The sequence below is a fragment of the Cynocephalus volans genome, chromosome 1 (assembly GCF_027409185.1).
Source record: "Cynocephalus volans isolate mCynVol1 chromosome 1, mCynVol1.pri, whole genome shotgun sequence".
NCBI classification, from domain to species: Eukaryota; Metazoa; Chordata; class Mammalia; order Dermoptera; family Cynocephalidae; genus Cynocephalus; species Cynocephalus volans.
This window is the reverse complement of record NC_084460.1, coordinates 123,880,008-124,456,723: the sequence shown is the minus strand read 5'-3', so window position 1 is coordinate 124,456,723 and position 576,716 is coordinate 123,880,008. Positions and strand designations below refer to the sequence as shown.

At 36.1% G+C, this 576,716-nt stretch overlaps 2 protein-coding genes and 3 pseudogenes across 3 annotated transcripts; 3 read left to right on the top strand and 2 right to left on the bottom strand.

Moving 5' to 3' along the window:
• Nucleotides 1–30,574: 30,574 nt before the first annotated feature.
• Nucleotides 30,575–31,461, bottom strand: LOC134387458 (heterogeneous nuclear ribonucleoprotein C-like; annotated as a pseudogene).
• Nucleotides 31,462–96,356: 64,895 nt separating this feature from the next.
• LOC134387361 (arginine-fifty homeobox-like) lies at nucleotides 96,357–97,367 on the top strand (annotated as a pseudogene).
• An 8,861-nt stretch (nucleotides 97,368–106,228) lies between these two features.
• STXBP5L (syntaxin binding protein 5L) lies at nucleotides 106,229–460,873 on the top strand. Of its 2 annotated transcripts, XM_063092508.1 has the most exons (27): nucleotides 106,229–106,417; nucleotides 165,848–165,945; nucleotides 196,760–196,841; nucleotides 200,475–200,575; nucleotides 207,269–207,403; nucleotides 213,873–213,936; nucleotides 240,998–241,081; nucleotides 246,086–246,209; nucleotides 267,402–267,480; nucleotides 281,860–282,014; nucleotides 288,878–288,950; nucleotides 291,109–291,256; nucleotides 292,166–292,233; nucleotides 308,604–308,644; nucleotides 312,119–312,336; nucleotides 314,319–314,488; nucleotides 317,312–317,437; nucleotides 348,847–348,998; nucleotides 351,004–351,075; nucleotides 377,521–377,586; nucleotides 427,258–427,428; nucleotides 431,045–431,284; nucleotides 447,586–447,946; nucleotides 452,802–452,967; nucleotides 456,217–456,328; nucleotides 458,007–458,227; nucleotides 458,832–460,873. In XM_063092508.1, exons 1-27 carry the CDS (start codon nucleotides 106,229–106,231, stop codon nucleotides 458,871–458,873), a joined length of 3,558 nt encoding a protein of 1,185 aa, XP_062948578.1. In that variant the 3' UTR covers nucleotides 458,874–460,873. The 2 variants fall into 2 exon arrangements, with proteins under 2 accessions (XP_062948578.1, XP_062948585.1); XM_063092515.1 differs by lacking the exon at nucleotides 351,004–351,075.
• On the top strand, nucleotides 395,949–397,112 carry LOC134386848 (actin-related protein 2/3 complex subunit 1A-like; annotated as a pseudogene).
• Nucleotides 460,874–478,716: 17,843 nt separating the features above from the next.
• On the bottom strand, nucleotides 478,717–575,334 carry POLQ (DNA polymerase theta). Its single transcript, XM_063095068.1, has 30 exons — nucleotides 575,080–575,334; nucleotides 574,060–574,239; nucleotides 571,788–571,918; nucleotides 569,302–569,458; nucleotides 567,199–567,307; nucleotides 564,240–564,459; nucleotides 561,040–561,187; nucleotides 559,871–560,017; nucleotides 557,721–557,933; nucleotides 547,203–547,345; nucleotides 544,762–544,966; nucleotides 544,286–544,428; nucleotides 539,179–539,372; nucleotides 537,419–537,543; nucleotides 535,788–536,031; nucleotides 524,830–527,930; nucleotides 522,745–522,888; nucleotides 521,411–521,607; nucleotides 519,324–519,564; nucleotides 513,297–513,490; nucleotides 509,872–510,009; nucleotides 508,569–508,743; nucleotides 505,596–505,722; nucleotides 504,879–505,000; nucleotides 501,306–501,490; nucleotides 499,526–499,637; nucleotides 493,469–493,593; nucleotides 483,669–483,822; nucleotides 480,379–480,494; nucleotides 478,717–479,916 (listed from the first exon to the last, which is right to left on the bottom strand). The coding sequence occupies exons 1-30, from the start codon at nucleotides 575,258–575,260 to the stop codon at nucleotides 479,803–479,805; spliced, it is 7,785 nt and encodes a 2,594-aa protein (XP_062951138.1). The 5' UTR covers nucleotides 575,261–575,334; the 3' UTR covers nucleotides 478,717–479,802.
• Between the last annotated feature and the right edge of the window lie 1,382 nt (nucleotides 575,335–576,716).

Here is a 576,716-nt window from a genome sequence, read left to right as displayed (position 1 = left end):
TCCCCTCTCCCACCTCCCCTTAAACACCCTGGTTGTGGGTTGCACTCTCTGATGCAGCTATTAAGGAATAAAAAATATTTCAGGAGCACTGTTCGCTATACCAAAACACATGTTTGAAAATGCTCTTTTCTGGGCTGAGCCCGTGGCGCACTCGGGAGAGTGCGGCGCTGGGGGGCGCAGGACACTCCCGCCGCGGGTTCGGATCCTATATAGGACTGGCCGGTGCACTCCCTGGCTGAGTGCCAGTCACGAAAAAGACAAAAAAAAAAAAAAAATTTTGGTAGCACTTAGCACACGAGGCCTTGCATATAATAGGTGCTCAATAAATAATCTGCTCAATTAAATTTAATCAGTCCTTAGTTCTCTCGGCTAAGAAAAAAATTGAGTGTGCTTTCTTATTACTGCCACTGGTCTGACTTCTTTTCTCCTCTGCTGTCAACTTGCCCTTCCATATATGTATCCTTAACCCAGCCCCCTGACAAACACATGCAAATGCAGTCCCACTCTGCCCATTCTGGTGTTTCTATTACTCCTTTACGATTCTGTTTAGGGTATTTTCTTTATTATACGAAAGGGGGTAAGAGAGAAGAATGTATGAGTCAAAAGACCTGGATTCTGGTCCCAGCTGTGCCATTTATTTTGGATCTTAGGTAAGTAACTGTGTGACCAGATTTCCTCATCTCTGAAATAAGAAAAATTATAAAATATGCCCCACCTACTTCCAAGGATTGTTGCAAGTGTCCTGTGAGCTATTATATATGAAAGCTCTTTGAGAACAGAAAAATCTTTTTAAAGGACTGTTCTTATTTTAACAACCTCACCCCTCCTCCCTAGTTCATGCACTCAATAAAATACATGTACTACAAAGAAGGTCTTCCATAGTGTCTTTCCCTGGGAAATGGGCTCCTTCTCACCTACGTTTTCTAGGAGGGGCTAACTGGCTGGCTTCCTGGGGTTTGAATGGGACACATTTATTCTGATGAATTCACTGTGGTCCAGGGGTCAGGCCCTTAGCTTTGCAGCATCAGAAACTTGATCTTGGCAGAGCCTCTGAGTTGATCAAATTCAGAGATGCTGACTCATACTAACCCACAAGAGACTGATATATAGCCAGAATGCCAGTTTATTAATTCAGAGTGGGAAACATTTGGCCTGATCTGCCCCTTTTCACCCTACAAGCCATTTCACCCTACAAGAGGATCATCAGAAGGTTGCTCCGTGAGCAAGGAACTTTGACAAGAGGGGTTAGATGATTCAAATGTTTAATAACATCAGGTTCTGTCTGCTCAATGGGGACCTCTATCTCCTCAACAGGAATTCACTCTCTAGATGTTTCAGGTACCCTGGCCAAGGACCCCATTCCTGAACCATGCTGGTATGAGTCAAAGTGTGCCAATCCCACATTCCCTTTGCTGACCAGTCCTCTTCTGACCAACACATTGCCCTTTATATATGTTAATCCTTTTCAGACCTCTTGCAGTGGGAACTCTGGTTCCCAAAGCCAGCCTGCTGACCAAGGTGAGGCTGGTTGCCACAGGGCACTTATAAAGAAATACAGGGTTTTTTTTGTTTGTTCGTTTGTTTTTAGCTCGACTGGAAATTCTAATTCGGTCTGTGGAGGGGTCTAGGAGTCTGAATGTTTATGGGGATCCCACATGACTCTGATCATCAGCCAGGATGGGGAACCACTGATATAAAAGTCCAGTTGGGATAAGAATCTATACTGTCACTTTAAGATGACTTGGCATATTCTGATCTGATCCATTACGGATTGATTGTATAGATTAACTCTCAGAACAAAACGTTATCTCCTAGTTCTCAAGGGCCAATCACTGTTGCATCCTTGAGCCTCCTTCTGTCTTTCCTTCATTCCTTCCTTCCTTCTTCCCTCCCTTCCTCCCTCTCTTCCCTTCGTGAATATTTATGTATATAAATACCTAATGCATAAGGAAGCCTGCCACCATGTTGTGGTGGTTGACACTCTAGGTGCCAAAAGCAAAAGCTGTTTTTAGGTGATAATCGACTTTGAGGATTAGGATATATAAGTCTGGTGCTAAAGGTCATACAAGCAGTCGGGGATGGAATTGGGATTTGAATCCAAGCTTACTCAGTTCCAGCTTCTGAGTGTTCTCCATAATCCCATGCTGCTTAGTAAACAGGGTGTTTGGAAGTGGGAGTTTTGAGCATAAGCTTCGTTGTGCTACGCATATATATTAGCAGATATTTCTTGTAATTTATACAGAATGACATATATATATAAATACATATCTATTTCATGTATTCCACAATGACAACTATTACCTTCTCTGTATAAAATATACTAAAATCTAAGTCTGCATTTTGTTATGCAGCTAATTCTGATTCCCTTCTGTGGGAAAAGGGGCTATAAATGGGGACAGGATTGGGAGTCAGGATACCTTATTTATAGTCCTGGCTTAGCCATTTGCTCACTGTCTGCCTTCGGAAACTCCTTTTCCTTCCTGGACCTCATTTTTATCAGCTGTAAAAGCAAGGGTTGGATTAGATCTCTAACATGCTAGGATTCTAAGAACCTGGTGACAACTGTTATGCTGCTTCTTAATTGTTTTAGATCAAAGCATAAAAAGTGAATACTAGAAAAAGAAAGCTGAACACATATATTAGAAGGCTATTTAATAATACCTAATAGTTATTGAGCACTGTATATATGCCAAAGACTGTACTAATTTACATAATTTATTTTAATTAATTCACATCACATTAACTCTATTTTTCTTTATCTATCTCTTAGAAACAGAGAGGTAAGTAATCTGCCCAAAATTACATGGCTGGTAAGTGAAGAAGTCCCAATTCGAGGGCCAGCTCCCACTCTGATGACAGTGTAGGACATTTACTAAAGTTCCATTTGGGATTATCTGATCTTGGGATATGAGGAAAAAGGAGAGAACATATCAGCCCATGTAAGGGAATTTCCGAGAAACTATTTTTATGATTATCTCCTTTGGGAAATGGAGATATAAAAGTCATACGGAATGTATTCAAATTCAGAAAGTATGTTTTCCTTGAAAATGTGTTGGAGAAAACATACCAATCAGCAGGCCCTGGCCATAGAATTGTTTCTATTCTTTACTGCTATTAGTAAGCTTAGTTTTCCAAACAATAAGGTCATAAAAGTTAGGCCCCAGTTCCACTGACTGGGTCTAAACAGGAGGAAATAAATTAATGAGAACAAGAACCTCTTTTCTGGCTGGAGCTGGTCCTGTGAACAGAAAGGGAAGAGGGAGAAGGTATATTTGGTAGCCGGCAGATTGAGAACTACTACCAAATGGCTGAGTCTTGTACAGATGGGGGCTGCTACATTTGACAGCCATTCTGTTCAAGTGATGCCTTCCTTGATACCAACCTATTGCCCCCCTCAGCTGCCTTGACAGGGAAGTTGGGTAGCTAGCCTGAGCCATGGTGTAGGAGGAGCTATAAAAACTACATCAGCCCCATTCATCCCCAAGGGGTAATACCTGGACCAAATCACAAAACTGTCCAATTCTGGCACCAGAGATAGAATAGGAAGGGGAGTGAAGGCACTGTCACTACTTCTTCCTGTTTTCTTCCTTGCTCACTACCCACATTAAACAGGCCTCTTTTTCCTCTTTGTGTGCTTTGTATTACATGTCATGCAGGTGGGTTGGAGAGAATTGAAAAGGGCTGTCTATAAATTGCTCTAGCCAATTTAGAAGTCATTCTGCATTGTGTACCAAAGCCTCCACTTTCAATAATGTCGGAAAAGTTTGCTTTACTTTTGCAATGCATCAATAGGTTAAATGGCATTTTTTATGAAACCTACAGGTGATGCAAAGCTAGAAAGTATAGCTACAGAGCTAAATCAGAATTCAAATTGTCTAGACAGTCTAGAGTGTCTTGTCTAACTCAGTAAGGTGAAATATATCAGAAATAATTGCAGAATTCTCTATACAGAGTAAGAAGAAAACCAGCCATAAAAGTTCAGGATGGAGGCAATTACCCGGACAGCATTTTATTCATATGAGAGAACTGGGGACTTTAACCACAAGTTGAAAATTTTCCAACATTATGATTTGTCTGCTGAATGAAACCAATCCGATCTTTGACTACATAAAGGGAAGTGAGGTGGAGATTACAGGCAGCCCTGGTCCTACTGCAGTGGGCTGTGGTCAGACCACACTGAAGTACTGGGTTCTGAAGTGGGCACCACAATTCTTGCGGGATAATGACCAACTAGAGAAAGGGTAATAGGATTGTGAAGATCAGGAAATCAGGAATAGCTGATAGAAATAGTCACATTTAGCCTGGAGAAGAAAAAAAAGTCAACCAAAGGAATACCGTATCACTGTCTGCAAATATTTAAAAGGCTCTTGTGTGATTGGCAGAATAAATTTGTTCTGCCCTGTCAAGATGTAGAGCTAGCCCAAAGAGTAGAAGTTAAAGAAGGCAGATTTTAGTTTAGCGTAAGTAAGAGCATTTCAACAGTTGAGCCATTGTCCTAGTGTTGGAGTGAGCAGGACTGAAGCCATGTTGGGACCTAAAACCACCTTGGCTGTGGAGCAGGTGGATTTTAGAAAGGACAGTTTTTCCTCTCCGCTCTTTCTTCCCATCCCCTGACTTTCTTATCTTGCTTGCTAAGTTGGAAAACAAGGCTGAGGAGCTAATAAAACTTTGCAAAGCTAACAGTTCTTTCTTTGAGACTTGTAGAGTTTTGAGGAGTAATCAAGGCCAAATGACTGGAAGCTAACCTTGGGCACCAGCCAAGTACACTGGCACAAATCAAAATCTTGCAGGGTCCTGAGATAACAGCGAAGATGAGAACAGAAACCAGAGGAAGCCTTGGCGAGACCTTGTACCTGACTCACAGACACGGACCCCTTATAACTCACGTCTCCTTCTCTCCTGCTTTTCACCTCCCACATTCCATTCCCTCAACCCTTCCTTTTAAAAAAAACCCTCAGTAAATGTAAATCTTCGAGATGGGATAGCCTACCATCTCTTTCAGCTGAATACATATGCTTTTCCAACACCAACCATTTGACTTCTGAGGGTTTTTTTTCCTTCTCAAGGGAGCGGGCATCCGGACCTGAATTCTGTAACATTAGAGCGAGTTCCCAGCATCTAGAAGTACTATGGCTATGCCTACCTTGGAGGAGAACTTTACACTGGGCAGAGGTGAAGTGAGAAGGAAAGAAGGATGATTTGATTTATAATATCTGGACTGAATTAGATACCGTTGTCTCTGTTTTGCCCCAGCTGGATTCATCATTCTTATTTCACCTGATATTTCAGGTATATTCTTGCACCCCACATTGGCAGCCACCACTATTGGCTGAAGGACCAGGCCTGAGGATTCAGGCCATGACTTTCTGAGCAGGGATCACCACTTCAGAATACCTGAGTCTATAACCTAGCCCATTCTTTAGAAATCTCATCCATTTGCCTAATTACAGAAGGACTCACTTTACTTTTTGAACATATAGTAGACAATTATTGTTTCTGCTACAGAAATATTTTTATTATTCCATACATTGCACTTGTCTTTGAGTTCCATTTGATAATTCCTAAATACTTTTATTCTCTGCTTTTAAAAATGATAAACAGACCTTTAATATAATTTTAATAAAAATTTAATAATTATTAAAATTATTACATAAAAAAAAATGGAAGTTTCTGCTCTGAGGCTTGGCTGTACTGCTAACAATGATACCAGGAGACTTCTTTTAAAGTGTACCTATCCAACCCTGAAAGAGATTAACCATCATGCCCCTGATTATCCCTTACCTTAGATCTATCCCAATAGGAAAAGCAGGCAGTCTCATTCTTAAAATCCTTCAACGAGGAGCTTAAAAGAATTACAATCCAAAATTCTTTTCAGGAGGTGTAAGAGATTGGAAACAGCAAAGTGTTTTCTCTACTCTCACACATCACTCAACACAACACTTCTGACACCAACTGTCTCCACACACCAAGCAATTCTGCAGCAGACACCAGCTAGGTATCCTATAATTCTGACACTATCTCCCTAGTGTTAGAGTCAGTTCCCACAAATGGAGGGCTCAGTCCCTGAAGACTGCCTCTCACTTCAGATACCAACCACAAGTCCCAGGTTGTGACCTGTACTTCTGCTGAACAGCTATAAATCGGGGTACCCTGGTCCCACTTCTTGGGTTCAACTGATTTGCTAAAGCAGCTCATAGAACTCAGCAAAACACTTTCCCTACATTTACCCATTTTGTGTACAAGATATTACAAAGAATACAGATGAACAGCAGATGAAGAGGTGCACAGGGCAAGTCCATGTGGGAAGGGGTGCGGAGCTTCCATGCTCTTTCTGGGTGTGGCGCCCTCTGGGGACCTCCACATGTTCTGCTATCCAGAGGCTTGGGAAAATAGAATAGTTTGGTCAGGGCCCTGGCCTCGGGTCCTGTTGGGTGTGGCTTAACACATCCATTGTAAGCAAATTGTGTGTGTGCACGCGCACTCGAGTCGGGAGTAAGTGCGCATGCGCGCCAATGTATCTTTTTAGTTTTGTTAGTATTCTTGTGTGTGTGTGTGTGTGTGTGAGAGAGAGGAGTTTTAATGAGGAGAAGCGTTTAGAGAGAGAGGAGTTTAGCCCTGCACAACCATGGTTTCCAACCTGCGGCTTCCAAGGACCTTTTGGCTGGTTACCTAGCTCATAGACCTGAGTGAAGGGGTCTGGTGACCCAGCCTGGCATGTGAAGGGTTTTGTGACCCAGTCTATGAATGGGCTTGAGGGGTCTGTGGGCTCCAGACCCAGCCTTTGCTCGACAATCGGCCCAGTCAGTGCAGGATTACCAGCAGGTAAAAGAGCTCCACAACTGGCGTAGTCGTGGTCGAATAGCTTTACAGGAGGCTTCATTGTATAGGTATGATTGATTTCATCATTGACCATTGGTGATCAACTCAACTTTCAGCTCCTCTCCTCCCCACAGGTCAGGGAGTGGGACTGAAAGTTTCAACTCTAATCTCCTGGTTGGTACCCCTGGCAACCAGCCCTCACCCTGAGGCTATCCAGGAGCCCCCCGCCCCCCAGCCAACAGTCATCTCCTTTGCATACAAAAAGTCACTTAAGAGAATCCAAGGTTTTTAGGAAAAAGGTGGAAGACCAAACATGTATTTCATAATATCACAGGAAAATACAAGCCTGGCTTCAAAATCTCTCGGAATAAAATAATAATAATAATAACAACAAATACTTTCACAGCACTTACTAGGTTCCAGGCTATATTTAAGTATTTTAGATATTTTATAATTCATTTAATCTTCTCAATGACCCAATGGTAGGTGCTATTATTATCTCCATTTTATAGATGGAGAAAATATGGCATGGAGAAGTTTTGTAACTTGCTCAGAGTCACAAAGCTAGCAAGATGGGAGGCTGAGTTTGAGCCATGAGTGGAGCCATGAGTTCCAGAATCCAGGCTCTTAACCACCATTCTATATATACCACCATACCATGCATTCATTTTTGCAACAGTTTAATGCTCTAAGATTAATCCATGACTAAAGTTGTCAGTTTCAACATCTTATAACCTTTTTTAAAAAACATGTACTTTTTCCATTATAAAAATTAGTGTAGTAGCTGAGAGTCCTGACTTTAATGTCAAATAAACCTGGACTCACATGCAGGCTACTCACTGATCAATTACTTAATTTCTTTAGTTTTGCTATATGTAAATTCATAGGTTTGTAAACAAGATTAAGTGAAATGAAATAGGTAATGTGCTTAGCTGAGTGCCTGGCCCAAAGTCAGTGCTCAGGAAGTGTTAGTCTTCATTAGTATGTACCAAATCAAATAAAATGTGGGAAGATGGAAAATAGAAAGAAAGAAAAAATCACCCAAAGTTTCATCACCTGAACTGATTTTGAGCTATTTTCATTTTGTCTTTTATCTGTAAGAGAAAGTAATGTTTTGTTTTTTATAATTCTGAGAAGGGGTGCTGGTAGCTAGAATGCCCCATGTTTGCCAAGTCATCATGGGTGGTGAGATAAAACCTGGAGGTAGAAACTGGGATATATAAATACAGAATCACTCTGCATAATAAAGGGAAAAGGTAAATGGGATTCCCTAGGGAAGAAATGATTTAACCCCTGGGTTAGAGCTTCTGAGCAGTCCCTAAAGACAAGAGAAGGAAGCAATTGAAGGCCAGAGTCTTAAAACTGCCACTGTTAGAATAGACTAACCTCTACGATATCTTTTATACCAGTTCCAAATTTGTTGAACCTGAGACACTTGTGCTGAGAGCCCTTTATCTAGCCTTCTACATTCTCCAAGTCATTCTTCTCTGACTACCCAGGGACAGCCATGGTGGTCTCCCAGATTTCCCTATCTCAGGTCAGGCTCTTATGAAAGTGGGAGCACCCATGAGCCACTTAAATTGCATTAGTCAGTAGGCCTGTGAATGCCTTATTAGTTGGGAATCTAGATCAGGAAGATTGCTTCCCTATGGACTTGGGTGAAGGATAGCCACTAGAATCCAAGGAGAAAATACTTGGTCAAATTAATTTATAATCACAAGCTAATGTTGCTGAGTGATAGCCTAGGAAGGAATGTAACTTATCAGATGCCAATATTGTTATTTAATAATTTATGTTTCTTTGCTTATTTCTATTCACAAGTTAGATATTTTAGATTGGTTTAAAACATATCACTTATCCATTAAGTAAATCTGGATCCTGAAGACTGAAGATCCTATGTGTTGTCAGAATCATAACTCGATTAGAAAGATTAAGAGGTAAAAAGTATAAATTGGAATAGAACTTTTCTACTACTACAGCTAAACTTTGGGGGGAAAAATTGTAGAACCAGAAGGTTCTTCATTAGCCACCTATGAATGGATTTTAGGCTGGATTATCCCTTGCTGGAACTATGAGGAACTAGTCACTCAGTTTGATAGAGACTGTTAAAAAGGGGGAAAATAAATCTGGAAGTTTTAGATAAAAATCATTTTGAGAACATCTTAGTGAATGTCCTACAAAGAAATACTATGTGTAAATCTATTAAGCATTTGGTAGAAAGTTGTCTAGATGCACAAATTACATAAGCACGTAGCAGGTGCACAAACTAAATTGGGGTGAGTACGGGAGTGAGAGAAGTGAGATTTAGAAGGAGCAATAGCTTCCTAGGCAAAGCCCAGACCTTTCATGGAATGCAACTGGAAATAGAGGCAAGGCAATAGAAAAATAACTCAGCACTTGAAATCCAGAGAGTTAAGCCCAAAGAGTCCAAAGGTTGAACTTCTGGCTTTGCCAAGATATCAGTGCAAGAGGTAGGGATGCATAGAGAGGACTGGGAAATCCCAAGTACCCGAGAGATGCAGACTCAGAAAAACCATCATAGCATCCAAAGAGGATGTTTAGGGGAAGCTTTCCCTGAAAGCATTTCAGGGTTTTTTGGCTCCTGTATCAACTAGTAATTTTTAGCTTCAAGTGAAAAAAAAATCTGATATAAAGTGTGGCTGAAATAAGATGGAAATATACTTTTCTCTCAAATAATGTAAAGCTGGAAAGCTGGTAGTCCAGAGCTGGTGTAGCAGCACCACAATGTCATTGATGTGCCACCCTTATTCTTTCAGATGCCAACTTCCTTAGCATGTAGATTCCATTTTCAAAATTGCCTCATGGTCACAGTTAGTTGATCCAACTATCACATCCATTATACAGGTAGGAAAAAGGGAGAAGCAAACACATACTTTCCAACTGAGTCAGCCAATCCTTTTTCCCTACAGTACTCTACCCTGTGATTTCTGCCTGCATCTTTTCACCAGATCTGTTTGATATGACCAATCCTATCTGAAAAAGAGGCCATGGAAATATAGTTTTTAAGCTTGGCACTTGTCGTGCTTGTTTACCTGCTGGTAATCCTGCCGACTGGGCCAATTGTTGAGCTAGGGCTGGGTCTGGAGCTCACAGACCCCTCAAGCCTGTTCACAGACTGGGTCACAAACCCTTCACATGCCAGGCTGGGTCACCAGACCCCTCACACGCAGGTCTATGAACTAGGTAACTAGCAAACAGGTCTTTGGAAGCTGTAGGTTGGAGAGCATGGCCGTGTGGGCAGACGCCAGAGAAAGATGCCAGCCAGGCCGTGGTGCCATGCATGCACACTAACTCCATCCACACACACAACTTATTTGCTTACAAAGAATGCACTGCACCACCCCTAACCAGGCCTAAGGCGAGGGAACCTGACTAAATTATTCTATTTTCCCAACAGCACTGCATTGCCTTAAATAAAATTAGAGTTCTCTTAGTAAAGTAAAAGGAATCATGAATATTAAATAGGCAATTAACAGTCTCTGCTACAACCCCCTAACCACAGAATGGTGAAAAAATTATTTCCAATTCCCAGTTATGTTTTGGGTGAGGCTCTAGATGTCTTGGTGTTCTTGGCATGTCCTTTCATTGATTCCAAGGAAGGACAAGACAGTTTATAGACAGCTTATTCCTACACTGTGTTTGAGCCAAGTTGGGTTAAGGAAAGGTAATAATCATATTAAAAAGGGATGCCTAGGAGAACAGCCTGGAGGAAGTACATCATAATGATCACAGTGGTGGGTAAGATGATGCAATCATGACTTTTCTAGTTTTCTGTTATGCATTTTCATTATTTTAAATTTTCTTTAAAAAATAGACAATTTCCTATTGAGTTCCTTTTTATCTACTGTAAGATTCCTTATAGAGGGAAGGCATTTGGGACATCCTGTCTTACTTAAAGTCAGACATTTGCCCAATGTGCAAAGTAAACTACAAGGCCACAAATGTGTTTAGGAAACAAACCAGGGCATGTGAGATTGCACTTGTTCAAACATATTATGTATGTATAATATTGATCTCCATGTCACAGGAGAGCCATAATGAGCTGGCAAAGGCTCCCAGGAGGGAAAATTAGAAGATGAAAAAGCTACTTCATAAAGCTTATTAAAGAGCAGACAACACAGTAGTAGACCTTCGGCAGAAGGACCTGTGTTCTAGGCCTTTACCACTCCTGCCTTTAACCAGCTGCATGATCCAGGGGAAATTAATCTAGTTTGTCTTGATTTTCTTTCCTATTAAATGATAAAATAGGACAAGATGATAATTAAAATCCTTTGCAATCCAAATAGTTTTATATTATATAATTGTTGAACCAAGAGAAAAAACTATGAGCTATTTTGGGAGGTAAGGGTAAGAGTTTTCACCAAGAGTAAAAAGTTTGGAAGAGGAACATGAAGGCAAAGAAACCATTTGGGGGTGATTTTAGGTCCACAGTAGCTGTATGGAAGCCCTTTGGATTGGGAGATTTACACAATTGATGAATTGAATCCTGTTGTTGAATTAAACATGCTGACTACAGCTCCAGCACCCGGAGGGGATCCCCATGTGAATCTGGTTGTAGTTACTCAATTAAAATTCCTGAAAAAAGGAATTACTTTTATAATCACCTAAGTCAAAGAAATGAACTAATTCCCATCAGAAAGATTTTTCATGCAATTATTTTTAAATAGCGTTAATTCCACAATTCTCTTAACCTTGCCATATAGCTTTCCCTAGTGTCTGTTCCTTCAACCCCAACTCTTTTCTTTCTAAATCTCCACAAGTCTTTCCCTCTTTTAGTTTAGAAAATCTGTTGGACAATTTACCTTACCTTCTGAATGCTTTTTAACTGAAAAATTGTGTATGTGCTTTTGGTTGGAAAATTAAGAGTGTATGCCTATGTCTGTGCCTCTGCACACGTGCACAGGCAAGAGATTGCTATGGTTCTTCTGAAATATTTTTCTGGAAAATGTCATATAATCTAATATACTGCTCTAATGAGATTGTTTTTCAAATGCAAATAAGGCCCTGAGTTCTACAGAAGAAATGGAGCTTTTCTCTCTGCACTATCACACTAATTACAATTATTTTGTTTTAATAGCTCTTCCTTGAGCAAAGCCTTGCTCATTTTTTCTGCCACCAGCAACTTGAAGATAAGGAGATGTCTGGCTTGGCAGGAAGTCAATGAGCAGAATGTTAAGGAAGAGGAAGAAGAACAGTGGAGATTTAGCTCAAATTTGGTAGAAATTCGGGCTCTTGTCCTTCCATGTGGCCTTAATGAAGCCTCTACTCTTTGGTCTCTTTAAGCCTCAGCCTTCAGATTTCTTTGACAAACTTCAGTATTCTAAAGTTTCTGGTCCAAGTCTCTGCTTTCCTTTTCAGCAAATGTTACTGGCATCGTTCCATATGAGTCTGCTCTTTCAAAATCTCCCTTCAGTATAATATGGAGAAAACCCTTCCCATCCTTCTTTCTTCAACTTACCCTCTAGATCTAGTGAAATAGATGCCTCTTTGTCTGAAGTTAATTCCTGTCATTTATACCCCTCCAAAATCCTGGGAGACCTTATCTTATCTCTGTAAAACTGAATGAGCTGAGCTATCTAGCTCTTATTTCAAGGCCAATTAGGCACATTACTGGAGACTGAAGAAAATCTGAAACAGAAAATTCTAGAGAGCAATGTAGGTCTTTACTAAAGTTTCTTAAGAAGATAGAGAAGGAATATGCAAAACTTTCTTAAAATATCTTGTAAACTCTTCTTTCTAAATCCCAGTTCCTTGGCAAAAGTTTGCTACACTATGAACTACAAATCACTGTTGAAAGAAATTAAAGAGAACTTGAAAAGATGGAAAGATATTCCATGCTCTTGGATTGAAATAGTTCACATTTTGAAAATGTCCATGCTATCCAAAGCAATCTGTGGATTCAATGCAATCTCCCTCAAAATATCAATGACATTCTTCACAGAAATAGAAAAAACAATCCTGACATTCATATGGAAAATGAAGGACCTCAAATAGCCAAAGCAATCCTGAGTAAAAAAAATATAGCCAGAGGCATTACACTACCTGGCTTCAAATTATACTACAAAGCCATGGTAACCAAAGCAGCATGGTACTGGCATAAAAACAGACACTAGGACCAGTGAAACAGAATAGAGAACCCAGAAATCAATCCACATACTTACAGCCAACTGATCTTCAACAAAGGCCCCAAGAACATACATTGGGGAAAAGACTGCCTCTTCAATAAATGCTGCTGGGAAAACTGGACATCCATATGTAGAAGAATGATTCAGACCCATATCTCTCACCGTATACCAAAATCAACTCAACATGGATTAAAGACTTAAATATAAGACCTGAAACAATGAAACTCATAAAAGAAAAGATAGGGGAAAGTAGGACTGGGTAAAGACTTCATAAATAAGACCCCAAAACATAAGCAACAAAAAGAAAAAAAAAAAAAACCAAAAAACACATGGGATTATATCAAACTAAAAAGCTTCTGCACAGCAAAGGAAACAATTAAGAGAGTGAAAAGACAACCTACAGAGTGGGAGAAAATATTTGCAAACTATGCCTCCAACATAAAGGATTAATATCAAGAATATACAAGGAACTCAAACAACTTAACAGTAAAAATCAAATAACCTGATTAAAAAATGGGCAAAGGAGCTGAATAGGCATTTCTCATAGGAAGATATACAAATGGCCAACAGACACATGAAAAATGCTCAACATCACTAAGCATTAGGGAAATGCAAATCAGAACCACAGTGAGATGTCATCTCACCCAGTTAGACTAGCCGTTATCAAAAAGACAGAGAATAACAAATGCTGACAAGGATGTGGTGAAAGGGGAACCTTCTTACACTGTTGGTGGGACTGTAAATTAGTGCAGCTGTTATGGAAAACAGTATGGAGGTCCCTCAAACAATTACAGATGGAACTGCCATGCAATCTAGCAATTCCACTACTGGTTATATACCCAAAGGAATGGAAATCATTGTATCAAAGGGACACCTGCACTCCCATGTTTATAGCAGCTCTGTTTACAATAGCCAAGAGTTGGAACCAACTTAAATGTCCATCATAGGATGACTGAATGAGGAAAATGTGGTATATTTACACAATGGATTACTACTCTGCCATAAAAAAGATGAAATTCTGCCATTCACAGCAACATGGATGAACGTAGAGAAAATTATGTTAACTGAAATAAGCCAGGCACAGAAACAGAAATGCTGCATGTCCTCACTCATAAGTGGGAGCTAAACAAAGAAAGAAAGAGAGAGAGAGAAAGAAAGAAAGAAAGAAAGAAAAAGGAAGAAAGAAAAGAAAGGAAGAAAGAAAAGATACAACAATCACAATAATACATTGAACTTTCAAAAGGAGAGAACAGAACTGAGGTTACAAGAGAAGGGAAAGAGGCAGGGGAGGGAGGTAAGAGAGGAATTGGTAAAGGGCCACGAAAAATGATTACATTGTATAATGTTGAATATACTAGTTATCCTGATTTGAACAACACATATTGTACGTAGGTATTGATATTCAACTCTGCACCCCACAGATACGTACAATCAACTATGTTTCAATATCAATCAATCCCACTTCCTGACCTGCATCTCTTCTCTCTACTCCCCACTACCCAATCTTTACCTTTTGAAGGCAACTTTATGTTCTGAAGCCATTGGTTTCTATCAGCTTCTCAGTGACCCTCACCACATGGCACAACTAAGGCTCAATAATTCATTATCCAAGAAAAATTTCTTTCTCTGTAGAGCTCAGGGGACCGGGTAATACTCATCATTCAACATTATAAAATCAAGATAAGAATCATATTCATAGAATTTTAAGAATTAAGTGAGATAATATATGTAAAGTTTTTAAAATAGTGACCAGTACAAGGTAAGAACTCAATACATTTTAGTTCCCCTTTTTTATTAGTAATTCTTTTTACCCTGGCACATCACACTTATTTTTGTTTTTCTAACAGGTTTTATTTCCCCTTTGTTCCAGTTCTCCATACAAAACAATCTATATTATTTGACTGTTTCTTCTTATTATTTTGTTTTTAAAAAAATTCTAAGCTTTCTAAAAAGATAAGCTATCCTTTACCTTTTCATTTCCTAAGTGCCTCCGAAGTCCCTAATTTCTAAGAGTTCAAAAGAAGTGAAAACAACGTGAAAAGAACATAAAGACATATTCCAATATGAACTGAAGCTTTACAGAGCTCTGTTAATACCAGAAGGATGACAGAATAAAGGGGATATCAGACTAGGTGGAGTGGGCCAGGAAGTGAGAAGAGAGGAAGACAATTTTTGACAGAAAGTGGGAGAAGGCATGAAGTGTGGTTTGGAGGAGAAATGTATAAGTTGTGCTCAGGGAACAGTAAGATTTCTTTAAATGAAGTATACTGTCTGAAACAGAGCAATGAAATGTGAGATTATTGAACAGTACAGTTTATGATAAATAAAGACTAGGGTAGAGGTAATTAGTAGAGAGCTTAAATAAAGCAAATGCAAAAATGTTTAAATTTAATGAAGGGAGCAAGCATATGATTATGTGATTCAGGCTTATAATTAATAATGATGGTGATTGGTCTTAGTTTTGGAGGGCTTACTATGTGCAAGGTATTGTGCAAGAACCTCCTATATGGTCTCCCTACATTTCCTCTTGTTCTGCTAACTCTTTTCTCAGTATAGCAGCCACAGTAATTTTTAAGAAATGCAAATCTCATCATGTTACTGACTCCACATCCATCTTAAAATCCTTCATTGGCTTCCTTTTGTTCTTGAGATAAAGACCAAAATCCTTAACATGGCCTACTAGGCCCTACAGCTCGAGCCTCTTCAGCTTTGTCTTGTTCTCTTTTGGTCCCTTAATACAAGCCCTGCCCTCTCCTTGCTCCATGCTTCATGGCTGTTCTTTCTCATCCTGGAAAGTTCCTGACTGAATCTCTTGGTCTGGTTAACACTGCCTTGTCCTCCACATCTCCTTTCAAATGACACTTTGTCAGCAAAGCTTAGATTATGTTCTTTATTAACCTCTCTTATGGTTTTCCTTCCTATCATGGACAGCCAAGTGGATCTCCCTTCAAGACCTTGCCATTCAGTGGCAAGGAGTGCAGGTGACAAACTGCCTCCAGTTGTTGGTGCCTTTGGAACCGGCCTCAGCTTTCTAGCCACAGCCATACTCTTTGGGGGCAGCCCCAATGTAATGACTGGACATGGTGGGGGGTACTAGCACCTGCTCATTTCTGTCCAGTGTGGAATTCCTCTTTTGGGCAATCTTTGTTCCAGTTCCCTCTTGAATTGGTCAAGCCTTTGACAAGAATATTGCAGTCTGAGGCTCTTCCTGCCCAATCCTGCTTCCTCAGACATTAACCCTTAACTTTTCTCAGACATTAACTTCCAATAAATCTCATGTTTCTGACTGTCTCTGCATCTGCTCCTTGGAGGACCCAAATGACACATTTCAGTATTTAAACATAAATTTATTTGTGTAATCTCTAATTAATGTCGACACCATGGTTGGGAGGCCACATCTACTCTCAGAATTGTACCTGTAGTTGTCTTCCAACTACATTGGTACATAGAAGCCCTGAAAAAATATTTGTGGAAAGAAAGTGAAGAACTTTTGCATGCATTACCTCACTAATCCTTTGAGAGAGACAATTATTGTGTCATTTTAAAGATGGGGAAACTGAGTGAGAGAGAGTAACTTGCCCAAATTTGAATCCAAGTGTGTCTGATTTCAAAGATATTCTGAACCTCAAAATTTTCTTACTGAGCAGGTGAACGAGAGGATCAGAATAACTCTTCAGCCAGGACTCTTGGGTTTTTTTCTTGCTCCTACCAAATATTGTGAGCTTGACTTGGAAAAGGATCTTATCTAATTGATTTTTGTATTTCTAACAGTACCTGGCACATTAAAATGCTCGCTCCATCTGTAGTGAACTGGATGGGCAGTGGAGGGCAGAAATGATGCTTAAAGATGATTCTTGCGATGGACTTTTCTGAATTATCAAAATTGTGTACAGCTCTCACCTCGCCGGGGAACGGAGCCCAGGCCCCCGCCACCTCCTCCTGCAAGCCGTGGCCTGAGAAGCACCAAAAGAAGTGGATTGAGATAGAGACAAATGATCATCTCTATGCTGACCATTTTGATATACCTCGAAAACAATATTAATTAACAGTCACAGGGCGGATCCTAAGATGGCGGTGGCTGCGGTGGTTGGCGCTGAGTAGCTGAGATGGAAAAGGCGGCCACTGGGCCTTAGGCAGCCGGGAAACTTGTGGACCTTCCTCCTGCCATCTCTTAAGGGAGGACCGCTGCTGGTGGCCAGTCATGGGGGCTGACCGCCACTTTGCCCTTGGCAGGAGAGGCTGCCTTGTTTACAGGCAACAGCTTTGAAGTATGGAGCAGGAAAAGAACTGTTTCTTAGCTGCAGCAGCCAGCTGCCCTATTCAGGATTCGAGGTTTCAGGCCAGCATAAAAGAAGATTCCTGGGAGTGCCCGAGCCATGCTGCGGGACCAAGTGAGCAGCCTGAGGTGGCGGTGGCCGAGGACGGGGACGGCGATGATGCAGAGGCAGAGAGGGAACCACCCGGCCCGGCCCAACCCCGTGAGTGACCCCCAGCCCGGCCCTGCTCAGGGGGCGGACTCCCGCCCGGCTTCCACCTGCCCCACCGGGCCACTCACTGGCCTCGGGGCTGCCTCCATTTTCTAAGGTGGTGGTGGCTCCAGCCTGCCTCGGCCAGGCTTGTCCTCCTCGCCCGGCTCGGCTCCTCACTGAGCCTTCCCACTTGCTTGCCCTGACGTGGGGCTTCCCAAGGCCTGCGAGCTGGCCTCCCCTCCCACTCCCTCCTCGGTTTTCTGGCAGGGCTGGTGGCATGGGGTGTCCCCAGCCAGTGTCGGGAGGGCAAGGCAGTATGGGCTGGGCCGACTGTCACTACACTGCACCCTGGGCTCCAGCCCCCAGTAAACTTCCTGTTACTGGGAGGCAGATACCATCTCTGTGGCCCCCAGTTCGGAAAAATGCCTAACCAATTTCTGGTTAGGAATAGTGTGGTTGGAGCATTCCCAAGTTCGCTAGAACCTACCAGAGAGCTGACTGTGGGCGGGCACCAAAGTAGGTCCGTGCCGGGGGAATTCAAAGGTGAACTGTGTGCTGCAGGCTCCTCCCCGGAGGAGCTCACGCTCTGGTGTGGGAGATAAGACAGGTACACAAATAACTGGGTTACCAGGAGGAAGGTGATAAGTCCCAAGAAAGATCTACACAGTGCTACAAAGGCACCCAGAGTGACCGGTCGTCTGCGCCTAGCAGAAACCTGGTAGACTTCTGGGGTGAGGCAGTGCTGAGCAGGGTCTTGAAGGCCTGGCTGATAGACGAGGGTTGCAGAAGACATGTCCCAGCCCAGCCCAGTGCGCACAGAGCAGGGAGACATCTGGCTAGGGAGGTGGACACTCGGCAGAAAACACACACCCTGCGGGGCCGCCACTGCGAGATCCAGCAGCCCAGCCTAGTGCACACAGAGTGGGGAGATGTCTGGCTAGGGAGGCGGAGACTCGAAAGAAACCACACACCCTGTGGGGCCACCACTGCATGATCCAGCAGCCCGGGCCAGAGCGCACGGAACAGGGAGAAGTCCTGCATGGGAAGTGGAAGCTCAGCAGAGACCACAGACCCTGCGGTACCGCCCCGTGATCCAGCAGCCCAGCAGAGTCCAAGCTGACCAGAGAGGTGGCTCCCCAGAGAGACCCAAGACCTGAGGCAACCACACACACAAGGTACTAGAGGCCAACTGAGCAGTCACGGAGGTAGCCATACCAAATTGGCAACCATAGCAACATCTCAGTTAGTCAATAGTCTCAAACCGGTGGACTGTGAAACCCCCTGCCACAATGAATAAAAATTAAAAAAAAGATACCAGAAATACAAAAAAATCAAGAAAGTACACCACCAAAAGTTAATAAATCTCAGACTCTAGATCCTATAGAACAAGAAGCCCTTGAAATGACGGACAAGGAATTTCGAGTGATAATTCTAAGGAAACTGAATGAGATACAAGAAAACTCAGCTACACATCATGATGAAATGAAGAAAAGTATACAGGACCTGAAAGAGGAAATGTACAAGGAATCAATGTCCTGAAAAAAAAATGTAGCAGAACTTGCCAAACTGAAAAAGTTATTCAGCAGAATTTTACCAAACATTCAAAGAGGAATTGACACCAATTCTTTACAAACTATTCCAAAAGACTGAAACGGTCGCAAATCTCCCAAACTCATTCTATGAAGCAAACATCATCCTGATACCAAAACCAGGTAAAGATATAACCCAAAAAGAAAACTACAGGCCGATATCCTTAATGAATATAGATACAAAAATCCTCACTAAAATACTAGCAAACAGAATACAGCAACACATACGTAAAATTATTCACCACGATCAAGTGGGATTCATCCCAGGGATGCAAGGTTGGTTCAACATACGTAAATCAATAAATGCGATACACCATATTAATAAACTCAAACACAAGGACCATATGATCATCTCTATAGATGCTGAAAAAGCATTTGATAAAATTCAGCACTCATTCATGACAAAGACCCTCTATAAGTTAGGTATAGAGGGAAAGTATCTCAACATAATTAAAGCCGTATATGACAAACCCACTGCCAATATCATCCTGAATGGGGAAAAGCTGAAAGCTTTTCCTTTAAGAACACGAACTAGACAAGGATGCCTACTCTCACCGCTCCTATTCAACATAGTGTTGGAAGTACTAGCCAGAGCAATCAGAGAAGAGAAGGAAATAAAGGGCATCCAGATTGGAAAAGATGAAGTCAAACTGTCCCTGTTTGCAGATGACATGGTCCTATATATCGAACAGCCTAAAACCTCTACAAAAAAACTCTTGGAATATAAATGATTTCAGTACAGTAGCAGGATACAAAATCAACACACAAAAATCAGTAGCATTTCTTTTCTCCAATAGTGAACATGCAGAATGAGAAATCAAGAAAGCCTGCCCATTTACAATAGCCACCAAAAAAATAAAATACTTAGGAATTGAGTTAACCAAGGAGGTGAAAAATCTCTATAATGAGAACTACAAACCACTGCTGAGAGAAATTAGAGAGGATACAAGAAGATGGAAAGATATCCCATGCTCTTGGATTGGAAGAATCAACATAGTGAAAATGTCCATACTACCAAAAGTGATATACAAATTCAATGCAATCCCCATCAAAATTCCAAAGACATTTTTCTCAGAAATGGAAAGAACTATCCAGACATTTATATGGAATAATAAAAGACCACACGCAGCCAAAGCAATGCTGAGCAAAAAAAATAAAGCTGGAGGCATAACACTACCTGACTTTAAGCTATACTACAAAGCTATAATAACCAAAACAGTATGGTACTGGCATAAAAACAGACACACTGACCAATGGAATAGAATAGAGAACCCAGAAATCAACCCACACACTTACTGCCATCTGATCTTTGACAAAAGCACCAAACCTATTCACTGGGGAAGGGACTGCCTCTTCAGCAAATGGTGCTGGGATAACTGGATATCCATATGCAGGAGAATGAAACTAGACCCATACCACTCACCATATACTAAAATCAACTCAAAATGGATTAAGGATTTAAATATACACCGTGAAACAATAAAACTTCTTAAAGAAAACATAGGAGAAACACTTCAGGAAATAGGACTGGACACAGACTTCATGAATACGACCCCAAAAGCATGAGCAACCAAAGGAAAAATAAACAAATGGGATTATATCAAACTAAAAAGCTTCTGCACAGCAAAAGAAACAATTAACAGAGTTAAAAGACAACCAACAGAGTGGGAGAAAATATTTGCAAAATATACATCTGACAAAGGATTAATATCCAGAATATATAAGGAACTCAAACAACTTTACAAGAAGAAAACAAGCAACCCAATTAAAAAATGGGCAAAAGAGCTAAGTAGGCATTTCTCTAAGGAAGATATACAAATGGACAACAGACATGAAAAAATGCTCAACATCACTCAGCATCCGGGAAATGCAAATCAAAACCACACTGAGATACCATCTCTCCCCAGTTAGGATGGCTAAAATCCAAAAGACTCTGAACGATAAGTGCTGGCAAGGTTGCGGAGAAAAAGGAACTCTCATACATTGTTGGTGGGACTGCAAAATGGTGCAGCCTCTATGGAAAATGGTATGGAGGTTCCTCAAACAATTGCAGATAGATCTACCATATGACCCAGCTATCCCACTGTTGGGAATATACCCAGAGGAATGGAAATCATCAAGTCGAAGGTATACCTGTTCCTCCATGTTCATCGCCGCACTCTTTACAATAGCCAAGAGTTGGAACCAGCTCAAGTGTCCATCATCGGATGAGTGGATACGGAAAATGTGGTACATCTACACAATGGAATACTACTCAGCTATAAAAACGAATGAAATACTGCCATTTGCAACAACATGGATGGACCTTGAGAGAATTATATTAAGTGAAACAAGTCAGGCACAGAAAGAGAAATACCACATGTTCTCACTTATTGTTGGGAGCTAAAAATTAATATATAAATTCACACACACACAGAGAAAGAAAACCGGGGGAGGGGGGGAAGAAGATATAACAACTACAATTACTTGAATTTGATACGACAAGCAAACAGAAAGGACATTGTTGGGGGGGAGGGAGGAGAGGGAGGAGGGAGGGAGGTTTTGGTAAGAGGCAACAATAATCAACCACAATGTATATCAACAAAATAAAATTTAAAAAATAAAATAAATAAAAATTTAAAAAAAACATAATGTAAACCACATGTATTCTATTTAAAACTATAAAACATAACTCCATATCACCAGAATGGAGTGGTATTCACACCAAATAACACTAAAATAAATAATGATTAAGATGGTGGGAAAAAAAATGTGTACAACAATTTTGTGTTGGCTTGGTAATAAAAACGGGTTAAAAAAAAAAAAGAAAAAAGATGATTCTTGCTGGGCTGTATAGACATTACTGCTTCTCAAGAGGAATCAACACCCAGAACGCTACAGCACAGCCTTCTTTGATAACGATTCCCCTCCGCCCATGTCTAAGACTATATGATAGGGTCATCTCTAAAGACTTTCCATTTGTACTGCAAAAAGAAAGCAGTGGACCTGGGAGCCAATCATTTTGCTCTTGCCTTCAGAGTTGTAATGTACTCGATGCAGCTAGAAATGAACTATTGCAGCGGAACATGGACGGAACCTTAAAGAAAGATTTATCCTGTTTACTTTGTAGGGGGAAGAAATTGAGGTCCAGAGAGATAAAGCAAACTAAGGTAGAACTGGATCCACATCTCATGTCTCCCCTTTCCTGACTTCCAGCCTGTAGAAGAAATTAAGGGTCTTCATTTTGCTTCTTAGCAGCAAGGCTAAACTTTGCCTCAGAGAGAGGCACACAACCTCCCTTTGATGGGATCTGGCCCAGGGGAAGATAAATGGGCTGTGGCATGAATAGGAGGTTCTAGAATAGCAGTACTGTGCAAGAATCAGTATTTCCTAGATAAGCCCCACTTCCAACAATGAGATATATTCACTGAAAAGAGAAGTGTAATTGCTTGACTACAGAGTTACCTAATCTAGTTTGGATCTTATTGCTGGAAAGCCTGATCAGATTTGAGTTCTTCTGCACTGCTTTCTCAAATATTTAATGGTACTAGCCTGAAGGAATCACTGCTCTCTTCCAAGCTCTTACCACTGCTCTGTCACTGAAAGTGTCTCTCTCTCTCTCTGGGAATATTTGTGCCTTTCTGGTATTATTTTCATTTTATAAATAAAAAAGGAGGCAAAAATAGGCCCATGTCCTGCCAAACGTTCCACCACCTCAATATAGGACCAGTCTCTCTCCATTTACAAGGGTCAAAGCGATTCTCAGGCTAGGAGAGATAGACCAGGCAGCCCCAGTTGTCTCCTGGCCTCTGGTCCTCCCTGGTGCCTGTCAGCCTGCCAAGAGCCAGTGCCGCAACTCTCTCTTAGTGCCCATCATTATCCTGGTTGGCTAGAAAGCCCTGCTGGGTTTGGAGAGGGTCAGGGCACAAGGCCAGGAAAGATGAGAGGCCACAGAGAAGAAATGAAGAAAAACAAATCCTGGGGAAATGCATCAAAACAGTGAGCAGACTCTGGCTATGGACTGAGGATTGGCAAGAAAGTGAAATAGCCCTCTTCAAGGTCAGAGTGGCGTGGACAGTCTCAAGTTGGAAACTGAAATCAATTCTCCTTCACTTTCAGCCTGGCAGCAGCATCTGGTAGGTGCCTAGGAAGCTAGAACACTAAGAGTCAGCTCTGGCAGCAGCAGAGCTAGTAAAAGGCAAAAGGGCCCACAGACACAGGGTTAGGGCCAGTAAGGGGCATATTCTTTGACCATTGTCATGGCCCCTCGCTAACAAATTCAGAGTTGGGCCATGGCCTGTGAAGGGCATCATGGGGTTATCTATCCTCCTGGGTTCCCATTTTCATTACAGTTAATTTTTCATGAGTTTTTAAAAAAGTATAAGAATCACATGTTCTAATAGCTAAGGCCATGTTTCCTAAGAAGAGACTTCCTCTGTTCCGAGGCTTAAAATTCAGAGCAGGGAAGCTCCTGTACTTCTGACCTGTCATTTCTTGCCTAGAGAGAGAGCCACATGTTTTGGACTGATGGAGCACAGAGGAAGGGAGGTAGGGAATAAAGCTCCTTTTCTTTCTTCTGCTTCAGTGCTTGGTGAAGTGCATAAAGGTAAATGTAATTTAGGGATGGAGATGAGAGCGAGGCAAAACTGTGTCCAGTGCAGTTAAGCATCACAGAATGAGAATTTTCAGAGATAGGAGAAAACTCATATTTTGAAAATTTTAATGTGAGAGATGCATTTTCACACATGCAGAGTTTATGTAGATTCTTAAATGAGAAAAAAAAGAGAGAGAAGAGGTAGTGGGGGAGAGCACGATGACTAGAAGAAGGTGGGCTGGAGACAGATCTGACACCTCTATAATGGAGAAGAAAGAGAAGATGTGGTGAAGGCTAATAGTCTGCCCTTGGCACATTTCAATTCCACCTGTTAGGTGCAAGGTATTGTGCTGAACACAGAGCATTCAGAAGCTAACAAGATCAAAGTTATACCATTAAGGAGCTCACAATTTAGAGAAAGAGATCTGTTTACAGACAACTGCAAAACAAAGCATAATGCGACAGATTCAACAGAGGTACAATCTGCATGCTGCAGGAAATCAGAGGAGGCAGAAATTAATTCCATCTAGCAGATCATAGAAGCTCTCATGGAGGAGGTAACATTTAAGCTGAAATGTGAAAGATATTTTTATTTTATTTTCCTTTGCTCTGTATATTGATACTTTATTCAAAGAGGTAAATTCATTAGCTTTAGAAGATTAAATCTTTCCGCTTTGCATTAAAACAACAGCAGAAACAATATATATAATGACTCCTTGGAAATATTATCATTATCTATCAGAGCTAAGGTCCACATTCAATTGCTCTGATAGCCATACAAAGAGTCTTATGGAAACAAGAGAAAGCAGAGTCCAGAGAGAACCTAACAAGATACAATAAGAAACAGAACTGGCCAGTTAGCTTAGTTGGTTAGAGTGTGGCCTTATAACTGATAGTAAACTGCCTGGTTCCCTCAGCGACAATTGTTGAAGCAACAGGGCCAAGTTTATGCTATATAACTAGGTTAATTGTGTACCATCAGGGTGCTGAACAGAGCAGAACCTCTCAGAAGAACTGAAGGTAGGCAGGCAAGATAAATACATCTTTTGCAATTTTCCCATTTTCTTCCTGCACTCGAGGCTTGCAATCACCTGCAGCAATGCCCCTACCCACCCCGTAACCTCTAGCCAAGCTTTTACTCTATAGCCAGCTTCTTGTGAATAGTCAGCTATATGATAGGACCAGCGGATCCATAGATATCAGCTTATCCTCTTGATTCTTTGGAGAGAAGCTTGTTCTTTGGTCACCAATCACACCACCTGAGTTCTCACACTGCTTTAGGAGTTCCCTATGAGGGGATACCCTGAAGAACATTTCTCTTCTGCCTGTTACTCCAATACTAGGCAGCATAATTAGTCTTCCATGCCTTGTTGATTTGTAAGACACAGGACAGAGGCAAACAAGGTTCTACAATGGCCCTGTGTTTCTCTATATGCCACTAGCTGTACAACCTGGCAACAAAAATTGCCCTTTACCTGCTGTACTTTACTTTAGAAGTTGAAAAGTAATAAATCATTATTCTTTATTTTCATTCCTCAGAAATGCTGTGAGGCAGCGGCCACAAGGTTCCTGAAAGACTTGTCTTTCAAGGGCCACAGGTATCCCAGCCCATGGCTTATTATTCCAGCCTTACCTCTTCATACCCTACACTTCTGCCTTCTTGTACTAGAATGAGGAGATGTTACTGTCCTTTACTGTACTAACAGGCCACAGTCAGAGCCACACTTTCTTTGGATCTATTATTTAACACCCCATTCCTGGTATCAATTTCAAGTTTAGTTAATTTCCTTTGGTTGCAAGGAAGAGAGACAGATGGGAAATTGGGGAAGGAGTAGCTATTCTAAGGATATACTTGAACTGTAACCGAGCCTGGAAATCTGGCAGGAGTCAAAGCAGTTCCAGATAGTGGCTAGTTTCTCCAGTTCTCTTGAGACATGGCTTCCCTAAATAATGTTGTCTCCACTACTCTCTTTTTCTTCTCCTAATTGGCTTTTCTTTTTTATTCATTCACTAAGTATTTATTGATCACTTACCATATGCCAGGTAGCACTTAAGACATTAAGAATAAAGCAGTGAACAAAATAGACAAAATCATGGAGCTCGAACATTAATGGGAAGAGACAGGCCATAAATGGATGATAAATATGTAATGTCAAGTAGCAATACATTGTGTGAAGAAAAATTAAGCAGGGAAAGAAGATAGAGACTAGCAGGATGCTACAAGATAGTCAGAGAAAGCCTCTCTGAAGGTAAAATTGGAGCAAAGACCTGAATGAATTGAGAGAGAGAGCTATGGGGTAAGGGTTTTCCTGGTGGAGGAAACAGTAAGTACAAAGATCCTAAGGCAAGAGGGTGCTTGTCATGTTAGGATAACACAGAAATCAGTTGTGGCTGGACTGCTGAGAGCAGAGGGGAAATTCACAGATAATAGGGTCAGAAAGGTGTCAGAGGACCAGAATAAGTAGGGCCCTATAGGGCATGGAAAGAACAGTCATGATCTAATTTACAATTTAAAAGTCATTCTGGCTGTTGTGTGGCAGCTAGGCTGCAGGAGCGAAAGCAGAGAAGCCAGTTAGGAGGCTAGTGTGGTGATCCAGAACAGATAATGATAGCCTGGACTAGCATGTTACTGGTGGGGAGGAAGGAAGTGGTTGGATTGGGATAAATTTTGAAGAATTTGCTTGTGTATTAGATTATGAATATAAGGGGGAGAATGAAATTAAAAACGACAAGATTTTTTGGCTTGGGAAACAGGATGGTATCATTTTCTGAGAAAAAGAACATTGGGGAAGAGCAGATTTGAGTTGGGGAGAGCAAGAAGTTGATTTTGAATATGTTAAACTTGTCTTCTCATGTTGATGAGCTTATTTTAATATCTGGAAGCATCTGTTAATTCTCAATGACATTTCTATAGCATTTAAAGATAGTAAACTGAGCATATCAATTGAGATACTTCTGGAGTTAGTTTTTATGATCCCTATCAAGTTTAGTAATAAAAAAATAATAAAATAGAGGGCCAGCCTGTGGCTCACTTGGAAGAGTGTGGTGCTGATAACACCAAGGCCAAGGGTTCGGATCCCTATATAGGGATGGCCGGTTAGCTCACTTGGGAGGGCGTGGTGCTGACAACACCAAGTCAAGGGTTAAGATCCCCTTACCAGTCATCTTTAAAAAAAAATGATAAAATAGTAAGAACAGAGAACATTTAACTAGCACTTAGTTTGTACCAGGCACTACCTGACCCTTTACATTATATTAACTTATTCCTTGAAACAAGCTAGGGGGAAACAGACATGGAAAAGTTTCTGATTTGCCCTAGATCACACAGCTAGTGATAGAGTCAGTATAGAAACCTACTGTCTTAGTCTGTTTCTGTTGCTTACAACAAATCCCCAAACTGGGTAATCTACAAAGGAACGAAATTTAGTTTTTACAGTTTCAGAGGCTGAGAAGTCTGAAGTTCAGGGAACATATCTGGTGAGGGCATTCTTGGTGGTGACTCTCCATGGCAATCCAGGCTGTCACATGGTGACAGAAATGGGCTGAACAAGAATGGGTTAACCTTCTCACTCACTGTCCTTGTAAAGCCATCAGAACCACACCCATGATCACATATTAAACCATCAACCCATTACTCTGGGAATGGATTCAGCCATTCATGAGGGCACAGTCCTCACAATATAATCACCTCTTAAAGGCCCCATCTTTCAAATGCCATAATTGGATTTCCCACCCTTTTAGCACTGTTACAATGGAGGTTGAGATTCAATGAGTTCTGGGGTGACATTCATTCTACAGCACCTATGTAGTTGATTACTGGTCCCATGCTCTTAGCCATTATGCTGTACTGCTTTATGTGTTTTTGTCCTTTATTCCATTAATGTGGTATATTACCATGACTGATTTTCATATGTTAAACCACCCATGTGTTCCTAGGATGAATCCCACTTGATTGTGATGCCTTATTCAGCTTTCTGGCATTTTGTTGAGGAGTTTTGCATCTGTACTCCTAAGGGATATTAGTCTGTGGTTTCCTTTTCAAAGGATTTTGTCTCATTTTATAGCAGGCTACTACTGGCAAGTCAGTTGGGAAGTGTTTCTCCCCCTTCTATTTTTTGGAAGAATTTGTGAAAAATTGGTGCTGGGTTTTTCTTTTTGGAAATCTTTTGAATTACTAATGCAATCTCTTGTTATAGGTCTATTCAGATTTTCTATTTCTTCTTGAATCAGTTTGTGTCTTTCTAGGAATTTATTTTCCTCTGCGTAATGTAATTTATTGACATACACTCTTTCATAGTAAGATCAATAGTAATGTTCCCTTTTTCTTTCCCCTGTTTTTAGCAATTTGAATATCCTCTCTCTCTCTTTTTTTCTTGGTCATTCTAACAAAATATTTTTCGATTTGTTGATCTTTTATTAAAAGAATAAACTTTTGATTTGTTGATTTTTCTCTATTTTTCTATTCTCCATTTCATTTATTTCTGCTCTAGTATTTATTATTTTCTTCCTTGTGCTTGCTTTAGGTTGAATTTGTTCTTCTTTTTCTAGTTTCTTAAGGTAGAAAGTTAGGTTATTAATTTGTGATTTTTTAATCATTTTTAAGAGACACATTTATAGCCATAAATTTCCTACTTAATAAATAGGAATAAATAATCACTACTATAGCTATATTTCATAAGTTTCTGTATGCTTTGACATGTGTTTTCCTTTTCATCCATCTCAAAGTACTTTCTAATATTAATCATGATTTCTTTTTAAATTCACTATTTATTAGTGGATTATTTAATTTTGACATACTTATTTTTCCTAAATTTTTTTCTGTTATTCATTTTTAATTTAATTCTATTGTGAATGGAGAACATACTTTGCATGGTATTAATTTTTTAAAATGTATTAAAGATTTTTAAAAAATAGCCTTACATGTGTTCCATTCTAAAGAATGTTCTAAGTGTATTTGCAAAAAAAAATATGTATTCTGCTATTGTTGGTAGAGTGTAACATAAACATCTATTAGGTCTAGTTGGTTTATAGTGTTGTTCAGTTGTTTATTTCCTTGTTGGTCTTCTACACAGATGGTCTATCCAGTATTGAAAGTGGGGTATTGTAGCCTTCAACTATTATTGTTGAATTGTCTATTTTTTCCCTTCGATTCTGTCAGTTTTTGCTTTATGTATTTTGTGATATTATTAGTCACACGTATGTTCGTAAGTGTTATGTCTTTCTACAGATTGACATTTTCTTCATCAAAAAGTATCTTTCTTGGGCCAGCCCCATGGCTCACTTGGGTGAGTGCAGTGCTGTTAGCACCAAGGCCATCGGTTCGGATCCTATATAGGGATGGCTGGTGCGCTCACTGGCTGAGTGTGGTGCAGACCACACAGTGCTGAGGGTTGCAATCCCCTTACTGGTCAAAAAAAAAAAAAAGTATCTTTCTCCATCAAAAAGTATCTTTCATTGTCTCTAGTGACAAGTTTTGTCTTAAAGTCTATTTTGTCTGATAATTTTATAACCACTTCAGTTCTCTTTTTGTTACTGTTTGCAGGAAACATCTTCGCATATCCCTGTATTTTATTTATTTATTTATTTTGGTGGCTGGGTGGTTTGGGGATCCAAATCCTTGATCTTGGTGTTATAACACCTCACTCTAATCAACTGAGCTAACTGGCTAGCCCTACATCCATGTATTTTAAATGAATTTTTGTCTTTGAACTTCAAATGTGTTTCGTATGGGCAAAGTATAGTTGGATCATGTCTTTATTTTAATCCATTCAGTCAATTTCTGCCTTTTGATTGAAGTGTTTATTCCATTAACATTTAATATAATTATTGATATGATAAAATTCATGTCTGCCATATTGCTATTTGTTTTCTATATGTCTTATATCTTTCTGTTGTTGTTGTTCCTCTATTCTTCTGTTACTGCTTTCTTTTGTGTTAAATGGATACTTTCTTGTGCACCATCTTAATTCTTTTGTCATTTCTTTAAGTTATTTTTTTTTTCTATTTTCTTAATGGTTGCCTTGGGGATTACAATTACCATCTTAATTTATAACAATCTAGTTCAGATTAATACAAACTTAATTTCCATAGTATAGTAGCTCCATTCCCTTCTGGGTTTTTTTCTATTTTTGTCTCATATAAATTACATCTTTATTTGTTATGGCCTATCAACACAGTTTTATAATTATCGACTTATGCAATTATCTTTTAAATCAGTTAGAAAAAAAGTTATAATAAAAGTGCATTTGTATTGTCTTTTATAATTATCTGAGTAATTAACTTTGCTGGTATTATTTTATCTTATTTTATTTTATTTTACTTTTCTCAAAATTCGTGGTTTAAGAAGGATTCATTTATTTTAGGAAAAAAGGTTCCAAACATCAGGCTGTTCACAAAAGTAACCCACAGTTTCAATGTTAGGAAACAAATCTTATGACTGTTAACACTACTTACTTTTCTAGAGGATGCATTTGACATACCAACTCTCATTCACAAAAATACATGGTTACATTTGTTTTGAACAGCCCCACACAGCACTCTTACGTGGAGGATAACACACATACTTGTAACTCAAAGTGGCTCTCAAGTTCTACTCAACTAAGTAAGATTGTCTTTACTGTTAGGGAAGCAACTACTGAACTCTTGTATGAATGGAAAGAACTGTACTCCCTGTATAATAAGAGATTATTTCAGAGACAGTTGATAAAAACCATACATCTTTTTTATTGTTAAGTAATAAAGGGTATCAAAATTAAGAGCAAAAATTGTAGGCTAAGACATAACAAAACTACTAGGAGTGGCAAAGGAAATGAAAATGGGATTGTGCATAGGGTAATATGAATTAATGAACATGGGGCGGATGAGAAGGGGAGCATGTGCTGAAGATTCTAAGGGAGAGAATCTGGTAAAAAAAAAAAAATTAGACAATCACCTCAGTAATGAAATAATGGGATAAGAGTTCTAAACCCCACTATGTACTTAACACTTATCCTTGCCATTGGCATCGTCTCTGTCCTCCTCTCTTTCCTCAGCCTGTTTTTCATCATTCTTGATCAACTCCAGCTGGCCACCCCCCATCTTCATTATCATCACCATTCAGTAGGTCTCCTCCTCAGCTGAGTCATCTGCACCCCCTTCAGACTTCACCCTCACATTAGTCTCATCTTTCTTCAGGAAGCCGCTGCTCTGTCCTCTTCTTACTTAACATTCTTCACCTCTCCTTGTGTACTCTGTTCCTTTACTTTTCCCCCCCAAGCTTTCCAGTAGAGAATCCACTTTGTGTTTTATCTGGGCAAATTCCTTCTTAATGGTCTGAAGGTCATCTCCTTTTAACTTTCCAGACTTGAAAGAAGAACTCCATTGTCCACTCTTAGAATTGAAGACACTTTTAGTCCTTCAGGAGGTGTTTCCTGATACATGCTGGCATTTCAAGGGCACTAAAGCCTGAAAAATAAGATGAGGAGGAGGAACACATGCTGCGTAACTGTACATTTTGTCATAATATTCCCATTGAAAGTCATAGTCCAAGGCAAAAAAGAGAATTACATCTTTGCTGCAGATTGTTTCACAGCTGCTTTTCCTCAGTCCATTTCTGGCTCTGCAACCAGATTAATATATAAAACCTGGCCAACAATCACTCTGTCATCCTCTCCTGCTACAGCCCAGGCATTTCTCTCGTCAACATACTCAACTAAGGCAAAGCTCTTGCAAGCAGAGCAACCCACAATTTTGCCATACTTTGAGAAGATTGTCTCTACATCAGACTTCGTAACCACAAGATTGTAGAGATTCCTAATGAATACATGGGAGTTAATGGAGTGATGTTCTGTCTTGTTTGTAACATTGTTAACCATTGTGTTTGATGATAAAGTTCCTCTTAAAGTTGAAAAATGTAGCTGAAGATAAAAAAAAAACTCACAGAAGAAGGAGGGAAAAGAGACTTGATTCTTAATCTCCTTCTCCCAGGTTCTATGTGGAAAAATATATTGCTGCTGAGTTGTGCTGCAATGTGGGCACAACTGCTCAGTCTTTGTCTCTTCACATGGTGCACTTTTTTTTTTAAAATGTGGATTTGAAAAACTGTCTAGTGTTCTTTTACTGAAGCTTGAAGGTCTTCCTTTAGTATATCTTGTAGGGCAGGTATGTTCGTGATAAATTCAGTTTTTGCTTATCTAGGAATATCTTAATTTCTCCTATGTTTTTGGAAGATAATTTTGTTGGATATAGAATTCTTGGCTGACTGTTGTTTTCTTTCAGCACTTTGAATATATCATCCCACTATCTTCTGACCTCCATGATTTCTGATGAAAAATCAGCTGTTAATCTTATTGAGGTTCCCCTGTACATGACAAGTTGCTTGTCTTACTCATTTCAACATTTTCTGTCTTTGGCTTTATTTATTTATTTTTCATGTTCAAATCAGGATAATTAGTATATTCATCATTATACAATATAATCAACTTTTGTGGCCCTTTCCCAATTTCTCTCTTTCCCCCTGCCTTTGGCTTCTAACAGTTTGATTATGACATGTCTCATTGTGGATATTTTTGAGTATATTCTACTTTGAGTTTGTTGAGTTTCTTGGATGTGTTGAATGTTTTAAAATCAAACTTCAGAAGTTTCCAAGTATTATTTCTTCAAATATTCTTTATGCTTTTTTCTCTATCTCATCTCTTTCTGCAATTTCTTTTATGCATATGTTGATATGCTTGATGGTGTGCCCCAGATCTCTGACAATCTGCTTATTTTCTTAATTTTATTTTCTTTCTGTTCCTCAAACTGGATAATCTTAATTGACTTATCTTCAAGTTTGTTGATTTTTTTTCAGCTCTAGAATTTATATTAGGTTCTTTTTTTTAAACTATGATTTCTATCTCTTTATTTATGTTTCCTATTTGGTAAGACATTGTTCTCATACTTTCCTTTAGTTCATTAGTTATGGTTTTCTTTAGTTCTTTGAACATATTTGTAATAGCTAATATAAAGTCTGTTTAGAAAGGCCAATGTTGGTGCTTCCTCAGGAACAATTTCTTTCAACTGCCTTTTTCTTGTTTCTTTGAATGTGTGTTTATTTTTGTTGTTGTTGCTGCTAATTAGTCATATAATATGGCAATTCTGGACATGACATTGCCCCTTTTCCCAGTTTGTTGTTTTTGTTTTTGTTGTTGTTGTTGTTTCTTTGTTTAGTAACTTTTCTGAATCAATTTTATAAATTCTTCATTCTCTGCCATGTTCAGTCACTTAAGTCTCTGCTTGGTTACCTTAGTCATCTAATTATTACATAGTGATTTCCTTAAATGCTTTGAACCAGTAAGTCTCTCAGCCACTGCTTATGAGCTTTGTGTGTTTATTGGGGCACACTTCAACTCTCTGGCAGTTTTCAACTTTGCCTTAGCCTTCAGTTACTGACTTATGTCATCCAGAGTCCAGAGATTAGGGAATTCTCAGGTCTTACATAGGCATTCACATAGCCTTGACCACACTCATGACCTTTTAGATATCCAGAAATATGTTGAAACTTTTCAAACTCTCTTATGAATATCTTGTTCCATAGCTTCCCTTTTAAGTTTTTTTGGTCAGCCTTCTGTATACCCCAACAATTATCTCCCCTTCAGGCAGCTGGGATATTAAACAACTTCCACCAATAATTTTTGACAAATACATGGGGGGTAAAGGGAACTATTTACACTGAGTGAGCTCAGGGTCAGATCAAATAAGACCCAATGAGTTGGGGTTTCCATGGACCCACCAGATAGGCCAAATAATGACAATTATCTGGATTGGGAGTGCTTTAAACCAACTCTGCCTCCTTCCAGTGGCTGCTAGACTGCTGGTTTTCACAGCTATTGTATTTGTAAAGCTGTTAATTTTCAAGACCACTGAGGAGTTGGAAAGAGGGAGTTGAAAATAGGCAAGTTAAAACACAATAAAACTCTACTGTTTTTACTGAGATTTGACCTTTTTTTTTTTTTTTCCAATAAACACCTTTAAGATTGTTGTAAGTCTTTGGTTAATTTTCAGAGTTCTGAAATAGTTGATTTTGACTATTATTTTTCTTTGCCAGTTTTCTAATTGCTTTTATGGAGGAACAGATTTTTGGAGGTCCTTACTTCACCATTCTGGAAGTGTTTTTCTTGAATATGTTAAATTTGAATTATTTATTAGAATGGGGCAGGATTGAAAAATTAGCAACATGTACTTTGGAACCAGATTTGCTTAGGTTCATATCTTAGTTCTGCCCATTTCTAGCTGTGAGAAATTTTGCCTCGGATTTTTCCTCTGTGATGTGAGTATATTAATAGTTTCTGTCTCATGGGGTTGTTGAAAGTATTAAATAAATTATTTACAAATAAGGCATGTAGAACGGTGCCTGGCAAACTGTGGCTTGTGGGCCTGTCCTGCTTTCTATTTGTTTTTTATGGCCTGTGAACTAAGAATGGTTTTGTGTTTTTTTTACATTTGTAAATGGTTTAAAAATCAAAAGACTATTTCTTGAAACATGAAAATTATATGAAATTCAAATGTCAGTGTCCAGGGTTTTATTGATACAAAACTATACTGATTCCTTTTCATATTGTCTATTGGTTGTTTTTGTACTATATAAGCCGAGTTATGTAGTTGTGACCAAGGCTGTCTAGCCTACAATGCTTCAAATATTTACTACCTAGCCTTTTTAGAAACAGTTTGTTCACCTCTGATATAGAATACTGACAGGCATGAAAGCACTCAAAATTTGTTAGCTGTAAGTTTTACAAGATAGCTCACAGTTACTGCTCAGTCTCTACTCTTTTTAAAGGTATATTTCACATAGTCCACACTGGCCTCTATTCTGTCTCATTAGGTTGCATTGTACTGACCATGGCTTCCCATCTCCCCTTCTGATCTCATCTTTCCCTCTTTCTCACTCTATTCTAGTTGCCCTGGCTGTCATTTCTGGGAATGTGCTGAGCAATTTCCTTCTTCAGGGTCTTTGCATTTTCTCTTCTCTATGTTTGGAACACTCTTTCCCAGACTACATAAATCTGGATCTATATGATTCTTCAGGTCTCAGTTTAAATATCACACTTCAGATATTTATTTATTTATTTATTTATTTTAGTAGAAAATGATTTATTTAGTAAATTATATTGATATACTTGCCTTTCAATATGGAAGAAAATAGATTAGTCTCATACGATATAAAATATAAATTTTAAAAGAATTGAAAATATAAAATACCAACCCATTAAAAAGTGAAAAAGTGGGGAACAATATTTGAATGCTCTCAGGATAAGGGGAGGTCGTTAACAAGCCAAGAAACTCAGAAGCAATTTTTAAAAAGCAGCTTTGGTTGGGGGATGATGACACTTGTTTGCTTGTTTTATTTATCGAATCATAATTGATTATATTTGTAGGGTACAGTGTTGAGTATCAATACCTGTGTACAATGTGTGATGATATAGTCAGGACAATTTTCATATGTATCATTACAAAATGTAATCATTTATTTGTGTTGAGGACATTCTATCTCCTCTCTTCTAGTCATTTGATAACATGCAGTAAATTATTGTTAATTATAGGTGCCTAGATTGACTGTACACCAATAGAGCTAATTTTTCATAACTAGCTGTTTTATGTCCATTAACCCATTTCTTGGTATCTCACACCTCAGATATTTAATATATCTGATGGAAAATAGCCCTTCCCAGACCATCTTATATAGAATAGGCTCTTCCCCCTCACTATTTCTTATCCAAATATTTTATTTATTTCCTTCATGGCAATAATAATAATCTGTCATTATTTCTTTCAGTTGTTTGTTTAACTGATTTTTGTCTTTTTCCCCACTAGACTAGCTCCTTGAAGACAGCGACTTTATGTTTGTTATTCTTTATTATAACATAGTAGTGCCCTCAATAAATATTTGTTAGAAGAATGATAATAGTTTAGCTTGGCTAAGGATACTAATTTTCTTCTTTGATTATTTGTTTTTTTCATATTTCCATGCCAAGGAAACTGATATTTTGCTCAAGGGTATATCACAGGTGTCTAGCCGGGCTATTGTTTGGCTGACTTTGGTCGGATACCTTTCCCTGGTCCAATCAACTATGGTCAGAAATTGGGAATGAGGTGGAATTACAAGAGACAAACATGGCTCCTCTCAGCAGGGGTTGTAGGCAGTTCAGAAAAAGCAGGGTGCCATCAGAAAACAACTTTGTACTGGCCCTTTACTGCCTTTACTCTGTTCATCTTCCTGTACATCTTCCTCTGCTATCAGATAAAATGTTTCACAGATCTCACCACTTATATGCTCACAATTAGATAATAAATGTTTTCTCTTGTCACTTTATTTCCTATAACAGTCTTAGTTCAGTTATTAATATATCTAGTCCAGTGAAATAGTAAAAATTCTGAACTTCATTCAAAGTTTCATTTTCTCTTTTTCCCCAACTTGGACCTGCTTCATCTGGAAGTTTGCTGTGCAGGTGAGTGTGGGTGGGAGCATGTGGGTTCCCTCTTCTCTTGCCACACTCACTAGGCTCTCTCTGTTTAATATTAAAGTGTAGGGAGGCCAGAGAGGTGTGTGAGAGCAAAAGTCTGACTAGCACCACTGCTGTGGTCTTAATTTCTTCCAGCACTGTCAGAGATGCATGTAAACCCTCTAGTGGTGCTTTTTGGCCTCCACAAATATTCCCTTGGTGGGTCACTCAACTGTAGCCCCTTTACCTGGCAGCAACTTTTATACCCATTGATACTTCTGAGCCTCTTTCTGCTGAAGCTTGTCTTGTCCCTTACAGAAAACACTTCTGGGCACTTAACCAGTTTCAGACCAGCAGCCTTTATCCTGTGTTGTCCGTGACTGATCCATGGCCAACGAGCACCTTGGCCCTATTGTCAGCAGGGATGTAGTTACCTACCAGCTGCAGTGCTCGGTTTTGCTGCCTCAGGTTACTTCAGGCAGCCTCTAACCTTCTCAATTTCTCGCAGCTGACCTGGAGACACATACTGAACTCTCTGGTGGTCTCCTTGATACCCTCTCACTGTGCTTGAAGTGCAATGGGGGGCTCCATGTTGGTGCAAGGTGGGAATGAAAGGGAAGGAAAATGACACCACAGTTCCACAACTCACTCTAGAAGTCTTTTGTTTTCAATCTCCAGAAACTCCCTCAGTGTCTCCAACTTATTATTTTTTAAAATTTATTTGTTTACTATTATTATAATATATATTTTTACATTCGAAGACATTGCAGAACTGTTGGGGGAGGGGGAGAGGCAAATGGGGAGGAGGAAAGGGTGGGAGGAAGAGGAAGGGGGGCATGGTTGAGGCCTGTGGCACCCCCGCCCTCCAGTCTGGCAGGGGAGCCCAGGGTGACTCAGTTGTGGCTGGGCTGGATGCAGACCTCAGGGCAGCGTGCCTGAGGCCTTCGGCCCTCCCCGTACCCTGGCTTGGGAGCCCAGGGGGCTTCTGGTCCTTCTAGGTTTTATGAGTGTTCTTTGTTGGTGTTAGACTTTTACTGGTTAATATCAGAACTCTGTCTCTGATCTGTGAGTTTTTTGTTTTTACTTTCACTTCTGTGTTGGATTACTCACTATTCCCACCACTTAAACTTTGCGCTGGAACTAATTTGTTCTCCTTTGGTTACTTCTAAAATGGGGGAACTTCCTGTGGGAATCAGCACTTGAGCCCTATGGTTGAGCTAAATTGCTGCTTTGCTGCTGGTTCCCTGGGGAAGGCTTTCTTTGTGCAGCTCAGGTTTTCCAGGTCTGGGCCTGAGTCTTTTCAGTAAACGGCACCCCCTCCAGTTCTATATTCCTGACCAGTCTCCTCTGAGTGGTCCTGTGCTGATTGGGGGGCAGATCAGCTGTCCCTGCTGTGCCCCAGTGTTCCCCTGGTGGGCCCGTCTCCCCCACTGCCCACACTCCAAACACTTCCCATGGGGTGGGCAATGGTCCAGTCCCTTGCAATGACTCACTGGCCTCTTAGTGGCTCCTTTTTTCAGTTGTCTCTAGCTCCTCACTCCTATGTGGGTCCACAGGAAACCTGTTAGTGGTCTTGCTGGCCTGGGGCCCACCAAGGCCCTCTTCTCCCTGCTGATTCCAAGTAATTTCATACAAAGGGCACAGCTGTGACTTTTGACAGCTCTTGCTCTGTGCACTCACCAGGGCCAGCCTTGAAGTGGCCAGGGCTCAAAACAGTTGGAGCAATCCTTTCTTTCTCTCATTGTAGCTTCTTCATGAACTCTGTAGGTCTCTCCTCCTCTTCCCCTGAGCTCTAGCAGACCCAGCTTGGCTGTCATTGCTTTTTAATAGTTGTAAATTGGTTGATTGTTGGAGATGGTGATGCTGGGGACCGTCTATTCTGCCATCTTGATTAGAAATCTCCGACTTATTTTTATAGGCAGTGGATTGGTGATCAACTAATGGTCAGAAAACTTCAAGTCCTATTTTGGGGATCTAGCACCTCACTTTGGAATGTAGGAGTGGTTGGCATTCATTATCTTAGGGGCCTTAGCCAAACAGAGACAGAATCCCATTTTAAAATCCCATTACACGTCTGATACATTGAAATATTACATGTCTCATGCATGAAACTCTCACTTTAACTTGTGTGCGTGTAACAGTTTTTATTAATTCAAGAGATTGCATCATACACTTTTCAATTTGTTCTGGAGGCTTTGCAAAGGCCAGTGGCCAAAAAGTTTTAGCTTCATTTATGAACTAAGACTATTGAGTCTGTATCAAAGATATCATGAGCAAAAAACTGAATTTTTTGTCATAGTTTCAGGTGTTTTGGGTGGGGTGTATAGTTACATTGCATGGCAGATTCTACTGCTACCCCTTGAGGCATCATTTTTGTGACACAGCTTATAAAGGCAGCAGAAGGTAGTTCTGTGTTTATTACTTATGTGTTGGTGGAGTGAGAAAGAACAATTTCTAATTTCTGCCAGTAAAATTCTTTTCTGTTCCTGTCTGTTGAGTTTGTTCTGGCAGTAATCATATTCTCCCTCCCCCTTTCTCCCCCAAGCCTTAACAGGGATACATTTGTGCTCATGCTGGATTGATGTAGGAAAAGTGGAAAAACTCTTCTTTTTCTGGAGCTATTAATTCCTCCTTGAATTCACAAATTAGAATTGAGTAGCCTACACATCTAACTGTCTTCTCTGCTATAAAGTGGAGAAAGCTTATGAAGACAGATTAAGAGTTAAATGCTTTGTGGCATTTTATCAACAGCCTGTATCTCTTTAGCCTTTAGTAATTGTTTTCTCTCTACTCCTCTATCTATTTGTTGAGTCACTCTTTTTTTATACCTGTCTACTTCTCTATTCATTGATTCACTCTTTTTAATACTTGTGAGTGATATTGGACTTGGATCAGAGTAGGTGTTCAATATATGTTAATAAATGGATGATTGATTTTCTAGTAGTATCTACCTATATGGGGTTCTATGAGGACTATAACATTCAAGCGGCCTCATGTGAAGGCTGTTTGATCAAAGATCTGTCCAGGTATATGGATCTCAGGTCAAGCGGCCATGAAGCTGGAGGAATAACAACAAATTAGAGGTCCTTGTTTTAGTTGATGCTAACTGCCCATAGACTCAACCAAAGCAAGAGTAGTTTGACCCACACTTTGTGCTCTGCTGATCTTAACTGGCTAGGAGAAGAATAACTCTTACACACTCTGGCTTTAAAAAAAAAGAAAATCCATGAGTTATATTTTACACCACTTCCACTAATGCCTGAATGATCAATTAATACAGCTCTCAGGAATTCAACTTACCAACAAAGCTGTTAATATTCAGTTTTCTTCTATAGTTGGTAAAGAGTTTTATGGAAGATAATCCTTGGGAGCCCTGGGGCACCCTCATACTGAGGCCTGGCCCCCTTACTATTGAGGCCGCACTCTCCAATGAGAAAGGGGAGCTGCTGTAGTTCACCATGCATGCCTCTCTCTCCTTTGAAAGCGCCTTCTCTGCCTTACCTTTCAAGCTGTATGTTCTTAATTATAGTAAAAACTGCCATGTATTGATCTTCTAGTATATGCAAGCCACTGTGCTAAGTACTTTACATATACTATTGCATTTGATTTTCCAATGTTCCATCTTAAATCTTGAGTTATAACTCTCTTTTCTATTTACTGAGAGGAGCTCATTTGTTCCAATGGCTTCAATTAGCATCATCATACTTAATCTCCAAATTTGGATATGTCCACATCAGCAGGTCCACATCACCAAAAGCTCAATCAATGTTTCCCCATGGGTGACTTGCCATCACCACCCTCTAATTCAACATCTCAGAGACCCCTCCCACTATCCCCTCCCACCTTATTTCTCTGTGTATTACATTATCACATTTGTCATCACCCAGACTTAAAACTTGCAGTCATTTTTGACTCACATCTATCTATAGATAGATTTATACACACATACATGTATATATATGTATACACACATTTTATATGAGAGAGAGATGGCCTACTGATTTTTATCCCTTCTGTTGCCTCTGCCACAATGCTACTTCAGGCATTTTCATAGGCCTTCTTACAGTAATTCACACATGAATTACTGCAACTGACTTCTGGGAGCCTTCCTGATTCTAGGCACTTAGCTCTTTGATGCATTCCACCCTTGGCCAATCTTTTACACAGCTTTTTCTCATGTCACCCTTGTTGCCAATGATCCACTGAGTTGAATCCACATCCTTATTCTGGCCCTACTTATCTAACTCTATCCATGCCAACTCTCTCTCTTTTTAAAATATGTAGTCTCTGCCCTAATCAAATCCAAGGTCTTCTGTCACTTATACCTCCAGGTCTCTGTTCATAAGGTTCTTTTCACCTACAATTTTCTCTCTCCCATTTTTGTGAATGAAAAATCCAAGATTCAGAGAAGTTAAATGATTTTCTTGAGGTCATACTGCAAACGACTGAGCTGGACTTAAACCTATTCTTCTGATCCCTAAGACTGTGCTTGATTTCCTTAGCTACAACTGATTGTTTCAGAATCAGATTGACATAGAATGGAATTCATAAGTGGAAATACAAATTGCATTTGTGTAGCACCTGCCTAACAATAAAATACTACCAACTCAGCCCAGCATTAGCCCCTGAAGACTGTCTCCCTTGTACTGGATGCCAGCCATGGCAAATGGAGACATTTTAACACCACCAGCCAAATTAATCTGCAAAATATGGCTCAATTTTTAATAGCTTTCCATCTGTGGTCCCTTAAAGAAAACTTAAAATTCAATGAAAATGATAGTGGGATGCTTACAATTTATTTCAAAGTCACTGAAATTCTCCATTAAACTTCAAATTCAATCATTGGAGCACTGCTCCTAGTTGTCCTAGGTTTGTACTTTAAGCTGCACCCAAAGTTCCAGCACTGTTTTTTTTTTTTTTTTTTTTTAATGATTCTAAAAAAGGATCAGATAGCATATGTTCAAGCTGGGCAAGTTACTGGGATGCCAATAGTATGTTTCTGTAAAGTTTTGATTATGGATTTCCTATGCAAATAGGACTTCTCTGAGTCTCAGCTAGTATTGCTTTTAAATGAGGATATGACCTTTAGTTCAAACAGATATCAAAGATTGTTAGACTCTTATCCAAAATCTTTCTTTGTGATCCTTAGAATGAAGAGATACAGATTTGCGATCTGGCTGGTAACTTGCTGCATAACCAGCATATGTCTTTTCCAACTCTGTTTCCTTCTCTAATAAAGGAAGATAACAATTGCCTCTTTCCCATTCTCACCGAGGTCTCAAAGAATTAAGAATGTTGGTGAACATCATGAGGAGAGAGGTTGTATTTTATTACATAAAAATCTCACAAGTATAATCACACCATGGCAGTAGCTGAGTTTTATTACAGATAGATAAAATGGGCAGCTTTTGTTGCTCATTTAGTCACCCTCATTATTTGTCATCACCACATTCATTTCAGTCTGAAAAGCCAGACTCTCAGAAACATTAACAATAAATTTGGTTCAAGCTAGTAACACTTATGGCCCTGACAGATCTTTAAGGAGAATTAGAAACTAGACAGTTGTCAAAGCCTGACTCTGGAACTTTCTACTCTTTTCTGAGATTTTAGTGTTTTGGCTCCAGAGGCTGGTTGCTAATCATAGCAGAAGATACTTGTATGTCAACCTCTATCTGAACTCTCCAGGCCATGATGAAAAGCTAGTAATCTGTGGTAAAAACAATTTCTTTCCACTGTCTTCCCAGTGAAAGAAAAGCACATCTTGTATCACAAAGAGACACCATCAACCACCATTCTTTTATTAGTTCAGCACCTACTGTGTGTAAAATACTCTTTGTAATTGTGGTGGGTGGAAGAAGGTTCAAAGAAGTATAAGAGAGTCTCTGCCCTGAAGAAATTTACAATCCAGCACAAATCTGTTGTACTACCAAAACCGTAATTTATATTTCATATCTAGTAACAGAGTTACTTTTTAACTTTTTTTTCTTTCTATACATGGAGTTATGTAAACAGCTTTAGAAGAGCAGTTCAAAGACTTGGGTCTTAGGACTGGCTCTGCCATTGACCAATTTACTTGACCTCAACAAATCACTTTACCTCTCTTGGCTCCTGTGTCCTTACCTGTAAAATTCTGAGCTTCAAAGTCTTACTCATTCCCCCAACATTCATCAGCTATTGTTAGAGCACCTACTATAAGCAAGGCACTGGTTCAGATACTTGGGATTCCTTAGTGACCTAAACAGACACTTATTCCTGCTGTTCTCTTCCCTTACATTCTGTAGGGGAGGAAGACAGACAATGATCAATAAACATAATAATTAATAAGTAATACGCTGTATTAGAAGGTTATGGTATTGTGGAACAAGGAGCACGATGTGAGATGAAATCAGGAACACAGAATGGGGAAGAGTTGCAATTTTATACAGAGTGGTTATATGGGACTGAGAAGGTATCATTTAAACAAAGACTTGATAGTGCCCTGTCCAATGACCTCTTGAAATATTTTTTTCCAAGTGGCAAGAGGGAAAAGTATAGAGAATTGCTGGAGCAAACTCCACAGAGATCCCCTAAACTTTCTTGCTTTGCTCTTTCCTTTCTTTGCAGTTAAAGTCAGATATATGATCTAGGATTTCTTTGTCTGGTAGAGTAGCCACTAGCCATATGTAGCTATTGAGCTCCTGAGATGTAGCTAATCCAAATTGAGATATTCTGTAAGGTAAAATACAAACTGGATTTCAAAGAATGTAAAATATTTCATTAATGTTTTTTTTATATTGATCGCATGTTGAAAGGATAATACAAGGGTACTTCAAAAAGTTCATGGAAAGATGAAATTAAAAGATAATATAAATCTTTCCATGATTCCCATTTCTAGAATTCAGGATACTTTAAGGCTATCATTAGCATATGATTTGGGAGAGACAGGGAGGAAAAGGAATGTAGGTTCTGGTATAGAACACAATTCACAAGGGCATGTTTTAGAAACTATAGGACAGCCATTTTGATTAGGTTGTTATGCTAATTAGAGCACATTATTTTTATCTTTAGTCTTCATTCTGAACTTAATGCCAAAAAATGTTAGCCGTCATAATGGTGAATGAGAGTAATGCTGGTATAAAATAGGAACAATTTTCTCACACCAGAGCTAGTCATGTAGGTCAACAAACTTTGGAGAGTCAAACTTAAAATTAGGAGAAAAGTCTATATAAAATGAAGACATCTTTTGTTTTATAGAAAGTCAGCATGTAGCATGGGACCAATTCAACACATAGCTACACAAGTCACTTTATAGATTCCTGAGTTTCCCTAAACTATGTTTTTGAAAGTAGTCAAGAGCCAGGGAGGATGCTGAAAGATTATTCAGCTTTTGTTAAACTAGGCAAAGAACTAAATTCTCCAGCTCAGGGAGTTTTTGGTCTCTTCATGATGATTCTCCAAGGATAGCTATAAATCTTATTGACTGACTAGAGATCCCACAATGCCCCTTAGGAGTCCCATTTCATTATTTCATCCCTCTGATTGATAGATAGTAAAGAAAGCCTTGCTGGTATACAACCAAAAATAATATACTTCATTCTAAGCCAACTTTACTTTTTTTTTTTAATCCATGGAGAACAACTGATGAGCACTAGTCTTCTTAAAATGTTCAAGTGTATAAGCAGTTTGAATGCAATTCATCCCTCTCTTCTTTTTCCCTTTCTCAAATCATTGTATTAGCTGTAAAGCTCTACACAGTTGCACAGTATTGCTCCCTACCTTGTATTCATATTTTTGTGCCTCTCTCTGTAAATCAACTACCTCAAATTTTCTTTATTGAAATTTATCCTGTTGTCCTTTTTTCTCATTTATCAAGATCACTATCAATGTTTTTCCTTTCACCTAACTTTACCAGATAGATGTGTTCCTGAACCTGCAGTATACAGTGCCATTGAAGAACGTAGAAGCAAAACAACAAAGAATGTTCGATTATGAGGAAATCAATAACCAAAAACCAGATAGGAGCTACTTACCACAAAACATCAAGGAAGAGGAAAAGATAGCATTTGGAGAAAATAAAATGATTTCTAGGTATTCAGGTTTAAATTATACTATCTAGATCATCCCAGACAGTAGGATATTTAGAAGTCCCATGGCCATCCAGCTTGGAACAATTCAGTTTGGGCTCTTTTATTCAGAGAACTTTTCTTTGAGAACAATAGAGAGAAGGTTTTGTTCAGGTCCCAAAGACTAATCTTTCTTTTCAGACCAATGTCTCCATTGGTGACTTAATTAATCTAACTGCTGTTGTCTTGCTGGGCACCAAATAGAATTTGAAGTTCAGGGAATATAACCTTGTTTCACTGGTCAGAATAATGATTTCTTCAATGAAAGTGTAGAATACTCATGAGTCAGTTGCTTACTGATGGACCAATCTTCTTGGGTAAGAGAGCATAGGGTTATACTGCATTTTGTGACTGTGTGGGTGCAGAAAAGCAATTACTAGAAAAGTAAATGACAATTCCAGGTGTCTGATACAATTGCAACTATCTAGTTTCTTCTCTGCCTCCTTCTCAGGACTATGAGTTTCTCAAGAGCAGTGAAGTCATCTTACTTATTTTGGGATCTCAAGGTCGAGGTCTTACTTCAGGGCTCAGAATAAAATAGGTACTCAATAAGTAGATGATGGGTGAGTGAATGAATCTATGGAAGAGTGACTCAAGTAATCTATTCATGATGAAAAATAAGTGGCACTGCCAATATTTCAAAGCAAAATTATTCATATATATTATCTAGTTTATGCATAATCTCACTGTACAGTGATGAAACATTAAAGTAGTAAAGTTTCTTCAATTTATGTAAATTAGTTTGGAAAATAAAATAATATTAATAAATGAATATAATTTTATGTATAGGCATATACACATATGTATATGTATATGTGTTTATATATGTCTATCTATCTATATGATAGTACATGGAAATGGAAATCAAGGTGATCAACGGTGTGACCTGGGTTTAATCAAAGAAAGTAGTAAATGAATCTTGAATTTGATTTTAATTGAGTGATGGTCTTGAATTGATTGGGAGACACTGAAAGCCATCCAGGCAAAGGAAAAAATCATAACCAAATGAGCAAAGGTGGGAATAAACAGGAGTTGGGAGAAAAATGGAAAGGCTATCAATCTGATTTACACAATGCAGAGAATAACAAGAAATGTAGAGATATTAATACGCACATGTGTATCTAACTGTTTATATTTGAGCCAAGAGGTAGCAGGAAGGAATTGGTGGTTCTTAAGAGGATGACGTGATGAAAATGTTGCTTTGAAAGCTGTGCCAGGAAGAACTGGAGACCAGAGGAAGAAAGTCCAGCCTGGAGGACATCATGAGATGACTAGGGCCCGTACAAGAATGATGACTATGGGATTGCATAGGAAAGGGGAGATATGAAAGACATTCATTAAAACAAACCATAGAACTCGTATCAGGATGTATACATGGAACAAAAAATTAAAAACTAAATTTGAGATTGTGAGCAAGGAAAAAGTGAAGACATATATGCCATTAGAGATAATTGAGTGTTTAGGAAAGTGTAATATTTTGAAGGGGCACAGTTTTTAACATGTTAAGTTTTTGTGTAACTAAAATATCTACCTCTGGAAGTAACTGGAAATTTGGGACTAAAGAAGGGTCAGGGAAAACTTCTGAATCTTCCTTCCTCTCAGTCTGATTGCTCTCTACTCTAGGAATGATTTTCTGTTCGTTTCTTTGGTTGTTTGTTTTACTTGAAAGCCTTGGACCAAATTTGAGAGTGACCCCTGCCTTTGTAGGAAGCCTATAAGAGCCTCTAAGCTGATGTAACCTTTTCATTTATTCATTTACCCAGGTGATATGAACTGAGTACCTTCTCTGTGTCAGGAACAGTTCTGAGTTCTGTAGAGACAAGGATGAAAAGATGACCACTTAGTAGTTATGCAAGCAAATAATTATAATAAATATAATAATTACCAGTGTAACCCATGTTACTTAATCATCCTTGCGTAAGGGTACAAAACTCATCATGACACTCTGTTTCCAGGTCTATCCTCACCTGTTCAGCAGAAAATACAGCCCCTTTCAAAATCCTTCAAAATAGCTCAGGATTCCTTAGAAAGTGTCACAAGTTTTCTCTCGGCTACCACACAGTGTCTGTTTTACACACTAAAGTGCATGACAAGTTCTGGATTTAAACCTACTTCACTATTGCCAGACTACAAAGCATGGAGTGAAGTCTAACAGGATATGAGGTTGGGCAGGCAAGGAGAAGTCAGATACCCACACTGTTTCTGACTTCTGCAAAATTTCTTCATAATTTGCTTTTATGAAATGGCACCTAAGTCTTCATAGGAATATTCCACAGGGCTTCTGTTTTGTTCAGAGGAGCAAAGAAAGGCAAATGAGATCCCTTTGTTCTACGTAGTTGAAAATTTTTTGATGTGAGTTGGATTGCCTTCCTCTAGTGGAGTGCTGCCATTTGCCTCCTGTGGACTCTCCATCTCTCTGTTTCCCTTCTTTTTCTGTCTTGAAACAGAGCCTCTCATCAATTTACTCTCTGGCTCGTTATGCCTAGGATATCTTCTCCCTGGCACGTAGACCTAGGCCTGAGCAGTCTTTGGGACTTTCTCCTGAGAGGTATTTTAGAGCTGCCTTTTCTTTCTTTTCCTTTCCTCTCCTTTCCTGTACTTTTCTTTCTTTTCCTTTTTCTCTTCTTTTCATTTTCCCTACCTCTTTCTTTTCTTCCTTCCTTTCTGTTACCTGCTTTGCAGGCCAAGAAAAGGAATCTATTCTCTCACGGAGAGGTGAAGTCCTGCCAACTGCACTAGTGCTGTCTCTCTACCCTCAGATTTGCCTCAGTCTAAGCACTGGCTCAAATTGCAATCATCATCTGCCTCCAGTTTCAGATTAGCTCCCTCCTCTTGTCCTTTCTTCATATAGTCTGTAACACTAGAAAGCCATAGCTATGACTTTCTTCATATAGACATGTCCTAGACCAGTGCTTCTCAAATTTAAATTTCATAGAAATCACCTGGGGGTTATGTTAAAATGTAGATTCTAATTTAGTAGGTCTGGGCTGGGACCTAGGATTCTGAATTTCTAATATATCCCAGGTGAAGCCAATGCTGCTGGTACATGGATCACACTTTAAGTAGCAAAGTCCTAGAAGACCTGGAGACTCGCCTCTTGTGGGCTGACCCCAGCTTACATCTAAGTAAGCCACCTCATTCAAATATGGTGGTCACCACTGCATCTGCCTGGCCCAATTATGCTTCCTTTTACACTCATTTCTGAGCTTCCAATTGGGCCTCTCAGGGGACTTAACATGAGGCTAAGTGGAATCAACCTCATGTCTGGTCATCAAACATCAGAGAACCCACACGGTCCCTTCTGCTCAACACCAAGGTTTCTAGAACAATCCTCTGTGTTCTCCTGCTTTTCTTTCTGTAGCTGTTGCCATCCTTGGAGATCTGTTTCTGCTTCAACTTGGATACAGGGTGGTATACAGACTCCTTAGCTCCCCTGTGTCATGGCCTCCTAAAGATAAGCCCACAGGCTCTATTGGTCTTAAGGGTTTTCCCTCAAACTGTTTTGCCAAAACAGTGTTTACTATGCTTATAGTAAAAATGATAAACATAAGGAAGTCACAAAGATTAAGGTTCCTAGACTCCTTGTACTTGTTTTGCAACTGCAGCTATCTTCCTCTGAGATGGTAAAATGGATGCCTAAATTCCTTCCTTCTGTTATCAAAGTCCTTCTGATCATTCATGTCTCAGCTTACACTTCACCTTCCAGAGACCTTGACCCTCTAAGAAGTTTTCACGTTCTTGTTTTATTATACTCAGATACTTTATTTTGTTTGTTTTTTCCCTAGTCTAATCACAAGTTGTGCTTATATTCTTATCCCTCTCATTTATTTTTCTATCTACTTCACTAGCCTATAAATTCTAAAAGGGCAAAGAATTGTTTGGTTAGTTTAATATTATCTTTTTTTTTTTTTTTGGCAGCTGGCTGGTATAGGAATTTAACCCTGGATCTTGGATGGTTAGATTGATATTAAATCAACAGCATGCTTATTTAAATAAGTATTTAAATTTGTATGCTCTGTTGTAGGTGTTCAATAAATATTTGGTAAATAGATGCTGGAATTGTATCTAACCTTGGTAGGAGACAAATATGCCAGAATTAGATAATGAAACTATGCGATGAAGAGTGTTTTAAGGCTTTTCATTAATGGTGAAGGCATAAAACTAAGTTAAAATATGCTTAATAAGAAGCCTGTAAAAAAATATTAAAAAAAAATTTTTTTTAATTGTAATTGGGAGTAAAAGTGCAAGTTGGCTGGAGTTATGGAGTTATAATTCCAGAAATACCATAATATAGGTTTCAAAGCTAATCAGTAATCAAGCATGGTTAGTCCCTTGCCTAGTTTTTGCTAAAATCCCTTTTGAGACCATCAAACCTGATCAATTATTGGATTAACGACTAGAGATTAATGGTGCCTCCTGATTCAGATGGTTTGAAACACTGATGTAAGTATTCATATCCTCTTAGTCTGTTTCTTGAAAAATTATTCTTTTTTTTCCTCTGCCCTTAAATTATTTTCTGTAGCTCCTGTACATAACTTAAAGGATTACCACCTGTTAATTTTTGTCATTCAGTACAATGAAAAAAGCAGATATGAGGTCCAAAAGGTGAATGGGTAAAAAGTACAGCCTATTATGATCAGGGAATGGAACTCTGCATGATATTATAAAAGTTAAATATATGGTAAAGCTCCTTGAAAACAGCACTAAAGAAAATGAAGATAATTTTCTGTCATGGTTGTGAGAAGGGAAAACAGGAGCATAGTGAAGTCTTTTTGTGTGTTTTGTTTTGGCAGCCAGCTGGTATGGGGATCCAAATACTTGCCCTTGCATAGAGAAGACTTTTATTTAACATTGTCAGTCTCTCCTCCGAGAAGAAGACTCCATCATGCTTAGACTATTTAACTTTATTAACCCTGTGTAAAACAAATAAGTCTCACGTAAAAGAATAACACATACATGAATGTGGGTAAGTATATATATAAAAAGGGAGGAATAGGAAAGTCATTGTTTGTGCACACAGCAAAAAACAAGCTTCTTTCCCCAGAGTGTGAAGTTATTAGAACTCCAAAAGTTCTTGGCAGAACTAAAGCCAAATGTGTGCATGCCATATGACTCAGCAGTTCCACTCCTCGGAACATATCCAGTAGAAAGTCACATAAACATTCACCAAAAAACATGTTCTTGAATATATATAGAAGCACAACTTATAATAGCTTCAAACTGGAAACTACTCAAATGTCCAATAACAAAAGAAGGGAAAAATAAATTATGATATATTCACAATGATGAAATATCATCTTGCTGTGGAGAATTAAGATCTGAAACTATGTACAACCATACAAAACAAACTTACAAGCATAATATTGAGCAAAAAAGAAGATGGACACAAAGAATAGATATAATATGATTCAAATTATATAAAATATGAATATAGGCAAATCTATGCTAGTAGAAATGAGTGGTAGTTACGCTTGAGGAGGGAAGCAGTGACTAGAAGTGGGCAATGGGTTTGTGACTTCTAGAATTCTAGTAATATCCTGCTTCTTGATCTGGGTATTGGTTAAATGGCTGTATTCAATTTGTAAAAATTCAAGATGTATGCTTATGATGTATTCACTTTTCTATAAGTATGTATTATATATTAATTTTTTGAAAGACAGTTCTACTTTGGGATTCCCTATCTCCCCAACTATCAAATGGTTACTCTCTTTTCTCACTGCTTTCATCCTTTTTGGTTAGTATCTTGAAAATTTAAAAGAGGAACTGGAAGCAGTGATTTAAATGGTTAAACTCAAAAAGACTGAGAATCAAAGAAAGTTGAAAGGAAAAATAAGAAGAAGGGGGAGGAAGGAAGAAAAGCAATAAGGATTAGAAAAAAAAACAGAAAGAAAAGAAATCCTATTATCCAGTGTCCCTCCCTTCTGGTGACAGACCTTCTCCTGCAGACAGCCACCATCGTCCTCAGCCTACCCATCACAAAATAGTCAAGTTCTGTACAGTCTGGGGCTTTGTCAGGAAGCTATGTCTGAATGGAAAAAGGAGAAAGAGAAAAAGGGGAGGAAAGGGTAAAAAGGAGGAAAGGGGGCCTTCGTCTTCAGTGAGGCTCTTTATAAATCACCACCTGCAAACTCTTTTGAAAATATTTCTTATTTTCTTGTCGTCCAATTATGCAATGACCATGACTACTTTGGGAAATACACTCAATAAAAAAATCTGACTGTAGTTTTCAAATCAAACACATCAAAGTAGATACAAGTTCTCCACTTGTTCCTCAATATAAGCAAAAACACTAAACTTACTTATTCTTTCAATACCATGACCAAATTTTAATCTTTTATCCGTTTCTAATGGTATTTATATAAGTAAATTGCTTTTGTTTTCAGAAAATTTTGATGGCCTACAGGAGATAAAACTAAAAATTACTTTCTGACAAGACTCTTCTGAGTGACTGAAACCTGACCTGGCTCAGGTCAGTGAATTAACCCACAGAATAAAAAGACAAAAGTCAAACATTTTAATCCCAGATATCACTGATGTATAGCATGATTTGTGATGGTTCTTATCTGTCTCTGGGGTGTCAACATAATAACTTCTAAGTGAAAAGGGCCAATTGGCTCTTTTGTCGACATAATACCAAACCTTCAGAAACATCTAGATAATCCATTTTCCATCCAGAAATGAGGGATTAATTTAAGTAAGGCTTATAAGTAATATAAGTACTTACTTAAGTAACATAAGTAGTAAATAAATATTTTGTTATGTAAGTAACTTTTTCATGTCTTCAAAATAAAAAAGGATTTATTTTTCTTCTTTGAAAAAACTAACATTTAAAAAGAGTTGTTCTAGACACTAGAGTATCATGAAATGAGGATACAATATTTAACAGTTTACAAAGTATTTTGATACAAACTTGCTTGATCCTTATAAAAATATGAGAAGTAGGCAGGAGAAACATTATTATTTCCATTTAACAGATGAGAAACTGAGACTAAGAGAGGCGAAGAGATGTTTGCACAGTCACGTAGCAATTTAGTGGCAAGAAGTGACTTGAAACTAGATTTCTGTTCTCTGTGTTCTGTGTTTTTTTAATACTGTACGTGGCTGCTACCCTTCTCCCTCACTCCCCCATCAACTGCCATCCCTCACTCCACCTATGCTTCTTGGGTGGACTATTCAGAGAATATACTCAGGAAGACATATTGAATTAAGAATTCTGGCTGTGTAAGCCTTCACCCTCCTACCCAAGTAAAAAAATTCTGTTAAGGCCATCTGTTTAGTCAAGCATTTGCCTGATGGCTGTGGGAGGATCGACAACTGTACCTTCATGGATTCAGGCCCTAGAGAGTAAATATTGAAACATGTGTTTGTTTCTGTACATGTGCCTCAGGGCTCGGTGATGGGCACATTTTAAAGACCTAAATAATAATAGTCATGGTGATGCTGCCAGCCCTAGTTCTATTGCAGTACCTGAACTTCACCTGAAGGAGAGCTGTGCCATTTTGCAGATCACACACCCTCCCTCCCATTCATGCAGTGTCTCCAACCAAGTTCCTGCTAGCCCCATAAACCTGCCTTGGTTTTCTCCTTCCTACTCTCCTAGCCATATTTCTTTGGAAGGGCATACTGTGTATTCCCACAGGTTCTTTACAATTTCTTCCAAGGAGATGACTAAATTCCAATTCTTTTCTCCTCTATGTGGTGGGCACCTTCACTGCACGGGAAGTCCAGTTTTGAGTCCTTGAATGCCTAAAAAGTCTTTGGTCTACTCTCATTATTGATTGCTAATTTGACTAGGTATAGAATTTAACATTAAATTTTCTCTTAGACTTTTGAAGGTATTTCTTCACTATCTTGCAGCTTCCAGTGTTGTTATTGAAAAGTCCAATGACTTCCAATCCTTCATGATTTTTTTTTAAAAGAAGTTTTCTATCTCCTGTGCTATAATTTTCTGTGAGTCTTAGTGTCTGGTCTTTTTCTTATCCTTTCTTTTCTATTATTCATCTCTTTATTATTTATTCTACATTTGAAAGCTTTCCACATCTTTGTCTTCCAAGGCTACTAGTGCATTTTTATGATCATAATTTTATTTACCAAAAGTTCTCTCTTAGTCTCTAATTATTCTTCCCTCCCCACTTCTGCTTCATGAATGCAATAGCTTCTCTTTTTTTACCCACAGATATTAAGTTATGAGTGTTTGTTTTTGGAAAATTTATTCTTCTCCCTGTGTTTTCACTATTTCTTCTATGCCCTTTTTTTTTCTGTTTGTTTTGGCCCATTTTTATGTTGAGGGTTTTCATCAGATGTCTGGTTGTCTTTTCCTGCCCATTTATATTTAGAATGAGGGACCATGAAACTGGAAGTGCTGGGGTGGGTGAGCAGGGCAGTGTACAGTGACAGAGCAGCCAGATAGCTTTTTCACTGAAGACCCTCAAATGCCAGTACTGGGTAATTATGTTTTCTCTGGAGTTACTCAATTTCTCCAGAGAAAAATCTCCCATCTGTTGTCTGGGGACAAGACCCTGACCTTTGTGACAGAGAGAACTTGTAGTGCAAGCAGACTAGAGGGGAACAGTCTTCTCTTTAACATGCAGTCTTTCACTGCTTCCCACTATTTTCAGCTCCAAGCCTTGCCCCTCCTCTAATGATCCTAGTATCCCCAAATTCAGTCTCCCTGGTCAATTTTTCCAGGAAATAAATCTCTAGTCTTATTTAAGGATAAAGGAAGAGACCTGGGACTATAACCATTTATATATTGATTTCAATCAAGTCTCCTGTTGTCAGCTTTGCTCTTGCATCTGTCTCCAGGGTCTTCTTTCCTTCCAAGTCCTGAGCCTTTCAGAGGTTCTATGGAAGAAATCACTCAACTCCTCGGTGATATCCCACTGTACAGGCATTTTTGTTCCTTCCTACTTTCTGCTAAGACAACTATTTATTATTCATTCATATATTGAGTTTCTTGTTCTCTTTGCCTTTATGAGTTAAAAAAAATGCTTTACCTTCAGTTTAGTGAGATTTCTGAGATATTGAAGATATGTGTATGCCCAATCTGCCATATTTAACATTGTCATAGGTTGTTTTCCCTGGAAGCAGATGCTGAGATAGTTTTGGGGGTTCAAGATTAGAGATCAATAGATGTGAAAGGAAGGGGGAGGAAGCAGGATTGAGCAGAGAAAGAAGCCAAACCATGATGTAGTTCTGACAAAGTCTCAGCCAACCCAGCAAAGAGCTCTAGAGAGCAGAGGTAGTCAGAATTTCCTTCCCCTAGCAGAAATGGCCAGGCCTTTATACTCCTGCCTCACTGGGATGTGGGCTACCCTGGGAGGAGTGTGACCTTGGGCAAGGCGGATCCTGGAGCTGAGGCTGATTCTGAAGTTGCTGAGAGCTATGGGCTGTCTGCTAACTGCACTCCTGACAGCTGGGCGGCAAGTTCTTTCTTGAAGGGGAATCTGGGTGGACATATCTACCACAAACAGGAAGTCCAACATAGATCGTTTTTTAAAAGACAGCTTTATTAAGTTATAATTCACATGCCGTTCAATTCATCCATTTGAAGTGTACAATTCAAGGACTTTTAGTATATTCACACTATTCATTTTAGAACATCTTCATTACTTCCAAATTAAACCCCACTCCCTTCAGCTGTCTCCTCTCCACTCCCTCATCACCTGCAGTCCTAGGCGACCACTAATCTACTTTCTGTTTCTGTAGATTTGTCTATTCTGGACATCTTACATAAACGAAATCGTACAATATTGTGGACCTTTGCAACTGGTTTCTTTCACTTAGCATAATATTTTCAAGGTTTAATCAATGTAGCATATATCAGTTTTTAATTTCTTTTTATTGCTGTATAATATTCCATTGTACAGATATTATTTATCTAGTCATTACTTGATAGGAATTTGGGTTATTCCTACTTTTGACTATTTGTGAATAATGCTGCTATAAATATTAATGTATGAGTTTTAGTGTGGATGTGTTTTTATTTCTCTTGGATATATACCTGGGAGTGGAATTGCTGGATCATGTGATAGCTCTGTTCAGCTGTTTAAGAACCTGCCAGACGTTTTCCAAAGCTGCTACTCTGTTTTACATTCCTACCAATAGTTTATGAGGGTTCTAGTTTCTTTATGTCCTTGTTAAAACTTGCTATTATCTGTCTTTTTGATTATAGCGATTCTAGTGATGTGAAGTGGTATCTCCTTGTGGATTTGATTTGTATTTCCTTGATGGCTAATAATGTTGAGAATCTTTTCATGTGATTATTAGCCATTTGAAAAAATGTCTATTCAAATACTTTGCCATTTAAAAATTGAGTTACTTATCTTTTTATTATTGAGTTGTAATTGTTCTTTATAGACTGTAGATACGAGTCCCCTATCAGATATGTAACTTGCAAATATTTTCTCCCATTCTGTGTGTTGTCTTTTCATTTTATTAATGATATCCATTGAAGCACAGAAATTTTAAATTTTTGATGATGTTTAGTTTATCTATATTTTCTTTTGTTGCTCATGCTTTTGGTGTCATATCTAAGAAGGCATTCTGTAATCCAAGGTCATGAAGATTAACACCTATGTTTTCCTCTAAGAGTTTTATAGTTGTACCTCTTACATTTAGGTCTTTATCCATTTTGAGTTAATTTTTTTTTGTATATGTTAAGCGGTAGGGATCCAAATGAGGATATCTGGTTGTCCCAACAATCATAAGAAAATAGTTATTGAACATTTATTGTGTATGCAGCATTATATTAGGCATTATGACATATAGGGCTACTCTCTTTTTTCTGGTTATTATTTTGCCATTATTATTCACTGGAAAACTTACTTTTAAAGTTGTTTTGTTTTGTTTTGTTTTTTTGCTAGCATTAAAGTGTTGAACAGGATAATGGCCATGCACAGAGTATTTAAAATGTGCCACTTAGGAATTCTTTCATGGTTGACCTATTGTCTGCTAAGCAGTTCATTTTGAACAGGCTTGTTTAAGTGCCTATCAACTTAGGAAAAATGGATTGGGTAGCCAGTAATTGCTAGGCTTGAACTAGATGACAGAGATACAAAGAAATAGAAAACATGCTCTTTTCTGTCATTGATCTCACAGTCTAATGGGAGAAAGTAATACATTATAAAGAAATTTCAACGCACTATCATTCTAGCTCACACCAAATCATCCTGTCCATGATATTTTAAAGGATTTACTAAAATCATAATTTCTTTAGAATTTCTTCTATTTAGCAGGCCTCTAATCTTAATAAGAAAAAATTATTTTCTTTTTTGGGATCCCATGCTGTCACCTGATGGTCACCACTTCTTTTTGTAGGTTCTTACAAACCATTATAAATAAATCTCTTTTAAACCTTTGGCAAGAAGCAATTTTATATTTATTTGTCCATAGTTGTTAGTCATAGAACTCTTTCTTTTACCCTGCTACTTTTGTTAATTGGGCAAAAGTCCATTTCCAACTTTCAGGCTCTTTTATTATCTCCTGTGATCACCAAATGTTACCCATAACAATTCTGTGAAATTGACTTTCCTTGCTAATTTAAAGTTACTTAGGAAAAATTTTCAACCTTACATATAAAACTTTTTGCATAATAGCATTCTTTTCCGTCTTAGTAAATACAATTACTTAATAGTAGACCAAGTAGAGCACGGAGATATAGTTCAAAATCAGGAGCTATAGTTAAGAACTTACACTATACAAGGTGAAAAAACAATTTTTAAAAAAAGATGATGAAGGTGACTTTATAATTTAATGAAACGGGGAAATAAATAAGAAAGAGTACAAAGACCTTTACAATTATATAATATTTAAAGTATAGCGTATATTTTGGTTCTAAGAATCCTAGTAAAGATAGAAAAACGTATATGAATCTCAAATCTCCTTGTCTTAAAATAAATATACTTTGGTCTGAAAGTATGGCACAAATTCACAGATGTCTTTCCTAACCTCCCGCTCAAATTCCAGCTTCTTCTTGGGTACATGGACTCTGGTGGTCTCATTATATCCTGTTTCCTAAAACTGGCTTCACTGGTCTTCTTGACTCCTTTCAGAGCAAATTTCTCTTTTTCTAGTTCAAAATCTCTGGAATCCTTTGAGTTCTCACATTTAACCAGAATTTCTCATTTGAGGGACATGTCTTATCCATAGGCACATCAGAAGTAATGGACATGTTCCCCTTTTGTGATCAGGTTACAGGTCTCACAACTCTGGGTAATTTGAAGACATAGAATTACTAGAGAACGTAATGTTTCTTCAAAGTTTGAGGATTTTGTAGAATGAGTGAACCTCTGTGACTATTTATCACCTATTAATACAGATGATGTACACAGCAGAAGTTTATAAGATTGCACCAATTCATTATAGACTTCAGGATATCCTTTAAAGTTACTGTTTTTAGAAGTTAAATCCATGATGTCTAATTTTTTTTATGGTCATTTGTCTCCTTCTTAAAATATAGAGCCATAGAAAACATTCTCAAGCAAGCCGAGCCTCAGTAGTTGGGCTTCTATTAGCATAGATTTTAATATAACGAGAAAATTCAAGAAATAGAAAATGCTTTTATAAAAAACAAAAACAAGTGATTATGATCTAAAATCCACCAGTGTTCTCAACTCATGATTAGAAGGAAAATATTTTAAGTCTTTCCCCCGATTTTCATATGCAATCAAAGAATTGTGTAAGAGGTATTTTCTGTTTATCCTTTTTATTATAATTTCACTGTTTATACTGCACCATGATGAGAGGAGCATTATATGTGAAATCATTATGAATTATTGTTGGCAGGAGAAAGAACAGCCAGAATAAGTGATTAAAGAAGAGAATGAGGCAAGGGTCTGGTGGGGCAGGGTGCGGAGCTACAGCTGCTACCTCAGCATGAGAACAGAGGCCTGTTATGCACGCAGGGGGAACACATGGTCTGCTTCCATCCTTGCAGAGCCCCTATTTCCGCTGAGTTCACTGCTGATTCTAGTTCTCAGTCCAGAAGGAACTGGCACAATGTTTACTACCTGGAGGGATCAGATATAAAGACCAAAACCCCCATGGTGCCTTTGAACAAGTAAGCTTAGAAAGTCACAGAAGGGTGGACAGATTGCTAATAGCGAAGGGAGGAGATATGGCTTCTATAGTGTGGTCCTGAGGCAGTACTATTTATGGGCAACCAGGAATAAGGATGAGGAACATCTCTGCCAGACAAAAATCTCATTGCCTGGGTAGGAACTGATTAGAGACACTGGCCTTGTGTTTATATACTATTTAGAGGATTGCTTAGGAAAAAATGCGCACACAGAAGCAGCCGTTCCTCCGTTGGCAATTGCCTCCTGGTAATTTCCTTCCCATGGCATGGCAAACCTGCCATTTTTCACATAAAATGCACTGGCACCTGGACACAAACACCTTGGAAAATCCCTCTAGTGCACTTTCTGGGACATGCCATGTTCATGGCAGTCATTTGAGATCTCAGAATCTGAGAATTAAAAAGCCAAAGGGGCCTTAGAGGTCATCCAGTTGGCTGTGTATGCTCAACAGACTCCAAGTGAATCATGAGTTTTCATCAAGTTTGGCATCTGTCTGTGAAGCTGGAGCCAACACTTGTGTGGGATGCTTCATCCACAGGCGTTAGCTGGTTAATTTGATGAGAAATCAGTTTTTTATGACTCAATGGACTGCAGCATCAGCACTTTTGCCTGGTCTAGTCCTTATTTTACTGTCACTGTCACTGTGATTGCTGGGTCTCTGAGTTCCTCCCTTCTCCACTCTGCTGCTGACTTTCTGGTGGGCTGGCTAATTGGCTCGCTCTTCTGTCCTCTGTCCAGCCTCTCTGGCATGCTGCCTTCTCAGAATTTCTCTCCTCAAATCAGGAAATAATAGGGGTATAGATCAAGCCTCATGTCTCAGGTTGAGGGATTGTTTTCCATCTTCTCTCAACCTGAAGTTCCTCGCTTCTCTTCTGGGGTCAGAATCTCTCCATCGCCATCATCCCATTCCTCAGCAGCACACTGGGAGGACTAGGCAATAGAAAGGGATGCATCGATCGTGATTCCAGCCTATGGGTCAGGGCCTGGGACCAGGCCAGACGCAAAGAAGGAACTGCAGAAATTCAGCTCCAAAGAGGGAACTGCAGAAATTCAGCTCCAAAGAGGGAACTGCAGAAATTCAGCTCCGAAGAATACTCTTGAGTTGACTGAAGATGCAGGATTCTGAATCCTTAAGCTACGGTGGTTTCCTACTGTATTTGTTCATTTCTGTTGCTTATAACAGAAACACCTGAAACTGGGTAACTTGTAAAGAAATAATGTTTACTGCTTATAGTTTTGGAGGCTGGGATGTCCAAAGTCCGGGGTACACATCTGGTGAGGTAATTCTACAGCAATGTAGTGTGTCACATGGCGAGAATGGCAGAGTAGAGAGAGACACTCTCATGTGCTCTCCTTTTAAAGCCAATGGAGCCACGCCCATGGCTACCATTAAACCATCAATGTATTAATCCATTCACCAGGGCACGGTCTTCACAATCTAATCACCTCTTCAAGGCCCCACATTTCAATTATCATAATAGGATTTCCCACCCTTAATGGTTACAGTAGGGGTCAAGTTTTCAACACACAGATTTTGGGGGTCACAATTCAATACACAGCACTTAGCTAAGGAAACAATGAACCAGAGGTGGGACAGGCTGCAAGCCTTTCTCTTAAAACCACCTGGCCAAAACCTGTCTTCTAACCTGAGGCCATAAGACTGAGAGAAAGATATGAGGGGTCTTCAAAAAGCTCACGGAAAGATTCATATTATCTTTTAATTCTACTTTTCCATGAAATTTTGAAGTACCCTCATACATGCACATCAGAGAGAAACCAGAGGAAACCAGAGAAACTGAGATAAACCAAAACAGCAAGAGACAAATTTGTGTTGCTGATGAATATAGTGTCTGTCCATTCCATTTCTGAACCAACAAATAATCCCAATCTTGTCAGAGAAGCTTAAAATTATGATGGCTAAATATCTATATTAAGGGAGAAAACTCCATAAATTCTAAATCAGTGATTTTTAACCTTGGCTTCACACTGGAACCATTTGGGAAACTTTAAAAAAATACTAATGCCCAGGTCCGACTCTCCGAAATTCTTATTTTATTGGCCTGGGTTGCTCACTGGGTTTTGGAATCTTTAAAGTCAGTCTAGGTAAATCTAACCTAACAGTCAAGGCTGAGAAACATGTTCTGAAAGGAAATGACCATATGTAACAGGATAACTTTCTGGAGATTGTTTCTTTTTCCTTTCTCTAGTGAGAGAGGTATGGTAAAAGCACCTTGGAATCACGTTAGGGCTCTCCTTCAGAAAGGAAATTACTTTGGAGTCCGAAGATGTTTTCTTTCAGAAAGGAAGGTATATAGGAGTCCCTGGAGTCTGAACTCAACAGTCAATGCCTAGAAAAGAGGGAATATAATTAGGTGTTTTGACTTTTGAAAGTTCATAAGAAAAGGACCCTTAGTTACAGATCCTTAGAGAAAAGGGATAGTGGTTCAGGGTCCCATTATATCATGGCAGGTGTCTGCATATTTCTTACCTTTGGTTTTGCTGCTCTGTGCCTGAAATTTCCTTCTTCCTCTCATCAAGTTTCCATCTTAAATATCAACTCTCCTCTCCAAAGATTTCCCTGACCAACTCAAGTAAAATAAGTCTGTCTTGTATTCCTAGAGTACTGCATGCGTATTTCTATTTTTGCACTTGTCACATTGTATTACAGTTATTTATTTACATGTCTGTCTTCTTTCACAGATAGATTGTGAACTTCCTAAAATCAGAGACTCCACTTTTTATCTCTATGAAATAAATGTTGAGAGTACCTGACATATGATAGGTACTTAACAAATATTTATGGAACCAATCAGGAGCAATAGGTTAGGATCCTAGATCATCCAAAATCCTACTTAACTTACAATGTAATTGAAATATACAGGTAATGAATAGTAGAAAGCAATAAGGTGGAATCATCTCTATCTTTAAAGTACTATGAAATTTGTTTAAACACACATAAAAAGTAAGAACATATAATTTGTAATGCAGGAATTTTCCAGCATGCACCAGTGACTGGTCCAGGAGCTTGAAGCATCATGTGTGCGGGGTAGAAGAGTGGCTGGAGGTGAGGCTGCGAAGACTGGCTGGAGCCTATTGGGAGGCATTTGAATTTTAAAGTGATGTGGAGCTAGAGGATCTAAGTAGATTTAAGTAAAATCAGATTTGTCATTTAGAAAAGGATCAATTAGTTTATTTTTACTATTATTATTTTAATTTTTTGGTGGCTGGCTGGTATGTAGATCCCAGCCCTTGATCTTGGTGTTATCAGCACCATGCTCTAACCAACTGAGCTAAGCTGCCAGCCCCTTCATTAGTTCAGAAAAGGATCAGTCTGGTGGCTTTTTTGGTGGATTTATCATAGTGAGGTAAAGTGCAGAGATCAGGGAGGAAAAGGAAGAGACTACTATCCAGGTAAGAGATGGAAAACTGTGTCTTCTATTCTTGGTTCCAAATAATAAACTTATCAGTTGTTACGAGCTGAGTTGTGTCTCCCCCAGAATTCATTATGTTGAAGTCTTAACCCCTGATATCTCAGAATGTGACCATGTTTGGAGATAGGATATTTAATTAAAATGAGAAAAATTACAGTAGGCACAAATGTAATATGCCTGGTTTCATTACAAAAGAGGAGATCAGAGTACAGACACACACACACACACATACACACACACACAAAGGGAAGATCATGTGAAGATACAGAAAGAACACAGCCATCTCAAACAAGGAGGAAGGTCGTGAGACCCAATCCTGCTGGTTCCTTGATCTTGGACTTCCAGTCTTCAGAATTAAATGGATTAAAGACTTAGATATAAGACCTGAAACTGTAAAACACCTAAAAGAAAACATGGGGGAAATACTTCGGGAAGTAGGACTGCGCAAAGACTTTATGAATATTACCCCAAAAACATAGGCAACAAAGCAAAAAATAAACAAATGGGATTATATCAAACTAAAAAGCTTCTGCATAGCAAAAGAAACAACAGAGCGAAAAGACAACCTACAGAGTGGGAGAAAATATTTGCAAACTACACATCTGACAAGGGATTAATATACAGAATATACAAAGAAATCAAACAACTCAACAGTGGGAAAACAAGTAACCCAATTAAAAAATGGGCAAAGGAGCAGAGTAGACTTTTCTTATATGAATATATAAAAATGGCCAATAGACACATAAAAAATGCTTAACATCACTAATCATCAGGGAAATGCAAATCAAAACCACATTGCGATATCATCTCATCCCAGTTAGACTGGCAATTATCAAAAAGACAGAGAATAACAAATGCTACCAAAGATGCAGAGAAAGGGGAATCCTCCTACACTGTTGTTGGGGCTGTAAACTAGTGCAGCCATGATGGAAAACAGTGTGGAGTTTCCTCAGACAACTACAGATAGAACTGCTATATGACCCGGCAATCCCACTGCTGGGTATATACACAAAGAAATGGAAATCATCATGTGGAAGGAATACCTGCACTCCTATGTGTATTGCAGCTCTATTTACAATAGCCAAGAGTAGGAATAAACCTAAATGTCCATTGACAGATGACTGGATAAGGAAAATGTGGTGTATATACACAATGGAATACTATTCTGGCATAAAAAAGAATGAAATTCTGCCATTCACAGCAACATGGATGAACTTAGAGAAAACTATGTTAAGTGTAATAAGCCAGGCACAGAAAGAGAAATACTGCATGTTCTCACTCATAGTAGGAGCTAAAAGAAAGAAAAAAAAAAGAAAGGAAGAAAGAAGCATAATAATACATTAAACTTTAAAAAAAAGAGAACAGAACTGTGATTATTAGAGGTGGAAAAGGGGGAGAGAAGGGGGATTGGTGAGAAACTAGTTAAGGGTTACAAAGATTATGTTTTTAAACATGAGTATCTTAGGGCCGGCCCGTGGCTCACTCGGGAGAGTGTGGTGCTGATAACACCAAGGCCATGGGTTCGGATCCCTATATAGGGATGGCCGGTTAGTTCACTCGGGAGAGCGTGGTGCTGACAACACCAAGTCAAGGGTTAAGATCCCCTTGCCAGTCATCTTTTTAAAAACAAAACAGAACAAAACAAAACATGAGTATCCTAATTATCCTGATATGATTACCACATATTGTATGCATGTATTGATATTCGACTCTATACCCCACGAGTATGTCTAATCAATTATCTTTCAATAAAAAAACTGTCAAAAAAAAAAAAAAGAATTGTGAGAAAATAAATTTCCGTTGTTTAAGGCAGCCAGGCTGTGGCACTTTGTTATGGCAGTCCCAGCAAACTGATACACCAGTAAACTCTTAGGACATAGTCTATTGTTAAGTTGTATGCTGCTCTTATGTGTTATTTTTCATAACCTGAAACCCTAGAGCTTGGTGCAGTTTATGGGCCAGGGAACAGACATTTTAACACAGTCTTTGACTAAACTTTAAAAGAAGGCTATCCTAGAAATGTCCCATAGAAATCTAGGGTTTGGACAAACAATATGAAGCTTTCAAAAACCTTGAGTAAAGATAATTTTTTTATCCATTTTAGATTTCCCTGAATGAATATTTAAAAACTGATGTTGATTACTTACTTTCTCTCCATTCAATCCCAGACATACACTCAGGCACACTTAAACACATAATCTATAGAGAGAATCTGCAATATAGCCCTAGTGGCTCTATTGGTAGCAGGTAACCATGTTCCATCTTGCTTGGTTACAGAGAACACAGGGCTGCTCATCTGTCTCAAAGAGAACCAATGTACAGGCTGGGCTGACCAGTCAGACTCTCTTCTCTCTGTCTCTTTCTCTGTCTTTTTTTCTCTCATTTGAACCAGGAAACCTAGAAATTGAGGGCATCAGTAACTGAATAATGTTTATAGTGGAAACTGAGAAGGACTATTACTGGGGTATCTTTGATTTGGTTGGTTCTTCTGAGGGTTCTTGATTTGTAGATCTCTATCCTTATAATTAAACTCATAGCCCTTTTTAAAAAAATTTTATTTATTTATTATGAATATTCGTGAGATACAAAACTAATTGTCACCTCTCGTGCCCGTGATGTGAGGGCCAGATTTATACTGGAGGGAGGTTGGCGGATAATTGGGTGGGGGATACAGGATAAAAAAGTAATTTCTCGTAGTGGGTATGCCCTCGTAGCCCTTTTTATTTGAGCCATTTTAAGTATTTTTCTCTTCCCTGCAACAAAATGTGCCCTAATACAAAGGATAAAATGAATTACAAGGCTGAGATTAAGCTTTAGAGACTAAAATCATAAATAACCACTGATATACTCAAAAATATACGCAATTTCAAATATCCTTTTATTCTTTAGAGCAGAGGACAAAGTGGGTACCACAAAGAGGGGGCAGAGTAGAAAAAAGAAAATAAAAGTGGTGAGGTAGCTACTTCCATGATTCATGTAAACTTTATTTTGAATCTTCTTACAATAATATTTTCATCTAAATATGAATAAGTACAAATGTATAAATATATGCATATGCCAAATATACCAGAAAAATAAATAGAGTCTTACTAAGGAAAAGAAAGAAGGCAAAAGATATGGAATTGAAGCATGAAGTTCCATGATATACATAGCAACAATTTAAAATCTACCCCTATAATAATAAAACATAAACATAAAACATGAACATTTGTCTAATTTTTTAAGAAACTCTAAATAGATGCCTAAATTTTCCATTGTGTTTTGAATAACCTGTTGAAAGGCTTTGTCTACACCCATGTATTATTTTAAATAAGGAAAATGTTAGTAGCTTTCTGAATTGCAATTGAATTCCTATATATGAGAATTTAAATCATTCTTAATACTCTGAAAATACTTGGTGAGGTGATTTTGAAGTATGATTCATCTTCCTCTTTTCTCTGACTCAGTTTTGCCACATAAATGTTGCTTTTTCTGGGCATTGCCATAGATTCAGGCTAATGGCCCAGCTTCCTCTTCCTTATTAGAGGATATGCAAAATTTGGGGAGGCTTTCTAAATTCAGTGGAACTACATTTCTAGGCAGGGATCTGTATTCAATATTAGATCTGAACATGAGATTCTAAGTTGAGGAGGTATGGACCTCTGAGGGAGACACCTGGGTGCTGTCCCCTCACTGTCCAGAAGCCACTGTGCTGCAGGATGGCCCTCTGACTGGCTTCTATTAGGAGAAAAGAGACCCAGGCAGAGGGGATCTGGCCTTCTCTTTTCAACATCTGTGACAGAGAAAATAACTGAAAATCCAAGATTAAGTGGATTAAGTCCAGGGTCAGAAACGCTGAGGCCAGGCTGACTCAGAGGACAGTGGAAGCAAAGCAACAAGGTGAGGTGCTAACCATGTATGGATAAGACAATGGTCTGCTACTTAAGTGCAAGGTACTGAAGTCAGGCTACTTGGACTCAAACTCCAGCCCACTGATTGTTTACTGAATTTCTTGACCTCTCCAGATCCTAATTTCTCCATCTGAATAGACACATGGTAATAATAGTGCCTACCCCCTAATGTTACTTTGAGAATAAATGTGATAAAGTGTAAAATGATTTGCATCCTATCTCATGTGCAACAAAGGTTTTATGTTATTAATATAAAGCTTGCCAACCTATAGCAGAGGCATGTGGTGAGGGGGGCAGGGCCAAGCCTACTAACATGGAGGGGAAATAGGGTAGGTATAGGCTGCATCTCATGCCACCTCATTCTCTTCCTGCGTCTGGCACAGAGGTAACTCATGCTCCTCTGGCCGGGCAGCTGCACCGACATGTAATAAAATAAGAGATTTGGAGAACTCGTCAGAAAGCAAAGAACAGCTGTGCCTTTCTCCTCCGTTCAGCTTATTTTTGTTCCCTGTGAAGGCCACTGTAGCTACTGAGATTAAAAACAACATCCCCCTCCTCCACCCCCCCAAAACCCTATCTCCAGTGAACCAGGAGATTTAAGTAGCAGCTCCAGTGACAGAATATCTGGCTGTCTGGCTCCTGTGTGCTGGCGCCTCTCCATCCCCGCCCATCATCCCCATCCTAGTTTTGGCCTCCCTAGTCAGACTTCTCTGCATAGCAGCAGAGGGTGTGCTCAGCAGCTCTGCCCAATGACTGACGGACATGCAGCAGCCCCTGCGGAGGCCAGGCTGTGATTCAGACTTCAGAGCACATTTGGAGGGTATTGCTTCTCAGCTGCCAGTAACAGCATCAGACTTTGCACTTTGTTAGTGATGGGCAATCTGTGGTCACTTTTCTGATTAGTAAGTTCTCTTGCCTACCTAACACTCTTCCCTGCTACCCTGTATCTTTATCCTCCTTTCCCTTCCCATCCATATCCTTATTTGTTCTTGTGAATAACTACATATTTCAATGTCTTTGGATATAAATTCCTCTCTTTAATCTGATGGACACATTAATCTTAATTGGAATCTCCTTGGAAAGGTTCCACTTAATAACAGACGAGGCTACTCAAAGGAAGCCCCCTAACCTGCAAGCCCAAAGCCTGTCGGGGGTGGGGGGAGAGGCCTATACATCTCATAACATTTCATTTAGCCCTCAGCTTCCCACACGAGGGGCCCCTCAGTGTGATCTCGTGTTCAATCAGATGATTCTCCGAAGAGCTTGGAACCCTGAACCTTCAGGGACAGGTCTGGTACATCTCATGTTGTCCTGTAAGTCCAGGTTATTTTCAGTACACGCATATTGTATTTTTGCAAAATGGTGGCTTTTAAAGCACACAGACCTGTCGTTGATCGTGACTGAGATATTTTTAACATGAGCACTAGACCAGAGCATTAGAGTTCAACAAAGGTGCCCTAGAGATCGCTGTGGTGAAGGTGAGTGTAGAAAGAGGCAAGCTGGCAGGCTCTGAGCTCCCTACCCCAATTTAACAAGAGAAATTCTGCTTTATGAGTTTTCATATTTAGTTTTCTGCTGGATATTCTCTGTTTGCCTGTTTAAATCCATTCTCCACCCTCCTGCATCTTGTTCTTTGTCTCCAGGAGTCTGACTTCTACGGACTACGTCAATTGGACTGCCTTGCCCTCTAGATGTCCACTGGGTTCAGCCTGTGGGAGAAGTGGCAGGGATTGAAGGGCAGAAGGAGAAAGAAGCAGGAGTATTTATTGTCCTGAATCCTTCCCTCCTTGGCTGTGATTTAGCAATGGCTATATCTCTACCAAAGTCCGTATCTCCTACTTGGTGGCCCTCTCCTGTAGCTACAGTTCTTGCCATGTCTGGTAAACACTCTGCCCCCTCTCTTGACCCTTCAGGCCTATGGGTGGCAATGCATTTCTAGCCCTGAGATACTTTATCTTCTCTCACTGGTTTCCCTTTACTCCATGCAGACCTTTCTGAATAGTTCCTTCGTTAAAACCTTTCACTCACCCTTTTTGAGTTTTCCATCTGTGTTTGAATCTGCTTGTTAGGACTGTGACTGATTCCGTCTTTTATTGTAAATATTTGTTTAGTAAAGGATTTTACTGCTAAATAAAATCTGGAAAATGATGGGACTGGACCACTCAGAAGCATTGTGAGGACAAATGTCACATTCTTTATGCATGTGAATTACCCAAGATAGCTAAAGTTGTGTCTTAGAAAAATCACTGAATTACATAATTTTTACTATACATTTTAAAGTTTCTATTAAGGAATACATTTAATCCAACACTAAATTTAGTAACTAAAAGGACTCTGGAATTATACAGGCTTGTGTCCTGACTCTGGCATTTACCAGCTTGAGTAAGTTATTTAATCTCCCTAAGCCTCAGTTTTCTCATCTGTAAGATGGCAGTAATAATGTTCCCTACTTCATAGAATTGTTGTGAGAATTAAACAAGATAATGTATACAGAGTGCTTAATGTTGAGCTTGATAGTACTCACTTAGCTTCATGCCCAATAGACTTTAATTTTTGCTGTTATTGTTTTAATAATAATATGCAGAAGTATATGCCAAACTAGCTAAAGTCGACAGTTTGAAGAAACAGTGGTATGAAAATCTAAAGGTCTGGGTGGGGATGCAGTAAGTGCTTCACTTAGACAAAGACCAGACCTGGTTCTACCTGGAGCTTGCAAGTGTTTAAATTAGCCTTCCTGTCGAAAGATCCATGGTGACCCAATATGCATTCTGGGGCAGCAGAGATTACTGGTGACAACAGTAAATTCAGCCGGCCATATAAAAGGGAGAGAAGGTAGAAGTTACTCAAGGAAGTTACCAGTGCTGAAGATCCTCCTTCAAATCTTGGCTCAAGTGTCACACTCTCAATGAGACCAGTCCTTGACCTACTTGAAACTGCAACTCACTCCCAATCCCCAGAGCTCCTGGACTCCCATTCCCTGCTTTGTTTGTTTTCTTTGCTCCATTGCACCCATTACCTTCTAACATATCACTTTATTATTATTTTTTAATTCAATTTTATTTATATTTATTTTTGTGGGGTACAGTGTATTGTTTCAATACATGCATATCCTGCACAATGATTCACTTAAGGTAGATAGTATAGTTTTGTCCCCATTAGTTCACCCTTATTCTTCCCCCCTACCCTTACCCCTCCCAGCCTCTGCTAATCATTATTTTACTCTCTACATTTTTTTAAACACACAAAGATTAATAACCTTATTGCAAAAAGAACTCTTAAAAATGAATTAGAAAAATCTAAGAAGAAATTCAGTGAACGACATGACCAGATAAGTCACACTCCCCAAAGAAATACACATGTTTAATAAGCACATTCTAAGATCTGGTTGCTGGCTCATGGCCCCCATTTCAGGATCCCGGGTGTCGGACTGGCTCCATTGCTGGCTTGGATGTGCTCAATTTGTTTATTTATTACAGTTCTTGCTTATTGTCTGTTTCCTTCAGCTAGAATATAAGCTCCATAAGGGTAGGATTTTCTTGTCTCGTACACAGGTGTTTCCCAATTCAGTACTCAATATTTGTTGAATGTTGTTTACTCATCTCTGCATTATGTTGTATGTAAGATTTCGCTCCCCAAGAATGCGAAATGATAAGCACTGGGTGATTATTTAATTGTATTCAATAGATGCTTGCATCAGTGTAATAAGTGAGTTGTCATTTATCTCTGGCTGGCCTCCACACTGAAATTGTGTCTGCTTAATAGTCTGGCACAAAGTGGGCACTCAGTAGGTATTAGTTCCCTTGTGTGTGTAACAGTGTGCTGGTTATTGCTTTTCTTTTTTAAAAAATCAGTCTTTGTGTATATGTGTCTCTGTGGGTGGATATACCTCAAGGCACATCATTGCTTGAGAGCAGTGTTAAAAGCCCTCCACTAACTATTTGCAGCTTACTGGAGACAAGACATTAGATGCTTCTTTAGTATTCTCTCTTCACTTTGAGTGTTCCTCCTCATTTCCTTCCTCCTCTCAGGAGTGACACATTTGGTTTTCTAAGTTTTAACTATTTAGTTTGTTTTCCCACATTGAAGGCATGATAGCACAGAAGCAAGCAAAGTCCAGCAAAACTTTTCTTAGTCAATCTGAGTCCGGTTAAACCATTTTCTCCCCCCTTTCAGGAAGCCTCATAATTCCTGTCCAAATTATCTTCTAAGGTATCTAGGAACCCTTCACTTCTTTCCTCTGGTCAAAGGTGGGATTGGAAATTAACTTGATAGTGCATAGCACTAAATGCAAAGGCATAGTCCAAAAGCTGGAATTAAGTTCAACACAAAGGTTTTGTGATAGAGTGGAAGTATTTTGGAAGGAGAAACCAGAAGTTTTTGTGACAGTGGGAGGGGGGCTTTTATAGGACACCCAAAGTACAACGTGTTGAGAATTCTCATATGCGCTGGATGGATATTGCCTGTTTTCTTAAGACCCATGGAGATATACGTTCTTACATGGGATAACAAATAGATTCCACATTATGAGCCAACTGTGTTCAGTTATCATAGCAGTTGACTGGAACAATGCTTCTCAGAGTGCAGACCACCAACCAAAAAACATCAGCATCACTTGGGAACTTGTTAGAAATGCAAATTCTTGCTCCTTATTCTAGACCTAGTACATCCTCCAGGTGATTCCGATGCACAGCAAACTTTGAGGACAACTAGTCTACAGTACCATGTTGAGGATTCCAATCTGGGCTCAGGAGAGGAAAAAATCCAGTAATCCATTAGTAGTGTCTACCATGAACATGGGAGGGAGGGGTGGCAGCAAGTGTGCCATGCATTTGTGATCTCACTTCTAGACAGAGTTGACAAATATAATGCAAACAAATGAGCTAAACAAGGTAGTAGTTACCCAAAAGCTCTGAAGAACTAAAGGAACAATTGGTCAAAGTAACAAAGGTGGATGGAATGAATGGTTCCAGTGGGCTGACGTAGAGCCCTAATACTCCTCACCCATAAACACTGCTGTGGTGGAAACTCCAAAAATAAGTTTCACCCTCGATTTGACAAGACATTATAGCAATAAGCATACTTACTGTAACATCAAAAAATAGCTCACAAGTATCCAGAACTTCTTTTCTCTTGATTCATAAGGAGAATTATGTGTCTGCTAGCTGAGTTTAGGGGTCTTTTTTGTACAGAATCAGTATGAGAGGTGAAGGAGGGAATTGAAAGGGACCCTGATAGGAGGGCTTGCTGTAAAGGGGTAAGAAAAGAGGGTTATTGGAAGGATAAAATAATAGGCCCAAAAGGTGGAACGAGTGGGCTGGTTTGGGGAAGAGATTTATCTGAGTTTTGAGGGTGGATTAGAGATAGAACTTAGGGAGGTGAAAGGTATAGAGAGAGATGGAGAAAGAAAATTTTAAGAACTTTTGCTTTGTGTTTGTCAGGCTAAAATTCCCATTTGTTATTTTTGAGAGGCTTCTGTGAAGATTTAAATGGCTTTTTATTATTGCTATCATTATTATTTTGGTTGTTGAACTGTTGTTTCTTTCAGAGTGATGCCATGCTAAAACTGGACTTTATTTAGGTTAAATGTTTATGTATTTATTTGTTTAACTTTTGTCTTTCTGTAAAAGTGCTTTATTTAAGGTGGCTCACAGACAGCAGTAATGCTAATAGCTTATACTAGTTTAAAATTTTGCAATTGCAATAGGTTGGCTGGTTAGTTTGGTTGGTAACAGCGCAGCCTTATAACATCAAGGTCACAGGTTTGGATCCCTGTACCGGCCAGCCACTTAAAAAAAAAATCATAATTATAAAACTGTTTTGATACATTATTTTTCTGTAGAATATTGTGGTGAGGCAAGTAGGGATGATGTTATTGTCCCTATTTTCCAGATGAGAACACTGAAGCTCAGTGAAGTTATATACCTTGCTTCGAGTGAAACAACTAGTAAATGAAGGATTTGGGATTCAAACCTGGGTCTCCTAACTCCAAATTTGGCATTCTTTTTATTACCTCAGGTGGTAACAAAGAGTAGTATAAAGGAACAAGTCTGTTGTTGAAGGTAATTTGTTTTAAATTTTAGATTTACAGTGTCTCATAAACTATGGTTATACATTTAGCTATACCTTGGTATATAAGGAATTAAGTAAGGTCTCATTTCAAATGTGAGATTATTACAGAAATCAATTACCTGGGAAGAGGAAAGTTTTTCAGACTAGAAATTGGAATAACGACAGGTTGAAAGCAGAAGTTGTCTAGTCTTGCTTAGTCTAGCTATAGATAATTTAAAGGAACACATGCTGGGGATTTTTAAGAAAGGGCTCTGAGGTTAAGTACAAGTCTTCAGTCAGCAGGTGCAGATAGAACAGGACAGAGAGCAAGCTTGCCACAGGAGTGTCAGAAACTCGTGTTTTGTAGAGTATATTGTTCTTATGCTTGTGCATTCTGTTTATTTCCCTTTTCCCTCTTCCCTACCTAGTTAGCAGAGTTGTGTTGAAAGTTCCATCCTGCCTAAGCCAAACCAGAGGGAACCAGAGAAAGATATTTTGTTTCTGTGTGGGTTGGAGCTTTATCTATAGATCCCGGAATATTCAGAATGATGGTAATGGAAAGGTAAACCTCAAGGAGACAGAGCTGGGGCGGTGTGGTCAGATGGCTCCTCCTACCTCGAGATCTTCTCCCTTCCCTGTATGAAATGTTGGAAAACTGTAATTTTTTATTTTTGTTTTTATTTCCCCTTTGAGAGAAAGACAGTTATGTCTGAGAAGAAGATTGACAAGAAAGGTCACATGATTTGTAGGAGAAATGAGTCAGGATAAAGCAGTAATGGGAAGGAAAAATTAAGAAATTATTTTCTAAACACAGAATTAAAAATATATATATTGAAAATAAAACTGTTTAAAATATTATTTAAATGTTTCGAATGAAGTTTTTTTCTATTGCTGTCTGGTCTTTGTACTTCCCAAATTCAAAGGCATATTTTTTACGGAAAACTACATAGTGTGAGTTGACAAGCAACACAGTATAATTTCAAAATATACTTCAGGATGCCCTTCCACTTTTCCAAGCTGAGGAAAAAAAAGAATTAAGGGACTTATTCGCTTACAAACTTCTAATTTGAGAGTTGGGAAGTTTTCTTATACTGCTGATTAGGCCTTGAAGCCTGGGGGTAAATAGTGGTTGCAACAAACATTTGCCTCCTTAAGAGCAGAATCAAGAAGCATATTGCCCTAATTCTTCAAACACCATAAACAGAGAGAAAAATAAATGAATTAAAGATAATGGCATGGTAACTAGAATATGGCTTTTTCTGATTCGCAAAGGAATTGAAAGATATCACTGACAGGCAAGAATTCAAATATATATGAATGAGAATATTAGACTATATTTCAACAACATTAGCATCTTTTCCTAGCCTATATAAGTTGTCACTGAAGTTTTACTTATCTGGTGTTATTACATCATCATCTGCTTGACCTTGGCAGTGAAGTGAAGCTTGCAGGACTAAAAATTTGTTTACATTTAACCCTGTGGGGACCCATCTGTACATTGCTATGTGCTGCAGGTTGGCATTTATATGCAAACTAGCCAATTATCCATATTTTTCTTTGTTTCCCCTACAGCAGAATGGTGAAATCAATTTCTTGCATGTATAATTCTAAGAAGGTAAGGTAATGCTAATGAGGAATAAAGTATTCACATACGCTATCCAACAAAGCGTCCAATTCCAGTGCTACCAGGATGACCAAGCTTATATTTATATGTAAGAAGTGTATTAGAATTTGTTTTTTACAGAAATACTTCATGGATATAAGAAAAGAAAAACCATGCAAAATAAAGACAAATTGCTTTCCCCACTCTTCTCTCACCAGATGTTCTCCTGTTGCTGCTTCTGCAAAGTGAACAGAGAGAGGTAGCCAATTAACTTCCTTGAATAACCAAATATTAAAAATTCAAATACACAAAAACCTTTCAACAGCCTTCATTTGTAGGCAAGGTAACCACAGAGAATAAATAAATAAATTGACCAGGCACTTGTAAGAAGAATGTATTTGTCACAGGGCTGTGTGACTCACCAACAGTGTACGTGACTGGCTTTCTGTCCATGGGTTCCCCTGACCCAAGTAGTTCCTCCTTCTCAAATTCAGAACCTGCTTCTTGCCAGGGTCTTAGAATAAGTCATACTCAATTTGTTGGTCTGAGATCAAGTCAGATTTGTTGCTGGCCTCTCTCTAACCCTGGTGCCCAATTATATCATTGAGTCAGCTTCCTGCCAATTTCACCAGATCTCACATTCTTCTCTGAAGCTTATGTATTAGTTTGCCAGAGCTGCTATAACAAAGTACCACAAATTGGATAGGTTGAACAACGGAAATTTATTTTCTCACAGTTCTAGAGGCTAGAAGTCTGAGATCAACGTGTCACGAAGGTTGGCTTCTTCAGAGGGCTGTGAGAGAGAATCTGTTCCTCCTCTTCTGGTGGTTTGCCGGCAATCTTTGGCATTCTTTGATTTGTAGAGGCATCACCCTCATATCCACCATCATGCTCACAAGGTTTTCTCCCTGTGTCCCTGTCTTTACACATGGCATTCTTTTTATAAGGATACCAATCATATTGGATTAGGGGTCCACCCTACTCCATTATGACCTTATCTTAACTACTTACATCTGCAGGGACACTATTTCTAAATAAAGTCACATCTGTGATACTAGAGGTTAGAATTTCAACATGTCAATTTTGAGGGGACACAACTCAACCCATAGCAACTTACTAACTCTTGTTTTAATTTCCAAATGCTGTCCTGCCTGATTCTGCCAGTGGCATGTACATGGCTTACCTTTGATTGCTTACCAATTCTTTGATAGACGTCTTGGGTTTGATTTGAGCCTCACTTGACTGAACTCATGATCTTCCTGCCTCTTTTTAGAACACTATCTCCTAGGTCTATACCTCCCCTGATATTCATATCTAGTTGTGCCTAGCTCTATATTATACGATATAATAAATTTAAATTGTTTCAAGCCTCTAAGTTTATGGTATTTTGTTATGGCAGCAATAGAAAACTAATACACCTTAGAATCAAAAATTTCTGGACATGCAGTCATGTTTAGACCGCCGCCTTTGGCCTACCCTAAAGATTCTTCCTGTTCCCCTAGTCCTAGGATTTATTCAATTATTTCATTCTGCCACTACTTCAAACCTTAGAATGAACATGCATTAGATGCAGCACAGTGTAATAGAGTTTGCAAATTCTGGTTCTGCCACTTTCTAGTTGTGTGACCTTAGATAAATCACTTTTCTAAGCTTTAGTTACCTTTCTGTTATCTACAAAATGGAGATAGTAAAACACATAAGGGTACCTTGAAAAATTCATGGAAAAATGGAATTAAAAGATAATATAAATCTTTCCATGAATTTTTTGAAGACCCTCATACTTACTGTGAGGATTAATGATAATATCTGTAAATGCACCTAGCTCAATGCCTTGTCCATGTTAGGTATGCAGTAAGTGGTAGCTATTAAGGCATTTTGAATTCTTAAGCCCACCATTTCATTTTTCCATCACACATTATTTTTAAGCAAGGCTCATTTTAGATTCAGAATATAAACATGTAGTAGGATCTTGAAAGAAAGAATTAGTGAGGCATTGTGTCTTATAGTACTTATTAATAAAGAAACATAAAACTGTCAATAATTTTTTTTGAGGTGGGGGAGACACCCTGAAACAGAGAGGACAGAACTCAGTAGACTGAGTTAATTGTGAAATATGTGCTGTCTTTCAGTAGACAGAGAATGGAAAGATATTTGCTGTGTTGAATAATAATGCAAGTAACTTGAAAGCAGTTTGGGAGATCATATGCATATATCATTTTGCCTTCAAAGGACTTTATATCCTATGGCCTAAATCTGCTTCATCATATCATCATGAAGTTGAAAGCCAAAAAAAGACTTTTAGATAAATGGAAGTTACAAAAATCTGAAAATTACTCATAACAAAGAGTAGCTTATTAAAACATTATTTAAAAAAGTTTTTCCTATTTAAAAAAAGAGCCAAGGGTAAAAAAACAATGCAAAGAATGAAAAAGTAACACTAAAAAAAAAAATTATAGTAAAACTTGGTAGAGTGAAACGGAAATTTCTTTTGAGAATTAAAGAAAATTCTTCAAGGAATAGCAATAGTTGTGAAGAATCCTACTGGACTCAGAAAAACCAGGACAACCACCTAAGATAGTATCTTCTGAGTTTAACTGCGGAGCTGCAAACTTCATAATACTTTAAAAGCATGGTATTTAGCAATCATTGCATCTAGATCAAATACTGCAGTTTTGTCAGATATTTGTCAACTAAATGACTAGGATAAAATCACCTTGAAATATATTTTAAGACTTAAAATGTATTTCTAATTCTAAGAACCAAAGAACATAAGTAAAAGACTCTTATTAAGAAACAGGATAGCTGTCATTAGTAAATTCCTGCTGCTGCAAATTTCAAGTTTAAAAATTTGAAATCACAGCTGGAGGCACAGATGGGGTCCAATGGGTAATTCTAGTTGCAGAGAGCAAAAGCGGTGGTTGGAAGGGAAGTCACAACAGCAGTTGTAAGGTAGAGACTCTCCAGAGGGTGGAGGGAGCTCCAGGATGGGATGGAAGTGCAGCACCTGGAAGAAAAATATACGTTCCTCCTGGGGGGTGCCAGATACCAGGTTCAGACAGGTTGAAGGTCAGAGTGTGGCACCAGAATACATGTGGTGCACAAGGGAGCAAATGGGATTTATGAGAAAGTAAGACAGTTCTGGCTATGTCTAAGAGAGAGAGGAAATGAAGAAATAGAGCAAGGAACAACATGATGTCACTCAGGATCACTGATCAGAAGCAGAGTAGGGGACACTCCATGGAGTTTCAGAATCCAGCAGGCAGTTACTTCCAACGATGAGCTTGTGGGCATGGCCTAATTTCCACAGTGTTTTTTGTCCACTATTCTCAATTCCTAAAGTGGTCAGGCCTGTCCAGGTGGACAACAGCGTGAGTCTTGGCAAGCAGTATCCTTATGATTTGATATTACAAAACCAGAATGTCTTCAGGTAGTAGGTCCAAGGACATAGTCTGGGATTCTGCCAAACAAATATGTCCAGAAATATGATGGCAAGGTCTTTGCACAGCAAGGCTATTGGCACCTCTTGCTTCTTGTCTGACAAAGATGTTCCTGACTTCTTCAGCCAGTGACAAAATTAAACACTCTAAATCAATATAAAACTGGATTCTGGATGGGGCAGAGAAACTTGTTTTAATTTGGACAATTCTGTATATTTTAGGAGTCTGTAAAGTGGGAAAAATGAAATATCAGATGCCCAGAGTCAATTGCGAACTTGTCCTAATTCATCTCAGTTATTGACTTATGTAATGATTTCTGGCAAATGGCCTTGGACAATAAGTTCAAGTCCTAAACTGCATTTACAATTCCAAATGGAATATATTGGTGTGGTATCTTGCTCTTTGGGTTGGGAACACCCTAACCTCATTCCAGAGATTGAAAAATGGGTAGTTATATGAACTAAGAGTGTTTGCTCTAGCTTACTTAGAAGAACAAGTAAGTATACCTAGCTAAAATAGAGAAAAACCTCTAAAACGTTGCAGATTGATGCTACATGCAATTGATATCTAATCAAACACCATATTATTTCAATTCTGCCTCCTAAATATCTCCCTAATCGATACTTTTTTCCCAGGCCTTGCTGTTATATTACCCTAGTTCAAGGCGCATTACCTGGATTATTGAAACAACTTCTTAATTGGCTTCCAGTCTTGCTCTCTCTAATTTCTTCCAATTTCTTTTACATACTACAGTGATTATTGTTTTTCTAAATATCTTACCTGATCATTTCATTTCCTGGTTAAAACCTTTAATGGCACCCCACTTTTCTTGGTATATAGCCAACATTCCTTAAAATGGTCTACAGAGATGTTCACGATCTGCTTGTCATCTGCCTCACCAATTTAAATTCCATAATCCAGCCCTATTGAACAACTTCCAGCTCCCAAATGCCATGCTCTCTCACCTCCGCTTAGTGTTCTCTCTGACTATAACTTTCTTCATCACCTCTTTCTTACTTTTCTTCTCCTTCAAATTTTATGGTTAATTTCTACTCACCCTTCAGGTTTGGGCAGGCACTACTTGTGCTCACCAGTATCCATCTGTCTCTCTTCATCCTCGGCTCATGGCTAGACTACATTTCCTAGCCTGCCTTGCAGTTAGATGTGACCATGTGATTAAATAAAATGTGAGGAGAAGTGATGTGCCACTTTCAAGTCTGGTCCACAAAAAACCTAGCACAAGCAAATCAACCCTTACTTTGTCCATCCATCTATCATCTAACTGGAAAGGATGCAGAGGACTTTAAGGAGGACAGAGACTTGAATACATGAGCATGAAATAAATCATTAGTGTGTTGAGCTGTGCAGAAAATGGGGCTGGTTTTTTTCAGCAGCTGGTACTACTTTCCTTAAGCAATACAAAGCCTTAGCTTATTTTAAATTCATCTGGGAAACCTTCTTTGGCTGAAAATATCTGTCTTCTCTACCGTACTGTAAGCTCAGTAAGGGCAGGGATCATTATCTCAGTCACTATTTTATCTTCAGTTCCTATTACAGTGTCCATATACAATGCATGAACACCCAGAAATATCTGTTGAATGTTAAATTAATGGGATTTATACTGAAGATTAGAAAATTCAAATTTGAATTTTCAGAGGTTAAATATATAGAATTAAATTTGGAAAAGTACATTTAATTCCTTTATTGGACAGAGTGTAAAGTGAAAAACTGGGAAATTCTTACAACCAAGCAAGCAAGCGAACAACTTAAAAGACCAAATCAGCATTTGGGGACAGGAAAGGTAATACAAAGTGAGGTCTACCCCACACTTTGCCACTCTAACTTGTCTGCTTTTTGATTTTACTTAGAAGAGAAAGCCACGATATGGACATCTGTCATCTGAAGTGTCAAAAAGCTTTTGAAAAGCTGAAATAGGCTCTAATTTTTCTTATCAATTTTTGGAATTCCAGGCATCTCAAACCTGCTCAAAGTGTCAGTTGACATGTCCAATTATAGTTGGAGCACTTTGTTACAAGACCACAACAGAGTAATATTCATTTACTTATGAGAAAAATGTTTCCAAGAGAAAGGAATTTGTTATCTCTATAGCATTAATATAAAGTAATTAGTAGTTATTGAATAAACTGAATCTCTACCTTTGGCCAAGACTTTTTGTGTGTGAACTGGTCACCAGTTTCTCTCATAATGAGGGTGTGCTAGACTAAAGTGGCCTATAAAAATCATCCAAGAAATCGCAGAAGGAATGAATTTTCAGAAATGGGGGAAGAGGAGAGTGAAAGACTGAAAGATTGAAAAAGAGGGAGGGAGGGGGGGAGAGAGAGAGAGAGAGAGAGAGAGAGAGAGGGAGGAAGTGTAAGGGAGAAAGCAAAAGAGAACACATATTGGAATACTCTGTATGTGAATAGAGAACCTAAGGTTTTTATACTTCATGGATTTCCTTCAACTAGAAAAAGTTTTACTGCTGATTTTCACTAAAATTATGCTATGAATAGGAGAGGACAGGGAGAAATTGGCATTCATTATTTATATGCTTCTATATTTCTTTTATTTATAAAAAATTATTAGATTTCTACCTCATCTGTTTGCTGCAGGAATACAGAAAACATGGGTTCAGATTGGATATCTAAGGCAAACACCAATAGTTGTCTGCTCTAAACCCATTCCTTGCTTCCTCCTTGCTGCAGAAGCCTGACTTTGTTTATGTACAGCCCCACATGATGAAGCATGATTAATAAGCCAATTATGATATGTTTCCTTTCCTACTCTCTTTGCTGCTTAGGGTATCCCTGTGATTCAGTTCTATCCAACGATGCTTAAGATGAAATTGGCTGATGAAATTTCTGGGGATTTTGTTTTTCCTAATAAAAAGGAACATTTGCTGCTGGCACTGTTCTCCTTCCTTCCTGCCCCCCTCTCAATCTTCCTACTTTGGATGCAGATATGGAACCTAGAGCTTCAGAAGCCATTTTGCCACCATGATGCAATACACATGAGGATAAAGTCCAACACTGTTTGGGCATAGAGCAGAAAAATAGAAAGAACTCAGGTCCTGTCATTGTTGATCAGATGAACTAATACCAAAGAGATAAACATTTATCTTTAGGCAACCTATAATATGATACAAATAAACTCCTATTTCTCTAAGCCTTCACTAGTCAGATTTTCAGAAACATTCAAAAACTGGACTAATATGTAAAGAAGAGTAGAAAACATATTGATACATTTAAAACTTACACCAGATTCCAATGTGTACCTTCTCTCACTGATTGGCCAAAATAGTGTGGTATATAAGAGATTTTTATGCATTTGAGTATCCAATATAATGGGAGAACTATAAAGATAGGAACAGTAAGTACAAACCATTTAGCTAAGAAATGCTGTTGCCAGTTACTTCAAAAAAAAAAAAAAAGCTTGTGGGAGTTCTAAAAAATGTCTTACAGGCAAAAGCACAGTTAAACATAGATACTATATCAGATGGGACTAGCAGTCAGGCTGAGATATTATTCTCTCATGTGAGTTTTTTTTTTTTTTTTTTTCCTTCAATTACCCATGATTAAGAACAGGATTGGTCCTCAAGTCTGGGGCATGGTCAAAGCCATGGTCCACACTCCAGGTAGGTGAACTTGGCTGTGGTATTACAGAAAGTAAGTCACTGATAGGTAATTGTCTAGAAAGTTTTGATAAAGTCATGGCTATATATGGCTATATATATTATGGGGATTAGAGATGTTTGATTAGTTCATAATATTTGGAGGGTTGGAATCTTGGAACCCCTCATTAAATATCTCTCAGTATTAGAAGTGAGGCTAGCTGAAGAGCTGACCCAGAACAGGTGAAGGAAGAGCAAATGTTTGGAATCAGAAAACCCGGGTTTTGAGGTCAGTCCTCTGACACTTAATAGCTCATTGACCTTGGGAAAAATCACTCTGATCCTCAATTTTCTCAGCTGCACGATGTACATAATAATACCGTCTGTTCCTTCCAGGGTTGTTGTGAGGCTGAGAAAAAATAATGCCTGTGAGTTGTTTTTATATATTGTTAAATGTTATGTAAATGTTCATTGTTATGATGATGGTATTATTCAGGAATTACTAATCCCTCTTAATTACTTACTTCCTTCTAGAGATCATGGCAGACTCCTGAGCATCTTCATTCTATAAACATCCCTGGCTGGGTTTAGGGAGCAAACAGAAATCTAGGGGCCGATTGCAGGAGTCACTGTTGTGCCATCGGCTAGCACATTTGTGGTAACCCCTCAATGTTCCTGCCAACGTGTGGTGTGCTTTTCAGCTCACAGACTTCTGTCATTTGCTCTTAGAGGCTGAGAGATTTTTAGTGCAGGGAGAAAAGTCGAAGAGCCTTTGCCGGCCTAGGCTTCAAAAGAAAATAGAATTGTTTGGCAGAAAAATTAACCATTCCCAGGTCTGACCAAGGCCTAGCATTTATTTTTATAAAATGTACTCATTAAGAAATAGTTTGGATATATAAAAATTTATAACAGTTTATAATTAACACTCACGTATTCACCCACCTTAAGAAATGATATATCAACAATATAATTCAAGCCTTTTGGCACCCCTCCCAGAATGCATCTCAGATAACCAGTATCTTAAATTTTGTTTTTTTATCATACAGTACAATTTCTCTGTATTTCTACTATTAACCAACATCAATTCCTTATAAAAGCAGATCTTATTAGACTTATCACAGTTCTATATTTCACTATTTCTTCTTCATGTCCTGTTTTAAAGGTTATAGTACTTCTTTTAAAAATTGTAGTTTCTCACTACCATATGTGTTTTTGACATCTCAAGAACTCAGTTTGGTGGAGTATATATATTTTGGTGAAAAATAAAGCACCAATACTCATTATCTTTGTACGTTGCAGAATGTTTCCCCCGCTCCTCCCCTCTTCCTGAACCTCTTCCCCCTTCTTTATTTGCATTAGCATGTGGACTTCTTGTTCCCACCAAATGAGTCAGTCAAGATAGAACGGATGTCAATGTCTCCTGAAAAAAAGATGCCATACTGTCTTGTAAAGTCACAAAAAGCATTAGTCCGAGCCAACACTAAAAAAAATTGGGAGCACTCACATAAAAGTCTGGATTTCTGACTTCTTTAGAAAAATGGAAAACATTGATAACACACTGCCCACATTCCTAATGACAATAATCCACTTGAACCAAGTAGCGGCTGACTCTTCTAGATGGAGCACTCTCCATTTTATCATATACTATTGCTCGTTTTTCTCTCCCTAAGATTAAGACCAATGTCAGTTGTCATTTATTATCATATTTGGACTACTGATGTTCCTTATGGTAGAGAAAAAGTTTTGTCTTTACCCATATCAATACTATCAAAAGTGGTGAAACAAAAAACTCAGTCAAAAGGGCCAAACTAATCTGAAGCCACCCTCAAGTAAACACAGCCTGGAAAAAAACCAATGTGCTCACTTCACAATAACAACTTTAAGAGAAGTCCCCTTGTTCCCAATCAATGGGATTGTTATCAATCAGATTGCTGCCTCTAAGGCCCTCTTCTATAGAAATTTACTCTAGTTATCTCCACCCCAAACTCCTCCACCAACCTCTAGCCTCTTCTCTTATCTGGATTCATATGTTATTTTAACCTAGACTTAAGACAATCAAGGTGGAAAATGAGACAAGAGAAATGTAGGAAGAGGCTAAATGTCAAAAGACTCCCAACATAAGCTACGGTTGTGAATTATGAATTTAGGGGTGAGATACAAAAATCAACACATAGTAGATAGGATTATTTCCAAAACAATTTCACAGAAGAGATCCATTTGAAATACAATTTATAAAGTTTTGCTGGTGGCATTAAGGTGTCTGCTTTCCTAACATCACATCAGGTTTAAGTCAATCTAAACACGTGATGACGAAGGATAAACTCTAACCTTGGAAATTATATTGAAAGATAAGGATGTAATGCCCAAAGCACTTGGCAGACTAATAGGAAATATTAAAAAGGAAGAGAGAGAAAGCAAAGAAATTGCTAGTCTTTAGCTAACAGCACTCAAGGAAAAAAAGCACTGTATGTCTGGTCTGGCAGATAGACACAAGAGTTGCAGTCACTAGCAAGGGATTCTCTGGACAGAGTAGGTATGTATTATCTGGTTTTTACCTAATAGACATGAGGACAAGTACTCCCTGATATATGAACCTCCAATTTATACACAACTGGCAACTTTGGAGTTTTTTCTTCATATTACTCACAACCCTGCCCAACACATCACTCTTTCTACATGTGATACCTCTGCTATTTGTGCTTCTATTGTAGGTCACAAGAGAAATGAGGCATAAAGGTAGGGAATAAAATGTTATGGGTATGTAGAAGTATCAGCTCTAGCCTTGGTGACTGCTCCTGTAGCAGTCCCCCTCTTCCCAGCTCTTCTTTCCTGATCCCTCAGCCATCTCTGTGATGGGTGGAGGAGTGTCAAGGGAAAGCTGCTGACACACGGTAAATGAATTCTTCATATCTTTATGTACAGTCCTAAATGTCTTTTTCTATAAAGATAATATTATAAGCTGTGGCTAAACTAAGTTGAAATAGTACTGAGAGCACCATATTCAAACATGTTTTTTGATAAATCAATCATTTTGAATTAGCCTAGGACTCTAAGTATGATTGAAAAACATATTCCACACTTTAAAAAAAAATCTACGTACAAATGAAATTTTGGAAACAACCTGTTTCTGAATTTGAGAAATGTCTCTGCTCTATCACAATTATAAATTATTACCCATTATTAATTTATAACCATCCTGGCTTCGTTATATTTTGATTTGGGATAGGAAGAATTTACACTGAGTTAAAATTGAGAGTCCTAAATTGCAATACTAAGATTCATTCATTTACTAATATTTGTTTAGTGTCTACCATATATCAGGCACCTTTCTAGGTTCTGGAATACAGAATGATTAAGACAGATAAGGTCTCTGCCATCATAAAAATTGTAGTCTAGTGGGAAAAACAGATACTAAGCAGTTGATTTGACCACAGCGATAATTAATTACAACTCCTCTGCTGGGTCCTGTAAAGGGACAGTACTATTAAGGAAAAAAACATTGTAATAAGGAGACTGTACCTCCTCTGGGAGTTAGGGAAGACTAAGGAAGGCTAATTTTGGACCTGAAAGATGTGGGAGTCACCCACTTAAACAAGTGGATAACGAGTTTCCCAGTTAAAGGGCTACTATATGCAAAAAACCTAACATAAGAAGGAGCTTGGAGTATTGGAGGAAAGGAAAGGAGGCCAGTGTGGCGAGTGCATATTAGCACGAGCTAAAGCTGGAGTAGCCGGCAAGGGCCAGATCAAGCAGAATGTTGTAGGCCATGCCACAGATCTTAGATTTCACTCTGATATTAAAGGGAAGCCATTGGAGTATTTTTAATAGGAGAATGTCATGATTAGATTTAGGTTTAGATCCAGTCTCTAGTCTCTAGTGACCCCAGGTAGATGCAGCTGTCCTCCCAAATTAGCTTGTAGCAAGTAGCTGCCTTAATCCACTACATTGCAACCAACAGCATCCTATATAATGCATTTCTAAGTCCATTCTTGGAGTGAGCCCTCAAAATATAGGATAATTTTGTCCCACATTGCTTCCTAGAAAAATTGACTAACTCCTCTGCCTAAGGAATGAACACGGTTACTAATGTTTTATTTCTTCTTCAATCTTTTAAAATCTAAATAATTTATGAATTCTTCTACTAGCCTCTAAGCTCCAGTCTAGAAGTTTGACAGAAGTTCGGAATCTATGTTAACTCTCAGGCCACTAAGAATTCATTTAGGGAACTGAAGTGGCAATTTATTAGCAATTTGGCACGGAAGGCCATTTTCTTATCTCTCTGTTTGTTTCACCATTGGGGCCATTCTGCAAAGTGGCGGTTACTCATGGCCTGAGAGAGTAAATGCAGCATCCAGATTGCTTAATCTGTGCCCAGTGATAGATTGTACTGGGAGAATTTGGTTTATTTTGAAATGTTTTATATTATAAGCATATCCAGCAACTCTTTGGCATCAGTCTCCTTTTAAAAATTAGTTAAATAAAAATAACTAAACATAATTCAAACCCACCCCAGACTTATGCCATTGTCTTTTTCTCTCATGTGCAGGTCTCTTTCTGATTATCCAGACAGCTCAGCCTGCAGAAGCAGGGTGTGTGGGGGCGGGGTGGATGGAACGAGATTTTGGCCCTCCATTGCAAACTGCTGCCTTTTCAAATGATGCACACATGCTTGGTCCATCTGTCTTCAAGGACTCCGCAGAGTAGACAGTAAAACTTTTTATTCAGTGCTCAAAGCTGCATTGCCAAATATTAATAACTCATTTTATTTATAACTGATTCTCTGAAGTAGGAAAAACAGGTGGTACTCATAAAGAACTCAATAGTAGCCAAATTTCAAAGGTCAGATGCTGCAAGTGTGGAATGAGAGAAAGCATTTTCTGTTCATATTCTTACTGTAAAAATGTTTGCCTGTGGCTCCCTTCCCCAACCATAATACTAGTACTTAAGACTGCCCAGGTCCTCTCTTTAGAGCCATGCCCCCAACTCTCAGCCAAATCATTATTCTCCAGGAAGTTCCCCAAGATGCAGACTTTTAAAAATGTCCTTATGGTCCTTCATTTCCTTCCCACATGGTCTTGCTCTGATAAGTTATGGACATCTAATTTCATAAATTGATCTATGAATTTTTTTAGTGAGGAATGTTTGGTGTTAAACCCATCCTGGAAATGATGATTACAGAAAACAATGGCTATATTGTTGAAAGATTGAACTATGTGGCATGTTAGTAGGCAAGATAATTGTGGGCAGACAGGATCTTTCTCTTGTCAGTCTCTCATGCTGTGATTATGAGATCAGCAACAAACTTCTGAGGAATCAAGAATGGAAGAGGCCAGGAGACAGCTTAATAAACTTCAAATTTTCAAAAGAGAAAAAAGGTTACATTTTGGCTGTCCAGTGTTCCGCTTTCCTTCTTTTTATAACAGCACTGATTTTTCTTTTGGGAAATTACCTCTTTCCCCATTGGAGTGGGATATTAATTAGGATCCATAGCTGGGGTAGGCATATGACTCAATATAGACAATTGATTTCTACCCCCTGTACGAGCATCAGAATGGCTGAATTTTGGTGGACTTCATTCACACTGATAGGACATCTTTAAGAGGCCATTGATTTATTCTTGCTACTGGGACACCTAGAACTGCCCTGGTTCTTGATCTTTCCGAACCTGGCTATTTAATGTTTTCTTTTCAGTCCTTTCAGTGAATTCTTTTTTATAGCTTAAGTTAGCTAGAGTCAATTTCTGTATATAAACAAAGAACACTAAATGATACAAATATTAATTCTAAACTGATGAATGTGATATTTATTTTGTAAGATTCTAGGGTTATGGGTAGTTGTTAGTATTATACACCAAATCTTTCAAGTTCCCCTACCACTTATGTGGTAAGACTGCTCTTCCCAGTCTCTTTTGAAGTTAGGCATGCCCATGTGATTTTCTTTGGCCAATGAAATGTGATTTGAAGTGATATGTAGCATTTTTAGGTGGAAGCTTTAAAAACCAGTGTGCAATTTGCCTCTGTTCTGACGATCAGGGACGCTTATGTTCAGATGAAGTCCCTATTAGCATGGGTAGGTATCTGAGTGACTTGATGAACAGAGCTTCTCTGCTGACCTATATTAGACTTGTAGGATGAGGTAGGTATAAACTTTCATTATGTTAAGCTATTGAGATTTGGCCAAATTGGGGGTTTGGGGGCTGTTGTTACTGACTAATACAAGAGTAACTTTAGAGGATGTGGAAAAATGGGTAGTTATTTCTGGTTGCCAGCATGGAGTCCTAAAGGACAAGACATGCTAGATATTTCACTATCCCATTTTTTAATCAGAGTCATTAGACCAGAAATATAATGGAAATGGAAAAGATTGGTGTTTCTCTGACTTGAGAAATATATAAACCCTATTAAGAGGAAAGAAGATAGCATCTATCTAAATTGTTTTTATTTTAATGGTAGTTAAATATAAATAAAACTGTAAACCAAGATCACTCAATATGAATGCTAATAAAGCTATAAAACCAACATCATTAAAATTCATCTCATTGATTTCATGAGACAGTTGATATTATTTAGGTGAAATAATATTACTGTTTAGCAATGTCCACGTGGTACTGACTTCCATAGGTTTGCTCTTCCAGTTCTACCACATGCCATGTGATGATTCAGGTCACCCACGTATGTTCTTTATTTGAAACACTGCAAAATCATCATTTATAGAGGACACAGTGATGTCATTTGGCCTGCTTTTGGTGTGCATGCATCATTATGAGATCAGCAACAAACTTCTGAGGAATCAAGAATGGAAGAGGTGCCAGGAGACAGCTTAATAAACTTCAAATTTTCAAAAGAGAAAAAAGGTTACATTTTGGCTGTCCAGTGTTCCGCTTTGTTTTTAAGGTGTCCTCTGTTGTTTTTTTTCCTTAACTAACAACAAATAAAGTAAAGTACTTCCTGGTACCAATGTGAGGATAAATGCAGACTCAGGAACAGAAGTAGTGTGTCAGTTATAAAGGGGTCATCCAAATTATATTGAACATGTTTGTATTGACTTTCAAACAATTATTGATAAAATGATATGTCAGCATTAGAATAATGCTCATCTGGAACTTGAGGACCTCTGAGAATTTGCCTGTGGACTACCAGGGGCTGTATACACTAGTCTGAAAAACATTGCAATTGATATAAAATATCAAAATTTCAGCAAGACATGACATGTCTCACAACACTGGACATCCTTATAGATGGACCAGGTAATAAAATTATATTAAACCATAACAATAATTAGTGGGATGTTTATTAACAGGTCAATATCAACCTAGAGGGAGGTTTCTAGTGGCATGGCTCAGAGTCCTATCCTTAACTTGTTTTGTTCTATAACTCCACTCAAGTCACAAATTAAAGTGTACAATATGTGTTACACAAATATATCAGTGATAACCTGGAGATGAAAACAAATATGTTGCATAAAGAAGAAATATGCAAAACAACCTCTAAACCAACTCCCTCCCAAGACTTGATTCTTATGTCATCAGATGTCTATTCCACCCACTATCTCTTCTTTTTGAAGTCATGTACTGACCCCCAGAAAATCACTCCTCCTCATATCTGTCACTCTTTCCAGTGATACAGCTGTCTTGATTCTTGGTGATTTCTTTATGCACATAGATGATTCTTCCAATTGCCTGACTTTTCAGTTTCTTGATCTCCTTCTTCTCTTCCAAAGACCTTGTCTTCCACCTTCCCTCAGCTGTTCTGTAAGTCATATCTTAAACTCTGTGATTGTCAGTAACTGAAATCCCTGCATAATCTCAGTTTCAAGCTTTCCACTCTGACTACCACCTCCTCTAAACTTTCCAGTTCATTTCTTCCAGTGCTTCAGTTCTTTGAACACGCCTTTGAACAATCCTTTGAACCCACCAGGACCAATCTGTCCTACTACTGTCTAATCACTCATGTCTTCACTTCCTTTGTTATTCAGCTTCGGTTCTGTGATCAACCGTTACACTAACTCTTGTGCCTATACCCTCAGCTTCTTTCAACCCACTTTCCACTTTCTCACTGTGTTGTTCTCACTTGTCTTTAATTATGGTAAAACCCAATTTTATGTTTCTTGCACTCCTGTACTTGTTTAGTTGATACTAGTAGAGAAAAATACAGAACCATGCTGACTGGTCTCTCTTTATATTTATGATCATTAACCTTAAGTGGACGCTTAATGCTGCCTAGAAATTATACACATTACCACCCTGTTAAACTTAGATAATTATTTCATTCCTCTTCTTTTTCCTTAAATCTCTAACACTTTCGCCCTGATCATCACTTTTAGCTTTGACCTTGCCTCCTCTTTTCCTGAGAAAATAGAAGCAGACTTTACTTCTAAAAGCAACACCACAGTTTCTACCCTCCTTAATACACTGTGACCACATCCTCTGCTTTCTCCCCTATTATTATGGATAGACTCACGTACTTCTAGGTAAGGCCAGGGCATCAACTTGTGTTCCAGATCTTTTCCCTTCTTTCTCACTCAAGGATGTCCTCTAACTATTCTCCCTACTTCTCATGTATTGATTTACTCCTCTCTAATGGATTTTTCCCAGTAGTAAACATTCTGCTTTTATTCTCTTATCTCAAGAAAAAAATCACCCTTCTCTTGATCTCACTTTCCTGCCAGCTCACATGCCATTTCTTTTTCCCTTTACAGCAAACCCCTAAGAAAAAGGGTACATTTGATCTCCAATTCCTTTCTTCCTATTCTTTCTTGAATGCACTCTTTATTAAAAGCACTCTTATTTTCAAGCTTTTACCCTTGGCACTCCACTGCAACCACTCCTGTCAGTATCGTTCATAACCTCAAGTCCTTATCTTATTAGACTTTCAGCAACATTTGACACGTGAGTACTCCGTCCCTTCACGTGGCATGCACAACACACTCCATTGGTTTTTCAGCTACCTCATTAACTGCTTCTTTTCATTCTCTCTTCCAGGTTATCACTCACTTCTTTTGTGATGGAATGCCTTAGGGCTCAGTCTTTGTACCTCTTCTCTTTTCTATGGATATTCATTCCTTTGGTGGTCTGATCTAATATTATGCGTTTAAATACCACCTAAATACTGTTGTCTAACATATTTATATATTTGTAATATTGATAGCTCAGACCTCTCCCCTGAATGCCTGACTTAAATATCCAACTGCCAACTAACAAGCACCAATTCTTTTCTTTTTTTAAAAGGTGACCGGTAAGGGGATCTTAACCCTTGACTGATGTTGTCAGCACCGCGCTCTCAGAAGTGATCTAACCGGCCATCCCTATATAGGGATCTGAACCCGTGGCCTTGGTGTTATCAGCACCACACTCTCGCAAATGAGCCACGGGCCAGCCCTAAGCACCAAATATTAACAGGTCCCAAACTAAGTCCTAATCTTCCCTTCCTCTAAAACTTTCTCCTTCCTAAGTTTTCCCCTGATCAATTAATGGCAAGCCCGTTCTTTTAACTGCTTGGGCCTGAGACTATAAATTTCTGGTGTACCAACTTGCACTAACTGATTATAATTTATTCGATAATTCTTCATATCAGTACATTTTTTTCAATTATCATCAATTACTTATCCCAATCTTTCAAGTAAAAGGCCTTCTATTTTATGTCATATAGGACCAAGGGGGTAATTTTCACATTTCTGGGAACCATAATTTAAGAGGGCTGTGGGTATCTAGAAGATATTGTAGGAAAATGACCAAGATATTGTGAGAAATTAAAGCCATGTTTTATGAGGATTAGTTGAAGAAATTGAGAACATAGAAAAGAACCTAGAATAAAAAAATTGAAGGAGAAGTTATATCTGTTATTAAATATTTCTAGAGTCTTCATGTGGAAGAATGATTACCACACTTGGACTGTCTGTCCTGGTTTAGTTAAGACATTAGAAGTGTGAAATGCCTTCTTCTGGGAATGGATGGACTTGATAATCAGCCACTAGAAGAACATGATACTGCAAGTCTTGGGTCATTTAGTTCTCAAGATTTAAATATATATATATATATATATATATATATATATATATATATATATATATATATATATATATATATATATATATATATATATATAAAACAAAAGAGGAAGGAAACAATATCTTGAGATGTTTAACAGTCTTAAATATACTGCTTTATGTCCTGAGGATTTCTGCAGGATTGTTTCCACGTGATATCCCTACTAAAGTTTAGAAGAAACCCATCATTCAGTGTCCTAATCTCCAAAAAATTCATTTGGATATTATCATATCTCACATGAGAAAGAGATGGGCAGGCATTTCATGGGTAGAGAAACAGTGACTGGATCATGTCTGAAGAACCAGACTCTAGATGAAACTTTTTCTGTCTGATCCTCTTAAGACAGGGGCTTCTTTTCTGCTTAGATGTGTAAAAGTTTAAGGAAAGGGGTCTTTCCTCCAAGGGCTGAAAAACAAATGGGAGTTATATGTGATGTCTGTAACTTATAGTTCTAACCCTTTTACCTATGCTTTTAAAAATAATCTATTATTTAATTTTTGACCTGGCAAGGAGAAGGAGGTTATCCCTTGAGCTTCAGCTAAGAATTCCAAGAAAACTTCTTTTAGGACCTATAGGTCAAAGTTTCAGAGTGACAGATTTTGACTTTCTATAAAAACAACTTTATCATTTTGGGAGTGTTGCCTCTAGAGAAGTGGTTCTCAATCTTGTCTGTGTTTAGAATCACTTGGGAAGCTTAAAAAATTCTGATTTCTGGGTTCTACCCCTATAGATTCTGATTTAGTTGATCTGGGCTGTAGCCTCAACACAGATATTTTTTAAGTCTCCCAAAGGTGTTCCATTGTGCGTCCAAGGTTAAAAATCTCTCCTCTTTTTTTCTTCTTTTATTCCTTCTTTCCATTGCTGGAAATAAGTGAGGGAGGACAGGTATGGGGATAACGTTTTAGGTATGTGGTGGATGGTCACTTAGAACAAATGCTGTTGAGATAATTTAAAAATTATACAATTGTTTGGAGTAGATGGCCTTTTATATCTTTCCCAACCTTGAGATTCTATCATTTTGTGTCTACCCACCATAATGCACATATACAGAATCGAAAAAGTATATACAAGGACACAAATTTCACTGAGCTATATAAAACAGGATAATTTGCTAGTATAGCCGTATTCCTAATTGCTGCCTCTTTGGGTAGGTGAACTATTCTTTCATTCTGAGTCCTTTTTAATGCATATGACACAGTTTTATTAGATTACATTATGCACAGCATCATTGAGTCAAAGTGATGTTATTAGCCTGCTAGAAGAAGCTTCTTAACGAGCTTTGAGGGCTCTTAATATATATTATGATGTTAATAGTGCACATGAATGTGTGTGAGTAGGTGGTAGGGGACAGAAATTTAAACCAAATTAAAAGTGTGAGAGAGACTGCAGCACATGGGAAATAAATGCCCATTGCCACCAGACTCAATTATTTTTCTTTTTTTCAAGGTCAAGCTGGCAGTTTTCACAACTCCTGCCCATAAATGCTCTGCTCGATTGATTGGACTCTTACAGCTAGAAGCTCTCCTTACACCCCAGGAAGCAAGCTTACTTTTTTATCATATTAAAAAAATCTACAAGCCAAAGTGAAAAGAATACTCAGCTTCTGTTCTGTTAATTTTTATCTGAAAATCAAAACACCATGAAAACTCTAAAGCATTTAATTTTCATCTTAATCCAGGAATTTTTAAAAGCTTAAATGATTTAAAAAATAATAAACTGAGGATATTGTTAATTATTCTTACCAAACCTAAATAAAGCCTCATTATAACACTACTAGGCAGGAATCTTCTAATTCTTCCTTCCTGCTCAATAAAAAATGCTATCTGGCGTGGCAAAAATAAAGAAAATCTTTCCTTTACCAATACTTTCACTATCCCTATTGTAAGATGAAAAAATATATAATGCTAACTTATAACTGTGTAGAACTTTTTCTCAGGGATATTTTTGTTCTAAAATTCAACCACAGCTTAGAAAATCAGGGTAGATGATCATGATTTTGTATGTAGAGAAGATGAGAGTCTTCTAGGGATTCTTAATTGTCATTTTTTTTATTGAAACATAATTGATTATACATATTTGTGGGGTACAGAGTTGAATATCAACATCTGTGTACTATGTGTGATGATCAAATTAGGATAATTAGCATATTAATCATTACAAGACATAATCATTTCTTTATGTTGAGGACATTCAATCTCCTTTCTAGACATTTGATAACATACAGTAAGTTAATGTCAATTATAGATGCCTAGCTTGACTATACATCATTAGAACTTATTTTTTCTAACTAGCAATTGTGCGTCCATTAACCAATTTCTCATTGTGCCCCCTCTCCCTCCCCTTTTCCTGCCTCTAGTAACCACAGTTCTGTTCTCTCCTTCTGAAATTTCAACTTATCTTAATTGTCATATTGATAAACAAAAACATATATGAGGTTTGACAGAACTGGGAGAGTAAATGGGTAAAGGTATGAACAAGTAGGAGTTAGGGGCTATTAGTAGGATAGGAAGATAACATTTCCAAAGCCATCATTTATTTCTAAATATTATATGATGTATTAATCTCCTTTCTTAGCTCCAATCTATAAATATTCCTTTTTTTAGTGGCCTAATCATGAGATCCAGAGAGTAAATATGCTCTTTTCTCCAATGTTCAACAATATCTAAAATGCAGTATGAAATGTAGAATTGACAGAACACAGGAGTTTGATCATAGATTGGCTGTCACCAAATGAGAGAGAAGAAGGGATCAAGAATAATTGTTGTGTTTCTGATATGAGCAATCTAGCTGATTGAAATACTACTTACTGAAATGGGAAACAAGAATAGTTTAGTTTGGGACATGTTTTTTAGATTTCTGAAAGATATCCAAATGGAAATATTGAGTAGGAAAGTTGACTATGTGAATCTGTAGCTCAGAAAAGAGATCTGGGCTAGAGTTATCAATTTGTGGATAATCAGCATATAGGTGGTATTTAAAGCCATGGGGCTAGACAGATCATACAACCTAGGATTTAGAATGTGGAATGTGAAGAAAGAAGATCTAGAATGAAGCCTTGAGGCAGTCCAACTCTTTTTGTGGACAGGAGGAGATCCAGAGAGGAGTGGCTAGAGAAGCAGGACAACTAGGAGAGAGCCAAGGGAAGGGGGAATTTGAAAAAGAGGATGAGTCAATTGTGTTGAGCGCCTTTGAGAAATCAAATATGAAGGAAATTGAAAAGTGTCCATTGGGTTTAAACTTGTTGGACATTGGTAACCTTAGCAAGAGTAGTAGCATTGTAGTGGTGAGAATGGAAACTAGAGTAGTAGGGATTGGATATTGAAAGGGAAATGAGTAAGTTTAACAACTTTGGAACACTTGGCTGTAAAGGAAAGTAGAGACAGAGTGGTAGCTGAAAGGAGATATGGGAGTCAAGATAAGTTGTTTGTTTTTGTTTGTTTTGTTTTGTTAAAATAGGGGCAATATTATAGCATGTTTAAGTGCTGAGGAAAGGAGCAGAAAGGAAAAGGTTGCAGATACAAGAAAGAGAAGGAGTTAACTAAATGGGTGAGGTTCCTGAGAAACCTGGAGGGATAGATGCAGAGCTCAAGGCCTGGGACAGGAGGAGAAATCCCCCTTCAACTGTCAAAGAGTTGGGGTGCAGAGGGGTAATTAGAGAAGGAAAGGATGAGTGCCAATGCTAGTATAGTATTGTCCAGAAGATTTGAGAGGAACAAGTGGGAGTTAGGGGCTGTTGGTAGGATAGAATGAGGACGTTCTCACTGAGTGGCTTCCATTTTCTCTATTCAGGGCAAAGTCATCAGCTGGAGTTGCAGTGGGAGAGGAGAGCAATTAAAGGGTTGGGAGAAGTAGAGAAATGTTATGAAAGAATTGTTGCAAACTATGACCTTGTTTCATCGGTTATCTTATTTTATTTTTGAATCTTCACTAGTTTGTTCTCCAATTCTACCTCTCTGCCCCAAAATATTATAAAATCTCTCCCCTTTACTCCTATCCGCTTCAGTCCTTACATTTTCACTTTTTCATTTTCTCAGCTTTCCTGTTTTCTTTGACTACCAAATTTCTTGATACAGTAATTTATGATAATTACCAATTCTTTGTCATATTTCATTTGCTCCTTAAATCTTTAGGGGTTGAGAAAAGGAAGATGACCCAGTGAAGGAAGTGAAAGAGGCCTCAGACAAGTAGGAGGGAAATCAATGTAGAGCGGCCTGGAGGACGCTAAGTATAGAAAAAGGTTTAAGAGCTAAAGCCAATCAATTCACTCACCTCTTCTTCGCTGGGGCACCTGGAAGGAATAATTGGTTATTCCTTCAATACAATGACAGAGCTCTTCTTATACCATTTACATCATTATTCTCATAACAATGGTTTATAATTAGTTGCTTGCATGTCTGTCGCTCCCATACTCAATTATTATTAGCTCTTCAAGTTAATATTACTCTTTTCCTTTCCTTTCCTTTTTTTTTCTTTTCTTTTCATCTATAACATCTAGCGTTGCAACCAGTGCAAAATTGGCACTCAACACATGTTTTGCTGAATTAATGAAGCATTTTATCCAATGTGTGGCTTAATTACATCTTCAAATTCAGGCCTGAAATTCTAGCATAAACCATACATATCATGTACTACCACTCATTTGTTCAGAAAATATTGATTAAATATCTACTATTGCCTGATACTATTGTAAGTGCCGGGGGTACAACCATAAACAAAACAGACAAAAATTGATTTTTGTAAACCATCTACAAATCATGAAACTGACCCTTATGTGTATTCTTGGTATTTTTCCTCTTTTCTAATCCCATTCTATCAAAGGCTAAGGCATTCATTAAGCCTGCTATGCATAAGGGGTGTAAGGCTCCTTTCTCATTATTGCCTTTGCTTCCCACACCCTGTCGAACACAGGTTTCTGTAGCTACTACCCTTGATTCCTTCAGCTTTCTTCCTTTCCTGGACTATGGAAATCTCTGTAAGAGTTGGTGAATTACAACTTTGATAACCATATTTTTAAATTTATAAATCAGAGCACTATTCTTACAAAAGGTTTATTTTTCCTTATTTGTAAACAAATGTACATAAAAGGTCTTACAGTGGTATAAAATTTGTCATATCTAATTCATATAATGAATAACCTTAATTAAAAAGTATTCAATTACAGGAAGAGAAATAGAAAATAAAGCCAAGATGTATATTAGTTAATACAATATTTGCATTGTCATTTTCATCTGCTGTTGAAATGATGGCATATTATTCTCCTCATGCTTGTTTGAAGAACTCAGCTTGTTTAATAATTGTTTATTCTTTCCATTTTTTTCTCAGAATTTCTTGGCAAGTCTCTGAATGCTTCATATGGATTATCAGGAAAAATTTTAGACTACCAATGGTGCCAATGGTTATTCCAATCTCCAAAAGTTGTTAATGAGAAAAACAAAACAAAACAAAACAAAACAAAATAAAAAGCAAGCAAACAAGCAAACAACAACTCTCCTCAGTCCTCGAGTTTGAGCAGAGAGAGGCTAAGTTTACAATTTTCTTTCTGTTTGGAAGAAAAACATTTGCATGTTGAAAATCTTTAAAAATATTTAACCAAGTTTGAGCTATAGATACATTTTCTTTTGTCCCATTTTGCTAGCAATTTCTCATGAAGATATGACTTATGGCCACAGTATTTATTCAACAGATAATATGACTAGGCCAATTGCATATTTTCTAAGATTTACCTTTCTGGGACTCCCCAACTGAACCCAGCCAAGCATATAGTTTCAATGAAAATTTCCTTTCTAAATGATTAGGTAATTATTAACCTATAAATAGCCAGCTACCTACTACCTCAGGTCCAAATCATAATAAACAGCATTTTAGTAGTTTTCATGTTAATTTATTTTATTTTGGGTGGTAAAATTAGCTTTTTTTTCTTACAATTCTTTTACGATGACCGATATTCATATGAGAATTTTTGTGCTAAAAAGTAATAGTAGCGAACATCTATGGAGTGCTTCCTATGTGCCAGGCAGTGTGTTGAGTGCCAGCATAAATTCTCTCACTTAATCTTCACAGCAATCCTATGAGGTGGGTAATTTTTTATATCTTTTGTAGTAAAAAAATAGAAACACAGAGAAGTTTAGTAATTTGCCCAACATCACAAACGGCAGTCTCAGGTCTGTCTGAAACCAGAGTTCCTGCTCTTAGAAAATACACTATTATATATCCTCTCTTCCATAGGTTTTGCCACTCAAATTTGAAATCAACGTCATGGAAAACAATGGTATTTGTTGAGAAACTGAATGGTTTTTTGATAGTTTAAGAAAACAATGGTGCAGAATATTTTAAATGGGAACTATCCCAGAAAATTCAATATATTTGGTCTCCATAATTAAGGCACATTAGACACAGACACACTTGAAAAACTGGAAAACAAAGTAATATTTGCATTAAATAAAGAAGGTTATGGCTAAAGACAGTGGAGAACTGGGAATAATGAGGAGGAAAGAAAGAGGCGAGAAACGAAATTTGTTTTTCTAACTGAGGAGAGCTAGAGGGAGAAAAACCCATAAATCACTCCAATTGTTACTGAAAAAATACTTGTAAAGCTCTTCAGTTCAGCAAAGGTTAAGAGAACAATAATGTTTTGTCAGTCCAAGGTTGCCAAGCAGCTGATTGGAACAGAAAGCTTTTCCTGTGTGGCCAGAGAGGACCGACTTAAAGGGTTCTTGTCTTAGCTTCTCTAATTGGGCAGGCGAGAATTTACTCCCTCTTCTCTTACCCTCATGACTCTGTTTTGCTTATGGTAAAGCAAAGTCATGCTGGTATCCTGGTTTATTCTCTAAAACTCTAGTGTGGCAATTTTAGCAGAGCTAATAATTAATATAAGCATTTACAAAATTCTAACATCCTTTCCCTTTGTTAGCCATTATGAAAATTAATTAAGAAATGACATCATTAAATTAGTTATTGCCATCATGAAAACAAATACATATCCCTACTTAAAATTGGTGCAGTCCTGGAACTAAAGAAACTGCATTTCCAGAGGGAGACATGTCAAGCAAGACTGGAAATGGGCACTCTATGGGGATTCACGACAGGCCTTCCATCCCAGATTTCAGAAACCCAGATGAACAGAATGGCCCCAGAGAATCACCAGCCAGATGCTTTTACCAACATGAATGATTCCAGCATGAACTTGATACCACAGGATCCAGCTAGTCCCATACCCCTGATGAACAGAATGCCCCTCGTGACTCCTCACACTTTAATCAACATGGGTGAATCCAGCATGCACTTGATGCCACCGGATCAAGCCAATTCCTCAATATGGAAGACGCATCAAGAATGTGCCACATTCACCCACAAACAGTATGAAGAGTTGGAGGCTCTGTTTAGCCAGACCATGTTCCCAGATAAAAATCTCCAGAAGAAACTAGCTTTGAATCAACCTATTGAACTCAACAGTGAAGGTTTGGTTCAGGAACAGGAGATTCAAATTGAGGAAGCAGCAGCAGCAACAGCAGCAATCACTAAAATAACCAAAACAATTCCTTTCAGCCAGGAAGAATATGCCCATCTCACTGAGCACATCCACCAATCCTTATTCTCTTTTTCCTGTGGTTTTGGATTTTTATAGCTCCCTCCCCCCCCTCAGACCTTAGGCCCTTCCAGTCAGGCCTGGGACTCTATCTTCACTGGGAGTTCCACAAGTGATTTTCAAATGCAAGATCCTCAGTTGGAGAGGCTAGTGGCCTCAGTTCCTGCTTTGTACTCTGATGCCTATGACATAGCCCAAATCATAGAACTGTACAGTTTTCTTGATAAGGACGAGGTATGCAGCTCTTCCTTCCACTGTCTATATCAGTATCTCTCACCCATAAGGCCCCAGCTACAAGGACAGGGTTCCTCTCTCAGTGCTTCTGTTGGTCCAGCTGTAGATCTATCTCCTTGGCAAACCTGGTCCAGTAGGACAAGCCAAAACTGGTCCAGTATGGCAAGACAAAACTTTGCAGCCTATAGTCGAAGAGACAGCCTGGAATTTCAGAACACGTCCAGTATGGTAGGCTTTCGATTTCTCTGATCAAAGCCTAGTAAATACCAGACAATTTAGAAAGATCTTCTTACCTCTTGCATATGACTCTCTTCTTTCCTTTTTCTGATTTTTAATGCAAATATCATGGTATCACTTTGATTTCCATGGAAATATTGTAAAAACTAGAGTTTTTTTCCAAGTATAGCTCAGTACTACACAATCAGCCCCACAACTCTCCCTGGGGAAAGACCTTTCTCATCCCTTAGATGACCAGTGAGACTCCAAAATTCCTTCTTCCCAAAACTATCTTGGAATTTTTAAAAGGGGGACATTAGTTTTAGGGGTCATCCACTTTTAGTGAGAGAAGGTTATAAACTTACATCATATTTCCAGTCTTTAGCTTTGGGTTTTTTTAAAGGGGATTTTTTGGTCAAAATTTGGTGAGGGGAAATCACCATCATCATTAACTTTAATATAGTACAAGAGTCCAGAAGTAGTAAGAGGTATAAGAACTGGTATAGGAATAGAGAAAACAGATTTTTGAAGATGGGACAAGCTACAGTTTGAATGTTTGTCCCTTCCAAATCTCATGTTGGAATTTAATCCCCAATATGCTACTTGAAAGGTGGGGCCTTTAAGAGGGGATTGGATCATGAGGACTAGCCCTCATGAATGGATTAATTCATTCTTGGATCAATGGTTTAATGGGTTATCAGGGAGTAGACTGGGGGCTTTAAAGGGAAGCAAGTGACCACATAAAATTGCTCTTGCTCAGTCCTCACCATGGGATGTTCCTTGAGACTCCGCAGAAGCCCCATCAGGAAGAAGGCCCTTGCCAGATGTGCCCACTGGACCTTAGACTTCCCAGCCTCTAAAACTGTAAGAAATAAATTTCATTTTTCTTATAAATTATCCAGTTTCAAGTATTCTTTTATAAGCAACAGAAAATGGACTAATACAGGATGATAATCTAGGAAAACTGACAAAATCAATAGTCTAACTTAAGGAATAACACTTCAGCACATTTTCCAGCTATATGATCAACCTACAAAATTAATAGCATTTCTCAACACTCACACAACAAAATGTCCAGTTAAAAAGAAAAAAAAAAAGGAAAGCAAAATAGTATATGCTGAACACTTCCAATTTGTTTAAAAATGTCCTGGAAAAGACTAGAGATAAATGGCTAGATTTTCTATAATAATCACACCTTACTTTTATAGTCAGATATATATGTACACACATACAAATAGAAATACTAAAAAAAAAAATGTGATCTTCAGGAATCTCTAATTGGTAGAAAGACACTTTCAAGAACCCTTGTGTTTTTTGCCCACCATAGGCTACAGTTCATCTCTGTTGGCTAATACCTACCGGGGTACACTTAATTACCTTTTCAATAGGGTTTGCAGTGTTTAGGGAGAGTATGGTGAACCTTGACTAAATAAATCAGAATTTAGTCTCTGATTAAAGAGACTAAAAGACAAAATTTTGGATTGGAAAGAACCTTAAAGGTCATCTAGTCCAAACACCACTTCTCTTCTTCAGTTCCAGCTACAGTCAATCCATAGTTGAAAGAGACTTTTATACTAATATTAATGGGAAAGTAAATTCAAATCTAAAGGCAATTCCTATAAACTATTTCACTGAAGTAAAAGAATAATGAAAATAATAACAATATATTTGTTAGTAGTTTGCATTCTACAAATCACTTTTACATACATAACCTCATTTGTTTCTTATAATAGCCTACATTTGTGCCTCTATAAAAGGGGAAATTGAAGCTTAGAGGCTTAAAGCACTCTTTAGTGCCACAGCTAGTAAACTTAGGCCTGTCCCACCACTAAATCCCCTTCTCTCACCACATCAAACATGGTTTGATGGATGGATACGTGAAAATCTATTTTAGAATATGGACAAGGAGCTTATTTTAATTTCATGTTTAATAGCAAATATTTGAGTTTTGCCCTAGAAGGCATGAGTTCTGTTTGCATTTCTGTTATTGATTGTGTGCTGAGCCATACTTTGTATGTTTTGGTTCTGTCCTAATGACCCCTACCTGTTTATCTGAAACCCATGAGAGCTATGACATTATTCAATTAACCCTGTGGTTCCCCGTTTGTGGGCTTGGACTAGGCTGAATAAGGGATTTTAATGCTGGTTGCTATTCCCTGCTATATGATAGAAAGCTGACAACTATCAACCAGTACCCCTCCTGAAGTATGTATAATAGTGTCAGAAAAAAAGTCAGATGAAGATTTAGGAAGGAAAGAATTCCTAATTCTCTTGAAAAATTTACCAGAAAGGATATAGTTGAAACCTGTTTTATCAGCCCTGTTCTCTTAATAAAATTCTAACTCCTAGACTGGCAAATAATAAGGATGGTGATATAACTTGATTGAGGAGTCAGAAGCGGGTGATAAATTAGGTTGCTCCAGACCCAGTACTTCACAGAAAGCGGATTGGAAATGTTTGCGCTTGCTGATATAAACAATTGCCAGCCTGACCTTATGGTAAGTCTTACATCATCACCCTGCCTGCCACCCAAATCTCCTTCCAGCTGTTTTGATATTCACTCAGACTACAGCCTTTCTGAACAAATTAGTACTGCCTTGCTATGTCTAATTAGTTATTGAATAACTGATGTTCTTCTATTTTGGTGGGGTACTGCCCTGTAACCCTGTTAATACATTTCAAATTACAGTGAAATTTCTTGTGAGATAAGAACCTGCCTTTAGCTTGCCATCCCCAAAGTCTACTGCTCCTAGTACTCACTGCCTCACAACTTCCAAATGTCTTTTTAGTTCTAGTATATAAACTCCTGATCAGATATTTTCCATTTTTTCTGTTCCATTTGTTTTACCCTAATACTTGAATTTTGTCATAATTAAGTTTTCTAATATCAAACAACTACACAATAGAATTTCTTTGGTTTCTCGAAAGAAAACTAACAGCATGAGGAAAGAGCTTTAGGATAAGATTTTGTTTTTATTTTAAAATTTTATTTACTAACTTATTTATTTAAATAAGTTTAAATGTATTTGACATGTGATAACTGTACATATCTGTGGGGTACGGTGTGATATTTTGATATCTGTGTACAATGTATAATGATTAAATCAGGGTAATTAGAATATACATCACCTCAAACATTTATTATTTCTTTGTGTTGGGAACATTCAAAATCCTCTCTTCTAGCTATATGAAAATATAGAACAAATTACTGTTAACTATAGTCACCCTGCAGTGCTATAGAATACTAGAATTTATTCCTCCTATTTAGCTGTAATTTTGCGTTCATTAACTGAGGTTTCCCTATCCCCTTCTCCACCACTACTTTTTCCAGCCTCTAGTTACTGCTATTCTGTTCTCTACTCCTATGAGAGCAACTAATTTAGCTGCCACATATGAGTAAAAACATGCAGTATTTATCTTTCTGTGACTGGCTCATTTCATTTGACAAAATGTCTTCCAGGCTCATAGTATACAATTTATGTGAGTCCAGATTCCTGTTTCAAAACCTACTAGATGTATTGTATTGGGCTTATTACTTAAGCTTTCTTGGCTTCAGTTTTCTCACCTATAAAATGGAGTTTTCAAAAGCTACCATATATGATTTTTATGCAGATTAAATGAGAAACTAAATGTAAAATTTTTTATGCAGATCCAGCTCATAGTAGATGCTCCCCTCAAAGAATATTAGATTTGGTACTCATATTGTTATAGGCTAAATTGTGTCCCTCCAAAATTCATGTGTTGAAGCTCTAACCCTCACTACTTCAAATGTGACCATCTTTGGAGGTAAAATGAGGCTGTTAGGATGGGTCCTAATCCAACTGATTTGTATCCTTATAAGACTAGGAAATTTGGATACACGGAGAGACACAGGATTGTGGGCTCATGGAGAAAAGATCATGGGAGACCTGAGGGAAAGAAGGTGGTCATCTGCAAGCTGTTGAGAGAGGCCTCAGAAGGAACCTGCTGACACATTGATCTTTGACTTCTAACCTCCAAAACTGTAAGGTTTAAACAAAAAGTTTCTGTTGTTTAAGCTACTCAATTTGTGGTATTTTGTTATGGCAGCCCTGGCAAACTAATACACATATATATATATATTCATTATTTCAGAAGAATTGACTCCCCCCACCCCCTTTAGCTATTTCAATTCCTATTTAATCCTGTAGTAGTTAGTAATAGGGCAGTGTAAAAGAATATGATCTTAGAAATTAGACAGCCTTAGATTTGAAGATTGGATTTGCCACCTAGTGATTTTGGGTGAATTTCTTAAGTGTTTCTGAACCTCAAATTTCCTCATCTGTAAAAGGGAGACAATATTTATCTCATAGAATTAGAATAAGGATCAAATTAAAAGAGATGTTTGTAAAGTTCATAGTATAGTGTTTGGCATATAGATGCTAAATAACTGGTAGAACTTATCATTATTTTTATGTACATTGGACTATTTACATATGTTTTGTCAATTTGGCTTAGTTTTTTCCCAGCCTGGCCAGTTTAGTAAATTTTCTTCTCTTTTGTGAAGTGCTACACATGTACATACTTTCTACAATTAATTGATCATTTTTTGGATGTGAAAAACAGCTTCTATCAGCTTCATTACTGGCTTGAATCTAAGATCACAAACCCTTAAAGTAAATTGTAATATATTTTTAACACATATCCTAAAAATCCTTCCAATGTATTAGATTTGTTTAAATGATTTGATGATTTTGCTCCAAAGACCAAGCTTAAACTATTTCCTTTCTTGCAGTTCTTCATTCTTGTCATGTCATTTTAAGAAGAAATCATGGCTTATTCAGAAACTCTACCTCAGCAATTCCTCTTCATGAGGTATTCTTCCAGTCTGCAGTGGAATGATTGAAGTTCCTCATTATTATTACCTTACCCAATTCTACAGTTTCCCACATTACTTACCAGGTATATTTTATGGTCTGGTCTCCTTCCTGTTACCAGCTGGTTTACAGAATAACATCTTATTGCTTTTTAATTAATTCAGGATGAGTATGCTTCCATAGATAGTTCATGATGCTTCTCTCACCTAGTAAGACTTTAAAGCTACAATTGTTTATGCTGTTCCCTTGCATACACAATGTACTCTGCCTTTTGCTCACTTCTATTATTTGTTCACAGTCTGTGAATTGGTATTACAATATACTGTCTACAGGGCCTCTCTCTCTGAGATTGCAACTATGTTAAAATTTTTACTTTCTGTCATTTATTCAAATTAATATTTACTGGACATTTACTATATGTAAGGCATGGTGCTACTCACTGTGAAGAAACAAAGATATTTAAAATAGTACCAAAGGGTCCACAATCTAAGCATTCTCTAAGCATTTTATTTTTTTAGGCTTCTAATATTTATCTGGAAGTATTTGTATATTCTTACATAGCTTTTCTTCCACTTCCCATACCTATTTGTTGTCCCATCTGAAAGGATATCTACTGTGTCACCTCTTTTTAACTCAAGTAGGCCATTGAATTCCCTTCAGGGTCCCCAAGAACAGTCTTTGTCAGTCTGTTTTGTGTACCTTTTCTTTCTCAGCTCTTCCCCAATTTTTAGAATAAAAACCATCACCTAGTTAGTGACAGTATGGTGATGGGTGCTTTAAGGGGTTTTACTTGCAAACACATTTGCTAATTGGGGTATCTTCCTTCTTCACTCTCCTAAAAAAGACCAAACCACCACTTGATATAGGCTTGTTTTCATTTATTTGACAATTAAGGGGTTGTAGGTAAACTTGTTGAAGAGGGGAAGGAGGGCATCTAAAGCCATTATTCTAGACAACAATGCCTTGTCTGCAAAAAGTTAGAGCAAACTCCTCTCCCTGCCCCTTTAAAAATAAAAGTCAGACATAAATAGAGGAAAGCAAGTTCTTTAGCCTTAATTAGCACCAATGCTTTGAAGTGAGCAGTAGGCTAGGAAGAAGAGAGGAAAAAAGGTGGGAAAAGAGAGTAAAGACAAAGATGCATATTATTAGGAATCCGATACAGAATTTTGTATCAAGATGTAGTTTACATCAGACATGACATTTGTTTCCACCCTTATTTTTACCCCTCCCAAACATGATATAATTCAGTACCATCTGATAAATCTTTAATTAATAACCACTAAGAAACTAACTGTTCAAAACCCTTTTAGTGCCTGTTACAAGTGAAATATTGTGCCAGGTACTAAACGAGCTAGGATGCACAATTACCACACCTATCTTCAGGAAGATTACTGTCTAGCTGTGGCAATTAGAGACTACCAGGCAGTATAAGGGGTCACAGAAGGAGTAAAATGGACAGTGAGTACTGAAAAATTCAAAACAAGACGGTGAGCATTGAGCTGAGGATCTGAAAAACAGCTCTATTCCATCTCCACCATTTCCTTGCTATGTGCTTATACAAGTCGTTTCTCTTTCAAGTCTCTCCCTTCCATCCCCTTCCTTGAAAAAAAAAAAAAAAGAGGGGAAAAAAAGAAAAGAAAGAAGAAGTCATCCTAGATCTGTTAATATGTAAGACAATATTTACGATGGTGACTAATGAGCTCTGTTGTGTTGCCCAAATTGAAGTCTACAGTAAGCTATGGCCCCCTGAGCTGCCCTTCATTTTCACAAAGACAGGTAGGTAGGTACAAATTTTCCCCAATTCAATAGCAGGTCAGGGCTCAGAACCAAATTTTCCCATCCTGATGAGGTTCTTTTTTGGTACCTAATCAGTGCATCTTTCAAAACGATTATTGTGACTCCCAGAAAAAGCTTAAAATATGTTCTTGACACGGTTTACTGAAAGAAACGTTTCTTTACAAAAATTAAACAAATATCTTTGTGTACGTGAAGATGAGGGGGAAGGAACAACTCTACTTATTAGAGGGAACAAGGTGAGCAATCAATTCCTTTGCATCTGGAAGGCATATTCCAAAGCACTACTGAAATACAATTTCTTCCAGCAGAGATGACCTATTGAGCCCTTATTAGGTTACAGTTTAGGGGTTAATCACAGTTACAAGTTGAGTGCATATAGCAGGGCAGTGAGAGGAGCTCAAGAGGTGCACCTGGAGCGCGGGAGGCTCACAGAGGTGAAAAGCTGCACATTTGCCAAATTCACAATGTTATCCAGAGCCAGACCTAAGGTCACCCTCCCTGCTGCCTCGGACTCCAGGTGCCTAAGTTCTCACGCTTGCAGGTATTCTATTGATTCGCATTTGCGTCCTTCAACAGGTAGCGCCAATTACAGCGCCCAATGCACGGCCTCCCAGTATACTGGCCAATAACCGCTGTCAATCAAATACCTCACACACTTTTCTAAATTCTCCCCTCCCCCTTTCATTGGCTTTTCCTTTGGCCTATCCTCAAATTTCATCCGCGCCTCGAGACCACGGCACTTGGCCCTACCAGCCTAGGATTGGCGCCCAGGCTACTCCCGCCCTCTGACGTCCCAGAGCACTCCGCCTCCGTCGCCATCCCGTGCGGCGGGGGAGGAAGGGGCGGGGCGAGCTACGAAGCGGGGCGAGCGAGGGCCGGCTCGGGGCGGGGCTTGCCTCCCACGGCGGGAGGGCGGAGCCTGCGGTGGAGCCTGTCTGCTCCGTTAGGACCTCGGAGAGCGCCAGGCTCCGAGAGCAGAAGGACGGGAGAAGCGGCCAGAGCCGGGCCAGACCGACGCCTGCGAGCCCGCCTCCCTCCGCACCTTCAGCTTCCCGGGCTGGCAGGAGGCGAGTGGCTTCTGAGGAAGGTGCCTAAGTCCGCGGTCAGATAATCATCCCTCTGGGACGCCGACGCTGCCTTCCAGCCGTGGCTCCCTCACACCTGTGTGTGTGCGTGTGTGTGTGTGTGTGTGCGCGTGTGTGCGTGTGTGCGTGTGTGTGTGTGGAGAGCGCTCACGCGCGAATGTCTGTGTGAGGGTGTTTGTGTGTTCGCGCGCCCGCGGGCGAGAGCCCAGCGTCTCGGCACTCGGCCCGGGGGAGGGACGGCTGGAACGGCGGCTCTGTGCGCCCGGCAGGCTGAGGCGGGACTCGGGCCGCAGCCGTCGCAGCCATCGCCTTACGTCCCCCGAGAGCGGCCGCGGTGCTGCGGGGACAGCGGGCGGCGGGCAGGCAGAGGAGGAGTGAGGACGGCAGGATATCTGTGGGAGAAGGAAGGGCAGGAGACAGTGGGAAGGAAAAGGTTGGCGGAGGGACAAGCCGAGGCAGCCGGCGTCGCAGCTCGATCCTCCCGTCGGCTCTTGCTGTGGGTCACCTGCAGATATTTTGGGGTCTTGGCTCTTGGGGGCGGGGAATGGAAAAGCCCCCGCCCCCTGCAACTCCTACTGAGGAAAAGGGAGCATTGAAGATGATGGGGGGTAGAACCCAGAATGTGGTGACAGAGTAAACACCGGCTCACCCCCTCCCCCTGCCTCCAAAATTGTTTTTGTGAAAATAAAATATTCTGAGCTCAACCTTCAGAAGGAAAGCCCGCCCTTAAGAGAGACACAGAGAGTCTTGGTGTGTTGGGCCCTTAAGAGAGACACAGAGAGTCTTGGTGTGTTGGACTCTGGTTTGATTGTATAATAATGATGATATAATTCTAATGACGATGATGACACTGCCTTTTATTTTTACCCGAGTGCTGATAAAGCGTAGCTACAGCTGGGGATAAAACCCTTGAAAAGCTGACGTATGAAGAGGGAATACTGTTGCTTTTGGAGTTGTGTTTTATTTATTTATTTTTTAGGATATGCTTTTTAGAATTAAAATTGACAAAATGAAGCCTGACTCTTTTTTTCCAGTCAGTTATAGACAATGCTTATAAAATGGGGACTGGCTACTACTGTCTTGACGAATGAAAGCATAAAGGTTTTTACTCAGGCATAATTTCATGTGTTAAGTCACGCCTTTCCCCTTTCCTTTGAATTTCTCAACAGTGTTTAAAATGAAGAAGTTTAATTTCCGAAAAGTTTTGGATGGCTTAACTGCCTCCTCCCCTGGCAGTGGTAGCAGCAGTGGCAGTAACAGCGGTGGTGGGGCTGGAAGTGGTTCCCTGCATCCAGGAGGGACTGCAGGGATTCCTAGAGAAGAGATTCAGGAAACCCTGACTTCAGAGTATTTCCAGATTTGCAAGGTAAGTTTTGAATTGGCTTAAGGCCCATTATTTCTTTATTTTACTGTTATGTGGAATCGAGAAAACACACAGACACACAACCACACACACACAAGGGACTGAAAATTGTTGAAATGACAGTATCAAAGAGACTGGTGCAGAGAACCCAGTGGATATGTCAGTTTGAATTAATGACATTTCAGGCATCAACTTAAAAATCAATAGTATTTTTAATGGGGAAATTAGCACACATTAAAAATAAAATTTGCAAGATAATGTTAAGGCCTAATAATGGACATAATTTTTAATATAATATTTATCTATAAGTAGTAAATTGAAGAAGAAAATAGTCATTTGGTTTCCTGTGTTGTCTTTCAAAGAAACTAATTGTTATTTTATTTACTCTTCAGTATAAAAGAATAAAGCCATTAACATGTTGCCAGAATTAAATACATAATAGCCAGATAAATCTATCTATTTTAAAGGGTCCAATGACATTGCTTTAAAACTATGAATGAAAACACCCCCAGATTCTTAAACTCTTCATAAATACATAAACAAACAAATAAATGCCACAGGCTTACTACTTGTAAGAACTTGTAATACTTACAAGAACTCAAAAACAACCAGTGTTCTGGTTTAGTGAGAAAACATTTTAGGTAATTATACTTTGATGTTGAACTTCTAATGAATAAGCAAAAGAGTTTCTGATGGGGAGAGAAGATGAGAATTTACAAAACGAACAGTATGTTAATATACAAAGCTATTGTTATGTTCTCTGGCATAAAGTGATTTATTTTTCTTGTCTCTTTTGGGATTGTTTTGGAATGTGCTTTTGACCTGCTATAAGCAATAAAACAGGTACTAAGAAGTCATTCATATGACACAAATGAATATAGTTTTATAGATGTTTGACTACATAAGAAATTGTAATTTTTTGAAATCACTGAAAATATGTACAGATTTTTTGATACTTCAACAAAATTTTTTTTGAAAGTATTAAAACTATTTTCTTGTAGTAAACAAATAATGTACAATGAGATAAGTTTCAATCATGGGTTAGCCTCTATTTCTAGCAGGGTCATCATAAAACCATTAAAGCTATAGTTATTAGTTTATATAAAAGAAAGTTTATTTAGAATCATGTTAGAAAAACAGATTAATTCTAGCCTACACTGTGAAATTTGTATACAATAATGATTTTTTCCTCAATATGAAATAATAGATATTCTGTCAGATTATGGAAGAGTTTAACAGGGGTCATGAGACAAATGTGTACAAGAGTCCTAGAGGCCAAATTTGAACTATTAGGCAGAGGAATTATGCCCTGATTCTCTAATATTTGACATATCATTATTTCCAATCCCAGATTCTGATAAAATTTCCAAATTCTCTAAATTCATGATTGTGATAGTGATGCAGGAGAATTTTATTAGAGGTAAAATTAGTATATAAAAGATAGACTGCTTAAACAGAGTGGCATTGGACTGCTGAGGTTATAAAGCTGGTAGAGAAAATTTCAAATAAAAAATTTCAGGGAAATGGGTGAATACAAGAGAGGAAAATGGAATATATAATCATCTATTTATTCAGATAAGAGATGGCCATGGGAAGTGGCAGAAGTTAAATATGTACTGCTTCAAAAACATAAGGCATAGTAAAGAGAACATTGGCCTAGGAATCAGAAAATTTGTGTTTTATTTAAAGCACTGCCACTTGCCAGCCATGTAATCTTGGGCAAGCCATTTATCTTCCTTGAATCTTGATTTCTGCATCTGTAATATGACAATAAGTATTTCTGCTCTCCTTACCCTAATTGAGGGTTATTGAGAAGATCAAACAAGACAAGAAGGTGAAGACAATGCATGAATTGGAAAGGATGGTAAAATGTATACTTATATTACTGTTAAGGTTTTTAAAATCACATTGTTTGTAGTAGAATGAATATAACCAGTGGGCTATAATAATATTAGATAATGACTTTCAAAAAAATTATAAGGATAGATAGCTATGTAAGCTATATAAGCAATGCACTAATAGTATTGACATCTCACTAAATGGGGAAAACACTACGGCATCTTTGCATAGGAATACAGTTAATTTTAAAAAGTGGTTATATGATTGCATTATAGGTTATCTGGTCTATAATAAAATATATAAAAAAGGACTAAGGAAATTTCAGTATTAGAACTGTTATCAAAATGGGGACTTCATTCAGATGGTGTGCTAAGAACATTCTATTCTGAGTACTAACAAGTTGGCATCTTTTGGATACTTCTACTTTTTCAACATTGCCAAAATTAAAGCATAAATCTAGACTCTGTTCTTTTGAAAACCATCCTCCTCTTTACTCTTTGATTAGTCATCAAATTCTATCCTATTTCCTTAGTGTTTCTGAAATTTATGCCCTATTTTCCATCCCCAGTACTTTTTCATTCCATTGTATTTTCTTGCTTGGTCTCTTACACTTCTTGTTTTACTTTGTTACATTTCACTTAGTTATAAGAGTGGTTATTTCTGAAATAAAAACTTAACAATATAATTTCTGTGCTAAAAGTTCTATGTTGATTTCCCTAGAACAGTGATGGTCTAAAAACAAAAGTCTTATGTGAAACCCCAGTAAATTACATCTATTAAATAAATGTAGTACTTTATTGGCATAAATATATTTTATAAGTTATACTAATAAATTATGCAGTCAATCAATTAAAATTTGTTTGTTATATTTGGTTCTTGTTGTATAATATCACCCATAGACAAGTGGTAGGGCATTTGCTAGCCTTAAAAAAGTAAAAGCATAAAGCTACACCCTTCATAATCAATGATATATCTATAAGAAGTTCAAAAACACAGAAATGGCAGAAGCAGCTTTGGTTCAAGGTCAGCAAAAAACAAGTTAATGCATCGTGTTACTGCAATCTGTTTTAAGTGTAGTATGTATGCATTTGAATACCCATGTTCTGGTATTGGTGAAATACGGAAACTGACTTTGTTGAAGCTGTCGTTTATGGAACACAATTTGAAACCACTGCTCTATACAATACATTTTAAACTGCTTAATTTGATTTGTATATAGTTCTCTTCAGAAGGGATTCCTGTTTACTTTTCCATCCTCATTTCCTTGATTCCCTAGGCATACTGCATTCCCTGAAAGCCCCATATTTTCTCACATCTCAATGCCTTTTCTCATTCTATTGCTTCTGACTAGAATCTCTCTTCTAGCTTTAATATAATTGGAGAACTTACAGTTACTCTTTACTTCATAGTTCAAACACCATCTGCATGAGATCAGCTCTGACCACTGTCTCCGCAACTACCCACCAGAGATTTCTCCCCTCCTTTTCTGTTTTCCTATAGCACCTGGTGTATACCTATAGTGTGAATTTAGCTCCTTCTTGCAATTAAAAAAAATTTTAAAAATCTGTCACTGAGATTATACTGTGATCTCTTTGAGAAGCAAATATGTTTTTTGTCTTAGTTTTTTGTTTCCTTATTATTGTTAGGGTATCCAGTACCTAGCAGGCCAGTGGTTCTCAACTCCAGCTGTCCAAAAGAGAGATTTCCAGCCCCACCCCAATCTTAGAGAATCAAAATTTCTAGGGATGGGGCCTGGACCTGCTCTTATTTATTTATTTATAATGCATTTTCTTTTTAAAATTCTTTTTAAATTGGCATGTAATAATTGTACATGTTTATGGGGTACTGAGTGATATTTCCATGCATGTATTCAATGTGTGATGATTAAATCAGGGTAATTAGAATACCATTACCTTAAACATTTATCATTTCTTTGTGTTGGGAACATTCAAAATCCTTCTAGCTTTTAAAAAAATACAATAAATTATTGTTAATTATAGTCACCCCTAACAGTGCTAGAACTTATTTTTCTTATTTAGCTGTAAGTTTGTATCTGTTAACTAACCTCTCCCTGTCCCTGCCCCCTCCCTACCTTCCCAAGCCTCTAGTAACAATTCTACTCTGTACTTCTATGAGCTCAACTTTTTTTTTTTAGCTCCCTCATATGAGTGAGAACAACTATTACACAAGGCATTCAGTATACTTTTTAAATGAATGAAACAGCATATATGCTGTTGGTTGATTAACTGAAAAGAGATTAAAGAAGAAAGCTATTAATAATGATATGTATCTTAAACATTTTAATTGAAAACATATAAATATACATCAACTCACAAGTCATTTGATGAATGACCAAGAGTTTTTTTGTTCATTATTGATTCTCTGGTTGGAGTTCTGTGTGGACTTCTTTTCCACAGACCATCCCAAATTCATATGTACAATTTTAAATTTTGGTTTTTTTTAAAGGAGAATAAGAACTTATATGCTTTTGAAGCAAAGTGAATGTCCAGTCCTTCTAGATTATAATTCTAGATTATACTATTATATATATAATTCTAGATTTTATATATATATATAATTATCCCTATAGTTAACTGACCCACAGCTAATTAGGCTGAGTGCAGGAGAATGTGGGTATTTTAGCTAGAGAGTAGTTTACTAGTTTCAAGCATTCAGTCAACCATTTGTATCCATCTGTATGTTTTACAAAGAGAATGAAGAGTTTTTGTTAATCTAGCAAGTTTTAACTAAGTTAAAATTAGTTTATGGAGTTTCATTTGTAACATATCCTATTTGACCTTCATAATAGTCATGTAAGGGAGGCAAAGAAAGTGTTAATATTTTTATTTTATGGATAAGACATCTGAAGCTCGAGAATTTAAGTGGTCTCCTTTGGTCTTCAAGTTGGTAAGAGACATAGCTAAGTTTAACACTCCATTCTCCAGTTCTCAAATCCAGTACTCCTTTTGCTTCAGCTTTTTTATTTTCTAGAAAAGGCAATATGATAAATCCTCAGGAAGCATAGAGACTTTTTTTAATTGACATGTATTAATTGTACATATTTATGGGGTACAGAGTTATATTTTAATACATGTGTACAATGTGTGATGATCAAATCAGGGTAATTAGCATATTTGTCTTCGAAAAAAAATATCCCTTTGTGATGAGAGTATTTGAGCTCCTCTCTTCTAGCCATTTGAGAACATACTATACATTATTGTTAACTGTAGTTGATTAGCACTACTGTAGACCACTAGAACTTATTTTTCGTATCAAGCTATGGTTTTGTATCCGTTAACCAACTTCTCCTTATCTGCCCCTCTCTTCCTAGCTTAAGCATAGAGACTATGAGAAGGTAAAGACTGTTCTGTTGACTCTTCCTTCAAAACATATCCCAAATCTGATCACATCTCTCCTCTTCCACCACTGCTACCTGTAATCGAAGCCCCCAACATCTCATGCCAACACTAGTACTCTATAGCCTTCTAAGTGTTCTCCCTGATTTCACTCAGTTCTCACTAGTCTTACCTCATAATATGTAGAAGAATACTTTTACAATTGAAATTATATGGCATTCCTGCTCAAAACTCTCCACTGGCTTTCCATTTCTCTTAAAAATAAAATCATAAGTCCTGTTATATTTGACAAAGTTAAACAGTCTGGCCCTTAGAAGACTTTATTTTCAACTGTTCTTTTTATGATTTACTCTCCCCCAGCTACATTGACCTTCTTGCTGTTTCTCAGACAGGATTCCTGTCTCAGGCTTTTGCATTTGCTGTTTCCTTTATCTGTAACACCCTACCCTCCTTCCCCCAAATAGTTACTTTCTCCCTTCACCTTCCTTCCTTCCTTCCTTTCTTCCTTCCTTCCTTCCTTCCTTCCTTCCTTCCTTCCTTCCTTCCTTCCTTCCTTCCTTCCTTCCTTCCTTCCTTCCTTCCTTCCTTCCTTCACATAATTCAGTTCTTAGTTCAACTGTTACCTTCTCATAGAGGTCCTCATTAACTGCTGCTTATCCCCTTTACTCTCTACCCTTACCCTGATTACTTTTTCTTGATAACACTTAAAATTATCTGTTATTAAATTATATATTTATTCACTTTTTATTTGCTTCTCTCATTAGAATGTAAACTCCATGAAGGCTTTATTTTGTTCACATCTATATCATTGATGTATAGAACAGTGCCTGACACATAGAAGGCAGTCAAATATTTGTTAAATACATAAATAAATAAGAGCAAGGAAGAGAGTGGTATATTAAAAGCACACTAGATATTATTTTGAACGGCTTCTTGGAAAAGGCTTTTATGAAATAAATTTTATATCACATAAAGAGGAGAAAACCATCCTGTGAAAGTAGTAATAACACTTTAGGAACATGGCATATCATTTTCTAAAAGATATAGAAAAGAAGATTGTAAAAAAATTCAATTAAATTTATTTCCGTTTTTATTGAGGAAGATATTAGGAACATCCTTATTTCCAAATGATCTTTTTAATGGCACAGTTCAGAAGTTTTACATTGACAGTGACAAACATAGAGGATATTCTAGACCTAATTAACAAAATAGACAAAAATAAATATATCACCAGAACCACATGGCATAATCCCTAAAGTTCTGAATAAACTCTTAAATTAGCCAAGTCACTGTTCATAAACATTTATAAGCTGTTTTTATAAGTAGTCATGATGTCAGAGCTAACATGTAGATAACTACTGTAACTTTTTCAGGGAAATGGATTTGTAATCATGATTCTTATACCAGATATAATATCAGATCTTCTCAGGTAAATAGATATAAAATCAGAAACATAGGTGTAGACTGTATAGAGTTGGGCTTTTTAGGACCCTGGGAAGCCAAAAGGGGATTAAGTGCTCAGATATCTCTGAATACATCTTCTTTCATTGTCTCCCTATTCCCCTGATTTTACATCATTTTACTTGAGCAGTTCTGTAACTGAGATTGGCACAAAACCATGATCACAGTTCCACATTTCTTTAGTTTTCATCTATGAAGACCATAGAAGGTTCCCTGAGATTTGTGGACTTGTCTCATTTCTATACCTATAAACTGGTAGGATAAAAGGTAGTACAGTTGACAGTGTAGGATAACTTATAGATATAGCATCTGACAATGACTTCATACTCCTGTCACCAAAAAGGACAGTAAGGGTGGTCATCTTTAAGAATGGTAATGGAAACAAACCAGGAAGAATTAAGCTACCTTTGTTAGGACAAGAGATGTTAACAAGTTTAAGGACCAAAAATAATTAAAATAAAAGCAATTTTTTTTAAGAACCAGAAAATAAAACTAGATTATTCAGTATTCCAGGCTCTCTGCTTTGCTTATTCTGAGAGCATAAGGGAGTAGGGATTACAGACACGTAGAAAGTATGTTTATAGATTTTAAAGTTACCATAGAAAACAATCATGTTTTCTCACAAAACAGCCTTTGGTGCTAGTATATTGTCAGCAAATTGGGTTGTTGTTCTCATTTAGTATGGCAACTTTTATGTCCTTAAAAACAGTATTGTCATGCTTTGTGTATGTCTCCATGTAGAAGTAATTTAAAATCTTACATAATTTTCAAGTATGTTTATATGTAGGATTTTTAATAGTGATTAAACCAAATTCCTATTTCTTTCTTTCTTTTTTTTTTTTTTTTTCCTGACCGGCAAGGGGATCACAACCCTTCGCACGGTGTGGTCCGCACCACACTCATCCAGTGAGTGCACCGGCCATCCCTATATAGGATCCGAACCCAAGGCCTTGGCGCTACCAGTGCCGCACTCTCCCGAGTGAGCCAGGGGGCCGGCCCCAAATTCCTATTTCTGAAAGTTCAGTGCATTTCTGTAGACATCCTCTGCCTTCACTTGAAGATGTGTCTGTGAAAAATCATAGGATTAAGTTCCATAGCTTACTTTTAATAATAGGGTGATTGTATTGATTTCCTATATTATAGTTCTATAAAACCATTTACAATTATTTTAACAGCAATAACTTTGACTATATCCATTAAAGTTCTCAAGTAGAAAGCCTGCTTTAAGATTTCAAATTGAGCTTTTTTACCATAAGAAAATTGAGATTTTGTTTCTACTTAAGTGTCAAAATAATAATCTTTATAAAAGATTTTGTTTGTAGTGACAGTTTTCTTTTTCAATTGAAAAAAGAGGATAACTTTTAAAAATTCTATTTAATATTTGAAAGGCTCATCTTTTAATATGTGTAATACACTGTTTTTATTTTTAAAATATATTAAGTATACCAGGGAATCATAATTTTCTTGGTAATTCTAAAATTTATTTGTAAGGGCTTATAGAAAATGAGATTAAGTCTTAGAAAGTCAAAAATAGAAATCATATTTAAAGGGTTTAGAGAATGTAGTTGTAAAGAATAGAATATAAGACCTCCAAAAAGTACATAGTAGGCCCACTGTGATACCTGGGGAGAGGCTTAGTTAAATGAAGCATTCATAGTCACTGAAGGAATACAGCAAGAAGGGATTTTAACATGTTTATTGTTCAAAAAATATTTTATTTATTATATAACTTTAAAAAGAATTGGGATATAAAGCATTCTCAGCCAACCGACTACAATTAGAATGAAATAATGCTTTATTGGTTGATTTATCAGCAAAATCATCTTGGTATTTTCTGGACTTAAGTAAGATATTAGAGAGAATGATTTTAGTTCTATTGGAGGTCTGAAACTACCAGTTGATCCTAATGATGTAGAGAATGATTTTGAATATAATGATGTATAACGATGCTATAGAATCAATATAATGAATTTGAAATAGAAAATAAATATAGTATTTAATGTTTTAGTTTCAGTTAAGTTTTTTATAATTAGATTATATGTATCCAACAAATATCTCTTGAGTGACAATAGCATAAAATCAATATCTTATTAGGATATGTACAGGTCATTATAATAAAACTGATCACTTTGTAATGGTGGTTTTAGATGCAGATTTAATTCCTGGATTTAGAAAGTAAAGATTGGTGTTTCACTTATACCTTCCCTTAGTAATTTTACAGTTTCAGGCCTTTTACTTAGGTCTTTAATCCATTTTGAGTTGATTTTAGTATATGGTAAGAGGTGCATGTCTAGTTTCATTCTTTTGCATATGGATATCCAAGTTTCCCAGCACCATTTATTGAAGAGGTAGTCTTTTCCCCAAAGTATGTTTTTGTTCCCTTTGTCAAATATCAGATGGTTGTAAGCCTGAGGGCTGATTTCTGGGTTCTCTATTCTGCTCCACTGGTTTGAGTGTCTGGGCATAGACTTTATGAGCATGAGCCTGAAAGCACAAGCCCCAAAAGAAAAAAACAAGTGGGACTATATCAAATGAAAAAGCTTCTGCACAGCAAAGGAACAATCAACAGAGTAAAATGACAACCTACAGAGTGAGAGAAAATTTTTGCTAACTATGTATCCGACAAGGGATTAATAACCATAATATACAAGGAACTCAAACAATTATACAGTAAAAAAACAAATAACCCAATTAAAAAATGGGCAAAGGAACTGAATAGACATTTTTCAAAGGAAGACATACAAATGGCCAATAGGCACATGAAAAAATGCTCAACATTACTAGTCATCAGGGAAATGCAAATTAAAACCACACTGAGATATCATCTCATCCCAGTTAGACTGGCTATAATCAAAAAGAATGAGAATAACAAATGCTGGCAAGGATGTGGAAAGAAAGGAACACTCCAACACTGTTGGTGGGACTGTAAATTGGTACAACCACTGTGGAAAACAGTATGGAGGTTTCTCAAACAAGTACAGATAGATCTTCCATATGATCCAGCAATCCTACTTCTGGGTATATGTCCAAAGGAATGGAAATCATCATGTTGAAAGGATACCTGCAGTCCCATGTTCATTGCAGCTCTGTTCACAGTAGCCAAGATATGGAACCAACCTAACGGTCCATCAATGGATGATTGGATAAGGAAAATGTGGTATATATACACCATGGAATACTACTCTGCCATAAAAAAGAATGAAATTCTCCCATTTGCTACAACATGGATGACATTGGAGAAACTTATGTTGAGTGAAATAGGCAAAGCACTGAGGGATAAATACAAACAAAGAAGAAAGGTAAGAAAGACCACAGTGGTGCATTGGACTTGCAGAGGAAGAGAACATACCTGTGGATACAAAGTGGAGTGGGGAATGGGGGATAGGGAGGGAGGTCAGGGATAATGGAGGGAATCATTGGGTGGGGGACATGGGGTTTAATCACAATTTGTGGTAATGGACATGCTGCCAGTATGGAGCTGGCCATCACATCTTAGGCACGAGTGGTGACAATTTGCTTTGAACCCCATGAATATTCATAACCAATAAAAACAAAACAAAACATTAAGAATAAAAATAAAAAGAAAGAAAGAAAGAAAAGATTGGTAGCTAGAGAAAATAGTTATGTTTCTTCTGTGTTTCTGCTCTGTTATAGATTTCAGTGATATTTTCTGCTTCCCTTTTCCATGTTTAAGGATGATTATGATTCCATTGGGCCCACCAGGATAATCTAGGTTAGCCTTCCCATCTCAAGATCAGCTGATCAGAAACCTTCCTTCCATTTGCAAACTTAATTCCCCTTTAGTTAACCTAATATTCAGAAAGTCTTTAGGGGCTGTTATTCTGTCTACCACAAAGATGGTCATAACCATCACGTGTTTCTGTTTTATAGTTATTTTATGGAAAATTTTAAACACGAAAAAACAGAGAATAATATAATGAACCATCAGCTTCAATAATGATCAACCTTGGCAAACCTTGATCATTTATAATCTCTTATTTACTAATATTCCATTTTATTATTTTAACGCAAATCTCAGACATTATACCCTTTCATCTGTAAAAACTTCACAGATCAGAAAAGGACTCCCTCTCTTTTTACAATATAACCTCAAATAACATTATCTTATCTAAAAAATTAACAGAATTTCTTTATATAATCTAATATGTAGTTAATGTTTAAATTGTCCCAAATTATCTTTTGTCTCATATTATCTTTTCTGTAGTTGATTTGTTTACATTGGGATCCAAGTAAGGTCCACATTGCATTTTCATTTGGCTTTGAGTTATCTTTAATTTACTTTGTGAGAAATCACAGGTTTTTGATAAGGTCAGCTATCCTGTGCTTTTATGTTTGTTGATGAAGAAAAACCTCTTTGTCTGATTCCTTTCTGACTGGAAGGCTGTATGTAACGAAGTGGGTGGTTGTTGTTCAGTGTAATTCAAGACAGAAAGTAGAGGACTTTTAAAAGTTGCTTTCTAGACATGGTAATATCCTTTAAGTATTTGGAAAAATAATATTTTTAGGTCAGCCTGAGCTATTCTACTATTTTGTGATGCTACTGTGGGGTAAGCTTCACAGAGAATGCTAGAAAAGAGGAAAGTATCATAAAAGACATAGTGTATGTCAAAGTGAATAAAAATGCAGTGGATTCTTTAGGTTGCACTCAGTGGCATTAATTTTTATCTGTGAAATAAGTTATTGGAGGTATAGGATGCGATTCAGCTTTACATATCTCTTTTTTGAAGTAAGAGAAAAGAACCTTTGATAAGGACTTACTCTACAGTATTCAGAACAGAATTATATACCAAGAAGCTGAAAGTAAATTGGTCAAAGTCTTGTCTTTCTAATTTAGATTTCTTCTAAATCATAGCATGTCCAAGACTCAGATTAATAGTCTAAATACACTTGAAGAAATGAGTTGGAAGGTGGTAAGAGGAGGATCAGGATACTGGTGAGGAATATATTTGATTTATTGAGTTCCATTTATAAATAATTTGTACATTATTTTTATTGATTACTTGTATAATCTGGATTGTTTCTTATTTTGATTCTCTGCCATCTATAGCAGTTTATTATTGGAACTTTCTTTACTTTTTTCCAATTCCATCTTGTCCAAAGTTCCTTTGCTATTTGAGGTAATATTCAAGTCTTGTGCTTTGCCATGCTACCCAGCCTAGATAGTTAGTGAATTCACTCATTAGATAAACTTTTATTGAAGGCCTATTTCACACATAACTCTATATGAGACACTTTTTAATTGAGCCATAATTTTTTTAGGAATGAGTCTGCAAGGCAAACACACATTATATAAACCACTTATATTTTTATGTGATTAATATAATAATTTGCATCATGTGTGTACTTTAACTTTTTATAACTTTTACAAAATTTCCTCTTATTCATTTTTTAATGGCTCCAGTTCTTTGCTCCCTGCCCCTACCTTCCTCTCTTCCTTGAATTTTTACTATTTTAAAATCATTTTATAGTGTATTTGCTATCTTTTTCTTTGTCCTTTGCTCATATTAACTTTCATTTATATTCTCTTGGCTAAAAGTTCCTTTATGCTAAAATGAAAGAACCTGGAAAATGTTTCAAACATATTTCTTTTGCCACAACTTTATTCCCTTAACAAGTCTAATACTCTTTTTAGGACTATTAACATACCAAAATAACTCTTTAAGTCACAGTTTCTCTTTTATTCACCAATTTCTTCTTGAAAGGATTGAAAAGTGTTTAATCTTGGTCTGCTCAGTGTAATTATCAAAGAATTATCTTCAGAATTTTGATGGGGATTGCATTGAATTTGTATATCACTTTGGGTAGTATGGACATTTTCACTATGTTGATTCTTCCAATCCAAGAGCATGGAATATCTTTCCATCTTCTTGTATCCTCTCTAATTTCTCTCAGCAGTGGTTTGTAGTTCTCATTATAGAGATTTTTCACCTCCTTGGTTAACTCAATTCCTAAGTATTTTATTTTTTTGGTGGCTATTGTAAATGGGCAGGCTTTCTTGATTTCTCCTTCTGCATGTTCACTATTGGAGAAAATAAATGCTACTGATTTTTGTGTGTTGATTTTGTATCCTGCTACTGTGCTGAAATCATTTATCAATTCCAACAGTTTTTTTGTAGAGGTTTTAGGCTGTTCGATATATAGGATCATGTCATCTGCAAACAGGGACAGTTTGACTTCATCTTTTCCAATCTGGATGCCCTTTATTTCCTTCTCTTCTCTGATTGCTCTGGCTAGTACTTCCAACACTATGTTGAATAGGAGTGGTGAGAGTGGGCATCCTTGTCTAGTGCCTGTTCTTAAAGGAAAAGCTTTCAGCTTTTCCCCATTCAGGATGATATTGGCAGTGGGTTTGACATATATGGCTTTAATTATGTTGAGATACTTTCCCTCTATACCTAACTTATAGAGGGTCTTTGTCATGAATGAGTGCTGAACTTTATCAAATGCTTTTTCAGCATCTATAGAGATGATCATATGGTCCTTGTGTTTGAGTTTATTAATATGGTGTATCACACTCAGAAATGGAAAAAACTATTCAGACATTTATATGGAACAATAAAAGACCACGAATAGCCAAAGCAATGCTCAGCAAAAAAAATAAAGCTGGAGGCATAACACTACCTGACTTTAAGCTATACTACAAAGCTATAATAACCAAAACAGTATGGTACTGGCATAAAAACAGACACACTGACCAATGGAATAGAATAGAGAATCCAGAAATCAACCCACACACTTACTGCCATCTGATCTTTGACAAAGGCACCAAACCTATTCACTGGGGAAGGGACTGCCTCTTCAGCAAGTGGTGCTGGGATAACTGGATATCGATATGCAGGAGAATGAAACTAGATCCATACCTCTCACCGTATACTAAAATCAACTCAAAATGGATTAAGGATTTAAATATACACCCTGAGACAATAAAACTTCTTAAAGAAAACATAGGGGAAACACTTCAGGAAATAGGACTGGGCACAGACTTCATGAATACGACCCCAAAAGCACGGGCAACCAAAGGAAAAATAAACAAATGGGATTATATCAAACTAAAAAGCTTCTGCACAGCAAAAGAAACAATTAAAAGAGTTAAAAGACAACCAACAGAGTGGGAGAAAATATTTGCAAAATATACATCTGACAAAGGATTAATATCCAGAATATATAAGGAACTCAAACAACTTTACAAGAAGAAAACAAGCAACCCAATTAAAAAATGGGCAAAAGAGCTAAGTAGGCATTTCTCTAAGGAAGATATACAAATGGCCAACAGACATATGAAAAAATGCTCAACATCACTCAGCATCCGGGAAATGCAAATCAAAACCACATTGAGATACCATCTAACCCCAGTTAGGATGGCTAAAATCCAAAAGACTATGAACGATAAATGCTGGCGAGGCTGCGGAGAAAAAGGAACTCTCATACATTGTTGGTGGGACTGCAAAATGGTGCAGCCTCTATGGAAAATGGTATGGAGGTTCCTTAAACAATTGCAAATAGATCTACCATACGACCCAGCCATCCCACTGTTGGGAATATACCCAGAGGAATGGAAATCATCAAGTCGAAGGTATACCTGTTCCCCAATGTTCATCGCAGCACTCTTTACAATAGCCAAGAGTTGGAACCAGCCCAAATGCCCATCATCAGATGAGTGGATACGGAAAATGTGGTACATCTACACAATGGAATACTACTCAGCTATAAAAATGAATGAAATACTGCCATTTGCAACAACATGGATGGACCTTGAGAGAATTATATTAAGTGAAACAAGTCAGGCACAGAAAGAGAAATACCACATGTTCTCACTTATTGGAGGGAGCTAAAAATTAATATATAAATTCACACACACACATACACACATACACACACAAACCGGGGGGCGGGGAGGAAGAAGATATAACAACCACAATTATTTGAAGTTGATACAACAAACAAACAGAAAGGACATTGTTGGGGGGAGGGGGGGAGGGAGAAGGGAGGGAGGTTTTGGTGATGGGGAGCATTAATCAGCTACAATGTATATCGACAAAATAAAATTAAAAAAAAAAAAAAAGAATTATCTTCAAATCATGCTTCTTGGCTATTCTAAGTTCTGTTTTCATATAAAGCAGGATTATACCTTTACAATAAATAATTTTACGAAGGTACTCAAAAAGTTAATGGAAAGATTTGTATTATCTTTCAATTCTGTTTTATCACAAACTTTTTGAAGTACCTTCATATTTAATTTAAACATTTTCCACAATGCTTATATATTTTATTCTGAGGAGAGCTATAGATTTTAAAAGTTTGGAGCAAAAGATAAATATCATGAGGATGAGGTGCTAAGAGCTGAACATTTGAGAACTGACAGATAAAAGCAAAATAAGAAAGAACAGGGAGGGAAATATTTGAGGTATAATTTACACACATAAAATTCACAGATTTTAAGTACTCAGTTCAATGAATCTTGACGTTGTATACATCTGTGTAACCATCAGTCAAAACAGGAACATCTTAAATTTTCTTAAATTTTCTTCCTGCCTCTTTTCTGTCAATTTCCCACCCTTGCCCCTTTCCAGATACAACTAAATTCTGACTTCTATCACCATTGCCTATTCTTGGACTTTATAAATAGAATCACACTCTGTGTGTGTATGTGTGTGTATGTGTGTTTTTCACACAACAGTGTTTTTGAGATTTGTCTGTTGTTGAATGTATCAGCAATTTATTCCTTTTTTATTGCTAAGTAGTCATCAAATATTTTTTTTAAAAAATTACATTTCCATTTATAAGTGTAGATATGCTCATTACACAAAATATAGCAAGTTTGAGAGAAAAACACTCCCAAATTATCTATACTTCAAATACTCAGATGCAGGCAACGATAATTGATCTTTTGGATATACTTCATTTCACTATTTTTTTTTTAATGTTTAGTTTTTTTTTTAATGTGGAAATAAATGAAAACCACCTAAATGAAAATAGAGGCTATTTATTTAGAGCTTGTTATAGCAAGGGAGTCAGTCAACACCACTTGCATTTGGCAGACTCAAAGGCAGACAGGAATGCAAGAACTTTGTAGTGAAAAATGTTTAGGCTTCAGGTATGCCGTATTGGAGGTTGTTGGCATGGGAAGCTGGAGGCAGGCTAAGTACAAGTGGGACATACTTTGTGATTAGTTTGGAAAGCATATTTGGCTTTTTCTTGTCAGTATTGAGTTGGAAGTATTGTAGAGAAGGGAGCTGCAAAAATTAGGGAATCTGGCAGTCATTGACCAATTCCTGATTATTCTGGGCTAATTGCTGTAGAGGTTGTGGTTTGACTTGCTGGACTGGTTGCTGCAGGGACTGTGGTTTGGTTTCATGGGCTGGTTGCTGTAGAGGTTGTAGATCAGAGTTCTATTATCATATATGGTCCAGCTATGATACATTGTATTGTATAGTCAGTCTCAGTTATATTTTGGTATGTGTTAACAAATCTTATTTAGAATTTTACATAGTACTTTTTTTCACTTAACATTAGAATAAAAACATCTTTTCATGTTGTTTTGAGTTTTTTCTTTACATAAATTTAATGGCTCTATAATAATCCATCTTGTGGATGCACTCTTCTTTTATTATTGGAAATTCGGGTTGTTTCAGTTTTTTTATTCTTATAATAATGCTGTTACAAACATCTGTGAACATTAAGTGTTCAGCATATTTAGCATCATTTCCCCAGACAAGATTCCTAGATGTAAAATAGTTGGGTTATATGGTCTTTATATATCTTGTTGAATTACTTTCCAAAAGGAATCACCAATTTAAACTCACTCTAGTAATATATAACTGTCAGTTTAATGTATTCTCAACAGCTTTAGATACTTAGAAATATTTTTTCTAATTTTGTAGGTAAAAAATAGAATTTCATAGTTGTTTAATTTATATTTTTTGATTACTAGTGATCTTTATTATTTTCTGACACATTTATTAATCAATTGAGTTTCTTGTTTTTCTAAATTGTCTTTTCATATCCTTCAATCTCTTATTTATTGGTTCTTGGTAATTTTCTATTAGTTTGTATAAAATCTTCGTGTGTTAAATATATCAATCTTTTGACTATTATGTTTTCATAAAATATTCCCCAACTTATTATTTGCATCTTGCTTATGATTTTTCTAACATACTTAAATTTGTGTGTCTGTGTCTAGTCAAATCTACTGATCCCTTCTTGACTGATTTCTTTTATCTCCTAAACAAGGAAATGCCTCTACAATCTAGAGTTTCAATTGAATATTTATTTTTAAAAATTTAATATTTCGGTGTTTTGATCTTTTATATTTTAACTTTTTTATTTCAACCAGAATTTGTTTTGATATCTAGTGTGACTCTAAAATGATTTTTCCTCCAAATAGCAGTCAGCTGTATCATATGATTTAATAACTGGGTCTTCCCTTTTCCACCAGTTATGATATTCCTTTGTCATATATTAACTTTTGATATGTACTTTTATGTGTATCTGGGATAAGTATGTTCTTTCATCTTTCTGCCTGTTCTCGTGCCAGTACCATACTGATTTCATTTTTAGGCTAAAGAAGGGCTAAAATAATATGTAGGCTGGGTTTTAAAATATTTAAAAGGAAACGGCAGTGTCTATGCCCATCAGCCAAAGACTGCATACCTGTAATTAGACAAAGTTGGGTTTATTAGAATAGGGGAGACTATATACCAGAGGGAGAGCTTGTTACAGGATTTGGGCTTGCATTAGGTGATGTTAGGCAAAGTTCAAAGAAACATGAATTGGGAGTAGTCAGAAAGTGGGAAAAATTCTGTCATTTGGTATCCTAAGAATTTATATCTAGGGGACAGGAAGAATGGCATGGAGCTAAAAACTGTAACAGGTAGAGAAGTAGTTGCTTATGTTAGCTGGATGAGAGGAATGTTTATCATGTGGTTTGTATAATGTTCTTACAGTTATCAGTACCCAGACATGACACCACAGTGGTCTTATTTTTGTCTTAATTCATCACAGTTATAGAGTGGCCTTGTTTGATATTGTTTTTTTGTGAAATTGTTCATGTTCAACAGGAGAACACTATGGCCGAGCTGTTAGTGCCAGGCAGCTGTTAGAGGTTGCTTTTTTCTTTTTTAGCAATTTATTATTTAAAGTAGCTTTTGTAACTAAAGCTGTTACAATATGTTCCTAAGCAGGCCTGCTTTAATAACCAGATAAGAGAAATTTTTCTTATTGATCAACAGCCAGCAATCCATACTGATTGATTTGTATTTGTTATTTAATTGTTGGACAACAGCTATTGTTTAGGATAATTATATACTTGAAATGGTGCTTTCAAATACAATTCCTCTAAAGTATAAAAATTCCTGTGCTGTTTTACACTGTTTCTCCATTTATTCACATTTTCTTTTATTCTCTGTATTAGTCTGTTTCTGTTGCCTATAACAAAATACCTGAAACTGGGCTATTTATAAAGAAAAATGAAACTTATTGCTTACAGTTTCTGAGGCTGGGAAGTCCAAAGTCCATCTGGTGGTGGCAACAGGGACCCAGGGCTTTCACATTGCAAGATGGTGGAATCACAGAGAGCAGAGAAGAGAGACTCTTCTCGCTCCCCTTTTAAAGCCCTCCAAACCATGCCTATGACCACCATTTTTAATTCATTTACTACAGAGTGGTCCTATAATCTAATCACCTCTTCAAGGCCCCACCTTTCAATTACCACAATAGGATTTTCCTCCCTCTTAACAGTCACAGTGGGAGTCAAGTTTCTAATACATAAAACTTGGGAGGCACAATTCAAGCTTCAGTGAGTTTTGGGGCGACATAATTCAATCTACTACATTCCCCAATTTGAGAAAATAATGCAGATTTTATTTCCTCTGTATAATATTCTCTAGCAGGCAGCTAGTTTTAATTCTAGCAGATTAATAGAAGATTTGAAGTAACTCTTGTTTTTCTGAAAGTACTTCAACTCAGGAAACCACTTTAGTATTTTTGTATAGTCAAGTAAATACACAAAATTCTAGTTACTGTAGAAACAAAATGTATTTTCAAGACCAAGCTATTTATAGAAGCTATTATAGAAATAAAGCTAAATATCAAAAATCCTACAGGTAGCTCTGTTGTATATATATTAGTCTGAGTGAGGTAAGCTGCCTATAATATTTTGATTTTTCACATGAACTGGGTGACATCAGCTAAAGCAGTTATTTTAACTAAGGAAAAATTTTCCTGAAGAAAAATTACCTGACCTAAATCACCATAAAGATTGTATACCACTGGAGAAGTCTCATTTCTGTTTTTCTAACCCTTCCTTTTTAGTCATTCTCCCATAGTGGCAAACATAAATAATTTGATAAAAAAAAATTATGTCAGGTAAAATAATATCCTTAGCAAATACATATTTTGAGGAGAGCATTGTGTTTGGTAGTAGGATAGCCATGCTGTTGAATGAATCATACTCAAAAACTTAATTTACTGAGTCTGGTGGAGATTCTGGTGCCCTATGTGTAGGGCATAATCACAGAAGGCAATTTGTCTAAAAATTGTATTTACTTGCTTTAGTGTGATCAAGTATAGGCAGAGATTAATATTCAAGATGAAAACTCCAGATTATGGAAGAGTAGAGGAAAGAGTAATGCAGAAGGAACAAGAATCAAATACTCAGGTTGATGTTGAAGAGGTTAAAGATCATTGAGGGAACATCAGCAAAGCTAATTCAATACCAAGTCTACTGACCAAGTTTTTTCATAATCTCCTTAATCTAGTGATTGGATTACTTTTAAAGGAATGGTGTCATTTGCTGAAATCATCAATTTCTTTTTTAAATGCAATCATCAATCATTTTCTTCTTGTAACTTTACAAAAAATTTTGAGCTTTTTTCTTTCCTTCTTATTCTTTCTGCCCAGGTGAGCTCAAATGAGCTGTTCTTCTCCCCCCACCCCTTTTTTTTTCATGATTTATTTCTTTTCCTAGTTTTTTCATCTGTGTTTGTTCAGTATTTTTTTTAATGTCTCAATTGTTTGTGGTAAATCATATTCTGCCTCTGTTCCTAGATTAAGAATAATTTCTGGTGCTAAATTTTCTTGAAGCATTTTAAAAGTTCTTTTCAGTGTTTTTTCAATTTCTCTTAAGACTTCTTTGACCCATGTGTTATTTAGAAGTGTTTTTATCTCCAAGTATTTGGGGCTTTTCCAGTTATCTTTCTGTTATTGATTTCTAGTTTAATTATGTTGTGGTCTGAGGGCATACTTTGTATGATTTCCTTTCTCTTAAATTTGTTAAGATGTTTGTTAAGGTGTTTTATGGCCCAGAATGTGGTTTACCTTTGTGAATGTTCTGGGTGAACTTGAGAAGAATATGTATTCTGCTGTTGTTGGATGAGATATTCTACAGATTTCAATTAGATCCACTTGGTTGGTTGAGTTGTCAACTATGTCCTTACTCATTTTGGCCTGCAGGATATGTCAGTTACTGAGAAAGGTGTGTTAAAGCTCCAGCTATAATAGCAGATTTACCTTTTTCTTTCTTTTTTTCCCCCAAAGATGACTGGTAAAGGGATCTTAACCCTTGACTTGGTGTTGTCAGCATCATGCTCTCCCAAGTGAGCTAACCAGCCATCCCTGTATAGGGGTCCGAACCTGTGGCCTTGGTGTTATCAGCACCACACTCTCCCAAGTGAGCCATGGGCCAGCCCTACACCTATTTCTTTTTGCAGTTCTATCACTTTTTGCCTCACCTATTTTGATGTTCTATTGTTAGACACATACACATTAAGGATTGTGTGTCTTCTTGGGGAACGGACCCCTTTATCATTATATAATGTCCATCTTAATCTCTGATGATTTTCCTTGTTCTAAATTTGGCTTTGTCTGAAATTAATATAGCTACTCCTGCTTCTTTGATTAGTGTTAGCCTGGGATCTTTCTCTATCTCTTTACTTTTAATTGACCTGTGTCTTTATATTAAAGTAGACAACATACAGTTGGGGACTTGTTTTTTAATGCACTTTGACAGTCTGTCTTTTAATTGATATATTTAGTCCAATGATGTTTCAACTAGTTTTGATTAAGCATTCTATATAATTCAATTTTCTCTCTTCTCTTAGCTTATCAATTGTACTTATTATTATTCTCTATTTTACTGGTTGCCCTTGAGTTTTCAGTATACATTAAGAGCTAATTTAAGTCCTCTTTTAAATAACACCACCACTTCATGGGTAGTACAAGTTCATTATAACAAAGTATTCTCAATTCCTCCTGCCTGTCCTTCATAACATTGCTGTCATTCATTTCACTTATCCATACATTATAATAACCAAATGCATTGTTGCTATTATTATTTTGAACAAACTATTATCTGTTAGATCAATTAAAAACAAGAAAAATAAAAGATTTTATTTTACCTCTATTTATTCCTTCCCTAACATTCTTCCTTTCTTTATGTAGAACTAAATTTCAGATGAATATTATTTTCCTCTTTCTGAAGAATTTCTTTTAGTATTTCTTGCAATGAAGGTCTACTGGTGACAATTTTTGTTTGTCTGAGAAAGACTTTATTTCTCCTTCACTTTTGAAGAATAGTTTCATTGGATACAGAATTCTAGGTCGATGTGATTTTTTTTCTTTCAATGCTTTAAATATTTCACTCTACTCCCCTATCGCTTATATGGTTTCTGAAAAGAAGTCTGATGTAATTCTTATTCTTGTTCCTTGTATTAATCTATTTCTGTTGCTTATAACAGAATACCTGAAACTGTAAGGAAACAAAATTTCTTTCTTATGCTTCATAGGCTGAGAAGTGAAAAGTCCAGGGAACACATCTGGTGAAGGCCTTCTTTGGTGGTGACTCTACAGCGACTCAGGGTGTTACATGGCAAAATGACTGAGCAAGAGAGAGCTAAGCTTGTCACTCCCTCTCCTTATAAAGCCACCATAATCATGCTCATGACTAACATTAAACCATCAATGAATTAATCCACTTACGAGGGCATAGTCCTCAAAGTCTAATCAGCTCTTACAGGCCTCATCTTTCAGTTACCATAATAGGCTTTCCCACCCTCTTAACAGTGTCACAGTGGGGATTAGGTTTCAACATCAGCTTTGCAGGGACAAACATATCCATACTAAATCACTCTTCTATAAGTAAGGTTTTGATTCTCTGGCTTCTTTCAAGATTTTTCACTTTGTCCTTGATTTTCTGCATCTGGATATGATATCTTAGGCATATATTTTGTGATATTTATCCTGTTTGGTGATCTCTGAGCTTCCCCAAATTGTGGTTTGTTGTCTATCATTAATTTTGAGAGATTCTCCATCATTATTGCTTCAAATATGTCCTCCGTTCCTTTCTCTCTTTGATCTTTCTGATATTCCCATTATGTCTATGTTATACCTTTTGTAATTGTCCTACAGTTCTGGATATTCTGTTTTTTCTCCTTTATTCTTTTTACTCTTTGCCTTTCAGTTTTGGAAGTTTCTGTTGAAAGTTTTTCAGGCTTACTCATTTTTTTTCATAGCTGTGTTCAGTCTATAGATGAGCCCATCCAAGACATTCTTTACTTCTGTTATAGTGATTTTGATTTCTAGCATTCCCTTTTGATTCTTGGAGTTTCCATCTCTCTGCTTAAATTAACTACCTGTTCTTGCATGGAGTCCATTTTTCCATCAGAACCCTTAGCATATTAATCTTAGTATTTTAAAATTCTCAGGCTGACAATTCTAAAATCTCTGCCATATCTGAGGTGGGTTATGATACTTGCTGTCTCTTCAAACTGTGTTTTTTTGTTTTTTATTATGTCTTGTAAATTTTTTGTTGTTGAAAGCCAGAAGTGATATGCAGTGTAAAAGAAGTTGAGGTAAATAGGCCTTTAGTGTGAGGTTGTGTTTATCTGGTTAGGGGTTAGGCTATGTTTGTTTTTTGCTGTAGCAGTAGACATCAGAGGCTAAAATTTCCTCTGGTATCCTTGTTTTTATCTCCCCTGTTGTCTTTGAGTTTCCCTAGAGATTCTTTATTAAATAAAGTCTGAGCTAGGTAGATTTTCTTCAGTTGCTTTTCCCTGTTATACAGGAGCCTATGTGATGATAAGGTGTGGGGGAGGGGAAACATTCTACAGTCCTATGATTAGGACTCAGTCTTTTAGTGAGCCTGTTCCCTTAGGCTGTGACCTTTACAAATTCTTATCAAGTTATTTTTTTGTTCCCCCCTTAGGTGAGACAGGAAGGCTAGAGTTAGTATTTTCCTTCCCCCACCTGGAAAGCAGGAGGTGGCTGGAGGTGGGCACTTCCCTTCCCTCAGTTTGGTTAGGCTCTGGTAGAACGTCAGTTGGATAGATTCTGGTAAAATAGTTTCTCTTGAGGACAGGTCTTGTTAAGAAGAACAGAATACTTGCGTGTATTTTAAAATTGTTCCTTTTTCCCTTCCTCTGATGGAAGCAGCAGGGCATTTTTCTTCAATTTCCCTTGTAAAAACCTAGTGGGGCTCCTGCAGGTAAAAACTCACAAAAGTATAGGAGTATGCCTAAGATTTGGCCCCCCTGGAGTTTTTAACTCTCAGATTTATTCACAATGAACCTCCAGCAATTTGTCAATTACAGTTTAGGTTTTTCTAACCTGTTACTGGTTGCCCTATGAGCTCAATTCTCTAATGGGTCTAAGAAAAGTTGTTGATTTTCAGTTTATTTGGCTTTTTTCTTGTTGTCTGGATAGAACTGATGACTTCTAAACTCTCACATGCCAAAAACTGGAACTTTAGTATTTTAAACAAAACAAAACAAAACTTAAAACCTGAAAGTGTAAATTAGAATTAATTTATATAATTAGAGATTCTCCATCATTATTATAAAGGTTTCAGGTGGGGGCTGACCGCCACTTTGCCCCCGGCAGGAGAGGCTGCCTCATTTACAGGCAACAGCTTTGAAGTGTGGAACAGGAAAAGAACTGTTTCTTAGCTGCAAAAGCGAGTCTCTAAACAGGGAACACGGCGCCAGGGCTGCTGTGGATGCAGACAGGATCCCGGAGGCCGGGACCGCGCTGAAGGCAGCCAGCTGCCCTATTCAGGATTCGAGGTTTCAGGCCGGCATTAAAGAAGATTCCTGGGAGCGCCCGAGCCGCGCCGCGGGACCGACTGAACAGCCCGAGGCGGCAGCGGCCGAGAAGGGGAAGGCAACAAACCAGAGGCAGAGAGTGAGCACCCAACCTGGCCCAGCCCTGTGAGTGACCCCTGGCCCAGCCCTGCTCGGGGGGCTGACGCCCACCCAGCTTCTGCCTGCATCACCGGGTCACTCACCGCCCCGGGGCTGCCTCCATTTTCCCAGGTGCTGGCAGCTCCGGCCTGGCGCAGCTCGGCCCCTCACTGAGCCTTCCCACTTGCTTGGCCTGGCGCGGGGCTTCCCGGGACCTGTGGGCCGGCCTCCCCTCCCACTCCCTCTGCAGTTCTCTGGTGGGGCTGGTGGCATGGGGCGTCCCTGGCCAGTGTCGGGAGGGCAAGGAAGTATGGGCGAGGCTGACTGTCACTCCACCACACCCTGGACTCCGGCCCCAGTAAACTTCCTGTTACTGGGAGGCAGATACCATCTCTGCGGCCACTAGTTCGGAAAAACACCTAACCAATTTCTGACTGGGAATAGTGTGGTAGGAGAGTTCCCAAGTCCGCTTAAACCTGCCGGAGAGCTGTCTGCAGGCGGGCGCTAGACTCGATCCATGCCGGGGGGATACAAAGGTGAACAAGTCCTGAGAAAGATCTACACAGTGCTACAAAGGCACCCAGAGTGACCGGTCGTCTGTGCCTAGCAGAAACCTGGTAGACTTCCTGGGCGAGGCGGTGCCGAGCAGGGTCTTAAAGTCCCAGCTGATAGAGGAGGGTTGCAGAAGACACGTCCCAGCCCACCACAGTGCGCACAGAGTGGGGAGAAATGTGGCCAGGGAGGCGGAGACTTGACAGATACCACACACCCTGTGGGGTCGCCACTACACGATCCAACAGCCTGGGCCAGAGCACACGGAACAGGGAGAAGTCCTGCACAGGAAGTGAAAGCTCAACAGAGATCACACACCCGGTGGTACGTGATCCACCAGCCCAGCAGAGTCCAAGCTGACCAGAAAGGTGGCTCCCTGGAGAGGCCCAAGAACCGAGGCAACCATACACACAAGGCACTAGAGGCCAACTGAGCAGTCACAGAGGTAGCCATATGAAATTGGCAACCACAGCAACATCTTAGTTAGTCATTAGTCTCAAACCGGTGGACTGTGAAACCCCCTGCCACAATGAATAAACATCAAAAAAAAAGATACCAGAAATACAAAAAATCAAGAAAGTACACCACCAAAAGTTAATAAATCTCAAACTCTAGATCCTATAGAACAAGAAGCCCTTGAAATGACTGACAAGGAATTTCGAGTGATAATTCTAAGGAAACTGAATGAGATACAAGAAACTCAGGTAGACATCATGATGAAATGAGGAAAAGTATACAGGATCTGAAAGAGGAAATGTACAAGGAAATCAATGTCCTGAAAAAAAATGTAGCAGAACTTGCTGAACTGAAGAAGTTATTCAGCGAAATAAAAAACACAACGGAGAGTTTAACCAGCAGGCTTGTCGAAGTTGAAGAGAGAACCTCTGAACTTGAAGATGGGCTGTTTGAAATAACACAAGCAGACAAAAAGAAAGAAAAAAGAATCAAAGACATTGAAGAAAATCTGATAGAGATATCAGACAACCTCAAGCGCTCAAATATCCGAGTCATGGGTATTCCAGAAGGGGAGGAAAATGGAGATTCCATTGAAAACATATTCAACAAAATAGTGGCAGAAAACTTCCCAGGTATAGGAAAAATCACAGATCTTCAGATCCAGGAAGCTCAACGATCTCCAAACGTATTCAACCCAAAAAGGCCTTCTCCAAGACATGTTATAGTCAAATTGGCAAAACTCAGAGACAAAGAGAGAATCTTAAAAGCTGCAAGAGAGAAGCATCAAATCACCTATAAGGGAGCCCCAATCAGGCTAACATCAGACTTTTCATCACAAACCCTAAAAGCTAGAAAGGAATGGGATGATATATTCAAAATACTAAAAGACAAAGATTGCCAGCCAAGAATACTCTACCCTGCAAGGCTATCCTTCCGAAATGAAGGGCAAATAGTATATTTCTCAGACAAACAAAAACTGCGGGAGTTCACTACCACACGACCACCCTTACAAGAAATCCTCAAGGGAGTACTGGGTTTGGTTCCTGAAAAATAACTACCACTGCCATAAAAACCCAAGAAAAATCAATACCCACTAGTATAATAAAAATGGCATCCATGAAGAGAAAACAAGCAAACAAAAACACTATCTACAACCTAAGGAACCAACAAACACAGAAACCAAACAGTAAATCAGAAAGCAAGGAACAAAAGACACCTAAGACAACCAAACAACCAATAAAATGCTAGGAATAAATCAACACCTTTCAATAACAACTCTTAATGTAAAAGGCTTAAATTCCCCAATCAAAAGACACAGACTGGCTGACTGAATCAAAAAGGAGGACCCAACTATATGCTGCCTACAAGAGACCCACCTCACCCATAAAGATTCACGTAGACTAAGAGTGAAAGGATGGACAAAGATTTACCATGCAAACAGAAAAGAAAAACGAGCTGGAGTAGCTATTCTTATATCTGACAAAATAGACTTTAAACTAAAAACCATAAAAAGAGACAATGAGGGACACTACTTAATGATAAAAGGACTGATCCATCAAGAAGACATAACAATCATAAATATGTATGCACCCAATGTTGGAGTGTACAGATTTATAAAACAAACTCTATTAGAACTAAAGAAGGAAATAGACACTAATACCATAATAGCAGGGGACCTGAACACCCCACTGTCAATATTAGACAGATCATCTAGGCAAAGAATCAGTAGAGAAACACAAGATCTAAACAAGACTCTAGACCAATTGGAATTGGCAGATATCTACAGAACATTCCATCCAACAACCTCAGAATATTCATTCTTCTCATCAGCACATGGATCATTCTCCAGGACAGATCACATATTAGGTCACAAATCAAGTCTCAATAAATTCAAAAAAATTGGAATTATCCCATGTATTTTCTCAGACCACAATGGATTAAAACTAGAAATTAATAACAAACGAAACTCTGGAAACTATACAAAAACATGGAAATTAAACAGCATTCTACTTAATGACATATGGGTCCAAGAAGAAATCAAGCAGGAAATCAAAAAATTTCTTGAAACTAATGAAAACAATGATACATCATACCAAAACCTGTGGGATACTGCAAAAGCAGTATTGAGGGGGAAATTTATTGCATTAAATGCTCACTTCAGAAGAATGGAAAGATGACAAGTGAACAACCTAACACTTCACCTTAAAGAACTAGAAAAACAAGAACAATCCAAACCTAAAGTTAGCAGATGGAAAGAAATCATTAAGATCAGAGCAGAACTGAATGAAATTGAAAACCAAAAAACAATTCAAAAGATCAATGAATCAAAAAGTTGGTTTTTTGAAAAGATAAATAAAATTGACAAACCATTAGCATGGGTAACAAAAAAAAGAAGAGAGAAGACTCAAATAACAAAAATTAGAAATGAAAAAGGCGATATTACAACTGATTCATCTGAAATACAAGGAATCATTCGAGACTACTATAAACAACTATATGCCAACAAATTTGAAAATCTGGAGGAAACGTATAAATTTCTGGACACACACAAGCTCCCAAAACTGAACCATGAAGACGTAGAAAATTGAACAGACCAATAACAATAAAGGAGATTGAAGCTGTTATCAGAAGGCTCCCAACAAAGAAAAGCCCAGGACCAGATGGATTCACAGCAGAATTTTACCAAAATTCAAAGAGGAATTGACACCGATTCTTTACAAACTATTCCAAAAGACTGAAACGGATGCAAATCTCCAAAACTCATTCTGTGAGGCAAACATCATCCTGATACCAAAACCAAGTAAAGATATTACCCAAAAAGAAAACTACAGGCTGATATCCTTGACGAATATAGATGTAAAAATCCTCACTAAAATACTAGCAAACAGAATACAGCAATACATACGTAAAATTATTCACCATGATCAAGTGGGATTCATCCCAGGGATGCAAGGTTGGTTCAACATACGCAAATCAATAAATGTGATACACCATATTAATAAACTCAAACACAAGGACCATATGATCATCTCTATAGATGCTGAAAAAGCATTTGATAAAGTACAGCACTCATTCATGACAAAGACCCTCTATAAGTTAGGTATAGAGGGAAAGTATCTCAACATAATTAAAGCCGTATATGACAAACCCACTGCCAATATCATCCTGAATGGGGAAAAGCTGAAAGCTTTTCCTTTAAGAACACGAACTAGACAAGGATGCCCACTCTCACCACTCCTATTCAGCATAGTGTTGGAAGTACTAGCCAGAGCAATCAGAGAAGAGAAGGAAATAAAGGGCATCCAGATTGGAAAAGATGAAGTCAAACTGTCCCTGTTTGCAGATGACATGATCCTGTATATCCAACAGCCTAAAACCTCTACAAAAAAACTCTTGGAATTGATAAATGATTTCAGCACAGTAGCAGGATACAAAATCAACACACAAAAATCAGTAGCATTTCTTTTCTCCAATAGTGAACATGCAGAACGAGAAATCAAGAAAGCCTGCCCATTTACAATAGCCACCAAAAAAATAAAATACTTAGGAATTGAGTTAACCAAGGAGGTGAAAAATCTCTATAATGAGAACTACAAACCACTGCTGAGAGAAATTAGAGAGGATACAAGAAGATGGAAAGATATCCCATGCTCTTGGATTGGAAGAATCAACATAGTGAAAATGTCCATACTACCCAAAGTGATATACAAATTCAATGCAATCCCCATCAAAATTCCAATGACATTTTTCTCAGAAATAGAAAAAACTATCCAGACATTTATATGGAACAATAAAAGACCACGCATCGCCAAAGCAATGCTGAGCAAAAAAAATAAAGCTGGAGGCATAACACTACCTGACTTTAAGCTATACTACAAAGCTATAATAACCAGAACAGTATGGTACTGGCATAAAAACAGACACACTGACCAATGGAATAGAATAGAGAATCCAGAAATCCACCCACACACTTACTTCCATCTGATGTTTGACAAAGGCACCAAGCCTATTCACTGGGGAAGAGACTGCCTCTTCAGCAAATGGTGCTGAGATAACTGGATATCCATATGCAGGAGAATGAAACTAGATCCATACCTCTCACCGTATACTAAAATCAACTCAAAATGGATTAAGGATTTAAATATACACCCTGAGACAATAAAACTTCTTAAAGAAAACATAGGAGAAACACCTCAGGAAATAGGACTGGACACAGACCTCATGAATACAACCCCAAAAGCACGGGCAACCAAAGGAAAAATAAACAAATGGTATTATATCAAACTAAAAAGCTTCTGCACAGCAAAAGAAACAATTAAAAGAGTTAAAAGACAACCAACAGAGTGGGAGAAAATATTTGCAAAATATACATCTGACAAAGGATTAATATCCAGAATATATAAGGAACTCAAACAACTTTACAAGAAGAAAACAAGCAACCCAATTAAAAAATGGGCAAAAGAGCTAAGTAGGCAATTCTCTAAGGAAGATATACAAATGGCCAACAGATATGAAAAAATGCTCAACATCACTCAGCATCCGGGAAATGCAAATCAAAACCACACTGAGATACCATCTAACCCCAGTTAGGATGGCTAATGTCCCGGCCTGCGGGACAGATAAGAACGTGGGCTCGAGGAGGACTACCTGTAGCTGGTGAAAAGGGGGAGGGACAGGAGACACACAGAATGGAGGCAAGACAAAATTCTGATCAAGCCTCAAAATTTTATTGTCAGGTGATTGCTTATATACATAGTGAAGAGGGGGAGAGCTGTCACAGAGTGTGGCAGCTTATGATAGGCGGAAAAGCAGTGGGGTAATAGTGGCATTGTATGAGAAGAGGAGGTGGGAGAGGTGTTGGCTTGGCGAGCGCGGGCTTTTCTGAGGAGGAAGAGAAAGGCTTACATAAAATGGCTCTTATTTGTTAAAATGGTGGCTATTGTTAAAAATGGCTCCTGACATCTCCTCCCTTTCTGTTCAAAGACAGAAGGGAAGGCAAGCATTAACCGGGCGAGGGAGTAGGGGCCTGGCTCCCTCGTGGATTTTTTGAATCCACCATCGTTGGCTCTTGGTATCTTTTGGGGGGAGGGTCAGAGCCGAAATTAATTTTTGATAGATTAGATACCAACCCCTATGCAAGCCAGGCGTGCTCACAGGGAAACCCAGAGGAGGTCGGAGTTCTGTGACCTTCCCTTGTAATACTTTGTTTTACACTCACCCCGGTGCTCATACCCTGTCCTCCCTAAAGGGAGAGGGTAGACATGCCTCTGGTTATCATGTCGTCCCCGTAGGGAGGGAGCCATAGTAGTCTTCTCCTGCGTCCTTTGATGCCAGCCGTTGATAATGAATTTGGATAGGTTTAGAAAGGACGGCATCAACTTGTTTCTTAATTAGGTTGGTGAGATGGCGAAACGCCGAGGGACCGAAGGTTATAAGTAAAAGGAGGCAAAGAAGGGGGCCCAAGACAGGGAGGAGGTAAGGGAGGAGTCCATTAAGTCCAGTCCAGAGCGGGTTTTCGAACAATTCTTTTCTTCGCTTGATGAGGTCTTCTTGTAATTTCTTGATTTTGTCTCGGACAATGCCAGACTTGTTGGCATAGAAACAGCACCGCTCCTGTAAAGCTAAACAGATCCCTCCCTGTTCTGCAGTTAATAGGTCTAATCCTCTGCGATTTTGTAAAACTACCTCAGCTAAAGAATCAATTTGATCTTTTAAATCATTAACAGTTCCAGAGAGGGTTTGAACATCATCAATTAACTGACGAGATAACTTATTGTAGGTGTCGACAGCGACCCCTATCCCCGCCCCGCTGGAGGCCACAGCGGTTGTAATCCCCAAGCCTATAAGCAAGGGAATGACTTGGAGAGCACGCCGGTGGCGTCCTGTTATAAGGTCAAGGCTAGGAAGAGGGACGGGCTCATCTCCGGGGATGATAGAAATGTCAGGGAGAAGGCTCGCTGGAACGCAAAGGCCTGTCCAATTAATAGGGAGAAAGGTATGGGCAAGGTTGCCTCCACAAATGAATACCTGTCCTGGAGAAGAGCAGATGGGGGTGGAAATGTTAGTTATGGAATGACAATGGGAAAAGGTGACAAATCCGACATCAACGTCATAGGAATTATTTTGTGAAGGTCCCTGGAGGCAATCAGAGAGATTGAAACTCGAGGGCTGTACTCTGAAGGGGGATGATAGTGAGCAATTGGCAGTTTCACTAAAGGGGATATACGAGGCATTGAACGTAGGAATGGCAGTAGGTAGAGGCATACCAACGGTTAAACATAGCCAGCAGTCTTGTGCAAGGGAGGGGTTGGTGGAGTTTAATAGAGAGTGGGTAGCGCTGAGGTTGTCTTGTGTATGTGGATCTAAAGTAATGTCTCTGGGTTTTGGAAGGGCGAGAGGATGGTAATTTAATTGGGGATATAAGTGTTGGGCTAGTTCTTGAATTCGTTGGGCAACTAAAGCCTCTTTTAGGGTGTCGCTGGGGCCCCCTCCATCTGATACATGAATCGGGGCCATAGGCGACCAACACACATTTTTGCCGACATGTTGTGGGAGACAGGATGCCTGAGAATATTTCTCAGAACCTCCCTCTAAGGCGCTGCCAAAGGTGCCCGAGAAAGCCCTCTCTAAGGTAGCAGTAAGGTAGGTTTTTTGTGGTTTTTGTGTATGGTCGGTGCATGTTTGTGTAGAAGAGTAGCAGGTGGAATGGATGGACTGGAGAAAGGTGCAGTTTTTAGGGCAAGGTCCAGGGTGACCCTGTACTGTGGGAATGATTGTAGGTTTGTTTTTGCAGACCCATTCAGGCTTTGTCGCCCCAGACCAGGTGTAAGATGTTGCGATATAGGCTACCTTTGTGTTGCAGTCAACTTGACTGGTATAGGCACTTGGGGTGCGGAAAACCGGACCACCCTTGCAATCGCAAGGGTTTCCAAAAAGGGCCTTGTAGAGTTCTTCATGACTTAGTGGAGGTTGAAAACACGCCTGCACACAGAAGGCGTACGAAAGAAGGGCGAGGAGGCAGGGTTTCATTGTCTGTAAAGGAGAAAAGAAAGAGTTTTTTCTCAGGGATCCTTCCCTGGGTTGGGTGAGTTATTTTCTTTGGGGGGGTTTACTGGTTTGATTAGACGTTCGGGCAGCCATCGAGGCCCCCCTTCTTGAGTGTCATAGATACAGGCCGAGCCATGTCCCCATATGAGGACCGGGTCGGGGCCCTGCCATTTAAGTGTTGAGGGATTTTTCCACATGACCTGTGCGTACTGGTCATTTGTTTTTTGGTGCCAATGATGATCAGCTGCTGATTTTCCCTGTGCATCAAGTTGTAAGAAGTTTAGAGTGAATAGAGCATGGTTAAGGGTATTACGCGGTGAGCCTTTGGTGGGGTAGAGACCTGTGGTTTTAAGCTTGTTAATGGTATTTTTTAAGGTTTGATTTGTTCTTTCAACAATGTCTTGGCCCTGTGGATTATATGGGATTCCTGTGATGTGTTTGATGTGCATTTGAAGGCAAAAGGTTTTGAAGGCTTGAGAAGTATATCCAGGGCCATTGTCTGTCTTTAGGACGTTAGGTTTACCCAGAACTGTAAAGCAGTGGAGAACATGAGCAATTACATTTTTTGTGGCTTCACCACTTTGGAGGGTGGCGAGGATGAAGCCACTGAAGGTATCTACTGTGACATGGATGTATTTTAGGTTGCCAAATTCTGGAACGTGTGTAAATCCATTTGCCACACTTCATTTGGAAGCAAGCCTCTGGGGTTAACTCCAAGGTGTGGCAAAGATAAAAAGACTACACAAAGGGGGCAGTTTTTAACGATGTCTCTGGCTTGCTCTCTGGTGATTTTGAAACGGAGGCACAGTGTTTTGGCATTTACATGGTGTAGGTTGTGAAATTGTTGGGCACTTTTAAAGGGGTCCTGTAGTAAGGAGAAACAGGCCCGGGTTAGAGTATCGGCCTGTGTATTACCATGAGAGAGGGGGCCTGGAAGATCCGAATGGGCTCTTAAATGTCCAATAAAGAAAGGTTTTTGTCGTGATAAAATTAACAGTTGTAATTGTTGGAACAGAGGTACTGCATTTGTAGAAGGTTTTATGTAGGGAACAGTCTCTAATAATGGGACAGAGAAGGCAATATATGCACTATCAGTATATAGATTAAAGGCCTCATTTTTTAAGAGCTTGAATACTTGTATGATGGCAAATAATTCAACAAGTTGAGCTGATTGATATGGGGATTTTGTAATATATTGTTGGTTATTTACGATATAAGCAGCTGTACCTGAGGAGGAGCCATCAGAGAAAACTAATGTCGCTCCTTTTAGGGGCTTTTGAGAGGTAATTTTTGGGAATGTAAAAGGGTGTAGCCGAGAGAATTGGAGAAGTTTATTGGCAGGGTAGTGGTTGTCAATTTGTCCCTGAAATAGGATCAGGGGAATGGCCCAAGAGTCATCGTTTTGTATTAGCCATTGTACTTGTTCTCTGGTGTAGGGGAGAACAAGATGGTCAGGGTCCCTTCCAAAATGTAGGCGGCTCTTCTCCCTTCCTATTTTGATTAGTTTAGAAACGAGGGTGGCATATGTTGTTAAAACCTTGTTTGGAGATGAAGATAAGTGTACCCATAATAGGGGGCTATGTTGCCAAATAACCCCGGTAGGGGTGTGTGGCGTGGCACAGATTATGAAGGAGAAAGGTTGGCTGTAATCTAAGAATGTAACTTGTTGTTTTTGTATAGCAGTTTCTAAAAGTTGGAGTGATTTATGTGCCTCGAAGGTAAGAGCACGCGGTGACAGGGGATCAGGGTCGCCCTGTAATATGTCAAAGAGAGGTTTAAGTTCTCCTGTGGTTAACTTTAGATAAGGCCGTAGCCAATTAACGTCCCCTAGAAATTTTTGAAAATCATTGTGTGTAAATGATTAGTCTTTAATTGAACCTTTTGAGTAGTGATGACAGTCGAATTGAGCTCAAAGCCTAAGTAATAATAGGGGTCTTTTAACTGAATTTTATTGGGTGCAATTTGTAACCCAAGGGTGGTGAGTGCCTCCTGTAATTGGGCACAACAATTGAGTACCTCAGGGGCGGTTTTTCCTGCTTAGAGAATATCATCTATGTAATGAATAATATAAAGATGAGGCCACTTGTCCCGAAGGGGATCTATAGCTTGTGCCACATATTTTTGGCATAGTGTGGGGCTGTTGGCCATTCCTTGTGGAAGAACTTTCCACTGGAACCTTTGCATTGGCCCTTTAAAGTTGGTTACCGGGAGGCTAAATGCAAAACGTTCTCTGTCCTGGGGGTGTAAGGGAATGGTAAAAAAACAATCCTTAAGGTCAATAATGATTTTGGAATAATTGGAGGGAATAGCTACAGGGGAGGGGAGCCCAGGTTGTAAGGCTCCCATAGAGAACATGGTTTTATTGATCTCTCGTAAGTCCTGGAGTAATCTCCATGTGCCTGATTTTTTCTTAATGACAAATATAGGGGTGTTCCATGGTGACGTGGTAGGTTCAATGTGGCCAGCATTAAGTTGTTCCTGCACTAACATAGTGGCCGCAGTTAATTTAGTTTCAGTTAGTGGCCATTGGTCTACCCAAACGGGGGTGTCTGTTTTCCATTTTATTTTTTCCGCGTGGGGTGCAGGAAGATCAATGGCCATTAGAATAAATTTTGATTTCCTAACCCTTGTCGGTTGGTATTGGGTGTAACTGAAATAGGCTCTTTAATGCCCTGGCTATTTTTTCCTAGTCCCTTGCCAGGGAGAAACCCTTTATTTAGCATTTGACTGGTTACTATTTCATTTGGGCTACACATGATGACTTTTAATTGTGACAGTATGTCTCTCCCCCAAAGATTAACGGGTATTCCTGAGATAATATAGGGTTGTACTTTTCCTGAATTTCCTTCCATATCTGTCCAAGTTAAGATTTTAGAACTTTGTTTTGGGTTGGTAGACTGTCCTATACCTTGGAGGTGGGTATAAGAGGCTTTAGAAGGCCAAGAAGAAGGCCAATGTTTTTCAGAGATAACAGTAGCGTCAGCCCCGGTGTCTACTAGTCCCTCAAATTTTTTTCCTTCTAAATGTAAGGTTAGTAAGGGCCGTTCAGGAGTAATTTGTTGGATCCAGTAGGCATCCGAAGAGCCAAAGGCAGAATCTGACCAGGGATGGGATGAATTGTGGTGATTTTGTGTATTTAGGGGTAATATAAGTAATTGAGCTAGGCATTGGCCTGTTTTAATAGGGACTGGTCCCGAGATTGTTGACACTAGGATTTTGATTTGTCCTGTAAAATCATTGTCTATAACTCCGGGGACTACAGTTAGATCAGCGAGGGAAGAACTCCCTCTCCCAAGGACGAGTCCAAAGGTACCAGGGGGCATGGGGCCATAAACAGTTGTGGAGAGCATTTGCACACCGTGTTCAGGAATTAGTATTGTGTCGGTGGCGGAACAGAGGTCCAATCCTGCGCTTCCAGGGGTGGCTCGTTGGAGGGAGCTAACTCCTGGGCGGAGAGAGCCTGTTTCGGGGGGACGAACCGTACAGCCCCTAGGTTCTGTCCCGAGAATGGGGCCAGGGGTTGGCCCCTTTGGGAGTTTCCCTGTTTCTTAGGTAGGGAATTCCCGTCAATGTCAGTCTTGGAATAGCAATCAGATGCCCAATGTTTTCCCCGTCTGCAGCGAGGGCAGACAGTGGAGGGGGGGGGTCGGGGCGATTTGGCATCAGTCTGTGGAGCAGTGTGAGCCTTAGCTGGACATTCTCGCGAGAAGTGACCGGGCTGTTTGCATGTAAAACAAGTCTTGGATTGTTGTCCCTTGTTGGTCGTTGTGGCAATGTGTGCAGGAGAATGAAACTAGATCCATACCTCTCACCGTATACTAAAATCAACTCAAAATGGATTAAGGATTTAAATATACACCCTGAGACAATAAAACTTCTTAAAGAAAACATAGGAGAAACACTTCAGGAAATAGGACTGGGCACAGACTTCATGAATACGACCCCAAAAGCACGGGCAACCAAAGGAAAAATAAACAAATGGGATTATATCAAACTAAAAAGCTTCTGCACAGCAAAAGAAACAATTAAAAGAGTTAAAAGACAACCAACAGAGTGGGAGAAAATATTTGCAAAATATACATCTGACAAAGGATTAATATCCAGAATATATAAGGAACTCAAACAACTTTACAAGAAGAAAACAAGCAACCCAATTAAAAAATGGGCAAAAGAGCTAAGTAGGCATTTCTCTAAGGAAGATATCCAAATGGCCAACAGACATATGAAAAAATGCTCAACATCACTCAGCATCCGGGAAATGCAAATCAAAACCACATTGAGATACCATCTAACCCCAGTTAGGATGGCTAAAATCCAAAAGACTATGAACGATAAATGCTGGTGAGGCTGCGGAGAAAAAGGAACTCTCATACATTGTTGGTGGGACTGCAAAATGGTGCAGCCTCTATGGAAAATGGTATGGAGGTTCCTTAAACAATTGCAAATAGATCTACCATACGACCCAGCCATCCCACTGTTGGGAATATACCCAGAGGAATGGAAATCATCAAGTCGAAGGTATACCTGTTCCCCAATGTTCATCGCAGCACTCTTTACAATAGCCAAGAGTTGGAACCAGCCCAAATGCCCATCATCAGATGAGTGGATACGGAAAATGTGGTACATCTACACAATGGAATACTACTCAGCTATAAAAACGAATGAAATACTGCCATTTGCAACAACATGGATGGACCTCGAGAGAATTATATTAAGTGAAACAAGTCAGGCACAGAAAGAGAAATACCACATGTTCTCACTTATTGGAGGGAGCTAAAAATTAATATATAAATTCACACACACATACACACATACACACACAAACCGGGGGGGGGGGGAAGAAGATATAACAACCACAATTATTTGAAGTTGATACAACAAACAAACAGAAAGGACATGGTTGGGGGGGAGGGGGGGAGGGAGAAGGGAGGGAGGTTTTGGTGATGGGGAGCATTAATCAGCTACAATGTATATCGACAAAATAAAATTTAAAAAAAAATAAAATAAAAAAAAAAATTAAAAGCACAATGGATACAAATAAAGCACTTTGAATAAAAAAAAAATTAGTTAACTTTAAAAAAAAAAACAAAAAACAAAAAAAAACAAAACAAAGGGTTTTAGAGCAGCTCCAATAGCAAGGCCGAGGGTGTGGGAGGCCCCACCCCAGAGCAAAGCTTAATATAATCAGCAAGAGAACCGCCGCGGTGTGGGCGGATAGTTTCCTGACAGGTGGGGTTGGCATTTTCGTAAGCTAGATGTTTAATGAAGGCGCTTTCGTTTTCGCCTTTCCCGACCAATCGTTCTGCTGCATCAGTTAGTCTGCTAATAAAATCACAATATGGTTCGTCTGGTTTTTGATGAACTTTAGCCAAGGAAGTGGTGGCGGGCCCTTTGGGTAGGAGTCGGCGCCAGGCTTTTAGGCCAGCGACCTGAATTTGGGACAACAATCCTGGGGGGAAAGCAGCCTGAATTTCATTAGTTTGATAAGGAGGTCTCCCTAACATCTTGTCCCTAGTCCAAGTTTTAGAAGTTTTATCCTCTGTATTACGCTGTGCCGTTTCCTGGCAGTTTTCAACAAAGTCTGTGCACCAGAGAACAAAGTCGCCCCCGGAGAGGGTAGCCCTAGCTAGGGAAAACCAATCATTTGGTGTTAGCCACCGATCGCTGAGGCCCTCGAGAAGTGCTAGGGTGTAGGGTGCAGTGGGTCCGTATAAACCAACTGCGGCTTTTAAATCTTTAAGATGTTTAAGATTGAGTCTACGATATTTTTGTCCTTGGGAGAAGTTACTCAGGGTTTCAACCTCAGGTTCCTCCGTATCGGAGGCCTCCTCGGTGGAGAGGGGGTCTTGGGTGTCAGGATCATTTTGATCTTTGGTTTCGCCCTTATCTTGACTGGAATTTATGAGGGTGTGACTGCGTGTGACGGGAAAAGTTAAGACTGGTGGACTGGGTGTCTTCTTCCGTTTTTTGGGTATGGTATCTTTTAGAAGGAGCAAACTAAGTTCATGGTCAAGGGCTTTTATTTCTTTGACTAATTGGACGTGTTGTCGTTTTTGTTGAAGCGTGGATTTGAGGGAGGAAATTTGTTGGGTCAGGGAAGAATTTATTTCTTGTAGGGGGTTGTTTTGAAGGAGTTTCTCAGGCACAGGGCATAGGGGGCCCACAAAAGGAGGGAGTGGTTGAGGGAGGCGATAAGGGGGGGGGTTGGTGGGGAGCGGAGGGCGGCAGATGAAGAACTGGCGCAGTAAGCTGCCAGGAATCCTCGTTATCATGATAATGAGCTGCCTGTTCGTCTAAGGTCTCTTGGTCCTGGGGGGGGTGGAGTTGATCGTTATGAGGGGCGAAGGAAGTGAGGGAGGGGTATAATTTTGGAGCTGTTTTACGAGTCTTTTTAGAGGGGTTAGTTTCAGGGCAGATTGTCTGAAGGTCTTTTCAGGGGGATCAGCATCATGGCTGTTAAGTCCCTCCGGCATGCCTATTACGACAGAGGGGCAAGTTGAGGGTGGGCGAGAACCGTCCTTAAGGGCTGTCTCCCCCACTTGTATTATGTTTTTGATATCCGGGTCCTGAGAATGGGTTTGTAAAATGTCATTAATTAAATTCCAGTAGGAAAAGGTAGACACGGGGACCTTGCTGGGGCCAAAAGTACAATAGTAATCATTGAGACAGTCACCAACCCGTTTCCAGTATTTATGATCAATGGTGCCCTCTTGAGGAAACCAGGGGCATACATCAGTTAAGAAATTGAAAAAACTTCGGAGATCTTTCTTTTTAGCCTTAATTCTGCGCATCTTGAGGGAATCCTTAAGCCCCTTAAGGAAGAGCTCGTGAGAGCTCAATTCCTGTCCCATGATAATCACCTACTCACCGGTCCGATGTCCGCTGGGGCGGCTAGTCCAGCGACGATCAAAATCGAGTCTTGTCCCGAGGATTGATCACCCACTGGCTCGAAACGAGCTCAGGAGCTCAGGGTATGCCAGGCCAGGCGTTTTCCGAGTAGGTGCCAGCAACGTTGTTCCGTGCCTCGGGCCCCACGTTTGGGCGCCAGAATGTCCCGGCCTGCGGGACAGATAAGAACGTGGGCTCGAGGAGGACTACCTGTAGCTGGTGAAAAGGGGGAGGGACAGGAGACACACAGAATGGAGGCAAGACAAAATTCTGATCAAGCCTCAAAATTTTATTGTCAGGCGATTGCTTATATACATAGTGAAGAGGGGGAGGGCTGTCACAGAGTGTGGCAGCTTATGATAGGCAGAAAAGCAGTGGGGTAATAGTGGTGTGGTATGAGAAGAGGAGGTGGGAGAGGTGTTGGCTTGGCGAGCGCGGGCTTTTCTGAGGAAGAAGAGAAAGGCTTACATAAAATGGCTGTTATTTGTTAAAATGGTGGCTATTGTTAAAAATGGCTCCTGACAGGCTAAAATCTAAAAGACCCTGAACGATAAATGCTGGCGAGGTTGCGGAGAAAAAGGAACTCTCATACATTGTTGGTGGACTGCAAAATGGTGCAGCCTCTGTGGAAAATGGTATGGAGGTTCCTCAAACAATTGCAGATAGATCTACCATACGACCCAGCTATCCCACTGTTGGGAATATACCCAGAGGAATGGAAATCATCAAGTCGAAGGTATACCTGTTCCCCAATGTTCATCGCAGCACTCTTTACAATAGCCAAGAGTTGGAACCAGCCCCAATGTCCATCATCAGATGAGTGGATACGGAAAATGTGGTACATCTGCACAATGGAATACTACTCAGCTATAAAAATGAATGAAATACTGCCATTTGCAACAACATGGATGGACCTTGAGAGAATTATATTATGTGAAACAAGTCAGGCACAGAAAGAGAAATACCACATGTTCTCACTTATTGGTGGAAGCTAAAAATTAATATATAAATTCACACACACACACACACACACACACAAAAACCGGGGTGGGGGTGGGGGGAGAAGATATAACAACCACAATTACTTGAAGTTGATACGACAAGCAAACAGAAAGGACACTGTTGGGGGGGAGGGAGGAGGGAGGGAGGTTTTGGTGATGCGGAGCAATAATCAGCCACAATGTATATCGACAAAAGAAAATTAAAAATAAATAATTAAATAATTAAAATAAAATTTAAAAAAATAAATAAGTAAATAAAGGTTTCAGCACTATAAATAATTTTTAATGATTTATACCTTACTGAGTTATTTTGTAGATCAAATCTGATTTTTTAAATGTATTAATACGGGCATAAGTTTAACTTTTTAAATTATATTAAGATTTACTATGAGTTATTTTAAATTTCAGAAGTATTTAGTGAGTGTCTACGATGTATCCGGCATTCTTTTTCTTTTTCTTTTTTTACAAAAAATGTATATTCCTTATAGAAAAATTAGAAAATACAGATAAGCAAAGGAAAAAAAAAAACTATTATTTTACCAGGATATTGCCACTATTAATGTTTTGAACTACTTATTTACAGATGTTTTTCTATGTTTACAATTACACGTAAGAAGTTTTTATATAAAAATGGTGTCTGTACAGTCTTGTTTGTAACTTTTTCCTACTTAATATGTTAAGAACATCATACTTGCCTGCTTATTTATTTATTTTTTACATATGGTTGAGTGACTGTTTAGAATGCTATTGTATTTATGCATCTTGGCTTATTTAAGCCAATCTTCACTTATTTCTAATGTTTTACTTTCATAAAAATACTTAAAATTTTTCTAGGGTAAATTACTAAGAGAACAATTTCTTAGTTAAGAGAGTAAGCATATTTTTAAAGGCTTCTAATATAAAATCACATTGTCCCACTAAAAGTTTGTACAAGTTTATACTCCTATTAGAGGCTTAAAGGAGTACTTGTGTTTTTTCACCTTTGAAAACCCTGGAAGTTTTAAAAATCTCGGACCACGTAATTGGCAAAAGATTGTAACTCAAGGTTGTTTTAACTTAAATTTTATTGTTTAGTAGTAAATTTTGTGCATTTCTTGCTCATTTGCATTTCTTCTGTAGTGAATTAGATGTTGTTTTTGAGTATTTCATTTTGGACTGTTTGACTTTTTCTTATTATTTGAAAGAATGCTTTGTATAGTAAAGATATTAACACTTTGTCTCCTTTGCTGTTATAACACTTTGTCTACTTTGTTATGTAAAAGGCTTTAAGGTTTCCTTAATCTTATATGAATATTTGCCAAAAACAATTTGTGATATTTTATGGGGTTTTTTTGTAGTAATATGTTTTAATCCATCTTGAATTTCATTGTCATATGGTATGAGATAGGGATCTAATTTTGGCACATGATCAGCCAGTTGTTCCAGTAGCATTTATAGAACGGTCCTTCTTTTCACATTGATTTGATTGTGTCTTTTTTTTTTTTTTTTTTTTTTTTACCATATATTGTTACTTTCTTTACTTGGCCTGCTTTTCAATATTTTATTTTATTTCATTAATCTGTCTTCCTACATCAGTACCACAATTAAAATAATTATTGTTTTATGTTTCAGTATTTAATAGTTTTCTTACCCCTTATAGGTCCCCTTTTAAAAATTCTTGATTAGTTTCAAGTTTATATTTCCAGATAAACTTTAATAATCTTTTTGTCAAGTTTCATAAAAAAATCCAATTGGGATTCTGATTGTTCTGTGTAACATTTTAATGTTAATTTGGGGGAACTTAAATATTTTGAATATTGAATCTTTCATCTTATTTTATACTATACCTTTTTAGTTATTCTTTATGTAAAACATTGATCAGGAATGCTTTGTAGTTTTTATGTTTGTTTTTGGTTTTTTGCTTTTTAGAGAGATGACACATTTCTTGCTAGTCTAGATATTTTATTTATTTTATTTTTATTTGTTTTACTATCTTGAAGAGGAACTCTTCTTATAATAAATTTTCTGTTTATTACTAATTTAGAAGAAAGCTAATATTGTGGCATATTTACTTTGTAACTGTTTCAGTAACCTTACTAAATTCATGTTAGGATAGAGAGATCTCTAGCCTTATTGGAGAGATTTTCTAAGATATTGTTCTAATTTGTACTTCTGGAATAAACTCTACTTAATCATGTTGTACTTTAAAAAATATACTACTAGAATTACTATTCAAATGTTTTACTTGGGACTTCTCTTTTAAATGTCTAAGCAGGATTGATCTGTAATTTCCTTGTGTGTGTGTATGTTTGCACATGCATAGAGAGTGTGTGTGTCTGGAGTGTGTGTTTATGTTTGTGTGGGTGTGTAACTACAAGGGCACTTTAAAAATTCGTAGAAAGATTAATGTTGTTTTCTAATTCTATTTTTCCATTAACTTTTTGAAATACCCTCATACTATCTATGTCAGTTTTTGAATTTGGGTTTTATCTCTTCATCTTTTTCTATCTGAAATAAAACATCTTTGTTCCTTAAAGTTTCGAAAATACTTTTTGTTGAAATCAATATTTTTGAGGGGATATATTTTCGAAACAAAAATTTATGGTAATCTATTAATTTGTATAATTGCCTTCCTTTAACGAAATTTACTAATTTATATTTTTGTGGGAAATCACAAATTTCATTCAGTGTTTTGCATTTATTAGTATATAGTTATATATTCTTTTTATAATAACAACTCCTTTGTAACTATGGTTATAGTTCTCAATTTAACATTGTACGCTTATATTATCTTTTTCTCTTTGCTAACTTTTCTAGAGGTCTGTCTATTTTATTGCTCTTAGAACTAGTTCATAGAACTAATATTTAACTATTTTCATTTTTTATTTTTTTGCATTTCATTAATATGTCAACTTTAATTTCTACTCCTTGTAATTTGGACCTTTGTGTGTGTGTGTCTGTAGGTGATGGAACATTATAAATGTTCGAAATAACACTGGAAAGGAGCACTGGAAAGTATTTTCTGTTTGTGAAGTGCAAAGTTCCCAACACGCATTTGTGAATATTACTAATTATATATATAGTGCCTCTATATCCTTGTTTGCTTTTGGTTTATCTATTCTGTTAATTAGAGAGAGAGATATTATTCCACAAAACTGTGCCAAAGCATATGATACATCTACGTTGTGAAGTCTATCCTTTAGTTATATAAAATACTTGCTGTTCCATTTATTGCTTTTTTTGCCTTGAATTCTGACATTAAAGTGTCATCACAAATTACCTTTTGTTTGCATTGCTATTATTTTTCCGATTTATACTAGATTATTGGAGTTTATTCTAGATGTTTACCTTGAGAAAATATGGTTAGATTTTGTTATGTTGAACCTAAATTGAAAGTCTTTCTCTTCTTAATATATGCTTAGGTAAAATATCTAACAATTCCTTTCCCAGAAGGAAACCAATGTTACAAGTATTTTGTGTATTCTTCCAGAGCTAGTTTTTGCATATACATCTAAATATATTTTCATTCTGTAGTACAAATTATAGCATATTATACCTACTTCTGCATCTTACTTTCTTACCTTAACAATATATCTTAGCTATCATTCCATATAGCTCTACCTTACTCTAAGAGTTGCATACTATTCAGTTGTATGGCTGTGCCATAATTTATTCTACCAGTACCCTATAGACAGACATTTAAAATTTGAAAGGCATTTATTATTGCATGCTGTAGTAAACTCCCTGTATATAAACTTTCCCTATATGTACATTCCTAGAAGTTGAATTGCTGAGTCAAAGAAGATGTACATTTTTAAATGAGCATTTTTTTAATCAAAACATAATTGATTGTATATATTTGTGAGGTACATACAGCACTGAATATCAATATATGTATGTGTGCAATATGTGATGCTCAAATCAGGACAATTAGTATATTCTACACTACATATAAAATGCAATCATTTTTTGTTGCCCTTTACCAATTTCTCACTAACCCCCCTCTCCTTCCCTCTTTCCCACCTCTGATAGCCTCAGTTCTGTTCTCTGCTTTTGAAAGTTCGATGAATTATTGTGATTATAGTATCTTTCTTTCTTTTATTTATTTATATATTTATTTTTTTAGGTCCCACTTATGAGTGAGGACATGCAATATTTCTCTTTCTGTGCCTGGCCTATTTAACTTAACATAATTTTGTCTAAGTTCATTCACATTGCTATGAATGGCAGAATCTCATTCTTTTTTTATGACAGAGTAGTATTTCGTTGTGTATAGATATCACATTTTCCTTATCCAGTCTTCTGTTGATGGACATTTAGGTTGGTTCTAACTCTTGGCTACTGTAAATAGAGCTGTGATAAACATGGGAGTGCAGGTATTCCTTCAACATAATGCATTTTACTGTTTATATATATATATATATATATACATGTTTAAGTTTATTTATTAATTTTTTTTACATTCTAAGATGTTGTGGAGCAGTTGAGCAGGAGGTAGAGAGGGGAGGGGGAAAGGAAATAGGGTGGCAGAAGGTGGAAGGAGGGGAGGCATGGTTGAGTCCTGTGGCACCCCCTTCATTCCTGCAGGGAAGACCGGGGGGCTTCCAGTGGTGGCTTGGTGGTTATCACTGTGCTGGCTGTGGGTGTCGGGGGTGTGAGGCCGAAGCCCTTGGCCCCACAATGTCCCAGCTTGGGAGCCTGGGGCACTTACTACAGGAGCTTGGTGGTTGTCATTGGGCTGGTTGCAGATGTGGGGGCGTGTGGCTGAGGGACTTGGTCCTCTCCCTACCCTGGCTTGGGAGCCTGGGGGGCTTCCAGTCCTTCTAGGTTTTATAGGTGTTCTTTGGTGGTATTAGACTTTTACTGGTTAATATCAAACTTTGTTTCTGATCTGGAGGTATTTTGTTTTTTCTTTCAGTTCTGTGTTGTATTATTCACTATTCCCACCACTTAAACTCTGCACTGGAACTAATTTGTTGTCCTTTGGTTACTTCTAAAATAGGGGAACTTCCTGTGGGAACAAGTACTTGAGTCCTGTGGTTGAGCTAAATTGCTGCTTTGCTGCTGATTCCCTGGGGAAGGCTTTTTGCACAGCTCAGGTTTTAATTGTTGACCTTTTAAACACTTCAGGGTCTTATGAGGTCTGATACACCTGGGTTGTGTGGAAACTCTGGTCTGGGCCTGAGACTTTTCAGCAAACTGCACCCTCTGCAGTTCTACATTCTTGACCAGGCTCCACTGAGTGGGCCTGTGCTGATTGGAGGGCAGATCAGCTGTCCATGCTGTGCCCCAGTGTTCCCCTGGTGGGCCTGTCTCCCCCACTCCCCACACTCCAAATACTTCCCATGGGACAGGCCATGCACTGGTCCCTTGTGATGACTCACTGACCTCTGAGTGATTCCTTTTTTCAGTTGTTTTGGGTCCTCACTCCTATGTGGGTCCATGGGAACATGGTTAATGGTCTTGCTGGCCTGGGGGCCACCAAGGCCCTCTTCTCTCCTGCTGTATCCAACCAACTTCATATGAAAGGCACATCTGCGGCTTCTGCCAGCTCTTGCTCTGTGCGATCACCAGCTCCAGCCTTGAAGCAGCTGGGATTCGAAATGGTGGGAGCGATTCTTTCTCTCATCGTGGCTTCTCCTGCCTTCATGCACTCTGTAGGTCTCTCCTCTTCCCCTGAGCTCTAGCAGCCCCAGCTTGTCTGTTATTGCTTTTTAATAGTTGCAAATTGGTTGATTTGTGGGAGAGAGTGATGCTGGGGACAGTCTGTTCCACTGTCGTAACCGGAAGCCCCTTGTGTTAATTTAAATGAGATTAGGCAGTCAGACTTTTTGCTTCAATTCAATAGAGACACACTTTATATTTTATTTTCTCTTTTGCACAAGAGAAAAATAAGAGTGCCAATTATCTCCCAGATATATATAGAAAACTCATTCGTATTTATATTTTTCTGAAAATGTTATGTGAATTTAAATATTGTTATCAGGGAAACACATTATTAAGTAAAACAATCAGTCAGAATTACAAAGTCCTTAGAGACTAAAGATTACATTCAGAAAAGGTGGCAGTAATCTGTACAGTACAGCTGTCTTATAAGACTCCTTTTTAGAAATAACATTTGGAAAGACATTTATATGATGAATATTCACTTTTCTGTGTTTACATCTTGCCAAGATATATTTTGTAAGCAGTTAGAAGTTTTCACAATTTGAAGGCGAGGGCTTGAAAATTCAAAATTTAAATTAAGGAAAGGAAAATGGTGAAATAAGTTAGTACCAAATAGAGTTTGAGGTACATACATTTTACACGTATACATGTATTTCTGGAATAAAATTTATTTGGTCATGGTTTATCATTGGTTGAATATATTAGTAAAGTTGATTTAATAATATCTTACATAGTGTTTTGCAACTATATTCATAACTCTTTATTTACTTTATAATGCTTAAAGCAATTTGAAATCATATGTACTATGCAACGAGATGAATTTCCTGTGAAATCACTACCACATTCAAAATGGAGAACATTTTCATTCTTTGTGGCCCTTTGCAGCAACCCATCATTTTTTCTGCCCCTGCATGCAGGACACAATTGGTTTGCTTTTTTGTCACTATGAATTGTTTGCACTTTGTATAAATAGTTTCTTTGTTTCTTTATTCTTTCTCTGAATACATGTACCTAATGCTTAACATGTGGAAAGATGATTTGGGCAATTGGGAAAAGAGTTTGGGATTGAATTAGTGGCAAGCACATAAAAATTAAGTAAATGAAGAAAATTAAAAAAAAAAACAACTCAGGGAATGTATTAGTCCCTTCCTGTTGCTTATAACAGAAATATCTGAACTGGGTGATTTACAAGAAAATGAAATTTATTGCTTACAATTTTGGAGGCTGGGAAGTCCACAGTCCAGGGAACACATCTGGTAAGGGTCTTGGTGGTGGCAACTGTGACCCAGGGGTCTCACAGGGCAGAAAATGGCAGAGCAGAGAGAGAATCTTAGGTGTTCTCCTTTAGCCCTCAGAATCATTATTAATCCATTCACTATGACATGGTACTACAATCTAATCCCCTCTTCAAGGCCCCTCCTTTCAATTACCATAATAGGACTTCCCATCCTCTTTACACTGTCACAGTTGGGACTAAGTTTTGGGGGGACATTCAGTCCAAGGCAGGGAACAAAAACATTTTTGTGATGAAATAAGAGAGTAGTAATAATAGAGTGTGGGAGTACTTTACACTCTATTATTGGGAGGATGGGGATATGGCAAGTATGCTTATATGTGTAATGGGGGGGATGAAAAAGAGAGAAATCTTTTTTTTTTTGAAAAATCAGTAAGTAGCAATACAAAAATGTTATTTTGAGACATTTTAGGTAAAAATACCAAAATAAATAGGAAAAGAGATCGAAAAGTGGTTGTGTTTGGGAAGTAGGAAATGGGAGAGGGAAGGGCATAGATGACTTTTAATTTTCATAATATGTCGTATAGAATTATCTGACTTGTTAAACTATGTGCATGATTGAGTGTAATAAAAATAAAAGTAAAATGGGAAAAGAAAAAAGATGCACAATTTCAAATAATTAGGTTAATAAACAAATATTCCATTTCCATTACATCGACTTCCAAATATCTTATAAAATAGGGGTGGATTAGTTGTTTATTCTTCTTTAATTTAAACATCAACTGCCTTTTAGCTCTTTGAACATAGTAGTTTTCTCATTCTTTCAAGAGACTTACAAGTCTTATTGAGAAACTAATACCAATACCTCATTTGCCAATGAACAGTGACATTTGCATGAGCAGGTAATTTGCCATAGTTGTGCATATAATCTTACTCTTTTATCACAGTGTAGTGGGGTTTCCTAAGAACTTATTATTCCTGTCATCATTAGGCCACTCCATAATATTGTATACCTGTCATAGTCCTCTTACTCAGTCTTTTCTTTCATGTAAGCGAGCAGGAAATTGCAATACTTTCAATGACCCAAGATGGCATCTGACTTAGGGAAAAGCTATGAACATACACACATAGCCCTTAAAAACTAAAGGTTCAAGTGACCACCAAAGTGGTAAAATATGGTGTATCTATGTGAATGTCCTTTGCTACAGAAATATAACCCAAATATTTAATCTCATATTATATGTATGTATGACTTACTGCACAAATTTTGAGGCTTACAGTTCATTTTCAATTTCTAGATTCAGGATCTGGAATGATTCACTGCACTATACTCTTTAGTTAGAGTGTAACATTTGTAGATCAAATGTTTCTGTTATTAGTGGACAAATAACGGAGAAAGCATATATTATGTAATCATAACTATTTACAGGCTAATCTTTTACCTACAATAATTTTTATTTTTTTCCTAGAATTTTTAAATAAAATAAGCTTTTTGTAAAATTGGAATAGTCTGTCTCTTGTTACATACAGGTATTATTTTTTTCTGAACCTGGTAATTTCCAGTAGTTAAGTTATATTAGGTGAAACCTAGAGCAATGCTTTTAGGAGTTCTATGCTCAAGTATAGAAATTATAGCTTTGGCATATCAATTGTATTTATATGTGACAAATATCTGTATGAACCACAAATATGGTAGCAAGTTGGGGTCCTATAGAATGAAAGGCCATATTTATTTCTTTCATTTTTGAGGTTGACAATCAATACTGGGGAGCATTCCTCATAAGCTAACTTGGTGGTCTAATAAATATTTAGGAATGAGTGATTGGGGTGTGTATTAGGATGCAAGTTAGGCTATTGTAATAGCCCATAATAACTGTAGCTTAAACAATATAGAAATTTATTTCTCTTTTTTGAACCTGTCCAAGCATAAACAATCCAGAACTGATTCAATGGTTGTATAGTGTTAGGAACCCAACAAGATCTTTCTATCTTGTTGCTCTGCCCCACCCTCAACATATGGCTTCCATCTTAAGTTCTAAGATGGCTTTTCTAGCTTCTGTCATTGTAGATATTTTCCAACCAGCAAGAAAGTGAGAAAAATAAGGAGTATTTGCCTTTGCTGTTAAACTCTTAACATATATCATTTCTGCTTTTATTCCTTTGAATCTAGCCTAGCCTGCATTGGAGGCTGAGAAATATAGTCTTAACTGGATTGTTATGTGCTGAAATAAAACTTCTATTATTATAGAAGGGGAAAACAGATATTGGCGAACAATAGGCAGTCTCTGTCACAGGTGGTTTTGAGGCTGTTTTGCAGTATTGTGATAGTATTAAGCCTGGGCAACCAGGCCTAATATAAATTCTGCTTTGCCTCATTATACTGCTCTCAGTTCTACCGTAGTCATTCTGTGTTCTCATTTGTATACCGAAGAAACTAAAATTAAAACTAACCTAAAACTAAAAGTAAGACTAAATTGTTCAGCCTTCCTTGCTAGTTGGGTTCTGGTTAGATTCTGCCAGCGGGAGAGGCACTTGTGCAAGATCAAAAAATAGGAATAAAGCAAAAGTCCTTTTGTTTTTTTGTAGTGCCTCTTGCAGTATCAGCAATGAGTACAGGTTTGTGTATTTCACCTTCAGGGGTGGTAGCAACTTTCCTAACTGAGGGTAATATGACCAGCCCTTCCAAATCTTTGTAACCAATTCTATTATATATTCCTTTGCCTCCAGTATCTAGAGACATATATGTAACTGTTGATATAGTTGACCACTTCACTTCATTCCCCACTAATATTTTGAAGGGAGAGTAAAACAAAAGAAAACAAACAAGCAAAGTAGTATCACATCAAGAAAAGTGAGGTTTTTTTTGTTTTGTTTTGTTTTTTTACAATCTCAGAAAAAAAATTTATTTGTCTGAGAAATATACTATTTGCCCTTCATTTCGGAAAGATAGCCTTGCAGGGTAGAGTATTCTTGGCTGGCAATCTCTGTCTTTTAGTATTTTGAATATGTCATCCCATTCCTTTCTGGCTTTTAGGGTTTGTGATGAAAAGTCTGATGTTAGCCTGATTGGGGCTCCCTTATAGTGATTTGAAGCTTCTCTCTTGCAGCTTTTATTATTCTCTCTTTGTCTCTGAGTTTTGCCAATTTGACTATAACATGTCTTGGAGAAGGCCTTTTTGGGTTGAATACGTTTGGAGATCGTTGAGCTTCCTGGATCTGAAGATCTGTGATTTTTCCTATACCTGGGAAGTTTTCTGCCACTATTTTGTTGAATATGTTTTCAATGCAATCTCCTTTTTCCTCCCCTTCTGGAATACCCATGACTCGGATATTTGAGCGCTTAAGGTTGTCTGATATCTCTCTCAGATTTTCTTCAATGCCTTTGATTCTTTTCTCTTTTTTTTTTTTGTCTGCTTGTGTTATTTCAAACAGCCCATCTTCAAGTTCAGAGGTTCTCTCTTCAAATTTCATAAGCCTGCTGGTTAAACTCTCCATTGTGTTTTTTATTTCGCTGAATAACTTCTTCAGTTCTGCAAGTTCTGCTACATTTTTTTTTTCAGGGCATTGATTTCCTTGTACATTTCAGGTCCTGTATACTTTTCCTCCTTTCACCATGATATCTAGCTGAGTTTTCTTGTATTTCATTCAATTTCCTTAGAATTATCACTCGAAATTCCTTGTCAGTCATTTCAAGGGCTTCTTGTTCTATAGGATCTAGAGCTTGAGAGTTAGTATCCTTTGGTGGTGTACTTTCTTGATTTTTCATATTTCTTGTATCTTTTCTTTGATGTTTATTCATCATGGCAGGGGGTTACACAGTCCACAGGTTTGACACTATTGACTGACTAAGATGTTGCTGTGGTTGCCAATTTGGTATGGCTACCTCAGTGACTGCTCAGTTGGCCACTAGTGCCTTGCATGTGTGGTTGCCTCGGGTCTTGGGCCTCTCTGGGGAGCCACCTCTCTGGTCAGCTTGGACTCTGCCAGACTGCTGGATCACGGGGCAGTACCACAGGGTGTGTGGTCTCTGCTGAGCTTCCACCTCCCATGCTGGACTTCTCCCTGCTTCATGTGCACTAGGCCGGACTTGGGATGGAGCCAGGTGGCAGCGGTGAAGCCTACTTGCTGCTGGATTGCGCGGCAGCGGCCCCCCCACAGGATGTGGGGACTCTACGGAGCTTCTATCTCCCCTGCTGGACGTCTCTGTGCTCCATACGCATTGGGCCGGGCTGGGAATGGAGCCGGTGGCGATGATGAAGCCTATCTGCCGGATCTTGCCATGGCAGCCCGGCAGGGCATGTGGTCTCCATGGAGCTTCTGCTTCCCCTGCTGGACATCTCCCCATTCTGTATGCACTTGATGTTATGTTTTTATAGTTTAAATTGGTTGATTTGTGGGAGAGAGTGACGCTAGGGACTGTGTATTCTGCCATCTTGACCGGAAGTCTGAGCTCTTGTTTAAATGCAAGATGCTCAGTACTTCTCTAGAGCAAATGGCTAGAAGTACTTTAAAGTACAGCTGTTAACCACTTGTTAAAGGAATAACCACACATATTTAGCTAGATTCTTTTAGATTTTCTTTTGTTTGCATCACTAATATTTTTTTTCCTTAAAAATGTTTTCTTTCAGTGGCCCACCATCAACTTTTTGTTTTTGAAGTGGAGAAGCTGACCACTGGGAGGATCAAGGACTTTTCTGAACAAGCATAAGTGACTTTAATCTGAAATGTTTACAGCAGAGGTGTCAGACTCTGAAAGCCTTCCAGATTGCTCGTTGTCGGTGACAATTCACTCTCTTGCCATGTGATATGCTGAGTTGCTATAGAGAGTTACCATACAGAAGAAGATCCTCACCAGATGTGTCCCCTGGACTTTGGACTTCCCAGACTCCAAAAAGTTTCTGAAGCTGAGAAGTCCAAAGTCCATCTGGTGGTGGTGACAGTGACCTAGGGGTCTCACATTGCAAGATGGTGGAAGCAGACAGCAGAAAAAAATTTACTGAAGACTAAATAATCACAGAAATGAAAGTGTTCGTATTTATTGAGCATCTACTACCTGATGAGAACTTTATATTCATTGCTCACTTTAATCTCAGTGCAACCTTGGGAGGTAGGTTTGACCTACATTTTATATAGAGAAATAATCAAGCTCAGACTATTTAAGTAATTGCCAAATTTTAATGTCTGGCAAGTAGTTAAGCTGGGGTTTGACACCTCCCAGTCACAACAGTTATCCATTGCACTTTAGCCATGCTGTGACAAAACAGAAATGAAGGAATTCTCTAGTCTCCTTCTAGCCTTGCAGCTTTAGTGTAACTAACTCCTCTCCAAAACTCCCAGAGCAGCCAGTGCCTCTAAAATCGCAGGTTGACTGACCACATACTTTATAATGGGTTTCTACTTTTTAAATCCATATTTGAAATTTTGTTATTTAATGTTTTGCCTGTTTATATCTAAGAAAATTTAGATATTTAAGAACCCCATTTTCTTGTTAGTGATCAGCATTGCTGCCATTATTTTACTTCACCTACTGAGCATAAACTGTAGTATTGCAAAACCTCTTTGTGATTCTATCTAAAATTGAGAATTTTTTACCTTGACATAGTCATCTTCAGACTCTGTTCTCCTATATTTTTCTTCTTGCTTCATTTTTTTTTTATTGCATCTATATCATTCCAGTTGATGGACTTTATTCTTCTGAAATCAGCTAGGTACCTCAAGTGACCCCAACTTCTTATTTCATACTTTGTCTGATATGATTTAGTGTTCTTGAAGAAAACAATATTTTCTTTCAAATTGAAATATAATTCAACAACTATACAATTCACCTATTTAAAATGTACATTTTAATATTGTTTAGTATATTTACAGATTTGTGCAACGACCACCACCATCAATTTTAGAATATTTTCATTACCCCCCCAAAACCTTTTACCCATTAGTAGTCAATTCCCATTACTTGAACCCCCATCCCTAGGCAAGCACTAATATAAATTGTTTCTGTAGATTTTTCTATTATATACATTTCATATAGAAGTGGAATCATATATGTGACTGGCTTCCTCAGTTTGTATAACGTTTTCAAGGTTCATCCATGTTGTAGCATGTATCAGTACTTCAGTCTTTTGTGTTGATGAATAATATTCCATTGTATGGATATACCACTTTTATTTATCTATTCATCAGTTGATGGACATTTCAGTTACATTTTCACCAGCACTATGTATTAATGCTTCAATTTCTCCACATCTTCATCATCATGTGTTAATACATATGTCTTTTGATTAAAGCCATCCTAGTGGATGGGTGGTTGTATCTCATTGTGGATATGATTTATACTTCCCTAATGACTAATGATGTTGAGCATCTTATTGTGTGCTTATTCGTCATTTGTATATAAAAAGGGTTTTCAAAAAGTTCGTGGAAACATTTGTATTATCTGTTAAGTGTATTTTACTATGAACTTTTTAAAGTACCCTCATATTCTTTGGATAAATGTCTATTAAGATCCTTTGCCCATTTTTAAATTGGTTTATTTGTCTTTTTACTGTTGAGTTTTAAGAGTTCTTTATGTATTCTGGATATAAGTTCCTTTTCAGATATAGGATTTGCAAATATTTTCTGTCATTCTTTGAGTTGTCCTTCACTTTCTTGATGGTGTTCTTTTCAGCACGAGTTTTAAATTTTGACAGAGTTCAATATGTCTATGATTTCTTTTGTTACTAATTCTTTTGGTGTCATATTTAAGAAACTATTGCCTGCCAATCCAAAATGTAGACATATATCAAAACATCATGCTGTACACCATAAATACACACAATTTTTATTTGCCAATTAAAAATAATTTTAAAAAAAGAAACCATTGTCTAATCCAAAGTCACTAAGATTTAAGCATTTTTTTTTTTCTAGGAGTATTATAGTTTTGGCTCTTACATTTAGATCTGTGATCCATTTTGAGTTAATTTTTGTGTACGGTTGTAACTAAGGGATCCAGCGTCTTTTGCATGTAGATATCCAGTTGTTGAAGCATCAATTGTTGAAGGCCTGTTCTTTCCTCATTGACTTGTCTTGGCACCCTTGTCAAAAATCAGTTGACTGAAAACATGAAGATTTATTTCTAGAATCTGAATTCTGTTTCATTGATCTATATGTCTGTTCTTATGCCAGTACCTCATTTTTTTGATTATTATCATTTTCTTGAGTATAAGTTTTAGAATTGGAAAATGTGAGTTCTCCAATTTTGTTCTTCTTTATTAGGATTGTTTTGGTATTTTGGGTCTCTTGAATATCCATATGAATTTCAGAGTCAACTTTGTCAACTTCTGTAAAAAACACCAGCTGGGATTTTAATAGAAATTGCATTGATAATGCAGATCAATTTAGGGAGTATTGCTACCTTAACAATACTAAGTCTTTTAATCCATAGCTACAAGATGCCTTTCCTTTTATTTAGGTTTTTTCTCTAAATTTTTTTCAGTAATGTTTTGTTTTTTTCAGGGTACAAGTGTGATCCTTTTATTTCTAAGTATTTTATTCCTTTGAATGCTATTTATTGTAAATGGAATTGTTTTTTAATTTCATTTTCAAAAATTTAATTTTTGAAATTAAATTCATTTCATTTTCATTGCTAATATATAGAAATATAATAGACATTCTTATTTTTAAAAATCTCATTTTTATTTGAAGTTCTTATAAATGCATTTGATATGGCCTGTTAGTAAAGCACTAGATTTCTAAGCCTGATTTGCCACGTTAGATTAAGAAATTTGTTTTCATAAAAACACATTGAGTCAGTGACGTCAATTCAAGTTTTCTAGAAATCTGAAAAAAAATTGTCATTTTTCTTCTCTTGACGTCAATGGAATTCTTAATCATGAAAATATGTAAAGTATGCTTTGGCCTTATCAATGAACAATAACCTTGGTCAATGAATGATTATGTGAACAATTTCTTTCTTTTTTAAAAAATACTTTCCATATAGTTTCTAAGTGACTGTCAGGCATTGTTTTAAAAAGAACAGGATCTGACAGACATTCTCGAAACTGATTTACTTAAAGAGCTGTTAAATAAATGTGATGTGAAACAAATTGAGAAGGGGGCAAAACTATTTATTGGAAATCCGCAACAGTAGAAATATATACTGTAATTGGTAATCAGGAGCTCCAATGACCTTGACAGAGCTCATAATTGACTTTCATATACTCATTTTATAACCTTCAGCCTTGCTGAACTCCTCTATTAATTCTAATAATTTTTTAGTTTATTTCTTAGGATTGTGCATATACAAGACTGTAATCAGTAAATAGATAGTTTTAGTTCTTCATTTCCAATTTATATGTGTCTTATTTCTTTTTCTTGCCTTATTGCTCTGGATAGAACCTTCAGTACAATGTTAAATAGAAGTGGTGAAAGTGGGCATACTTATCTGTTTCTAACCTTGGAAGGAAAGCATTCATTCTTTCACTAATTGTTATGTTAGCTGTAGGTTTTTTGTACATGCCATTTATTAGATTGAGGAAGTTCTCTACAATTCCAATTGTTGACTGCTTTTTTTTGAGGGCAATTAAAATATTTATTAACATGTTTGAATTAGTGTTCTTTTCAGTCAACAAGTTTACAATGAGTGTTTTTTGTATCTAGCTTTGTGGTAGGTACTTTGAAGATGTAAGATAAATATTCTTTCAATAGATTCAGAGGATTTCTTTTTCCTTGTTCAGAATTTAATTTATTATTTTGTAAATTTTTATTGTTTTTATTTATACATATTTATGGGGTACAGAGTTTACTATCAGTATTTGTGTACAATATATGATGATCAAATCAATATTATTAGCATGTTCATCATTACAAATCGCAATTACTTTTTGTGTCTCTCGCCCAATTACTCTCTATTCCCCCTTCCTCTCTGCCTTTCCTGCCTTTAGTAACTATAGGTCTGCTCTTTCCTTCTGAAATTTTATTATGGTCTTTCTTTCCTTCTTTGTTTCTTAGCTCCCAGTTATGGGTGAGGACATGCAGTATTTCTCTTTCTGTGCCTGCCTCATTTCACTTAACAATTTTCTCTAAGCTCATCCATGTTGCTGTGAATGGCAGAATTTCATTCTTTTTTATGGCTGAGTAGTATTCCATTCTGTATATATACCACATTTTCCTTATCCAGTCATCTGTTGATGAACATTTATGTTGGTTCCATATCTTAGCAATTGTAAATAGAGCTGTGGTGAACATGAGAGTGCAGGCATCCCTTTGACAACTCAACAAGACTTAAATATAAGACCTGAAACTATAACACTCCTAGAAAAAAACAGGGATAATACTTCAGGAAGTAGGACTGGGCAAAGACTTTATGAATAAGACCCCAGAAGCACAAGCAACAAATGAAAAAGGAAACAAATTGGATTGTATCAAACTGAAAAGCTTCTGCACATCAAAGAAAACAATAAATGGAGTGAAAAGACAACCTACAGAATGGGAAAAAATATTTGCGAACTATACATCTGACAAGGGATTAATATCCAGAATATACAGGAACTTAAACAATTTCATGGTTAAAAAACAAACAAACCATATAACCTAATTAAAAATGGGCAAAGGAGCTGAACAGACATTTTTCAAAGGAAGACATACAAATGGCTAACAGGTACATGAAAAAATGTTCAACATCACTAATCAGGAAAATGCGAAGCAAAACCACATTGATATATCATCACACCCCAGCTAGACTGGCTATTATCAAAATGACTGAGAATAACAAATGCTGGTGAGGATGTGGAGAAAAGTGAACTCTTCTACACTGTTGGAGGGACTGTAAATTAGCACAGCCATTATGGGAAACAGTATAGAGGCTTCTCAAACAACTATAGATAGAACTATCATATGATCCAGCAATCCTACTTCTGGGTATACACCTAAAGGAGTGTTAACATGAGAAAGGGTGTTGGGTTTTCTGAAATGCCTTTTCTTCACCTATTGAGATGATCGAGTGGTTTTTGTCCTTTATTCTACTGATACAGTGTATTACATTAATTAATTTTTCAATGTTAAGCAAACCTTGCATTTTTGGGATAAATCCCATCAGATCGTGGTGTATATCTTTTTTGTGTGTTGCTAGAATCAGTTTGATAGTGTTTTGCTAAGGATTTTTACGTCTATATTAATGAGTTATTCGTATTTAGTTTTCTTTTCTCTTGATGTTCTTGTTATCAGGGTAAGACTAGCTTCATAGAATGAGTTGGGAAGTGTTATCACCTTTTCTGTTTTTGGGGAGAGTAACTATATTCTGATTTTTGTAATCCACATTGCTCTGCAAAAAGAGTATGAATCTCTTCCTCTTGACAATTTTACATTGCTAGATCTAAATGAGGAAGACAGTATGTCACAACCAAGAGGTAAACATCCCAGTTAAGAATCATGACCAGAAAATGAGTTTTCTGAATAAGTATATTTACCAACTAAGCAGAGTACCATGCACCATTTATCAATCTCAGAGGAGCAGAACACTGTGTACTGGTTACCAGTCCCAAGGGAGGACCTGCACTACATGCAAGACAGAAAAGATTATCACTTTGTCAACCATCAGGAATAGAAATTCAAACATTTCTGCCCATTGCATCCTGGTATCAGAGACACCAAGGAAAACACAATGTAGTCAAGCACTGGATGGAGCAACACTTTACTTATGCAGGGAAGAGACAGAGCAAGATAAGCTTTAACAGTGTATGTCACTCCCCCATAGCCAACAGGTCTCTCCCAGCAGTACAGGGCATTTGGCTATGCACACCCTTCTTGTGCCACAGTAGAAGAACCCCATCCACCTCCCTGTGGAGGACAGGTATAGCAGTCAGGGTGGCCAGGTGCCATGTGATGCACACACTTAGGTGGAACAAAGGAGCATACATTGGGCTTGCAACTGGGAAAGATATTCCCACACAAGGCAATGTGCCCAGCACAGGCAGTGTGGGCTCTTGGTAAGGAAGTGTTCCAGGCCTAAGGTCCATTCTAACATGGCCACGTGTGAGTCAAAAGATTGTGTGCATGAGACTGCCTTTTCCAACGCTAGTTCAGTTAAAAATTCTTTGGAGATTATCAAACGGGAGTTGGTTGTTTAAGACCATCATGGTACATTTATACTATAATAAGCTATGCAAACTTTAGATAGGTTGAAGTACAGCTACATGTACTTTTATGAAGTATTTCTATGGTATCTTGTTAAGTAGAAAAAACAGATTAAAGATCTGGATGTATACTAGGGTACTTCAAGAAGTTCATGGAAAGATTTGTATTATTTTTTAATTCTATTTTTCCACTAACTTTTTAAATGTCCTGGTATTATGTAATATGCATATGCATGTATGTTCATATATGCTTTAAAAGAAAATGAGGAAGTTATGGAATGAATTTTCTACAATGTTTTCTTAATGAAATGAGTTTTAGATGAACTACACGTTGTAGGTTATCTTTCTGTCTTTGGATATTTACAAATGCAATATTTTATTATTAAGATATTTCCATTAAAAAAAAAACAGTTTGGGGGCACTAAATAACTGGCTGAACTAGTTATGGAATCTCTTTTTTATGACCTGTCTGGGTCCTTTATTTCTTTGATAAGTTACCACATACTCCATACTAGAGTTAATTCCTGTCTAATACTGCATATTCCTTTTCACATGTTAGTCTTGTTTCCTCAATGAGATTATGAATTTTTCCTATTTTTCTTATTTTGTTTTTACATTTTGTTATTATGAAAGCTTTCAAATATAAGAAAAGTTGAAAGAATTATATTGTGAACATTCATGTGTATATTCTCACCACCTAGATTTGACAAGTAGCATTTTGCTATATTCATTTTATCATTTCTATCTATCCATCTTGTCCACTTATACGTATATTATTTTTTGGATGCATTTTCAAGTTGCAAATGTTGGTATACTTTACCTTTTAACACTTTAGTATTCACAACATTAACTAGAGTTCAGTATTTGTTTATGATACTCTTAACTTTTTTGTGGTACACTTTACATAAAGAAAAATCACAAATTTTATTTTAGCATTTGATAAATTTTTACTAATTTCTACACTTGTGTAATTAGAACCTCTATGAAAATATAGAATATTACCATCACTCAATAAAGTTCCTCCATACACCTTCCTAGTTAGTCATTCTCAAGGCAACCACTGTTCTTATTTTTTTCACAGTAGATCAGTTTTGCTTATTTGGAGCTTAATATAGATGTGATCATATGTATAAATGTTTTTGTCTATGGTTTCTTTCACTTAGCATAATATTTTTGAGAATTATCCATATTGTTGCATCTGTCAATAGTTTTTATCTTTTACTTGTTCAGTAATTCCATTGTAATATTATACTACAGTTTGTTTCTTGGTTCTCTTGTTGATGGACACCTGGGCTGTTTGCAGTTTTTTACTGTCATGAATAACGCTGCTAGGGGCATACTTACACAAGTCATTTTGTGGACATGTGCTTTTAATTTTCCTGGATAAAAGGAGTGGAATTGCTAGGTAATAAGACAGGAATATATTTAGTTTTATAAGTAATGCAAGACATTTTCCCAAAGTGGTTGTATCATTTTACATTCCTACTAAAAATGTATGGGAGTTTAGGTTACTCCATATCCTTGTCGACATTTAGTGGTATTTTTTTTCTTTTAAAATAACTTCAGTCATTCTGGTGGTTGTATAACAGTATGTTGTGGTTTTAATTTTTATTTCCCTGATTACTACTTGCACTATTTGCTCTCTTTCAGACAGTTCGGCATGGTTTTCCTTATCAGCCCACAACATTAGCCTTTGATCCAGTTCAGAAAATCTTGGCTATTGGAACGAGAACAGGTGCTATACGAATGTATCCTTGATTTTTGATTCATAGCTCACTACATTAATACCAATTACATTTTCTCAAACATTGAGGTAAGTGAAATATTTATGACCAAATAAAGTTTACTGTTCATTTGTGTTTTTATTTTATTTCTTTAAATTTTTATTGAATCATTATTGATTATACGTATTTGAGGGGTACAGATTTGATTACCAGTATTTGTGTACAATACGTGATGATCGAATCAGGATAGTTGTCATATTTGTCATTACAAAATGTATTGATACTTTAACCAATTTCTCCCTAATCCCTCACCATCCCCTCTCTAATAACTACAGTTCTGTACTTACCTTCTTAAAGTTCAACATATTGCTGTGTTTTGTTTCCTTTTTTCTTTCTTGTAAGTTTATTTATTTATTTAAACTCCCACTTATGAGTGAGGACATGCAGTATTTCTCTTTCTTTGCCTGGCTTATTTCATTTAACATCATTTTCTCCAAACTCATCCATGTTGCTGCAAATGACAGAATTTCATTCTCTTTTATTACTGAGTAGTATTCCATTGTGTATATATACTACATTTTCTTTATCCAGTCATCTCTTGATGGACATTTGGATTAGTGCCATATCTTGGCTATCATAAATGCGATAAGCATAGGAGTGCAGGTTTCTGTTTGACATGATGAATTCCATTCCTTTGCCTATATACCCAGTAGTAGGATTGCTGGATCATATGGTAGCTCTATCTGTAGTTGTTTGAGAAACCTCCATACTGTTTTCCATAATGGCTGTCCTAACTTACAGTCCCACTGACAGTGTGGAAGAGTTCTCCTTTCCTCTGCATCCTCACCAGCATTCGTCATCCTATCTTTTTATAATAGCCAGCCTAACTGGGGTGAGATAATATCTCGGTGTGTTTTTGATTTGCATTTCCATTATCATTAGTGATATTGAACATTTTTTCATGTCTTCTGCTGTGAAATATTTATTCAGCTCCTTTGCCCATTGTTTTTTTGTTTGTTTGTTTTTTCTACTGTTTAATTGTTTGAGTTCCTTGTATATTCTGGATATTAATCCCTTGTCAGATATAAGTTTTGAAAATATTTTCTCCCATTCTGTAGGTTGTCTTTTCACTCTGTTTCCTTTGATATGCAGAAGGTTTTTAGTTTGATATAATCCCATTTGTTTATGTTGTTCATTTGTTGCTTGTGCTTTTGAGGACTTATTCATAAAGTCTTTGCCCAATCATAATCTTGAAGTGTTTCCCCTATGTTTTCCTCTAGGAATTTTATAGTTTCAGGTTTTATATATGTCTTTAATCAATTTTGAATTGATTTTGGTGTAAACAGTGAGAGGTAGAGGTTTAACTTTATTCTTCTGCAAATGGATGTCCAGTTTTCCCAGCACCATTTCTTAAAGAGGCTGTCTTTTCCCAGTGTATGTTCTTAGTGCCTTTGTCAAAGATCATCAGTTGGATGTTAAATACATGGATTGATTTCTGGGTTCTCTATTCTTTTCCACTGAACTGAGTGTCTCTTTTTATGCCAGTACCATGATGTTTGGGTTACTATGGCTTTGTAGTATAATTTGAAGTCAGGTAGTGTAATGCCTCCAGCTTTATTCATTTATTTTTGCTCAGGATTGCTTCGGCTATTTGGGGTCCTTTGTTTTCCATTGTTTCTGTGAAGAATGTCATTGGTGTTTTGATGGGGATTGCATTGAAGGCGTAGATCACTTTGGGAAGTATGGACATTTTCTCAAAGTTAATTCTTCTATTCCATGAAAATGGAATATCTTTCCATCTTTTAGTGTCCTCTTTAATTTCTTTCAGCCATGATTTGTAGTTATTGTTGTAGAGATCTTTTACCTCCTTGGTTAAATTTATTCCTAGGTTTTTTTTTTTTTTTTTTTTTTGGTAGCTACTGTAAATGTGCTTGCTTTCTTGATTTCTTTTTCTGGTAGTTCATTGTTGAAGTATAAAAACACTAAAAAATACTACTGATTTTTGTATGTTGATTTTGTATCCTGTGACTTTGATGAATTTTTTTATCGGCTCTAGGCATTTTTTGGTAGTCATTTATTTTTTCTATATATAGGATTATGTCATCTACAAACAGGGACAGTATGACTTCATCCTTTCAATTATTTTTTAAATTTTTTAATTTAATTTTTAATTTAATTTCAACTTCTGAATATACATTGTAGTTGATTTTCATGACCCTTTACCCATTCCTCTTTTCCCCCTCTTTTTCTCCCCTCCCCCATCATATCTGTTCACTTGTCTTAACAAGTTCAAGGAATTGTTGTGATTGTTGTGTCTTCTTCCCGCCCAACCCTTTATTTGTTTGTGTGTTTATTTATTTATTTATTTTTAACTCCCACAAATAAGTGAGAACATGTGGTATTTCTCTTTCTGTGCCTGACTTGTTTCACTTAATATAATTATCTCTAAGTCCATCCATGTTGTTGCAAATGGTAGTATTTCATTTTTTTATAGCAGAGTAGAATTCCATTGTGTAGATATACCACAGTTTCCTTATACACTCATCTGATGATAGACATTTGGGCTGGTTCCAACTATTGGCTATTGTAAATAGTGCTGCAATAAACATTGGAGTACAGGCATCCCTTCGGCTCTTGACTAATTGCTCTGATGAGTACTTCCAAAACTATGTTTAATAGGAGTGGTGAGAGTGGGCATCCTTGTCTTATTTCTGCTTTTAAAGGAAAATCTTTCAGCTTTTCCCCATTCAGGATGGCACTGGCAGTGAGTTTGTCATATATGGCTTTCACTGTGTTCATATACTTTCCTTCTATAATTAATTTTCTGAGACTCTTTATCATGAAGTGATGTTGAATTTTGTCAAATGTTTTTTCTGCCTCTGTTGAAATAATCACATGGTTTCTGTCCTTGATTTTGTTGATGTGGTGTATCACATTCATTGATTTGCATATTCTGAACCATCTTTGCATCCCTGGGATGAATCTTTCTTGATCATGATGTATAACCTTTTCGATGTGTTGCTGTATTCTGTTTGCTAATATTTTGTTGAGGATTCCTGCATCAAAATTCATCAAGGATATTACCCTGTAGTTTTCTTTTTTCTGATTTTGATATCAGGACAGTGCTGGCCTCATAGAATGATTTTGGTAGAATGGCCTGTTTCAATTTTTTAAAATTGTTTGGAAAGGATTGGTATTAATTCCTCTTTAAAGTTTTGGTAGAATTTAGCCATGAAATTATTTCTTCCTGGGCTTTTTTCATCTGAAAATTTGCGATTAGTTCTTCAATCTCATTGCTCATTACTGGACTATTGAGGTTTTCCATGTCTTCTTGGTAGTTTGTATGCATTGAGACATTTATACTTTCCTCCAGGTTTTGATTTGGTTGGTATAAACTTGTTCATAATAGTGTCTAATGATTCTTTGTATTTCTGTGGTATTGGTTATAATGTCTTCTTTTTCAATTCTGATTTTGTTATTTGGGTCTTTTCTTTTTTTAATCTAGCTAATGATTTCTGTTTTTTATCTTCTTAAAAAACAACTTTTGTTTTGTTGATCTTTTGCATTTTTTTGGTCTCTTTTCTTTAGTTCTGCTCTGCTTAATTATTTCTTTCCATCTACTAATTTGGGGGTTGGATTGTTCTTGTTTTTCTAGTTCTTTGATTGTGGTTAGGTTGTTTATTTGGAGTCTTTCTCTTCTGTTGATATAAGCATTTATTCTAATAAACTTCTCTCTTAGTATTGCTTTGCACTATCCCTAGATTTTGGTATGATCTGTTTTATTTTCATTAGTTTCATGAGTTTTTGATTTCCTGTTTAATTTTTTCTTTTACCCTTAGGTCGTTCATGAGCATGTTGTTTAATTTGTATGTATTTGTATGGTTTCCTGAGTTTTGCTGTTTATTGATTTCTAATTTTGATCTTTTGTGGTCTGAAAAGGTACTTGAAATAATTTCAATGTTTTAAAATTTGTTGAGGCTTGATTTGTGGCCTAACAAGTGATCTCTCCTGGAGAATGTTCCATGTGCTAATAGGAAGAATGTTTTTTCTGTGGTTATTGGATGAAATGTGTAGATGTCTGCCAAGTCCAATTGGTCTAAAGTGTAGTTTAAATCCTGTGTTTCTCTGTTGATTTGTTGCCTAGATGATCTGCCCATTGTTGAGAGAGGGGTATTCAGGTCCTCAACTATTATTGTATTGGGGTCTCTTTCTTTATTTCTAATAATGTTTGCCTTATATATCTGAATGCTCTTATGTTAGGTGCATATGTATTTATGATTGTTATGTCCTTTTGGGAAATAGATCCCTTTATCATTATATAATTACCTTCTTTGTCTCTTTTTATAGTTTTTGGTTTAAAGTCTATTTTACATGATATGAGAATGGCTACTCATGCTCGTGTTTAGTTTACATACGCATGGTATATCTTTTTACATCCCTTTACTATTAGTTTGTTTGAGTACTGACAGGTGAGGTGACTGTGTTGTAGACAGCATATAGTTGGGTTTTGATTTTTAATCTATTTGGTTGGTCTATGTCTTTTGAGTTGGGGATTCAATCCGTTTACTTTTAGGGTTGTTATTGAAAGGTATTATCTTATTCATGGCATTTTATTAATTTTCGTGTGGTTGTTTTAAATGTCTTTTGTTCCTTTCTTTCCTTTTATGTTTGTCTTTGGTGTTCATTGTTTTTTTGAGGCAGTAAGATGTAGTTTCTTTCTCCTTCTCAATTGCATATTTGTTCTACCAGTGGGTTTTGTTCTATCTTATATATACACAGTGTTGATAATTTTTGTTTTTTGGATTCCAGATGCAGGACGCCCTTGAGGATTTCTTGTAGGGCTGGTCATGTAGTGGTGAACTTCCACAGTTTTTGTTTGTCTGAGAAGGACACTATTTCTCCTTCATTTCTGAAGGATAGCCCTGCTTGGTATAATATTCTTGGCTAGCAGTTTTTTCCTTTTAGCACTTTGAATGCATTATCCCATTCTTTTCTGGCCTATAAGGTTTCAGCTGAGAAATCTTGCTATTAGTCTAATGGGGGCTCCTGTATATGTGACTTGACACTTTTTTCTTGCTGCTTTTAGAATTCTCTCTTTTCTTTGACTTTTGACTTTTGGATTGAATCTGTTTGGGGATCTTTGAGCCTCTTGTATTAGTAAGTTCATATCTTTCCAATAATTGGGAATTTTTCTGCTGTTATTTCATTGAAAAGGTTTTCATTGCCTTTTCTTTTCCTCCCCTTCTGGAATCCCCATGATTTGGATGTTTATTTGCTTATGATTGTCTGATAGCTCTCATAGATTTTCTTAATTTTTTAAAATTCTTTCTTTTTTTTTTTTTTGGTCTGCCTGGGTAATTTCAAAAAGACTGTCTTTGGAATCCTAAATTCTTTCTTCTGCTTGCTCTAGTCTACTGCTTAAGCTCTTGGTGGTATTTTTTATTTCATTCAATGAATCCTTTAGTTCCATGAGTTCTGCTATATTCTTTTTAAAGATATTTATCTCTTTATGAAGTTTCTTCTTCATATTCTGTATTGTTTTTCTCATTTTGTTATGTTGTCTATTTGAGCCTTCTTGTACCTCACTGAATTTCCATTAGATTGTTGTTTAGAATTCCTGTTCAGTGATTCCAAATTTCCTGCTGTTTAGAGTCTGGTACTTGAGAATTCCGAATTTTCCCGCTGTTTAGGGTCTGTACTTGAGAGTTATTGTATTCCTTTCACGGTGTTATATTTCTTGTTTTTCTAGTATCCATACATTGATGTCTGGTCATCCAGTGGAGTAGTTGCTTCTTCTATTACACTGGAATTTCCTTTGAGGAGGGAGTCTCCCTTCTCTATATGGGCTTTATATTGACTGTTGGTCTTGAGCAGAGTTACTGGCACCCCTCCTAGTGTTTCATGTCCCTTATAAGTGCACTAGTTTGTGCTGAATGTGCTCAGTTTTGATGGATAGCCCTGGGTGAGGTTTCTCTTTTCTCTTTTCTGCAGGCAGAGGCTTCTCCTGGGTCCTCACTTCTCCCTCTTTCCTCTTTCTTCCTGCCTGTTAAAATGCAAGAATACCTGGATATGATGAAGGAGATCTGGTGGTGCCTGGGCTGGGCATCAGTGGGGAGTGAGACCATCTACTGTGCAAGTAAAAGGTTGGCTGTAGCAGTACTGCTCTTTGGTTGGGGGTTGGTTATGGCAGCAGCCACAAGGTCATGCTTTCCTTTGCAGTTGGGGTAATAGACTGCCATGAGTGGGGCTGCTGAACTGCTTCTCAGGATGTGAGTGGGGCCACTGGGCAAGCCCTTAGCAGAGTGTCCTCTTTTTCTGCTTGTGGGCAGTAGGTGGTGCTGCAGGATGGGCCCTCAGCAGGGTGCCCAGTCCAGCAGTCTGTGGGCACTAGGCGGGGCCACTGGGCTGGTTGGACCACTTATGGGCAGTGTGGAGGGCCACTGGGCAGTCTTGCAGTAAAGGGGCCAGTGCATTTGCTTCTGAGTTGGCAAATTTGCTAGACAGGACCATTCAGGGTGGAGCTGCCAGGTCATCCCTCTGAAAGGGGTGACACACTTTATTTCCACTGATTCTAGGGGATATTCTTTATGGTAGAGATCCATGAACTATATTTTTGACTTGGAGGCTCAGGTTTGCAAAACTCAGCTGTCAGTGCTGGGGTTTGTGGGGAATGGGGTATGTCCACCTAAGGAGGGTCTGCCTATGTGAGTGATCTCTGGCCAGGGACATGGGGGTGTGCCAATTCAGCAGGACTAGAGTTGGCTTCTCAGACTGTAGAACAGACTTACTACTGTTGTGAGCCCAGGCTTCCAGCTGCCAGGATCAGGGCATTGAAGCCTCTCCCAGTGTGCTGGGTAGAGGACAGAGCCTTAAGGCTGGGGAAGCACTGTGGCTACTGGCCCCAGGGCAGGGTGCACTTCTGTTAACAGGTCTGGTTTCAAAATGGTTCCCATCTGTATTGGCTTAGGTCCTGAGGGTGGGAGAAGGGGAGTGCATCATCTGTGCTAATGTTCTAGGGTGCTGTCCACACTTGGCTCCAGACTTGAACTGCCAAAGGATCTGTGGGCCTGTGTGTTAAGGATGGAGGTTGGTGTGGATCCTCTGCCTACACTTTTGTTGCCAGTGAAATTTTTTCTCTGCCAATCTGGTGTTGGAGATGTGGTGGCTGAGGCCATGTACCTCTCTCTTTTCTCTATGTTACGCTCCTGGATTTTCATTGTCCACAGCAATCTCACCAGTGTCCTGTTGTGCTCTCACACTCTACCATTGATGCCCCTGTCAGTATTGAGCTGTCTGATAGTTGTTCCAGTCCTTTTCTGTGGGAAGAACATGCCCTGGGCACCTCTAGTCCTCCATCTTCCAGTTTATTGTTACTTTATTTTTTTTTCTTTATTTCTTTTTTAAAGAAAATGTAATTTTATTAATATTCTTTTTAACATTCTAGTATGTTGTTGCAGAGCAGTTGGGAGGGATAGGGAAAGGGGAAGGAAATATGATGGAAGAAGGAGGAAGGAGGAGGGGTGGGATTGAAGTCTGTGGCACCCCCCTCATTCCCACAGGGAAGAGCGGGGGGGGGCTTCCAGCAGTGGATCACTTTGGGTAGTATGGGTATTTTAACAATATTAATTCTTTCAATCATGAACCCAGAAAGTCTTTACATTTTTTTGGTGTCCTGTTCAGTTTCTTTCATCAGTATTTTATAATTTTCCTTGTAGAGATATTTCACATCCTTGGTTAAATTTATTTCTAGGTTCTTTTTTTTTTTTTTTTTGTAGCTGTTATAAATGAAATTGCTTTCTTGATTCTTTTTCAGCTAGTTCATTGTTGGTGTATAGAAATGCTACTGATTTTTGCATGTTGATTTTGTGTCCTGAAACTTTACTGAATTCTTTGATCAGTTCTGAGTTTTTGGGTGGAGTCTTTAGGTTTTTCTGTATATAAGATCATGTCCTCTGCAAACAGAGATAATTTGACTGCCTTCTTGAATGAAATGTCTGGAAAAAACAAAAGCAAAGGAGAAAAATAGACTTTCTCAGACAAACAAAAAATTAGAGAATTTATTGCCAGTAGAACTGCCCAGAAAGATGTTAAAACAACTTTTTTAAGTAAAGGAAAATTATATAGGTCAAAAATATGAATCTACATAGAGAAAAGAAAGAGCATTGGAGAGGGAATAAATGTACGTATGTAAAATCTTTATATATTCTTAATTGACCTAAAAGATTATTGTTTATTTAAGCTCATAATAACAATGCATTCTTTGATTATTGGATAAGTAAATTAAAGAAGAACAATGTCATTAGAGGCAGAGGGAGGAATTGTGAATACTGTGTTAAAGGTACCTGAACTGCATATGAAATGCCATAGTGTTATTTGAATGCAGACTTAAATTAGTTATAAATTCATGTTGAAAACTCTAGGACAACTACTAAATTTTTTTGAGCAGTATAATTTTATGCTAAAAGAGGAGGAAAATAATAATAATATATTATGTTTAATTAAAACCATAGAATGAATAAAAATAGGGGAAAAGAAAACAAAGACAAATGGAATGAATAGAAAGCAGTTATAAACATGGTAAATTTTAATTCAGCTGTATCAACAGTCATTTTAAATGTGAATAATCTAATATATAAAGATAGTGGAAGACAAAAAAGAAACACAAAGTAGAAGGGCAACAAATAGAAACAGTAATAAATATAGTAGATATATTAATCTGACTATTTTAACAACCACTGTAAACATCAACAGACTAAATAAACCAGTTAAAAGATAGAGACTGTCAAAGTGGATTAAAAACAAGACCCAACTATGTGTTGTGTACAAGAAACCTTTAATTTAAAGATACAGGGTGATTACAACTAAAGGGATTAAGAAAGATAACATGCTAACACTAATAAACAAAAGCAGGAAAAATTATATTAATTTTAGATAAATTAGATTGCAGAACAATGCAAATTATGGGGGATAAAAAAGGTCATTATGTAACAATAAAGTAGTCGATTCTCCAAGAAGACCCAGCAATCCTTAATGTGTATATACTTAACAACAGATCATCAGAATATGTGAGGCAAAACTGACAAAACTGTAAGGAGAAATAGACCAATTCACTATTATAACTGGAGACTTTAACACCCCTCTCTCAGTAATTGACAGATCCAGCAGGCCAAAAATCAGTAAGGGCATAATTGAACTGAATAGCGCTATCAATCAACTAGATGTAATTGACATTTATAGAATACTTCATCCAACAATGGTAGAATATACATTGTTCTTAAGATCACACAGAATATTCACCACGATACACCACATTCTGGGCCATAAAACGCACCTTGTTATGTTTGAAAGAATAGAAATCATAGAAAGTATGCTCTCAGGTTGCAATGTAATTAAACGAAAATCAATAGCAGAAAGATACTGGACCATCCCAAAATACTTGGAAGTTAAACAACATACATCTAAATAAACACTTGGGTCAAAGAAGTCTCAGGAGAAATTTAAAAACATTTTGAACTAAATAAAAATAAAAATGTAATTTATCAAAATTTGTGAGATGTAGCAAAGCCATGCTTGGAGGGAAATTTATAGCATTGTATGTATATATTAGAAAAAAAGAAAAATTTATCATTAATAATTGAAGCTTCTGCCATAGAAAACTAGAAAAAAAGAGCAAATTACATCTAAATTAAGCAGAAGAAAAGAAAAAAAAATCAATGAAATTGGAAACAGGAATAAGTAGAGAAAATCTATGAAACCAAATCTTGTTCTTTAAAAAGATCAGTCAGATCAGTTAGTTAACCATCCAGGTTAACTAAGATAAGACAACATAAGACAGAAATTAATAGTATCAGAAATGAAAGAGAGGCCATTACTGCTCATCCCATGGACATAAAAAAGACAATACAAATATATTATGAACAGTTCTATGCCCACAAATTTGATAAACTATGGACTGATTCACTGAAAGACCCAATCTACCAAACTCACATGAGAAGAAATAGATAATCTGAACAGGCCTCTATCTATTAAAGAAATTGAATAATTAATTAATAACCTTCCCAAAGAGAAAGCACTGGGCCATGATCGGTTTACTGGTGAATTCTCCCAAACAGTAAAGAAAAAATTATACCAATTCTCTGCAATCTCTTCCAGAAAATAGAAGCAGAGAGAATACTAACTCACTAAGTCCATGAGGTCAGCCTTACCCTAGTACCAAAACTCTACAAAGATGGTATAAGAAAGGAAAATTATGGACCAATATCTCTTACAAATGTAAATGCAAACATCCTCATCAAAATATTAGCAAATTGAGCCCAACAGTATGTAAAAAGAATTATATACCATGACCAAGTGGGATTCGTTCCAGATATGCAAGGCTGGCTCAGTAGTCAAAAACTGATCATTGTAAACCATCACAGTAACAGACTAAAGAAGAAAAATTATATGATTATATCAATATGTGCAGAACAAGCATTTGACAAAATTCATCATCTACTCATGATAAAAACCCTGAGCAAACTAGGAATAGAAGGGAACTTCTTCAACTTGATAAAGAACATTTACAAAAAACCTACAGCAAAGAACCTATACTTAATTGTGGGCACCTAGATGTTTTTCACCTAAGATGTTTTCACGAACAAGGCAAGGATGTGCCTCCAATAACTCCTATTCATCATCTTAGTAGAAGTCCTAGCTAATTCAGTTAGACCAGAAAAGGAAACAAAGCTGTACAGATTGGGAAGGAAGAAATAAAACTGTTCAAGATGACATGACCATCTACATAGCACATCCCATAAAATTAATAAAAACATTCCTGAAACTAACAAGTGATTACAGCAATGTTGCAAGATACAAGGTTGATATACACATGTCAATTGCTTTCTTATATGCCAGCAGTGAACGATTAAAAACACAATACCATTAGCATTGGCACTGGAAAGAATTGAAATAGTTAGATATAAATATAACAAAATATGTACAAGATCTATATGAGGAAAATCACAATACACTGATGGAGGAAATCAAAGAAGATCTAAATAAATGGAGAGATATTCCATGTACATGGATAGCCAGAATCAATATTATCAAGATCCAGGTCTCAGCTTGATCTATAGATTCAACTGAATCCCAGTCAAAATCTCAGCAAGTTATTTTGTGGATAACAGCAAACTGATTCTAAAGTGTATATGCAAAGGTAAAAGACACAGAATAGCCAACACAATCTTGAAAGACAGCAGTTGGTAGAATCACTACTGGACTTCAAGACTTATTATAAAGGTGCAGTAATTAAGACAGTGTGGTATGGGTGAAAACAATAAACAAGTAGATCAATGGTGGAGAATAGATAACCCAGCAATAGACCTATATAAATATAGTCTACTGATCTTTGACAAAGGGGCAAAGGCAATTCAATGTTTAAAGTATAGTATTTGAAACAAGCAGTGCCAAACAGCTGGACATCCACATACCAAATAAATAAATAAATAAATAAATAAATAAATAAACTAATTAATTAATTAATTAATTAATAATTAATAATAAATAATAAATAAATGAATGAATCTAGACACAGACATTACACCTTTCACAAAAGTTAACTCAAAATTGGCTATAGACCAAAATGTAAAACACAAAATTATAAAACTCTTAGAAGATAACATAGAAGAAAATCTAGGTGACTTTGGGTCTGGCTATGGCTTTTTAGATATAACAATAGAAGCACAATCCATGAAGAAAAAACTTGATAATTTGTATTTCATTAAAATAAAAATTGCTCTGAGAAACACACTCTTAAAAGACAGTCCACACATTGGGAGAAAATATTTGCAAAACACATATCTGATAAAGGACTGCTCTCCAAAAATACAAAGAACTCTTAAAACTCAACAATAAGAAAACAAACAACCTGATTTAAAAGTTGGCAGAAGTCTGAATAAACATCACCAAAGAAGAAATACAGATGGAAAATAAGTATATGAAAAGATGATCAGCATCATATGTCATTAGGGAATTAGAGCAGGTCTAGAGTAGCTTTACTTTAGGGACTGTTTAGTCCTATTACTAAGGTAAAATCTTTTTGGTACTTCTAGTGAATGCCTCTGGTTGAGCATTGGGGTATCTCCACTTTCAGTATTTGTAATTCACATACCTCCTAGTGTTCTTTCAGCTCTGGGATCCATTCAGCTTATAGCTCCCTGGTCATTCTTTTTCTTATTTGTGAAGTTTTACCATTGCATGCATATCTTAATATTCGGGAAAGACTCAAGGGGATTTTGAGGATTTCTGAGCTCTTTTTCTGAGTAGCTTTTCCCTATCCAAAACTCTTCCTCACAACTTCCAACTGCCTCAACCTTTCTCAACTACAATTTTTGTATCATAAACTCAGTAAGATTATGATGATCTGTTTGGGACCCCCTTTTTTGCAGTGCAACCTGAAAATATAACTTTACATTATATTTGCCACTTCTTCCTGATTTTACTTTTCCTTCCCCTTTTCTGTACTCTTCTCTCTTATTCTTTTTTTTTTAATGTCAAACCTCTTCTAATGGATGGTTTCTCTACTTACTCAATTTGCATTCAGTTGTTACCCCATGTTCATCAAGTGTTGGCATATATCTTTTCTCTGAAACTGCATTAGCTAAGATCATAAATTACCCCACTGCCAAATCATTGAACACTGTTCTAGGTACTGAGAACATTATCATTGAAGAAGACATAAAGGCCTGTGCTCTCATATTGCTATATTTTACTTGGAGGGAAGCAATAATAAACAAATAAAATGAGAAAATATAAGCTAGCGATGTGTTATAATGAAAATAAAATAGGAATGTGTGATAAAGAGTGTCTATGTATTACTAGGTTGGCTGTTTGGGAAAGGATCTCTGAGTAAGTGATTTTAAAGCTGTAACATGAATATCAAAGATTTAATAGGGCAGTGATATATAAGATCTAGAACAAAGATCCTTAATTGTGAGTTGGCTTGGGTTATTAAAAGAACTGTAAAAAGTTAACTGTGCTTGGAACATAGTGATTGAGGTTGGAGAAGAAGCAAGTACTGAATCATGTAGAGCCTTTTAGGTGAGGGTAATAAATTTGGATTTTATTTTAGAGGTAATGGGAATTCACTGAAGGGTTTTAAACAAGAGAATTAAATAGTATAAATTTTAAAAAGCTATTTGTGTAAATAATGCATTGTAGGAATCCAAAAACAAAAGCAGTAAAACTGGTTTTAGTAGACTGTTTATTATTAGGTAACTTATTTCTGAATACCAGATAAGACAATTAGTGTAAGCCCACGCATCAGGTAAAGATATATCTGAATCAACAGTTGATGGTTTACAGACACTGTTGGGATTTGAGAGCCAAAAGCAGGTTTTGGAAATGCAAATGTTTATAAAAATCAGACTGGTAACTTAAATGAATAAAATGTAAGAAATATAGGGAATAGTAAAAACTTTAGCAAACTGGAAATTGTGTACAATTTAAAGGGGCAGCTATGGCCCAGCTCTAGATGCTATGTAGGAATTCAAGTTCAGATCTGATTATTCAAGAGAAAATATTTGCACTATTGTTTTTGTACTTAGGAGAAATTCGTTTATGTATAAGAAATGTTTTTAAAGAGCAAACTTATAGGGTTGAGTTATAAACAATAGTATTCTTACTTCAGTTTGTTATATGCTATCTGTAAGGCATTTGTGGTACAGGCAAGCAGAGTGATCCACTAGGTAGTTAGATATATTTTCCAAAACTTGAGAGAAAATTCTGAGCTGCAGATAAAGATTTGGGACACCAACATATAATTGTAATTGAAGCCTGAGATGGTCCAGGAATAGTGAGTAAGGTGTGAAAAAAAAGAAGTAGGTCTACAAAGGAACCTTGGAAATCATACAAGGGATCTTTAAAAAGTGTATGAAAGGATTGTATTATCTTTTAATTCAAATTGTCCTCAAACTTTTTCAAGTACCCTCATGTAAGAAGCAGAGGAAAATAATTTCCCAAAGGAAGCTGAGAAGTGATGGCCAAAAAGAAAGAAATGGGAGAGTATGGTTACTATAAGGAGCCAAGGGTAGAAGAGTATATCAAGAAGAAAGATATGATCATAAAGTCAAATACTGCAATAGTGGTCAAGTCAGAGAAAGACTGAAAAGCAGTCATTGAATTTAGCTACCAGAAAGTTATTGTTGACCTTACTATCCACTAGATAATAAATTCATGTGATTTTTATAGAATATTTTTCCATTTGGTGTTAAACCAGTATATTAACAAGTTCTCTGTAATTGTCATTCTAACTTCAGAGCTCTTATGTTTTCATGTAACTAATAACTTATTTCAATAATAGAAAGATAAATCATAGTTTTTTATGTAAAATTCTGTACTTTGAGTTCCATTAACATTTGTTATAATTATATAAACTAAATGTCACCACTAAAAAGAATAAAGCAAATTATGAAAATATGAATTAAACTGATGAATAAATTATTGCTTTAAGAAATATTTTGTCTTATTAAAACATGGTATTTTCTTATGCTATTTCTGTGTTTTTTAAAATTGAATCTATGCTGGTCTTTTGGATAGTAACTACTAAAATAGCACAAGGAAACTAAGCTTTGGATGTTATTTAAAAACATGCATCTCTAAAATACCATCTTCTTATCTTTTTTTATATGTTGTTTAGTTCTTTTTCTTTTTTTAAAAAAATTATTTATTTATTTATTTATTATGAATATTCATGAGATACAAAGCTGATTGTCCCCCCTCCTGTCCATTATGTGGGGGCCAGATTCATACTGGGGGCATATCCATTACCAGAAATTACTTTTGTAGACTTTGTCCCCTCCCAATTATTCCCCAACCTTCCTCCCCTTCCCCCTGTCCCCTCAACTCCAATTTATAGCCCTAGGAATGTTCCCTCCCTCTGTTGGATCATGGCACTACTGTGGTCTTCCTTTCCTGCCTTCCTTTCTCTCTTAGCTCCCACATATGAGTGAGCACATGCAGTATTTATCCCTCTGTGCTTTGCTTGTTTCACTCAACATAAGTTTCTCTAGGTTCATCCATGTTGCAAATGGGAGTATTTCATTCTTTTTTATGGCAGAGTAGTATTCCATAGTGTATATATACCACAGTTTCCTTATCCAGTCATCTACTGACGGATATTTAAGTTGGTTCCATATCTTCGCTATTGTAAACAGAGCTGCAATAAACATGGGAGTGCAGGTATCTCTTTGACATGATGATTTCCATTCCTCTGGATATATACCCAGAAGAGGGATTGCTAGATCATATGGAAGATATATCTGTAGTTGTTTGAGAAACCTCCAAATTGTTTACCAAAGTGGTTGTACTAATTTACAATCCCACCAAAAGTGCAGTAGTGTTCCCTTCTCTCCACACCCTCACCAGCATTTGTTATTCACCATCTTTTTGATTATAGCCAGTCTAACTGGAGTGAGGTGGTATCTCAATGTGGTTTTAATTTGCATTTCCCTGATGACTAATGATGTTGAGCATTTTTTCATGTATCTGTTGGCCATTTTTATGTCTTCCTTTGAAAAATGTCTATTCAGCTCCTTTGCCCATTTTTTAATTGGGTCATTTATATTTTTACTGTATAATTGCTTGAGTTCTATGTATATTCTGGATATTAGTCCCTTGTTGGATGCATAGATGGCAAAAATTTTTCTCCCACTCTGTAGGTTGTCTTTTTACTCTGTTGATTGTTTCTTTTGCTGTGCAGAACTTCTTTTAGTTTGATATAGTACCATTTGTTTATTTTTTCTTTTGCTGCTTGTGCTTTCGGGCTCATGTTCATAAAGCCTGTGCCCTGACCTAACTACTGAAATGTTTCACCTATATTTTCCTTTAGTAATTTTTCAGTTTCGAGTCTTATACCTAGGTCTTTAATCCATTTTGAGTTGATTTTAGTGTATGGTGAGAGATGCATATGTAGTTTCATTCTTCTGCATATGGATATCCATTTTTCCCGGCACTGCTTGTTAAAGAAGCAATCTTTTCCCCAATGTAGATTTTTGTTGTCTTTGTCTAGTATCAGATGGCTATAAGCCTGAGGAGTGATTTCTGGGTTCTCAATTCTACTCCACTGGTCTGAATGTCTATTTTTATACCAGTACCATGCTGTTTTGGTTACAACAGCTTTGTAGTATAATTTAAAGTCAGGCAGAGTTATGCCTCCAGCTTTGTTTTTTTGCTCAGGATTGCTTTGGATATTTGGGGTCTTTTGTTTTTCCATATGAAAGGTAAGATCGTTTTTCCATTTCTGTGAAGAATGCCATTGGTATTTTGATGGGGATTACATTGAATCTGTAGATCACTTTGGGTAGTATAGACATTTTCACAATGTTAATTCTTACAGTCCAAGAGCATGGAATATCTTTCCATCTTTTTGTGTCTTCTTTAATTTCTTTCAGAAGTGGTTTGTAATTCTCATTGTAGAGGTCTTTCACCTCCTTTGTTAAATTGATTCCTAGGTATCATATTTTTTTCGTGACCAATTGTAAATGGGCTTAAATTCTTTATTTCTCTTTCTGTTAATTCATTATTTGAGTATATAAATGCTACTGATTTGGGGGTATTTATTTTGTATCCTGCAATGTTACTGAAGTTATTAACCAGCTCTAGGAGTTTTTTGATAGAGTCTTTTGGTTTTTCTATATATAGTATCATGTCATCTGCAAATAGGGAAAGTTTGATTTCATCTTTTCAAATCTGGATTTCTTTTATTTCTTTCTCTTGCCTGTTTGCTCTAGCTAGTACTTCCAGTACTATGTTGAATAGAAGTGCTGAGAGTAGACATCCTTGTCTTGTTCCTGTCCTTAAGGGGAAGGCCTTCAATTTCTCCCCACTCAGAATAATACTGGCAGTAGGCTTGTCATAAATGGTTTCTATTGTGTTAAGATATTTTCCTTCTATACCTAATTTGTTGAGAGTCCTTATCATGAAGGAATGTTGAAGTTTGTCAAATGCTTTTTTAGCATCTATTGAGATTATCATATGGTCTTTGTCCTTGAGCTTGTTGATGTGATGTATCATTTACTGACTTTCATATATTGAGCCATCCTTGCATCCCTGGGATGAATCCCACTTTATCATAGTGTATAATTTTTTAAATATGTTGCTGTAGTCTAATTGCTTATATTTTGCTGAGGATTTTAGCATCTAGGTTCATCAAGGATATTGGCCTGTAATTTTCTTTTTTTGTTGTGTCTTTATCTGGTTTTGGTATCAGAGTTATGTTGGCCTCATAGACTGACTTTCGGAGAGTAGCATCTGTTTCAATTGTTTGGAACAGTTTCATGAGAATTGGTATTAACTTCTCTTTAAAAGTTTTATAGAATTCAGCTGTAAAGCCATCTGGACCCAGACTTTTTTTTTGTCGGAAGATTGCTAATTACTGCTTCAATCTCCTTGCTTGTTATTGGTCTGTTCAGGATTTCTATCTCTTCTTGGTTCAGTCTTTGTAATTTATATGTGTCTAAAAACTTATCCATATCTTCCAGATTTTCAAATTTATTGTCATACAGTTGTTTATAATAGTCTCTAATGATGTCAGTTGTAATGTCCTGCTTTTCATTTCTGATCTTTGATATTTGGGTCTTCTCTCTCCTTTTTTTTTTTTTTTTTTTTTTTTTTTTTTTTTTTTTTTTGTTAATCTAGCTAATGGTGTGTCTATTTTGTTTATCTTCTCAAAAAACCAACTTTTAGTTTTGTTGATCTTTTCTATTGTTTTTTGGGTCTCTATTTCATTTAGTTCTGCTCTGATCTTAATTATTTCTTTCTGTCTACTGTCTTTAGGTTTGGATTGTTGTTTTTCAAGTTCTTTGAGGCATAGCATTAGGTCGTTTATTTGGAGTCTTTCCATTTTTTTGATATAAGCATTTACTGCAATAAATTTGCCTCTTAGTATGGCTTTTGCAGTATCCCACAAGTTTTGGTATGAGGTCACTTTATTTTCATTAGTTTCTAGAAATTTTTTGATTTCCTTTTTAATTTCTTCTGGGACCCATAGGTCATTCAGGAGCCTATTATTTATTTTCCATGTATTTGTATAGCTTCCAGTGATTTGCTTACTGTTTATTTCCAATTTTAGTCCATTGTGGTCTGAAAAGATAGTTGGAACAATTTTGATTTTTTAAAATTTGCTGAGACTAGATTTGTGACCTAATATGTGGTCTATCCTGGAGAATGTACCATGAGCTGTTGCTTTATGTTGCTTCCTCACATGGGGCACCACTTTGTTGCTTTGTGTTGCTTCACCCCCTACGGATTTGTCACCCTTCTCCCACTGGGTGATGGAGACGCAAAGGATTACTCAAAGCCCATCTCTTCTGAGCAGTGAGAAGCCCCGAAGTGGTTAACTTCCCTGGGAATGCAAACGCTGAAGCGAGAGCCAACCCTTCCATTTGGGAAATTAACGCCTAATTGGGGTTCTCTTCCTGCATTTATTTTCCAGACCAGGAAGTTATAAGAAGAGACATAGGTGGGGTTATAGTTTAACAATATAGGCTAGTAACTTTCAGTGAAACAAGCCAGATGACATTCCAGTAGACAATTAAGTGGTCTTATCAACACAAGCTTGATCTTAGTAAACATTCCTTCTTATAGCAATTTCTCAGTATCTTTACATAACAATCAGTAACTAGTCTGTCTTTGAGCCAGCAACCTGCTGTGCCACAATTCTTATCTTGCAACAGAGACTTGTAGCCTGAGGAAAATTTCCTGTCCTTGCAAGGTCAATATTTGAAACTGCAAGGCTTTGGAAAAGCAGGCCCTGTGAAGTACATATGCTTTTTCGTATATGCCACAGTGAGCTGATGAGAAGAAAGTGTATTCTTTAGCTGTTGGGTGAAATGTTCTGTATATATCTGCCAAGTCCAGTTGGTCTAGGGTGTAGTTTAAATCCTGTGTCTCTTTGTTGACTTGTTGCCTGGAAGTCCTGTCCCATACTGAAAGAGGGGTGTTCAGATCACTCACTATTAATGTATTAGGTCCTATCTCCTTCTTTAAGTCTAAGAGTGTTTGCTTAATATATCTGGGTGCTCCGGTATTGGGTGCATACATGTTTATGATTGTTATGTCTGCTAGCTGGATAGTTCCCTTTATCGTTATATAATGGCCTTCTTTGTCATTTTTAATGTTCTTTGGTTTAAAGTCTGTTTTGTCCCATATAAGAACAGCTACTCCTGCTCGTTTTTTGTTTCCATTTGCATGGTATATCTTTTTCCATCCCTCCTCTTTTAGTCTGTGAGTGTCTTTACAGGTGACATGGGTCTCTTGAAGACAGCATATACTTGGGTCTAGCTTTTTAATCCAGTCAGTTAGTCTGTGTCTTTTGAATGGGGAGTTTAGTCCATTCACATTCAGAGTAGGTATTGAAAAGTGTTGTTTAATTCCTGTCATTTAATTGCTACTTGTTTAGGTGGTTTAAATATCTTTTGGCGAGTTGGGAATTTAAAGTGGAATGATTTAGCTTCTTTCTCTTTCTTGCTGGCATTTTTGTTTTAACTGTGGGTTTTGCTCTTGCTTGTGTATTCATGATGATGGTCACCATTATTCAGATTCCAGATGAATGACTCCCTTGAGAATTTCTTGCAGGGCTGGTCATGTGGTGGTGAACTCCCACAACTTTTGTTTATCTGGGAAATATACTATTTCTCCCTCGTTTCTGAAGGAGAGCCTTGCTGGGTAAAGAATTCTTGACTGGCAGTTTTTTTCTTTTAGTATTTTGAATATATAGTTCCACTTTCTTCTGGTCTGTAGGGTTTCAGTTGAGAAGTCTGCTGTTAGTTTGATGGGGGTTCCCCTATAAGTGACCTGATGTTTTTCTCTTGCTGCTTGTAGAGTTCTCTCTTTGTCTTTGAGCTTTGCAAATTTAACTATAATATATCTTGGGGAGGATCTTTTTGGGTTGAAACTGTTTGGGGACCTTTGAGTTTCCTGGATCTGAAGGTCTGTATCTCGCCTTACACCTGGGGAGTTTTCTGTTACTGTTTCCTTGAGTAGGTTTTCAATACCTTTTCCTTTCTCCTGCCCTTTAGGAATACCCATAATTTGGATGTTAGAGCACTTGACGTTGTCTGCTATTTATTGTAGGTTTTCCTCATTATTTTAAATTCTTTTTTCCTTTTTTTTGGTCTGCCTGTCTTATTTCAAAAAGACCATCTTCAAGCTCTGAAATTCTTTCTTCTGCTTGCTCGACCCTGCTGCTCAACCTCTCACTCGTGTTTTTTATTTCATTGAGTGAGTCTTTCATACCTAGAAGTTCTGCTACACTCTTTTTATGGTATTAATCTCTTTGTAGATTTCCTCCTTCATATTCTGGATGTTTTTTCTTGTTTCATTGTGTTCTCTAATTGAGTCTTCCTTTATTTCTTCAAGTTTTCTTAAAATCATTGCTTGAAATTCTTTTTCAGACATTTCAAGAATTCCCTGTTTCATGGAGTCTGACTTTGGGGCAATGCTGTATCCTTTCAGTGGTGTCATTTCTTCTTGATTATCTGTGCTTCTAGTGTTTTTTTGCTGATGCTTGGTCATTTGGTAGGGGGTTTGCTTCTTCTGTTACACTGAGGTTGGCTGTGGAGTGGCCTTGGTTGCTACTGTGGGGGCTGAATTGTCTGCTTGACAGTAGGTGTGGTAGTGGTTATGTTAAACCACCTTGGTTCCTGTTCTAGACTCTGTGGTCATAGAATGAGCCCCTAGTATGTGGAGTTCTGCTGAGCCAGACTCAGTGGGTTGGAACTGTAGGCTGGTGCTCCCCCCTGGGTCTGAGGCAGGATGAGGGTCTGCATGGAGCCATGTGGTTCTGCTGGCTGGTGTTGCTGCCAGCTGCCCCTGGTGGGCTCACGTGTATGGTGCTGGTTCAGGGCATGGGGGCAGGACCTGAAGCTTCCCCCCCGCCTGGGTCCAAGGTGGTGTGGTGAGGGAGCTGCGTGGAGCTGTGGTTCTGCTGGCTGGCACCGGGGGGGTTCACCAGCATGGTGCTGGTTCAGGGCTCCAAGGTGGGTCCTGGAGCTCCCCTCCTGCCTGGGTCCAAGGCAGCACAGTGAGGGAGCCACGTGGAGCCACCCGGTTCCACTGTCTGGTGCTGCTGCTGGCCACCTCCAGTGGGCTCCTCTGCGCAGAGCTGGTTCAGGGTGCAGGAGCGGGCTCTGGAGCTCCCCCCTGCCGAGGTTCAAGGCAGCAGGGTCCCACCTTCTCTACGTAACAAATGGAGGATAGTAGTATGAACAAGGTAGAAAAATACTGTTTTACTCTTAAAGTGTTACTAGGTGACACTTCCATAAAACATACCTCCCATATTTGTCCCCCTATTAATTGCCCCTCAAAAATAAGGCCCAGATTTTTTGCTATGATCCTTGAGTAGCTGGGCTCTTGCTTGTAGCTGAGCATTTATGATAGTCCTCCCTTATCCTTGATGGATATGTTTCAAGACCCCCAGTTGATGCCTGAAGCTGCAGATAGTTCTGAACCTCATTTATACTCTGTTTTTTTCTGGTACAAAATGAAGTTTAATTTATAAATTAAGCACAGTAAGAGATTTACAGCAATAACTAATAATAAAATAGAACATTTATAATAATATGCCAGCATTACTACTCTTGCACTTTGGGGCCATTACTAAGTGAAATAAGGGTTACCTGAATACAAGTACTGTGATATTTCAACAAGTCTATCTGATAACAAAGATGGCTACTAAGTGACTAATGGGCAGGTAGTGTATATAATGGCTTGAGAGAGCAAGGAAAGGAGACTGGCTCGGTTTTTATTGTGATTACAGGGTGGGGTTGAGGTGAGTGCTCCCCCATCAGGGCAGAGGCTTACAGGGTTTGAATCTCCTGCTGGTGTCAAAGGGGAAATCAACCAGGCTTTCTTACCAGCTTGTCCAAATCTAGGCATAAAAGGAAGAGGAAAGTATAGTGAGGCTTAAAAACTGTCACCAGTCAGATACCAAAAATTGGATTGAGTCATCATTAATTTCTCCATAGCTACACAGCGGCATTAATCTGTGGAGAGAAGGCAATTTTTCAGAGTATCAATTCTTTCCTTAGGGAAAGCTTAACTATCTTCATTTTATGATTTAAAAGAACAAGTGTTCAGTTGGTAATTTTGTCACAAAGAAGCCCATTAGGATTTTTTATTTTAATGAATCTTGATCAATTTAGGGAAGGTTACCATCTTAATATCAAGTATTCTAATGTATGAACATGGTTTATATCTCCATTTACTTAGATCATTTTTATTTCTCTTTGCAATATTTTGTGGCTTTCAGTGAACAGGTCTTAAAACATACTTGTAAATTTAGCCCAAAAATTTTTTGATGCTGTTGTAAATGGATTTAAAAATATATATACAGTCCTACTTTGCTTAATAATAGGAATACGTTCTGAGAAATGCATTGTTATGCACGAACATCACAGAATATGCTTATGCAAACCTAGATGGAAGGGCCTACTACACACTTAGTATATATGGTATAGCCACCATCATATATGTAATGTGTTGTTTGCTGAAACAGACACATGACTGTAATTGTTCTTTGCTAGCAGATAGAAATACAATAGATTTTTAGAAATTTGATCTTGCTTTCTGCAACCTTATTAAATTCACTTATTAGATTCAGTAGCATTTTATTGGTTTTCTACATAGATTATTATGTTCTCTGCAAAGAGAAACAGTTTTAATTCTTTCTTTCCAAACTGCATGCCCTTTATTTGTTTTCCTCACCTTATTGTACTTACTAATACATCTAGTATGATATTAAATGGAAATGATGAGAGTGGATCCTTGCTTTGTTCGTTATCTAAGGTAGAAAGTAGTGTGCCTTTTGCTGTTGAGAATGATGTATAGGCTTATCTTAGATGCACTTAATTAGATTGTGGAAGTTCAATTTTCCTAGTTTACTGGGAGATTTTATTATGAAAGTATTTTTTAATTTTGTCAAATGCTTTTTCTGTATCTATCAAAATGATAATTTTTGTTTTCAGTTAGTTGGATGAATCACTGATTGATTTTTTAGTGTTAAACCAACCTTGAATTCCTGGGATAAATTCTACTTGGTCATAATCTGTAATTCCTTTTATATATTGCTGAATTCAATTTGACAAAATTTTGATTAGTATTTTTTGAATCTATATTCATGAGAGAGATTAGTCTGAAGTTTTCTCTTTCTGTGATATCTTTGACTTGTTTTGGTGTCAGAGAAATGCTGTTTTCAAGTCAAAAAGCATTTCTTCCTCTCAGTTTTCTTCAAGAATTATGTAAAATTGTTATTATTTTTCCTTTAAGTGCTTTATGGATTTCACAAGGGAAGTTATCTGGATGTGGAGTTTTGTGGAAAGGATTTCAATTAGAATTCAGTTTCATTAATTGATATAGTGCTGGTAAGTTTCCTATTTCTCCTTTTGTAATTTGTATCTTCCCAGAAATTTGTCCATTTTAATTATTTTGTTAAGTTTGTTGGCATAGATTTTTTCATAATATTTCTTTATTGTCTTTTTAGTTCCTGAAGGTTTTATGATAATACCCCCTCCTTCATTCCTTATACAGGAAATTTACATTCTTCATTTTTCTCTTGATCATTCTGGCTGAAGGTTTATCAATTTTATTGAAAAAAAGATTCTTTTTTGAGCAGCTGGCTGGTAAGGGGATCTGAACCTGTGACCTTGGTGTTACCACCAAAGTGAGCACCAGCCAGCCCTATTGAATGTTTCAAGCCAGCTTTTGGTTCCATTGATTTTCTTTATTGTAAGTCTGTTTTCTATTTTATTGATTTCTCTCCTCATTTTTATTATTGCCCTTTTTTTGCTGGTCTTAGTTTGCTTTTCCTTTTCTAGCTTTTTAAGATGGAAGCTTAGATTGTTGGTTTAAGATTTGTTTTCTTTTTTAACGTAGATATTAGAAGCTCTAAATTTCCCTCAAAGTGCTGCTTTGGCTGCATTCCATATTTTTGATGTATTATATTTTTCTTATCCTATTAAAAATGTTTTCTAATTATTCTTATGATTTTTTTCATCAATGCTTTTTAGTAGTTTGTAATTTAATTTCCAAACATCTGGATTTTTTTCTGGTTGTTTGTTATTAAGTTCTAATTTAATTTCATTATGATCAGAGAACATGCTCTTTATTATGTCAATATTTTAAAATATTTAAAGCCTTGTTTTGTAGCTTAAAACAGTTTTTTGCTTAGTAATTGTTCCTTTTACACTTCAAACAGATATGTATTCTGTTGTTGTTAGGTGGTATGTTCTATGTCAATTAGGTCAAGTTGACTGATAGAGTTTTACTTAAGTTTTCTTCATTTTTTCCAATTTTCTGTCTGCTATCAGTTAATTGAGAGGGCAGTGTTAAAAAACTACAATGGCAATTGTGCATTTGTCTATTTCTTCTTGTGGTTCTATAATTTTTGTATTATATATTTTTAAGCTCTGTTATTAGGTGCATAAATGTTTGGGATTTTCATGTCCTTTCAATAAATTGACCAATTTATCATTGTGAAGTGACTATATTTATCTCTGGTAATATTCTGTGTTCTGAAATCTACTTTGTCTTGTATTAATATATTTTCAATATATATTTTATTTAGTGTAAACATGCATAATTTTTCATGTTTTTCCTTTAACCTGTTTGGGTATATTTAAATGAGGTTTCAGGTGGCAGCATAATTTTGTTGTTGTTATTGTTTTTTTATCTGATCTGACAATCACTGTGTTTTAATTGGGGTGTTTACGCTATTTACATTTATTGTAGTATTGATATGGTTGGGTTTATATCTACCATCTTGCAATTTGTTTTTTATTTATCTTACTAGTTCTTAGTTTTTTCCCTTCTTTGCTGCCTTATTTTGTGTTGATTTTTTTTTTTTTTTATGATTCCATTTTGGCTTGTTAGCTATAATTCTTTCTTTGTAGTGATTGCCTATGGTTTATAGCATACATCTTTAACTTATCCCAGTTCATTTTCTTACAAATCAGTCTTTCCCTATGCCCTCCACCTGACCTATTACTCCCAAACCCCCCTTCCTCCCTCCCCCATCTCTAGTATCCTTAACTTTGTTCTCCCCTCCTTAAAGTTCAATATATTATTGTAGTGTCTTCTTTCTTCCTTCCTTCCTTTTCTTCCTTCCTTCCTTCCTTCCTTCCTTCCTTCCTTCCTTCCTTCCATCCTTCTTTCCTTCCTTCCATCTTTTCTTCCTTCCTTCCTTTTTGGCATCTAGTTATGAGTGAGAACATGGTATTTCTCTTTCTGTGTCTGGTTTATTTTACTTAAGATTATTTTCTCCAGGCTCATCCATGTTGTTGCAAATGGCAGAATTTCATTCTTTTATATGGCTGAGTTGTATTCCATTGTGTATATATACCACATTTTCCTTATCTAGTCATCTCTCAATAGACATTTAGGTTGGTTCTGTATTTTGGGTATTGTAAATACAACTGTGATGAGCATCGGAGTGCACATATCCCTTTGACATGATGATTTCCATTCCTTTGGATATATACCTAATAGTGGGATTGCTGGATCATATGGTAGCTCTATCTGCAGTTATTTGAGAAAACTCCATACTGTCTTCTATAATGGCTAATTTACACTCCCACCAACAGTGCAGAAGAGTTTCTCTTTCCCCACATCCTCACCAACATTTGTTATTCTCAGTCTTTTTAATAACAGCCAGATATCTCAATGTGGTTTTGATTTGCATTTCCCTGATGACTAGTGATGCTGAGCACTTTTTCATGTACCTGTTGGCTATCTATACATCTTCCTTTGAAAAGTGTCTGTTCAGCTCCTTTGCCCAGTTTTTCATTGGATTATTTGTTTTCTTACTGTATAGTTGTTTGAGTTCATTGTGTAACAAAGTTCATTGTGTAATCCCTTGTTGGATGTATAGTTAGCAAATATTTTCTCCCATTCTGTAGATTGTCTTTCTACTCTGTTGATTGTTTCCTTTGCTGTGAAGAAGCTTTTTAGTTTGATATAATCCAATTTATTTATTTGTTCTTTTGTTGCTTGTGCTTTTGGGGTCTTATTCATAAAGTCTTTTCCCAGTCCTATTACCTGGAGTGTTTCCCTATATTTTCCGTTAGTAATTTTATGGTTTGATGTCTTATACTTAAGTCTTTAATCCATTTTGAGTTGATTTGGGTAAATGGTGAGAGGTACAGGTACAGTTTCATTCTTTTGCATATGGATAGCCAATTTTCCAGCACCATTTATCGAAGAAGCAGTCTTTTCCCCATTGTACATTCTTGTTGCCTTTGTCAAATACCAGTCGGCTGTGAGTATGTGGGTTAGTTCCTGGGTTCTATATTCTGTTCCATTGATCTGAGTGTCTGTTCTTATGCCAGTACTGTGCTGTTTTGGTCACAATAGCTTTGTAATATAATTTGGAGTTGAGAAGTGTTATGCCTTCAGCTTTATTTATTTTTTGGTCAAGATTGCTTTGGCTATTCAGGGTCCTTTGTTGTTCCATATGCATGTTTGGATTGCTTTTTCTATTTCTGTGAAGAATGTCATTGGTATTTTGATGGTTATTGCATTGCATCTATAGATTGCTTTGGGTAGAATGGACATTTTCACAATGTTAATTCTTCCAATCCAAGAGCATAGTATGTCTTTCCACCTTTTTGTGTCCCCTTTAATTTCTTTCAGTAGTGTTTTATAGTTTTCATTGTAGAGATCTTTCACCTCCTTGGTTAAATTGATTCCTAGGTATTTTATTTTTTTTTTTTTTGGTGACTGTTGTAAATGTTCTTGCTTTCTTGATTTCTTTTTATGTAAATTTGTTATTGAGAGATAAAAATCCTACTGACTTTTGGGTGTTGATTTCGTAACCTGCAGCATTACTGAAATTGTTATTCAGCTCTAAGAGTTTTTTGGTAGAGTCTTCAGGTTTTTCTATATATAAGATCATGTTGTCTGCAAACAGGGACTGTTTGACTTTGTCCTTTCCCATCTGGATGCCCTTTGTTTCTTTCTCTTGCCCAATTGTTCTGGCTGTACTTCCAGAATTATGTTAAATAGGAATGGTGAGAGGGGGCATCCTTGTCTTCTTTCCATTCTTAAGGGAAAAGCTGAAAGCTTTTTAGGATGATATTGGCAGTTGGTTTGTTGTACATAACTGACACCACAGAAATACAAAGAATCATTAGAGATTATTATAAACCACTGTACACCAACAAATACAAAAACCTGGAGGAAATGGATAAATTTCTGGACACATGCAAACTACCAAGACTGAACCAAGAAGAAATAGAAAACCTGGACAGACTAACAACAAGCAATGAGATTGAAGCAGTAATCAGCAATCTTCCAACAAAGAAAAGCCCAGGACCAGATGGCTTTACAGCTGAATTCTATCAAACCTTTAAAGAGGAATTAATACTAATTCTCTTTAAGTTATTTCAAAAAACTGAAACAGAAACCATTCTCCTAAACTCATTCTATGAGGCCCTCATCACCCTGATACCAAAACCAGACAAAGGCACAACAAAAAAAGAAAATTACAGGCCAATATCCTTGGTGAACATAAATGCAAATGTCCTCAACAAAATTTTAGTAATCAGAATACAGCAGCACATCAAAAAATTATATAGCATGATTAAGTGGGATTCATCCCAGGGATGCAAGGATGGTTCAATGTCGGGCCTTAAAAACTAACGCCATCTTAAGTGACATTACAAGTGGCTCCATTATGGGCCCACAAGGGCATATTAATGTGGCAGCCTAAGACGGCGCCAGGAGGAAGTAGGGTGGGGGTGTCTGCGGGAACCTTGCCTTAGCCCTTATTGGCCAAATACGTGCTTCCAAGCTCGTGAACACTGCGTGGTTGCAATAGCTAGGCATTGAGACAGGACGCATGCCCTTGACCTTTAAGCTGATGGGATTATGTTAAAACCTCCCCTCCCCATCTGCCTATAAAAGCAAGTGCTTGTGTGATAATAAACGGAACTGCTCCACAGAACCCCCACTGCATCTGAGTGTCCTTTAACCGGGCTGGTTGGGGCTGGCGGTGTGCTCAGCTCTCTTCACGGCTCTCTTCCCCTGTCTCCTTCCAAAGGGGACAAGAGGGAAAGAGGAATCCGGGCCATTTGCTCGCCCACCAAAGAACGAGGCTAGGGCTGTTCGGGTCGGCCGGCGGCGGACCTGACAGTTCAACATACACAAGTTAATAAATGTGATACACCACAGCAACAAAATCAAGGACAAAAACCATGTGGTTATCTCAATAGATGCACAAAAAGTATTTGACAAAATTCAATATCCTTTCATCATAAGGACTCTCAGGAAATTAGGTATAGAAGGAATTATGTCAACACAATAAAAGCCAGTTTACTTCCAATTAATTTTATATCATTTTATGAATAGTAAAGAAAAATTTACAATAGTATGTTTCCATTTCCCCTCATATTGGCATTTGTGCTATTGTTGACATTATTTTACTTCTACATATGCTAGAAACCACAAATGCCTTGTTATTATTTTTGCTTTAAACAGTCAATTATTTTTAATGATAATTTATAGAAGTGTTTTGTATATCTGATATATTGATCATTTCAGTGTTCTTCATTTCTTTTTGTATATCAATATTTCTATGTTTGTATATCCAGATACTATTAGGTATACTATTGGGTTATTTTCATTTTTCTTGAGGTATTCCCTTAGCATTCCTTTTAGTGCAGGTCTTTTGGTGATAAATTATTTCAGCTTTATCTATCTGAAAATTGTCTTTATTTCACTATCATTTTTGAAAAAAGTTTTGATCATTTTTTTCTTCAGTGTTTTCTGTCTCTCTGTCCACCTTTCTTCTTCATGACTCCAATTACAAATATATTAGGCCACTTGACATTGATTCACAGCTCACTGATGTGCTCTTCCCTGCCCCGAATCTTTTTTTCTGTATTATGTTTCAGGTAGTTTCTGTTGATATATGTTCAAGTTCACTAATCTTCAGAGTATTTTTAATAAATCTTTAGATGTTCTATTTGAGATAGACAGACAGATATAGATCATCCATATATCTACCTAACATGCTTAATCTTTTCTCTATCTTTAATATATGCAATACAGTATAATAAATGTTTTAATATTCCTGTCTATTATTTCTATCCTCTGTTCCATTTCTGAGTCTGTTTCTATTAGCTGACTTTTCTTCTTGTCATAGGTTATACTTTTTGCTTCTCAGCATGTCTGATTGAATGCCACACCCTTTGAATTTTACCTTTTTGGGTGTTAGAAATTTTTGTATTTCGATAATTATTCTTGATCTTTGTTTTAAATGCAGTTAAGTTAAATGGAAACAGTTTGATCCTTTTTTTGTTTGCTCAGTTTTAAGCATTGGTACATACGATCAGAGAAGCCTTTATCTTCAGGATGAATTTTGCCTGGTACTGAGGCAATACTCTTTTGTGGACTTTTCATGAGTCATATGAATTCTGAGGATTTCCACTCTGGCTGGTGGGAGCATGAAAAATTCCTAGCCCCATGTAAACCTTCTTTGTTCTTTGTTTTTTCTTGATCTGTTCTTCAAGAAGGAAGTTGCTTGGTCTTTGTCTTGATTTGTTTTTCAAGAAGAGTGTTGTTTCTTTCTTGGTCTCTTCTTCTCCCAGTCCCAGGTAGTTTCCTTAAACCCATTCATTGATCAGTACTTAGCTAAAGATTCAAGGAGAACCTTCCTGCATATCTCTAGAGCTCTTTTTTGTGCGTGTTGCTTTTTCTTCTTTGCTACTCTGCCCTGTGATGTCTAGTTATTGTTGGCCTCCCCAGACTCTTAGTTAATCTCCTCAACTCAATGAGCCTGCTAGATTCCATCTGGGTTCACCCTCTCTGGGCTGCTGCCTGGAAACTCTCCCTAGGAAGTAAGCTGGGGAAATTATAAGGCTCATCTCATATTTTTTCTCTCTTTCGGTGATTTCCATTGTTCCCTACTTAATATGCAATGTCTGAAAACTGTTGCTACATAAATTTTGTCCATATTTTTAATTGTTTTAGGTGGGAGGGTAAATCTGGCCTCTGTTTCTTCATTATAGCTGCAAGTGTAATCTCATGTAATATACATCTTTATGGAAGGAAACAATCGATAAATAAATATGCAGAAATATATATCATATCATTTTATATAGAGTATGTAAATAAATTTTGTTTCATGGTGTTTTCTCATTATCCTTCCCTATCGTCATCCCTCCTCCTTTCTTTTTTCCTTCTCTTTCTTTCTTATATATTATTTCATTTTCTTATGTAACATAGATAATGTCTCTTAATATTTTAGTACTTATTTCCTAGTATTTCTTTGTCTTTTTTTCTTTATTTATGGGTGTTTTTCCTTGAAGAAATTTTATATTTTACACAGTCTAATATGTCAGTCTAATTATTTTATGATTTATGGGTTTTAAATTATGCTTAGAAGGTTTTTGTATATACCAAGATTATCAACATATTTACCTTTTTACTAATCTTATGATTTTATTCGTTACATTAAAATGTTTGACTTATTTTCATTTATTTTAGTGAAAGAAGTGTTTAATAAATTAGACAGATCTTAAATGAAATATGACATGTCTGGATTCCCAATTCTTGTTTTACTTCATGGGAAAGAAGCTGCTCCCTTTCAAATTTTTTGCTATTGTTCTTTTTTCACACTGTTGGAATGTTAAACATCTGTGCTATATAATTTAATTTGTATCAACTAAGAGTAAGAGTTTTAAATTATTTACAAAAATAAGGATAACTAAAAAGCAAAACATTAGTTGCTAAATCAGTTAGTTTCTCCTTTATTCATTAATATTGGTGCTAATTAAAATGTTAGAATCCTTGACTTTTATTACATTAGACTCGGGAGACCTGGTGTTGATTGTTATTGCCAACATGAAAGTGGTGCAGCTGTCCTGCAGCTCCAGTTCTTGGTCAATGAGGTAAGGATTTTTTTCCTTTGTTTAAAACCTACACAACACACAAACACACATGGTGTATAAGTTAATGTGATCATTTTGATATTATGATCCTAAATGCTTAAAGATATGTATGTATTCAGTATTATTCATGTCACATTTTCCGTAAAAGATTGTACCCCTCTATTTGTCAGTTTATTAAATTTCAAAGAAAAAGGATTTTATGTACCAGAAATTTTGTGATTGTGACAGTGTAGCATAATTTAGATTAATTATTTAAATGGTTTTTTGATTCCTTTGAGTACTTTGATTCCTTTACGGTCCATTAAACTTTCGTTCTATTCACTCTCACCACTTTAAATTTTGTAATCCAGCCCTAACTTCATGTTTTGCCTTTATCTTCCTGAAATTATCTTTTCACTTATTTACCTATGGGCTCTCTTTTATCTGTACACATCTCCATATGCATTTGTTGGTATATATATGCATTTGTACTTATTTATGTGTTCATAGCTATTATGACAATCTGCTCTATCCCTATTTTTTTTTTTTGTCATTTTTGTGACTGGCACTCAGCCAGTGAGTGCACCGGCCATTCCTAGATAGGATCCGAACCCGCTGCAGGAGCGTAGCTGCGCTCCCAGCACCGCACTCTCCCGAGTGCGCCACGGGCTTGGCCCTCTATCCCTATTTTTATAGAACTGTGGTGATGAGGAACTCTCAAAAACAAAATAGGTATTTATCAACCTCAGGAAGGTTACAGATCTTCCATTTGTTGGAGGGTACCTAAGGCCTTCTTGACTTCTTGATTTTTACAGTGGGTTCTGGAGTCTTCTAGAGCTGTTTTATGTTAAGTGAGCTAGTCAGTGCAAAAATACCTTAGAAGTTTGTGCCATGCCAAATTCAGTCACTTAGAAGATTGAACTCAGTGCCTTGGAAAAAAGTTCAGCTGGTTTCTCTTAACAAAACATTGTTCAGTGTCTACATATATTTACAGTGTATAGTTAATGTAATCATTTTAATATGATTCTAAACTAAAGGTATATATGAATGCAGTATTATTATTCATGTCACATTTTTCATAAAAGACTCTTCTATTTGTCAATTTATTAAACTTATATCTACCTTTACATGTCTATATATCTCTATCCATATATTGTTCTAAGAATCTACAATCCTAAATTTTAAGAGGAAAGGAAAATTTGTAATATTGGCAAATGTCCACTTTTCACTTTTCTTGGCTCAAAGTCTTTCTGAGAAGGCTGTGAGATCCTCTGTATTGTCAATCCTACAATATTTCACCCTATAAGCATACTTGCTATGGGTTATCAAAGAGAGGGAGGTAAAGAAAAAAACAGAAAATTAAAAAATATATACCTTATTGTAATAACTAGTCATTACCATCTAGAATGTCAACCTTTTTGAGGTCTCAGTTATACTCTGTCTTTTCTACTTGAGGGATCTTAGAATTTTGCCATCTATAATAGGCAAGCATGATTTGTTTTTGTGTGATTTGCTCTGGGTTTAATCCCCTGAGAATTGTCTTCAGTGCCTTAAGTTTGCCCCTGTGCTGCGTAACTAGGAATAAATAAAGACAAGCCTTCAACCTCCTTGCGTTGTTTATATTGTTTCTCCTGAAGTACTTAGCCTGATCCCTCCCACACTCAGCTTCTGTACCCTTTCCCAAACTTCCTAGTTTTTGACCCCATGCCTGGTGTTTCTATTCACAGATTTAAATCTTTCAAAGATCCTCAGAAATAGTACTTCTGGTAGTTTCACTTTGCTTCTGTAAATGAACCCCAGACACTCTGCTGATGTACTTGCTTTCATGTTTTTGGTCTTTGTTGATGCTATTATGCTCCGTGGTACTGTTCATTTTCCTCCAGAGACAAGTTACATCCCAGTTTTATCACAGAATTAAGAATACTGAGTTCCTCTCTAGATTTATTCTGGTATTACAGTAAGATATTATTGAATATATGCTGCCTTATTTGAATTCCATTGCCTTTGGTATGTTATGTCTTTTGTATAACTATCTACCATAGAGAATGTTTTATTAATTTTATATATTCTATTCTCATCCTACCCCAAGTGAACTTCTACCTTTTTGAGAAATGGGATCAATATCCTCTCTCTCAAAAAATCCCCCATCAGGTGCTTCCAAGCAATCCTAATAACTTTCTGGTTCATTTATAGGAAGTATATGTACAGTTTACAAATAAAATAAGCAAACAAACACAAAAATCCTCAAGGTTTATATAGGCTACATCTTATTGCATGATATGAAATTATTTATGAGTTCATATTAAAATGTACATATCACTTTATACCTTTTACACATGTGTATTTATTTATATATAAATATGAAAATTATACAAATTTTAAAACATTTTATGGATATACTGATTATTCTGATTATTATTATTATTTTTAAATAAAGAAGTTTCTCTCTGAGACTAAAATCACAAGTACACAGTATAAAGAGAACCATCATAAGACACATGAGTATTTTTGGCTAAAGAATTGTTATAGAAGGACATTTAGGTTCTTATCTTCTTCACTCCTCCAATTTCCAAAGAAGAAATAAATGCCAGGAATTTCAACATAGTCCTTTTTAGCATCTAAATGGGATAATCATTTTTATATCTGTGATCGATCTTGTAAACTGTGAAAGATTATTTGTAACAAAATTCTTTGGAATATATGAAAAGCATTTTAGGTATCTCAGGACTACCATGGTTTTGCAAAGTCACGTTTACAGAACACATTCAATGCTCTAGAGTAGCTTTAGGCTCTATCATAATGTTAGCATTGACATTTCCAGCTGGGAAATTATCATTTTGGTCAAAGTTCTGACATATTTCGAGATGATCTCTTTTAACTCAGTGAAATAAATAGTTTAAGCATATATATACATAAAGTCATTTATAGCAGCCAGTTATCTGTCCATATGCTTTCTGCCATATTAAGAGGCAGAAAAGTTATTTTATTTTAAATAAGATTCAAATTTGTATTTGGTGGTGCTATATGAAAAGAATCTTAGTACTATTTTTATAGTTATATTGAATTCTAATTGGAGGAATGTTTTATTTTATTATAGATGTTTTCCTTTATAACAGACAAAGCTTTATAGGACTGTAAGAAGCAAATTAAATTATACCAAATATACTTTTTAGGAAGAATATATACTTTCTAACTGTACAGAAAATTCTTGCAAAGGGGAATTTTTATATAACCTATATTCAGTTTATAAAATTGGATTGGATATTTGCTTCTCTGTAAAGCTACCTAATATATATGTGAATAGTAGAAACAAAAAATGTTAAATTTTATTTTTCCCAAAGAAAATACAAAAGACTTTTAATGGTCACAATGATGCTACAATAATTATTTCTCCACACTGGTAAATGGATTTTCCTTGGCTAGTCATCCTAACCATGCATATGCAGTAAGTCCCTTGCCTCTTCTGTTCTCAGCATTCTTAACCTTCCTGATTAAGTATATGCACCTGTCCTTCCTTAAATTACTAGGTTTTATAGACACAAATAACTCCTTCAGCAGTGAAAAATTCAGTAAATTAGCTTATTGTTTCTGCTTCACACACACACAAAAAAACAAATTAAGTAAACCGCACACTTTGTCTTCTTTTTGTTCTAGGGTGCTTTGGTCAGTGCTAGTTCAGATGATACACTTCATTTGTGGAACCTTAGACAAAAAAGGCCAGCTATTCTTCATTCTCTTAAATTTAACCGAGAACGGTAAGAACATATTATTAGTTAAACAGTTTCTTAATGTACAGCAAAATTATGTACTGAGAATGTTGCAGGTTAACTTGGCAGACTTTTTTTTTCAATATTAGATCATTTATATTATTTCATCTTTGAGTTCACTGACTATTTTTTTCTTTCCCCTCCGTTCTGCTGTTCAGCTTGTCCATAGTTTCTAATTTTCTTTAGTGTATTTTTCAGTAGTAAAATTTGCATTTGATTCTTCTTTTTATTTCCTTTATCTTTGCTGAGACTTTCTACGTTTTTGTTTCAAGTGTCTTTATAATTGCTTGTTGAAACATTTTTATGATCACTTCTTTTAAATATTTGTTAGTGATTCTAACATGCCATCTTGGTGTTGGCATCTATTGTCTTTTTTCATCAAATTGAAATTTTCATATTCATTTGTGATGAGAGATTTTTAAACTAAAAACTAAATATTTTAGGTATTATGTTATGAGGCTCTAGGTCTTATTTAGACCTTCTCTTTTGGGTGGGTTTTGACATTACTCTGGCAGGGGAAGAGCAGATATTTTGTTACTGACAAGTGGAAATGGAAGTTCAGATTCCCTACTTGTACTCAGTGACACCTGAGATAGGGAGAGGAAACTTGTTACTGTTGGGATTTCTGGCTCCCCACTCTGCCTCCACTTTTACCACCCTTACCTGGAGGCATAGGAGTGCCTCATTACTGCTCCTCACCTGGCCTCTACTGACCCAATTCTCTAATTTGGAAAGTGAAATATTCTGTAAATTTAAATGAAGGTACAAAAATTTTTTTTCTGTTGCTGTAGGAGCAATGAAAATAAACTTTTCTGCAACACCTCTGCCAGAAATCATGGTGTTTTTTCCTGTGGATCTGAAAGGCAGCTAGTTTGGTTAATTATATGTAAAATGTTTTCAAATCTTTAAAGGAGAGACATACAGATCTGAATTAGCTGAAGATGTTTGTAACTAAGAGGAATTGCTCTTCTTTTGTTGTTGTTTATTTGTACTAATAATAACTTTATTGACCATGTACATTTTAGTTTTTTTTCATTGGGATACAATTAGTGCCTCAGATGGTATGAATTATTTATAAACCATGGAATCTCTGAATCCTAGAATTGGAAAGAATCTGGGAATTATCTATTATAACCTCCATTTAAATGTAAGAACATGAATAAGAGTACTCACAAGTTAGCCTAATTTATTTTTGAAGAACTATAGTCTTTAGAAAGTTCATCCATGTTTAAGCAAAATTTGTTTCTATGTAACTTTTTTATACATTATTCCCACTTCTGTTGTCTGTATCTTTATAAAATGTCTAATCTCTCTTCCAAAATGAGATTATTCAAATTGCCAGTTAATCAAATTGTTCCTCAATAATATTATTAGTAACCCAAGCATATTTTGCATGCTGTGATTTTCAAACATTTTGTCATTCCCATCACCATTCCCTGACTGTAACTCTAGTTTGTCAGTATTTTTTAAACCTGTAGCATATCAAACTGAACAAATTGAAATGTGATCTAAAACAACAGCTTCTATAAGTGAATATATGATATTTAAGATTATGTTTGATTTTGTAATCCTTGGTTATAGAGTGGAACTATTGATTTATATTGAATTTAAGGCCAAGCAAAACTCCCATTCTTTTTCTTTTTATTTGAGTCATTGTTAAACCAGATTTCCCCTATCTGGGAAAACTTAACTTTAACTTTAGCAGTTAATGTTTTTTTAAAACCAAAATCCAGAATTTTCTATGTATCACTATCAGTATAATTTTCTCTTCAACCTATGGTACTAACATTAAGATATGTGTATATCCAATTATACTATCAAACATCTTGATACCTTTTACAGAATAGATGAGAAAGTTAATCGGTGGAGATTATTTTTCTCTGATGACTGTTCTTTCTCAGTAGAAGGTGATGAAATTAATAATTTTTAAATTTAAATAAGAAAGTATAGGGAATGTAAAGCTAGTAAGTATGGCATAAAATACTTGCCCTACAAATGACTTCTGTTGGTTAAGAGAAAAGTTAGAGAACATTAAATGATTAGGTGGTCATTTCAAAAACAGATAAAGAAAATCAAATAACAGTCTTCATGACAAAGCTCTTAGTCTTTTGCTATTTAAGTTTAAATGAGGAAATAAGTTTGGGTAGTTAGCGCTGAGGGAATGTTAGTGTGGCTATCTGTTCCTTTCCCTGGGCTGTTAATGTGGTTCTTCTTATCATCATCATCATCATCATCATCATCATCATCATCATCATCATCATCATCATCATCTCATCCTCATCATCATCTTTGGTTTTGGAGGACTACATAGCCACAAAGTTTTATCCCTACTACTAATAACCGAGTAATTTAGGTTCTTATCCTGAAACTCGAAGAGTAAGTAAGCAGCAGTTATTCAACCACAGAACAATGTTTCTTAAAATGTGGTTTATAGATTATCTTCATCAGAATCACCTAAAAAAGTGCTTTCTAAATTTTAATGTGTTTATGACTCATCTGGTGGTTTGTTCATTAAATGCAATTTCTAATTTAGGAAATCTGGGATGGGGCCTGAGATTCTGAATTTCTTTCTTTCTTTATTTTTTTAAAGCTGGTAATAGTTACAGTATATTTTTAGTCTGTTTTGTGTTGCTATAACAGAATACTTGAGACTGGGTAATTTATAAGGAAAAGAGGTTTATTTGGCTTACGATTCTGGGACAGCTGCATCTGGCACAGGCCTCAGGCTTCTTCTCCTCATGGCAGAAAGCAGCAGGCAGCCAGTGGGTACAGGCAGATCACATGGCGAGAGGAAGCAAGAGAGAGAGAGGAGGTGCCAGGGTCCTTTAAACAATCAGCTCTCTGGAGAACTAATAGAGCGAGAACTCACTCACTACCCCTCCTCCCCCAGGGAGAGCATTAATACATTCGTGAGGGATCCGTCCCCTTGACTCAATCAGTTTCCAACACTGCCACATTGGAGATCAAATTTCCACATGAGTTTTAGAGGGGACAACACATCCAAACTCCATCAAGTATGAACTTGAATATGTTATTAAACCACTCTGGGCTTAGTTTTCTCTTCTGTGAGATGGAGACAGTAATAGTCCTTATTTTTCTGAGTTGTTATGAGGATTAAACAGGTTAATTCATCTAAAATGCTTCCTCAGTATTAAGAGTACAAAGTGCTCAATATCTTTTTAAAATTCTACTTCTGCCCTTATTGTTATTATTATTAATGTAGTGAGCTATCAGTATATTTATCCCATTAACTAACTTACTGCCAATGTGAGAAATCTCAGGGTAACCAGGAAAATGAGAGACTGTCGATGGTTCTAGAGTTAAATTGACTGTTAACCACCAGAGCAAGGGCCCAGGGAACAACTCAAGGAAATAGTCCTCTTTCTCCTTTTCTAGCCACTTTCTGACTCTTCAAAAAATTTTATGCAGTTCTCAGACTAATAAAACATGAAGGGAGACAAATCTTCCTTTTGGCATTCTGATGCTGGTTTTAACTACAAAAATCAGTTGTTTTATCATTTTATGTTAGTATTGCTTAGGAATTCAAAACAAATAGGCATATATTTTTAGAAAGAAATAAAAAAACATTTTCATTTTCATTTCAATTTTTAGTTCTGATTTTTAAATTAATTTCACATTACCAAAGTTACTATATTCTTTCTTACTATTTAAATTAATGTGGATGATACATGTTAGAGAAATACTCTGACCTGAAGTTACGTACTGTCCTGTTTAAGACATAAGTCTTGCTGCCCTTTTATTTTGCCCTAAGATCACAAGGTTCTCATAAGCTTCTGTGTTGGTCTCCAAAAATAACTGAACATTCAATTCAAAACTTTCTCTTGTCTCCTAACACCTCTGATAGGTGTATCTGCTCCAGACCTCCTGGACCAATTCTTTTGAATTAGTTTATTTCCCTTGATAGCATGCCTAGGATAAATTCTACAACATGAACTTTCACTTTTTACCTTTTGAGAATAAATTTATTCTGTCCTAAACTCACACCATAAATGAGCTCATTCCATTCCATTCCTCTTCCATTTTTTCCCCCAGACATTTCTTATTCATACGTTCTCTTTCCATGTCAAATTGTCCCAATGTTGATTAATCCTTCAATTATTCTCTCTCTTGTCTGCCTATTTCTATCTCATGAAAACAGCACTCTCTAAAACCTATATTTATTTTCATTATACATACGTAAGACCCTTTTTCTGAACAAAAGAGCTATAAGGAGACTACAAATAAAGCTGGAAAGGGGAATATTTATCATATCAGAATGGCTACGTAGAAGGGAGAATTTGATTTTTTAATATTGAATTCATCTCACGATTCTTGCTAAGTGAAAATAAAAAACCAAACCATTAGAAGCATTCTTTGCTAGATTCCTATCAGATAAAATACCCTTGACCTTGGATTTGCATGCAGCCTCAGAGACAGTGTGCATTAATACTAGCCTAGATAGAACATGTCATTTCCCTCACTGTAGAATTAATATCTCCTTCCACTTTACTCCTACAGCGACATCTATTTACCACCACTGTAGAAGGTCATGGCTTTTTCTACAGGTCTATCTTTTGTGGTTAGAATTTGAGTGTCCCCAGGCCAGAATTCTCTTTCTCATCCTCATATTACATATGCCTAGTGGGGGTTTTTTGTTTGTTTGTTTGTTTTAATAAGCTTCCAGTTGATGTTTATGCTGTTTGTGTATGGACCTCACTTTGAATAGCAAGGACTGAAGATACTTGTTAAAATTTCAGGGTCTTATGCCCCATCCAGGCCCATGGAGTCACAATTTGGCTGGAATCTGGGAATATGCATTTTAATGGGATATTTCTTTATATCAAAGATTACAATTGTTGCTGTAATTTAGTGTATCTTAACAGTGGATGTGCATTAAAATCACCCAAAAAGAGTTTAGAACAGTACTTCTAATATTACCTCAGAATTATTGAATCATTATCTTTTGTGTTTGTATTTTTCACATGCAGAATCGTTATACATCCAATTCTGAGTGTAACCAAGTTGGAAAGTACAATTATAAATATCATACAAGGGGCTGGAGTCTTAGTTGGATTACCACAGTCATCATCCCTGGAACTAGAGGGTTCACCTGGAATCCAGACAAAAAATAGGTCTAAAATTGAACTATGTTAGAACTTTGGGGATGGGGGTGAGGGAGGAGTTTCAGAGTTGAAATCTCCCACTAAATTTTCTACAGCATAATATCTGTAACTTTAAACCATTTTCTTTGTTAAAATATATTTTAGGCTTACGTTATGATAGTACTTCTCAAACTAGGGTCTATGAGCATAGTCCTGGGTTGTGAATTTTCTACAATAATTTCTACTTGTAATATTTTCATTTTTATATTAGACTAATGCAAACATTCTGAATGATTTGAATAAACCATTTTATACAAAAATGCTGCCACACATGTTCAATATGTAAAGTTAAATTTGTGTTTATGATTGTGTTGGCACCAAGCAGTATTCTTTTAATTATTATGGATTAATAAAATAACAAAGGTGGATCATGCACATACATTATGTGCATGCCAAATAATTGTGAAATTATGTGATGGTATGCTATAGAACAAAGGGTTCAAAGCAGTTGGAGTAGATAAAAGTGGTGAATTAAAAGCATAGGGTAAGTATAGACACACCAAACTCAAAAGAACCTGTGCAGTTGGAACAATATCCATATTGTAAGGTTATTTTATTTCTGTAAAAATATTCAGCTGTCCATAAATTAATCTTATTCATTTAAACTCTAGCTATAGTTGTATTTAATTTGTATTTTTTGTTTTATGTGTAAAGAGCCATAAGTATGAGGAATTTACATCTTATTTTATTTTTGTACATCATAAGTTATAAATTTCTAAACATAAGTTAAAAATGAGGATCAGCAAAAATTCTTTAATTATTCAAGCTTGAGAAACTTTTATTCTTGTTTTGATCTTTAATGATTCAGTTCAAATACAGCCTTCTACATTTGCTTTCCTTGATTTTCCTTACTGTAATTATTACCTCCCATGTTTGAACTCTTTATATAAAATTTGACACATTTAACTTTTGTTTTTCTTATTTGTCTACTTGTTTTCTGTGTTGTAGTAGTATGCTTTCTGAGGGAAAAGGAGTTTTTGTCTTGCAGTGTAGGACAGTGCTTTTTATAGAGTTATTGAGTGAAGGTTGAATGAATGGACAAATGGATAGTAAGCTAAGAAGATTTCAGATGATTTATTATAGAAGAGTGATAATCGATATAGATACAGGAACAAGATTATTTTTCCAAGGCTCACATATAACAGAAAAGATCTTTCATCTATCAGGTGATGGTGGTAGAAATAAAGTTACAAATGAAGATATAACAATTATATACAATAAATGAAGTCATATAAGGATATCAGTTAATCACTTAGAGTTACTGAATACACAGGAGGAATATAATCATGCCCTCTCCCTCACCCATGTCAATCATCCTAAGTGAATCACATTACTCTTTATCATTAGGTTTGGATACAGTCTGGGAATCTTTCTTAACTAGTTGTTACAACTAATGCTACTTGAGTATATAGTAATTTGTATTGTTTATATAACTATCACTACATAGTAAGTGTAAGGAAAATATAATACTAACCAGATGCAAAATTTAGATATTTTAATTGTATTTTCTTTCTTTCAGAATTACTTACTGTCATCTACCTTTCCAGAGTAAATGGCTCTATGTTGGAACAGAAAGAGGAAATACACATATTGTAAATATTGAATCTTTCATTCTTTCTGGATATGTTATCATGTGGAACAAGGCAATTGAACTGTAAGTTTGAACTTGGATATCACTTTGACTTAAATCTTTCATGTAGTTATGTAACATACATATATAATTATAGTTATTTGATACATCTATTACTAATTTATAATTAACTTGAGTGAAAAGTTTCACTTAAATAAACTTAAAAAAACCTTAATGAGGTTTTTAGGAGTAGATATTGTAGTATTAACGTATGTTAATTTTAGATTTTCCAAGTACCATTAATAATTAAGGCTTATATATACAAAATCTGGTGATAAAATAGTACAGCTCATTCTACAAATTATATATGGATATCATCTCACTTCATTATAATCAACTAACAGTATAGCCACTTTCAGTGGGAATTGGTTGTTTCCAGTTAATCATTATGTGGGATTGTTCCCATGTAATCATGATGAATGCACATGCTTTTTAATGCTGGTAGCTTATTCTTCACTTGCTTCATTAAAATATTGTTCTGGGTTCAAAGGAGAAGCAATTTATCTATATAATTTATGTTGTGATATATACAGCTTTTTCAGTATGTGGTTGATGACAATTACCACTTTTGCTTTGGCACTGATGTTTAAGTTTCTGCACATATAGAATGTGAAATCCTCCAAATGTGAAACTGTGGAATTACAGCCATCTATTTGTAGTGCTTACTTAAACAAGTCCAGATTAAACAGAAAAACAATTTTTATTTAATAAATACATATTAGTTCCTTAATAAAATATGTTTGACTTGAGGCTGGCTCATTTTCTCTGTCACATAATTTTAAGTTACAAAATTATTCTCCAAAATTCTGGTTAAAACATCCTATTTTCATGAAGCTTGATTCTGGTCTTTAAAATAAATGTTTTCCTTAATCCCAGTATTTCAATGTACATGTATATTGCTTTATAAGGAAGGTGGTTACTAGTTATACTCTTGTTACAATATTCCTTTTGTATTATGCCTTAATGGATCTTTTATTAATGATAACTTTCTTCCTCATTAGATTAGGAATTTTGTTTATTGTTCTTTTCTTTTTCTTTATACTTGGCTTATTTGGGTGCTTTCCACAAAGTGGCTACTGAATGACTAATGGCATTACTGAAGCATTAGTATGATAAATAGTTACACACTTCTGTTGACTTACAACTTTATGTTTTAAAAAATAATTGGTATGAGCTATTTTGCTCTTATTTGCTCTAATATTCTATATGTGTATTTTAAAGAACATTTGTCCTATAGACAATTAAGTTTCCCAAAGAAATTACTTATTTTTTTTAGCTATTTGGGAAAGACCGTTTTCCCCTTATAAGCTTACTCCTATAAAAGCAATAAATAGGGCTGAATTTCATGCTGTTTGCATGATATTGTTTTAAGATGTTGATAAAAACATACAGACTTAGATAAACTTGAAAGAAGATTAAGTTAATTTAAAAACATTCAATGTTAGTGTACATGTGTAAATGTATCATTTGTGTTCAGTTGAATGCTGTTAAAGTAATTAAGAAAAATTTATCGTCTTAGATCAAATATTTCACCACTCTTGCAATTTTGTTTCCATAATCAGTTATTTAACAAATCCTTTCCATAGGTCAATTACTTCCGGAACTAGTGACTTATACTTTACTTATATATATTTATATAGTCTATAATTTCAAGACTAACGAAGAGTTTTAAAAATGTATATTATTATGGAGGGTAAAATTAGGAGAAATTAAAGAGGTAAAGTAAGGCACTTTTCTTTTTCATAGTATGATTTTACATATCATTTTAATCTTGTGCTTATAGAGTTATACATCTTCTGAAAATGTCCTAGAAATATGTTCAAGAAATTATTAGTAAAGAACAGGCCATCACTTCTTGAATGTATCTTGGTTTATTTAGATCAGATTTCCAAAAGTGTGTTCCATGGAATTGAAATTCTGTTGTGATAGATAAAATTTTAAATGCCAACTCCCAGTCTCCCGGAATTGTCTTTTAAGTGCTCTCTACCTCTTGAGATACATTAGAAAATGCATGTCACTTCCTGTTAATATGTGTCAAGTGTATGAGACAATAATAAAATATGCATTTAATTAAGAAGAGCCATTTCATAAATATACTTTAGACCGTGATTTTTTTTTTTTTTTTTTTTTTTTTTTTGTCTTTTTCGTGACCAGCACTCAGCCAGTGAGTGCACCGGCCATTCCTATATAGGATCCGAACCCGCGGCGGGAGTGTCGCCGCACTCCCAGCACCGCACTCTCCCGAGTGCGCCATGGGCTCAGCCCAATTTTTTTTTTTTTTAAAAGAGGAGCGGTAAAGGGATCTTAACCCTTGACTTGGTGTTGTCAGCACCAGGCTCAGCCAGTGAGCTAACCGGCCATTCCTATATGGGATCCGAACCCAGGGCCTTGGTGTCATCAGCACCACACTCTCCCGAGTGAGCCACAGGCCGGCCCTAGACTGTGAATTTTAACAATATATTTTTTAGGCATGACAAATGCAAGAATTGTCTGTAAAAGATATATGAGATTATTTCTATTTTTAAGTTCTTACTTGAAATACTTTTCATTCAATATTTGTTTTTCAGCATGTTTCTATTTTTAGTGAATTATCATAATTTAATTATAGGCATTTCTCCAAATTATGAATAGGTTGTGTTTCCAAAATGTATATATTGGTTATTTGGAACTGGGAACACATTTTCCGTAGAAATAGGGATATTTGTAGAATACCATATAAAATAGCAGTACAGATCTAAACTGCAGTTAAAAAATATTTCTGTGGGAAAATATAGTGCACGTTACAGCACAGAAATAGCTATTTCTGTAGGACAGCCCTAGCATTTTCAAAAACATAACTTTTTTTCCACATATGATTAAAATTTAAGTATTAAATTCAGAGTTAAATCATAAGTTTAAGGCTTATATTTAACTAACAATCATTCTAACATATTTATTGAGCACTGTTATATGATAGATACTAGAAACAATTAAACTGAGAAGACATAGTTTCTGTCCTCTTGAGGCTTTAAGTCTAACAAAGACAAGAGTGAATAAAAAGGCAATTATGATATATTGGAAATATAATGTGGCAATCTCATAAGAAGGACATCTATTACAGACATGGGTTTTCAGAGAAGCATCTGTGAAGGAAGTTGACTTATGCTGAGATCTCAAGGATGAGTTTAATTAGATGAATGAAGAATCAGGGGACAGAGGTGACATAGTGTTCCAGGAAGAAAGAATAATGTCCAAGGGATGGAATGTAAGAGAATTTTCTCTTCTATGCCCACAAATTTTAAGTAGATTTTAGTTGGTTGGAATGGCTGGGAGAGAGGATGAGAGGAGATAAAGCTGGGGAGATAATCAGCTTATATAACATAAAATGTCTTGTAAGGCAGTTTGAGAAGTCATAAGGCCAAAAGGGAACTAGATTTTGAAGAGTTTTAAGTAGAGATCTGACTTGATTAAATCTGTGTTTTAGAAAGACTAGTCTGAATGCAGGTATGGAGAAATGATTGGAGAGAGGAAAGACTATTCTTGGTAAACATTATGGTGGTGATTGTAGGTTGGAGATAAGCTGACATATTAAAGAAATGTTTAAGGTAGAAGAGGCAAGAATAATAGAGAAAGATTAAAGGTGACCCCCAAATATTTTGCTTGAGCAACTATGTATAATGGTGCCATTTAGTGAAAGAGTGCAGGAGATTGAGTAGGTTGGGAATAAAATAATGAGTTCAGTTTTAGGTAGGTTGAATTGTATGTGTTGATAAGACATTCAGTTATGGGAGACTGGTAGAAGGGGGGTATATGTATCCAAAGGTAATGAGATCAGAATTTACATTGTTGTTGAAACAATGAGAATGAATGAAATTGTGTATGAAAAGTATATAGAAAAGAGGTAGCAAACTAGTAGCCAGTAAACTAATTATGACTCACAGATTTGTTTGGTCATCAGAATACTTAAATATATTCTAAATTACTAGTTTCCAATATTTAAAAATTGGTGGAATAGAAATAAAAATTTGGATTTCCTTTCTTGAAAAGAATTCAAAATGAAACTATCCTAGTTTAGCATTTCTGCATGGCCATAATCAACTGGAACTGAGTAGTAACTTTCTTTTTGTAGGTGGGTAATGCACAGTTCTTATTCAACCTATTTAACTCGTTTGCAATACCTGCCTGGCTCCTGTGGGCTTTCAAATTCATGAGTACATATTATATTGAAATAGATGACAGTCTAGTACAGAATACCAAGGAATATCAATATTTAAGATAGGGAAGATAATGAAAAATCAACAGTGGAAACTATCAAGAAGCCATTGTGGTGAATGGGAGGAAGAGAAATAAATGGGGATATTTAGAAGAATTACTAGGCATTATTTAGGTGGCTATTACATGAATTTAAGTTCATTGATAATTCTAGCTGAAGTAATTTTTGTGGAATTTTTGGAATTCAGAGTCCACAGATGAATTTTATTTTTTAGGTCAATTTCTCATGACTGGAAGTTTTGCCAGAAATGGTTTTTGGGTTTTAGAAGTTTGATGTTAGGGAAAAAGTCAGAAGAAATATACCAAAATATTAATATTCATTATCTCTAGGCAGTAAAATAATGTGAAACCTTTTTCCCTCTTAACTTTTGAAGTCTTCTAAGTTTTTTAAAAGGTAATAAATAATATTTCTTGTATAGTCTGAAAAAGTCAGTACAGACAACTGAAGTTTAATGCTAGAATATTTTCTGAACTAGAGTGTTGTATAGGGTCTGAGAATCTAAGTGGAAGAGTCTTACATATATTCTATGTAGTGTTCCCCAAGGTATATTTCAGTGATTCCTTTAATATAATGAATAAAAAAGGATTCAGTTGACCCATAATTTTGGAAAATATTGAAGATTTGCAATACTCATTTGCATAGTACTCTAAGAAGTTCTGTAGGAAAAAGGTATTTAACTGTATTTAGTTTGAGGTTTCCCAAACTTTTTTTGACATGGAACACTTTTTATGTGAAACATTTTGAATCTTCAGTAGTTAATCATGGAGTACACTTTGGTAAATGTTGGTCCAATCAAATCTAAGAGACAGATAGGGGTTTGTGGTTTTTTGGCTATAATTAGTTCCTAAAGGATAATTTAAGGATGTTGTCCCTTATCAGAGGATTTATACCTTTATGGAACATTGTATTTATGTATAAATGATATGTTACATATTAATGTGAAAAGAATTGCAAAAAGCTCTGTAAGCTTTTTACAAAGCCCTGTTTCGTTTTTTTTCCTTCCTGCATATATTCTAGAATGCAAATAGTAGCTGTGATTTCCAATTATCACAACAATCATAATGCATATTTTTTATTTAATACATACTCTGTTTTGCTATTATATTAGGTGCTATATGTGTATTGTTTGTAATCCTCATCATTATTATTCAGTAGGGTCAGTGTTACTATTTCCATTTTTAGATGAGAAAATTTAGGATGAATTCGCCAGCAAAATTCATCAATTTCTAATATATCTGTACTTATTCCTCTGGGTCACTCTGAGGAGCCAGTATCAGGGGAACCCAGAATTATTTAAGTCATTGCTTTTCTCTGATTCCAGATAGTTTCTAAGATTTAAATGTTCTTTATTGTTTGGTGCAGAATCTTTGATGGTTCTCATGTGTGCTTAAGAAATAATCTAAAACTATGTCAATATAATCATAATAAGAGCAATCTGGCAAAATTAGATCAAGAAAGTCTGTTGGAAAACTGAGTAATAATAAATCTCTGTTCATATCAGGTCATATCATATTTAACCATGACATAATCAGATTCAACAATGACATAAGTTAAACTAGGAATTATTTTAATAAATGCTAGATATAAGAGTAGAATAAATTTAAGGTCAGATTGACAGAGTACAGGTACCTTTAACAATACGCTGTTAGATAATTAATCATAATTATCTGTTATTGATTATGCTGGATAACAGGAAAATGAGACATAACCAATGAACTAGGTTTCCCCAGTTTGCCAGTTTTCTGTAAGATGGTTATCACTAGTGTGAGTTTCTTTTTAAATCAAAGGTGCCAGTGTACTTTTCTTTAGGGGCAAAATCAGAGGAGATTTCATGTCAATGGAAATCTTAAATGAGGTATGTACTTTGAAATTTGGTTGAAAGAAGTTTATAGTAGCAGCCTTGTGAATGTAGTATTCTTTTGTCAGTATAAATAAAAATTAAATTTAAAATTTTCAGAGGCCCATATCTGGCAATGAAGATATCAAATAACAAAAAATCCCTTTGTTGGATGGATCTTTATTCTTAAACCTGATTTTTTAAAAATTGCATTTACTTTAATAGAGTTAGTAGGAGAAAGAAAAGTAGTTAGTAAAGAAAACCAAAACCTTACATGAATCTGAGCTTAACCCCAGAATATTGGGAGTTTATTCCAGTATAGTCTTAATTTCTTTGTTCTAGTCTCTAACAGAGAAGTATTTTAATGTTTAGTTTTTAATTACTGCTTTGAATTGATTTAACAGATCCACCAAGACTCATCCAGGTCCAGTTGTACATTTAAGTGATAGCCCAAGAGATGAAGGGAAAGTGAGTATTTTAATAGCATTATTCTTCCTTTTGTTTTCTTCATTCTTAAAAAAAAAGGTATTTCTTACTGTTATTTTATGCTTAACATCTAGCACAGTTCATAGCAATCAGTGTTATCAAAAATTAAAGTTTGTTGGATGAATGAATGAATGAACAAATGAATGAATGAGCGAATGAATTATTCATACTAATAATGGTCCCATACTAAGTTTTTAGTTTCCCGTGGAGGTAAAGTTGATATTTAATTTAGGAATTTTGAGGAGGTAACATATAGAACAACTTTAACTTTCAGATATTCTATACTTGAATTTAATGATTATCAATATTATTAATCATTTGCCTCTGTTATTGAATTTTGGTAGAGATAAATGACCAATATTAAATAAAATAAATAAGCCAATCTTGATTTACAAATATGAAGATAATATGGAAAATGTTATCAGATCATAGAAATAATTCTTATTTATCTTCATTATTTCATAATTTGCCTCTGATGATGAGGAAACAAAGTAGCTAATATGAAAAGATCTAAAGTGTCAATATCATAAATAAATGTCTCCTCAAGTATATAATTTTTGCTAAGTACTATAGAAAACATTAAAAAATTATTTAGTGTAGATTTGATTCTTTGTTTATTTTTAAAGGATAGAGACTGAATTTTAATTGAAACTGTTTTAATAGCTGTCCTTGGATTCTCTGGTATATTTTATGTATGAAAGCATAGCAAATGAAGACAAATTTTGTTTTTTCCTTTCCAATATTTATAGTTATATATACATCTTTTTGTTTCGTTGGCTAGGACCCCAGTACAGTATTAAATATAAATAGCTTTAGTGGGAACTTTTATTTTGTTCCCAACCAAAGGAAATGCCTTCATGATTTCAGCATGTTATTGATTTGTAGTTTTAATCTTGTTGCCTGAAAAGATACTGGAAATTATTTCAATTTTTAAAAATTTGTTGAGAGTTGATTTGTGATCTAACATGTGGTCTATCCTTGAGAATGTTCCACATGCTGATGAGAAAGAAGAAAGTATATTCTGTAGTTGTTGGATGGAATATTCTGTAGATATCTGCCAAATCCAATTGGTCTAATGTGTAGTTTAAGTCCTATGTTTCGCTGTTGATTTGTTGACTAGATGATCTGTACAATGTTGAGAAGGGAGTGTTGAGGTCCCCAACTATTATTGTATTGGGGTCTGTCTCTCTCTTTAGGTCAAATAGTGTTTGCTTTATATATCTAAGTGCTCTGATGTTGGCTGCATGTATACTTACAATTGTTATGTCTTCTTGCTGGATAGACCCCTTTATCATTATATAAGGACCTTCTTTGTCTCTTTTTATGGTTTTTGATTTAAAGTCTATTTTATCTGATGCAAGAAGAGCTACTCCTGCTCGTTTTTGGTTTTCATTTGTGTGGCATAACTTTTTCCATTTCTTCATAGTTAGTCTGTATGAGTCTTCACAGGTGAGGTGAGTTTCTTGTAGACAGCATATAGTTAGGTCTAGTTTTTTAATTCATTCAGCAAGTCTATGGCTTTGAGTGAGAGATATAGTCCATTTACATTTAGGGTTATTATTAAGAGGTATTATCTTATTCTTGGCATCTTATTTTTTCATTTGCTTGTTTTAAATATCTTTTGTTTCTTTCTTTCCCTTTTATTTTTTGTTGTTGGTGTTCATTGGTTTTTTGAGATGATAAGATGCAGTTTCTTTCTCATTTGCTCTACCAGTGAGTTTTGTTCTTTCTTGTATTTTTATTGTGCTGATTGTCATTTTGAGGATTCCAGATGCAGGTCTCCCTTGAGGATTTCTTGTACGGCTGTTGTATGGTGGTGAACTCCCGTAGTTTTTGTTTCTCCGGGAAAGACACTATTTCTCCTTCATTTCTGAAGGAGAGTCTTGCTGGGTATATAGTATTTTGGGCTGGCAGTTTTGTTTCTTTTTTTTTTCTTTTAGAGCTTTGAATATATATCATCCCATTCTCTTCTGACCTCTTGTGTTTCTGCTGAGAAATCTACTGTTAGTCTTGTTGAGACTTCCTTATAGGTGATTTGATGCTTTTCTCTTGCTGTTTTTAGTACTCTCTCCTTGTATTTGACTTTTGACAGTTTGGTTATAATGTGTCTCATAGAGGACCTTTCTGGATTGGATCTGGGGATCTTTGAGCCTCTTGGATTTGAAAGTTTTTATCTCTCCCAATACCTGGGAAGTTTTCCACTATTATTTCATTGAACAGGTTTTCAATGCCTTTTCCTTTCTCTTCCCCTTCTGGAACATCTATGATTTGGATGTTTGTGTGCTTAATGTTGTCTAATAGCTCTCTTAAATTTCCTTTAGAACAGCCTAACCTAGAAGCATAAGTCTTCCTTCAGGGAGTAATAGACTATACACAAAAGAAATAGAATACCCTCCAAAGGAAATGAGGACATGACTAATACTCTCAGCCATTAGGGGAATGTATGCGGAAATGGTTTTTAAGGGTTTGAACTTGGGGGCTGCAAAGAGGAAGAGTTCATTTACACGGGAGCAATCACCAATGATTTGAGATTTTAATGCTTTGGCAAGGATACTTAGATCTGGTCCTAGTAATTTGCTGGGATAGCTCTTTGAAGCCTGGACTGAACAAAGGCATATGATAAATAAAGATGCCAGAGCCTTTTAGTATAATGTTGAAGAAGGTGTCAGAAGACTCAGGGAGATGAAAGTGTTAAGATAAATATACTGTTTGTCCTGGCAACTTGCCTCCTGACTGTATTCCTCAGGAAGCTCCTTAAGCACATTGTCTTCACTTAACCTAATGAAGAATGCTCTGGAAAGGTAACTATGAGCATATTTGAGAAACATGATAGAGGTTGTAGGAGATGATGACAGAGAGCCAGGCTCCATAATATCTATGAGGATTAAATATCATGGATTGGTAAAAGCTAGGTGGCAATATTTAACTATTTGGCAAAAATGGACATAATTCCCATAACAAGCAGTGAGGCTGGAGTGGCAATGCAGGAATCTGTGGTAATAGCTAATATATCATGATGTTTCTAGGAGCAAAATTAGGTGGGCAGCTGACCGAGATGTTGCCTGATTTGCATAATCAGAAAAAAATCAAAAGCAGTTTAGCTGTTGACATTCACAATCCAAATGGAAAATCATAGTATCTCATGAGGTTTCTAGAGTTAAGTCATTTCAGAGATCCAGAATCCATTGATTAGAAGAGAAGTCACTTGCCCCTAAAGAAAGATCTTGAAATGCCCCCATAAGTACGTAAAGTAATTATATAGGAGCATCTGTGGTCTCTTGCAAGAGTGATTGTTTACTTTTTCAGTACTGTTAGTTATAGGGTCAGATCAGACATTGATACCAGGAGATCTGAAAAGCAATTGTGGTCCTCTAGTTAAAGGCAAGGCATACGAAACTAACCAACCAGGTGATAAATGGAATTTTGGCCCAAGTCTAATTTCACAGTAGACCCAGTGGGTATATAGACACACCCAGTTATTTTCACTAAGTATATAATTTGGATAAATATGCTACGTACCTGGAACAATCTTCATATTGATTTCCTGACATTGTAATTAGAGGCATCATAGTAGGTAAGGAAAAAGGGAAACTCCTGAAATAGTCTCTCTCTGCCAAACTTGTAATCAGAAGCAATGCTGCGTCTTTGAAGAAGTTTCAGAGATTAGCACGATAAGACATCCTTGTTGAATTCCATTGTCTAGGTTTTGCAAAAATCAAGATGGATCAAGGTTCATAATAGTAAACCACTGTAATATTAAGTTAGTGATATCACCAATCATAGCCACCTTGTTGTTGATACTTTTATGGGTGCAGATCAATACAGCCTTTGATACTTAATATATACTTCTTGATATTGTGAGATATTTTTTTCTCAATATTCATCAGCAGAGAGTATCAAAATTGATTTTACAAGAAGGAATAGTAGTATAACTTCACAGTCTTTCCCCAGGACTGTGTTATTTTTCCTGCTCTCTATCATAATATAATCCTCAGGAACCTTGATTTTCTGGACATTCTTTAGAAAACATACCAGTTCCCTTTATTGATTATATGATACTAATTGGATCTGGTGAGAAGAAGTGGCAAGTATCTACATGACTCATAAGACTCATGTGTCAGAGGGCAGGAAGAAAATTCAACAAAAGTCCAGGGGCCTGTCTCATATGTGATGATTTTGAGGGTCTTATAGTCTGGGGCATGCAGGGACAACTCTTCTAAGTTAAAGCATAAGCTATTGTACTTCTCCTTACTAAGAAATTGTCACATTATTTGGTGGGCCTTGTTGGATTTGGATAATAGTATATAATGCCCTTGAAATTTCTGCTTCAAATAATTTGTTAAGCCAACCAAAAGTCTGCCAGTTTTGAGTGGGAACTAGGGAAAAAGAGGACTGTTCACCAAGTCAAAGTTGCTTTGTAAGGTACCCTACCACTGATCTGATTGAACTTAATGTATCTAACAGATAAGAATGTTCTATTGGAAAGCCCAATAGGAGAGTCACAACAGCTAGTCTCCATTTTCAAAGCAAGCCCTGTCGTGATGCTGGGCCCTCGTAGAGACTGAACCATGGGATGTAAGAGTGGGTGGGAGAAATTGCATATTCAGGAGATTGGCTTTGAACTGTTCAAAAGGCTTGAGTAAATCAGATGTACAGGGAGCTCAGACTTCCATCTGTTTCAACAATGCCTTTCTCTCAACCCACAGATAAGATCTCATGAGATGAGAGGGGAATACCTAAAACCAACTGATAGAGGAGGAAGGAACTCAGTCCTGCTTCACAGATTAGGTGATTGGTTGGCACTAACTGGACCAAACTACTGCTCTATTACATTTCCACTTAGGGGTGACTCTGAATGACACTAGTAAAGAAAAATCCTCACAATTGGCAGAACTATAAGCAGTACACCTGATTGTGCATTTTGTATGGAGAATGACACAATCATTAAAAATCCAAATACAAAAATTCCATTCTGCTTGAAAATTTAAAAACTCTATTAAGCAACCATTAGGTCAAATAGAAAATACAAATCAAAATTGAAGAATATATAAACAATAATAATAATGAAATAGTACATATAAAAATCTATGGAATATAATTATAATAATTGTCATAAAATAATTTGTAGCCTTTAATATTTATATCAATAACAATTATAAATTAAAATACACAAATCTAATGTGAAACACAAAAATCTGGAAAGAAGAAATAGAAAATAAAGCAAAAGGAGGCGAAAGAGACATAAAAATAAAAGCAGAACTTGAGTTAATTCTCCAGATTGTAAGCTATATTATAAATGAATCAACATGCTTGTTCTCTGAGTATAACATAAACAAAATATGCAAACTACTCTCTAACCTAATCAAGAAAAATAGGGAGAAAACAAAGTTAAACTAAATAATGCGCAAAGCAAGGGGGAAGCATACTAAAACTAAAGAATTTTTTTTAAAATTCAGTTTAAATTATTTTACACAACTCTAGCAGGTAGATTTTTTTTTAATTGGTTATGAATATTCATGGGGTACAAAGCACTTGTGCCTAAGATATGATGGTCAGATCCATACTGGCAGCATGCCCATTACTACAAATTGTGATTATACCCCATGTCCCTCACCCAATTATTCCCCCCATTATCCCTGACCTCCCTCCCCATCCCCCTTTCCCCACTCCAATTTGAATCCACAGGTATGTTCTCCCCCTTTACAAGTCCAACGTGCCACTGTGGTCTTTCTTTCCTTCCTTCTTTCTCTCTTAGCTCCAACTTGTGAGTGAGTAAATACAGTATTTATTCCTCTGTGCTTTGCTTATTTCACTCAACAGAAGTTTCTCCAAGCTTATCCATGTTGTTGCAAATGGGAGAATTTCATTCTTTTTTATGGCTGAGTAGTATTCCATGGTGTATACATACCCCATTTTCCTTATCCAATTGTCCATCAATGGACATTTAGGTTGGTTCAATATCTTGGCTATTGTGAACAGAGCTATAATGAACATGGGAGTGCAGTATCCCTTTGACATGATGATTTCCATTCCTTTGTGTATGTACCCAGAAGTGAGATTGCTGGATCATATGGAAGATCTATCTGTACTTGTTTGAGAAACCTCCATACTGTTTTCCATAGTGGTTGTACTAATTTACAGTCCCACCAACAGTGTGGGAATGTTCCCTTCTCTCCACATCCTTGCCAGCATTTGTTATTCTCTGTCTTTTTTATAATAGCCAGTCTAACTGAGGTGAGATGATATCTAGCAGATAGATTTAAAAGCCTCCTCCAACCCAGGCAGCAGAGTGCGGAGACAGAATCTGTCTGCTTGGTGGGCATGGAGAGAAGGGAAGCATGTGGGAGACTTTGCCTTGTAATTCAGTACCTTCCCTGCCACAGTAAAACACAGCACTGGGGCAGAACCCCAAGGCATGTGATTCCAGGCAGGAGCTTCTAGATCTACTTGTGCCAGAAAGGAATGTGCTGTCCTAATGGGACTTAATCCCAGACAGCTTCACCACAAGCTGACTAAGGTGGCATCAGTCCCTGAAATAAATATAAGCATCAGTCTCCAGTAATGGCCACAGACCTTTGGTGAGCCCTGGTGCTGCACTGGTCTGGGAGGTCATGGGCTTTGGGTGTGACCCAGTGTGGTGCCAACTGCTGTGGATGCAAGATTGCTTTCATCATTCCTCCCTCAGCCCCAGGTAGCACAGCCTAGACAGAGACTCCTTCTGCTTGGGGGAAGGAGAAGGAAGTAAGTGACGGACTTAGCCTAGGAAGCCAGGGAAGTCTCTCCAATCTTCCCCAAGTCCATCAAGGCTAACTAAAGACCTCAGAGTCTGCAAGAGACTCACAGCAAAGCTGGTCTTAGGACGCCATCTAGTGCTGAAATGGCTGCAGTGACCACAGGCTTATAGAACTTAATAGTCAAAACACTTTACATTCCTGGAAGGCCCTCTGAAGAAGGACAGGTACAAAACAAGGCCAGACTGGAAGACTGGAATAAATATCTAATTCTTCAATGCCCAGACATTGATGTCCATTCACAAGCACTAAGAACATTCAAGGAAATATGGCCTCACCAGATGTATTAAATAAGTAGCCAATGACCAACCCTGGAGAGACAAAGATATGTGACCTCTCAGAGAATCCAAAACAGCTGTTTTGAGGAAGCTCAACGAACTTCAGGAAAACACAGAGAATCACTTCAGACATTTATCAGAAATTTTACAAAGAGCTTAAAATAATAATACAAAATCAACAGAAATCCTGGAGCTGAAAAAAAAATAGATGAACTGAAAAATGCATTAGAGGGTCTCAACAGCAGAACTGATGAAGCAGGAAAAAAATCAGTGAGACTGAAGACAAGTTATTTCAAGATACACAGTCAGAGGAGAAAAAATAATGAAAAGGAACAAAGAATGCTTACAAGATCGATGAAATAGCATCAAAAGAAAAAATGTAAGAGCCATTAGCCTTCAAGAAGGAGTAGAGAATTAGAAAGGGGTAGCAAGCTTATTCAAATAAATAATAACAAAAAACTTTTTAAACCTAGAGTAAGAGAGAAATATCCAGGTGCAGGAAAGTCAAAGGTCACCAAGCAGATTCAACCCAATTAAGACTACTCAGAGCATATAACAATCAAACTCTCAAAGGTGAAGAACAAAGAGAGGGAGAATCCTTTGCATCTCCTAAAAGCAGCAAGAGAAAAGGAGCAAATAACATATAAAGGAGCTCAGATATGCCTGGCAACAGACTTCTCAGTGGAAATGTTATAGGCCAAGAGGGAGTATGATGACATATTCTAAGTGCAGAAGGGAAAAAAAAATGCCAGTTAAGAATAATGCACCCAACAAAGCTATCCTTCACACATGAAGGAGAGAGAAAGACCTTCCCAGACAAACAAAATCTGAGGGAAATCACTATCAGGCCTGTCTTACAAGAAATGCTAAAGGGAGTTCTTTAATCTGAAAGAAAAGAACTCAGATCTGTAACAAGAAGGCATCTAAAGGTATAAAACTCACTGGTAAAAGCAAGTATGCAGTCAAATTCAAAATATTTTAATACTATAATTGCAGAGTGTAAACTACTCATATCTTTAGTGTGAAGACAGAGAGAAAACTGTTAAAAATAATAGTTATAACAATGTATTAAGAGATAAGGAATATAAAAAGATGTAAATTGAGACATCAAAAAGTCAAAGTTCTGCAGGGGGACAAAGTTAAAGTATAGAGTTCTTTAGTTTGTTTTTCTGGGTTTTCTTTTCTTTTTTTTAGACTTGGACATAGTTGATTGTACATATCTGTGGGGTATAGCATTGAACATCAATACCAGTGTGCAATGTGTGTTGTTCAAATCAGGATAATTAGTATATTTATCATTATACAATGTAATCAATTTTGGTGGCCTTTTACCAGTTAAAGTGTAGAATTCTTTACCAATTAAAATGCAGAGTTCTTTAGTTTTTTTCTTTGTGGTCAAAGTTAAGTTGTCATTAGTTTAAAATAACTTTTATAACTATGAGATGTTTTTTGTAAGCCTCATGATAAACACAAAGCAAAAACATATAACAGATACAGTAAAAATAAAAGGCAAGGAATTAAAACATAATAGCAGAGAAAATTGCTTAACCACAAAGCAAGACAGAAAGGAGTTACAAAACACCCAGAAAACAAGTAACAAAATGGCAGTAGTAAGTTCTTACCTATTAATTATAACCTGAATGTAGATGGACTGAATTCTCCAATTAAAAGACATAGAGTAGCTATCTGGATTTAAAAAAAAAAAAAAAAAAAAAAGTCACCTATATGCTGCCTATAAGAAATTAACTTCACATATAAAGACACATGTGGACTGAAAGTGAAGAGATTAAAAAAGATATTCCATGCAAATGGAAACCAAAAAGAGCAAAAGTAGCTATACTTATATCAGGTAAAATAGACTTTCAGTAAAAAAAGATTAAAAAAAAAAAGACAAAGAACACCATTGCATAATGATAAAAGGGTGAATGCAGCAGGAGGTTGCAAGAATTGGAAATATATATGCACCCAACACTGGAGCACCTAAATATATACAGCAAATATTAATGGTTGGTGAAGGGAGAGACTGACTAAAATAGAATAATAACAGGGAACTTCAACACCACTTTCAACAATGGACAGATCGTCCAGACAGAAAATCAACAAAGAAACATAGGAGTTATACTGCAGTCTAGACCAAATGGGCCTAACAGACACTTAGGAAACATTCTACCCAACAGCTGTAGAATACATATTCTTCTCTACAGCACTTGACACATTCTCCAGGACAGATCATATGTTAGACAGCAAATGAGTCTTAACAACTTTTTTTTTATTTGAAATTATATCAAGTATCTTTCTTCACCATAATGGAATAAAACTAGAAAAAGAGGAGGAACTTTGGAAACTGTCCAAATACTTGGAAATTAAACAACATGTTTCAATAAAGAAATTAAAAAGGAAATTAAAAAATTCCTTGAGATAAATGAAAATGGAAATGCTACATACCAAAACCTATGGGATACAGCAGTTCTCAGAGGAAAGTTTATAGTAATAAATGCCTACATTAAAAGAGGAGGAAGATCTCAAATAAACAACCTAATGCTACACCTCATCAAGCCAGAAAAACAATGTAAACCTGAAATAAGTATAAAGAAAGAAATGGTAAAGATCAGAGCATAATTAAATAAAATACAGACTTAAAAAACAACACCAAAGACCAACAAAACAAAGAACTGTTTTTTTGAAGAGATAAGCAAAATCAACAAACTAACTAGACCAAATGAAAAAGAGAGAAAATTCAAATAAAATCAGAGATGAAAAGGAGATATTACAACTGGCACTACAGAAATACAAAGGATACTAAGACACTAATATGAACAACCGTAAACCAACAACTTGAAAAATCTAGAAGAAATGAATTAATTACTGAACACATACAACTTACCAAGTTTGAATCATGAAGAAATAGAAAGTATGAGCAGATAAAAGATGAGTAAGGAGACTGAAGCAGTAATAAAAAGTCTCCCAACAAAGAAAAACCCAGGACTTGATGGCTTTACTACTGAATTCTACCAAACATTTAAAGAAGAGCTAATATCAATTCTACTCAAACTATCTAAAGAAGTTGAAGAGGAGGGAATACTTTCAAACTCATTTTACAATGCCAGTGTTACCCTAATACCAAAACTGCACAAAGACACAACAATAACAGAAAACTACAGGCCAATATCTCTGATAAACATAGATTCAAAAATTCTCAACAAGATACTACCAAACTGAATTCAACAACATATTAAAAAGATCACTTATCATGATCAACTGAGATTCATCCCACGAATGCAAGGATGGCTCAACATATGCAAATCAATAAGCATAGTACATCATATTAACAGAACGAAGTACAAAAATAATATGATCATTTCAATAGATGCTAAAAAAAAGCCTTCAATAAAATTCAACATCCTTTATGTTAACTCTCAACAAATTTGGTATAGAAGGAACATACTTCAATACAATAAAGGCCATATATGACAAACCCACAGCTAACTCATACTGAAAAGTTGAAAGCTTTTTCTTTAAGATCTGGGACATGATAAGGATGCCTACTTTCACCACTTTTATTCAACACAGTGCTAGAAGTTCTAGCTGTAGCAATTAGGTAAGAGAAAGAAATAAAGGGCATCCATATTGGAAAGGAGGAAGTCAAATTTTTGCTGTTTGCAGACAAAATGATCATATACAGCAAAGCCTTGAACAACTTACGTTTGAATTTTTTTCAATTAACCATGGGTTGAAAATACAGTATTCACTGGAGCAGAACCCACATATATGAAGGGCCAATCCTGAATAGACAGAGGACTGACTTTTCATATATATGAATTCTGCAGGCTGACTGTTATACGTGGATTTTTGGCTACCTGGAGGGTAGGTGCCACTAAATACCCACATTTTTCGAGGGCCAACTGTGTGTGGAAAACCCTAAAAAAAAATCCCTAAAGACTACACACACACACACAAACTGTTAAAACTAATAAATGAATTTAGTAAAGTTGCAGAGTATAAAATCAACATACAAAACTGAGTAGCATTTCTATATGCCAATAGTAAACTATCCAAAAAAGAAACCAAGAAAGCGATTGTCATTATAATAGCTACAAAAGAAAAAATACCTTGTAATAAACTTAACCAAGGAGGTGAAAGATCTCTATAATGAAAACTATTAAACATTGATGAATGAAATTGAACAGGACACAAATAAATGGAAAGATATTCCATATTCATGAATTAGAAGAATTGATATTGTTCTATTGAAAATGTTCATATGACACAAAGTGATCTACAGATTCAGTACAATTCCTGTCAAAATACCAGTGACATTCTTCAGAGAAATAGAAAAAAAAAAATCTTAAAATTCACATGTAATGCAAAAGACCCTAGATAGCCAAAGTGATCTTGAGCAAAAAGAACAAAGCTGGAGGCATTAGCTATCTGACTTCAAAATAGACTACAAAGCTAATAGTAAACAAAACAGCATGGTACTAGCATAACAACAGATCCATAGAACAAAGGGACAGAATAGAGAATCCAGAAATAAATTTATACATTTACAGCCAAGTGATTTTGACAAAGGTACCAAGAACACACATTGGTGAAAGGGTAGTTCCCCAATAAATGGTGCTTGGAAAACTGGACATCCATATTCAGAAGAATGAAACTAGACTCCTATCTTTTGCCATTCAGAAAAAACATTTTTTTTTTTTTTTTGGCAGCTGGCTAGTATAGGGTACAAAAAACAATTCTAAATGAATTAAAGACTTAAATGTAAGACCCCAAACTATGAAACTACTAGAAGAAAAAAATAGGGAAAATACTTCATGAAATTGGACTGTGCAAGGCTTTTTAAAACAAGACCTCAAAATCGTAGGCAACAATAGCAAAAATGGACAAATGGGATTACATTGAACTAAAAAGCTTCTGCACAGTAATAGAATGAAGAGATAACCTACAGAATGGAGCAAGTATTTGCAAACTATGCATCTGACAGAGGTTAATATCCAAAATACAAACAAATGACAAATGATTCAATCAAAAAATGGGCAAATGAGGTGAATAGACACTTCTCCAAAGAAGACATACAAATGGCCGACAGATATATGAAAAGATGTTCAACATCGCTAGACATCAGGGAAATCAAAACCACCATGAGATATCATCTTACCTCGGTTAGAATAGTTATTATCAAAAAGACAAAAAAATAGCAAATGTTGGAGATGATGTGGAGAAAGGGAACTCTTATGCACTGTTGGTAAGAATGTAAATTAGTACAGCCATTATGACAAACAGTATAAGGTTCATAAAAAAATTTAAAATATTATTACTGTATGATCCTGCAATCCCATTACTGGGTATATATCCAAAGGAAATGAGATCAGTATGCCAAGGAATGATCTGCACTCCCCTTTTTATTGCAGTACTGTTTGTAATAGCCGAGATATGGAATCAAATTAAGTGCCCATCTATGGATGAATGGATAAATAAAATGTGGTATAAATATAAATGAAATGTTATTCAGCCATAAAAAGAATGAAATCTGTCATTTGAGGCAACATGGATGAAACTGGAGGACATTACGTTAAGTGAAACAAGCCAGGCACAGAAGGACAAACACTGCATGATCTCACTCATATGGAATCTAAAAATGTTGATCTCATGGAAGTAGAGAGTAGTGGTTACCAGAGTCAGGGAAGGGTAGGGAAGAGAGGGCAACCAGGAGAGGTTGGTCAACAGGTACAAAGTTACAGTTAGACAGGAAGAACATGTTTTGGTGATCTGTTACACAGTAGGGTGACTAAAGCTGATAACAATGTCATGTATACTTCAAGAAAGTTAGAAAAAAGAATTTTAAATGTAGCACCCCCAAGAATGATCAATATTTAAAGCGATGGATATGCTAATTACCTATTTGAACATTATACAATGTATTCATGCATTAAAACATCACACCACACCTCGTGAATGTGTACAATTATGTCAGTTATAAACTGAAGAACTAAAAAAAAGGTTGCACAAAAAAATTCTATGGATTTACTGGATTTATTAATATCAGTGGAAAAGGATGACATCCACAATATGACAGAGTAGGAAGCCTGGGCCTTCCTTCCCTCTACAATCATACCAATTCAGTTATAATTCATGTACAAATTCCCTTTGTGAGAAATCAGAAACTAATTGAAAGGGTTCTGTAACCAAGGAGAACATGAAACCAGACTCATTAAAGCCAGTGAAGAGGTTAAGGGCACCCTCTCACAAGAGACCCTATCCCTAGTGCCATATGATTGGAAAGAGATCCCCCAGTTCCCAGCTTTACACAGGGAAGGGAAGGGCTTTGTTTATATGACCAGCACCCCAATTTTTCCATAGAGGCTCCTCAGAGCAAAGGCTTTTGTTTTGCCAATATTGGAGCTTTGACAGGTCTGACACATTATAGTTTCCTGGGGGAGAATGGAGAAAATGACTTGTACTGATAGATATTCTTGATGCTCCCCCCCTACTCAGCATAGAGAGAGCATGTGAAAAATCTTAGCTTTCTGCTTCCTCCTCAGGATGGAAAGAGTTGATCTGGGCATTCAGTGTGCCACCTCCTCAAGGGATGCCTAAAGAGTTAGCATCTGTTTTACTAGTCTTGTAGCTCTGGTGGGTTTGTTATAATCCAGCTGCCTAGGGAGAACTGACATGGTGGCTTGGATTGGTAGATGCCATACCTACCTCACCTGGCTCAGCACAGAGTGAGCAGACAAAACTATGGCTACCCACTTCTCCATGGGGAAGAAAGAGTAGGCAGAGGCCCTCAAAAATCCCTGAACAGGCTGATTGGTGGTGAACTACTGTATGAGGCCATTCCAGGAAGACTGGAAGAGGTGCCTGTTTTGTCTAATGTACAGATACCAATACAGAGAGTCAAGAAAAATGAAGAAATCGGGCAAATATTTTCCAAGCAAATGAACAATATAAATCTCCAGAAATCCCTAATAAGATGGATTTATACAACTTGTCTGGCAGCAAATTTAAAATAATTCTCATAAAAATGCTCACTGAGGTCAAGAAAATAATGCATGAACAAAATGAGAATTTTAACAAGGAGAAAATATTTTAAAATACCAAATAGAAATCACAGAGCTGAAGAACACAATAACTGAACTGAAAAAAATTTATTAGAAGGTCGAACAGCAGACTATATTAAGTAGAAGAGAAAATCAGTGAACTCAAAGAGGGGACCTAGAAATAATTCAGTCAGAAGTGCAAAAGGAAAAAAGAATGAATAACCAAATTGTTAAAGGTTAAAGAGAATTTTGACAGCAGCAAGAGAAAAGTGACTTGTCACATAAAGGGGACATCCATAAGATTATCTGCAGATTTTTCAGCAGAAACATTTCAGGCCAGAGAGGAATGGGATGATATAGATATATTTAAAGTGCTGAAAGGAAAAAGCTGTCAACCAAGAATTATATACCTAGCAAAACTTTCCATCAAAAATGAAAGAAATAAAGATTTTCACAGACAAACAACAGCTGAGGAAGTTTACCACTACTAAATCTGCCTTACAGAAGATGATAAGTGTTCTTCAAATTGAAACAAAATGGCAACACAATAGCAGAAGGATGTATGAAACTTGTTGGTAAGGGTAAACATATAGACAAATCCAGAACACTGTACTGTAATGGTTATAGGTAAATCACTTAATTTCAGTATAAAATTTAAGTATTAAAAGTAACTATAAAAAGCAAATGTTTAAAAACGCACAATATAAATAAATGAAAATTGTGACAACAATATTGTAATGAGTGTGTTGGAAAGAGAGAAGTTAAAGTGTAGAGTTTTTGTATGCTATTAAACCTAAGTTATCAGCTTAACATAGAGTGTTATATTTATGTAAGTTCCAAGATAACCACATACATGAAGAATTCCTGAGAAGTTACACAAAACAAAAAGGGAAAAGGAATCAAAGCATATCAATACAAAAAGTAAAAATAAATAAAAATACACAAAGGCAAACAGCAAGAGAGAAAAAGACAAAAGAATTATAAGACAAATAGAAAACAACAAAATGGCAATAGTGAATCCTTGCCTATAAATAATTATTTTAAATGTAAATGGATTAAACTCCCCAATCCAGAAACATGAGGTGGCCAAATAGATAAAAAAATAAAGACCCAGCTATATGCTGTCTACAAGAAAATTACTTTAAATGTGAGGACACACAAGGCTGAAAGTGAAGGAATGGAAAAAGATGTTCTATGTGTGGTGTTTAATTTTAAGTGTCAACTTGACTAGATTAAGGGTTACCTAGAGAACTGGTAGGGCATTCTTTTGGGGTGTGTCTATGAAGGTGTTTTAGGGGATATTGGTGTTTGAGTTTGAGTGGATTAAATGGGGAAGATCCACCTTCAGCATTGGTGGGCAACATCCAGTCCGCTGGGAGCCTGGATAGAACAAAACAGAGAAAAATTATTTTCTCTTTCTCTCTCTCTGGGCATTGAGACACATCTTCTCCTCCTACCTCTGGATATCAGGACACCAGGATCTTCAGTCTTGGTATTCCAAGATTTATACCAGTGTCCTTGGTTCTTAGAGCTTAACCTTGGGCTGAGAATTACACTATTGCCTTTCTTGATTCTCAGGCATACATGTAATGCAATTGGTAATCAGAAGAGGGGTAGCTGCTATAACCATTTCAGACAACATAGACTTAAAAATAGTCACAAGAGACAAAAAAAGGACACTATATAATGATAAAAGGGTCTATCCACCAGGAAGATAACAACAATTAATATGTAGCCAACATCAGAGCACCTAAATATATAAAGCAAACATTGACACAACTGAAAAGAGACAGCCATACAATAACAGTAGGAAACTTCAATACCTCTCTTTCAATACTAGACAGATTATCCAGACAAAAGATCATAAGGAAACAGAGGGCTAGAATAACACTTTACACCAAATGGACTTCACAGATATATACAGAACTTTCCACTCAATGGTATTAGAACACACATTCTTCTCAAGCACACACAGAGCATTCTCCAGGATAGATAATATATTAGGCTACAAACCAAGTCTTAAAACATTTGAGAAGACTGAAATCATACCAACTATCCTTTCTGACTACAATGGAATAAAATTGGTAATCAGTAGCAGAAAGCTACTCAAAAATTTATAAATACATGAAAATTAAAAACACACTCTTGAACAACCACTGATTCAATATGAAATCAAAAAGGAAATTATAAAATACCTTGAGAAAAACAAAAACACAGCATACCAAAACTTACAGAATTCAGCAAAAGCAATACTAAGAGAGTTCTAGCAGTAAATGCCTATATTAAAAATTAAGAAAGATCTCCAACTTGACTTCACCTTAAGGAACTAGAAAATGAAGAGCAAACTAGGCCCAAATATAGAAGAAAGAAGGACATAAAAATTAAAGAAACAAATGAAATAGACAATAGAAAAAAATCAACAAAACTTAGAGTAGGTTTTTAAAAAGATTGACAAAATTAACAAATCCTTTGTAGACTAAGCAAAAAAGAGAAAATTCATATAAAATCATAAATAAAAAAGGAGATTTGCAACTGATGCCACAGAAATAAAAAGGATCATAAGAGACCACTGTGAATAATTATATACCAACAAATGGATAACCTAGAAGAAATGTATACATTCCTGGAACTATACAGCCCACTAAAACAAATTATGAAGAAATAGAAAGTCTGAACAGACCTCTAGCTGCTAGTATGAAGACTGAATCAGTAATCAAATACCTTCTAACAAAGAAAAGCCCAGGACCAGATGGCTTCTCTAGTGAATTCTACCAAACATTTACAGAAGAATTAGCATCAATTGTTCTCAAACTCTTCCCAAAAAATTGAAGAAGAGGGAGCACTATCATATTTACTTAATGAGGTCAGCACTACCCTGACATCAAAGCCAGACAAAGATACTACAATAAAAGAAAACTACAGGTGAATATTTGTGATGAATATAGATGTAAGAATTTTCAACAAAATACAAACAAACAGAATCCAACAGCACCTTAAGAGGATCATGCATCACAACCAAGTGTGATTTATTTCTGGGTTGCAAGAATGATTCAACATTTGAAAATTACACTTTCTGATTTAAAAATATGTTACAAGTGTACAATCATAAAAACAGTATGGTGCTGGCATAAAATCAGACATATACATCAATGGAACAGAATAGAAAGCCCAGAAATAAATCTACACATAAACGGTCAACTATTCTTTGAGATGGGTGCCAAGAATACACAAGGGAGTAAAAATAGTCTGTCCAACAAATGGTCTTGGGAAAGCTGGATATCCACATGTGAAAGAATGTAAGTCAACCCTTATCTTACATCATACTCAGAAACCAACTCAAAATGGATTAAAGACTTAAACATAAAACCTTTAAACTGTAAAACATATAGGGAAAACATAGGGGGAAAGCTTCATGACATTGGTCTTGGCAGCGACTCTATGGATATGACATCAAAAGTATAGGCAACAAAGACAAAAATATACAAGGAGTACTACATCAAACTAAAAAGCTTCTGCACAACAAAAGGAAAAATCAACAGAGTGAAAATACAAGGTACAGAATAGGATAAAATTTTTGCAAACTATATATCTGATAAAAGAGTTAATCTCCAAAATCCTACACCTCAATAGTAAAAGCAAAAACAAAAACAAAACTCGAACAACCTGATTAAAAAATGGGCTTAGGACTTGAATAGATATTTCTCCAAAGAAGGTATACAAGTAGTCAATAGGAGTGTACACACACACACACACACACACACACACACACACACACACACACACACATAAGTATGCTCAATGTCACTAATCTTTTGAGAAATGCAAATCAAAACCACAATGAGATATCAACTCACATATATCATTATTTTAAAAAGGTACCTGTTGGAAAGAATGTGGAGAAATTGGAACCCTTGTACACTGTTTAATGCAAAATGGTTCAGCTGCTATAGAAAACAGTATGGAGATACCTCAAAAAATTAAAAATAGGGCTACCATATGATTCAGCAATCCCGCTTCTCAGTATTTATTTAAAAAATTGAAATCATGATCTCAAAGAGATATGCACTCTTATGTTGATTGTAACACTATTCACAATAGCAAAGATGTGGAAACAGCCTAAATGGTCACTGACAGATAAATAGATAAAGAAAACGTTGTATATACATACCATGGAATATGCCTTATACAAGAAGGAAATTCTGCAAAATGTGACAATATAAATGAACCTGAGGACATTATGCTAAGTGAAATAAGCCTATCACAGAAATATGGGTACTGCAAAATTCCACTTTATGAGTTATCTAAAATTGTCAAATTAATAGGATCACAATGTGGAATGGTGATTGACAGGGGCTGTGAGAAGAAGAAATGGAAAGATACTAATCTTAAAGTTTACAACAAACTTAAAGTTTCAGTCAAGCAAGATGAATAAACTCTAGAAATCTTCTGTATGACCTTGTACCTACAGTCAACAATAATGTATTGTACACTTATAAATTTATTAAAAAGGCAGATCTCATGTTAAGTGTTCTTACTACAATAAAATATCAATGGAAAAGTCTTAAAATATTAGGAGACAGAACCCAACAGCACATTAAAAAACAATACATTATGACAAATGCTGTTGACATGGTATGACGTTTATTCCAAGGATGAAAGGATAGATAGTATCAGAAAATTTTCAGTATGATTTACATTGCTAATAGATCTAAGGGAAAAAATTATGATAATCTTCACAGATGCTAAAAAAATCTTTGAAGAAAATTTAACACTCATGGTATTTCCAGTTTTGATAATGGCAAACTACCTCATTTCAGATCAATCCTCCCACTGGGAGAACTAGAAAAATCTAGGCAAGATATTTTTGAAAATCTTTATGAAGGCACTAGAGAGTCACCAAGCATTTGACACGACGTTCTCCTTAAGGCATTTGCCTGTTCGAAAACAGTGGCTAAGAGACTGAGGAGCTAAATGAAAAGTCATTGGCTGACAGACTCAGCAGAGTCTTTTTGCAGTTTCATGGGGCAGGAGAATAGTGGAATAAAAACAGAGTTCAGGGCCAGCCAAAAATAAGGGACAATGATAATTACTGCAAGCTTTCAGTGTGAGGCTAAAGGGATATGCTCTTTCAAGTAAGATTGAACTGAAAATATACCAGCCCTCTAAGTGATTAAGGTTGTTGTTAACCTTGTCTCATTTTTTGGGGTGGGGGGGGGAGGTTAAGTTGATATGCTTTAGTTTAACTGCCTGACCAAAAAAAAAAAAAAAAAGAGGTTAATCCTTGCTGGTATCTAAAAAATCATCCTGAGCCTTTAATCATCTCTACATTTTCCCATACATAGCCTCTATACTCAAAGTAAAAATAACATAGTGGACACAAAAATCAGAATTGACCAGATGCTAATAGAACAGACAGAAAATGGAGATAGACAAATAGGGGATTCAAATAGCATGTATAAAACACAATTATTTTAACTGCAATTGAAATATTTAATAAACTCTAAATGATGGAGGATTTGAGCAAAGAAGTGGTAAATATAAAAGAGAATAATGGATGATAAACATATGAGGAGTGAATTAGTGACTGGAATGTACATTAGCAGAAAATATTCAAACTAAAGTTTGAATATTTGGGACAAAAGATGAAAAAAAAAAGGAGAAATATGTGTGTAACTGTAGTACCAGAAGGAGAGGAGAAAGAAAATGTGACAGTAGCAGTGCTTGAAAAACTAGCAGATGATACTTTTCCAAATCTGATGACAGATATTATAAATCAAAATGTACTACAAACTCAAAGCAGGCTTAATAAAAAGTTTATCTAGACAAATCATCAAAAGCAAAGAGAAAAAAATTTTAAAAGCAGTCAGAGCATAGAAAAAGCAATAAGACTAACAGCAGACATATCAACATAAAAATGGAAAATGGCAGTAGAGTGATACTGTCCAGGTGCTGGAGGAAAAAGCAACTGCCTGCATAGAATTCTATAAAAAAATTCTTAAAAACATGTCATCAAATTAAAGTATATTCAGCAAACAAAATTTGCAACAATTCATTAACAGTAAATCTGCACCAAGGAAAAAACTAAAAGACTTCTATAAGAACAATGAAATTGATCCATTGTATAAGAACAGAGATGATGGAAGGAATAAATAACCATAAACATGGGTTAAACTAAGGGAAAATCTTATAAAGATACTGTAGTGAGAATTAAAATACAAGGAAAAAATAGGTCAAAAGTTGAAATAAGTTCCATTGAATTTAATTTCCAAGGTCCTTGTCATGGTTAATTTTATGTGTCAAATTGACTAGTTAAGGAATACCCAGATAGCTGTTAAAACATGTCTTAGTGTGTCTGTGAGAGTGTTTCTGGAAGCGATTAACACTTGAATTAGTAGACTGAGTGAAGAACATCTGCCCTTATCCATGTGGATGGACATCATCCAATGCATTTAGGACCTGGATAAAACAAAAAGGACGAAAGTGAATTTGCTCCTTCTTCTGGAGCTGGGACATCCAATCTCTTCTGCTTTTGAAAATCAGAGCTCAAGATTCTCAAGCCTTCAGACTCTGAGACTTACACCAATGCCCCCACAGGTTCTCAGACCTCCATACGTGAATGACTTACAACCTCAGCTTTCCTGATTCTGCAGCTTGCAGGTGACATATTGTGGAACTTCTCAACCACCATAATTAGGTGAGCCAATTTTCATAATAAATCCCCTCTTGTATATATCTGTATACTATCATTTTGTTTCTCTTGAGAACCATGACTAATACAGTCCTTATAATTTCCAGAAAGTAGCACAAGTACTAATTTACATTGTAGTTTAATAAGTCAGGAAAAAATTTCTACTCTGGTAGATAACACTAAAACAATAATAAATATACGTATAATGGATAAGTTAATAGATTAGGAAACTGGGAAAAGAAAAAATTACCAACTATCTCTTTCCCACACACGCCCTAAAGAAAAAAACAGAAAGGGAGAAGGACACATTAAACAGATGAGATAAATGTGAAGCAGATAGGTAGATTTATTCTAAAATATGCCAGCAGGTATATTTTAAATGTAAACAAATGAAATAGGCTAATTACAGGACAATAATTTACAGACCGTTAAAACAACAACATGCTATTACAAGAGATAAACTTAAGGATATAGAAAAGTTTAATGTGAAAGGATACAAAAGTATATAGCATGTAAACTCTAACCAAAGAAAACTAGTATAGCTAGACTAATATCAAATAATGCATGCTTTAAAGCAAGAAGGATTTTTCCAAGAGTAACATTTTGTAATAAAAATAGGGTAAATTGAGCAGGAGACATAAATTTGTATATGTCTAATGATACAGTTTTATAGTGTACAGACAGTGCTTACTTTGCATGGTAACATGTTAGCTGAATTTTGTGCATATCTGAATTGTGTTTTCATTTTTTATTGCTTCTTGGTATGTATGTGTGTAATTTGACAGCACTAGAAAACATAAGGCAAATTGGACAGAACTAAAATGAAATATACTCAAATCCACAATTATAGTTGAGGATTTTAACACACCTCTCCCAGTCACTGAGAAGAGAAGCAAAGAAATAATTAGTGAGGATAAAGAGGATTTGATCTATATGATTAACAAACCTAACCTAATTGACATATATAGTACATTACACCCAACACTTACAGACTACACATTATTTTTAAGTGCACATAGTGTATTTACTGAAGTTGTATATTTGCTGAACCATAAAACATACGTCAACAAATTTCTGAGGATTAAAATAAAACACAATGTATTTTCTAATCATAATAGAATTTAGCAAGATTGTCAATAAGAAGATAATTAGGAAATCCCACAAATATGTAGTGATTAAGCACTATACTTCTGAATAGTTTATATATCAAGGAATAAATTGGTATATAAATTGGAATATATTTTAAACTAAATTGCAATGAAAATATGACATGTCAAACTTGTAGAATGTAGCTAACGGTCAGCCTAGAGGGAAATTTATAGCTTTCATTGCATTTTTTTTAAAGTGAGGAAAAGTTGAAAATCAGTTATTAAATTAACAGAGTAGTAAACTAGGGTAAGAAAAAATTACTAATTACTTCCCTCCACCAAAAAAACAAAACGAAACAAAATAGCCCAGTAAGTTAGTGTCCATCCTGTTAGTTAGAAAACTAGTAAATTAAACCCAAAGAAAGTAGAAAAAAGATAACAATAAAGATATGGTGATTACTTATATGTGTCAACTTGACTGACTGGGCCTTGGGGTACCCAGATATTTGGTCAAATATTTTTCTGGGTGTTTCTGTGAGAATGTTTTTGAATGAGATTAATGTTTAAATCTATAGACTAAGTAAAGCAGATTGTCCTACCTAGTATGGGTGGGCCTCATCAATCTGCTGAAGGCCTGAATAAAACAAAAAGGCTGACAGTTCCCTGAGGAAGACAGAATCCACCTCCCTGACTGCTTTCAAAAGAAGACATTTGCTTTTTTCTGCATTTGGACTCCAACTGAAACATCAGCTCTTCCTGGTTCTTGAGCCTGCTGGCCTTCAGACTGGAATTAGACCATCAGTTCTCCTGATTCTCAGGCCTTCAGACTCTGTCTGGAACACCTCTGGCTCTCCTGGGTCTTGAGCTTGCCAACTCACCCTGCAAATCTTGGGACTTGCCAGCCTCCATAATCACATGAGACAACTCCTCATAGTAAATCTCTATACGCACACACACATATATACATCCTATTGGTTCTATTTCTATGGAGAGCCCTAATTCAAAATATGAGGGCAAAAATTAAAGTAATAGAAAACAAAAATTCAGTATATTAGTAAAAGCAAAAGTTGATTCTTTGAAAACACTAATAAAATTGATGCATCTTTGGCAACTCTGATCAAGAATGAAAGAGAAGGCACAAAGGATCACAAACAATCTATGTTCATCCTAGGAATGCAGTGGTTTAGCTCTTCAAAATTCATCAATGTAATTCACAAATTAATAGAAATAAGGAGAAAATATATCACAGTAAGAGTAGATATCTAAGAATCATTTAAAAAAATTCAACTTACCTTCGTGATAAAAATCTCTTGTACACTAGGAAAAGACAGAAACTTCACTAATCAGAACTTTGTCAGATGGGGAGCAATAATCAGCCACAATGTATATCAACAAAATAAAATTTAAAAAAAAAAAGAACTTTGTCAATTTTCCCAGAGCTATGAAAATATCCTCTTTAGTGGTGATTTAAGAAAAGTTTTCTCCTGCAATGAGAAATGAGACAAAGATGCCTAACTATGTATCTCTGCTGTTTAACATTGTATAGCTATTGACAATATTAGCTGTTAAAGAAGATGAGAAGGAATCGAAACTCTCATATGGCTTGTGGAAATGAAAACTGGTACAACCACTTTGAAAAACTCCTTGCAGTATCTATTAAAATTAAACCTACTCATACCCTATGGATCAGTACATACCTGACAGAAATACCTACACATATTCACCAAAAGAGATGTACAAGTTTGTTCATGGCAGCATTTTTATGTCAACTGTAAAATGAGTAAATTAATTGTGGTAGTGTCATAGCCAAACAATGGAATACTATTTCAGTAATGAAATAGAATGAACTACTGAATAAATATAATAGAAATAAAAGCAAGACAGAAAAGAATATTTACTGAATAATTCTACTTATATAAATTCAAAAACAGATAACAGTAACCTATAGTGTTAGAAGTCAAGATAGTCACCTTTGCAAAAGAGAATGAAGATACTGACTAGGTAAGGGTATGAAATAGGCTTTTGAGTGGCTTGTGTTTTTCTTCTATTTCTTGTCTTTATTATATTTCCTAAAGTGGGTAGTAGTTTCATGTGTATGTTTACTTTATCATAATTCATTGAATACACATGTATAATTTGTGTACTTTTCTCTATACTTCAATAAAAATATTTATTTAAAAATTAAACACCTATTCCTGATAAATTTATGAAGTATGAACCAATCATACTTCTTCAAATCTATATCTATCTATCAATCTATGTCTCCAGAATCCAGGATATTATTTAATGGGGAAACACTAGAGTCCTTTCTACTAATGTCAGGAATAAGGCGGGGATGCTCACCCTCTCCACTACTTTTTACCAATATAGGATGTTTTAGCAATGCAGTTAGACAAATACAAACAATTAGAGGTGTAAAAATTGGAAAAAATTTAGTAAAATAGTCTCTATGTTAGATTACATGATAATATACCTGGAATGCCTAAAAAAATCAACATTAAAATGAATACAATTGTAAAAGAATTTAGAAGGTGCATACTAAAATCCAAGTATAGAAATAATACTCTCTTAGAAAAGATAATGAAAAGAGAGCCTATATAAAATAGTAACAAAAAATCAAAATAATTAAATTGGTAAGAAAATCATTATATGGAAAAATTTCAAATTCCTGAAAGACAAAAGTATACTAGAATAAATGAAAGGTACCCTTTGCTTTTGAATAAGATGGCTCATTATTTTCTACTTTCTTGACTTTTTAACATCAAATGCTTAATCATTAAACCATTTTAAGTTTTTCTTCTTTTTTAAATTTTATAAATTTAAACTATAGGTTTCCCTCTTGATTGAGATTCGTGTGTGTCCCACAAGTTTCAATATGCGGTGTTTTTGTTTAGTTCTGTTTCATACATTTCATTATGATTTCTTCTTTGCCCATTAATTATTTAAAGATATGTTTTTAGTTTTTGAAATCTTTTTGTAAGTGACTTCTAATTTTATTTTACTGTGGTTGGAATATAGTATCTGTGATTTTGATTCTTTGGTATTTAATAATTAATTTGATATTTACCAAATACCTATTTTCTTCAGATACTGTTTCAGGTCCTGATGATATAATAATTAACAAGTCATCCTACTTCTTTGCCTTTGTGTACTTACTTTCTATTGTGAGAGATATTTTTAAAAATCATATATATATATATATATATATATATTATTTGTGGCTTGGGTGATATTCATGTTTTGGTGTGGTCAGTAATGAATGGTGAGTGGTCTTGTTTTTCTCTTGATCCCTCATGGTCACAGAGTGGCCTTGTCTGATGTCTCCTGGATGTCAGGGGCTGCTTTTCTTTTCCTAATTCTCTAAGTGATTCTAATGTCATATTTCCTGCATCATAATTTTTTGTGCTTATCTTAACAATTTATGATGCTTCAAGGTTAAATATTTTATATTGTATGATTTATTGGAGTGTTTGTTTTATAAACAAAGCAATTTTTATCTTCAGATATTTACTTTGAAAAAATATAATATAGTGTTTTAGAATATGATTTTATTAGACCTTGGGGCTCAAATTTGGAAAGGTTATGTTATTCATATTTTTGCTTAAGTGATATTTTCCAAACTTTTTAGACTAACAATTCTCCTTTCTCATGGTCTCATACACTCAATAGAAATTGGTTTTATTTTTCATTATTTTCTCTGATATATAAAAAGAATTGATTTGCAGTTAAAACATATCTTAGTGTACAGTACATATGCCTATATAAATTTTATTATTAGAAATATTTAAATATACATTTAATTTTGACATTTTTTATTCAGCAATTCATATATGCAATTTATTTTAGTGTAGTATGTAAGAAAGCTCAATTTTTTTTGTCAAATCATTTTAGAATTTATTTTGTGTGGTTCAATAACCAAACATTTAAGTATATGTTATAGCTTCAAAAACAAATATGAGAGTACATCACAAAGTTCATGGAAAATGGAATTAAAAGATAATACAAATATTTTCATGAACTTTTTGAAGTACCCTCGTATACCTTTCTTTAATGACCTGATATGTGAAATCTTTGTGTACTTGTTAAAGCTACAAGCAGGTTGACTTTTGTTATTTTTTGTGGCTTGTTATAAAATGTTGAAGTAGCTGATAAGGTTTCAGGATGGTATGTAGGAGTAGGTTATCACCACCACCATATTTCCTGTTTTTAATCACTGATTTTTTGAAGTTATTGAAACTTTTTATGCACTATATAAGAATTTTCATCAGAGGAATACTACTAATGGATTTCAAGAAAATTATCTTAAAGCAAATCCCTCAGAAATATTATTTTTAAATTGGACTCTTTATCCTTCCTCTCTTTTATTTTTTGAACCTATGATAGGTTATATTTTGTTAAATTTAACCTATCATTGGTTAAAAAAAAACAGAAAAGATATGAGTAATAACTTGGAATCACATGTCAGCGTAAGTCTTTAGCATGGCTTGGAGGATTTAGCTAAATGACTGAGTCTTGATGATCATCATCTCATAATCATCTGTTCTCAAGTTCGTCCATTTTAAAAGGAAAAATATGTATTTTGTTAATTATCTTATTTATTGACTAAAAACAAATATCAACCTTTTTAATGATGTAAATATATCTCTGAGTACTTTTGTGAACTTCTGAGGGTTCATATACCATCAGTTTAAAATACTGACTTCAGTCAAAGAGAAAAAAGGACTTGATATAGAGAAATTTGAAGCCAAATTTATAGCCATTTTTCATTTTTCAAGTGCATAGGACTGAATGACATATACATAGTTTAGTAAATTTATTACACTTCATCTTTTCTTTCATCTTTGTATTCTGTCCCATTTTTCTTTTCTTTCAATTTTTGCACTTATTTTTATATCATATATAATTACATGCTCCCTCAATTCTTCATTGCAATGAGGCAGAGTCCATTGGCAAATGTTTATACTGAAGCAAAGTTTATTAGCCATTTTTTAAAATGTAGGAAACCTATATTCAAGTTCTAGGAAAAACGGTATTCTAAATAAGGTTGTGTTATGTGGTATGGTTTTGCTTTATTGTATTAACTAACATTAAACTTTATTTGAAGCAAGTTAAAAAATAATGATCGAATTAAGAAAGTGATTGTTCTAATGTTTTCCAGCTGCTAATAGGTTATGAAAATGGTACTGTAGTATTCTGGGACTTGAAATCTAAAAGAGCAGAACTGAGACTTTATTATGATGAGGTAAGTAATTTCTACTGAAACATTTGAAAAGAGTATTGTGACTTTGTGCCTGTTTTCTACTTTTAAGCTTTATATTTTACCAGTATTTTTATCATTGGGAAATTGCCTGGTTCTGACCCAATTCATCAACCAATTCAGAGTTGGTATTTGCACAAGTTCCAACTCTGGGTTATTCTCCTGATTGGGAATTCTGTCTTGACTGCCCATTTGGGGGCCCCTTTTTTTGGCATCTTATGTACTTTGGCGCCTGTCACTAAAACTGTATCCCCAACTTTGTCTCAACTTCTTTTCTGTCCTCTGAGATCCATGATTATGTCTTGCTTCATTGATCTTAAGGTCTCTAAAGGCACTATTCATATCTCCATTAGAAAATTCACATTCTGGGGCAAAGAATTTAAATCAGTTTGAAAGGCCTTATCTTCTAATTCTTGCCCTCTTAGAATAAAGAGAAATTTTGTAAATAATAATACTTAATAAGTGACAATAAGATCTTGAATTTGTTTTGTTGTGCATAACTGAGACTTGATTAGGTTTTTATTTAGGGGAAGGAACAAACTTCAAAGAACTTATTAAAGAATAGTCTCCCAGTTGTTTAGAGACTGGTTCCAGGTCATTAATTATTTCCCCCTTCAGAAGAGGCTAATATGAAGACAGTGAAGCTGGGGGCAAAAGGTGAAAAGGGGAATTACCTCTGGTAGTTGTAGAAATATAGGCAATTGTTTATTCTATTAATTAAATTTGAAAAATGGTGGGAGTGGGAAGAGATAGAAAGAAAATATAGGTTAAAAAATCTGTCCAGTTGTATCCACTCTTATATGGAAAGAGTGCCAAAAAATTTAAGAAAGCATTAAAATAAACAGAAGAAGAAACACACACATTTCTTTTAAAACACTTCCTCTTTTTATCATTGGAAGAATAAAAAATGTCACCAAACGAACCTGTAGTCATCCTAGGATACTTTGCATGTTCTCTCCTATCCCCTCATAAAAGTTACATTTTTGAAGTTTAAGTGCTTATAGAAATAAGCCTTCACCTATTTCATAAACTCCACAATTCATTTCTTAGTGGTTCTCTCAAACTGAGATTTCATGGTACATGTAAGATAGTTGTCTAAGTGGTCAAGAGTTCAGAAGTAAATGATATAGCAGCTAGGTAGTTTTGTCATGACTCGTGAAAAACAATCTGACAAGTAATGTCGTACAATTATGTTCTTTATGATCAACTTCCAGGATATTTTGAATCATAAGGAAAGAAGCTCCTAGGGAGCTAAGCTAGGATTTTCCTTTTGTTAAGTACACAAATGATAATAATGGGGATGGATATTGCTTCCTCTCTCAAAACTGGCAGCTAGATAAGATCTGGATATTTAGCCAGCTGGAATTAGAGTGAACCAGCTCAAAAGGAAACCCAAAGGAAAATGCTGAATTAGCTAGTTTTCCTATAGCCTTAAAAAGTATAGAACGAAGGTTTCCAACCTTAAGAAATGACTAAAAGTAATTTTGCAAAGAAATTTAAAATAGGAGTTGGCAATAGCCTAAGTTAGTCAGTAGAGTACTACAGTATATCTAATCTATGCTTAGAAATTATTTTAAACATTGACTTTTAAATGTACATAAATCTACCCTCTGTTTATCTACTTTAGTACATAATTATATGTCTTTTTAATAGAGATAGTCATGTACTTCATTTTACTGCCAAACTTTTCAAACTTTTCTGAGCACTTTGCCTGTCATATCTAGAAACCATCTTTAATACTTATCAGAAATAGTTTCTCATAAGTCAACAGTGATCTCATTACTATACATAGTGACCCCTTATTAGTCTTTAAAGTCTTTAAAGTCTTTAAATTCCTCACTAAACCTGGGGCTTTACCTCAAGCCCCTACTTCTTAAAATTGTTTCTTCACTTGTTTGTATCTTTCTACCTCATTTTTCATGCCTCTTTTCTCCATCATTGATTCTTTCCTTGGCTTTCTTTTAAGTAATAGATACTCTTCAGGGTATTATATCTTCACTCTCTTTTCTTCTCTCCTCCTATTTACATTTATGTTTGTGTCCTCTCCTATCATTTCAAATATTACCTTTGTACTAATCGATTTAACATCCAAACATTTCTAGCCTTTATCTCTCTCCTGAGCTCTAAGATTTAATTATCTAACAATCAATTATGTAAGTCCAGATGAATATCCAATTTGCACTGAATTTATATTTACAGACCTGAACCTCCTTCTCTGTTCTTTTTCAGTTTTAAAATCTAATCTAAATTTTGATTAGATTTATTAATTTGGTTAATTTGGTTTAGAACCCTCAGAGTAATATTTGACTCTTTCTTCTTCATATACCATATACACTCAGCATTTGCAGCCTTCTTGATTTTGTCTTTATATTGTCTCATTTATTTCCTCTCTTTTCCCATTCCCATATTCAATATCCTAGGTTAAGGTATCTTTTGACTATAAAAGCCTTTAAAATCCTTTCCTCTGATAGCTTACCTTTTCAGTATATCTTTCACTAACAAGATTATCACTTTGAAACAGAGATCAAGTAATTCTCTACCTCAGAACCTTCGAATGGCTCCCAATTGTCAACAATACAAAGTCCATATTCCTTGGCATGATTTTTAAAGCCCTGATGCTATCTTTTCCCGTTAGTCTAATTCACTGTATCCTTCTACACACTACACACATTTCAGACATATTACTCACTATCTCCTAAACATGCCATTTATTTTTTACCTTCAAGCCTTTGCTTCTGCTAATCCCTTATCATGAACTCCCCTTTTTCCTCTTCTGTATATCAAAATCCTATTAATTCTTTAGCCACTGTAATGCTATTTGGATGTATAGCCTTTGATGTATAGCCATTGATGAACTGAGAGTTTTGTTTTGAAAATCCAAGATTATTTTCAGAAATAACTATATGAATTTTACTTCCACATTAGCTGTGAAATTTTTGCTTCATTACATTGACATTTCTTAATCTCTCACAGCGAAATCCCTCAGAGTTTGGCATGAGGAAAATCTTTTAATTCCTGAAGGAACTGCTAAATTTCCTTTTTTCAGATTATTACACAGTTTTTTCGGTTTCCTTTTTCCTTTTTGTTTTTATGAAACTCAATCATAGCCACTGAGATGACCCAAACTGGCTAGTGCTAAATTCTCCTTGAATTAGTTGTATTATATTTTGTTTTACTGTAAACCCTTTAAGTCTTCTCTTTTTTTTAAGAAAAGAGTAGAGTATAATCAAATAAATAGAAATTGAATATTTATCCATTAGGTCAGTTCAAATACTAGCTCCTCAATAATGCAGTAGTTGACATGATGATCTCCAATAACAAGTTGGTTTTACATTCCTACTCTTCTGTACAAAAGTTATACTTCTTTTACTGTACTTACTTAGTTTGGATTTGTTGTAGCTTGTATTTTTATATCTCTCTTCTCCAGCAGATAGAAATGCAGTGGGACAGGAAGAAGGTGTGGTGCTGGGGATGCTTTCTCTGCCTCCACCTTTGGTGGCAAAGCAGTCTGAGAGAACTTTAAATTGACTGAAGCTCATCAAAGTTAACATATAGGGGAGTCAAGAAGTGACATTCCCTTGAACCACCTACAGAGGGTGAAGAAATGAGCAGAGGAGAGAGCAAAGAAAAGTGTTCTCCCTCTAGCTGCCTCTGCTGGACTCTGGCAAAAAAAGAAGTCTTCTCTGCCTAGTAATGATGGCCAGAGTGGCAGAAAACACAAATAGTGATGGCCAGGGTGAGAGAAAACACAGGGTTTCGTATTGCTTTTTCTATTTAATCATTTCTTACTTATCTTTTGGGGCATAGCTCTTATCTTATTTCTTTTATGATATGTTTAATGATTACTCTAGTCATCAGTTATCTGTAATTATAATAATATTTATTGTTTGGAACTTTTAACAGTTACATATATAACTTAGTTACATATATGTATGTGTGTATATTAGAAGTTCCAAACAATAAGTATGATTAGTATTTGTTTATATCAATCTTTCCTCTCTTTCCATTATTTGTTTCTTTTAAAAAAAGATATACTTCTCTTCTGCTTTTATGTCTACTAGAGTTTCTCTCACTGTACTTAGCACATTGCCCAAGTTCTTATATATTTTATTAATTTGGAAAGAATATCAAGGATGTGGAAATGTGTGTGACATTAATTATTCATTCAACAGGTATTTATTGAGTACCTACTTTATGGCAAGATGCCATGCTAGTACTGGGAACACAACAGCTTGGAAAAATGAAATAATTACTTTTGAATTTTATCTAACTCAAAACTGTGGAGTGACCCTGAAAATACAAAATAATTTTAAACCGTGATTGCTTTAAATCAATTTAAATAGCATGTACTTGAGGCAGTGCAGTGCAATGATTGAGGATATGTATTTTGTGTTTAGACAGACATTGGCTTTGAGTTGTGTGTCTTGAATAGGTATCTCACTCACTCCAGGCCTATTTCACAATGTGTGAAATGAAAAAAATAATTCCTATGTTATAGGATTAAATAAGATAATGTATATAAAATGCTTACCATGTAGTCTGGCACATGGGAAGCCTTCAGGTGGTAGGACTTACTTAAATTATTTTTTAAATTGGCTACTTTAAGTGGAAATAGGCCTCTATCTTATCAGAAATTATCTTCTGATAACTTTGCTTTTACTTCTATGTAAATAATTTTTCAAAGAAGCCTCATGGGACACGGGAAGGACATAGGATTTATAATGAAAAGTTCTGGGATCTAATGATATTGGGAAGTTTACTTAACTCATAAAGGAAGTTTTAGTAGCCTTTTATTAGCCTGTGGAGGGTTGGTACCCAAGATAGTTTGATCTGGGACAGAAAATTTGCATTGTTTCTTAGGAGTTATTAATATAATACTTTTATGTCAGAATATTTCTCCTTTGGAATACAGAATGATAACATACCTACTTTTATATAACATATCTACTTTTCCCCCCCTTTACTTATTTTTAATTGTTATTTTATTAGGCTATTCATTCAATTGATTGGCATCATGAAGGCAAACAATTCATGTGCAGCCATTCAGATGGTAGCTTGACTTTGTGGAACCTGAAAAGCCCAAGTCGCCCTTTCCAGACCACTATTCCACATGGTAAGATGACATGGCTTCTGGTTCTAACTACCTATTTAAACCACGGATAGATCCCTACATTATGCCCCTAACTTTCTGTTCTTCCTTTCTTCCTAACAATGTGCTTTCCTATCTTGTAAGCTGTACTTACATAGAGACTGTCTCAACTGAAAACTGGATAACAAATAGTTGATATATCTGAGGCAGAAGAGATAATATAGGAAATTTGGCCAGTTTTAAGAGTTGAGGAGCAAGTGTGAGAATGTCACTATGTACATCTGACTTTCAGACCTAATTCCTATACTGCTTTGTAGTCTATCATTTTCTAAATCCTCCCACTTATTTCTATTTCTGCCATTTGATTTCACTAAATTATGAGGACTGAGGTTTTAATTGTAGGTTTTATTTATCTTATTATCTTCTACATTGAAAAGAAGATTTTAACCCTAAATGAGGATTTTAATAGTAAACAAGGATTTATATTAGATCTGTGTACCTAACTAGGCAGAATAAAAAAAAAAAATCAAGTATATGAATATGTATAATTCAGATGACCAAATTATTTCAGATAATATGGGTGATGATCTGAGTTCCATGTTTACCTCACACCATTGGTTGTTTGTAAGAACAGAGAGGTCAAAACCTAACAGTTAGTCAAACATTCTGTTTTACAGTTTCTGAGCATTTGTTATAGTGTCAGATTTAGAAAATAATAGTCCATTTTCTATACTTGGTGTGCTTGAGAAGAACCTATATTTCCTAACTTTTACATAAAGACTAAGGTCAAACTTGAACTTGTGTTTTTCATTTTGTGTGGTTTAAATCTTCACTAATTATTTCTTTGATGTTTCAATTCTAAGAGAGGTGAGTTAAAAATGTCTCTTATAATGGGTTTTCCTTTGTAATTCTGTTCATTTCTGCTTTACATACCTTAAAAATTAAATAGGTCAAAGAGGTTGATAGTGTTTATCAGATTCTCTGTGATATTACTGATTATTTGTCTGGTGCTATCAGTTGCTGAGACAGTGGTACAGGTACTAAAATTTCCTAACATGGTTGTAGAATCGCCTTCTTCTTCCTTTAGTTCTGCCAATTTTTGCTTCAGGTATTTTTAGGCTCTATTATTAGGCACCCATTATGTTTCCTGTAGAGAGCATATAGATGGGTCTCACGTTTTTGTATTTTCTGTTTCTCTGCTGAGATTTTATTTTTTCATTCATTATGAGCATTTTCCTTTCCTTTAAGTATTGAGCTTAGTTTTAATAGCTACTTTAAATCTTTATCTGATAATACTAACATTTGAAGTTTCACCTTGAAGTTGGCCTCTGTTTATTAGCACAGCTCACATTTTCCTGCTTATTCATACATCTACTAGTTTGGATTATATCCTACATAATGTGGGCATTATGTTGTGTATACTCTAGAAGATAGTTTTGTTGCCCCACTGCTCCTTAGTCATTGTTTCTCCTATAGTGGAAACCCTATCTAGAAGGACTTAAGTATTTTTCTACAAATAAAAATTTTCAATACTGAAAAGGTACTCTTTGTCTGAAACTCAAATTATTAAACAATGGTGGCCTTAAAGGAAGATAAAAACAGCTAATGAGGCTGGATCAGCACCTGTTTCACTTGAGATTAGCACTGTGATGGCATTGCTCTTGTAGCTGGTGCTGCTGGTGCTGCAGACATTGATATTTTTTCACAGTAAATCAGAATGGTTTCCAATACGTATTCTTTGATCACAGTGCCCTAAGTTAAACACACAAACTCACATGCAATACGTATCAATATACGTGATATTAAACTAAATCCTATTAAAATATTTAATAATGAAATTTTTGCTCAGAAACAGGATGGGGTGTCCACAGTTGCCATTTTTATTTAAAGTTTTCCTGGAAATACTAGCCAATGTGATTAGATTTGAAAATGCAATTTGATATTTAAAAATTTAGAAAGAGGATTAAAAATATAGTTACTTTTTGATAGTGTAATTGCACAACTAAAAAACAAACTAATTAAGAAAACTATTACATATAACATTAGAATTCTGTATATACAACGAACAAAATATAATGGATTAACAGAACCATTTTAAATAACAGCATGCAAAAGAATACCTGGGAGTAAATCTTAAAGTAAATGTGAAGTATTATTTCTACTATGGGACATAAAAAAGTAGAAATGATAAATGAAAAACATACCCTACCTGTGCATAGGTAGATTCAATATTTTAAAGATGTTGATTACCCACATATTACTTCATAAATTTAATTTGTTCCCAAGGAAAATAATAGCAGGGTTTTTAAAAAAAAAAAAATAGGTGAGCTAATATGTAGCAAAAATAAACATGAAAATAGGAAAATTATTTAAACAAGGAGTAATGGTCAATTATGAGCAGTTTAGAAGGTTAGATGCCCTAAATAATTTCTACTGAAATAAAATGCTGAATATTTGGGGGCTTTTAACAATTTTTTAAAATGTCATTGAGCTGGCAAGCATGAAAATAAGGACTCTAAAGATCCTGAAAGAGAATGTTGAATCCCGAAAGATAACTAAGTGGTAAAGATAGATTTTTTAATGGTGTTTTATCCTTTTAATATAGTTTTGAATCCAATTTGCTAAATTTTGTTTAGAATTTTGCATTTACAGTAGTCCCCCCTTATCTGAGGTTTCACTTTCCATGGTGTCAGTTACCCACAGTCAACCACAGTCTAGAAATATTATTATCATTTTGATAAACTTTTTATTAAAGTAGAACGTCAATGGAGAAAAGTGCCCAAATAGTAAGTGTTCAGCTCAATTAACATTCTCAAATGAGCACACCTGTATAACCATCAGTCAGTTCTACAAGTACAATACTAGCAACACTACAAATGCCGCTCTCTGGCCACCTCCTGGTTCCTCACCCCTCCAGTGTTAACTAGTGTCCTGGCTTCTAACCCCATGGATTATTTCTGCCTGTTGTTGATATATTAAAGCCAACAGCCAAATACCACCAAGGACAAAACATCAGTCAGTCCAACAAATTTAGGCTTCTTGGCTTGCCACAGCAAGGAGGTGCACCTCAGGAACTGTGGGCTGCATCTTGGTAAGAGGAGGAGCAAAGAAAGGGCTTGGGTTGAATAATTCTGAGAAGCTAGGGAAGAAGGGACAGCAAGCAGGACTGCAGTGGTGTTGGTGAAAAAGTGGTAGTAACTTGAAGAAGGGGATCATTATAATACTTAGCATCTGCCGCATGACCTTGGGAGAAATATTTACTGTCAGCTTTGCCCCTGGCTTTATGTCTATCACCAGATGATAGTTATCAGAGATAACAGACAGGGATGGTTTTTCCACTTTCTCTGTCTCCAGCTGATTTTTACTTTCAATCACGAGCCAATTTTACTTGTTTGGAATAAGTAAAATCACACAATAGTCATCTTTTGTGCCTGGCTTCTTTCATTCAACATTTTCTTTGTGAGATTCTTTTCTATTGTGTGTAATTATGGGCTGCTTATTATTAATGCAGTGTAATATTCCCATGTGTCAACATACTACACTTTAACCATTCTGCTGTTGACAAGCACTGGAGAATTTTCAATCCTTTGCTCTGATAAATAATGCTGTTATGAATATACATGTCTTTACATAAACATCTGTACCCATTTCTGTTGGGCATTTACTAACAATAGAATTGCTGGGTCATCTGGTACACACATATTCAGCTTTAGTAGAATCACTTTGCATCTCACCAGCAGTACATGAGAGTTGCACTTTCTCCACATCCTCACCAATGCTGGTGTTTTCTGCCTTTTCATTCCGGTCATTATGGTGGATGTGTAGTACTACATTGTGGTTTTAATTGCATTTCCTTCATGACTATTGAGGTAGAATATTTTACATGTATTCATTGGCTATATTTTTAAAATTTTTTATTGAGACATATTGATTGCACATGTTTATGGGGAACAACGATATGTACATGTACATGTGTACAGTCTGTGATGATCTATTCAGAGTAATTACCATAGTCATCACTGCAAAACTTAATCATTTCTTTGTGATGTGCACGTTTGAGCTCTCTTCTACTTGTTTGGTAACATGCAGTAAATCATTGTTAGTTATAACAATGGATCGACTGTACACCAATAGACTTATTTTTCATATCTAGCTATAATTTTGTGTCCATTGACCAGATTCTTTCTATACCTCCTCCCTCCTCCCCTTTCCTGCCTCTGGTAACCAGTTCTCTCTTGAACAGTTCAACTTATTATCATTATTATTTATTTGTTTTTTAGCTTAATTTTGTTCTCTTTTTTACCTTCCACATACGAGTAAGAACATATGATATTTCTCTTTCTGTGCCTGGCTTGTTTCACTTAACATAATTATCTCCAAGCTCATCCATGTTGCTGTGAATGGCAGAATTTCATTCTTTTTTATGGCTGAGTAGTATTCCATTGTGTATATGTACCACATTTTCTTTATCCAGTCATCTGTTGAAGGACATTTAGGCTGGTTCCGTATCTTGGCTATTGTGAACAGAGTTGTGATAAACATGGAGTGGAGGTATCTCTTTGACATGATGCTTTCCATTCCTCTGAGTATATATACCCAGTAGTAGGATTTCTTGCTGGTAGTTCTATCTGTAGTTGTTTGAGAAAGCTTCATCCTGTTTTCCATAATTTCTTTACTAATTTACAATCCCATCAACAATGCATGTGTTCCCCTTTTTCTGCATCTTCAGCAGCATTTGTTACTTTGTCTTTCTGATAATAGCCAATCTAACTGGGGTGAGATGATATCTTAATGTGGCTTCAATTTGTACTTCCCAGATGATTAGTGATGTTTAGCATTTTTTCGTGTACCTTCCAGCCCTTTCTATGTCTTCTTTCAAAATTGTCTATTCAGCTCCCTTGCCCAATTTTTAATTGGGTCATCTTTTTTTTTTTTTTTTTACTATTAAGTTGTTTGAATTCCCTGTATATTCTGGATATTAATCCTTGTATATTTGGATGCTTAGTTTACAGATATTTTCTCCCATTCTGTAGGTTGACTCTTCGTACAGAAACTTTTTAGTTTGATATAATCCCATTTGTTGATTTTTGCTCCTGTTGCCTGTACTTTTGAGGTCTTATTCATAAAGACTTTGCCAAGTCCTACATCCTGGAGCATTTCCCTTGTATTTTGTTCTAGAAGTTTTATAGTTTCAGGTCTTACCTTTACATCTTTATTCCACTTTGGGTTGGTTTTTGTATACAGTGAGAGATGGGGGTCTAGTTTCATGCTTCTACACATGGATATCCAATTTTCCCAGCACCATTTATTGAAGAGGCTGTCTTTTCTCCAATGTATGTTTTTAGTGCCTTTGTCAAAGGTCAGTTGGCTGTAAGTACATGGGTTTATTTCTGGGTTTTCTATTCTGTTCCATTGCTTCATGTGTCTGTTTTTATGCCAGTACCATGCTGTTTTGGTTACCTTAGCTTTGTAGTATAATTTGAAGTCAGGTAATATAATGCCTCCAGCATTACTCTTTTTGCTCAGGATTGCTTTGGCTATTCAAGGTCTTTTGTTGTTCCATATGAATGCTAGGATGGCTTTTTTTTTTTTTATTGCTGTGAAGAATGTTATTGGTATTTTGATAGGGATTGTTTTGAATCTGTAAATTTCTTTGGGTTGTATGAAATTTTTCACAACATTAATTCTACCAATCCATGAGCATGGATTATCTTTCCATTTTTTGTGGGTCCTGTGTAATTTCCTTCATCAGTATTTTGTCATTTTCATTGTACAGATCTTTCACCTCCTTGGTTAGATTTATTTCTATGCACTTTATTTTTTTGGCAGCTATTGTAAATGGGATTGCTGTCTTGATTTCTTTTTCTGCTAGTTTGTTGTTGGTATATAAAAATGCTACTGACTTTTTATATTGATTTTTTTATCCTGCAACTTTACTGAATTTGTTTATCAGGTCTAAGAGTATTTTGGTGGAGTCTTTAGGTTTTTCTAAATATAAGATCACATCATCTGCAAACAGGGACAATTTGACTTTGTCTTTTCCAGTTTGGATGCCCTTTATTCCTCTCTCTTGCCTAACAGCTCTAGCTAGAGCTTCTGGTACTATGTTACATCAGAGTGGTCAGAGTGGGCATCCTTGTCTTGTTAATGTTCTTAGGGGAAAAGCTTTCAACTTTACCCCATTGAGGATGATGTTATCTGTGAGTTTGTCATATATGGCTTTTAATATGTTGAGATACTTTCCTTTTACAACTAATTTGTTGAAAGTTTTTAATCATGAAGGGATGTTGAATTTTATCAAACACTTTTTCAGCATCTCTTGAGATGATCATGTGGTTGTTGTCTTTCATTTTGTTGATATGGTGTATTACATTTATTGATTTGCATACACTGAGCCATCTTCCATCCCTGGGATGAATCCCACTTAATCATGGTGTGTACTGTTTTTTTTTTTTTTTTTTTTTTTTTTTTTGTCTTTTTCGTGACCGGTACTCAGGCAGTGAGTGCACCGGCCATTCCTATATAGGATCCGAACCCACGGCGGGAGCGTCGCCGCGCTCCCAGCGCTACACTCTCCCGAGTGCGCCACGGGCTCGGCCCATGGTGTGTACTGTTTTTGATGTGCTGTTGGATTCTGTTTGCTAGTACTTTGTTGAGAATTTTTGCATCTAAGTTCATGAGTGATATTGGCCTGTAGTTTTCTTTTCTGGTTGTGTCTTTGTCTGGTTTTGGTGTCAGGATGATGTGGTCTTTATAGAATGATTTTGGGAGAATACCCTCTTTGATATTTTGGTATAGTTTGAGAAGAATTGGTATTAAATCTTCTTTAAAAGTTTGGTAGAATTCATCTGTGAAATCATCCGGTCCTTGGCTTTTCTTTGTTAGGAGACTATTGATTACCGATTCATTCTCATTGCTCATTACTGGTCTGTTCAGATTTTTTATTTCTTCTTGGTTCAGTCTTGGTAGGTTGTATGTGCCCAGAAATTTATCTATTTCCTCTAGATTTTCAAATTTTTTGGCATATAGTTGTTCATAATAGTCTCTAATGATGCTTTGTATTTTTGTAGAGTCAGTTATAATGTCTCCTTTTTCATTTTTTTCTTTTTACCTTTTTAAATTTTAACTTCTCAATATACATTGTAGCTGATTTTTGTGACCCTTTATCATTTTTCTTTCCCTCCTCCCTCTCTCCCCTCTCCCCACCCACATGATATCTGTTTGCTTGTCTTAACAAGTTCAAGGAATTGTGATTGTTGTGTCTTCTTCCCCCACACACCCTTTATTTGTTTGTGTTTATTTATTTATTTACTTTTAACTCCCACAAATAAGTGAGAACATGTGGTATTTCTCTTTCTGTGCCTGACTTGTTTCACTATTATCTCTAAGTCCATCCATGTTGTTGTGAATGGTAGTATTTCATTCTTTTTTATAGCAGAGTAGAATTCCATTGTGTAGATATACCACAGTTTCCTTATCCATTCATCTGATGATAGACATTTAGGCTGGTTCCAGCTCTTGGCTATTGTAAATAGTGCTGCAACATTGGAGTACAGGTGTCCCTTCAGCATGATGATTTCCATTCCTCTGGGTATATTCCCAGCAGTGGAATAGCTGGGTCACATAGTAGATCTATCTAATTGTTTGAGGAACCTCCATATCATTTTCCATAAAGGCTGCACCATTTTCCCACCAACAGTATATGAGAGTTCCTTTATCTCCACAGTCTCTCCAGCACTTATTATTCTGTCTTTTGGATATTAGCCATCCTGACTGGAGTGAGATGGTATCTCAAAGTAGTTTTGATTTGCATTTCCCAGATGCTGAGTGATGTTGAGCACTTTTTCATGTGTCTGTTGGCCATTTGTATATCTTCCTTTGAGAAATGCCTATTAAGCTCCTCTGCCCATTTTTTAATCGGGTTATTTGTTTTTTTGCTGTAAAGTTATTTGTGTTCCTTTTATATTCTGGATATTAATCTTTTGTCAGATGTATATTTTGCAAATATTTTCCCCCACTCTGTTGGTTGTCTTTTCACTCTGTTGATTGTTTCTTTTGCTGTTCAGAAGCTTTTTAGTTTGATATAATCCCATTTGTTTATTTTTCCTTTAGTTGTGTGTGCTTTTGGGTTCATATTCATGAAGTCTGTACCCACTCCTACTTCCTGGAGTGTTTCCCCTATGTTTTCTTTAAGGAGTTTTATTGTTTCCGGGTGTATATTTAATTCTTTAATCCACTTTAAGTTGATTTTTGTATATGGTGACTGGTATGGGTCTAGTTTCATTCTCCTATATATGAATATCTAGTTTTCCTAGCACCATTTGCTGAAGAGGCAGTCTCTTCCCCAGTGTGTAGACTTAGTGCTTTTGTCAAAGATCAGATGGCTGTAGGTATGTGGGTTGATTTCTGAGTTCTCTATTCTATTCTGTTGATCTGTGTGTCTGCTTTTATGTCAGTACCATGCTGTTTTGGTTATTATAACTTTGTAATATAGTTTAAAGTCAGATAGTGTTATGCCTCCAGCTTTATTTTTTATTTTTATTTTTAATTTTTTTTTTTTTTTTTGCTCAGGATTGCTTTGGGTATGCATGGTCTTTTGTTATCCCATATAAATGTCTGGATAGTTTTTTCCATTTCTGAGAAAAATATTGGAATTTTGATGGGGATTGCATTGAATCTGTAGATCACTTTGGGTGATATGGACATTTTTACAATGTCAATTCTTCCAATCTTCTTGTGTCCTCTTTAATTTCTCTCAACAGTAGTTTGTACTTCTCTTTGTAGAGATTTTTTACATCCTTGGTTAACTTTATTCCTAAGTATTTTAATTTTGGTGGCTATTGTAAATGGGATAGCTTTCTTGATTCTTTTTCTGCATGTTCACTATTGGAGAATAGAAATGCTACTGATTTTTGTGTGTTGATTTTGTACCCTGCAACTTTGCTGGAATCATTTATCAACTCTAAGAATTTTTTCTTTATCTCTTTTTATGGTTTTTTCTTTAAAGTCTATTTTATCTGATATAAGAATAGCTAATCCAGCTCATTTTTCATTTCTAAGAATTTTTTTTGTAGAGGCTTTAGGCTGTTCAGTATATAGGGTCATATCCACAAACGGGAACATTATGGCTTCATGTTTTCCAATCTGGATGCCCTTTATTACCTTCTCCCCTCTGATTGCTCTGGCCAGTACTTCTCACACTATGTTCAATAGGAGTGGTGAGAGTGGGCATCCTTGTCCAGTTCCTGTTCTTAAGGGAAAAGCTTTCAGCTTTTCCCCATTCAGGATGATATTGGCAGTGGGCTTATCATATATGGCTTTAATTGTGTTTAGATACTTTTGGCCTATAACTAACTTGTAGAGAGTCTTTATCATGAGCGAATGTCAATGCTTTTTGAATTTTGTCAAATGCTTTCTCAGCATCTATAGAGATGATCATATGGTTTTTGTCTTTGCTTTTACTGATGTGATGTATCACATTTATTGATTTGCATGTGTTAAACCAACCTTGTATCCCTGGGATGAATCCCACTTGATCATGGTGTATAATTTTGTGTATGTGTTGCTGTATTCTGTTAGCTAGTATTTTATTGAGGATTTTTTGCATCTATATTCATCAAGAATATTGGCCTGTGGTTTTCTCCTTTTGCTGTATCTTTGTCTGGTTTTGGTATCAGGGTGATGCTTGCCTCATAGAATGAGTTTGGGAGAATGACCTCTGTTTCAATCTTTTGGAACAGTTTGTAGAGAATTGGTATCAGTTCCTCTTTGAAGGTTTGGTAGAACTCTGCAGTGAACCCTTCTGGTCCTGGGCTTTTCTTTGCTGGGAGCCTTCTGATAACAGCTTCAGTCTTGTCTCTTGTCATTGGTCTGTTCAGATTTTCTATATCTTCTTGGGTCAGTTTTGGTAGTTTGTGTGTGTCCAGAAATTTATCCATTTATTCCAGATTTTCAAATTAGTTGGCATATAGTTGTTTATAGTAGTCTCTAATGATTCCTTGTATTTCTGAGGTATCAGTTGTAATGTCACCTTTTTCATTTCTAATTTTTGTTATTTGGGTCTTCTCTCTTCTTTTCTTAGTTAGCCTTGCTAAAGGTTTGTCAATTGTATTTATCTTTTCGAAAAACCAACTTTTTGTTTCATTGATCTTTTGTATCATTTTTGGGGTTTCTATTTCAATTAGTTCTGCTCTGACCTTAATTATTTCTTTCCATCTACTAACTTTGGGTTTGGATTGTTCTTGATTTTCTAGATCTTTAAGGTGAAGTGTTAGGTTGTTTATTTGCCATTTTTCTATTCTTCTGAAGTAAGCATTTAATGTAATAAATTTCCCCCTTAGTACTGCTTTTGCAGTATCCCATAGGTTTTGGTATGATGTGTCATTATTTTCATTAGTTTCAAGGCATTTTTTGCTTTCCTGTTTAATTTCTTCTTGGTCCCAAATGTCATTAAGTAGAATGTTGTTTAATTTCCATTTGTTTGTATAGTTTCCAAGATTTCTTTGTTATTGATTTCTAATTTTAATCCATTGTGATCTGAAAAAATACATGGAATAATTCCAATTTTTATTAAATTTGTTGAGACTTGCTTTGTGACCTAATATGTGGTCTATCCTGGAGAATGTTCCATGAGCTGAGTGAAGAGTGAATATTCTGAGGTTGTTAGATGGAATGTTCTGTAGATATCTGCCAAGTCCAATTGGTCTAAAGTGTTGTTTAGATCTTGTGTTTCTCTACTGATTTTTTGCCTAGATGATCTGTCCAATATTGAGAGTGTGGTGTTTAGGTTCCCACTGTTATGATGTTTGTGTCTCTCTCATTTAGATCTATTAGTGTTTGCTTTATAAATCTGGCTGCTCTGTGCTCGCTTCGGCAGCACATATAATAAATCTGGCTGCTCTCACATTGGGTCCATATGTATTTATGATTGTTATGTCTTCTTAATGGATAGATCCTTTTGTCATTATATAGTGGCATTCTTTATCTCTTTTTATGGTTTTTGCTTTAAAGACTATTTTATCTGATATAAGAATAGCTACTAGACTCATTTTCATTTCTATTTGCATGGTATATCTTTTTCCATCCTTTCACTCTTAGTCTGTTTGTGTCTTTACAGATGAGGTAAGTCTCTTCAAGGCAGAATATTGTTGGGTCCATCTTTATAATCCAGTCAGTCAGTCTGTGTCTTTTGAGTGGGGAATTTAATCCCTTTACATTTAGAGTTATTATTGAAAGGTGTTAATTTATTCCTAGCATTTTATTGATTTTTGTTTAGATGTCTTAAGTATCTTTTATTCCTTTCTCTCATTTTCTGTTTGTCTTTATATTTGTAGGTTTCTTGGGGTGGTAGATAAACTATTTTTTTCTTTATTGTTAGCATTTTTGTTTTACTGGTAGGTTTTGTTCTTTCTTGAGTATTCATGGCAGTGGTGGTTTTTTTTCAGGTATCACACCTAGTACTTCCTTTGGAATTTCTTGTAAGGCTGGTTGTGTGGTAGTGAACTCCTGCAGTTTTTGTTTGAGAAATATACTATTTGTCCTTCATTTCAGAAGGATAGCCTTGCTGGATAAAGTATTCTTGGCTGCAATTTTTGTCCTTTAGTATTTTGAATATATCATCCCATTCTTTTCTGGCTTTTAGAGTTTCTGATGAAACCCTAATCAGATGTTAATCTGATTGGGGCTCCCTTATAGGTGACTTGCCCTTCTCTCTTGCAGCTTTTAAGATTCTCTCCTTGTCTTTGAGTTTTGCCAGTTTGACTATAACATGTCTTGGAGAGGACCTTTTTGGGTTGAATATGTTTGGGGATCTTTGGGCCTCCTGAATCTGAAGATCTGTGACTTTCCCTATACCTGGGAAGTTTTCTGCCATTATTTTGTCAAATATCTTTTCAATGCCATTTCTTTTTTCCTCCCCTTCTGGAATACCCATGATTTGGATATTTGAGCACTTAAGGTTGTCTGTTATCTCTCTTAGATTTTCTTCAATTTTTTAAATTCTTTTTTCTGGTCTGCCTGTGTTAATTCAAACAGCCTGTCTTCAAGGTCAGAAATTCTCTCTTCTGCTTGTTCTAGCCTGCTGTTTAGACTCTGCGTGGTGTTTTTTTTATTTCATTGAATGAATCTTTCAGCTCCACAAGCTCTGCTACATTCTTTTTCAGGGCACGGATTTCTTTGTACATTTCTTCTTTCAGATCCTGTATATTTTTTCTCATTTCATTGTGTTGTCTAACTGAGTTTTCTTGTATGTCATTTAGTTTCTTTAGAATTGTTGTTCTAAATTCCTGGTCAGTCATTTTAAGGACTTCCTGTTCTATAGGATCTAGAGGTTGAGAGTTATTATTTTCCTTTGGTTGTGATGTACTTCCTTGATTTTTCATATTTCTGGTATCTTTCCTTTGATGTTTAGTCATTGTGGCATGGGATATTACAGTCTACTCGTTCCACTCTGATGTTTGGCCTGGATCCTGAAGGGACTGCCAATTCTGGGCAGTGAGAACTAGCCTGGGCTAGGGGTCCCACAGCACCTGCCTGTTCTGGAACTGCTAGCTCAGGGCATGTGGGTCTGGCAGTTCTTGGGCCTCTCTGAGCAGCAGGGACAGACCTGGGCTGGGGGTCCCAATGTGCCTGCCTGTTCTGGCGCAGGTGACTCTGGGCATGCACACCCAGTGGCTCTCAAGCCTCTTTGGATGGCAGGCACTTGCCTGGGCTGGGGGTCCCAATGTGCCTGCCTTTTCCAGCATGGCTGACTCTGGGTATATGGGCCCAGCAGCTCTTGGGCCTCTCTGAGCAGTGGGGACTAACCAGGGCAGGAGGTCCCACAGCACCTACTTTTTCTGACGTGGCTGACTTGGGGTGTGTGGTTCTGGCAGCTCTCTGGCCTCTCTGAGCAGTGGGCCCTGGCCTGGGCTGGGGGTCTTGTGGCGCCTACCTTTTCCAGTGTGGTGGACTTGGGATGTATGGGTCTGGTGACTCTCAGGCCTCACTAGGCAGCAAGCACTGGCTTGGGCTGGGTGTCCCGTGGCACCTGCCTTTTCCAGCATGGCTGACTCAGGACTTATGGGTCTGGTGGCTCTCAGGCCTCTCTAAACAGCAGGGACTGACCTGGGCTGGAGGTCCCATAGTGCCTGCATATTCCAGAATGGCTGACTCAGGGCATTTGGGCCCGGCAGTTCTCAGGTCTTTCTGGGCAGCAGGCACCAGCCTGGGCTGGGAGTCCCATGGCACGTGGCTTCTGCCTGTTCCAGTGCAGATCAGGGGCCTCCTGTTGTTGCTTTTTAATAGTTGCAAAATGGTTGATTTGTGGGAGAGAGTGATGCTAGGAACCATCTACTCCACCATCTCGACCAGAAGCCTCCTTTTTCATTTTTGACATTTGCTATTTGGGTCTTCTCTCTTCTTAGTTATTCTAGCTACTGGTTTGTCAATTTTGTTTATCTTCTTAAAAAACCAACTCTTTCTTTCATAGATCTTTTGTATCATTTTCTTGGTCTCTATTTTATTTAGTTCTGCTCCTATATTTTTTATTTCTTTCAATCTAGTAATTTTGGATTTGTACTGTTCTTGCTCTTCCTTGATGATAATGTTAGGGTTTTGGGGTGAGATCTTTAACCTTTTTAAAAATATAACTACTTATTGCAATAATCTTCCCTCTTAGTAGAGCTTTTGCATAGGTTTTGCTATGTTGTGCTTGTATTTTCATTTGTTTCAAGGGCTTTTTTGATTTCCTGCTTTATTTCTTCTTTGATCCATCAGTTTTTCAGGAGCATGTTGTTTAATTTCCATGTATTTGTATAGTTTCCAAAGTTTCACTTGTTATTGATTTCTAGTTTAGTTCCATTGTGGTCTGAAAAAATACTTGATATGATTTCAGTATTTTCAAATGTGTTGAGACTTGATTTGTAGCCTAACATGTGGACTATCCTGGATAATGATTCATGTGCTGATGAGAAGAATGTATATTCTGTCATGGTTGGGTGAAATGTTCTGTAAATGCCTGTCACTTCCATTTGGTCTACAGTGCAGTTTAAATACAATGCTTATTTGTTGAATTTTTGTCTAGATGATCTGTCCAGTGTTGAGAAAGGGGTGTTGAGGTGTCCAACTATTATTGTATTAGGATCTCTCTCTCTTTAGATCCAATAACATTTGCTATATATATATCTTGGTGTCCCAATGTTGTGTGCATATATATTGATGATTTTTATATCATCTTTACCATTATATCATGCCCTTTCTCTCTTTTTGTAGTTCTTTGTTTAAAGTCAATTTAATTCCATGTAAATATAGCAATTCCTGCTCGTTTTTGCTTTCTGTTTGCATGGGATATCTTTTTCCACCCTTTCACTATTAGTCTGTTTGTGTCTTTACTGGTGAGGTGAGTTTCCTGCAGGCAGCATAATAGTTGGGTATAGTTTTTTATCCATTTAGCCAGTCTATATCTTTTAAGTGGAAAATTTAATGCATTTATATTCAGGGTTGTTATTGAAAGGTATTGCTTACTCTTGACATTTTATTAATTTTTGTGGTTGTTTTATATGTCTTTTGCTCCTTCTGTTCCCTTTTATTATTTGTCTTTGCTTTTTGTGTATTTTTGTAGTGATAAGATAGTTTCTTTCTCTTTCTCATTTGCTTATCTGCTCTACTAATGGATTTTATTCTTTCTTCTGTATTCATGATGATAGTTATCACTCTTTTTATTCCAGAGATAGGACACCCTTGGGGATCTCTTGTAAAGCCAGTCTTGTGATGGTGAATTTCTGCAGATTTTGTTTTCTGGGAAAGACACTTTTTCTCCTACATATCTGAAGGATAGCTTTGCTGGGTATTGTATTCTTGGCTAGCAGTTGTTTGCTTTTAGCGCATTGAATATATCATCCCACTCTGTCCTGGCCTGTAAGGTTTCTGTTGAAAGAAGTCTGCTTCTATTCTGATGGTGATTTCTTTATAGGTTACTTGACACTTTTCTCTTGTTGCTTTTAAATTTTTTTCTTTTTCTTTGATTTTTGTCTATAATGTTTTTTGTGGAGGCCTTTTTTGGGTTTAATCTTTATGGGGATCTTTGAGCTTCTTAGATCTGAGAAACCTTTTCTCTCCCAATACTTGGAGTGTTTTCAGCTATTACTTCATTAAATAGGCTATCAATGTTTTTTCCTATTTCTTCTCTTTCCAGTATATCCACAATATGGATGTTTATATGTTTACTGCAGTCCAACAGATCTTACAGGCTTTCTTGATTTTTTAAAATTCTTTTTTTTTTTTTTTTTTGTTCAACTGGGTTAATTCAAAAAGCTTGCCTTCGAGTTTAGAAACTATTTCTTCTGCTTGTTCTAGTCTGTTGCTTAAGCTCTTGGTTGTGTTTTTTATTTCACTGAATGAGTTCTTTGGTTCCAGGATTTCTGCTTGGTTCTTTTTTATGATTTCTATCTCTTTGCTGAATTTCTCACTCATGTCCTGGATTGTTTTTTTTACTTAATTGTGATTTCTATTTTTTCTTGCATCATGTTGAGTTTCCTTCAGATTACCATTTGTAATTCCTCAGGCATTTCATTGGTTTCCCATTGTTTGGGGTCTGGTATTGGAGAATTATTGTCTTATTTCAGGGGTGTCACGTTTGCTTGTTTATTCATACTTCTCATATCTCTATGTTGATGTCTGGGCATCTGGTGGTGTCATCATTTCTTTTACTTTTGGAGTTTTTGAAGAGAGAAACTCTTTCCTGTAGTAGTATTCTATATGACCAGTTGGTTTGGGCATTTTAGGTTTGTTTCAGGATGAGTGTGAAATTGCCGTCTTCACGCAACTTCTTTGAGTGTATTCATTCTTGGAGTTGCCTGTGGGTGCCTTGTGGCCTAGGCAGTGAGGCTTTCAGCAGTTTATCATTGGGGTGGGTGACACCAGGCAGAGTTGTTGTGGCTGTGGGCCTGGAAGTTCTATAGAGGCCAGGGTGTGTGTGTGTGTGTGATGTTTTCTTGAGTTATTTATCCATTGACAGACATTTAAGTTATGTTGTTTATGTATCTTGACTATCGTGAATGATACTGCAGTGAAAATGAGAATGCAGATATCTCTTTGATATCTATTTGTTTTCAAATCCTTTGGATATATACCAAGAAGTGGGATTGCTGGATCACATGGAAGTTATATTTTTAATTTCTTGAGGAGACTCCATACTGTTTTTTGTAATAGCTCTACCAAATTACATTCCCACCAACAGCACACAAGGGTTCCCTTTTCTCCATATTCCAGCCAATACTTATGTTTTGGTTTTTTGATAACAGCCATTCAAACGTGAGGTGATATCTCATTGTAGTTTTGGTTTTCATTTCCCTGATGATCAGTGATGTTCACAACCTTTTCTTATACCTGTTGGCCCCTTCTACGTCATCTTTGAGAAATGTCTTTTCAGGTCTTTTGCCCATTTTTTAAGTTAGGTTGCTTGGTTTTTGGCTATTAAGTTATTTGAGATACTTATATAATTTAGATATTAATGACTTATCACACATAAGGTTTTCAAGTACTATATCTTCTCCCATTCTGTACATTGTCTTTTCACTCTATTCATTGTTTCCTTTATTGTGCAGAAGCTTTTTAATTTGATGCCATCCCACTTGTCTGTTTTTGCTTTTGTTGCCTGTGCTTTTGGTATCATATCCAAAAAATAATTGCCCAGACCAATATCAAGAAGATTTTTCTCTATTTTCTTCTAGTAGTTTTAGTTTCAGGTCTTATGTTTAAGTCTTCAATCCATTTTGAGTTGATTTTTGCATATGATATGAGATAAGGGTCTAATTTCACTCTTCTGCATATAGAGATCCAGTTTGCCCTACACCATTTAGCGAGGAAACTATCCTTTCCCCATTGTGTGTTCTTGGCACCCTTGTCAAATGTCAGTTCACTGTAGATGCATAGATTTATTTCTGTGCTCTCTATTCTGTTCCATTGGTTTATATATCTGTTTTTATGCCAGTTCCATACTGTTTTGATGACTGTAGATTTGTAATATATCTTGAAATCAGGAAATGTGATGCCTCCAGCTTTGTTTTTCTTTCTTAAGATGACGTTGGCTATTTGGTATCTTTTGTGGTTCCATATGAATTTTAGGATTTTTTTTTTCTATTTTTGTAAAGTATTTCATTGGAACATTAATAGGGATTTCACTGAATCTGTAAGTCACTTTGGATAGCATAGATATTTTAACAATATTAATTTTTCCAATCCATGAGCACAGGACATCTTTTCATTTATCTGTGTTCAGAGGACAAACTTTTAGTTTATTTTTCTCTTTTCTACTCTATTAATTTCTGCTATACTCTTTATTATTTCCTTCTTTCAGCGTTTGCTCTTCTTCTTTCTGTATCTTAACATGGATGGTTAGGTTATCAACTAAGATCTTTTTCTTTTTTGATATAGCTGCTTCTTGCTATAAATTTCCCTCTCATCACTGCTTAAGTTTCAGAAATTTTGGTATGTTGTATCTTCATTTCATTCTTCTCAAAATGTTTTTGGGTTTTTTTCGTTTAACCAATTTGTTATTTAGTTAGGTATTAGTATAGCACCTGAAGCTTTCTTCTGATTGCCATTTGCATGATACATCCATTTCTATACTTTCACTTTCAACCTAGTTTTTTTATATTTTTTGATCTCAAGCATGTCCCCTGTAGACAGCATATAGTTGGATATTGTTTGTTTGTTGTTTTAATCTAGACAGACCATCTCTTCCCTTTGATTGGATTGTTTAATCAATTTACGTTTAGTGCTGTTGTTGATGGTGTTGAATAGATGACTTCAATTTAAATTTTTGTTTTCTATATGTCTCGTTTTTTTTGTTCCTGTAGTCCTCCTTTATTGCTTTTTTTGACATTAAGTGAATATTTTCTAGTGTAACATTTTATTTCTTTTAATGAATTTTTCATTCTTTTTGAATTGTTTTCTTAGTGAATGCTTTATTGCTTACTGTACACATTCTAATTTGTCAGAATCTACCTTGATTTATACTAACTGAATTTTAGTATGATATAGAATGTTACTCCTATATAGCTCTATTCCCTCTTCCCCTTTTTATCCTGTTATTGTTTTACATGTTAAATTTATGTGTGTTATAAAACCAACAATGCATTGTTATAATTATTACTTTATATAATCGTATGTCTTTTAAAGAAGTTGACAAAAGCAAGTAGAGCACATGTAAATTTACAGAATTTGTTACATTAACCTTTTGCTTATCATTTGTAGTTCTCTCCATTTGTTCCTGTGGATTCAAATTACCAGTTAGCATCTTTTCCCTGTTTCAATACAGCTTTGCTCCCACCCACCTTCTTTGCGTTGTTATTGGCAAACATATTATAGATCCTACCATACAATATATACATAGTATTTTACACAATTGTTTTTTAAATCAGTTCATAGAAGATTAGAGAGAAGAAATATACAATTATGCTGTCTTTTATAATTACATGCAAAGTTAACTTACCGGTACTTTATTTTTTGTGTGGATTTAAATTACTGTCTAGAGTCACTTTCTTTCGATCTTTCAGCCTGAAGAAGTGCCTTTTGTTTTTTTGTTTGTTTGTTTGTTTTTTCGTTTTTGGTTTTTTTGTAAGATAGCTCTGCTAGCAAAAATTTCTCTGTTTTTGTTTATCTGGAAATATCTTATGTCACCTTCATTTTTGAAAGATAATTTTGCTCAACACAAGATTCTTGTTTTTTTTTTTTTTTTCATTTACTTAGACGATGCCATCCCCACTGCCTTTTGGCCTCTATTGTTTCTGAAAGTAAGATGTTAATCTTATTGGGGTTCCTTGTACATGATGAGTCATTTTTCTCTTCCTGTTTTTAGGATTTTCTTTTTGGCTTTCAGCATTTTTACTGATATGTACCTGGGTGTATACTTATTTGCTTTTATTCTACTAGGAGTTTACTGAACTTCTTAAATTTGGGAGTGATATTTTTTCATCATATTTAGGAACTTTTCAGTCATTATTTCTTTGAATATTTTTCTGTTCCTTTTTTCCTTCTCTTCATGGTACTTCCACTACACATATCTTTGTGTAGTTAATGGTATTCCACATTTCTTTGAAACTGTTCATTTTCCTTCTCTTTTTTCTTTTTTTTTCCTGCATTGTTGCAATAATCTCCTATTTACCAGCATTAATCTCTTATGCCTTCAAAATTGCTGTGTTCAGTGATGCCATATTAATATTTCTGAAACATTTCTTTATGCATATCACTCCCCAACTTGAAAGCTTCAGGTTACTCTCCATTGTCTATGTTGTAAGTCAGTTGCATAGTGTTCCATTTATTGGCTCTTTTGTACCTCTTCAGCATTATTTCCAGTATTCCCACACATGAATCTTTTAATCTAGGCAAATAAGCCTATTCATAAAACCATAGCTTTAATCTCAACTTCTACAACTCTTTATGTCTATCACTCATTTGCTTATGGTACCTCATATCGTCATTTTTATATGTGTTTTGCTTAAGCTAGTGTATTCTAAGCCTCTTGAAGTTTAGTTATTTTTTATACCCTATCATTTAGTATAATTGTCTAAACATAAGGAATAGCAATAAACATAATCGTTGATAATGTTTTTTTACACAATATGACATTTATGTATGTTTCAATTACAGATAGGCAATGAATACAATCAAAGTAGAAAACTCTCATCCAAAATTAAATTGTTGCAGTTGGAAATTGAAGTAAAATATTAACTAAAATAATTAATTATGTAATTATTATGTTCTACTTTATGCTGTTCTACTGTATACTTTGTATATTATATAGTGTATATTATATTGATGTGTATTGATTGAAAAATAGTATTTGGTCCCATATAAACAATGGCAAATATACTGTTTTTGTTCAATTAATAGTTTGGCAAGTGAAGCACTGTATGAAAAAGACATAAACTGAATGGATCTCTCTCCTGGCTGTGTCACTTCTTTCAGTTCTCTCTATTCCCATTCCCACTTCATTACCCAAATCAGTAATCTCCAACCATCTGTCTCTCAATCTTAAGACCTTTGTTCAAAGTGAGTCTCTGAGCAAAACTTGTCTCAAGGCATTGTTACCTACGTAAGCAGTTTTATTTTATATATGGTAAAGACACATCTTTTTTTTCCGTTGTGAGTGACTAAGGCCAATTTTATATTATTGGCTGCTTCTTTAGTCAACATAGGGTAAAAAAAAAAAAATACGAAAGGCAATTTTAGAAAGCATGCCATGGAGTGGATAATGGTTTGTTGATTCTTTGTCCTTTAAACAAGTCAAATAAAACTACCTCGACATCCTATTAGGATCTGGCTGTGCCATTCTGAAGCCATCCTGAAAATTTAAATATATATGTACGTAAACATCTCTCTATATAATAGGTATGTGTGTCTATAAACAACTGTGGTAATACAAGAATAAATAAGGGTACTAAAAAAAGAAACAAACATAGAATTTCAAAAAAAAATGCCAATTTTATCAAAATGAAACAGAATTAAACCAGAAGCATAACTAGAAAGATAAGTATGTTATGTGCAGAAGTGGTTTTACTTTCATTTACTTCTTTTTTGATCCTTTACTCAAAATCTTATGCAGTCTAAATAGCATAACTCTTCTACAAGAAACTATTATTTTTGTTCTGTGCAAATAGAATATATGTAGAATAAATTAAAATTATTTTGTAAAATCATGAAATGTATTATGTGTTCATTGTATGATAGATGTTACTCTAAATGAATTTGATGGAAATGGAAGGATTTTGATAGCCCATCATATGCTTTAAACGGCAAGTCTTTCTATATATGAAAGGAATTTGCGTATATAATAGATAAAATATTGAACCTAGTATGGATTTTCATAGTAATACATTTCGTTATGCAGATAAGTATGTATGTGTATATGTCTTCAATTCTAAATTTTTTTGTCTTCAAAAATTATTAAAATAACTGTGAAATTAGATTTATATGTGGTAAATGTAAAACAATAAAATTTGGATAATTTTACAAATAACTTTATTCATAATATAGAAGTCAATTGTGAGGAGTCTAAAAATTATTTGCAAATACAATAAAATATTAGGATCCATAGATTTGTTTTTTCTGTTATGACAAATAAATAACTACATTATTATTCCTTTTTCTTTACATATTTTTAGTCAAATTTTTTAAATTCTTGTGGATGAGTAGAATTTAAATTACACTTAATCAAATCTTTTTTTTCCCCCTTAGGAAAAAGTCAAAGAGAAGGAAGAAAATCAGAATCTTGTAAACCAATTCTTAAAGTAGAATACAAGACCTGTAGAAACAGGTATGTGTTTGTACTTTGGGGAATACAGGGATATATGTAAGAAACAGGGACAAGAAAGGTGGATAACCTTTAATGTTAACATGTTTAAATTTTTACATAATTATAACTTTATTAACTGGTTGAATCCTCTACATTAATGATAATTAATTTTTTGTTGTTTGGTAGGCATATACATGATTATCATTATTATGAATACTGCAAATGAGTCTTAATTTAAAATTTTTTTTTTTTTTTAGTATTCTATAACATTTATTCTCTCCTTAAATTATAAAAGTAGTGTGGCTTATCGCATAAAATTCAGAAAATACAAATATTAAAAAAAAATAAAAAATCATTCATAATACCTCTCTTTAGCCATAGCCATTGTTAACGTTTTGGAACATTTCCTTCAAGATTTGTTTCTTAATCTTCTCTCTTATGCTTTTCATTTTTTACATTATTTTTTATTACAATTGAGATCATATTGTATATGTATTCATCTCCTCTACTTAATACCATAAGATTAATTTTTTTAAATTTTATTTTATTTTGTCAATACACAATGTGGTTGATTATTGTGGCCCATTACCGAAACTTCCCTCTCACCTCCCTCCAGCAACCTTCTATCTGTTTGCTTGTCATATCAACTTCAAGGAATTATAATTGTTGTGTCTTCTTCCCTCCCCCCGCAGTTTATTTGTGTATTTATTTATTTATTTGTAGCTCCCACAAATAAGTGAGAACATGTGATATTTCTTTTTCTGTGCCTGACTTGTTTCACTTAATATAATTCTCTCTAGGTCCATCCATGTTGTTGCAAATGGCAGTATTTCATTCGTTTTTATAGCAGAGTAATATTCCATTGTGTAGATATACCACATTTTCCATATCCATTCATCTGATGATGGACATTTGGGCTGGTTCCAACTCTTAGCTATTGTAAAGAGTGCTGCGATGAACATTGGGGAACAGGTATACCTTCGACTTCATGATTTCCATTCTTCTGGGTATATTCCCAGCAGTGGGATAGCTGGGTCACATGGTAGATCTATCTGCAATTGTTTGAGGAACCTCCATATCATTTTCCATAGAGGCTGCACCATTTTGCAGTCCCACCAACAATGTATGAGAGTTCCTTTTTCTCTAGAGTGTTCTTTAGATCTTGTGTTTTTCTGCTGATTCTTTGCCTAGATGATCTGTCCAATATTGATAGTGGGGTGTTCAGGTCCCCTGCTATTATGGTATTAGTGTCTATTTCCTTCTTTAGGTCTAATAGGGTTTACTTTATAAATATGGCTGCTCCAACATTGGGTGCATATATATTTATGCTTATTATGTCTTCTTGATGGATGAATCCTTTTATCATTATGTAGTTGCCCTCATTATCTCTTTTTATGGTTTTTAGTTTAAAGTCTATTTTATCAAATATAAGAATAGCTACTGCAGCTCGTTTTTCATTTCTGTTTGCATGGTAAATGTTTTTCCATCCTTTCACTCTTAGTCTATGTGAGTCTTTATAGGTGAGGTGGGTCTCTTGAAGGCAGCATATAGTTGAGTCCTCCTTTTTAATCCAGTCAGCCAGTCTGTGTCTTTTGATTGGAGAATTTAATCCTTTTACATTAAGAGTTGTTATTGAGAAGTGTTGATTTACTCCTAGCATTTTATTGATTTTTGTTTGGATGTCTTAAGTGTCTTTTGTTCCTTTCTTTCTGATTTACTGTTTCTTTTCTGTATTTGTTGGTTCCTTGGGTTATAGATAAACTTTTTTTTCCTCTTCATTGTTGGCATTTTTATTTTACTAGTGGGTTTTGATTTTTCTTGAGTTTTTATGGCAGTGGTAGTTATTTTTCAGATCTCAAACCAAGTACTCCCTTGAAAATTTATCGTAAGAGTGGTCATGTGGTCATGAACTCCTGCAGTTTTTGTTTGAGAAATATACTATTTGCCCTTCATTTTGGAAGGATAGCCTTGTGGGGTAGAGTTTTCTTGGCTAGCAATCTGTCTTTTAGAATTTTGAATATATTATCCCATTCCTTTATTGCTTTAGGGTTTGTGATGAAAAGTCTGATGTTAGTCAGATTGGGGCTCTGTTATAGGTGATTTGATGCTTCTCTCTTACAGCTTGTAAGATTCTCTTTGTCTTTGAGTTTTGCCAAGTTGACTATAACATGTCTTGGAAAAGACCTTTTTGGATTGAATACATTTGGGGATCTTTGAGCTTCCTGAATCTGAAGATCTGTGTCTTTTCCTATAGCTGGGAAGTTTTCTGCCACTATTTTGTTGAATATGTTTTCAATGCTGCCTCCTTTTTCCTCCCCTTCTGGAATGCCCATGACTCAGATATTTGAGCACTTAAGGTTGTCTGATATCTCTCTTAGATTTTCTTCAGTGTTTTTAATTCTTTTTTCTTTTCTTTTTTTTCTTTTTTTTTGTCTGTCTGTGTTATTTCAAACAGCCATCTTCAAGGTCAGAAGTTCTCTCTTCTGCTTCTGCAAGCCTGCTGGTTAAACTCTCTGTTGTGTTTTTTATTTTGTTGAATGAATTCTTCAGCTCAGCAAGCTCTGCTGCATTCTTTTTGAGAGCATTGATTTCCTTGTACACTTCTTCTTTCAGGTGCTGTATACTTTTCCTCATTTCATCGTGTTGTCTAGCTGAGTTTTCTTGTATCTCATTTAGTTTCCTTAGAATTATCACTTGAAATTCCTTGTCAGATGTTGCAAGGACTTCTTGTTCTATAGGATCTAGAGCTTGAGAGTTATTATCCTTTGGTGGTGTACTTTCTTGATTTTTCATATTTCTGGTATGTTTCCTTTGATGTTTAGTCATTGTGGCAGGGGATTTCACAGTCCACTGGTTCGACACTATTGTCTGGCTAGGATGCTGCTGGGGCTGCCAATTTGGCACAGCTGCCTCAGTGTCTGCTCAGTTGCCCACATGTGCCTAAGTGCGTGGTCAACTCGGGTCTTGGGCCCCTCTGGAGAGGTGCTTCTCAGGTTGGTGCGCACTCAGCCAGGCTGGGTATGGAATCCAGTGGTGGTGAGGCCTACCTGCTGGGTCACGTGCTGGCACCGTGGGGCGTGTGGTCTCCACAGATCTCGGGACTCTCCAGCGGGGCACCTCTCTGGTCAGCACACACTCAACCAGGCTGGGGATTTATTCCAGCAGCTGTGAGGCCTACCTGCAGGGTGCGTGGTTTCCGCAAATCTTGGGCCTCTCCAGCAGGGTGCCTCTCTGGTCGGAGCACACTCGGCCAGGCTGGGGATGGAATCAGGCGGCGGTGGTGAAGCCTACCTGCTGGGTCACACACTGGCACCACAGGGCCATCATCTCCACGGTTCTTGGGCCTTTTAGGTACGCTGAAAATTCTTAAGAGTATTTAAATGAGTATTGTACACATTCATTTTAACAATAGAGAACTTTTTGGCCATGCAAATTACAAGCAGCAGTAATTTTTTTTTTCACACTAATTATTACGCAGAAGCTAGTGCTTATTGGCAATACATAAAAAATAATTAGATACATAACCATTTCTCTGTACTTTAGTATCTTACATTTTGAAGTTGGAAAGATTACAGTTAGTTGGAAAGATAAGGTTATATTTGTTGGCATAATAACAAAAGTACTCAATTTTGATATAGAAAATTAAAGTCATATTTAATAAAATTTTATTTTTGTATTTATAGCAGCCATATTCTATATATAAACAGTGTTCTTGTACTTGCATAAATTATTAGTGGCAATACTCTCATCCTGAATTATGATAAGAAACCTTGCCTAAACATTAACTTTATTTTAACTCTAAATTAGATCATTATATACTAATTATATGCTCACATTAGAATGTATCTTGGCATCATAAGTATATTTAATGTTTGTTTATACCTGCTTTTCTAATAAAACTTTAGTATAAATTTATAGTCATTTTAACCACTTTTTTTTTTGATAGCTGGTTGGAAAGGGGATCTGAACCAATTATTTGAAATATATATCAATATCTCTTTAGGCTAGCCTAATGTCACTATGCATTAACTGGTAAATATGACCACAGTTTTATACCATTATAACTAAAGTATTAGAATACTTCAAATTCATTCATTGTGGATGGAAACATAAAATATGTTACATATATTCTTTTCTTCTTGAAACAGTTTTTATAATTTAAACTTTGCTTGAGTCTTCAGGTTCAATATTATTTACATCTCTTGTTTTACACTGTTGTACTTAAAGGATTACTAAGGTGCAAGGCACTATATTAGCTATTTCTAGCAGCTTGTTATTTTGTTTTGTTTTGCTTTTCCTTTTCACTTGCGTATTTTTTAAAAGTTTTTCTCTCTCCTTTAGTTTTGTGCTATCAAAACTTTTTATATTTTCCATTCCATTATCTATCCAGTCTTTCATTTTCTATAGACTAAGAAACTTGAAAGCCAAACTTGTAAAATTAGAGTAAATAGGTCTATGTGAAGGCCTGAGAGGTTTTTCCATGTTAAAGTGTGTGATCCATGGACTCTTTTATTGCTCAGAGGCCTTTTTAAAAATGTATTTCTATGAGGTGCTCAAACAATATTCAGTTTAAGTCAATTAAAACATTTATTAAGTTATTACTTCATTCCATTCACTGTGCCCATTTTGGTTTACTAAAATGAGATTACTGCCTGCTTTGATTTTATGTTCTTGTAGCAAAGGCAAGGCCATTAACCAGTGGTTCCTACACATGCAAGTTACTTTTATAGGGATATGCTATGGAAGCACAAAAAAAGGTCACCTAACCCAGCCTTCATGGGAGTTGGGTACAGAATCATAAAGAAAGAGATCAGTGAAATTCTTACTGGGAAAAGAGATGCCTGAGATGTGACTTAAAGGATAATAGGATGGTGCTAGGCAAAGGGAAGAAGGGATGAAAGTGAAGAGAAGGTACCTTAGGAATCAAGAACTCAAGTCAAGGCAGTGTAACATAATGATTGAGATCATTGGCTTTGAAGTAAGACAGCTATGTGACCTTGAAAATTTTAATTAACTCTTTTAAACTTTAATTTCCTCAACAACAATACCTATCTCACTATGATGCTCATGAGGATTACATAAAATAATATGTAAGACATGTAATGTCCTAAGTTTGATGAAGGCATATAGTGGGTTTCTTAATAAATAAAAGTTATTATTATTACTATTGTCATCCAAGCCATGGTATTCCTCATCATTAAAATTCTTCAACCACTCTTAAAGATTTGTTCTAGTAATTGTTAATCAAACTACAGTATAGAAGCAATTCTTTAGATATGTAATCTAAAATAATCGTGTTATTAATCATATTTACTATCATCCCACTTACCTGCGTACATTAGTACATGGTGTCTAATTCTTTTGATTACTACTTTATTAGAAAAATCACCTCTGAAGCTCAGAGCGCAAGGAGGCTAAAAAATAAGGAGGAACACTGAGGTTAAGAATACTGAAAGGTTGCCACAGCAAAATGGGTCACAGTCTAGAAGTGAAAATAAAAAGCTGTATCTCCATTCCACCATTACACAGCAGAAACTTTGTGAAGTCAAAAGTTAGGATGACTGTGGCAGAAACAGGAACCTTAGGAAGAGTTATACCACATATGCTGCAGCAATAGAACCTCTTAATGGACCGTATAGGTAGCACATGTAAGGGATGTGCTTTACATTTCCAGGGATAAAAGACCATTGTGCACAGGATTATTGATCCCCAGTCACCAATTTACCAATTGACACTCTACCTTAGATGGCCTCTAGGCTTAATAATTTTATCCTCTTCAAGAAAGGAATATCGATCTCTCTACCTGCTACCATTAGCATTATTGGTAATCTTTTACTAATGAAAATTACTTTCTGCTGGTCTTTTAATCCCTTCCTATCACTTCCATCTACTGATAGGCTTCATGAGCAGTTAAGCTCTCCAAGCCTCAATATACTCTCAATATATCTATTAAGTGAGGATGATAATAGTAGCTCTCTCACTGAGATGTCATAAGGATTAAATAAAATAATGTATGTAAGGTTCTTCACACAATTCCTGGAACATCAAAAATACTCAGTAAATGATAGCATTTAATATTTACAATACTATATCATGCAACTTGTTTAATCCTGTTGCCTTCATTGCAGTAAACTTTTAATGCTGTTTTATTTATTTTGCAAATTGCACAGTAAAATGGACTTTTTTTCCCCTTTTGGTGTAGAGTACTTCAGATTTTAACACATGTATAGGTTTCTGAAACAACCACCACAGTAAGAATACAGAACATTTCCATCATCTTGAAAAACTGTTATGCTATCTCTTTTTTTAAATTTGTATTTTTTAATTTAATTTTATTTTTTAATTGAAATGTATTGCTTGTACATATTTATGGGGTATAAAGTTATATTTCAATACATGTATACAATGTTTAGTGATCAAATCAGGCTAGTTAGCAAATTCATCATCACAAAAATTTATCGTTTCTTGATGATGAGAACATTCAAGCTCCTCTCTTTTAGCTGTTTGACAACACACAATTAATTATTGTTAATTATAGATGCCTAACACTACTGTATACCATAGAACTTATTTTTCCTGTCTAGATGCAATTTTGTGTCCATTAAACAACCTCACTCCCCCTCCCCCTTTTCTGCCTCTAGTAACCACAGTTCTATTCTCTAATAGTAAAAGTTCAAATTATTGTTATTGTTATTATTTTAGGTCCTATATATGAGTGAAAACATGTGGTATTTCTCTTTCTGTGCCTGGCTCATTTCACTTAACATAATTTTCTCCAAGCTCATCCAGGCTGCTGCAAATGTCAGGATTTCATTCTTTTTTATGGCTGAGTAATATTCCAATGTTTATATATTTCACATTTTCCTTATCCAGTCATCTGTTGATGGACATTTAGGTTGGTTCCAAATCTTGGCTATTGTGAATAGAGCTGCAATAAACATGGGAGTGCAGGTATCTCTTCAACATGTTTATTTCCTTTCCTTTGGGTCATAGGAAAGTAGTGGAATTGTTGATCATATGGTAGTTCTATCTGTAGTTGTCTGAGAAACCTCCATACTGTTTTCCATAATGGCTATACTAATTTACAATGCCATTAACACTGTATAAGGGTTCCCCTTTCTCTGCATCCTTGCCAGCATTTATTATTTTCTGTCTTTTTGATAATAACCAATCTAACTGGGGTGAGATGATATCTCAGTGTGGTTTTGAATTGCATTTCTCTGATGATTAGTGGTGGTGAGCATTTTTTCACACACTTGTAAGCCATTTGTGTGTCCTCTTTTGAGATATGTGTATTCAGCTCCTTTGCCCATTTTTAAATCAGATTTGTTTTTTTACTGTTAAGTTGTTTGAATTCCTTGCATATTCTGAATATTAATCCTTGTTGGATGTATAGTTGTAAATATTTTCTCCCATTCTGTAGGTTGTCTTCTCACTCTGTTGATTGTTTCCTTTGCTATGCAGAAACTTTTTAGTTTGATATAATCACATTTGTTTATTTTTTTCTTTTGTTGCCTGTGCTTTTGAGGTCTTATTCACAAAATCTTTGGCCAGTCCTTTGTCTCAAAGTGTTTTCCCTGTTTTATCTTCTAGAAGTTTTATAGTTTTGAGTCTTACATTTAAGTCTTTAATCCATTTTGAGTTGATTTTCATAAATGGTGAGAGATATGAGTATAATTTCATGCTTCTACACATGGCTATCCAGTTTGTCCAGTACCATTTATTAACGAGGTTGTCCTTTCCCCAATGTGTATTCTCAGCACCTGTGTGAAAGATCAGTTGGCTGTAAACATGTCAATTTATTTCTACATTCTCTATTCTGTTGCATTGTCCCATATGTTTATTTTTATGCCAGTACCATGCTGTTTTGGTTACTATAGCTTTGTAATATATTTTGGAATCATGTAACGTAATCCTTCCAGCTTTCTTTTTACTCAGGATTGCTTTGGCTATTCAGGGTCTCTTGTGGTTCCATACTGAGATGACTCCATACTGTCTTCCATAGTGTCTGTACCAATTTACATTCCCACCAGCACTGTAGGAGAGTTCCTTTTTCTCTGTATCCTTGTGGTTCCATATGAATGTTAGAGTTATTATTTTTTTTAATTTCTGTGAAGAATGTCACTGGTGTTTTGATAGGGATTTCATTGAATGTGTACATTGTTTGGGTATTATGTTCATTTTGACAATATTAACTCTTCCACTCCATGAACATGGAATGTCTTTCCATTTTTTGTGTGTCCTCTTTAAAGAAATTTAATTTCTTTAAAAATTAAATTTTATGCAGTTTTCATTGTAGAGATCCTTCACCTCCTTGACTAAATTTATTCCTAGGTATTTAGAATTGTTGGTAGCTATTGTAAATGAGCTTGCTTTCTTGGTTTCTTTTTCTGATAGTTTGTTGGTGTATAGAAGCACTACTGATTTTTATATCTTTTGTATCCTGCAACTTTACTAAATTTGTTTATCAATTCTAATAGTTCGTCCGTGTAATCTTTAGGTTTTTCTGCATATAAGACCATGTCATCTGCAAACAGTGACAATTTGACTTCATCTTTTCCAATATGGATGCCTTTTATTCCTTTCACTTGCCTGAACTTGCTAGAACTTCCAGTACTATGTTAAGTAGGAGAGGAGAGAGTAGGCATTCTTGTCTTGTTCCTGTTCTTTGAGCAAAAGCTTTCAACTTTTCACCATTAAGGATGATGTTAGCTGTGGGTTTGTCATATATGGTCTTTATTGTATTGAGGTAATTTCCCTCTATATCTAATTTGATGAGAGTTTTTATCATAAAGTAATGTTGAATTTTATCAAATGCTTTTTCTCTATCTCTTGAGAATCCATTTAAATTCAGGGTTGTTATTGAAAAGTATTGCCTTACTCCTGACATGTTTTTAAAATTTTTTGTGGTTTTATATATGCTTTGTTCCTTTCTTTCCCTTTTATTATTTTTCTTTGCTATTTGGTTGTCTTTTATAGTGATAAGATACAATTTTTTTTTGTCTTTTCATTTGATATCTGCTCTACCAGTGAATTTTATTCTTTTGTGAGTTAGCATGATGATAGTTATTGATTTGCTTCCAGATGTAGGACTCCCTTAAGGATTTCTCGTAGGGCCGATCTTACGGTGGTGAATTCCCTCAGTTTTTGTCTGGGAAAGATACTATTTCTCCCTCAGTTCTGAAGGATAGCTTTGCTGGATATTTCTTGGCTGATGGTTTTTTTTCCTTTCAACACTTTGAATATATCTTCCCACTCTGTTCTGGTCTGGAAGGTCACTTTCTCTTGCTGTTTTTAGCATTATCTCATTGTCTTTGACTTTTGATAATTTGACTACACAATGTCTCAGAGAGGATCTTTTTGGATTGGATCTTTCTGGAGATCTTTGAGCCCCTTGGATCTGGAAGTCCATATCTCTCCCAGTACTTGGGAAGTTTTCAGCTATATTTTAGTAGACAGGTTTTTGATGCTTTTTCCCTTCTCTTCTCTCTATGGAACATCCATAATATGAATGTTTGTATGCTTAAAGTTGTCTCGAAGATCTCAAAGACTTTTTTCATTTTTAAAAGTATTGTGTGTGTCCCCTTGAGTTATTTCAAAAAGCCTGTTTTCAAATTCAGTAATTCTTTTTTCTGCTTGATCTAGCCTGTTGCTTAAGCTCTCAGTTATATTTTTTACTTTGTTGAACGAATCCTTCAGTTCCAAGATTTCTGCTTGGTTCTTTTTTTTTTTTTTTTTTATGGTTTCTGTGTCTCTGTTGGGTTTCTCTGTCAGATCCTGAATTGTTTTTCTGATTTTATTGTGTTGTCTATCTGTATTCTTGCATCTCATTGAGTTTCTTTAAGATTATTATTTGGAATTCCTTTTCAGGCCCTTGATAGGTTTCCTTTTTATTGGGGTCTGGTACTAGGGAATTATTGTATCCCTTTGTGGTGTCATGTTTCCTTGTTTTCTCCTGTTTCTCATATCCCTGCATTGGTGTCTGGGCATCTGCTGGAACGCCACTTCTAATTCTCAGGAGTAGCTTTCAAAGGAAAAGAATTTTACCTGTAGAGTTCTATAGTGACACTTGGTTAGGGTTTTCAGGTTTGGTTCTAAATTAGCACAGGAGTGTAGTCTCTGTGTGATTTCTTCAACTGTATTCAACATCAGAAGTGTCTGTGTGTGCCTCCCTGGCCTAGGTACTAGAGAGCTTGGCAGCTCGTTGCTGAAGTGGGCAGCAATGGGCTGAGTTGCAGGGGTTATGGATGAGATCTTCAGCTCTTGAGAGAAGTGTTGGGGTGATCTGCACCTCCTCAGCTGGAGTGAGCAATTCTGGGTGGGCTTGTTGGTGCCCCAGCCAGGATCCTCTATCCCTGCTAGATGCACTAGGGTGCTCTGTAACTCCTCAGCTTAAACAGGGGACCCTGAACAGGATTGCTGGATTCAAGATTAGGACCTTGGACTTTGTGGGAGATAATGAGGTGCTTAGCAGCTCCTCAACCAAAGTGGGCAACTCTGGGTGGGTTCAGTGGGACTTCAGGCTGAGCTCTGTACCCCCAAAGGAGGCACTGTGGAGCTCTGCATCTCCTCAGCTGAAGTGGGTGACACTGGAAAAGGTGCTAGTCCTGTGGATGGGACCCTGTGCCCCCAAGATAGACACTGAGACGCTCTTGCAGCTGCTCAGGTGGAGTGGGCCACTCTGGGTAAAGCCACTGCAGTTGTAGCTGGGCCAGTGTGCCCCTTAGACACTGGAGCATGCTACACCTTCACTGTTGTAGTGTGCTGCTCTGGGTGAGGTAGTTGGGGTCATGGTTGGGGCCCTGCACCCTCAAGAGAGCCACTGGGTTGCTCTGCAGTACCACATTTGGAGTGAGCCACTCTGGGTGAGGTCTTTGTAGTTTTGGTTGGGACCCAGTGCTCCAAAGAGGAATGCTAGGTCATTCTGCAGCTCCTTGGCTGGAGTGGACCACTCTGGGTAAGGTCTCTAGGGTTGTGGGTGAGACTTTGTGCCCCTAAAAGAGATGCTGAGGCTCTCTGCACCTCCTCAGATGGAGTGGGCCACTCTGGGTCAGGTTGCTGTGGTCATGGGCAGGACCCTTTACCCCCAAGATAGATGCTGGGGCTCTCTGCAGCTGCTTAGCTGAAGTAGGCCACTCTGGGCAAGGCCACTGTGCTCATGGGCAGGCCTCTGTGTCTTCAAGAGAAATACTGGGTCACTCTGCAGCTCCTTAGCTGTGGTGGGCTGACCAACAAAAGGTTGCTGGGTTTTTGGGTGGGCCCCTGTCCCCCTAAGAGAGATGCTGGCTCACTCTGCAGCTCCTCAGCTGGAGTGGGCTACCCTGTGCAAGGTCACTGGGCTCCTGTACCCCCAAGAGAGATGCTGAGTCCATTTGTAGCTCCCCAGCTGGGGCGGATATCCCTGGATGGGCTCACTGGAGCTGCAGATGGGGCTCTGTGCCCCTGAGAGAGGCTTGAAGGCCCTCCACAGTTTCCCAGCTGAAGCACATGGGTCTGGGCAGGTTTGCTGGAGTCATGGTGGGACTTAGTGCCCCTATGACAGGTGCATGGGCACTACACTGAAGAGAGCAGTGTCACTGGCAATGGCAGAAGTCCCCAATCAGTCAGCTCTGGAAAGCGTGGACACTGACTTTCTCTGTCCTGAGGGTAGCCCCCACAGTGTGCTGGATAGCCTATTCCCAGCATGCAGGATACCACGTGGGCTTGGGTGCTAGAGATCCAATATGATGAGGGGGTCTCAGGGCTGTGCAGATGTCAGAACTATTGGGCCCCAGGGCTAAATGCACTTGGGTATTGGCTCTGATTCCAGTATGGTGACTGCTGCAGCAGCCTGGCACCTGGGGTGTGAAGGTTGTACAGGATGAACAGCATGAACTCCCTCCCTATATTAATGCAGTCACATGGACTCCCATCAGCTCCTCTCACTGTGCTCATGGTCTGCAAGGGCCGTGCAGTATGCATGTGTGCATGCATGCAATGAAGCTCTTGCTTCCCAACTCCTGCAGGCAGAAATGCATTCTGGGTCCCTGCTGTTCCTGGCTGGTGATAGGGTAGTGGAGGCTGGATATTTTCTTCCAATCTCTATGTGTCTATCCTGAGTTTCTCTGTTCACTAGCACTTCTGTTACTTCTTTGATGTTTTCCAGTGCTCTCCATTAGTTATTTTCATCCAAGTGTTGTTATGTAGTCCTTGTTTGTCTGTCTGTGGGAGAGACGAGCCATAGAGTCTTCTAGTCAGCCATCTTCTGTGCTATCTCTTTATAGTCATACCTCTCCCCTGCTCCTTAACCTTTAGCAACCACTGATCTGTTTTCCATCATTATAGTGTTGCCTTTCTGAGAATGTCATATAAATGCAGTTATATATAATATAACCTCTTAAGCCCAACTTTTCACTCAGAGTAATGCCTTTGAGATTCATACAAGTTGTGTGTTGATAATTTGTCAATTTTTATGAATGTTTTCTTGATTTATAAAGATTTCAATTATATGCTTATTTATTTCTTTTATATGAATCCATTTAATAAGTATCCCTTAGTAGATAAATTTGTATTAAGTAGTAAATGAGACAGTTTAGTGTGGTACAGCATTTATCCAACTGCTTTTGTATGATCACTAATGGTATTCATGGAGTAAAAGGGATCTGTAATCAAATAAATTTGAGAAATTTGAGAAATTCTGGGTTCTATATAAGTAAATTGGATTTTTTACTGTATAATTTCTAAGAATCTTAAATATATAGCATGAAATGTAAAATTTCAGAAGGGAGATATAAGCTTTGCAAATGCTTGTCAAATTAATTTAATATTGTTTTTAGAACACCCATAAAGTTGTATTTCATAATTTGGGAAACATTAAATTAGAAATAAAAAACATGGGCTTTGGAGGCTAGGTTTAAAACTTTGTTCTGGCACTCACTAGCTGCTTGCCCTGAACAAGTTATTTAACAGGTTAATTAAGCAGTAATCCCAGATTTTTCATGTACAAAATGAAATTATTAGTACTTTTCTCATCAGGGTTGTTGTGAGGATTACATAAAATTTACTTTGTATATACATGTAGCACAATATATGCCACAAGGTAAGCCTTCAGTAAACTGTAGCTATTTATTACCAGAGGCATTATATAGTAGTGTTTGGGAGCATAAGTCTTGGAGTCTGCTAGATCTCAGTATTCTTTTGGGTTTTGCTGATTTGTTGATACTTAACCACATTAATAAAATGAGCACAATACTTGTGAGGATTTAATGTGATGATTAAGTATTTAATACAATTACTCATGAGTGGTTCCTTGGCCATTTTTCTGAGGAAATAACTTTTTATTCAGTTATTTGATAGTTTACAGAGAAGTGCGTATATATCAACTAACTCCAGACCCAATTGTCCACTCTTATAGAGCAATTTCTAGAGACAAATAGATTGTTCAGTTTAGCAGATAGGATGGGAGTGAATTATTTAAGGAAGCATTATATTCTCTAGGAATTTGATATAACAAAAGTCTCTAGTTCTTTTAAAAAAATTTTTGAGGGAAAAAAATTTCAATTTGGTATTTACTTCTTGAAAATACTTAATATCAACACATTTTTCCTTTTGTATAAATATACTAGAGCTATATAGGTATTGATTTGAGAAAAGAAACATGAAAATGGTGAAGCTATTTTATAATTATCATACAGCTATAATATTTAGTAGTCATCTCAACCCCACTATACTATCTAATTGTAGTTTGCAAACTAACAGATGAAAAAATTTGTTTGAAGTTAGTTGAGCAAGGTAAATACAAGTGGCTGGTCATAGGTAAAATCAAGAACGAGACCATATTTATCTTTGATGAACTATTTTTCTCTTACATATTAGCCTTTTTCATTATTTTATGATATACCCTTTCCCACAGAAACTCCAGAAGTTTTGTGTTACCCTCTACCGCTCTGTGTTTTCCACTGTCACATTTCATTTCATAATGAAATTTGTCTTTTTTCTCTCTTAGGGATTTCAGGCGACGCATGCCAACTAGTTAATATTATATTCTAGCATAGATTCATATTCTGATGGTAGTGATTTGTAATTTGACAACCAACTAATGTATGTGAAGATGTCCTTTTGAGAGTCAGTGAGGAGTCAGTCTACCTCCCTCCAGCCTCACTGCCTTTCCCCAACCCCACCCTAATATCTTTAGACTGATCCATTAGTAATTTGAACAGTGAGAAAAGATATCCTGAAAAAGTGAAATGGTAGAATAGTAGATTGTTGGGTTTGAAATTTCGGGCCAGTAAAGCCTTTTGTTGTCTGCTAAATTACATTGTATATAATCCTCACCACATCTGTTCTTTATAGGCTCAGTCTTGTGACTTTCTGTCATCTTAAAGGACTTCTCAGTCTCATTAACTTTTTTTTCCTATATAGTGAACCATTCATAATATTCTCTGGTGGGCTGTCCTATGACAAAGCTTGCAGAAGACCAAGTTTAACCATCATGCATGGAAAAGCAATTACAGTACTTGAAATGGATCATCCTATTGTTGAATTTCTAACTTTATGCGAAACCCCCTATCCAAATGGTAAGTAACTAAAATGAAACTTAATGTTGAAAAAATTATTTTTGAAATGACAAGCTCCTAACAAAATTAAGGCTAAATATTTTCAGTTTTGGCAGCTGACATCCACTGTGATACAACACTGTGAGCTACAGATGCTGGAGCAGGTTTTGCAATTGTACCTACTTGACAACTGGAAGTAAGACAGATTTAATGCAGCAGTGCTGGCGTTTCAGGTTCTAATATGAGGTAAGTGCTTTAAACTTTGATAAGGATGGTGGAAGCTGAGCTGGGAGGGTCCGATAGGGGTCTGAGGTGAAATCACTTGGGGAAACAGGTCTCCTAATAGTCTCTCCTAGACCAGCTCCACCCATCCCATCCCAAAGCCAATCAAAGTTAAAGCACTTACCTGATATCAGTGATCTGTAACTCTGGTGGTGCTGTATCTGTTTTACATCTTACTTTGCTTCAGACACAACTGTAGTATGTCTGATTACTCTAGGATTGTTGATGTGTGGTTAGTGATTTATTTCAATTTTGAGAATAATTAGCCAGACGGGCCTTCGGGAGGAGAGATGTTTTTATAATTTTATAATCCTGAATATAAATAAAGACTTTTTGTAAACATAAAAACTAGTTTAAACTTATATGCAAACTGTATAATGAAATCTAACGATGAAATATTTTAATAACAAAATCTGGAAAATGAGTGAAAACATAGAAAGGAAATATGAATTTATGATTTCAAAAATTTACTATGTGTATGTTCATGATGACATTTTCAAGATAGAACGTGTAGATATACATGAACTGGACTTGGGGACAGAATATTTGGAATTATGATTTATCTCTACTACTGCTAGCTATGTGACTTTGGGCAAGTCACTCTACATTTATGAGTTTTATTTGTCATTTGTAGAAAGGAAATAATAGTAATTGTCCACACACGATTATTGGAAGTCTAAGTGAACATACTTTGTAAAATATGAAGAAATATATGTTGAGTTTTATTATTAGATATATTAATTTCTTTTAAATTATTTTTCTATTTAAAAGATAGGACAAATTGATATAAAACAACAGTCAATGTAGTACTTTATTTCCAGAGTTACTAGGGACAGGTAAATTACCTCTGTTGTTAATTAATCAACAAATATTTATTGAATGCTTCTATCGCCTCAGTACTACAAGGACTTGTAGAGCTACAGATGAAGTATGAAACTAATCTCTGATGTCAAATTGCATAAAATTTGGTCAGATGAGTGAGATAATTATGACTTTCTGAGTTTAAATAACGTAAGATCTTAGTTAAGTGCTGAGTTATATAGTTCAGGGTATAACTAAAGTATAAATTTATAAACTAGTTAAATAGTCAGAGACTGAAATATTCATGCAGAGCTTCATGGAGAAAGTAGGATTTAGGTTGGTCTTGAAAAGGATATTGAGTAAACCTTCCTTGAAAATAAAAGGAAATTGTGAAGATTTTAAGGGTGAGATCAGTTTAGATAAAACTTAAAAGCCTTTTGGTGATATTTGGAAATAGGGAGTTACAGAGGAATTTTGAGGAAATACTAAGATGAAAGAAAGCAACAATTTTAGTAAGATTTAAAGAAGTATGTGGGTTTGAAGACAGAAACACTGAAATCTGAACTTCTAGATTCCAGTTAAGAGGCTTTTGTAATAATGTACATTTAATATGGTTAACGCCTGAAACAAGGCTCTGCCAGGAAGAACGGAATAAGGATATCCACTAAATTTGGATTCGGGACTGACTCATGATAGATGAGTCTAAGATAACTACATAATTTGAGACTAATGGTTTCATGTGCAGTAACAGAAGTTTTTGGAGATAGAGAAAAGTAGCTCTGATTATGAGTTACTAGAGTTATTTAGAGAAGAGAAAAAGAGAGAGAACAGGTCTTACAATATTTATTTATGAATTATCAGAATATAAATATTCTTTGGAGTTATGAGAATGGATGATGAAAACATATAGGAAGAAAGAACAGAAAGAACAGAGGACCAAAAGTTGAACTTAGGAAAATGCCACTGTTTAAGAGCCTTGAGGAAGAAGATGTGCCAGCAATAGAACTAAAAATGTGTGGTTGCAAAGATCAAACAGTGTATGTCTGTGATTATATAAATTTCTGTACATCAGAGATGTTAGGACAATTTCTAATAACGTTCAGTAAAGTATAAATGTACTATAACTATGCCTTTTCATTTCTAAGCCACATATATAAGTCTTTGTTTTTCAGAAAAGTGGTAATGAAGATGGAATTTTTCATTTGTCCAGGGCTAGAAGTAGTTTAACTTTACTCAGTAAAATACGTAAGGGTAATTCAAAAGTTTCATGGAAAGATTTGCATTATCTTTCAATTCTATTTTTCTACAAACTTTTTGAAGTACTCTTGTGAATGTTATATTGACTATTTAGATGTGTTTTAACTATTAAAACAGTAATACATAAAATGCCAGAAAAGAAAACCTATGATGCACAACAGTACACAGACAGTCCCTAACTTACGATGGTTCAACTTATGATTTTTCAACTTTACAATAGTGCAAAAGCAATAGGCATTCAGCAGAAACTGTGCTTTGAGTATCCATACAACCATTCTGGTTTTCACTTCCCGTATGGTGTTCAAAAAATTAGATGAGATATTCAATACCTTATTATAACATAGGTTTTGTGTTAGATGATTTTGCCCAACCGTGGGCTAATGGAAGTGCTCTGAGCACATTTAAGGTACACTAGGTTAAGCTGTGATGTTTGGTAGGTTACATGTATTATATGCATTTTCAATTAATGATTTTTTCAACTTAGATGAGACATAACTCCATCATAAGTTGAGAGCATCTGCATAATGAAAAGTTTTTCATTGCCCTTTGAAAGGCAGTCAGTATAACTAAGCTTCTTACATAGTCGCCCCAAAATAATCTATGCATATGTGTACTTATTTATTTATGTATACATTATCTCCCTTTTTTGTACAAATGACAGCATACTCTATGTGCAGTTCTTTAGCATACTTTTTTCACTTAACAGTATATTTTAATTATGATTTCATATTAGCAAATATGGAACTTTAATCTTGTTTATAGTCACATAATGATAAATGTTATGCATATGTTAGACAAAACAAATTTATTAACAATTTATTTATTTATTTTTAATTTTTATTGAATCATAATTGATTATACATATTTTGGGGGTTCGATATTGATATATGTTGATTAAGTCAATATTACTAGCATATGTATTGTTACAAATCATACTTATTCTTTATGCCCCTTGTCCAATCTCTCCCTATCTCCCTCTTCCTCCCCACTCTGATAATGCCTAGATGATCTGTCCAATGCTGAGAGGTATATTCGGGTCCCCCAATATTATCGTAGAGCAGATGCTTCTTCTGTCACTTTGGAATGGGCTTTGTGGAGAGAGACATCCTCTTCTTTTCTTTGGTCTCTGCTGTGACTCTCCTTGTGTCAATGCACTCCAGCGGCTAGCAGACCATCAGTGTGATGGTTGTGTTGTCTAGCCACTTTCGTGGCAACTGTGGTTATTGTGGTGGCTGTGGTGGACCACCCACATGGAGGTGATGTTTTTGGCATGTTCCTTGGTGCTGGCAGCGTGCCTGGTTGTGGGAGGGGGGTCTGGTCCACGGCTGCAGACCTCAGGTCCCTGGGCAGGCCCAAAGGAGCTGGTGGTGTATCTGGTTGTGGGAGAAGGTCCGGTCCATGGCTCCATACCTCAGGTCCCCAGGTGGGCCCTGAGGCACGGGCAGTGTGCCTGGGCCAGAACTAATTTTTTGTCTTTTGTTTACTTCTAAAATGGGGGAACTTCCTGTGGGGACCAGTACTTGAGCTGTGTGGTTTAGCTAAATTGCTCCTTTGCTCCTGTTTCCCTAGGGAAGGCTTTTGGTGCAGTTCAGGTTTTAATGGTTGACCTTATAGGTACTTCTGGCTCTACAGAGAGCTGGGTAGAAACTCTGATCTGGGCCTGAATCTTTTCATCAGACTGTACGACATACAATTCTATCTTCCTGACCAGTCTCCTCTGAGTGGTCCTTCACTGAGTGGGATGCCAGTCAGCTGTCCTTGCTGTGCCCTAGTGTTCCCGAGTGGGTGGTCTCCCCCACTGCCCATGCTGCAAACATTTCCCATGGGACGGGTCATGCACCAGTCCTTTGTGATGACTCGCCAGCCTCTGAGTGGCTCCTATTTTTCAGTTGTTGTGGCTTTTCCTGTGTGGATCCATTGAAATCCTATTAGTGGTTTTGCTGTCCTGGGGGCCACCAAAACCGCCTTCTCCCCTGCCGCCTCCAAGCAACTTCACCTGAAGGGCATAACTGCGGCTTTTGCTCGCTCCTGCTCTGTGTACTCAGCAGCTCCAGCCTTAAAGCAGCTGCAGCACAAAATGGTTGGAGCAGTTTTTTCCTTCTCTCATCGTGGCTTCTCCTACCTTCATGCACTCCATAGGTCTCTCCCCTTCTTCCCCTGAGCTCTAGCAGCCCCAGCTTGGCTGTTGTTGCTTTTTTATAGTTGTAAATTGGTTGATTTGTGGGAGAGAGTGAAGCTGGGAACTCTCTATTCTGCCATCTTGACCAGAACCAAATTTATTAACAACTTTAAATATTGCTGAATCATTTATGACATCTGGAAGTTCAACATTTTTATCAAGCACAAATACTTTAATGTTCTTTTCTCAGGGGTCATTGCCCAGAGTAATTAACAGACTATAATCACAATTTGTCAGTTTCACATCTAGATTTAACCATATCCAGTCCTCTCCATACTCCATAAATAATGCATTTCTCTTCAAAGAAGTAGTAATTATAATAGAGCTTTTTATCCTATTGGGGGCTAAGAGTAAAAAACTGAGCCCATTCAGAAATAAACAAATCTAATAAAAGAAGTAATGTAGTTGTCATCTAAACATCTTTACATATGTTGTTTCACCTAATCTTCATAGTCTAAGGTAATTATTGTTGTACCATTTCAATGGTTAAAGAAATTGATGGTCAAAGGAGTTAACTAATCTACCCCATATCAAACTTTTAATAAATAATAGACAGAATTGGAACTGACTCCTAAGGAAATCTTTTCATTCACTGGCCAGTACAGTATTCAAGGTACTCTACAAAGGTGAAACTTCTGCTGCCAGTTTGTGTTATTTGTAAAAGAACAACAAAAATGTAAAACATATGTTATTACCTAAAATGATAATTTATATATTTATGACTTTAGTTCATTCATGCCAATGTCTCAGCTCTTTTATTTTTGTAGCAATTTTGCTACAAAGTAGTGATTTTCCTAAGGAAAAAAGAAGACAAAGAGGAAATAACTAGTCATGTGGAACCCTACTATTCTACAAACCAAAAAACAAAACAAAATGAAAATCTCAGAAGTATTGAAACAATTTTGAAAAACTTAAAACAATTCTAAGAGATAAGGGAAAGGGGGGAAAGTCTCAGTTTGAGAACAATTTGAGTAGAAAACAGTATGCAGATTGCATACTGTCACATAGATATATACCCAAGCACCTTGTATGCCCACTCTTTCTCAGGTTTTTGTTTATGTGTTTGCTTTTTAGTTTTTCTCTCATACGTATGTGAGTTGTAAACATAAACATGATAAGGCCTGTAGCTTTTCAGGACTGGAAGGACTATGAAGGCTGTCTATTCCAATATTTCAGTTTTCCATACAAGACTTGAATCCTCTGAACAAAATTCTTGCCAAGTCATTGTTGAGTTTAAGATTAAATGCCTTTCAAACTAGCCAGTAGAAACTGTTGGTATAATAAAAATAAGACGGAATTTAGCGTCAGAAGGCCTGGGTTAAATTTTCAGCTCTAACACTTACTGGTTGGGTAACCTTGTGCTAATCTCTTAACCTCTTTGCCTTTTCTGCCGTGTATACTCCTAGGCACATAGTAGACAATCTACAAATATGTGTTAAATCACATTGATTTGAAAGTAAACTTTTTAGAATAAGCAGTGTTACTCTCATAGGGAGGTTGTATTAGTCCGTGTTTGTGTTGCTATAACAGAATACATGAAATTGTGTAATTTATAAAGAAAATAGGTTTATTTGACTCATGATTCTGGGACAGCTGCATCTGGTGTAGGCCTCAGGCTGCTTCTACTCATAGCGGAAAATGGCAGGGCAGCCAGTGGGTGCAAGATCATATGGCAAGAGGAAGCAAGAGAGAGAGAGAGAGAGAGAGAGAGGAGGTGCCAAGCTCCTTTTAACAACTGGATGGTGGGAACTAATAGAGCAAGAAGTCACAACCCCCCCCCACCCCCCAGGGAAGGCATTAATCTATTCATGAGGGATCTGCCCCTATGACCCAAACACCTCTCAACACTCCCACATTATGGATCAGATTTCAGCATGGGGCTTTGGGGGTGGGGGGGTGGGGCAACATATCCAGACTATATCAGAGGTGGATATGTTTCATATCCCAAAGAAGCAGAGCTCCTGTTTCCTCAGTACATCTCTTGTAGGCATGAAATGAAGTCTAAAATACTAAGATTATGGAAGAATAAGATAAATATTTGTGAGATGGAGGTGAGACTCTCTTCACGTAATCCACAGCTATCACCACTCCATAATTACTGAGATATATTTAACTCTATATTATATATTTAACTCTATACTATGCAATTTCTCATTTTTTCCTTGTTCTCCGTAGTGATCTTAACATTAAATTTGAGATACACAAGTTATATTTTTATAAATTGCTCTTTGTTACTTCTTTGGCTCATATTTTTGTCTTCTCAAATCATTTAAATAACATTTGTACAGGAGATAAAGAAAATGCAATTTTGGTGATTTTATAAATATATAATATGAAAACTTTAATTTTTTATTCTCACTTACAGAATTTCAAGAACCCTATGCTGTTGTAGTACTTCTGGAGAAAGATCTCATTGTAGTTGATCTGACACAAAGCAAGTAAGTTATCCATGTACAGATTAACAGAAACTATTTTTAAAACTCTATTCATTGCAATTGCAATAAAGGAACATATTTTAGAAAACTGGCATTAGTATTCTTTAGATGGTAAATATTCTTTATGTGAATATTGTTCTGCTAGAATTATAGAAATACAGTTTGGTTCAATGATGAAACTAAACCAGGAGAGTTTGGGTAACACAGAAAATTGTAAGACATCCTAAAAGAAGTACCTGATGTTTGGACAGAAGCATTTGGAGACTCATGACACATAAAACATCTCTTCTGTTTCCTTAAGCAAAAGCAATTATTATGAAAACTTGTACAATATAATAGTGGGCCATCTGCTAGACTATATACTAAAGGAAAATTGACTAAAGAAAACGACACGTGGTAAAAGTATTATTGGACTACTGCAGCAGACAAAACAGAAGACCAGGAAAATCTCAGGGATAGAGAAGATGAGGGCCTTCTTTTACTCTTTTCTTTTTCATTATGTTGCAGGCAATTGAAACAAATATAGAATATTGCTGTTTGTGGTACTCTCTACTGCTTTACAATGACAGTAAAAATAGATTTGAAAGTGATGGATACTGTCTTCTTCCTGTACATTTTCATTTTAAATAGTGATAGACATGAAACTAGTTTTCCCTTAATATATGTCCTAGATCCATTGTCTTCTTTTAGCCCCTTATATTTGCAACAGACTTTTGTACATTCTCTTTCCTCTGCCTGGAATAATCTTCCCTTCCCAATATACTAAAATAATTTTTCCCAAATATTTTCATGATATTGTTCACCTAGTCAGGAGTCTATCATTGTTACCTCTTGCTGTTGTCAAATCTTGAATCATAGGTTTGATCCTCAGGGTGATTCATTTATCTTACTTTTAACTCTTCAATCTCAGAGATGTTAATAATTTATACTTTGGAACAGGGAATCTCTGATTCATCCAGTTTAAGCTACCTGTCATTTATTAAACATGACTTTCTCCTTTCCACCTGATTTTGCATATAGTACTATTCTTATCTGGGGTGCCATTGGCGGCATTTCAGACTGGTAGAACAAGAACCTCTGCCAACACACACATACACACACACACACACACTGCCCCCATATTCTCTAGAGATCACACTAAATTCCTAATACCTAATTAAGTTCCTAATAAATATGGGGGGGAATTATTTTTAACAACTACCTCTCCCACAAAAACACATTGTGTCAGAAATAATGTGATTACTCAGACCTGGAAAAGATGAAGTATAAAAAAATATTCATTTCCTCCTAGTACAGTGCCAGGTACATAAGAAGTTCTCAATATATGATGGCTACAAGAATTTTTAATTTGATTCTGTACTCATGTCCTTTTTAAAGTTACAGTAGACTTGAGATATGAAATGTATTATATCATAAGTCTTTGCTAAAACTACGTTCTTTAATTTACATAGGAAATAGTTTTTAAGACATAGACAATCACATACACACACCTACACACCACACACATCTTTCAGTTACTCCTAAAAAAAATTGAAAACTTGCCTATATGTTATCTCCCTCTGAAAAACATGTCAAAATTTACTGATATTTTAATATTTATATTACATAAATATTTAAAGTACCTAATTGATATAATTTTTAATAAATGGACTAAGTCAACTTGTTGCATAAATTTTCAGTTTAATATAATTCATTGTATTCATATTAGCAAAATGATGTCACTGTGGAATTATGAGAAGAAAATTAATTTGTTCAAATAAAATTCTACCAGTATTAATATCACATTTTTTAGATAACAAGGTTTTTTTTTTTTTTTTTTTAAAGATGACCAGTAAGGGGATCTTAACCTTTGACTTGGTTGTCAACACCGCATTCTCCCAAGTGAGCCAACTGGCCATCCCTATATAGGGATCCAAACCCATGGCCTTGGTGTTATCAGCACCATACTCTCCCAAGTGAGCCATGGGCCAGTCCCTTATAGATAACAGTTTTAAAAAGAGCATTCTTGTTCATATAATCCTTGTTTTTATGGTGCTTAAAAAAACAGTTTAGTGAAATTTATAATTAATATTTAGAAAGATTTTAGGGCTTACTCTAAGAAAATTATTTTGTATTTTTTACCTTTGCAAAATAACACTAATGTATTGTCTTTGTCTATTAGTTTTCCAATATTTGAAAATCCATATCCCATGGACATTCATGAATCTCCAGTTACATGCACTGCATACTTTGCTGATTGCCCTCCTGATTTGATTCTAGTACTCTATTCTATAGGAGTCAAGCATAAAAAGCAAGGATACAGTAATAAGGTAAAAGTAGAAATTATAAATTAATTTTCTTGTACTCATTTTATATGATTATACTTTTTCCTGTTATGTTATTTTCTGACTTTCAATATAAGAGGACTTGAATTGAGTTCTTTTGAAGACATAAGCTGGCATCTATCAAATATATAACTTCTGAAATTCAGATTTCCTGAAGGCTATGTAGTTTTAAGCCTACAGGAGTATAAATTTCTTGTGCACTAGGAATATAATTCCATACTAAGATAAACTTATCAATCATGTATTTATCTATCATATAGTAAGTATGTCCTTAAATTGGCATATATTTGAATCATAATATCCAACCTTTAATTATTTTAGATGAAGGATCATATTTTAAGAAATTTAAAAATCAATTCCTCCTCATTTATCATTAATTAATTAATGGTTTAGAGACATAATTATTAAATTTCTTCTGTTAAATAACATTCTAGAATTCCTTTTTCTTCTATTTACTACAAGATTCAAATATTTACTATCGTAACAGACCACCTGTTATAATTTCTGTTATTTGCACAGGACTGTTGGGATAGACAGTCTAAGATGGACTGTTTAGTACTCGGGTTAAACAGTATCACAATAGTTTGGTGGTGCATGGACTATGTGACACATATAGCAATACCGCATTTGTACAATTAAAAATACTTCTTTCATTTTTTTATATGAATGGTAATATTGGTTAAAATCTATATTTTTAAAGGCTATGGAATTGTGCATTTGGAGGTGTTTGTTCAATGAAAGAATTAAAAGATAGCTGCATAATTCATCTTTGATTATTATACAGCTATTTAATTTTCAGTATTTTATCACTATTTAAAAATGTTTCCATTCTAAATTTCTAAATCATTTGAACCAAAAAATTAAACATATATTCTTTTTGGATAATCTATTTAGGAGTGGCCAATCAGTGGAGGAGCTTGGAACCTTGGAGCACAAACATATCCAGAAATTATTATTACTGGGTAAGTGGGATGTGTTTTGTGAGTTATCAGTTCATTAGCAAAAAAATATTTATTGAGTCTCAACCCTTTCCCGTAATTGTGCTCTATGCAGACTAATAATTTAAGTAAAAGTAAAAGTATAAGAGACAGCTTCTATCCAAAGATTGTAATCTTGATGGAAGATAGAATCATACCATTGGAAATATACAATTATAATGAAAAAATTAAGTATAGATTATATCAGCAAGAGAAATTCAAAGGGAGAAAATCTTGAGAGATTAGGCAGGAAAGCCTTCATATTAGAAATTATAGCCTGTTAGCTTTAGAAAGGCCCTTACCAACTTGTCTTGATCCCTGCCAATTCCAGTAATCAATGCTCTATATCTTTATTAGGTAATTATTTAAAGTATGCTTCAAAACTGAGGGCTGGCCATTTATCTCAGTTGGTTAGAGCACGTTATAGCACTGACGTCACGTGTTCGGATCCCTATACCACTTAACCAACAAAAAAAAAGTTAAAAAATTTACAGCATTTATAACAAACTTATAACAGATATTACTACTTTGTATAGCATATACAAAGTAGAATATTTCATATTCTAATATTAGGAATGAAAAGAGAGACATAGCTAAAGATTAATATGAGGTTTAAGAGATAATAACAGGGAAGATAGAGAAGATATACTTTTCCCTGTTCTTCCCACTTAGTACAATTAAAAACCCTAGATATCACATTTAAGACAAACATAAATTGACTGGGAAATGTGGAGAAACATCAGTCTGGCTAGGGCCCCACAGTCCCAAAGAATAGCATGGTGATGAGTTTCTTAGGTTTTCTTCTGCCCCATATATCTCAGAATTAAAGCTGAAGAAGCTGGTAACCTTGAACTGTGAATAGGTACTGACAAATCCCAACAAAAGTTCTCTTTTGTCAAAGAATCAGGAAAGGGGCAGCCTATCAAGACAAAAAAACTTTTAGAAAATAATCTCCCTACTTGCATTAAATATTCACCAACACTCACAGACACAACTAGAGCCCCACCCCAATCCACTCCAGCAAAGGCCAGGTGGGGAGCCAAGACTTTCACCCTTGTCAGGCTGTAATGAGGTGTTCCACCTTCCCCAGAGTGTCAGAGAAAGCAGAGTAGAAAGCTGGGACTTTCACCCCTGCTGGGTGAAACCTCTTTCCTTTGCTGTCAGTGGAGACCATGTGGGGAGCCAGAATTCCCACCACTACCCAGCAGTGAGAGGAGCCACCTCTCTTCACCCCTAGTGTCAACAGAAATCAAGTGAGGAAGAAGAAAAGAAAGAAGGCAGGGCTGGAAAAGAAGATGCACAAAAGAAAATGAGAAAAGAATCAAAGTGTTTCAACACAGAAAAATCAATGAAACACAAAAAAAGCCAGCAAGAGAAAAAAGAAGGTCAAAATAATAACAGGATATACAGAAAACAATAAAATGGCATTACTAAGTCCTTCCATATTAGGAACCCCTAAAAGTATAAATGGATTAAATTACCCAATCAAAAGACAGAGTATTTGAATTAAAAAAAAAAAATACAACTGTATGCTGCCTCTAAGAAATACACTTTAGATTTAAGATCGCATATAGACTGAAAGAGAAGGGATAGAAAAAGATATTTAAGTGGTAACCAAAAGAGAACAGGGTGGACACATGTATGTCAGACTTTGAGTCAAAAATTCACAAGGGAAAAAGAGAGACATTACATAATAATAAAAGAATCAATTCACCAAGAAGAAATAAAAATTACAACTACATATTCATATAACAACAGAACACCCAAATATGTGAAGTAAACATTGACAAGACTGAAGAAGGAAATATACAGCATAACAAGAGTAGGAAATTTCAAAACTACATTTTAAAAAATGGATAGACAAACTGGACAGATAATCAAAAAAAGAGCACTTGAAAAACAGTATAGGCCAATTGGACCTAACAGACACATACAAAACACTTCACTAAACAATAGGAGAATACACATACTGCTCAAGTGAACATGAAACATTTTCCAGGTTAGATAACATGTTGGGCCACAAAACAAGTCTTAACAAATTTAAGAAGACTGAAATCATACCAAGTATCTTTTCTGACCACAGTGAAATGAAACTAGAAATTAATAGCAAAAGGAACACAAGAAAATTCACAAATATGTGGAAATTAAGCAACATAATCGAGAACAACTAATGGATCAAAGAAGAAATCACAAGGAAATTAGAAAATATCTTGATACAAATGGAAATGAAAGCCCCACATACCAAAACAATAAAAAGCAATATACCGTTAACTTCTAAGAGGAAGTTTATAGTGGTAAATGTCTACATTAAAAAAAGGAGAAAGATCACACACACACACACAAAAAAAAAAACACCGGGGGGGGGGGGGGAGAAGATATAACAACCACAATTACTTGAAGTTGAAACGACAAGCAAACAGAAAGGACATTGTTGCGGGGGAGGGAGGAAAGGGAGGAGGGAGGGAGGTTTTGGTAAGGGGCAACAATAATCAACCACAATGTATATCGACAAAATAAAAGTTAAAAAAAAAAAAAGAAAGATCTCAAATCATAAACTTAACTTTGTACCTCAAGAGATTAGAAAAAGAATAAGCTAACCCCAAAATTAGCAGAAGGAAGGAAGTGATAAAGATTATTGAAGAAATTAACAAAATAGAAAACAGAAAAACAATAGAAAAAAATGAAGAAAACCAAGAGTAGGTGTTTTGAAAAGATTAACAAAATTCACAAACCTTTAGCTAAAGTAACCAAAAAAAAGATGACTCCAATAGCAAAAATTAGAAGTGAAAGGGGAACCATTACAACGGATGCCCCAGAAATAAAAAGGTTTGTAAGAGACTACTGTGAACAACTACATACCAACAAATTAGATGAATTAGAAGAAATGGATAAATTCTGAGAAATATTCATCCCAGAAAGATTGAATCATAAAGAAATAAAAAATATTAGCAAACCTATTACTAAGGAAATTGAATCAGTAATCAAAAACCTTCCAACAGAGAAAAGACCAGATGGCTTCACTGAATAATTCTACCAATATTTAAAGAAGAATAAACACCAAGTCTTCTCAAACTCTTCCCAAAAATTGAAGAGGAGATAAAACTTCCAAACTCATTTTATAAGGGCAGCATTACTCTGATACCAAAATCAGACAAAAATACTACAAGGAAAAAAAGTGCTGCAGACCAATATCCCTGTTGAATATTGATGCAAAATCCTTGACAAAATACTAGCAAACCAAATACATCAACACATTAAAAGGGTTGTACAACAACACTACATCATGCCCAACTGGGATTTATTTCAGAAATGCAAACATGATTCAACATATGAAAATCAATCAATGTAATACACCACATTAACAGAATGAAGGGGAAAAAATGACATGATCATATGAAATTATGTAGAAAAAATATTTGACAAAATTTAACACCTTTTTGTGATAAAAACACTCGACAGACTAAGAAATAAATTACCTCATCATAACAAAAGCCATATATGAAATACCCACAACTGACAATATACTCAGTGTTGGAAATCTGAAAGCTTTCTCTCTAAGATCAGGAACAAGGCAAAGATGCCCATTCTCACCACTTCTATTCAGCACCATAATAGAAGTCCTAGCTCGAGCAATATGCAAGAAAAACAAATAAAAGGTATCCAAATAGGAAAGGAAGAATCAAAATTATATCTCTTTGAAGATGACATGATATTGTATGTAGAAAACCCTAAGGATTACACACAAACACAACACTCACAAACTATTAGAGCTATTACACAGATTAAACAAAGTTGAAGGATACAGAATCAACACACAAAATCAATTGAATTTCTGTACACTAACAATGGACAAGGCTGACAAGGAAATTAAGAAAACAATCTGATTTACAATAGCATTAAAAAGAGTAAAATACTTAGGAATAAACTTAACCAAGGAGGGAAAAGACTTGTACACTGAAAACTACAAAATATTGATGAAATAAATTAAAGAGGATAAAAATAAATGGAATGACATGCTTGTTAGTGAATTTAGAAGACTTCATATTGTTAAAATGTCCATACTACCCAAAGTGCTCTACAGATTCAGTACAATCACTATCAAAATCTCAGAGGTACTTTTTCTTACAGATATAGAAAAAAATCCTAAAATTTATATGGAATCTCAAAGGGCCCCAAATAGCCAAAACAATCTTGAGAAAGAAAAATAAAGCTGAAGTCTTCACACTTTCTGGTTTTGAAACATACTCTAAAGCTACAGTAATCAAAACAGGAAGATACTTCTGTAAAGACAGACATATAATGCAATGAAACAGACTAGAAAGCCCAGAAAGAAACCCTCACATGTATAGTCAAGTGATTTTTGACAAAGATGCCAGGGCTTCACAATGGGGAAAGGATAGCCTTTTAAGCAAATAGTCTTCAGAAAACTGGATATCCACATGCAAATGAATGAAGTTGGACCTTTACCTTACACCATATACAAAAATTAACTCAGAATGTGTTAAAACCTTAAACACAAGACCTGAAATTATAAAACTTTTAGAAGAAAACATGGGAGAAAATCTTCATTGGATTTGGCAATGATTTCTTGGATATAACATCAAAAACACAGGCAACAAAATCAAAACTAGACAAATGAGACTATAGCAAACTTAAAAACTTCTGTGAAGCCAAAAAAATACAGTCAACAGAATGAAAAAGCAACTTCCGGGGAGAAGGTTTTTGTAAACCATGTATCTGAAAAGGAGTTAATATTCCGAATATACACACCCCCCCCCACCATGCAGGCTGCCCAGGTGAGCACACAGGGCCCGAGCTGCACCTGGGGATAGATTCAGTTGCAAGCCCTTCCCACACCCAAACACTGGCATGCAGGCCCCACCACCCCACCACACGAGCCATACAGGTGAGTGTGCAGAACCTACCCAATGACTGAACAGGAGCGAAGGCAGCCCACCCCACACTCAACTGCATTGACAAGAGTCACCACCAGAGCCTATAAACAAAGGAGGAAGTCTTCCCCCTCATAACCCACTCCAGAGTGATAGAAGAAATGTGTTCTACCAGATGACCAAACATCAGGGTAAATATACTAGAACTACAAATAAACAAGAAGATATGACATCATTGAAGGAATATGGTGATTTTCAAGTACCAAACCCCATAGAGCAAAAAATCCTCAAGATGTCTGAAGAGGAATTCTGAGCACTGATTTTAAGAAACCTCCAATAAACAAGAGAACAATCAACTAGAGAACACAATGAAACAAGAAAAAAAATCCTGGATATGAAGGAGGAAATTTACAAAGAGATTAATAACTTAAAAAAGAATGTAACCGAACTCCTAGAAGTGAAGGATTCTGTCAATGAAATAAAAAACAGAACAGAAAGCTTGAGCAGCAGGCTAGAGCAAGCATAAGGGAGAATCTCAGAACTCAAAGATGGCCTTTTTGAAATAATCCAGGCAGACAAGAAAAAGGAAAAAAGAATTTTAAAAAATGAAGAAAATCTAAGAGAGCTAGCAGACAACCTCAAATGCACAAACATCCAAATCATGGGTTTTCCATAAGGGGATGAAAAAGGAAAAGGCATTGAAAACTTGTTCAAGGAAATAATAACAGAAAACTTCCTGGTATAGGGAGGGATGCAGACCTTCAGATCCAGGAAGCTCAATGATCCCCCAAAAGATTCAATCTGAAAAGATCCTCTCCAAGACACAAGATAGTCAAACTAGTGAAACTCAAAAACAAAGAGAAAATTCTAAAAGCAGGAAGAGAAAAGCGTTTGGTCACTTACAAGGGAACCTTCATCAGACTAACAGCAGACTTCTCAACTGAAACCTTGCAGGCCAGAAGAAAATGGGATGATAAATTCAAAAACTAAAAGAAAAAATTGCCAGCCAAATATCCTATGCCCAGCATGGTTATATCCTTCAGAAATGATGGAGAAATAGTGTATTTCTCTGACAAACAAAAATTATGGGAGTTCACTACCACATGACCAGCCCTGCAAGAAATACTCAAAGGAGTCCTGCATCCAGAATCTGAAAAATGATAATGAATATCACAAATTCACAAGAAAGAGCAAAACCCACCATTAAAACCAAAATGCAAACAAGAAAGAGAAAGAAGCTAAATCATGTCACCTTGAAAATCCAACTAACATTGAAGATGAAAAATAAAAGGGGAAGAAAGGGACATATGATGTTTAAAACATGTAAACAAAAAGCAATGACAGGAGTAAAGCAATACTTATCAGTAACAACCCTAAATGTAAATGGATTAAACTCCCCATTCAAAAGACACAGGCTTACCGATTGCATTAAAAAGCTACACCCAACTAACTATATGCTGTCTTCAAGAGACCCACCTCACTTGTAAAGACAAACACAGACTAAAAGTGAAGGGATGGCAAAAGATATACCATGCAAGCAGAAACCAAAAACAGGGAAGCATATATTGGATAAAATTCTTATATTGGATAAAATAGACTTCAAACCAAAAACCATAAAAAGAGACAAAGAAGTCCATTATATAATGATAAAGGGATCTATCCAGTTATAGTACATAATAATTATAAATATGTATGCACCCAACAGTGGAGCACCTAGATATGTAAAGCAAACACTCAGACCTAAAAAAAGAGATAGACTCAAATGTGATAGTAGTGAACGACCTGAACACCCCTCTCAGTGTTAGATATTTCAGGCAACAAGTCAACAAAGAAACACAGGATTTAAACTACAACTTAGACTAACTGGACCTGGCAGACATCTACAGAACATTTCATCCAACAACTAGAGAATATACATCCTTCTCAACAGCACATGAAGCATTCTCCAGGACTGACCACATACTAGTCATAAATCAAGTGTTAACAAATTTTTAAAAATTGTAATCATCCTGGGTATCTTTTCAGACCACAGTGGATTAAAACCGGAAATCAATAACAAGCAAAATTCTGGAAACTACTCAAGTGCATGAAAACTGAACAACAGACTCCTGAACGACGTATGGGTCCAAGAAGAAATTAAACAGGAAATCAAAAATTTTCTTGAAACTAACAAAAATAAAGATACATCATCCAAAAACCTATGGAATACTGCATAAGCAGTACTAGGAGGGAAGTTCATTGCAATAAATGCTTACATCGAAAGAATGGAAAGATTTCAAATAACCGACCTAACACTATGCCTCAAAGACCTAGATAAAAAACAATCCTATCCCCAAAGAAGTAGATGGAAAGAAATAATCAAGATCAGGTCAGAACTACATGAAATAGAGACCCAAAAAACAATACAAAAGATCAATGAAACAAAAGGTTTGGTTTTTTTTGAGACAATAAATAAAATACACAAACCATTAGCTAGGTTAACAAAAAAGAGAGAAGACCCAAATAACAAAACTCAGAAATAAAAATGGAGACATTTCAACTGATACCACAGAAATACAAAGAATCATTAGAGATTATTATAAACAATTGTATGCCAACAATTTCTGGACGCATACAAACTACCAAGACTAAACCAAGAAGAAATAGAGAACCCGAACAGACTAATAACAAGCAGTGAGATTAAAGCAGTAATCAGAAATCTTCCAACAAAGAAAAGCCCAAGACCAGATGGCTTTACAGCTGAATTTTATCAAACCTTTAAAGAAGAATTAATACTAATTATCTTCAATCTTTTCCAAAAAATTGAAATAGGAGCCATTCTCCCAAATTCATTCTATGAGGCCAGCATCATCCTGATACCAAAACCAGATAAAGACACAACAACAAAAAAAGGAAACTACAGGCCAATATGCTTGATGAACATAGTTGCAAAAATCCTAAGCAAAATACTAGAAATCAGGTTATGCAACACATAAAAAAAATTATACAACATGATCAAGTGGGATTCATCCCAGGGATGCAAGGTTGGTTCACTATATGCAAGTTAATAAATGTCATATACTACATCAACAAACAGTATGGCATTTCCTCAAAAAGTTAAAATAGAATTACCTTATGATTCAGTAATCCCACTGCTGGGTATGTATCCAAAATAATTGAAAACAGAATCTTGAATAGATATTTGCACACCCATGTTTATTGCATCATTATTCACAATAACCAAGATATGGAAACAATCTAAATGTCTACTGTGTTTATATCCAAAATAATTGAAAATGGAATCTCAAATAAATATTTGCACACCCATGTTCATTGCATCATTATACTCTATAACCAAGATATGGAAACAATCTAAATGTCCATCAGCAGAGGAACTAATAAAGAAAATGCTGTATATACAAATACATATGCCTTAAAAAAGAAGAAAAACTTGCCATCTGCTACAAAACATATAAACCTTGAGGACATTATACTAAGAGAAATAAGCCAGTCACAAAAAGAAAAATACTGCATGATTCCACTTATGTGAAGTATCTAAAGTATTCAAACTCTTAGAAACAGAAAGTAGTATGGTGGTTTCCAGAGCCTGGGTAGAGACAGAAATAAAGATGAAAAGATTTACAGATCTTTTGCACACCAATGTGCATATAGTTAACACTACTGTACTGTATACTTACTTATAAATGGTTGCGATGGTAAATTTTATGTTATGTGTTTTTGGCCCTAATAAAAATCAATGGAAATCACAGAACATAATAGACACTGCTGAAGAGAACTGGAAGATGGTAAAAAAAAAAAATCCATACTGAATCCCAGAGAAAAAGAATAAAAGCAAAAGAGATATGTAATACATGTGGAAAAGTATGAACATATATATAATTTGAGACACAGAAAGAGAAGAGAGAATAAAGCAGAATAAGTTCTTGGAAGATAATGGCTAAAATGTTTTTCCATGGAGACAAAAAATCAAAAAGTGCTATAAACCAAAAACAAAGTAAATAAAGTGAAAACCACCTATACAGATTGTAGTAAAACTGATGAAAATAAAGGACAAGTAGAAAAATCCTCAAAACAGCCAGAGATGAAGACACTTTACTTTAAAAGGAGCAACAATAAGATTGAGAGTTGACTTTTTACCAGAAATGGAGAAAACAGAAGGTAATGGAAAAACATCTGAATATTATATGTATCGTACTGAAAAAAAAATCTAAAATTTCATACTTAGTAAAAATATCCCTTAAATATGAAGGCAAAATATTTTTTTTCAGATGAACAAATGTTGAGTAAATTGGTTGTTGGCAAAACTTCACTAACAAAAAAAATACTAAAGGAAATGCTTCAAATAGAAGGTAAATGGTCCCAGATAGAATCATAGAAATGCAGAAATTAAATTAGTACAATGAAAAAAAGTAAATGCACGAATAAATCTAAATAAATATTGTCTTTTAAAAACAATAATACTATGTGTTTTGATGTATAAAAATGACTACTAATAATTTTAATAATATTGTGATTTAGAATGAAAATAAATGATAATGGTAGCAAACAAAGGTGGTAGAGGGGAAAATGGAAGTAAAATACTTAATATTTTTGCTTTGCCTGGGAAAATATAAAAATACTAACTTAATTTTGACTCAATTTAAAATTTAAGGATAAATTTTGTAATGCCTGTGGTAACCACAATAAGAATAGTATAAGAATATAATAGTCAAAAACTAACAAAATAGAACAATATTTCAAAATGTGATTAAAGCTTAAAAGGATAGAAAGAAAGGAAAAAGAAGACACAATAGGCAACACAAATAGAATATAATTGTATGTTGGTAGATTTGAATTCAAATATATCAGTAATTACATTAAATATAGTTTGACTGAATTCTCCAATTATGAGGCGTAAACTATTAGTTCGAATTTTAAAAGCTAACTCTAAGCCATTTACCAAAGACATATTAAATATATCTACACAGAAAATTTGAAGGTGAGTGGGTTTAAAAATATACCATATAAGTAATTTAAAATATTGGCGTAGCTATGCTTATATCAAGTGAAATCGATGAATTAATTTTCCATTGCTACATAGCAAATCACCACAAACTTAAGCAGTTTAAAAAAACACCCATTTATTATCTCACAGTTCCACAGGTCAGACATGTGGCATATGACTGGGATTTCTGGTAGGGTATCATGAGACTGAAATCAAAAGGTCGGGCAGGCTAAGTTATCATCTGAAGGCTCTAAGGGAAAACCTGCTTCCAAACTTCTTCTCTTTTTTGGCAGAATTCAGTTTCTTGTGGTTCTAGAACTGTGGTTCCTATCCCTTGCTGGCTGTCAGTGGATTCCTTACTTAGCTTCTAGAGGCTACCTGCATTCCTTGTCACATGGCCACCCTCCACCTGTAAACCAGCTACTGCTTATCCAGTGCTCTTAATTCTTCCCATCTCAGACTTCCTCCATCTTTGACTAGACCTATATTTACAGGGTTCATGTGATTAGGTTCATGTCCACACAGATAGTCTCCCATTCTTAAGGGCAACATAACCTAACCTTATAATGAGATTGATATATTCCCAATTATATTCACACTCCCAGGGATTATACTGAATTTGTATACTAGAAGAAAGCAATCCTGGGGGACATCTTAGAATTCTGACTACCAGACTTTATAGCAGGAAGCATTACCAAAAGTGAAAGAGACTATTTCAAAATAATAAAAGGGTGAATCTGGTAGAAGTTTGAGGACAGAACCTCAAAATATGCAATACAAAAATTGACAGAAGAGAAATACAAATCTGCAATAAATAAGAGAAATTATTAACTGATATAAACTGATTTAAAATCAGAGAGAAAAATCCAAAATAGTATAAAAATTTTGAGCAACATGATTAATAAATCTAACCTGATATGTTTAAGTTATTACGCTCTAAATTCAAGACATTCTTTTTAAGTGCACATAGAACACACACCAAAATTGACCTTATGCTGGGCTATTATACAAGTGTCAATAAATGTCAAAGGATTGTAATTATATATAATGTTTTCTGACCACAAAGGAATTGAACTAGAAACTATTGACAAAAATATATCAAGAAAATTCACAGTTTTTGGAAATCAAGCAATTTCTCCCAATTTAGAGGTAAATGAAGAAATCATAATAGAAATTTTTTAAATATCTCAAACTGAAAGTGAAAATACAAAGTATCATTACATTTGGATGCATTTAAATCTATGATCAGAGGTAAACTTATACCCCTGTCTACATTAATAAAGACTAAGATTCATTTCTCTAATTATCTGTCTTAAGAAGTTAGGAAGAATGGCTAAGTAATCCCAAAAAATTTTTAAAGGGAAAAAAATAATGTTAAGAACAGAAATTAATGAACTAGAGAGCTAATGTATAATAGCAAAGATCAACAAAGCTAAAGTTGGCTTATGGAAATAATAAATTTGGTGAAGGTTTTGTAAGGTTGATCAAGAAAAATAGAGAAAAGGAACAAACTGTTAATATCAGGAATAAAAAAGAGGATATCACTAAAGTCACCAATTGAAAGTTAAGAGAACATTTATAATGAACATACTAGTAAAATTTAAGAGATAAAATTCCTAGGAAAAATCCCCACAACCTGCAAAAACTTCCACTAGAAGAAATAGAAAATGTGAGGAGTCATATACCTATTAAAGGAATTGAATCTGAATTTAAAACCTTTCACAAAGACAACTGTGGGCCGAGCTATCTTCACTGGGAAATGTGTCTAAGTATTTAGGAAAGAATAATACCAATCTTTCACAAAATATTCCAGAGAATGGAAAGAGGGAACACTTCCCACCTACTGTTATGAGGCCACCGTATTTTTGATAGCAAAACCTGAGAAATACATCCCAAGAAAGGAAATTTGTAGGCAGTCTTTTTCATGAATATAGATGCAAAATCCTAAATAAAATGTTAGGCAATAGAACTCAGTGATAAATAAAAAGAATAATATCACAGAATTAAGTTGACTTTATTGAAGGAATGCAATGCTGGTCTATTGTTCAAAAAATTAATTTTAAGTAAATTTGATACATTAAGTAAATTTGAAAAATCTTAAAATTCAGCATCTATTCATGATTTTAAAATAATCTCCTAGCAAGCCAAGAATAGAAGAGAAATTCTGTAGTCTAAAAAGGGGTTTCTATTACAAAACAAAAACAAACAAAAAACCCCAGAAAACATTGTTCTTATTTGGTGAAATATTTGAAGTTTTGCCCCCTATATAGAGAATGAGACAAGGATGCCTATTGTTACCCATGGCATTTAACATTAAACTTGTATACCTAGATAGTTCAGTAGGGTAAAAAATGGGAGTAAAAATACAAAAATTGGAAAGAAAGATATAAAACTGTTGTTATTCAGAAACAATATTGTGTATATGGAAAGGACAATAAACCATGTTCACATGGGATTTACCTAGGAATGCAAGAATATTTTGACCTATGGAAGTCAATCAATGTAATACCCACATTAATAGAATGAAGGGGGAAAAAACCACATAATCATCTCAATTTATGCAGAAAGCGTTTGACAAAACTGAATACCCTTTCATGATTCAAAACAACAACAAAAACACACAGAAAACTAGGAGTAGAATGGAACATCCTTAATCTGGTAAAGGGCACTTTTGCATAACCCACAGCTAACATCATATTCAATGGAGAAAGATTGAAAGCTTTCCCCATGAGGTCAGGAACAAAACAAGGATGCCTGATTTTTCTATTTCTATTTCATATGGTATTGGGAATTCTAGCCAGAGGAGTGAGGTGAGAAGAAAAAATAAAAGGCATCCACAATGGAAAAGAAGTAAAACTATCTCTATTTGCATATGACATAATCTTATATATAAAAATCATAAAGAATCCACAAAAAAACAATTTGGAGCTAAGAAATGAAGTCTGCAAAGTTGTGGGTTATAAGATTGACACAAAATCAGTTAGGTTTCTATACACTAATAATGAACAATCCATGAAGGAAATTAAGAAAACAATTCCATTTACAGTAGCATAAAATAAATAAAATACTTAGGAATAAATTTAGCCAAGAAAATAAGACTTGTACACAAAAGCACTGCTGAAAGAAATTAAATAAGGCATAAATAAATGGAATGTACAAACTGAAAGACTTAATATTGTTAGGATGGTAATATCCCCAAAGCAATCTACATGTTCACTACAATTCCTATCAAAATACCAATGGCTTTTTTTTTTCCAGAATGGAAAAGCTTAGCTTAATATTCACATAAAATTTCAAGGAACCCTGAATGGTCAAAATAATCTTTAAAAAGAGGAAAGTTGGAGGACCTACACTTCCAAATTGAAAAACTTTCTAAAACAGCTCTAGTAATCAAAACAATATAGTACTGACATAAGGTTAGAAATATAATGCAATGGAATAGAATTAGTAGTCCAGAAATAAAACTATACATTCAGGGCTAATTGATTTTCAACAAGAACACAAAGGCCATTCGATGGGGGGAAAGAGCAATCTCTTCAACAAATGGTGCTAGGGGAACAGGATATTCACATACCAAAAAACAAATATGGACCCCTGCGTCATACCATGTACAAAATTAACTCAAATTGGATCAAAAACCTAAATTTACAGTTAAAACTATAAAACTAAAAGAAGAAAACAAAGTGGTAAACTTTCATGACCTTGATTTTGGCAGTGGTTTCTTGGATATTACTCCAAAATCAGAAGCAACAAAAGAAAAATATAGATAAATTGGTCTTCATCATCAGGTGAAAAGATAATTCTTAATGAGAGAAAAGATTTCAAATCATATATCTGCTAGGAGTTCAGTATCCAGAATATATAAAGAACTCTTAGAGCTCAACAACAAAAAGACAGACTTCCCAATTTTTAGAAATAGGCAAAGGACTCATATAGACGTGTTTCAAAAAAAGATATGCAAATTACTGACAAGCACATGAAAAGGTGCTCAGTATCATTAGTTAATAGAGAAATGCAAATCAAAACCACAATGATATATACTACTTCATACTCATTACGGTAGCTATAATTCTTTTAAAAATAGAAAATAACAAGTGTTGGTAAGGTTGTAGAGAAGTTGGAAACCTCATACATTGTTGGTGGTAATTTAAAATGGTGCAGCTGCTGTGGAAAATAGTTTGGCAGTTTCTCAAAAAGTTAAACAGAATTATCACATGATCCAGCAATTCCACTCCTAGGTATATATCCCAAATAGTTGAAAGTAGGTGTTTAAACAAAACTAGTACATGACTGTTCATAGCAGCACTATTCCCAATAGTCAAAAGGTAGAAACAATTTAAATGCCCATCAACTGATGAATAGATTTTTAAAAATTTATATCTATGCATTGAGTATTATTTTGCTATAAAAAGGAATGAACTTCTGATACATGCTACAATATGGATGAACTTTGAAAACATTATGCCTCGTAAAAGAAACCAGATTCAAAAGGCCACATATATGATTCCACTTATATGAAATATTCAGAATTGGCAAATTATTAAAGACAGTAAATAGATTAGTGGTGGCCAAGGGTGGGAGAGGAGAGTATAGAGTGTGATGCTTCATGGATATGGAGTTTCCTCTCAGAGTGATGAAAATGTTCTGGAACTTAATAGAGGTACAGCATTGTAAATATAACTTATACATCAGTAAAGCTATTAACAAAATCAAGTAGATTACTCGATCAGTGACTATCCCCCTCTCAAAAAAAAATCAGTTGACCATGTATGTGTGAATCTATTTTTGAACTCTCTACTATGTTCCATTGAAATATGTGTCCATTGTTCACCAGTAGCACAATAATTATCCTGTAGCTTTCGAGTGAAACTTAACATTAGGTAGTTTGAGTCCTCCAACTTTGTTTCTGTTTTTCAAAATTGCTTTAGCTATTCTAGTTCCTTTACCTTTCTATATAATTTTTGAATCAGTTTATTTCTACAAATTTTTTTTGCATATTCTAATTGATTTTACATTGAATCTATGCATAATTTTGGGAGAACCATCATTTAATAAGTCTTACAATTTTCAGGAATATACTATCTCTCTCCTTTTGTTAATGTCTTCTTTTATTTTTTTGATCAGCACCTTATAATTTTCACCACACAGATCAAGCACAAAGTGTTAGTTTGCATAAAAGTATTTCATGTTTTTTGATACTATTATAAATGGTACCATTTTATAGTGTCAATTTCCAAATTTTTATTGCTCTTATATAGGAATACAATTGATTTTTTTTTTTTTTACATTGACATTGTATCTTACAATTGTGCTAAACTCATTTATGAGTTCTAGTATCCTCTTTGTAGAGTCTTTGGGATTTTCTACATAGTCATTCATGTGATCTGCAAATAGACTTTTGTTTCTTCCTCTTTCAGTCTGTATGCCTTTTATTTCTTTTTTCTTCCCTTATTGCAGTGGTTCATGCTTCCAACCAATATTGAATAAGAATGGTATGAGTGAACATTCTTTGCTTTGTTCCTGATCTTAGGGGGAAAAAGCATTGTCTTTCACCATTGTATATGTTAGGCAATATCTGTAGGTTGTTCATAGACGCCCTTTATCAGGCTGTAGAAGTTTCTTCAGTTTCTAGTTTATTGATAGTTTTTTTGATGAATGGGTGGTAAATTTTTGTCAAATGATTTTTGCACATCTATTAAGATGACCATATGGCTTTTCTTCTTTAATCTATCAGTATAGTGAATTACAGTATGGTGATTGATTTTTTTACTGTTTAACAGGCCTTGCATTCCTGAGATAAATCCACTTAACTATGATGTATTATCCTTTCTATCTATTGCTTGATTTGATTTGTTAATATTCTGTTGACAATTTGTATGCCTATGCTCATGAGGGGTGCTAGTTTGTAATTTTCTTTTCTTGCAATGTTTTTTTCTGGTTTTGATGTCAGGATAATGTTGATCTAATCAAATATGTTGGGAAGTATTGTATCCTCTTCTATTTCCTAGAGGGGTTTTTTTAGAATTGACATTAGATTATTCGTTACCAAATAATGACTTAGGTTTAGAGATTTGCTTTTATATTATGAAACTTAATTTTAATTTTACTGTGACATTCATTTCATATTTATCTTAATATCAAAATTATCTCAGTTATCTTTTTTGAGCGTAAACAATTTTACATAAAAATACATTGTTCATTTTCACAGGCCATTTTTCATTGTGCTCTATTACACTTAAAATCTTATTACAGTAAAATCTAAAGAGTTGTTCTTTTCTAATCTTTTTATATTAGCATATTGTTTAAAAAATAAACCATCGTTTTGAGCTTAGAAATGGTTTATTATACGTTAATTTTCATTAGAATGATATTTCTGAATCAAAATTTTAACAACAGCAACTCAAGTTTTTGTACATTTGGGGTAATTATGATTTTTTATTTAGTATACTTTAATTAATGCTGATTTATTTCTCATCTAGTCATGCAGATGGATCAGTAAAATTTTGGGATGCTTCTGCAAGTAAGTTTTAAGTTTCTCCCTATATAACAGTAAACACTTGGTTAATATTTACTCATGGCCATTCATCACTTTTTAGTTTGGGCAATTAACATTTCAGATGTATTTTTAGCATACACATATGGCTATATTACAAAAATCCATTTCCTATATTGTTAGATCTGTTTAAAGTATTATCTCTACTGTACTTTTCTCCTATAATATAAAACAAACAGAACTAAGTCATTCCGTCAGATTTTCATTATATCTTTTAGATATAATGGAAAAATAAAAGTACTAAAACTTTGTTAGATTAACTCTATTCAAGGAATTTCCTTCACTTCCTAGATGTGTGGTCTTGGACATGTGTGTGCTCTTATCCCTCCCATCTTCATGTTTATTCCCCACTCATCTACCAAGTCCTGTGAAGATCAAAAGGAATGACTTGATAAATGTAAAAATTCTCTCAAATTCTTGAGAATTATGTGATTTAAGAAATAAATAAGGTATTCTGCTCAGCACTGAAGGACATGCAAAGATACTTAAGACTTCTTTATACCCATGTATACCCTTCAGAAGAGTATGGTCACTAGAAAAGATAAAGGATGCACATATATAACTGCAGGGCAAATAATATGATAAGAACTTTAGATGCAGTACCCCAAATTCTATTTGTTATCATAAATGGGAGAGATTTTTTTGGACTAGGTAGATCCAGAAAGGGAATTTTGATAGATAACATTTAATGTGAGTTTTAGAAGATAGTTAAGATTTTGATAGTCAGGAATATGAAGAGAAGAACAAATTAGCAATGACTCTAAGTTTTTAAGGATGAATAACCAGGAAGATATAGGTAACTCTTTTGGAAGTAAGTATTACAAGAGAGCTTTGGAGGTATAAATTTTGTAATAACATCAGAAAATCCAAGTAAAAATGTCGAGCAAGTAGGGAGAACAGTCAGGAATGGAAACTAATGAAGAAGCCCCATAAAAGTGATATTTAAAGCTATAGAAGTGAATAGCTTCTGAGAAAGACTGTAATAAACAGAAAAGCAGAGGAAGAAGGTTAAATATTGGTGATACTCTTAGCCCACAAGGTAGAGTCCTTCAGCAATCAAGCAAACCATCAACAAGAGAAAAAGATTAAAAAATTTAAAGCTGTGGATTCTGAGGACCCTTTCTGACCTCACACAGTAAAGAACAGGTGCTTAAAAGGAAACTCCAAAGGGCAACAGATTTTCTGTTGATAATCTTTTCATGTAAATCTGAGTTTGTTCCTGGAACAAAATTAATCATATGGTGATGTCATGGCTCCTTTCCCACCACCTCAAATCATTCAACTTCTAAAATGTGAGAGGACACTTCATCACTCATTTTAGAGTGCATACCACACTTAAGCGCGCATAATAATATTTTTTAAAGTTAATTTTCAGATAAAATATTATTTTATCACATTCAGAATATAATTGCAAAGGATTGCAACATGTTTAATATTTTTACTGCAATTGATTATAAGGGCATATCTCCAACCTAATGGATACCAACAAAGTAGTATCACTTAGTGTGCTAATTTTGTGAAACTGTCTACTACAGGAAGTGAGGTGAGTTTGTATAATTGAGTTTATGTCATGATGTGTATCAGTTTTCTATTGCTGAGAATAAATTACCACAATTTAACAGCTTAAAACAGCACCTATTTATTATCTCACAACTCCTGTTTGTCAGGAATCTGATTACACTACACCTTAGCTGCGTCCTTTGCCCAGGGTCTCATAAGACTTTAGTCAGGCAGCTGTAGTTTCATCTGAGGCGCAAGTTCCTCTTCCCTGCTAATTTGGTTATTGGCAGACTTCGTTTTATTACACATTTATAACTCATGGTAGCTTGCTGCTTCAAGGCCAGCAAGAAAGTGTCTCCCTACCTTCAGGGAAGGCCCCAGTGCCTCTTTTAAAGGGCTCACCTGATTAGATCAGGGCCATTAAGGATAATCTCTCTGTTGATTAACTCAAAGTTAACTAATTAGGAGCGTTAATTATGTCTGCAATATACTTTTACTATTTTCATGTAATGTAAAATAATCATGGGAATGATATTCCATCTGACCTCAGAAGCCAGGCTATAGCATCTAATACAATGCCTTGCCCATTTTAAAAATAATTCTGGTTTGATATAATTTCAGGCTCACAGAAAAACTGCAAAAAAAGTACTGTGAAATGTATAGCTTCCAGCCAAATTCCCCAGATGTCAATGTATACTACATTTGTTCCCCCCCACCAGCCTTCTCTCTCTTTACCCTTCATGTATTTTCTCTCACACATGTACATATATATTTTTCAATGTACATATATGCATATAGCTTTTTTGTAACCATTTGGGAGGAAGTTGTAGACACTATGCTCCTCTGACATTACATACCTCTAAATACTTCAGTGTGTATTTCCTGCAAACAAGGGCATTCCCTTACATAACCAAAGTGCAGTTGTCAAAACCAGGAGATTAACAATAATATAACACTACTGTCTAATCTCCACATCTTATTTAGCTTTCCGATTGTCGTAGTAACGTTTTCTTTACAACAAAAGAAAATCTAGGATCATTTGTTGCATTTAGTCATATCTTTCAAGTTAAAAATCTAAAACAGTTTCTGAATCTTTATATAATGACATTGAAATTTTTGAGGAGTTCAGGTCAGTTTTTTTGTAGCATCTCCTCCAATTTGGGTTTGACTAACATTTCTTATGATTAGATTCAGAGTTTGCACTTTTGGCAGGAATGCTTGATTTTTTTAAAACTTTTCTCAAGGATACTTTGTAGAATCAGAGCTTTTTTATGGGGGAATTATTGTCTTCTTGGTCTCAAATGGAAAAATATTCCTCTAAATAAATATTCTTGGAAACTGTTTACAAACCCAAAGTATTATGAGATTATATCTGACCTTTTATTGTCACAGAGCCACTCAGAAATTCTACCATAATTACAGATTCTTGGACTACCAATATTGCTAGCTCGTAAATTACAAAGTTTCTCATCTGAAGGAGTGTTTAAAAGTTTGAGAGGAGTAAACCCTGTGGGAATAGCATCAACCTCTCATTTAGCAATCAAAGAGAAAAATTGTGAAAAAGGATTGAGGGGTCTCCCCTAGGGGAGAATTATGCTCTGTATTTCCATTATAAACTTTCTGAGCCCCAGTGTTTTCATCAATAAATAAGGATAAAAATACCTACTTCATGGGACTTTTCTGAATATCACATGGGAAAGCACCCATATATTTTTTGGTATACAGTGTATGTTTAATAGCTGTTTATTTTTCACCTATAGTCTTTCTCCAGCTACAGTACTGATATGATAGCATGACACTGAGTGCTTACTAATTAAAATGTAATTCATTTTGTCTACTTAGGTTTTAATTTTTTAGTTTAACAAATATATTGAAAAAGCTTTAATATCATCTAAGAATTAAGTGCAAATTAGAAGATAACTATGCTTCAATATCTTATAGTAACTCTGCAGATGCTGTACAAGCTAAAAACTTCAAAAGTATTTGAAAAACAGAAGACAGGAGAAGGAAAACAAACATGTGAAATTGTAGAGGAAGATCCATTTGCCATTCAGATGATTTACTGGTGTCCAGAGAGCAGAATATTTTGTGTATCAGGAGTCTCTGCATATGTAATAATTTATAAATTCAGCAGACATGAAATTACCACAGAAATAGTGGTAAGTTATTTAAAATTTATCTTTCACACTTACAGTTTTTTAAAAAAAGCAATCATCATAGATTTGAGCTATACTTGGTATGGTTTTAAGCCATAAAGAGTGCTATATGTGGCCAGTAATACAATTCATACGATTTTTAAATGGCTATTGTTACTTAATATAACATTTTAAAAATGGTTTGTTTTAAAATGACAAAAAATTCTCTATCAAAACTTGGTATTTTTTTCAATGTCAAAATGAGTTTAGTATTTTAAGTTAATCTTGCTACAAATTAGGCATGTCATATTTTTCTTATTTTTTACTTTGATATTACACAAGTTGCATCTATTTGGTCAAACAAGCCAATTCCTCTGTCTGTTAATTGCCAATATTAAAACTTTAGCATTAGTTTTTTTATTTGCTTTTACTGAAAAATAAAAATTATATATATTTGTGATCATTATATAGTGATGTTTTGAAATATGTATGCCTTGTAGAATGTATATCTATGTATGTATGCCTGTGTGTATTCCTATAAAATGTATAGGTTTTATGCAGAAAGCTATTGATTTATTTTATGTGCAAAAGTCAAATTAATGCAGGCTTTGTTCTACACTTATTAGTTTTTTAAAAGTTAATCTGATTTGTGTTTTCTTGTCAACTAATTGCTGCAAATGATTAATTTTTTTCAACTTCAATATATAGCAACATAGCAACATTTTTTTCGTAAGGTAGATATAATCATGGGACTGCCTTCACTTATATTTTTAAACTAATGAAATGCTTTGATTATTTAAAATAATGATGCTCTAAGGGATAAATTAAATCTAAATTAAAGCACCTATAGATAATTGTCCTTCTATACCTTGCCATTTTACCATTTTACCAGAAAGTAAAGACTATTTACTATTGACCTGTGTATAAGTGTTTTTACCACAACAGCTAACATTAATAACACCCTTTTATAGTATATTAGTTAAAAGCCTAGGCTTTGAAGTAGGATAAATATAGGTTTTTAATTCTGGCTTTATCATTGAATGCCTCTGACTCTTTGCAAGTCACAAGGCTACTAGTCAGTAGTAGAATCTGGGTAAGATTCAATTTCATGATCTATATAATTTCCTGTGTAGTAAAATGGAAAAACAGAAAAGAAAAATAAACTGGAAATACTAATACCAATTTCATAGGGTTTTTGCAATGGTTGTATAGAGATGTTAGCATAGTGTCTAAGTGTAGTGGAGGCTTTTTTGTAGGTTAAAGGTAATTAGGACAATCATTTTGGTAATATTGCTACATTCACCACCCCCATAATGACACTTTTTGTCAATTTTTTTCAATCTCAAAAATGCTCATTTTTTTATTGTAAAGCAAGAATTTTTTATAAAATCAATTTAATTAAAGCACTTACTGCAGTCATAAATTTTAAAACATTTTAAAGATTACCTTTTTATTACTATATAAATTATCATGCTTTTTATTAAGTAATTCTGATGAAAGCTAATGAACTTAAACAAATAAGAGCTGTGATCATGAAACAAACAGCTAAAACTATGGAATTTCTTTTGGAAATCTTAACTGAATTAATGCAACATCAAAATGTAATGAAATTTTTTTTAATTAAAAATCTTTGTACAAATAATGATTTCTTTCAGATACATATGCATGCACGCCCATATGCACATGCACACATACACACATACATCCAGTTTAATTTCTTTCATTGGAATAACCATGACCAGTTTCTCCTTTTATTTTGTAATACATCAAATTGTAATTTATACTTCATTTAAAAGAATATTTATTATATGAAAACTTTTTCTCCACTGGTAGTTATTTTTATTTTAATTTTGAAGTATTTCTCAAAATTACATTATTGTGATTGCCATTGAATATTACATATAATAATCTGAAAATATTCCGAGTAATTACTGAAAGGCTAACAGATATTTAAATGTGATTTTTTTATTATGACTTTTATCAAATTAAAACTTGATTTTTTTAAGTCATTGGACGTACGACTTCAGTATGATGTTGAAGATATTATTACCCCTGAACCAGAAACAAGCCCTCCGTTTCCAGATCTTTCATCCCAGCTTCCTTCAAGGAGTCTTTCCGGGAGCACTAACACTGTGGCTAGTGAAGGAGTAACAAAGGACAGTATCCCATGCCTCAAGTAAGCGTTGCTACCAAATTTTAAAACAATTTTACATATTAATCATATAATTCCTTCAAACTGTGACAAATAAAATGATTCTTGTCTCTTATTAAGTTGTTCTCAAGTGATCTATAATCCACCAAGGGGTACCCTGCTCTTTTCTTTGAACATTAATGAAGAGGGCACAATATTTTTATCCTTTGTTTACTTTTTTATATATTTCCTTCCCATAAGGACTCTAAAGAAAACATGGCTTTGATAGAACAGGAAGTTTGGCAGGGCAGAAATTTGGCCATTTGCTTTGTAGTTTCCAACAGAAAAATTGTGAATTTCTTCAGCCTTCTTAGAATCAAAAGAAAATCAAATTTACTATGTACTAGAAGAGTAATATATTAGAGAAAAGGATTTCTGTCATATTGCTAGTATATTGCATAATGTTTCTCTTTTTTCCTAACTGTTGCTATTTGTTAAGAAACTATGTTCTCTGAATATATCTAAACAAAGTTTAGCATCATAATCAAATAAAACCCAAAGCTTAAAAAGCCCTTAGTAATATTTATCTTCATTGTTTTTATGCTTTTTAGCAATAGGGTATAAATTACTGACTGCTTCTACACCATCAAACCAAATGTTTCTAGTGTTAACTGATTGGAGAATTAAGCCCAAGTGGGGCATTTCTTTGAGCTTCATATGCAGATATCTACATCTGCTACTTGAGGTACTTTGGACAACTAGTTTCCTCATGTCTTATGAAAACACTTATGGAAAATTTAGAGATAAAGTTTTAGGAACACAATCTATACAATTAGCAGTTGCTATACTTTTGTAATCATTGATTTTCCTCCCAAAACTTTTCTTGTGAAGTAAAACAAAGGAAATATAAGCAGGTATTACTGGGAGGAAAATCTACAAAGAAGAAACACCATAAAATTTTAGCTAATGGAAAACTTTCATAATGTTATATTTTCACATGTATAATTTTTCATTCCTATTGTTTTGCTTTATTTAATTGATTTCTACTAAAACAAAAACCAAAAAGAGAACAAAACACTCAACAAAGTTTAAGAAAGCACTGTAGATTGATTCGTGTATTAACTAAGAAAATACATCAATAAAGTGTGAGTCTTCTAATGACCTAAATATTTTTCAATAAAATTAAAAATTTTAAGGATAGGGCTGAGAGAAAAAAACAAACAAAAAGTGAAATCCGCAAAGATCTGGAAGTAGACAAAAAGTAAGCAGTAACAATTGTTGAAGAGTAATAGAAGTGTTTAACAGTGACTTGAAAAGTAGTGAAGACAATCGCGGATAATTAGGAGAACCAAAGGGAAAAAATCAGTATAATTCTATGTTATGTGAATAGTGCCTAGTAATAAAGCAGTAAAACTGATCTAAGTATATTATTCTGTGAATTATATTCTGAGTGGTTCTTGAGCTGCATATGATCCATGCTTTGCTAAATTACGTGTTGGCATCCATCCCTCAGTCACTTTCCTTTACTGAATATATACTCCCATATACACCTTTACCTGATAAATAAGCATTTCAACTAGCCAACTCTTCATTTTTAGCAATACTACAATCTTTATCAATATACACAAGTTTTTGCGCAAGTGTTTGATAATTTTTTTTCCTTTGTGCTTCCTAGAGTGTAAAATTGGTGGTCATCATAGGTCTCATTAAGAGGACAAGATTTAAACAAAAACTTGAAGTAGTTGAGGTAATCAGGCAAAGAATATTTGGTGAAGAATGTTTCAGGAAGAAGGAACAGCTGGAGCAAAGGCCTTAAATTGCTTGGCAAGTTTAAGGAACAGTAACTAGGTCAGTATAGCTAGAACAAAGGGAAGGAGGGCAGGGTGGGTAGTAGGAGATGAAGTCAAACAGGCAATAGGGGGCCAATTGTAGGCCATTGTTAGGACCTTGCCTTTTATTCCAGTGAGGAACAGGGAGTCATTATAGGGTTTTGAATGGAATAGTGACAGAATCAGACTTAAATTTTAAACAAATCACTCCAGTGGCTGTGTTAAAAATGGATTTGGGGATGGAAGGGATGGGTAGAAGCTGGGAGACCAGTTAGAAGGCTACTGCAGTAAACAAATTATAGATGAAATTAAAGGCTGCCAGATACAGCAAACAAAATACAGGATACCCATTTAAATCTGAATTTCAGATAAACAATGAATATTTTTTAGTATCAGTATATCCCAAACATTGCATTGGACATATTTATACTAAAAAAAAAAAAACCCTATTTATTGTTTATTTAAATTTTAATGGATGTCCTGTATTTTTATTTGGCAGCTGTAACTAGAGTAGTAGTAATACAAAAGTTAAAAGTGGTTAGGTTTTGGATGTATTTTGAAGGTAGTATCAGAAGCATTTGGTAATTGGTTGGATATGAAGTATAGCAGAAGTGTATTAGTCAAGGATGACGTTAAGGTTTTTTTTAACTGAATAACTGGATGAATTGGAGTTGCTATCAACTACAGTAGAGAAGGCTACAGGTGGAGCAGGTTTAGTGGATAAGAGTAGGAATTCAGGTATTGGATATGTTGAACTCTTAAGTCAGGTAATAGGTTATTCTTTCTTGTTATGTGTAACAAAAATTTCATAATTACACAATAAAACTAAGTTTAAGTAGTGTCTTCAAAACAAAAAAAAGAAGTGTTCAAGTTGTGGACCTCACTGAAAAGCTACTTAAATAACTGAGCACTCATAGTAGCTCAATATATTTTGAGAAACTATATTTCGGTAAGACGATTCTGTGTAAATTCTCAACAGAAGCATGAGCATGCTTATTTAAACTGTATGTGATAGAATTATTTGTTCTCTTTCTTCTAGCATTAAGACACGACCAGTGCGGATGCCTCCTGGGTATCAAGCAGAACTTGTTATTCAGTTGGTATGGGTAGATGGTGAACCTCCCCAGCAGATTACTAGTCTTGCTGTAAGCTCAGCATATGGAATGTAAGTAATTAAGCTTTCTTTCTGCTTTGTATTATTTAACTAATGTGTTTGACATTTTTAGACTTTTTTAAAAATGCTTAAGTGAAATCCTAAGAGTGGAAAGGAGCCCTTACCTGGATTTTTATTAGATTGAACATAGTGTAAGAAAAATAATAATTTAAACTTAAACTGTAGTTACGTGTTCTTTATGTCAAATTCGTGATAGAGTTCCCACTTTTGATGTTATTAGGAGGTTGTTAGGATATTATTACACTTATACTTTTTTGTTTGTTTTTGTATTTTCTATCCCTTTCTCCTTGTTTTTCATTTTAGATACTTTTGACTTGTTTTTTAGAATTCACTAATTCCCTCTTCAGCTGTATCTAATCTGATGGTAGACCCACCCATGGAGTTCAATTTCATTTATTTATTTTTCAGCTCTAGACCTTCCATTGGGTACTTTTAAAGATTCCTGTTCTCTTCCTGAAAGACTCTCATCTTTCATTTACTTGAACATATTGAATGTAATTACTTTATGTGTTTGATACCTTCATATTTAGTATCTAGTCTGTTACTTGTCTTGGTTTTTGGTCACATTACATTGTGTTTGTGTATGTCAGTTTGTTGGTTTGTTTTTTGTTCGCTTGTTTTAAATTGAGGCATGAATATTATTATTTGAGGTTCTGGATGATGTTATCTTCCTACAAAAAGTATTTATGTTTCCTCTGACAGTCTAGGTTGAGACTATAGAAGGCTCAGATCAACATAATCCAACAGACATCAGATATTTGAAAGTTGGACTTTATTCCCTTTAAATCTAATTTAATTCCAATTAATCCTTATTCCTAGGTTGTAGCCCTCCATAGAGATTGTGGCAAACTATACTCCCACCAGCAATGTTTGAGAATGCTTGGTCTCCCAGACCTATCTAACAACAGTGTGTAACCAAATGTTTGTTCTCTGTCAATTAAAGTTAAAAAAAAGTATGTCATTATAATATTACTAGACTTTTCTTACATCTTAAGTGAAATTGAACAGCTTTTCCTATACTGTGACATTAGTCGCTATTTTTTTGTCCATTTTTCTGCAGAGTTGTTGGCCTTTCTCTTAGAGATTTGTGAAAACTGTTTACATATTAGGGAAGTTAGCTTTCTCTGTGATGTAACTTGCAAATATTTAACCTGCTCTCGTTTGATTTATGACTTTGTTTAGGGTAATTTTTCCCATGCATAACTTTTTTAAAGTGTTTTATGTAATTCTGTTTTTTTATTCTCTTTTTTTATGGCTCTGGATTTTGTGTCATACTTAGAAAGCCCTTTCTCACTTAAAGATAATAAAAAATTATTATGTTCACTCTAATATACTTATTTATATATATATATATATATATTTAAATCTTTAATCTATTTGGAATTTATGCACAAGGTATGAAATAAGAATTAAACTATATTTTTTCCTGATGACTAAGAATTGTGCCAGTACCATTTCCTGAATACTTCGTCTTTTCTCTACTAATTTGGAATCAACTTTTATCAAGTAACCCATTTCTTTATATATTTGACTCTATTTCTGTGCTCCCTAAGCTAAGTCTGGTAAGCTCCAAGAGAATTTTTTGAAGCCCCCCCAAAAATCTTATTTTTGTGTTTCTGGAGTTTTTTGTGGGAAGCGTGGGGTGTAGAGGATGTATGTGGATATAGATATTGCGCACTTGCTTCTTGACTAGAAAATTCTTTGGTAGGAAAGCTAGCAGCAATGGCTGATGGAGAAGGAAGGGACAGCCTATCGTTCCATTATTTGATGTGATAAGAATACACGATTATTCTCTAACCCAAATAGTTACCATGGAAATGGCTGAGCTCAAGCCATTTTCAGGTTTCCCATCTCAAGAGATTGACCATCAAAGGCAAGGGGACATCACAATTAAGAGGCTATGAAGATGCGTCAAATGGTTCAGGAGCTGAAGGTTGTTAGGTCAGTTGAAGAACCCATTTCCCATGTAAGGGAACTGTGAAGGTGACAGTCACTAAAGAGCCTCTGAAGAACCTACACTTGCATGACAAAGACAAATTGAACACCTGCCTCACAGAGAGCTTAACCTACATAATAACAGCTCAAGTGGCTACTGGAGTAAATTGCACTAAGTTCTTAAGAAATAAATAATACAAATATTACACAAAATCTTCTTGAGAATTATGAAAGATGAAATCATACTAATCTCATTTTATAAGGCCAACATAGTTTTTGCCAAAACTTGAAAAGTCTATTACAAAAAGGGAATAAGTCCATATCATGCATGAATATAGATGCAAAAATTCCAAGCAAATATGAATAAATCTAGCAGTAAAAAATGGTAACATAACCAAGTTGGTTTGCACCAGAAATGCAAGGTTTTTTTTTTAACAGTTTAAGTGAATCAGTATATTCATCACATTAACAGAATAAAGCAGAAAACCGTATGATTAAATCAGGAATGCAAAAAACAAAAGTATCTGATAAAATTCAACATCCATCCATGATTTTAAAAGAAACTATTAAATAACTAAAATGAGAAGGAGATTTTCTTAATCTGACACATTGCAGCAAATATCATACATTATAGTGAAATGTTACAAGTTTTATCTCTGAGATAAAAACAAGACAAGTATCTGGCAGTTCTTTCTTTGGACCCCGAGGCTTTCTGGGGCATCCTTTGAAACCTAGGGGAAGGTAACCATGCCCCCAAAGCTCATGCACTCTGTGGGATGATGGAGATAGCACCACTCAGACGCTGCCAAGTTTTACCACCTGTGCCCTCCTGAGGGGCAGCCATTGTGACCCACACTGCACCTGGGCCCACTAGAGCCACACATGGGATGGCCAAGGAGTGTTGTGCCAGAATGTGGGGAACAGAGACTTGAGGTAGTACCAGGCAGTGAGTGCCATGATCCTTTGGGCACCTGACACCTCTCTTTTGACACCCCTAGGCCTTGACACTCTAGGCCTGTGATGGGATTGGCAGACCTGATGATATCTGAAATGTCTTTGGGGTCATTCTTCCAATGTCTTGATGAATAACATCTAGCTTCTACCCATCCATGCTAATCTCATCCAACACAAATGGCTACTTGGCCACACCCTTAGTGTTCTCTCTTGAACACACTTTTCATTCTTTACAGCCTGGCCAGGTTGAGAAATTTCCAAATCTTTAAGTTCTGTTTCCCTTTTAATGATAATTTCTGTTTTTAATTTATCTTTTCTCACATTTTACTATAACCAGTTGAGAGAAGCCATGCTGTACCCTTGACACTTTGCTTAGATATTTCTTCCACCGGATACCCTATTTCATTGCTCAGAAGTTCTGCCTTTCACAAAAACTAGTACATGAACACGATTCACCTAATTTCTTTGTCACTTTATAACAAGGATCACCTTTTCTCCATTTTTCAATAACATGTTCCCCATTTTCATCTAAGACCTCATCAGAATGGCCTTTACCATCCGTATTTCTTTTTGGGTTGTTTTTTGGTTTTTGTTTGGTTTTTTTTGGTGGCTTGCCAATATGGACCCTTGACCTTGGTGTTATTGCAACATGCTCTAACCAACTGTGCTAACCAGCCAGCCCTATTATCCATATATCTACCAACACTCTGTTCTACCTCTAAGGTGGTCTCTAAGAAGACAGAGGCTTTTTCTATGGCTCTCCCCTTCTTCTGAGCCCTCACCAGAATCTCCCTTAAAGCTCTATTCATGGAAATGTAGGCTTTTCTAGCATGCACCTCCAAATTCTTCTGGTCTCTATCCATTACCCAGTTCCAAAGCTGCTTCTACATTTTTAAGTATTTGTTATGGCAACACCCCACTTCTTTGAACCAATTTTTGTCTTACTCTCTTTGGACTGCTATAACAAAATGCCTTAGACTGGGTAATTTATAAAGAACAGAAATTTATTGCTCACAGTTATAGAGGCTGGGAGGCTCAAGGTCAAAGAACCAGCAGATTCAGCATCCAGTGAAGGCTTTTCTATGCTTCCATCTCTGAGGCACATTCTAGCTGTGTCATCACATGGCAGAAGAGGCAAACAAGCTCTTTCAGGCCTCTTTTATAAGGGAGCCAATCCCATTCATGAGCGTGGAGGTCTCATGACCTAATCACCTCCCCAAAGCTCCTACTTCTTAATACCATCATCTTAGGGTTTAGCTTTCAATATAAAAATTTGGGTGAACATAAGTATTCAGACCAGAGAAACAAGATAGCTGCTATCTCTACTTTTATTCACACTGTACTAAAGGAACTAGACATGGAATTACAGGAAGACAAATAAATCAAAGATATATGAGTTAGAAAAGAAGGAAATGGAAAAATAATCATGATTGTATATGTAGAACTCCAAACGCTCAGCAGATAAATTATTAGAATTAGTAATTGAGTTTTATAAGATTGCTGGTAACAAAGTCAGTGTAAAAATAAATTACATTTCCATATATTTAAAAATAGTTAGAAAATAAAATTGTATAAAAATAATTATTCCATTTACAATAGATTTTTAAAAAGATTTAGGAATCTTGAACAAAAGATGTTCAAGACCTTTACACAGAAAACTGTAACACTTGATAAATAATCTAAAGCATGGACTGGAAAATTCAGTGGTAATGTAATGATGCCACTTTTCCACAAATTGATCTATTCACCACAATCCCAATCTAAATTTTAGGATGATTTTCCCCCAGAAATTGAAAGCTGATTCTAAAATGTATAGAGAAATGCAAAAGGTCACAACTAGGTAAGATTTATTTAATTGAATTCTGTAGCAATGAAAATGAATGAATTATATTTGGATGCAACAATATATAAGAAAAAAGCCAAACATATATTAATACATAATGTGTGGATCCATTTATATAAAGTTCAAAACAAGCAAAACTGCTTTTTGGTGCAAAAAGTTAGATTTGGATTTGGTGGGAGGAGAGAGAAATAATAATTAGGAGAAGCATGAGGCAGCTTCTGGTTAACGTTCTATTTCTTTACCAAATGATAGAGTTGCATAATTTGTTATAATTAATTGAAGGGTATGCTTATGTGCACTTTTTATTTGTGTATGTAATACTTGAAGAAAAGAGTGCAATAAAAAGAGATTTTTTTTTCCAGAAAAAGTGAGTAATTTTACTTCTAGGAATTTATTCCATAAATATACTTGTTTGAGTGCAAAATAACTTATAAAGGGTAATCATTGTTGTATTGTTTATAATAGCAGAAGACTGTAAGCAACCTAACGGTCCATCGATAAAATTTTAGGTAAATAAATTGGGGTACACACAATAAATGTGGAGGAATTTTTAAAATTAGGCAGCTTTTTATGAATTTTCATAGATTAATCAACAAAATATATGAGGATACTTCAAAAAGTCCATGCTAACATTGTTGGGTGGGAGGGAGGGGAGGGAGGAAGGAGGGAGGTTTTGGTGATGGGCCACAATAATCAACCACATTGTATATCGACAAAATAAAAATTAAAAAAAAAAAAGTCCATGCTAATATTTGTAATATCTTTTAATTATATTTTTCCATGAACTTTTTGAAGTACCTTCACATAGCAAGGTAAAAAAATCAAGGTGCAGAATATTATTTACACCATGCAACCTTTGTTTATCTGTAATACGGTATGAACATCCAGAATACGTTTTTTAATCCCTACAAATTGATCTTTTAAAGCCAATTAAAAATAGGCAAAATAGGCTCCTGGTCAAGATGGCAGAATAGATGGTCCCCAGCATCACTGTCTCCCACAATCAACCCATTTACAACTATTCAAAAGCAACGACAGTCAAGCTGGGGCCACTAGTGCTCAGGGGAAGAGGAGGAGAGACCTATGGAATTCATGAAAGCAGGGGAAGCCACGATGAGAGAAAGAAAGGATCCCTCCCACCATTTCAAGCCCTGGCTGCTTCAAGACTGGAGCTGTTGAGCACATGGAGCAAGATCTGGCAAAAGCTGCAGCTATGCCCTTCATATGAAGTTGCTGGGAGGTGGCATGGGAGAAGAGGGCTTTGGTGGCCCTCAGGCCAGTAAGACCACTAACAGGGTTCCCATGGACACACATAAGAGTGAGGGGCTACAAACAACAGGAAAAAGAAACCACTCAGAGGCTGGTGAGTCATGCAAGGGACCATCACATGGCCTGTCCTATGGGAAGTATTTGGAGTGGGGACAGTGGGGGAGATATGCCCACTGGGTGAACACTGGGGCAAGGCATTGACAGCTGATCTGCTCTCCATTCAGCACAGGACCACTCAATGGAGACTGGTCAGGAATACAGAACTGCAGGGAGTGTGGTTTGCTGAAAAGACTCAGGCCCAGAACAGAGTTTCCACACAACCCAGAGGTACCAGACTTCATAAGACCTAGAAGTACATACAAGGTCAACCATTAAAACCTGAGCTGCAAAAAAAGCCTTCCCCAAGGAATCAGCAGCAATGAAGCAATTAGCTTAGCTCAACTATAGAGCTCAAGTGCTGGTTCCCAAAGGAAGTTCCCCCATTTTAGATGTAAGCAAAAGACAACAAATTAGTTCCAGTGCAGAGTTTAAATGGCGGGAACAGTGAATAATCCAACACAGAACTGAAAGAAAAAACGAAATACCCACAGACCAGAGGCAAAGTTTGATATTAACTAGTAAAGGTCTAACACCACCAAAGAACACCTGTAAAACCTAGAAGGACCTGGGCTCCCAAGCCAGGGAGCAGGGAGGGCTAAGTGCCTCAGCCACGCTCCCCAGACATCTGCAACCCACCCAGCGACAACCACCAAGCTGCTGCCGGAAGCATCCCAGGCTATTGAGCTGGGGCAGTGGGGAGCTGAGGGCTTCAGCCACACTCCCCTGCCATCTGTATCTAACCCAGCAATGACACAGCTGCTGCTAGAAGCTCCCTGGTCTCCCCTGTCAGAGTGAAGGGGGGACATGGGTTTTGATCATGCTCCCACTCCTTTCTCCTCTTCCCACCTTATTTTCCCTCACCTTTCCTTTCTTCTTCTCCCTCCCAACTGCTCCACAATATCTTAGAATGAGGCATGGAGCCAGGGGAAGCCAAACCCAGCTGCTGCTAGGCAAGCTGCCACCACCGCCCCAGGGTCTCGCCAGGGCCCTGAGGCATGGAGCTGGGGGAAGCCGAACCCAGCCACAACCAGGTAGAGAGCACACCAAAAACACCATTTTCACATGGGTAACCTACCATAGCCACCACAATTGCCATGGCTGATGCAAAAGTGACTTGTCTCTATAGCAGCAGTCATAGCCACCATGCAGATGGCACACCAGACTCTCAACTACATCGACACAAGGAGAGGCACCAGGAGAGTCCAAAAAAAAAGAGAGATCTTCACTGTCCACAAAGCACACTCCAGAGTTATAGAAGAAGCATCTGATTTACAATAATAGGGGAAGACTTGATCACACCTGTCTCAGTACTGGAAAGATCATCTATGCAACAAACCAACAGAGGAACAATTAATCTATCAGATGGAGAAAACAAATCTATGGTTTTCAAAGTGGGGAGGAGGAATATGGTGAGCAGAAGGGGAAAGAGAAGGATTGGATAAGGGGGCATAAAGAGTAAGTATGATTTGTAACAATGAATATGCTAATAAAAAATTAAAATAAATTTTAAAAAAATTTTTAAATAGGCAAAATATATAAATGGGCAATTTGCAGAAGAAATGTAAATGACCAAAAACATGAGAAATTTCCTAACCTTACTGGTAACAAAGGAAAAGCAAAGTAAAATAACAGAATAGCAATTTTTGCCTGTTCAATAGGCAAATTTTTAATGATTGCTAATGTTTTTTGTTAACAAGAGCATGAGGAAATAGATCCTCTCACATTCATGTATTTTATCTTTAGAAATAAAACTAAGCATAGCTTTTGACCCTGAAATTCTAATCCTACAATTTCTACAATTTCTGGAGACTCACTTATGCACAAAGTTTGTAGAAGGATGTTCCTCGCAGTATTATATGTAATAACAAAATATTTGGAACCCATGTAAATGTTTACAAATAAGAAGATAATTTTTAAAAGTTACTTTTGCACCATAGAATATAATGCAGTAGTTAAAGAACAAAGACAAGGAAATATTTCTTACGTGTATTTTAATGAAAACAAGAAAGTTGTAGAACAACTATATGCTTGTAAAAACACAGAAAAAGAGCCTGAGGGATATAAGTCAACTTTTTTTAATGGCAGTTATCTCTGTAATGGGGGATTGGTGCCAGAGACCAGCTGCAGTCGAGTTGAGGGCCCTTGAAAAAGGGGTGAGGAGTCAGCAAAAATAACAAACACAGGCAGAAACCTCGGTTCCTTTGAAGCACGTTCTCACCCTGCAGGCTGTCAGCGCTGTCGCAGCCAAAGCAGCTAAAGCAGCTGATGCAGGCTTCAGACTGAAAACAGCATTTTTATTTGTTACACAGCACGGGGGGGGGGGGGGGGTAATGTGGGCATTTTAACTACATAAACCTTTAAAATTATCAAAGCAATAGTTAAACGGAAACTTTTCTTAAAATTACATCAGTTCTCATAAAATTAATAATCCACAAGGTTAAATAAAGCTCGGTGGTCAGCCAATTCTTTCTGGTGATTATATCTGTTGTGGTCGATTAGTCCGTGACTCGCTGTTCTTGACGTTTTTCACCATAGTGTTTCTTTTCTTCTTGCCCTCGTATTAACCTTAAACTTATTACTACCAGCAAGCATAAATCATATGTCTGACTCAAAATTGAGACGGCAGCGATTGCAGTTACAAAGTGTTAAACAAACTTTATATATATTTTTAACTTTGATTTAATGATTCTCATATTTCTATAGGCAAGAACCTATTGTTCATTTGGAAAAGGAATAAAGGGTATTTGAAAAGCTTTATCATGCGTGTACTTAATATAACGGCTGTGTGGCCCAGTATAAAATGTCAAAGTGCACAGCACCATCCCTCACAAAACCAGGTGCATTCAAAATTCCATCTATAATCTTTATCTTTAGGAGGGAAAGTTGTGCATCATGTTTTTGTCCTAATATCTTACTAAGATTTTTTTATTTAACTTAGGACATCAATGAGTAACAGGGTTTCTATGCATTCTTTCTCATAAACTTAATTCTTTCTATAGTATCTTTTTCCATTAATTCCAACCATTCTCTTACCATTAATGTAATCCCCTGTAAATGACGTTTGCCAACTTAAGTCATAGTTAGGACGTCCCCTAGGAAGGTACCAAATTTTTCCTTTTCCCATTTTATAACCCATGTAACCATTTACCCAGATGGTGGGAGGAGGATGGCAATTTCTATTGTTTATTAATTTCTTCCGTAAAAACAATTGCTCATGGCTACTCATAAGGTGGGGGTTTTTTTATTAATTTTTTATTTATTTATTTATGTATTTATTTTTAATTTTATTTTGTCGATATACATTGTGGCTGATTATTGCTCCCCATCACCAAAACCTCCCTCCCTTCTCCCTCCCCCCCTCCCCCCAACAATGTCCTTTCTGTTTGCTTGTATCAACTTCAAGTAATTGTGGTTGTTATATCTTCTTCCCCCCCCCCCCCGGTTTTTTTTTTGTGTGTATGTGTGTGTGTGTGAATTTATATATTAATTTTTAGCTCCCACCAATAAGTGAGAACATGTGGTATTTCTCTTTCTGTGCCTGACTTGTTTCACTTAATATAATTCTCTCAAGGTCCATCCATGTTGTTGCAAATGGCAGTATTTCATTCGTTTTCATAAGGTGTTTTTAAAACATCCATTGGTGTACTAAATTGACTCAAAAGGGACAATTTGGAATTGTTCAATCTTCCCAGATCTTTTGTGGGATAATCTAATTTTATGACAACAACTGTTTATGTGTCATTTTTTGCATCTTTTGGAAACTCAGGAAACTGCCACGCTGACCAAAACATCAAAAGAGAAAGCAAAAGCAGCACCACTATGCCGAGGCAGAGATCTTTACAGTGAAAGCAAGTGCTGGTAGCCATGGCCCTGCCAGCAGCTCTACTTCCAGGGCCTTGCCAACTCAGAAAGGGCAGCCCAAGCTGTTCTTTTCCAGACCCCGCCATGGCGTGGACCGTGCCAGACTGGCATATAGTAGGTTAATTAAAGGACTTTCATTTCATATTTATTATTTCAATTTTTTGAGAGAATATTTTCAAATACAGTTTTTAAAAAACAGGAAGAAAAATGGGCACTGTGGCTCCAAAAAGTCCCTTTCTTAGGGGATTCAGGGGTATGAGTTTGTGAGAATCACCAGATGCCAGAAATGATTAGAAAGGCTGGACCTTTGAAAATGATCACTCCCAGCTCTCTGATGGAAAGGGCTCAAGATCCTTGCTTCTTGATGGAGAAATGATAAAGTTACATGAGAACATAAATACACAATTCCTTTACAAGACAGTATAGTAGATAAAGAGGTATCAATTTATTCAACACATTTTTATTGAATTCCTGCTATATAACAGTCATGCTTGTAGAAGCTAGATATAGAGCGATGAACAAATGAACAAAAATCCCTGTCCTCATTCAGTTTAAATTCTAGTTAGCGTTTATAATAATGGAGGTGTGTAATACACTGTGACTTGAAAATGATTCAAAAGAGTAAATACAGAAATGGAAAGAATGCAGCAAGGGAACTGAGAGAATCACATGCACAGGGAAAAAAGGGAGAGAAATCAAATTCACTGAAGGAATCTAATGAAAAGATTAAGTTGAACATTTCACTTTTATTCCAAGTATAATAGGAATTTTGTTGAGTCATCTCTTCTATTATAACTTTCATAATTTCTAGAGGATACAGAACCACAGACTATTGGTGGTTAGGCTTAGTTTGATGGAGGGCTTAGTTAGTAGAGAGCTCTGTTTCTTTAGTTGTTAAAGTAATCTAGCATAGAATTAAAGAGCCCGAATGCTAGAATCAGACTCTTTGAAACTCAAATCCTAAATTCTGCTTCTTTCTAGCTATTTAAAAAGTCATTCAAACTTCCTGTGTCTAGTTTCCTTACCTGTAAAATGAAGATGAAATATTGTTGAGAGGATAAAAGATGTTAATACATATAAAATGTTGTATCTTTTAGGCTCCCAGCAAGAAACACATGACATAATCAAAATAAGGTAATTTGAGGAGCCTTAATAAATGGAGTATTTAATGAAGGTTTTGGCAGGATATAGGGAAACAGCAAGGGATAGTGTAGTATTCCAAGGTTAGAAAGAACAGTGCTTCATTACCACTTGTCAAAGAATAACTCAAAGACATATATTAATTATTACCATATTTACTTGAATACAAAGTAAACCAGATTGATTGATTTCATCTAACAAATACAAAAAAAAAGATAATTTATAGATAAGGAAAAGGAAAAAGCAGAGAAAGAAAAACACCACACTTTCTAAACAACCAACTTTGTGTTTTTCTTTTATATGTAGATTGCTAATGAGTTAGCTGCTGGCAAAGAGACCAGTCAGGGTATTTGCTGTTGGACAGCTGTGTGAATCATGAGCTGACCCAATTTTAGTTATTTCTGGTTCCTCCAAAAGGCCTTAGCTGTTCAATTTGTGACATATGTGTAAAATATATTTTCTGTTTTATGTTTTTCATCATCATTTGGTAGTACATCCATCTGAATTATGCTAGATTTGTACCATTTTTTAATTAGAATTTCTCAATTCCACCCTTTTGGTCAAACTCAACTCCCAATATGACGGACTATGAGGGCCTGTCTCTTTATGAAGCAGATTATTAGTTGAGTAGTACCTCATGACAATGGCTCTGTAACAACATTTAATTATGTGGATATTAGACTTCAAAGGAGGGGAAAAATGTAAGAACAACCATAATTTTTCTAAGAAATTTCTAAAAACCACTTGATGTCCAAAATCCTAGTTGACCTCCATCTAACCAGAAGAATATGTCCTAAGGACCAGTGTGGTCAACTTTAGCTAACTCAGTATCCCTATTTTTTCATTGGTAATTGTTTATTATTTTGAAGAATTTACCAAGGGGCGACTGTTAAGTCAGGAACTGTGAAGAGTCTGAGATTTTCCTCTCTTACAAACTAGTAAATTAGCCTGCCACAGTTTTATATGTATATATATTGACAGGAAACAGTCCTCTGGGTTAGAAACAAAGACAGTTTATTGCTGACAGCAAAAACAGATGCTAGAGCAACATATTGCATCAGTTCCCTGAACCCCAGTCCTCACAAGGTAACATGGTGAGGGACAGATAGTAGCCTGCATGTGTAGCTTGGTGCATTACAAGAGAGGAACTCCAAATTTTAAAGATCTGAATCTTATGTATGTCTGCTGGTGAACTTTGCATCCTTCTCTCTGAAGAGAGAGACCTTATCTTTACTCTAAAATTTGAGCAAATTTTCTCTGGGGAAGAGAAGGAGAGATCTTTATTTTTACTACCCTGGAATACCAACAGGTAGAGAGACACCTCTAAGCTATACCATCTAAGGGATGTCTCCTTATACAAACATTACTAACTTGGCTGTAAATGCCTTCACTAAAAGGACCTGGTGTATGCAGAACAGTGAAATATTCATGGAGAATGGTCTACCAATAGCAACAAGATGAGGTACTTATTGTACATTTTTGTTTAGGATTAATTTAGCCAATTTGTTTATGTTAGTCTGTGAGTCCCTTAAAGCTTGAGTTGTTTTACTTGCCATTTGGGTCTGTGTTCACAGATAAATTGCAGATCTCACATTTTGGTTTTGAATTTTTTGCTTGAATAGAGATTTTTGTAAGAATCTTTGAAATCCAGTGTCTTAAACCCCTTTGGATATGTTACAATATTGGGCTTTGAATTAAATGTGAGTTACTAAGGGTTTTGCTCTGAACTTGGAAAGATAATATACCAAATTTAGGAGCTGAAAATTGATCTTACTGTTTCAGTCTGTATTTCCTAAGATCAAGGACTTTTTAAAAACATAATAAACATAGCATATTTATTAAAATAAAGAAATTACTGGTAACTCTAAGATCAAGCATTCAAATCCCTGTACTGGCCAGCCACCCCCTGCCCACAAAAAAGAAATTCAAAATAGATTCAGGATTAGTATCTACTTAACAAATCATATTAAATTTCTATATATATCCTAATAATTAAATTTCTACATATGTCTTAGTAATATCATTTATATTGTTTATTCCAAAACAGAATTAAATCCAGGATCTCACATTGCTTTTAATTTTCACTTCTTAATCTCCTTTTAATTTGAGGAAGTTCCTCAGCATTTATTTATTTTATTTTTTAAACAATTTTTTTGAAATGTACAGACCAATTATTTCGTTTAATATACCTCAACTTGAGTTTGTCTGATAGTTCTTCGTGGTTAGAATCAAATTAAACATTTTGGCAGGAATACCATAGTAATAAAGTAGTATCTTCCTCAGCTTATCATATCAGAAGGCACATCATCTGGTTTATCTTAACTTTAGTGGTGCTAATTTTGTTGCTTGGTTAAGATGATGCCTACCAGGTTTCTCCACTGTTATTTCCCTTTGTAAATAATAATTAATTTATGGGACACACTTGAAATTATGAAAACATCTTACTTATCAAACTCTTTTAGTTTTAGCATCCATTGGTGATACTCTGACTCCATTATTTCTTTTATATTTATAAATTAGTGTTCTACTGTTAAGTATAACTTCCTAACCTATATAAGTGTTTATTTGTTCATTTATTTATATATGGATTTGCATTTTATTCATTAAGATCAGTTACTGTCATTTGTTCTTGCAATGCTCAAATTGTCCCAGACTTTGCCATATGGAATGCCATGAAGATGGCTTCTGTGATTTTTTGATATTTTCCCATCTTTTTTGAGCAGTTTCTTATTTTCTGGTGTAATGAGATATTCCATGTTTATCTTGTATATTCCTCACTCTAGCCCTGGGATCAGCTTTTCTGCGAGGAGACGTGGTTCCTTTTATTAGAGAATGTTATTTAGAAACCAATATCTGTGTATAAGAGATGCTCATTGCTACTGGTGTCATTGCTTCTAGCCCCTGTCAGAACAGAGCTAGGAAAAAATTATATATATAAATTATAAATATATGTGTGTGTACACATATATATTTGTGTATGTATGAATGTTCATCAATCAGCATTCAGTCCTTTCATTGCTCAGACGTTTACCAATATATGAATACATCACAATTTATATATCCATTCTCTTGTTAATGCACATTAGGATTATATTTATTTGGAAGCTATTATGAATAAAGATTTTATGAGAATTCTTATACAAGTTTTGGGGAACATGTGTTTTCATTTCTATCAGTAAATACCTAGGATTAGAATCACAGAGTAATAGGACAGGTATATGTTTAATTTTTATAAGAAACTTACAAAAATTTTTCAAAGTGGTTATGCAGTTTACATTCCAATCAGCAGTACGTGAACATTCAGTTATTCTACATTTTCACCTATATATCTGGTGTTGTAAATCTTCTTAATTTTAGCAATTACAAAGGGCCTAAAATAATGTCTCAATGTAGTTTTAGTTTACATTTTTCTGATGACTAATTATGTTGAGCACTTTCACCTGTGTCTGTTAATCATTTGTATATCTTCCCTTATGGAGTGGCTGTTCAAATCTTTCATCCATTGTTTTTCTTTGTATTATTTAATATACTGTTTAAAAATAAATTCTGAATTCAAATCCCTTTGTTAGGTATATGTATTACTAACAATTTCCCCCAATCTGTGGCCTGCCTATTCATTTTTAATGCTGCTTTTTATGAACAGATTTAATTTTGAAGTAGCCTATTATTTCTTTTATATTTATTGATTTTGGGGTTCTTCTAAGAAATCTTTGCTTACTCCAGGTTTGTTTTCTCCCCCTAAAATTGTATAGCTGTGACATTTATATTTAGGTCTATGACTAATCTCAAAGTAATTTTTGAGTGTGATGTGGAATATGTTGGTTTTCTTTTTGTTCCACGTAAAGTTAATTGTTTCAATACCATTTGATAAAGAAAACCACTATTCCTCACTTGAAGTATTTTGGCATGTATGTCAAAAATCAAGTGTGGGTCTATTTCTAGAATCTGTACTCTGTTCCATTAATCTATACCTTTCTCTTTATGCCAGTCCACACTGTTGGATCATATTGTTTTCCCCTTTATTTTGCCTTGATTAATGTAGCTTTGTAGTAAGTCTTGAAATTGCGGGGGCTCAGGGGTGGCGGCCCCGAACCTCCCAGTAGCCCCTTTTATCCCTCTGCCACGGGATGAGCAAGAGAGGGAACCGGTAGGATTACTCCTGCCACCCTAGTGGCCAGAAGAGCCCGGGAGGAAGGTGAGTATGCTGCCTGCCTATTCAGCCCACAGAGAGACACTCAGACGCGGCAGGGGTTCTGTCAAGCAGTTCTGTTTATCTTCACACAAGCACCTGCTTTTATAAGCATATGGCAAGGGGATTTCCTAACTTCAGCCTATCATCTTAAAGGTCATGTGAACATGCATCTTGCTCTAATGCTTTGCTATTGCAATCACACAGTGAGCACAAGCTAAACTATGTCTTTCCTTGGCCACTCCCCAGCGGCTTCCATCTGTCTGTCCGTCAGTCAGGCGCCATCTTTATCTCTCCTGTCTAGGCAAATGTTTTCAACAGATTACATACACATATGTGGGTGGGGTCGTGGCTAGTTCTCTGCCCTGGGAGGAGGTGTGTGGCCTCAACGCCCCCAACAGAAAACAGATAGTAAATTTGACCTACTTTTACAAAATTGTTCTGGCTATTTATATCCAGATCTTTTGAATTCCTGTCAGGACCACAGCTGAGCTAGAAATACAACTAAACTGTCAGGTGTTAATACAGTTGATTAACACAACAGTAAACCAAAATGAAGCCTTTAATCATTGTGATGGTATAAACAAGAAGCTAAAACTGGAGAAAGGGACAACTTCCCCATTGTTCCATTTCTCTCCACCCCCGTGGGAAACAGCACACCAGTCCATGGCATGTGCATCAGTGCTGACATGGGGGTCTTCTCACTGTTGAGGGAGCTCTGAACAAAAGACTACATCAGTTTTATGGCCCATGGCATTGGCAGGGCGAGGGAGAAGGGTTGAGAGTGGAAAAGAACTGGGTACTGAGGCAGAGGATGGAAAAGTGTCTTCAAGATTTCCCCCTCCTCCCACAGTAAGGAGTCCTCAGTAGAGGTTCCTGAAGAAGACCTCTACCCAAGTCTTCAAATAAAGAGACCTAGGAAGGAAGTCTCTGAGTATGACCAACCAGAGAAGCCTGAAACCTTGACCATAACTCCCTTCAGAGACTGCAATTCATTGGCTGTGCACCAAGTCTGGTATGGGGAAGGCAGCTTTCTCCATGACACTTGCTGGGCAAAGCCTTTGTAATTGCCTGTGGACAGGGCTGAAATATCATACATAGGTGTTCATCCAGGAGCTAGACTTGTCAATTTTTATATACATTTTAAAATCAGCTTATCAGTTTCATCCAAAAAATGTTGGAATTATGATTGGGATTTCACTGAATCCATAGATACATTTGGGGAGAGTTGGCATGTTACTGTTATTAAGCTTTCTCATGCAAAAACATTGTATAGCATTCCATTTAGTTAGCAATCTGTGGTGTTTTGTCCGTTTTGGGTTGCTATGACAGAAATACTTGAGACTGGGTAATTTATAAAGAGGTTTATTTGGCTTACAATTCTGGTACACCTGCCTCTGGCCTGGGCCTCAGGCTACTTCTACTCAGCAGAAAAACAGCAGGCAGCTGGCAGGTACAAGCAGATCACATGGTGAGAGGAAGCAAAAGAGAGGAAGCAAGAGAGAGAGAGAAGGTGCTGGGCTCTCTTTAAGCAGCGAGCTCTCGTGGGAACTAATAGAGCGAGAACTCATTAATCCCCGCTCCCCAGGGAAAGCATTAATCCATTCATGAGGGATCCACCCCCATGACTCAATCAGTTTCCAACACTGCCACGTTGGAGGTCAAATTTCCACATGAGTTTTGGAGGGGACAACACATCCAAACTCCATCATGTGGTCAACCAAGGTCTGAAAATATTACAGCATTTTCAGAGAGAAAAAGACCATAATTGTTCTGCTTTATTATTAGTTATTGTTGTTAATCTCTTACTGTGCCTAACATAAATTAAACTTTATTATAGGTATGTTTGTATAGGGAAAAAAATTAATTGTGTGAATAAAAATTAATTGTACTTGTGACTTTCCAGTCTTTGTGTCTTTTATTTCTTTTTCTTGCCTTATTGCACTGGCTAAGGCCTATAGAACAATTTCAAATGGACATTCATGTTTTATTTCCAACCCTAGGGTAAAGTGTTTAATATTTTAACATTAAGAATATTGTTAGCTGCAGATTGAACAAAGATTTCTTTTTTCAGCAAATCCTAATTTGCTGAAAATTTTTATCATGAAAGGCTTGTGAATTCAGTTAGATCTTTTTACTACATCAATTAAGATGATCATATTGTTTTCCCCTTTATTTTGTTACTCTGGTAAATTAATTGATTAATTTTCAAATAAATCATTATTGCATTCTTGGGATAAAACCCACTTGGTCATGATGTATTACCCTTTTAATATGTTACTGCATTTACTATGAGAATGTTTTGTGAGGGATTTCTTACATTTATTTTCATGAGGAATATTAATTTTTAATTTTCTTTTCTTGTAATATTTTTGCCAGGTTTTGATATTAAGGTCTCATAAAATGAGTTGGAAAATCTTTCTAACACCTCTATTTTCAGAAAAAGTTTGCATAAGATTGGTATTATTTTTTCCCTAGATATTTGACAGAATTAACCAGTAAAGTCATTTGGGCCTAGAGTTTTCCTTGTGGAAAGGGTTTAAATTACAAATTCAATTTTCAAAATAGATATAGAGCTATTCAGATTTTCTATTTCTCTTTATACCAGTTGCGGTAATTTGTGTCTTTCAAGGAAAGCAATAAACAAAAAAATTGATAAGTTAAAGTGTTTTTTTAAGATACTTAATTTTGGTATAATTCATATAACTTAAAATTTACTCATTTAAGTTTATGATTCCATAGTGGTCAACTGCCAAAATAAATAAATAAAATAAATAAAAATAAAATCACTTTAAGTTTACAATTCAATTATTTTTATAAATATGCAGAGTTATCCAACCATGACATCAATCTAATTTTAGAACATTTTTGTCACACTCCACCCACCCACCCCAAAAGGATCCTTATGTCATTCTCATTCCCACCACTAGCCCCAGACAACCACTAACTTATTTTCTACCTGTATAGATTTGCCTTTTCTGGACATGTCACATAAATGGAATCACATAATATGTGGTTATTTCATCTGGCTTTTTTCACTTAACATGTTTTTTTTTTTTTAGTTTCTTTTATGTTGTAGCATGTATCAGTACTTCATTCCTTTTTATCTAAATAGCATTCTATTTTAGAGATATGCCACATTTTGTTTTCCGTTCACAAATTGATGGATATTTGAATTTTCCACTATTTGGATATTATGAATAATGTTGCTATAAACAAGTTTTTGTGTAAGACATGTGTTTTCATTTCTCTTGAAAAGGTACCTAAAATTGGAACTCCTCTGTAGTTTTCTTTGCTTGTGATATCTTTGTCTAAATTTGATATCCAGGTGATACCAACCTCATTGAATGAATTCTATCCCATATTTCTTAAAAAGTTTGTGAAAGATTGGTACTTTTCTTTAAATGTTTTATGGAATTTAACAATGAAGACATCTGGGCTTTGGTTGTTCTGGTAGAGCTACCCTGCAATGAAACTGGGAAGAGGGGAATGGGAATAGCCCCTGGCTAAATTTTCCACAGACTCCTACTATTCTTACTTAGTTTCAGAAGTTTTTCTTCAGCAAACACTTCTCAATCTGATGTATGCTTTGGGCGATTTCCAGAGTCCTAAGTAGTTGTTTGTGTCAATTTTGTCCAATTTTTATAATGCTTCTTGGGGAGACGATTTCTCAAGCTCCTTACACAGTCATTCTTGAAGTTCTGCTGGCATAAAATTTATATAACATTTTCTTATTGTCTTTCTAATGTCTGTAATATTCTCATTTCTGATACTGGTAATTTATGTCTTTTTTTCTTTTTGATCAATCTTGCTAGGGTTGGTTAATTTTATTAATATTTTCAAAGAACCAACTTTTGGCTTTGTGAATATTCTCAATTGTTTTTCTGGTTTTTATTTCATTGATTCAAGCTCTTATTTTTATTTTCAACCTTCTACTTTAAATTTATTTTCCTCTTCTTTTAGCTCTAGTTTCTTAAGATAGAAGTTTAGATTATTACTTTTATGCCTTTCTGTTCTTCTAATACAGCCATTTGGAGTAATACATTTTCCTGCAAACACTGCTTGAGCTACCTATCATAAATTTTGCCTTTTTTTTTCAATATTATTTAGTTTAAAGAATTTTTAATATTCCTTATTCCTGGGTTTTTTAGAACTGTGCTTTATAACTTGCAAATATTTGGGACTTTTCTATATACGCAATTGTTATTGATTACCAATTTAATTATGTTGTTGTGCGAAGGCATATTTTGTAATTTCTCATTTCTTTAAAGTTTATTGAAAATTGTGTTATAACCCAGAATATAATATATTTTGGCAAGTGTTTCTTGTTTACCCAAAAAATTGGCACAATTTTTATCTGGTAGCATTTCTTTCTAGCCTCAAGGACTTCCTTATCATTCTTATAGTAGAGGTATGATAGTAGTGGGTCTTCTTGGTTTTTGCACCATTGGGTGCAAATGCAGGAAGGACTATGTATTAGTCCATTTCTGTTGCTTATAGCAAAATACTTGGAACTGGGTGATTTATAAGAAAACAAAATTTGTTGCTTACAGTTTCTGAGGCTGGGAAGACCAAAGTCCAAGGAATGCATCTGGTGAAAGCCTTGGTTGTGGTGACAGTGACAGCAGAGTATCACATTGTGAAAATGATGGACCAGAGAGCACAGAGAGAGCTCGTAGTACACTCACCTTTTTAAAGCCCTCAGAACCACACCCATAACCACCATTTTTAATCCATTCACTAGGCATGGTCCTCGGAATCTAATCTCTTCTCCAAGGCCACACATTTCAATTACCATAATAGGATTTCCATCCTCTTTACACTGTCACAATGGAGACTAAGTTTTGGGAAGGCATTCAACCCAAGTCAGACTACTTATTTACAAATCAGAACATTTTATTTAGTATGGGCTTTATTCTTGTAAATTGAGGGGGTTTTTTAGGTGTTGGATTACTTATAACAGCATTTTTAAAAATTGAGGTATCCAAATAAGTTAGGAGAACTTTTTATTTTCATAGTATGTCAAAATCATGAATAATCCCAAAGGTGTATCCTATCAGCATACTAAAATAGCTATCTAAGTGTACTAAGTATAGGTAAATAAAATATATTTTTATGTTTAAACATTTTATATTATATATTTTAAATATTTTATACTGCTTATAACTATAAGATATATCTGATTTTTTTAATACATGAGCCACAATCAAGTAATATATTAGGATTGTCATTAGGGTTGAACATCAGTCAAGTCAAGATGGGACAAGTTGAAATTTTGAATGCTATTAGACAGTAACCAAAAAAATTATATTAACATAACTGTATGGAAACAGGAAGGGAAGTAGTTTAGTTGGATTTTGATTAGAGCCATATTTAACAGTTATGTTAATAACAAACATTAAAATAATTTTATCAGTGTTAATGTGGCCAGCTGACAGATGTTACATATTGTTTGATCACTACTTTAAGCAGATGAACAACAGACAAGATTTACCTATGGGTTGAGAGAAAGGTTAAACTAAGCATAAAATTTATGATCAGTTTCTTAATGAGTTAGCTCCCCTAAGATATAACCTTGTCTTTTATGCACAATGAGAAGGGTGCAACATAGTTAGAAATGTCTAGAGAGAGTTTCTGTGTCATCTATTTAATAAATAAAAAGTCTTTCATCATCTGGATGACTATCTTTTTGTCTTTTTCTTTCTTGTAAATTGTTCAAGTTACAAAATTATTGATAAATTTATTCATTTTGGTATTAAACTAAGTTCTTGAATTTAATTAAAGATCTGGACATTGTAATTTAAGCTAATACATCAAGTTCTTATGATTTGTAAAATTATAAGAATTAATCTATTTTATTCAGGTATTATGTATTATAATTTAATTTTTTAAACACATAATTTAAAAAAATTATAATATTAAAATAATATTAGAAAAAATGATAATGCTGTTAGTATATTTGCCCCAACAAATGATAAAGGAAATTTAGGAAATTAAGTATAATTAGGCTTTTTATGAGAAAATAAATGCATTGGTTATATAACTTATGACACTCCTTCCCAAAAGAACTTTCTCCAGTGATGGAAATGTTCTATACTCTGTGCTATTCAATACGATAACACTAGCCACATTGAGCACCTGAAATGAAGCTAATACAATTAAAGAATTAAATTTTAATTCTATTTAGTTGTGATTATGTTAAATTTAAAATATTACACAGAGTGCTAATATTATTTTTGCAATGTGGTAAAACTGGAAAGAAAACATAAAGGTGTTTTTTAGCCAAAATTATGAAATCAATCTAATTTTTTAAAAGCATACTGGTTATAAATGTTAGCTAACCTTTTTTCCATGTAAATATTATACCATTAGTAAAAATTTTAAGATTTATAAAAGGAAAATTTTGCTTTATATCTTGTAACCTTGTATCCTAGGCCATTAAAGAAACCTATTTAAACCTGTTTTTCTATTTTGAGTTACAGCTTCAGAAAGAAAATCAATTTCTTAAAGTACCAGCATACTTCAAGATAAGAAGTAGAAATATATTTTGAAATATTTGATTTTCACTTATTTTATGTTTATATAAGTGCTTATTATTAATATTGTTTATAAATGCCAAATAGAACAGAAGCCCACTGGACTTTTAGGGACATTATAATCTGTACTTTTAATTCCCTTTCTTCTTTGTTTAAAGAATTCTATTTATTTTTTAGTGGAAGCATATTGTTTGTATATATTTATGAGATACAGAGTTACATTTCAATATGTGTATAAAATGTGTAATGATCAAATCAGGGTAAATTCTTCATTGTAAAAATTTATTGTTTCTCTGTGATGAGAACATTTGAGCTCCTCTCTTCTAGCCATTTGAGAACATACAATAAATTTTTAACTATCGATGCCTAGCACTACTGTATACCACTAGAAATTATTTTTCCTATCTGGATGTAATATCGTATCCGTTAGCCAGCCTCTCACTGTCTCCCCTCATCCCACCTCTTCCCAGCCTCTAGTAACTGCAGTTCTATTTTATACTTCTAAAAGTTCAACTTTGTTTGTTTGTTTGTTTGTTTTTAGCCCTCACATGTGATATTTATGTTTCTGTGCCTGACTTATTTCACTTCCAGGCTCATCCATGTTGCCGCAAATGACAGGATGTCATTCTTTTTCATGAGTAATATTCCACTGGGTACATATATCACATTTGCTTTATCCATTCATCTGTTGATGGACACCTAGGTTGATTCCATATCTTCACTATTGCAAATAGTGCTGCAATAAACATGGGGGTACAGATGTCTCTTTGGTATGCTAATTTACTTTCCTTTGGATTAGTACCCTGCAGTGGGACTGCTGGATCACATCATAGTTCTATTTTTAGTTTTGGGGGGGAAACTCCATGCAGTTTTCAGTAATGGCCATAAGGAACAACACCACAGTCAAAGGTCTGGTTCCCAGTACCAGCCAACTGCCAAAAATAAATAAATAAATAATGGCTGTACTAATTTACATTCCCACCAAGAGTGTACGAGGGTTCCCTTTTCTCCACATCCTTGCCAGTATTTGTTTGTTTTTGTTGAGTCTAACAGAGCACCTGAAACTGTGTAATTTATAAAGAAATGAAATTTATTTCTTACAGTTTTGAAGTCTGGGCAGTTCAAGATCTAGGAGTCACATCTGGTGAGAGCCTTCTTCTTGGTAGTGACTCTCTACAGCAACACAGGGTATCACATGGAGAGAATGGGCTGATTAAGAGTGTTGACCTTCTCACTTGCTCTCCTATAAAGCCATCAGAACCACACCCACTACTCTGTGAATGGATCAGTCCATTCACAAACATAGTCCTCATGATCTAATCACCTCTCAAAGTCCCCACTTTTCAAATATAGTTGGATTTCCCAACCTTTTACTACTGTTACAGTGGGGATCAAGTTTACAATACATGAACTTTTGGGGGACACATTTAACCCATAGCAGCCAGAATTTATTTTTTGTTCCATTCTAACTGGGATGTGATGATATGTCATGGTTTTGATTTTCATTTCTCTGGTTATGAGTGACATTGAGCTTTTTTTTATATGCCTGCTGGCCATTTGTATGTCTTCTTTTGAGAAATGTCTATTCAGGACATTTGCCCATTTTTTAATCAGATTATTTGGTTTTTTGCTGTTGAGTTGTTTAAATGCCTTGTGCATTCTGGTTATTAATCCATTGTCAGATGAGAAGTTTGCAAATATTTTCTCCCTTTCTGCTGGTTGCTGCTTTGCTCTGCTGATTGTTTCTTTTGCTGTGCAGCAGCTTTTTAGTTTGATGTAGTCCCATTTGTGTATTTTTACTTTTGTTCCCTGTGCTTTAGAAGTCTTCTCCACAAAATTTTTGCCCAGACCAATGTCCTGGAGTGTTTTCCATATGTTCTTTTAGTACTTCTATAGTTTCAAGTCTTACATTTAAGTCTTCAATCCATTTTGAGTTACTGTGGTATATGGTGAGATGTAGGGGTCTAGTTTCTTTCTTCTACATATGGATATCCAGTTTTCCCAGCACCATTTATTGAAGAGGCTGTCCTTTCCTTGGTGTGTGTTTTTGGAGACTTTGTAAGTGATCAGTTGGCTGTAGATACATGAATTTATTTCTGAGTTCTCTATTCTGTTCCTTTGGTCCATGTGTCTGTTTTTATGCCAGTGCCATGCTGTTTTGTAGACTATAGCTTTGTAGTATATGTTGAAGTCAGGAAGTGTAATGCCTCCAGGTTTGTGCTTTTTGCTCAGGATTGCTTTGGCTATTCGTGGTCTTTTGTGATTCCATATAAATTTTAGTTTGTTTTTTTTCTATTTCTGTGAAGAATATCATTGGTATTTTGATAGGGATTGCATTGAATCTGTGCATCACTTTGGATAGTATGGTCATTTTGACAACATTAATTCTTCCAATTCATGAACATGAAATGTCTTTACATTTTCTTGTGCCCTCTTTAATTTTTTTCACAGTTTTGTAGTTTTTATTGTAGAAGTCTTTTCACCTCCTTGGTTTACTTTATTCCAAGGCATTTAATTTTTTGGAAGCTATTGTAAATGGGATTGCTTTCTTGATTTCTTTTTCCACTACTTCATTGTTGGTAGGTAGAAACACTACTGATTTTTGTATGTTGGTTTTATATGCTGCAACTTAATGGAATTCATTTATCAGTTCTAACAGTTTTTTGGTGGAGTCTTTAAGTTTTTCTGTATATAAGATTGTCATCTGCAAACAGGTGCGATTTAACTTTGTCTTTTCTAACTTGGATGCCCTTCATTTCCTTATCTTGCATGATCGCCCCAGCTAGAACTTCCAGTACTATTTTAGAGTGGTAAGAGTAGGCATTCTTTTCTTGTTCCTGTTCTTAGAGGAAAAGCTTTCAACTTTCCCCCATTCAGGATGATGTTAGCTATGGGTATGTCATATATGGCCTTTATCAGGTTGAGATACTTTCCTTCTATACTTAATTTGTTGAGGATTTTTTTTTTTCATGAAGAGACGTTGAATTTTATCAAATGCTTTTTCTGCATCTATTGAGATGATAGTATGGGTTTCATCCTTTGTTTTTTCAATGCGATGTATCACATTTATTGATTTGTGTATCTTGAACCATCCTTGCATCCTTGGGATGAATCCCACTTGATCATGTTGTATAATCTTTTTGATGTGCTGTTGAATTCTGTTTGCTAGTATTTTGTTGAGAAGTTTTGAATCTATATTCATCTGGGAAATTAGCCTGTAGTTTTCTTTTTCTGTTGCGTCCTTATTTGACTTTGGAATCGAGGTGATGCTCGCCTAATAGAATGATTTGGAAGACTACCTTTAGCTATGAGTTTTTGGAATAGTTTGAGAAGAAATGGTATTAATTCATCTTTAAAGGATTGGTAGAATTCAGCAGTGAAGCCATCCGGTCCTGGGCTTTTCTTCATTGGGAGATTGTTGATTACTGATTCAATCTTGTTACTTGTTATTGGTCTTTTTTTGTTTGTTTTCTATTTATTCTTGGTACAGTCTTGGTAGATTGTATGTGTCCAGAAATTATCCATTTCCTCCAGATTTTTCAATTTGTTGGTGTATAGTTGTTTATAAAACTTTCTAATGATTCTTTGTATTTCTGAGGAGTCAGGTGTAATGTGTCCTTTTTCATTTCTGATTTTTATTTGGCTCTTCTCTCTTCTTAGTCTAGCTGATAGATTGTCAATTTTATTTATCTTTTCTAAAAAAACAACTTTTCATTTTGTCCATCTTTTGAATCTTTTTTGGGAGTCTCTTTCATTTAGTTCTTCTCTGATCTTTATTATTTCTTTTTGGTTACTAATTTTGGGATTAGATTGTTCTTGCTTTTCTAGTTCCTTAAAGCCCACCATTAGGATGCTTATTTGAAATCTTTCTCCTTTTTTGATGTAAGCATTTATTACAATAAAATTCCCTCTTAGTACAACTTTTTCAGTATCACATAGGTTTTGGTATGTTCTGCTTCTATTTTCATTTGTTTCAAGGATTTTTTTATTTCCTCCTTAATTTCTTCTTTGATCCATTGGTTATTCAGGAGCATGTTGTTGAGTTTCCATGTATTTGTAAGGTTTTCAAAGTTTTGCTTGTTGTTATTGATTTCTAGGTTTAGTCCATTGTGGTCTGAAAATATACTTAATATGATTTCAGTTTTTAAAAATTTTTTGAGACTTGATTTGTGGACCAAATAGTGGTCTCTCTTGAAGAATGATTCATATGCTGATGAGAAGAATGTGTATTCTGCAGTTGTTGGATGAAATAAATGTCTGTCAAGTCCCTTTGGTCTATAATGCAGCTTAAATCCAATGTTTCTTTGTTGATTTTCCATCTAGATGATCTGTCCAACACAGAGAGAGGACTGTTCCAGTCTTCAACTATTATTGTATTGGGATCTATCTCTTGCTTTAGATTCAATAGTATTTGTTTTGTATATCTGGATGCTCTCATGTTGGGTGCATACGTGTTTATGATTGCTATATCCTCTTGCTGAGTTGATCCCTTTATCATTATATAACACCCTTCTTTGTCTCTTTTTTATATTTTTTGTTTTAAAGTCTATTTTACTCAGTATAAGTATAGCTATTCCTGCTTGTTTTGGGTTTCTATTTGTGTGGAATATCTTTTTCCATTCCTTCACTATTAGTCTATGTGTCTCTTTAGAAGTAAAGTAAGTTTCTTGTAGGAAGCTTATAGTTGGGTGTAGTTTTTTAATCAATTCAACTAGTCTATGTCTTTTAAATGGGGAACTCAATTCATTTACATTTAAGGATGTTATTGAAAAGTATTGCCTTGCTCCTGGCATTTCGTTAATTTTTCTCTGGTTGTTTTATATACCTTTTGTTCCTTCCTTTCTCTTTTATTGTTTATCTTTGCTGTTTGGTGGTTTTTGGTTCTAGTAAGATATAATTTCTTTCTCTTTCTCATTTGTGTATCTGCTCCACCAGTGATTTTTATTCTTTTGTGTCTTATCATGATGGTAGTTATCATTCTTTTGCTTGCAGATGTAGGGCTTTCTTGAGAATTTCTTGTAGGGCTGGATTAGTGGTGATGAATTTCCAAAGATTCTGTTTGTCTGGGAAGGACACTATTTTCCTTCACTTCTGAAAGATAACTTTGCTGGGTATAGTATTCCTGGCTGGCAGTTTTTTCTTTCATCACTTTGAATATATCATCCCAATCTCTCCTGAACTGTAAGATTTCTGCTAAGAAATTGCTGTTAGTCTGATGAGGATTCCCTTATAGCTTACTTGATGCTTTTTCACTTACTGTCTCTAGAATTTTCTCTTTGCCTTTGACTTTTTAAAATTTGACTACAGTATGTCTCAGAGATGACCTTTTTGGGTTGAATCTATTTGGGAATCTTTGGCCCCCACACCTATAAAAGAGACAGTGGGTTTCTCTGTGGCTCCTCAGCTGGAGTGGGCCATTCCCTGTGAGGTTGCTAGATATGTGGGTGGTCACCTGTGCCCATAAGAGAGATGCTGGGTTGCTCTGAAACTCCCCAGCTGGGGCCAGTGGCTATAGGTGGGATCACTGAAGCTGCAGACAGGACTCTTGTGCTTATTTGATATTCGTACATCTTCTTTGGTGAAATGTCTCAGTATATTTTGCTCATTTTAAAAATTGTGTTGTCTTATTATTATTACTAGTATTTGTGTATTCTGTACAGAAGATTGTAGTTTGCAAATATTTTCTTCCAGCCTGTGGTTTGTCATTTCATTTTATTAATGGTATCTTGTGTAGAGCAAAATGATTTAATTTTGATATCATACAGGTTATTAATTTTTATTTTACAATTTGTGCTTTTTGTGTCCCTTTAACAAATTGTTGCATAACCCAAGATTACTAAGATTTTTTTCTCTGATCCATGTTGAGTTAATTTTTGTATGCTATGGAAGGTAAAAGTTAAAGTTTATTTTTTTCCAGATTTCTTGAGATATAATTGACAAATAAAATTGTTTAAGTTTAAGGTGTACAACATCATGATTGGTATACACATGTAGTGTGAAATATTTACCACAATCAAGTTAGTTAACATATCTATCACCTCACCTTGTTACCAGTTTTATTTTGTTTTTTTCCATTTTGTAGTAAGAACATTTAAGCACTATTTTTTTAAAGCAAATTTCAAGTACATTCCTAACTATACCCACCATGCTATACATTAGATTCTCAGAACTTACTCATCTTATAACTGAAACTTTGTACGCATTGGCCAACACCTGCCCATTTCCCTAATCCCCTAGTCCATGGAACACACCCATTCTACTTTCTATTTCTGCAGGTTTGACTTTTTAAGATTCTACATATAAATGAGATCATATGGTATTTGTCTTTGTCTGACTTTTTCACTTAGAGTAATGCCCTCAAGTTTCATCCATGTTGTCATAATGGCAGGAGTTCCTTCTTTTTTATGGCTGAATTATATTCCATTTTAATTATAGCAATTTCTTTATCCATTCTTTCACCAACAGATACGTGTTTCCACGCCTTGGCTATTATAAATAATGCTGCAGTGAATATGGGAAAGCAGATATATTTTCAAGCTACTGTTTTTGTTTCCTTCAGATATATACCCAGAAGTGAGATTACTGGGTTATATGGCATTTCTATTTTTAACTTTTTGAGGAAACTCCATGCCATTTTTCATAATGGCTGTACCAAATTACATTTCCACTAACAGTGCATCCTTTCCAACACCTATCTCTTGTCCTTTTGCTTATAGTCAGCCTATCACATGTGAGATGATATCTTGTGGTTTTGACTTGCATTTCCCTGATCATTAGTGATGTTGAGCACCTTTTCATGTACCTAATGGTTATTTGTATGTCTTCTTTCGAAAATATCTACTCAGGTCCTTTGCCCATTTCTTAATCAGATAATTCATTTTTTCACAATTGGATTGTATGAGGCCCTTATGTATTTTGGATATTAACCCTTACTAGATAATATTTTACAAATATTTGCTCCCATTTTGTAGGTTGCATTTCATTTTGTTGATTGTGTCTTTTTCTGTGCAGAAGCTTTTGTGTTTGATGTAGTCTCACTTATTTTTGCTTTTGTTGCCTCTGCTTTTGGTGTCATATCCAAAAAATCATTCTAAGACTAACATCAAAGAGATTTTCCCTGTGTTTCATCTAGCAGTTTTAAGGTTTCAGGTCTTACACTTAAGTCTTTAATCCATTTCAAGTTAACTTTTTTTGTTTTTATTTTTTGCATGTGTAGATCCAGTTTTCCCAGCACCATTTACTGAAGAGATTATTCTTTCTCCATTTTGTATTCTTGGTGTCCTTGTCAAAGATTAGTTTACTGTATATGGCAGGTTTATTTCTGGGCCCTTGATTCTATTTCATTTGTCTTCATATCTATTTTATGCCAGTACAACATTATTTTAATTATTGTAACTTTGTAATATTGTTTTAAACTAGGAAGTGTGATGTCTCTACTCTGTTCTTCCTTCTCAAGATTACTTTGATTATTTGGGGTCTTTTACGGTTGCACATACATCACAGAAATTTTTTTTCCATTTCTGTGAAAAATGCCACTGGAATTTTGATAGGGATTGTATTAAATCTGTTGATCACTTTCAGTGGTATGAACATTTTAACAATGCTAATTCTTCGAACCTGTGAACATGGGATATCTTTTTTATTTATTTTTGTCTTCAATATCTTTCATCAATGTTTGTTTTCAGCATACAGTTCTTCACTTCCTTAGTTATATTTTTTTCCTAAATATTTTATTCTTTTTGATGCTATTATAAGTGGGAATGTTTTGTTGTTTCTTTTTTAGACAGTTCTTTGTTTATATATAGAAATGCTTCCTGATTCTTTATATGCCTCCTACTTTTTTATATACTGGGCATCGTGAATCTTACATTTTTGGTGGTATTTTGTTGAATTCTTTTCAATAGTGTTGGATTTTTCTTTCTGTAGGGAAATTAAGCTCTGTGGAATCATTATTTTAAAGCTTTTCTTAAGGGTGGATCCAGAAAAGCCTTTAGTCTGTAGTTAATTTATTCTGCTATTGAATGGCACCCCTATATGTGCTGTTGCATGTTTTAGGAGATCTCTGCAGTATCATTGGTAGTAACATGAAATATCCTCAGCCTTGTGAGAGCTTGGGAACTATTTAGCATTTTTTTTGTGTGTGTGGTTCTTTACCAAGTCTTGTATAGTTCACATAGATGCACGGATCCATACACAGTCAAAGTCTCGAGGGAACCATTCTGCAAATTTCTGATGTTCTCTCTCTGTGAAGCTCTCTCCTCTCTAGTACTTTGCCTCATAATTTCTAGCTGCTTTTGCAGCCTCAGTCCCTGATCTCTGTCTTCTCGATTCAACAAGACCATTGATCTCTGAGTTTCAGTTTCCTGTGTCCTAGCCTGGGAAATCTCTCCAGTCACTAAACAAGACCATTTGTAAGGTTTACCCTAACTGTTATTCTTCTCTTATCCCATCTTATGATGCTGTTGACCAAAATGTGAAAACTGTTGTTAAATATATTTTGTTCAGTTTTCTAGTATTTTAAGGTAGGAGATTAAACCCAGTCTCTTTACTGCCTTTATAACAACCACTGCCTGATTTCCCCAACTTTATGGTATATCTTCCCAATATTCTTATTTTTAACTCCAAGACAAAATATTTATTTATGGTTGCTGTCATACATTTTAGTTGCCTATTTTTTTGTCCCAGTATTGCATTTGGGAAATCTATCATGCCTGTAAGCAGAAGAAATTAGCAAATAAAAAGTTTAAAGATATTAATTTGCTATAATTTATGGTATGTATAATATTGCATCTACTTATAATAATACTAAGATCAATTCTTCCTTTACATGGAAAATTTCAAAATATTTTAAAACCAATTTTTTTACTTAATGCTCATAAAAGCCTTGTGAACTAGATAAATGTAGTAGTATAATTCTTGCTATAAAGTAAAGAAATTAAGGCTCAGCAAGATTCATTAATTTTTCCTCAAGTCACATGACCTATACATGATAGAGATGGAAATCAAACCAGAACTTCTGACTTTTGTAACAATATTTTTTCCAGTTTCCAGTGTCTGTCTTACTGGAAGATGTAGAACTCTATGTGAACTGGCAAAACCTCTGAATGGGTAGAAGTTTTTGTTTTATTTTCTTTTTTATGGTGGGTTGAAAGAACTGGATTGAGAGTAAGAAGATGGTTTGTAAACCAGATTTAATCTAAGTACTGCAACAGCATAGAACTTATATAAAACAAGCAAAACAACATTCTTACAACTAGTATATATTTAGATTAGGAAGCAAAAAGCACAACTTAAAATTGTTCAGCCAGAGGACAGGTTGTAAATGGAGAAAAAAAGAGATTTAATGTATGCCTTGAGGTTCAGGTGACCAGAATGACTGCTTAGGAGAGCTGTTTTATGATACAAAGTCAGTCTATCCTGTATAAAGGCAAGGCATCCTTCCCAACTTTACACTAATCACTGCCCAACCTCCCCAACCCTAAGACATTACTTTGCAAAAATCTTCTTTTTAATTAAAAGATAAAAATAATTATGCTTGTAATATATTCTAGTTGCATATTTTTTTCTCTCTCAGAGTTGCATTTGGGAACTGCAATGGGTTGGCTGTGGTGGATTTTATACAGAAGACAGTACTGTTAAGCATGGGGACCATTGACCTATATAGATCAAGTGACCTATACCAGCGACAACCACGGTCTCCTCGAAAAAACAAGCAGTTTATTACAGGTAGGAGATAAAACAAGATGGGTTATGAACTTAATTTGTTCATCTGTTTTTTTACTTTTAGATTTCTTGTCTTTCTTCTGTGATGCTATTCAAATACATGGCAATATAAACTTAATATAATTTATACTATATAAGTAAAATGAATTGGTCAGAAATATAGTGTGAATCATTGAAAGGGCAAGGGAGGTGATTAAACTTCAATTTGCTTGAAGTTAGAAAGCATCTCAAGTTTCTTAAGTTAATTCCAATGAAATAATAGAAAATAAGAAACTGTCAAGGGTAAAAATGCTACAAAAATCAGGGCTTTCTAGTTGAAAAAGCTGCTTGTAATAGTTGTATTTAAACAGGTTAACTTTCTTCTATGTATCTGACCCCTATAAAAAGATAATTTAGGTCATTCACCAATTTTAGTTTTTTAAATTAACTCCATATTATAGCTGTCACCTACTCTTATTAAATGATGACTTTCTTGAAGGTATTTTCACAAATGCAATAAACATTATTCATCAACATTTTTTAAAAATGCTATGAAAGATGGCATTTTTCTTGGCAGGACCAATACATTTATTTAACTATAAAAGAAAACAAGGTTAATTAGGAAATAATGCCAAATTTTAATATGCCAAATTATCCAAAGTTTTACTGAAATTTCAGCATACCTTCAGTAGTAGTTGGCTTTATAAACACTGCCAAAATTTTGTGTATTTTCTGTCAACTGAAATAGTTTAGTTGCTAAAAAGTTAGTAAAAAAGTTTGCAGATGGAAATGCTTCTATAGTATAATGTTTTATTTTAAACAATTCTTTTAAATTTCTACTTTGTTTTTTGATAAATAATCAGTTGAATATTGGAGGCTTTACTAAACATACCCATGAAAAGAATATTATATAATAAAAAATAAAAGGGTACATAATGATAGGTGTTATTTTTCCAAATAGTGGGTGTGTGTCAAACTTAACATTTTAATGTGATAGTAAATAAATTTCCATTTTGGACTAATACAACTTGATATCTTGAAATTCTACTTCTTTGTTAAACTTCTGTGTCACTCAATCCTTTCCTAATTGCTAGTGTAGACTCTTTTCAGGGGCACAAAATTTCTCCTTCAGAACCTGAGGGGTTTTTTGTTAGGGATCTTAACTTTTAGCAACATTTTAGGAGTGCTGGAAATTTCAAATTCTGCAGTTCTGCCTCTACCACTACTGGCTTTTGAAAGGAAAGCAGAATAAGAGAAATTGTGCATACATATTTTCTTCATGATTGGGAAGGTGAAGGTTGATTTCTGAAACTTCATGGACACTAGAATAAGAAGTTAATGGGTAGGAGGCACTGTTTGCAAGGCTGAAAGTAACAATTCAGTCAGAAAAGCTGTGGACCCTATGATGGTATCTAAGTTATTTGCTAGATATATTAAGAGGGGTGAAAAAGTATATATTTTGACAAAGGTAATACAATTGTTATTTAAACTTGTTAATCCTCAATAATTATGATTCAAGCTTAGAATTTGTATGATTTTAAAATTGGGAAAAACTGTGATGAAGTCATAAACTCAGCTTGTATTTAGTGTATAAGATAACTACAATGAGTACTCAGTTTACATTATAAAAATAAAGTATTAAAGACTAAAATCCCTAAGCTTTCTTTTTAATTACTGAAGAATTATATACAATCATTTTTATATTAATGAAGTAATTTATACATATTATTTACAAGCCAAATAAGTATACTATGTAAAAACATACAAGAAAAATATTCCATCTATTTTTAAAAAGATATTTGATTAAATAAAATTGCTACAGCATTCTCATCATTCATCTATCACTTCTTACTTTCTAATTGATTTATTTTTTAATATCTCCTCCTTAATTTGATTACCTAATCTTGCTGCAATTTCTCCATCTTGGCTGTTCTAGATTCTGGTATGATATCACTTCCTTTCACTTTAGACTATTTTTCTTTCTTTCCTCTGCCTGCTGCTGATGCTGGTGTTCTGGCATGTTCCAAAGACAACTTTTGCATGCGTGGGCTGTCTAACTTTTATCCTGATTTAACGAAACGGATCCGTACTTCCTATCAGAGTAAGTTATATAAAGGTTAGGCAAATAGCTTTTTTAAGTTATAATGCTTGAGTTAAATCCATATATCAGTGCTCAGTAATGTGTTTTTTAAAACACATTCAGCATGCATGCAAATTTTTGTTTTGTTATGGAAATGCAACCTGATAATTTTGATAAAAATTATTATACAGATATTTCAAATCATTATTGTCATGTATGTACCCATTCACTTATACCCATTGTTTCAGTGTTATTTTAAACCATGCAGACCATGTCCATTAGTTCAAGGGTCAGTGTCTTTTGTTTTGAGGTGGAAGAGCCATGATGTCCTTGAAAATAATAAACCTGATATACCAGTATCAATAATGATTCAATGCTTTCTTGTTTTGGAAACCTTGGGCTTTTTACTATTTTATAATATTATTCTAAGTAGGGTCACAATATTTGCTCCTTTTAAGTAATTATATTTCTTGGAGATAACTAAATATTTCTAATTTCTGACTTTTTTATGAAAATGGAATGCACAAATGCACATTTCTTAGTGATTTTAGGTACCAAACACTGTGAGGTAGGGGAATTAAGGTCACAAATAAAAAGGTGAATAATAGTAACATTTACTACAGTAACAAATGCAGATTTGAATATGACCAAAGTAAGCAATTCTAAAAACTGATGCAGAAGGGTTGGGGAATGAGGGTGTGTGTGACTGGAAGTGTCGATGATAGTAGTGCTGTTATGGAGAAATATTTATTGATATAAAAAAATGCTTACAATATGTGTATTAGTTTGTTTTCTGTTGCTCAGAATTGAATACCTGAAACTGGATAATGTATAAGAAAACAAAATTTATTTCTTATGGTTTTGAAGACTAGGAATCCCAACATCCAGAGAATATATCTGCTGAGGGTCTTCTTCTTTGTGGGAACTCTACAGAGTCCCATGGCAGCTCAGGGTATCACATGACAAGGGCTGGGTGAGAGCACTTCATAATATGTTCCCTTGTTGTCCTTACAAAGCCACCATTCCACATCTATGACAACCCATTAAGCCATAGTCCTCATAATCCAATTACCTCATAGAGGCCTCACCTTTCATCACTGCCACATTGGAAATCAAGCTCATGTCATTCTCACATACAAATACATTAATTCCATCCCCATATCCCAAAGTCTTAACTCATTCCAGCACAAACTCAAAAGTCCAAAGTCCAGAGTCCCATCTATGAAATCAAAACAAGTTATCTACTTCCAAAGTACAATGGTGGGACAGAAATAAGATGAACCCTCATTACAAAAGGGAGAAGAGAGCCAAAAGGAAGGGGTAACATGTCCCAAGAAGTACAAACCCAGCAGGGAAGTCAGCCATCATTAAATAATAAAAATGGAGAATAATCTCCCTTAACTCCATGTCCAGGTATATGCTGGTGTAGGTGTTGGGCCCCCAAGGTCTCAGCCCATGCTTCAGGTCTCACAAGCTGGTGTTGCACACTGGTAGCTCTACAATTCTGGGTCCCAGTGGTGGTCCCACTCTGATGGTTCTAATAGGCATGGCCTGGTGGAGGTTCTCTGCTACAACTGTGAGCCCATATTTCTAGTAGGCATTGCTCTACTGGAGGCTCTCTGCAGTGACTCTGCCTGCATGGCAAAACTCTTCCTAGGCCCCCAGGCTTTTCCATACATCCTTTGAAATCTGGGTGGAGGCTGCTCTGTCTCCACAGCTATGGCATTCTGTAAGCCTGCAGACTTAACATCATGTGGACACTGCCAAGGCTTATGACCTCTATCTTCTGAAGCAGTGGGTCCAGCTGCATCTACAGCTATTTAAGTTACAGCTGGGGCAGCCAAGGAGTTTCATGCCAGAATTCAGGGAGCAACATCTAGAGGTGTCCCTGAGCAGTGAGCCTGTGGAGAGTACCTTGGGTCTGTTCCTTGAAACCATTCTATCTTCCTAGCTCTGGGCCTGTGATAGGAGGGACAGCCTTGAAGATCTCTGAAATGCCTTCAAGGTCTCTCTTCTACTCTCTTGATGATTACATTTCTCTGTACTGATCTCCTTAGCAGATGGTCACTCAGCTACACACTTGGTTTCCTCTCCTGAACAAACTTTTTCACTCTTTAGATGGCCAGGCTGACAGTTTTCCAATTTTTTACCCTCTGCTTCTCTTTTAGTTATAAAATCTGGCTTTATGTGATTTTTTATTTTTATTTTGTGCCATACGTCAGTGTAAGCTGTAAGAGGTAACCACACAGCTGTCTGAATGCTTTGCTGCTTAGAAATTTCTTCTGCCAATACCTGGTTCTCACTCTTAAGTCCCTCATTCCATTAAACCCTGGGGCATGTACACAATTCAGCCAAGTACTTTACCAGATCATAACAAGGGTGACCTTTGCTCCAATTTCCAATAAGCTTGTCCTCAATTTCATCTGAGACATCCTCAGAATGACCTTTGCTATCCATATTTCTATCAGCTTTCTGGTCACCACCATTTAACCAATCTCTATGATGTTCCAAACTTCCCTTGGTCTTCTTGTCTTCTAAACCCCCACCAGCGTGTAGGCATTTTCTAACCTGCTCCTCCAAATTTTTCCAGGCTTTTTCAATCATGCATTTCCAAAGACACTTCCACATTTTGGGCCAAGCCCGTGGCACACTCAGGAGAGTGCGGGGCTGGGAGCGCGGCAATGCTCTCACCGCGGGTTTGGATCCTATATAGGAATGGCCAGTGCACTCACTGGCTGAGTGCCGGTCATGAAAAAGACAGAAAAAAAAAAAAAAAAAGAAAAACCTCCATTTGGGCTGGCCTGTGGCTCACTCGGGAGTGTGTGGTGCTGAGAACACCAAGGCCGCGGGTTCGGATCCTATATAGGGATGGCCGGTTAACTCACTGGCTGAGTGTGGTGCTGACAACACCAAGCCAAGGGTTGAGATCCCCTTACCAGTCATCTTTTTAAAAAAAAAAACAAAGACACTTCCACATTTTGAGGTATTCACTACTACAATACTCCATTTCTCATTACAAGTTTTCTGTATTAGTTCATTTTTGGTTACTTAGAATAACTGAAACTGGGTAATTTATAAGAAAATGAAATTTATTTCTTATTATTTTGGAGGCTGGGAATCCCAAGGTCCAGGGGGCATACCTGGTGAGGATGTTCTTCTTGGTGGGGACTCTACAGAGTCCTGTGGCAACACAAGGTATCATATGATGAGAGCTGGGCAACAGTGCTTCTTAACATGCTTCCTTGCTTTCCTTATAAAGCCAGCATCCATACCCGTGATAATTTATTAAAGCATTCACCCTTTACTTCATGAATGGATTAATTCATTTATGAGAGTATGGTCATCACAATTCAATCACCACATAAAGGCACCACCTTTCAACACTGCCACACTATGAATCATGCTCCCACATCATCTTTGGAGGAGACAAACATTTAGACCATAGAATATGTAAACTATATATTATGTGAATAAAAAGCAGGTTGATTAGCAATGTATTGAAGATAGCCTTTTTTATATAAAGTATACATATATGTATATACACATATATATACACACACTCACATACATATGTTGTTTGTAACCTGAATTTCTTCAGACCTCACTAGTTCCTAGGTACTAATGGAATCACATCAGCTATAAAACCTAAAATTTTACTAGCTTAAGGAACTTCCCTAGCCTAGGGAAGTCAGTCTCTGTGAAATCTTTAAAAATTTTCTGGGAGTGCCCAGAGGGTGACTTTTGCTCATATATATTCTCTGGTTTTCTATTCTAGCAGAGCCCTCCCTTTTGGGATGCTTTCCACTCTCTCTGCTACTGGTACCCTGTGTGTGAGAACACTGATGTCTATGTTGGCTTCTGCTGCTCCTGAAACAGAAAGTTATTAGATGCTATGATATTTCTTCACATCTGAAAATTATATGAACTTTTAGTTTCCATAATAAAGTTTTACGTAACACAGCCACACTCACTTCTTTACATGTTGTCCATGGCTGCTTTTACACTATAATGGCAGAGTTGAGTGGTTGCAACAGAAATCACATGGTCAACAAGACCTAAAACATTTACTATTTTGCTCTTTACATAAAAGAGGTGCTGATCCCCATACCCTACATCATTCTTTCACACCCACCCTGCACCACATAAAGGATTTCAGCCAAAGCCTTTCCCATAGTTTCCTTATGGTTTAACACAGATTCATACTTCTGAATCCTAGTTTAGCCTTCCAAAGGTGGAATGCCTCTACATCTTGTGTGTGTGTGTGTATGTGTGTGTGTGTGTGTGTGTGTGTGTGTGTGTGTGTGTGTGTGTGCGCGCGTGTGCGCGTGCGCATGCTTGTACATGGAGATAGAAAAGTTTCTGGAACATGAGACTGTGGATTTTATAAATTTCTTTTTTAGCTTTACTGTATTTTCTAATTTTTCATAATAAACATATAATGTTTTTACAACAAGAACAGAAATTGCAGACTTTGTTGGAGCAGAAGCATCTCTTAGTTCATCAGAATTCTACAGTACTAACCATTATGTAAATGTTAAAGAAGTTCTGAGAAATGCTTAATAATCTTATATTTTCTTCAGAATAAAAAAATCAAAGCTTTTAAACCTTCATTTAAAATATAATTTTAAATTATATTTTAAAATGGTCCTCTAAAATATAATTCCTATCTACAACTTCAAATGGATTTTCTGCTACTCTTCTATAAAAACACTCCCCTAAACCAAGTGTTTGTATCTTACTACACTTATGATTTACTTATATCATCCCCTTTCTGGAAATGTGCTGCTCAAATTTCACTTCCTATAGTGAACTTTTCCCGCTACCATTAGAACCTTGTGCCAATTTCTTTTTAAATGCTTACAATGCCTACAGTGTACAGGCTTGTACACAGTAGTGTCTGAACCATTTAGTTGGCACCTAGATTTGTTTGTATGGCTACTTATTTTTATGCTTGTGCTCTACCTTTCCAAATGCATGGCAAGAATCTGAAGACCATATCTATAGTTCTTTATATCCCCTATACCCAGCACAAGTCATGAGCTCAGTAAATAAATGATGATGACAGTAGGATAGCACCAGGCTCTTTTCTCTCACGTGAACAGCCAGGGGACTTTTCAAATTTGACAAATGAGGGAAGAAACAGCTTCTGTAGTTACTAGGTTCACTGGAAGTTTGCAAAAGTAATCATAGTTTCTTCTAACCAGAGACCTAAATTGTTGAGACAGAAGTAAAATCAAGCCCTTAGAAGGACATAAAGAGATCCTTCATGTCTCTACCAGTGGGCTCCATGAGGGTTCAGATAAACCCTGGGATTTGAAATCAGATTTCCTAAAGTCTCTTGATGATCAACATCATATATTGTGAAAAGGGACTGATTCTTTTATGACTTGAAGGTATATCCTGGAATTTGCTTTTAAAAATAAATTTTATTAAAAATTGGCTTGAAGTTTAACTATTGGTTATGTTTCTGTAGTTTCACTTTGTTATAAGAAAGACTATGCAGCCTTTTCATGAATTGTTTCCTGACTTTCAGAAAAGCATATCTGCATTGTTCATATTTGTGGAGAAAGAACCTATGTCTGCTGAGTATTTTACTCTAGGATTGTTCTAGGCAATTTGACTTAGTGTTATATTATGGTCATTATAACCCTTTAAAGTAGATTGATATTTATCAGTATATTCTTCTATAAATGAGAAAATTGAAGTTGAGAGATGAATTAGTCCCTCAAATTCACACAGAATAAGTGGGAACTATGCCTTCCTGATGCTAAAGTGGATCCATTTGCTTTCCAGTGTATGATCCTGTGTCTCTAATTGTTTCTTAAAGTTTAGAGTACATTAGAAACCAAATACATTATTCTATAATAAGAAACCACTTTTTTCTTCCCAGTTTTTACCCACTACCAATGAAATAATATATTCAAAATGAAATAATTCAATTTTTTTTACATATTTAAAATGATGAGATGAGACAAGGTGCTTCCTGAAGGTCCCTTATGTTTCTAAAAAAAAACTATCATATTTTATTATATTATATCAATTTTTCTCTTGAAGTGATGTCACATTCTATTTTGAAGCTTATCTTTCTTATTTCTGGAGAAACATTTTTTTTTTAATTTATTTTATTTATTGAATCAAAATTGATTATACATATTTTGGGGGTTCAACATTGAGATATGTTGATCAAATCAATATTACTAGCATATATATTGTTACAAATCGTAATTATTCTTTATGCCCCTTGTCTAATCTCTCCCCATCCCCCTCTCCCTCCCTGCTTCCCCCTCTAATTACCCTAGATCTCTTTCTTCTCTCCTTCAGAAAGAATAATGGCTACTCTGTTAGTTTGTTGCCTAGATGAACTGTCCAATCCTGAGAGGTGTGATCAGGTCCCCCAATATCATCATAGAGCAGATGCTTCTTCTGTCACTCTGAAATGGGCTTTGTGGAGAGAGACATCCTCTTCTTTATCTCTGCTGGTGACTCTCCTTGTGTCAACTCCAGTGGTTGGCAGACCATCTGCATGGTGGTTGTGGCCTCTAGCCACTTTTGCAGCAGCAATGGCTATTGTGGTGGCTGTGGTGGGCCACCCACATGGAGGTGATGTTTTTGGCATGCTCCTTGGCGCTGTCGATGTGCCTGGTTGTGGGGTGTGTCTGGTCCCCGTCTCCATATCTTGGATCCCTAGGTGGGCCCCAAGGCACTGGCATGGTGTGCCTGGTTGTGGGAGTGGGGTCTGGTCCCCTTCTCCATGCCTCGGATCCCCAGGCAGGCCCTGAGGTGCTGGCACAGTGTGTCTGGTTGTGGAAGGGGGGGTCCAGTCCCCTTCTCCATGCTTTGGGTCTCTGGGCAGGCCCCAATGTGCTTTCGTGGTATGCCTGGTTGTGGGATGGGGGTCTGGTCCCCTTCTCCATGCCTTGGGTCCCTGAGTGGGCCCCGAGGCACTGGCAGTATGCCTGGTTGTGGCAGTGGGGTCAGGTCCCCAGCTTCAAGCCTCCAATTCCCAGGCAGGCCCCAAGGCGCTGGTGGTATGCCTGGGCCTGAACTAATTTTTTGTCCTTTGCTTACTTCTAAAATGGGAGAACTTCCTGTGGGAACCAGTACTTGAGCTATGTGGTTGAGCTAAATTGCTGCTTTGCTGCTGTTTCCCTAGAGAAGGCTTTTTGTGCAGCTCAGGGTTTAATGATTGACTTTATAGGTACTTCCGGCTCTCCAGAGACCCTGTGGATCTGGGATGTATAGAAACTCTGGTCTGAGCCTGAGTTTTTTCATCAAACTGCACCCCATGCAATTCTGCATTCACAACCAGTCTCCTCTGAGTGGTCCTGTGCTGATTGGCAGGCAGGTCGGCTGTCCTTGCTGTGACCCAGTGTTCTACCGGTGGCCCCGTCTCCCTCACCACCTGTGTTCCCATGGGACGGGCCGTACACCAGTCCCTTGCAATGACTCACTGGCCTCTGAATGGCTGCCTTTTTTCAGTTGTTCTGGGTCATCGCTTCTGCAAGGGTCCACAGGAGCCCTATTAGTGGTCTTGCTGTCCTGGGGGCTGCCAAGGCCCTCTTCACCCCTGCTGCCTCCAAGTAACTCCATCTGAAGGGCACAGCTGCAGCTTCTGCTGGCTCCTGCTCCATGCGCTCATCAGCTCCGGCTTTAAAGCAGCCTCAGCCCAAAATGCTCAGAACAGTTTTTTCTCTCTCTCATCGTTTTTTTTTTTCTCTCTCTCTCTCTCTCACCTTCATGAACTCCATAGGTCTCTCCTCCTCTTCCCCTTAGTTCCAGCAGTCCCAGCTTGGCTGATGTTACATTTTTGTAGTTGTAAATTGGTTGATTTGTGGGAGAGAGTGACTCTAGGAACCATCTATTCTGCCATCCTGACCAGCCTGCCCTTCCACAACTGGAGAAACATTTTAATATCAATCTTTTCCTGGGCTCTTTCATTGGTTACCTTATAACCTAAGTTAGGCTGCAAAGAGTTGCCTTCTCTAAATCTTTAAATTGTCATCTGCAAATCTTTCACATCACAGAATAATAAAATTTATAAATGAAAGGAAACTTTCACATTTTAAAGATTATGATATGTGGAAACAATGAAATGCTTTGGAAAGAACAATAGACATATGGTCAGAAAATTTAGATCAAGTTTCACCTTTTCTACTTATTAACTACTTATTACATTTGTAATCTTAAACAAGACATTTAATCACTCTGAGTTTCTTCTTCTTATATATATTGTAAAATCATAATTTGTACCTCCCTTAGAGAGTTGTGGAACTTTTCTGGGTTCATGTTCGTAAAAACACATCTATAAATATTAGATATTATTATTATTATTATTATAAAAGATGAAAGCAAGCCACAGAGAGATTAAATAACTTTTCCAGAATCATAACCAACCTACGAAAGACTGAGGGCTAAAACTCAGTCTGCTGCTTCATTATCTGGTGCTTTTTCTACTTGTGATAATGACAGAAATTTTGCTAGTTAAAAATGGATAGTATGCCATTTGAATCAAAGGAAGTTTGAAAAGTAGGCTTAAGCTACAGTACTGTCTGAAAGATTTGCTTGTGCATCAATTTTGAACAGGGAGTCCTTTAGAGAGTCTCAGGCCTATCTATGGATATTTCCTCTCTTTCACTGAATGATTTTTTTCAGAGTGTGGGAAATAATAGCAGATCCTGAAAACACAAATTAGAAAAACAGAAGAAATGAAAGAAAGGGGGAAGGTAAGAACAAGAGAGAATTAGCAAAGAGAGGTGAATAAATAAATATTAAAAAATAAATGGAGAGAGTTAAGAATAGGAGAGAAGTAAAACAAAGAAAGAATAAGAAAAGAAGAGGCTAGCCAGTTAATTCAGTTGGTTAGGGTGTGTTGCTGATAACACCAAGGTCCAGGATTTGATCCCTGTACTGACCAGCCACCAAAAAAAAAAAAAAGAAAGAAAGAAAGAAGAGAGAGAAAGGGAGAAAAGAAAAGAAGGAATGCCTCAAGGAACAAAAATCAGCAAAAATTATGTTAAACAACAAATGGGGGGAAAAATCCATTCATTCAAATGATATTTATTAAGCATCTCCTGTGTCAAACATTTTCCAGGCATTAAGAGTACAGTGATGAGTGACAATTGTGGTCTTTTTCTTCCATTTATAACAGACAATATATACTATTATAATTGAAAAAAGATGACAAGGTTGTAAAAGAGAAAATGAGATAAGGGGGTAAAGGTGAATCTATTTTTGAGAGTGTTGTGAGGAAAGGGACTACCCAATGAGGAAACTTTTTTTTTTTTTTTTTTTTTTTTTTTGTCTTTTTCGTGACCGGTACTCAGCCAGTGAGCACACCAGCCATTCCTATATAGGATCCGAACCCGCGGCAGGAGCGTTGCTGCGCTCCCAGTGCAGCACTCTCCCGAGTGCGCCACGGGGTCGGCCCCAATGAGGAAACTTTTAAGTGAAGCTTTGCAAGTTAAGAAAGGACCAGTCAAAACTTTGCATTTCTACTTCCAACCAAGATAAAACAGGCATCAGATTTAACCTCCTGCCTGAAACAACCAAAAAATAATAATAATAACCTCAGGCAAGAGAAATGAAACAATGGTTTTTAAGACACAGGACATCAAACTAAAAAGTGATCTCTGACAGATAGTAAACCAAAAAAGTTAACCCTACAGTCACACCCATTTTCTACCCTGGGAGAGTTTATAAACTGTAGCAAAGGGAGAGGAAACCCAGGAGAAAACCAGTCAGCTTCCTGAGATGAGAGACCAAATGAGAAAACAAAGCAGCTATAGCTCTCGAAGGAAGAATACCAGAGACCTACAGCTTCTTCCTCTAGCAAAGTTCTGATCAGCATACATATGATGAAACTCCTAAGGGACAGGAAAAGAACCATCTGAAAGGATTAAAGGAAGCAGTGCCCAACAATCAAATAAAGGAAGTAGTGCTTATTCCCACCAGCCAGACTAGAAAAATTTATTATTCATATCAACTTCCATTCAGCATTGTACTGGAGATTCTAGCCAGTGCAATCAAGCAAGAAAAAGAAATAAAAGTTATGTAGATTGGCTAAGGAGAATTTAAATAGACTTTATTCACAGATAACATAATTATCTATGAAGAAAACCTAATGAAATCACCAAAAAAAAGCTACTGGGATTAAAATGTAAGTTTAACAAAGTGCAGAAAATTGATTGTATTTTTATATACCCAAAACAACCCATATAAAATTTAAATTTAAAAATGCCATTCATAATAGCAACAAAAATATAAGCACTTAGCCATAAATGAAACCACAGATGTGAAAGACCCACATATTGAAAACTAAAAAACATTGCTGAGAGAACTTAAGATGACCTAAATAAATGAAGAGTTACACCATTGTCATGTTTCAGAAGACTTGATATTATTAAGATGTCAATTCACTTCAAATTAATCTATAGTGTCAATGCCTGATCCCAATAAAAATTCAGCAGACAAACTTATTCTACAGTCCATGCAGAAATGCAAAGGATTTAGAGTAGCTGAAACAGCTTTTGAATAGAAGAAACATGTTGGAGAGCCAACACTACCTGATTTCAATACTTATTTAAAAGCTAAGGTCCTCAAGACAGTGTAGAATTGTAGCCCAAAGATAAATATGTCAGTGGAATTCAATACAGACTCCAGAAATAGACCCACACATATATGGGCAACTGGTTTTCAACAAAGGAACAAAGGAAATTAACCAGAAAAAGAATAGTCTTTCCTACAAATGATGCTAAATAATTGGATACCCTTGCATAAAAATTTTTTTGGTCCATACTTTGTACCAAACTTTAAAAAATTATCTTACAATGGATCATGAGCCTAAATTTAAAACCTAAAACTATAAATCTAAAAAAAAGAACAAAAATAATTTTTGTGAACTTGAGTTAGACAAAGATTTCTTAGATAAGATACCAAAAACATGCTCCATAAAAAAATATGGATAAATCAGACTTCTTCAAAAGTAAAAATTTTTGCTCCTCAAAAGACATTTATGAGAATGTAAAGTTAAACTACAGACTAGGAGAAAACATTTGCAAACCATATATCTGATAAAGGACTTCTAGAATATATAAAAAATTCTTGAACCTCAATAATAATAAAAAAAAAATCCAACAAAAAATGGGCAAAAACTTTAAATTATCCACTCACAAAAGAAGATACAGAGATGATAAATAAGCATGTAAAAAGATACTCAACAATATTTGTCATTAATAAAATGCAAATTAAACTACATTGAGATATTATTATACATCCATTAGAGTGGCTAAAATTAAAAAGACATCATACCAAGTGTTGGCAAGAAGGAGAAGGAACTCAAACTCTCTCACACTGCTCTGAGAATGTACAATGGTATAACTATTTGGCAGGTTCTTAAAGAATTAAACATACACTTACCACATTTTACTCCTAGTTATTTATTTACCCTAGACAAAAAAAAGCATATGTTTATACAAAAACATACATAGCAGCTTTATTTGTGATAGTCAAGACTGAAACATCCCGAATTTCCAACAGGTAAATGAGTAAACAAATTCTGGTATATCCATACAATGGTACACTACTCTTGAATAAAAACAAATACCCTATTGATAATGCTACAACATGGATGAATCTCAAATAATTATGCTGATTAAAAGAAATTGGGGGGGAAAAAGGGTACATACTTTGTGATTCTATTTACATAAAATTCTAAGAAATGAAAACTAGTGCATAGTGACAGAGAGCAGGTCAGTGATTGCCTGGAGATGGGAAGGGGCACATCAAATGGGGAGGACTAGAAGGGAGTGTTACACTATACACTATAAATATATCAATTAAACCTCAATAAAGCTGTTCTTAAAAAAAGAACTAGCCACAAGGAAAAGCAGGGAGCAGCACATTCCAAGCAGAGTGAACAGCTTATAAGAAGGTTCTAAGGTGGTAAAAGACTTAACTATCATCTAGAAGTAGAAAGAAAGCCATGGAGGCTGGGAGTATAGTGTGTGAGAGGAAAAGTGAGTTAAGATTTTGTTGTAGAGATGAACAGGGACAAGGTTATACAGCTTCTGAAGAAATTCTCTTAAAGTTTAAACAGGGAATAGTATGTTTTGATTTATGCCTTAAAATATTATCCATACTTCTGTGTGAAGAAAATATTGGGGCCATAAAAGAAAGAAAGCTGGTATTGTACTTCAGGTAGGAGATGAAGGTGGCCTTGACAGAAGTGATAGCAATGCTGTTGGAGGTCAAAGGATAGACTCAAGAATCATTAGCACTAACAGAACTACTAATTACAATTCAATATGTCAGATAAGACAGTGTAATCAAAGATTATTCCGAGATTTTGGCTCGAGCCACTGATTAGGTCATAGTATTATTTACAAAGATGAGGAAGCTTGAGGTGGGGATGGGGGAGTAGGGGGGTGGTAGGAAATAAAGAGTTCATTTTAGACTGCTAAATGTTGTCTGTCATATGTCCAAGTGAAGGTGTCAAGTGGACAGGTAGACAAATCTGAATATCAAATAAGAGGTCTGGGGCTGTAATTTGAGCCTTTAGAATCTAGATGGTATGTAATGGCATGGGAATAAATGAAATTACCTAGAGAAGGAGCGGAAAAGAGAATAAAAAAGGTGGTAGGGGCGAAGGGGAGGATTGTGGATAGAGACATCAGGAATTTCAACATTTAAAGTCAGGAAGAAGTGGAGTTGCCAGGGAGAAGAGAAAAAATGAGGAGACTGTTACTAAAGCCAAAAAAGGGGCAGTGTTTCACGAAGTAATCTACATCAAACACTACAGATGGGTAAGTAGGATAAGCTCAGAAAAGTGACTAGTGGGTCTGGCTCTGTTAAGGTTATTAGAGAACCTTTAAAAAGTAGCTTTAGAAAAGTACTGAGACAGAAATCAAAATAATTTAGACTGAAGAGTCATAGGTGAGGAAACAGCACAAGTAAATACCTCTTTCAAGTTGTTTGGTTATGAAGGGGTGCAGAAAAATTGGTCAGTATCTAGATTGGAATAGGTGTAAAAAGGAGGAGTTTTGTTTATTTGGTTGGGGTTTTTTTTTTTTTTTTTTTAAAGAGAACAGAGCATATTTTTAAGTTATGTGAATATGGAATGATCCATAGAGAAAGAGAGATTGGTGGTAAGAGAGAGAGGGGATAACTAAAGAGCAAAATCCTTAAGAAAGTGAGGGAATGGGAATTAGATCATATGTACAAGATTGGCATTTGATAGGAAGCTTTCTCAATTATAAAAGATAGATGTATAAAGGGAAAGGAGAGAGCTACAGAATGAAGGGATAAATTGAAATATGTATGATTTGGTTGAAAGATGAAACACATGATTATTATATCTCTGATTTTCAGTTCTATATTTTAATAAGTTTTCTTTCCGTTTAAAATCAGTTCTATAGTGTCAGATTTTTTACCCCAAAGCTTTGTGTTGAAAAGTAACTACACTGAACTGTAATTAGTAGGAAAAGTATAAGGTTAAATCTTTGAATTTATGAAAATCAACAAAGAAGTACAAAATAAGGGATATATTACCTAGAAGTATGTTTAAGTTTTTTAGAATTTAGTTAACAATAATCTCATTGTGAGTCAAATGAATAAAATAGACTAATATAAAGTAGGGCAGTGGTTCTCAGCTAGAGATGATATTGTCCCCCAGAAGACATTTGGCAATGTCTGGAGACATTTTTGGTTGCCACAACCGAGGGGGAGGGGTGCATTATTGATATATACATCTGCAGTGTATCTCCAGGACAAAATATTACCTGGCCAAAATTTCAATCAAATTGGACACATTCAGAGAAGACCATTTTATTTGGTAAATAGTAATTTAGTAAGAAAAATTCCTAAGAGTGTAGACTATTTATACAGATAGAAATATGTGTGTATTGGGTATGAGCCTCGTAGAGACTACTGATATTTTATTTAACATTCACAACTTGTTACTTAAAATACTATATTAATTAATGATTATATTATGTTGTTATACATATTAATTATATTATCAATTAAGATACATTACAGGTGTATATTTTTAAAATTTTTTAAAAATAAAAGTTGGTATAGTTCACTGTAGCCGAGGGGGTTATATGAGTATCTTTTAATATTCAATTGTTTATTTACCATAAAATTTCTATATCTGTTCCAATCAGAATTTACCATATATTCTCTGATGAATCACTGTACAAACCTTCTAAGGTTAGTAGCTAATTTGCTTTACTATATTCATATGTCAGACATAGCTTTATCCACACATAATCTTGGGGAAATCTCACCATTTAGGGTTCAGTATATGATTAGGAAAAGCATAATTATTTGGGATGCATCCTGAGTACATTAATAAGATATCTACTAGTATCAGTAATTGATTATCCAGCTTAACTGGTTTTCATTTCTGTGATCCCTCATGTCTTAAATCCAGCTTTCACAGTATTTCCAAGATACCAAATATAAGTGAAAGAGGGGCTTTCCATTTCCAGATAGGATTTTGAAAGACATGAAAGGCCTTCATCAGTATGGTAGCAACAATGATGACAACAATAACAACAACGAAATCCTGTGGTAATAACAATGATAACATTAAAACCATAATTTTTTATGGGTCTGTTGAAGAGTGGTGGATTCAAAGAACTCTTATTAACTGAATGCCAGAGAGAGAAGAGCCATTCATAGGTGAGGAGAAAGCTGCAGGTGCTTCCATATCTGGGACAAGTGACTGACCTCGGCACAGTTAGGGGAAGGAGTGGGCTTTTCATAGATGAATAGACTGTAAAGAACAGAACAAAACAGTGAGATTTAATGACAGGGCTGGCCTATGGACTAGAATCTGAATGAGCTCTAAATGGTGACATAGATCATTCAACTTGGCCGTTCTCTGCTATCAAACTCTCATAGCTCCCAGAAGTTTTTGGAGAAAGTAGCAATGCAAGTGGAACTTGAAAGCAGAGAAATTCATGCAGTCTCAAAGTGCTTGCATTCTGGTGTTATTATAGAATTTAACCAAAAGATAAATCAAAACTATCTGAAGCAGCATCCCAACCTTTTCCCTGCACAAATACTGAGATCAGGAATTAGCCCCTTGGCAAAGTGGGTATGGAAGTTTGAGTGTTGGATTGAGAGGCAAAGAAACAATTTGAAACAAGAATGGAACTTAAATTAATTAAAGCTGCAGCTCAGCCCCAGCTTAGTTTAAAATTTGGTAGAATATGATTTATCATCACTTCACTTGAGCTGCCTGACAAAGGACAAGGGGGAAAAAAGGAGAGAGATACACACACACGCACATATATAACATATATTATATATTACATATATATAAGATATATGTATATAAAATATTTCGATTTTTACTACTGTTGTATACATAGCATATCATCAGAAATTAGAAAATGTGCAAAGAGGAAAATTGTGGTTCATAATTGGGTGTCAAAAAAAGTGAATCTAAGCATACCATAGATGACCCAAACTAAAATGAGTAGACAAGAACTCTTAAACAACTATTATAATGTACAGGAAAGGATGGATTAGAGTAGGTGTGAATGTTGGGGAATTTCAGAAGATAAACTGAAACTCTGAAAAAGATCCAAATGGAAATTCTAGAACTGAAAAATAAAATATGCAAAATCAATAGTTTATGGGATTGCTTTAACAATATATTGGACAGCAGCGGAAACTGTTAGTAAACTTGAATACACATCAGTAGAAATAATCCAAACAGAAGCATAGAGTTTAAAAAACAAAAATGTTAACAAAAGCTAAATAAGCATCAGTAATTGTGGCTGAATTTTTGTTTCTAAATTTAATTTAAAATATCAGCTCAGAGATCCAAGAAGCTCAGAAAATCCTAAACTAGAAAAATACAAAGCCACTCATAGTCAAACTACTTAACCAGAGTACAAGAGAAAATCTTAAAAGCAGTAGAGAAATATACACACAAAAGGAGAACGATAATATGAATGATGAGTAATTTCCCACAAGAAATGAAGCCAGAGATAAAAGAATGGCCTCGTTTAAGTGCTAGAGAAAAATAATTTTCTTTCTAGAATTCTATATCTAGAAAAAATATCATTCAAAAATGAAGGTTAAAAAGAAATGAAGGTAAAAGAATTTGTCATTAGCAGACCTGCACTATAAGAAATGGTAAAAGAAATTTTTAAATCTGAAGGAAAATAATATGAGATGGAGATTTAGATATACAGTAAGAATTAGGAGCACTGGAAATAATAAGTATGGGGTTAAATATAAAATATTGTTTTATCTTTTCTTAAATTCTTTAAAAAATAACTTATTCTTTAAAAATATAACAATGTATGATGGGCTTATAACACAGAAGTAAAATGTATGGCAAAAATAACAAAATATGAGAGACTTAAACAGAATTATACTGTTTTACATTTCTTTTATCATAAGACAAGTGATGTAAGAATAATTAAAGATTAGACTGTGATGAATTATAGGTTCATATTATAAACCCTAGAACAATCATGAAAAAAATAGAGAGATATAGCTAAGAAACCAAGGAAAACAAAATGGAACACTAAACATATTTTTTTTCAAAAGACAGAAATGAGGAATAGTGAGAAAAAAGAACAGAGGGAATAAATGGAAAGCAAATAGGAAGATGATAGACACAAACCTAACTCCATAAAAAATTATATTAAATATATATGGAGTAAACATTCCAAAAAAAGAAAAAGCCAGAGTTTGTGGGACAAGACTTAAAAAAAAAAAAATCCAACTATATGTTGTTTATAAGAGATGCACTTTAATTATAAAAACAAAGGTAGGTTGAAAGTAAAAGAAAGGGAAAGAATTCCATGAAAATACTAACCCCAAGAAATCTGATGTAGCTATATTAATAAGAGATGAAGGCAAGAAGATAGGAAGTTCAGATTTACAAAAGAGTTGATTTATCAAGAAGATATAAAAAGTCTACATTTGTATAGACCTAATAAGAAATAATCAAAATATATAAAGCAAAAATTGTCAAAACCAAGAAAGAGACAAATCTACAGTCATTGCTAGGAATTCATCATTTCCCCTCAGTAACTGATAGAACAAATAGACAAAAATAGGCAAGGATATAAAAAAACTTAAGCAACTCTCTTAACCTAATTGACTTAACTGACATAAATAGACACCTATACCGTACAAGATTCAAAAGGATAGAATGGGCCATAAAACAATTCATATTGAATTATAAAGGATTGAAATCAAGTCAAATATGTTCTGTGACCACAAAAGAGATTAAATTAGAAATTAATAACAGAAATATGTCTGAAAATTTCCAATTTTTGGAATTTAAGCAACACATTTCTAAATAGTTCACGGCTTAAAAAAGTCATCACAGAGGAAATCTTGAAGTATTTCTTTAACTGAGTGAAAGTATAAATACAACATATTAAAATTTGTGAAATGTTGCTAAAGCAGTGCTTAGAGGAAAATTTAGAACATTAGATGCTTATATTACCAAAAAAAACCATCCCAAATTCATAAAACACAGTTTTTTTTCTTAAGACTCTAAGAAGAGCAATGAAACACAAAGCAAATAGAGGAAAGGAAATAATAAAGATCAGAAATTAATGAAATAGAGGACAAATAATAAAGCAGATCAACAAAACCACAAGACAGTTCTTCAAAAAAATTAATAAAATCTATAAAACCCTAGCAAGACTGACCAAGAAATAAGAAAAACATGCATAATCAAAACCAGGAATGAAAAAGGGAGATCACTATGGATTCTACAGGCATTAAAAATAATAAAGTAAGATTATGAACAAGTGTATGCCTAGAATTTGATTATTTAGATAGAATTAAGAGATTTCTTGACGGACAAAACTGACAAAACACATTGGAAAATATAAATAACCTCCTGTCTGTTAAAGATTTTTGAATTCAAAATTAAATACCCACACAAAGAAAAACTACAAGTCTTTATTGATTAACTCTATCAAACATTTGAGGAAGAAGTAACACCAATCTTATGAAAATGATTCCAGGGAATAAAAAAAGAGAGAACTCTTTCCAACTGGTTATCTGAAGCCAACAACTGCTGATGACCAAAACTTGACAATGACAGTACAGTAAAAGTAAAGTACAGGCCATCTTAACCCATGAACATAAAATATTAGCAAATGGAAGAGAGACATATATAAAAAAGATAAAGCATCATAGCCAAGGTAGATTTATCCTTGGAATGCAAGAATAATATTTGAAAATCAATGTAAAACAACTAGTTAACATAATAAAGGAAAAAATAATACAGTCATCTCAATACATGAAAAAACATTTGACAAAATTAGACACTTTTGTATGATAAAAATCCTCAGCAAACAGAAATATTTCCTCAACTGAATAAATTTTATCTATGAAAAAGCTACAAGTAGCATCATATTGATTGTGAAATATTGAATGCTTTCCACCTAAAATTGGTAACAAGAAAAAGATGTTCACTGTCATTACTTTTATTCAATACTATAGTTGTTGACCTAGTAGGGCAAAAAGCAAGACAAAAAAATAATGTGCTTAAAGATTAGAAAAAAATGTTAAAACTCTCTTTATTTGCCTATGATATGATGGTGTATGTAGAAAACTCAAAGGGATTTACAAAAACACTAAAAACAATAAGTGAATTTAGCAAGACTGATGAATATATATATATATGTATAGCAAGTCACTATACCAAAATCAATTATGTTTCTATATAATAGCAGCAAACAATTGTGAAATGAAATTAAAAAAAAAAAATACCATGTACAGGATAGATTTTCAGGTGGCAGCCTGAGGAGCACTGTGGATCCATTCCCCAGCAAAAAAAAAAAAAGCCTAATAGGTGCAAACTATTTTGAAAAGCACCATTTAAAGTCTCTGGAAACTGCCCTAAGGGCATATAGCAAATGAAGAAACATTTATTCCAGAAAATATACTAAAACTTGGTAAAAACAGTGAAAGTCTGTGGCACCTAAGCCACACCCACTTAATTCCTCTCCCCCCTCCAGGTTGCCAGCATTTCTCATCCCCTCCAACTCCAAGTTGAAGAAGCCAAGTTCCTGGTAAGTGTGACCAAGAGGTCAGAGGCTCCCTTCTCTTGCCATCCCCACTCATCAGACAGGAGCTCTACCCCAGGCATGGCAGGCCAAAAACACTGAGATCCTAATTGCTCTCACCTTATCAGGCTCATAGGGCAGAAGTATTGTGTCAGAAAAGATAAGCTGAGAAGACCAGAGGTTACCACCCTTGCCTAGGGTTCAGACTAGTGGCTCAGATGTTTTTCCCAGAGGGGAGAAGGAGTTTGTAAGGACAGAGAGGTCTGAAGCTCTCTCCAAAGGAACTGGCTTTATTTGAAACAGAGTGTGGCGAAGTTCAAGCCTGGGTCCTCTCAAAACCAGTGGAGAATTTGGTGGTAATCAAATTGGAGAAGGCTGATAGCTCCTCTTAATTAAGAGGAACAAGTTAGACCCTAGGTGAGCTAGCTCACCAGTGAAAGACAAGGAAAGAGAATTAAGAAGAGCCATCCTGGGATTTGAAGAAACCTTAAAGACTGGCCTCAAAAATGACTCCTGACCAAATTTAGTTAGATCAGAATGTTGCACAGAATGCGTCCCACAACAAAAACAATAGAGCAATCCCTTAGCTATGATTTTGGAGCCTAATAGCTGTATTTGATAACAACAGAGGCAGATAGCTTATCTGAGAGATCAGGGAAAGAGATTGTCAAAGAGAACTCTGGTAAAACCACTGCCATTCCAGTGTGATTGTATGTATACTGAAGCCTGTGCCTTCCGTGAAGGAACATCAAAGTCTTCACAATGTAGAGGAAATAAATTTTGCTAAAGTAGTCTATCCAAGTCACTAAACAAATAAACAATAAAGGACAACAATAAAAACTGAGTAAGGGGGAGGGGAATTAGTAATCAGGTCTACAATTGCTACAATACATTGCCTAAAATGTCCAGTTCTCAACAAGGTATTATGAGATATGCAGAGAAACAGGAGTTTGACCCATTGACAGGAAAACACGGAGGCAACAGAATTTGCCTGTGTGAGGGCTCGGATGTTGGATTTATCAGACCAAGACCTCACAGCAGCTGTTATGTTTAAAGAACTAAAAGGCACCATGCTTAAAGAAGTAAGGGAAGCTACACTGACAGTGTCTCATCAAACAGAGACTATTAATAAAGAGATAAAACTTATAAAAAGAACTAAATAGAAATTCTGGAGTTGAAAATTACAATAAATGAAAGAAAAATGCACTGGTAGGATTCAACAGTAGATTTGAACTGGGAGAATTAAGAACCAGTGAACTTGAAACTTAATTGGTAGAGACTTTGCATTCTGAAGAACAGAGAGAAAAAATATGAAGAAAAATGAACAAAGCATCAGAGAAATATGGGACATGATCAGGTGCAACAACATGCACATAATAGGATTACCAGAAGGGGAGGAGAGAGAAAGAAAAGTAGAAAAATATTTGAAGAGATAATGACTAAAAACTTCCCAAGTTTAATGAAAAGCATTAATCTGTACATTCAAGATGCTCAATGAATGGCAAGAAAGGTAAATGCAAAAATATCCATGACCAGATGCATTATGGTAAACATTCTGAAAGGCAAAAACAAAGAGAAGATTTTGAAAATAAGAGAAAAATGACTTGTCACATGCAAAGGAACTTTAGTAACATTAACAGCTCATCAGAAATGATGATGGCCAGAAGGCAGTGGGATGACATATTCAAAGTGGTCAAAGGAAAAAACTGTCAACCAAGAATCTTACATCCAGCAAAAGTAACTTTCAAAAATGCAGGTAAAATAGACATTCCCAGATAAACAAAAACAGAGAATGTGTTGCTAGCAAGCCCCCTTACAGGAAATACTAGAGGAAGTTTTTCAGACTGAAAGAAAATGACCCCAGATGGTAATTTGAATCTACACAAAGAAACAAAGAGCACTGTTAAGGTAATTTTGTAATTATAAAAGAAAGTATAAATGCATATTTTTTCTCAAGTGATTTTAAAAGCATTTATAAAACAACATATATATAATTGTAATTTGGGGTCAATAACATACAGAAATGAAATATATTTGTCAATAACAGTACAGAGGAGATGGGCGAGAACAGAGTTGTATTTGAGTAAGCAGATGATACTAGATGGTAAATCAGAAGGTTAATAAACATATTCTATAAATATATGCTTGCTTTCTTTCAGCTTTTATAAAAGCCATAAAATTATGTAAAGTAATAATTATAATAATGTTTTGTTGGGTTTTGTATTAATCCATTTCTGTTGTTTATTACAGAATACCTGAAACTGGGTAATGTACAAAGAAATAGAATTTATTTTTTACAGTTTGGAGGCTGGGAGGTCCAAAGTCCAGGGGATGTACCTGGTGAGGGCCTCACTGGGGGATGGTGACTCTTCACAGCAGCACAGGGTATCAAATGGCGAGAATGGCAGGGGCAAGAGAGAGCTAAATTAATCACTCACTCTCCTTATAAAGCCATCAGAACCATGCCATTACTCCATGAGTGGATAAATCCTTTCACAAGGGCACAGTTCTCACAATCTAATCACCTCCTAAAGGCTCCACCTTTCAATTACCATAATAGGATTCCCCACCTTCTTAACTTGTCAAATTAGGGATAAAGTTTCTAATACATGAAACTTTGGCAGACACATTCAACTCATATCAGGTTTGTAGCATATATAGATGTAATATGTATACCAATAACTTCACATAAGAGAGAATATAGCTATTAAAAAGTAACATTTCTATCTCTCACTGGAATTAAGTTAGTATACATCTGAAGTATATTCTGATAAGATGTATATAGTGAGTCCTAGAGCAACGACTAAAAATACTCCAAAATACATAGTAAAATATTTATTGAAGGAATTAAAATATTACACAGGAAGTATTTATATAATGTCAAACAAGGCAGTAAAGAAGGGACTAAAAGAACAAAAAAGACATGACACATGTAGAAAATCAAAACGAAAATGACAGGTGTAATGCAACTATATCAATAACATTAAATGGGGATGTATTAAACAATCTAATCAAAAGACATAGATGTGAGGTTATTTTTTTAAAATTAAGATTCAACTGTATGCTGTAGACACAGTTTAGATTGAAAGATACAAACAAGTTGAAAGTAAAAAATGGAAAAAGATCATGCAAACAGCAACCATAATAAGAAAGGTAGAGTTTCCACTGATCTTTCTAGATGTTCTATTCATTATTGAATGTGAGCTGTCAAAGTATCCAACTAGTATTGCAGAACTGTCTATAAAAAAAAGAAAGAAAGAAAGCTAGAGTTCCTATACTAATATTAGAAAAAAATAGATTTTAAAGCAAAAAGAAGTTACTAGAAATAAAGGACATTGTATAATGATAAATGTATCAATTGATCAAGAAGATATAACAGTTATAAACATATATACTCCTAACAATAGAGTTACAAAATACATGATGCAATACCTCATAGAACGGAAGGGAGAAATAAACAATTCAACAATAATTGTTGGAAATTTCAATATCCCACTTTCAATAATAAATACAATAACTAGGCAGAAGATAGAAAAGGAAATAGAAGACTTGAAAAATGCCATGTACAAGACCTGTATATACTGAAGTCTACAAAATATTGCAGAAAGAAGCTTTTTAAAATTCATTTACATGGAGGTGAATACCGTGTTTATGGATTGGAAGACTCATTTTTTTAAAAAAATGTTTATTATACCAAATTTATATATTTATCGCAATCCAATAAAAGTCTAGCATATCTTTTGTAGTAATTGACAAAGTCGTTCTAAAATTTATATGGAAATGCAAAGTATCTAAAGTAACTAAAACACTGGAAAAGAAGAACAAAGTTGGAGGATATTCTACCTGATTTCAAGCTGTACTATAAAACTATATTAATTATTATGGTGTGGTAGTTGAAAAAGATGAGTAAACCAATGATTACAGAATAGGGAGTATAGAAACAGAACCACACATGTGTGGTCAATTTATTTTTAACAAAAGCATCAATAAAAGTTAATGAAGAAAGGAAAGTCTTTTTAACAAATAATGGTGGAACAACTAGGCAAACATATGTGGGGAAAAATAGAGCTTAATCCCTATCTCATGCCATAACCAAAAACTACCTTGAGATGAATTATAGATCTGAAAATGAAAACTAAAAATTACAAAGCTTCTAGAAGAAAACAAAGAATAATATCTTCATGCTTCTGGGGTTGGCAATGATTACTTCAACAGGAATCAAAAAGAAATCCCACTTTAAAAAAAAAAAAAAGATAAATTGTCCTTCAAGTAAATGAAATTGCTGCTCATCAAAAGACACCATTAAAAAAATGAAAAGATAAATCTCATACTGGATGAAAATATTCACAGTACCTACTTTTGACTTTTACCTAAAAATTATAAAGAATTCCTACCACTACATAACAAAAAGACAAGCAATCATACAGAAAAAATTAGCCAAATAGGAACGTTCCACATGAATAGGAACATCACAAAGACATATTATTAGCCAATAAGCATATTAAAATGTTCCAACTGTCAGTAGTTATCAGGGAAATTTAAAATAAAATCATAATAAGACTACTATAACTAGAAGGGCTAAGATTTTAAAAGACTGATAATACCTAGTGTTGGTAAGGATATTGAGTAACCAGAATTCCCATAGTTGCTGGTGACAATGCAATATGTATAGCTCCTGTCATACCATAGTGGAGAGATTATGCAATATTTTATAGCTAAATAGAAAAAAACTAAAGACTTTTACACAAGTTTATTAGTGTCATTTAGTATAGAAAAGACTGGAAAACCTACATGTTTCACAGTAGAGGAATGTTAAAGTATATGTCCTTATAATGATGTGATGAAATTCTAATGAAATGGATTTATGAAATAATGTAATATAGAAAAATCAGAATATGAAACTGTCTTTATGGGACTAAAAATAATTATGGAAGAAAGAAAATAAGCCAAAATTATGGGTGAAATTATGTAGTTTTTACCCCCTCCCCTTCACTTTTCTGTATTTCCAAGTTTTCTACAGGGATGAAGCATCACTGCAATTTTTGAATGAGGATTGTTTGTTCTTTTTTTTTTTTTTTGACTGGTAAGGGGATCACAACCTTTGGCTTGGTGTTGTGTGCACCACGCTCAGCCAGTGAGCGCACCAGCCATCCCTATATAGGATCCGAACCTGTGGCCTCGACGCTACCAGCGCCGCACTCTCCCGAGTGAGCCACGGGGCCGGCCCAAATAATGATTGTTTTGAATAATTATACAGATTGAATGATGATGACCATACAAATATTTAGTTTAGAGTTTGGACACATTGTAAATTGACACATAGCAATAGTTTTACTATTATATTATTAGGTCCACGTTGAGCAAGAAAGCAGGTGAATTCAGAAGGAACTAGGGAAAACAACAGATCGAATAGTACAGAAATAGAAAATGTGGTATTTTCCAGATATGTGAAGCTTAGCTCTTTGATCACCAAATTGTTTATTTTACAATTTTAATGAAATTCTTTCTAACATAAACTTCATACTTTCTTACCTATTAATATAGTGACCACATCCCAACTCTCCTAGCTCATAGCTGTGTAACGTTGCAGAATTCATGTAGTAGCCTCTCTGCATCTGTTTTCTTATCTATTCAATGGGGGGTAATAATATCACCTATCTCATATTATTGTTTGGTGTAAAAGAGATAATTTATATAAAGTACTTAGCAAAGTATAAGCTATAAAATAATAAATATTAGTTGCTATTATTGCTGTTACTACAAATAACATGAGCACATTAGGCATTTTATAAATTCTATAGACTGACTCAACTTATAGTGATGTCCTCAAAGCCTTTCTAAGATCTGTAAAACAACACCCCTCTATTAAATATTTTCAGATCACTCAGTAGTCATTATAGTTCCTCTCTGCCTACTCCTTGTCTGTTGTTCCAAGTTCCCTTTCTTAATGTTTCTTGTTCTAGTAGCATTCTCCCCTTTACTACCTGCTACTTCTAATTTGCAGTCAGATAGCAAAGCCTTTTTAAGTCAGTAAACTTTCAAGGAGTGCCTGGGGTAGTTCCGTAGCAACTCTGTAGATTAACATTTATTGCTTACTTAGTGATAAACTTTTTCCTATCCAATTTGTATCTCTAGGGGTAAGACTGTGTTAAAGACAGTTTAGTTTGATGATCGTCTATTTCCAGATTAATAATAATACTTATATCAGTAAATATTATAGGTATATTATGGTTACAAATTTAAAGACTGAATAAGCATTAAGTTAAATGTCTTGAAAACTTTCAGTGATGTAAGAAATAGAGCAAACAATAAGCCTTGCCCTGCGGTTGGCACTCAAAACTCTATGAGCATTTGAAATGATATTAGTGCCAAATAATATAGTATTGAAAATCTGTACTGTGGAGATCTGGATTCTATTCAAACTCTGTCATTGACTTAGTTCTGTGAGCTTGAATAAATAGCATAAAATCTTTGAACTTACAGTTTCTTATCTATGAAACAAATGTTAGGCTAGGTTATTACAATGTGGCCTTTTCAGTTCCAAAATCCTATGAGTTTTTGAAACTATAGCAAGTTTATTGGTACAAATTGTATAAAGAAGAGAGTGATGGGAAGGAATATGAGCAAAGATGATTCTGGTCATCGACAACAGCTCTCAAATGTTTCTGGGCAGGGGAACTTACATTAAAGTAGAGATTTATTTACAAAGGAAAAAGTATGTGAGACTTTCCAACAAGGGTAGGAAAACCATAATGAAGGACATTTTACAAATTCCATAGGAATACATACTGGCAGATAGTGAGAATTATAAAATGTTTATTAATCTTTTGTGCCTGTCCTTGTATTTGTCAAGAAAGTGACAGAAGAGAAAGTAAGAAATATTAAAAATAAGAAAGTATAGTGCTTGTTGTAAGATGGAATTTGATACCATTGAACAAATCGCTTGGTAATGCACAATACTGCATTTTTACAAATAAATTAAAATTTTTAAATTTGCAGCATCTCTAAACATCTTCTAAAAGGTAATAACTATTTCTCCTGAAAGTAGAAGATCTGATTAAGTCTTTTTAAAAACCCTTCTAGTTCTTATTACTCTTGGTCTATTTTCAGGTGAAATTGGGTCATTTATTAAAGCATCTATTTCAAACGAAAATAATTTTTAAAAAGGAATTTTATATCTTTCAACCATCCATGTTTAATTACCCTTTGTATGTCAGTTGGTTATTACTCCTTATTTTTTTCCATATCACTTGTTTAAACAAATTTTCAGAATAATTGACATAACATGGGCATGGGAAAGTAGTTTTCACAGGGGGAAAAAGCCTATTTAAACATAAAGGAATTAAGAAATAGGACTACATATGAAGTGCTAGCAATATTAATCTCATTATTTTTGTCATTATATTTTCAGGTTTAACTGAGCTGAATGACAATCCAGTTCCCCCAGAACTTGAGCGCTGCAAATCTCCCACTTCAGGTAAACGTGAACGGTATTTTTCAGGCTTCTGGTAATTCACTGCTGTAATCTATTGCTTTATTTTCATAATTCTTAAAATGTGAAGTTAATAATTTTAGTAATTAGGTATAACTCAGTTTCTGAAATTTAACTAAGAAAATTTAATTTCAAAAATCAAATAGAAATAAATGTCTTTAAAAATATTTTTGGCCCAAAATAAAAGTAAGATCAGAGGTATGAGCGCAGTACTTTTAAATATATTTTAAAGGAGGGTTATTTTGCACATACCTTAATAAAGCTTTAGAAGTATCAGATAAAAATTGGTACTATTACACAGAAACTTTGTCATCTTATGGCTAGAACTGAATTAGTAGGAAGTATATACTATAGGTACAGGAGCAAATTATACCATTCCTCTGGACCGTGATTTGGAAACATGTATATTCACTGACAAAGAAAGAAAAATGATAATATAATATGGTGTAAAGTAAAACATCAAGATAAAGTGTGAGCCCATTAAAACATATAAAAAATGTGATAAAGATTTCTAGGGATAAGTCTTTAAGGCATGTAGAAATCTTTGGGTAGTGAGATTATGGGTGGTTCACCTGTTTTTTTTTTTTTAATTTTTATTTATGTTTATTCTGACTTTCCTATAATGAATATATAGTAAAATGTAAGTTTTTAAGCACCAAAAATATTAGGCATATCTTTGATACTGAACTATAGATCTATTTTTACAGACTAGCAAAAATTGTAATTCCTTTTTATTTACATTATTTTTTATTTGAATTTCAAACAAGTTTATAAAAATTTAATGTTTTTATAAAGCAATGAATTTGGACTTTTAGAAATTAAGAATTGCAACATTTCTTCAATTTACTTTATCGCTTAAAAGTTGTTAGTATTTTATCATTGTTCTTTGAGAATCTAGGCTATATAGAATCTAGTTCTGTATAAATTTTTCTTTTAATCATAGCTTTCTAATTCTTATTTTATGGTTTTATTTTAAAGATTGTCTCATACATTTACCCTTTCTTTTGCATTCTCATTGGCACCATCCTAATTTAGGTATTTATTATTTCCACATACCTAGATAGAGTATCACCTAGAGTATGTGTCTCTACTTTCCATCTCTCCCTTTTACAATTCATTTTGCATGTCGTGTTGCAATATCAATCTCCTTAAAATATTACTTTAATCATATTTTCCCATAGTCAGAAATCCTATATCGAATTTACCTAATAACCTAACCTGACTTTAAATTCTCATTCATAATCTGAATTTGAATAGTAATACATCTGTATGGTTCAAACATCAAAAAGAAATTGAACAAAACTGTTTCCATCCTCCTAAAAAAATAAACATTATTGTTTCTTTTTATCCTTTCAGATAATTTGTGTTTGTAAACAAACCAAAACATTTATTCTTTTTTGCTTCCCATTTTATGCACTTTACTATATTGTGCTTGTTTCACTTTACAGTGTATTCTGTCTTTTTATTTTATTACATTTTTTTAAATTGTTGTATGATTATTGAATTGCATGCATGTACTGTAATTTATTTAAGCAGTTTACCTGTTAAAGGACATTTAGTTTACTACCAAACTTCTGCTCTTACAAACAATGCTACAGTGACTAACCTTGGTATGTACCTGATTTTACATATGTAAGTATATCAATGGGATAAATTCCTAAAATTGGAGTTACTGAGTCAAAGAGTATATAACTGTCTCATTTTTACAGTTACTCCCAAATAACTCTTTTTAAGATTTGCAACAGTTTTCTCTCTTAGCAATAGCATGTAAACACTGTTTATCAAGTTTGTTTATTTTTGCCAGTCTAATAAGTAAAAAGGATATGTCAGTGTTGTTACAATTTACCTTTCACATATAAGTGATGTCAAATACCTTTTCATACGTTTAAGAGCTCTCTAAATTTTTTTTCTGTGAACCATCTGTGCGTATACTTTACCCATTTTCTATGGGATTGTTTGTCCTTTTTATATCAATTTGTGGGACTTCATAGATTAAGATTATCCCTTTGTGACATGAGATCCAAATATTTTTCTCAATTTAACTTTTAACTTTCCCTGTGGTATCTCTTCTTTAATCAGTTTTTTATAATCAGACATTGATCTTTTTTTCCAAGGCTCCTCTTTCTTTATGCCCAACAGTTTAAATACTATTGGGATTATCCATTCTTTAAAGTTTTAGTAAAATCCCCTTATCAAATCATTCACCCTTTATAATTCCTTATTTTGTATATTTGTAGTTTCTCTTTAAAGAAAAATATTTTCATTATAGAAATTTTGCAACATATGCAAAAGTTGGGATTCTATTTTTCTTTAATTGGGCTAACAGTTGATCTATTTTATTTTTTTATTTAGCCTCAAACAATAGGTTTTACTATTTTGCTTGGTTTTTTTTTTTTCTTATTAATTTCTGCTTTTATCTTTATTAGTTACTTCCTCGGCTTTCCTTTATTTTATTTTTCTCATTTAAACTTTTTTGTGGTATATGCTTAATTCATTTATATTTATTATTTCTTACATGTTGATGTAAGTATTCAATGCTCAATTTCCCTTTGAACTCTGCATTAAATATATCACATAGTTTTCCATAAATTGGGATATCATTAGCATTATTTTCTATATAGTAGGAGATTTGTTCACATTTCTTTAACCCAAGAGTTATTTAAGGTAGCACTGAGTAGCTCTAACTGTTACTTTGTTATGTTATTTAAGCCTTTCATGTCCTTACTTATATTTTGATTACTTTACCTGCCAAGGGTGGAGAATGGGTGAATCAAAATATTGTACTATTAATGTGTTTGTGTCTTTTTCTTTGTATCTGTTGTGTTTTTATTTTTTAAGAATATTCATGCTGTCTTATTTTATGTGTAGTATTCAGAAAGTATATCCACATTTTAAAGTACAGCCTTTGCCATTAGTCACCATTGTTTGTTTCATTAAAAAAAAAAAAAAGTGTTCTTCACCTGAATTCCACCTTGTTTACTATTAATACCACAACTCTTGCCTTTTTAATTTGGAATGTTTTTGCATACCCTGACCTCTTTTTGGGTAAATTTTTTTTTATCGAGGTATAAGATACAAACCTCAAAGTGTATAAATATTAAGGGTTCAGCTTGATTAGTTTTTAAAAATTAATATAACTAGTAAACACCCAGATTAAGAACTAGAACATTATTAGATCCCCGGAAGCCTCCCTTATGCACCTCTCAACCACTAAACCCCACAAATGTACCTACTATTCTGACTTTTACCACCATAGGTTATTAGTTTAGTGGGTTTTATTGCCATCAATTAGTTTGATGGGATTCTCATATAAATGGAATTAAACAGTACTTATTTTTTTGTCTTATGTTGCTCAACATTTTATATATGATAGTCACCTGTGGAGCTCTTTATCCTGTTCGTGACACCAATTGTAAAGCTACATGACCATACCAGTTGTCCAGCTACTTTTACCTGCCAGTAATCCTGCCAACTACACCATTTGTTGCACTCAGGCTAATGTCAGAATCCTGTGGACATCGCCAATTGTAGAACTCTTAATCCTGTTCATGACGCCAATTGTAAAGCTAGGGCTGGGTCTGGTGCTCACAGACCCCTTGAGCCCATGTCCAGACTGGGTCACAAACCCTTCACACACCAGGCTGGATCCCCAGACCCCTTATACTCAGGTCTATGAGCTAGGTAACTGGCAAACAGTTTCTTGGAAGCCGTAGGTTGGAAAGCATGGCTGCTTGCAGCGGTAGCCGCCCACGGGCAGATGCCCGCCCACCTGCTTCACCAAAACTCTGTAAAGAACGCAAGAATAGCAACAGAACTAAAAAGATACATTGGTGTGCATGTGCACTAACTCCACACACACACACACATACACACAATTTGCCTACAAAAGATGTGCTGAACCACACCCAACTGGACCCAAGGTGAGGGCCCTGACCAAACTATTCTATTTTTCCAACATCATCTATGTTGCTATATGATTTTTATTGCTGTGGAATATTTCATTAAATACATATACCTCAATTTATTTATGTAGTTTATTGTTGCTGAACATTTAGGTTTTCAGTTGGGAGCTATTATAAATAAACATGATATGACTGATCTTATACATTTTTTAATGTAAATATAAATGCATTTCTGTTGTATGTGTATCTGGGAGTAGAATTTTGGGGTCATAGGGTATGCATATGTTCAGCTTTAGTATAAACTATCAATGAGTTTTCTAAAGTGGTTGCACCAATTTTATTTCCACTAACAGTGTATGAGAGTTCCATTTGTTCTACACACTTGCCAATGTTTAACATTTTTTTTCCAATTTTATTATTCCAAATTGTATGTAGTAATATGTTATTATGGAATTAAATTGCATATCCCTGTTCTCTAATAATTTTAATGAGTTTTTTATGTTTATCGACTATTTTAATATCCTCTCTTATAAGATATTTAGGTCTTTTGGTCATTGTTATTGGATTGTCAACTTTTTATTACTGATTTCTTATTTACAGAAAGTGTGTGTGTGTGTGTGTGTGTGTGTGTGTGTGTGTGTGCTGGATAGAAGTTTTTGATGGATTATATATAGTGTGAAATATCTTCTCTCACTCTGTAGCTTGCCTTTCATGCTCTTAATAAAAGAAGTTTTTAATGCCACTGTAATTCAATTTACAAATCTTTTTTTTACTGTTACTGCTTTATGTGTTTTGTTTAAAGAAAATCTTTGTTCACCCCCAGATCATGAAGATATGTTTTTCATATTATCTTCTAGAAGCCTTATTATTTTACCTTTCACATTTAAGTTGAAGTTTCATTTGGAATTTATTTCTGTGTATAAGATGAGAGAGGAGTCAAGGTTCTTTTATACCATTCAGGAAAAAGCACCATTTAGGGAGAAATAATCATTTCCCCCACTGCACTAAACTGGTATTTTTACCACAAATTAGTAGACTTTACCGTGTGTGTGTGTGTGTGTGTGTGTGTGTGTGTGTGTGTGTGTGTGTGTGTGTGTGTGTGTTTAGAGACTCTATTCCAATACACTGGCACATTTATCTGTCATTTATCCAAAACCACACTGTTTTAATTGCTGTTGCTTTTTGGTATTGCTATCTGATAGTGTAAGTTCTCCAATTTTGTTTTTTGTGGTCTTTTTCAAGATTGTTATAGCTATTCCAGGTGTTGTGTGCTTCCACATAATTTTTAGGAAGAATTTGTCAGTTCACACACAAACATGCTTAGATTTTTATTGCAGTTCATTGGATCTATAGATCAGTTGAGCAAAATTAACATATTCAACAATGTTCAATTTTTTCTTTGGTGTCTCTATGTTTATGTGTGTCTTCTTTCTCTCAGTAATATTTTTAGTTTTCTTTGTAGAGTTCTTGCACATCTTTCATTAAGTTTATTCCTTTGTATTTGATTTTTTTCTTGTTACTGTAAATGTTAGTCTTTATTTCTTTTTCTAATTGTTTGTGACTAGTTTGTAAATTCTTTTGGATTATCTACATATAAAATTACACCCCCTATGAAAATGACAGTTCTGTTTCTTCCGTCTAAAGGAGGAAATTGGCTAGGACCTCCAGTATAATGTGTAATAGATGTGGTGTCAGCAGACATCTTCTTATTCCCAGTCTCAGGCATGAGGTTTTCAATATTTCATAATTAATTATGATAATTGTCATAAGTTTTTGGTAGATCCTGCTTTTAGCCCTCTACCTATGATGTTTTTCTTCTTTTATTAATGTTAGAGCAGATCTGGGAACAACCACACTTTTTTTTTGGCCAGGCTGACTCATAGGACTTTGCATGCAATCAAGTAGATTGCTTCAAAGCAGGACAGCTTTGCCTACTTTTGTATTATATTATGTGGGGCAGAAATAATGGACTACAATAAGAGTCATTTATGACTTCAATACCTTATTTGATACCTGTTTACTGGGAAGATCCCATTCTTCTTTAATAGCAACTTTAAATTATAAGGAATCATAATTGAAGAATGAGATGTTTTTTGATAACAGCTTTGTAATCGTTAAACGTTATATTTGTTAAAATATGTGAAATTTATCTTACTGGGGAAAGTGCCAACAGAGTTTACTATATCTTAATTAAGAATATTGGAAATAACATCTCCTGATTCCATTCATTTCCCACAAAAAGAACAATAATTAATTGTGTTATATTAGAAAGTCTTTTTAAGCCCACAAAGTAAAATGTAGCAACACATGTACCTAAAACTGCATTCTGCAATCTCTTGATATTGTTGTAGGAATTGTTGCCATTGAATCTAGATCATCGGAAAACGTATGATAAGGGTAAATGCAGACTTTTTAGCCCAATCTCATAAAACTAAAACATAACTATGAAGAAAACATATTTAAGAATTTAACAGTAGAGTTTACAAAACTCATAGAACTTATTGTCTCTAGAGGTAGGGAAGAATGAAAATATAAACAAAGTGTTTAGGTAACTTATTGGCAGAATCAACATATGTAATTATAGAAAACTAGAATATTTGTAATGCAGTCTAACTTTTGAGAAATTAAGAAAAGCAGCCATGCCCTCCTAATAAAAGTCTCCATGTTGTCGCTTTAATGGTGGCTGGCCGGTATGGGGATCCAAAGGGGATTTGAACACTTGACCATGGTGTTTTCAACACTGTGCTCTAACCAACTGAGATAACAAGCCAGCCTGAAATAGTCCATGAGGTCTTATTAATAATGGCAATTGTTATGTTTGTATCTGGGTATACCTTTCTTTTTAAAAAAACTTATACATAGCATTTAAGGGGCCAATACTATTCTTGTCTTCTCTCTCTTCCTTTTTATTCACCTTAGTGCAGTTGTTCTCAAACTTAAGCCTGTATCAGAATCAGGTGAAGCAGGTGAAGAATTTGTTAAAACACAGATTTTTGAATGATGTATAGCCAGAGATTTTAATTCAATAGGTCTGGGATAGAGCCTGAGGTTTTTCATTTCTAGCAAGTTTCCAGCTGATAATAATGCTTCTGTTCTCTGGACGATCTGAGAACCGTTGCCCTATGAAACATTTTGAAAATATATTTTTTAGTATTTACCTCCCCTACTGATTTCTATTTGAGAATCTCAGACCCTTGCCCTTTTAGATATGCTAAAAACAGATGAAAACATTGATGCAAGTGTCTCTGAATAGGAAAGTTTGGGAATTAGGGAAGTCAGGAACCAGCAATCATTTTATAATCTGATTTCCTATATGGATCTCAAACTCCCTTATACCCCAATGAACTACAGGTAAAGTAGAGTGAAGTTTCAGTCTATGAAGTATTTTCTTGAGGATAATCAAAGAGACAGAGTACAGATTGGAAGCTGAAAAAATCTAATGAACCAACCAGAAAGCTGATGTTCTCAGAGTAATATAATGCTTTCATATTCCTTATTCACTCAACTAGTCAGCAAATAATTTTCAGTTTCTACAGTTAAACATTATGCTATCCACTGCAGATAAATGAATGAACAAAATAAACATACTCCATCACAAATAGAACTTACAGTCTATCTTCAGAAACAAACATTAAACTAACAATTATACAAAGTTTTAGTACTTTTTCTAAGCTGTGCAAACCTTTTTCACTCACCAGGTAAGGCTGTGCAATTTGTGTACTTCACAAACTTACCTCCGAAGAGGGTAAGTAGTGCTAACATTCAGCCCTAGCTCCACTTACCTTGCACAGAACGGCAATATTCTAAAGAAAATAGCCACTGTCTCTTTGTACAAAAAGTTGAAAACTCACCAAGACTTCACCTGTAGTGCTGTGTCTTTCCAGAAGGTGTATATTTTTCTAGTATGTCTTACTTGAAGTGTGCCTTTTTTCCTAATCCTCTGCTCAGATGAGCATCTTTTTCTAGGCTAGCATCAGGTCCTGCTACTGCTGCTACCATATCCATCCACCCTCATAATTTTCACTGTCTACAATCCACAATAGACTTATTATGGTACCAAGTTCAAGTAAAAGCTAGGGTGATAGAAATATTTATCTTTACTAAAAATATCTTTATTAAAATATCACAGAGGTTAGCGTCACAAAATATTAACAAAGGAGTGCTCAACTCTGTTGTTCTCAGTCCTAGGATAGAGCTGGGTCTTATAGTCTAGCTTGAATGTTCCTTTTGGATAATACTATGTGCCTACAAACCCACTACATCCTTCAAAAACTTTCTTTTTCCCTCTGAACAGTCCTCTGTTGGGGAAGTTCCTATCTTTATTTCAGATAAAGGTACAAAATAGAGACCATTCCAAATAGTTTATTACAAAATTCACCTTTAAGGTAAAAATTTTTGGTTCTCTTGGACTAAGAAATTACATGCCAACAGTTTTGTATTCCCTTCCTTTAGGACTTGCTACCAGAACTCCTGAGGCAGCACCAGGCTTTTATAGGAATGAAATACCAGCTGTGAGACAGAGGAATCAAGTACATCACTTGCCAGGTGAAGGTGAAAATCTCTTTTATGAACAAACAAGTTTTTCATATCTCCACAATTTTCTAGACTTTTCAATCTGTCTCAAAACTTTACTCTCACTTGTGCTGAAAACACAGGTCCTTCATGGTGAGTGAAAACAAATTTCCTTGAAGCAATTGTGAAAACCAGAGACACTTCATGAAATATAAAGTAGAAATTTCTAAGGCTTTTGTGAAAGGTTTTGAAATGTTCCATAGATTTTTGATGCTTTCATCAGGCTTATACAAAAATAAGGAGAGGTCAATAGAAAATTCAGAGAAAACTTTAGAGCCAGAAAAATAATGAGATTTTGTAAAAACTTCTCCAAAATTCTTCGTAATACAATTGTATATTTCTATAATCAGAAACAACCATAATTATCATGGAAACGCCATCAAAGAATTGCCTCAAAGAGGCAATGTTATCTCTCGAAAATAGTCAATAAAAAGAAAGGTCTTATGATCTAAATTTTATGCAGCATCATTGACATTTGATGCTGCTCATAGGAACTAAAACAGACTCAAACACAGGTTGTACAGCCTCCTTAAATTAGTCATTTGCTGCAAAATGGTTGTGGCCAGATTTATAACTTTAAAAAGTGTGAATTATTAATATTCTAGACCTCACATTAAATCAGTAGTCAAGGAAGATAATGATAATTGTTACCCATAATTTTACAAATAGTAGTTTCTTTTTTTCTTATGTAATACGACACTAGCAGGATATGCCTTTTTCTGATGAGAAAACTAAATCTCAGAATATTCGAGTGAATAGAGATGAAATTTAAAGTTAGCTATTTGTGGTTGGAGAACCTAAGCTTTTCCCCTGGTGTTTATTAATTAAATGAGAAAAATCAATATGAGATATTATAAAAAATAACCACAATTAAAATTATATGACATCCAACCAATGAGAAAAGTGAGAAGTAGCTGAGTTAAGAAGGGACAATGTTTTAACAAAAAATTTAAAAGAACTCAAGAAATGTACTTTGCATAAAACATCAAGAAACAAAAGTTTACCATTTAAGTTCTGGGAAAGATTGATTTTGAAAATAATCTTTTAATTGTTTATAAAATTAACAATATTATCATCACATTTGGAATATACGAGTACTGGGACCCATTTGCTAGAAATTGTAATCAACATTTGTATAGTACTTTAAGGCAAACAAGGTATCTTTAATATGCATTATTTTATTTAATTCTTGAAACAATCCTGTAAGGTTAGTATTGTTCTCATTTAATATGGATGGAGAAATTATGTCCAAGGAAAAAAATTCTACAACTTGCCCAAGGTTACCTTGGCAATAATAACTTAGTCTGAACCCAAATCTTCAGACTTCAAGGTCCTCCGATTATTTGGCCCCAAATATTTTGTCCCAAATTATTTGACCCCCTATTGTATGTTGAAAAAATAAAAGTGGGTTGAAAAACCCAGTTATTTCGAGGAGTTTATAATTCAAGATAGACATTAACCTAAACAAAAATAAAGTTTCATAGTTACTGGACAATATATGGCATTAATAGTCATTGATATGTTAACATTGTTTAAATAGAAATATAATGCATATTTTAAGGTAGAGGTAGAGTTGTGACATTAAACATTTTTATGCTGATGCAAATTCTAATAAGAATACTGCTTTGCCCAGCTATATCTTAGCCATTTCTGGGGAAAAAAAGAAACTGGAAAAAGGCAACAAAGTTTAGCAGCATGTAGGCCTTTCAGGGCTCCACCATGGCGTGGTGACTCCAAAATGCTTCTGTTTTGTTTTTGCTTTTTTAATTTTGCCTATATATGAGGATTCTTCAAAAGGTTAATGGAGCTGGCCAGTTAGCTCAGTTGGTTAAAGTGTGGTGCTGATAATACCAAGGCCAAGGGTTCAATCCTTGTACTGGCTAGATATCAAAAAAAAAATTTTTTTTTTAATTTTTTTTTTTTTTTTTAATAAAAAGCCTCATGGAAAGATTTTTATTATCTTTCAGCTCTATTTTTCCACAGACTTTTTGAAGTACCCTTGCACAAACCAAATGCTTTTGTCCTATCTCAGTTTCTGGCTTAGAGAAGATAGAGACAAATGAAAATTGTTACTATATTCAAACCAGTTGGTTAATCAATAAATAGATAAATTCATAGGTAAATAAACTTTACAAACATTTTAATCTAAGCAACTTTTATTTTAATTTAATGGTAGATTTATTTATTTTAGAGAAGATATCTAGACCATACAGGTGGTACCTTCTATATCAGGAAGATGGTGTTGATTAGTGGAAAGGATATAGTTTTGGAGTCAGAGAAATTTCATATTAACCTGTCACTTCCTAACATTATAACTTTAGCAAATTTCTTAACCTTAATTGTATACTAGTGTCCAGAATATATATGTTCAATAATATTTAATAGTGGTTATTTTAAAAGCAGGTGAGAACATTTATGGCCTAAAGAGACTGAGTCTGGTCCCCTCAGTCATTCTGAACATCCAAATATTAGTTATAGCTTATCCATAACAAAGTAGAAATCCTTCACTAGAAATCAAAAAGTAAATCCAGTTATTTCAAATTCAGAAACAACTAATTAAAAGCTTTGAATTAGAAACTTCTAACCTATCTCTTTATACTATTTCCCATTAAAGTAGTAGCCATATTCAGACTTTGATTCAGGGTTTAATCTATTCCTAAAATTTTAATTCAGATGTAGAACCAAGGATCTGACTGAGACTTATTTGAAGCCAGTACAACATCCCTCTGATGAACCAGGCTGCACATTTGTTGTCTTTGAACTGAATTAGGATATAGCAAAAAGGCACAGAGTATACAGGTGATTGAAGGAGATGGTACAATCAAGACACATGAAACCTCCTATGCAAAACCATGTTCTAATGCTTGAAGTTCTATTCATATTCAGGGCTGAGCATATGACCTCATTGTCACATAAACTAGGGTAAGCCACCAAACTGATTATTACCCTGCCTCATTACTATAATTGAACCTAAATTTGGGAGGCATGAATCTAAGAGTAGAGATGAATAGTTTTGCAAAGGTTTATAATATAGTGCTGTTGTCGGGCTTTGCCATCATCTGATCTTTAGGCCTGAATTTATAGATAAATATTATTATGTATTTTGCCATCAGCCAGTCCTTCACTCACTTGTATCATCTTTGGTCTCTCTGCCACTCTACTTAATAATTTCTAGGTAAGTCAAAAGTTGATAGATGTGATTAGGTAAGTGATTAACCCTATCTGTGGGGATGCTTTTCTTTGAATTTTTTAAGTCCGATTTATGGAGGTATAATTTACATAGAAGAAAATTCACCTTTTTTAGTTTATAATTCTATGAATTTTCTTTCCTTTGTTTTTAATTTTGTTTCTGTTTTCAAAAAGTATGCCACAGCATACAAGAAGAATTTACTAGTAACAAGAATGTACTGACAATTTACCCAGAATCTAATAGGACTAGGGTCATAAGAAATCAAAGTTGTAAGTCTAACAGTTGCTGCAGCAATGTTCCCTGATCCTATCTGGATTACCTGTGGTACTATTTGCTGTACTATTTTCTGTGAGCCAAGACAGGCAATGTTTCAATACGTGAAGAATTAAAGAGACCATTCTATGTGAGGATGGACAATGTGATTTAAGGAGGTTTTTTTTTTTTTCTTGTCTGTGGGGTTTTTTTGTGTGACAGTTCGGTACAAGGATTGAACCCTGGATTTTGGTGTTAACAGCACCATGTTCTAACTTACTGAATTAAGGAGATTTTTATAGAGAATAAACTTATTATGAATCAAGTGTGTAATATTGCTCTTGAAAAAACAGTGGAATCTTAGGAAGTACTTTGTGCAGAGCAAAGTAACAGTACTCTATACAACTAGGGGCTTTATCAAGTGTGCTATGTTTAATCACAGACACTAGATGTTAAACAGTGCGTGTTGCTCAGATAAATCATTTTTGACATAGAATACCATAGAATGACAATCTTTTTTTGCTAACTTAAGTTTAATAATGAAAATAATAGTTAACGTTGAGTGCTTGCCATATACGACACAGCCTAAGTGCTTTTACACATATTCCCTTACTTAATCCTGAAAAGATTCTTGTGAAGGAGGAACTATTATTATCACCATTTTACAGAAGAAGGGAAACATAAATATTTCTGAGATTAAAACACTTTGTGTTCTTAAAAACTGGACTTCGCTTCATCAAATGCCAGGAAACCTCCCTTGGAGAAAAGCAAGTATGGAGCTGTAAAGAGGGAAAGTAAGGTATTTAGCCTCTTCTAAGAGGGCACTACTACCCTTGTAACTGCCACTTTATATTCCTCATCAGAAGTTGGAAGATCAAAGATAGATATAATGAAAAATTTTAATTACTCAGAAAAGAAACCCCCAAGAAGAGCCTGTTAACCTTAAAAAATCTAATCATAATCACATTGAAAGGCCCACAGAAGTGATCTATATTTAAAAATAAGACAGAAACAATTTAAAAGATAGTTTAAGAAATAAATCCTTACATAATAATGTATTAGTTCCTGTTAAGAAATTAAATGAAAAATTATTTTAAATAAGTGACCCACCCTCTCAGTCCATCTAAATTATGAATCAGTTTACAAAATATACTTATTAGCAACTTCTTCTGAAGTATAATTATTGCATATGTTTATTTAGTTTGCCATATTTTGATATAAATAACATCTTTTTGTTTCTGGTGCTCATTCTAAACCCAGATTATTAAAATCTGATTAGACTTCCTCTTAATCTTATTTTTTAATGTCTTTTCATAGACAACTGCTTGTTATTATTTTATAATGGTGATGATACTTATGTTCTCTTTTATTAATAGACAACTGCCTGTTATTATTTTATAATAGTGATAATATGTATGTTTTCTTTTATAAGTAGTTTAGCTTGGCAAATTGCAGTCAGAAAACTACAAACCGTAGACCAAATCCACCTTGCCACCTATTTTGGTATGACTTGTAAATTAAGAATGGGTTTTAAATTTTTACTTATCTCTCAAAAGACAAGTAGTATTCCTTGACACATGAAGAGTATATTTGGGTTTGTATTCATATTCAGGTTTATAAAATCTATCATAAACGTGTTATAAATCATATTCAAGCTGAAACATCAGAGATCATATCAATAATATTATTTGACAGATAAGAAAATTAAGTTACAGATTGGCAAAGGGATTTTTCCAAAGTGAAATAACTGGGTAGTAGTAACAAGTCAGAAATTTGTGAAATGTTTTCTGGTTTTAAATTTAATATTCTTTCTACTGTATCATTCTGCATCTTTATTTTTAAATAACTTTCCTGGTTGTAAGGAAAATCACTCATTAAAAGTTATAAATTAATTGGTAGTCTGAGTCTTAATAAAGTATTAATTGACAGAAAAGATTTCTAACATAATTTTCCCTAATGCATTTTTTCCTGTAGAAATACACATTCCAGTTAAATATTTTATGTAAAATTTTTATTAACAGATAAATACTGAGGGGGACATCTTTTAATAAGTTGTAGAAGTATTCTTGGTTTATGCAAACATTTTCTAGTTGATTTATAATAATATAATTCAATTTATTATCAAATATTTTGTATTTTCAAGATTTTATCTACCTAATTCAACATCATAGTATTCAATGTTGATATCATCATTTCATCTACCATAGGCATAGTAAGGTTTCCTTGCCTACATCATATATAATAGAATTTTCTTCTTTCTACTTAAAAAAAAAAAAAAAAAGTTGACAGGGTTGATCACTGTCTACCCTTTTCATTATTTGTGATGTGATCTTATACATCTGTTGCAATATCTCTTTACCAATTATATTTGTCTGAAATTAATTTTTGGTTCTTTTCAAACTAAATAAGAAATAACTTCTCACACCACATGTGAAAGTATGTAAAGATACGCTTTATTTACTTTAAGAATAATTGCTTTCCTCATGTTTCTGTTTGCATATTAAATATTTACTACTGAATTACAACAAATATTGGAACAATATTTCTGTTTCCATACATGCTCACTAAATGTAATGTTCATCAGGATTTTAATAATGATACTATAAATCATACTGTTTCCCCACATTCCTCTTTAATTTTATATAATTAACAACTGCCTTTTTCCTTTTTCTGTTGTTTCAGTTAAAGGATCAAGAAAGTTAAGTCTGCCAACAGATCTTAAGGCTGATCTTGGTACGGTAGGCAAAAGCCAACAATTTTAAGTTTTCTTACATTCATTTGGCTGAACATTTTTACCAACCAATCCATGAATAACACAAGTTTCCTAGATGACAGTGTTTGATAGCTTTCCAAAAAGACTTTCTTAAAAATCACCATACAGTTCTGTTGGCAGCATTCAACATTTTGTTTGTTAACAATCATTTTACAAAATTATGTTTTATAAATCATTACACACCAAGGTATGTAATGTTGTTTGTTTTCTTTTTATCATGAAAACATTTTAAAACATTGAATAGTCATACATATAGATCCTTTGTGACTATAATCATGTAAATGAGCTTGGTTTTGTGGAGTGATTTCCCCTATTTTGTGTATTAGTATCATTTAGAATTAATGCTGTTTAACAAAAAATAAAACAAAAAGAAAAGTCGGATACATAAAGGAATGGAACTGTGGCCATTTTTTAATTTTAAGGAAGTTATAGTAAATTTGATTCACTTGTAGTTTATTTTTTATGGTGGTCACAGGCTTATTCATAAGTCTAACTCTGAAATAAAGTAAGGCTTTTTTAAGTAGGCCTTCATAAATTTTTCTTTAAAAAGTTTTGTCTGCTTCTTCCAGCATGGTTTCTTTTTTGTTTGTTTCTTGTTTTTATTTTTAGAAATCCCTTGACTTGGTGTTATCAGTACCACACTCTCCCAAGTGAGCCATGGGCCAGCCCTGGATTACCTTTATTTTCATTTCCTTTACTCTGACTTAAAACCATAGTGTTAAATCCTACTAATATCATGGTTAAAATAACAAAAATACAATAATTTGTCTTTGCATTATTCTTCAGAGTTTACAAAATAATTTCATGTTATTTTTACTTGATTTTCTTAGCAACTCTTTAAGGTTGCTGTTACTATTCCCAATCTTTTTTTTTTTTTTTTCTTTTTTCCAGAGCAGAAGCTGAAGTTATGTTGTTAATAAATGGTAGAGTCAAGATTTGACCATAGGCCACAGAACATGGTGCCCAAATTTTATGGAGCATATTCACATACCTCATCTTATTGTGTCTAAATTAAATAACTGTTATAACACATATAATTTATAGCATTTAATTAGATATAATTATATATAATCCTATATGAATTTGATTAAATGAGATAATTATATATTATTAAATGCAAAGCACTAATATATTAGCTATTGCCATTAGTTCAATATTAATATTAAAGAAACTGTTATGAAGTTAATTAGTATTTTACAAGTGTTATTGATGTCAAAGGAAGAACCAACATTATAGTTCCATTTATTGACCTTCTACTATGTGTCAGACAATATGCCATATGATTTGTACATATTATCTGAGATAAGGTAGATGGTATTATTCCCACTTTACAAATGAATAAATTAAAGCTATTAAAAAATCAAACTTGCTTAAGTCACATATTTACTAGCAAAACTAAAATTTAAATCAAGTCTATATGATTACAAAGCTTATAATCTTATAATCACCTGTTACTTTGTTTTTTGTTTTTTTTTTTTAAAGATGACTGGTAAGGGGATCTTAACCCTTGACTTGGTGTTGTCAGCACCACTCTCTCCGAAGTGATCCAACCGGCCATCCCTATATGGGATCTGAACCCATGGCCTTGGTGTTATCAGCACCACACTCTCCCGAGTGAGCCACGGGCTGGCCCATCACCTGTCACTTTGTATAGCATGTACTGTGACAAATGTCAGATGAAAACTATTAAAATAATAATAACACTTTTCTTTAGAAAAATATGCATTCATGATGTTTATTCACATAATTTCTGCATATGATCATTTCTTTTCTAGAACGTTGAAAAAGTAAATAAATAAAGAATATTGCGAGCCCACTTCTATATTTATTAGAAGTAGCAAAGAGAACTTGTAGTTATAATTCTAATCTGGAGGTCAGTTAGGCATGTTGTTATTAATAAACATCTTCAATATATCTATAAATGTGAATCTGTCAAAGTCTCCAACTCTCTTCTCACAATTGCCTCATTCTATTTTTATTCATATTTTAAGAAAAGATGGATCATGAAAATTTAGATATATAAAGGGTAATATCACTGCGTATCACTTTCATGAAAGATTTTTTGTACTTAAAAGGGTTCACATTAAGATTATTAAATTTCTATTTCTAAGAATGTTGTCAATGTAATTTTATTTTTAAAACTCATTTCATTTCCCGCAAATTCACAGAATAAAATCATAAGGCTTCTGAAAGAAGATAAATGTCTTTCTATGTAAACTCTTTCTGTGTAAAATCTTGGTGTAAAATATACCCTGGGTTGCTTAAAACATGTTTTAGGAAGATTATTTTCTAGTAATCTATAATCTATTAGTGAAGGAGGAACAAATTTAGGAAGGTCCTGATTAGAATAACAATGAAATTGAAAAGGAGTGAAGGATTTGCCATGAGTGACTTTACAGTTGATTGGATTGGGAGCAGTGGTGGAACAGGGCTGCTAAGGCATAGGAAATAGTGGCTACCGAGAGTTGACAGTAGCTCTCATGAAGAATAGCTGGTCTGAAAGGGAAGGAAAATGAGTTTGAGTTGCTAAACATCTATGTTTAATATTAAACAGAAATGTAGGGCAAGATTGCAGGGGGATCTCAAGCCCACAAGATTCATCTATATAAAGGTATTAGTGACTACGTATATGAACTGTACTAAAAACAAAGGAAAAAAGACATGTTGTACAGCTTTGGATATTAATGTACCTTCTTGTTACAGCAATCCTTAACTGGGGCAACAGTATAACACTAAGAGTAAAATAATAGTAATAGCAGTAAAAACCTCATACTGTGCATATTTACCCATTTAGAACCCTTCAGTAGTTAGCATTTTTTGAAGTAATTGCAAGACTCATGGGAAATTCCCTTATAATTAACATTTTTACATTTAGTAAAATCTTGTTTTCTGATTTTTAACAAAAATACATTTATTCATTTCTAATAAATAGGAATTTGAATTAAAAACCCCTAAAATAAATTAATAAAATTCAATAAAATTCAAGCCTTGAATGTATGTAATCTATAGTCTGGCACATTACCTTATGAATATATTGTGGTATATGCATAATAGAATACTGTAAATGAATCATAAGTCCCCATAAGCCTTTAAAAAAAAAAAGTACTACAGGATGATCTTTAGCCAACAAAAAGGTGCATGGAGAGGTCAGGGTCAAAGGACAAGTAATGATCATTTAATTCATTTAATTGTAGAACTAAAGTTAAATAATTCTGATAAATAATATTATAAAATAGAATGTAAACTTAAGTCCATAACAATATAAATACGATAGTGTAATTTTAAAATAGAGATACAGGAGGTAAAGAGGAGGTTAAGGTAGCCAACAAAAGAGTTAATAATTCTATAACTAAATTTGGTGGTAAATTGGTGGTGAATTGAGAACAAAGAGAAGTTGAAGGGAGAGGAATTATACTAATTTCACTTTTCATAAGGGGAAATCAATTGGTAGTATACATAGATGATAATTTAAGAACTATGGTATTAGTAATATATCTTCAAGGTAACCACTAGAAAAGAAAAAATACCCCAAACCTTAAAAATTATCCAAAGGAGTATATACAAAAAGTATATACAAAAGAAAATAAGAAAATACAGAAAGCATTTTTAAAAAAAGTATAACCTACAATAAAAGTGGCAGAATTGGCAGCGTCTGTTCATGTCAATTGACCAGAGTCTTCAAATTCTCTGCTCTGAGCCTGTCTGGAGTACCCCATTCCCAGCTTTCTACCCTTTGAAAGCCCCAAGAATTTTGTCTCAGTAACAGTTTATTCTAGAACTAATCACTTGTCATGCCTGGAACATGGATCATACCCAGATTGTCCTTGGCTCCAATAATCACAAAGCCTCCCATAAGAATGGGAGACAGTGTGGGAACCTCATGAACTCCAGTAGCACAATGAACACACCACAGGTATTGGCTGGGCTTCCAAGTGTGACCACATCATCATTTGAAGGAGTCAGAAAGATGGTGCCTAGAAGCTAATCCTGGTGATTCTGAGAATTAATCATGCAACTACTTTTGTGAAGTGGTCTCCCCTAGAGAACAGAATTGCTACAGGTAGTGGAGCATGATTCATTTGTTTGATACTTGAGTATGAAAATTACAGGTGGGTAAGCAAGCTACTTAAAAAGCCAATTTATTCCATGGTCCTCAGTTTGGATTGTCATCCCAATGATATTTTGCTGCCAGCAGGATCATGTGACTTCAAATACAGTGTTTCTATGTACATTTAAAAAATGGATAAAAAGCCAAGCCAACCAGTATGCCATGGGGCAGCAAGATGCCTTTTGATTAGCCAATGTCAGAGTTTTGTGGCACTGAAGACTGAGTTCCAGGTTCAACTTCTCTGACAGTGGAAGCTCTCTAGTCTGGGCCAGCCATGACAACACCATGTTCATTGCTGATGCCTCAAACAGCGTGCAGATTTTAACTCTAAAAACAGTTCCCATTATTCCTGACTGTATCATTTGTCTCAGACAACAGAATTGTTGTAGCTACTGGCCATGACTGCTGCTGAATGCTCTTTAACTGCAGTGGTGGTGGATATTTGACCTTAGTCTCTAAACTAGACATTCCAAAACAGAGCATCTATCACATGTCAGCCAAGAAACATTTCCATGACATAGACAAGAGGGCCACTAAGGACAGCAATACAGCATTGGAGAAGCTGCACCAGAATAGCGTCATTCAAGTATCTATATATTAAGTGAACAAGCAAGATTATCACAAATTTTGCATGATAGGAATTGGTGGAGCCATGAGACAACTTGGGATTTCAAGCCCTCAGAGTCTTAAATCCAGGTCCTTCAAGTAATATGAGGCAGAATGAACCTCTGTGATCTAGCATGACAAACTGCAATTGACTGCAGCTCTATTATTTACATGATGGTGAGGAAAGCCAGCCACAAAGAAACAGTGAAAATACATATTATGCCAATATTATTTGTGTGTTTTGTTTGAATATAATTGATGAAAGAGTTGGATTTTAAAAGCAGCAGTCTTTTTCAAAAATTGTATTTATTTATTTGTTTGTTTGTTTTTGCTGTTTCATTCCATTCTTGACCAAAGCTTCTTCTTAAGCAGTTTATTATGGAAAATTATCACACTAACTTGAAGGCGAAGGGAGTGTTAAACTATCTCCTAGAAAATTAAGTAAAAATGTGAGTGTGTTTTCAAAAATGACAAAACATGAAATGTCTCTTTCGTATTAATAAATATAAGTAAAATAATTCAATTTTTATAAGAAAAACAGCTGTCTACATGTATCACAAAACAAGAGAAATATCTAAAGAAAAGTGATTTAAACAGTAGTAGGATATATTAGACAACTCCTAGAAAAAGTAAAACAAGAGTTATGATATTACTGTCATAGTTGAATTCAAGGCAAAATGTATTAAATGAAAAAGTGCTTATATTTTTAGTGATGAAATCTATAATCCACAATGAAACTTTTTACAAATATTAATGCACTGAATTATGTAGAAGGGACAATAGTATAACAAAAACAGTAAGAAAATGATAAGAAATGAACAGAAATGCAATAATGAAAGATTTTAATATAATTTAACAACTCAAGAAGACAAGAAATTAGAAAGACTACAGAGGAACAAAGAAACATAATTAACATGGAAGATTTATTTAATATATCTTGAACTTTATACCTTGAAATATGTTATTTTCAACTGCCCATTGAAAATTTACTGAAATTAAACATGTATTAAAACCACAAAGAAAACTTCAATTATAAAAAGTAGAATTTTACAAACCATATTCTCTAATCACAAATCAATTGCATAAGAAATTAATAATAACAAATAGAAAACAAAAACAATACCTAGTACCTAGAAGATTTTTAACTCTTTAATAACTCTTGGGCCTGTTTCTAACTTGCTAGATTAGTAGCTAGATTTTTTAATAGCCCCACTATAATCATGAAGCAAGAACTCTAAAAATTCTAGAATAGGCACCTACAAGCTAGAGAGCAACTATAAAACTGTCTACCAGAAGTAGAGAGCAAAGAAGGGGAGCTAGAGAAAAACAAAATTCCAGACTGTATGAAGAAATTTAATGCTAAGAAAATTCTATAACATCAATCATCCCTAATGGAATTAATTTTATAAAAAGCATACAACAAAGACTTTAAAAATAACTTAGGATATTCAAAGAGAATAATCTAATAACGTTTAATTTTTAAAAGATCAAGAAATTATGAAGCAAAAATAAGCACAAATTTTTAAAAATTACCAATAGGAATCAAGTAGAAATTCTGGAACTAAGAAATACAGTAGCTAAACTGAAAAATTTATTACAGGGATTCAATACCAAATTTAAGCAAGCAGAAGAAAGAATTGGCCAACATGAAGATGGTACAATTGAGATGGAGAAAAGTGAACAGAGTATAAAGAACTTCTGGAACACAATTAAGCATACCAACATATATATTATGGGAGTACCAGAAGGGCAAAAGAGAGAGATAAAGAGAAAAGAAAGAGTATTTGGAGAAATAATGGCTTAAAATTTCTCAAATTTGAGGAAAGACATCATCCAAGAAACTCAATGAACTCCAAGTATGATAAACTCAGAGACCCACACTGAATCACATTGTCATTAAATCTTCCAAAGACAAAGGCAGGATCTTAAAAGCAGCAAGAGAGAAGTGAGTCATCATGTTCAAGGGATCTTCTTTAATAGCAAACCAAGAAGCTTATGCACAACAAAAGAAACAATCAACAAAGTGAAGAGACACCTACAGAATTGGAGAAAATATTTGCAAACCATACATCTGACAAGGAGTTAATATTCAAAATATATAAAGAATTCAAACACTCAATAGAAAAAAGCCCAAACAAACAAATGCATTTTCCTGACAATTAGTGATGTTGACCTCCTTTTCATATACCTGTTGACCTTTTGTGTGTCTTCTTTTGAGAAATGTTTACTCAGGTTCTTTGCCAATTTTAGTTGGATTATTTGGGGTTTTTGCTGTTGAGACATTGCCTCACACGTGTAAAAATGGCTTTTAGCAAGATAAAAAAAATAACAAGTGTCAAGTGTTGACAAAGATGTGGTTGAAAAAAATAAAACTTATAACTGCTGGTGGGAATGTACATTAGTAGAGCCATTATGAAAGTAGTATGGATGTCCATACTAGTTAAAAGAATAACTACCATATGATCCAGCAATTCCACTTCTGGGTATTGATCCAAAGAAATTGAAATCAAGATCTTGAAGAGATACCTGCACTCCCATGTTTAAAAGTTTTTTAAATAAATAAATAATAAATTTTTTTAAATGAAGAGTTCGAACATGTAGGAAAGATGAGATCCACTAGAAAAGTCTTGCCCTAAAATCTTTCAACAAGTAGAAACTTAAATGCAGGACTTCCATTTCTGTTAATATAGTAGATTGGAGATCCTGAAAGATTTTTTGTTGTGTAACATCTGAAAATGTTCATTAAAATATTTTTAAACACTTTGAAAAACAAAAACGGCAAAGCCAAAGCAATAATAGCCAATTCCTCATCAGAAACCATGGAAGCCAAAGGCAGTGGATGACATAAAGTACTGGAAGGAAAAAAAAAAAGCTATTAATGAAGAATTCTATATCTGAAAAGATTTTCCTTCAAAAATGATAGAAAATTTAAGACATTCCCAGATAAACAAAAGCAGAGGGAGTTCATCACTAAGTAGACCATCCCTGCAAGAAATGCTAAAGGGAGTCTTATAGGCTTAAATGAAAGGACACCAGACAGGAACTCAAATACATACAAAAAATAAATAACACCAGTTAAGGTAACTACATAGGTAAATGTAAAAGCCATTATTCATGTATTTTTAGTTTTTTAGCTCCTCTTTTTGGTTTCCTATAAGATTTAAGAGACATGCATAAAACATTAATTATAAATCTTTCTTTATAGGCATTCAAAGTATTAAGATGTAATTTATGATAGCAACAACAAAAGGGGAGATGATGAAGCTGTACTGGAGCAAAGTTTTGTATTCTATTGAAGCTAAGTTAGTATCAATTCAAAATAAATTGTTATAAGTTTTTAGGATGTTAATTGTAATCACCAGGGTAACCCTTAAGAAAATGAAAAATACTCAGAAAGGATACAAGGAGGGAATCAAAAAGGTACACTAGGAAAAAAAACAAACAAACAAAAAAGAAGGCTACACTTTAAGGAAATAGAAACAGAACAAATTAAACAAGCTAGCAGAAGTAAAGAGACAGTAAAGATTAGAGAGAAGATAAATATTGGAGCAATTCAAGAAAAAAAAAGATATGACTTTAAGAAAATGAATAAAAAATAGCGGAAGATTCCTTATTAGTAATCACATTAAATGTAAGTAGGTTAAACTTACCTATTAAAAGACCAAGATTGATAGAATGTTAAAAAATAAAAATATGTTAACAACTACAGATAGAACTTCCATACAATCCAGCAATCCCATTGCTGGGTGTATACCCAAAGGACTAGAAATCATCACATCAAAGAGATACCTGCACTCCCATGTTTATTGCAGCTCTATTTACAATAGCCAAGAATTGGAACCAACCTAAATGTCCATCGACAGATGACTGGTTAAGGAAAATGTGGTATATATACTCAGTGGAATACTACTCTGTCCCTAAAAAAAGAATTAAATTCTGCCATTCGCAGCAACATGGATGAACTTAGAGAAAATTATGTTAACTGAAACAAGCCAGGCACAGAAAGAGAAATACCACATGTCCTCCCTCATAAGTGGGAGCTTAAATAGAGAGAGAGAGAGAGAGAGGAAAAAAAGAAAGAAACCATAATAATACTTCAAACTTTAAAAAAAAAGAAAGAGAGAAGAGAACTGTGGTTATTAGAGGTGAAAAGGGAGGAGAGTGAAGGGGATTAGCAAGAGATTAGTTAAAGGTTCACAAAGACTGATTATGTTTTGTAAACATGAATATACTAATTATCCTGATTTGAGCACATATTGTTCACATTCTGTACCCCACAAATATATATAATCAATTATCTTTCAATAAAGCAAATAAATAAAATAAAAATGTGATCCAACTGTATGTAGTCTATGAGAGACTTATTTTAGATCCAAAAATACAAATAGGTTAAAAGTAAAAGGATGAAAAAATATACTCCATGTAAATAGCAACCGAAAGAGAGCTGGGGTGGCAATATCAATACCAGACAAAGTAGACCTTAAGTCAAGTCCAAAGTTGATATAAGAGATAACAAAGGACATTATATATTGATAAAAGGGTCAATTCATCAAGAAGACACAACAATTATAAACACACACACACCACACAGCATGGCCCCAAAATATACGAAGCAAACATTGACAGAGTTGAAGGGAGAATTAGATTGTGTAATAGTCGGAGAATTCAATAGCCTATATTCAATAACTAATAGAACATGTAGACAGGAGATAAAAAAGTAAGTAGAGTACCTGAACAACACAATAAAACAACTAGCCTTAACAGATACATATAGGGTTCTCCTCACAACAGCAGAATACATATTCTCAAAGGCACATGGAGCATCTACATAAAAAAACATATTAGTCCACCAAACAAGCCTCAAAAAATTTGAAATCATACAAATTTTTATGTCACTGCAATGGAATGAAACTAGAAGTTAGAAAAAAGACTGGAAAATTTACAAATATTTGAAAATTAACATACTCTTAAATGAATGTGTCAAAAAAGAAATCACAAAGAAAATTAAAAAATACTTTGAGTCAATAAAAATAAAAAGCAAAATTTATGTATTTCAGGAAAAACAATGTTCAGAGGGAAAATAATAGCTATAAATATCTACATTAAAAAGAATGATCTCAAATCAGCAACCTACACTACACCTTAAGGAAACAGAAAAAGAGCAACTGAATCACAAAGCTAGCAGAAGAAAGGAGACAGTAAAGATTAGAGAGAAGATAAACAAAACCAGAGTTGATTCTTTGAAAAGGTCAAAAAATTGACAAAGCTTTACCTAGAGTAAGAAAAAAAGGAGAAGATTTTTATTGCTGGGTTTCAAGATGGCGGTGGCTGCGGCAGTTGGCGCGGAGTAGCTGAGGTGGAAAACGCGGCCACTGGGCCTCAGGCAGCCGGGAAACTTGTGGACCTTGCTCTTGCCATCTCTTAAGGGAGGACCGCTGCTGGTGGCCGGTCGTGGGGGGTGACCGCCACTTTGCCCCCGGCAGGAGAGGCTGCCTCATTTACAGGCAACAGCTTTGAAGTGTGGAGCAGGAAAAGAACTGTTTCTTAGCTGCAAAAGCGAGTCTCTAAACAGGGAACACGGCACTAGGGCTGCTGTGGATACAGACAGGATCCCGGAGGCCGGGGCCGCACTGAAGGCGGCCAGCTGCCCTATTCAGGATTCGAGGTTTCAGGCCGGCATTAAAGAAGATTCCTGGGAACGGCCGAGCCGTGCCGCGGGACCGGCTGAACAGCCCGAGGCGGCAGCGGCCAAGAACGGGGAAGGTGGCAAACCAGACACAGAGAGTGAGCGCCTACCCTGGCAAAACTCTGTGAGTGACCCCTGGACCAGCCCTGTTTGGGGGACTGACGCCCACTTGGCTCCCGCCTGCAACACCAGCCCACTCACCGCGCCGGAGCTGCCTCCATTTTCCCAGGTGCTGGCATCTCCACCCGGCTCGGCCAACACTGAGCCTTCCCACTTGCTTGGCCCAGCACGGGGCTTTCCGGAGCCTGCGGGCCGGCCTCCCCTCCCACTCCCTCCACGGTTCTCTGCCAGGTTGGTAGCGTGGGGCGTCCCCGGCCAGTGTCGGTGGGCAAGGAAGTACGGGCGGGCCGACTGTCACTCCAGCACACCCTGGACTCCGGCCCCCGGTAAACTTCCTGTTACTGGGAGGCAGTTACCATCTCTGTGGCCACCAGTTTGGAAAAAAGCCTAACCAATTTCTAGTTGGGAATAGTGTGGTAGGAGAGTTCCCAAGTCCGCTTGAACCTGCCGGAGAGCTGGCTGCAGGCGGGCGCTAGACTCGGTTTATACCACGGAAATACAAAGGTGAACAAGTCCTAAGAAGGATCTACACAGTCCTACAAAGGCACCCAGAGCGACTGGTCGTCTGTGCCTAGCAGAAACCTGGTAGACTTCCTGGGCAAGGCGATGCCGAGCAGGGTCTTGAAGGACCAGCTGATAGACGAGGGTTGCAGAAGACACGCCCCAGCCCAGCACAGTGCGCACAGAGTGGGGAGACGTGCAGCCAGGGAGGCCGAGACGTGACAGAAACCACACACCCTGTGGGGTCGCCACTGCACGATCCAACAGCCTGGGCCAGAGCACACGGAACAGGGAGAACTCCTGCACAAGAAGTGAAAGCTCAACAGCGATCACACACCCTGTGGTATGTGATCCACCAGCCCAGCAGAGTCCAAGCTGACCAGAAAGGTGGATCCCCGGAGAAGCCCAAGACCCGAGGCAACCACACATGCAAGGCACTAGAGGCCAACTGAGCAGCCACGGAGGTAGCCATACCAAATTGGCAACCACAGCAACATCCTAGTTATTCATTAGTCTCAAACCGGTGGACTGTGAAACCCCCGGCCACAATGAATAAACATCAAAAAAAAGATACCAGAAATACAAAAAATCAAGAAAGTACACCACCAAAAGTTAATAAATCTCAAACTCTAGATCCTATAGAACAAGAAGCCCTTGAAATGATGGACAAGGAATTTCGAGTGATAATTCTAAGGAAACTGAATGAGATACAAGAAAACACACCTAGACATGATGATGAAATGAGGAAAAGTATACAGGATCTGAAAGAGGAAATGTATAAAGAAATCAATGTCCTGAAAAAAAAAATGTAGCAGAACTTGCTGAACTGAAGAAGTTATCCAGCGAAATAAAAAACACAACGGAGAGTTTAACCAGCAGGCTTGTCGAAGTTGAAGAGAGAACCTCTGAACTTGAAGATGGGCTGTTTGAAATAACACAAGCAGACAAAAAGAAAGAAAAAAGAATCAAGGACATTGAAGAAAATCTGAGAGAGATATCAGACAACCTTAAGCGCTCAAATATCTGAGTCATGGGTATTCCAGAAGGGGAGGAAAATGGAGATTCCATTGAAAACATATTCAACAAAATAGTGGCAGAAAACTTCCCAGGTATAGGAAAAGTCACAGATCTTCAGATCCAGGAAGCTCAACGATCCAAACGTATTCAACCCAAAAAGACCTTCTCCAAGACATGTCATAGTCAAATTGGCAAAACTCAGAGACAAAGAGAGAATCTTAAAAGCTGCAAGAGAGAAGCGTCAAATCACCTATAAGGGAGCCCCAGTCAGGCTAACATCAGACTTTTCATCACAAACCCTAAAAGCGAGAAAGGAATGGGATGATATTTTCAAAATACTAAAAGACAAAGATTGCCAGCCAAGAATACTCTACCCTGCAAGGCTATCCTTCCGAAATGAGGGGCAAATAGTATATATCTCAGACAAAAAAAAACTGCGGGAGTTCTCTACCACACGACCACCCTTACAAGAAATCCTCAAGGGAGTCCTGGGTTTGGTTCCTGAAAAATAACTACCACTGCCATAAAAACCCAAGAAAAATCAATACCCACTAGTATAATAAAAATGGCATTCATGAAGAGAAAACAAGCAAACAAAAACGCTATCTACAACCTAAGGAACCAACAAACACAGAAACCAAACAGTAAATCCGAAAGCAAGGAACAAAAGACACCTAACACAACCAAACAACCAATAAAATGCTAGGATTAAATCAACACCTTTCAATAACAACTCTTAATGTAAAAGGCTTAAATTCCCCAATCAAAAGACACAGACTGGCTGACTGGATCAAAAAGGAGGACCCAACTATATGCTGCCTACAAGAGACCCACCTCACCCATAAAGATTCACACAGACTAAGAGTGAAAGGATGGAAAAAGATTTACCATGCAAACAGAAAAGAAAAACGAGCTGGAGTAGCTATTCTTATATCTGACAAAATAGACTTTAAACTAAAAACCATAAAAAGAGACAATGAGGGACACTACTTAATGATAAAAGGACTGATCCATCAAGAAGACATAACAATCATAAATATGTATGCACCCAATTTTGGAGCGTACAGATTTATAAAACAAACTCTATTAGACCTAAAGAAGGAAATAGACACTAATACCATAATAGCAGGGGACCTAAACACCCCACTGTCAATATTAGACAGATCATCTAGGCAAAGAATCAGTAGAGAAACACAAGATCTAAACAAGACTCTAGACCAATTGGAATTGGCAGATATCTACAGAACATTCCACCCAACAACCTCAGAATATTCATTCTTCTCATCAGCACATGGATCATTCTCCAGGATAGATCACATATTAGGTCACAAATCAAGTCTCAATAAATTCAAAAAACTTGGAATTATCCCATGTATCTTCTCAGACCACAATTATTAAAACTAGAAATTAATAACAAACGAAACTCTGGAAACTATACAAACACATGGAAATTAAACAGCATTCTACTTAATGACATATGGGTCCAAGAAGAAATCAAGCAGGAAATCAAAAAAATTTCTTGAAACTAATGAAAACAATGATACATCATACCAAAACCTGTGGGATACTGCAAAAGCAGTATTGAGGGGGAAATTTATTGCATTAAACGCTCACTTCAGAAGAATGGAAAGATGGCAAGTGAACAACCTAACACTTCACCTTAAAGAACTAGAAAAATAAGAACAATCCAAACCTAAAGTTAGCAGACGGAAAGAAATCATTAAGATCAGAGCAGAACTGAATGAAATTGAAAACCAAAAAACAATTCAAAAAATCAACGAATCAAAAAGTTGGTTTTTTGAAAAGATAAATAAAATTGACAAACCATTAGCATGGCTAACAAAAAAAAGAGAGAAGACTCAAATAACCAAAATTAGAAATGAAAAAGGCGATATTACAACTGATTCATCTGAAATACAAGGAATCATTTGAGACTACTATAAACAACTATACGCCAACAAATTTGAAAATCTGGAGGAAATGGATAAATTTCTGGACATACACAAGCTCCCAAAACTGAACCATGAAGACGTAGAAAATTTGAACCGACCCATAACAATAAAGGAGATTGAAGCTGTTATCAGAAGGCTCTCAACAACGAAAAGCCCAGGACCAGATGGATTCACAGCAGAATTTTACCAAACATTCAAACAGGAATTGACACCGATTCTTTAAAAATTATTCTAAAAGATTGAAACGGACGCAAATCTCCCAAACTCATTCTTTGAAGCAAACATCATCCTGATACCAAAACCAGGTAAAGATATAACGAAAAAAGAAAAGGTTGCGGAGAAAAAGGAACTCTCATACATTGTTGGTGGGACTGCAAAATGGTGCAGCCTCCATGGAAAATGGTATGGAGGTTCCTCAAACAATTGCAGATAGATCTACCATATGACCCAGCTATCCCACTGTTGGGAATATACCCAGAGGAATGGAAATCATCAAGTCGAAGGTATACCTGTTCCCCAATGTTCATCGCAGCACTCTTTACAATAGCCAAGAGTTGGAACCAGCCCAAATGTCCATCATCAGATGAGTGGATACGGAAAATGTGGTACATCTACACAATGGAATACTACTCAGCTATAAAAACGAATGAAATACTGCCATTTGCAACAACATGGATGGACCTTGAGAGAATTATATTAAGTGAAACAAGTCAGGCACAGAAAGAGAAATACCACATGTTCTCACTTTTTGTTGGGAGCTAAAAATTAATATATAAATTCACACACACACACGCAACAACGGGGGGGAAGAAGATATAACAACCACAATTACTCGAAGTTGATATGACAAGCAAACAGAAAGGACATTGTTGGGGGGGTGGGGGGTGAGGGAGAAGGGAGGGAGGTTTTGGTGATGGGGAGCAATAATCAGCCACAATGTATATCGACAAAATAAAATTTAAAAAAAAATAAAATAAAATAAAAAGAATTATAAAAAAAAAAGAAAAAAGAAAAAAAGGAGAAAACGTGCAAAAAAGTAAAGTCAGATTAAAATGGGGACATTACTATTTACCTTAAATGTATACCAACATTTGATAACCAAAATGAAATGAGCAAATTCGTAGAAACAGTTGAATTACCTAAAGTGAGTGACTCAGGAAGAAAGAAAAAATTTGATCATAGCTATAACAAGAGATTGAGTCAGTATTCAATAATCGCCCAACAAAGAAAAGTCCGGGATGACAAAACTTCACTGGTGAATTCTACCAAACACTTAAGGAAGAATTAACACCAATCCTTCTCAAACTCTTCCAAAAAATACAAGAGTGGGGAACATTTCCTACCTCATTCTATCACATCAACATTACCTTGATTTCAAAGCCATACAAAGAACACCAAAAGAAAATAAAATTACAGACCAACAATACCTTATGAATATAGATGCAAAAATTCTCAACAAAATACTAGCAAACTTCATCTAGCAGCAGATTAAAGGGATCAATTATATACCATGACCAAGCGGGATTTATACAGAAATGCAAGGTGGTTCAAGATAAGAAAATCAACAATGTAAAAATCACATTAATAAAATTAATTTTTAAAAAACTCATGCTAATCTCAATTGATGCAGTAAAAACATTTGACAAAGTAATAAAAACACTCAGGAAACTCGGAATAGAAAGGAACTTCCTCAATCTGATAAAGGGCACTTAACAAAATCCACAGACAACATTCTGTATAGTGGTGAAAGACTGAAAACTTACCTTCTTTATTTTTTAGATTTTTTTTATAATTTGTTTTTTTTATTTTAGTTGAAACATACCGGACATGCATATTTGTGGAGTACAGAGTTGAATATCAACACATATATACAATGTGCAATGACCAAATGGTAATTAGCATATTCATCATTACAATACTTAATCATTCCTTTGTGATGAGGACATTCAATCTCCTCTCTTCTAGCTATTTGATAATATAAAGTATATTATTGTTAATAATACTTGCCTAGCTCAACTGTACACCAGTAGAACTTATTTTTTCCTATCTAGCTGTTTTGTGTCCATTTACTAAACTCTCAATGTCCCACCTCCCTTTTCCTCTTCTTGTCACCTCTAGTAACCACAGTTCTGCTCTCTCCTTCTGAAAGTTCAACTTGTTATTATAATTATTGTTTCTTTCTTTCCTTCTTTATTTTTTGCTCCCACTCATGAGTGAGAGCATATGGGATTTCTCTTTCTGTGCCAGGCTTTGTTCACTTAACACAGTTTTCTCCAAGCTTATCTATTCTGCTGTGAATGGCAGAATATCATTCTTTTTTTATGGCTGATCAGTATTCCATTGTATATATATACCACATTTTCTTCATCCAATTGTCTATTGATGGGCATTTAGGTTGATTCCATATCTTGGCTGTTGTGAATAGAGCTGGAATAAACATGGGAGTACAGGTGTTCCTTCCACATGCTGATTTCCATTCCTGTGGGGATATACCCAATAGTGGGATTGCTGGATCATATGGTACTTCTATCTGTAGTTGTCAGAAAAACCTCCATAATATTTTCCATATGACTGTACTGATTTACATTCCCACCAACAGTGTATAAGGGCTCCCCTTTCTCCACATCCTAGCCAGCATTTGTTATTTTCTGTCTTTTCTATAATAGCCAATCTAACTGGGGTGAGATGATATCTCAATGTACTTTTGATTTGTATTTCTCTAATTATTAGTGATGTTTAGCATCTTTTCATATATGTGTTGGCCATTTGTATGTCTTCTTTTGAGAAATGTCTATTAAATTCTTTTGCCCATTTTTTAATAGGATTATTTGGATTTTTTACTATTAGGTTGTTTGTGTTCCTTGTATATTCTGTTGGATGCATAGTTAACAAATATTTTCTCCCACTCTGTAGGTTGTCTTTTCACTATGTTGATTGTTACCTTTGCTGTGCAGAAGCTTTTCAGATTAATATAGTCCCATTTGTTTCTTTTTTCTTTTGTTGCCTGTGGTTTTGAGATCTTATTCATATAGTGTTTGCCAAGTTCTACATCCTAAAATATTTCCCCTATGTTTCCTTCTAAGAGTTTTACAGTTTCAGGTCTTATATTTAAGTCTTTAATCCATTTTGAGTTGATTTTGGTATATAACAACAAATACTGGTCTAATTTCATTCTCATACACATGGATATCCAGTTTTCACAGCACCATTTATTGAGGAGACTGTCCTTTCCCACATGTATGTTCTTGGTGCCTTTGTCAAAGATTGGTTGGCTGTAAATATGTGAATTAATTTCTGGGTTTGCTCTTCTGTTCCATTGGTCCATGTATCTATTTTTATGCCAGTATCAGATGTTTTGGTAACTATATCTTCGTAGCATAATTTCAAGTCAGATAGTGTAATACTTCTGGATTTTAAAAAGTTTTTTATTTAGGATTGTTTTGGCTATCCAGGCTCTTTTGTTGTTCTATATGAATGTTGGGATTTTTTTTTAAATTTCTGGATGCACAAATTTTTTTAATGATCATGAAGTTCAACTTGTCAATTTTTTCATTTTTTTTTTTGTATATTTTTTCATTCCTGTGCCTTTGGAGTCATATTCAAGAAATTGTCACCAAATCCGATGTCATCAAGTTTTGCCCTTTGTTGTCTTCTAGGAATTTTATAGTTTTAATTCTTACTTACAGGTATTTGATCCATTTTGAGTTAATTTTTGTATATGGTGTTAGATAAGGGTTCAACTTCATTCTTTTACATGTGGGTGCACTGTTTTACCAGCAACATTTGGTGAAAAGACTATCCTTTCCCCATTCAATGGTCTTGGCACCCTTGTCAAAATTCATTTGACCATATATATGAGGTATTGTTTCTGGGATTTGTTGGACTTTATGCCCTTACCACACTGCTTTGATTATTGTAGCTTTGTAGTAAGTTTTGAAATCAGAAAGTGTGAATCCTTCAGCTTTGTCTTCTTTCTCAAGACTGTTTTGACTGTTCGTGGTTAAGATTTCATATGAATTTTAGGATAAGTTTTTCTATTTCTGCAAAAAACTTCATTACAATTTTCATAGACATTACATTGAATCTGTAGATCACTTTCGTTAGTATTGACATCTTAACAATATTAAGTGCTCTAATTCATGAACATGGGATGTGTGTCCATTTATTTCTATCTTCTTTAACTTTATTTGGCAACGTTTTGTTGATTTCATTGTACTAGCATTTCACCTCTTTAGTTAAATTAATTCTAACTCTTTTATTATTTTTGATGTTATTTACATAGAATTGTTTTTGTAATTTCCTTTTCTCATTGTTTGCATAAACAAATGAAACTGATATTAGTGTGTTGACTTTGTATTCTACCATTTTGCTAAATTCATTTATTAGCTCTAACAGTTCTTTGTTTTGGTAGAAGCTTTAGGGTTTTCATAAATGGCTTTTATTATGTTGAAACAGTTTCCTTCTATTCCTAGTTTGTTAAGTGATTTTACTATGAAATCATGTTGAATTTTGTCAAACGCTTTTTCTGCATCAATTAGGATGATCATATGCGGGGGGTTCTTCATTTCGTAACTATTTTATTAAAATGATTCATATTCATTTGTTGAACCATCCTTGCAATCCAAAAATTAATCGCACTTCATCATAGTATATAATCCTTTTAATAAGCTGCTGAATTCTATTTGCTAGTATTTTATTGAGTATTTTTGCATAAATGTTCATGAGGGATATTGGTATATAGTTTTCTTGTAGTATCTCTGTCTGGCTTTGGTCTGAGGGTAATGCTTGCCTGACAGAATGAATTAGGAAGTGTTCGGTCCTTTTCAATTTTTGGAAAAGTTTGAAAAGTATTGGTATTAGTTCTTCTTTCAATGTTTGGTAGAATCCACCATTGAGCCATCAGATCCAAAGCTTTTCTTTATCAAGAGATTTGTATTACTGATTCATTCTCCTTACTATTTATATATATATATGTACATTTTCTATTTCTTCATGATTTGATCTTGATAGCTTTTGTGTTCTTAGGAATTTTTCCATTTCATCTAGATTATCCAATTTGTTGGCATACAAACTTTCATAGTACTCTCTTATAATCCTTTCATTTCTGTAGAAACATTAGTGACATCTCCATTTTCATTTCTGATTGTAGTAATTTGAGTCTTTTCTCTTTTTTTCTTAGTCCATCTAGCTAAAGGTTTGTCAATTTTGTTAATGTTCCCAAAGAACCAACTTTTGGTTTCATTGATTTTCTCTATCATTTTTCTATTCTCTTTACCTCTGTTCTAATGTTTATTATTTCCTTTCTTCTGCTAGCATTTGTTTTAGTTTTCCTTTCCTTTTGTAATTCCCTAAGTTGTAAAGTTAGGTTGTTGATTTGAAATCTTTTTTGTTTGTCAATATAATCATTTGTAGCTATAAATTTCCCCTTAGCACTACATTCACTGTGTCCCCATAAGTTTTGTTATATTGTTTTTGTCTTCATTTATCTCTAAATTATTTTCTAATTTTATTTCTGATTTCTTCTGTGATCCACTGGTGCTTACATGTGTTGTTTAATTTCCACAAATTTTTGAATTTTCCAATTTTTCTTCTGTTATTGATTTCCAACTTCGTCCCATTGTGATGAAGCCATAAATTGTCTCAATAGATTTAAAAAATTAATATACCACAATGGGTCAGAGAAGATAAGTTGTATGATTTTTTAAAAAATCTATTGAGACAATTTATGGCTAACATATGGTCTATCCTGGAAAATGTCTCACATGCGCTTGAGAAGAATGTGTATATTGTTGTTTGTGGGTAAAGTATTTTATTATGTCTGTCAGGTCTAGTTGGTTTATTATGTTGTTTAAGTCCTTTATCTTCTCACTTATTTTCTGTCTGATTGCTCTGTCTGATTATTGAAAGTGGGATATTAAAGTCTCCAACTATTATTGTAGAATTGTCTATTTCTCTCCTCAATTCTATCAGTTTTTGCTTCATATATATTGATGGTTTCCCAGTAGATGCATAAATATTTGTAATTGTTCTCTTCTTGCTATATTGAGCCTCTTACTACTATATAATGTTGTTTTAAAGTGTTTGTCTAGTAGATCTGCCATCAGGTCTTTTTCAGGGATAGTTTCTAGTTTTTTTTTTTTTTTCTTTGAATGGGCAGTACTTTCCTGTTTCTTTCTATGCACAGATTTTTTGAAAACTGAACCTTTGAATTTAATAATGTGATAACTATGGAAATGAGATTTGCTATTTTCCCTAGGGTTTGATTTTTTTTTATTGTTTTTGTTCATGTTTTTATTATTGTTATTGTAGGCTGTCTTTGTGCCAAAGATCAGCCTGAGGTCTAATATTAAGGTTTTCTCAAGTATTTTCTGAGGCTTTCCCTGAGCATCACTTTCTAATTTTCCTTGAATATGCAGTTGTTGTTTTTTTTTAATTTTAATTTTAATTTTTATTTTATTTTTTTATTTTTATTTTTTTAATTTTATTTTGTCGATATACATTGTGGCTGATTACTGCTCCCCACCACCAAAACCTCCCTCCCCTCTCCTTCCCCCCTCCCCCCAACAATGTCCTTTCTGTTTGCCTGTCGCATCAACTTCAAATAATTGTGGTTGTTATATCTTCTCCCCCCCCCCGGTTTGTGTGTGTGTGTGTGTGTGAATCTATATATTAATTTTTAGCTCCCACCAATAAGTGAGAACATGTGGTATTTCTCTTTCTGTGCCTGACTTGTTTCACTTAATATAATTCTCTCAAGGTCCATCCATGTTGTTGCAAATGGCAGTATTTCATTCGTTTTTATAGCTGAGTAGTATTCCATTGTGTAGATGTACCACATTTTCCGTATCCACTCATCCGATGATGGGCATTTGGGCTGGTTCCAACTCTTGGCTATTGTAAAGAGTGCTGCGATAAACATTGGGAAACAGGTATACCTTCCACTTGATGATTTCCATTCCTCTGGGTATATTCCCAACAGTGGGATAGCTGGGTCGTATGGTAGATCTATCTGCAATTGTTTGAGGAACCTCCATACCATTTTCCATAGAGGCTGCACCATTTTGCAGTCCCACCAACAATGTATGAGAGTTCCTTTTTCTCCGCAGCCTCGCCAGCATTTATCGTTCATAGTCTTTTGGATTTTAGCCATCCTAACTGGGGTTAGATGGTATCTCAATGTGGTTTTGATTTGCATTTCCCGGATGCTGAGTGATGTTGAGCATTTTTTCATATGTCTGTTGGCCATTTGTATATCTTCCTTAGAGAAATGCCTACTTAGCTCTTTTGCCCATTTTTTAATCGGGTTGCTTGTTTTCTTCTTGTACAGTTGTTTGAGTTCCTTATATATTCTGGATATTAATCCTTTGTCAGATATATATTTTGCAAATATTTTCTCCCCCTCTGTTGGTTGTCTTTTAACTCTTTTAATTGTTTCTTTTGCTGTGCAGAAGCTTTTTAGTTTGATATAATCCCATTTGTTTATTTTTCCTTTGGTTCCCCGTGCTTTGTGGGTCGTATTCATGAAGTCTGTGCCCAGTCCTATTTCCTGAAGTGTTTCTCCTATGTTTTCTTTAAGAAGTTTTATTGTTTCAGGGTGTATATTTAAATCCTTAATCCATTTTGAGTTGATTTTAGTATACGGCGAGAGGTATGGATCTAGTTTCATTCTCCTGCATATGGTTATCCAGTTATCCCAGCACCATTTGCTGAAGAGACAGTCCGTTCCCCAGTGAATAGGCTTGGTGCCTTTGTCAAAGATCAGCTGACAGTAAGTGTGTGGGTTGATTTCTGGATTCTCTATTCTATTCCATTGGTCAGTGTGTCTGTTTTTATGCCAGTACCATACTGTTTTGGTTATTATAGCCTTGTAGTATAGCTTAAAGTCAGGTAGTGTTATGCCTCCAGCTTTATTTTTTTTGCTCAGCCTTGCTTTGTCTATGTGTGGTCTTTTATTGTTCCATATAAATGTCTGGATAGTTTTTCCATTTCTGAGAAAAATGTCTTTGGAATTTTGATGGGGATTTCATTGAATTTGTATATCACTTTGGGTAGTATGGACATTTTCACTATGTTGATTCTTCCAATCCAAGAGCATGGGATATCTTTCCATCTTCTTGTATCCTCTCTAATTTCTCTCAGCAGTGGTTTGTAGTTCTCATGATAGAGATTTTTCACCTCCTTGGTTAACTCAATTCCTAAGTATTTTATTTTTTTGGTGGCTATTGTAAATGGGCAGGCTTTCTTGATTTCTCTTTCTGCATGTTCACTATTGGAGAAAAAGAAATGCTACTGATTTTTGTGTGTTGATTTTGTATCCTGCTACTGTGCTGAAATCATTTATCAATTCCAGGAGTTTTTTTGTAGAGGTTTTAGGCTGTTCGATATAAAGGATCATGTCATCTGCAAACAGGGACAGTTTGACTTCATCTTTTCCGATCTGGATGCCCTTTATTTCCTTCTCCTCTCTGATTGCTCTGGCTAGTACTTCCAACACTATGTTGAATAGGAGTGGTGAGAGTGGGCATCCTTGTCTAGTTCCTGTTCTTAAAGGAAAAGCTTTCAGCTTTTCCCCATTCAGGATGATATTGGCTGTGGGTTTGGCATATATGCCTTTAATTATGTTGAGATACTTTCCATCTATACCTAACTTATAGAGGGTCTTTGTCATGAATGAGTGCTGAACTTTATCAAATGCTTTTTCAGCATCTATAGAGATGATCATATGGTCCTTGTGTTTGACTTTATTAATATGGTGTATCACATTTATTGATTTGCGTATGTTGAACCAACCTTGCATCCCTGGGATGAATCCCACTTGATCGTGATGAATAATTTTACGTATGTGTTGCTGTATTCTGTTTGCTAGTAATTTAGTGAGGATGTTTGCATCTATATTCATCAAGGATATTGGCCTGCAGTTTTCTTTTTTGGTTATATCTTTACCTGGTTTTGGTATCAGGATCATGTTTGCTTCATAGAATGAGTTTGGGAGATTTGCGTCCGTTTCGGTCTTTTGGAATAGTTTGTAAAGAATCGGTGTCAATTCCTGTTTGAATGTTTGGTAAAATTCTGCTGTGAATCCATCTGGTCCTAGGCTTTTCTTTGTTGGGAGCCTTCTGATAACAGCTTCAATCTCCTTTATTGTTATTCGTCTGTTCAAATTTTCTACGTCTTCATGGTTCAGTTTTGGGAGCTTGTGTGTGTCCAGAAATTTATCCATTTCCTCCAGATTTTCAAATTTGTTGGCGTATAGTTGTTTATAGTAGTCTCGAATGATTCCTTGTATTTCAGATGAATCAGTTGTAATATCGCCTTTTTCATTTCTAATTTTGGTTATTTGAGTCTTCTCTCTTCTTTTTTTTGTTAGCCATGCTAATGTTTTGTCAATTTTATTTATCTTTTCAGAAAACCAACTTTTTGATTCGTTGATCTTTTGAATTGTTTTTTGGTTTTCAATTTCATTCAGTTCTGCTCTGATCTTAATGATTTCTTTCCGTCTGCTAACTTTAGGTTTGGATTGTTCTTGTTTTTCTAGTTCTTTAAGGTGAAGTGTTAGGTTGTTCACTTGCCATCTTTCTATTCTTCTGAAGTGAGCGTTTAATGCAATAAATTTTCCCCTCAATACTGCTTTTGCAGTATCCCACAGGTTTTGGTATGATGTATCATTGTTTTCATTAGTTTCAAGAAATTTTTTTGATTTCCTGCTTGATTTCTTCTTGGACCCATATGTCATTAAGTAGAATGCTGTTTAATTTCCATGTGTTTGTATAGTTTCCAGAGTTTCATTTGTTATTAATTTCTAGTTTTAATCCATTGTGGTCTGAGAAGATACATGGGATAATTCCAATTTTTTTGAATTTATTGAGACTTGATTTGTGACCTAATATGTGATCTATCCTGGAGAATGATCCATGTGCTGATGAGAAGAATGAATATTCTGAGGTTGTTGGGTGGAATGTTCTGTAGATATCTGCCAATTCCAATTGGTCTAGAGTCTTGTTTAGATCTTGTGTTTCTCTACTGATTCTTTGCCTAGATGATCTGTCTAATATTGACAGTGGGGTGTTCAGGTCCCCTGCTATTATGGTATTAGTGTCTATTTCCTTCTTTAGGTCTAATAGAGTTTGTTTTATAAATCTGTACGCTCCAACATTGGGTGCATACATATTTATGATTGTTATGTCTTCTTGATGGATCAGTCCTTTTATCATTAAGTAGTGTCCCTCATTGTCTCTTTTTATGGTTTTTAGTTTAAAGTCTATTTTGTCAGATATAAGAATAGCTACTCCAGCTCGTTTTTCTTTTCTGTTTGCATGGTAAATCTTTTTCCATCCTTTCACTGTTAGTCTGTGTGAATCTTTATGGGTGAGGTGGGTCTCTTGTAGGCAGCATATAGTTGGGTCCTGCTTTTTGATCCAGTCAGCCAGTCTGTGTCTTTTAATTGGGGAATTTAAGCCTTTTACATTAAGAGTTGTTATTGAAAGGTGTTGATTTATTCCTAGCATTTTATTGGTTGTTTGGTTGTCTTAGGTGTCTTTTGTTCCTTGCTTTCTGATTTACTGTTTGTTTTCTGTGTTTGTTGGTTCCTTAGGTTGTAGATAGCGTTTTTGTTAGCTTGTTTTCTCTTCATGAATGCCATTTTTATTATACTAGCGGGTTTAGATTTTTCTTGGGTTTTTATGGCAGTGGTAGTTATTTTTCAGGAACCAAACCCAGTACTCCCTTGAGGATTTCTTGTAAGGGTGGTCTTGTGGTAGTGAACTCCCGCAGTTTTTGTTTGTCTGAGAAATATACTATTTGCCCCTCATTTCGGAAGGATAGCCTTGCAGGGTAGAGTATTCTTGGCTGGCAATCTTTGTCTTTTAGTATTTTGAAAATATCATCCCATTCCTTTCTAGCTTTTAGGGTTTGTGATGAAAAGTCTGATGTTAACCTGATTGGGGCTCCCTTACAGGTGATTTGACGCTTCTCTCTTGCAGCTTTTAAGATTCTCTCTTTATCTCTGAGTTTTGCCAATTTGAGTATGACATGTCTTGGAGAAGGTCTTTTTGGTTGAATACATTTGGAGATCGTTGAGCTTCCTGGATCTGAAGATCTGTGATTTTTCCTATACCTGGGAAGTTTTCTGCCACTATTTTGTTGAATATGTTTTCAATGGAATCTCCATTTTCCTCCCCTTCTGGAATACCCATGACTCGGATATTTGAGCGCTTAAGGTTGTCTGATATCTCTCTCATATTTTCTTCAATGCTTTTGATTCTTTTTTTTTTTTTTGTCTGCTTGTGTTATTTCAAACAGCCCATCTTCAAGTTCAGAGGTTCTCTCTTCAACTTCGACAAGCCTGCTGGTTAAACTCTCCGTTGTGTTTTTTATTTCGTTGAATAACTTCTTCAGTTCAGCAAGTTCTGCTCCATTTTTTTTCAGGACATTGATTTCCTTGTACATTTCCTCTTTCAGATCCTGTATACTTTTCCTCATTTCATCATGATGTCTAGCTGAGTTTTCTTGTATCTCATTCAGTTTCCTTAGAATTATCACTCGAAATTCCTTGTCTGTCATTTCAAGGGCTTCTTGTTCTATAGGATCTAGAGTTTGAGATTTATTAACTTTTGGTGGTGTACTTTCTTGATTTTTTGTATTTCTGGTATCTTTTTTTTGATGTTTATTCATTGTGGCCGGGGGTTTCACAGACCACCGGTTTGAGACTAATGACTAACTAGGATGTTGCTGTGGTTGCCAATTTCGTATGGCTCCCTCCGTGACTGCTCAGTTGGCCTCTAGTGCCTTGTGTGTGTGGTTGCCTCGGGTCTTGGGCTTCTCCGGGGAGCCACCTTTCTGGTCAGCTTGGACTCTGCTGGGCTGGTGGATCATGTACCACAGGGTGTGTGATCTCTGTTGAGCTTTCACTTCCTGTGCAGGACTTCTCCCTGTTTCGTGTGCTCTGGCCCAACCTGTTAGATCGTGCAGTGGCGACCCCACCGGGTGTGTGGTTTCTGTCGAGTCTCCGCCTCCCTGGTCGCACGTCTCCCCACTCTGTGCGCACTGTGCTGGGCTGGGGCGTGTCTTCTGCACCCCTCGTCTATCAGTTGGGCCTTCAAGACCCTGCTCGGCACTGCCTCGCCCAGGAAGTCTACCAGGTTTCTGCTGGGCACAGACAACCGGTCTCTCTGGGTGCCTTTGTAGCACTATGTAGATCTTTCTCGGGTCTTGTTCACCTTTGTATCCCCCCAGTATAAACCGAGTCTAGCGCCCACCTGCAGCCTGGTCTCCGGCAAGTTCAAGCGGACCTGGGAACTCTCCTACCACACTATTCCCAACCAGAAATTCGTTAGGCTTTTTTCCAAGCTGGTGGCCGCAGAGATGGTATCTGCCTCCCAGTAACAGGGAGTTTACCAGGGGCCGGAGTCCAGGGTATGGTGGAGTGACAGTCGGCCCGCCCGTACTTCCTTGCCCTCCCGACACTGGCCCGGGTCACCCCCCGCCACCAGCCCCGCCAGAGAACCGTGGAGGGAGTGGGAGCGGAGGCCAGTCCGCAGGCTCCGGAAATCCCGGCACCAGGCCAAGCAAGTGGGAGGGCTCAGTGATGGCTGAGCAGGGCAGAGCTGCCCGCACCTGGGAAAATGGAGGCAGCACCGGGCGGTGAGTGGCCTGGTGGTGCAGTCGGGAGCCGCATGGGCATCCACCCCCCGAACAGAGCTGTGCCAGGGATCACTCACAGTGCTGTGCCAGGTCGGGTGCTCGCTCTCTGTCTCTGGTTTGCCGCCTTTCCCAGTTCTCGGCTGCTGCCGCCTCGGGCTGTTTCAGTCGCGGCGCGGCTCGGGCGCTCCCAGGAATCTTCTTTAATGCCCGCCTGAAACCTCGAATCCTGAATAGGGCAGCTGGCCGCCTTCAGCGCGGCCCCGGCCTCCAGGATCCTGGCTGCATCCACAGCAGCCCTGCCGCCGTCTTCCCTGTTTCGAGACTCGCTTTTGCAGCTAAGAAACAGTTCTTTTCCTGCTCCACACTTCAAAGCTGTTGCCTGTAAATGAGGCAGCCTCTCCTGCTGGGGGCAAAGTGGCGGTCACCCCCCACGACCGGTCAGCAGCAGCAGTCCTCTCTTAAGAGATGGCGAGAGGAAGGTCCACAAGTTTCCCGGCTACCTGAGGCCCAGTGGCTACCTTTTCCACCTCAGCTACTCCACGCCAGCCGCCGAAGCCGCCGCCATCTTCGGAATCTTGGGTTTTTTTTAAAGTTCTAGTCTTTAATGTCCAGCTTTCTATAGAGGAAAATGAGAAAAAATTAAGGGGTTGGAAGAAGGGCATTGGACCTTTAAATCCTCTGGGAATCACTTTAGCCAGAGGGGGAGGGGCTAGCAAGAATTAGGGCAAGTGCAACAATGGCTGCCCACTTCTTTGTCTATGTCTCTGTATTTAGAAGCAGAATCAGTGATCAGAACACAGACCCCTGATATTTGCAAGATAGGATTCTTTTTGCACCCCTGTCCCCTGTTTCCTGCAAGGTATGTGCAAGCTTCTTCAGAGACATGTGCATAGTTGCCTGCCATGGTGCTGGGAGTTGAGAATAGGTAGGTGCTACTGTTCTAAGAGCTAAAATTGACTGAAATTAACTGCAATTTACCATCTAAGCCTTCCCCTGAAAGTTTCATGCCTTCAATTGACTCCAGAGTTACAAAATAGCTACATCAGACAGATTTTGCCAGTGCAATTATTGTCTAGGTGGGGACACATTTTCCTACTGTTTCCTACTCATCTTCTGTGCTCCTATTTGGTTTTTATAAAATATGACTTCTATTTCTTTGTTGAATTTCTCATTTTTAAATTTATTGTTTTCCTAATTTCATTTAGTTTTCTCTTTGTTCTCTTGTAGATCACTGGACTTCTTAAAACAATTATTTTGAATATTTGTCAAGCAATTTATAGATGTCTAGTTCTTTGGGGTTAGCCACTGGAGCTTTATTTTATTCCTTTGGTAGTGTCATGTTTCCTTGATTTTCCTGTTCCTTGAAACCTTGCATTGCTGTCCTTGCATTTAAAGAAGCACTCACCTCCTCCAGTCTTTACTGACTGATTTCAGAAAAGACCTTCACCAATCAACTCAGTGAGAGAATCTGAGGGTCTCTCAGACCTTTTTAATGGATATGTCTGTTCCACTCCTCTTGTTCCCTCTTGGAGGAGAAATCTTAGGATTATGTGTTTTTTCTTGATCCTGAAAAGCCAGGTTGAGTGCTGAGAAACCCATTTATTTTCTTTAAGGCAGTTCCTTGATGTGTTCAGTGTTGTATACCTTTTCCCAGTTCAGCTGAATTGAGCCAGCAATTGATGTCTGTGTGCTGTCTATGAGAAATTGTGACATGTGCAGGGGAGCATGCGTACCATCTTTGGGGGATTGTAGGATACTAGCCATTGGAGGGCATGTGGAGTGCTGGAGGTGCTTTTCAGCTAGCTCAGGATGTCCACATCTGAGGTGTCCTTCAGGGTTTGTGAACAGGGTTCTTGGTGGAGTCCGTGAGCTAATTAGTAGGCTCTTCAGCTGGTTGGTTAGATCTATATGCTGGTTTCTGTGAGCACCTGCTCCTCTTCCCTGCTCCTAGCTATCCCCAGACCATTTAGCCCTGCTTATCCCCTCAGGGTTACTGAGTAAGGTAAGACAGAAGTTGGCCTCTTGGGCAGTGTCCTGCAATGCTGAGGCAGGCTGGTGCTCACTTCGCTCTCACTTTCCTCTGTGGAAGAAATTATGAGCCAAGGTCTCTCTTGGCATTGAGCTGCACCACCTTGAAGGAAAGGTGACAGGAGTAAAGTGATACTGTATTTCTTACCCTCTCAATGTACCTATTGTCATGGTTTTTTTGCCCCACCAGTATGTTGGAAACTCTCAGCTGGACTCCCAGACCCCCATAAGGGTATTCTCATCCATGTGGGTTGTTAAAAATCAGTGTTTCTGTGGGGTTTTGAGGGCTGGAACCGCCTATTCTGACATCTAGCTGATATCTGTAGCTCATTTCTTTTTAACATTGAATAATATTCCATCATATGGATGTACTAGAGTTTATTTATCCATTCACCAACTGAAGGACACCTTGGTTGCTTTCAAGGTTTGGCTATTATGAATAAAGCTGCTATAAACATTCATGTGCAACTTTTTCTGTTATGCTCATTTGGTTAAATACTAAGGAGTACAACTACTGAATCATGTAAGATTATATTTCATTTTTTAAGAAACTGCCAAACTGTCTCCCAGCAAAACTGTACCATTCCCACCATCAGTGAGTAACATTTCTTGTTGCTCCACATCCTCACTAGCATTTGGTATTGTCAATGTTTTGAATTTTTGTTATTCCAATAGGTGTGCAGTGGTACAACATTGTTGTTTTAATTTGAATTTTAAAATTTTTCCATATGTTTATTTTACATCTAGGATCTTCTTTGGTGAGGTGTATATTCAGATCTTTCACTCATTTTTTAATTGAATTGTTTGTGTCCTTATTGTTGAGTTTTAAGTGTTCTTTGTATATTACGGATATCAATCCTTTATCAGATATGTCTTTTGCAAATGTTTTCTTCCAGTCCATGGCTTGTCTTCTCATTCTCTTAAAGTGTCTTTCAAAGATCCAAAGTTTGTAGTTTTAATGAAGTCCAACTTATCAAATTTTTTTTTTCATAGACCTTGCCTCTGGTGTTGTATCTAAAAATTTGTTACCAACCCAAGGCCATCTAGATTTTCTCCTAAGTTACCTTCCAGTAGCTTTATAGTTTCATGTTTTACATTTAGGTATATGATCTATTTTGAATTAATTTTCATGAAGGATGTAAGGTCTGTTTAGGTTTGTTCTTTTATATCAGTGTTCAGTTGTTCCAGCACCATTTGTAGAGAGGACTACCTCTTCATTTTACTGCCTTTACTCCTGTGTCAAAGAGCAGTTACTATATATGTGTGGGTCTATTTCTAGGATTTCTATTGTGTTCCATTATCTACTTGTCTATTCTTTCACCATATTGCCTTGATTACTATAGCTTTATAATAAGTCTTGGAGTCGGATAATGTCAGTCTTCTGTCTTTATTTTCCTCTTTCAATATTGCGTTGGCTACTTTGTATCTTTGGCCTCATAATATACACTGTAGAATCTATTTGCCAATATCCACAAAACAACTTTCTGGGGTTTTGATTGGGACTGCTCTGGATCTATAAATGAAGTTGGGAAGAAATGTCAGCCTGACAATATTGAGTCTTCTTATCCAAAAACATGGAATATCTCTCCATGTATTAGTTCTTTGATTTCTTTAATCAGAGTTTGTAGTTTTCCTCATACATTTCTTGTACCTATTTTGTTAGATTTATACCTAGGAATTTCATTTGGGGAGGTGCTGATGTAAATGTTATTGTGTTTTTAATTACAAGTTCCATTGATAGTATATAGGAAAGTTTTTTGTTCTGTGCAACTGTTTGCCAAAGATGAACTCAGGAGGGGAGGGTTTAACAATCAAATGAATAGAATGACCCATTCTGTGGATACCAGCCAATCTCTTTCTCCAACCACCTCTGTCATTGCCCAGTGGGCCGATGAACAAAGTTGCCATGGTGGCAGGGATGGAAGTTATGCATGGGCTCAGCAACATGGGCTTCCACTCACAAAGGTTGCTACAGCTATGGCCCTTGCTAAATGTTCAGTCTGCCATCAGCAGAGACCAACACTGAGTTTGACATGACACCATTCCCCAGAGTGATCAGTCCATTACCTGGTGACAGGTTGATTACATTGGACCACTTTCATTATGGCAGGGCAACATGTTGTTCTGGAGTAGACACTTTCTTTGGATACGCACTTGCCTTCACTGTACACTTTTGCCATAACTACCATCCATCAACTTCCAAAATGCCTTCTTCACCATTATTATATTCCACACAGCATTGCTTCTGATCAAGGAATTCACTTCACCACTAATGAACTGTGGCAATGGGCCCGTGCCCATGGGATTTACTGGTCTTACCGTGTTCTCCACCATCCTGAAGCAGCTGGATGGACAGAAATATGAGCGTGCGCGTGCACACACTCACACACACACACACACACACACTCACACACACACTCTCTCTCTCTCTCACTCCAGCTTTCTTTCGATTAATGTCAGCATGGTATATCATTCTCTATCCCTTTATTTTTAATCTAAATGTGTGTTTAAACTTAAATTTGGTTTCTTTTAGATAATGTATAAGTTGTGTCTTTTAGGCCACTCTGATAATCTCTGTCTTTTAATTGTGTTTATACCGTAGACATTTTAAATGTTTATTGATATAGTTGGATTAATGTCTACCATGTTAGTTACTGTTTTTTTAATTTTTTGACCTTGTTCTTTGTTCCTATTTTTGTCTTCCACTCTTTTTCTGCCACTTGTGGCTTGAATTGAGTATTTTATATGATTCCTTTTTTTCTCCTTTCCATGAAGACTGTGAATTTAGTCTCAAATAGTTTTTAAGCACTCACATGAATGAATGTAACAGGAAATAAATAAATAAATTTGCTTGGAAAAAATGGAGAAGTGTTGATGAATGAAGAGGAAACTTTAGATTTCAGTAACTATTAAACTCAGAGAATATAAACCTGTGTACTTCAAAGCTAAAATATATAAAATCACAGCCATGAAAACCTTTGCTGTAAAAGAATCAAATTAAAGTTAGGAATAAAAATCATGCTGGTTTCAGGAGAAAATCTATGATTTGGTCTCTCTGAGTCTTCAGCTTAAAATTATTTAGAAAAATGCACTACAATAAGAGATTATAAACCTCAGAAAGGTCATCAAAAAAAGCAAAGAAAAGATGATATTTGACAGTCAAAGACACTGAAATAAATAAAAATTAAAAATTAGGTAAACCTCAGTTTTGGTGAGTATGATGGCAGACATGTCCTGCTGTACCAGTCCAGCAGTACCATAGCTCCTAGCATGTAGGCTGAGCAGTTGACACAGTGGTCAGTGCTGAACAGTTGACACAGTACAGAGCAGTTGACAGTGGTGTCTTAACTAAAGCAGAACTCCAGTGTGGTTGAGCATTGTTTGGGGCTGCAAAGCTTCTGACTATACCTCACAGGTTCTCCCTGAGATTTTGAGCTGCCTGATATCTTTTGATAAATTCTTTTCCTGCTTAAACATATCAATCAGGCAAACAACCAACATTAAGCCAATTGAAAAACCAACTTGTTCTCAACCAGGGTTACATAAACAGTGACAAAGGAGGAAGGGAAAGAGTTGACTATAAAATTAAGAAACAAAAAGATAATGTGGGTTTTTAATATTTCAATCAATTAATATTGGCTACATTCAGTATGGTTAAATGTAAAGTCTTTATATTTTACTTATATTCATAGTTTTTAAAATTCAATGCTTATTTTGACTTAGTATCATATTCAACATATATTTTACCATAGAATCATACTTTGTGTCATAGGCATAATAGTTTTCATTTTCTGGGAACTGTATGGTATATCAAAAGGTTTGATTAACATGACTAGTTTACCAAGTATTAAATTAAATGTTCGTTTACACTCATCTATAAAGATATGTCAAAGACCAGGTTAAAAATGATTTCAATGGGATGCAATAAGCCTTTTTTCAGTAAATCACTGTTATGCCTTACTTAATACAATAAATACAATTAAATCAAATCATGACTTAAAGGCACAGGTGAGTAAGCTAATTTAAAGAAATGTAATTTTTCAAATTTGGGAATCTTTCTGTAAAATAAAGAATAGGAATTTCTCTTTTACTTTAATTTGCTTATTGTTTTAAGGTTGAATCATTCAGAATGTTGGATAGAGCTCTACTACTCTAAAGCACCATTGTAATCGGGGGGCAGTTGTAGGAAACAGAAACAATTGTAGCTATGTTATACAGAAAGTGATTAATACAGGAAACTAAGGGCTTATCAAATCACCAAAAGATTGGAGAAGTAGACTCTAAGCTTGGCCTACAGGTATGACTTTCAGACAGACATACCAGGGGAGTAGAAACTTTTGCTACAGTTAGAAACAGAGAATCAGAAGACCACTGTCAATCAGCTTTTCAACTTAAGAACATATAGTTATAAGTAAGATGAGGAATCCACCACAACTGCCTCCTGACACAAAAAACTCTGTGACTGGACTCTGAAAAGCTGCCTTCAAAACAAAATAGTCTCCATTCCAATCAGACCAAAGAAGCAGAACATATGGCTTCCATTCCATTTTCAAAATCATTTGCCAGATTTTTGAAACCCTGAGCCACTATGCAAAAAAGCCAATTCCTGAGGCCACCATGCCCAAGACTTCTGAAGCCCAAACCTCTTGAAGAAGCCACCACTGACAGTTTCAACTAAGCTCAGCCTTCGCTTCATTCTAGCCCAGGCACATGAGTTAAGAAGTTTGCAAAGGATTCCAACCCCCAGCCATTCAAGCACTCTCGACTAATGCCCCAGACATCATGTAGTTAAGACATCCCCACTTTGCCCTAGTTAAAGTCCTGGCCTACAGAATCTGTGAGTACAATAAAATGATTATTATTTTACATCAACTTTTGGAGTCTTTTTTAATGCAACAAGAGATAACCAAAACACATAATATCATAGATTTTTATGTTTCTACAAGCACTTCAGAAATACCTTTAAAGATTATAATAATCTGTTATATGATATATACCACAATATACCTAAAACCTTGTGCTTCATTGTAAAAAAATAGCTGTTTTACAGTTTTTCTGTAAACTAACACTACGGTGAATATCTTTATCAATAGAAGTTTTTCTTTTGTATTTAGCCCTTTATTATCATTAATCTCCAGAATAACTGTGTCTAAGCTATGACCAATTTTGTTCTAAATATTTTATAACAATATTTATTTTGAATTATTTAGCATGATAAAAAAAAGTTTTAAAAAAGCAGATTCACTTCCATATATTTAAAAAATTATTTTAAAAAACTACAAAAATAAATCCTTCAAATTGATCAGCCATATGGTAAACAAAAGGATATGGCTAGACACTTGGGGATGCCCATGTGTGGTAACGTCAGCAGACCTCATGAGTCAAACATGAGAAGCTGGGGGAAATTTGGCTGCCACAGCAGGTGGGGGGAAAACAAGAAAAATAAGCATGTTGAGTCAAGCCTGTTATGCGCTGGATTGAAACAATATTCATATGAAACAGTCACCAAAAGATGGTCACAGCTAGGCAAGAGTGGCTTTGGTTTAGTAAGTTCAAGGAGTTCAGGCTAAGTGAATAAATTTCACAGTTCTCAGGGCTCTGCTACACACTCTTGTACCTAGTTGAGAGGGTATGAAGAGGGCTACAGTCCTTCCAACATTCCTCTGGACAAGCAGTGAGCCCTAGAGCAAGATGTTATGTCTGTGGAAAGGGCAGCTTTTTCTCACTGATGTACCCAGAGAAGGAGGTATTGTTGCCATTTGTACCCCCAAGTATTTGTGGTTTCTAATTCACACTATGTTGTTAGTGCCAGCTGTTGCCGTCAGTGTTCTTCCTATTTATTGAGACTAGTTACTATAAGGAAGGAGGGAAAGAGCTCTTGACCTAGTTCCCACATGGCTAACTCATCATGGGATATTTCTGCCTTTCCATCTGAGATTTCTGAGATTTATGTCAATGTGGAAGATAACTGGTTCCAAAAGGCTTGGATCTCAGTGTTCATTATGTGAGCCTCCTAAACCCTAACTAAATATATCTTAAAAATTGCTTCCCCTTTACAAATATTTTAGCTGACCCTATCACCCAATGTTTAGCGTACAGACACTATGTGAGAAAATCTGGATTAGAATCCTGATTTGGCTAACTACTGAAATTATGACTAAATCTTAAGATAGCAAGGACTTAGCCATATTCATATGGTTTGGAAAAAGAGGAATTCTTGCTCATCTTCATTTGTTAATCTACACATTTGGATTCCTTTATATTAAGATTGAATTATGATATTTATGTTCCCTTCCTCCTCTTGGTACAGACCATGTAAATGGACACTGCACAAGTCCAACTTCTCAGAGTTGCAGTTCTGGGAAACGTCTTTCTAGTGCTGATGTGTCGAAAGTAAATCGCTGGGGTCCTGGAAGACCTCCATTTCGAAAGGCACAGTCAGCCGCTTGCATGGAGATTTCTTTACCGGTTACAACAGAAGGTAGGTTTAACATATCAATTTTTATGGGTACAGTTAAAATTTGGTTTACCATGGTAATGGAAACTGGAAGACAAGGGATGGAGGTCACATGTAAGAGATTTAAAAAACTACTAGGCAATGAGTAGCTGAGAGCCTGGTGGGGCTGTGGCCAGGACTCCAAATCCAGTCCTCACTACACCTCCTTCCTCATCTCTAAAACCAGAATGGCTCTGTTTAAGCGTAGGCTTCCCCTTACTCTGTACAAAGGGACACCTATGCCTTAATCTGTTCTCTACCGTTTCAGTAATTACTAAGAATTTATTTCTGTATCTGTAGACAGTTATCAATGTCTTGCCACCTTATTTCCTTAACTGTCAAATGAATATGACCAAGAAAAAAGACAAGATATTAAATTCTAAAGTTTGCAATCTCATCTTCATATGTTTTTAAGAAGAAAGACTATTTGCTTATTTATGGAATGAGTATGGGAGCAGGGAGTAAAGTACAAGAGCCAGAAGCCAGAAATGTTTAGAGAGGGAAAAAAGAGGGAAACTTGTGACTTTGCTGTTACTGTCTTGTTGATAAGGATCTTTAGGGAGATAGAAAAAAATAATTTTAGGAAGATTTGCTATAGTAATTTTTTTTTTAAGAAAATATAATTTTATTATTAATTTTTTTTAATATTCTAGGATGTTGTTGCAGAGCAGTTAGGAGGGAGGGGGAGTGGGGAAGGGGGAAGGAAATGTGATGGAAGAAGGAGGAAGGAGGAGGGGTGGGATTCTGGCCTGTGGCACCTCCCTCATTCCCACAGGGGAGACCAGGGAAGCTTCCAGTGGTGGCTTGGTCATTGCCGGGCTAGGTGCAGATGTCAGGTGCATGTGGCAAAAGCCCTCGAACCCCCGACCACCCCAGCTTGGGAACCCAGAGCCCTTTTTGCTGTGGCTTGGTGGTCACCACTGGGCTAGCTGTGGGTGTCGGCGGGGCGAGGCTGAGGCCCTCAGCCCCCCACCACCCCAGCTCAGGAGAGCCCAGGGTGCTTCCTGCAGTGGCTTGGTGGTTGTTGCTGGGGTGGTTGCATGTGTCAGGGGTGTGTGGTCAAGGCCCTCAGCAATGCCTCTCGACACCCTTGGGACTGGTTGCAGGTGTTGGGGGGCATTGCTAAGGCCCATAGGCCTCCCCCCTTTCTGGCTCGGTAGCCCAGGGTACTTCCGGTCCTTCTAGGTGTTATAGGTGTTCTTTGGTGAAATGAGACCTTTACTAGTTAATATCAAACTTTGTCTCTGGTTACAGGTACTTTTCTTTTTCTTTCAGATCTGTGTTGGGTTATTTGCTGTTCCCCCCAATTAAACTCTGTGCTTTGTCCTTTGCTTACTTCTAAAATAGGGGAACTTCCTGTGGGGACCAGTACTTGAGCTCTGTGGTTTAGCTAAATTGCTGCTTTGCTGCTGATTCCCTAATGAAGGCTTTTTGTGCAGCTCGGGTTTTAATGGTTGACTTTATAGGTACTTCTGGATCTAGTGAAATCAGGTGCACCTGGGTTGTGTAGAAACTCTGGTCTGGGCCTGAGTCTTTTCATCAAACAGCATCCCATGCAATTCTATATTCCTAACCAGTCTCCTCTGAGTGGTCCTGTGCTGAGTGGGGTGCAGATCGGCTGTCCTTGCTGTGTCCCATTGTTCTCCCAGTGGACCTGTCTCCCCCACTGCCCATGCTCCAAACACTTCCCATGGGACAGGCTGTGCTCCAGTCCCTTGTGGTGACTCACCAGCCTCTGAGTGACTCCTTTTCTTCAGTTGTTGTGGCTCCTCAATCCTATGTGGGTCCACGGAAACCCTGTTAGTGGTCTTGCTGGCCTGGGGGCTACCAAGGTCCTCTTCTCCCCTGCCACCTCCAAGCAACTTCATCCAAAGGGCACAGCTGCGGCTTTTGTCAGCTCCTACTCCGTGCGCTCAGCAGCCCCAGTCTAGAAGCCACTGGGGCTCGAAAACAGTCAGAGCAGTCTTTTCTTTCTTTCATTGTGGCTTCTCCTGCTTTCATGTACTCCATAGGTCTCTCCTCCTCTTCCCCTGAGCTCTAGTGGTGCCAGCTTGGCTGTCATTGCTTTTTTATAGTTGTAAATTGGTCGATTTGTGGTAGAGAATGATGCTGGGGACTACCTATTCCACCATCTTGACCAGAAGTGCTATAGTAATTCTATGGTATAAAGTAATTCCCCATTTACTAACCCTAAAAATTTTTGATGATCTATCTTGCTCTTCAAATTCTTTAAAAATAAAATCTATTATTCAATTTTTGTTTCTTTAATATTATGATGTACTACATTTAGTCCAATGAACATGCAGATAATGATGTTCTCTCTCTGATGGGTATCTGTGAGTATCAACCTTGAATGGTGATGATCCATGAATGGAAATATGTTCACTAGGAACGTCATAATAGAAGCAGCATGTAAGGGTTATAAAGGAAGGAGCTCTCTGAATCACTGGAATGAGAGTTGGGAATTTTGGGTTTTTGATATGTCTCCCTTAATTTCTACTGGATTCTGGGAAAACTAACTCTAAGTCTCTCTCTCCAAATCTGTGAAACATATAGATTATCTCTAAGCTTCCTTTCATCTCTAAATTCTATCACAAATTATTATTTTTATAAATTTACTGAAGGATAAAAAGGGGATATTAGAAATACCATATTTTGTTTTCTAGAAAAAAGATAGTATGAGGAATCTATATTTAGTTTCTTTCTATAAAAATAATTATGAATCACACTTGTACCTATCAACAGGGAAAAAAGTCAGTATAAAGAAAAATATGAGAAGCTCGTACTCTGGAATGATTATAAGAACAGTACAGCCTTACTAATATTTACCTGAGGTAGGTGAGTTTATGCTTGTTGGAGTGTACACATGTGCAAGTATTGATGAGCAAGAGAAACTGAAGCCATGTTGTTCATTTAAGTGGGCTTCAGCCCACTGAAAGTGGTAGAAAGACTACCACTATCAACAGGATGGCGCAATCTACGACTCCTTATTTGGGCCTAGGCAAAGTTAGGACTGGATTTGGATTCAAGGTAGGAAGCTTGAAACTAGTTCAGGGAAATAACAGTTGCATCTTGGTAAAAACTTTAATTTTTACAACTATAATTATCCCAGATATAGAATATGTTTTCCATAGAAGATTCATGATCCAGATGAATCCTTTCATGTCAATATCCACATATTATAAGTGGGAATTGCCAAAAAATCATTAGGAATACTTTCAATAATTGAGAGAGAGGCATTAAGCACAATTAAAATGGCATCAGAAATTCTCGTAACCTTGACTATTTAGACTAAATCTTCTTTCCAGATTAAAAAATTTTGACTAACTTGTAAAGCAATGTAGTGAGAGAAAAATGGTGAACTGGAACTCAAGAGACTCAAGTTCTAGTCCTACCTCTGCCTAAGTTTATGATTTATACTTCTACACTTCAATCTCTCCCTCTTCAAAATAAACTGATAACTGAACAAACTGCCTTCCAGGTCAATAAACAAAGAATGAAATTCTGCTTCCCTCTCATAATCTGCGGTTTTCATGTATGTAATCTGACTTCACTTGTCGTGGAAATACACTAATACTTTTTTTTATTATTATTTTCATAGAAAACCGAGAAAATTCCTATAATCGTTCTAGAAGCTCTAGCATCTCCAGTATTGACAAAGATTCTAAAGAAGCAATTACAGCACTATACTTCATGGAATCCTTTGCACGGAAAAATGACTCTACCATCTCCCCTTGTCTGTTTGTTGGAACTAGTCTGGGAATGGTGTTAATCATCTCCTTAAACCTACCACTGGCAGATGAACAAAGATTTACAGAGCCAGTCATGGTATTGCCAAGTGGTAAGAGTTGTTATTCATTCATTCCCTCATTGCTCCTTTTTCAAATTTACATATGTTGTTATAAAACTTAATTTGTATTGATTCAGGACAAACATTATGAGTATAAGTATTATGTGCAATATGAACTATTGAAAATTTCATAAATCATATGCTATTCCAACATTTGTCATATTGTAACTTACCTTTTTTTTGAATTTTATTTTATTTTGTCAATATACAAAGTGGTTGACTATTGTGGCCCATTACCAAAACTTCCCTCCCTCCCTCCTGCCTATCCCTGCTCCATCCCAACAACCTCATATCTGTTTCCATGGTGTATCAATTTCAAGGAATTGTAATTGTTGTGTCTTCTTCCCCCCCCCCTAGTTTACTTGTGTATTTATTTATTTATTTCTAATTCCCATAAATAAGTGAGAATATGTGATATTTCTCTTTCTGTGCCTGACTCGTTTCACTTAATATAATTCTCTCTAGGTCCATTCATGTTGTTGCAAATGGCGGTATTTCATTCTTTTTTATAGCAGAGTAGTATTCCATTGTGTAATATACCACATTTTCTGTATCCACTCATCTGATGATGGACATTTGGGCTTGTTCCAACTCTTAGCTATTGTTTTTTTGTTTTTTGGGGGTTTTTTTGTCGTTTTTTCGTGACCGGCACTCAGCCAGTGAGTGCACCAGTCATTCTTATATAGGATCTGAACCCGCAGCGGGAGCGTTGCCGCGCTCCCAGCGCAGCACTCTACCAAGTGCGCCACGTAAATAGTGCGGCAATGAACATTAGAGAACAGGTATACCTTCGACTTGATGATTTCCATTCCTTTGGGTATATACCCAGCAGTGGGATGGCTGGGTCATATGGTAGATCTATCTGCAATTGTTTGAGGAACCTCCATACCATTTTCCATAAAGGCTGCACCATTTTGCAGTCCCACCAGCAATGTGTGAGAGTTCCTTTTTCTCCACAACCTTGGCACCATTTATCATTCACAGTCTTTTGGATATTAACCATACTAACTGGGGTGAGATGGTATCTCAGTGTGGTTTTGATTTGCACTTCCCGAATGCTGAGTGATGTTGAGCATTTTTTCATATGTCTGTTGGCCATTCTTATATCTTCCTTTGAGAAATGCCTATTTAGCTCTTCTGCACATTTTTTAATTGGGTTGTTTTTTTGTTGTAAAGTTGTTTGAGTTCCTTGTATATTCTGGATATTAATCCTTTGTCAGATGTATGCTTTTCAAATATTTTCTCCCACTCTGTTGGTTATCTTTTAACTCTGTTAATTATTTATTTTGCTGTGCAGAAGCTTTTTAGTTTCATATAATCCCATTTGTTTACTTTTCCTTTGGTTGCCTGTGCTTTTGGGATCGTATTCATGAAGTCTGTGCCCAGTCCTACTTCCTGAAGTGTCTCTCCTATGTTTTCTTTAAGAAGTTTTATTGTTTCAGGGTGTATAGGTGAGAGGTATGGGTCTAGTTTCATTTTCCTGCATATGGATATCCAGTTATCCCAGCACCATTTGCTGAAGAGGCAGTTGCTTCCCCAGTGTATAGGCTTGGTGCCTTTGTCAAAGATCAGAGGGCTGTAGGTGTGTGGGTTGTTTTCTCGATTCTCTATTCTATTACATTGATCAATGTCTCTGTTTTTATGCCAGTACCATGCTGTTTTGGTTATTATAGCTTTGTAGTATAGTTTAAAGTCAGGTAGTGTTATGCCTCCAGCTTTATTTTTTTTGCTCAGAATTACTTTGGCTACGTGTGGTTTTTTGTTATTCCATATAAATATCTGGATAGTTTTTTTCCATTTCTGAGAAAAATGTCATTGGAATTTTGATGGGGATTGCATTGAATTTGTATATCACTTTGGGTAGTATGGACATTTTCACTATGTTGATTCTTCCAATCCAAGAGCATGGGATATCTTTCCATCTTCTTGTATCCTCTCTAATTTCTCTCAGCAGTGGTTTGTAGTTCTCATTATAGAGATTTTCCACATCCTTGGTTAACTCTATTCCTTAGTATTTTATTTTTTTGGTGGCTATTGTAAATGGGCAAGCTTTCTTGGTTTCTCTTTCTGCATGTTCACTATTGGAGAATAGAAATGCTACTGATTTTTGTGTGCTGATTTTGTATCCTGCAACTTTGCTGAAATCATTTATCAACTCCACGATTTTTTTTGTAGAGGCTTTAGGCTGTTGGATATATAGGATCATGTCATCTGCAAAGAAGGACAGTTTGACTTCAACTTTTCCGATCTGGATGCCCTTTATTTCCTTCTCTTCTCTGATTGCTCTGGCTAGTACTTCCAACACTATGTTGAACAGGAGTGGTGAGATTGAGCATCCTTGTGTAGTTCCTGTTCTTAAAGGAAAAGCTTTCAGCTTTTCCCCATTCAGGATGATATTGGCAGTGGGTTTATCATATATGGCTTTAATTATGTTGAGATACTTTCCATCTATACCTAATTTGTAGAGAGTGTTTATCGTGAACGAGTGTTGAATTTTATCAAATGTTTTTTCAGCATCTATAGAGATGATCATATAGCCCTTGTGTTTGATTTTATTGATATGGTGTATCACATTTATTGATTTGCATATGTTGAACCAACCTTGCATCCCTGGGATGAATCCCACTTGTTCATGGTGTATAATTTTGCGTATGTGTTGCTGTATTCTGTTAGCTAGTGTTTCATTGAGGATTTTTGCGTCTACGTTCATCAAGGATATTGGCCTGTAGTTTTCCTTTTTTGTTGTATCTTTACCTGGTTTTGGTATCAGGGTGATGTTTGCTTCATAGAATGAGTTTGGGAGAATTGCCTCCGTTTCAATCTTTTGGAATAGTTTGTAGAGAATTGATGTCAATTCCTCTTTGAATGCTTGGTAGAATTCTGCTGTGAATTCATCTGGTCCAGGGCTTTTCTTTGTTGGGAGCCTTCTGATAACAGCTTCAATCTCTTTTATTGCTATTGGTCTTTTCAGACTTTCTTCATCATCTTGGCTCAGTTTGCCTAGTTTGTTTGTGTCGGAAATTTATCCATTTCCTCCAGATTTTCAACTTTGTTGGCATATAGTTGTTTATAGTAGTCTCTAATGATTCCTTGTATTTCAGAGGTATCAGTTGTAATATCACCTTTTTCATTTCTAATTTTTGTTATTTGGGTCTTCTCTCTTCTTTCTTCAGTTATCCATGCCAATGGTTTGTCAATTTTATTTATCTTTTCAAAAAACCAAACTTTTTGATTCATTGATCTTTTGTATCATTTTGGGGATTTCAATTTCATTAAGTTCTGCTCTGATCTTAATGATTTCTTTCTGTCTGCTAACTTTGGGTTTGGATTGTTCTTGTTTTTCTAGTTCTTTAAGGTGAAGTATTAGGTTGTTCACTTGCCATCTTTCCATTCTTCTGAAGTAAGCATTTAATGCAATAAATTACCCCTTAGTACTGCTTTTGCAGTATCCCACAGGTTTTGGTATGATGTGTCATTGTTTTCATTAGTTTCAATAAATTTTTTAATTTCCTATTTGATTTCTTCTTGGACCCATATGTCATTCAGTAGAATGCTGTTTAATTTCCATGTGTTCGTATAGTTTACAGAATTTTGTTTGTTATTGATTTCTAATTTTAATCCATTGTGGTCTGAAAAAAATACATGGGATAATTCCAATTTTTTTGAATTTGTTGAGACTTGATTTGTGACCTAACATATGATCTATCCAGGAGAATGATCCATGTGCTAATGAGAAGAATGAATATTCTGAGGTTATTGGATGGAATGTTCTGTAGATATCCACCAAGTCCAATTGGTCTAGAGTGTTGTTTAGATCTTGTGTTTCTCTACTGATTCTTTGCCTAGATGATCTATCCAATATTGATAGTGGGGTGTTCAGGTCCCCTGCTATTATGGTATTAGTGTCTATTTCCTTCTTTAGGTCTAATAGGGTTTGCTTTATTTATCTGGCTTCTCTGACATTGAGTGCACATATATTTATTATTGTTATGTCTTCTTGATGGATGAATCCTTTTATCATTATGTAGTGGCCCTCATTATCTCTTTTTATGGTTTTTAGTTTAAAGTCTATTTTATCAGATATAAGAATAGCTACTCCAGCTCGTTTTTCATTTGTTTGCCTGGTAAATCTTTTTCCATCCTTTCACTCTTAGTCTATATGAGTCTTTATGGGTGAGGTGGGTCTCTTGAAGGCAGCATGTAGTTGAGTCCTCCTTTTTAATCCAGTCAGCCAGTCTGTGTCTTTTGATTGGAGAATTTAATCCTTTGACATTAAGAGTTGTTACTGAAAAGTGTTGATTTACTCCTAGCATTTTATTGATTTTTGTTTGCATGTCTTAAGTGTCTTTTTTTCCTTTCTTTCTGATTTACTGTTTGTCTTCTGTATTTGTTGGTTCCTTGGGTTGTAGATAAACATTTTTTTTCTCTTCATTGTTTGCATTTTTATTCTACTAGTGGGTTTTGATTTTTCTTGAGTTTTTATGGCAGTGGTAGTTATTTTTCAGATCCCAAACCCAGTACACCCTTGAGGATTTCTTGTAAGAGTGGTTGTGTGGTAGTGAACTCCCACAGTTTTTGTCTGAGAAATATACAATTTGCCCTTCATTTTGGAAGGATAGCCTTGTGGGGTAGAGTATTCTTGGCTGGCAATCTCTATCTTTTAGAATTTTGAATATATCATCCCATTCCTTTATTTCTTTAGGGTTTGTGATGAAAAGTCTGATGTTAGACTGATTGGGGCTCCATTATAGGAGATTTAACGCTTCTCTCTTGCAGCTTTTAAGATTCACTTTGTCTTTGAGTTTTGCCAATTTGACTATAACATGTCTTGGAAAAGATCTTTTTGAGTTGAATACATTTGGGGATCTTTGAGCTTCCTGAATCTGAAGATCTGTGTCTTTTCATATAGCTGGAAAGTTTTCTGCCACTATTTTGTTGAATATGTTTTCAATGCAATCTCCTTTTTCCTCCCCTTCTGGAATACCCATGACTCAGATATTTGAGCACTTAAGGTTATCTCTCTTAGATTTTCTTCAATGTTTTTAATTCTTTTTTTTTTTTTTATCTACCTGTGTTATTTCAAACAGCCCATCTGCAAGGTCAGAAGTTCTCTCTTCTCCTTCTGCAAGCCTGCTTTTTAAACTCTCTGTTGTGTTTTTTATTTTATTGAATGAATTCTTCAGCTTGGCAAGCTCTGCTACATTCTTTTTAAGGGCATTGATTTCCTTGTACATTTCTTCTTTCAGGTCCTGTATACTTTTCCTCATTTCATTGTGTTGTCTCGCTGACTTTTCTTGTATCTCATTTAGTGTCCTTAGAATTATCACTCGAAATTCCTTGTCAGACATTTCAAGGGCTTCTTGTTCTATAGGATCTAGAGCTTGAGAGTTATTACCCTTTGGTGGTGTACTTTCTTGAATTTTCATATTTCTGGTATCTTTCCTTTGATGTTTAGTCATTGTGGCAGGGGATTTCACAGTCCACTGGTTCAACACTATTGTCTGGCTAGGATGCTGCTCTGGCTGCCCATTTGGCATGGCTGCCTCAGTGTCTGCTCAGTTGCCCACTGGTGCCTTGGGTGCATGGTTGCCGTGGGTCTCGGGCCTCTCCGGCCGGGCACTTCTCTGGGTGGCATGCACTTGGCCGGGCTCGTAACTTACCTTTACTTCCACCATTTTTATGGTAGTAAACTATGGAAATGCTTGGGAAATAAGTTTCTGAAAAGCACTGAGGCAAACCTTAATGCAAAAGTTGAATTTATTTTTAATAAATTGAAGCATTTCTCCAAAGTTCCATGCCAGATCAAAGCCTATGAGTGTTTTTACATCATCCTTGAAGAACTCAGAACAATTAAGCTAGAAGATTTGACTTAAGGTGGATTACTAAAGTCTTTCATAATCTTCCCATCTTACTTCAGATGCATAATGTACAATTTCTTTCATTTTTATCCTAGTGCCTAGAGAACTACATAATTTATATAAGTATTGTTTCTAAAGCATATGTTGTATTCTCTTTCTACTTGAATATTTTTTTCTTTTTGAAGAAGGGATGAGTGTGATTCCTCCTGTTATTCCTTTGAATAGTTTTATTTTTTTAATTGAAATATAATTGATTGTAAATGTTTTTTGGTACAGAATTGAATATCAATACCTGTGTACAATATGTGATGCTCAAGTCAGGATAATTAGCATATTCATCATTGCAAAACGTAAGCATTCTTTGTGTTCATTAACCAATTTCTCATTAACCCCTCTCCTCCATCCCCTTTCCCACCTCTAATAACCACAGTTCTGTTCTCTCCTCCTGAAAGTTCAACCTATTATTGTGATCGTTGTTTCTTCTTTATTATTTATTTATTTATTTTTAGCTCCCACTTATGAGTGAGAACATGCAGTATTTTTCTTTCTGTGCCTGGCTTATTTCACTTGATATAATTTTCTCCAAGCACATCCATGTTGCTGCAAATGGCAGAATTTCATTCTTTTTTATGCAGGGTAGTATTCTATTGTATATATATACCACATCTTCCTTATCCACAGATGGACTTTTAGGTTGGTTCCAACTCTTGGCTGTTGTAAATTGAGCTGCAATAAACATGGGGGTGCAAGTAAACCTCTTCAACATGATGATTTCCATCTTCTGAGTATATAACCAGTAGTGGGTTTGCTGGATCATATTTTTACATTTATTCTTATCACTAATTTCACTGTCTCCTTATTTCCTATATAAGAAATGTTTTTCAGATAGCTTTTAGGTTAAAAGAAAAAGAATTTAATTAATATATAATATAAGGGGTTTTATTTTTAAAGAATATATGTGGTTTGGCAGGTTAGATAGGGTTGTACTTTCTTTGTTAACTGGTATGCCAAATTCATATTGGTAGATTATGTGGAATAGTCAGCTCTCTACTAGTATGGGAAGTTCAGATAAATGCATTGTGTTTTAAAAGTTAATCTGTTGAGATCTTTCTTTTAAACATATATTTTACAATGAGAAAATATCTTTTATTACATTCCTAATTTTAAGGAAATATATATATACAATTCTTTTATACTGGTTGAGTTAGAGCCAGATCAGTGAGGTCAAAAATGGATTATTAAGTATTAATTTAATCCATTTTTTAATGAAATAAATGATTATACATATTAGACATCTAATATGTGCCAGGCAGTCTTCAGAAGTTGAAAGGTAAAATCAACCTGTGTCACACAAGTTTAAAGCCATAAATGAAAGACAATTTTCTAATAATAAATATTCTAAAAAATGCAGCTTTTAATGTCACAAGTTTTGAAATAAGCAATCCCTGGAACTAATGCAGCAGATCTCTGAATATTATAAGGAAGTTTTTTTGCCATTCTAAGCAAACAGACTTAGACCAAAAATGATGACAAAATACAAAATAAGTATAAATTTAACTTTTGGCTTCTGGTTTGTAAATATTTGCAATCTTTTTTCTTATCTATTTAATGAGATGTAATGGGAAGCTGTCTTCTCCAAGTTTCTATGTACAGTATTCTTTCAAGACCTTAGTTAATAATAATGTATCAATATCAGTTCATCAATTATAACAAATGTGCCAGGCTAATACAAGATATTAATAATGGGGGAATAACAGAAGGAGTATATGGGAACTCTGTACTATCTGCTCAATTTTCTATAAACCTGAAACTACTTTTTAAAAAAGTCTATTAATTTTTTTAAAAGAGAGATAAACATATATAAAGGAGAAAGCTATAAGGCTGGGTTTTGATTTGTTCTATAATTAACCATTGAAAAAGAAAAAGACTAATTGGAAGCCATAATTTATGAGAGTAAAAAGAGAAAAGGAGAGCAGAGTTTTATAAGAAAAGATAGAGGTAACAGAATGCCAGTTCAAACTTAAAATAGAAAACTCTTCCCTTCCTCTTTTACACCTCACTATTGGCTATATTAGTTGTCCCAGTCTTCACTCTCTTTGCAATATCTATTTTCCACCCCATACCCAACTGGTTCCTGCCCAAGCTTATGGGAACCATTGTGGGTACTATTTATGGTGTTACAGGTACTGCTCTAGCTTATGGGAACCACTAAAAAAGTTTGGAATTGAGGGTATTTCCCTCTTTCATTGTCAATGCTGAAGTGAGTGACTTGTTCTTAGGCCCTTGAATGTGTTTTTTTCATCTGTAAAAATATTGCTAAATAACCTTTTATCAGTGGCCTGGGAAAATGTATGTGAGTTGAGCAGTTTTTTTAAACCTGAAAACAGTTCATTTTGAAATTTATCTCTTCGTTCAACAAACGTTTACCAAACCCATAACTATTGAATTTACCACTGGGGATACAATGGTCCCTGTTTTCAGAGACATGCAGGGAAGAACAAAAGTGAACAGAAAATTATGATTAGAATAAAGGAATTACAGTAAGGGAGATTATAATGAGGAGATTAAAGAATATTGTGGAAACATGGGGGTTGGCCAGGGGAAATTAGGAGAAGACCTTCCTAAAGAAGCTGATATCTGAAGTGGGAATTGGGCAGGTTTGAGAGGAAGTTGTGCACAGTACTAATTTTAAGAGTAATTTGGTACAGCATGAGTAGAAACTGGGAGGTAAGAGAGAACATGGCATAGCTGAAGCATAGAGATAGAATGTGCTAGATGAGTCTGGAAAAATAGGGGAAGATTATAAAGGGCCATATAAAATATGTGAAGCAGTTGGAAAAGACTTCCTAGATTTGAAGGACAAAACAGTGATACAATACACTGTTTTCTTTTTCTCAAGAGCTGATTTTTAAATTTAAATTCTGTAACTGTAAAAATCAAAATGCAAAGGAAAATAAATGAAAATTCTGCCACCAGCAAACTTTCTTCCTTCTCTGTCTACCCGCCCCTTCCACATTTCCTCCCCTAGGAATTATACTCTCCATCAGTAACTCTGTAAGAAATTTATTTGGTAAGACTCATTTTTAATTGTATTTTATTTCTACTTAATTCTTTATGCTTCTAGCTATAAATTATTATATAATTATTGGTTCTGCCATATGAAGTTCCTAGCATTGCTTTGTTGAAAAAAAATATTATTTTGATTCTGGATGATCAAACTCAAGATTTAAACTCATGATTAAACTTAAGATTCTCCAGAATAAATTCGTTCTCTTTATCCCCAAACTGGTTCTTCTTGTCTCTCTCCCATTTCTATTAATAGTCCCATGATACTACCTAAATGGCCTCCATAACTGCAGTTTCTTCTTTTCTGATCTCTTTTACTCACTACTTCCATACTGGTTTTACTCCAGTATTATTTTCATCATCTAGTTTCTTTCCATGCACCATATTCTCTGATATCTTTCACTTACCCATAGAAGCAATTTCAAGCTCTGTATCTTGGAAATCAGTGATCTCTATAAACTCAGCCCTACTGTACCTCTCTAATCTTATGTCCTGCTGCTTCCCAGAACCAGCTCCCTGGTCCAGCGAGACTTATTTCCTCACTTCTCTTTTCTCTCTTTGCCATCTCCCAATCATCTATCATTGGTAAATGTCATGTGAATTTTTTGGTTTGTTGTCACATTTGAGAAAAACTGTATCAAGTTTCTTGTGTGAACTGTAAGATTTGGAAGAAGTTTCTACAGACTAGCTTTTGGCTCCAGACATTTCAAATCTTGTCTGTTCTACATTATGTACATACTTCTAAGGTTGAAATAATATGCCTTTGCAATATGACCTCCAGCCCAGCACTTTCATGTCAAAATGATACTGAGTTGCATTAGAGTAGTAGTAGATTTCCTAGAAGCCATTTCTATACCTGGAAGGCTAGCAATAACCCAGACATGGTAGTAGCTGTGAACCATCTAAACATATGTCACTAAACCCAAACTAAATATACCTCATCTCAACTTGCCCTTGTCCACATCCATGAAGTGTCTGTCCACTACAATGTTACCTGACTGGAGGAAGATTAGAGTGGAAAGAGAAAGCTGTCTTATATGATTGTGGTTAAAGAAAATATTTTAGTTTCACACATTTTATAAAAATATATAAACATGTGAACATAGTACTAAGGTCTCTTTCTAGGCCTTGGAACCAATGCTAGTGAAGCGCCCTGAAGTTTAAGCTTTATTAACTTCATAATAAATCTGGCTCTGCCCCCAGCATAATGCTTAGCACACCTTAAATGACTGAGTGGAAGATTGGAAGAGGGCAAGTACAGATTCATAAATCTAGCCAATGCCAACATTAGGAATATTGTCCAAAAACGTTATCCTAGTGAAATACTGGAAAATAAACAGGCGTTGGAAAAGCTATTATCACTAAGTTAATTCCATTATGTATTACTAATACTATCAACAATTAGCATGCCAACAAGATGCTATATTTCTAAGCCTAGATAAAGAGCAAGTAAAATTGCTCACAAAGACTCAGCCTGAGTTTGTCTAGACGTGGGGCTTCTGTTTTTGAGGAATTGGAGGTAGGGGTGTTATGTGTAATACCTGACTAAAGAAAGGCTGATAGTGCTCACTTCAGCAGCACATATACTAATATTGGAAAGAAAGGCTGATAAAGAAAAATAAAAATGTAAAACATTTAAAGTAAAAATTCATGTAAATGGATTTATCTTATATTTTCTCTATAGATTTTGCTTCCTCTGTATTCTAAAATTATTTTAATTTACTAATTCACTTTCTGGTTATATATTATATAAGCCTGGGTATATTTTTGTGTTTTCACATGTATGTTCTCAACATTAAGCTTATGCAAAAGTGTACCAGAAATTATCTTTTCCCTCTTTTTTATTATTTCTTTTCTTCCACTATTCTTGTGTTGTCTTTTGCCTACTGAGAGAAGTATCTCTTGGGCCTACCCTCTACTCTAGACTTTTTCCAGCCTCACTCTCTATTTTAAACTTATTTGCCAACATTCAATTCCTTTAAAGTCCAGCTCTCTGACAAAAAACTAGTACATTAATTTATGCCAATGTAATAATGGGTTAATGTGCTATCTCACAGAAATAATATGAAACTAGGTAACAGGCTTTGTCTGAAGATCATTTAATTGAGATGAGAAGGGTATAATTTTTAATCTTAAGTCTAAACCTTGATGAAAAACTTTATTATATTATAGTATTACTTAGTTAGCACCTTTTAATGTAAGATGAGTATATCTCAAACATATTTATGAAATTTATGCATTGTATCTCTTACAAACTTCAATAAAAACTAATACAATAAGAAAATAGTTCAATCAAACATAATGACTATATTTGAATAGACAAAAATAATCATGGCCTAATACAGACTAATCAACATATATACTCCCCATCTGTAGGTTTCAACACATAGCAGCACTGATATTTACAATTGTTATTACTAGTCATATTGTGTTTATTTGTAGAAACTATATTTTCCCCAAAGTAAAAATAATTTCACTTGAAACTATTGGGTATGAAGTATGGAATCTGTCTAAGCCCTTAATAACCAGGCTAACATATATAGGAAGCTATTAAGATTTTAAGGTATTTTTAATTCACTGAAGAAAAATAAAGTTCTCTCCAGGTACTACCAAAAATAAATGAAATTTTACTTATCCTTTTGTCATGTGTTATTGACATAAATTCAGACTTTTGCCAGAATAGGATCCCTTCTTTTTGTGGGGGTTGGGGGGGTTGGCAGCTGGCCAGTATGGGGATCTGAACCCTTGACCTTGATGTTATAACACTATGCTCTAACCAACTGAGCTAACCAGCCACCCACCACCTCATATGGACAGATGAAAAATTGTATTATCATTCTCTGTGAAAATACAATGAACTAAATATATAGTTCTTTTCTTAATATAGTAGGAATAGTAGGTAATCTTGTAAATGTATGACTGACAAACATTGAAAGACTATCAAATATACACATCCTTACTTGGGAGTATAGTCTTGAGGTATTGGCAGTTTCACATCTCTTTTTTTTCCAGAGTAAGCCAAACCCAAAACAAAACAAAACCTTTCTATCACACAGGAAAAGCCTGAAATGAAACAAGTAATCTTAGAAATATAAATTAAAAATGAAAATTTCTTTTCAAACAAGTAAAAAGTTAGAGATTATGACTTTTAATTAAGGCTGAATTTCCAAAATCATAGTCTTATAGATGGGTATGATACATACCTTAAGTTTTTTCTGCTGAACTTTTAGCCATTCAGAAAATATCCTTGTATTTTCTCCATAAATAGGATCAGATAAAATCAAAAGAGAAAAACAGTATTAGAATTATTTACTTTGCATTTCAATCTTATTTCTTGGGAGGCCATAAGGTGTAGTTTTAAAAACAAAAATAAAAAATACATAAGTATTAGATTACAGCTCTGCCAATTTTTGCTTTGGTGACTTGAGACAGTTACTTGAGTTCTGTGAACATCAGCATCATGAAAAATGCAAGACAGTTTCCCCCAAGTGGTTGTTGGGAGGATTGCATGAGATAATTTATGTAAAGCACTGAGCACATAAAGCATGCTCAATAAGTGTTAATTCCACTTCTCTTTCTCTCTTTTTTAAAAATTTTATTGTGATGAGAACATTTAACATGAGATCTATCATCTTAACAGACTTTTGAGTGTGCAATACAGTGTTGTTATTTATTTTTAGGTGCAATGTTGTACAGCAGACCTATAAAACTTATTCATCTTTCATAGTTGAAATTTTATACTAATTAACAACTTCCCATCTTCCACTCCTGCTAGCTACTGCAACCACCATTTTATTATTTGTTTCTGAGTCCCACTATTTTAAATGTCTTATATAAGTAGAATCATGCAGCATTTGTCCTTCTGTGACTGGCTTTTTTCACTAAACATATCCTCAGGGTTCATCCATGTTGTTGCATATTGCAGGATTTTCTTCTTTTTTAAGACTGAAAAATATTCCATTATATGTATATACATTTTTTAACCCATTCATCTATTGACAGACATTAGGTTGTTTCCACATCTTTGCTGTTATGAAGTGTTACATTAAACATAGGAGTATATATCTCTTCAAGATCCTGATCTTGGGATACATATCCAGAAGTGAAATTGCTGGATGATATGGTAGCTCTATTTTAATTTTATGAGGAACATCCGTACTGTTTTCCATAGCAGTTGCATCATTTTGCATTCTCACCAACAGTGTACAAGTTTTCCAGTTTCTTCACATCCCACCAACACTTCTTGTCTTTTTTTTTTTTTCATAATATCTATCCTAACAGCTGTGAGGTGATATCTCACTGTGGTTTTGATTTGTATTTCCCTGATGATTAGTGATGTTCAGCATCTTTGCATATACCTGTTGGCCATTTGTATATCTTCTTTGGAGAAATGTCTATTCAAGTCTTTAGCTCATTTTTGAACAAAACTAAACACTTAGGACCAAAAACAGAAATAGTTTTGGGAACCTTAATACCCCACTTTCAGCAAAGGAGATCATCCAGACAGAAAATTAATTAGAAAACATCAGAATTAATCTCTGCTATAGGCTGACTTGACCTGAGACATTGATATCACTTCTATTCTCAAAATCTTCCCATCTTATACCAAGTAAAAATTTAAGTCTTTACTGTGTACTGTTAAGAACCTACATGATCTGGCTCCACTTGATCTCTCTGATATCATCTCCTATGAGTCTTCCCTTTGCTGTTCTAAAGAGACAAGATCTGAAATTTTACTCTACTTGCAAGTTAATAAAGTTGTCAGTTTCACGAATGCTGGTAGAAGACATAAGACTCCTGGATCAGAGATGAAGGATAATTCATTACTCACAGCAATCACAGTATATCAATATTTTGTGCTGATTTCCCGAGCCCTAATTGCCACAGGATGATGCAAAGAAGCCATCCCTTCTGTATTAGTGTGCTTGGGCTGCCATAGTAAAATACCACAGAATGGGTGGCTTAAACAATAGAAATACATTTTCTCAAAGTTCTGGAAACTGAAAAGGTGCCAGCAAGGTTGGTATCTGGTGGGGTTTTCCCCTTGGGTTGCAAATGGTTGCCTTCTCACTATGTGCTTACATGGCCTTTCTTCTGTGTTCACATGAGGAGAGAGAGGGAACTCCCATGTCTCTTCTTATAAGGACACTAATCCTATCTAATCAGAGCCCCACACTTATGACTTCATTTAACCTTAATTCCTTAGAGGCTCCATATCCAAATGTATCCACACTGGAAGTTAGGGCTTCAACATATGAATTTCAGAGGGGATACAAACTTTCAGTCCATAATACCAACTGCTCTATTTAAAATTTAACAACCTTTTCTCAAGAGTTCCTATCCCCTTGTCTGCTTTAATTTTTTCCTTAGTACTTATTATCTAAAATCCCAAGTGTTTACTTATTTATCATATATAGTCTGTCTCTATCGTAGGAAGTAAAATCCTGTGAAAGCAGGGACTTTTGTTTGTTTTATTCATTGCTATGTTCCCTGTGCCGAAAACAGGATGTAGAATACATAGTAAGTCCTCAATAACTGTTTGTTGATTGAATGACTAAAGATTGTAGTGGGGAAGGCTGATTATTGGAAAGCTGGAGAAAAGTACACTCCTAGCAGGTGCGACCTTCTTTAAGAGGAAAGTTCTAATTAATCATGTGATGAATTATTTACTGTCGACTGAATGGCTAAGATCCTATTATAGAAGCCCCTAAATTTAAGCTTACTTTGTTATAACGTATATTCTGAGATAGTAGTGGCTTGTAATTTGGATTTACTTGAGATTTTTGTTTTTGCTGGGTACTTTTTTTTTTTCAATTATGGAAGATTAAAGGCATAGTCATAAAGATCAATAAAATATTCTTGGGAAAATTTAACCCTGTATTAACCTAATGAACAGAATATAACCAAAGCATTTTTGACTACAAATTAGGAAACAGAGCAGCTGTTTTGATAAGGTTGGCTTATTGAGAAACTGTCACTGTGATGTTGATAGCTTGTAAGCATCAGATATAAGTAAAATGGCTTCAAATTTGGATTTCATGTCCTTTTAACATACTTTAGGCCATCTCTAAATTGAGGATGCAAAGATATTTATACTTAGAAAAGTCTTTCCATGACAGTTATTTATGAAAATGTGATTTTACAGAATAGCAAGACCAATCTTAGACAAATTCTAATCGAATCGTTCTTCATAGCTTTTGGCATTTGTTTTTCTACATGGTAGACTGGGAGACCTGTTCTTTCATATATTGACCCTTAGACTGAAGCACCCAAATCTCTGTTACCCTATCCTCTTCAGTTACCCTTCTAGAATATTTACAGGTTTCTTAGTTTAAAAGAGGATTTAAAAACACAACTGAGATATTAGGTAATCTAAATATGTCATTTTGAATTTGATAGATTTTAAGTACTTTAAATTATAGGTAATGTACTTTCTAAATGGAATGTATTTTTATCTTTCACTTTCCCTTGCCAAGTCTCTGTTACATGTATATTCTTGAGGCATATCAGCCTGGGTTAACACCCTTACTCTCTCTACATGATGTCAAAGGACAAAAGAAAGAAAGAGCTAGGAAGACACTGCTTAGGGGAGAGTCTGGAAATGTCCAAAGGTCAGTATAGCCCAAGTTGCCTCCTAAGTTGTCCTCCAAGCCTTGTAAAAATCACCCATAGGTAATGATTTGGCCTGGATATTCAACCTTGAAGAATCCAGGTGAGTAAACTCCTTTTCTCTATAAAGATGCATAAGCCTGCCTAAGAGCTGAAGGTAGTTGTTTTTGTCTTTTTCATATAATTAAAATTACTAGCATGAACTCTAGGTATCGAAACTTGATGAAATTTATTCTGAGTGTTCAATTTCAGAAGAAAAAAGGCATTTTCTAGAAAATGAGCTAGACATGAAACAAAAAAAGGAAACAGATGATGTAATTATATCTTCATTTGAAGTTATTTTGATAAATGAGAATTATACTTTTTCTTAAATTTGCTTTTTAAAAAAGGATTTTTGAAGGGGACTGCATAGTATAATGAAAGAATCCTGCATTAGAAATCAGGAAATCTGGCTCAGCCACTAACTTGCTATGTGACCTGGATCCCATCATCTTTCCAAGGCTGTTTTCTCATTAATATAATGAGAAGATTTTACAGGTTGATGTCTTGGGCTCCTGTTAAACCTAATATTCTATGATTCCAAGTTATTGCAACAGATGAACTCACAAATCTACTGACTTATGCATAAATGCAATAAGTGCAATATTATGACTCTATAGATATAAATTATCATAATGTAAAATATTTGTTGCCCGTAGATGAATAACAGCTGTTTTGGAAAATATTTCACATGCCAGTGATGTGAAATTGTTTTTATAGGTACATTCCTCTCACTGAAAGGAGCTGTACTAACGTTCTCCTGTATGGACCGAACTGGCGGATTAATACAACCGCCATATGAAGTTTGGAGGGATCCAAACAACATAGATGAAAATGAAAAATATTGGAGAAGGAAACTGGTCATGAACTCCTCCTCTGCATCCCAAGAAATAGGAGATCATCAGTATACAATAATCTGCTCAGAAAAACAAGCCAAAGTCTTCTCGCTGCCTTCTCAGACTTGCCTTTATGTTCATAACATCACCGAGACATCTTTTATACTGCAAGCAGATGTGGTGGTCATGTGTAACAGTGCCTGCCTGGCATGCTTTTGTGCTAATGGGCACATCATGATAATGAGGTACTTGCCTTTATAAATTATCTGGTAATCACAACAATGTCAGCAAGGTACAATTCTGAAAAGTATATGTATAATGTGCAAGATTTTATCAAGACAAATCCTGAGATCATTGTTTCATTATGTTTGATTCATTGTATTTGAGGATATTTTATTGTTCAAAAATTTGATGAGAGTTTGGGGTTTTTGTTTTGTTTGTGTGTGTGTTTTGCTTAAAATGCTTGGCATTTTAAATGAAATACATATTTTAACTGACATGAAGGGACCTAAGGAAAGAGTGATTTTGCAGTCATTCATACATTCATTCAACAAACATTTATTGAGCATATGTTATCTCCCAAACTATGCAATGCACTGAAAATAAAAGGTGGATAAGCTACAAGGAAAAGAAGTTAACTGTTACTCTTACTATGTTTCATAGTTCACATAAGAATTTTACATTCAGAATTTCATTTGACCCTCTACCTTCTCTAGGACATAGGAAAATAAAATATCACTTGCTTCCTCCATTTTGCATATGTTAATAAATTAAAGTCAAGTAATTTGCCTGAGGTTGCAAGTCTAGGAAAAAGTGAGGCCAATACAGAACAGTATACTAAAAGACATTAGACACTTTAAAAATAAGGTATCAGTTGAATGATTTTATTCTACTATTAGTAAAATGAAATAAAATTTGAGACACATAAAAATAATTACATAATGATCACATGAATTCGGCAGTTAATAAACACATACTATGTAGAAGTCACTCTTATTTTTATTAATATCTCACCTACTTCCAAAAATCATTGATTTAAGCATTGTACTATGCCTGTGGAGGACAAATAATTAGTAAAACATTGTCCTAACATGTAAGCTTGCTATCTAATTGGGGAGATAAGACAAGTTATACAGGTCTTATAAGGTCTTTATAAGACAGGTCTTTACAGGTCTTTATAAGACAAAGATAATGTAAATTCTTACAAGAAATATGGGATTGAATTTTCTAGTCCCAAACTAAGTCTCCAGAGTTCAAAGTCATAGGATAATTAAGTATGTATTATAAAAATAGAGTTGTTAGGAGGAAAGCAACCTGGTGAGGGAGGTTGGTGCAAATTGTTGAGGACCTTGAATGTCAGGCTGAGTTTGACATTATTCAACTAATAGGAAATGGGGCTTTAAAGTGAGTAATAAACCTTCTCTAGCTATGCATTAGGAAATACCCATGGAGGGAGAGCTTGCGGTGGGCCTTTGAACTGCAGTGGTAGCTGTATAGAAGGCAAGGAGGGAACAGGTGTGAGGGATAACGGAGGGAAACTTGCTGGATGCAAAGCTGATTGGTTGTCAAAGGTAATGGAGGTTGTTAAATCTTGAGGTTAAAAGAGAATTTAAAGGTAAAAAAAAATATTTTTTGAACTTTGATAATAGTGATGCCATTAGGAGATAAGAAAGTCAGAAGGATTTGGAAAAGCTGATAATGAGAAGTTTGAGAAAGAATTGAGAATGAATATTTGAAGCCAAAGGTGCTTATAAGCCATTCCACAGAAGTTAACAAGCAATTTAAGGTCTGGGTTCTTAGAAAAATATGGGTAGAAGATCGAGCTTTGGAAGTCGTTTATGTAAACGCATTAGTAAAGCTTAGAACAGTGAATGAGATCATCAAAAAAGGTAGTATAAAAAGAAATGAGAAATAGATTAGGCTGAGGATAGAAACTTGGGGGTATCTCTACATTTATGTGGTAGTAGAAGAAAGAAGATACAGCAAAAGAGAATGAGAATCTATTAGAGAGATAGGAAAAGGACCAGGATGGTATAACTTCATGAAATAAAAAGGAAAGAAGAGTATCAAAACAAAGCAAGGTGGTCAAGAGCTAATCAAATATAGCAGAGAGGTCAAAGAATTTGGATATAAGAAAATAATGATCTTTGAGAAAGCAAATCTTAGGAGTGTGGTGGAAGCAAAAGCTAATTTTAAAGGGGGCAAGAATAGAACAGTGGTACAGATCAGGGACTGGCAAACTATAACCCACTGATCAAATCGGATTTGTATAGCCTGCAAACTAAGAATGATTTTTACATTTTTAAATAGTTGAAAAAATAAAAGAAAAGACTATTTCGTGATATGTGAAAATTATATAAAATTTACATTTCAAGATCTGTAAATAAAGTATTTTGGGAACACAGCCACATCCATTTGTTTATATATTGACTGTGGCTGCTTTTGCACTACAGGGCATAGTTTTGTAGTTGCAAGGGAAACTACGTGGCCTGTAAAGCCTAAAATATTTACTATCTGGCCCTTAACCCTTGGTATAGATTATTCTTTCCAGGAAATTTTGTGGTAAAGGAAAAGGAGAAAAACAGGAAAGTAGTTCAAGAATGAAACTCTATTTTGAGAGTGTTTTATATTTATTATCTTTTTTTAATAGGAGAGACATGAACAGATTTGTAAGCCAAGGGGAAGTAGTGAAGAAGAAAATTTAAAAAAAATAAAAACAATCATTTTATGGTCTGCTCATTCTTATATATTTCTAATTCTTCTTTATCTGGTTTTCTCTTTCTCAAACTGTTTTTAGAGATTTCCGATGAAGGTCATTCCAGGTTTTTTTTTTGAAATGATGATTGAATTCCTAGACATGTCTCAGTTTTAAAAAAAAAGTGTGTGTGTGTGTGTGTTTCATGCATACACCTTCTCCTCCCCTAAGCTAGCATTTAGTCACTCAAAATTTGTCTTACATTAAACTATTATTATGTCACAATTGGAATTTTACCATGTTTTTGCAAAATTTTAGTGTTTCTGTATTTCTCAATTGATATTATATATATCTCAAAATTAACTTCTATTTAAATGAATACGTGCTACCATCTACATTTGTGCAGAGTTTTTGAGAAATGAAAAACAAGAGAGTTTCAAAGACAAAAGCAGTCATTGATAAAAGATATCTGTCCTTTGTAAAAGCTGTTTTACATGATAATGGCTACTTTGATATTGTGTTATACTGGAAACTCTTCATGTGTTTCAGAGGATCTTCAAAAATATTTGAAAAGGAAATGATTTCCACAGGATGTTAGTAATATATAAAGTATGGCTAGGAAATAATATGTACTGTGCTGTGTGGCTTGAAGGACTACAAATTGCATGCTCCTGGCTTTGTTTATTTTCCCATGCTAAGTATATTCCCAGGATCTTTCCAGACTCTATCAGAATGGAACTGTCCTGAGCCCAATTTCCTCAAGTACTAGTTTTCTGATAGATAGCAGATAGTTAACAATTGCTTAGGTTCTAATGTCCTCAGACCTAGAAAAGCAAGTTTGAGGCTTATCTATGTATGAATTCTCAAACTGGGCTTGTAAGAGCCACTTTTAGTGAGAACCATCTTTAGTTACCTGACTCTATTTCTTTATAAGTGTCCCTGAATAGAAGAAAATTCTTTTTTTTTCCAGTTTTAAGAGCACTTGTTACCAAGCCCTTAGCAATCGACTTGCTCTTTCCCTTTTCCTGCCCAAAGTGATTACACCTTTTTTATTTTCTTTTCTTGGCTTACTTTTATTACACAACATAGACAACATAGCCCATCAGAAAAGTCAGTTGGAACCTCTTCCTCAACCCAACCCATTAATCTGACAGAATCTATCACAGATGTCTGTTCAACTGGGTTTGTTTTGGACTCATATCTTAAGGAAATTAGTTACCTGAAGTGCTATAACAGATAATTCTTTATTATCTTTTTTAGATATTAGATAATTCTTTATTCATACAGAGGCTTTGGAATCCAGTGTGTAGTTGACACACATCTCAATTTGGACTAACCACTTATCAACTGCTCAATAGCCATGTGTGGTTAGTGGCTATCTTATTGGGCAGCACAGTGCTAGAACCTCATGAAAAGCTTATTCCAGTAGCATAGATTTCAGGTCCCATTTTATATAGTAAAGTTCTAGGGCTCAAAATGTAGTTACAAACTACTTTGTTAAGAGAAATCAGTACTTCCACCCCACCCTCCACCCCCTGAAGATGCTAGTTTTATAATCTGGTATAATTTAAAATCATTGTGCACACTTAGAATCAGTAGAATAGTTTCAAACTTGAGATTTAAATACAAGGGTTTTTTTTTTCTTTTTTCCTTTTGGCATTAGAGATAAGATTAAAAAGCAGTAAGGCTGATTTTCTTCAGAGATTTGTAAAACTGGCTCTAAAAGCAATATCCAAAGAAACATTCTGATGAATATTTTAGCAAAAATATTAGTGCAACATTATGATAAGCATATAGCCATGGGCTAAGACAATTTGGATATGTAGTATTCATTTGGATGTCAAATTATGATCTATTATTTATAACTTATTCCCTTACAACCTTGGCCATGTTTATTTATTAATCATGTCTTCAGTGCATATGCCCTAAGTTATAGTTAATTTTTATTTCCTGTGTTTAGAGAGAGTAAAGAAACAGAGAGTAAAGCCACTCCATTCCTGGGCACAGTGAACTGGACCCACTTCTCTTCTCCGTCAGTGCACAACCTCCTCAGACTCTGGAGTTTTGCCTTAATGAGAGACAATAGACCAAGAACACAGTCAGACACTTTCTAGCTGTCATGTTTCTGACATAACCAAAAGCTTTATCATATTGTAGGAACCTGTGAAACACTGCAAAAAGCACCCCTGAGATTGCTGGCCACTACATTTAATCCTTCCAGGACATTTGCTAAACCTCTGGTGGATTAAGATAGAAGAACTAATTTTATGTGAATATTACCACTGAGGCTTCAAGAGAATAAAAAGAAACAACCATAAAATAATGAAATAAAAATTACTGTTTTTATGTAAGGATCTGCTTCTAAAACTTGAATATAAAACGTGGGTTTACTTTTTTCCATTCAGCCTACCTAGTCTTCGCCCAATGTTGGATGTTAATTATTTGCCACTGACAGACATGAGGATAGCACGGACATTTTGTTTTACCAATGAAGGACAGGCATTATACCTTGTCTCTCCTACTGAAATTCAGCGATTAACATACAGCCAAGAAATGTGTGATAATCTACAGGTAGGTCAGGAGGTACATTTACGGGAAAAAATGGGACATGGTTGTTAAAAGAGAGAGAATGAGAAAGATGTCTAAAATCTAAAATATTATTGGGTCAGACTATAAATATGCCTTTCCTAGAACATATTTTGAATATATGTTCTTCACTGTGATCCTACCAGCTTCTAGTACGGTTCTAAGTATGCACCCAACTAATAAGAAAAAAAGAGGGAGGGAATGTGAGGATTATTAATAGTAAAGGTTAATCTTTTTGTTTGTTTATTTTATTGTTTGTTTTTGCCCATGGAGAATCTTCTGAAATATTATAAACCCTCCTCCCAGGGTGGGGAATATATATGTACATACAGAAATTTTGCATACAGTTCAAGGAGTTCATGGATTTTTTTGAATAAACCTTAATTTTGATTAAGGGCCACAAAATATATATATATATCATGTGGGATTGGGCATTTGTCTTTGGTCATAGCAGTAAACATAGCCCAGAAACATGATAGTTATAAAAGCCTATCTAACCTTGGGAAAGTAAGAATGATCACAAAATTTTAAGAGTCTTTTAAATTTTTTAATTTGGCTGGCTTGTTAGCTCAGTTGGTTAGAGCATAAATAATAAATTTTAACATTTAATTTAAATTTTCTAATTTTTAAATTCTAAAAGAGATTTAACTGATTCAACTCCCTCATTTTTCAAATAAGAAAATTAAAACTCATTATAATATAGAGGTTAAGAGTGTAAGCTCTGAACTATTTGAGTTGTATTTTGATTCCCCCACTTGTATGACTTTGGGCATTTTTCGTAACCCATCTGTATGTTCTACCTTGGAACATTGTTGACAGACTTAGGAATTTATATAAAGCACTGAGCACAGTGACTGGAACATAGTAAGTTTTTAAAATAAATGATAATAAGTATTATCATTATTATTGTTATTCCACAAATATTCATTGAGTTTTTAATATATGCCTGGTATTTGGCGAGGCTCTAAGAATACTATAAGAAACAAGATACAAGTTCCTGCCTATAAGTGTGGAAAGAGAGATAAACGTTAGACAACCACACACTCTGTGGAAAATGCTATGTACATGGCTGTGCCGGTGCTGGGGACACATATAAGAAGGGCAGGAGGGAGAGGGTAGTTAGAGAAGGATTGGGGCATAACTGGCCTCTAAAGGGCAAGAAGGAGGTATCCAGGTGAATGGGTGGCTGGAGATGGAACAGGTAACGATATTCTAGACAGAAGTAGTGGCATGTGAAAACTTCGGGGTTCGGGAAACTGCCAAGAAAGAGCAAAGTCAGGAAGTGAGAAGAGAAGAAGAATGGTGCTGGAGAATTAGTCAAGACTAGATCTTGGGACACCTTGTAAGCTCCTTAGGAATCCAGCATTTATCCCAAGGGCAGTAGGAAATCATGGAAAGTTTTAGCAGATTTGTTTATTAAAACAAATATTCTGGTTGCAATATGGCAGTTGGTTTTGAGGAAGCAAAACTGAAGGTAGGGAGAACAATTAGGAGGTTTTTAAAATAATTAAGTCCAAAAACAACAGTGGCTTGAAATAATTGAGCCAGAAGTGAGGATGGAGAAAAGTCAGCAGATTCAGTAGCTTTAAAACGTAATCAGTTGGATTTGATGGTTATTAGATATAGGAATGAAGTAAAGAAAGGAATTAATTATTACTGGGTTTGTGGCTTAGAGAACTAAATAGAGGTGCTGCCATTTCCAAAGAGAAGGGTTTCAGGAGGAACATTACAAGTCTGGTGAGTAGACGTGTGAGAGGAGAGTTAAAATCATATTGGAAGTTCATAGACAAACTAATACTAGGTCACAGATCTCCTGACTTTTTGTCTGAGTTCCTTCCCCTACACTGATGATTCTTAAACTTTGGTCTGCTTTAGAAAGGCCAGAAGAACAAGGTCTGCTAAAAATACAGAAGACCAGAGAACATCTATATAGATTCTGATTTAGTATATGTGGAATACAGCCTGAATATCTGCATTTCTTTTTTTTAACAATTGAATTAATTTTTTATTGTGAAATACATCAGACATACATATGAGAAAAAAATAAAATGTAATGCAACCAATGCTTACATACCCACTGCTCAGCTTAAGTAATTAAACAGTACAAATGCAGTTGAAGTCCCCCATCCACCACACCCTGATCTTATTCTCCTGCCTCCTTCCCAAGGTAATGACTATTCTGAATTTCATGGTTTTCATTCTCATGCCTTTATTTATTCTTTAACTTCATATTAATATACCCATATAATATGTAATATTGTTTTGCATGTTTTTAAACCTCACAAAATGCTATCATGCTATAAATTATCCTTCTGCAACTTACTCTATTCACTCATTAGCTGTTCTTGAGATCTGTCCATGTTGATATATGTACTTTTGGTTCATGTATTTTAACTACTGTAAAGTATTCCATGGTAGGAATATACCACAATACACATATCCATTCTTCTGTTCATGGACATTTGGTTGGGTGTTTCCAGTTTTCTGCTTTTAGAAATAAGTGTTGCTCTGAACATTCTTGTACATGTCTTCTGGTGCAATAATTTCTCTAGGGCAGTTTTTTTTCCTATTTTTAAGTATTTTTATTTTGAAATAATTTTGGACTTCCAGAAAAGTTGCCAAAATAATACAGATGAATATCTGCATTTCTAACAAAAATATTTCCTCCTTCATTCTAAGGCTCACCAAATATTGAGAACAATTGTACCTCACCAGATAGTAGCTGCCTATTTTGACTCATTTAAATTATCTTGAACCATTTCATAATTTTGTACTTGATATAAAAATAGAGGCAACCTTCTTCCACATACCACTGAGGGTTTCCTATTTCACAGGACAATCCATGCTTGGTTCACGGAAGGGAACTAGGATAGGAAAGAGAGTGTGGTAATTGAAGAAGGAACAGAAGTCTAGACTGGTAGTCATTGATCATAGGTGGAAGTTAATCCTAGGATGAACATATTAGCTTCCCATGTTTTGTATTTGAAGAGGGGAGAAGAGAAGAGGACAGAAAAAGGAAAATTTTAGGATGTCAGTTACTAGAGAAGGGAAGGAAAAGGAGATGGAGAAAGAAATGTCAGAGAAAGAACTATGAACAAAGCAAAAATCACCAAGAAAACAAATGGAAAGCAGACTGTCTTTTCATGATGTGCTCTTACATACCTCAGTGTTACCTTTTTATCTATTCATTTATTTTTAGTTGCTCTAATGCTTTTTTCTTTGAATTTGATACAGGACATGCTGGGAGATTTGTTTACTCCCATAGAGACTCCAGAAGCTCAAAATAGAGGTTTTCTCAAGGGACTATTTGGTGGAAGTGGACAAACATTTGACAGAGAAGAGCTCTGTGAGTAAACTCCTAATTATAAAAATATATCACAAAATAGAAGACCTGAGTCTTCTGAGTGTGTGTGTGTGTGTGTGTGTGTGTGTGTGTGTGTGTGTGTAACTTAATGTAATATGTGCTCTCAAATTCTAGATGAGGTTTTTTTTGCTTCTCTCTTAAAGTTTGAATGTGTTTCCTTCTGTACTATGAAAAGTATTTCTGTTTACCAAATATGAATAAAATTGGTCACTTCATATTAGGAAATTTTTTAACAAAAGTGATATGAAGAATTCATATAAATTATAAGCAAGCTATTAAATGTCTTATTTGATAGATCATATCTGTGTGGCAAGGTGAAAGTATTCAATTATTAAAGTCTGGAAAAAAAATGTTTTTAATCTGCCTGACTTTAATTATTACTGAGAAACAGACTTCCTATTCAGAATGCAAAGTTTATCAATGCTAGAGAATAAATCACTTTTTAAAATCTACTAGTGAGACTCTGATGAATAATAATTGAAAAGCAGTAGGAAAATACTAGGGAGAGAACATTAGAATATAGTTTCCATTTGGTCTTAAAGATCAAAATTTTCTTTCTCTTGAGCTCTTTATGCAAAAAGATCTAGGCGCCTTTCTGCAATGGAATATTATTTGGCCATAAAAAGGAATGGAGTACTAGTACATGCTACAACATAGATGAACCTTGAAAACATAATGCTAAGTGAAAAAAGCCAGACAAAAAAGGCCACATATTATATGATCCCATTTAGATAAAATGTCCAGAATAGACAAATCCATAGAGCCTGAAAGTAGATCAGTGGTTGTTCAGGCCTGGAGCAATGAGGGAATAGGCAATGAATACTAATGGGTATGGGGTTTCTTTCTGGAGTAATGAACATGTTTTAAAATCAGATAGTGGTGATACTTACAAAACTTGGTGAATACACTGAAAACCAGTGAATTATATACTTTAAAAGGCTAAATTTTATGGTATGTGAATTATATTTCAATAAGGCTCTAAGTTTTAAAAAATCTTAATTCTATCTCAATTTTATATCCTTGGGAATGCTCACCAAATTTCTGCCAAGATAGCTATTTTTAAATAAATAAATTTTACTTCATTGAAATTGAATGAAACTGAGCTTTAGAAGTGATTGGGAAATTTTTAGGCATTTATAAGTCACACAATTTCAACATATGTGTATTAATGCCCATCATTCATACATTCAAGAATCTCATTCTCTAGTATTTACACAGAGAAAGAGTACAAAAGAAAGAGAAAACCTGAGGCCTACAAAGGCTGATTATATCAACATGAACAGAAAAAGTTGGAAAAAGATGTGGGCAAAAATTTAAGCAAATGATCATGCCTGAGATTGGAACAGACACTAATGTTGGTTAAATTTGAGGTCACATATGTTTTGAGCATTGCGGTTCAGCCAAGAAATGTAATTATGCTATATTATATGGAACACATACACAAAAGAGGCATATAGTAACAGTATCTCTCAAAATCTTTTTCTTAGGCATTTTTCTTGGGTAAGTGCTAACATATCCAAACACATATATATGACAGGACCAAATATGTCTGTCTTTTAATGAAAATTATGACAGTACAATTTAATATAAGTACTTTGTCTTGGTGACAAACTTTGAATTACTCACAAATGTTTTAAATTGCTATGGCTTGAATTCCCAGTTGGGGAAGCTTCGGCAGGAAAAGCATCCCGAAGCCTTGCACAGCACATTCCTGGACCAGGTGGTATAGAAGGAATGAAAGGTGCTGCTGGAGGGGTGATGGGAGAGCTGACCCGTGCACGGATCGCACTTGACGAGAGAGGACAGAGGCTAGGAGAGCTGGAAGAGAAAACTGCAGGCATGATGACCAGTGCGGAAGCATTTTCCAAACATGCACATGAGGTAAACTGCCTAAAAAAGACAGGCATCTTCTTACGGCACTAACTTAAAACATTTAGGTCCTGCACGGGAAAGCATAATGAGATATGCCACATGAGTAATTCTGTGTGAGAACCAGGGTAACTTGGATCTATTATTAGCATTATTATTTCCCCAATATCTGAGAGATAAAATTTTTTTTAAAAAAATATTGTAATATATTGATACTAATATATTGATATAACCTTAGGGGATAAAGAAACTTATCCATTGGTTAGGATATATTGGGTTTGTATCATGTATCAGCTACTAAAAAGGTGTTTAGGTAGATTATGTGAGCTCCCCCAGAGAGCTGTAAGGGGCAGTAAAAGTTGAAATCCACACCCTCCGTATTGTCTGTCATTAGAAATCTTTTCCTGTCAGCTGAGTCTTTACAGCTTGATTGGTTGTTTATTTTTTTAAATCTTTCTCACATGTACTTCATTTCACAAAATAAAAGCCATACAGTTTTATTATATTTTGAGATTCAGTTAAATATGCATGATTAGTTCAATATGGGCTTAACTCGTATAGCACTTTTAAAGATTTTTTTTTCATTATCTAACAGTGACTATTTTTTTCTTTGCAGTTAATGCTGAAATACAAGGATAAGAAATGGTACCAATTCTAAACTGTTAAGGAAGCTGTGACTGCTTTGAGAAACCATTATTCAGGGAAACCAAATTTATTCCCAGCATCACTATTCAACTGCTAGAAGCCAGTTTCTTCTACAAAATGTTTCATTATAGTCCATCTGAAGTTATCATAAAGGAGACTTACCAGAGATGCTGTACAACCGAAAGGCTGGAACCCTGGTTAAAATCCCAAGATATGGCTGATTTTGCCTTTTCCCATGTGGAATGGAGCTGTCATCTTGGCATGTCATTTGCTAAGGATTTACATTTAGGAACTATGGGGAGTCCTTTTGATTTGAAAATTCCTGTACAAACAAAGGCATTAATGCACTTAATGAAAAAAAAATCTTTGCATGATAAATTAACATCTTAAGAGGAAAAGGAAAAAAAGCATGTCATGACAGAAGAAAAAAAGTTTTATGGTATTTTATTTTTATAAATTGGGCCACACCCAACAATTTAAAAAACCTGCATTAGAAGATATCAGTGTACCCAACTAAAAAAGGAAAACAAAATAGAACAAAAACCCATAGTTTTCTTCTCATCTGTAACTTTTATTATACTAGGACATTATTGAATTCTTATGGCAAGAGTCTGATTAACATTCTTCTCTCTCCATGATATTATACATCATTTACAGTTCTCAGTCATAATCAAGTATTGCCAGTATAGTAAGTTATTCCCAACACAATTATCTTCATTTCTATTTCCTTCGGAAAGGATTGCTATTTTTAGTCACACACCATGCAGGATTGGATCACCTTGAAGTACTTTTTTCAGCCTGGCTTGTACTCTGAAGGGGAGTTGACCATAGGTTTGGGGAAACTATACTACAGGAACAATGCAGTTAGCTTTGAGAACTGACTTCATAAAAAGTGATATGACATACACTCTAATTTCGGTTTCTAAAGTAATATATTTTTAAAGCTCCATTTGTATCCTTGTCTGCCAATTACACAGTATATTACTGTTCAAACCCAGTGGGGTCTACAATCCAAAGGTGCTCTTGCAGCCTGACTTTCATAGACCAAACTGGTCATTCTCTTTAGTAAGATTCAGTAAAACCTCAGTTAATGTTTTAGGAAAGAGATTCTGATTTATTACATTTCTGATTAACAAGGGCTTTCATTAGAAAATACTTTTTGGTTCAATACTTATTTCTGGAAATCTTTATAAAATGTAGTAGCATTTTTGCTATTTTGGCCTCAGCTATCATAATGGACAAAAGAAATAATACATGTTTAATGATACAAAATCAATAATTTTGTCACTAATTACATCAAGTAATATAAGCCACAGGATTATGTCAATAGATGCCATATACCTATTCCTTATTAAAAAACTCTTTTAATAATGAAATAAATAATATCCTTAACATGATAAAAGGTATCTGTCATAACTCAACAGAGAAGCACTAAAGGCAAAACAAAATAAAGACAGTTGCTATCATCATTTAACATGGTTCTGGAAGTCAGAAGTCATAGGAACATATATATGCATATTCCATGACACATACTGTAATATGTTGTTCCTTCAAAAATAATCTGTTTTAAAGTAATATGGATTTGGCTTATTGAATTTTGATTAAGCCAGATCTTACTGGATTTCCATTTGTGTTTCTTAAGAATTCACCATTGTCCTGGAGTCCATGTTATATTAATAGCTAAAATTAGTATTTTTGTTTTTTTAGGATTTTTTGTTTGAATTAGCACTTCCTTTACAATGTTCTCAGTAATTTTGAGAAGAGCAAAGATGATTGAAAGAATCAGAAAATAAATACTAGGGTAGCATTTCTCAGAATCCTTGAATTCTCCTGATTTCTTTTTTATATTTAAATAAAAATAAGATTCTCCATGAATGTCCCAGACTCCTATGAACAGCCTTAGACCTGACAGAACCTGGCTTGAAAATACAGACATGACACATAAAATTATATAGTAAAAATATTACAGAAACTTGAGACCAAGATCTGGAAAATATTGACAGCCGAATTGCAATGCACTATTTGGACCATCAGTTTCAAGGACCCAATTTCCTGATATTCTGAACAAATACTTTATCATTTTTATACATATATTTTAAAAAGCTAAAAGAACTCTGTAATATATTAATTTTCAGAATAATAAAATTCGGTCCAAAGCAGCATTAAATTCGATGAATATCTCTGAAGCTCTTAATAAGATTTGATTTAACTTGTTCTATGTCAGAGTTTTTCAACAGCAGCACTATTAGCAGAAAATTCTTTGTTGTGGACGACTGTCCTGCGTACTGTAGGATGTTAGCAACATCCCTGGCCTCTGTTCACTGGATGCCAGTAGGAATCCGTACTAATGACAATCAAAAATGTCTCCAGCCATTGCCAAAATTACTCCCAGTTGAGTGGCACTATTCTACATCATTTAAAGAGATAGAATAAGTGGAATATATAATATATGTCTTGTATAAAACTGTACATCATAAGTGCACAGTGTCTTAGCGAGATAAATTATTATAACCAAAATTACATGTTTGGTTCATATGCAATAAGATACAATTTGGCAAAAGCTTATATGAATCAGTGAAAAATAACAATCAGAGAATATTTTAAAGCACATAGAGAAAATATCAAAAAGGACATTATAGCATTTCACAAAAGTGCTTAAAACTCTCACTTCAATGAATAGATCGAGCTTATAATTAGCATATCAATTGGAAGTAAACAGGTGCTTCTGAAATGCATGAAAAGAATAGGTTCTTTGAAGTCATTTAAATGTGTCTTTCAAGATTGTTTTATAAGCCCTTTATTAATGTAAGGGTAACTGCATCCCACAAACTCCTGATTAGTGGAATTCAAATTAATGAGGTTTTACTGTATCAAAATTATTTTTATAATTCAAAGAGATAGCAATAACAAGAATATAAAGTGGATGTGATTTTTCTCTTTGAACATCTCTGTTCTGTTGCACTGACCTGAGCATACACAGACAGACAGACACACAGACACACAGACACACACCAGCGCCACCACAACCATCTTATCATCGTCAGTCTTGGAAAATTTTCACATGATCCCGGTGATCCTTTGCATCTTCTCATCTTTGCCATCTTTCCTCTGTCTTGGAACATATGAAAAACACTTCCGGTAACTTGGACAATGACAGAGAAAGTGACTCTGAGCCTTAGTTATCAAAGTTACATTATATCTGCTAAGATGGCATCAAAAGATAAGACTTTCAAACTACAGTCTCAACAAGTTGATCTTATCCCCTATGACTCCTTTAAAAAAATAAGCACTTTTTAATGTTCCGGCAGAAAAGGGGCCTGTACATTCTTATTCATCAAATAGAAGTTGGAAGTATTTGCTTCCCTGGTTCTAGTAACTTGAGCGGTAATCCCTACCATGAAATCATCCATTAATCTTGGTGTTTGACGGGAGAGGTGATTGGTTTATCATTTATTTTAACCCTCTACAAAAGCAGTACTACTAACTTTGTTTTATACGCGTCATTGAGCCCCAGGCTTAGTGCCCAATCACCATAAGGGTCATTGTCTGACTGCAACTGTGGAAGGACTACGACAGGACTGAGTGAGATGCTTTCCAGTACTTCAGTCATAAGGAATCTTTCAAATCTTTTTAAAGTGATTCTCAAGTTAATAAATCAAAATCCGAGTCTATCCTCAAAGGTAGACTCAAAGCTTTTAAGGGATATTAAGGGAAAAAGTTTAATGTTGGAGTCCCTTTCTATGTGACCCATGTATCCAGTTTTAAAAGTACTATCCATTATCTACACTAAGGGATCACTATGACTTTGAGAGAGAAAAAACAACAGTAAGATTAGGCCTAAGTTTGACTGAAGGTTAAGACAGGTTCTTTGAGATACTTGGCTATAAAATATTTGGACAGAAGGGAAAAAATGAAGCTGTTCTTAAAAAGTAAGCTAAAAATCCTCTCCTTGGCTAAGGGTCATTGAGACAACCCTGGAGTATATCTGTGTGATGATATCCTGCCCTTGTAGGAAAAAAAGAACCCTGTAACCCGACCACATTGGTTCAGAGAGAGCAATGCCAGGAGGAGTCAGGACATTCACATCAGGTCTTGCTCATTGTGTCAGGAGAAATGTGGTAACCTTCACAGCTTCTTCACCTCTGTCCTCTGTTGCCCAACTCCATTTTTGGCTGGGTACTATTTCACATGCACACTACCCCAGGTGCCAGAAATAGTTGTTGTGTACTTGAGTTGAGCATTATGTCTGATACGCACCATTCCGGGGACGATGGTGTCAGCATAACAAGTTTAGTGTGTGGATTTGCAGACAACATCGTCCTAAAAGGATGAAATGCAAAATAGCTAAGGTCTGACCTGGGAAAGGAGGAGGCAGTGCCAATTTGATGCAGGAGGGTTAGGGTGGGGAGGTGCGGGGGACCCAGAGGGAAGTGGAAGAAGCTTTGAGGAGGAACCAGACCCAGAGGCACAGGTGGGTGCTTTATTTATGTATTTATCCAGAGGAAGGATTCTCAACCTTGGCTGTACATAAGAATCACCTAAGGAGATTTTGAAATTCCCAATTATGTCAAAATCCCTTAGAGTGGGAACCAGACATCAGTATTTTTGGAACCCCCAAGGTGGTTCCAATGTCCAGCCAAGGTTGATAACAACTTCTTTATGGCCAAATAAGGAAGACGTGTTTGTTTACTTTGGCTGGTGTCCCAAACCCACTTCTGAGGTTTCATGTAAGAGATACTGTGTTGGCTGGATTGGGATTCATTCTGTGTCTCTCATGGAACCAAATTTATGTACAAATTTCTGATCAGGCAGTGCTCCATTAACTCTTAATAACTCTGCCTTTGCGATATTCTCCTATGTAACTCACCCATTAATTATTCCGATTCAAACTTCTAATTTTTTGATTGTGTTGTACATATGACTTCATAAGATATCAGAAATATCACAGTAAATTCAACAGCAAATAAGGCTAAGTGGAAAACTCATTCTCAATATTTGGACAATGGAAATTCTCATAACAATCATTTACTAAATCAGGTATAAATTTATTTTTCATTCTTCTTTTAGAGGAGATGTGGGTAACAAGTACCTGTTCTGCTATAGGTATATTTTATTGGACTTGATCTTGGCATAAAGAAAAAACAACTTTTCCTTTTTGATTGTTGTCTCAATCAAAGTTCCCAGGGCCACTTGCATTTATTTTCTTAGTTACTGGACATGTGTTTAAGGGGGAAAAAATGCCTGTAACTTACTACCTGGCCTCCAGTGCCCTGAAAGAGCACTTACACATTTAAACAGGGAGAGTCTAGCCTATCAAAGGCAGCAATACACAATGATAAAAAAAAAAAAATTCAGACTTATCTTCTCCCATACTGCTTCCCCTCTGGTATTGGCCCACCCTTCTCAACTGCAAAGCCAGAAAATAAACTAGGTGGTGGTTTTGGACCATTGTACACAGGATTGAAATCTCTAATAACCTATAATTTTTAGTAATTATGTGATGTTTTATTCTAGGAAATAAACAGATGACATCATTGTTGTTATCTTTCTTTCATCTTCAGAATTTTTGCATCTTTTCAGAAAATGACAAATTACTATTTTTCTGTTGCACTCAGCAATTGTGACTATACTTAAAATTCTTGTAGTCTGTAGAGATATCAATAAAATTGTATATGTTTGTACATAGATGCTATCTTATGTCATGAAGTCATGCACTACTAATGATTTTTGCCAAGATAAATATGGACAGAGGTAAGACCCTCATTTGTAATGCTGTGAATTATGGTTTTGCAAACTGTAATTGTTTTTAAAAGGCAGGGTGAGTGTGGAAGAGCAATGTACAACACATTTATTTGGTGTAAAAAAGAGAAAAAAACTAAACATTCCCAAGACACACAGATTTTACTAGAATTTATTAATCCAAAAGGCTAGAAATAGCAATTCAAAATTTCCATCAAATTGGGGAGATGTGTAGCCTTTTACTGGAAGACTTTAAAAACAAATTTTCTTTTAAAATTTATTTTACTTATTGAATCAAAATGAATTATACATATTTTGGGGGTTGAACATTAAGATATGTTGATCAAATCAATATTACTAGCATATGTATTGTTACAAATCGTAATTATTCTTTATGCCCCTTGTCCAATCTCTCCCCTTCCCCCATTCCCTCCCTTCCCCTCCCCCCTCTAATTGCCCTAGATTTCTTCTCTCCCTCTGAAAGAATAATGGTTACTCTGTTGATTTGTTGCCTAGATGACCTGTCCAATGCTGAGAGATGTGATCAGATCCCCCAATATTATCATGGAGCAGATGCTGCTTCTGTCACTCTGAAATGGGCTTTGTAGAAAGAGACATCCTCTTCTTTTCTTTGTCTCTGCTGGTGACTCTTCTTGTGTCAATGCACTCCAGTGGTTGGCAGACCAGCTGCGTGGTGGTTGTGGCGTCTAGTCACTTTCGCAGCAGCCATGGTTATTGTGGAGGCTGTGGTGGGCCACCCACATGGAGGTGATGTTTCTAGTATGCTCCTTGGCACTGGTGGTGTGCCTGGTTGTGGGGTGTAAAAACAACTTTTGAGGATGAGTGAATTCCACATTTGGTGAAGCACAGATAAAAAAATCTGTTTAAAGTGCAGCATAAGAAACAGGTGGAATAAGACGTACCTATAAACTGAACATGCAGAACTTATTTTTACTTTTCTTTTCAACTCAGGCTTTAATCCCTATCCCAGCAGAAAATTAAGCTATTATGGTTTTATACTCTGTCCTAATGGTTATGATGAACAAGACCTCAAACACTTCAGAGAATGTGCTCTTCCTGCCCCTTTGGTTTCATCAGCACACCTAATTCCTCTTCAGGCACTTTCCTTATATTTCTCTACACTGTGACCTTAACCAACTAACCTTATTCTTCCAAATCCTGACTCAAGAAAATTTTCCCACTACCAGTTTTCCTCCTAGTTTTGGTTCCATATAAAAATTGAAAAAAACAATAAACCCTAGGCCAAGAATATTTTTGATTAAAAGTATAAATATAAAGAGAGATCCTTTAAAATACAAATGCCCTTTCAGGGATTTTCCCTTTCAGAATTTTCTCAAAAGGATTCATTTACCGCCTCATCTTTGACTTACAATCACTCAGGTTTCACAACCCTGCATTCAATAAATGACTGATTTGACTTCCTTCCTCTACTCCTTCTTCCCACCCCTCCCCCCTTCCTCCTTTCTTTCCTTCTAGCCATTCAGTCCAAAAGTCAACCACTCCTGAGCAGATGGGTGATGGCAGCCTCCCTCGTACAAAGACTGCACTGGAGCAGGGTGAGAGGCAGAGCCCGCAGCAGGGTGGACGTGGAGTGAGGGGCAGGGTCAGCCCTCAGATGGGCAGCAGTGGTGGGGGAGGCCAGCGCTGGAGCAGGGACGCAGGCAGCCCAACGGGGTCAGGAGATGGGCCGCGGACAAGGGACTGAGCAATTGAGTAAACATACTAAGGACGTGGGAGCCAGGTTTCTCACTGATGGAGAACGGAGAAGGGAAGTACATTTAAAAGGGAAAGCTAGAAAAGAAAACAAAAATTATAAAATAAAATAAAAACGTTGATGGTCCCACTGGCCAGCAATTAGCAAAAATAAATAAATAAACCTTAAAAAAAAAAGAGAGAGAGAGAAAGCTAGTATAAATCTTGTAGTATTTAATTAGAATTGGAGCTATCAGTGTGAATTTTATATATATCTGCATTTATTTATCTGCCTATGTAGATAAATACAGATATAGCTATAATTACATAGTTTACATACAGATATTTGTGATGTCAGGTGTGATGTGTGTGTATGTGCGTGTGTTGTACACATATATTTCCTAATTCTGATACTGAGAAGACTGGGAATGACCCCCTGGGAGCACTGAGCACTACTGTTGTCTGGGTATTGATTTCTTTTTTTTTTTTCTTTTTTTTTTTTTTAAAGATGACCGGTAAGGGGATCTCAACCCTTGGCTTGGTGTTGTCAGCACCACGCTCAGCCAGTGAGCAAACCGGCCATCCCTATATAGGATCCGAACCCGTGGCCTTGGTGTTATCAGTACCGCACTCTACCGAGTGAGCCACGGGCCGGCCCTGGGTATTGATTTCTAAATACTATTCTCTGCTAAAAGGAATCAGAGCTCCTTGAAGAAATGGATGATTTCAAGGCTAGAACATAGTTTGTGCCAGAATATAAAGTATTCAAAGCCTGATGGGGCCATGTCAAAAGGACACAGACACCAGTTTGAAAGGGCCTAACACAGGCCAGAAATCAGGGATAATTTGAGCATCAAAAGTAAAGATAGTAATCGAATGAATAAAATAGGTACCCATGAGTCCACACTGATATAAATAGGAAGAGAAAGCTTTTTCTTATAATAGAATGTCAACCAATAAATGTAGATCAAATTTAAAAATTACCATTTGGCAACCACTGTAGTAACAATTTGAGCAACAAATATCAGTGGATGCTGCAATGTGCAGGGTAGTGTGTTATGGAGGAACAGGATATTTACATAGCCCCAAAGTATCTTCACAAGAAATATTTGTTAATAATTAAGAAAAATATAATTTTACACTAGAGAAACAAGGCAGACACCATCTTAACTGATCAAAGTTACCACCACCACTAAAGGGACAAATCAACGTCATGTGCTGCCTGAGGGGAAAACACAGCATCACTTCTGTGATATTCACGCCAAAATGCACAGTCTGGGTCTAATCACAAGGAAAGAGTGGACAAAACCAAACTGAGTAACATTGTATAAAATGACTGCCCTCAATTCAAAATTTCCAATATCATGAAAGTCAAGACGGATGTTCCAGATTTAAGGAGACTAGAGAGACATGACAACTTGGTGTAACACTTGATCTTGGATGGGACCCTTTTGCTATAAATGACATAATTAGAGTAATTAACACAACTTGAGTTAACTAAAACTTGATTTCCCACTTGACTGGAATTTTCTGTACTATTCTTGAAACTTTTACTTAGGTTTGAAATTATTTCAAAATTATAAAAATAAAAAATTTTGAATTTTGTTGCATTACTTGCACTTCAGTGACATTGTTTTCTGCCTTATAGCAAATGGACAGATGCTTTATGGCTTAAAGAATGGTTTTGTGAGCTGGTTTGGGGATCCAACCATTATTTACAGTCTTCCTTTTTAAAATATTTTAATTCCACAAATAATACGTGAATGCATATGTGTACTAGTCATATAATAAATTTAGACAAGATAAAGTGAATGTTTCCCTTGGTCACCTATTTAAAGTAACCAGTTATTAATTTGCTGTGTTCCTTCGAAACATTTTTCTATGCTGCAACTTTCTTATTCATGTCCTACTTATGTCTTAGATCTCATTCCATGTCAGTACTTATAATTCATTCTTTTTAACTCACTTATATTATTCCATGGTGTCAATAAACCATAATCTGCCATTCCTCAACTTGTAAATATTTATTTTCCAATCTTTTTATATTACAAACAAGACTGCAATGAACATTTGCACGAGTTTTGCATGTTTCTCTAGCGAAGATAAGTAAAATTATGAATGAAAGTTCATGCTCATTTAAGCCTTTTAAACAGATGTTGCCAATTAAACTATTCTTCCACCAGCAGTATAAGAATTACTGTTTCCTTTTATCTTCACCTATTTGGAATTTCTCTGATTACTAGTGAAATTGAATTTCTCTGTTCATAAGTTTTGACTTTTTTTTCTGAATATTTATGTTGTGGCCACCCTATACAGAAGGCTGGAACCCCCTTTCCCATGCAAAATTTGGTTTTGGATGTTGAGACTTAGGACACTACAACCCCCCTCCATGCATATATGAAAAGGCTTATTACTCACATAGTAAGGCCTTCTAAAGAGAACAGGGCAGATTGAGAGAACAAGGACGAGACCGGCTTGGGGTTTTTATTGCGGTCAGCGGGTGGACCAGGGTTTACAGGAAGGAGCTTGCATCGTTTGAAATCCCCACTGGCATCAAAGGCTGTCTCCAGACCTTCTTCTCAGCTTACCCAGATGTGGGCAGAAGGGGAAGTGAGAGGAGTGAGGCTTAAAACTTGTCAGCAAACATCAAAAGATGGAGTCACACTCTACTACAGATCATTTGTCTATTACTCATTTTTATTCTAACCCTAGAAATTAACATAGCTTCTTTTCTATAACGATTGTTCCTTGCTTTTGAGTCTTCCTAACGATTGTGCAGATATTCTCTCCCTTTTCCTCCTTGCAAGATTGGCTTCTGGGTTGAGAGGAAGGATTATGTGACCTCATGGCAAGGGAAGAGTGTGCTAGTCCCTGTTTTCCCTCTGGGTGCTCTGTGATTCCCTCTATAGTAATGGCTAGTGTTCTTTGACCCTTGAGCACCTTGCACTGTTATGTGCTGAATGACAATTGGTGAAAGTGTGGTTTGCTCTCTCGTTTTGGGCAGGGCCTTGTGGTCCTCACTTGCTAACTCAGCCTTCCCTGAGGTATGGATCCCTTTTGGATTTGCTCTAGTGCCTTGTTCACTGTCTTTCATGATTTAACTTTACTGATGTAACCTTATCTTCATACTGAGTGAAAGGACGAGTCGACACCAGTTGACGATCCACTGGAGAGGGCTCGTTTATTAGGCAGCACACACACATATATATATAGGGCTTTTAGGGAAGGCTGATTGGCTTAAAATACAATCCCTACTTAGCATACCGCATGGGGCTTGGGGTGAGCTGATTGGTGTGCGATTCGTGCTGGCGGGAAGGAGAGTAGAAGGGCAACCAGCGCCATGATGGGGTGTGGCCGAGAAGGACTTATGTGATCAGGGTGTGATCACATTTGGGTTCTTACATTCCTCCCTTTTTCTTGTTTTAGGAAAGGGGACGTTGAAGTCATCGAGCTGCTTCCTGCTGAACTGGGGTGTTTTCGGGGGGGCAAAGGGAGGAAGGTACATAAATACCCATTATGAAACCCCAAAGGAGGGTGGAGAAACAAGTAATTTCAAAAGGGGAAAAGTCCATAAACGTTCCTTGAAGCCACAAGTCGAATATGCACCGGTTCCATTGTTCGTAGTTGGAGACTGGAGGGAGCAGCCAGGCGTCGGTGGCGAGGGCGTGTAGGAATGCGTTCCCTCTGTAAGGTGGTGTCTCTTCAGCATCGTCTGAGCCGCTCACGAGATGAGGCGGGGGGTTCATCGGTACCTAGAAGCTGGTAGTTTCTAAGCAAAAGCTGGTTAAAGGCCTGATTAGAGCTTTTTCCCACTTGGGTTTGAAGAAACCTAATGATGCAGGGCAAGAAAAGGTAGGTTATGAGGATAATGATTAGAGGTCCCAAAATGGGCCAAATCCAAGTTAGGATAGGGTTTAAGATAAAAGAAGAAAAGGGGTTAGAACTGGATGTGGTTCGTAGGCTGGAAGCTAAGTCGGTGAGTTTGATGATGTCTGTTTCTACTAGACCAGATTCATTGATATAATAACAGCATTTTTCCCTAAGGAAGATGCAAGTACCTCCTTTTTCTGCGGTGAGGAGGTCTAGTGCTCTACAGTTTTGGAGGGTGACCTGAGCTAAAGAGGTAATTTGTCTCTGTAGAGAGGAAAGAGATTCAGCAGTAGAGGTCAGAGCCCCTTCAAGTTTAGCATTTATGTCTTCGACCGCCCATAAACTGTGTCCTAAGGCTCCTCCCGACAGGCCGGCTCTGACCGCTGATGTTGTTAGGGAAATACCGACCATGATCGGGAGGAAGGCGGCCCTTTTTTGCCTTGAGGGGGGATGAAGAAGATGGAACAGTTCTGAACTGGTGTACAGAGTGAGTTGAGGGATGATGGTGACAAGAAGGCATGGGACAGTAAGATTAGACTGGATGGAGGTAGAGAGGGTTCCATTGCACCAGAAGAAAGAGCCTGGTGGGGCGACGGTGTGGGTATGAATGGTTGAGGAAGGGAAGCATTTAAGGGGACGGCTGCCAGGAGCAGTCGCATGAGAGAAAACAATTTCCGGGAGAGAGAGAGAAAGATGAGTGTTTCAGAAATGATCTGTTGCCAGGTGTAAATGGGTGACCCTGGGGAGCTAGCAGAGGGGCTTGAAAGCTCCCTGGGTGAAATGAAAAGAACAGGAGAAGGCCAAGGAGAAGGTTCATGTCTCCGGAATTGGGGGTAAGGCTGAGGTCCAGGATAGGCGGAGTTTGAAAGGGTCGGTAGGATGAGGGATACACTTAAAAGAATGGTGTGTTAAGTTCTTTTGCAGCTTGTTATTGGAGTTCTCGGTGGCCAAGGGCGGATCCTGAGTGTAAGGCTTCAGCCTGGAAATATGAATCCATGGAGTAACATGATTACCTGGCAGGGCAAGTTTAGCAGCAGTTGGAGTGCAAAGGATGACAGGACATGGGCCTTCCCACTTAGGGGTTGGGGGGTTTTGGGTTCCGGGGAAGTGTAGAATACTAATTGGCCTGGGCTGAGTGAAAGGTTATTTTTGGAAAGTGACGGATCTGGAAGTAGCCAGTCCTGGTATTTCCATAGCTCGGTGCGAAGGTGGGAGAGCAAGGGTAAGGCCATGGTGGGTGGTATGGGTCCTTCAGTTGCTGTGATCCCCGGGGGTAGGAGGGGCCTACCATACATGACTTCAAAAGGGGAAAGATTGGAGGGCTTTTTTGGGAGAGCTCTGGTCTTGAGTAGAGCAAGAGGTAGAAGACGGACCCAATCAAGGTGTAATTCCAGAGACAATTTAGTTAGTATGGTTCTCTCTACCTTTCCAGATGCCTGAGGTCAGTAAGGGCAATGTAGGTGCCAGGGGAGAGAGTGGCTGGGAGAGTTTTTGTATTATCTGGGCGGTAAATTCAGGTCCATTGTCAGATTGAATGGAAGTGGGCATTCCAAATCGTGGGATGATTTGGGAAAGGAGAGTCTGGGCTATGGTGGAGGCCTTTTTATTGGATGATGGGAATGCCTCTACCCATCCTGAAAAGGTATCAACAAACACCAAGAGGTATTTGAGGCGCCGGACAGAAGGCATGTGCATAAAATCGACTTGCCAGTCGGCCGCAGGTTTGAGACCTCTGGCCTGGTGGGAGGGGTATGGCCCAGGTTTGAGAGGGGTGTTAGGACTGGTACGCTGGCAGATTGTGCATGAGGAGGAAACTTTTTGTAAGAGGGCTTTGTCAGATGGGGTGACTGAGAAGAAGTCTTGTAAAAACTGGGATAAAGCTTGGGGGCTAGAGTGAAACAGGTCATGGAGCAAGCAAAAGAGAGAGGACTTATCATCATTAGGCAGTTGAGGCTGAGAGGGTGTCTGTGAACCTTGGGAGCCGTATGGAAGAATGGGAAGTTGGTTTTGTGTCTGTGGGTGCTGTGCCGCAGTGCGTGCGGCAAGGTCAGCCTTACAATTCCCGCGAGTGATTGGGGAATCGTCCCTCTGGTGGGCTCTGCAATGAATGACTCCTAATTCACAAGGTAAATGGGATGCCTCAATTAATATGGAGATTAAAGCTGAGTTGGTGATTGTGTTACCCTTGGTGTTAAGCAGACCACGTTCTTTCCATATGGCGGCATGAGAGAGAAGTATATGAAAGACATATTTGGAGTCAGTGTATAAGTTAAGAGTTTTTCCTTCAGCTAGAACGCAGGCTCGCGTGGCAGCGATAAGTTCGGCCTGCTGGTTGGTAGTACCCTTGGGTAAAGGTTGGAATTCTATAACCGAATCAAGGGAGACTATGGCATAACCTGTGTAATGAGTGTTTCCTTCCTTGAATGAGGACCCATCCGTGAACCATGCGAGATCAGCGTGAGACAGGGGCCCCTCAGTGATGGAAGAGCGGTAAGGTATGAAATTCTGAAGGCTTTCTACGCAGCTGTGCAAAGGGGTGTTGGGGGAATCTGGTATAGGCAGTAGGGTGGCCGGGTTTAGGGGTGGGCAGGTAGTGAAGGATAGGGCAGGATTTTCCAGAAACAAGGATAGGAGGGTTAGGATTCTGGAAGGTGGGAGGGATTGGAGAGCCTTATAGGTAAGGAGGTCTTTGAGGTGATGTGGTGAGAAAATGGTGAGAGGTGCCCCAAATGTTAATTTGGATGCCTCCTTATGCAGTAACTGCCCCGCTGCTAGGGCTCTTAGACAGGGTGCCCAGCCTTGTACAGTGGGGTCCAACTGTTTGATAGGTATGCTACGGGGGCAAAGGAGGGGCCATAATTCTGTCCTAGAATGCCCAGAGCTTGTCCCGTATTTTCATGAACATAGAGGAAAAAGGGTTTAGTTAGATCAGGGAGATGAAGTGCAGGGGCTGTTAGAAGGGCCTGCCGAAGCTTGAGAAAAGGGCGCTGAGGTGAGGAGAGTAAAGGTTCTTCAGGAGGACCCTTACTCATATTATAGAGTTGTCGGGCTAGCAAAGAGAATTAGTAGGATCTTGGAGGAAGGAAACGGGGGAAGAGGAAGAGGACAGGGGCAAAGTAATGGAGACTTGAAGCCGTGATAGAATGTCCCGACCCAACAAGGGGACGGGGCATTGTGGCATGACTAGAAAGGAATGGGAGAAAACGGATTGAGTGCCTTGAAGGCAGCAGGTTAAAAGAGGGGTTTTTTGGGGAAAGATTTGTTTACCTCCTACCCTGACTATAGGAGAGCTGCTGGAGGTGGTGGGGCCTTTATATTCCCTTAAGACCGAAAAGGTGGCTCCAGTGTCCAGGAGGAAAGATATTGGGTGGCCGTCCACAACCATGGATACCCTGGGCTCTTGCTTTGTTAGATGGTCGGGAAGGGCCCAAGGCTCCTTCAGTCCTCAGTGAGGCACACCATAGGTGGTGTCCATGGGGGACTGTGGGGCAGTTGGTCCCTCACCCCTTCAGGCAAGGGGGCAATCAAATCCCCAATGTCCCTTCTTTTTGCATTTTGGACAAGGAGTGGTGGGTGGCCTGGGGGTGGGGCAAGCCTTTGCCCAATGCCCTTCCTTTCCACATTTAAAGCAGGCTCCAGGTGGCTTAGAGGTGGAGGCTGTGGGAGGGCGCCCAGGGGGTTTGATAAGCCGGGCCAACATCTGGAAGTTGGCGTGGTCGGCCTTTTGTTTTCGACATTCTTTTTCCTCGTCCCGATTATGAAAAACCTTGAAGGCCACTGACAGGATTTCGGTCTGAGGGGTTGCAGGACCCTGCTCTAATTCTTTAAGTTTAGTTTTAATGTCGGGTAGGATTGGGCCAGGAAATAGGTCATAAGGACATGCCGGCTGTCTTCTGAGTTGGGATCTAAGTTAGTGTATTGTTGAAAGGCCTGAGTTACTCTATTGAGGAACTTGGAGGGAGTTTCCTCCTTTTTTTGGACAATTTCTTGAATTTTTTGGAAATTGACGACCTTGCGAGCTGATTTTTTGAGGCCAATTATTAAGCAAGAGGCAAAACGGTCTCGAGCCTGGATTCCCTGGGCTGTGTTATAATCCCAATTAGGTTCCTGTTCTGGGACTGCTCGGGGGCCTGGCGGGTGATTCAGATTGGTACAATGGGTGTCAGTGGCATGGGTTTGGGCTGTATCCCAGACCCTGCAGCGTTCCTCAGGGAGGAGGGTATTGGCTAGGAGCATGAAGATGTCATGAAGTGTGAGGCTGTAGGCCTGCAGGATCCATTGGAATTCTTTAATGTAGGTGGTAGGGTCGGTAGAGAAAGAGCCTAGTCTTTTTCTAATTCTGTAAGGTCAGCTAGGGAAAAGGGAACATGGACCCTAACTACTCCTTCAGCCCCAGCTACCTCATGTAGTGGGGCGATTGTTAAAGGGGTGGGGGGAGGTCCTCAGGAATGGGTGAAAGGGGGGCTTAGTGGGTCAGGAATAGGTGAAGGTAAAGACGGGTGAGTGGATGGCGCAGGAGGTGCAGAAGGTGACCTGGATGACGGAGGAGGAGGAGCAGGCGCCGGAGGCGCTGGGGGAGGAGGAGGTCGGTAGGGTGGGGGTTCGTCAGCAGGGTCGAAGGTGGAAGAATCGAGGGGTGACTGTGAAGAAGGTTTACAGGCTAAAAGGACTTGAGAGGGAGCACAGGAGGAGCAGAGGGCGGGGTTCTGAGCCAAGAGGCGAAAAGCCTCGATGTAGGGGATCTCCTTCCAATTTTTAGGCGCTGGCAGTAGTTAAAGAGGTCTCGTAGAATGTTAGGATCTAGTGTGCCCTCAGGGGGCCATGTGTTTTGATTATCTAAAGGATAATAAGGCCAATCTTGTGTACAGAATTTGGTGAGGAGTTTGGGCTCAATATCCGGCCTGAGGGAAAGGTTGGTGAGGTTTTTCAGAAGGCATTGAAGTGGAGAGTCCCCTAGGGAGGAGGAGGAAGCGCCCATTCTGGTCTCTTAATGGGAATTTAGACAGAAATTGGACAGAGATTTAGTGATAGGACAGATCCTTCGGCCGGTTGGGAAAGGCGGGATCCTAGAGGGCGTCCCCAGTAGGTCATGTCAATCCCGCAGGTTCAGGTACGAACCAGGAGGAGAGAAGGGAGGTGTGGGTCGTCACTCAGACCTCCACTTCTCTAGGGCAAAAGCCCGGTGCCTGAAGGAAACCTAGCGCCAGGATTTTCTGGTCGGGTCCTGGACCCGGGAAGTGGAGAGAAGAGAGTGGTGGACAGGAGGGTGAAGGAGAGAACAGAATGGGGCTTTTAACCTCCAAAAATGAAAGTAAAAGTTTACCGGGGCTTTGGAACCTGTTATAGTTTGGGAATTTATAGTGGTCGTGAAGACCGTGGTGGGGTGGGGTATGGGCATTAGGGGCTACCGGATGATCATGGCTAGACTCCCTGTGGTAGCCTGAAAAAGGGCTGGTGCCCTTTAGGAAAGGGGGCTTACCTAATGATGAGCCGGTGGTGAGTGGAAGGAGCCAGCACCGAAAAGAATGGACGAGGGTGGACCGTCAGTGGTGAGCGGTGGAAGGGAGGCCGGTCCTGGCGGGACGGAGTTCCCGAGGGGTGACTTGGAAAGTGCTGCCGCTGCGATTTGAAAAGTGTTACAGTTCGAGGGAGCCCTGAGGGGCGACTTGGAAGGTGTTGCCACTGCGATCCGAAAAGTGTCGCCGCTCGAGAGAAGCTCCATCCCGGGTTTCGGCACCAAATGAAAGGACGAGTCAACACCAGTTGACAATCCACCGGAGAGGGCTCGTTTATTAGGCAGCACACACACATATATATAGGGCTTTTAGGGAAGGCTGATTGGCTTAAAATACAATCCCTACTTAGCATACCGCATGGGGCTTGGGGTGAGCTAATTGGTGTGCGATTCGCGCCGGTGCGAAGGAGAGTACAGAAGAGAAGGGCAACCAGCGCCATGATGGGGTGTGGCCGAGAAGGACTTATGTGATCAGGGTGTGATCCCTTGGGGCATTTGGGTTCTTACACTGAGGATTTTTCTAATGTAAATTTTATAATCTTTAACGTTTATCATTTCTGAACTTTATGTTAAAGCTTTCAGTTCTATAAAATCAAAAACATTCTTGTATCTTCTTTCATAATTTTTTTTTATAGTTAGGCTTTTAATACATTTGGAGTTTTCTGTGAACTTTTTAGGGATCTTTTTTTTAAGTTTATTTTTTTTACATTCTAAGATGCTGTGGAGCAGTTCAGGGGGAGGGGGAGAGAAGGGGGAAAGAAATATGTTGGGAGTGGGGGGGCAGGGTTGAGGCCTGTTGCACCCCCTTCATTCCTGCAGGGGAGACCGGGGGCTTCCCGCAGTGGCTTGGTCATTGCTGGGCTGGGTGCAGGTGTCAGAGGAGTGCAGCTGTAGCCCTCGACGCCCCCTAAGATAGGGGTCTGACTTAAAATTTTTACAAATGGTTATCACTATACCCCTATTTTTGAACAACCCATCTTTTCCATCACTAATCATTTCCCATGTAACTGTTTTCTAAATCCTTTCGTCTGTTTTAGTAATTTGTCTATTTGTTCCCTTATGAAACCATTACATCTTTATAATATGTCCTAATAGGTGATAGATATCTTTGATCTTTTTCAAGTTTGATAGGTATTGATATTTTTTTCTCTAGATGAGTTTTAAGGCTATCTTAAATACAAAAAAAATATCCTATTGCGATATTGACTTGAATTATAGTAACTTATAGATTAACAAATAAAGTTTTTTGCTGGTACCACTTCCTCTGGAACATCTTTATTCTTTTTGTCACAACCATTTTCCTCATTTATGTTAACAATTTTGCCTTCACTAAGTTTTTCGGGGTGCATGTCTAGAGTATCTCAAACAGCAGCCATGTCAGCATTCCCGAAGTCAGCTAGCTCTTCTATAACGCCATTTATGTTCAATTTGGTGTGTTTGTTTTTTGGTGGCTGGCTGGCTAAGGGGATCCAAATGCTTCATATGTTCCATATGAATTTCACTTACAGTGTTGTCATTTTTCATTTCTCTGGTGCACTTTCATCTTTATTAGCCAATTTCCACTTTTGGTTATCTATTTTTGTAAAACGTCACACTGATTCATCACTAGAAGACAAAGAGTCAACACAACTACACACTTTGTCTTCTGTAATTTGAATAACAAATATGCAGTAGCCACACACAGGCAGACTTTGAAAGAAGTGATGTAAACTGGTCACTCAACATAACGCATGTATTAGTTTCCTATTACTGCTATAACCAATTACCACAAACTTACTGATTCAAAACAACACATATTATTGTTTTACAGTTCTGAAGTTTTGTCCAAACTGCTTTTAACTGGGCTAAAATCAAGGTGTTGGCAGGGCTACATCCCTTCTGTATGCTCTAGGGAAAATTCATTTCCTTGCCTTTTCCAGCTTTTAGAGGCCACCTGCATCCTTATCGCATGGCCCCTTCTTCCATCTTTAAAGTCGGCAGGGTAGCATCTTCAAATCTCTTTATGCTGTTTCTGTTGTCACATCTCCGTTTCTATCTGCTTTCCTTTTATGAGGATCCATGTGATTACATTGGAACCACCCACATAATCCAGGATAATATCCCCATCTCAAGACCTCTGACTTAATCACATCAGCAAAATCCCTTTTGCCATGTAATGTAACAGTTCACGGGTTTCAGGGATTAAGATGTGGAGAGTTGGGGAGGGAGGCATTATTCTGCCTAATACAGTGCGTATCCGTTATTTACACAGTGATTTGTGGGCTGAAGAGCTACCAGCAAAGTTTGAACTTTACGCAATTATTCACAGTTAATATACTCTGGTAACTGAAATTGGAATTGTAGTTATTTAAGTAAACCATAGTATGTGGAACTCGTGCATATCTGAATCACGCAGAGCAAGGGCTGCCTGTTCTGAGTCCAGCTGATAAGTCAAAAAGGATGGGAAAATGCACATGACTACAAATGCAGGGCCATGGCTGCAGAAGGTAAGGTAAAGGTGACTTGTGTTTGCCCTCATAGCTGAAGAACACTCACAGGTAAATTGGTTGAGCTTTCTCTTGTGCTCGATCTCAAGCCCACCAACATACTGAAAGCACTACAGCCTTTCTCTTTGAGAAACATGGTACAGATGAACATGGAAAAAACTCAAGAAATAATGATATACCTTCCTTCTTACCTATGCCACCTTCTGCCCACCCACACCCTCCAAAAAACTAAGTCTGAGTCTCTTGTGTACTAATACCCAACTACTGAATTTATTATACCTTATTTACAAAGCAATTGTCTTTTTTCTTTACTTTGATTAATAAACAATAAAACAGCTCTTCTGATAACTGACCAAAAATATAATAAACACTTCCTATGTGCTCAGACATTGCTGAAAAAGCCATGGAATAAGTAAATAAGGAACATAGGTTTCTGGTAGTCTTAGACCAAATACAATTTAAAAAAAAAAAAACTGAACTGCTAATAGAAAGTTTCTCATAAATTAATTTTATTTCAACAGTAAAAAGGTCAGTTCTACACCTCTGATTGTTATTACAAAGCACAAACTTTTCAGCATGGGTATTTATTCCCACCATGCTACAAACACAGAAAGAGGCACTAAGGGACTGATAAGCAGGTATATTCCTTCTCTGGCAGTATTATATTTAACTACAATAAAAACATCTGATCTTACAGAATACCTCTTGAAGAGGTATAGCTCATTTCACAATATATAAGTATTCCAAATATTGTATGAATTGGGGAGGAAAAAGGATAAGAAACATTTCATGAAAATTTATTCCTAGACTCCATCCATACCATGTCTTTCCACTTTACATAATTTATAATTTATTAACCAATGCTATTTTATTTTATTTTATTTTATTTTTTATTTTTATTTTTTTTTAAAAAGATGACCGGTAAGGGGATCTTAACCCTTGACTTGGTGTTGTCAGCACCACGCTCAGCCAGTGAGCGAACCGGCCATCCGTATATGGGATCCGAACCCGGGGCCTTGGTGTTATCAGCACCACACTCTCCCGAGTGAGCCACGGGCTGGCCCAACCAATGCTATTTTAAAATACTATTTCAGCAGTCTTAAATTGATAATGGTGGTGGGGGGATCACAATATCTAACCCTGGTGGTGTATGTGAAACCAAATCCTTATCTGCCTATGGCTCCTGTTGGGGTCTACAGCACAAGTGCCTGAATCCTGGACAGAGCTGAAAATGGGCCTGAGGCAGCAACTCCATTCTCTTCACGCTCAATCCAGACAGATGAGGACCCAAAGTGCTAAGTGCATATTTCAAGCATATGTTCGCAATATGTTTAAAGCCACAGTAAATTATAAAAGGCAAATTCACAGATACCCTTTGAGACTGATTATAATCATTATCGTGGTATTTCACCTTCCCCTCCCACCCCCAAAAAAGTTTTTGGATGCTATAGAGAGTAGATCTTGATATACATTTTGAAACTCTCGCTATAAAATCACTATCTTAAGTCTATAAAGATTCAAGTATGTTTTCATGAAGTAGGTGAAAGGGTAATCTCTGTTCTTTCCAGAGGACTATATCTGCACCAGGCTTCCCTGGGAGGACTTCATCAACGGCACAGTTATACATCAAAATCCTTCAGCTCTCCCCAGCTGGCACCTATTTTCACTTTCACCTTCAGTGTCACAGAAAGTTTTACGGCACTTTCCATTTCATTCTTGACAATCTGAGCTACCTACAAAAACAAACAAACAAGAAAAAAAAGATGAGGTTAACAAACCCTCTGCCCAATCAAAGAAATGTTTCCCAACCCACCCACTGAGAAGGTGATAAACCAGACTAAAGCTTTTCATCCAATGGTGCTTAAAATGCTAAATGAGAAAAGAGCCAAGCACCTCAAACTGCTCTTTGCTGATTAGCAGCTTTACTTAGAATGCTTGGAGCTTGAAAACCCTCAGGGCAAGACTCCAAATTCTTGTTTAATTTCTCCCAGACAAAAATATTCCTGCATCAGAAACTTCTTTAAGAATGAAACTGAATACTCTTACCTCCTTTTTTTTTTTTACCTGTAAGAACTTAACATTTATATAGCCATCCTGGGGCTAGGGTAGGTTCCAAAAACCTTAGGCACAGAGAAAGCAGCTGACCTACAGAGTCATAACTTCCTAAGGAACTGACACAAACACTGCAAAAATACCTGAACAACATCCTCTTCTGCCACTTCGTATAAGAGTTCATCATGGAGCTGAAGGATGAAGAAGCCTCCTCTGATTGGGCAGAACATCCCTTGCAGTTTTCTCTTTGGTAACAATCCTACCCCAGGAAAAACAGCAAAACTGATGAGCATGTCACTGTACCACAGCAGAATGTTTTCAGAGATTGAGAAACTCTGAGAAATTTTAATTAAAAGATTAAAACACATAAGAGACTTAGAACTATCAGGAAAACAACTACTTGCCGGCTGCTACCTAACCTACCCATCATGTAAACTCAAGTCCCTACAACTTTCTCCCAAAGAGGAGGAGTCTAACAAAGAAGTCAGCAAATGGGGTGTGAAGAACTCTGCTCCAAACTCGTTTAACTTCTTTGCCATAAACAACCAACACTTTCTCTTTCCATGGAGTCCCCTTACCACTATCTGAGTAATAACGCCAGGGTGCTATGGGGCCTGATTCCTGTTCCAGGAAAGTGTACTAGTATGTTAGGCAGTGATTTACAAGGGATATACTCCTTAATGTCTTTTTATGGCTGCAAGTGTCACTGTGGTAGAATTGGTACTTCCCCAATGGGACAATACACTCTAGACAGGGTTTAGACTTAGGGTCCAAATGTGAACTTTCACAGTGTGTGTAAATCCCTTAAAGTTATATGTAAGAGTCGTATATCTGCACGTTTTTCTGTGGAGATGATCCATACTTTCCAGTAAATTCTCAAAAGAACCCATGACTACAAAAATGGTGAAGAACCATTTACTTTTAACTAAGACCATACTAGTCTTAGTTACCATTTCCTAACTAAGATAAGGCTCAACATGAATACTTTAGAGTAAGTGCCCTTATGTGTTTCCCATACCTCACAGCACTCCTTCCTTTCTGCCATCCAGATTTCCTACTTATCCTTCAAGCCCAGCACAAGTACCATCTCCCTCCTATCTGTGCTTCCCTCAGACAAAATTCTGTAACTCACTGCCTGCAGCCCCAGTTTGCTCAGAGGTGGCTCTCACAGGGTAAGAGAACAAAGGCAGCCGAGGCTGTGGCAAGCAGCTCCCATGCCAGCGCTGCAGAGGCTGCACATCTGTTTCCCAGTTTGGCTGAAATCCAATGTGCCCTATTAGGCCCCACTTATCTCAAATCATCGACCGTCTGGATGCTCTAGCTTTTCTGCTTTCTAATTATGTTACCTTGTCTTCTTGATTTCCCTTCATTACCTGCTTCTCCTCAGAATGCTAGGATCCTCTTGTTCCCTGTGCTGTCTGCTTCCTCAGGCTCACCTCCCTTTGATCCCACTGGCCTAGCACTACCTTTACCCAAGCATTACACCATGAAGCCATCCTCAGTGACATATCCATATTGCCTTTTACTTGCACTTAAAGCTGTTATTGTCCATCTCCTCATTCTGACACCCAGCACTCTGCTCTGTGGAATTATGTAAACATTTCAGTCAGGTATCGTATCTTCCTGTCTTTCTTTAGTAGATTTTAAATTTAAACATAGGTTGATAACTCTAACTTCTAAATCCCCTAAAGCACACACCACAGTGTTAGTCTGCAAGTAAATCTGATTGTACATTCTGCTCTACAAATATAAATGTGTGTGTATAAACACATATCCCCACACACAAAGTACTTAACAAGCAGCTTATTTTTCCCCCCGCTGACCGGTAAGGGGATTGCAACCCTCAGCACGGTGTGGTCCACACCACACTCAGCCAGTGAGCGCACTGGCCATCCCTATATAGGATCCGAACCCACGGCCTCGGTGCTCCCAGCGCTGCACTCTCCCGAGTGAGCCAGGGGGCCGGCCCAGCCTCTGGTATTTTGGGGGGGATTGAAGACAATAAGATTAACAGTTCTCTTCTCTCTCTCTCTCTTTCGCCATGTGATCTGCTTGTACCTACTGGCTGCCTGCTGCTTTTCTGCCATGAGTAACCTGAGACCCACACCAGACGCAGCTGTACCAGAATCGTAAGCCGAATAAACCTCTGTTCTCATATAAAAAAAAAAGATTAACAGTTCTCATTTAATGAAGAAAAAGTTTTATATCTATATTTCTGTATGTAAGTGAGCATCTTTATATCCATGTAACTGGCTGTATTATTCTCTATAATGTATGTATAATAAATATATATAGATAGTACATATACATATATGTAATGTATGTATAATGTATGGCTGTATTATTCTCTATAACTATACATATGTCTCTTTTGGAAACAGCAAATCCCATCCTCAATAGCTGACCTCTACCTTTCCTGCTGCATTTCTGGCAGCTTATTCTTCCCCTGTATGTCTAAAACCTTCTTAACTTCTTCCCAGGAAAATTTAAAACATGGCTGCAGTCATGGTTTAATATTCTCAGTGACAGTGAAATGGTATTTAAAGCAAAGTGTGGATGTGTGACAGAAGAGAAAAAGGGAAAGTTCTGTGTACTTGTTAGAACAAGAAATAGTTTACCCAGGCAATAAGGAGAGAACTGAGGCAAAGATGGCAGTACTGGCAAAGAAGCCTGTGTGATAAGGAAGTCAACTTGGCGTATATTCCCAGACTTCAGAGAACACTGAAGGTCATAAAAAGGAAAATCAACATGTTCTTAAAGTGTGGTCTAGGGACCGGAGAGGCTCTCCAAATCTGCAAAGTCGAAATTACTTCCATAATAACACGACAAGGTTAGTTGCCTTCTTTGGTCTCATTCTCTCATAAGTACATAGCAAGGTGACCAAGTGCCCTGGTTTTAGAACTGAAATTCCCATGTCCTGGGAAACCCAACACTCTCCTGCAAATTGGCATATGTGTCATCCTAGATTGCAAGAAGAGTCTTGCAGAGGTTACAGGACATGTGATACTGCAACAGAGTGAGTGCAGAAGCAGGTAGAAGAATCTAGCTGTCTTCTCTTCAGCCAGACATTAAAGAGATTTGTAGAAATGTAAAATAAAGCCATCCATCACTAATTGCCTTTTATTCTAAAAGATACAATCATTTTCATAAAAATGTTACTTACATTAAAATATAGTGGGTTTATTATTGTTATTTTAAATATTAATAAATGTTTTTAAATGTCCTGTTTTGATTTCTAATATGGTAAATATAGTAGATTATAACCCACATGAACAAAAATCTAAGGGTATAAAAAAATTTCTAAGAGTATAAAGACATCACAAGACCAAAACATTTGAAAACTGCCAAGAAATAAAATATAATACTTTCCCTTTTCTTTTCTGATACAATTATTCTCACCATGTTATAGGAGTGGCCTCATCTATGAACACACCTGTTCTGTCATTTTGGAGCATACTCTCTCGATGACTGTGGGATTTGAAGGTTGAGTGGAAGGTCTCTAATTGCTTCTGGATGTTAACCGTGGCTATTTTGATAATATCAGCTGCCGATCCTTGGACTCTCGTGTTGATAGCCTGACGCTCAGCCTATGAAAAGCAATTAACAGGTGCTCCATCAGATACACCAACATGGGTTCAAGCCGCCCTTTAGTGTCCACAGGTCAGTGCTCAGATCTGCAGCCAGACTGGAAATCTGTATTGAGATGTGACCCAGGACATCAACTATTATGCTGCATATCCTAAGAACAACAACTTTAATAATCCAGGGCTCTAGATTCTGGGCTAGCCACTTGAAGAAAGACTAAATATAAAGTCAGATTGCTTCAGTTTAGAAATCTTTGATACTCAGGACCCACAACTGCATTGCACTTAGAATGGATTTAGTAGCTCAAAATTATTTTATTCTTTAAACAAGTATCATCTGTGGTCCAGCTGTTCTAAACTTCACTCTAAAGGATCTATTCCAACTTCCAGTCAAGATGACAGAATAGATGGTCCCCAGCGTCACTCTCTCCCACAAATCAATGAATTTACAACTATAAAAATGTAACATCAGCCAAGCTGGGGCTGCTGAAGCTCAGGTGAAGAGGAAGAGAGACCTATGGAACTCATGAAGGCGGGAGAAACCATGAAGAGAGAAAGAAAAAACTGCTCTCAGTGTTTCGGGCTACGGCTGCTTTAATGCTGGAGCACATGGAGCAGGGGCCAGCAAAAGCTGCAGCTGTGCCCTTTAGATGGAATTACTTGGAGGCAGAAGGGGAGAAGAGGACTTTGGTGGCCCCCAGGACAGCAAGACCACTCACTAACAGGGTTCCCGTGTACACACGCAGGAGCAAAGAGCCAGAACAGCTGAAAAAGGGGAGCCACTCAGAGGCGGGTAAGTCATCACAAGGGACTGGCGCAGGGCCCGTCCCATGGGAAGTGTTTGGAGCACAGGCAGTGGGGGAGACGGGGCCACCAGGAGAACACTGGGACACAGCAAGGACAGCCGATCTGCCCCACAATCAGCGCAGGATGACTCGGAGGAAACTGGTCGGGAATGTAGAATTGCATGGAGTGAAGTTTGATGAAAAAACCTCAGACCCAGACCAGAGCTTCTACACAACCCAGGTGCACCGAGTATCTGGAGAGCTGGAAGTACCTATAAGGTCAACCATTAAACCCTGAGCTGCACAAAAAGTCTTCCCTAGGGAAACAGCAGCAAAGCAGCGATTTCCCTCAACCACACAGCTCAAGTACTGGTTCCCACAGGAAGTTACCCTGGGTTAGAAGCAGAGGACAAAAACTTAGTTCCAGCCCAGGCACACCATGAATGCCTTGGGGCCCACCAGGGCACATGAGGCATGAAGCCAGGGGCAGGACCCTGCCCACAACCACACACACCACCACCCAGGAACCCAAGAATTGGAGCCAAGGACTGGACCCCGTTCCCACATACAGGCATACCACCAATGCCTAGGGGCCTGCCCGGGGACCCAGAGGTAGCAGCCAGGGACCAGACCCCCTTCCCACAACCAGGCATGCCGTAACAGTGCCTAAGGGAACGCCCGGGGACCCAAGGCATGGAGAATGGGACCAGGCCCCCCTCCCACAACCAGGCTTACCAGACTAGTGCCTTGATGCCTGCCAGGGAACCCAGGGCATAAAGAAGGGGACCAGACCCTCCTCCCACAACCAGGCTGACCACACCAGTGCCTTGGGGCCTGCCAAGGGACCCGGGATAAGGAGCTGGGACGGGACCCACCCTCCCACAACCAGGCATGCCAGGACAGCACATCAGGGCCTGCCCAGGGGCCCAAGTCATGGAGAAGGTGACCAAACCTCCCTCCCACAATCAGGCACACCTTGCCAGCACCTCAGGATCTGCTTAGGGACCTGGGGACCAGACCCCCCCCCACAACCAGGCATGATGGGACAGGGGCCCAAGGCATGGAGAAGGGGGCTAGACCCCCCTCCCACAACCAAGGACCCCAATGCCAGTACCCCAGGGACCCAGGGTATGGAGCCAGGGACCAGACCCCCATCCCACAACCACATACCCCATGCCAGCACCTCAGGGCCTTCCCTGGGACCCGGGGCATGGATAAGGGGACTGGACCCCCCTCCCACAACCAGGCACACTGCACTAGAGCCTCGGGGTTCCACGCTGGGACATGGGGCATGGAGAAGGAGACTGAACCTGCCTCCCACAACCAGGCACACTGTGCCAGTGCCTCGGGGCCCGCTTGGGGACCTGGGTAATGGAGAAGGGGACCAGACCCCCCTCCCACAACCAGGCACACCATGCCAGCACCTCAAGGCATGGAAAAGGGGACTGGACCCCTTCCCACCACCAGGCACCCCATGCCAGCGCCCCAGGGCCCACACAGGGACTCAAGGTATGGAGGTGGGGACTGGACCCCCGTCCCACAACCAGGCACACTATGCCAGTGCCTCAGGACCCACCTAGGGACCCAGGGTAAGGAGCTGGGAACTGGACCCCCCCCCCCCAACCAGGCACACCGTGCCAGTACCTCAGGACCCACTTGGGGACCTGGGGCATGGAACCAGGGACTGGACACTCTCCACAACCAGACACACTTCCAGCACCACGGAGCAGTCCAAAAACATCTCCTCCATGTGGTGGCCCACCACAGCCACCACAATAACCATGGCTGCCATGAAGGCAGCTAGATGCCACAACCACCACACAGATGGTCCGCCAGACACTGGAGTGAGTTGACACAAGGAGAGTCACCAGCAGAGATAAAGACAGGAGGAGGATGTCTGTCTCCACACAGCCCATTTTATAGTGACGCAAGAAAGAGACATCTGCTCTATGACAGTATTGGGGGACCTGATCACACCTCTCAGCATTGGACAGATCATTTAGGCAGCAAATCAACAGAGTAATCATTACTCTTTCAGAGGGAGAGAAGAAATCTAGGGTGATTAGAGGGGGGAGGGAGAGAAAGGGGGATGGGGAGGGATTAGACAAGGGGCATAAAGAATAATTACAATTGGTAACAATGTATATGCTAGTAATATTGATTTGATCAACATATCTCAGTGTTGAACCCCAAAAATATGTATAGTCAATTTTGATTCAATAAAAATTTAATAATAAATAAATATCAAAAAATAAATAAAGGATCTATTCCTCAAAATACTTTTAATCCTAAATAGATATAAGTAGAATATCATTCTTTGTGATGTGGGTTGAAATGTCCTAAGCACATCCCCCATACCAATGGCCTCTTGGTTGTATGCAGAGTTTGGCCCCAGCAGATCTGGAGCCCTCTAATATGAATCAGAGCTTCTTGTGCGCTGCTGAGGCTAACCATTAGCTGCTAGTGAAAATGCAGATTCCTGAATCCCAGGTATTAAGTTAGAACTTCCCTGAAACTACTGCTGCCAAGAGCTTCTTGGCAATCAACCATGGCTGCTAAAAATAATCATCCTGGGACACTAGGAAAGGGGGTCTGGATTAATATCCAACTGTATACTCTGTCCATGACTATCACTGCTAGTGCCCCCAAATGTCTAAGAAACTGCAAAGTGTCTACTCAAGGGAAGGGATCAATGTAACTTGAGAGGTATTCTTGAGTTCCCTATCACCTGAGCTACACTCAATTTCTAGTATATTAAATACCTGCTAAAGAGACAGACTTTTTAAAAAGCAACTGTTGTTTTGTCAAATGCTGATGAATCCACTGTAAACCCACTCAGTTGTCTCTGTTTCAAGTAACTGAATTTCAGAGTTATACTGACTCCTCTTCCTTCCTGAAACTCTATGCCTTTGTGAACTAGACTATATTATTGTTGCTATTACTTGCTGCCTTTCTATTGTAGCATTACACAGACTTACCCACTGCCGTATGATTTGAAATGTTGTTCCATGTAAAAGGATAGCCTTGATTTGTTTTGGCCAATGAAGTTTTAAGATCTACCCAACACTGCCACAAACACAAAAAGGCAAATCCCAGAAAGGGACTTTTCCTTCATTCTGTATTCCACAATGAAGAAAATATGGAACAAAGCTACAGTTAACCAGAGCCAAACTCTAACATGAATGAGAAATAAAGTTTCTTGTTACAAGCCACTAAAATTTGGGGGTTGTTTTTACTGTAACATAAGCAAGCAAAAATATGACTAATATCTACTTCACTCTGATTCTCTTCCAAACTAAGAAAACTTAACAGTCCTGGCTTTGTGTCTCACAAAGCTCAACTTCTTTGTCATCAAGGCTTTTCATGTACATAAAAAAAAATAGGCTTCTAGTAATAAAAGATTAGGCCATTAGGACCAACCCTCCCACTGATAATATCTCAACCAGAAAAACTAGAGAGTAATGCCTCTTTGAATGAATGAGACAGCTTAAAAAAAAAAAAAAAAAAAAAAGGAAGTGAAGAATTATAGGAACTAGAGATCTAGGAGAGAAAAGAAACCAAGAAAACTGATCCTGGCATTGGAGGCCACCATTTCTCCCAAGGCAACCAACAGATTCCAGAAGCAGCAGCAGAGATGCTGAAAAGCTGAGCAGATCTTCTGATAGTCTTGAGGGGCTTGGGGATCAAACATTTGGGTTCAGGGACTAGCAAATGGAAGGAGGCCCCAAACCAAGTTGTAACCCAACCTGCAACCCAAAAACCAACACCCTAGGGAAAAAGATAAACTGGAAATAGTCTAGCCCTAACAGCCTTGCTTTTAAATCATCTTTATCCCTAAATAGGATCAAAGTAATCCTACACTGTTGATCATTCTAGTTTCCTGCAAGAAGCAAAGGTAAATTTCCTCTCTGAATAAAAGTATCATCGTACAAGCTTCGAATTACTTCCACAATCTTTCATATACAACGTTTAATATTCAATAAAAAATAACCAGGACAACAAAGAGTTGAGAACATAAACCATTTCTATAGAAAACTAAGAAAAACAAAAGGCAGAAAGAACAGACTACGGGGATAGAAGTATGAGATTTATCAGACTATAAACTATAGACTTACTAGACTACGGACTATTATCAAACTTACTAGACATAAAATCACCATGTTTTATATAATCAAGGAAATAAAAGACAAAATTGAATATTAAAGCAGAGGACCAAATACAATAAAACAAAATAGAAACTCTAGAACTGAAAAATAAAAATAACAGAACTTAAATGCTTAATGGGTGGGTTAAAAAGCAAATTAGCAGAAAATATTCAGAATACAGCAAGATGAAACAAACATAGAAAATACAGAACAAAGGATATGAATCAAGGTATTTTACAAAAAAAAAACAGGTTTAAAACTTATAATAGGAGTTCTAGGAAGAGAGCAAAGAATATTACAAAAATAAAGAAGTAATAGCTAAGAATTTTCCAAAAACAAAAGATATCAACCCACAGATTCAAGAAGTCCTAATATCCTCAAGAAGGATCAATTAAACACACTTCCAAATATAGGCACGTAAATTAAAAAACACAAGCTTAGGAACATCACAGAAAATCTGATGGAAACCAGAGCCAAAGAAAAAAAATACTGTGTTGAAAACAACTAGAGAAAAAAGGCAGATTACAATCAAATGAGCGACAATTAGGCCAGGGGTCAGCAAACTACAGCCCACAGGCCAAACCTGGCCCACCTCCTGTTCCTGTAAATAAAGTTTTATTGGAACATAACCACATCCACTTGTTTATATATCATCTATAACTACTTTTGCACTACAACCAAAGAGCTGAGTGGCTGTGACAGAGACACCATGACCCATGAGCACTTCTTTTATCTGATACAGGTGCTATTACAAACCTAAATGCAAGTTCTATTTATTGGTAAAATGTTTAAAATTTTCCCTCTGAGATCTGAAAAGAGGCAAAGATGCCTCTTCTCAACATCATCCTACTTCTTTCAACACTGTCCTAGTCAATAAGTAACAAAAATTAAAGGAATAAGTTATAAAAGTATACTTTCTTGCAAATGATAACTGTGTAGAGAACACTTAAAAACAACTAGATAAATTATTAAAATTACTAAGTAATATTTGCAAGGTTTCTAGACAAAAGAATAAAAACAACTGTATTTTCTTATAACGGCAGCAAATGGTTAGAAAATGTAAGAGAAAGGAGAAAATTTTAAAAATTACCATTTACAATAGCATCAAAACTTTTCAAATATCTAACTACAAATCTAAAAAATTAAGAAAAAAAACCATATAAGACTGTTTCCCCAAAATTATACAAAGTTATTGAGAGAACTTAAGAGGACCTAAAGACCTAAGTGGACAAATATATCGTATTTGTGGATTGGAAAATTCAAATTTGTAAATAAGTCCATTAATCCTATCTTGGTCTAAAACTCAAGGCAACCTCAATAAAAAATCCCAACAGGATTTTGTGTTTGTGTAGAAATTGACAAGCTGATTATAAAATTTAAATGGAAATGCAAAGAACCAAGAATAGCCAAATATTTTTTTAAAAGGCGGGGAAGGAGGAAAATTTACTATATATATCAATACCTCTTAAAAAGAGCATAACTAAGGCAGTATGGTTATCGCCATCATAAATCTTGAATGAAAAAAAATTTAAAAATAAAAATAAAAACGAACCTATAGTTTTGTGTTTGTGCACAGTGGGGACAGTATTGTTTGCTGGGAGCATAAAGAAGCCTTCTGGGGTGCTGGAAAAGTTCTATATCATGATCTTGATGGTGGTTATATGGATATATACATTCATAAAACTTCAAGCTTTGCACTTAAGATTTGTGCCCTTTACTACTGGTATGTTCTCAATGAGAATGCAAAGAATAAACAAATTAATATTCTCTCCTCATCTAAAACTACTAATAAGAGGAAGGCCAGACACAATGTGGGAGAGAATATTTTTCACACTTGTAACCAGTGACAGGTTTCGACAAATAAGTAAAAAAAGGTAGACAACAGAAACAATGAACAAGAAAACTTGAACAGGCATTTTCCCAAGAAGAAAATCCTAAATGGCTAGTACACATTTGTAAGGTTACTCTACTTCATTAGTATTCAAGGAAATGCAAATTAAAACTACAAGACACTACTTTATACCCACTAGATTGGCTAAAATTATATTAGCCTAATACCAAGTGTTGACAAAGATGCACAGCAATGAGAACTCACATACACTTCTGATGGGAGAACAAATTGCTACGTCCCCCTCAAAAACAATTTGGCTTTATCTATTAAAGTTAGAAATATGCAGCAATTCTACAAATAGGTCTTTACCAAACAAAATGCAAGTGTATGTGCAGCAAGAACCTTGAACAAGAATTTTGAAATAGGCAAGATCATAATAGCTTCAAACAGGAAACCCAAATGCCCATCAACAGAAAAATGGATAAACTGCAGTATATTCACATAAAAAGGTACCTACAGGAAACGCATGAATGAGTTGCCTACATAATTTTAAGTAAAAGAAGCTAGACACAAAAGAATACACATATCTGATGTATATAGAGCTTGAAAATATGCGAAACAGAACTACAGTGGTAGAAATTACGATGATAGTGATTATTTCTGAGAAGTCAGGGTGGTGATTAGGAGAATGCATGAGGAAGGCCTCTGGGGTGCTGCCGATATCCTGTTTCTTGACCTGGGTGGTACTTACACAGGTGTAGCTCTATGATCATTTAGTGAAATTTACATTTGTTTTCTATGCTTTCTCTGTATGATTTTCAATACAACAAAAGTTTAAACAAATAAAAACAAAAACAAAATCTAGCTATGTTTATTCCTAACTTAGAGGGCTGGAATACTTTTTTTCTCAGCAAAAACATAATGAATCAGTTAGAACTTTGATTGTTAAGTTTTGGGGATGAAAAAGGCTTACTCTCACATCCTTAAGTACAAAAATATTAGTTTTCACAACTTATATGATTCATTTACATTAATAACTCTGTACTCCATTTTTCCATCCTGTAAGTAAATCTCAAAAAACATAAAAAATTCCTGTTAGCCTAAGTTCAAATTTCTCAGTATGCCATTAGAAGCCTTCTAACTTTCAGAAAATGCCTCTAGTTGCTAGCTGGATCCATCTAACCAGTAGAAAATTATCTACCCCTTGGTGACACCTCCAACTCTCCATTCCTCCCAGAATGGCTTCTAGCCAATCCTCACTCAGTTATCCACCTGTGATTGTCTTTTTCTCATTCCCAACAATCTAAATTTTAAACAGCCTTCAAGAATCTGTTCAAGTCCTACCTCCTCGCCAAAGCCTAAATAATTAAGTATGTAAATAATGTTTTTATGTAGTTTTTGTTTGCTTTATCTCTTCTAAGACTTAAGACTTATGTTTCTTAGTGCATCAATTGCAGTGCCTAATTCACTTAGAAATATGGTAAAAGCCTGATAAACACCTGATGTCTGTATGTGGCTATATGACAGGCTAGAGATAAAGAAGTAACAAAAAGCCAACTACTCTTCCATGGTCCCTAAAGGCACTGGTGCTCTAAAGGCTTCAAGCTCCAGAGAGAAGTTTGGCAGTTAGAGAGCTGGGAATTTTCATTACATACAATGGGTAATGGGCACTGACTTGCAAAATTATAGGGGAAAAGCAAAATACAAACAGTTAAAAACAGGAAGATTTGGATTAGAACAGAAGTTTAAATGCTCAGATACACAGAATACCATGATGGTTAATTTTAGGTGTTAACTTGACTAGATTAAGGAATACACAGAAACCCAGTAAAGCATTATTTTTGGGTGTGCCCATGAAGGTGTTTCCACAAGAGATCAGCACATATGTCTGAGTGGACAGAAACAGAAAGATCCATCCTCAATATGGGTGGGCACTATCCAATCCACTGGTGGCCTGGAGAGAACAAAAGCAGAGGAAAAGGTGAATCTTCTGCTCTATTTCTGCTGCAGCTGGGATACACTCTTCTCTCCTGTCTGTGGACACTTGAACTCAAAACTCTTTAGCCTTTGCATTCCAGGACTTACACCAGAGGCACCCCTGGCTCTCAAGACTTTGGCCCTGAACTGAGAATCATCCCATCGGCTTCCCTGGTTCAGAGGCTTCCAGACTTGGACTGAGCCACGCTACCAGCATCCAGTTTGCAGACGGCCTATTGTGGGACTCCTCAGCCTTCAAAATTGCGTGAGCCCATTCCCCTAATAAGTATTCTCTCATATATTTATATACATATCCTATTGGTTCTGTCTCTCTGGAAAACCATGACTGATTCAAATACTCTTATGAATCCCAATGATTTCAGAAAGAGATTTTAATCATAATTTGAGCAAATATCAATGTCTTTAAAATAATGTTAAAAATAGCCTTGTTCAATATTTTGGATATCCTAATAACCTCTGATGAGACAGTGCTTTCAAAAAAAGTGAACAAGTAGAATGAACCAAAAAGTATCAAAACTGAATGACTGGCTAATCTATGAGGAACATTAGCAATCTGGTCTGATATGACAAATTAGGATGTGGTATCTGAAACAAAGAACAATTAGAAAATGTATAAAGTTTGTTCACAATTTATTACCAAAGCTAAGTCTTACTAAAACAGAATATCTTTAATTGAAATATTATTAAGTGAACCCATGTTTACATTAGTTTCCCAAAGTTCAGCAAATACTGGCATGTGTTATCACTTCATAAATTCTTAATGAAACCAATGGTTGACCTTGTATATACGGAAGATCCCCTAAAAGGGACATTAGTAGCGTTTAGTCATTGTTGAAAAAGTACATGTCACTGAAATGTTAAGTTAAAAATCCAGAGAAATTTCAACATACGTGAGCTTTATGATAAGGGTTGTTGTCTTTGATTCCTGGCAAATATCTACGTCTTCCCAAAATGGTCTGAACAAACCCATCTCTTTTACAATTCTTCACTGTCTCTCTCATGAAATGATTAATCCCTACAAAGAAAATACAGAAAAACTTAATTACAATCAAAGTCCATCTTTCCTTTCATTCACTGGTTTCGATATAATGAAATATATCAAAACCCCACCATGATTCTTAACACTAATATCATATCATCAAAACTATGCATACAAACTTTTGTTCACTTTTTCTAGACTCAGAAATTTAGAAACAAAGACTTTAGAAGTGACATAATCTAACCCTATCTTTGTTTTTTAATCAACAACAGTAATAAAAAAACAGACAGGAAACTAAATTCCAGACAGAGAAGGTATCTAGGTGTTTTTACTCCAGGATGTTAACACTATTCCACACTACTTTTCACAGATTTCTTTGCTTTGATCATGTTAGTAATATTTTAATGTTTGATCTTATCATTTCCAGGCTTAAAACATTCCCATAAGCTCCTTGTTACCATCTATGCTATGATCCAAATAGGACCTTACAGAAATTAATGCACGAGTTATAATAAATATTTCACTAGGAACATATCTGACCTACTTCGTAAAATTCAGAAAGAGTATTGCTTAGTGCAGTATTAAAAGGCATTCATAGCCCCTAGACCAGCATTTGTCCTTCGCAATCTAGGTCTGTTATGATGTTTTATGGATCTCCAGAATGAATCCTTTGCTTCAGATGAGTCAGTCTCTTTACTGCTCTTTCCTGATCCTGAACTCTCCTGGAACATTCCTTCTCTATGCACTTTATAATACAACCAGGTAACAGACACCATGCTGATCTATCTTTATTCATATGCACAGTCTCTGCCTTCTCAGAGCTCTGTTCATTCCAAGTAATAAACAATAATGTCTCCCAAATGAAAACCCTTACTAGGGGCTTTCTGTTGTATGGATGGCACAGGAAAGATACCTGGGAAGACGAAGGGTGAAAAAGAGAAAACGCTGCCAAGTAAAGTGCTGGTGATATCTGACCACTAGCAAAGGAACTTCAGAAAGCAATCAGGCTCTCATCTTTTTTCTTTTTAGAATTACTATGATGCTGCTGGGTGAAGAGCAAAGAAAAGGATGTTTGTGAGGTCCCACTTCTACAAATTTTCTCACCTAACTCCTATAGGAGGACTTCAAATATTCAAACTGTAAGAAGTGCTTTTTACAAAAATCAGTTCTGAGGTAAAATTTACATACAAGAAAAAGCACCCACAAGTAAACAGTTGATGCATTTTACAAATGTACACACCCCTATAGTTTCGATTACAAGATACGAAACTTCCCCTTCTTTTACAGTCAGCTCCCCATTACCAGCCTCAGACACTCACTGACCTGCTTTATGACACTATATCTTAGTTTCTCATGTTCTCGAATTTCAAAAAACTTGAATTATACTGTATGTTATTTGTGTTTGACTTCTTTAGCCAAGAAAAACATTTTCAAGATGTTTTTAGTCCGTTTTGTGTTGCTATAACAGAAATACCTGAGACTGGGTAACTTATAAAGAAGAGAGGTTTATTTGGCTTACGCTTCTGGGAGAGCTGCATCTGGTGTGGGCCTCGGGTTGCTTCTACTCATGGCTGAAAGTAGCAGGCAGCCAGCAGGTACAAGCAGATCACATGGCGACAGGAAGCAAGAGAGAGAGAGAAGGCGCCAGGGTCTTTTTAAGCAACAAGCTCTTGCAAGGACTAAGAGAGTGAGAACTCACTCATTAATCCCCCCTCCCCCAAGGAGAGCATTAATCCATTCATGAGGGATCCGCTCCCATGACGCAATCAGTTTCCAACACTGCCACACTGGATATCAAATTTCCACATAAGTTTTGGAGGGGACAACACATCCAAACTCCATCATTCCGCCCCTGGCCCCCCAAACTCATGTCACTCTCACATACAAAATACAATCATTCTATCCCAACAGTCCCAGAAGTCTTAGCTTGCTCCAGCACCAACTTAAAAGTCCAAAGTCCAAAGTCTCTTCCGAGACCAAAAGCAAAAGTCCTTCCAGCTTTGAACCTGTAAAAGTCAAAACCAAATTTATCTACTGCCAAGATATAATGGTGGAATAGACATTGGGTATACATTCCCATTCCAAAAGGGAGGAATAGGCCAAAAGAAAGGAAAAACAGGCCCCAAACAATTCCGAAACCCAGCATGGCAGACATTATGTCTTAAAGCTCCAAAATAATGTTCTTTGACTCCAAGTCCTGCATCCTGGGCACAACTGGGCATCTGGGCCCCCAAAGCATCAGGCAGCCTTATTCTCACAGCTCTGCCAGGCACAGCCCAGTGGGCCACACTGGTGCCTGTGGTTTTTCCAGGCCTATGTTACATGTTACCAGTGGCCCCGAAGTTCTGAGGTCCTGGTGGCAGCCCTGCTGCCTTGGCTCTACTAGACATTTCCCTGGTGGGGCCTCTCTGTGGGTGCTCTGACCCCACTTTTCTGCTTGGCATTGGTCTAGTGGATGGCCTCAGCAGCGGCTCCACCCCTACAGCAGGTCTCTGCCTGGACCCCCAGGCTTTTCCATACATCCTCTGGAATCTGGGTGGAGGCTGCCGTGCCTCCACTGCTCACATGTCCTGCTGGCCTGCAGACTTTACACAACATGGACACCACCGATGTTTCAGGCCTCTACTCTCCAAGGTTACTGCATGAACTACACTTGGGGCTGCTGCAGTGGGAGCAGCTGGGACGCAGGGAGCAGGATCCTGAAGGCAGCTGTGCCCCAGCTCTGTCCTCCAGGATAACTTAGTCCTTCTAGGCCTCAGGGCCTGTGATGGTTGGGACACCCTTCCAGACTTCTCAAATGCCTGCAGGGCTTTCCTCTCATTTTCTCCACTATTAGCATCTGGCTGCCTCACCACCAAGATAATGTCCTTAGCAACAAGTTTATCTGCTTCACCCTTGCATTGTTCTCTGGCTCTCTGCTTCTTTACCGCATAGCCAGGCTGCAAAGTTTCCCAATCCTTATGCTCTGCTTCCCTTTTAAATTCTGGCTTTATGTTATGCCTTTGCTGCCATAACTCAGAGTAGGCTGTTAGAAGCGGCCATGCAGCGTCCTAAATGCTTTGTTGCTAAGAAATTTCTTCTGCCAAATGCTCTGGTTCACAACACTTAAGTCCCACCTTCCACAAAGTCTAAGGGCATGTACACAATGCAGCCAAATTACTTGCTATGGTGTAGCAAGGGTGATCTTTTGTCCAATTCCCAAGAAGTTCTTCATTTCTATCTGAGACCTCATCATCTGCATGGCCTTTACTGTCCACATTTCTATCAGCCTTCTGCTCACTACCACATAAGTCTCTAAGACATTCCAAACTTTCCCTCATCTTTTTCTCTTCTTCTAAGTCCTCCAAACTCCTCCAACCTTTGCCCATTACCCAGTTCCAAAGCTGCATCCACATTTTCAAGTATCTGTATAGCAACACCCCACTCCTCGGCACCAATTTTCTGTTTTAGTTCGTTTTGGGTTGCTATGACAGAAATACCTGAGACTAGGTCACTTACAAAGAAGAGAGGTTTATTTGGTTTATGATTCTGGGACAGCTGCATCTGGCATGGGCCTCAGGTTGCTTCTACTCATGGCGGAAAGTGGCAGGCAGCCAGCAGGTACAAGCAGATCACATGGCGACAGGAAGCAAGAGAGAGAGAGAGAGAGAGAGAAGGTGCCAGGGTCTTTTTAAGCAACGAGCTCTCACGGGAACTAATAGAGCGAGAACTCACTCATTAATCCCCCCTCCCCCAGGGAGAGCATTAATCCATTCATGAGGGATCCGCCCCCATGACTCAATCAGTTTCCACCACTGCCACATTGGAGATCAAATTTCCACATGAGTTTTGGAGGGGACAACACATCCAAACTCCATCAAAGAATCATCAAAATATTGTAGTGAGTATCAATATTTAATTCCATTTCCTTGATCAGTAGTTTTCCATTGTAGAGATACACCAAAATTTGTTTGTCTATTCTGTTGATAGACATTTGGCCTAGTTCTCAACATCTGGCTGTTATAAATAAAGCTGCCATAACATTCATGTATAAGTTCTTATTTGGATATATGTTTTCATTTTTCTTGGGCAAACATTTGATAGTAGAATTGCAGGGTCATATGGTAAAGTGTATGTTTAACTTTATAAGAGAGAGCCATACTGTTTTCCAAAGTAGTTTTACCATTTTACAACTTGACCAGCAATGTAAAAGAGACAGTGTTTTCAATTTTAGCTATTTTAGTGTTTTTATCGTGGCAACTCTTTATGGTTTTGTTTTTCCCTTAAGACTAATGATGACAACATTTATTGTGTCATTCATATATTTGGTAGTGTCTGTTCAGGGCTGGCTGGTTAGCTCAGTTGCTTAGGGCAGCACTGACAACACCAAGGTCAAGGGTTCGGATCCCCATACCAGCTAGCCGTCCCAAAAAAAAGATGTCTGTTAAAATCTTTTGACCTTTATTTTATTGGATTGTTTGCCTTCTGAGCATTGATTTGTAAGAGTTCTTTATATATTCTTTATATATTCTGGATGCAAATCCTTTATTAGATAAGTATGAAAATATTTTCTCCCAGTCTACAGCTTGCTTTTACATTTTCTTAATGGTGTCTCTGAACAATGTTTTTCTTTCATGATTAATTCAGTAGTATTATGACCTAAGAAATCTTTGCCTACCTCAATGTACAAAGATTTCTCTTGTTTTCTTCTGGTAGATACATAGTTTTAGCTATTTTAAGTCTACGTTCTACATCAAGTTAATTTTTGTGTATGGTGTGAGATAAAAGTTGAGGTTCATTTTTTCCCATACCAGAATCCAATTGTTCTAGCTCCAATTGATGAAAAGACTATCCTTCGTCCATTAAATTACCATGGTGACCTTGTTGCAAATCAATTAACCATATGTGTTCAGGCCTATTTCTGGGCCCTGTATTGTGTTCCATTGCTCTCTATATCTACCCTTATGCCTATCTTGTTTATTGTGGTTTTACAATAAGTTTTGAAATCAGGGAGTGTAAATCCTCAACTTTGCACTTTTTTTCCTCAAAACATTATTCTGGTTATTCCAGACCTGTTGAATTTCCATGTAAATTCAGAGTCAGCTTGTCAAATTCTACATAAAAGCCTAATGCAATTTTGATTACAACTGTATTGAATCTATAGAAAAAATTATAGAAAACTGTCATTACAACAATATTGTGCCATCCAATAATTAACAGGGTCTAATCCACATTTAAGTATTCTTCATTTACTCTTAGGATAGCTTTGGAGTTTTCAATATATGTCTTGCACATACTCCGTTAAATTTATGCCAAGTATTTCATATTTTTTTGATGTTATTATAAGTGAAATACTTGTATACTTTTTTTTTCTTGCAGTATTTCATTCATTACTTCAGCACAGGAACATAGTTGATTACAAAAGGGCATGAAAGAACTTTTTGGGGTAATGGAGTGATGGTTCCATATCTTAGTTGTGGTATAGATGATATGACCACATGCAACTGTCAAAATTCATAAAACTATACACCTGAAAAGGGTGAATTTTATTGTATGTAAATTATACCTCAATAAACTGTCAAAAGAAGAGATAATTTAAGACAATGATACTAAAACTGCTCTATAATAGCAATTATTCTCTCAGAGTTCCTTGTACATTTAATCAACGGTTTACTGTTTCAAACTAAAGCTATCTTTAAAAAAAAGCACTAAGTCAACTCCCAGACTTTATGGGAGTTACAATGGCACAGTAGCATTTACATCACCTGTATTTGCTATTCCATCACCATTCCTTCTTTTACGAAAAATCACATCTTATAAATAATCATAAGTAAGGTTAATGTTATTTGCCCTTAACTATACTGATGAAAACTTCTGACTGATATTTTAATGGAAAATTCCTTAACAATTTTTTTTAATTAATGTAATATGGTAAGATGGTTGAAAAGAATAGCATCTAGAAGATAATTAGCACTCAAAGCTTCTTTACCTGTGTACCTAGATTTGAAAGAGTCAATATAGCAGGCAGCATCATTTTCTTTAATGCCCATCTGTTCTCCCAAAGATTTAGCTCCCATTCCATAAATGATTCCATAGCATATCTGAAAGGGAGTCATCACACTCAATAAGTAAATTAAAAGTCACAACTACATAAAATGCAAATATACAGTTTATTGGGACTAAAATGTTGGTAAGCTTTTTATTTCATAGTGAGTCAAATAAATGATTAGATCTGTTCTTGCTATGTTAGATACACAGAGGCTATACACACTCATATTACTTAGTGCTGTTTGAGATCTCAGCAGGACTCAGGGATTAGATGATTCAGTAGGAAAAAAACTGGTATAGCATAATAAACACCATTAAATCATGCAAGAACTTATTAAACAGAGGCAGGTCTCACTAGCAGGTAAATGTGTAGGTCAGGGAGTCAGAATGCCCAAGTTCTGGCATTCTGAACTTATCTTAAGTCTACCACTTATAGCCCTGTGACCTTAAACAAATTACTAACTTTCCATGCCTCAGTTTCCTCCTCTATAAAAAGGGGATAGTAATAAAAATAATACCTATTTCATGGGTTGATTGTAAGGATTCCATATAGGAATATTATAGGACCCCACAGAGGGGATTAAATAGAGAGAATAGAGCTAGCTTTCTAAATAGTGGAAGAAACAAGTGTTGGTGCTAAACTGATAGTGGTGAGAGAAAGTGTTTCATGCCCAATGAGCCAGTCAAGAATTACAGCTGTAAGTAACTAGAAATGTAAATGTAAGAAAAAGGTAAATGTAAAGCAGGATCTCAGAGCTGGGGTGGTGTGCCTTCAACTCAGCCAACAATCCTATACTCTTGAAAATGGCATCAGATTTCCCATAGGTCATGTGGAAAGGAAGTATTAGTGTTAATCCAGGCCAGGAAATGGAATAAGTGTGGCCTTTGATTTTCTCTGTGCCTAATACAGGTTGAGTATCCCTTATCCAAAATGCTTGGGACCAGAAGTAGATTTCAGATTTTTTTGGATTTTGGTATATTTGCATTATTCTTATCAGTTGGGCACCCTACATCCAAAAATCTGATAATGCTGGTGCTAAACAAGTTTCGTATTTTGGAGCATTTCAGATTTTGGATTTTCAAATTAGGGATGCTCAAACTGTAGTCATCCAGGAGCAGGAACTAATATGGATCCATTTCAAAGGTACAAGTGCAGCATGAAGTTTCAAAGGTGGATTAGTTAACCAACAGCTTCAAAGAGCTAAAAAGCTATCAGTTATTAATTATAACTCACAGCTCAGCAATATTTATTTTTTTATCAAACATTTAGAGAGCACCTTCCATGCAAAGCACTATGGCTCAATGCTGTGGGAAAATACAAAAATGAAAATAGGGAAAATTACCTCAAGACACTTAGAGACTAGAAAGAGATTTAAAATACATACATATGTATACACACAAAAAAATAACAACCACTATCACAAAAACAATATCTACCACTTTTAAATAAGCATCTACTGAGTACCAGGCACTGTGACTAGCCATATTATGGTTTTAAATGCATGTGGCTTTCCTGAGACTAAGTGGCCTCAGACCTCAGTCTATCTGGTTCTTTCTATTGCCTCTATGCAGAAAAGTGCAATACCATTAGACAGTCTCAGATGAATGTGGTCTGAAAGATCTGCAATGGAGAAATTGTTCCTCAACTGCAAATAACGAGACAATTTTTTTTTTTTGAATTATTAAATTCTTCTCATTTACATTATGTTCACTAAGATCACCTGTTTTGCCTGTTGCCTCAGATCATCCCCAACAGACTCTGGCTCAATCATCTTCCAATCTGCTGCAATGCTCCTGAAAACATCAGCTCCAGTGTTTAACACCTGAATGAGATGACGATCATGGGATAAATGAGCCAAGATCCTCAGTTCAAGCTGGGAGTAATCAGCAGCCAATATTAAACCACCTAAAGTAGAAATGATATTAGAAAAACTAGTAAAAAGTTCTATATAATATAATCCAAGTTCTATATAATTGAGCAAGATGACAGAAATTTAGTTCTAACTTAGAACTCTGAGATCACGTGTTCCTTTACTCTTAGTATGATGTAATTCAGTTCTGTATCTTAGATCATTTTTTTCCATTTAGCTTTCAACTACAAATAATACATGTAAAACCACCCCTGGTATCTGCCCTATAACCACTGTGAAGTGCTTTCCTCAGTCTTCCCAGAACACCTGGCATATAACCTAAAATGGTTCTTTCATGCCTCTCTCACATGGCACTGAGTCCTTAGAGATAGGAAACTTAATTTTCCTTTCCATTGTATAGAAAACCTTTCATTTCCTGGTATGTAATAGGCCCTTAACAAGTGGTTATTGAATAAGTAAATAAATTAATTAATGGAGAAACTGGTATCCAATGCATGTACATGTTAAGTAGGCTGGAGAGAAACACGTGCTTTGCTTCAACAATAAAAAAGATATTCCATGATAAAATGAAGTGGACAACCAGTGAGGAAGAGTTATTAAGAGACTGAGATAATTTACCTATGGATTAGAAATGAGTGGATTAGATATGCATGGCAAAAAGAAAACATTTAAAAAATAAATGCAGGATCAAAGAAAAAGTAGGAAGAACATTTGCAACTGATATAACAAAGGACTCATTGCTATATTATAAAAAGAACTGCTACAAATCAAGAACAAGACAAAATATAAATAAGAGGCTCACAGAAATAATAAAAATAAAAATACCTTAAGCATATTAAAGAATTCTTAACTTCATTCATAATATGAGAAATGAAAATTAAATCTATAGTAATAAACAGTTTTTCTGCACTTTTATTGCAAAAATCCAAAAGTTGGACAACACACTCTGTGGCAAGGCTGTGGATAAAGAAATACTCATGTTGCTACTGGTAATAATGGCAGCCTCCTCCCCAGTAGATGACAATTTGACAATATCTATCAAAACTAATTAAAGACTTTTATTCTGTGACTCAGCAAACAAGCCCACAGATTGCTGTATAGATTATCCACGTAAACCGGCTTATGTTCATATTTCTTTAATGTAAGCACAAGTCTCCAGTATAAAAAAATTAAATGAAAAAGTAAGGTACATGATGGTGTATACAGAATGCTAATTTTTGTGTAAAAAATAGGGGAAGAAAAGATCATGTATTCCTATTTACTTATATCTGCATAAAGAAATACTGGCAGGATATAAAGAAACTCATATATGTCTATAAGAGTTGGGGATAGTAGATAGGGTAGACAGGGCAGGGAAGGAAGCAAAGCTCAATATACACCTTTTACATCATTTTTATTTCTAAACCACGTGAATGAATAACCTACTCAAAAATACATAAATACTAATTTACAATAAATGGCCACAATTTTTATGGCCTTCCTACCACAAGCAACTATAAAACAGGGCAAAATATGTGAAGTAACTGTCTTCAGATGTTAAACAATAAGCAATGCAGAACTCTAATGACTGAGAAGGGAGGGAAATGTGGTGGAGCCGCACAACAGTCTCAGGTTTCTGAATGGAGGCACTTTCCATAACGCACTGCAGAGAACGGGAGCTGAAAAAGGCACTATTTTCTCTGTGAGCTGAGGAAACATAGACTAGAGTTTGGGCCTAAGAGGAAGCCAGAATTTGTGAGAACTTGGAGAGAAGGGAGTTATGCATAAAAGCAGCACCAGAAATACGCACAGGAATCACTTTGGATTTTTGGCCAAATAGTAAGTTGTACAGGGAGAAAGTACAGGGGATCACACAAAGGGGGATCACACTGAAAAAAAAAAAAAAAAACAACTATTACTAAAGAAAGAACAACAATTGCATAGCTGTCAGCTGAACAACTACTTGAACAACATATTCTTGACTGCTGAGAATGTTCAAGTTCTGAGCAGACTGAGTGGAGAGATCTTGATGAACAACTTGGGCACCAAGTAGAGACCACAGAAAGATCACACCATATGAACAAAACTAACCTAGCCCTAGAGTAAAGGCTACTCTAAACATTTGCTAACAAAGCTTGAAAAGCCTCAAAATGACCAAGCTGTTGTGAAAGTAAATTAAGCATCTGCCAGAAGCGGACAGACAGAAAAGACACTTTTAGTCTCTTAATTTCTTTGAAAGATAATAGACTGTTTAAAGCCAAAATAGGAACTATATATCTCAGAGTTTATAATAGTAATAGAAGGTAAATCTACTAAAAGAAAGGTTGGAAATGGAAATCAACTCCTTACATTATGGATGAGGTGGTATAAAATTATTTGAAGATAGACTGTGATGTGATGCATACTATAAACTCTAAAATATCTAAGATATATAGTTAATAAGTCATTAGGAGAAATAAAATAGAATAAAATAGTCACTTAAAGTTTCTAAAAAGATTTTTTAAAAGAATAAACAGATTTAAAAAAAAAGAAACACAAATAACAAGACAGTAAACTTAAATCTAACCATTTATCAATAATTATCATAGAGTTAATGGACTGAACGCTACATTTAAATGGCAGGGATTTTCAGATCAGATCTATAGATATTTAATTTAAATTCAAAAACATTTAATTAAAGCAGTATAAAATATTGTTGCATTAAGCAATTTTATTGTTTAGGTAAGAATAAATTGACGGGTGAATGGATAAACAAAAGGTGATATACACATACAATGGAATGTTATTCAGCTCTTAAAAATAAATTCTGACACATGCTATAACATGGATGAACCTTGAAGACATTATACTAAGTAAAATAAACCAGGCACAAAAGGAGAAATATTGTATGATTCCACTTATATGAGGTATCTAGAGAAGTCTAATTCATAGAGATAGAAAGTAGAATAGTAGTTGACAGGAGCAGGGGTGGGAGAGTGGCGAGTTACTGCCTAATGGGTACAAAGTTTCAGTTGGGCCAGATGAAAAAGTTCTGTAGATGGATAGTGGTGATGGCTACAGAGCAATGCAAATGTACTTAATGCCACAGAACTGTACACGTGCAAATGCTTAAAGTGGTAAATCTTATGTTGGGTATATTTAACCACAATCTAAAAAAATTATAAATTGTATTTTAACTACTATATCACATAATGTATTACATGGTTTCAGCAGACTGCTGCTGATGAGCATATATCACAAAAGTTTCACAAAGAGCAGAAAATGAAGACAATAATGACTGCTATAAACTCGGCAAAACAAAGGGGAAGACAGTCTCCACTGTAGACAGAAAAGATGAAGGGACCAGTGCATGTCTCTGAGTCGCACTCATAATTCAGGCTTTATCAGTGCTTTGAAAAACATTCCCACAGCAATCAGAAGCTCCAAAACTATCAGCCACCTTACCTGGGAAAGGCACAAACGCATGTCGCATGCTAACTGAAAACGGCATTCCTCTGTCTGAGGCTCTCTCCTCCATCTGTGCCTGGTGCCCAGGGTTCAGGCTATAACTCTTCTTATTTTGTCCTCTGTGGTGCAAACAAGATCATCAGATGGAATGAATCAGTCTCAAATACATGCAAAGGTATGATTTTCAGTAAAGTCAATATTTTCATCTAAGAAATGTAAAAAACCTTACCTAAAACTTGCTTTAAAGCTTAACAAAGATATTAAACCTCTTTTAGAAAAAACATTCAATTAAACATTAAAACATTTCTGTAATAGCCTTTCCCAAAACCTGCATCTGATAATTCACTTTCATTTAGCTCAACTCAACAAATCTCTTTGACCATATGCAACATAAATTATCTGTGCTTTTTCTTCCCTTTATGTGTATATGGGAGAGCAGCAGGGAGGATGTTGCAGACATTGCCAAACTATTTCCTTTAGTATTTGACACAAATAAGCACACAGTGCTGGTTGATTTAACCAGTGGCCCAGGTTTTCTGCCTTTCATCATCAACTAGCTTCTCTATGGACAGACTCAGGATTTAAAGTGGATGGTGCCTAGAATAGAAATGGGTGTCTGGAAAATAAAATTAAAATAATTTCATTATTTTGTCTAATATGCAATTTTTAAGCCATGGTATGAATGGTATATTAATACAAAGAAAAAGAGTCTACCTGCACATGGGAAGTAGGCCTTTGCCTAGAGCTTGGGAAGGTGGGCTTTCCCCTACTAGTGTTGGCATTTTGATCTCAAAAGATCTTGGCACATTCTGAATATTTGGTTCTGTAAAGGTTATTCGTCCTAAAATCAAGCAGAACAAACATAAAATTAGAAGAAAAAAAAAAAGACTGCCCTTTAACAGTATTTGTATTTCTAAATTATCTTAAAATTGCATATTCTATCAATGCTAAACTGAAATTTATTTTTAAATGAAATATTTTTCATCATGTTCATGTGGCTAACAATGACAAAACAAATACAAGACCTTTCCAATATAAATGAATATATGAATCAGCTATAATAGTATGTTTTACATTAACCCAGCTTTCTAGAAAACAATCCCATGATAAGAATTGATCAATTGAACTATTCCTACACTAAAATGAGTACCAGATATCAGCACTATAACATGTTAATGAGGAAAAACTAATCAAATGGATCTTAGGAAAAATGACTTTTGAAGTCTCTAAAAGCTGGTAATAGTGCCGCCCATGGCTCACTTGGAAGAGTGTGGTGCTGATAACACCAAGGCCACAGGTTCAGATCCCTATATAGGTATGGCTGGATGGCTCACTTGGGAAAGCGTGGTGCTGACAACACCAAGTCAAGGGTTAAGATCCCCTTACCGGTCATCTTTAAAAAAAAAAAAAAAGAGCTGGGAATGCACAAGATAGAGAGAAGAGTATCTTAAGAAGAGCACAATTGGGGCCAAAGAAGTAACTAATGTGGGAGATGGAGTAGTGGTAAGAGATAGCAGATGGAACATCACTTTCAGACATTGCTTGGCCAGTTTTCTTCATTATCATCATCACTCATCAAGAAAATTAACAATAGTACTGACATGGTTGAAAACCAGAATCAGGGGGTTAATGAATATTCTAGTAAACAGAAAGCTTTTTAAAAATGTTTACAAAGCCTTTATTTTTCTCCAAATATTTTATATTTTATTTGTTCACTCATTGGTTGGATTTCACTGAAATATATAAGCACTGCTCAAAAAAAGTTTGTATAATTAATTTTGTTACTGCCGTTTTTATAACACATATATAGCAACACTAAAACCCTCTGCTTTATGACACTCTTCATGGTAACAGGCACTCTACTAGCTACTATATATATGATTCCACCTTCTTCTGATGAATCAGACATTTTAAGTGCTTTGGAAACTGTTTTTCTGAATAAACCCAATATTATGTCCTTGTTATTTTGTTTTTAGCACAAAGTAAGTGCTCAACCGGTGATAACTTTTAATATAATTATCATCATTAAACGGCCCGCTTGATGTTACACAGCTAACAAATAGCAGAGGAAGGTATCCATTGCTCTTTTTACCTCAGCACACTGCCTTCTTTTCTATAATAATACATAATATTCAGCACACTGCCCTGGTCTATTAGTTGAATTAATGAGGTACCACCAGCAGAGAAAAAAGAGGGTAAAAATAAATTACAAACCATGAATGTACCTTAATGAGATGAAATGGCTTTGCTGTGCTTAGGTAAGCTTATATTACTAAAACATTACTATAAAATATTTTTATAAAAATTATAAATTATTAAAATATTGTATTTCTAAAATCAATAATAAAAATAGAATTAATTACCTTCTGCTTCATACAAAACAAATAAATATGAAACTCTAGGTTGTTTTTGTCTTTTCTAGGTTGATTTTATTTTACAGTAATTTAAGTATTAGTATATGTTTCAAAGTGAAATCTAAATACCATCATGCAAGAAATGGCTAGGAAGGGCCAAGAGGTTAGCTGAAGAGGAAAGAAGGAAAAAAGAAAGTTGTTTAGAACAACAAATAAAGCAAGAGAGAAAAGCAGCATGGGCCCCCATCCTTAACAACAGCAGCAACTGATATTGAGCACTTTCTAGCACTAAACACTTGGTCAGGTAGGAATACTATCACCTTGTTTTATACATGAGAAAACTTAGGCTCTAAGAGGTTAAGAACCTTGTGTAAAGACTCAGCACCAGTACTTAAACCTCGTCTTCTGATTCCAGAGCTCACATTCAATATCACCAATCTAACCACCTCCTTCAGTAATGAATTAAAGCTGCCCTTTCTTCTACTACATCACTTTTGGCAAACATTTAGAGCTCTGTACTGCCTAGAGAAAGAATACTTTTTTTTCCCTCACTAGATTACACTCATACCTATTCCAAGAGGACCGTAAGACACCCAAGGGACTCTACAGCTTTCTTTTCTGCTTATGTAAAATAAAATACTCACATATTATATAGATGCCCCAGTGGCCTACTTATATTTAACTTGGAGAGAATTTTTTTTTATTTTTATTTTTTTTAAATAAAAGATGACCGGTAAGGGGATCTCAACCCTTGGCTTGGTGTTGTCAGCACCACGCTCTGCCAGTGAGCCAACTGGCCATCCCTACATAGGATCTGAACCCGTGGCCTTGGTGTTATCAGCACCACACTCTCCCGAGTGAGCCACAGGCCAGCCCGAACTTTTTTTTAATTGGCTGGCCAGTACAGGGATGCAAACCCATGATCTTGGTTTTACAAGGCTGTGTTCTAACCAACTGAACTAATTGGCCAGCCCTAGATTGGAGAGAATCTTAGAAGGCTCCAGAAAGGGCTGGGACTGAATTAGATATGATCACTGACTCATATAAATACTTAATTACCGTGTATACTCTCATCCAAAGCACCTATCTCAGACATCCCAGCTACTCTATACAAGTACTTGAAAGCAGATACTGTATCTTACTACAACTCATATTTGTATCCAGGTAGTATCTGTCTACGCTTTGGATATAGTATGTGTTTTGTATATGTTGTGGAACTTCATTTAACCCAATGATTAACACTTGAATTCCTTAGCCATCATAAGCAAATATTATATATGAAAATTTTTTCTTTCAAAATTTGATATTATTCATACTTAAGACTTCTCATCACCTGTAGCAGTGTGTGACTGTGATACAGGATAGATTCTTTCCATTCCAAGAAAAGGATTCAAACGCTTTTCCCGCTGCAGGGGAAAGACCACTTTGGTAATAGCATTAGTGATTCTTCTCCATTCTAGTATCAAGCCCGGTAAAGGATGTAATGCCTTTAATTTATTTAAAACATCCTGCCAAAGAAATATAAGAAGGTAAGATTGGATTCTTGCCCAAATTTTATAGCAAACTAGAATCTCTTTTAGGTGAATAATGTAGTCCCAAAATCAAATTTGATAACTCCTATATCTACAACTCAAAACCACTGTTAGGGTTTTTTTGGGAATTACCACAATGATAAAACTATGATAACTATAGTTTATAAAATGCAAACATGGTAATGCTGAGCACTATCAATCTAGAGCTACCTTTTAAAAAATATCATAGAAATGTCAGTTTACCAAAATAACGGCCTCTCCACACCCCACCAAGAATTTACATGTCTTTTCCCTATTCGTTTTCCTCTTCCATTCTTCACGTGTTTAGAAATATTCCAGTTGTTTTCCTTCTTGCCCTGACACCTACATGGCTTCCATGTCAAGGAAATCAAAAGACATTTATTTTTAAATTTTTTAATTTTATATGCTATAGACTTTCGATGAGCCATGAATAGAAACTTGTGAGGTAAAAGGGCCTGCGAGATCAAATGAAAAGTTGTGCTATAGCATGGAGCTGTGGAAACGTCCCAAGGACAGGCAAGTCATAGTTAATGGTTTAAGGGTTAAAATTCTATGAATGGCAACTTGAAAAGCTCTCCACAGCTGTTATGGCTGTATTTTCTACCCTTATTTTTCCATTGAGACTTAATTCAGTAAAAATGCAAAATTAAATCCTTTCTCTGTTATCTCCCACTAATGCACATCCGTGGACTGTCATTAGCAATTTTACTTTGGAATTAGCAGATTAGATTCTTAAAGCAATCTCATGGAAAACTTATTTTACCATAGAACTTTAAAAAAAAAATTGTTTAATATTTTCTGGCTAGGGTTTTTGTCTTTTCTTTTTTTAAAGCATAGTGAGTGAAAATAATTAAACGTCTGCAGGCCTGAGTTTACAAACCTTTATACTGTTTTAATGATAGGAAGAACAGAATTACTAATGCAGATTATGTCTCAGGTTTTCCAAGCTGAGATATCTCCATGGATTTTATGGGCTACCAAACCACAAACCAATGTGTTTGTTTGTATCTGGACTAGAAAATACTAAAATACCAAAATACTAAATTAGTTCAGATTCTGCCCTGTGAATGCCCCAAAGAGCACCTTACTAGTGCTGAACTGTCTTCCCAGCCTTAGCTTGCGTCCATTGTTGTTCCCTCTTCTGGTAGAACCCAAGGTTTTCTTGCTGCCTTGGTTTTTTATCTCTCCATTTGGTGGCAACTTCAATTCCAAAAACAAAACCTGGAAGAAATTAATGCTTCTTTAGTCAAGTATCAATTACAAGTACTGTCGTTCAAGAAATATTTTTGGACATTATTTGAGAAAATCTCTAGTTTTTTTTTTTTTTGTCTTTTTGTGACCGGTAAGGGGATCGCAACCCTTGGCTTGGTGTCACGCGAACCACGCTCAGCCAGTGAGTACACCAGCCATTCCTATATAGGATCCGAACCCGCGGCGAGAGCGCCACTGCGCTCCCAAGCGCTGCACTCTCCCAAGTGCGCCACGGGGCCGGCCCTGAGAAAATCTCTACAGTTTAACAGGGGTTGGAAAATATTTCTTTGAACAACTTGGATTTAACACATTTAATAAATGATGGCAATGAAAATTTATGTCAGGTAGGCTGTCCATACCCTAATTCAGACACTACTGCATTAACACTAATACAAGGCTTTTAAACAGTCAGAAACATAGGCATACATACTCTCTGCTGAGCAACTGGCAAATAAACTATTAACATTGAGACTTGAAGTTGCTCTGATGATTGTGAGCTCTCCTAAATGCCCCTTGAAGTGGTAACCTATGTGGCTACCCAATCATTTAAGCCCCCACAGAAGGTCAATATTGGTGCCTACATGGCGATTATGTGATCATAAAATCAGAGAACACTAAGTTAGGAAGGGGTCAGAAAGGGTATCTAGTCCTATCACCACAACACTGGACCCTGAGAGTCCCTGGACACAAAAAGCTAGGAGAGGTTGGCCATCCAATGTGCCAATAATGAAGGCTAGAAAGTGGCCAGTAAGCACCCACTAAAGAAACCAGGCCAACACAGGGCAGGCATCCAGGTTCTGGGGCCTGCCCATGTAAACCTAACACTCAATTCAAATTAGAGGAGTTAAAACTCAGGCAACTGAGAACATTATCTAGTGTACCTACTCATTCACTTATATACCTTGAGTAGGTTTTCAGGAACCTTGGATTATTTTCCTAGTAATAAGTCTAAAAATTGAAACTATTTGCATAAGTACAAGAATATTTTCCACAAATTGGGACAGGTGTGGAGGGAAAGACATTCCTCTGCTTCCCTAGAACAGTAGTGATGACAGAAACAACAATCTGGTTCCAGTTTCACGTAGTGGGAATAACTGGGATCTTGGAAATGAAACGTACTGAGGCTTGGTATGAACATTAGTACCCATTTAGTCCAAGAATTATCAATATGAACACATGCATGTGTAGGAATTAGGGTTGCCACATTTAGCAAACACAGTTACAGGACACCCAGTTAAACTGGAATTGCATGGGGCATACTTATACTAAAATATTATCCATTGTCTATTTGAAATTCAAATTTAAAACCGGATGTCCTACATTTTATCAGGCAACCCTAGTATAGATATTAAAGAGTATATGGGGCCGGCCCCGTGGCTCACTCGGGAGAGTGCGATGCTGGTAGCGCCAAGGCCGCAGGTTCGGATCCTATATAGGGATGGCCGATGCGCTCACTGGCTGAGTGTAGTGTGGACGACACCACGCCAAAGGTTGCGATCCCCTTACCAGTCACAAAAAAAAAAGAAAAAGAGTATATGAATGGCAGAATAGGAGGAAAAAAATCAAATAACTGAATTAAAAAAAAAATGAAACATTACTAAGGTAACAATAAAGCAACAATCCCAGGAAGGAAGACCTATCATCATTAAGACAACACAAAGATCTTGAGTTATATATTCAGTAGTTCTTTATCTTAAGCTTCTTTTTTTTGGTGAAGACTTGAGAATTAACTGTGAAAACTTCATATAAAAATTACCTCTCCAGGTAACATCCATTTCAACATGAAGACCTAAAAACAAGCCAATAACATGAAAAGCCTTTTATTCTAACCTGGAATTTGGTCTAGCCCTATGTTTCATATTAGTACCTATCTGAATCACAAGGGCACCAATTCCTCCCTTTGCCTCAACCCTACTTGTGTTGAAACCCAGAGATTCTAAACTTCTGACATGTTCCCTATGTAATTTTATGTGCAGTCAGCTAAGTATTGGCTTGAGAACTTCTGGGATAAAGAATTCAAAAGAAAATAAGAAAAAGGCACCACTGAATTCAATATAAATATACCACATGATTAAGAAAAACAAAGTTTCTCATTTTCATTAAAATATGTAACTCTTTGGCTTAAAAGGGGGCATTTTTATATATTCTTATATTATTGAGCACTTACTACATGCTCAATATTCTAAGTGTTTTACATTTATCATTTATGGTTCCCAATAACCCTATGAGGTATTTCTATCATAACCCCATTTTACTGATGAAGAAATTAAGACATAAAGAGTTGATGTACTGGCCCAAGGTCATGGAACTAGTTAATAAATGGAGGAGGTAGGATTCAAACCCAAGAAGTCTGACTCTATAGCTTATGATCTTTACCAATCTGCTATATTGCGGAATCACATCTAGAAGACACAGGATCTTCAATGCTATCAAGTGTAAGCACCCATCCTATTTGTAACCCCTCAAAAACAATCCAACCACCCATTATAGGGAAGGAGTGTGGTGAAAGGAGAGAACAGCACACCAATCTATACAAATAAAACAAGAGTAAACTTTGTCAAAACTTATGTAAGGTAACAAAAATCTTAGGTTAAAGCAAACAGTCACAAAAATCTCTTTTTCATTTACATCTCACAAAAACATTCAATTTCCTATTCTAAAGAAAGATGGTGGGGCAAGGAAGGGATGAGGGTTCACTAAATAATCTTATGGAGAAACAGCTACACTGTCATGCAACTACTACTACCAATTGTTTGTTCAACAAATACTGAGTGGGGGCCTCCTTGGTTCTAGGCAATTTTCCTTCTCATGGAGCTTACCTTCTAAGAGGCTTCTTTACTACCTTCTTATTTCATAAAAATAGACATAACTTATAAATTAGATGCTAGAATTTTCTATCCCCAAAGCATTCCAGTTAACTGATTATTTTATTGATCTTTGGTGTTTAGGTAAACACACTTAGGAAACACATACAGACACAAATCATTTTAACTCTAAAAATTACTTTTCTAAAGTTCCTATGCCGGGCCAAGCCCGTGGCGCAGTCGGGAGAGTGCGGCGCTGGGAGTGCGGCGACGCTCCCGCCGCGGGTTCGGATCCTATATAGGACTGGCCGGTGCGCTCACTGGCTGAGTGCCGGCCACGAAAAGGACAAAAATAAATAAATAAATAAATAAATAAATAAATAAATAAATAAATAAATAAATAAATAAATAAATAAATAAAATAAAATAAAGTCCCTATTCCCATGATACAACCTCAGCGATGTCATCTGAACTGGTGAAGGAAAAACTGTGGCCGGCTAGTTGATAGGCCTGAGTCTCAATTGCATCCAGCTTGGCTTGCATTATGTGTTTCTGACTTTCACATTCTGCAGTACTAAAACCAATTCCATTTAGTTCTAACAAGGCCAAGCAGTACTGAGAGGGCATTTCCACTTTACAGAAAACATCTGGAAGAAAAAAAAGAAAACTAAAATATTAATTTATCAGCTAAGTGACTAAAACAGCAGCATAACAAACTATACAGAATTTGTCTAAAAAATCCAGAAATGCTACCCAAGCTATCCTATCCTTCATGATCCAGTCTTCTGAGCAGTGTTTTCAAACGACAATAAAAGGTAGAAAAGTACAGGCCACTTAGCACTAGACTACTATACTTGTCTATACAGAGAATAGAAGAGTTAGCAATCCTGTGAATAGTCTGGATTATAAGAGACTACATTTCTCCTAAGATAATGTTTCTGCTTCTACTGTTAGCAGGAGTGAGGTAGCCAACCTTATTTATTGAGCTGACTACAAAGGGTTGATTCCATAAAATTATTTTCAATATTCCTGGTCCCATAGTGTGTACGCTTACACAAAGAACTAAATATAGAGGGTTTTATATTTTCCAATGCTCTTACCAAACAGTAAAGAAATAAGATACCAGAAGTAAGAATTACTATCTGCTGACACTTCTCAACAGAGCAGTCATTCTAAATAAGTTCTCCCATATTTCAATTACACTATTAGTCCCAAAGATGCTCTACAAAAAGGGTGGGGTTGAGAGACAATACATGCTGTGAGTTTCTACATCTATATACTGTTCTTGAATATTCATGATAACTGCTATATACTAAAGGTTTTGAGAAGACCTGAAGCAAAAACAACTATTTAATTTTATTTTAACTAAAACTCCCCAAATTATTTGACCATAAAACCCTTTATTTCATATGATATTTACTAACATCCTGCAAAGTAAGCATCCATACAATGCACTGTGAAAAATGCTGTCCTACATCATTATGAAAAAAATTCCTACCAAACACTTCAGTACTATGAGTCACTAGGACTCTGAGCAATCCCACCTCCCCTCCCCAGCTCCACACATTCTTTGAAGCACTGCTGGTCTCAATCAGCAGCAGAGATCTCCAGGGACCCCCATAATCACCACCAAGAGTAAACAAACAAATGAGAGCTACTGGCCTGTAATAGCTAGGAGCAGGTACTGGGCAGTCAGAGCCTGGCTTTAGGGGCCTTTAGGAGCCAGAGCAGAAATTCACTGATGTGAAATCAGAGAAATAAAGAACTGGGTCAGAACAGGAACAGTAAGAGAAGCACAAAGTAAGAGTGACATGGAGCCAGGCTGGATCCATAGGCAGCAGGAAGGAACAGAGGTGTTGTGGACATGAAATCCTATAGCAAAAAGGCTGAGGGGATATAAATCCTTGAAACAGCAATGGAAGGAGAAACTGAGTCACAGACTCCTGTTCTGAAATAAAACTTTCAAGAAAGGCTAATGTAGTCGTTGGATGCAGTGTAGTTTGGTAACCAGCAGAGGCAGAAGCAAAACCTTTCAAGAGGAAGGCTTCCCCCAGGTTAGTCCTGCAGGCCTCCAAAGATTACATCCTGTATGAAGTCACAAGGAATATGAAAAATACAAAGATAGCAAAAGAATATGGATGGGACTCAGAAGAAACAACCAACAACAGATGTAGATCCCCAAGAATTGCAGGTAAGGACTCATTAGATTAGAATAGAGCACAGCTAAGAATGAACTATTTACAAAACGAAAGGAGTGAACAGAAAGAAACAAAGTAAAACAGTAGGAAAACAGAGTATAATACATCAATAATCACAATTAACAGAAATACAGCAATAATCACAATTGGTAAATTTGTTAAAAAAAATTGGTATGCTTTAAAAATAAATAAGTTATGCTTTGTTTATAAGACACATCTAAAGATAAGGACCTAGAAAGCGATTAAAAAAAAAAAAAAGATATATGAGGCAAATATTAATCAAAAGACACCTGATGGTCAGCCCATGGTTCACTTGGGAGTGGGGTGCTCATAACACCAGGTCAAGAGTTAAGATCCCCTTACTGGTCATCTTTAAAAAAAAAAAAAAAGACAGCTGATGTTGCCACATTCATGTCAGAAAATAGACTAAGAATAAAAATCATTATTAGTGATAGACATGATAACAACATGATAGAAGATTTAATTCACTGGGAAATCAATTTTAAACATGTATGTACCTATTAAAATGGTCTCAAAATATACAAAGTTAAAATTGACTAAACTACAGAGAAAATTAGGTATAGGAGATTTAAACAACCTTGCATTAACAGACATATATAAAATTCTGCATTCAAAATTAGAGTATACATTCTCTTATGTACACATACATTTACACAAGAGTTCAAGTTTTATGTTACAAAGCAATTTTCAAAAAATTTCAAAGAATGGGTATTACACAATTGTATTAGTCTGTTTTGTGTTGCTATAACAGAATACCTGAGACTGGGTAATTTATAAAGAACAGAGGTTTATTTGGCTTATAATTCTGGGACAGCTGCTTCTGGCACGGGCCTCAGGCTGCTTCTATTCATAGCAGAAAACAGCAATAAGCAGGTACAAGCAGATCACATGGCAAGAGGAAGCAAGAGAAAGAGAGACAGAGAGGGAGAAGGTGCCGGGGTCTTTGAAATAATGAGTTCTCGCGGGAACTAATGGAGGGAGATCTCTCTCAGGCCCCTCTCCCCTAGGGACAGCACTAATCCCTTCATGAGGGATCTGCCCCCATGACTCAAACAGCTGCCAACACTGCCACATTGGGGATCAGATTTCCATGAGTTTTGGCAGGAACAATACATCCAACTCTATAAACAATCATGTACTCTAACCCCAACACAATTAAGTTTGAAGGTAATAATAAAAACACAAAATGAAATGTTTCCGAATATTTGGGAATTAAAAAACCAATTTTCTAAATAATTCACGAGTCAAAAAAAAGTCATAAAATAAACCTAAAAATATTTAGAATAAAATGAGGAAAACATTACACATCAAAACTTGTAGGATACAATGAAAGTAATGCTTTGAAAAAAATGTATAGCCTTAAATACAAGAAAAAAGAAATGATTTGAAAAGTATTGAGTTTAGTGTCAAACTTATGAATTCAGAAAAAGAATTATAAAATAAAGTCAGAGGAGCTAGAAGAAAAATAGATGTTGACAGAAATCAAAGAAATAGGAAAAACAATAAGAATAATCAAAGGCAAAATTTGGTACTTTGAAAAGACTAAAAAATTGGAAAAACTTCTAGTGAGATTAAATTTAAAATATGAAAGAAAAAGGGGACACAGATAAACCAGAGGTATAAAAAAGAGAGAATCAGCAATAGATTTATGCTAATAAAATTGAAAATTTACATAATCCAATTCTTTAAAATATATAGCTTATCAAAACATAATCAAAAAGAAATAATTGAATAATCCCGCAGTTACTAAAGAAACTGAAGTTGCAGTTAAACATCTTTTCACAAAGAATATTTATAGACAAATTCTACCAAACTGTCAAGGAACACACCATTCACTCCTCCAGAATAAAAAAGAGGTTATAGTCACAACTCATTTCACGAAACTAGAATAACCAAAAACAAAGACAGCACAAGAAAGGAATAGTACAATAATTTTCAACCAATGAACTGCAAAGTTGACACAATATGAATCAGCAAGATTACTCACACATCTTACACAACCATTCTGGAATTCAATTTAGCACAATCTTTAAATGTTGAATATTCCTATTCCCACGAGAGAGTAATTCCACATCCAAAAGAAACTCTTGCCCACACATACCAGGAGACATGTTTAAGTGTAAGAATATTCATATGGAACTACTTACTATAGCAAAGTGAAACAAAAAACAAAAAAACAAAACTAAAAACAACCCAAATGTTTGTCAATAGGAAAATGGACATATTTTGACACAGTCATACAGTGATATACTACACAGCAGTAAAAAGGAATAAATTACAGACACTTGAAAAGGAATAAACTATAAACTACTTATACATGAATCTTATTAACATATTAACATAATGCTGAGCAAGAAAAGCAAGTCCCAGTGTGAGATGTTTTATAAAGTTCAAAAATAAGCAAAAATAAATAATACACTGTATGGATAGATGCATATATTTATGCTAAAATTTTTTAAATTATAAAATAAAAATATTTTAATTTAAAAAATAGGAGAATGATAAAACTTGGGATGTGTACAAAAGCGGAGTACATACATAGGTACAACTTATTGATAATGAGGATTCACAGGTATTCATTATATTTTGAAAATAATAATGAATAAATAAGAGGACCACACATACTCCAATGATGATAATATACATGAAAGAAAGAATATGATTAATACAAATCTGTGCAGCTGAGGTAAAAGGAGAGAAACCAATTCACTACAACTTAGAAAATCATCTCATACATGTTCCAACCACCTAGAAAGGACCTAATGATCTATGGAAGGAGAAAAAGAATACTTTGTGCTGGGTCACATTAAGCAAAGACACATTCTCTCATTAATATTTATTCATACCCAAATAAAAAGTAGCTTTTTTATGTGGAAAGAAAGTGGGAGAAAGTCCACTGCCAGAACATATCTACCCAAGAGGTAAGAGGATGAGAAGAGAAAAAGATGAAGATTCTGGAGGTCCATTAAAATAAACAGCAAATCCTGAAATAATTATTTCCAAACAAAATTTGGTAGCTATCTACATTCTCTCCAAAACCTTCCCTTTTCTCAATGCACTTCAATTCTATGGATTTTATGAAAAAGAAAGCCTTGACATTGTATGAAAATGCATTTAAACACCTCTGAGTCACTGATTTTTTAAGTCTGCAGAAAGGAGCTTTCAAAGCATATTGAAATACTGAAAATTAAAACTAATAACTTTAGAGATTTCTTGTACCTTTCTGGAAAGAAAAACAATAGTACTCCTTTTTTATACGTAAAAAACTGTCTTTAAGTATGAACAGGCCTCTCCCAAACAGACTGAAAGTCTCCTCTGAACATACAAGTTAGTCTGGTCTTTGTCTCTGCTCTTCTATCCAGTTATGCTGAAGAGAACATTCTACCAGCAGAGAAGGCTTCTACTGGCAGTAATCATCATCACCATTCTATTCTGTGGCAAAGACTGCACTATGTTCACTGTCTCATTTAATCCTTATAACAAAACCTTATAAGAACCACACTATACAGTTTCAGTTGCTTGCCCACAGTTCCTCAGCTAATTAGTGAGACAGCCCAGATCCAAACCATGGTCTCTGTGAACTCAGTCAGTTGTTTCTAGTATCTACTGATCAGTCTATAAATTCATAGTGTAATCTCACAACGAAGCCAACTTTGTTCCACTTCACCATCTCTACCATAAGCAAGTTATGCTCTCTGTAGTCAAGATATTCAATCAGTGGCAGCAGACTGCACAATAAATTTGTGTTATTTGTCATGAGGGAAAAAGACAACTTTTCTGTTAAATAGTTCTAAAAAGAAAACAGTTCACTTTTTTAAATACATAAAAGATGTCTTTTCAGTGTACATAAAAATCATTTGATAAAGTTCAAATATAAAATGAGCAACAATTGAATGAAATGCCACTAATTCTCTTCACTACAGTAGGGCCAGAGGTCAGCAAACTATGGCCCAACCAGCACCAGATGCATGTTTTCGTAAAAAAGTGGTATTGGAAGACAGCCACACCCATTTGTTTTGGTACTGTCTATGGCTGCTCTCATGCTACCATAACAGAGTTGAGTGTCCGTGATAGAGATCGTCTGGTGTGCAAAGCGAAAACATTTACTATCTGGTCTTTATAAAATAAAGTTGACCCATGCATAGACAATCCAAAGGTAAGATTTGGATAAAACGTGTAATTTACCCAGCTGTGATAAAGAGTAGCTAAATACATATCTCCCCAGGTTGTAACATAAAAATGCCAGGAACTTTGTTTTTACCTTGAAGGTTTTCCTTCTGCAACAAAGAGTTGAGTTGATTCATAGAGTTGAAGATAAGAATGGACTCTACAGATGCTCTGTATCGCCCAGAATGCTCAGTGCTGACATTCAGCCCCAGGCTTTGGATTCCTTGGCCAGTCTCCATCCCTTCTAGGAGCGGAAGCTCATGAGGAAGAAAACTGGCAACTATGCTATGAAGAGTCGGCTCCTTAGAATCTGGATCTAGTAACCAGCATGCCACCTGAATGGGACAGCAACTAGAATATTTTAATTTTTTTCAGACATTTTTGTATCCTTAAATTAAAAAGGGGAAAAAAGGCAAGCTCATTTCTAATCTTACTCATTTTCACTAAACACTTTATTCAGCAGTCTTCCCAGGAATGGAGAAGGAAAAGATCATTGTAACAGGACTTATTTTTAATACCAATAAGAATGGTGGCCTCCAAAGAAAGAAAAGCTGTAATTTTTCCATTACTGCAATGCTCCTGGCTAACCCAGTTCTGAAGTAGGCTTGAAAATCAAGTGCCTTTCAGCTAACTGAAACCATAAGTCTGAAAATGAAGATGGACTCTTCTCCGCTAAGGCTGATTTTAGCTAAGCTACTATAATAAATATATGGCTTTAGGCTTATTTAGTTCTTTCAGCATCAAAAAAAAGGCACAAATGTTTTACCATTAAATGTTTGTATCCAGAGTTTCAGAAAGCCTCTAGACCTTCCCCTCAGGCCTTGGGGGGTCTGTCATCAGGACCACCCACTTAGTCCTTTGATTGCTATTTTTACCCTTCCCATGAGAATAGGAGGCCTGTAGTTTTTAACACTAGATTTAGCAGATAATGAACTGGATTTAGAATATGGAAATCTAAGCCCCATTCATAATTCTGACAATTACTATATGACTCAGTTACTTCTTTTGAAGGTTAAGAATAAAGTTTTATAGGGGAGTATTGAATGTGATAGTCTGATGTAAAGTTGAAAATTTGTTTCTTATAAAAGTGAGATTTTATAAATTAACAGCTTATCTTCTTGCACCGAAACTGTTATGATTTAAAAAACCAATTTTGAAATATTTCAAGTAGTTTAAGTAAAAGGTGCTATATAAATCTGAGATTCTACTATAGTTTTAATGAGAGGCTCATATTACCCATATTGTTTTAGACTCCAGAACATCAAAATTGACAATATTTTATATCCAATAAAGGTCAGTTTAGAAATGACATGTAATGTATCACACGTAAACCAAGCCTGGCTTTAAGTATTAAAAAGGACAGTGTTGGAAAAAAAAAAAGTGTCTTTAGTTTATCTAATGCTGCCTTTGAAAATCTTTGCAAAATAAAAGCTAAAGAAACTAAGAAACTAGAAATCATGATATCATTATAGACTAAATTGATAATAATTACCAAATAGTATCATTCCTCAAATTAATACTCCACACACCTCATGTATCTAGTATTAACAGTTGGAAAAAAATTATATCTCTTTGAAGGCTATCACATAAATAAATGTCTTCTGAAAATGCCTTATACTGTTAAATGTATATTATAGTAACAAATTATCCTTTCTTTGATAACTCAGAGTTATTATGAAGAGGGTATCATACTTTGCTATTATATAGGAAAGTTCTCCGAAACTAATAAGGTTATTTGCCCCTGTGCTAAATGGCCCCTAACTTCAATCCTTTTGGACATCTTATATTCATGCACTTTTCCTATTTTCTGCATCCACCCTCACAAATATTTGAAACATCCTGCTATCATATATCTAAATCTAACATTCTCATTTCACTTCTAATTTTCTATGGGACAGAAAACTTAGAACTGATGATCAAAATTAAAATTTTAAAAAAATCTCTGAGGAAAGACATGAACTTCAGGGCTTGAAATTTGTGACAACTCTGTTTTTATCTACAAAAAGGCATTTGGCACATGATATTCTATTCTGGGTAGATGAGATTACTGGATTAAAAAGTGACTGCTCTAAAAGACTTACGCTGCATTATTGAAACTACATAAATACCATATCATTTAAGAATTAACCCTAAACACTAAAAATGTTTTTAAGTATATAAAAATTAAATAAGACATAGAACCTTAGGATCTTCATAACTTTGCTTCAGGGAGATGCCACAAGACAGAAGAAGAATTTTATAGCTCCGGATGAAGTCATAGACGATAACAGAACATTCTTTATCAGATTTCTCTTGCAAGCAGGATTGAAGGCGCCACATCCTGTCTTCCACAGTCAAGCTTGGATCCAAAGAAGGTGGGTCCAAACTGGCACTAATTTCTTTTAAAAAAAAACCCAGAAAACAAAAAAGTCTTAAGGCAAAAATTACATGCATTCACTTGAAGCAGAAATCTTAGTAGAAAGACTGAAAAAGACTCAGAAGCCTAAGGGTGTGGTTCCCTGTGACCACCACTAAGCCAGCATGACCTTATCCAGGTCATACTGGCTATGTAGATAAAGTGTTTCATAAACTAAAAATTCTGATTTGGGCTAAAAGATTTATAAAGATTTATGCTCCATTTAATTAGGTGGAAGAAAATTCTAAATATCAAGACTTCTAAAAATAAAATAACATCAGAATGGGAAGTTAAAGACAAGAAATGTACTCTGAAATAAATTTTAAAGAGACATTTAGTATGAACATATAATGATATCAAATATAAAAGAAGAATGGCTGGCCATTTAGCTCAGCTGGTAAGAACGTGGTACTGATAACATCAAGGTCCGGGGTGCCCCCAAACAAATAAACAAACAAAATAAAAGAAGTAGTAGTTCACTCAACATATCTTATAAAACAACTGAAAATACTTCATGTTTATTAAGGAACAGACACTATATGGCATCTTTTAAAATGTTTCCTTATTAATTCTGCTCCAATCCAGAACCAACCAATCAGCTGGTATCCAACAACCATAATCAGACCACAAGGTATTTCCAGATCACATCCTTTCAATTCCAACGACTTCTCCAAAGTCTGTGTGATTCAGCTACTATAATCTCTAGCTCAACATTGCTTCTAGATGAGTTCCAGACCTAGTCAATGGGAAGAAAAAAGACTGGAAAGAAATCGCCACGGTCCAGTCTTCAAAAGCAAACCCTGAAGGTGGCAAGGGAGTCCCTGAGACTCCACTGGCTCCCTCAGAGAAGAAAACACAGAATTCATAGCCTCATATGACAGGCAGGGAGGAATAAGGGAGGTGCTTCTTAAAACATTTATTCTAGTTAATATATGTAGTAATGTATAAACTAGCTGCTTTCCAAAAATAATAATAATAATAATAATAATAGTAATAAAGTCTTTAAATCTAAAAATAAATCCTAGTAAATATCAGGAAATTATTCTCAACAAAACAGATCACTACCCTAATAGACATTACATTAATTATATGGTGACTTAGCCAAATACTGATTACTTACCAGAATGCTTTTGCTCCTTCTGCAATGAAAGGTAATAGGCATCCCTTCCACCCCAGCATACTGCCAGTCCAACCACCAAGATGTCATCACAGCCTCGAACAGGAAATCCATCATCTCTAATAGGGGTTTCTTGAGGTGAGCTAACTACATGAATCAAGAGTGAAATAGTTAAAATTTTCTAAAAATAAAGCCGTTAAACAAATTGTTAAAAAAATGATAAGAAAAAAACTATAATTGATATGAAAAATTTCCTAGTTCTAAAATACACATTTGAATCATTATATACATCATTTTTAGGTGTATGTAAGACTTTTCTAGGCTACCTATCAATTAAGTAATTATCATTATGAAAAATATACTAAAGATTTCTTAAAATAGACCTATAATAATGACTAAAATGGGTATTAATTAAATAAGAAAAACTGCATTTTGAATTTCTATAACTCTATAAATAAAGACCACTGAACACAGGAACTCAAAATATATTTATTAAATTTAAGTGAACATTTTTATCCTTCTATCTTCTAGCATAGAGCCTGATACAGAAAATGTGCTGAATTTTATGTTTGTTGAATGAAAAATAAAGTGTTATTCAACACTAAAAGTACATAAAACTTGTCATTAACACATCTGCGCCATAAATTGAAAATTACACAAATACTCAAACCTTTATGAAATAATTCATTCATAAACACAGAGATTTAAAAAAAAAAAAAAAAAAAGGGCCGGCCCGTGGCTCACTCGGGAGAGTGTGGTGCTGAGAACACCAAGGCCCCGGGTTCGGATCCCATATACGGATGGCCGGTTCGCTCACTGGCTGAGCGTGGTGCTCACAACACCAAGTCAAGGGTTAAGATCCCCTTACCGGTCATCTTAAAAAAAAAAAAAATAATAATAATAATAATAATAATAAAATAAAATAAATAAAATAAAATAAATAAAATAAAATAAATAAAATAAAATAAAATAAATAAAATAAAATAAATAAAATAAAATAAATAAAAATAATTTTAAAAATAAAATAAAATAAAAAAATAAAAAAATAAAAATAAAATAAAATAAATAAAAAAATAAAATAAAATAAAATAAAATAAATAATAAAATTTTAAAAATAATAAAATAAAATAAAATAAAATAAAATAAAATAAAATAAAATAAATAAAATAAAATAAAATAAAATAATAAAATAAAATAAAATAAAATAAAAATCTAAGGGCCGGCCCATGGCTCACTTGGTAGAGTGTGGTGCTGATAACACCAAGGCCATGGGTTCAGATCCCTATATAGGGATGGCCGGTTAGCTCACTTCGAGAGGGTGTTGCTGACAACACCAAGTCAAGGGTTAAGATCCCCTTACCAGTCATCTTTTTAAAAAATAAATAAATAAAATAAAAAACAAATAAAAAATTTAAAAAATTTAACCACACCTCTGATTTTCACAACAGGTTTTCAAGCTGACTACAGCTATTCCCCATGATCCAGAACCCAGGGTTCGTGCAGTAAGACAGGAATATACATGGCATTATTTGACCAAAAGGTTCAACTCTCTTAAAACCTGGAAGAGCCCTGCTTTGGAATCAACATTTCAGTATAGAATTCATGACTATCACTGGAAGTCTAAGTTCTACTTGCGATAAGTCTCGGAGAATGTAGCTCATGCACACTGTGAAAAATATACTGCCTACTTGCTAAGTACTTTTGTGATTATATAAGCAAACAAGGATATTACAATTTAATAGGAAATAATTCATGAGCACTGATGATTAATAAAAACAATTTTCCCATTAAAATACCATAAATGTCTGATCCATATTCAAAATATTACCTTAATTTTTATAAACTTATATTCCAACTAATACAGTATATATTACATGCACCTCTTATATTAGAGGGCAACTATTATTAATCTAGCTGTGCTGAATAAATAAGGCTGTTTTACATGTAAATCCACACAGGAGATACTTAATAAATTTTGAACAGATTACATTTAATATCCAATATCAAAAAATCTAAATCTCATCTTAGTCCAATAACTAGTTTATAGATGAATGTGAAAAAATTAAAATTAAAAAAAAAAATCCTTACCTTGCTTAAACCTACCACCAATAGTAGCAGTTTTAGAAGATGTCAAACTTCTAATCTTTTCACAAGCCAGTGAAATGGAAAATCGCTTCTTGCACTGCCACTCCTTAATGAATGTTTGAAAGAGAGTTTGGTCACTTGCCACATCAATTATGGCCATACTTTCTGAACTGCATGAGGCTGGAGTTAACTGCAATCCATCCTGTGACAACTGCAGTGAAAAACTTGTATCTCTGACAGGACTGTCACCTTTGAAACCATTTCTACTCTCTGGACTTACATCATGGATTTTAATAACTGAAGGAGAGCCATAAGAATAACTTTTGCCAGGTTGTGAAACACTACCGATTTTCCAAAATTTTACAGATGTTCCAAGAATCTCTGGAAATGCCAGCTTAGAAGCAGATGCTGGAATGGGTGTAGGAGGAATGAGACCATTATCATCAATTATGCAGCTTTCTTTACAAGGCGAGAGGGATGAGGTTTCACCATGATTGGTATTGTTATCTAATGCCTCTTTCTTGCTTTCTACTTCATTAGGGGAAAATGAAATTCCCCACACTTGATTTGTCTCCAAATTTGAAATTACTTCTTGTTTCTCATTTAACTTTGTATTTTTTCCTTTCAAACTAGACAAGTTTATAGTTAATTTTAGCTTTTCATTTTCTAGAGGACTTGATACTTTATCTAAAATCCTTTGCAGTCCTGGACTTAAATCAAATGATGCCCCTGACCATATAAATGAATTATTTTGCCTTAACCCAGTTAATTTGGATTTTTGTGCTCTTTCATCTTGATCTCCTCCAACTGCTTCTCCTTGGCAGTGATCATTACCTACAATCACTAGATCACTTAGTTCTAATGCCTTAAGAGATATGGTATTATGTTTTTCTTGAACAGGAAATATATCTACATTGTCCAAAGCTTCAACCATCTGAAAAGAACCCATTTCTGAAAATACAGTAGAATCATCATTGAAACAAGTCAACTGCTGCTGAATATCTTGATTCTCATTTATATTTGATTTTTCAATTGGGCCCTCTTCTTGTAGACACAGAGAATCCCTGAAATGATTTGATGTTATTTCAGAAGTAAGGGAGTCTTTCACTTGTACATCAGGTGTTTGTTCTTTTACTAGGAAGTCTTCATTGAAACTGTCAAACAGTAAACTATTACTCATATTTAAACTTGTTTCAGGAACTGGCAGACACTTTCCTTCTATACCAGTGGGAGTTCTCTTTTGAGGAACCAGAGGTACGACTGATTTCACAGTTTCTTGTGTTTGATAGCCTTGAAGAAAACTATTTAACTGGGAGTCAGTAACAGAAAGTTCATTCCCCTTAAAATAAGGGCCATTTTCCTCCAATAGTATTGGAGAATAAAACACTGGGCTTTCTGGAGTCAGGATATCAATCCCAAGTGAATCAGTGTTTTGTTTCATAGGATCCATAGTCTTAAGGTCCAAATGACCTATATGAGTCACTCCTGCAGAATGCTGTTTACCAGGAACAGTAATGTGAATCTCATTCTGAAAAGAGCTCATCAAGTTCTGTTTGTCTAAGTTCTTCTGCATTATCCCTGCTGCCAGGTTGATGTCCTTTGCTCCTTTTTTGGCATTTTCAGTTGCCATCTGTTGTATTATTTTCTCTGATTGAGTATCCAGGTAGAAACTATCTTCAAAGTCACAGAGGGCTAAACCTAAGTCAGAAACAGGATTTTTAGTTTTGTTTATTTCTTGTATTCTAGAGGTTTTTAGAAAATTCTCATGCTGGCCTCCCAATTTACCAAATGTTCCAGTTGATAGAAGTATTCCACTGGGCATTTCAGTTCTGTGTACATTATCTCCTAATGCCTGAAAATGATTTGGTTTACTTTCCTCAGCATTAAACTTTATACTTTCACATGTGATAGTAGTAACATTTGATTCTCCATTCATATATCTACTGACCGCCTCACAGGGCATTTGTCTCTCCATTATTTTTTTTCGTTTGGTGTAAGTGGTTGTCTGTTTATTAGACTGAATTTCCAGGCACTGGTTCATTGGATGGGTGTCATGGTGTTCCACATAAACATTCTGGTTTTTTGAATCATTTTGTTTTAGCGCTTCATTTATTTTTTCTGTTTCAACAACAGCTAATCCCCTTCCATTTTCACTAACCACACTAGTGGCTTGACAAGTCACATTTTTACTCTGGGATCCTGTGTAAAAATGTTCCACAAGAATATCATTAGTTATTGTTCTGTTCCTTGAACAGCTTTGTTCTATTTGTAACGGGAATGATGTTTTGTTTTTTCCCTCAGCACAAAAAGATCCATTTTTAGCAAATGGCTCTGGACTTCTAAATTCCATATTCTTCTCATCTAATGTAAATGGGTCTTCACAAAGAACAGGACTAGACATAGTCTGTCCCTGTAAATCAATTCCATACATCCCAGAGTCTTTCACAGGGCTACTGTCCCTGGATTGTTTTAGATGCTTTCTCTGTTTCCAAGATTGAAAAGTTGTGTTCATCTTTTCTGAACTGAAATTCAAAGCTGCTTTTTTTGTTTTTTCAAATGAGAATGTCCGAACAACTTTCTTAGTACTTGTTTTTCTCTCATTCAGAGGGGTTCCTGGCTTCCCTGTATTTATGTCCAAAGAAGCCTGTTTTCTTCCTCTGAAAACTGAATGTTTCTGATGTTCTTGATTCCCATTCTGGAACTTATAATAAAAGGAATTTGTATTTATAATTTGCTCTCTACTTTTATCTAAATCTTTCACTATATTTGGTGAATGCTTAACATAAGAATCATTAAGTATTGTGTTACTTTTGTTTTTTGATGTTATTCTTTTATAAGAACTCTTAGTTTGGGGTATAAATGTATATTCCTTTACTTCTGACTCACTGCTGGTCAATGAATATGTACCAGAATTTAAAAAGGAATATGGATCCCATTGCACTCCCATTTCAACTAAGTCTTGCTGCAGAATCATTTTGGCTTCTTCCACTATAAGGGCTGCTGCTTCCCTTTCAGTTAAACCTTTTCTGCCAGTCACCCAAATAGTTCGCATATTCCGACGTTCTTCAACTGCTTCCTCTTCCTCATCCACTGCCCTCCGGACGCTATAAGGGAGATAGGAAAAGAAAGAAATTAATGAAATTCATTCATTCATTTTTAAACATTCAATCTGAGCTGTTCTAGGAACAGAAGAAATAGCAATGAACAAGAGAAAAATATATCTGTTGTCATGGCACTTACATTCTAGTTGAGAAATTCAGAAAATAAATATTTAAAATGCATTCTATGTTAACTGATGATAAGAGTCATATATAAAAATGAAGCACTAGAAAGGGGTGGGTTATTCTGCAGTTTTAAATAGCAAAATAAGGAAAGGCCTCACACTAAGACAAATTCTTTAAGCAAAAATCTAAAAATCTGCACAAAATATATAAAAGAACTAAAGAGTGACCAACAGAAAGTAGAAACCAGGTATTGAGACTTAGCAGTGGGTGAATTCTCACATTTTTGACCTGAAGGCAGGCCCTAGTCAGGGCCATGTAGACTGGTTAAAAACTTGGATAAAAACCTGGAGTCGTCAACTGACAGAATTCAGAACAGAGCTCAGGGTAAACTACAGGAGTTAGAATTGAAGAAGTCTAGAAATGAGACAGCTGGAGAAGAAAAACCCCAAATTCTTCATATAAATTCTGCCCCAATTACCTGGTTGACTTTTAAACTATGCAAGTGTGGGCAAACTCCAAGTAACCAGTTAAAAGTCAACAATTGAACAGAGATTTGATCTATTGCCTACCACAGGAAGACAAAGTTTGGAGTTTGAGTTCAGCCAAACTGACTGATATCAGTGCTCTTCAGGGTAACATAATAGATTCTAGACTGTAAAAGTTCGAACACATATGTAATTGAAGTATGAAGAGGAGAAGAGAGGATGGGGCATAAAAATTATGGAAGACATAATGGCTGAGAGACTTCTGCTTCCAACCAAGATGGAATAACAGGGACCGATTTAGCCTCTCACCTAAAAAAACTAAAAAAAAAAATGAGAATAGATCATAAAAGACATTGCAGCTTCCAATTTGCTGTGTCTCATGGATCACTCACTCTGGGGAAGCCACCCATCATTAAATAGTTGGAGAGGTCCACATGTGTGACAACAAGGCATCAAGCACCAACTTGCCAGCATGCACATGAGTCACAAATGACTATGGTCCTAGCTAACAACCCCAGGAGACCCCAAACCAGAACCATAAGCAAAGGTGCTCCCAAATTCATTACTTGAAGAAACTTTGAAATAATATATATTTACTATTGTTTCTAAGCCACTATTTTTAAGTAATTTGTTATATAATAGATAACTAATATGCCTAGTAAAACTATTAAACTTCAAAAATATGGAAAAAAAATCTTAAGGCCTATATACAAAAAGATCAAATAACTTACAGGGACAAAAGAATTATACTCCTGGGGAAGGAGGGAATGAGATATTGGTTAATAGACACAAAGAATGATTACGTATTGTAATGATGAATAAGCTACCTATCCTAATCTAACCATCACATACTGCATACAAGTACTGATAGTCAATTTTGTACCCCACAAACAGGTACAATCAATTATGTTTCAATTTGAAAAAAAAGAATCTGACTTCCATCAGTCTTCTCAAAAACTACATAAAAGGCAAAGAAACAAAGGATGAATATTTTCAAAAAACTCAATTTAAAAAAGTGTAAATCAAGAACTTTATATCCAGCCAAGCTATGCTTCAAACACTTAAGGTTATAGAAAAATAGTTTTAAATATATAAGAACTTGGGAAACTCTGTACCATAAGCCCTCTTCAAGGAATCTAGTAGAGGATGAGTTTCATCTAATTAAGAGATGACTAGGAATACTTCAGCAATAAGACTGATGGTGAAAAAATTTGATAAGTAAAAATGTAAATTGCATTACTCTTCTATCCACACCCTCCACAAAAGTAAGGACAAGGGAGGAAAATTAATATACAAATGTTATATATTGGAACAAAGTAGAAAATAATGCACTTTAAAAATGGAAGGAGAAATGAGAAGCAAAAAGTAAAGTAAGCTCAATGATTGCTGTTGAGGCAACAGGTAGGAGTTAAAATCTTGATGAACCAGATAATGAAAAGTACAAACTACTAGAACAAAAATATACACCTTTATATAAATTTAAAACTGAAACAGCAAAGTGTACCCAACAGGTAAAAAAGAAACATAGCGAACATCACATAATACACATAATACACAAATTATAAAATAATTTAAGAGAATTAATACCAAACATATCAATCATATCAATCAGCATGAATAGAATTAAGTCCTCTATTAAAAGAAAAAGATTTTAAGTTTAGTTCAAAAGTAAAACTCAACTACAATTCAATGTAGTACTCAAAAAACTTATCTAAATTAAATTGATTTCAAAAGGCTAAAAATAAAGGGATGGACAAAAGAATTCCCAGGCAAAGGAAAACACGAAGAAAGCTCTAAGAGATATTCTGATTTCAGACAAAATACAATTCAAGCCAAAAAGCATTAAACATGACAGAGAAGGATACTGTTAATGCTCAAAACCACAATCACAATAATGAATATTTACACATCAAATAACAACTACTTTCATGAAGCAAACATTATAGGAGATGACAAGGACACACAGAGAGAAGCACATTAGCAATAGAAGACTATTTTTTAAGAATTCATATACTTTTTAAATTAATTTTTTTAATTGAAACATAGTTATATACTTTTATGGGGTACAGAGCTATCAGTATTTATGTACAGTATGTGATCAAATCAATGTTATTAGCAAGTTCATCATTACAAATAATTATTTTTTGTGTCCCTTAACCAGTTACTCCCTAACTCCCCTCCTCCTCCCCCTTCCTAAACTCTAGTAACTACAGACCTGTTCTCTCTTTCTGAAAGTTCAACATTTTACTGTGGTCTGTTTCATCACAGCTCTATTTACAATAGCTAAGATATGCAACCAACCTAAATGTCCATCAACAGCCAACTGGATAAGGAAAATGTGGTCTATATACACACTGGAATGAATACTACTCAGCCATAAAAAAGAATGAAATTTTGCCATTTGCAGCAACATGGATGAGCTTGGAGAAAATCACATTAAGTGAAAAAAGCCACAAAGAGAAATACTCCATGTCCTCACCCATAAGTGGGAGGAAAGAAAGGAACAAGGGAAGAAACAATAGTAGACTTTAACAAACCACTCTTGCTAAAAGACAGAAAAAGTGTGTTTGTGTCTGTATGGAGGATGGAGAGGAGGGATACGTAAGAAAAAGAACCTAATGAACATAAGCAATAAGGTAGACTTTATATGATTGTATTTCAAATGTTATATCTTTATAATAGTAAATACATCTAGTTTGTATTGATCATTTATTAGGTCACAAACAAAACATCCAGTGAATGCCACAAAGTAGAAATGTTACAAAAAACACTTAAATTGCAATGCGATAAAACCAGAAATTATTAACCAAATAAAAAGACAAAAAGCACTTCCACCTGGACATTTTTAAAAACCCTCCTACTGAACAATTGTTGGTGGAACAGCTAACCACATAATTCCTAAAAATACAACCCCTACATATCAGAATGTATGGGTTACATTTAAAGCAGAGATCATAGGAAAATTCACAGCACTAAATTCATACAATTAAACTAAAAACACATAGCATTTTATTTATCAATAAAATATAGAAGTAAATGAATTAAATTCCCATTTTGAGGGAGAAAAAACAGAAAAAGCACAACAAAGTAAAACAAAAGAAAGCACAAGAAAGGAAATAATAAAACTAAAGGGGCTGGCTGGTTAGCTCACTTAGGAGACCATGGTGCTGGTAACATCAAGGTCACGGCTTTGGATCCCCATACTGGCCAGCCACTTAAAAAAAAAAAACCCAAAAAACTAAATAAATAAACAAAAATTGAAAGAGGAAATAAATGAGGTAGATTATTTTTTTAAAAGTAGCCCTAACTAATAAAGCAAAATCCTGAATACTTTTTAGTTTACAAAATAAACAAATCATTAGTTAACTTGATCAAGAAAATATATATGAGAAACTAGAAATTTATAAAATAAGAAATGACAAGGATGGAATGGTCAGTGAAACAGAAGAAATATTTAAAATTCCTAAGAGACTAATTTACAGACCTCTACAAAAATATATTTGAAAACCTAGATGAAATGGATAATTTCCTAGGGAAATACAGATTACCAAAATTAGACATATAAAACTTAAACAGAGCAATTTCTGAAAAAATAAAATAGAGACAGTAATCAAGAAAATAACCCCATAAAAAGGTACTAGTCAAGTTTCAAAGGGTGATCATACCAAACTTTCACCCATATAGTCCCAAGAATCCACAAACTATTTCAGAGCACTGAAAATGAAAATTTCCTAATTCTTTTTTGTGAAGCAAGTCTGACACTAACCATTGATACCAAAACCTGAATAATGACAGTGCCAAAAACACAAGAAAACTACAGATCAATATTATTTATGAATAACAATACAAAAGCATACTAAATTAAATATTAGCAAACAGAATCTAACATCATGTAAAAAATAATACAACAATAACAAGTGAGAGTGAGATTTATTTGGGGAATGCAGATTAATTCAATGTTAGAAAATCTATGAATATACTATGCTAATAGAGATAAGGGAGGGAAAACCCCAATAATTATCTCCATAGATGCTGAAAAGCCTTTGACAAGATTCAATACCCATTCCTGATTTTTAAAAATTCAAGAAAATTACAATTAATCAACATTTTCTTAAAATTATAAAGCACACACACACACACATATCCATAGCCCTGAAGCCAGCATCTTCCTGGGTAACACTAGAGGCATCTACAGTAAGATCACAAAGCAAAAATGCCCACCATCTCTACTGCTATTCAACATTGTAACATTGTTACAAATATTAGCTAATTCAATTAGACAAGAGAAACCAATGAGAAGCATAAGAATTGATAAGGAAGAAGAAAAACATCTCTATCTACAGATGATATCACAGTATACCTAGAAAACTCTAGTGAATCAATAACGAAAAGTAATTCAAACAATAAGAGAATTCAGAAAGTAACGGGATAAAAAATACACACAAATTAACAGGCTTAATGTACTCACATAATAACCATGTAGAGGACATAATAAAAGAGAACCATCAATTAAAATAACAACAAAGATTAAATGGGAATAAATTTAACAGGAAAGTGCAAAATTTAGTATAAGAAAAACTTTTAGAAACTCCTGAATTGTTTTGTGTCCTTTTGGCTAAGATCAAGTGTAAAAACTCCTGAACAACACAAAGACTAAATCAAATGCAAAAATATCACTTATCCTTGGATAGACTGACTCAACATTATAAAGATGTCAGTTCTTCATAAATTAAACTTTATTACATCCCAATAAAAATAGCAACAAGGCACTGTAAATCTCATATGCACAGACATGCAAGAATTGCCAGGAAAATACCGAAAAACTATGAGGGGGAACGTGTCCTACAAGACATTAAAACATACTCTAAAGACTTTATAATTAACAGCATAGTACTGGTCATGAATTGACAAAAAGAAGAGTAGAATAGAGAGTCCAGAAATAGACCTGAGTACATACACATATTTAACATATGATGAAGGTGGCATCTCAAATCACTGAGACAAAGAAACTTTTTAATAAATGAGAACCTTGTTTTTTTTTACGATAGCAATGTATTTCATTGTATGAAGATTCCAGAATTGGGCCAACCCTGTGGCTCACTCGGGAGAGTGCAGCGCTGGGAGCGCCGAGGCCATGGGTTTGGATTCTATATAGGGATGGCTGGTGTGCTCACTGGCTGAGGGCGGTGCGAGCGACACCAAGCCAAGGGTTACGATCCCCTTACCGGTCACGAAAAAAAAAAATTTTTTTTAAATAAAATAAAATAAAAATAAAAGGAGTAATATCTGGCTTTAAAAAAAAAAAAAAAAAGATTCCAGAATTTATTTAAACAGTCTACTACAGACGGATATTTACGTTGTTTCTAATCTTATACAAACAATATTACTACAAATTACCTGTAAACATATCATTTCACAGGTATGGAAAATATCCATAAATTATTAGAAGTCAAACTGGGGACTAAGGAATATATATATTTTTAATTTTAATAGATAACTGTCAAATTGCCCTCCACTGAGGCTGAATCAGTTTTCTTCCTCACCAGCAAAGAGAGTACCTATTTCCCCAAACTTTTACCAACATGGTATAACAAATTTTCCTTTTTTTTCTTATTTAATAATGTAGCTTTAAAGGTATTATGATGAACTCTTGAAAATAAAATTTTTCTTAACTATCTGATTTAGAAATTCAGAACTGTCATGAGAGAAGAGATGCAGAAAAGAAACAAAGTGATTATTAAAAAGCAACTATTGCTAAGCCGGGTCCTCTAGAGCTCAGGGGATGAGGAAAGACCCACAGACTTCATGAAGGCAGGAGAAGCCATGATGAGAGAAAGAAAGGGCTGTTCTGACCGTTTCTAGTCCCTACCATTTCAAGGCTAGCCCTGGTGAGCACACAGAGCAAGAGCTGGCAAAAGTCTTCAAACTTCGTATGAAGTTGCTTGGAGGCAGCAGGGGAGAAGAGGGCCTTCATGGCCCCCAAGCCAGCAAGACCACTAACAGGGTTCCCATGGACTCACATAGGAGTGAGGGGCCAAAACAACTGAAAAAAGGAACCAGTCAGAGGTCAGTGAGTCATCACAAGGGACCAATGCATGGCCTGTCCCATGGGAAGTGTTTGGAGCATGGGGTGTTGGGGAGACAGGCCCACCAGGGGAACACTGGGGCGCAGCATGCACAGCTGATCTACCCTCCAATCAGCACAGGCCCACTCAGTGGAGATTGGTCAGGAATATAGAACCGAAGGAAGTGCAGTTTGATGAAAAGACTCAGGCCCAGACCAGTTTCCACACAACCCAGGTGTATAAGACCTCACGAGACCCAGAAGTGCTTACAGGGTCAACAATTAAAATCTGAGCTGCAATCCCACTGCTGGGAATATACCCAGAGGAATGGAAATCATCAAGTCGAAGGTATACCTGTTCCCCAATGTTCATTGCAGCACTCTTTACAATAGCCAAGAGTTGGAACCAGCCCAAATGTCCATCATCGGATGAGGATACGGAAAATGTGGTACATCTACACAATGGAATACTACTCAGCTATAAAAACGAATGAAATACTGCCATTTGCAACAACATGGATGGACCTTGAGAGAATTATATTAAGTGAAACGAGTCAGGCACAGAAAGAGAAATACCACATGTTCTCACTTACTGGTGGGAGATAAAAATAAATAAATAAATTCACACACACACACACACACACACACACACACACACAAAAAAAAAAAAAAAAAAACCAGGGGGGAGAAGAAGACATAACAATTACAATTCCTTGAAATTGACACAACAAGCATACAGAAAGGACACTGTTGGGAAGGAGGGGGGAGATGGAGGAGGGAGGGAGGTTTTGGTAATGGGCCATAATAATCAACCACATTGTATATCGACAAAATAAAATTAAAAGAAAAAAAAATTAAATTGTTCTTGCCTAAAGAAAATTTAAAATGAGCCCTGGATATATAATAAAAATCAAAATACAGCATAGCAGAAAGTATAGGTACCATATTTTCACTCAATCTTTCTAGGAGAGAATTATGATAGTCTCAGAAATGTCTTTTAAGTCATGCAATATTTTTAAAATATACAAAATAAAAATTAATCCTCAACGGCAGAAAAGTAGCTACATTGTCTTCCTCTTATACCAAGTATGTCATGAGATTATCTGAGAAGAAAATATTTTAATACATTATCTTTTAAAAAATTGACAATTTTTCATTTGATAACCCTTTACAGAAGGACTTTCTTACCTTTTGAAAGGAACAGCATTTTTCAGAGCCACCTCCACCTCAGCAATACTTGCTCTAGCAAGATCTGCCACAGTAAGAAAGCCAGAAGCATAGAGGAACCTGGCTCGCTGTGCATTAAGTAGCGATACCCGGACCAGGTCACACAGCTCCCTCTGGATACCAAATGTAAGACGCTTCTGAAATCGGGAAAGTAGTAGTTCCATGTTGTGCCAGCCCAGACGGTTGGAAAATACTGTAACCATCCCTAGAACATTTATAGAATATTTGTTGAATTAAAAATTCCCTATAGACCAATTCTCCATTTCTTTAGATGTACTCTGTTTCCCTGCAGAACTGTAACGTTTAACAAGGCTCAAGGTGTAAGTTAACAGGAGAGCAGACATATATTAAGGGCCTAGCTAACTGGACAATGAATGTGCTAATAAACACATTAAATGTCATCTCATTTATTCTTAATTCTAAACTCAACATTTGAAAACTGAGGTAGAGCACATCAACACAAAACAAGCAAAAAGTCCCCATCCTAGTTCATTCCTCTCTCTCTCTCTCTCTCCCCCTCTCTCTCTCTCTCTCTCCCCCTCTCCCCCCTCTCCCTCTCCCTCTCCCTCTCCCTCTCTTCCCCAAAGGGGATCTTAACCCTTGACTTGGTGTTGTCAGCACCACACTCTCCCAAGTGAGCTAACTGGCCATCCCTATATAGGGATCCCAAGTGAGCCATGGGCCAGCCCTTTCCTTTCTTGTTTTAAGGAAGAAAGAACTCTTAAAAACAGGTGAGGGACTCTTTCCACCTAGAGGAAAACAACAGAGCTGATTTAAATATTCAGGTGTTGAGAGGACTACAAGGAATGAAGTTCCTACTGTAATTTTCTTCAAAAAAAAGGTTACCCAGCTCAGTAGCTATACCCTCCTGAAATAAAGAGACCAGAGCAACCAAGTGTCGAAAATCATTAAGAAAGTCACTTCCTATGAGAACATTAACCCTACAGGCAATCTTAGATCTTTGATGCCAGTAACTCCCTTCTTACCACCAACTCCCCTCATCCTCCCCTCAACACATCCTCATATGCACACACCTGCACAATGAAACCTCTTGGGCATATAAATACACACTCCCTCTAGTAGCTCAGTCTTTCCTTCCTGAGGGCTTGTAAGGATTCCTTAGTAAAATTAAACCCTGAATTTCCATTTCCCTAAGCTTAGAAGATATGGGTTTAATATATTAAGGCAGGCCAGTACTTCCTTAGAAGAAATAGAATTTAGAAGACTCAGGAGTCCAGAAATCCCTCTCCATCTGCCATTCTCTACCTTAACATGTATTAATCAATATCTTGATGAGAAAAGGGAAACCACTGAGAACTTTGTTTGTTCTTAAAACAGAAAAAAAGAAAGAGGAACAGTTAGCAGGTTGCTAAGGAATGGAAGGGAAACAAGGTCCATACTCTGACCTAGTTGCCAGTCCTCTGCAGCAGGGTGCTGAGCCCAGAGGAGCCATAGTTTCAGATTTTCTGATGACAGGGACTACACGAAATTTTAGAAAGGCGTACAATAAAATGGAATTTGGAAAAAAAAAAAATTTAACTTGACCTCAAATCACAGTTTTAAATAAATGTGAAACCCTTTGTTTAACTAACCTGCATAAACAGCAGCTGACTGTTGCAAAGATTGAATCTGTCCACGGTTGCATCCATACTTCTGATTAATTTCCTTTAAGGGAACTTCACTGATTAAATCTAATAGCACAAGGCTGGTGAAAAACCTAAAAGTAAATCACCAAAAGTATGGTAAGTGATCATTTATGTCTACTAAGAAAGTACAATATGTTTTGCAATACAACTAAGAACCAAAAAAGCAACAGAGGGTTTACACAACCTGGAAGATTGCTAATTGGAAATAGGGTTAGTGGACAAAGACTGAGATCAACACTTGCAAAGCAAGTTTTGACATGCATTAGTACTATAGCAAAGAACTAATGTCTATATATCAAAAAAAGTCCCCATATTTCAATATTGCTAATTAATTTTAAAAAACAACATTTGGTTCAAGAGATGTGACAAGACACAGTGGAAGCCGAACACAGCCACAACTAGGCAAGCTGCTGCCACCGCCCCGGGCCCCACTAGGGTCTGAGGCATGGAGCCGGAAGAAGCCAAACCCAGCCGCAACTAGGTAAAGAGCACACATTTTCACTTGGCTGGCCTACCATAGCCACCACAATTGCCATGGCTGATGCAAAAGTGGCTAGTCTCTATAGCAGCAGTCACAGCCACCATGCAAATCGCATGCCAGACTCTCAATTTCATTGACACAGGAGAGGCACCAGCAGAGACCAAAAACAAAACAAAAAATAAAATAAAATAAAAAGAAGAGGTCCTCTCTCTCCACAAAACAGATCCAGAGTAACAGAAGCAGCATCTGATTTATGATAATAAGGGAGGACTTGATCACACTTCTCTCAGTAGTGGACAAATGATCTTCCCAACAAACCAACAGAGGAACAGTTAATCTATCAGATAAAGAGAACAGATGTACGGTTATTAGAGGAGAGAGGAGGAAGGGGGGAGACCGGATAAGGGCACAAAGAATAAGTATGATTTGTAACAAAGAATATGCTAATAAATAATATTTTTTTTTTAATGTGATGTAGGGCCGAGCCCGTGGCGCACTCGGGAGAGTGGGCGCTGGGAGCGCGGCGATGCTCCCACCGCGGGTTCGGATCCTATATAGGAATGGCCGGTGCACTCACTGGCTGAGTACCGGTCACGAAAAAGACAAAAAAAAAAAAAAAAAAAAATGTGATGTCACAAAAATTTAAAAGAAGACTTTGTACACCATGATATTACCATCTAATCAGATTTCAATAAAATGAAGGAATCTGATTATAAAATCCAGTTTCGATTTGAAAGGCAACAGTCGCACAAATAATCCAAGTATATAAATCCCTATAAAATTTACACTTGACTACATTATAAACAATATACTAGAGACTAATGCTTTAAGAAAAAATTTTTTATTATATTTCAGAGAAGCTAAAAGCCTATATGATTTCCCCATCTGAATCTTTTAATTAGATCTTCCATAATGATAATGAATCACTTCGAAGAATGATACAAAGCATAACCACAAATGAAGCCACAGTAAGTTGGCAATTCTTCTTAAGAAAGGGAAGTAATTAAATATTGTACTTTAAAAGATCTTCAAATGTAACTGTTGCTGAACTATAACCTGTAGGAATAAACTAACATATTTAGAAATTCAGTAAATACAGGAATCTGAAAAATTTTACTAGAATCAGCCAAAACTATTATTTTATTGATAATGAAAGTGACCACAAGAAATTGGACATCTACTATATGCCAGACACTCTAAAGAGTTCAGATTCCTTGATTTTTACCTTTTATGGATGGCCATTTGTCGGTGCTGTCTCTCCGTTCTGGCTGCGACTTTTCCTTTCACACAGCGAGCCAAGAACCCTTCTTCAACTCCTACTAGCTCTGCCACCCTTTTCATAGAAGTTGGCAACTTCTCCCATATACAGAAAAATCGATACCAATCAATAACAGTCCAGTCCTCAAACATAGGTGTAACCTGAAGGAAAGAAGCATCATTCATTAGCCAAAACTATTACATTACAAAAGGAACAAAATTATAAAATATAAACTTCATATTAAAGACAAAAACCACAAGATTTAGAAAAATTGCTGTGATAATACCTCATTTACATGGAAACATCATTTATTAACAAACAACTTACTGACAGTACAAAAGGAAAGAGACCACTAAGTATACAAACTGGATTTTATAAAACTCGACTCTTTAGTCATAGACACTTTTAATCTCAATATTCTGACTTTAGGTACAATTATTAGTACTTTGTATAATTTCCAAAAAAGAATCAGTAAAATAGAAAGAGAAGAGGAGGAAGGGAGAAATCAATATTCAGAGTTGATATACTGTCTAAAATGTCCAGGATTCAACAAAATACTGTGAGACATGCAAGAAACAGGAAAATGTCTCCCAAGCACAGGGGAAAAGCAGACAAAAGAAACTCCTTTGAGAAAGAACAGATGTTGGCATAAGCAAACATTATAAATATGGTCAAAGAACAAAAGAAAACCATTCTTAAAGAAATAAAGGAACCTGAGTTCATCTGTTTTCAAGGGAAAAAAAAAAAAAGAAGGAAAGCCTGATGACAATGTCTCATCAAGTAGAGAATATGAATAAAGAGAAAAGTACAAAAAAAGAGCCAAATGGAAATTCTGCAGTTGAAAAATACAATAGTGAAATGAATAAATCACTAGAGAGCATAACAGTATGAGGGTACTTCAAAAAGTTCATGGAGATATAGAACTAAAAGATAATACAAATCTGTTCATGAACTTTTTGAAGTACTCTCGTATATCCAAGCTGACGTAAGAAAGAATCAGCAAACATGAAGATAGATTGATAGAGATTATGTAACCTGAAAGAGGGAGAAAAAGGGAGAAAAAATGAACAGAGCCTCAGAGAAATGTGGTAAACATTAAGAGTATATGTATAATGAGAGTACACGAACACATGTCTAATGAGAGTACCAGAAGATAGAAAGGCATGGTCCTACAATCTAATCACCTCTTCAAGGCACTACCTTTCAATTAGCACAAAAGGATTTTCCACCCTCAACCGTTACAGTGGGGATTAAGCTTCTAATATATCAAATTTGGGGGACACAATTCGATCAACCCACAGCAAACACTGAAAAAGGAGAGCAACAAGGGAAAACTAGACCTACCAGATAAAACATAGGATAAATTTTAAAAGCTTTTAATTAAAACAGAGAAGGACTGGCTCAGTTCACTTGGTTAGAGCATGGTGCTGATAACACTAAGGTCAAGGATTCGGATCCCACACTGTTCAGCCACCAAAAATAAAAAATTAAACAGAGGTACTTGTGCACAAATCAATCAAATTGGTCTACTGTCAGACCAACAAATGAAACAGAAATATACTCAATGACAAATGGAAATTAGAAATATATCTAAATACAAGGGGCAATTAGTACATAAAAGTTGGCTTCTTGAGTCACTGTGAGTAAAGGAACATTTTAAAAAATGCTGGGAGTACATATAGCCATTATGAAAAAAAGAGATAAAATTGAAGAACCATATACCAGAATAAACTCCAAATGAAGCAGAGCTCAAAATAGGGGAACCACAGCTATACAATTGAAGAAAATGTGAGAGAATTCCTTAATAATCTCAGACCAAGAAAAGACTTTCTCACTGATTCAAAAGTTCATAAATTCAACTACATTCTTTAAAATTTTAGACAAAACACTATCAGCAAAGTCAAAAGACAAGTGAAAAACCAGAGAGAAAATACTTTCAACTTATACCACAAAGTACTAATCTCCCTAATATGTAAAGAACACTTAAAATTTAAGAAGACTAAAAACACAATAAAAAAATGAGCAAAAGACATAGACAATTGATTGAGATTAAAAAAAAAGAAGTAAATCACTCAAACAGTTGGAAAAAGTGTTCAAATTTACTCGTAATATAAAAAATGTAAATTAAAACTACTCTCACAAATACACAAGCTTGACAATATACTCTATTTGTGAAGATCTGAAAAAACAACCACTCTCACATATCACTGATAAAATTTTAAAATGATACAAACTCTACGAAGGGCAATTTTGAAAAACCAAAATCACTTATCCCTTTACACTTTACCCAGCAATAGCACTTCTGGGAGTCTTTCCTAAAAATACACCTCCATAAAAACTAAACACTATATGCACCAAGTTATTTACTGCAGCATCATTTGCCATAACAAAATATCAGAAACAATCTAAATGTCCACAAATAGGGAACTTATTAAATAAACAATGGTACATCTATCTACCCATGCAATGGAGTTATACAGCTATAAAAAAGAATAAAAAGTGTCAATGAACTGATACGAAGTGATTTCCAAGATACATTGTTAATGGAAAAAAAGGAAGATATAGAATAATACTTATAGCATGCTATCCTTAGTATAAGAAAGAAGGTGAAGTAAGAATATACAAGAAGTGCTTGCTAATCTTTGTAAAACAAAATAAGAGAAAGGATACATCAAAAGCAAATGAAAACAGTTATTTATGAAGGTAGGTGGAAAAGGCATACAGGAGATATAGGAGTCAGACTTCTGACTGTTCCTTTTTATACAGCTGTGACTTTTGAATCACATAAATGTATTACATATTCAAAAAATAAAATAGTACACACAAATTCTAAATGTTTTATTTAACTTAAAACACAAATGTAGGGCCGGCCCGTGGCTCACTTGTGAAAGTGTGGTGCTGACAGCACCAAGGCAATGGGTTTGGATCCCTATATAGGGATGGCTGGTTAGCTCACTTGGGAGAGCATGGTGCTGACAACACCAAGTCAAGGGTTAAGATCCCCTTACCGGTCATCTTAAAAGGAAAAAGAAAAAAAAAAAAAAAAACACAAATGTACAGTTACTTGCCAATATTTTGAGCTAGGGTCAAGGCCTTTTGCGTGAATCTGTTGATTAGAATTTACCACTGCTTTCTTAGGTAAACCACACCCACAATATACTGCCTAAAAAAAATTGCAGTTTCTAGTTTGTAAAGTGAAGTTGGAAATTAAAGATAAGTGCAAAATAATCTGTGAGCAGTATCCTTCTGGTTTTTTCCCATCTAGATTTTATAACTTTTTCTCAGAACTTTTACAGTTGTCTCACTCACATATTTCATCAGAAATATTTTTAATAACTTGCATTCGACCTAATTTTCATGGAAATAAATTGGCATGAACATGTTTAGAAGCAAACACAATTAATGGGCATACAACTCAAGTGGTGAGAGAAGTGTATGAGACCACTCACCACAAGCATTCAGTGTACCAACGCCCATCACCAGTGTTTATGTCTTACAGAGGGAATAGGAGTATTTAGGCAATCTGCCAAATGACTTATACAATTTTTATGGGAGAATTTTCTAGATATAATAGATAGTATTTATTAAATATTTACTAAGATATCAAATATTCATCAAACGCTATTAGCCCTGAGGTAATTATTATTATCTCCATTTTACACATAAGAAAAATAGCATCTTAGGAAAGGTTAAATACTCAACCAAAGTTTTATAATTATTAAGTGATGAGGCCAAAAGTTGAACTAAGGCAGTCTGACCCTAGAACCCATAATCTTAGCCACTGTATTACAAATGAGACTTATTTTTTAGGGCCATGATAAATGCCTGGTAAGAACTGCTTTGAGATTCTTCCCAGCCACATTCTAGGGCACAGACCTTTGAGCCCATTATAACTCATGTATTACACATTTGTAAGAAAAAAAAAAAATGGCATTTTCAAGATATTTCTCCTCTGTTCACTATACAGCATTTTTATTAAAACACATTTCCCGATAAGCCTTCATTTTAATGAGAATTTCACTTTTACCTCCCCACACACACACCTGCTTATTAAAATGTATTCATCTGCTCTTAACTTTTTCTTTTCTTTTTTTTTTTTTTTTTTTTTGCACTGGCCAGGAATTGAACCCTGGATCTTGGTGTTATCAGCACCACATACTAACCAACTGAGCTAACCAGCCAGCCCCATCTGCTCTTAACTGACAAAATAAATTATTTCTGGGCACAGACTATAACCTCAAACTCTATTTTCTGTTTCTATTTCTGCCAGAGAATATGACCTCAAACTCTATTTTATCCAATTCTTATCAAATCTTTCTTATAAGGAAAAATATTCATAGAGGATTATCTAAAACAAACTTTAAAAATTCCTTATTGGATTATAGAATTTTTTATCAGAATAAAAATTGGGTGGGAGGGGGGAGAGGGAGGGGGAAGGGAGGTTTCGGTAATGGCCCACAATAATCAATCACATTGTATATCAACAAAATAAGAAAAAAAAAAAAAAAAAAGAAAAGAAATTTTTATCAGAATATAAGTCCCAAGTTTCTTTCTAAGACCAAATTTCTCTTAGGCAGTGAAATACAATGCTTTTCCTAAACATGTTTTATTTTTCATCTTATGAATATTGAGATTAATCAAGCTTCCCTCTTTGCTTTAGTTGCTAGAAAACTAAGAATTAAAGCTGGCAACAGCAACTGTACATGACTTAATGGCATATGTGTTTATGTACCAACCTTTGCTTGAGTTTTACACTACCATCTTATCTTCAATTTGCTGATATCTCATTGTCCTTTGCTGTTCTCTTATATACTGTAAAATACATATTTTTTATAAACCACTTCAAATCCTTTATGAAAGGAGATTGGAGAAAATAAGGTCACTAGAAAGAACATTTAGCTTATTACTTGAAAACAATTATCTTTCTTATCTCTTCTTCCCTATTCCCACGACTACTAACCTCGTCAAAGAAAACAGACAAGATGTTCCTATAACATACCTTTGATGCTTAGGACTCTATAAATTTTTTTCCTCCCCGTTTCCACAAACATAGTAGTTAGGAAACAGAACTTACCAGATAGACAATATGAAGATCATTCTCTAAAACAAAGCCTTTCATTGCTCTTTGGAGGTCAGCAAAAATATCTAAGGTATCAGTTGGAGAAAGTGAAGAAGAAAGAGTAGCTGAACCAAGATGTGTTGGATGGTACACCTTTCCTGGTTCGGGGTCGGGTGGGAAAATAGGGGAAATGTCAAAAATAAAACAAAACACTGTCTTTCTGTATTCCATAATTAACCTTCTTGGCTCTGACAAATTTTACAAACATTCATATCTAACGTATGGAAATTTATGAGCAGGCTCTATGTTAATTGTCCGAAGTTGCTGAACATAACACTGACTTACTAAAAATGAGTTGACACACTGCTTGAAAAATCAGTTTCCTTTTACACTACTTGAAAAGTCAACTTCCTTTTACTAAGCAGTCTTACACATTCTAAGTCACTAAAGATGAAAACATGAGTAAATTACAACTCAGAAGTCATATTTACCTTCTGTTCCATCACTGGCTTCTGTAATCTGGATGAATTCGTTTTCTAGCAGCCACATCACACAGGCCTCGATTGCTCCAAGTTGAAAAGAATCTTGATTTCTCTGAATTCCCTGATTCCCTTCTTTCATACTGGCAGCCAAAAATGTGCAAGAAGCATAAGTCTGCATATCTTGCGATGTACTTGCCACTCCACCAACTATTATCTGATAGAAGAAGTTTAAAATTTCTGTAACTTTTTAATTAAGACATGCAGGACCCTCATGACATAAAAGAAATGAAATGATTTTATTCTCTGGAAATAGTCTGAGAATCTTAATATAGAGATTATTATCTATTCCATCGTCACATTTGTAAATGTATATAACACCTACTAACAACATGAAAAGTTTTTCTTAAAAGTAGATATATCTTCTTGTAAAAAAAAGTAAAGGACGCATTATCCATCTGAAATTTTGGAACAACATATATAAAAGAGGCAGTGGATAGCTCATGGCCATGAACCAAATCAATTCTTTCATCCATCCTCCTAAAATATATGGGCCTAGTGGAATGCTCCTATTAAATACTTCCCACCCAGAAGAGGGATGGCAATAAGTACAGAAAAAGATGAAATCAGTTGTATCTTATGGATATCATTTTCCCACAACTCCATTACATATTCTAATTTGCCGCTTGCCTTCTTTTACTTAATGTATTGGCGTGGGTTAAATACCCCCTCAAAACTTAATCCCTACTATAACTGTTGAGGGTAAGAAATCCTATTACGATAATTGAAAGGTGGGGCCTTATAGAAGTGACTAGATTGTATGACCATGCTGCACTGAATGGATTAATAATGGTGGTCAGGGGCGTGGTTCTGAGGCTTTTAAAGGAGAACACATGAGAGGTTAGTCTCTCTCTGCTCTGCTATTTTCTGCCATGTGAGACCCCTGTGTTGCTGTAAAGCCACTACCAAAAAGACCCTCACCAGATGCGTTCCTGGGACTTTGGACTTTCTAGTTTCCAAAATTGTAAGCAATGAATTTTTTTTTCTTATAATCACCCAGTTCCAGGTATTTTGTTATAAGCAACAGAAAGGGAGTAGTACATATATTAGACACATATCACCATAAACAGAGCTATCTCATTCTTTTTACTGACCACAAAGCATGGTTTTACCATAATTTATTCAGTATTAACAGTATTTTGGTTTTTCCCAATTTTTTCTAATTACTAATAGTACTATAATAAACATTCTTGTAAATTTGATTTGATGTAATTTCACAAATATATCCCTAGGTAAAATTCCTAGGTGCGAAACTGCTAGATAAATGGATGTGTGCATTTTTTATTTTAGTAGGTATGGCCAAGTTGCCCTCTGAAAGAGTTTCACCAGTGTATGAAAGTACCTACTTTCTACATCCTCACCAACCCTATGTTATCAAGTTTTTGGTTTTTTTTTTTCAAACTGATAGTAAAAGGGAAAAAAAAAAAAAAGAGTATGCATATAGGTATCACTAACACTATTACTGAAATCAAGACCAAGGCATGCTGGTATATGCATAGAAAACTTTTCTGAATAGACACGTGACATACTGAACAGGGGTTACCTTCTGAGCAGAAGGTTTTATTTTTCACTTTAGATTTTTCTGTATGATGGGAAATTTCTAATAATGTGTATTTGTAACCTGATATTATTTTAATGGCAACAGGTATTATCTGGATAGAAGAACTAGGGTCCATTTTTGTCACATTTTCTTTAAATTCAGAAAATAACTTTAAAAATCTAAAAAATAAAAAGAACCATCTGGCATTTGGTTTTAAGTCACTGTTTTGAAATGGACTGATATAGCACTAGCTGTATAAAATGCCAGCACAAAACTACGTATACTCACATATGTATAGGAAATAACTATAGATTCAGGCTTGGGAAGGCTATATAAGTGTAACAATCTTAAAAATAAATACAAAGCTAAGGTTTTCCCACACTAAAGTTCTACCACTGTAATACTGGTCTTGTATAAGTCAGTTTTCTATTGCTAATAACAGAATACCTGAAAGTGGGTAGCATATAAAGAAAAGAGATTTCTTATAGTTTCGGAGGCTGGAAAGTCCAAAGTTCGGGGGGTATGTCTGGTGAGGGCCTTCTTGTTCTTGGGAACCCTCTGCAGAGTCTCTAGGCTATGCAGGTTATCACATAGTGAGGATAGCAAGTGCCAACGTGCTCACTTGCTCCCCTTAATAAATCCCCTAGTACCACTCTTGTGATAACCATTCATTTATTAATACATAAATGGATTAATCCATTCATAAATGCATAGCCATCATGATCCAATCACCTCTTAAAGGCCCCATCTTTCAAATACCATATTGGGATCTAAGCTTGGGTGAGCTTGGGTGGACTTTAAAACCATAGCAGGTATAAAAGAGTGAATGGTAATTTAGTGAACTCTCTCTTACCTCCAGAATAGCTCGTACCATGCTGGCAGTTACTTCTTCTCCTTCTTGTCTTTGCAGACAGCTGCAAACAGGTTTTAGAGATCCCTGAAGTAGAGCTATGCCTTTTGATTTCTCAGAGTTCTTACAAACTAAGATACTCTCACCTATAATCCAAAACCACACAATTACAAAATCAAAACACATTTCCATAAGATATCTGCTACAGAGAATTTAAGTTTGTCTTATTTGTTTAAAAGGAGCTAAGAGATGTTAGTGGTTGTTACGGTCACAGAATTATGGATAATGTTTTTGTTTTTTTCAACTTTGGATAGAAGATGATCAGAATATGCTACGCCAAAATATGCTACTTAGGCATGAGGATTATTTTGAGCTTAAGGCAACTGGGAAGCAACAAACACAAAGAGCTCTTTGTTCTATCCCTATCTGCCTAAAAGCAAGACCTAAATTTCCCTTTGTGAAGATGTTTCCCCTCCCCTCTCCCATACCAGGAAGAGAACAACCCTTATTACTGGAGACAGAAGGTCAGCACCAAGATGGGTCTGCACCAACCAACCTTACTAAAATAACCCTTATCTTCCATTAGTTTCCCCCATATATTTACCTTCTCACAATTAACTGCCCCTAAAAGCCCAATCACCTTTTCCCTTATCTTGTCACTTCTCCACAGTTTATTGCCCTTTGTTAAAATGTTATATAAGACCTCAAGTCTAACAGCTTTTTGGGTCTTCACTTCTTTTCTATGAGGGCCTCCATGAACATAAAAATTAAAATATTAACATCAAATACAGCTTATCAGCCTTCTCTCCTGTTAATCTATCTTTTGTCAATTTAATAAGCAGATCACAGCTGCAGAACCCCAAAAAAATAGAGTAAAAGTTTTTTTTCTTCCCCTACAGGATTAACCATTTATCACTGAATAATTAACTAACTAATAGAGGTACTTTGAAAATTATTCAGTAAAACACAAATGCAAATTATTACTAGTTACATGTGATAATAAAATAAATTCAGAAATACAGCTACCTAAAAATTACATTATAACATTTACTAATCTAAATGCTTTAGGTTATTGTGATAATCAAATGAACAAAAATACATGAAAGGACTTGTAAGTTAGAAATATATACAAATACACAATTTAAACAAATACAAATTATTGTAACAATTAAGACTAGAGAATATCATAATTTTTTTTCTAAAATGAATCTAATGATAGGGGAAACAGGTAATAAGAGGTTAAAAAAGCAAAATGAAGAATATTTGGGCTTTTTTTCTTTTTTCAATTTTATAAAAAAAGTGGCACTGTGGTGTAGTATCCTAACCACCCCAGACAGAGAGAAGGTACAGATGATGCTATCCTAACAATGACTTCCAAACTGAGAATCAAGGTAGGATAAAGTAAAGGGACTTTAAAATTGATAATCACTGGCCATTTATCCCAGATATAATTAAGAAAAGATAAGCACCATTAGAGAAACAAGACATCAGCCAGATGGTAGAATAGGAGATCCCAGGCTTCACTAACTCCTACAGAAAGTTGAGCTAGCAACTATTCACAGACAAGAACATCTTCGTGAAAATGCAAACTCTCAGGAATCAGCCTGAGACATGCACACACCACAGAACCAAATAAAACCACAAGAGAGGGTAAGAGAAATGGTCTTACTTCGACTGCATCACCCCCTTACCCTTGCCCAAGTCAGCACAGCATCACAGAGAGACGAATCCCGAGGCCTCACAATTTCTACAGTGGTAAAAGACAACCTGAGGCAGACTTATAACTTCCCTAGCATTCTAAGACTCTTCCCAGAAAACTCATTCCAGTCTCACCTCACAGGAAACACAAGGGTAACAGCACAACTCAATCAACTGGGGTGAAGTAGAAACAAAACAAGGACAAAGAGCTCACAGTGACCAGCATTCAGATCTTGGTGGTAGCTCTATGCATCTGCCAGCAGTGGTGCCCAATCAGAGGTATCAGTCAGAAGTATATCCCACATGTAAAGCCAAGCTAGATGCTCCCAGAAGTGGTAGGAAGTTAGACAGCTAGCTTCCAGGCCCACCCTCAGAAGTCCACCCCAAGCCCACCCAGGGAGGGACATGACCACCACAGCATGAGTCAGCAAAGAGCACAAGCTAATTCTGCCACTCCCAGGAGTTTAAACAATACTCAGCCTAACCTGAAAGCCTACTCCAAGGCCCAACCCAAGAAGAGAGACACCCATATCAGTGCATTTTAGCAAAATGCAGAGGCAATTTCTGCCATATCTGGGACTTTAAACAGTGCTCAGCAAGCATTAAAACCCACTCCAAGGCCCCACACCTAGGCAGGGAGGCAAATCTCAACCATGCATTTCTTCCAAGCACAGCAGCTGGTCCCATCCATGCCAAACAGCAACTCCACCTAACCTCAGGACCCAGCCTGAAATACTGTCTAATATGCAGATCTCAAATAGTGGTGCCACCTGGTCAGAGAATACACCCTGGGGCCTGGCCTAATCAGAAGCAATTACAGTTCCCAGCCAGTAAGTTGCCTGATTGCAAAGCTCAGTTAAAGTCTCACCTGACAGTGGAGCCCAGCCAGCAGCCACACCTGAAATCAGAGTACAGGCAGTGGTCCAACAATCTAGAGAACCCACAAGCAAGCTCTTCCTGCCTGGGATTGTTACCACCTGTCCCATCCACAGTAGCAGGCTAAACTAAATAGTGAAGGCCTATCCCTTCTAAAGAACACCTGTTAAAGCTGTTAATATCTGTCTCATCAAATGTGCAGACACCAACACAAGGACACAGGATAACAAAACTCAGAAAATCATGACACCTCCAAAAAAAAAAAAAAAACTAACAAATTTCCCAAATGGAACCTGAAAAAATGGAGATCTATGAAATGACAAAGAATTCAGAATAATCCTCTTAATGAAATTCCATGAACTACAAGAATATACAGATAAAAAATTAAATGAAATCTGGAAAACAATAGGCAAACAAAACAAGAAATTTGACAAAGTAATAAAAATAATAAAAAAAACAAATACTAGAGATGAAGAATACAATGACTGCACTGAAAAATGCAACACAAAGCCTTAACAGCAGGCTCAACCAAGAAGAATCAGTGAGCTCAAAGACAGAATAAGTGAAATTATCCAATCAGAGGAGCAAAAAGAAAAAATGGAAAAAAATGAAGAAAGCCTACAAGAATTATGGAAGAGCATCAATAAAGCTAAATTTGGATAATAGGAGCTCTAGTAGGTAAAGAGAGATAAAACGAGCAAGAAAGCATATTTAAAGAAATAATAGCTAAAAACTTGCCAAATCTGGGGAAATATGCAAATAATTCAGTACAGGAAGCACAGATATCTCCAATCAATTCGACCCAAAGAGGAGTATGCAAAACACATAATAATCAAATTTTCAAAAATCAAAGGCTGGGCTGGCCAGTTAACCTGTTGGTGAGGGTATGGTGTTATAACACCAGTCAAGGGTTCAGATCCCCATACTGGCCAGCCACAAAACAATAAAAAATAAAAAGTCACAGCAAATAAAAAATTCTGAAAGCAGCAAGAGATAAGAAGCATATCACACACAAGGGAGTCACAGTACCATTATCAGCAGATTTCTCAGCAGAAACCCTGAAGGCCAAGGAAGACTGGGATGATATATTCGAAGTGCTTAAGGAAAAGACTGCCAACCAAGTTTCCTTTATTTGGCAAAGTTGTCATTCAGAAATAAGGTAGAAATAAAAACTATCCCATACATATAAAAGCTAAGGGAGTTCACCACCACAAGGCCTGCCTTACAGGAATTATTACAACAAGTTCTTTAAGATGTATTAAAAAAACTACTAGTAATATAAGAAAATACAAAACTCAATAGTATTTTTTTAAAAACTCCATGGTAATAATTGAGTCATATTCAGAATATTCTGGATTGAATGGTGCTGTGAAGCAATCCTTTCTCTAGTGTAATAGTTAAGAGACAAATCTATTAAAATTAGGGCTAAAATTAATTGTCAGCAGACACAAATTACAAAATAAAAATTTTGACATAAAAAATGTAAAATAGGGGTGAGAGTAAATAAGTTTATGCATTCAAAGTTATCAACTTGAAATATCATATTATAAGATGTTTTAAATAAGCCTTATGATAACCATAAGGTTAAAATCTATAGTAGATCTACAAAACTTAAATAGAAAAGGTTTAAAGCATACCACTATGGAAAATCACCAAACCCCAAAGGAAGACAGCAACAAAAAAAAAAAGAAACAAAGTATTTATATGCAAAAGAGCGATAAAACAAATTACAAAATGGTAATAGTAAGTTCTAACCTACCAATAATTACTTTGAGTGTAAATGTATTAAATTCTCCAATAAAAAAGAATACAGTGGCTGAATGGATAAGAAAACAAGCCCCAACTATATACTGCCTATAAGACACTCACCACACCATTAAAGACAAACAGTCTGAAAGTGACAAGATGGAAAAGGTTATTCCATATAAATGGACACCAAGAGGGGAGGGGTAGCTATACTCATTTCACACAAAAACAGATGTTAAGTCAAAAATTGTAAAAAGAGACAAAAAGAGCATTATCATGATTAAGGGTCAATTCATCAAGAGGATATAACAATTGCAAATGTAGATGCCTCCAACATTGGAACACCTAAATATACAAAGGAAATATTAAAGGATCTAAAGGGAGAGCTAGAGTGCAAAATGACAATAGTACGGGACTACATTACCCCACTTTCAACAATGGACAGATCATCCAGATAGAAAACTAATTAGGAAATATTGAATTTGAATTATGCTTTAGAACAAATGGGCATAATAGATATATGCAAAACATTCCATCAAAAAGCAACAGAACAAACATTCTTCTCAAGTACACACAAAACATTCTCCAGGACAGATCATATATGAGGCCACAAAACAAGTCTGAACAAATTTAAGAGGACTTAACAACTTTGTTTTCTGACCATAGTGGTATAAAACTAGAATCAATAACATAAGAAATCTTGAAAATCCACAAATATATAGAAATCAGACATATTCCTGAACAACCAATGAATCAAAAAAGAAAACAAAAGGAGAATCAAAATACATCTTGAAACAAACAATAATGGAAACACAACATATCAAAATATATGGAATTCAGCAAAAGCAATTCTGAGAGGGAAAATTATAGCAATAAAATGCTTACATCAAAAAGAAAGATCTCAAATAGCCTAACATTACATTTCAAGGAACTAGAAAAAGAAGAACAAGCTAAATTCAAGGTTAGCAGAAGAGTAACAACGATGAGAGCAAACATAAACAAAATAGAAACTAGAAAAACAGGGTCCAAATCCCTGTACCAGTCAGCTACCCACCCCCCAAAAAACCCCAAAATAACAGACTCTAGAAAAACTAAAAAAAATCAGTGAAATCAAGAGATGGTTTCTAAAAAGATAAAGAAAACAGACAAACCATTAGCTAAAGTAAGTGAGAAAGAGAAGACTCAAATAAAATCAGAAGTAAAAGAGGAGAAATTACAACTGATACCACAGAAACATAATTAAAAACAAACAGATTGAATAACCTGGAAGAAATGGATAAATTCCTAGTAACATGTAACCTACAATGACTCAATCATGAAGAAACAGAAAATGGGAACAGACCAGAATGAGTAGAGACTGAATCATGGGCAGCAGCTGTGGGCAACCCCACCACACAACAGAAGGCAAGAGCTCACTGAAAACACCACTTCCAAGTAGGTGATCCACCACAGCACTGCCACAGCAAAGGTGACTCACTGCCCATTAGCAGCCACAGCCACTGTGCAGGCAAGACACACAATGAGTCACCAGCAGAGACCAGAAAAGAGGAAGTCTCTATCCTCAAAGCCCACTCCAGAGTAATAGAAGCAACTGCTCTACCAGTCAACCAGACATCAACGTAGAGATACCAGAAATACAAAGAAAATGAGAAAATATGACACCACCAAGGGAATAGAGTGATTCTTAAGTATCAGATCCTACAGACCCTTGAAATGACTGAAAAGGAATTCCAAGCAACAATCTTAAGGAAACTCAATGAGATATGAGAACACTTGGTTAGACAACATAATCAAATGAGAAAAAAAAAAAAAAAAGGCTATAAAAGAGGAAATTTACAAAGAGATTAATACCTTAAAAAGAATGTAGCAGAACTCATGGAACTGAAAGATTCATTCAATGAAATAAACACAACCAAGGGCTTAAGCAGCAGGCTACAGCAAAAGAAGAAAGAATTTCTCTTCTCAAAGATGGTCTGTTTGGAATAACTCACACAAACAAACAAAAAAAATGTAATAAAATGAAAATATAAGACAGCAAACAGACAACATTAAATCATGCGTGTTCCAGAAGGGGAGGAGAAATGAAAATGCATCGAAAACCTATTCAACAAAATAATAACAGAAAACTTTTCAGGTATAGGGAAAGACATGAACCTCCAGATCCAGGAGGCTCAAAGATCCCCAGATTCAATACTAAAAGATCCTCTCCAAGACACATTATATTCATACTGGTACTCAAAGACAGAGAGACTCCTAAAAGAATCAGGAGAAAAGCATCAAGTCACCTATAAGGAAGCCATCATCAGACTAACAAGGGACTTCTCAACAGAATTTCTACAGGCCAGAAGAAAATGGAATGATATATTCAAAATGCTAAAAGAAAAAAACTGCCAGCCAAGAACACTATATCTAGCAAGGCTACCTTTCAGAAATGAGGGGAAATAGTGTATTTTCCAGACAAACAAAAACGACAGGAGTTCAGTACACAAGCAGTTGTGCAAGAAGTCCTCAAAGGAGTACTACATCTGGAATCTGAAAAACAACAATCACTACCATGAATACACAGGAAAGAACAAAACCCACTGGTAGAACAAAAATGCAAACAAGAAAGAGAAAGAAACGAAGTCATATCACGTCAAAAAACCAAAAAACATCAAAGACAAACAATAAAAGGAGAAGAAAGAAATAAAAGATATTTAAAACATCCAAACAAAAACTGATAAAATGCCAGGAATAAGACAGTACCTTTCAGTAACAACCCTAAATGTAAATGGATTGAACTCCCCACTCAAAAGACACAGACTGACTGAGTGGATTAAAAAGCTAGACCCAACTATATGCAGTCTTCCAGAGATTCACCTCACTTGTAAAGACATATACAGACTAACAATGAAGGGATGGAAAAAGATATACCACGTGAATGGAAACTAAAACAAGCAGGAGTACCTATTCTTATATTGGATCAAATAGACTTTAAAACAAAAATCATAAACAGTGACAAAGAAGGCCACTATATAATGATAACGGGATCCATCAGGCAAGAAGACATAACAATCATAGATATATATGCACCCAACACCAGAGCACCCAGATATATAAAGCAAACACTATTAGGCCTACAGAAAGAGGTAAACCCCAACATGATAATAGGAGGGGAACTGAACAACCCTATCTCAGCACTGGACAGATCATCTAGGCAATGAATTAACAGAGAAACTCATGATTTCAACTATACTTTAGATTAATTATACTTGGCAGATATCTAAAGAACACTTTATCCAACAATACAGAATATACATTCTTTTCATCACCACATGGAACATTCTCTAATATAGACTACTTGATACATCACAAACCAAGTCTCAACAAATTTTAAAAAACTGAAATCATTTCAAGTATCTTTTCAAACCACAATGAATTAAAACTGGAAATCAATGACAAGTGAAACACTGAAAAGTTTACAAATATATGGAAATTAAAGAACATGCTCCTGAACAACCTGTGGGTCCAAGAAGAAATTAAACAAGATAAGAAAAAATTTCTTGAAACTAACAAAAATAAAGGTACATCATACTAAAACCTGTGGGATACTGCAAAAGCAGTACTAAAAGGGAAGTTTATTGCAATAAACACTTACGTGAAAAGAATGGAAAGATTAAAAACAAAATTAAACTAAAACTACACCTCAAAGAACTCTAAAACAAGAATAATCCACTCGCAAAAATAGTAGACGGAAAGAAATAATTAAAATCAGAGCAGAACTAAGTAAAATAGAGACCCAAAAAATGATACAAAAGATTGATGAAACAAAAAGTTGGGTTTTTGAGAAGATAAACACAATAGACAAGCATTTAGCTAGGCTAAAAAAAGAGAGACAACCCAAATAACAAAAATCAAAATGAAAAAGGAGACATTACAACCAATACTGCAGAAATACAAAGAATCATTAGAGACTACTATAAATACCTATATGCCAACAAATTTGAAAACGTGGAGGAAATGGATAAATTTTTGGACACATGCAAACTACCACAATTGAACCAAGAAGAAATAAAAAACCTGAACAAACTAATAACAAGCAATGAGATTGATGCAGTAATCAACAGTCTCCCAACAAAGAAAAGGCCAGGACTGGATGGCTTTCCTGCTGAATTCTACCAAATCTTTAAGGAGGAATTAATATCAATTCTCTTCAAACTTCAAAAAAATTGAAAGAAAGGCCATTCTCCCAAATTCATTCTATGAGGCTAACATCACCTTGATATCGAAACAAGACAGACACAATAAAAAAAGAACACAGGCCAATATCCTTGAACATAGATGCAAAAATCCTCAACAAAATATTAGCAATCACAATACAGCAACACATCAAAAAAAATTATACACCAATATAATCAAGTAGGATTGATCCCAGGGATGGGGGGATGTTTCAACATACGCAAGTCAATAAATGTGATACACCACATCAACAAAATCAAGGATGAAAACCATATGATTATCTGAATAGAGGCAGAAAAAGCATTTGACAAAATTCAACATCCCTTCATGATAAAGACTCTCCACCAATTAGGTATAGAAGGATATTATCTCAACACAATAAAAACCACATACAACAAACCCACTGCCAATATCAACCTGAACAAGTAAAAGCAAGACAAAGATGTCCACTCCCACCATTCCTATTTAACATAGTACTGGAAGTACTAGCCAGAGCAATCAAGCAAGGGAAAGAATAAATGGCACCCAAATTAGAAAAGACAAAATCAAACTGTCTCTTTACAAATGACATGATCCCACATACAGAAAAACCTGAAGACTCTGCCAAAAAGCTCTTCAAGGCAATAAACAATTTTAGTAAAGTTTCAGGATACACACAAAACTCAGTAGCATTTTTATACTTCAATAATGAACTAGCAGAAAAAGAAAGCAAGAAAGCAAGCCCATTTAAAATAGTCACCAAAAAAATAAAATACCTAGGAATCGATTTAACTAAGGGAGTTAAAGATCTCTACAACAAGAACTGCAAATCACTGCTGAAAGAAATTAAAGAGGACACAAAAAAGACACTTGTTTACAGTATGACAGCTGAACCAAGAAGGCAGAGCATTGCCCTGTCCCCCTGAGCAGGGAAAGTGTGCTTGGAAAGACTCAAATTTTTTGCTGCTCTGCAAATGTCCAAAGAAGCCCCAGAGGTGCTGATTTTGAGATCCTGAATAAATTCTAGTAAGTGGGCAATTCACAAATATGGGATCCATGAATAATGAGGATTGACTGTATTTGGGGAGTTCACATGACAAGTTGGGTTGTTCTAAAAGTCACTTGCTCAGTATACTACCCAGCTTTTCATACCCAATATCCCAACTATTTTCCCATTAACACTTTCCCTTTTCTCCTGGATTTCATAATTTCTCTTCAGTAGCCAAACAACTGTATCCCTGTTTTGTTTTGGTAAATCTAGTGTAATATTGGAGTCAATTATGTCCTACAGAAGAAAGATAAAGTGACAGGGAATGTTCTTCCTAAGGTTCTTTAATTATGGAAAGGCTCATAACAGTTTAGTCACATACAGAATGATATAACAGATTAGAAATAATGTTTGCTGCCATCTTGACAATTAATTCAAACAAGCCTCTTCCTCACTGCTTAAGACAAAACTTTTGTTTGGATTGCTGGTAATATTATCACTACTTGCTGCTACAAAGTAATAAAATGAAAAGGTGTTTTCAGCACCAACACCAATTTAAAGAGAAAAAAGATGGTATATGAAGTTCCTATTTCCAAAGTGTGAGAGTGCTTCCCAACTCTCAGCACTGCTGTTTGATCTCTGAGATCAGTCACCTAAAAAGAATTAATATTCATGAAAATTAATTAGCACTAAAGAGTAGTCTATACTAGGAAATTAAAAATCATCTTCTAGCTAATATAATAAGTTGTCTTGGTTTACATAACACTGAATCATTTCATTGTAGGTAATACAAAAGAAAATCCTAATTCTATATTAGTACAAAATCAATAGTTAACGACATAAAAATTATAACTTATACTCACTATAAATATTAAGTGAATTCAAAAGGATGACATTAGTACATTGAATAATAAAGAAATACAGCATGATGAGAAACAGGTTGCCAAACACTAGTCAAGCTTCAAGTAGACACTGTCCTTCAGCAATGCTATTGCAATTAAATTCAACTCACTTACCTACTGTGTCTACTCCTTTCCTGCCAGCACGACCAACCATCTGCTTGTAAGTAAGGATATCTAGAGGTCGACCACTGAAAATAGGAGTCCGAATAATCACACGACGTGCAGGTAAATTCACCCCAGAAGAAAGGGTAGAAGTTGCTGCCAAAACCCGAATGAGACCTTGGCGGAAGGCTCCTTCAATGATATCCCTCTCCTCAAAAGTAAGACCTAAAAAAAAAAGGAGGTTCCAATAACATATATTTATTAACATAAACTGAAAATATTATACTCAATCACTTACAAATGGATCTGAGAATCTGCCACAAGCCTCTAAAGATTTTTTTAAGCTGTCCTTATAACTGTAAACATGAAAGTCATTACAGTCTATCTACTTAAAATAATAATCTATCGTACCTAGTATACTTCTTTTTTTTTTTTTTCTGTTTATCTTTGTTTTTTTTTTTTTTAAATTTTATTTTGTCGATATACATTGTAGCTGATTAATGCTCCCCATCACCAAAACCTCCCTCCCTTCTCCCTCCCCCCCTCCCCCCCAACAATGTCCTTTCTGTTTGCTTGTTGTATCAACTTCAAATAATTGTGGTTGTTATATCTTCTTCCCTCCCCCCCCCCGATTTGTGTGTGTGTGTGTGTGTGTGTGTGTGAATTTATATATTAATGTTTAGCTCCCTCCAATAAGTGAGAACATGTGGTATTTCTCTTTCTGTGCCTGACTTGTTTCACTTAATATAATTCTCTCAAGGTCCATCCATGTTGTTGCAAATGGCAGTATTTCATTCGTTTTTATAGCTGAGTAGTATTCCATTGTGTAGATGTACCACCGTACCTAGTATACTTCTATCTCATCTTCTACACCAGAGTTCAGCAAACTTTTCCTGTAAATATTTTAGGTTTTGTGGGAACAGATGGTCTCTGTTGCAACTATTTAACCCTACTACTGTGACATGAGAGCAGCAGCAGAACACATGTGCATGACTATGTTTCAATAAAACTTTACTTATAAAAACAGATTTTAGGCTAGATTTGACCAGCGGACTGTAGTTTGCCGATCTCTGCTCTAGATAATGAATTCCTTGAGGGTAGGGACATGCCTTATTCATGCTGTATTCTTAGGGCCTATCCATCACAGTAGTCAGGCATATTTTTGACATAAATACATGTGTGATTAATAAATACATGACTAAATGAAAAACAACATATAGAATATATACTTATCTGGCTTATTTTTAATTTTATTTAAAAATTAAAAGGATTGAGGCTCTAGTTGGTAAGGTAAACGGTGGGTCCACACGTGTGTTCATTTTTTTTAGCATGCATTGTAAGTTATATACAATGTAAATATTCTTTTGGTAGCTGGCCGGGACTCAAATCCTTGTTCTTAGTGTGATAACACCACGCTCTTACCAACTGAGTTAATCTGACAGCCTAAATTTTTAGCATACTATAAATATGAGGGTACTTCAAAAAATTTGTGGAAAAATAAAATTAAAAGATAACACAAATCTTTCCATAAACTTTTAAGTACCCATAAATATAAAAAAAATAAAATAAATATATCAAAAGGATTAAAGTCCTAATCTTAGGAACTATATATCCTTCAACATATCTTTTGCCCATATGATCGTGGACAGACCACTTCCTGAAAAAAAGTCTTTAATTCAGTGCCTATCATAATCTTTGTGATTTTGATAACCTCTACATTTGATATTTAGAGATTTCTAGCCCTCTCCAAATGCAATATCACAATTTCTAAAATTAATCTGATTTTTATATACTTGTGAAAATATCTCAATACCCTTTAAGATAAAAGAAGACACTCAGAGTGATAAAATTAGGGTGGCAAGCACCTCTGTAACCTAAATTTTAAAGAAACCAAGTACAGAAAGGTAATAATTTTAGAACTCACTTCCCCTATAATCCAAAAAAGCCTCTTCCTAGTATTTATATACTATACACTTCAGTAAATTTATTTTAAACACACTTGTTTTATTCTTATTTAATCCTAATCACACAACTTCTTAAACTGAAGTCTATGAGTATTAAATGTGGTTAACAAGAAATAAATGCACACAGATATAAAAGTGAAGAAATTATGAGAATTTTTGGAGAGGGCTTCTTAATAACAGATTATAAATATGGAATACCTGCATGATGAAATGCTACTCCCCATGGTACAGTTTTTTGTAACACAGAGTCCAATCCTGAAGGCAAATATTTTAACTGATCCATCACTTCCAGGAGGCCCTTTTGTTCCAGCATCACGGGTAGAAATTCAAATGGTTTCACCAATCCTGTCACAAAAGAAATTTATCAACACCATTCACTTCTGGCTGGGCCTCTTTAAGTGCTATCTGCCTAAGTCATGGTAGAACTAAATACCCAGCCAATGTTTCAGAAACTACTGTATACTATAATTACCTGGAGATTGTTTAAAAATACCGATGCCCAGCACTCACCTCTAGACAATGCAATGTAACAAGTATGGAGTGTGAACTGGACATGAAGAATTTTTACATTGGGCCGGCCCGTGGCTCACTCGGGAGAGTGCGGTGCTAATAACACCAAGGCCCCGGGTTCGGATCCCATATACGGATGGCCGGTTCGCTCACTGGGTGAGCGTGGTGCTGACCACACCAAGTCAAGGGTTAAGATCCCCTTACCGGTCATCTTTTAAAAAAAAAAAAAAAAAAAAAATTTTTACATCTTCCCAGGCGGTTATAATGTGCACCAAAGCTTAGGAAACACACACATTTGCTAAAAACTCATCTAACCATACATTTAAAATGGGTACATCTTCTTACATATAAATTATAACTCAATAAAGCTGATTTAAAAATATATATGTGTGTGTATATATACATGGGTGTGTGTATATATGTATATGCACACACACATATGTGTATATGCATGTATGATTATTTTTAGAGTAACACATTCCTTTGGAAATATAAAGAAAGATACAGTCACTTTCCCTAGAAAAATGTGCACATGTGAAATTTTGCATACAATTTAGGGGCTCCAAAGATCAATCTCTCAAAGCTCTTGGATCCCAGATGAAGAAACTTAGTATATACCTATATAAACCCAGTTTTCTAAAAATCTGAAGATGATTAGCTAGAGTGTGTGTACACCTTGTCTACAATGAGGATAGGAGAGGATGACAACCACAAAAGCATAGTTTTATAAAGAGAGTGCCTAGCGGGCAGGCAGTGGCAATGATGAATGAGATCCACGTTTTGCAAATATAATCACTAACATTACTTTCAAGCAAACGTACTAAGTATGGAGGCTTTCATTTCCATCCATAACTCACCTTCAGCTTGATGGTATACATTATAAAACTCTCGGGCAATGATATCTGCCAGCTTCTCACACCATTTCTTTGATGGGCAAAAAAGTAATACTGAATGGTTATCAAGAATGGTCTCATAACATAAACTAACAATATGGTCCTCATCTCCCTAAAAAAAAAAAAGAGAGAGAGAGAAATAGCCATTCTAGTGGTACTTTCAGAACATTTTCACATCAGTTTAAAAATTACTCATTTTGCTTCATCTGGAAGGTTTTTCTACTCGAAGACATAATAAAAATGAGTTACAAAGTCAGTAACAAAATAAAGAAAAAACAAAACAAGAAGAAAAAATAAATCTCCTTATGATGCAAGGAAAGAAGGAAATATTTTCTATTTGTTCAACTAACATTTATTATGCTCCAACCGCCACTAATGGGAATATAATGGTGAGCAAAAAACTCAACGTTCTAATATTCAAGGAGTTTACAGTCTCATTGAAAGAACTAAACAAATAAATGCAAAATACAACCATATGAGGTACTATAAAAGAGAGTTTTATAGTATTTTGAGGCCTCATATTTGACAGAAATTTGACAGAAAGTTCTAAAAGAAAGGTTGGGGCCGGCCTGTGGCTCACTTGGGAGAGTGCAGTGCTGATAACACCAAGGCCACGGGTTCGGATCCCTATGTAGGGATGGCCCGTGGCTCGCTTGGGAGAGCATGGTGCTGACACCACCAAGTCAAGGGTTAAGATCCCCTTACTGGTCATCTTTTAAAATATATATATATATATAAATAAAATAAAGGTTGCTCTGAGAAAATGATTAAGCTGAGATGTGAAGGAGGGGAGGCATTATTTCAATGAAAGGCAACACCTTTCATGCAAAACAAAGAGCATGTGTAAATGCCCTGTGGTGGCTCCACAGTTCTCCAGACTGGAAGAATGTCAATGCGTGTAACTGGGTTAATTCATCCATCCACCCTTTCACTCATTAAACAAATATTTACTATGTGCCAGATATTTTTCTAGGCACTGAAGATGGTACAGAGAAGAAAGCAGCGAAAAAAGCTCTGCCCTCATAGTATCTCTACTCCAGTAGGAAGAGATAGATAATAAAAACAAGATAAGTAAAACAAGCTCAATTTTTTTTTTTTTTTTTAAAAGATGACCGGTAAGGGGATCTTAACCCTTGACTTGGTGTTGTCAGCACCACGCTCAGCCAGTGAGCGAACCGGCCATCCGTATATGGGATCCGAACCCGGGGCCTTGGTGTTATCAGCACCGCACTCTCCCGAGTGAGCCACGGGCCGGCCCAAACAAGCTCAATTTTTAAATGTACCAATGAGAAAAATAAAACAGGGAAAAGAAACAGGGACCATAGATGGGAGTACTCTGTAATTTAGATAAGGTGGCTGGGGAAGGTCTAAGAAAGTAACATTTCAGTAAAAGTCCAAAAGAGAAAGAGTAAACCACACTGATGCATAACAGGAAAGCATTCCACAGAGAACTGAGGTGGGAGATTCTTGGCACATTAACGAACAGCAAAAAACCAGTGTGAAGGAAGTAAGAGGTAATGTTGTAGGTGAGGTCAGAGCATTAAGGGATGGGGGCAGACCCCTAACCTTGTAGGCTACTATGAAGACATTGGCTTTTATTCTAAATGAAACAGAGTCATTGCAAGTTTTAAGCAAATGTGTCACATGATCTGATGTTTGTTGCAAACAGATCACTACCTCCTAATTTAAGCATAGACTGACAGAGATAAAGTTAGAAGCAGAGAGGACAATTAAGAGGCTATTTCAATAATCCAGAGAAGAAAAAAAAGTGGTTCTAATAGGATAGAGGCATAGACATGGTAACAGAAGAAAGAGATTAACAGGAGAGTAAATGAATGTGTTAACATATACATTTATTGAGGTAACCAAGGTATAGCCAGGTGAAATTTGGGGTACAGAACAAAGCCCCTGAGTAAGATTCCATACTAAGCACGCAGAGGCTACAAATGCATAGCTATGAAGATACTGAGACAAATAAATGTAGTACTATTCCCAACCGTAAAATGACCCTTAGCTGTTTTAGTACTCAGAGCGACAGCTCTGCATAAAAAATAAGAGATGCCTCACTCCACAGATATACGAGTCTGTTCTTTAACCTCAGGAATCTGGCTTAGAAAATAAACTACTATCAACCAAAACTAAAGTGCATTGGGGCATGTATGGAAGGGTACTTACATGCTAGACAATTTTTTTAAATCATATTTCATTCTTACAATAACACTAAAGTATTCTATCTTATTTTACAGATGAAGATACTAGGTTCAGAGAGGTTTTGTGATTCAACTTATATCACCAGCCATACCAAATATCCCTATCAGAGGTAGGTCTGTCCGACGCCAAGAATGATGTTCTTTCCACTCTACTACATACCTACCATTTAACAAAAGGTTAATTTTCCACATTAGTGTATTTAGTGTTTCTGTTGCTTATAACAAAATACACAGAACTGGGTATTTTATAAAGAAAAGAAAATGTATCATTTACAGTTTTGGAGGCTGGGAAGTGCACAGTGCAGGGAACACATCTGGTGAGGATCCTGGTGGTGGTGACAGTGACACAGAGGTCTTACATGGCAGTAAATGGTGGAGCAGAGAGAGTAACCTCTCATGTGCTCTTCTTTTAAAGGCCTCAGAACCACTCCCCTGACCACCATTATTAATCTATTCACCCCAGCACGGTCCTACAATCTAATCACCTCTTCAAGGCCCCTCCTTTCAATTACCAAAATAGGATTTCCTACCCACTCAACAGTCACAGTGGGGGCCAAGTTTCTAATACATAAAACTTGGGGGACCCAATTCAAGCTTCCATGAGCTGGGGAGGACAGTCAATCCACAGCATTAGTATTTAGTGTAAACTAAATTATGAGAAAATCTTTTCTACTTAAAAAGAAAAATCCACAAAATTAGATTTTCTAAATGTTCATACAGTATTACATATCAGGGAATGATGACCTTTTAAAGGAACAACTGCATTTCCTCTCTCACCCTCCAATTCTTTAAGATGACACCAATCAGCTTAATAGTAATTTTGATGGATATATAATACATATTCAACTATTTTGCAACCCCTAACCATATAATTCAAAAATTGTTAACAACTTGCTAGAAAATGCAATTAAGCACAAAGATACTGGTAGTAGTGATGTAAAAGTATTGATTTACTTTCACTTGTAGCATGGGTTGGAATTCCCTCATAAGCTTCATTGAAGAATCATATATGGAATTTCCAATTTTTATTGACTCCAAGAGTGGTACAGGACGAAAGTCAGTATAGTAGAGTTCAGCATTCAACCAGGAAGCCACAAGTTCCAAATTAGGAAGAGTAGCACTCATGCCAACAATCTGCACAGCATTAGACAGAGGACTGACTAAATCTGCCTGGCTGTAAAAGGCAAATGAAAATGTTAAAAGATACATAGTAAATTAACAAGTAGTGCTGCTAACAATATTCTCAGTCATGTCCTTTGGTACACACATGCATACATTTCTTTAGGGTATATACCTAGGAATAAAATTACTGGATCATAGATTACTGTGTCACAGATTATCTCCAATTTTAATACATAATGCCAAAACACTTCCCAAAGAGACTGTACCAAAAGTAACATCCCCACAATCCGTGTGTGTTCCATTGTTTCACTATCTTGTCACCACTTGGTATCTTTTTAATGTTAATCATTATACAGTGTACAGTAATCTCTTTGAAGAGGTAATTCACATCTCCTTGATTACTAATGAGATTGAGCAACATTCACGTTTTCAGACCATTTGGAAATCCTCTTGCAAATGCCTGTTCAAGTCCCTTGCTCACTGATATATTTGGTTATCTGTGTTTTTCTTGTTGATTTTCTATAATTTTTGTGATGTTCTGGATAATGACTTTCCTCTTTCATTCATTTTTGCTCTTGTTTTTTTTCTTTCCTTCTACTTTCTATGGTATTACTTTACTATTCTAAGTTCTTGAGATGGATAATCACTGATTTTCAGTCTCTCTTCTTTAATAACACATACATTTTATGCTATCAACTTCTCTTCAAAAAAACTTGAGCTGCATTTCACAAGCACTGGTAGGAGATATTTTTATTATACTTTCAGTTCAAACTACTTTCTAATTTCTTTTGTGATTACTTTTTTGACCCAAAAAACAGGTTAAAAAGGTATTTCTTAATTTCCAAACATGAGCATTTTTCTAATTGTGCTGTTCTTATATTGTAGTTATTTCTAGCTTAATTCCACTGTTGTCAGAGAATTACTTTAAGTGATTTCAGTCTTTAAAAATTGTTAAGACCTGCATATGGTAAGTTTTTTTTATAAATGTTCCATGTGTAATTGAAAAACACATGTATTCTGCTGTTATTTGGTAACTGTTCTTCATACATCCATTAGGTCAAATTTGCTGACTAAGATATGATTAGCCATATCTTCTATATCCCTACTGATTTGGGATATTGATGGTTATCTGCATGTTCTATCACATACTGAGAAAAATGTGTTAAAGTCTCCCTAAACTGGATAGAACCCATGGAGTACCCAACACAATGCATGAAAACAGATCAACACCAAGACACATTAGTATGACATTTCACAACACTGAGGAAAAAGAGGCAGTCTTACAAACTCCTAGAGAGAATTTTAAAAAATCAATACAAAGGATGAAGGATCAGCATGGCATTGCATTTCTCAACGGTAAGGAGAAAATGAAGTAATGCTTTGACAGCTTTGAAAAAAAAGTATTTCCAATCTTGATTTTCACACCTGGACAATCTATGAAATAACTGTAAGGCATTTTCAGACATACAAGTTCTTCAAAAATTTATATCCATATTAGTGTGTACACTGAAATAAAGTGAAGCTTCCTGGGAGATAGTCCCAACAAAATGAGAAAGTAAATCAAGAGAAAGACATATAATCCAAAAAAAGGGACTCTGACTCAAGTAAAGGGCAATAGAAAATGACAAAGGGAGATCCCAAGATGACTTCTGTGCAACACACATACAGATTAACCACCTATCCAAATTGGAATAACTCAGAAGGCTTTAGGAGAAACTTCCTCAAGAAGATGACTTTGAGCTCATCAGTTAGCTCAGTTGGTTAGAGCATGGAGCTAATAACACCGAGGTCCAGGGTTAAATCAGGGTTCAATCCAGGGTTCGACCCCAACAACAACAACAAAAGACTGGTAGAATAGCAAATGTGTTGGAATATATTGGGTGGAGATTTACACAACTGGGGTAAGGCTAGGGATAAATTAGCAATAAGTACCTACAAAACTAACTCATCAAACAAAAAAGACACTAATTTCAGAGAAGACAAAAAGTTAATTAGAAAAGTAAAAGTAATCAGAGTATACTACAGCTCAGTTGGCAATGTCATTTATATAGTCATAAATAGTGTAGCACTGAATAATGATCTAAGCAAAATTAGAACTATATTTGGAGAATAGGAAGATGATAAGAGGATAAGGAGAGACAGTAGAGGATGGGGGGGGATATTGGGTAGTGGTGAGTAAAGAATATAAGAGAACTAGAACATCTTCCATAGTAAGAAATCAATATGTAATGAATAAAACTAAAAACACAAGTAGCTGCATTTAGAAATACTAGTACAAATACACACAAAAACAAATGCAAGAAGAGTTTAAGGTAGGTGCCTCTGAGAAGAGGGGGCTAAAGAAACGCCATTTTTCAAAATTAGCCTTGACTCCTTGAATTACATGTGCATATAACTGACAAATACAAAACCAAGATTTTTTTAAACCTATCATAAAAGTTTATATACTGAAATAAAATAGTGAACACTCAGAAATTTAAGAATGTTTACAAAGTAGGGCTGTCTGGATAGTTTAGTTGGTTAGAGTATGGTGTTACAATGCCAAGGTCAAGGGTTTGGAACCCCATATTGATCAGCTGTCCCCCAAAAAAGGATGCTTACAAAGTAATTTAAGATCAATTTTAGTCTGAAGTACTTACTTCGGAACAAAAATGAACTACTGTATATGAGTTTATTCTAAATTTTAAAAAAGTACTACACTCCTTTAATTTATTTAACTAATATGTACTTTTGCAGACATTTTTTCAAAATTGTTTAGAATCTCAAGAACTCAGTTATTTCAAGTACTCACCAAGATGCTAATTTCTGAGTAATATAGCAAATCTTGGTCAGCAAAAGTTCCAGCAGATACCCTCGGTGAGAGTCTCCCAGCATATGTAATTCATCTACAACCACCATTCCTAGAAAAGATTTTCCAGATAATAGGTTTTACAGAATTTTACAATTACAAGATGTTAAAAGATTAAATATCTTATACAGTAAGTACCTATCATTACAATATACTGTAAGTGATGCAAATTTCAAATCACAAAACAAAAACCAGATTCCACATAATGGGCAATTCTTTCCCAAGATGTTTCAAGTATCATAAGTGGTCCTACTCTGATGTATTCTAGATCAAAAAAAAATGATTAGCTTACTCAGGGCCAACCAAACCCAGGGAAAACTGCCTCTCATTACTCGGACACTTCTAAATTGGCAACCTTGTAGAAATAATTGTACAATATCATATCAAGACATCTACTTTAATTATTCAGTTTATAGACTCTTTTGTGGGAAAACAACCATACTCATACTCTTAAGAGAGCTGCTTAGAAAAACAGATCAAGGGCCGGCCTGTGGCTCACTCAGGAGAGTGTGGTTCTGATAACACCGAGGCCACAGGTTCGGATCCTGTATAGGGATGGCCGGTTCACTCACTGGGTGAGCATGGTGCTGACAACACCAAGACAAGGGTTAAGATCCTCTTACAGGTCATCTTTTAAAGAAAAAGAAAAAGAAAAAACAGATCAAGAAGAAAGAGATAATGTTAAGGGAGGTTTTGGTTTAATTTTGGTAGGTTGGTGAGTCATCCTACTGCAAAACATAAATACAACCATGATGCCCTTCTCCACTACTTGGAGAACTGAACTAGTCTATGTACTTAGAATAATGCTCAAGAATTACTGAAAATTTAGTATCTTCTTTAGTTGAACAGTTCTTTTTTTGTGTGTGTGACCGGTAAGGGGATTGTAACCCTTGGCTTGGTGTCGTCCGCACCGCGCTCAGCCAGTGAGTGCACTGGCCATCTCTACACAGGATCCGAACCCGTGGCCTCGGTGCTCCCAGCGCCACACTCACCCGAGTGAGCCACGGGGTCGGCCCTTAGTTGAACATTTCATAAGATCATAGTGTCCACATGCACTGGTGTCCCCCCACAAATCCTCCCCATTAAAATCAAGACCTTTCAGATGACTTCCTAATGACACATGATGGTTCTTTTCCTTATCAGTAAGCTATCTCCAAATGCTTATTAGCTATGTCAGCATTCATTCATTCATATAAAAAATATTTATTCTACCTACAGAGTGCCAGGCACTGTGCTAGGTACACTGGATATAACACTTAAAAAGATTCTATTGCAAACCTCAAGATATTTAAAGTCCAATGGGATCACAATTATGACAATTCTGATACAAATTGACAAATGTGATTTCTCTTCAAGGTTTATTGAGCCCATGTCTTACTAATCTTTGATTCCCACCTCCACCCCTACCCTACCACTACTGTACCATGATATTTTTAAGTTCACCAGGGTCTCAATGAGTAGCTACCTGATGTTCTTCTGCTTCTGCTGCTGCCACCTACCTCTACATAGTAGCCTTTCCCTAGCAGTAAAAAATGCATTCAAGTAGAAAATCTCTCTAGAGTCTCAAGTTCAAATACAGTGTAAGTTTCTGTAGCTCCCTACCTTCTCCCTGCTAAATGACAGCTTCCCCTCGCTACATGACAGCTTCTGGGTCCAAGCCTAATTTAGCATCACAGCACCAGAATATGATAATGAATGCACATATACACTTATTGCAGAGATGGCAGATTCAGCCCCAGTTATGCTTCCTTCTGTTCTTGATAAAGTTAGGCAGGAAAGGAGCAATGAGAAATAACTGAGGGCTCAAGGATATCCTCTATGTTTTGTAAAGTACAAAAATGCATGGTAGTGAAGTCAATAACAACAGCAGGACAAAAAACATACACTTTTTTTTTACACACAACATTACAGATGCCAATGCTTGCCTCCAGAAGTAGATGACAGACAATAGAAAACAATATAGAACACAAAGAAATCACAACAGCTCCACTCCATTCCATCAAAAATAGCAATAGAAAATATTTGCTTGTTTTCTAATTTTCTTACCTAACAGATCCATCTTATTTTCCTCTATGAGGCGATTGATCAGACCATTGGCTCTCTCAATTGTGCAAACAGCAATATCCAAGGAAGAGAAATGCCCTGCTGGAGAAGTACTGCCCATATAACCATCTACTTTTATTCCTACTTCCTGAAACAGATTCTAAATTGAGTAAAAAGGAACAATACAGGTGAAAAAATTTGAAATTCATGAATTATAGACTGGTTCTATCTCAGAACATAGATATAAGTATCTACAAACATTTATCAGATTACTATTAGTTGTTACTGGCCAAGACACACTGGTTCTAGAATCATATACTAACATGAAGTTTAGAACTGGCAATACTTGGTACAGAGATTTCTGTTAAGACACAGTCAAATAAAATTAAGTATGCCATTTTAATAACAGTATTTAACAACCAAATAAGTTCTAAGAACTATGCATAGAAGTTAAAATTGGAGAAAAACTACCTTAAGCATAAACATTTTTAATCTAACAGCAAGAAACTAGATATTTTTATAACTCTAATAAACATTTTAAGAAACAAACTAATCCTTCATGAGGAAAATAATCTCATTATCCCACTAAAAAATAGTTTCTTTATGTAATGCAAGAAAAGTTTTTAAAAGTCACATTCAGTGGGACTTTGATATAAATTTTTTTTAGTTTAACTTTTAACTAACATACCTTCTCAATAAAAAGGATCCTTTCATCATTTTGTTACTTTGGGTCTAAGTTGAGAGGATGTTACCATGTAGGACCAGCTTTGTTGGCTATTTGGCCTCTGAAATAACTGTTAAAAAGATTTATAGAACCATAAAACTTTACAGCTGTTCATCCAATAAAATTTTTCTGAGTGTTTAATAAGTTAACCCACACTGCTAAGGGTTAACATCCTCATTTTTACAAATAAAAAAACTGAGGCCCAGCAAGTTATGTGCCTGGCCTGTAGACACAGTTAGTGGCAAAACTGGGATTAGAACCCAGACTATTTGGACTTTCAGTACTATTGAGATAGGAGGTGCTCAGTTTCCCTGGGTTCAAGTCTCAGGACACACCTCTGGGTTTCAAGCCACAACCCAAGGTCTCAGGCCCCTTCCTTAGGCTCTCCCCTAGAGGAAAGTAACTGTTGCTAATTAGACCTATTTTTGGCATCAACACACGGAAAAGGAGACCACAAGGGGCTGACTTATGAAAAAAAATCCAGTGTCTGGGCACGCTCAGTAGAGAGGGGTTATATAAACCTGGTAGCCGAGCATGCTCTATTAAGTGGACTTTATCCCTTAAATGACCTTCCATTAGAGGTGCTAAAGAGCACAGAATATTCTTGAATATGTCTGGAGCGTGTGATAGGATTTGAGCAATGAACATGCTCCAGAGAGATCAACTGAGCATGTGCAAGACTATGCTACATATATGAGAACCACATCCTTAATAGAATATTCATTAGATAGTATGAATATGTATTAGATACCAAAAGTATAAAAGCTGAATCCCAGCAGAAGGCAAGGTTATTGTTCATTTTCCTGGGGCCAACTCATACTTTGTATGCTTGACTTTTGTGTTAAGCTTACTTTTAGCAGGTGGCTGCTCACACTCTTGAGCCAGCCTGCACTCTGTACTAAACTTTAAGTATGTATTCCTTACTTTTATATTAAACTTGGCTGTGGGCCCTGCTCAGTCTCTGGAGCTAAGCTGTACTCTCTGTGAAACATGTATTTCTTATCTGTTACATTAAACTTGTTCTCACTTTCTACTGTGACACTGGTCTTAAATTCTTTCCTGTTGCAGAGTTAAGAACCTGGTAAGACAACGGGTTGGCTGAGGCCCAATAGCAGGCCCCCCCAGACCCTCTTGCCGGGCATCACAATGATTTTTCCATTCCAACAGCACATTTTTCAGTGCCAAAATCACAATAGTAAATTTATTCTATTTAATGGAACACTGTATATGTGAAAATGCCTTAAAAATTAGCAACTATCATATCAATGTAAACTACTATTATTCATTTCTGCAGAACCAAGGAATAAACCACAGACCTGGAGCTTTACCTAAGCACCAATGGATCTTGTCTTTCATCCCCTATATGTTCCCAAATAGCCCTCAGTTAGGATGAGATAAGCTTCCTTAAACACTCTTTCCTTTCCATGTTGCACTCTAGTTGTAGTATTATTGAGTTAAAATGCCGGTTCTTAATTTGCACATTTATATGACAGTTGAAGTATTCTGTTTACTTCCTAAGAAAAGCTTACAAATTTTTTAAACAATTTTCAACAATTACTCTTTTGATTTGATGGCCCTTTCTCCTTTATGCAATAATTTTTTTTTAAAGTTTCCCTCTATACGCGGTCAACTTTTAAAGGTACACGGTATGCTATAAAAGAAACTCTGTCTGCCACTTGCTTTCATAATTCTATTTCAAGTGAATAAAGCCAAGGCTGTCAATAATGGAGCCTTCATTATTTCAAACTTAGTACAAGAACATTACCTGGAGATAGTATTTCTTCTCTTTTGCCACAGAAACAAAGGGAAGAATAAACAAAGCTTTCTTATGCATTTCCAAAACCCTCTTCAGAATAAGTAATTCCGCAACAAGAGTCTTCCCAGCACTTGTAGGAGCTAAAACATGATCATTCCAGAAGGTTATAACATAATATTTGTTACTTCATAAATATTATGAAGTAATATTTGTTACACTCTATTAATAGATGTTTTAAGCCATATCCATAGCCATAAGTACTATAGAGCCTAAGACTAACCTACATTAAGGCCCCAAGTGGCATTTGAAACATCTATTTCTGAAATGCCCCTGACTTTAAACCACCTGTCTAAATAGTCTCACACTGAAAATAGAGAATCAACAAATCTTCGTATCAACAATAAATGATGAATATTATTGTGTACCTAGCTTATAACTAAAGAGCCTTTCCTTTAAGTTCCAAGTGGTTAAAAGCCCCACTTCAAGGAAAATGAACAACTTTAATATATTGTGATAGAAACCATGATAGAAATTGAGGAGCTGTAAAGAAGCTTATAGAAAGGAAAGAGGACTTCTAGGCCGGCCCGTGGCTCACTCGGTAGAGTGCGGTGCTGATAACACCAAGGCCACGGGTTTGGATCCTATAGGGATGGCCGGTTTGCTCACTGGCTGAGCGTGGTGCTGACAACAACACCAAGCCAAGGGTTGAGATCCCCTTACTGGCCATCTTTTTTGAAAAAAAAAAAAAGAAAGAAAGAAAGGAAACAGGAGTTCTGAGAAGCGAGGGAAAAAGAAAAGGAAGGGAATGCCAAGCATAAGAAACAGTATGTGCAGGGCTGGCAGGTTAGCTCAGTTGCTTAGAGCATGGTGTTATAAAACCTACGTCAAGGGTTCAGATCCCCATACCAGCCAAATGCCAAAAAAAAAAAAAAAAAAAGGAAAAGAAAAACAGCCTGTGCAAAGGCCTGCAGGAAAGCCTGGAATGTTCAGATGACAGTAAGCAATTTAGTAGGCCTGGAGTATGAAGTACTCCAGGGGAATGAAAGAAGAGATAAGAAAGTGTCACATGAAGAGGGGCTTATAATCCCACCATGTAAGGAGGTGACATTTTATCCTGAAAGCAATGCAGAGTGACTGCATTTACATTTACAGAAAAGTGACAAGATCAAATGTACTTGAAAATAATCACTGGCTGCAGGAGCAGGGCAAGACCAAAGGAAAAAGACACACTACTTAGAAAGCTATTGCACAATCTAGAAGGATGATAGTGAGCTGTAAGACATAATAAACCTAAGAACAGAAAGTAGTCAGAATCAAGAGCTATTTGAGGCAATAGACACTGGTCTTGGTGACTGACTGCCTGAATTGGTGCCACCTAACTTTTGGTTTAAGCAATTGAAATGCTCTTTCAGTTAGTGGCCATTCTACCATTGCCACTAACTGCCACTAGTCAGCATTTATAAGTATTTTCTATGTGCCAAAAGCCCTTCTAAGCTCTTATACATATGAAATAATTTTATCCTCTTTAAGTACTACCAAGTCACACACACACTCACACACACACACACACACACACATTCACTTGCTAATTTAAAAGGCTGCACAGCCAGTAAGTGATACAGTTCTCAAACCCAACCAGTCTAACTCCACAGCCTGAATTTATATATACTGGGTAAGCTATTCTCTAATTCTTTTTTGCAGCCATAATTAAAGTCTATATGACTCAATTTCAGAAAAAACTGACACAAAGGAATTTCATCTTAGCAAGTTATTAATTCCAAAGTCAGTGTAGTAAACACAGGTTAAAAATTGTGTATGTCAAAGCTGCCCTTCAAGACGCACATAAATCTTCTATAAAGTATATTACATATGGTTTTGTCTATACAACCCTGTACAAGCAGGTCAATTTCTAAACATATAATATATAATGTTTGGTCCTTGAAGAGTAAGTGAGATCAAATGGAGGAAAAGCAGACTTACGTCTCCCATCACACACTCTGGGACATACATTTGTTGAGCAAAACGGCAGGAAGAAGTGTTCACTCTTTAAAATGTAATTTTTTGTGCCATTCCCTTCCCCCTCTCCCCGTCATATAATGGGAAGTTCATAATTTAAATATGCATCTAATGAAATTCCACTTTTCACATATATTTTAAGACTTTCTCTAGTCATAAAGCACTCTCATCCACCTTTTAAGAAAACATAACTACCTCAATACAGTATCCCTTACCCTAATACCTTAAAAATAGCAAAGAAATTATTTTGCATAAATTTGAATACCTGAATAAACTAAATTCTTTCCTTCCAGGACTTTTCCAAGCAAAAGGCACTCTGCCTGCCACTCAAACATCTTTTTTACACCCAAACTGTGATATTTCTCCAGAACTGCTTTAGGAAGTCCCCAATTTGCCAACAGCAGCTTGTCTATTTGGTCGTCAGGAACTGTCTGCTTGCATGCCCCTTTCAGGGAAAAAAGAAAAAGTAATTAATAGTTTAATTTAGTCCTAATGTATGACTTCGGTAGCTAGCCCTCCACTGTGTGTTGAAAATCCTATGTGTTAGAGTAAAGCTATTAAAAGCACATCTTGACTTCAAGATGCTTATGAAAAATTGACTATGCATAGAAAGGTAATAGTAAATCGTGGTTTACTGGATATAATAATAATAATAAAAAAATCCTTGAAAGCCCCAAACAAAAAATTGTTTTCAATTATACGCAATGGATAAGAAGTGTTGGAATTATAAGGGATTGGAGAGAAAGGGATATGCAAGCACTGCAAAGCTAAATTAGGGAAATTTCTATAGTTTCTATGCGAGTTTTACTCCAATGACGACTATACAGCCAACGAGAAAGAATTTAGTCAACATTCACCGGATACCCAACCACTCTGAGAAATCATTACCTAATCTATCCAGCCTTCCCCTGGATTCCAAACAGCTTGTGCCACACTCCCGACCGGCCAATCCGATATGAGGATATGTAAGGAGTGCTGGGAACTATGAGGAACAAGCCCCCCTACAGGTGACGGGATTTGGCCAACTAGGAAGTTGTTTCTGTAAAGGTCGAAAGACCCAGAAGCCACTTGAACGTTACTATCAGGCAGTCACTGAACATGGGTTGAAAGCATGCCTATGTCTGAACAGAAAGTGAACTGCCGCATCAGGCCCGAGTCACAGAGAAAGGGAGTAACAGCTCAGTGGGCTGTGCAAACAAGGACACCCCGCGCAGTGAAGACACCTCCCAACAAGTGGCCAGAAGCGCTGCCCACGCGCCCGCAGCCCCCAGGGTGCCTCAAGTACCTGCAGCTGCGGCCGACTGGCGGCAGCGGTCCCTCAGGCTGCGTCCCAGGCCCGGGGGCGGGCTCAGCACCGGCCCGGAGAGAAGCCGAGAGCTGTCACTGCTGTCGCCGCCGCTTCCCGAGAACGAGTCTGAGTCTGATACTGAGCGCCGCCGTTTCCCACTCCGGGGCGGAAGATTCATTGCGAACCCTTCTAGACGATTCAGGGGAAAGCACAGTCCCAGCACCCTCCTACTCGGCAGAGCTCAGGGCGGGTAAACTGTGTAGCCGCCATCTTCCCGCCACGGTCTTCAAACACAGGCCGCCCAACCGCCCCGGAACCATAGAGTTCTAAGTGGCGAGAGTAACCTGAGAACCACAGAATCGTGGGGAAGGAGCGGCTCTCGCCGCGGTCTGAGCCCTTCTGTCTCCTATCTCCGTTGTCGGTTAATGTGACAGGACCAGGGCTGGACCTATATTAAAGGAGGAAAAAGCCAGAATCTCCGTTTATAATCAGACCTAAAAAATTGTCTTCTCTTTTTCTCCATTTCTGGTTTGAATAGGAAGATTATGCTAACTTCATCAAATGAACTGCCTATAATAGATCAGAGAAGTAGCTCTTCTTGACATACTGTCTTTTGTTTTTGTTTTTTTCATTATACAAGAAAACCTAGGATTTCTAACGGATCATAATTTTCCCTTTCCTAGCTTATGATGGTAGGGCCGGGGCTATCTCTGTACACAATTTCTATTTTGGCCGTCATACACTGCGAGGAATACGTGATGGGGAGATGGCGATTGCTGACCAACAGACCCCTTAGATAGCTGTATAGACGCTTCAAGAAGGGGCTCTGAATGTGCCTGAGGGATCATGACGAGCCAAGAGCTTATTAATGGACCTGTACTGTGTCTTTTGGCAAAACAGAAGCAAAAGAGCTCTGGACTGTAAAGAGGTGCCCGTTAGTTAATTACCCAGTTGCACAATTCATTTCAGCAAGCAAACCTAGTAGGCGACAGGCCTGCCCTGAAGAGGCTGTACTATTCTACAGCACCGTAAGTCTCAAAAAAGCCAGTCCAATTTAAAAAACAAAACAAAAAACCTCTAATACAAGCCTGGGAAATAACACTTGAACATCAATTATCTTGTGAAAACCTACCTTATTAAAAAAAATTTTTTTAAACGACAGTATTCTAAAGTTCCACAAGATGGTGACATTACTCCATGAACAACACATTTTCTTATCTCTTTTACGCATTCATTCGAGTATTTATTGAGCATCTACTGTATGCTAAGCACTGGGTATATAGCAGTGATATGGTGTGAAATAGCATGAAATGGTTCCTGTTCTCAAAGAGAAAGTCTAGAGGAGATAGACATTAAACAAATAATTGATAATTTTAAATTGAGCCTACGCTCAGGCAGAAATGAAGAGTGCTGGATAGAAATAAAAACAATCTTAACTTACACTGTAGTCATGGTAGAACTTTCTGAGATGCAGCATAACTTATGGTTAACAGTACAACTCTGGAGCCACCAGTCTAGGTTTGAAGACTAAATAGCTGTGTGATCTTGAGCAACTTGCTTAATCCCTCGGTGCCTCCTTTTCATCTATATGCTGGAGATAATAATAGTAACAACCTATTTGGTTATTATGTGGA

Bases quoted from the DNA above. Each gene is read 5' to 3' on its own strand.
- STXBP5L (XM_063092508.1), top strand. From the start codon at position 106,229: ATGAAGAAGTTTAATTTCCGAAAAGTTTTGGATGGCTTAACTGCCTCC. The intron at 452,968-456,216 runs GTAGGTCAGGAG...AATTTGATACAG, and splicing joins AAATGTGTGATAATCTACAG to GACATGCTGGGAGATTTGTT. The intron at 456,329-458,006 runs GTGAGTAAACTC...TTGAATTCCCAG, and splicing joins ATTTGACAGAGAAGAGCTCT to TTGGGGAAGCTTCGGCAGGA.
- POLQ (XM_063095068.1), bottom strand. From the start codon at position 575,260: ATGAATCTTCCGCCCCGGAGTGGGAAACGGCGGCGCTCAGTATCAGAC. The intron at 527,931-535,787 runs GTAAGAAAGTCC...TCTCCCTTATAG, and splicing joins AATGCTGTTCCTTTCAAAAG to CGTCCGGAGGGCAGTGGATG. The intron at 522,889-524,829 runs GTAAGGATTTTT...TGATTCATGTAG, and splicing joins TGGTGGTAGGTTTAAGCAAG to TTAGCTCACCTCAAGAAACC.